The sequence below is a fragment of the Gymnogyps californianus genome, chromosome 23 (assembly GCF_018139145.2).
Source record: "Gymnogyps californianus isolate 813 chromosome 23, ASM1813914v2, whole genome shotgun sequence".
NCBI lineage: Eukaryota > Metazoa > Chordata > Aves > Accipitriformes > Cathartidae > Gymnogyps > Gymnogyps californianus.
Window position 1 is genome coordinate 357,161 of NC_059493.1, and position 571,438 is coordinate 928,598.

General features: G+C 45.1%; 20 protein-coding genes across 36 annotated transcripts in view; 9 read left to right on the forward strand and 11 right to left on the reverse strand.

Moving 5' to 3' along the window:
• Nucleotides 1–10,332, reverse strand: part of STAMBP (STAM binding protein) — a 14,287-nt gene extending 3,955 nt beyond the window's left edge. Inside the window, exons 1-6 of the mRNA XM_050910158.1 lie at nt 10,320–10,332; nt 8,149–8,389; nt 3,533–3,608; nt 2,781–2,876; nt 1,696–2,071; nt 854–978 (exon numbers count right to left, since the gene is read on the reverse strand). Coding sequence (XP_050766115.1) covers nt 854–978; nt 1,696–2,071; nt 2,781–2,876; nt 3,533–3,608; nt 8,149–8,363 — 888 coding nt within the window. The 5' untranslated portion in view covers nt 8,364–8,389; nt 10,320–10,332. The remainder of the gene's footprint in view (nt 1–853; nt 979–1,695; nt 2,072–2,780; nt 2,877–3,532; nt 3,609–8,148; nt 8,390–10,319) is intronic.
• Nucleotides 10,333–10,740: 408 nt separating this feature from the next.
• On the reverse strand, nt 10,741–16,487 carry DUSP11 (dual specificity phosphatase 11). Its single transcript, XM_050910164.1, is given in 9 exon segments — nt 10,741–11,492; nt 12,360–12,488; nt 12,784–12,859; nt 13,345–13,391; nt 13,727–13,787; nt 14,336–14,459; nt 14,933–15,062; nt 16,031–16,105; nt 16,445–16,487. Coding segments are annotated over 9 exon segments (942 nt in total). The 5' UTR covers nt 16,480–16,487; the 3' UTR covers nt 10,741–11,227.
• A 3,837-nt stretch (nt 16,488–20,324) lies between these two features.
• On the forward strand, nt 20,325–26,607 carry PROM2 (prominin 2). The gene is made up of 23 exons (XM_050910343.1): nt 20,325–20,541; nt 20,769–20,818; nt 20,942–21,144; nt 21,266–21,386; nt 21,581–21,644; nt 21,730–21,819; nt 21,925–22,124; nt 22,220–22,294; nt 22,381–22,444; nt 22,553–22,712; nt 22,838–22,990; nt 23,355–23,478; nt 24,023–24,114; nt 24,200–24,284; nt 24,410–24,556; nt 24,675–24,746; nt 24,821–24,913; nt 25,026–25,079; nt 25,497–25,577; nt 25,793–25,861; nt 26,011–26,100; nt 26,326–26,432; nt 26,544–26,607. Exons 1-23 carry the CDS (start codon nt 20,325–20,327, stop codon nt 26,605–26,607), a joined length of 2,475 nt encoding a protein of 824 aa, XP_050766300.1.
• An 8,590-nt stretch (nt 26,608–35,197) lies between these two features.
• PRNP (prion protein) lies at nt 35,198–43,105 on the forward strand. Its single transcript, XM_050910207.1, is given in 4 exon segments — nt 35,198–35,228; nt 37,482–37,536; nt 40,551–40,748; nt 40,751–43,105. Coding segments are annotated over 2 exon segments (774 nt in total). The 5' UTR covers nt 35,198–35,228; nt 37,482–37,536; nt 40,551–40,552; the 3' UTR covers nt 41,329–43,105.
• Nucleotides 43,106–49,397: 6,292 nt separating this feature from the next.
• On the reverse strand, nt 49,398–61,203 carry RASSF2 (Ras association domain family member 2). The gene is made up of 11 exons (XM_050910246.1): nt 61,038–61,203; nt 57,768–57,851; nt 56,492–56,567; nt 56,242–56,393; nt 54,203–54,291; nt 52,465–52,616; nt 52,277–52,378; nt 52,052–52,103; nt 51,817–51,938; nt 50,989–51,086; nt 49,398–50,767 (listed from the first exon to the last, which is right to left on the reverse strand). The coding sequence occupies exons 2-11, from the start codon at nt 57,824–57,826 to the stop codon at nt 50,698–50,700; spliced, it is 972 nt and encodes a 323-aa protein (XP_050766203.1). The 5' UTR covers nt 57,827–57,851; nt 61,038–61,203; the 3' UTR covers nt 49,398–50,697.
• Nucleotides 61,204–70,723: 9,520 nt separating this feature from the next.
• On the reverse strand, nt 70,724–123,377 carry SLC23A2 (solute carrier family 23 member 2). 2 transcript variants are annotated; one of them, XM_050910340.1, is made up of 16 exons: nt 123,334–123,377; nt 98,560–98,845; nt 97,789–97,887; nt 92,164–92,280; nt 90,784–90,941; nt 86,128–86,216; nt 84,547–84,617; nt 83,214–83,395; nt 80,193–80,313; nt 79,320–79,476; nt 76,978–77,125; nt 76,319–76,424; nt 73,153–73,282; nt 72,874–73,011; nt 71,632–71,727; nt 70,724–71,080 (listed from the first exon to the last, which is right to left on the reverse strand). In XM_050910340.1, the coding sequence occupies exons 2-16, from the start codon at nt 98,689–98,691 to the stop codon at nt 70,848–70,850; spliced, it is 1,977 nt and encodes a 658-aa protein (XP_050766297.1). In that variant the 5' UTR covers nt 98,692–98,845; nt 123,334–123,377; the 3' UTR covers nt 70,724–70,847. The 2 variants fall into 2 exon arrangements, with proteins under 2 accessions (XP_050766297.1, XP_050766298.1); XM_050910341.1 differs by lacking the exon at nt 123,334–123,377 and adding an exon at nt 108,333–108,366.
• Nucleotides 123,378–137,817: 14,440 nt separating this feature from the next.
• Nucleotides 137,818–142,177, reverse strand: TMEM230 (transmembrane protein 230). Of its 2 annotated transcripts, none has more exons than XM_050910223.1 (4): nt 142,019–142,177; nt 139,632–139,759; nt 139,027–139,149; nt 137,818–138,102 (listed from the first exon to the last, which is right to left on the reverse strand). In XM_050910223.1, exons 2-4 carry the CDS (start codon nt 139,728–139,730, stop codon nt 137,962–137,964), a joined length of 363 nt encoding a protein of 120 aa, XP_050766180.1. In that variant the 5' UTR covers nt 139,731–139,759; nt 142,019–142,177; the 3' UTR covers nt 137,818–137,961. The 2 variants fall into 2 exon arrangements, with proteins under 2 accessions (XP_050766180.1, XP_050766181.1); XM_050910224.1 differs by having other exon boundaries at nt 142,015–142,177.
• Nucleotides 142,178–144,630: 2,453 nt separating this feature from the next.
• PCNA (proliferating cell nuclear antigen) lies at nt 144,631–147,596 on the reverse strand. Its single transcript, XM_050910243.1, has 6 exons — nt 147,336–147,596; nt 146,643–146,740; nt 146,153–146,220; nt 145,774–145,968; nt 145,337–145,460; nt 144,631–145,206 (listed from the first exon to the last, which is right to left on the reverse strand). Exons 1-6 carry the CDS (start codon nt 147,554–147,556, stop codon nt 145,124–145,126), a joined length of 789 nt encoding a protein of 262 aa, XP_050766200.1. The 5' UTR covers nt 147,557–147,596; the 3' UTR covers nt 144,631–145,123.
• An 856-nt stretch (nt 147,597–148,452) lies between these two features.
• On the forward strand, nt 148,453–310,027 carry CDS2 (CDP-diacylglycerol synthase 2). 2 transcript variants are annotated; one of them, XM_050910293.1, is made up of 13 exons: nt 148,453–148,498; nt 161,111–161,253; nt 162,261–162,357; nt 162,768–162,865; nt 163,589–163,728; nt 164,149–164,207; nt 164,967–165,049; nt 165,915–166,002; nt 166,328–166,396; nt 167,063–167,215; nt 167,519–167,638; nt 168,274–168,377; nt 169,076–173,869. In XM_050910293.1, exons 3-13 carry the CDS (start codon nt 162,301–162,303, stop codon nt 169,203–169,205), a joined length of 1,101 nt encoding a protein of 366 aa, XP_050766250.1. In that variant the 5' UTR covers nt 148,453–148,498; nt 161,111–161,253; nt 162,261–162,300; the 3' UTR covers nt 169,206–173,869. The 2 variants fall into 2 exon arrangements, 1 of the variants encoding a protein (XP_050766250.1); XR_007767660.1 differs by lacking the exon at nt 148,453–148,498 and adding an exon at nt 310,018–310,027 and having other exon boundaries at nt 161,194–161,253; nt 169,076–171,853.
• On the forward strand, nt 177,150–197,342 carry ARHGAP25 (Rho GTPase activating protein 25). The gene is made up of 11 exons (XM_050910287.1): nt 177,150–177,210; nt 182,557–182,750; nt 184,984–185,071; nt 185,480–185,599; nt 188,273–188,480; nt 190,990–191,122; nt 192,111–192,184; nt 192,759–192,880; nt 193,651–193,850; nt 194,368–194,951; nt 195,543–197,342. The coding sequence occupies exons 1-11, from the start codon at nt 177,150–177,152 to the stop codon at nt 195,751–195,753; spliced, it is 1,995 nt and encodes a 664-aa protein (XP_050766244.1). The 3' UTR covers nt 195,754–197,342.
• BMP10 (bone morphogenetic protein 10) lies at nt 211,323–216,265 on the reverse strand. Its single transcript, XM_050910292.1, has 2 exons — nt 215,932–216,265; nt 211,323–212,266 (listed from the first exon to the last, which is right to left on the reverse strand). The coding sequence occupies exons 1-2, from the start codon at nt 216,263–216,265 to the stop codon at nt 211,323–211,325; spliced, it is 1,278 nt and encodes a 425-aa protein (XP_050766249.1).
• GKN2 (gastrokine 2) lies at nt 232,007–235,527 on the reverse strand. Its single transcript, XM_050910294.1, has 6 exons — nt 235,516–235,527; nt 234,936–234,989; nt 234,260–234,391; nt 233,628–233,738; nt 232,675–232,828; nt 232,007–232,093 (listed from the first exon to the last, which is right to left on the reverse strand). Exons 1-6 carry the CDS (start codon nt 235,525–235,527, stop codon nt 232,014–232,016), a joined length of 543 nt encoding a protein of 180 aa, XP_050766251.1. The 3' UTR covers nt 232,007–232,013.
• LOC127025228 (gastrokine-1-like) lies at nt 245,997–248,693 on the forward strand. The gene is made up of 5 exons (XM_050910090.1): nt 245,997–246,125; nt 246,504–246,644; nt 246,860–246,970; nt 248,059–248,197; nt 248,668–248,693. Exons 1-5 carry the CDS (start codon nt 245,997–245,999, stop codon nt 248,691–248,693), a joined length of 546 nt encoding a protein of 181 aa, XP_050766047.1.
• GKN1 (gastrokine 1) lies at nt 255,364–260,360 on the forward strand. The gene is made up of 6 exons (XM_050910091.1): nt 255,364–255,375; nt 255,984–256,037; nt 256,416–256,556; nt 256,772–256,882; nt 258,902–259,040; nt 260,266–260,360. Exons 1-6 carry the CDS (start codon nt 255,364–255,366, stop codon nt 260,358–260,360), a joined length of 552 nt encoding a protein of 183 aa, XP_050766048.1.
• On the forward strand, nt 267,880–379,024 carry ANTXR1 (ANTXR cell adhesion molecule 1). 3 transcript variants are annotated; one of them, XM_050910289.1, is made up of 19 exons: nt 267,880–268,243; nt 277,482–277,553; nt 278,275–278,346; nt 280,967–281,048; nt 282,270–282,303; nt 284,251–284,330; nt 286,083–286,151; nt 288,238–288,318; nt 295,512–295,572; nt 299,156–299,254; nt 310,544–310,613; nt 310,923–311,001; nt 327,800–327,895; nt 338,223–338,264; nt 346,431–346,526; nt 347,070–347,237; nt 354,580–354,660; nt 355,246–355,299; nt 355,723–355,781. In XM_050910289.1, the coding sequence occupies exons 1-18, from the start codon at nt 268,092–268,094 to the stop codon at nt 355,261–355,263; spliced, it is 1,452 nt and encodes a 483-aa protein (XP_050766246.1). In that variant the 5' UTR covers nt 267,880–268,091; the 3' UTR covers nt 355,264–355,299; nt 355,723–355,781. The 3 variants fall into 3 exon arrangements, with proteins under 3 accessions (XP_050766246.1, XP_050766245.1, XP_050766248.1); XM_050910288.1 differs by lacking the exons at nt 355,246–355,299; nt 355,723–355,781 and adding an exon at nt 374,657–379,024; XM_050910291.1 differs by lacking the exons at nt 338,223–338,264; nt 346,431–346,526; nt 347,070–347,237; ... (1 more) ...; nt 355,246–355,299; nt 355,723–355,781 and adding an exon at nt 336,999–337,103.
• Nucleotides 379,025–397,923: 18,899 nt separating this feature from the next.
• GFPT1 (glutamine--fructose-6-phosphate transaminase 1) lies at nt 397,924–436,649 on the reverse strand. 3 transcript variants are annotated; one of them, XM_050910122.1, is made up of 20 exons: nt 436,598–436,649; nt 425,742–425,849; nt 425,221–425,328; nt 423,704–423,829; nt 422,829–422,887; nt 418,533–418,667; nt 417,462–417,523; nt 416,612–416,691; nt 415,637–415,690; nt 412,727–412,832; nt 411,294–411,457; nt 410,594–410,689; nt 410,194–410,291; nt 408,913–409,033; nt 406,777–406,934; nt 404,724–404,838; nt 404,284–404,411; nt 403,383–403,550; nt 402,891–403,052; nt 397,924–402,248 (listed from the first exon to the last, which is right to left on the reverse strand). In XM_050910122.1, exons 1-20 carry the CDS (start codon nt 436,602–436,604, stop codon nt 402,204–402,206), a joined length of 2,100 nt encoding a protein of 699 aa, XP_050766079.1. In that variant the 5' UTR covers nt 436,605–436,649; the 3' UTR covers nt 397,924–402,203. The 3 variants fall into 3 exon arrangements, with proteins under 3 accessions (XP_050766079.1, XP_050766080.1, XP_050766081.1); XM_050910123.1 differs by lacking the exon at nt 415,637–415,690; XM_050910124.1 differs by lacking the exons at nt 415,637–415,690; nt 423,704–423,829; nt 425,221–425,328; nt 425,742–425,849; nt 436,598–436,649 and adding an exon at nt 423,011–423,173.
• A 3,456-nt stretch (nt 436,650–440,105) lies between these two features.
• On the reverse strand, nt 440,106–455,715 carry NFU1 (NFU1 iron-sulfur cluster scaffold). 5 transcript variants are annotated; one of them, XR_007767663.1, is made up of 9 exons: nt 455,306–455,352; nt 453,070–453,173; nt 450,077–450,212; nt 447,492–447,558; nt 446,516–446,630; nt 445,298–445,361; nt 442,830–443,004; nt 441,393–442,036; nt 440,106–440,129 (listed from the first exon to the last, which is right to left on the reverse strand). XR_007767663.1 is itself a non-coding variant. In XM_050910318.1 (8 exons), exons 2-8 carry the CDS (start codon nt 453,158–453,160, stop codon nt 441,989–441,991), a joined length of 696 nt encoding a protein of 231 aa, XP_050766275.1. In that variant the 5' UTR covers nt 453,161–453,173; nt 455,658–455,715; the 3' UTR covers nt 440,260–441,988. The 5 variants fall into 5 exon arrangements, 4 of the variants coding, with proteins under 4 accessions (XP_050766275.1, XP_050766272.1, XP_050766276.1 ...); XM_050910318.1 differs by lacking the exons at nt 440,106–440,129; nt 455,306–455,352 and adding an exon at nt 455,658–455,715 and having other exon boundaries at nt 440,260–442,036; XM_050910315.1 differs by lacking the exon at nt 440,106–440,129 and having other exon boundaries at nt 440,260–442,036.
• A 1,069-nt stretch (nt 455,716–456,784) lies between these two features.
• AAK1 (AP2 associated kinase 1) lies at nt 456,785–542,610 on the reverse strand. 6 transcript variants are annotated; one of them, XM_050910370.1, is made up of 21 exons: nt 542,283–542,610; nt 516,186–516,304; nt 513,973–514,081; nt 511,599–511,741; nt 506,159–506,280; nt 504,591–504,672; nt 502,464–502,596; nt 501,313–501,416; nt 500,209–500,288; nt 498,559–498,713; nt 498,146–498,420; nt 497,105–497,365; nt 493,918–494,147; nt 493,112–493,269; nt 492,589–492,705; nt 490,659–490,754; nt 479,468–479,569; nt 477,694–477,795; nt 476,809–476,918; nt 473,236–473,347; nt 471,489–471,638 (listed from the first exon to the last, which is right to left on the reverse strand). In XM_050910370.1, the coding sequence occupies exons 1-21, from the start codon at nt 542,443–542,445 to the stop codon at nt 471,544–471,546; spliced, it is 2,868 nt and encodes a 955-aa protein (XP_050766327.1). In that variant the 5' UTR covers nt 542,446–542,610; the 3' UTR covers nt 471,489–471,543. The 6 variants fall into 6 exon arrangements, with proteins under 6 accessions (XP_050766322.1, XP_050766323.1, XP_050766325.1 ...); XM_050910371.1 differs by lacking the exon at nt 476,809–476,918 and having other exon boundaries at nt 473,236–473,340; XM_050910365.1 differs by lacking the exons at nt 471,489–471,638; nt 476,809–476,918; nt 477,694–477,795; nt 479,468–479,569 and adding an exon at nt 456,785–463,200 and having other exon boundaries at nt 473,236–473,340; nt 497,105–497,320; nt 498,146–498,426.
• Nucleotides 542,611–552,156: 9,546 nt separating this feature from the next.
• Nucleotides 552,157–563,180, forward strand: ANXA4 (annexin A4). Its single transcript, XM_050910187.1, has 13 exons — nt 552,157–552,405; nt 555,795–555,851; nt 556,800–556,875; nt 557,309–557,403; nt 557,667–557,780; nt 557,955–558,045; nt 558,778–558,857; nt 559,263–559,319; nt 559,784–559,877; nt 560,389–560,484; nt 560,942–561,000; nt 561,341–561,463; nt 561,731–563,180. The coding sequence occupies exons 2-13, from the start codon at nt 555,849–555,851 to the stop codon at nt 561,788–561,790; spliced, it is 948 nt and encodes a 315-aa protein (XP_050766144.1). The 5' UTR covers nt 552,157–552,405; nt 555,795–555,848; the 3' UTR covers nt 561,791–563,180.
• An 817-nt stretch (nt 563,181–563,997) lies between these two features.
• The window catches only part of GMCL1 (germ cell-less 1, spermatogenesis associated), a 20,612-nt gene continuing 13,171 nt past the window's right edge, over nt 563,998–571,438 (forward strand). The window contains exons 1-9 of the mRNA XM_050910273.1: nt 563,998–564,188; nt 564,779–564,902; nt 567,790–567,886; nt 568,707–568,804; nt 569,291–569,403; nt 570,125–570,190; nt 570,356–570,440; nt 570,662–570,752; nt 571,234–571,374. Of these exons, the coding sequence (XP_050766230.1) occupies nt 564,007–564,188; nt 564,779–564,902; nt 567,790–567,886; nt 568,707–568,804; nt 569,291–569,403; nt 570,125–570,190; nt 570,356–570,440; nt 570,662–570,752; nt 571,234–571,374 (997 nt within the window). The 5' untranslated portion in view covers nt 563,998–564,006. The remainder of the gene's footprint in view (nt 564,189–564,778; nt 564,903–567,789; nt 567,887–568,706; nt 568,805–569,290; nt 569,404–570,124; nt 570,191–570,355; nt 570,441–570,661; nt 570,753–571,233; nt 571,375–571,438) is intronic.

A 571,438-nucleotide genomic window follows, 5' to 3' on the forward strand; every position in this document is an offset into this window, starting at 1 on the left:
CATTCAGCACTCAGGAGCCCAGCCAGGGGAACAGCAGGTCTGGAAACAAGCACACGGATGCATCTACCATCCATTCACAGGTCCCAGAAATGGTAACTGCAAGTTACTGACAAAGGAGTCGCAGGATTTTCTGAGTCTGAGCACGACCCACGGCTTTCTATTTCATTTTCCCTGCCATGCAGAGCACCCACAAGAGCTCAGAGAAGTCCTGGACACCCACCAAAGCGAATCTCTCCACTCACTAGGAGATGACGCCTCGTAGTTAAATAATCACCAAGTATCTGGAAGCAGCTGGATCGCAGAAAGTTGCTACATCAAACAACTTCATTTCAAAGCAAACTTCTGCAAGCAAAGGAGCCCCAAGTGACTCAGGGGAGATAGGCTAGAGCTGCCAATAGAAACCTGTGCACGAAAACTCTTTGGGGGAGAACTAACTGTCTCCAGTCGGTGTTTGCACAGCCTTTTCTGGGTGAGGGTCCTAGTTCACAGCTGGGACACCTCAGTCCTGCTGGTACCAAAAGGACGTGTCACCGGAGCTGCCTGTCACCGGCAACACGGGAGCGCTTGAAGCAGGTACCCAGCAGAGGGTATTCAACGGGAGAGGGGAAGCTGAATACCCATAGGGACTTGGTGGCCAGGACCTCATTCAGTGTGAGGAAATCCTAACATAAAAGGGAAGAAAAGGAGAGGCAGATCATCCCTAACGCTCACGTGAAAGCCTAGTCATCAGTGAAACTGCACTACAGCCTTCCGTGGCAAAAATCACAGTCCTCTAGCCATTTTCAAAGCTATTGCACCTTGACAAAAGACCCCTGCGCCACTTCCAGGGTCTTCATTAGGATTATCACCTTACCAGCTTACCGCAGAGGATCCCACATGTCTCCACACCCCGGATCGTGTTGGCATCAGCCAGCTGGAGGAACTTCTGGCAGAGCTCCCTAGGGACAATGACCTGGCGAAGGACATCCATACTTGCATCTGTGGGGAGAATGGGAGCACAATGAGCAATGACAGTCGGGGACGCCGGAGAAATGGTCCCTCAGGTCAGTAGCTGAAGGGACTAGACTGAGAAAATTCAGCCTGGAAACATTAACTGCTCTAATGTCTACCCTTACAGCAGCAGTCACAGATAAATGAAGTCACTGTGACACTTCATAAAGGACACTCACTACCTCTTTCAGAACAGGGACACGGAGGGAGAAAGAGACCTTCAGCAGTGTGTCAAAACCCAAGTATTTTGTTAACAAAAAGGAAACCACAAAACACTTACAAAATGTCATTTGAAGTAAGATCTGTCACTGGTCAAGAACCAGTCGTTTGGAAGTGTCTGAATCAGTATTTTGGAGCCATATTTGGCAGAAGAGGAGAATTCGGTCAGCCTAGCCACGAACTAAACGCCGATCGCCAACAATATTTGGATCTAGGAAAGCCAAATAGGCTGCAGACTCCAGATCAACAGAGAGACTCGGCTGGAGAAGTGTGGGGGGGGGTGATTCCCAAGAGGAGACAGTTCTCCCCAGTCCTGCAAACCCTTACTGGACAACGGGGAGAACATCCAGTGACTTGGAAGGCCAAATCCCCAGAAGGGATGGAGCCACGATCAGATACTTCCAAGAGCCTCCCAGACAAATCAGCTCCTCGGCCATGTTTGGCTCAGCCCCAGCAAGGGAGAAGGGTGCACTCAGAGGTACTAACTGTTTTCCGTGCTCCCCAAAGCACTAGGTTTCAAAGATCTGTCCACAACAGGAGGTTTGGATGAGACAGTCCCCGCTGACGGACTTGTAGGGCGAACTGGAGAGACAGGAACCTTTGGGATTAAATCAGTCGGGGGCTTTTCCACACCAGGGACGAGGGGCCCGTCCAGAGACTCGGGACTCGGCTCTGGCTTTCCAAATTCCTGCACTATCCTTAGACGTTCCTTCTCCAGCTCCTGTCGTCGAATCATCTCCTCGAAGGCATGAAACTGCTCTTGCTCTGCCTGCTGCTGCTTCATCAGGGCTACCCGATTTCTCTCCTCTTCCAGCTGCTGCTGCAAAGCCAAATTGCGTGCAAATTCCTCTTCCTCCTCCTTCTGCAAGGAGAAATACGCCACGGGACATCAGCACACAGGGGAACACTAGCCCGAGGCAGAATACGAACCCTAGGCACTGCAGGCCCTCAGCAATCCCAGACTACTTCTAAAGGGTCTGCAAAAGGTAACCAGCAAACAGCACTCCCTGCAAGGAAGCTTCAGCTTGCAAAACAGAGACCTGCACTTCCATCAGGAGGGCCAGCTAGACCAGGGCAGTAAAACTGCTGCCTTACCCTCCCTCTTCCACAGAAATATAATTCCAGGTTGATTTCCCTCTGTCCTATCTCTAAAATCGCACTTGTCCGCAGCAAAACTGACTGCAGAGTGTTCTGCTTTGCCCACAGAACCCCAGATCCTCGCCCACGCTGTTACCAGCCGCCTGCTGAGTTTCTGGATCATAAGACCTAGCCTCATGCTGGGACAAAGAGAAAAAAAACCCAACCAAACAGTCCCAGCTCAGCCTGCCTCCAGGATGCACAATGAAAAGAGATGGAGGGATATCTATGACAGATTCACCTACATAACGGCAGCAGAGACACGATCGGGACAGCCCTGCGCTGCAGGTGACAAGGCTAGACCCTGCAAGCTGGGGCTGCCCAGACTTTACATTTCAGAGCACCCAGGGAGCCCTGGAGACCTGCCCTCTTCCAAACCCTTTGTAGCTGAGGGTCTCCTGGGGAGCACAGGCCTCCAGTCTCCTCTCACTCACCTTCTGCTCCTTGTACTTAGCATAGTCCTTGGCGTACCTCTTTAATAGCTCCTCCTTGAGCTCTTCAGCTCTGGGGAAGGCTACTTCTTTCAGTTTCTGAAGGGAGGAAACACAGTCATAAGTGTGTGATAGCCCCAAGGCAAGAAAAACAAGACCTGAACAGATGCAAGAACCAACGGACATGTAGCACCCAGAGATTATAAACCTTGTTCACGAGGCAGGAAGGGCCGAGCAGCTCCACCACCGCGTGCGGACAGGCTGGCAGGCTGCAGACAGGCACGCTGTAGCCGAGTGGCACAGACAGCCCCGCCAACTACACTAGCAAGAGCTTAGGCAGCGTTGTCCTTTGCTCTTCTGGTCAATGCTGAGCAGAGGATCCGTAGGTTCCTGTGGCTGTGAGCAATCTCCACAGATCCTCCGGCAAATCCCTTGAGGACCACCACATTGAGCATCCAGCCACCATGCATGGAAAAGCCACGTGGTCTTTAAAAAGCAGGGAGTTTAACAGGAAAAAAGGACACCCCAGAGCTCAACAGAAAGTAAACTGGACAAGGACAGCCAGCCCAGCGCAAGTACAACGGGGTAAGAACCCCCCAGACCACAACTCCCAAGGCGTCAGGACTGCCTGGTCAAGCCAAGGCTTCTCAGCGTTTGTGTGGATCACTCATCCCAGAGCCATGAAAACCCAAGGTCGATGATCCCAAAACATTTCCGAGAGCAGCCGTTAAAGACTTGCTAATGTTACTACTTACTTTCACTGTCTCCCTCTTTTCGGGTATGACAGCAGTTTTGTAATCACGGTGCTGCGGCAGCTTCTCAATGAAGAGCCTGTAAACGCAGGAGAGAAACTGCATTTCTGAATCACAGCAGAAAGGGACAAACACAAGACAGTAAGTGGCATTTTGGGCGTACAGATCATTCCCCTCCAGCACTGTCCCCTTGCCTCGCCAGCTTCCTGAGCCCTGTGTTCCCCACAATCAGGACAGTCGTCTGCCTTTCTGCAGGAAACCCTCCACCATATAACGGCCTTCTGAGCTCTTCATGGCATACAGGAGATCTCGCTCAGTCCCGGGGGAACACCTCACACAGGAGATTTTTCTTCCAGCTGGACTTTGGAGATGATCCTCAGGGATAAATACATTTGTTTTGAACAGAAACATTAATAAACTGGTCTAAAACAGCAAGGACACTGGCAGCGATTCAGGAAGGTCCCTGGGCACCTGCCTACACCTCTGCGAGCATCCAAGGGGATTACACACAAGCTCAAGGATTCAGCTGACTCAGTGCTCACACCGTCCTTCTGTATGGGGGAACAAGCGGTTTGTGCAAGAGATGGGGAAATTAACTCAGACCTTGAAAAGAGAAAACTTGCAGGTAAGCTAAAAACAAGTTCACAGCATCCCCAGCTGCTGCATCAGGAGCCTTTTGGCTCTGTGGCCCGACCAGCCCAGAAGGTGAGGGCAATATTTCAGGCAGCAGGGCTATTTCTGTGCAGACTTCTGGGAGGGAAATCAAGACTGAGCTCAACATCACCCCGCTCCCAGCACGACTACGAACAGGCTCATCTTTGGCTTCTCTACAAACGGGATAACTCTTTTCTCCTCTGCAGGACACAGTCGTGAAGACGCAGAGAAGGAGTACTGCAAGCACCAGAACAAGGAAAAAGAGCCCGCAAACATGGGGTGATTCACTCTGGCTCAGCTCTATGAGGCTCCCCAGGATTGAGGCATCCCTGAATTATCTCTGTGAACAAGTCCCCAGCGGCACACTTGCTGACCGCGTGCTCAGAGTGAGCTCAGGGCAAGCTTAGCTGGGTCCTTGTCTCCTGCAAGTGGAGCTGTGCTTGCTCAGAGCGTCCACACAGCCTGTGGGCATAACGCAAAAAACCCTGCCCTCCTTCATGGCTCTTTGCTACACCGCTTCAGCATCCGAAGGAGGATGCTCTCCAACTCCTTTAGAGAGCAGCCTCGTGCCCAGGCACAACGAATAAGGGTAGCGAGGACTAGACTGTGCCCCAGGGACCAGCACAAACCAACCAAGGAGGAAAAACTCAGGGGGGGCAGAGTGAGAATGCTCTTCATGCTGAGAAACCTCTGCGTGTGCAGTAAATGAACCCAGCTGCTTCAAAACCTCAGTCCTCTAGGAAAAGGAAGGACTTTTTGCAACCCTGAACGCTCCTGGTTGCCACGGAGAGCGTGAGGATGCTCTCGCCAGAGACCACAGGATCAGCATAACCACGTCACAGCCCGGAGCCACGGAGAAGCCGTCGCTCCATCCAAAACGCCCAGCAAGGTCCCTGCTCCCGGCTGGTGGTTGTGAAGTAGGTCACTGTGTCGAGGAGACAAAACAAGGCTGCGATCATTGCCAAGAGCTAGCAGATTAAAATGGAAGGGATTAATTAAGAAGGATTAAGAGCAGATGCTGGCCTGGGGAGGACGGAAAAACCAGCAGAGACAGCTGGGTTTCCCAAGTCAGGAAGGGGGGAAAAAAAAGTGGGCAGCAGTATGAGAGGAGGACTCAGGCAGCCAGAGGAAACTCTGGGGCAAGACCAGGCAGTGGCAGGCTGGGGATGGAGGCAGGGGAAGGGCAGGAACGGTTCACATTTCCTATCGACAGCCCAGCTGAGGCTTGGCAAGACTGAAACGCCAGGAGTTTTGGGCTTGTTCAAACCTCCGCCTGCTCCCAAGTCCACTATGAGCAGCAGCTGTTTGGCACCGAGCAGCCAGATCACAGGCTATTTTTAAGCGCTGCTACAGCATGCATGCCAAGCCGGCGTCTCTCGAGTCCCTTGCAACACCCCACACAACCCCCTGGAGCCAATCCTAGCAGCTCACAGCCACGCAGGCAAACCAGGAGCCCAAACACCACAGAAAATCCATGTCTTTTTTTTTTTTTTCTTTCTTATTTGGCTCTAGCAAAATCAAACCTAGTGTGCCTGATGGCGATTCAAGGAAAACATCCACTCAGATCAACGCAGAAGCAGCTGTTCAAGACGACAAGCAAGCAGATGTCTTACAAGGTGACAAGACACACGTGTTAAAAGTCCAGCCTGGTTATTCTTAGAGAAAGCCGTGCCGCCCTCCTGCCCCCCATGAGGGCTGGGCAACAAGCTTCGTTTCCGCACGGGAAAGAGAGGTGCTGTGCAGCCAAACGACCCGCACGAGATCGAGCGGGTGGCCGGAGGCCAAGCAGGACACTGGCTGCATCACTGGGAATCTCAGTGTAGATCTGTCTTGAGATTACCCCACGTCTAGACGAGATTGTCTCAAAACCGATGGCTCTCCAAATCAGGCGCCACAACACAGATCTCAGCGGGTAATTCAGGCCTTGAGATCAGCCTTGGGGAGCGCTGTATAGGGAAATAAAGAGAAATCCAGCTTCCTAAAGCCACACCGACCACACCTCGCTCCCAAGGACGATGCGCTCGCTCCCACCAAACACACCAAGCTAAGAGCCCCTCACGTACTTCTCAGGGCTGGAGACCTCCCCTTCCCAAAGGCGCAGCTTGATGCGGAAAGTGCCTGCACCAGGCCATACACTCCGGCAGGGAGCTGGGCTCTGAGAAAGGACAGCCACAGCACTGACTGCAGATGTGGGCTGATGCACTGGGGGACGAATTCCGGTCCTGTTTCTAGAAAGGGGAGACTTTTCACAGGACTGCAGAGCAAGTCCTGTGAGAGGCTCCAATTACCAGTGTCCCGCTCTTGCCTTCTGGATCATGCCCCTTGGGGAAGGACATCCAGAAAACCCTACATCAAGCCTACTGCTTGAGCTACAGCTTTACATCTTCATGTAAAGAAAAGAGACTGTGACATTAAGTTCATATCTTTGGACAGTCCAGGGCAACAGCTCATATTCATCAGCGCTGGAGAAACCACACCAAGGGAAGGTTTTTTCACTTTCCTGGCAGCCCAGCAGTCCAGCTAACGTAAATGCCACGAGCATTTGAAAGCCGCTGGAGGGAAAACACGCCAGCACCTATCATTGCTATAATGAAACAGCAAAGGTGCTTTTAGTTCATTTGTTTAGTTAGAGTTTCTCCTTTGGCCCCGGCTACGTAGCCAGCCTGGAAACCTTCCTGAGGGTTTTTACACTTCCCAGCTCCCTGTGCAGCCTCCCAGGGCACTTGCTACAATGCCCATAAAAGCTCAGGAAGTGCAAGGCGGGAAGAAAAGCTAATCAGAAAAAAATGCGTTGGATTTAAGGGGCAGGAACCCTGCACATGGGGGCAGGGAGAGAAAACACCCACGGAGATGCCAACCACATTCTGGATAAGCGGGTAGCGTGGGCACAGCAGAGACCACACCAGAGTGGCACTGGGCGAAAGCGGGAGGGACAGGCTCGCAGCCAAAAAACCTACAGGAACAGGACACTCCGTGCCATTGGGGTATTTTCTGAGAATCGCAGTTTTCAGCCCTTTAAACACCGACAGGCACAGCCACAGAGAGGCACACGTTTGCTCCGCTCATACTCCGGGCTGCTCAGACACCATCCAGACCTGACACCACGTCACCGCGTTAGCATGGTGTACGCTCCGGCTCGGCAGGCACGGCAGTGGGGTTTCAGACCCAACATACGATCTGGGGCTTTCCAGAAGGGTGCTCAGTACCCGAGAAACTCACCAGTTGATTGGGATCAGGTTCTTTGGACCCAGAACTCTTCCCCACGTCCCTCCTGAGAAGGACTTGGGTATATGCGTGTGTGTTTGGAGGGGGTAGATTATATTCTTTCCGAGATGTAAAACTAAACCTACAATCAGTCCCTGTACATGAAGGAGGAACTCGCTGCCTGCTGTGCAAGGCTGTAGTAACTTAAGTGTAAAGCAGCCTTCTCCTCCAAAGGCGGTTTGTTAGAGAAAGCACCGACCAGCCTAGATCCTTTCCAGGTAGATACCCGATACTGAGATACTTGACCACAGATCCTTGCCAATCCATACGACGTCACGGCCAACGGAGCGACAATCGAGGCCAATCTAGCCAGTCTGCGGTGATAAAACACCGGGAAGCTCCGACATACAGGGAGCCAAAACCTCCCCTCCTGCTGACAGGAGTCTCCACTAGCAGAGGGACAGAAGAATACAAGATCAGCCCGGTTTCAAAGGGAACTTTTACAAACCTCCTGCAAAGCAGGGAGCGGCATTTGTGGGTTTGTGCCTCACATCTTTACAACATCTCCTGGTCAGTCTAACCAGCTGTATCCTCACCTCTGTGGGAACCAAAATTCAAAAGGAGCAGAGCTCTGGACAGAACCCAGTTCTTCCAGCTCAGCAAGGCCTCAGTGTTCAGACACGCTCAAAATACGCAATGCCAAACCCACAACCCCTTGTATCGACACAGGTTACTTGCAAACAAAGCAACGCTGCTCTTACGTGATATATTTGTTGTACAAAATAAAGGCATGCTCGATATTGCCTTCCTCCGAGTAAATGGTTGCCATGCGGAGGATTTCCACGCCGGAGCGGTAGTAGCGTCGCGGTGGGATGTCCTCGTTCACTTCCACGGCGCTTCCCACCTGGATCAGTCTTCGTACTCGCTCCTCCGGTGGGAGGCTGACGTCGGCGTGGTCGGGCATAACGACACACATCAAAGCTGCCGCGAGGCTGACGAACTCTGTGGTAGGAGGAAAGTCAAGCGCATCAAAACCAGCGTAAACCAGGTAACTCATCCGGTTTCCTCAGGACTCTCTTTCCTTGATAGAAATCACCCCCCCTCAGCAGAAAAGCGTTTAATACATGGGCCAAGCTAGGTCCAGAGGGAGGAATGTGGGAGAAGCCCAGTCTTTTTGGGCACAGCGCTTGCATATTTATCTTTATGACCTGAAAGGCAGCCACAAATTCAAGATCAGTCCTTGGTTAATTGATTTCAAGCTAGGGTTTGACCCATCCAAATCCTACCCAAAGTAGCGCTTCCTTCCCAGTTGTCTCTCCACACAACAAAACTAGTGCCGGTCACTAGTTCGGGGTGAGAGATGGCCAAAAAGTTTCATTCAGACTCGAGCAGAAGCCGCTTTACACGGTGTTTCAACCCTGCAGCGTCCACCGTTTTGCTTACACAGCAGTGAGAAGAGGACGGAGCTGAAGGCCATCCTCCCAGCCGCTGCTGCTCAGCAGATCTGTCCTTACCCAACAAGCTTGATCCCAAATTGCTCTTTCCCCGGGCACAGTTGCGATCCCTCTCTCCCCCGTGCGGCGGGAGGCACGCCTGTCACCCCAGGAATGCACCTCGACCTGATCCGCGTGTCTGCCTCCCGCTTGGCTCCGACAAACCCCTTCTCACCCACAGCCTCACGGCACAAGCTGATAAAAATTCAAAGCGGAGGAAGCGCCGAGACTGTTTGAGGGGCAGCGAGCCCCGAAACTCTCCGCCATGCTCTTCCCCCTACGCCAAAAGCGGTTTTCTCCTGGAAAAGCCACCTCAGACCGGCGAAAAGGTTAAACTCCCTATGAAATCACAGCGCTGAATCCAGAGCGCCTCGCAAGCCTTCCAGCAACGCGACTGCCACACGCACGACATCACGATTTACTGCGGCTCCTTCCTAAACAGGGGAAGGGTCCCAAGCTGAGCTAAGCACCACCTGAGGATCCCAAGTGGCCTTTCTGGGGTTACCTCGGAGCAGAAGCCCCTTTTTAAGGCAGGCAGGCCCATGTTTCTCAGCCTGCATCCTGGAGGGGCCTCCACAGGCCTCTTACCCTAAAGAAGGGCTGTGGGATTCGTTCCTGCCAGAGGCCACGGTGGCAAAGCACTCACTTATGGGGTGTGACAGAGCCACAGCTCAGAGCGAGCTTCAGCTTCTCCTCCTCACTGGTGCTTCCACCGGGAAGGGGGGCTGTTCAGTTGCTCCTCCAAACCAGAGCTCTCAGTCACCTCCCCAAATCAAAGCCCCCCTACCAAGTTCCACAGTCCTTCTCCCCCAAGAAAGAACAGATACCACTCACACGCCGTAACTCCCGGTGCCCCCAACCCAGAGCTTCCCCTCTAATTCCCACAGCACCCCTCAAGATAAAGAAAGTGCCCAAACCGCCACACCCCCCCGAGCTGCTAGCCCCTCAACTACAGCCATTGCCCACCAAGAGAAAGGAAGACACCCCCACACACACATCAGAGCCCTCCAGAAGTCCCACAGCCCTTCCCCTGCAAGGGAGAGCAGGGGAGCCCCCCAGCACTGCCAGTCCCTCCCAGAACAGCCTCCCCCTGCCCTTCCCTTCTAAAAAAAGAGCAGAGGATCCCCCAACCAAAGCCCCCACGGGCTCCCAGCCTCCCACAACAGAGCAAGGGGAGCGCCAAGCCCGATTCCCCTTCCTAAGGGGAAAAATACCCCCAGCCAGAGCCGCCCTGACCGGAGCCCCACGAACGGAACCTCGATACGAGACACCCCCCCCCCCCCCCCCCAACCGGAGCCCGCCCGGCCCGGCCCCCCAGGAGAAGAAGGGACCCCCCGATCGGCGCTCCCAGCTCCCAAGCCGCCTCTTGCCCCATGCCCTGGCCCTTCAAGCGAGGAAAGGACCCCTCCCAGCCCCAGTGCCCGGGCCCGGGCCCTGACCTGCCGCCGGGACGGCGCCACCACCCGCCGCCTCTCCTTCAGCACTTCCGGGTTGTTGCCGAAAAAGCCGACAGCCCCGCCCCGCCTCGCTTTCAGCTGCCAATCAGAACCAACGCAACATCCGGGCACGCCGCAGCCACCTCCCACTTCCGCCCGGCCGAGTAGCCGCTTCCTCTCCCTTAGCGGAAAGCCGGGCATCATGACATCACAGCCCGGCCCTGAACCTTAAAGGGGCAGCGCCCTTCCCGGCTGCACAGCGCCCTTCCCTGCCCGAAAACACCCTTTCTCACCCCAAAACGGTCCGGTCGCGAGGCTAGAGTCCACCGCCCAACCACCCTCCGCTCGGGTGAGAGCCGAAGTGCGGATCCTGCAGGGCTCGTCATGCCCATCTAGGGGGAAATAACTGCTCCACAACTGGGGCTCGAGCTTTACGCACCACAGAAATTTACTTCAGCAAAAGTGGGTGAAAAGAAAAAGAAAAAAATCATCTAGTTTCAGGCCAAATCTTATTTCTTGTTATGTATTGAGGAAATCAAGAAAAAGCCCTTTTTGTTGAAGGTTAAAGGGATGCTCCTGAGGATGTTTCTTTAGGATTATACCAGCTCCGTTTGGGTCCACGTTTATTCTCCGCATCCCTCAAGGAGCGGAGCTATGACTCCGGTAGGACACAGGATTAAAAAAATTTCGGTGAGATTTATAAAAGTACCAAGGAGGGGTGGGATGAGAAAAAATTTAAAAAAAAAAAAAAAGAGAGCTGTGTTAACATTAAGAACACCTGCATTTGCAGTTCCCAACTGCTGGTGGAGGTTACAGCAAAGCCGCTCGTTCAAGCGGCAAGAGACCCATCTCGGAGCTCCTCCAGGGTGAAGATGCAGCCCTGGACGGGCTTTCGTTGCATACAACATTCCCTACGCCATCACAACGGGTTTCCTACGCCGGCGCCTGCGTTTCCTGGCCGCTTGTGTTTCCTGGGGTGGGCAGAGGTAAGGGCTCTGCGGGGGGAAGCACAGTCCATTGCGCTGCTCCTTAGCGGGCAACGAAACCCAACAGTTCCTCGCTGCCAAACTGCACGGTCGCCTTTGCTCCATCGCTCTGTGCTCGTGCGCCAGCTCCTGGTGTCGTGCCTGCGCCTTGGCGCCTCGCCTACGGTTCTTCTTGGCGCTGCCGGAGTTTCTGGAAAAAAAAATTCAGAAGTCGGTACCAGGGGAAGTCACGGCCCCTTCAGTCTCTCTGTGTGTGGAGACCGAAAGGGCTGGTTGCGAATCCCCTCAGCCCCTCCGCGATCACCTGGTCCCTTTTCCTTCAGCCTGAATGATGTGATACCCAGGAAGAACGCCCAGCTAGCAGCGTATTTCCTACACGCTGATTTCTTAGAGTAAGGGAAGTTTTCAGCAGGAAACATTTTCTACGCCCCTGAAGAGCGGGGCTGAACGAGTCCCTTGCTCTGCCAGAAGCAGGCACTGGCTACCACGCATCTGCTCCCGAGATGGTTTCGGAGCTCCCCCACAGCTAGGAGCTGCCAGAAGTCATCTCCCATCTAGGACACGCGCCCAAGGTCAAGAGGAAGCTCTTTACCTGCATTCACTGTTCCCCTGCCATCCCTGCTGAGACGGGAGGAGCCTAGGAACAGAAAGAGAGCTTCACTCTCAGGGAAGAGCTGCCTCACTCGGCACCCGATTCAAAGTCCTCTTGTCCCTGAAACCTCTTAGCTTGAGAACGTTTCAGCCCCACTGGGAACCAGCACCAACACCGTCAGTTACGTTATTCCGCGTCTACAGGCACAAGTGCGCTATTCAGAGGCAAAGAGCTTTGCTGCTGTCGACACAGGGAACACTTCAACTTTGATAAGGAGGCTCTAGCCAAGTTTCAGGGAGGTTTTTTTTCCCCCACCGCAGAGCTGGCAAGGCAACAGGCGCTCTCTCGTGTGAGCTGCAGCTTGTAAAAATCCAAGTTTAAGTTTCTTAAAAGTGAGAAAGCAGCTCTTTTTGTTCCGTCTGCTCAGCTGCACGGCATGCGCAGAGGCAAGAAGCAAAAACCTACCTGGGCACCGCTAAGGGGGATTGGTTCGAATGATGCGGATGATGTTTGGCCATCTGCTTTTTAGTGTTCAGCGTATCACCGGCTTTTTCTTTGAAGGGGCCCGAGCCCAAATTGTTTAGTCCACAGTTCCTTAAAAAGAATTCTGTATGTCTCAACTGTGTCCACAAACCATTCACCAAGTGATCACAACAGCTCTTTTCCACTTAAAAAACCCACCCCTTTGCATCACTGCTCCCCGAAAAAAGGAAGGGCAGCAGGCCTGTGGAGGTCTTTAAACCCAGGCCTCCCAACTGCCCACCTCCCTCCTCACCCACTGGCCCATTCTACCTCCCTTCCTAGGAGCTCGTCACATTTAACATCTGCTGGTTGACAGCAGCTCTCCCTGGGCACACACACTCGCCTATGCACACACAAAAAGACTTACTTTTTTACAGATCTCTTCTGAAGATCTTGGATATAGTTGGTTCTCTCTATAGGATGCCCTCGAGCCCTGTTGAACACTGGAGAGAGACAGGTCTGAGTTACAACAACGCTCTGTACAAGTCATCTTTGGGGCTGCAGAGCACTCAAACCCTTTTAGAAGGATTTTAACCCCTTCAACCAACACTTCTGCACTCAGGTCACACAGTGTGATTCCACTCAGCGCACCGCCCTTCGCACGACAGCCCGTGACAAGGCAGACAGGCAGGCAGAGCTGCAGTGCGGCACTATCCGACCTGCGCTCAGTGCCCGCCACGTTCACTCAACCCTGGTTAGCTCCGCAGTCGGGCCACAGGCTTCATTCCTTCTTTCCAATTACCTCAAAGAACCCCCAACACCTCCCCTCCTCTAGCTCCCATTCTAAACGACAGGAAAACACGCGCACACACACAGAGCTAAAACACAGTTACCTCCCTGGAGCTAGCCCAAACCTTTTGGCCATCTAAAACCACAGGCCCACGATAAACATTTCGCATCCGAACAAGAAGAACAGACACATACGTACACTCTATTGCAGTATTTGGCTCCATGCCTTCAACGTCAATGAGGTACCTGAACAGATCAGCAAGAAAGCTCTAATTAGATAATTAACTAGGGAAACATTGACAGGTTAGTGATGACTCAAAAAGAAAGAGTAACTGGGAAGCTTTTAGAGCTTCTGTTTACATGCCGCAATGGAGTATCAGCATTTGGTCTGCTGAAATCGGGGGTAGAAAGTGTCCCCTAACAACAACCTTCTCGAAGCTGAAAAGCTTTAAATCCTTGCAAGCCTGGGATTACACAGATCACTTGACTCCTGTTTTACTGGTGCAACATTATTTCCTCCTGGAGTCAACAAGAAGCCGGCAATGCCACCACTTAACTCAGTTGGACTAAGGACAACTCACCTACAAACCAGGTAGCCAGTTCTGTTTAAGCCATGCGTGCAATGAACTCCGATGAGTTTATCTGTAACACACAACAATCATGTTATATTGAAGTGCTCTTTCTCCAAAATCCCACCAGAACAAGCCCATTTCCATTCACCCTCCAACAGTGACACCAGCATAAATAAACAGACATGACCACGCAACAACGTCACCATGTTTATGTCTAATTGGCACCACCGATTCAGCTCATTAACTCATTTAATTCTGTGAGCTCATCTGCACGGTCACACAGCTCACCGCAGGGAAGATGTAGTTAAAAGCTCCACAAAAAGCTATCCCACATTTCCCGAGCACTAACAGCTTGCTGCTTACACCGCTACCAAAAAGCGATCAGTATTTACAGCCAGTCTAGAAATGGAGTCTCAAACTCAATTAAAGCTCGACTCACTGCCAAATTATCAGGGAGCCAGCATGAATTCCTTTACCATAACAAACCGATCTTATTGCCTTGACATTCACATACCAAGAGAAAGAAAAGTAATTCACGCTGTTCATCAAAACGTCACTGGCCTCCAAGTCTGCAGTGCCCTTCCCAACAACAGCAACGTAAGGGAAATCCACACTTACCGTTGTCTTTATTGTCTCTCAAAAACTTTTTTACAACGCATTTGAATTGAAAAATGGTGTGCCTGTTTGGTATTTCGTGTCCCATTGTCAAGATCTTTGAGTAGCAGAGTGTGGCTGGGAGCTCCTACGAGAAAGAAAAATCAATAATTTCCAGGAAAAGCACAAGGATTCTTATCAATTAGAGAACCACAGACCATAAGCCAGAAAAAGCCAAGCTTTTCGACTAAGCCCAAAAGAGCAGCAACGCAGTTTTAGGTAAGAAAACTTCTGCTTCGCTCCCTTGACATAGTACCAATATTCTCAAGCAGCCTGTTTGCATCTTTATTTCTCATGCCTTTGCTCTTTCCTCCCTGGGGAAGACGAAGCACACACAGAGGCTGGAACACCCTTCCAAGCAATTATCCACGTGTTTGATACCACAAGCCAAAGCTGGTTGTAATCAGGGCCTGCAACGCTTCACCTCATCCCCCTGCCAGAGGATTCGAGTGCCTCATACTCTTCAAAAGTTATCTTCTTGCAAGAAACATCTTCCACTTTATCAGCAACATCAGGGCTTACACAGAGCTTCATTTCCCCAACGGTACAACCGAGACTGACCTCTGGCCCGTAGTAGCGAGTTGTGTACGTCAGGTCAATGATCAGGCCCAGTTCTTCCTTCTGCTCTTTGATTTTCTTAATGAGGTCACGAGGCGAAAATCTCTCCTCTGGATGAAGGTTCTGATCAAAGCTCTGAGAGAAAATAATGTTTAAGAGCAGACATTAAACTCCGGTGCATTGCGACTGGTGGGAAGAGGTTCATGCTCCAGAACCTCCCAAAGATCATCCCTTCAAAGAGAAAGACAGAGGCAGCGAGCAAAGGCAGACGCAGACTGACACACAAGTTACACCGAGCCAAATCAGAACGTACTCAGGCCCTCACTGCTTTGGGACTGTTCAGCTGAGGGTTTCCAGGACTCACTGAAGACTTCATACTGTGGCAAAACACCGCAGCACAAAAACATGCCCAGAAATTGAAGTTTTTGTTTGGTGAAAGCTATAAAATAGGCTCGCACCTCAAATGGAAGTGAGCAAACAGCACTGCTCCCCATCACGAGCTCCGCAACCCCCATGGACGTGATCCACAGTGTTTGTTTTAGGCATAACTGCTATGCTCAAACCACTCCGGGGCAGAGCTTGCCCCAGCACACAGCCACAAGGTCCTCCAGGCACAGCCGGGCGGGCAGTGGCACCGCCACACCAACCCTCACAGTCTGCTCCCGAAACTCGGCTCTGGCACTGTGTTCATCGGGCTGCGTAGCCTCCGGGCACCCGGCAGTCCTGGCAGGGGCTGCCTGCAGCACCCCTCCTGCCCTAACAGAGCTGGCCTGGACAGACCTCCTTGTATCCAGGGTGCCCGGGCGGTGCTGCCAGCACCCAGAGAGCTGCCAACGCCCCCAGAAACCGTTCCTGGTCACCCCCACAGCGTGAACACCACCGTGATCCCATCACACGCTCTGACTGCTCAAACAGCAGTGACCACGCTGTCCTCCTCTCTCCCCCAGGTTATAACCCACTTACCAAAACAAACAACAAAGTGACCTACTGACACTCGTTCTCATTTTTTGGAAGGAATTCACTCCTTGATTCTCCACAAAGCAATGCTTTCCCGCAGCCGCTTTCCCCCCAAACAGGCCCAGGGTGTCGGCGGGCGCTTACCTTCTTCAGGGGACCTTGAAGGCGATGAAGCGGGTGCCCGGCATCCTCCTCCCCAGCGGGACGTAGTCGGTCCACCTAAACCCCGCAGCACGGAGGCGTTAAACGGCTGACCCAGGCACCGGCCCCGCGCTCCCCCTGGCCCAGGGACCCTCAAAACCCCCAGGCCCGGGGACCCTCACCCCCCACCCCGCGACGCCCCCCAAGCTTTAAGCTATGGCTCCCCCCTGCCCGGGGGCTGCGATACGTTAAATATAATGGGCCACGCAGCGCCGCCGCTGTCAGGGCTCGGTCGGGCCCCGCGGCTCCCGGCAGCACCGGGCCGCACGCCGCCGCAGTGCCCCGAGGCAGCCCCCGGGAGGCCCCAGGCTAGGAGGAAGCCGCGGAGCTGCGTGAAGACAGGGGAGACGCACTCACCGCTCCGGTACGCGGGACGCCCCTCTGCCCACCATGATGGCGCCGGCACCCGACCCGTCGAGCGCCGCTTCCGCTTCCGCTGCCTTGACCCCGCGCAGCCGCCGTCCACGCCGGCGAAACAACACTGAGGCCCCGCCCCATTGGTGAAGCCACGCCCCTCGGTGGCAAGGCCACGCCCCCTGCCCTACCGTCTCTGAAGCTGTGGCGCCACCTAGCGGTTACAAATGGGTACAACAGCCCCGGAACCGGCATCGCCATCACCGCCCCAGCACCACCATCACCTTCCCAGTACCAGCATCACCTTCCCAGTACCAGAATCACCGCCCCAGTACCAGAATCACCTTCCCAGCACCAGAATCACCGCCCCAGCACCAGAACCAGCATCACTGCCCCAGTACCAGCATCACCGCCCCAGCACGAGCGTCACCGCCCCAGTACCAGAACCAGCATCACTGCCCCAGTACCAGCATCACTGCTCCAGTACCAGAATCACCTTCCCAGTACCAGAATCAGCATCACTGCTCCAGTACAAGCATTACTGCCCCAGTACCAGAATCAGCATCACTGCTCCAGTACCAGCATCATTGCCCCAGCACTAGAATCACCTTCCCAGTACCAGAACCAGGATCACCACCCCAGCACCAGCATCATTTTCCCAGTACCAGAACCACCTTCCCAGTACCAGAATCACTGCTCAGCACCAGCATCACCTTCCCAGTACCAGAACTACCTTCCCAGTCAAGAATCACTGCCTCAGCACCAGCATCACCTTCCCAGTACCGGAATTACCTTGCCACTATCAGAATCAGCATCACCACCCCAGTACCAGCATCACCGTCCCAGCACCAGCATCACCTTCCCAGTACCAGAATCACCTTCCCAGCCCCAGAACCAGCATCACTACCCCAGTACCAGCATCACCGCTCCAGTACCAGCGTCACTGTGCTGCTACGTGCATCATCACTGCCCCAGTATCAGCATCAGCACCCTGGTTCACCCCAGCACCAGCATCACAGCCCCAGGACTGGTGTCCCCACCCTACGCCAGCACTGGTACCAGCATCCCTGCCTTGGTACCAGCATCCCCAGTACTGGCATCCCCACTCCATGCTGGTACCGGCACTCCCAGACCAGCATCCCTACCCCATCCCAGTACCAACATCCCTGGTACTGGCATCTCTACCCCAACCCCAGTACCATCAGCCCCAGTACCTGCATCCCCCATGTACTGGGTTTGCATGGCAAGGTTTTGGTAGCGGGGGGGCTACAGGGGTGGCTTCTGTGAGAAGCTGCCAGAAGCTTCCCCTGTGTCCGACAGAGCCAATGCCAGCCGGCTCCAAGTCGGACGCGCCGCTGGCCAAGGCCGAGCCCATCAGCGACGGTGGCAGCGCCTCTGGGATAACAGATTTAGGAAAGGGAACAAGTTACTGCGCAGCAGGAATTGCAGCCGGGGAGAGGAGCGAGAAGATGTGAGAGGAACAACTCCGCAGACACCAAGGTCAGTGAAGAAGGAGGGGGAGGAGGTGCTCCAGGCGCCGGAGCAGAGATTCCCCTGCAGCCCGTGGGGAAGACCATGGTGAGGCAGGCTGTTCCCCGGCAGCCCATGGAGGTCCACGGTGGAGCAGATATCCACCTGCAGCCCGTGGAGGACCCCACGCCGGAGCAGGGGGATGCCTGAAGGAGGCTGTGGCCTGTGGGAAGCCCGCGCTGGAGCAGGCTCCTGGCAGGACCTACGGACCTGTGGCCCCATGGAGAGAGGAGCTCAGGCTGGAGCAGGTTTGCTGGCAGGGCTTGTGACCCCGCGGGGGACCCACGCTGGAGCAGTCTGCTCCTGAAGGACTGCACCCCATGGGAGGGACCCACGCTGGAGCAGGGGAAGAGTGTGAGGAGTCCTCCCCCTGAGGAGGAAGGAGCGGCAGAAACAACGTGTGATGAACTGACCAAAACCCCCATTCCTCGTCCCCCTGCGCCGCTCAGGGGAGGAGGTAGAGAAAATCAGGAGTAAAGCCGAGCCTGGGAACAAGGCAGGGGTGGGGAGAAGGTGTTTTTAAGATGTGGTTTTATTTCTCATTATCCTACTCTGATTTGACTAGTAATAAATTAATTTTTTTCCCCAAGTTGAGTCTGTTTTGCCCGTGACAGTAATTGCTGAGTGATCTCCCTGTCCTTATCTCGACCCATGAGCCTTTTGTTATATTTTCTCTCCCCTGTCCAGCTGAGGAGGGGAGGGATGGAGCGGCTTTGGGGGGCACCTGGCATCCAGCCAGGGTCACCACCACCCCACCCCACTATGAGCAACCCCCACAAGTACCACCTGGGGACCTCCACAAAGGGACACTCCACGGGCGTCCCCATCATGGCCACACAGAACCGTCCTGTTCAACCGCAGCTGGGAGCAGCAGTTGCCCCTCGGGGCAGAAAGAGGGAGGACAAAAACAACCCCAAAGTACCCCAAACCCCCCCATCCCCACCATTGGGGCAGGATGGGGCAGCACACGTGTCGGCATCGCAGGGTCACCGGTGCCGGCCCCGTCCCTTCCCCTCGGACACGAAAATCACCTCCCCCCAAAAATGTCATCGTTGGGATGGGAAATTGTTGGCATGGGAAATCATCGTGGGGATGGAAAACCATCACGGGGATGGGAAATCATCACTGGCATCACCATCGCTGCCTCAGTACCAGTGCGAGCAGCCGGGGCTCCTCTGCCATACGCAGACACATACACATATATATATGTACCGTGCATGTAATCGCTCTTCAGACTCCACGCTTTCCTGGCCCTGGGAGTTTTGTCCCGGGATGGGGACTCAGTCAAGCTGGGGCAGGATTTTCCAGTCTGCGGCATCTCATTCCCAAGAGGGTGGTGGGGAGCAGCACCCTGTGCCCAGCCTGGAAAGATGCTGCCAGCATCTCCAGCTGGGAGAAAAGTCCTTTTTCCGGAGGGAGGAAAACCACATGGATTAGCATCAACGCTGGGAGGATGGAGGCGTCAGCAGCCAGTGGCAGGGAAGGGCCGGCTCGACTCGCCCGGCCGAGCAGGGGGCTCAGCTCTCGGGGTGCCCCGGGGCTGTCTCGGCACATGGGGGCTGCTCCCCCCGCGCCGGGGAAATCAGGTTGAACCTCCCTCATTTCCAGCCAACCCTGTAATTAGCGCTCAGCCCATGCTGGCAAGCAGGATCCGGCCCTGGGAAAGAGCCGCGGCTGCCTCGGGGTGTGAGGCAGGGACCGGCTGAGCCTGGAAAACTCATCTCACACCTGGCCGGCAAGCGGGCGTTGCTAGCTGGGGCTTGCCGTCCCTCTCCGTGTGTCCCCCCTGTTTTCCCTTCTCCTTCCCAGCCCGTTGCTACCCCGAGTCTCGGGATGCTTTTGCAAAGGGTGATCCTGCCCTGCGGGGACCCCATCCGCAGACGTGGATCCACCCGCAAGGGCTTTTCCACCCCCCAAGTGATGCCCAAATCCCAGATCCCTCCTTCCAAGGTGGCTGCGGTGGGGACGAGCACCCTCCAGCCCAAGGACAGGGGGTTCACCGCCACCTGGCCCTCTCCTCAAGACCCCGGGGGGGGCTTTGCCACCCATTTTGGGAATGGCCTTGACCGTCGGGATCCTGCGGCGGTGACTCAGGGATGTCGGGGGTTGTGAAACAGGCCTGGGATGGTTTGGGAGACGCCTTCATGCAGCCCTGCCAAGCCCAGCCGCCCCGGGGAGCCCGTTGGGGGAACAAGCCACAGCAGCGTCTGGGCTTTGCGCGGCTGCCGACCTGTCAGGCAGGTTTCCCGGAGCAGCGAGCCGAGCCGGAGAGAGCCATCCGGAGCCGGGCATGTCCCTCTGCCCGCTTGCAGGCTGACGGAGCCCCCCCGGCTCTCTCCTCGCCGCCGAAACCATGCGGGCGGCTGGGTTGCTACTGGCTTGGGTGCTACTGCATCCTGCCGGCACCCAGCAATGCCACCTCGCCGGCCCCGGCGGCGTCCTCCGCTTCACCGACATGCACGCTGAGATTCGGGTGCCGGCGCTGCACAGGGTACCCAGCTCGCTAGATCCCCTCTACGGCCTCGTCCGGCGCTGCCTGGACCTCATCCAGCAAAACCCCCTGCCCACAGGTGAGCCCCAAGCCGGGGAGCTGGGACCCCATCACCACGGGTGCTGGGACCACCGAGGTTTTGCAATACCTGGAGCCAGCTGCAATCCCCGTGTCCGGAGCTGCTCCGGAGGGTCTGAGCCACTTCACGGAGGGGGATGATGCCTCCGTCCCAGCCCTGCCACCCAGGGAGGGCTGGGGGTGCATCGAGCGAGACCTCTTTTACCGGTGCCGCGGTTTCTTTTGCAGAGCTGCTCAGGGCGGCCCTGAACGACCCCAGCTCGGTGCGGACGTCGCAGGTGAGCCGGGACACGGGGCGGGGGATCCTACGGGGATGGCACCCACCCAGAACAGGGCACCTGGGCACACAGAGCACCCTAAGCAGGGTGCAGCAGTGCCGACCAGCCTCTCTTGTCACGTAGGTGGTGCAGTATGAGCTGGGCTACGTTGTCTGTGCCGCGGTGGCTCTGCTCTTCACCGTGGCCGTGCCAGTGGCCGGGATGTGCTTCTGCTACTGCTGGAGCCGCCGCCGATGCGGGGGCCGCCTGCGTGCCCACCGGCGCTCGTTGGGCTGCCGCCGCCACTGCCTGCTGGCCTGCCTGTCCCTCACCTCCCTCATCATCCTGTGAGTCCCCCAAAGCACCCCACGAACTGGCCCCCTCACCCCGGGTTGGGGGGGAACTGTGTCCTATGGGGCCGGGAGGCTCTGCCAGGCAGCCCCGTCACCGCCTGCTCGTCCCCGGCAGGACCAGCGTCGTCTGCGCCTTGGTCACCAGCCAGCGGGTGAAGGGGCAGATGGAGCCGGGGCTGGGGGCCGTGCCCGCCACCCTGCGCACCCTGCGGCAGCACATCGCCAACGTCCCCCAGGTGGGTCCTCAAGTGGCCTCCCTCCTCAGCGTGGGCTGTAGCTCAGGGATGGCCGCATTTCCCTCACGGAATAGTTTGGGAGGCGAGAGGAGGTGTCGCGGCTGCATTAAAAATGTATTTCGAATGGCAACGTGGGGCTTCCTGCCCTCCCGGCGGCTGCTACCCCTGGTCAACCAACTCCTCTCTCCTGGCAGGGGGTGCAGATGGTGGTAAACCAGTTTGAGGTGCCCCGACAGCAGATAATCTCCGACCTGGGTGGTAAGCATCGCGCCAGGCACTGGCAGGACCCATCCCGAGCTTCCCACCGAGATGAGATGCTGACGGGGCGCCCGATGCCTTGCAGGGCTCAGCCGGAGCGTGGGGCTCTCCATCCACGCGCAGCTGAAGGCGATGACCTACGTGGCACTGGCGGACCTGCAGGACAGGGCTGGAGGTACGGCCGAGCGCGGCTCTCACCGGGGCCGGTGCCGAAGCCTCGCCGGAGAGCCGGGGCGGCCGAGCGGAGCAGCGTGAACTAGCCCTGGGCTTTCTCTTTAAGACCTACAGACCTCGCTGCACCATTTACAGATTCTCGACAAGACAGTGCGGGCGCTGGCGTCGGCGCGGGCTGAGCTGGAGCCGGCACTGCAGGAACGGCGTCGGCGCGTGGTCGCGCTGCTGGACGACCCGCGCTGCACCTCCTGCGCCAGCGTCCTGGGCAGGGCACAGAGCCTGGAGCTGGGTGCCGACTACGGCAAGGTGGGACGGGGTGCTGGTCGCCCACCATCACCACCACCACCACCACCACCCCTCTGGCAGCCCCAAGGCTCACGGGTTGCTTCTTCCACCCCAAGGTGCCGTCGGTGGAGAAGGTTTTGAAGGCGCTGGCCGGTCTGCCCCGAAGCAACTTTGCAGAGATGATTCGCCAGGTTGGGGGGGTCGGGGTGAAGCAGGGGGGTCAGGCGCCCGTGGGCAGCCCCAGCCGAGCTGCTCAGCACCCCCTCTTTCCTCACAGGGCAATGGCACCTTCAACTCCATCCCGGAGCTGGCTGTGGAGAGGATGGCGCAGGTCATCCAGGGTGAGTGAGATGGCCGGACCGAGCAGGGACACCCTCCGTGGGGCGAATCCCAATTTGGGGACATCGGGTGGGACCACCCGCGCCTCCAGCATGGCCTTGGCCCCGCAGATCTGCGGGACGAGATGGCTCACGTGACAGAGAAGGTGCAGTCCATCGCCGATGGCTTCCCCCTCCCCGACTACACCCGGCCCGTCAGCGAAGCCCTGGTGAAGGCGGAGGACAAGAGCCAGCCGTACCTCCGGGAGGTGGAGCGCTTCGAGCGGTACAGGTGACACGGGGGAGCATGAAGGGGTGCAGGGGGTGAGGCAGAGATGGGTGCTGAGCCCCCTTCGAGCCCCAGCTGGTGCATCAGCCCCATATCTCGAGGCTGTGCCCTGTTGCTCTTTCCTCCAGGTGGATCGCGGGCACGGTGCTGTGCTCTATCATCCTCCTCATCCTTGCCTGCAACGTGACAGGGATGGCCCTGGGGGCGTACGGGCTGTCCAAGCGGGAGGACCCGAGCGACTATGAGTGCCGAGGAGAAGCCGGCGCCAAGTTTCTCCTGGTGTAAGCATCTCTCTGGGTGCTGGAGGGAGCTGTTGCCATCTCACCCCCCCCCCCCCCCAAAAAAAAAACCAGAGGGGCAAAGCCAAGGGAGGGACCCGGAGCTGGCTGAGTGGAAAGGCTTTTGAAGCCGCCGCCTGCGCCGGCGGGTTTGGGAGAAGCTGCTCCTCCCTGGGAGCCGGCAGCTCCTGCGTCCTGGCCCTGCTGCCCGGCACACCCCGCTCCCGCGGGCCCTTCCCAGGCAGGCCGGCATGCCCGGGCACAGGAGGGAGCCGCGGGGCTCCAGCCGGCTGGGCAGGTCCCCACAAGCCTTTCTGCCCGCTCGGGTCTGCAAAGCCACCGACGGCACCTCCTCTCCCTCTTTCAGCGGCGTGGGCCTGGCTTTCCTGTTCTCCTGGCTCCTCATCCTCCTGGTTTTCGCCACCTTCCTGGTTGGGGGCAACATCCAGACACTGGTTTGCAGGAATTGGGTCAACCAGGAGATTTATAAGGTGGGTGGCCATGCATCCACCCATTGCCGCAGAAATCTCTGCTTGCATGCACCAAAATGCCTCCAAATGCTCTGTGTCCTCCCCCTAAACCCGTCTGGAAAAGCCCTATCCTAAACCAGAAGATTAAGTTTAGGACTAGGTCCTTGGATTTGCATCATCAGCAGGGAATTGCCTTTGTGCTGTTAATTTGCTCGAGGTGATGATGCTCCTACCTGCAGGACCCCTGTCCTCCAGTCATTTGGGAATCCTTGGGGTGCTCAGGGCTACCGGTACGCTGCGATGGGGCTGAGAGAGGGGTCAGGAATGGGATCAGGGCTCGTCCCGTGGCCGTGCACACACAGGCAGGTACCTGCACGGGCTGTCCGCTGCTTTCCCTCCGAACACCGCCCAGTGAGGCTCTGCACTGGGGATCATACAAATACAGGCAAGATTAGCTCTGGCTGGGATGGGGTACTGCAGGATGCACCTGCAAGGGCAGAGCACCCCCAAAATCATTGCTGGGAATGCCTGTGCCTGACCCGCTTTTTCCTCCTGTTCGGCCCAGTTCATCGACACCCCCGGGAACCTGCCTCCATCCATGAACCTCACCCGCCAGCTCAACCTCAGGAGGGACTCCAACCTCAGTGCCACGTACCGGTGGGTGCCGCAGGAGCCCACCTCTGCCCCTGTACATCGGAGGGCTAATTTGGGGTCACGCTGCCAACGTCCCTTTGCCTTCCAGGGAGTGCAAGAGCGGTGCAGGGCTGTGGGAGGTGCTGCAGCTTGACAGGTCCTACGACCTGGATGAGCATCTAAAAACCACCAAGGTGAGGGCTGGCTCCAGCCAGAGCTTCTGGTAACCGCACAGGGATGCACAAAGCTTTACTGGGGTTACTGGGATGGAGGTGCCTGGCCCCAACTCTGCAGCATCCCCTGCATCCCGCCCCCGCAGTACACGGCCGATTTCCAAAAACGCCTGGGCGACTTCACGGCGCGCTTGGGCGATGTGCGGCTCCTCCGCAGCGAGGGCAGGCAGGACCTGGAGACCTTCGCCCGCAGCGGCATGGATGAGGTGGACTACGGGCGCTTCCAGGAGGAGGTGAGGGGATGCTCGCGGGGAGCTGGTCCCCGTGCGGCAGGCAGGATGAGGCCCAGCCACGTCTGGGCCGGCTTCCAGGGTTGGATTTTGGGCAGCCACCAACTCCATCTTCCCCCAGATGAAAAACCCTGTGGTGCAGACCAGCCTCCCTGGCTTGGCGAGGAGACTCGAGGGGCTGCAGAAAATGCAGGTGAGCGGCGGGGCGGGCGGCAGGGACTGCCTGCGTGCCCACGGGGACGTCCTCACCCCGCTGTCCCCCCGCAGAGGAATGGCACGGTGGCAGGGCGGCTGGCCGCCGAGGCCCAGGCCCTGTGGCAGATGCAAAACTCCACAGTACAATCGCAGGAGGCTTTGGTGGTGAGTCCGTCCCAGGGCTGGTGGCTTGTGGCGCTGCCAGCGTTTGCCCAGTGGTGTCCCTGTGAAAGGGGCAACAGGGCTTCTGCACCCTTCTCACCTCCCTGTCCCGCAGGCAAAGCTGGGGGAAAGTGTCCAGTTCCTCTCCCGCTTGGCGCCACACCTCCAGGTACTTGCGCGGTTTCTTCCAGCTCCAAAAAATATGTGGTGCCCTACGGGTCCCGCCTGCCAGTGCCCCAAAAAGCCAGTTACAGGTTGATGGGAGAGCCAGGAAAAATGCCACCCAGGGAGGATCCGTCTCCTTTAGTACTTCGATTTGCTGCTGCAAATCATAAACGCCCCTGCAGCACTCACAGCATTTCAGCGTCCCCGGCAGAGCCGTCCCACAGTGTTTAATCTCGCCTGCTCCCTCCAAGGAGGTTTCTCTGCTCGGGGCAGGTCCCCCTTTCCCTGCCCTCCAGCAATCAGACCCAATTCGAAGCCTGGCACGTGCATGGTGCTGCATGCCCTGCTCCTGATATCCCCGGGGCACCCATCCTGCTGCTCGGTGCTCTAAGGATGCCTTGCCCTTCCCGTGCTTCCCCAGGAGCGGGTGAAGACGACACTGGCCACCACGGCCTCAGCAGAAGCCCGGCTGCCTGTGCAAGCCCAGCAGATCCTCCGGCAGGTGAGCTGGGGCTAGATTACACCTTGGGGGGCGTACAAAATTCCCCACAGCCAGAAAGAAAGAGTGAAAACGGGGTGCTGCAAGAGGGGAATTGGCACCTGAAGCCTCCAGCCCTCATTTCCAAACCAACATTAGCCCAGAGCTGGTTGGAGTGGGGCTGGAGCTGGGCTGGGAAGCACAGCGCCTGCCCTCCATGCTGCCTTCCCTCTGCCCAGGAGATTGGCTGCTTCACGAGGAAGGAGCTGCGGTACTTCGCGCAGTACCTGAACTGGGTCGGGCAGACGGTAGGTGCTCGCCTTCGCCGTAGGGGGATTCTTTGGGGTCGGGAGCCCCCATGGATGCTGCATACAAGCCCCTCGCTGAGCCGAGGCAGCAAAATGCATCCCCCCAAGCCAGCAGTGGGTTTATGCCTTGTCTCCACTTCTTGTTCCAGCTGAGGGAGGATGTGGCTTCGTGCCAGCCACTCGCCACAGCCCTGGACAACGGGCGGGTGATCCTGTGTGACCGCATCGCCGACCCCTGGGTAAGGATCCTGTCCTGTCCCTCCGCAGGGGTCTGGCGGGGACCTGCATGATGCAGCATCCCACCACCAACTAGCAGGAATTTTGGGCAGCCGGGGCCAACAGCAGCCCTGCCACCCCCACACCACCAGGACCAGCCACCACAGGGCTCCCCAAACCCCTCCAGAACCTGGGGGCTGCCTCTCCCCGCGCAGCTCAGCAGGAACCCCCATGCTCTCTCCTTGCAGAACGCTTTCTGGTTCAGCCTGGGATGCTGCACCTTCTTCCTCATCCCCAACATCATCTTCGCCATCAGGCTCACCAAACACTTCCGCCCCATCCGCAACCGGCTCATGTAAGCAACGGCATGGGGTGGGCAGGCTGGCTGCCTGGGAGGGAGGACACAGGGAGGGGAGATGTGGGCTCCTCCTCGACCCCCCAATGTTTTCTCCTTCTTCTTCTGCAGCTCTACAGGTTCAGAGGAGACCTGTCCCTTCCACATCCCCCGCGTCACGGCACTCAAGCTCTAGGACAGGAGTCTGCTGGGTGCGGTGGCATGCCCTGCACCCCAGGAGCTCCCATCAAACTCATGCCCAAGCACTGCAGGGCTCCGGGTCCCTCCGACGTCTCGCAGGGCTCTGGGTCCCTCTGACGTCTCTTCCTCAGTGTCCTTCGGGGTCTGAGCATCCTTCCCAGGTGCAGGGCACACATCTCCATGCACCATGGGGCTCCGGGTCTCTCCGATGTCTCTTCCTCGGCCACTTTCAGGGTCTGAGCACCCATCAGGGACGCTCCCGGAGCCCAGCTGATGCAGGGCGCAGGGGAAGGCTCCCCGCAGCGCTCGCTAACCACCGGCGTACCCCTCTCAGACCCCGCAGAGAAGGACGCCCGCCCGCTGCCCCACGATGCTTCCCCACACCCGGGACCCCCGGGCAGTGGGCACATTAAAGTTCTTCCCAGCCCAACCCGCCACCGCCTGCTTTGTTTCGCAGCCACCATCTCCCCCGTTTTCCACAGGGAACCGTTCAGGCCCTGGAGGGTGGGTGGCAGCCCCGAGAGGGAGCAGGCCCGGCCCGGCCCGGCCCATCCGCTCCCACAGGAGGCCTCGAAGGCGCCGGGCCGGGGACCGAGCCGGGGCCGGGGCCGGGGCCCGAGGCCTGCCCTGTGGGCCGTGCCAGGCCGGGGCGCGCCTTCCCAGGCCCGGGGGCAAGGCCCCTGCCGAGGGGACTCCGGGGCTGAGGGGAGGCCAAGGCCGAGGAGGCTCCGGGGCCGGGGCAGCGCGGCTGCGGAGGCGGCGGGAGAAGCCCCAACGCGGCGGCTGAGGGGCCGCCGGGGCCGGGCAGGCTCCAGGCTTGCTGGGCCTGAGGGGAGGCCGCGGCTGGAGGGACTATGGGGCCGGCGGAGGCCCCGGGGCGATGGCTGAGTGGCCGCCGGGGCCGGGAGGGCTCCAGGCCCGCCGGGGCGGCGGGGAGGCCGCAGCTGGGGGAGCTCCAGGGCCTAGGGGAGCACCGAGGCCAGGCCCTGAGGAGGCGGCTGGGCCAGGGCCCAGCTACCGCATCTGGGCCCGCAGGACCCCCATCTCCAGCCCCCCCCCAGAGACCCAGCACAGATAACCCCGCTCCCACCGCAGGGCTGGGGGCCCTCCTGCCCCTCAGGGTGCTGTTAATTAGAGCTTCATTAGAGGTGGGGCCTCAGGGGCAAAGCTGCAAGTTAAGGGGACGTGCTGCAGGTAGTTTCTGGCTCTTAGACCCCCCCAAGGATGCCCAGGCAGGGCCTTTGACTCCCAGTTTATAGCATCGATGGTTTTACGGCGTGAAATGCCTGCTTCTCATTCATATCCTTCATCCCCCGATTTCAAAGCGCTTTGTCCAACCAGCAAATTATTTACAAAATCCATACAGGAGTTAGCAGATCGGCCCCTTCCAAGCGAATGAGGATTTCCCGGTACTTCCCCTCACTGAAATACTCTCTGTTTGCTAACCAACAGAGAAATGCCCCACTTTTATGCATTATTAAAAGGCAATTGCTACCCACAGCCAGCAATAATGCGTAAAATACCTGTTTTATGCATTATTTAGGCTATTGCTGCCTAGAGCCAGCTGGTTTTACACAGTATTTGCCTCCAGAGGTCAGCATTGCAAAGGCTTTTTGCAAAAGGGCTTTGGGGAGCTGAAGCCCAAAGGGGGATTTCTGCAGGAAGCCCCATGCCCAGGGTTGTCCTCAGTCCATCTGGAAACTACCTGGTGGTGTCATCTGCAAAAATCAGCTTTAAAAATGGAGCATTTTGTGGTCAGTCGGTGGTGGGGAGAGGCAGGGGTGTGGAGAAGTGATGTTGGTGCCTGGGATTCAATTAGAAAATACGTCCACGGCTCTTCTGCTCCCAGCCGGGTATATTTTGAAGGCTTACAGTCATGAAATTCTGAGATAATTAAAAGGGAAAGGTCTGCCTCATTTTTATAAGCCCCTCTCAACAGTAGTACTACATTTTAAATAAAATAATACCTGCTATGTGGTGCAGAAGAGCAAAGGGATTATCTACTTTAAATGGTAAGTAACATAAATGCTTGTTTAGCTGATCCATTGATTAAAAAATGATACAGGTTTGCAAACAAACAAGCCGAATGCAGCTGGCTCTTCTTCCTAAAATTATTTCTGGTAGCTGGGTCACAATAAATAACAGATAAGCACACAGATAAATAATGAATAACAGAGGAATTCACCCAAAAATAGATGCATATTATAAATACACGTGGTCACCACTGCAATATCTGTGTTCCCTGCCTGGGAGGTAGATGGATTAAAAATGTGAGCAGTTGCATCTCTGAGTTAACAGTAAATCACCAACAAATAATCCAGAAAATCATCCTAAACCAACTGGAGGGCACTTTATTTTTTAGGAAAAAAAAAAAATGAGGACAAGCTGGATAATGATTCCTCACCCAAAGCAAGGTCATGGTTTATGATTAACCTCCAATCCCTCCCCAAAGGGGCTCCCTGGCATAGGCCGACACACCTTCCCTCTGCTTGATTGCTTGAATTGATAAATTAAAAACTGAAATTAGCTCATTTCCAGCTCCTGGATGTGGTATTGTTTTTACGAAAAGTGGGTATCTCAGTTTGTCTGGGATCCGTGTTCTCTGCACTTATAAGGACTTAGCTGGTGTTCATTAAACCACTTGCCTTCTCAAATCCTCCTCTCTTGAAATTCAACTCCTGCGACACCTCACCCGGCACACCTTCCTCATGCTCTACCTACTGACCCCAAGAAACGTCTATAATTAATATATGTAAGATCAATAATTCAAAGGCTGGAGGGCAGCAGCGTTGTCCGCTCTCCCTTGCTGGGTTGGGTCTGCGGCGGCGAGCCGGGAGCTCTGCTCAGCCCAGGTGCGGTTCCCCACCAACACCTATTTCAAGACATAAATCGCTCTTCTCTATTCCCGGAACTAAGGAGAAATACAGGAAAAGCAGCCAATTCTGCCAGAATCAGCCTATTCCTGGAAGTAAAATAGTATCCAGGTTTACTATTGTTATTTCATTTCCCTTTTTTTTTTCCCTCCCCGTTTTTCAAGGGATGCCAACCTCCTTTTACTCCAGAAAAAGGATCCACGACCTCCTCCATCTGCTTTTCTCATCATCCCCTGAAAACAGCTCGGAACGCTGAGATACAAAACAGCTGCCGTGAAGAGTTGTTCAAAACTTCAACCCATCCCAGTCCCCAAAATGTTCATTTTAAAGCTATTTGTGCAGGAGAGCTCCAGCGATTAGTGAGGGAGCAATAAGACCCCAATTCTCAGCTCTATTTCATTTAATCTCAGCCAAGGAGTTGACGTAATTATATCAAACTTTCCTTTTTTTTGAACAACAGATTACCTAATGAATCCTTAGCAGAATAATCCAAGCTCCCAAACAGGCTAAGCTTTGTGAGAAATCAAGTCCCAGAGGCTTTGCTCCAGCTTCCTTTATTTTTAACATGACAAGCTCCTTGGATTATTGATACCACAAAAATATTTTGGACGGCACAGATGTTTCAGGCCAGCATACGGACAAGGAAAACACCCTGGGAAAAATAAACTGTGTTGTATTATTAGTGCTGATTATTGTTTGCTATTTAACAGCTGCGGATGGGGCTTTGCTTGCAGGAAGCCTCGTCGCACCCAGCCCGGTGTGAACAATTTTCCCGGTTCCCTCCCGGCTCAGGATAAACAGTCGGTCCCAGCCCACCGCCGTAAACGTAAAACTAATTTCCTCCAGTTTCTGTACTTTGATCATTATTCCCTCCCTAGAGCCTCGCTGGGCTTTCTGAGAAATGCGCTGAAAAACAAGCCGGGGGCCAAGGTCACCGGAGCTGCTGGGAAAAGGGCACGTTAGAGTTGTGTAGTTCAACCAGCCGCGGCTTTAGGGATCATTGTAGAGAGAAAAAAAAAATCTCTTTGCCTATCACTGGAGCAAAACGCCGTTGCCCAAGCTGGGGCTTGTCCGCCGGTGCTGCTCCCGCACGTGGGCTCATAGCAAGATTTATGTTCATCATCTTACAAACTATTTTCCTCTGTCCTCTGGAAGCATCGCTAGATAAAGTGCTTTGCAGCCTGTGCTTGACACCTCTGGTTTTTCGCTCTTGGTGGCACGGAGGTGGTGGCAACCCCAAGCCCTGATAAAGCCTGCGGGCTTCTTCCCTTGTAATTCAAACCCTCTGCACAGTTTTAACGTGACTTTTATTGTCCCAGCTTGCTCCACGCAGGCTGCGAGCCGTGGCGTTTGCACTGTGGTGGGAGTTGCTTTGGAAAAGTTAAGGAGATAAAATTAAGGAGAAATCCTTTAGGGGAGTTGTCGGCTCTGGCATCTGTGCTCAGTCCCTAAAGCTAGCACACCTCAGCTCCAGACTGTATTAACTAGGTTATTGTGCATAATCTCTGCGGTTGTTTACAAAAAAAATTGCTAGCTGGGAGAAAAAACCTCATTTCAAAGTGCTTCCTTCTCCACACCCCAGTCAAAACTCAACTTCCTTATCTCTACACAGCTTTATTTCTTAAGGTAGCCATTCCCGTAGCGTAATCTCGGGTCAGAAGGAGGAATATTATCTGGCGTTTTCAGTCTCATTGGCTAAGGGCAAGTAAAAAAACCCGAGCCTCATCTGAGTACATCATCCACTTATACCCCAGTGCATCCACCATAGAAATACTGTAGGGAGATGCTACAAATCTCAGTTTTTCATAAATAAAAACGTTTGCAATCTCAGCTGCCTTGAGGCTCCGGCTAAAAACCAGCCGTCATCCCTGGAGAGAAACCTCTTGGATGATCCCAAGCATTACTTATTTACACCAGCTGAGAGAGAGCGTGCAGCATTTAAGCTAACACCACCATTCCTACATTGCTTGCACCCCCTCCGCTCGGCGCCGAGGTAGCCATGGAGATGACTACGGAGAGCATCGTGCCCATGACAACTCTGCATGAGCATCTTGAAGATCTTCAGAGCAGCCTAGTCTCTCCCTGGGCTTTTCCTCGCGCCAGACGGCGATTATTGGCTGCTTCTTGCTCCCCGCAGGCGATGGTAAAGCTTTCCCCCATCAGCAGCTCCCCTTCCAAGACAAAAGGGCAGAGAATGAAACATATGGAGCAGATTTGGCGTATCATGCCTGAATATTTGGTGTATAATGTCTCTTTGGTATGTAATGTCAGCCTGATCCTCAGCACAAGTTTCATAAAGAGCCTTTGATTTGTTGTTTTAGGGTGTCCTGGTTTCGGCTGGGACAGAGTTAACTTTCTTTTTAGTAGCTGGTACAGTGCGTGTTTTGGATTTAGTGTGAGAATGATGTTGATAACACGCTGAGGTTTTAGTTGTTGCTAAGTAGCGCTTATCTTAAGCCAGGGACTTTTCAGTTTCCCATGCTCTGCCAGCAAGCAGGGGTACAAGAAGCTGGGAGGGAGCACGGCCGAGGCAGCTGACCCGAACTAGCCAAAGGGGTATTCCATACCATGGAATGTCATGCCCAGTATATAAACTGGGGGAGTTGGCCGGGAGGCGGGGATCGCAGCTCGGGAACTAACTGGGCATCGGTCAGCGGGTGGTGAGCAATTGCATTGTGCATCACTGTTTCCCCCCCCTTCCTTTTTTTGTTATATTCCTTTTCATTACTATTATTATTATATTTCATTATTAGTATTATATTTTATTTTAGTTTTTAAACTGTTCTTATCTCAACCCACGACTTTTACTTTTTTTTTTTTCTTCCTTTCCTCCTCCTCACCCCACTGGGAGGGGGAGGGGGAAACGGCTGCGTGGTGCTGAGCTGCTGACTGGGGTTAAACCACGACAGAGGGGAAAGAAAAGCTTTGGACTAGGTCACGCGCGGTCTTGGATCCAGAGCTGGAAGATGCTCCAAAATGGATGGAAAGGTGCACAGCACGCGGGAAACTGTTTCAATAGATTAAAAACCCTAATGGCTAAAAATCCGACCCGATTTCCCCCATGGGCACATGTTTCCCAAGCCCCGTTCGTCTTTGCTTATTCTCATTTACACCCGGAGAAAAAGAAGATGAAACCCCATAAAGCCAGCCCCAGCCCTGGGAACCCTTTCCATGGAGGGAAGAGGGATAAAATCGGGTTGGAAACGTACTCACCGGCTCAGCTAAGAGGATTTGCACAACTGTTTTGTGAGCAGGTTGGGTTTAATCATCTCATCCTCACCAAGCATGTGAGTTAGAAACCAGGTCATGGGGTGCGAAAGCTCGATTCATTCTCACATGAATCAACAAGGCGAAGACCTGGACCAAAATTACATATATAAAAGAAAAACATATACCTGAGAGAAAAACATAACAGTTCTTTTAAATATTCCTCCGTCTCCAACCTGGTCCTTGTTTCAGTCTGTTGCTTGACTTCTATTTTAATTAAAAAACAAACAATTGTCTATATTTCCTGGGGTTCAGCTTTCCCCATCTCACCCCACAGCCCCTTTTCCCACCAGCAAAACTGATTTCTCCTGCCCCTTTCCCAACGCAACCCAGCCAGAAATCCACAGGGAGCCCCAAGGACCGCGGCGTTATCCCTCCACCCATCACCCCTCCGAAAGAAGATGCTCCTGCCCGCGGCTCTGCTTGGGGAATACAACATTTAAATACGTCAGCCGGCGTTTCGGCACGCTCCTACCAGCTCTCAGCACGCAGCTGACGCATTCCGGGATAGGAGCAATTCCCCAAAGCGGGATCCAAGGCTGGCACGGGTGATTGATGTAAAAACGATGAAAATGGGAGCGCCTTCGCCCATCCCAGGCATGCCCTGGTTTGTTTTTCAGAAGGTGACCTCAGCGCAGCCACGTTATGTCATGCAACGTGCTTACGCCGCTGCTCTGATCTCGGAAAGGCTTCCAAGGGGATTGCAGGTTAAAAATAAACGGGAGAGAGGCAAAGGAAAGCCTCCAAGTGAGTCATATATTACAAGCCCTGCTGCGAGGAAAAAAAAATACAGATATTCAGCTTTTCCTGCGCAGAAGCCAGCTGGTGGGTATTGCACCGCTCAGGGAAGTTTATGGGAAGCTGGATTATAGCATTGCTGGGGACGTATTTGTTCCTGCAGCTTTATGGAGGGGCACTGGGTTTTAAAAGAGCCCAAACGCTGCCCTCGTCTGTCGGAAGAACAGGAGATTTATTGATACGAAAAGGACATAACGAGCCCTTTCTGCGAAGGGTTACGGCTCTTCCCCTCGCTTGTTCCGTGGACACAGCAGGGAATTGTTCAGCCCAGAGGCACAAACCCAGCGTGTCCCACAGCGGCTGCTCCCAAGGCACAAGTTATTTTTAAACCAAATGCTGGGCTGAAACCGAATTGGACAGCAACCATCTTCGTCGAACAGGCGTGACTGACTTCTCCCATTTCCCATAAATTAATCCAGCTGGCAGCAGGGAGGCTCAAATACCCAAACTTGATTTCCACCCCCCCCTTCAAAGCACTTTTATTATCAGTGCTTGTTCCAAAATGAAAAAGTATGTCCAAAAAAGGCTTTTTTTTTTTTTCCCCCCAATAAAAGCTGTTATTTTGCCTTCTAGCACACCTGGGTGATGCCACCAACCCTGGGAGGGGTTGAAGGCACATTTTTGGGAGCTGTGTCCCATGCAGGTTATCTTCGAAAGACGCAGTGCATCATTGGGAAGGCATCAGCCTGCGGCCAAGGAGGGGCCCTCCCATCCGTAAGGAGCTTACGTGTGTCCTGCCTGGAATAGCAGCTAGCACATGAGCAGAGGTTATTACACCCCTAATCAGATTGTAGCAGCTGGATGAACATTTATAGCCTTTTGAAGGCAGTTGTCTGATAGTAAAGAGAAGGAGGGTGCGTGCAGCCTCCACTATTTTATATTTCAGTTGCCGCTCCCTGCAGAAGAGAAGTTTATATATGAAAGTAATTTGGCTCCTCTGCTTCCTCAAGGATCTAGCTTCGTCTTTGAAACACAACAAGAAAAACACTTGCCTTATTTGCTGCTTTCTCCCCCCTCAAAACCACCTCTCGGTAGTCCCTCACGGGCACCTCCCACCAGCAGGCAGATGCCAGCAGGATCCTGTTGCCTGTGAGTCACATCTGCCCATGGATCGCGTTGCAAAAAGACATCGCTGGCGAGGAAAGCCAGCCAGCGCAGGAGGGACAAACTCCGCCCGGCATCACGGCTGCAATGAGTCTCATTTACTAGAGCAGTCATAAACTGATTTATTTTTTCCGTGCCAGCGTTGCACTCCTTGGCTTTGCAACAGAGCTGCATCCGGCCAAAAAGAAAACCCCTCCTGGAAGCAGCATGAGATGTTGCATGGAAAGTTTGGGATTGCTTGCTTTTTTCCCCCCTCGATGGTTCCTCTCCTGGCACGTTGTTCATGCTCTTACGTGGCTCCGGGATTAGGGATTTGCTGGGACTTCTCCTCCCCACCATCGCGGGTTGTGTAACTGATGATGTTCTGGAAGTGTGTGTATTTAACGTCCTGCTCCTGCCAGTTTTGCCTCCTGGCCTGTTTCCATCCACGGCAAAAGGCTAAAAATTTATATAGTCCTTTCATCTTATTTTTTTCTTTTTACAGGAAAACTTACGGCTGTCAAGAGGAAAGGAGAAGTGCCACCCGTGAGCTGTGCTTTCCTCTCCTGCAGTTTAATACAGAATAATGGTGCAGGTAAAGATTTCTATGCAGCGCATGGAAAACTCCTTCTTCTACTAAAAATAGGCCCAAAATGACATTTCTTCTCTCTCGGAGGGGAGCTGCCCTTCCTGGGGTCTGCAGGGCTGCGAGCCCCGGCGTAGCTTTACCCCACGTGTGCAATGAAGCCCTCACCACCGAAGAAAATGCAGAATACCCTAATAAGGCTTCAATTTCCACAGCACTTATTTCCACTTATTTTTGCCTTTGGAGGGCTTAAAGAGGTTTCCCGATGAGCTAAGCGTGATTTGAGATGGGGTGAGCTTGAGCCCACAATTTTTGCCGCCTCCAGGGAGTGCCATCGGGATGGAGACAGGCTGTGGGACTTCACCCCTACCTCCAAACCCCACCAAATTACCCCCAAACCCCAGTAAATCTCCCACAAACTATTTTAATGCCTTCCCCTGCCTTTGCAAGCTGCGGCTAATTCTCCAAGCAAGTCCAGAGTTATGTGAATAAAAGTGTTTTGCGTGAATTAAAGCAAAAAAAAAAAATCAATGAGAAGCGATGAAGCAGGGTCAGCTGAACCCGGGTCCTTTCCCAGCTCATCATTAAATCAAAGTCAGCGTTTTCCATTTGTTACGAGAAAAAACCCATCCCATTAATACTTTCTAACCTGGCACGAACCCCCGTCGCACTTAACGTTGCATTATTTCCTCTGTCTCCTGTCGCTGCCTGAGCTGTGGCTGAGGAAGGGCCAAACCTCCAGCGGAGATCGATGGAGCTCTTGGCTTGCTGCCGGCAGAAATTTTACCCTGAGATGCTAAAGAAACCGTGCGGCAGACGGCTCTGTTACATAGATGCTGTGGGATATACTGGTTTGGGTGGTTTTAGCACTGCTAACTTCCACAAGAAATTAAAAATTAATGAGTAGTCAATAGGCTGCTCCTGCTCGATTTGCAGCTGGGATCTGACAGAGTTTCTATATTTCCCCAAACAAGACCGGAACTGTCTCCAAAATATATTATTATGGAAAAATCCTGATTTTTAGAAGCCACAGATGAATTAATCCCAACCATCCCATTCCCGGTGCTGTATTTCTTTCTTTTCCTGGCTTTGGATTTTAGATAGCCCACTGTAGAGTATTTAAACCAAAACCAGGGAATCAGGAGCCATCTGCGCATCACACGAGGAGTAAATATGCCCATGTGTTGTAGGAGAGAGCTTCAACAGGCTTGCTGACCTTAATCCTGCCCCCGTTATTTAATTTTCTCCTCCAGAATTTAATACGCATGTCTCCCCGGCGCAGCCAAAGCGCCCAGCACAACCCATTTCCCTGCCAGACAGAAATTATTATTATTTTTTTTTAACATAATCCAGCCAGATGGATAAACAAGCGTACGGAGCATCGAGGTGGAACTCCCCTTTACGGCTAGATGTGCTCTGTGGTCCAGGGGTGGGAGCATCGCTGGGACGGCTGTACCTGGCCCAGCTATTTCGAGCGGCAAAACCTCAAGGGGGTTTTGGCTATATCACGTGGCCGTGCTGAAATCAGTCTCAATGCAATTAGTTTCAAGCTTCATTTGCATCTCCCAACCACCATACAAGCATCCCGGGTTGCTCTGGACTGTTCATTACAGCCCATCCTAATCCTAAAGACCCCATCCTGGTCTTTAAGGTCTCTACAGCCGCACATACCCTTACCCTCCGAAAAAGGGTGCCGTAAAAGACCCGGCTTGCCATGAGCATCCCATCTAATTTTTAATTGCCTTCTGTGACATTTCCTCCCATTAAATATCAGGTACCGCAACATAAAGCACAACCGCTCTGCGCAGGAGTGAGTTTTACTCCTCTGGAGCGAGACAAGCTCAGAAGACAGATTCATCCTTTTCCCTGTAGGGCTGAGTCTGTTTTATTTTCTATCCATCGACGCGCAGAGCATCTCTCTGTTGCGCGGGATAATGGATTTGGAGCTGCAGCTGGCAACTGCTAAAAGCATCCTTTCCTCTCCCAGAGTCCCGACCCCGCGATTTCCAAACCAGCCCCAAACCCTGCCCATCCCATCGATATTTCTTGAGTAAACCATCCAAGCGCTGCAATTTTCCAGCCACCCGTTTTGCCTCCCACACCCGTATCTGCCGGGAGGGATGATGGGGGGGTCAACCCCAATTTTGCGGGGTGCTGGCCGTGGTATTCCCTAGGGAAGGAGGATGCATGCTGGCCAGGCTGTGCGGGGCTGGGCTGCGCAGGAGCCAGCTCCTCCCTCTCGCTATTTATTCCTCCCTGTAGCTCTGCGGCCGAGGCTGAATCACCCCGAACTGAGCAAGCAACGGGCTCCCAGTCGGTAAGTGTCGGGGAAAATGGGACATGGGGGCTTCGGGTGGGATAAATCCAGAGGCAAGGGGGCTTTTAACACCGAGCAGCATCACAAGGGACGGGGGGGCTGCCTCCTCTCCCCACCATTGCCGCCTAAAAATAGACATTTCCAGCGCCGAAGGCGAGCGTCCTCCTTAAAAGACAGAGCTCTGCTTCTCGCCCAGTGCTTGTTTATTCAGGGCTGATTCAAAGCTGATGCTGGTGGGAAATTTCTTCCCCCCCCCTAGAGCTACCTGGAGGCTTTTGTTCTTTCCCACAGCTCCGAGCTGCGCAGGACTGTGCTCCCCCATTATATGGGGGGGTTTAAAAAAAAATTAAAAAAAAAAGAGGATTTCTAAAAACTAGGGGTGGCATTTTCAGAAAGCAAACTGCCAGCCTGCATCCCCCCTTCCCCGTAGCCCCAGCCCTGATTTTTCACCCCCCACAAACCAGGACCTTCCCAGCATCACCAGGAGGGTCCGGACACCCCCATTCCCGAGCATCTTCCCATCCTCCTCGCCACATTGCTCCTCCACCTTCCCCACCTCCCTTCATTTCTTCTCTCCCCCCCCGCCCCGGGGACCTTAACAAGGTTATTTCCACAGTTATTTTGGCACCAGGGTGTTGGTTTTCCTCTCCAAACCCGAAGCCGCCTTCTTGCCAGCCCTGCGCACGTAATTGCTGCTTGCGATCGCTCCTCGCATCCTCCATTTTCCGCTTCCCCCTCTGCCCTGAAGGAGCGCAGGGTTTCCTCCGGTTCTCCAACACAAGCGCGGGTATAAATCGCTCCGATATAAATCACCTGAATTAGTTTCTCATTGCCTACGTTCGCCCGCAGAGAGGGAAAATTGGGGAGGAAGGTTAAAAAGAGTCGAGAAAAAACACCTGCAAAGCCATTCAGTAATAGAATTTAATAATATTATTATGGTCACGCCGTAAATGTTATTTCCAAGCAGAGGGAAACGAGCTCCGACCCCGAGGAAGCGGCTCCCTGGTCCCTGTCGCGTGCAGGGGGTTTGGGCCAGCGACCGCATTTATTTGGGGTGAAGCTCAACTGCCCGAGGACCTCGGTAATTAGCAGCCCAAATGCAAATGAGGCTTTGCCCTGTTTATCAGAGCTCGTCTCTGCGAAGGCAATTAGAGGAGCAGGTCGGTGCTGCCAGGCTGGAATATCCTCCGGGGCTTTTGCCATAATCTGTTTTCATCCAGGGGTTGATTTTTTCCCCCTTGCAACTCGCTGTGGGGAGTCACACATCTTAAAAAAAAACAATAACAATTGCCAATTTGCTGCTTTTTTCCCCTATTTCCTTTTTTTTTTTTTTTTTTGAGTGCCCAAGGAGCGTTCGCCCATCCGAGTTTTTGCCATGTCTTTCGGCTATTTTTAACCCCCCTGATCTCATCCTCGCTTGCTCCCAGCGGGTGGGTGCTGCGGGGCGAGGGAGGCAGCGGACCCGCTCGAAAGCGGGTGGCTTGCACCCAATTTTTTTACGAGACGGTGCCGAGCAGGCAGCCCGAGCCTGGCTTTCCTCCCCGTCACAAAGGACAGGCTCTTGCATTTTCCCTGCTTTTTTAATTAAGCCTCTTGCTAACGATCCCAACCAAAACACTGACATTAAAGGACCTTAATTCAAACATTTCTGTATATACCACCCGATTTCTTGGGGGGGGGCGGGGAGGAGAGAAAGAGCATCATTATCTGAACCCAAAGGGAGATTAATTTGCTTTTTATGGACCATAAAACTATAGCTAACGTGCAACAAAAGGATTTCTGGCTTAAACAGAGGTTTGTTCTGCCTGTTTGAGCTGTTAAGGACAGTATCTTATGAGAGACCATCATCTCCCATCTGCATTAAACTTAATCGCCGGGTTGAGTGGTGACTCTTAAGGAAGCCAGTCCATTAGTTGCTGCAAAAAACCCCACTCAGGACCCAAACCTTAATTGTTCCTTGCTGTAACATGAGCCACAAAGCACATCCGAAGCATCCAAGGATGCTGCGAAATGCCCACCCACACTTTGCCGGGAATGTTTTGCTCTCCCTCGCCAGCATCCTGGCATGCAGGGGAGGATTTTTGGGGATAGCTCAGCCTCGGGCAGGACAGAAAAACCCTTTGCTATTGCTGTCCTCGCATAGTAAACACGAGGGTAACAGTAATTCAACGCTCCTTGGCGTTGCGGGGAGGCATCCGAAGGGATTTTGCAGCTTGGGAGGTGTTTTCCAAAGGTCTTTCCAAAGGATTTGCAGACCCGGTGTGTATTATACGGGCTGGATTATACACAGGGAGAGAAACGGCTCGTTAAAATGGGATCTCGTTCTCGCCAGCCCACCAGCTAACGTAGGAGACGCCTGGCATGCCCCTGGGATGCCAGCAGCAAAACGCTGAGTAAGAAGATATTTGCAAACAAATGAAACTAGAAAAATGCTGTTCTTCGGTTAAGGCCTGTTGCACATAAACAGGGACTTGGGCAAAACACGCTGAATTTCGTTCTTTGGGAAAAAAACCCTCCAGGGCAAGGCTGGGCGCTGCCCTCCTTGCAGCCCTGGGTACCCGAAAGCTTTGAGATTGGGATGAATCCGTTCGTAGCCATCAATCCTTGCACATCAGAAAGCTCATTCGTATAATCTGATTGGATAGAGCAGGTTTGATAAGCGGGTTTTTCCCTCCCAACCAAGCGAAGAATTTTTCCCAAAAGCTTTTCTTCCACTACTTAAAATTGCCATTACTAGCAGAGGACCTGTTGGGGAGGTGGGGGATACATATATATATATAAAAATATATATATATATATATAATATTTTTAAATATATGTATCAAATATGGTTTTGGGGAGGATAAATATGCATTTAAGTCCAAAGCTGTTTATTCTGCAGCTGGATTAAAGGGGACGATATGTATTTTATATGATGCATAAGTAAGGGAGCCTAAAGCCCGTGATGCTCGGATGCCGGGGCTGCGGGGTCTCTGCCTCCTGCCCGTAACGCTGCCTGTCCTTGTGTCCCGCAGCCATGGCCAGGCTCCTCGTCACCTGCTGCCTGGTGGCCCTGCTCCTCGGCGCCTGGACCGACGTCGCCTTCTCCAAGAAGGGCAAAGGCAAACCCAGCGGAGGCGGCTGGGGCACGGGGAGCCACCGCCAGCCCAGCTACCCCCGCCAGCCTAGCTACCCCCAAAATCCCGGCTATCCCCATAATCCAGGCTACCCCCACAACCCGGGTACCCCCACAACCCGGGGTACCCCCACAACCCGGGGTGGGGACAGGGTTACAACCCAGCCAGCGGAGGAAGCTACCACAACCAAAAGCCATGGAAACCCCCCAAATCCAAGACCAACTTCAAGCACGTGGCCGGGGCGGCGGCGGCGGGTGCCGTGGTGGGAGGTTTGGGGGGCTACGCCATGGGACGCGTCATGTCGGGGATGCACTATCGCTTCGACAGCCCTGATGAGTACCGATGGTGGAATGAAAATTCGGCGCGTTACCCCAACCAGGTTTACTACCGGGATTACAGCAGCCCCGTCTCGCAGGACATCTTCGTCGCCGACTGCTTTAACATCACGGTGACCGAATACAACATCGGACCCGCCGCCAAGAAGAACACCTCGGAGGCTGGTCCGGCGGTGAACCAAACGGAGACGGAGCTGGAGACCAAGGTGGTGACGAAGGTGATCCGGGAGATGTGCATCCAGCAGTACCGCGAGTACCGCCTGGCCTCCGGCATCCGGCTGCATCTCGCCGACGCCTCCCTCGCCGCCCTCCTCCTCCTCACCCTCTTCGCCATGCACTGATGCGCCCCGGATCCCACGGCTTTGAGATGTCACCCGTGTCCCCATGGGGACCCCCTGAGCCCCCCCCGTTCTTGCTTGCGGTCATCTTTGGTGAAGAGCCCTTGGGGCGCACGGGTACCGACGCTCCCATCACCTCCCCGGAGGCTCTGGTTTAGGCAACCGGATGAAAATTTCCTTCTCCACCCCAAAAGCGTCCCTGGCGTGGCAGGACAGTGATGGAGCTGGATGCTCGAAAAAATGGCCTTCACCACCTCCTCCTCCTCCTCCTCGGGGCCACCCTGAGAGGGACTGGGCAGAGAGGAGCTCACCCGGTCCTTGGCATCCCTGCAAGAGCGTTTCCGAAAATCCTCTTCGCTAACAAGCGGGGTTTTACCTAACCCCCTTAGTCCCGCTGCCACCAAACCCCCTTTCCCCGGGGCACACCGCAGCGTTGCACCCAAGCACCTATATACCCCACAGGGGTTTTAGGAGGGTCAGATATGGGTTTTTCAAGCAACAAGCTGCCAGGTTGCGATTTTAACCCTTTAATCCTAAAACCTACCCTTCCTCCTGTACATAAGGACCAGCCCGCTCCGCACCTTGCATGCTGCAAATACCTCCTGCAGCAGTACACAAAAATAAAGTGATTTTTTTCTTTCCCCCCCGCAGCGAGGCTGAAGCCCCGGCCGGGTTTCGGTTGACCCCCGCGCCGCTTTGCTTTTGGTTGAGCCTCGCTGTCTTTCTTAGCCTGTCTAAAGGCAAAAAGTGCTGCTGAACACCCAAAAAACCCCCAAAGCGGTAACGCTTGGTGTGTTACAGCCCGAGAAAAAGCTATTTTGGATGCGCTATAGGTGACAAGTCACGCTCACACTTCGGCACCTTGACCTAAAGGATGTTAAAATACAGCAAAAAGGATGCTCGGCGGGGGGTCAAACACGTAGCAAGAGACTTAAATCAGCTAAATCGGATGGTTATGGCAAAGAGCATCAGGAAAACCAAGCCTGAGGGATGGGAGATGCTTAAAAACCCCCACTTTTTGCAAGTAATTTGTGGAAGTGGCGGTTGAAATTCTTGCTTCTTGTGTTTGGGGCGATGCTGGGTTGTGTATAACCTGTAGCATCTGTAAAGCCGCGCTTGTCGAACCGGTCGCCCCGAGTTAGATTTAATATCTTTCGTGTATTTTTTTTTGCAAGGCACTGAATGACACCGTCCTAAATGATTTTTCGCATCGGTGTAAGCTAAGTGAAGATAGAGAGAGAGATATATATATATATATATTAAAAACTATAGAGAAAAGAAATCTTTCAAGATATTCACCGGAAAAGCAGGGCTTTGAGGTAACTCGTACTTTGTGATATGCGAATGTTTTGTAAATCCGTAACCGTGCATGCACAAAATTCGCCGTTCCGATACTTTTCTAAGTGTTCGACGTCTGGTACAAATTAAAACGGATAAAGCCAAGATGCACGTCAGCCTCCTTCGTGCAAACAGCTCTCGCCCAGCCCCGCAGCGCCGCAGACAGAAGTGGCATTTTTCGCCCTGTCTGTCCCTGCCTCCCCAGCCTGTGGGCGCCTTTGTTCCCTTTCAGCACTAAATTTGGCCTAAAAACCACAATTTCAGTTAACCTTTTCTCCTCCCCTGCTCCCACTAACGGTATCGCTACCATCCAACACATATTCTCTAATAAAGCCAATGCGCTGGTTGGGGCCAGGGATTTCTTCTCCCCACAGAAAGTCAACACCCATTTATACCTTGTATTTACTCCACCTATTTTCTGTCTAATAAAAGAGTTTTTACATTTGCTGTTTCAGTGGCGCTAAGCCCGACCAACTTGACGTGAAGCCCCAAACCCTACTTCGTGTTGCCAGAATTCCAAATCTCCCCGGTACCTAAACCAGCATCACCGTTAGATGACTTAGACGATAGCAAGGGTTAAAAATTACAATTAAAAAGACGGAAGAGTTTGGAGCCTTCAGCTGGACAGTGCTTTAAATTTAAGCTCAAGACCAAGCCTTGGACCTGTTTGGTTTGAGCCTACGCAGGATGCGATATATTGCGCTGCAAACCCCCTTGCCCACAAGGATGCTAAAGAATTCGGTCTTTAAGTGGTGCTCCAGGTAAACCCCAAATGTGACTCTTTTGCATGCTTTTGGCAGAAAAATAAAGGAAAAAATCTATTCAGCACTAAATAGGTGATTATTCCTGCGTGCAAGCAGCTTGCTCGCAAAGAGAAAACCCTAAGAGGTCCATGACAGGGATCCAGAGCTCCCGTAGGTGCTCGGAAAGAGCAAAAGAAAAGCTTTTTTTTTTTTGCTTGAAATTGGCTACTGGCCATCACCACGTTAGCTCTGAATATTGGTAAGTGGAGCAGCAAACGGGGAGTGGGGCAAAAAAATAGATGGCAGGCAGGCTTTAGTATCGGGAGCGAGTTTCCGAAGTGAGGAAAATAAAAAGAAAACATCAGGATCCCACAGTTCCCATCTTCCCTCTGCAAAAGCAATTTAAAAAATTGTGATGGGAAGGAGGAGTTGGGGAATAAAAAGCCCCCGTGAGGTTACTGGGTCTGTCCTACGCACCCCTACGGCCGCTGCTCATCCGACACCAACTCAGCATCCAGCTGCATCCCAAAAGCCCTCCAGCTCCAAACTTTACTGGGACATTTTATTTAGGATGTTATTTTGCCCTAGAGACTCACAGCTGAATATCTCAGACTTTTCCCCGTGTCATTTAAAGGCGGGGGGAAATAAATGCAAGATGCCCGAAGCCCCCAGCTCTGCTGGCCTGCGGGGAAAACCTGCTTCACTGGTCCCCAAACTACGGGGGGGACCCTGCTGATCAGGGCCACGGGGAGGTTTATACAACCCTTCGTATTAATTAAGATTTTTTTCAAGCTAGAACGAGAGCGATTTCAAACTTAAAATGAAAGAGAAAGAGGGAGCAATGAAGATATGGTCCTTCAGTGATGGGCTTGGAGGACCCATCCCCTAATAGACCTTGCCCTGGCAAGCTGCAGCCCAGCGGTAGGAGGAAAAAAACCCAAAAGAAGGAAACCCCCCAAAGAAGGAAAAAAACCACCCCAAAAAAGGAAAAAAAAAGAAACCCAAAGAAGGAAACCCCCCTATTTTCTGAGGTGAGTGCTTGGATATTGCCAGGAAGGGGCTGGCAGCGCCTGCACGGCAAACTCCCCTCGGGAGGGTTTGACCTCAGCAGGCAGCAATACAAAATGCTAATTTTTAGCCCCAAAACCCCACCGCCACCTTCCCTGCGCTTCACCCCAGCGCAGGGAAGCTGCTCCAGCCCCCCCAAGCAGGGGGAAACGCCGACATCGGCGACGCTCAGACGAGCTCAACAAAACCATTTCCCCCCCCCGCCTCTGCGTGCACGGCACCCGATGTTTTTTAACCAGCGTGGGGTCCTGCGTGGGTAATTGGGGTTTATGGTGATTATTGGAACCGTTCGCTCGCTGCTGCGGGGTCGGTGGGGAATATCTGAGCTTTCCCGGCTCCAGGAGCGCTCGAGCAGGACATGGGGACATGGTCCGAGCCCTCGTGTCCTTTAAGGTTGGATCCAATAACCCTGGAGCCCTCTTGGTCCCTAGGAGTGGTCTGTTGAACAAGATAAAGTCATTGCTCTGTATTAATTAGCTAAATACTCCAAATCCTGCAGTGTGGGCAGGAGCCTTGTTGCCAAGCGAGGACGGGAAGCATTTCTGATTTACCCGGCTGGTAATAAATACACCCCAAAATACAAACGCAATAAAATATTGGGGGTTGTTTTTTTAGACTCTCCTCCAAATTGCCTGTCCCACGGCGCTTTGCATTCCTCATCTCCACAAATAAGCATCCCCCGTGCATGCAGAGCAACCGAATATATTTTTCTTGCCTGAAAAAAACTGCAAAAAGAGGATTTTTGGTGCGTGGCTGGACAGTTTGCAGAGAGCTGGAGGAGAAATAGTCTTATTTGGAGGCTCGAAATGCAAAGCAAATGCCCAAACCTCATCCGGGGGCGATTTTATCCCGGCATCTGATTCGGCGTTGGGGATTAGAGGAGATGCATCGCCGAGCGAACAGCACCATCTCCTGTCTGAGCCCAGCCCTGGCTCCCAGGATCAACCCTGGGGATGGTTTTGCAAGGCTGGGTCTCCCAAAGAACCCTCCAAAATTAGGCTGAGCTTTGCAGCCCACCATGCTGGAGGCCGACGCTCGCTCGGTTGCTGTTTCAGAACAAAATGCATGAAAATGCCTTGACTTTGCCTGCAACCGCTCGCCTAGAAGAACACATTTCTGAGGGATCTCGGCATCTGGGGTTCCTCAAGAGCAGCCCCGCTCCCCGTCCGAACACGCAACCCCAAAACTCCCCAGCACAAGGTGATTAACGAGGACGTTAATCGCTTTTAAGACCTTTTCCTGCAGCGCAGCCCTTTGCAAGGGCTGGAAATTCAATTGGGAGGGGGGATCGGAGCATATCCCCACGTATCGCGTGCGGCGGGAGGGAAAAAGCAAGAAAAATTTGGGAATGCGATAAAGGAAGCTCGGGATCATCCCTGCGGCGTTTCTGAGCTCAGGCTGCAAATTAGGGCCGTGAGCGGAGGGTGCTTGTGATGGGGTCCGGACATCAAAGCAGGTCTGAATGCAAAATATATACTGGAAAAATGTAAATTTGAGCTGTGGCTAGAGTTTCTGCCAGGTTTATTGTTTGTTTTAAACAAGCACATTAAAAAAATAACCCCTCGGTGCATTATAGGGATAGCTGGATTCGTTCAACCTAAAAGCTGTCCCTAAGCTGGCGGAGAGACCATGGTGATTTTGACAGCCATAAAAGCATCGGCCTCGGGGGCATGCCGTGCCTGCCTGCTCCGAAACGCTATTAAATCCCTCAGGAGCCAAATGACTTCTGTAAAATTTAAGTAATTATTGTAAAAGAGCCCAGAAAATCGATGTACTTCGGCCAGGGCTCCTTCCACCCCTCGATAGAGGCGAGACCCGACTCAACAGCTCTCCTGGGGAGATGATAAGGATATTCATACCCCCAAAACCCCCACTAATTCCAAGGGGAGACAACTTGTGGACCGACATCCAGGCTCAAAAATACTTGGTGAGGGACTTACCTGCTGGAGGATGGTGACTGCAGCTGCCCACAGGGTTTTTTTGGGGAGACCCCCAATATTTCGCTTGGAGCCTCTTTGTTTTCTTTGCTCGCAGCAACGGTTGAGCTGCTGCAGCTAAACCAGGTTTTAGGGAAGGTTTAACACCAGTCAGGGACTAGAGAAGAAAATGCAGATGCTGGAGGGGAAAGCATCCTTCACCGCTCCTTTTAAGCTCTTCCCAGGGAGGATTTGCATCCTCTCTGCCGAACACAAAGCACCCGAGGGAGGGTCAGCCCCACAGCTGGGTGTGTTTTGGGCAGGGGATGCTAAAGATTGGGACATGTTTGATCATATCAAAGCCAGAGAGATGGGACGGGGAGGGGGGGGTTTGTCCCCAAGCATCGTGCTCACCCCCCCCCAGCATCCCTCAAAGATGCTGCTCTTCCTCGGGTTGCGACCGGTGCTAAACACGATGGATTTGGTTAAAATAAGAGAGGATGTCTCAAGGCCAAACTTTATTGCAAGGTGGAGGGGTCCGTTTGCAAGCCCCGCATCCCCCTCCCTTCCCCCCCTGAGTCCCAGCGCTCTTTTGGGGGGAAAGGAGCGTTTTTTTGGTAAAGCCGTGCAATGGGAAACCAGAGCCGAGCGCTGGCGGGGCTGATCCAGCATCTCTCCGGGTGCAAATATCCACACGTCCTTGCGGGGCTGGATTTGCTCACATACGTGCTCTTGCAGATGGGGGTTTGCAGGATCCGGCCGGCTCCCGGGTGACCCCACGAGCACGGGGATGGCTGCCCAGCTCCGGCTGCTGGCGCAGGGTCCCGTCACGCCGGCGGGGGGGAAACCGAGGCAGCGGCGGAGCATCTCCTCCACCTCCCCAAGCCACATCTAATCTCCCAGGCAAGTCATTCACTAAGAAATCCCGGCAGGCTCGGCCGGCCGGGGGTCACCCGGGGTCCCCTCCCCGTGCTCAGCGCTGCAGCCCGTGGCTGACGAAGCAGACGGCGGGTGCCAGCAGCAGAGCGAGGCCGATGCCACCGCGCCGGTCCCGGGGGCTCGGCTGGGGGGTCCCCGCTTGGCACCCACGTCCGGCCAACTTGGGGCATGAAAGCCACCCGCCGGTGGGGGCTGCCGGGCTGCCGGGACACCGTGACCCAGGCGGGACGGCCGCGGGCGCCCCAAAAGCCCCATGCCGTACCCCGCGGCAGCGCCGGCGGCGATGGCCCCCGCCACCTTAGAGCCGCGACCGGGGGTGCCACCGCTGCGGGAGACGGCCCGAAAGCCCCCGCGCAGCCCCCCGCCGCCGCCACCTCCTCGCCCGCCGGTTCTCCCGCCGGCACCGCGGCGGCCGCCGGCAACATCACTGAAGAGGGCGAGCAGCAGCATCGCCACCCAGCACCAGGCGTCGCGGGGCCTCATCCTGCCCGACCTGCGAAAGGGGCACAAGGAGGGATGGTGAGCGCAGGGATCCCGGCTCCGTGCACCGCGTGGTTTGCCTTAGTCTCGGGCCAACCTACATTTAATGTAGGTAATCACGTATTTAATATATTTAATGTATTACTGAATGTATTTACCATATTCAATAGATATAATTTAAGATATTTGCCGGCGTGGTGCAATGCAAACGCTCCCGACTTCCCGAGCAAAGTTGCACCTTCATTTTTCCACCCCGCTGCAAAGCACCGGAGCATCACGATGCGATTCCCCCCCCAACCCCGTCCCCCACCCTGCAACCCCTCCAGCCAGCGGCTGAGCAAACAGCCTCATTGTACCGAAGCTGCTGAGCCATCGCAGCCCCGAAATCGTCCCAAAAATAGCAGGAGCCGTGTTGACAAAAGCCTTTTGAAAAAGCAGAGCCCCCCTGGCCGGCCGCCCCGGCCGCAGCATCCCTGCGTCAGCGTTTCCCTCCCGTGGCCCCTGCTAGAAGGTGCCAGGCCTGACAACCCCCCCCCCCCCTTCAAAACCCAGCGCTTCGGAAAAAAAATATAGGGCTTGATTAATTTAATTTGCCTCGTTTCGCTGCCCTGCTCCTCCAATTAACGTGGTTTGTTTTAAGAAAAGCCTGGAGAACCGCGCATCCCCCTTCCAGCTGTTTGCAGCTGCATCGCCACCGCTGGAAATGCCACAAACCCGGGCAGCAAACCCCGCAAAAATTAAGACACTAGGATTTTTTCCTTCCTGTTTTTTCCCCACTTTATTTCCCCGACAGCATCCAAGCTTATAGATCACAACCCGGGGAAAAGCCTGGTGCCGAAGCGGCCGGGCAGGGTGCGGTGCTTCCCCAGGCTGCTCTCCCCATCCCAAATTCCAGCTCAGGTGTGTGCCAAAACCCTCCACTTCGCACCTTGCTATCCACCCAATTCCTTCTCTTTTTATCCCTCGACTCCGTGCCGAGCATGCCGCCCTTACCCGTGCACCCGGTGCCGCGCCGGCTATGGCTCTTCCCGTCTGTGCCCGCCGGGCTCAACTCACATCGGACTTTTCCCGGTGGATAAAGCTTTGATAAGCGGAGCCAACGTCACTCGTATCCCCCCTCCTGCGCGGGGAGGGATAAATGGGCTTCAGTGGGCTGGGTAACGCCAGGGCCGGCGGCTTCGGGGAGAAAGGAAAGTGTGGCTGGGGATAACCCTGGGGATGCAGAGAGCTCAGCCTCGAGGAGGAGAAAAAACCTGAATATATCAGGTTTAAAAACTCGATGGGTTTAAAACAAGGCTAAGCAATGCAGAGGTTTTCTTCTAGAGGTGAGTTTTACCTTTTAGAAGGGAAATATCCAGAGGATGGAGCCCGCCGACCACGGTGCGTGGGGATAAATAGTCTCTAAGGGCTGGATAAACCCTCCAACAGCCCAATACTCCCCCAAATCCTCCAGCAATTTAGTTGAGAGTCACCAAAACTGCAGGGCAGGAGTATTTCTCCTTGGGAAACTTCTCCGCTGGGATTTGGGCAGGTTTTGCTCTTCTCCCTCCTCGCTCCTAGCCCACACAGAGCCCATTTCAGTAGCATTTCTATCCGCAAAGTGCTTTAGTTTGAACAAACTAGGCTCTAACTCAGGGGGTTTCATTCTGTATTAAGTTGCTACATGTTTTCTTTTCTTGTTAATCAATGAAGCAATGCCACAGTCATCCTTCAAATACATAAAAAGCTTTTCTCGCTGTACAATACTTTCCCTAACACGTGTTAAAGGTGGAAAAGGTACCATTAAAATAAAAAAAATTACAAAGATACATTGCAAAAACTCAACAGAGGGAGAAAGTCAGAGGTTTAGTTCACATCGAGGTATAAAATTGATATTGCTGGTTTAGCCCGGGAGGAAGGAGGTTTTTCCAGGTGCGATGGTGGTGGTAACGGAGCCAGTCCCGGTCCCGGTTTCACCGGGACGATGTGCCGGCACCGCTGCAAAACCAATTTGCAAAATAAACCCCTCTTTATTTCTGCCTCCCCCTCCTCCTGCCACCCCGCCTCGCTTTCCGTACAGCATCCCTCGAGAGATGCTCAGCGCCGTCAACTATTCCTGCGAGCGCTATTTGGCATCTTACGGCTACCAGAGAGGTTGGACATCGTGGTTTTTTTTTTTTTTTAAATCCCTAAAATTAGTGCAAATTAGAAATGGGGGAAGGAGGGGGTTACGCGACCAGATGCAGGTTAAGGGAACGCGCCGGAAAAATGCAATTTACTCTTTTGCTGTCAATCCAACCGTCAGTCCCCAGGTTTGCTTTCGGCAGCGGAAGTGTTAAAACCCCCCCCAATTCTCAGCCGACCCTTTCGATTTACAAAAGCTTCCCGTCACCTGCGAATTATTGCGCTAGAAATGTGCTGCTTTGTTTTTTTTCAAAACGAGGAATTATTTGTGCTCTCTTGCCGCCGAGCAGCGGGTCCTTCGCCGGGAGCCACGGGTGGGCACCGCCGAAGCGAGCGTCTTCAAACCGAGCCCAAAATCCTCGCTCGCAAACACTTCCAGCCCTCGCTCGGCCCCGTCCTCGGCGGCTTTGCCCTGCTCACGGATTTCCTCTTTTTTTTCCACCCTCGTTCCCTGTTATTTCCAGGGATTTGAGGTTTTTGGCTGAAGCTGCCACCGGCCAGAGCCTTGCTGGGAAAAACCCCATTTGCAGAGGAGGAACGCCCCGAGGATGCTGCGCAGATGAAGGCGCGGGCAGGAGGATGGGTCGGCTCAGAGCCAGAGCGATCCGGCCGGACACCGGGAGCGCTCCGGGAACGACGGGGGTTTGGGATTTGGTACAGTACGTCCTGCGGGCAAACGGCTCTTTGTGCGATGCAACCCGGAGCCGGGGCGCCGGCGAAGTGTTTCACATCGCCGTTGGACCTTCGGAAATCTCCTCCAGCCTTTGCTCGATCATCAGCCGGAGGATGGAGTACCTGGAGAGGCGAAGGACAAGGAAAAGAGGATTTTTGCAGCATCAAGCTGGGCTTTTAACCCCAAATTGCCAAGAAAACCCCGGAATAACGCAAAACCCAACGGCTCATCCGTGCGTTAGGGATGCAAGGCTGTGCAAATGAATTCTCGGCACCAAAATAACCCCCCCGACAACGTCCTTAACTCTCAGCATCTCCCCTCCATGCCACCGGGCCCGGCGTACTTGCGCATTAGCTTCTTCACTTCGCGATCCTCCTCTTCCTCCAGCTTCTGGATGAAGCTCCTGAGGACGGGCATCTCGAATTTGATGTACTGAGCAACCTGGGTGGGAGAGAAACGCCAAACCGGGCGATGAAGAGGGCGATGCACCAGCCCCGCGAGGCTGAAGGCGACCTCGCAGCATCCTCTCCCCAGACTTAACCGGGGAAATCAAGGACCACCCTGACTTCTGCAATAAACCCTAAAAGAAATGTTTCCTCTGCACGGCATGAACACCAGCTTGTGCAAACGAGCGCTAGCTAATTATTGGGGAAAAAAAATCCACCGAAGGTTTATTTTCTTTTACCCACTGGCTGCCAAACTTGGCTCCTTCATATGGAGAGCCCTGCGCATCCCCAGCGTGTCACCAAGTGCTGTTTAAGCCCAAATATACCCCAAAAGCGCCTCATTTCTGCTCTGATTTAAGAGGAAAGCGGTGCTGGGGTAGGAGGGAGCCGGCAGACGGCGTAAACGAGCTGGCCCCCACCCGCAGCGCTTTCCCCGGCTGGAAAAAATACCAGTTACGCCAAAGGCTGCACGGGAATCGCTCTTCTGTGATCGGTTTTGGGATGGCAAAATCGGGCTGGGGGCGTTCGCTCTCGGTTGCAGTTTAAAGCTGCTCTTTAAGCGCAGAACAAAGTTTTTCCCAGAAGATGGGGAGTTTTCACAGGGAGACGCGGGAGCAAAGCAAAGCAATTCCCGCATCCCCAGCACGGAAACGTCCTGCCAGTTTTCCGGCCCCATCCCGAGCCCATCCAAAAGCGTGCCGAGCATCCCGTGCCGGCAAACTCACGTCGTAGGTGACTTCTTCCACTTGGTCCTTCTCCATGAGGAAGACCTTGGAGACCTGCTCGCAGGGGCCCTGCAGGATGCGGGCGATCAGGGGGTAATCGCTGGCTCGCAGCTTCTGCTTCTCTGCAACGCCAAAAGCACCGGCGTTCGGCCTGGCGGACGACGGGGCTTTGCCGCGGCCGACCCGCCGGCTGCGCCGGGGAGGGGGGGGACACAAGTTTTTTTTGCAGACTCACCTCCGCTGGTGTGGACGATGTACAGCGCAAACTCCTCCGCCGAGTTTTCAATCTGAACAGAGACATAAATCACTATTCAAGGTCCGCGTTTCTACCCTAGACTTCCCCAGCAATTAAAAAAAGATCCCATTATTTCGCTCCGCCGTTGCATTTTATATCCATGGGATAGAAATTCCCCGTGCGGAGCAAGCCAGGAGCGTGGCGGGGGGGGGATATCTGACGTACCTTGAACTTATTGAGCAGCAGTTTGAGGACCTGGGGTGTCGTCATCGTGCTGTTTATCCGGACGTTGGTGACGGAGCCGTACGCCGGCGTGAACACGGACGTCTACGGGATGCAAAGTCCATTTAAACCCCTTCCCTGGATTCCCCCACCGATCCCTCGGGAGAGGTTTCGGGGAGCTTGGGGCTCACCTTATGGTTGTAGAAGTGCCCGTTGATGGAGAAGCGGTGACGGCGGATGCGCCGCTGCTCGCTGGGGGTGCGGGCGCTGCCCCGGCGCCGTACGCCCACGTCGCTCCGCGTCCGCATCAGCTGCGGCGTCTCCTCCGGCTGCAACTTGGCGGCTGGAAAAGACCCGGCGGGAAGACGGGCCTGAGGACCGGGGGGGCAAGCGAGAACCCCCCGGGGGTCCTACCCCAGCCTCTCCCTGCTGCAAAATAGCTGCTGGGATTCCCCCCGCAGATGCAAAAGTCCCCATCCCAGAAATACAGCCCTACAAACTTCCCAGGACAGATTTAACCCACCAGTTTAAACCATGACAGCTATGGTTTATTCTCCCCCAGCTCCTGAAGGAGGCTTTTAATTCAGAATTAACTGCGTAAATCCAGGCTGCTACCTGGATAAAGCCTCTTCTCCCGGGGACTCGAGCGTCTTTACTCGCCTTTTCATAATTTCACTTTTTTTTTTTGTCTCCTTTCCTTTAATGAGAACAGGCAAACGAGGGCAGCGCTTCAGATCTCTGCGTGAAAACTGGCCGGGGTCCAGATTATTATAAACTAGCTCTTCATCCATTTTTAATGAACCTCTTGGGCTCCAGCTTGGATGTTTTAATTCAAAGCATGTCTGCAGCAAGAAAAATCTCTGGTGTGCACCGCCCCAGATGCACGCCACGGGCCACGGTGACTAAGCACTCACGAGGAGCCGTGCACGGACGTTATGCACTGATTTTTATAGGCTTTTGGAGAAATATATAATAAAAGACTCTTTCTTATGCACTGGCAGAGGATTAAGGTCTTATGCCTGGCTGAAATCGCTGCTGGGTTATTTCTACGGTGCGATGCGTTGTGGATATCGCCCGGGCAGGCTTTAATTAGGGGGAAAAACGAAGTGTCATGCGTGGGGAGATCAAAAAGAGAAAGGGGAAAAGCTGGAGGACCAAGGATAGGGCAAAGGGTTTCATGGATCAATGAGTTTTGCAAATGCTCAGCTCCTCCCCGAGCCGGGAAGTGGATGAGCATCCCGAAGCCGAAAGGATTAGCTGGTTCTTCTCTGCCTCCAGGGTATATTTCCATAAAAACACCGCCCCCCCCCCCAAAAAAAACCCCAGGAACATCTGCAAAATGCCCCGATCAAATGAGAAAAATGCATAAAGCAGGTTTTTCCAGTGGGAATTGCTGGTGGGACAGCTCGCGTCCCGTTCGTCGCTGCCTCTGCTAAAACCAAGGGGTTAACGAAGCGCGGGGGCGGAGGAGCTCTTCCCCCTCTATCCAGAGAAAAAAAACAGGGAGGGGAAAAAAACTTTGCAGAAATGTTGACTTCCCCATGGTAACGGCACTTCCCAACGCCGCCTATTGCCTATTCTTCTTCCCTAAAAGCGGAGCCGCCGGGAAGGGGAAGCGCCGACATCCTTTTCCCTACGATCCCACCGGCTCTGTGCTCCATCCCCCGATTTCTTTCCAAGCTCCTCGTCACCACATCCCACGGCAGCCCCTTCCCCGGGGCCATCGGGGCTCAGATTTTCTTGCTGCAATTAAACAAATTAAATATAGGCGCTTTGGAAACGGCTTAAAGTAACCTGGAGCAAGATGGAGACACCGATTTCTAGAGGAAAAAAAATGCCTGGTTTATATTTTTCTCAAAAAACCCTGGAGCATAAGGCTGCTGCTCCCAACCACCCAGCCAAATCCAACCGGATCCGAGCCCGGCTCACCTGTGCCGCTCCCGGGAGCCTCCGTGTTTGCCGTGGCCTCCGCATCCGTAACCTGGATGTCCGGCAAGGTGCTGGGCTTCAGCACGGACCTGGCAATTAAAAAAAAACCCAAAAAGATGGGTGCCCTGTTACCATGCAGCTGCAGAGGGAACGAGAACCAGGATAACGTCCCCTCCGAGCTCCCACGCTGCTATTTCCAGGATGGGAAGCAGCCTGTTCTCCCTGCGGATTTGGCAGATAACCATCCCCGTAGGGTCGCAGCACAGGCTAGTTGCAATATCAATCCTGAATCCCATCCTGTCCCGCTTCCAAAAATCCCTTTGGAGGGTTTTATCCCAGCTGCCCTCTTCCCAGGAAGGGATGCTGAAGCCCCAAACAGCCTTTTTGCAAGCTCCAGCACTCATCCTGCACAAGCAAAGCTGAACCTGCCCTTTTTTTCTCTTTGCAGACATCAAAAAACCGTGGAAAAACCAGGCAGCCCCCCCCCAGGGCCAGGAGAACCCCCGGACACGCTGCTCCCGGGCACCCGAGGACCACGCTGCAGGCCAGGGGCCCGCGGGTGTTTGCAGAGGGAGGCTGGCAACCCGCTGTCCCGGGGGGAATTACTTGAGCCCGGAGCAAAAGTCAGCATCAAACTTGTATTAAAGTTAAAACTCCAGGCTGGTTTTGGAAGGAGCTTCTTGCAGGCAGAAGGGGTCTTTGCAAAAAGGGGGGGGTGTCTTTGCAAAAAGGGGGGTGTCTTTGCAAAAGGAAGGGAGTCTTTGCAAAAAGGGGGAGTTTTGCAAAAGGGAGTTTTGCAAAAGGGGGAGTCTTTGCAAAAAGGGGGGGTCTTTGCAAAAGAGAGGAGTCTTTACACAAAGGGGGGGTCTTTGCACAAAGGGGGGGGTCTTTGCAAAAGAGAGGAGTCTTTGCAAAAAGGGGGAGTTTTGCAAAAAGGGGGAGTCTTTGCACAAAGGGGGATTCTTTGCAAAAAGGGGGGTCTTTGCACAAAGGGGGAGTCTTTGCACAAAGGGGGGGGTCTTTGCAAAAGAGAGGAGTCTTTGCAAAAAGGGGGAGTCTTTGCACAAAGGGGGGTCTTTGCAAAAAGGGGGGGGTCTTTGCAAAAGAGAGGAGTCTGCAAAAAGTGGGAGTTTTGCAAAAAGGGGGAGTCTGCACAAAGGGGGGGTCTTTGCACAAAGGGGGAGTCTTTGCAAAAAGGGGGGGTCTTTGCACAAAGGGGGATTCTTTGCAAAAAAGGGGGGGTGTCTTTGCAAAAGGGGGGGTCTTTGCACAAAGGGGGATTCTTTGCAAAAAGGGGGGGTCTTTGCAAAAAGGGGGGGTCTTTGCAAAAAGGGGAGTTTTGCAAAAAGGGGGAGTCTTTGCACAAAGGAGGAGTCTGCAAAAAGGGGGGGGTCTTTGCACAAAGGGAGAGTCTTTGCAAAAAGGGGGGTCTTTGCACAAAGGGGGATTCTTTGCAAAAAAGGGGGGTCTTTGCAAAAAGGGGGGGTCTTTGCACAAAGGGGGATTCTTTGCAAAAAGGGGGGGTCTTTGCAAAAAGGGGGGGTCTTTGCAAAAGAGGGAGTCTTTGCAAAAGGGGGGGTCTTTGCACAAAGGGGGGTCTTTGCAAAAAGGGGGGGTCTTTGCAAAAAGGGGGGTCTTTGCAAAAAGGGGGAGTTTTGCAAAGAGGGGGAGTCTTTGCACAAAGGGAGATTCTTTGCAAAAAGGGGGGGTCTTTGCAAAAAGGGGGGGTCTTTGCAAAAGAGAGGAGTCTTTGCAAAAAGGGGGGGTCTTTGCAAAAAGGTGGAGTCTTTGCAAAAGCGGGGGTGTTCTACAAAAGGAGGGGGTCTTTGCAAAAGGCGGGGCGGGGGGGGTTGCAAAGTGAAACCAAGCTACTTTATTTCGGAGTTGGCTTCTTCAGGGTGCTGCATGTTGGAAAAAAAAGGGCCCAGACCAGGTAGCTGGGGTTGCAACCCAGCAAATCAGCAAACTGTAGCCTGGGGGGGGGGGGGGGGGGAGTATGGGGGGGGTGAGGGGGGGTGTCTGCTTTTTCCTCTGCTCACCCGTGGGCTCCCAGGTTGCAGCCCGAGTGCCAGGAGGAGGAGGAGGGCGGAGGGCGGATGCGCTGGTTGTCGTCCTGCATCTGCAGGCGGATGGGTCGCCGCAAGCCCCAGGAGATGTTCAGCAGCCCCTCCACGATGAGCTCGCCTTCCTCCTGCGCGAGAGACGGGCGGCTCGGTATCCGAAACACAAACAGCGATGACCGTTACTTTTTTTGGACCTCACGGATCTGAATCAAACCCAATTTCTTACCTCCCGGTGCCGCAGCTGCAAATTTTGCCCTTCGTAGTAGATGTTGTACGTCTTCAAGTGTAAGAGCAGCTCATTCCTGGGGAAAAATGGGAAAGGTGCTGAGAAGAGGTGTGGAGGAGCGAGGGGGAACGTTGCAGGCACCGCTCGGTACCCGGCGTGGCACCCCTGAGCCGGCCAGAGGGAAATTTTGGGGATGTGGGAGAAAGCAGGAATTGTTTCCCAGGGCCAGGCTGGGCGATGAACCTGCTACACTGCTGGGGGACCCAAACCAGCTTAATTTGAGGCAAATTTGGGTCTCTTGCTGCCTCTAGACCTCCCTTGTTGAGGATATCTGCTGCGGGTTCAACCAGGGGTTGTTGCCCTTTGCAATCACAATTAGGGGGACAAGCTCCCCTGCAACCGTGCCCTCCATAAACCTTGCAAAAAGACGTAAGAAAACCCGTCAGACCTCGGTGGAGTTGGTCACAAGGCTGAAAAACAAGGAAATTTTTAGAGCGCCCAAGCCCTTGGGTCATGCTGGAGTCACAAGTTATCACAGGCGAGTTTAGCACGTCGGCTCGTCGCTCCGGACCCTGATCTTGAGCTAAAATTAAAAGTCTGAGCCCTGCTCCAGTTGCAAATGAATAATAAAAATAAAAATAAAAATAAAAATAAAAATAAAAATAAAAATAAAAATTAAATAAAAATAAAAATAAACCAACCCAGGATGTCTAAGCACAGCTATGAATCACGGGGAAGTGATGCCTCTGGCCTTAATTCATAAAGCTGTCATTAACTCAGCTGGGCTGGCTGATGGAGTTTAAGGATGCTCGGCACCGTCAGACCAGTATAAGGAAGCACAAATCACGGGGATTTGGGGTTACGAGAGAGAAAAAAGAGGGGGGAAAATATCACATACGTGCTTTATCTCCTCCAAAATCTTCCTTGAAACTTAGGAATCGTTTTACTTCTTTACCAAAGCATAAAAGAGCAATTACTGATCGGGACCTTTTTCAACAAAACCTGTGTTTCATGGAAGTTTACAGAGCATTTGGCCACTCTTGTAAGAAAAAAAATTCAAAATCCCCTCAACAACCCTTTTGTTTTTAAAGGAAATTGCTGTTTCTTGCCCCCAAATGACTTTTTCTTTCCAAATCCAACCGAATCGAGTTAAAACCCAGGGTCACTCCCTTCCTCCCAGCTCGAAGGTGAAAACCCCCGGGGAATATTGCAGATAACCCCCCAGCTACCAGCACCGACTGTTATTTCTGCATTACAGCCCTGCCGAGCATCTTACTTGGAGATGTATTTGTCTTTTCCGCAGGGGACCAGGTACTCGCAGCCGCCGTAATCCATCCTTCCCGCTCTTCTTTCATGGGAGCTGAATTGCAAAGAGGGAGGAGAGAAAAGCATCGGCGTGAACCGCCCCATCCTCGCATCCCTGATACGCACCCCTGGATAACTGGGACAAAATAAACTTGCTTGGATTTGGAAGAGCTCTCGGGAAAAGGCTCCAGCGGATACAGCCGCGGGTCAAGTTTGATGCGGCTCCTCCGGGAAAACCGATGGGGAGGGAGGGGAAATCAGATAAGGGGAGAAGCGTTGTAAACTCACTGAAAATTTAATACCGGCAGAGATACGCTTACGCTAACATTTGCATTTCGCGCATCCACGGACCGCCCTGGCGATGCCAGACCCGGAGGCGGAAGAGTTATAAGCAGGATTTGCTCCTTTTCTCCATTTATTTTACTAGGGTTTTGTTACGAAGCTCCAGACACACAGGGCTAGATCGGGCTTGATGCTTCCTCGTGCCATCCTGAAACCAGGCAGCGGGCACGAGGGCTGACTTTCGCAAGCAGCGAGAGATGCTGGGCTGGTTCCTTCATCTTTTTTTTTAACGAAGCCGGTTGGATTTTCGTACGTTCCCTCCAGTGCCAAAACATCTCCATCGCTCTCGTGCAAACGCTCGGGAACTCCCCGCCAAAATACCACGCTGGGATTGGCCCCGGCTTAAAGCACGAGTGTGATTTTTGGATGCTACGAAGTGGAATTAAAATGAGATTTAGGGTGAAGCCCTCAGGGTTGCTCCGGGGCTCGGAGCACTTTGGAAATCAGGCACTGAAGAGACCTTGAAGTGCAACGTCAGGGTGGTTTTAAGCGACAAGAAAGGACTTCTGGGGTCACGCTTTTCCTCAGGTGTTTGTGCAACCCCTCCTACAGACAGGCTTTCATTTTTCCAAGGTCTCTCTCCTCCCTTCCCTTGTCCAGAAAGAGAAACCGAGGTGAGAAAAGAGCATTTGATCCGCAAACCGCTGTTTTCTTCCACCTCCCCCATCGCCATGTGCTTCCTCCCGATCCCCTGGGAAACAAACCTGTTTTCCTGCGAAAAAACCCCCACCTCGCAATGATATCCAGGCGCATAAATGACTCAACCAAGGCTGTGCGGTAAAACCTGTGTCGGCGGAAGGACCTGCCCCTAAAACATCAATGCAGCGGCGTTCCCCGCTTCTTACCCCCCGCATCGGGATATAGTCTAGCAAATAAATTATATGCAACAGCAAAAATATTCCTTGTCATGCTTCAAACCACAGAAGAGGTTGCAAAAGCAAAGCTGGTGTTTAAGCAGGCAGAAACAGGCAGGGGAAGGGCAGGAAGCCGGCCCGGCCCCCGGGGCTCCAGCTCTGCCTGAAGAAAGCAGAAGAGAAACCCGCCGCCGAAAATCACACGTTGCGGCGGAAAAGCTGACAAAGCTTCGAGTTTCCTGATGAGGCGAGGAGCCGCGCGAGTATCCCGGCAAAACCCGGCATCAGCCCCGCTCCTGCAGCCGGCAGCCGCCTCTCCCACATCCATCCACCCTCCCACAGGGAATAAACTCAATAACAATCCTATTTATCCCTCAAAAATGATATCGGGAGGAGATTTTGCCGCCAGCTTCGTGGCTTTGGGATAAATATCGGCTCGGCGGCTGCATGGCACCTGCTCCGGCGGGGACCCAGATTTGGGGGTTACCAGCTGTGAGATACAGGAACGGTAGAAACAAGCATCTCGCTTGTGGGTGCCCCCTGAAAGCGGATGAAAAAGCTCTGGGGAATTCACCGCTAAGGCATCGCTGCACAGGGGGAGGGTTAAACGACACAGCTGCTTGGCCCATGCAAAAATGTTGCCAAAAATACCAAAGTGGCTAAAAAAAAAAAAACACCCCTCCGGCGGTGCAGCCCGGGGTGGAGCCTTTGGTATCGCAGGGAGTTTCGCTCTGTGGCATCGCAGCGATAGGAAGGGGTGAAGCCAAAGCCCCTCAAAGGGAACATCGGGGTGAACGCCAGCCGAAAAAAAAGACTGATTTTGGGATGGAAGGGGAGCCCTGAAATGCAGGTTCATCCCCCTGCGCCGAGGAGCCCGGTTTCCTGTTTACCGCCCTGGCTCTGCCACCTTCGCCTCCGTCATCACATCCCCTTCCGAGCAGCAAGGAAAGGGGCAAATTCTTCCTTTTTTGGGTCTCGAGAGCACCAGGCTGTGGGTGGAAGGGAGCCGCGGTCGCCCGGAGATCCCCAAACGGAGACCAGCCGCTGCTGCTGCCGCCCCCCCAGTTTTCTGCCATAGCTGTGGCGAAAGGCTGGAAATCGCCAAAATAAAAGGGCTGCCAACGTGCAAATTGCCCAAGCGGTTGCTCAACCTCGGCAGCTCGGCGCTGTCTTCATTTCCTGGCACCCCGTGCCTCAGTTTCCCCACTCGGAGCTGACAGATTTCCTTCATGCCCAGCGCGGGCTGACGTTTCACTGCTGTCTTGCAAAGCGCTTTTAAAAAACCATCAGATCAAATAAATTCCCCCTGCACGCGTGGCAGGAGGATTTCGGCCCTCTCTGCCTTCCAACGCAAGCCGTCGGCTGCTCCCGCAGTCACTTTCAGGCCTGACGGACCCCAGACTTATTCCCCTCCCTAAAAATAATCTTCCTAAGACCCTTCCCCACATCCCTACAGCCCCATCTGCCCCACGGTGCAGAGGGAGCCTGGCCACGCTCGCAGCCCCTCGCACGGAGCGGGGATGAGCGCTCGCTTTTGCTGAGCTCCCGGGGAGATGCACAGCTGAAATACAACCAAAAAAAAAAAAGAGAAAAACAAAAGGAAAAAAACCCCCAAAGATCATGTTTTCAGCAAGAGAGGGGTGGTCTTCTCTGCTCCTGCAAAGACAGGAGCGTTTTTGGGGGGGGGTTTGCTTTCTCGGTCCCCTCCCGCAGCACATGGATGCTTCGGCAGCATCCCTGTTGCTGCTTTGGCATCTCCCCGCTCGGGCGGGAGACGCGGTTTCGGCGCAGCTGAGGCTTCCCCCCGGCCGTGCGAGGGATTGTGGGAGTATCCCGCTCCCCGGGGAGGCCACGATGTTCCCTCCTGCACAAACCCTGCTGCTTCCCTGCAGCCCAGGGCGGCTTTTAACCAGCCCAACGGCGCATCGATCCCAATGCAATCGGTAGCGAAGCATCACGCGGCGGCGACAATTCCTCCCTCGGCGGCACCGAGAGCCTCTCCAAGCTGCTTTGCTCAGCGGTGGGATACGATTGAGCGCTCTCACCCTGTCCTGGCAGATCCTTCGCTCGACCGACGGTGCTCGGCGGACGGCTCCCGCGAGCCGGTGCAGCGGTGGCTCTGGCCCAGGCGCTATTTTGGAGCCGGGATTTCTTCCGAGCGTCTGTCCGGCGTCCCTAAGCGCGAAGGTGCGGCAGCTCCATTGTTTTCCAGCGCCGCTATTGTTCGCCAGCCCAATCGCTCAGCCCTGTCCTGCAAAGGGGAAAGGAGGGGAGCCGTGAGCAGTGGCAGAGCCACCGGCGGGCGATGCCATCAGGGTGCTGGCTTACTTGGGGACAAGCGAGGGGACCCATTGGCCACGCTCAGCAGGTCAGGACCCCCCCCCCCCCCCCCCCCCCCCCCCCCCCCGAGCAGAGCCGGTGGCTGTCAACGGCTTGTTGTCGGCTCCGGGAAAGGAGCTGGTGGGTCTCCACCCCGGGTGCGATGGGGGCCGCGGCGAAGGTGTCATGACCAGGCTAGAGATCTGCGGGTGCTTGCGGCTCCCCTCCAGCCTGCGAGAGCAGCCAGCCCCAAAAAAGAGGGTGATGCCGAGGATGCTCGTTGGGTGCAGGGGTGACACCCCCGGGGCGTGGGGGCTGGACCCCCCCCCCCCCCCCCCCGAGTGTTGGGCGCAGCCCTCGCCTTCCACTCGCTGCGGCCGGGGCTCCCGGGGTAGCTCCGGCTCAGCCCCCGGGGCTGCTCCCCCGCCGGGCCGGGGATGGGGATAGAGACCGGGATGGGGATAAGGATGGGGATGGAGATAGGGATGAGGATGCCGAATCCCGGCCGCACTCACCCGGTCCGGCTCCGCGCCGCTCCGCGCCGCAGCCGGCGCCCGCCGGTAGGGCCGCCCCTCGGCGGAGCGGGGCGGAGCGGGGCGGAGCGAGGCTGAGCGCAACGCGGACGGGGCTGCCGGTACGTGCCGGGGTACCGGGGTTGGGATCCCGGGGGACACCCCTCTCAGGCACCCAGGGTCACCCCGGCACCGGGAACCACATGGATACTCCTTACCGGGTGCCAGGACTGGGCATCCCAAAGGATGCCCTAGCTCGGGCACCCAGTTTGTCCCCCCCGGGACTGGGATCCCAAAGGATGCTCCATCTCGAACCCTTGGTTCAGGCTCTGGGACTGGGTTCTCAAAGGACACCCTGTTTCTGGCACCCAGGTTGCACCCCAGGACCAGGATCCCAAAGGATGCCCCATCCCCAGTGCCAGGACCAGGATCCCAAAGGATGCCCCATCCCGTGCTCCCAGCTTGGAAATGCTCTTACGATCGGCTCCAGCTCCGTGCAGGACTCCTGGAGGGAGCCTTGTGGGCTGCATCACACAGGCTAAAGCGTCGATTTCTGCCTTAAAATGCCCCAAACCCTGTGATATTCAGTGCCAGAACCATGCAGGCATCGCACTTCGCCGTCCCGCCTTCAGGATGGTGCAACAGGGCCGTGCGCTGGCAGCAACCGGTTCCCAACCGCGGTCGTGGGATTCCGTCTGGATCCAAATTCGCCCCCGAGAAGGGGATTGAAGAGGAAATAAATTAAAAAAAAAAAAATCTGCCTGGAAGCAGATGTTGCAGCTTAGGGTCACAGTTACCTCCGAAACGGCGCTCAGCCTCCAGCCTCCGCTCCCGGGCTGCGGGTCCCATCCTGCCCACCCACCCCGCGCCGCTGCGGGGAGAGTTTGGGGGAGCACGGAGGTATTAAGTATTCCAGAAGAGCAGCAGCGTGCGGCCACGTCCCTCCGCCTTTGTCTGCTCCTGACCTTTCCCAGTGCTTTGTGGCTTCTCCGGGCTTTTTTTCTTTTTAAGGAATTTGCCTAGAAACAGCCCACACGAAGGGAAAAAAAAACCCCACCAAAATCAAAAACAAAGAAATAATCTAAACAGCTGGTTTAGCAAAACAAGCAAGTCTTTACAACCACGGATTGTAATCGGCCCTTTTTTTTTTCCTATTTTTTTTCATTTGTATGTAAAATATGAGAAGTTCAGGAGGAGCCATCTGGCTTGGGGAAACACTGACTCGGCGAAAGCCAGCCGGGATGGGGGTTAGTATTTATATTCCAGCAGCATCTTCGAGGGCTGGCGGAGATGAGAGGCCCTTTGTCACAGGGAGAGCCCGGCCGTGCCGCACAATGGAGCAGAGCTGGCCCCGGCTGCCTGTACTGTGCAAACCCCAGCCCCCAAAACGAGGGATTTAGCCCCGAAGAGAGAGAAAGCTTCTACCGTATCCCCCAGGCCATGGGGTGGATGCCATCGGAGCAAAAGGAAAAAAAAAATAAAAAAAAAAAAAAAAAGAGGGTTTTGCTGTGGGCACCTGCACCAACACAAGGAGGAACTTGGTTGCAGAACTGGGGTTAAATCCTGATTTTGCAACATCCCGCTCACGGCCTCCAATGCAGATGCAGTGGGTCGGGAAAGATTGAGCCCGGATGGAGACATTTATTTACCAAATAAAAGGAACTTGACCCACCTCTGCCACATGAGGACACCCTGCAACCTGCGAGACCGCGACAGGCTGCCAGCTCCTCCTCACCCTTGCAGTGGCTGTGAGCGCAAACCCGAGAGGAACCAAACCCACGTGGAAGGGGATCAAAAACTTCTGCCCCGCCAGAGCCCGAGCATCCCTCCCAGCTGCCAAAAATCTCCCAGGAAAAGGATGCTCCGAAGTCAGAGCTGGCGCTTAGCCGCACAGGGATGCTACGGCACCTGTTGCGCAGGTTAAATCAGCTTTTCCACGCTAAATGCCACACAGGGAACGTGGTTGATGCCTTTTAAATCATCGGCTTCAATGGATTTACTTCTGTTTCCGCTCCCATAGCTGAGCCTGGAGGTCAGGGACCTCAGTCAGACCCGAGCATAAGGCACCAGCTCCAAAATTCTTCAGAATTCAAGTATTTCCCCCCAGACTGAGCAAGCATCCAAACTCCCTTCTTTCACACCTTGGCAGCTTCCCATTATTTCAACTTTAAGACCCCCAAGCTAATTGTCAGTAAATACCAAACAATATTACGCATTTGGATACATGTTAGCTTAGGAGCATCTGTTAGCTGTTATGCAGCCTCCAGGAACCAGATGGGAGGAGACGTGGCTCTTGAAAAGGCCTTTGCTCGTACCCAATACGTGTTTCTTTGAAACACGGTCGCTGTCCCCGTTTGAGGATGTTTCAGTCATTCTGAAAATCCTCAGGTTTTGAGATTCTGCCTGGGATAAAGCCCTTCTTATTGGGTTGACGCAGCTGATGCTGAATTTTGATTCGGGCAAGACACAAGGAGAAAACACAATTATTTCCAGAGCTCTGACCCAGTAGCACAAAGGATTAATCGGGATAAAGATCAGAGCGGTTTTCATCACTAACTCAAACCCAGCCCAGCTCAGGAACAATGAGAAATCCCTCGCCCTGGTCAAACAGCTGCTCCGTTGGCTTTGATATCAGATCTACTTTCACCCCCTCTCACTGCCCATTTAGGTGGCTTGTTGCCATTTTTCTTCCCATCCAGCTACACTGGTTTTGGGCCAGTCACGGTGGGCTACGCCTAAGTTAAGAAAGGTACTTGGGTGTCTTAATTCCCCTTAAAATCAATAGTAGCTACCTTGAAGGCTGACGGACATCTGAAGCTGCTGTGTATCCTCAGCCAGACATTCCCAGGTCCTAATTCATTGCAGGCAGCTACCGCACATCACTGGTGCTCCAGGCTAACATTAAGAATTTAGTGTTACAGCTCTAGATAAAACAAACGAGTTCATTAAATGGTTGGGGATGAGGCACGGTGCTAGTCAGCTTTCTTTTAAATGCTGGTGACGAATATATAGATATATATAATATATAATATAAAAAAATGCAAGGCGATACTCAGCTAATTTATCTTCACATGCTGTCCAAGAGGAGCGACAGAACATCTCCAAATACACCGGGCCCTGTGACTGCTTTGGGGACGCAGCGCCCTGACACGGGGCCGAGGAGACTTGGCTTTGGCTACAGATTGCCAAAGGTAGGGCAAGAATTTAGACAAATTCCCAATCCTAAGGCTTTACCCTAAACCAGACGTTATTTCTCGGCTGCTAACTCTTGCTGCTTAACTGGACAGAGTAACTCAAAGCCTCTGCTCAGTGTACTAAGAGAACCTGAAGGTTGGTTTTTAATTTTAATTAGGAAATTAGTCACTCAAGTTTTGCTGCATAGATATCGCTCAGAAACACATCAGTGCCGACTGTGCAGTTGGGTTTAGAGGGAGTTTTGCTGCCCCTTGGCTGCCCGAGAGGTTGGGAGCTGCGAGAGGAGACGGGCACAGGGTGCGGAGGGGGGACAGGTCCCCAGGCTGCAGCCGGCGGCTCCTCGGGGGGAGATCTCGGAGGTGCCTCAACCGAAAGCAGGGACAGACAGCAAATAAGAGGTACGGACCGTAAGCAGTGCCTCTTCCAAATAAATCAAGGAAATTGAATGCGTCTTCGTGGTACGAGCCGCGGGCTGAGAGCTGGGAGGGTCGGGAAGGCGGCTGGGGGTTGTGTTTTTGGGTGGCACTTGCTACAAAGAGATGCTTGGTCTTCACATCACCTGGATTCCCAAACCGTCGATTCTCCTTCGATGGGGATGTTTAAAAGGAAGTGTAACACCACACTGCCGAGTTGCATCTATGCCCGCGTTTATTTATACTGAACAGCTTTAAAAATACAGAATAAAATAGCTTTATCTACTATTATTCACAACATCTGGTCCAAATATTACATTTTTAAATATTTAATTGTTTAATGAAGCAATGTTAGAAAAAAAAATATGAAATAAAAAAAAACTCCATAAAGAATTACACATCTCAGAACAAAAAAAAAAAAACAACCCAAACCCCCCAAAAAACCCCAAAACAAAAAACCTCTTGCTGTTTAACAAAAAAGTTTTACAGCCAAAGTCAGTCACAAAAAGTCATGGAAAAAAAAAAAATATTTATCCCCACTGCCTAAGAACAGTCAATAGTTTGTTACGCCAAAGGTTGTTATAAACAGACAAAGTACAATAATTTGGACTGGCAGCAAGATGATTTACCTGGAAAGATGTAGTAAGTGCCAGATAGTACACAAGGCAATTCTAAATATATCTCTCATATCAATATGTACGGATGACAATGCACAGTCACAGTCAAATTAGAACTAGACAGGAATATTTTGGATGGCTCTGAACACAGATCCCCAATACTTAAAAGCAGCCCAGCACTAAGCTGTACAGACTCATGGGCAGAAGCGAAACACTGGCAACTCGTGGCCTCCTCCAATACTGCAATGACCTATGGCAGCTATATAAACATGAGAGCACAGGGTACCTCTCATCCCATGGCCACAAAGGCCACTAGCCTGAAGAAACATGCACCAAGTGGGACATTTTCTGCCAAAATGAGTGACCCGCCACTCCCCCCTCCCCCCCCCCAAAAAAAGAAAAAGAAAAAAAAAAAAAAGTCGCTTTGGGTTTAAGGCGGCCACGTAAAAGAAACACCGTAGGTTGTGCTGGTCTGTCACACATGCATTTTCTACACCGATATACAAATTACGTTAAGCACAGGTTGGTTTAGGTTGGTGTAAGCATCCAACGGCTCACTCAAACCATTAGAAGCCAGCTATTTTAAACCACGTGTGCCTGGAGTGCTGTTTATACCACAAATGATGTGATTTTCAACACTTTTTATTAAGGATGCGATGCTGTCAATGACCGGTCGCACTCCCTGATGCTCCTTGTGGTATAAATAGTACTGAGGATTTCAGTTTGCGAGCGCCAATTCTGCATCGGGAGTACCAAGATCTCAGTAGGGAGATGAACAATAAAGAAACCCTTTAGTTTTTGGTAGGAACATAAACATGGGTAAATAAAGTATACACAACTACTATAGATTCGTCAATGAAGAAATTCTACCATCACATGACATTGTCATGACAATCATACCACTCCCTCCCAGGAAAACTGCGATCGTTATCCTGAGTGGAAATGTTATTTTTAATATATGGAAATAAAATACTGCAATATTCATGTACAAACCAAGTTGCCATATTTAAAGTCAGTATTAAAAGGCATAAAGCAAATTCTGGGTTTAAAGTTTGAACTTTCTGAGCGAGGCACCTAATTAAGTTCCTCCGCCAATGCACTCTAATATGACAACATTAATCAGTCATAGCTGTTAGCTATGAAACCTAAATTTCTATAGGTATAATTTGCAAGTATTTGCTTTAGAAAACGTGTTTCAACATGTTAGCAAGAATTCTTAATTAACCTAAAAAAAATACAATAGAATATCAATTACAAAAGTCCCAAGTTATTTTGTTTTGCATACATTGATACCATCTTTGATATGACAAAATGATATTTCTACCATGAATATTTGCCCTTCCGTCTTAAAGTTTGGCTGAAACATCTCATCGCCTCTTAACTCATCTCTCAGGTGTCATCTTCCCTATGTGGTTTTGTTTTAGTTGTTTGAAAGGCAGGCAATAACATATATAGGAAAAATACAGTATTGCATTTACAGTCAGATTTCTAAACCCAGCCACCCTTACGCATCAAAGCCTGGACGTAACCAGCAAACACGAAGTATTTAAATGCTTTTCAAAACTGCAAGTTAATCCTCTGCAACGCATCTGCCAGCAGCTGCTGCGCAGCAGCTCGGGCTGCGCGCCGTGCTCCCCCCGGCCAGGGCACTTCACAACAGCCACTAAAGCGCCAGTGTAGAAAAGCGGACGTGAGAGAAGGATTTAAGGTCCACAATCACCTCCCACAACTGCACAAAACCGGGGGCAATTCAGCGTTATTTCCCTCACAAAGAAAAGCAATGCATCTTCTTCCACTGGCAGCTCCGGGATGGTTTCAGGTGCATCGGGAAGAGAAAGGGGAGCTTCTCTTTCCAAGGCACCCATGCATCAGCTCCGTCCTTTGCTCACCTCTCAGCGCTGGGGAGACACACGCTTTAATAGCAACAGCCCGGGTGCAGCGGCTGCGTGCCCTGTACGTTCAAGGTACTGCCAATGACTTCATCGTAACCCCTCGCTATACATTCAGGTGCTTCAGCAGATCTCCTCCGCAAAACTGAGGCTCATCTTTAACCATTCATGTCCGTAATAAGCTGGAGAGAGTTGTCACATATACAAATTTGGTCACAAAAATGACGAACTACAACTACTTATTTTAGTGTTACCAAGGTAAGTGGCTAGAAAAGCAAACATGCCGGCTAAACGCTACTGCACTTCTCTCAGCCAGTCAACAGAATCGGCACGGTAGGACCCAAAGTCACGAAAAGAATTAAATCCAACAGTTAAACAGAGTAATCGGACTTCACCTATTCGGATAGTCTTTCCTACGCTGCAAGAAAGAGTGGTGTTCTGCTCCGGGGAGAAGAAAAAAAATATCCTTGGATCCACTGCCCTGTAATTTTACTGAAGTGTCTTGGCAATTCTCAAGTGAAGGCAATACAGAACACGCACAGCTTTACTTCAGCCAAAGGTGAGAGAAGACAAACGCCATTTCTCATTGCCTCGTCTCTTGACTGCGTAAGCACTGAAGTTATCAAAAGAATATTTGGGGGGGAGAGCTCAGAAAAGCCTCGGGACGCGGGTGTCGCTGCCACGCGCCGTGCGCAGCGGCATCGCTGGACTTGACATTTCTATATTTCTGAGGTGGTGCTGTTTTAAATAAAAAACTTTTGCCTCCCTTTCTCAACATTTATAAGATAACCAACTTTGGCATTTTACATCGTTACAACCACCATACATAGGTGGCTTTTTTTTTTTTCCTCATATATACATATTTTTATTTTTTTTTTAACTCCCCCATGTCTCCCACACATCTTTGGTTGCACATAAAGCTGGGAAATTTGGAAGCTTCGTGCCACTGATTAGAGGTCTCCGCACTCAAACTATCTGCAAGTGGATGTGGAAATCTAACACCTCACTACCTGAAGAGGAAAAATTTAAAAATGATAAAAATGACTTTGTTTCACAGGCAAACTAACCTTGTCTACTACACAATAACTCTTCCAAGCAGCTTTTAAGATAGTCCAATTGACACCAAGACTGCAAACTACTGAAAGATCCCTGAAGCAGGAACAAACACATGCTTTGTTATGGAAAAAGCGATATAAAATAGTTTCTGGAAACAGCCATGGCATGCTGAGAACGATATCAATGGAATCATTCCGACTCTACACTATTCAGTACTGATCTGTTAAGTTCTTTCCTTGCCCTCCCCACCCCAACCCTTCCATGCTTCAATAACCAATAACAAATTCACCTGGAAGTAGACTCAGAGAAAACAGAGTTCCTGCGCTCCTGTCCAGTAGTCAAACTTTGATAAATATATTAGTGAATTACAGGATCTACTGTTATGTTTTTTCCAGGAACACAAAACGCAAGCACCGTAGAGCATACTGGCCTTGAAATTACATTACACGACATTTCCCTGATGATCTCCACAGCTTAAAAATGCTTTTGGGGCCACACGGAAGTCTAAAACTAACTTGCAATAGTAAGAACATTAAACATGAATAAAACTTTTAATTATGAATGCATGATGAGCATGAACACCCACATAACATCAGAGCTGAGACTATTCCAGGAAAAAAAAAAGATCTGAATGGTGCCCTGATTGGACCCAATACCCGTTAAACCATCCAGTGGATGAGGACCATCAAATGTAGTGTCTCTGCCATTCAAGATCACCTCCGCAGCAGTAACGAGCTTTTGCAGAAGCCCCACCGAGAGAGAAGAAAAAGAGGCAATGCAACGTAAGCCGCTCGTAGGCAGCATCAGCTCTCGATATCTGATCAAGAAAATTCTGCACAGATCCAAACCAGGGAATGCCGGCAGCGTTTTGACCGCGTGGCTTTCCCTGCAGGGAAAGCTGCGTGTACGCAGATGTTAATTGCTTAGAACTGCTCAACAAATTAGCATTTTTGCCCAGGAAACATCTTGCTGGATACAGGCATTGCACTGTACAAACTGTTATCGGGTCCCGTCTGGAAGTTAAAAGTTTCCCATCTCTGTAAAACTCAAGCTACATGTGTCCCTTTAAAGAAAACCTGCACCTGGACACTACAATTAGGTGGTTAAAAGCCAGGCAGAAAAAGTAAATGTTTAAAAATGTGAACTGACACGAAATAAGTTGTTCCTTCTACAGCACTAAGCTATCAGAAGTCGGTCATAGTTTTCGTCGGCAAAGTTATTACAGAAACTTTCTGTCTTAACACTGGGTATCTGACTGAACTATCGGTAACTCAAAAAAATACTCTCATGATTTGCCAGTATCAACTGAGTCTGGTTTCCAGGGGGCTGAAAATATGGAATGTGCAAATCAGTGAGTAGAAAACAATATATATAGGATTTGACATGACTAGAAGTAATTTTTTTTTTCCTTTCCTGCCTCCCCCCCCCCCCCCCCCCCCCGATTCAAATTTTCTGGCGTAACTAACATTGCCAGCAATGAATGCGCCAAAAATGCCAGCATCGACGACTTAAATAAAATCACCCTAAAAAGTAACATTTTTCAATAGCACCTACATACTTCCGGAACCTAAGCCCCGTTTAAAATAAACAGACTTAGGTGCGCAGGTATCTATAGCTTTTGAAAATCAAACAGAGGAGCATTTGCAAATTTGACCCAGAGACACTAGATCTGGCTACCACCACCCACAACAGGAAAGCTTTTTTTTTTTTTTTTTTTTTTTTTTAAATCCGTCTCAGCTCTGGTTCCAGAATTTAAATGCAGATATACAAAACATATATTTTAATGCTTCTTAATCAGCAAGAAACTGCAAATACATCTTTTACTACAACTAGATAATATAATTTCAACTAAGGCTATACTGTAGCTTCTGAGTCTTCATCTGAACTCCTGCAGTTACTGCTTTTCCTGAAGCCTTTCCACGTGTAACCCATGAAGGTTGGGCTGATGGGCAGGAAGCTGAAACACCTGTATTTTTTAATAAAGTTCATGCCAAAAGGCAAATCATATGTTTCCATGCCATCCAGTGACTTGCTTCCTTTACCAACCCCTTTCTTCCATTTCCGTATTCCCCTTTCTTCAGGGCTTCCTAGAAGTGAAAATAAAAGAAAAAGGGAAAAAAAAAAACCACATACATGAATATCTTTATGTAAACACACACATATACAGCAGAGGTTAAGAGAAGAAAGAAAAAGCCAAGCTTCAGACACCATGTTCTGGAAAGATCTTCTAGACTCCTCAAAAAGGCAGGAAGAGGGGAAAAAAAGATCGATTGGAAATGGCTATTATCTGTTTTATTTTGTAACTGGAAGTCGAGGCAAATTTTTGCTCTTAAATGAACGGAAGCAGGTTTGAATCTTAAAATTTTTACTCTGTCTCCTGAAGAAGACTATTCTGGTTTGATTTTTATCAGCTGTTTTATATGTTTAATAGGATGGAGACCGTAACCTGAAAAAGATTCAAAGCGTTCTCAAGGAAACTGAGGCACGCAGGTGTTAAGCAGTCTGCTCTAGGTGTTAAAGAAGTCAACAACAAAAGCAGTCATCTCTTCCTCATCTCCTGCCTCCATGAAACGCTGTCCTATCTTCATTCAGAAAGGCAGTTATTATTTCAGATAAAATGACAAGTTCACATGCTGACCTGGAATGGTATTATCCAAAATAAACGCAACGCAGCCGCCGACAAACATGGCTGTAGTGAGAAGAACGTTCAACACTTGATCAATGCCCGCTATTCCTAGAAGAACAGGAAAAAAAAAAAATTTAGAATTTGAATTTTAATCGTACATATGCACGTCCTATTGACACGCAGGTCAACCGGGAAAACTTGCTACTCATTGAGGAATTTGCTCAAATAAGGCTCTTAAAAACCACGTGGGAATAGATGCAGAAGAACTTTAAACTAATGTAGTCCACCATGGGGACACCTTCTTTCCAAAAACGTAACTCCATGAACTTTCAGTTGCTTACAAAAATGTCATGAAATGCCACTGTAGTTTCTACTGCTGACACAACTGGTTAATTTAAACTAAATGGAAAACTACAAAATGGAAAAGGAGAAGGATTCATAATGTAAAATCATGTGGACCGAAATAATTCCTTTTGTAAACCTTAACTTTTTAAAAGGGCACGACTTCATAGCACCGATTCATGGAAGAACATTGTATTAATATATCATCACCTAACTCTGAATGATCTACTTTTCTCCACAACTTAAAGTAGGTTAGATATGCTCTTAAATCTGGCTCTGAAGCAATAGCTATAAAAAATTAGTTAATCTTCCCTTTAAAAAAAAAAAAAAAAAAAAAAATCAAGTTAAGTATTCCTGTAGAGAGTCTTCCTTTGATGACATACGCTGTCATGACCACTGTTGAGAAGGTAGTATTGAAATAGAAAACCTTCTTCACGAATTCATCAAAACTGTAATTTGGCTAACAGTCTGAAACCAAGTTCATTAAAATTCAGATTCAGACTACGTGTCTGCAGTGACAAGAAATTTCAAACCCCCAAACAAATTCCTAGCTTCCAAGCTCTACCTTGGTACTTCCCCTTGTTCTTTTAACATCATTTACCACTCAGATTCACCCTTTTATTCTTCCAGTCAAACCAGCAATCGAATCATCTCCTTCCATTGCTCTACAATCGTACCCAGAGAAAGCAGGACAACTTCAGATGTATCCCACTGAAAACACGCAATTCAGGACTCAACATCTCAATTAATTCTCCTCTGAACACACCTGCCTTCTTAGCCACAGTTTTTATTGTCTCCATAATATTTTGTTTTTTCTCTTATTTACCCTTTACATTACTTTGTACTTGTATGTACTTTGCATATGAGTACAAGGTAAAATTATGCTTCATGTAAATGAGCAGAAACACATACCTGTGACCAGCGGATTTTGTTTGAGATAGCTCGGAAGGACAAGTCCAAAGAAAATGGAAAATCCAAGTACAAACAGGTTACGAGAAGAATTTAGATCTATGAACTGGAGGTTAGACAGACCCACGGCTGTAATCATCCCTAAATAAAAATAAAACAAGTCTCAGCTTTTATATAGTCTTTTCCATCAAAAAAAGATAGCAACATACATCTAAACGCAGCACTAGAGTAAAAAGATATAGCCACACCGTACACAAAGAGGAGCAAAAAAACATACGTTACCAAAGAGAGTGCAGAAGAGGGCACCAAGCACGGGGTCAGGCAGCGATGCAAAGAGAGCACTGAACTTGCCAACCATCCCAAGCAAGAGCATGAAGGCTGCCCCATACTGAATAACCCTGCGACTTCCAACCTGCGGGAGAACAAAAAGGAAAGGACACTGGAAAAAGTCCACACTTAGTCCAGCTTCACGCCTTGCATTTTGTTTTATTATTCTCTTTTGTGTTTAAAACTTCTTTTCAAGCTTCCACGCATATTTTTTCGTGGTGTTAAAACACAGGCTGCAGAGCCTTTACAAATGTCTTGGAGGGCTCAGCTGTAACATGGCTGCACTCCAATTCTAGCATAACTTCGTTTGATTTTGTTTTCGTTAACATTAAGTTATCTTTAAAACCATATGTAACTGCTATAGCCACAATAACCATGAAACGTGGTGCAGTCCCATCTACAATAAAGAAAACAAACAGATCGTAACTAGGAGAGATGGCAAATGGATAAATCGTAATGCAAACAGGAAAAAAAAAAATAATCCATGTGTTGCTGCCCTTTTACACAAGAATATATCTATTAGTTACCTACCACGCAGTTCACTTGAAGGAGATGCAGGCTTTCTAGACAGAGATTATCAGCTGATTTTATAACATCCCTCTTTGAGATCAGAACTGAACTCACTTCCCAGGCAAATCATGGCTGTGCTAACACTGTGAAACCAAGTGCCTGCACTTCCTTCCCATTTTTATTTTAAGCATTCAAACTTCAGGCAGTATTTCTCTGGCACTATGTTGTAGTGGGAGCTGATAAACCTGAATGGTCGATATTTTAATAGTGTTATACTTGCATAAGAGGTGCACCAGGGACAAAACCCCCCGTTACGCTGGTAATGTGGTTTCTAGCAAAGCCCTGTGTAGGTCTCCTGTTACAGAGTATTAAGCTTCAAAGAGAAGTAGATATTAATTTGTCAATCATGTGTGACTGAGCTAAATGAGTGAAATGAGAAAAAAAAGATACGGTAGGCACGTTTAGGGTAAAAGTACTTCTTTCCCCCATATTCTTCACTGCTTAACTGTCAAGTGAGATGTGTTCACCTACAAACAGAAGCTACACCAATAAATTAGGGTGTTCACTACAATAACAACAGAAGTTAGCATGTACCTTTCTCTACTTTTTATAAAGATACTCATTTCCAATATCTTGCTCTAAAATTATCTTCCTGCATGAAATAGGCAGATTCTTTAAAAAATCCGCACGACAGCGACATTCATTTATGCAAATGCTCAATCACTACAAGGCAAACAAATTAAGCTCCTTTAAAAGCTACTGAAAGCATCCTGGTCAGCATTTAGCTCAAACTACATATTTATTCCCAGGCACTCGTACACACACTTTATGTGATTATTTTGGAGTGCATGATATGGTACCTAGTACCTTACTGGAGTATCCATTTCATCATCAACATTATGGCATAAGCTGCAATATACTTTTGCCCCAACTAATCAGGTTTAATTGACTCTCCTCTCATCAAATAAAACTCGCTCACAGACTAGCTCAAAGACTTTGCAGTATTTACATCCAGTTGAAGCCTCAAATTTAAATTCTAAGCATAATCATATACTGATTTCAAGGGAGCTAAATGCCTTTTCAAATGTTGCACTGGTATAACGGGATCACCGGGACTACGTAGCCTTTGCTCACGAGCACTGAAGATTTCCTCTCCCAAATAAACAGCAGAGCATCTACATGCCAAAAATCTATTTTGATATAAATTGAAGTCGCAAAACTATTAGGTTTTTAGGAATGAGTATGCAGACAGGAAAACAAGACAAAACACTGGAGCACAGCCATCCAGCTGTGCCATTCCGGATAAGGAACATTCGCTCTTCCACCATGCGCTCTGAACAGACCTAACTGTAGTTAACTGTTCTCTGTAACAGCTGCCAGTTTAACACTCATTTTTCGCTGTTTCAAAGCAAAATGTACACTCATTTCTGTCGACAATTAATAAAAAAATGCTGTTAATTCTTATCAAGTCCTATGCAGTAACAACAGAAACGGAGCAGAACAGAATAAACCTTTCTTTAAGGATTTTTCTAACACAAATTTCTTCTAGGAAATTTCCATCAGCAACTGAATGGAACACTTATACAGACAGCAGATGGTGCTATTAGTATTTGTATTCCACCCTAAAACTGAACAGAATCATCCTTTGTGCAGAAAAAAAAATGGCTGAAGATAAATTTATCATCTATATTGGATTAAGTCAGAGGGATGAGTTATTGTAAGTGGAGAGCATACGTTTTTTATCTTGTACGCATGAAGTAGATTTACAGCTTCCAAGCGAAATACGCAACAAGATGTACGTATTTACAACATAAATTACTCTTACCAATTTTGTTGCTATTTCTTAACAAGGTTAAATTAACAATATCAAGCAAATTTATCTGCAGTCCAAGGTCTCCCAGTTCAGCAAGGCATTCAAGCATACATCCAGTTCAACATGTGAACAAAGGAATTCCTCAAGTGCTTATATATTTTGCTGAGTAACATCCCCAAAAATACGTAATCCCCTAAGCGGGCTCAGTGCCTTAAAAACCTATGATGGAAACAAGTATTTAGGGTACATTTTAACTTTGAAGTTACCTTGGCTGCAGCTCCTGTTCTAGCTGTGTCAGTGTAACGTCCTAGTACAGACAGATAAGACCCAAGGACCTCAAGTTGCATTTCATTGTGTGTTCAAGTGAGACATTAAAAATAGTCAGTTCTCCAGCGATGCTTTCAGAGCCAAGACATCCAAAAGAGTATCCATTTCTATACAGTTTGCAGTGTTTATGCCTTAACTCAAAATATCCTAGAGCCCTGGAATGTCTCCTCGGTTTTCAAAGGGATAGCTTATTTAGCATCATCTGCTTTACGTAGGTTTTCTAACTGCCCTTCACTCTGAATAAAAATAAGATTTTTGAGGTCCTTATCTAGAATGCATTTCCATTAGACAATGGCTGGTACAGACAAGTTAGGTAAATTCAGAATGCTGTGTAAAGTTTGTCTGTGCAAAGTACTAAGTAGTACGGTTTCTTGGAAGAGGATCATGCTGTGAAACATGAAAATGGCATAAGCCATCCACCAAAGGAGATAAAATACTCAAGTCACTGAGTAATCAAGGTAAAGTACGTACCTTTGTGATGCCCAAGACACCAATGTTAGGGCTGGAGGAAGTGGATCCATTCCCTGTCCCAAATACTCCATCCAGAACACAGGAGAGACCCTCAATAAAAATCCCTCTGTAAATCACAAACAGGAAAAAAAGAGTCAAACTTGTTCAGACAGTGCTTTACGACTGCATGCTACGTGGGGGCCTGCTAAGGCATCTGCCCCACATGAATTATCATAATACTTCATGTTTCAAGCTCCAACACACCTGGAAAACCAACTTGAGTTCTGTTTTCTATGTCTTAGATACCCACATTCTTGAACTGAGGAAATGACAAAATAATTCAAGCCAAACTTAGAGCTGCTTTTTATTTCTAAAACTGCATTTCAGGTGAATCTGACAAGCTACCCTGATTCCAGAACCGATTTAGAGTTCTGTCCCTACGGAAACTGTACTATTAACTACCACGGACTCCAGCAGGAATAGGACTATGTTTCCAATGCTACATTTGCAACAAAATAATTCAACGTGACAGCTGCATCTTATATTTCAGATCCTTGGCCCTTGTGTTTGATCAAATTGTAACATTTAATCTCAGAGCACATTCCTGTCTTATCCCAAGGGAAAAAAAAAAAAAAAAAAGTAGCTTAAGACACTGAAAAATATTTCTTTTTCTGACGTACCTGTTTATTGCATGAATAGGCGGAGGAGGAGCGCAAGACAACCTGGCACAGGCATAGTAATCTCCTATTGATTCAATAATGCTAGCAACAACTGCGCTAAGCATTCCTATTACTCCAGCGGCTGAAATTGTTGGCAGTCCCCACTGAACTGTGAAAAAAAGAAAACTGAAATCTCTCGTGCCACAAAAAAAAATTAAGATATCAAAACATACAGCAATTCCATAGAATCATAGAATCACTTAGGTTGGAAAAGACCTTCATCTTTTCCATGATGGTCCAAATTGGCCCATCCATTGGTCCAAAAGATCAAGTCCAACCGTTAACCTAGCACTGCCAAGTCCACCACTGAACCGTGTCCCTAAGCACCACATCTACATATCTTTTAAATCCCTCCAGGGACGGTGACTCCACCGCTTCCCTGGGCAGCCTGTTCCAATGCTTGACAAGCCTTTCGGTGAAGAAATTTTTCCTAATATCCAATCCAAATCTCCCCTGGCACAATTTGAGGCCGTTTCCTCTTGTCCTATCGCTTGTTACTTGGGAGAAGAGACCGATGCCCGCCTCGCTACAACCTCCTTTCAGGTAGTCGTAGAGAGCGATAAGGTCTCCCCTGAGCCTCCTTTTCTCCAGACTAAACAACCCCAGTTCCCTCAGCCGCTCCTCATAAAACCTGTTCTCTTGACCCTTCACCAGCTTCGTTGCTCTTCTTTGGACGCGCTCCAGCACCTCAATGTCTTTCTTTTACTGAGGGGCCCAAACTGAACACAGTATTCAAGGTACGGCCTCACCAGTGCCGAGTACAGGGGGATGATCACTTCCCTAGTCCGTCCTGCTGGCCACACTATTTATTCATCTTTAATGGAATCAACAAACTCCCTTCACAGTAACACAGTCTGGCAAGTTCAAGTAGATGAAAGGAGCAGAGGAAAAACCGCCTAACCAACTGCTTTGATCATGCTTGGAAAAAAATCAAAAACCCCTAAACCCCACCAAAAAAATTCCTCCTGTTCAGAAGGAAGGAATTTGAACTACTGCTTGTAAAAAACCAATTCTGATCAGTGAGGCGAATGCCACTTAATTATTATTGCTCTAAAAACTCAATCTTTGGTTACAAGTTTAGTCTACCGAAGAGAATGGCCAACAACCAGCTACGATCACTGCACAAACACCTTCCAATTCCAAATTTTTGTAGAAGAGAAAATAAGATTAATTTAAGCCTGTAGAAAAGCTTGGCAGGTTTTCCACAGCAATTGCCTTGATGCTTTTATCTCTTTGAAATAGATGAGCCTTTCGCAACAAAAGGAACTTTAAGTCACACAAACGTGAATGAACAAGGCTTCACAAATAAGAAAGGTCTAATCAGGGTGGAGAAGTTTTCCTCCTCTTCTTTCCCAAAAGCTTCTATTATACATCTTGCAAGTACTGCTTTAGAAGTGGTTTCTTTTAAGAACTAATCAGAACCAAAGCACATGGAAAACCACAACAAAGCTGCATCATTACAACGTAGTGGTATTCCTAACAATTTCTATTACTCTATTCTAGTAGAACATTATTCTATTATTACCCCATTAATTTCTGAGCAGCACAAGGGTGAACCAGTTGTGCAACTCTATCTCATGCCATGAGAAACAGCCTTTAACAGCTTTAAACTTAGAGGTGGCCAGCAAAAGAATACAAACATCCAAGAAGTCCTGTAAAGCGTTTTGTGTAAATACTTTTTTGTCCTTTGATAAGCATTGACTGGCATTCTCTGACTTGCCCATCGGCCTGATTCCAATGCCGCTTCTGCAAGTCAGGATGTTTTTGTGTACTTGTTAATAGTTTCGCTAATTCAAGAACGGGTATGTTTGTGGCAGGGAAGCGCAGTAAGCTGGAAAAAACTCCACACGCTACTGATTCTTTAGACAATGAGAATCAATGACTTCAGTAGCTCTACAAGAGTTGTAATAACCCATCCTTATTATTGTGTGACATTAACAGCAGCTGACCACAGTATCGACAAGTACAGATAAATCACCTATTCGCTGAAAAGCCGTGTTATATATACAGTCACACTATGTTACTAGAAGTCAGGAGTTACCTAGATAAACCCTGCAAGTGCCTTCTACAAATTCAAGTTTCAGAGACTTGGTCTTTCTTAGGTGAGACATTAAGGTATCAAATTAAAGAGAAAAACAAGAAAAAAACCATCATCCCCACCTACTATGTCTTTAGGTCAGTACATGTTGCAGTGCATCAGAATATAGTACTGAGAGAAAAATAGCAAAGCTTCTGAAAACAACAGAAATGATACTCACAGGCATATTATTAGAAAAACAGCCCTTAAAACCAGACATACTTACAAGGATAAGGAACCTTGAACCACGGAGCTACCAACAGCACTCCTCGTCGGGCGTCTGTGCGAGCGTAGAAGCCGTACTTCGAACTGTCAGGGGGAAAGACGTCTGTCACAGTGAAGATGAAGCAAAGCAACCATGACACCAAAATAGCTAAAATAATCTGTGAAAGAGGAGAAAAAAAAAGCTGTTTAAAATAAACTATCATCGGCACTATTCATCAACAGCAAACAGTTCCTGCACAGAATATCTATTACACCCATACCTGAGTGTGACCTTAAGTGAAATTTTAAGTCTGAACAAGCAGTAAATCCTGTAATAGATCCGTTAGGTGTCTCCCCCCGGCCCCTAACGAAGGTGCTGTTACAAAAGTTTTAGAATTAGAGCAAGCCTCTTCTCTCCCCTAACAAATGGGAAAGTCTCCAAATGGGCACTTAAACAAACTAGTGAATTAGTCTCAACTTTACCAGAGAAATAAAAAGAAGTCTTTCACACGGGAGAACGGAGTATTGCTTTCATAAAACTAGAAGATAATGATCTCGCAATCCCTTTTTGGAGGGCTCAGTTTAGGCTTTCACTGCATGCATAAACATACCTTCTTCGCTACCCCCTTCCCTCCCCCCCATGATCTTCATCACTCCAATGACTCTTCATCAGAGACGGATACCAGAATGGGATCTGGCAAAACTACAATATGAGACTATTTCCTGTGGCAAATGAGCCATTTAGTGAAGTTTCCCATAAGCTCATTTAAGCTTTTATCTCACCTTTGTGATCTATTGTATTAAGAAAAATCAAAACCAAGGAAAAAAACAAAACAAAACAAAACAAAAAATTAGGGGTTTTTTTGCCAACTGAAGAACAAGTTCAACTACTTACAGGGAACATCTTGAAAAGCTGCAGCCTGTATGCTGTCCATCCTTTCTTGGATTTGTAAATAGGTAAGGGAAATTTGACATTTCTGGCATACTGAGAAAACAACAATACTAGGAAAATAGTCCTGAGAAAAAAGGAGGAGGAGGGTGGGACAAGAGAGACATGTCATTAGCACCAATATGTTAAAAATCCTTCTCAGCACAAACCTGTTCAGACTCTTCAGACACAAAATATAAATGTACATTTTAAATTTAGCACAAGACAAGGCATCGTAAGAGAATATATTTTAAATAAATTATTACTCCGTGAAAGCCAAAACAACATAATTTGTATTCTAAAGTGCTGCAAAAATAGCCAGCAGCAAACAGGTAAATGAAACCAGGAAAACGAATCAGACCAAAAAAAGATCTTCAGAGCTAAGCAGCCATTAGCAAAGCGCTATGCTGCGCTGCCTGCTTCTTTTCGACTCTAACTATCTGTGTGTCCAGGTCTGCTCTGCATATGAAGCACAAAGGTTGCTGCTAGCAAATGGGAAGAAACAGGAAAACTGGAGGCCAGTATACACTAATTTTTACATTTCAAAATTTGCATAAAACTCCAAAAGCACTTGAAAAATTTCTGTCAAGGGAAATTCTGTCTTCAATTCTTAAGAACCCAATTTTTTTTTGTATATGCATCTTTCACTAAACAGCTGTAAATCAAGCTGAATAGAGCCAAAAAAAAAAAAAGATTCCATTCAGCTGCAGTTCAGCAGTAACCCACTTTATTGCAGTTTTTAGATGCCTCAAGTATTATGCTTTTCCCCCCCTCATCAAAACTGCTAAGCTCCTCCATACGTTAAAAATTAATTCAACTCTACAGCTAAAATAAGTATCCACGGCAATGAAAAAATAAAAAGCCAGGGCAGGTTGCTCAATTCTGAAATAGCCAAAAACAGTTTTGCTATAAAAAGACTACACAAAGAGTCAAGCTGTCTGAAGAAGCAAAGCTCTTCTGAAATTTGAGATTATGTTTTTATCAGCTGACTTAAAAAAAAAAAAAAAAAAAAGGCGGATTTTAAGCCTCCCTCCCTTTTCTGTCCAAGATCAGTTTCAGTCTGCAAGAAACAAAACAGAGCTTTATTCTCCCTCAGTCTCCAGGAACAAAGAGCTCTGTACAAGAAGGGTGTCATTTATAGCCTTTACCCCCGACTAGAGTCGGATGATAAAGGCACCTTTTCCTTGCATTCAGGGAACCCTTTGGCATCTCTCTCCAAGTCCGTTATGGAAAGATGGGCTCCACTCCCTAACAGCAGCTATCCTGCCACGCTAGCCCTGAGGACAGGTGGCTCTGTATTTTGATTTATTTAGTATAGAGTTGTAAATAATGTAATAATATTATATTATGGTAAATAATATTATATTGGCTATACGGCAGGGGGGCTTACTGCCATTCCGTAAAATACTACCAAATCTTTAAATGCCCAAAGAAACAGTTTTGTTCACCAGATATACAGGCAAAGACCAGTTTGGGAATAATTTCCCTTTTTACAGATCACGATGCGCTGTGTTTTATGGATTAAATTACTTCAGCTTGGCACCCGCAGAACAAGCGAGGTCAGAACACTGTTTGAGAAACCAAAAATCTTGTCAAATAGCATCTGCGGCTAATAGAGGATAATAGCTCTTACACAGGTATTATTCTGCTGTGCCAGATAGCAATACAGTATTTTTATCTCATCAAAACAGTCAAGACAATTTCAAGTGCTACATCTTGTAGAGATCAAGTTACTTTTAAGTGGCTCTAGATGGCTATGGAGTTATTTTCAATAATCTAGTGCACATTTTTGCGTGGCAAAAGCCAGAAATACTCATTGACTGGGTAATATTTAAATCCTGTTCCTAAATTGATTTATTTTTTTCCATCTGGAAAACGTCAACTTTAATTACACGTTTCCATGTCCGATTCACCAAAGGTCTGCTTGATTGATTTAAACTTGCACAGAATTTGTTTTACAGGAAAATAAAACATTCCTTTGGGTCAGCTGCTGAACATAATAGAATTAAAAAAATGTTCATGATGCTAACATCCAAGATAAAAGAGAATTAAACAGCCCTTTTAATCATAAGCTGCACTTTACATGTTCAAAGTACTGTGCAAACAGATTAGTCAGATCAGAATCTGATCTCATCAAGTCATTCCTTCCGCTTCCAGAGCCAGCACAAAGTTGGTCGCTATACATTGAACACAGCAACTGCTTCAGCCAATTTCCTTCTCCTGAAAATGTGGTTTCCATCCTTATTTGGCTGGTTATCCACAGCATCTCACAGGAAGCTTTTGTCTTCTCTTCATCTCGTTCTTCTCAGTTACTCCCTTTCATACCACCGATCTCAATTCTTTAATTTCCCTGGCATCTATACCTACAGAAGCACACACATCAAGCCCTGAAATTCACTCTAAAAGCCTTTTTGTCTACTAAACAGAAATCCGTCTACTTATGCCTCATCCACTGATGGCATTCATGGAAATACACATGCTCTCTGTCATCGTACAAATTTCTCTTGGCTATAGGTAAGCAAACCAGTAATAATGACAAATGGACCACTACGACTAATGGTATTTGCTCGCTGTTGCAGAGTAAGAAACATACACAACAGCATCGTAAAAACAGACATACAAATTGTTCACTAACCTCTCTGGTGTTTTGCTAAATCATCTTTTCCGTAGCAGTGAATTAGACCCAGCCAATGGTTCCCAGACCAACTATTGTTTTATAAAACTCTCTGTTCTCCACACCTCACTTTCAGCCGTTGTCCTTTCCTGCCTCCTCGAGTCGCTGCTGTCCTTATTCCCAAGTTGCCAGCTGACCCTATCCAGAGCCACTCACATTTCTGCGCACGGTATTTCTCCACGCTGGGAGCACTGCCATGCTACCTTTGGCAGCCGAGCAGACTCTGCCTTTCACCTGGCACTCCAAAATTCCTGCATGACGACTCACCAACTGGGACCCCCTGGCCTAAGCCAAGAACACCCAGGAGTACTTACAACATAGCGATACCCCAGTGTTTGCCTGCTCTTTCTCCAGCAGCTTGGAAACCGGAGAGGCCGATGAGAGCAACAGTTGGCGTGATGGTCAGAGGTCCAATGTATCGCAACAGGGCGCCAGGAAGGCCAAGCAAACCGATCACCACTTCTATCAAGGAGGACATGATAATAGCACCTTGGATCTAAACACACAAGAAGGGGAAAGAGACAGTTCAGTCAAATCTTACAAGCAAATCCAAAACATTTCTTTTTCTGCTCTGGATTACAAACTGCAGTTAAAAGAATTCAGTGACACAGAAGAACTCAGCAAATTTTTCGTCATAAAACAGCTCATTATGTTTAAGTGACTTATTGCTTAAGCATAACACTTATGGTTTTCTCCACAAAACTATTACACAACAGACCAGTGGGCCAGTCTGGTAGTTGTGTGGATAGCACATCACACTGTCAGACAGGAGACCTGGGTTCCAGGCTAACCTTTAAGCTCTCAGATCGAACCGGCAAGGGTTGGTGGCGCCACGGAGGTGATGCTCCTAGCTCCTAGGGGCAGAGTGTATGCTGCATTGTTCACAAGTGCTCCTTAGAAGCTGGTATAGAGCAGCGTTGTGGTCTCAGGAGACTGTCAGCCCTCTTGGCTGCAGGGCTCTTGGCAGGATGTAGCTATGGTTTGAACATGGGGAAGAGAGAGGGGTTGTTTTTAATTAAGAAAAAGTTTGCAGCCCAAAGCAACGGGATGGGAGATAAATTCCATGACACACGCCTTAATTTGGACTACGCTATCTACCACTCTAGTGTGATGCCTGGGCACAACCCTCATCCTGGGCTCTGCAGAGCATGACGAAGTTCAGACTGCAGTGCTGCGAGTGGAGAAGGAGTTTGATATATTTCAGCAAGTCTCTTGGGAGAATCAACGTCTTATCAGAATAGTCGCCAACTTAAGACACCTAGGGATGAACCAGATTTGCTAACTGCGTATTTACCTTCCACGGGACAGCCTACTGAACAGAGCGACAGCAGGCAAGCGGTCTGGTAGCAGCTGAACTGCTAGCAGTGAGCACAAATCGCAAAGTGTTACAAGAAGAGCATTCGTCTTGCTTGTGCATTTTACTGCGCATCTTTTGGAATGTGGTAACTAACTCCTTGTATTTGCTGTCCAGCAATGAACAAGTTGAAAAGATGAAGACTTCCATGAAATGAGTAAAGGGATATATTCAAATGAAAATCGCAGTGAAGGAAGAAATTACCAACTTAAAGACGAGCACACACAGATGGTTAGGTGAGAAACTTAACTGGAATCGGACAGATCAACAGCTAAAGGCTACTCCCACATTACCTCTCGTATTCTGGGATACCAGATGTGCTCAGTGTGAAGCAGTTCTGTTGTTCCGTTTGTAACTGTTATATCTTACAAAAAGAAGAGAAGAAAAAACACAGGTTTTATTCCTCGGCCACTTTGCCATCATTTAATACAATATAAATCTCTCCTTAAGCTGTGTCTGACCAATCAGCCTTGATTCACACAGAATAAAAGTTCTGCAATGCTACAAATCAAGTAATAGCATGCTTACATTCCCCAAGAGCTAATCACTAATTTTACCCACTGTACCACAGTGGAAAAAAAATCATAACTTTCAGAAAGAAAGGTCAATTAGGGATTCTTTTCCCACTCCAGTAAACGGATGAATGGAGAATTACTCAACTGCACACTAGGAATCTAGTACTCCAACGTTTGTTGTTCACCAATTTAGGTCACTCACTGAATGATGAACTGACCCGTGACAACAAGCCCATCTGAACACCTTTTGAAGGTTAAAAGGTTCAAGAGCAAGATGCAGCAAAGGCTCTTTTTGGAAAGCTGAAGTAGTGGAAAAAATTGCTTTCTCATCAAAGGTTATCAGACAGTATTTTCTTTCAACAAGGTGTGTATTAGGATACTGGCGCATTCTGGTGCACAGAAATATCCAACACAGCTAGCACTATTAAAGCACGCCATAGTTTGCCTTTACCTCTTGGGCACTGAAACCCATGTGCTATTTCCCAGTAGCTAAATCTGACTTCCCCAGTGAGAAAATGTAAACACTCAAAGCTAAGTTTTCTATAGAAAAAACATCAGGAAAATTAATTAGATGGTCGTAATGTGAATCATAAGAGATTTATAAACACATAAATAACATAAATATAAATGATTAGAGAATCAAAAGGACCTCCAGGAAGAACTTTAGTTAGAAGCAAGCAGCCTGCTTCTCTATACTGCTGTCTTGCACTGCCCACAACCTTATTACTGAATAACCACACCCCATTAAGAAAAAAACTGCCAGAGCTGTTTCCACTTCAGTTCTCTAACCCAAGTTAAAGCAAAAGCCCCCTACCCAACCAGTTTTACTGCCCATTTTCACTCTAAATAAGTTCAAAACCTTTCAGGATGATGACGTTAGCAAAGAAAAAGTTAAAATGAACATCCAAATATTGTCAAAGCTTGCTCTGCAAAACCTGTCAGGAATGAGTTACACAGCTGAAAATACTGGTCTTGAGGTGATGCTGAACATTGCTCAAACTTCCTACTACTCAACTTAAAAGGACTTGATCGGACTCACTATTTCCAAATACCGGAAAGGAGCATTTACGGAATGCTTATGCCTTTTCTACATTATTAACAAAAGAATCGTTTTATGCTACTGCTAGATTTCTTTTGTCAACATTTTTTACATTAAAAAAACCTCAGAAACAGAGTTCCAAAAGGGCATTTTTAGGAATCTTTTTCCAAGGCACAAAGTTTTAACATTGTAAAAGGAGAGAATTTTTCATATTCCCTGCTCATTACTTCCAGTTTCCATATCAAAACGTTTGGCAGTTGCACTGTACGTGATCTGGGTCATTTGTCACTTAAACCTGAACAAGCATAAACGACCATTACCTGTATTATTACATTTCCACTTCTCCAGGGAGAGTATTGCTCTAGCAGGTGCTAAGAATGCAAAAGCACTTGCTTGAAACAAGGGTAACCTGGTGGAAAGGGAAAGAAGAGATGCTGACATTTCTCGGTGTTACGGTACTGTGTCAGGATATCAATTGCAGTTAGGTGGTTACTCATCCTCAAAACCATCCTTTATTGGGGGTTATTAAAAATGTGAAATATGAGAATTTCTTATTAAAAAGAACAGCCATAGAAATACTAAGACTTCACAAACCAAAGACCTAACAGAAGACACTACATGCATGAAGTTATTAATACAACACCTATAACAGATAATTACCAGATACCTGCATGCAGGTACCAGACATTGATTTAAGGTTTTGACTCAGCAGCACAACAAGGATACAGATGCACGTTCTGATGTAAGTACCAGTCAGACTGCTGAACATGCAGCTTTTACCGTCCCACCACACTAAAAAAGCTCTTTGATAGAGCAGTATGCAGTCTGCGTACTCAATACCTTCCCTCTGCATAATGAAGTACAGTCATTTATACATTCACCTTTAAATGTATGTGTAAATAACTATTAGGTTGATAAGAGCTGATTAGATGTTCCAGGTGGCTACCAACAATAAATACAAACGCTGCAAGAATTTCAAGATGACATTCTTAGCATTGGTGTTTACACTTCCCAAAAGGTTTAAGATCTAAAGAGCATCTACCAGCACCAACTATGTATTTATTGAGTCAACCATAGCTTGCATAACATCACAGATATCCAGATGTTACTTAACTACAGAGAAGATGCACGTTGAACTATTCTACAAATACCGTCATTAATGGATTGTAGTAAGATTCTCTTTAATAGCAGATCTCAAACTCTAACATGTGGAACACTTAATTGCTCATGCGGCTCTAGTTACTGCACTGTGTTTATGGTTGTTTTACAGCCGCAATGAAGTGCCTTGATGCCAGTGCAAACACCGGTAAAGGAAAAAGAACTAACTGTAGCAGATTCAGATAAAGATCAGAAAAGGCACAAAAAAGGAAAAAAGAAGAAAAAAAAAAAAATCTGTGGGGGGAAAAAATCCTATACATGCTTAACACAAAAAAGATCAAACCAGAAGCATGTTACTAACAGTAGCTGTAAAGTTCACGGGCAGGAAGTTAGAACAGTTGAACTACCATCGGAAAGGAGTTTGGGCCATGAGCAATCTAAAAAGCTGACCCACCTACCCCAAACGTTGAAAACTGCATTAGAAAGTCAAATTTCATCAAATACACAAGCCATCTGAGCACACCTGACTGGTATGCAATTCCCTTCTAAGTTTCTTCAAGCAAAAATCAAAGCTTTATCTTTGGGGAAGAAACGGTTGGTAGCTACGAGTGAATGATTCACCTTATTTTTCAAGGTTCATTAAGCAAACTGAGCAAGCTGGTGCCCATGGCAAAATATGCAATACCTGTAACAAGCTGTTACTCCTCTAGCCCACCTACACAGTACACTGTCCCCCCCTAACGATTTTGTAAATATACATTGCAAACACATTCTCCAGTGATGAAGTCAGTTGTACTGAGACTTAGGTCCAGATCGTGAGTTTTGTACCACATAAAATACCCTGCATACATATTGAATAATAAGATCTTAGCACGTCTTGCTTAGCTATCTGCTCAACCTTTATATGAGACAGTTAACCTGGAATATTTACCACAAGGGCCAGTAGGCTCAAAATACCGCTTTTTTTTTTCCTAAGCAGACAAAAAAAAGTCTTTTTTTTTTTTTATTTTTTAAAAACTTATTACTCAAAACCAGCCAACCAAGATCAGTCTCTTTCTGAAGAGACAGCTGCAGTCTGGAACATGACTTACGAAATACCTTTCCCAACACTAAGGCAGGCATTCATTACTAGCTGGGTAAAGTACCACCAGCTTATGATTGGGGTATCATTTTGATTTCATGTCTAAATTGTGAAGTTGCTCAATTTTGGCACCAGCCCTTGTGAAGACAGAGCTTTTTATGCAGTTAAAGTCATCTGGAAATGTCTTTGTTATCTTAACATATCACACAGATGTAAGAATGCCTAGACAATATAGCGGTGGGCACAGCAACAAACCTAAAATGTTTAGGTATATTAAAGCTGTATTTGATTGTCTCAGTCATACTAATTACTCTGAACCCTTGCCAAATCTTTTGGCTTACTACATAACCTAATAAATAGCTTGAATTCCTAAAATTAGTATGGGTACCAAACTGGCTACAACTCCTCCTCATAAGTGAGCTAAATCCATCCTTGAGGACCTTTAAACCATGGAATTTGACCTTTTGAAGCCATAGTGGCTTTATTTGCTGAAATACTTTGCAGTTGACAGACTTGCCAATAAATACTTTAAAGTCTCATTTAGAGAACATCGCTGCTATATCCCATTCCCACCCTTACATAAAACCAGAATCACATATTAAATAGTTATAAAACATTCAACCGCGGAAATTTTCTCCTTAGATACAAGTTCACTTATTTTAAGACCCAAATACAATTGCCTCTTCAGTATATAAACATGTACTTCACAGTGCAAGTGGAAGCCACTGAAAAGGAAAAAAAAAAAAAAATCACCACGGAGGGCAGAGGTGGGATTATACAGAAGGAACAGAGCATTTCAAACTGATGGGACCACACTGGTTTCTGCAAGAGCCCAAAAATCACCCTATAGTAAGTAATAAAGAGAAAGAGCCCGAGATTAGTTAGGGAAAACACCAAATTATGACAAACTTTAGTTCTGTGAAGAGATACAAGTCTCAGGAAGCATAAAAACTAAGCTTTTTCTGATAAATTTGAGGCAGAAGAAGAAAGTTGGTAGAAGTGCAGGAAAATCAAGCTCCCCTTTGAGTTCATCTCCATCCGCAACTCTGCACTTCTTACAAAACTGGAAGATTTTAAACTTCAGTAAATCCAGGGAGGAGACACTCAAAGTTGAACAATAGAAGACCTTATCTTCCAGTTCCTGCCTAGGTCAACAATCCCTCGATTCCCTATATAAAGTACAAACAGAAGATGGGGAAAAAAAAATACATCACTCCCATTAAAAGAGAGGTTCAAAACACCAAAGGGCACAACTCTGCTCCTCTGCCTCCTTTCAGATGAGGTACTTGAAAATTTATGATTACAGCTAAGGCAAGCTACCCTATGAGCACAAAGAGTCAATCAGGCAGAAAATACGATTAACAACTGCAGGTAGTCTTGACTAAAAGAAAATACATTGGGGAAAGAAAATTTTCTCTTTCCACAATTTTCATTATGCTGTTTTGTCATCAGAATGAACTTTTCATACAAAACAGCGGAGCGATTTAATAAGTTGAGTAAGACATAATAAAAAAATAAAGAGAAGGTTTTTTCAAAGGAAAAAAGACAAGAAAACTAACTAAAGCTAACTAAAATAGCAACTAAAGATTACATTGGAAAACCTGACATATTTGGAAAATTTTTAGATTAAAAGTTGATCTATAACTGCAAGTGATCTACCATAGGCTTGCCTTCTGCACCCTACTGAGATAACTCTTCCACCCAAAGATTCTGTTTCTTAGATAAATCTTTAAAAATGTGGGGGGTGTTTGTCCATTTTCTATTGGAATGCAAGATTTCAGCTCACATTGTTCTTAAATTGAACGAAATGACCCATGAATCATTCAAGCAACCATTTGAGGGCATACTCTTAAAACATGCACTTTTCTTCTGCTTTTACTTATCACTATTGGTTTATTCAAGAAGATGAAGAAATAACTCTGCAGGTTTTAGCTATTCCCAGTTCTCACAGGCAGAGTCAACAAAGTTGAAGTAAACATGTCAAACATCCCTCTGCAGTGTTTACTGTAGAATACACATTTTTTAAAAAGATTCCTCTTCATGTTAATAAAATTAACAACATCCTGTTCTTACCAACACCAGATTTTTACAAGCATTTGCTAACACTTGAATTGGTCTCTCGCATCCTCCTAAGGAGAGCAGACCAAAGGAGAGGTACAGGCATCCCTGTAAGGCTACACTAACGTATGTGTTTCTTCCCATCTCAAGCAAGGATCATTACCTGCGACTCAGAGCAACTAACAAATAAAAACAAACGATTTGTTTGCATTGGAAGGTAACAGAGACACTCAGTTCAGAGAATAAAAAGCTACCCTCATCATTTTTCCCTACCTTTTTAATTTGACAGGCCCTTTACGGGAACAAGCACACAATTTGCTGTAGGACTAATCACAACAACCTAAACATTGGCAAGAATATAGCATCATTCAAGAAACTAATAAAAATATCAAAATTAGTTCCTCTTTACCAAGGTGTATGAATTTTTCCTTTCCCCCAGAAACACTTCTACCTTCTCTGGCCTCATGGATTTCCCTCCTCCTTCTTCCCTATCCCTGTCCCTGCTGTATTTTCTTACCCTTGAAATGCCTTCTCTCATTTCAGATCCACCTTTTTTTGGGAGCAGCTTTCCAAAAGCTTTCCCCGACTGCCCTGTATTTGACCTGCTATCTTGTGTTTCATGTTTATCCTTTGAAAATAGACTACCTACCTCTTGGATCTCGGACTGCATCCTGGAAATCCCAACAGACGTCTAGTCTTACCACCATCTCAACAACTAGAAACAAGTCCCGAATCTCACCTGCACCCAAAAGTTGTTTGTAACAATGTAGTGATGCCCACGCAGAAGAAAATGGTCCCAATCAACTGGCTGGTAGCCCACTGGTCAAATCCAACACACATGGCATCAGCTAGCAAAAAGGGCACTGCTATAGTTCCACTGAAACACGTTAAGTAATGCTGTGAAGAGAAAAATGGTTTGTTAATACTGCAGCCAATATTAATACGTAAACAAATTTATGACTATCTTTTCTTTTGCATTGGATATTTTCGCTTTTGAATTATCCACCAAAGCTCTCACTTCCTGGTCCTAAGCATTTCTTCAAATATTTTCCTTCCATGTCAAGCTACAACTAGCCTGTTGCTAATGATCACTATTTCTGTAGGATAAACTAGGTTATTTAAATAGCTACATGGCTACTGTTCTTGATGAGGTATCTAGGTAACTGTGCTGAAAACAGCTTCTAACTCAGAAAAGCAGATAAACAACTCCATTCACTTTCAACCACGTGAAAAACCATTAGCTTACAAATGAACTCAGAACACACACAAACTAGGATGCAAATAAGCTCCCAAGTACCAGAAACTAGGTACTCACTAATTCTTTTTCAATCCAAATACATTAAGCAAACAAACAAACAAGAGTCACCATATTCAACAATGCAAGTAAAAATATAACCCCTACAGAACTGCCTGCCCTTGAGGAAAGGCAGAAATAAAAAGGATGCTTTGGAATGTATTTGTCTGGAGATCTCGACATACTTCACAGATATTAACAAATTCTCAGCATTCCTGTGAGACAGATATTATTACCCTTCGAGAAAGAAAGGAGATGAAATGAGCTGTTCCGCTTCACACAAGTGAGTGGCTGAGCTGGTAGTAGGGTCCAGCTCACCACTACAGTCCTACTCATTGCAGGAAGCACACGCTCTCGCTCCAAGGAGTGCAGAACTTGCCTGCCCCACTTACTAGCGAGCCTACAGGTCCGGGATGATGCTATCAAGCTGGCAGAACTGAAATGACTACAGTAGCAGCTTTAATACTCAAGATTTCACGTCTAAACCATTATCTCTCTCCATCTTTAATTTCAGAGGTGCCAGATGTCACTTTCTGAAGCTTACCTCTTAGCATTTGCTCACTTACTTGCTAACAGCAGCTTAGAAGACTAAATATTGAAGTGAATCTCACAAATGCATACGCCAGCGAACAATAATATAGATCATTATCAACACAGTAATCTTTGTGATCAACTTCAGAAGAAACTATCTTAACACTTTCTTCAAACTTGTGAGAGCGTGGGAAGAATAAAATTATCACATACACAAACGCAATGAACTACACAGAAAATGCTAAACAAGCTCTAAGTTACAGAGCAAAATATTACAGCTGTTTTGCAACATACCTGTAACCCCAAAAATATGCAGAGATACCAAGGAGGAACGTCTTCGATAGTGTAAATCATGTCAGTTCTCTGTGCGTCTAAACTGCCACTACTGTCCAGCGTCTCTGCCAAAGAGCTCTATTTTGATAGGGAGGGTAGAAAGGTGGGGAGGGTAAAAAAAGTGGGGGAGGACACAAACAACAACAGTAGGTTACTGTTACATGTGAATAAACTGAATTTGAACTATCAGGCAATTCCCAGATACTCCAAGGCTGGTATAATACTCCCAAGCAATGCTGATATGTTACATTTTTAAAGCCTTTTACCTCTGACGACGAGCTCATCTCCGGCTGTAACTACTGAACTCTTACCGAACACATTCACTTCTATAAGCCATTCCCTGCTTATTTATACTAACACAACAATTGTTCGTTTATGATATACCTGATCTGGCAGCCAAAAGGTGCCCAAAAAATGGGATTATCATGACAGAACTGTTTATTGAAAAAAAAAAAAAGGAAAAAAGAAAAAAGAAAAAAAGGAAGAATCAGAACTAAGTAGAAGAGTCAACAATGGCTATTTTCAAAGCAGAATGGCTATCCTTGCATAAGAGACCAAAATCACAGGCAAGAAAGTTCCTCATTATGGTAATTGCTTCCCCCCTTAATTCTTACTCAATTTCAGTCTTGGTTAACCTTTTTTAGCCACCAGATTTATTATTTTTGCTTCCACCCCACATTCAAGCAGTCAAGAAAAATGCTATCATTGTAACTGAATACATCCGCAGCCAATTTATATTAGTCAAGTGGACTTCCTCCAAACCTACAGGAATTTAAGCGAGACCACATTCTGGCCTACCATGTGCCCTAATTCGCAGAGAGCTAACAGACAACTGACCACACACACACACGCATCAAAATCCCTGCAGATTTTCCATTAAAACAAGATTCAGCTCAATCATTTCTTCTTTACAACTAAGTGGAATCCTTTCATTCAAATCCTCTGGTTTTGAAATTCCTGAGAACAAAACCACAATGTTCCAAAGTCCAAATACCAACAACAAAAGCAGGAGGAAGTATCAGATTTTATAATTTCAGAGCTCAACTAACCAAAAAATACCTTACATAACTACTGTTCTGACCTAATCCACACTAGAACATAATAAACTCATGTGAAGTAGCCTTACACAAAGACCGGGAACTTTGCCAGACTCGTGACTTTCCCTCAAATGGTCTTTACTTCTTCAAAAATCACAACATATCCCCAGATTATGCTTAGATAATCTCCTTTTGGTTTATCATCTACAAGGTCAGGGAAGTCAGACTGACCCATGGTATTTCCCTCTTACCTCAGATTTCTGTTGGGAAAACAAATGCCACTGGGTTAATTCAAATTCAGGGAGTGTAAATGACCACACCGCTATGGAAAGGTCGAGGGTATTACAGTGGAAAAGCAAAATATAGAAACACTAATTTCAGAAAACTCTTCTAAACAACGTTAAGCTCTGAGCAATCTGCTCACCAGGGTTAGTTTAAATAAGGTACAGGTTCTAAACAGAGGAACAAGGGAAATTGTTCACTGCACAACTCATCTTGCCAATTTGCAGCACCGATGTCATTTTTTCATTGACTGAAAAATGAAAGACCTGATTCTCTAAAACACAACAAATGAAAAAAATCAGGAACTTGAGTTTTAGAGCTTCACCTCATACTGGAAGGAGAGCACTGAGCAGCAGTAAACCTGTACACATCTTGTCTCTAACTGGAACTTAGGAAAAAATGTGTACATCCTCATGTCAATGCAATTGTGTGTAGATCCAAGGCAGGGCACAAAGTGGCTGACCCACCAAGACAGGCAGAAGGAGGAAGACTCAGCAGCCAATGCAGTTATGGACAAACAGCAGGACATTTATCATCACTAGAGGCTACTTCCAAGAACTTTCTCAGGAAAACAAAGATTCACCCAAAGAAGCTCCTGTGGTACTTCCTGTTGTTATAAAGCAGTTTTGTTAACCTTCCCCCAGAGACTATACAAACACACACACACACATATATATAAAAAAAAAACCAAAACGTGTGTATGATTGCCTCACCTCTCCTCTATTTCACTGCAACATATGCTCCACCCGAGAACTTTGCTCACCAGTGATAGTGCCTGTTTATTCAACATTTTGACTAAGAGGTCATCATACACTTTCAGAGAGGCAGAGGTCATGAAGGAAGAGTAAGAATGGTTACAACATCTGCTCATGAGGCAGGAACAGAGAGGTATCAGCAGAAATTAAATGTTTGCCTCATGAATCACGTCAATGTTGGCTTGCTGAAGCCACCCAAATAGCAACACAGATTTAGGAGAACAAACTGTGGATAGTTCCCCACCTGACTGCAGTTTGAAAAGATACAACACCTACCACCGTGCACTGACCAACCTGCATTACTCCTTCCAAGGACGGACAGAAATGGGATTTTCAAAGTTTGTGATGCTCCCATGCGGGATATCAGGTTCTCTAAAAACCCAGTAAGTGATTTGTGCAGATTGGTGACTCTGTTTTGGCCCCTGCCTTTTGAAAACCCATCTTTTGGCCTCTTCTCTAGCTTTTCTAACTTTGCCAGACCAATATCCAGTAGCTACCTAACTGTTCCACTTAGTGCTGAACACCGGTTTTTCTTCATAGGACTGATGAGGTTGCATCAAGTGCGTTCCTTAACTTTTCCACCTGCCCTTCTATTCTATTCTATATATTCCCCCTCCTCTTTGGGGGGAATCTGCGGAAATCAGAAATGATGACCTGTTTCTACCAGGAAGACCACGGCACATGCAGCAAGTTTATTAGTCCTTTCGGAGCTTTTAATTTGTGATTACATTTATGCCTACATTTGACTGCAAAGAACAAAAAAGATCAGCAGGCGCCAGGCCTAGGAACAAGTCAACTCATCCACGGCAGGTAGAAAGCTCTCTTTGGGCACAGATAGAGAACTGCTAACCAATTTAAGCTCTCCTTTAGAAAGCGAAGTTTATAGGTCTTCTAACAAAAGAATTTCAAACTTTAAGGCATAATTGTCATAGCAATGTCTGTCCTACACAGCAAAGCGGTCGGATAAAGAAAAAATCCAGGATACTCCTCATTCCTTCCAAAAGCCAGACTTACTCTGCTTCAGAAGAAGAAGTTTTCACCTTCATCAAACCTTTGGCAGATACTGGCTAAAGTGAACTGACATAAAAGAGACCGAGACTGAACAATGAGGAATTCGAGAACTAGGGTGAGGTCTGGCTATCCTGCTGGTAAGTCACTGGGTAGTCACTGGCCCTTTCAGATCTCGAGCGTGTGCCTGCTGGTTTAATACACTGACTATGTGCTGATGCTTGTCAAGTATGCCATAGTATGCTGGAGGGAACTGCTGGGAATGAACTGCACCTTTTCGAATGAGATATCGATCAGAGACTAATTCTTTTTAGTATTAATTGGCCAAAGGTGGGACAACACAAAAATGAAAAAAAAAAAAGCACAGAATAAGTATAAACAGGGGGGAAAAAAATGAGACAGAGATAAAGGTGGAGCAAAAATGTTGGGGGGACGGATGGACGGACGACGACACACCAAATCAACAAATCCACCCCAAAATCCAAAGAAGCAAACACCAACAACAGTGCAAGATGAAGGCTCTGTTATCAAATACTAGTGGGAAGGACCAAAAGAAAACTGATTAACTGCGGGGAATAAGGCCTTTAGAGAAATACCTTAAATAAAGACCCGACAACATGTTCAAAATAATTCTATTAAGCAATAAGCAACATAGTATTGTTTATTTTATAGGGATGCAGCAATACAGTTATTTCTCATCTGGGCCAATAGTTTATTGTTTCAGCTAACAAATATTGCAAGACAATGTAAGCACTGGGCATCCTCCAGCAATTAAGCACATTTCAGTCCTCTTTGTTAAAGGCTTTTTATTCAAGGTCTTTTGTTTGCTTTTTTGGTGAATGATCTCCCAAGAGGAATGGAAAGCCACGAACAAACACGTTTCATGCACACACTTATTTTAAGTGAAAAGCAGGAGGCTTGCCTAGATTACCAGAAATACTATCTTAATACTCGAGGCTGTTAATTGCTACAGTCCCTCCTTTCACTGTTCGTTCAGTGTAAGCCACAGCAAAGCTTTAACTCAAGCAGATTTGGTTGATTAAAAGCTCATGGTCTCTTTAAGGTGAATTATCATCCAACGTTTACAGTTCTGGTCACCTGGATCAAGTGGAAGGGAGAAAAATACACATTTGGTAAAAAACAGGCCATGAAGACATGCTTTAATGTCTAGAGATCGCTTATCTTAGTTGCACAATTTCATCCCAACACCTTTTGCTCAAGGCTTTGTATCAGATTGTCTCTCTCCACGCTAGTCTGAGCATGCTCCAAAAATCAGCCATCACAGACACATGCACGTCAACAGTTGCCAAAATTTGTCCATTAAAATATCAGCATGATCAAAATGGTAGTAGAGATGTATTCAAGACAAACAGGCAGACTACCTGTAAAAGACAGAGTATACGACGGCACATCGTGGCATTCATAACATTCTTTTAAAAGGTAACACTAAAAGACCTCTGTCAGAATCCCCTGTTCAGGGTGTATTTTAAATCTGAAATTCAGAAGTGAATTTTGATGTCCGAGTTAGAAAACCTCAACTACACCCTTTGATATCACCCTTGCCCCAACAGAAGTTACAGCCTCAAAGAAATGAGCATCATGATGCTCTTGCTTGGAACCAAGAGAGTTTTGTTCTTGTTTCAATTAGGACATTTGAAAAATTTGGTCAAACTGAGGCTTTTCAGAGATAAGGCTTAACCACAAAGCCAATTAGATATAAACATTTCAGAAAAAGGTGCTGTTCAGATTTACTGTAATCCTCTTCCTTATTTTAAACAAAAGCTCAGGTTCACACCGTCTCTGCTTGCAAGGTTATTATTGAACAGCCTTGGGGAACGATGGAATTGAGAAAAAAGCTGGAAAAATCACAACCAAATTGGTCTCCTTTGAGGCCTCAACACTGTCTTTCTGAATAGCTAAGATAACAATCATTGTTATCCTAAGGAAAAACGTTCAAGGGTTTTTATGAATGACCCGAAATTCATTCATAAAGCTGTCGCTCAATAATAATAAGCAGCCCCCTACTTGGAAAAAGGACTAGAAAAATTAAGTTTATGAGGTTGGAGCTTGGAAGAAATTGGGAAAGAGAGCGGGAAAGGTCCCACTTTTGACGGTACTCAACACCACCAGTTTACTTGACTAAATGCAGAAAAAGTTAAGAACTGAAGAACAGCACAGAATGACCTTATCAGGGAAACCATGCAAAAGGCCAATGGAAATGAAGAAATAAAAAAATTGCATATTATGCATTTTGGTGCCAGGTCAAAGCGCATTAACTGCTTCTAACATTTGCTGAGTCATTCCCCGCATTCTGCAACCCAAATGTGTGACCAGAAGAGTCATGAGGACAGAACTCCCCCAAGCCCAATCTGAATCTGCAAGTCAGCATGTTTGATTAGAGGAAGAATATCTCACAGCCAGTGTGGTCCACAAACCAGTGTGGACAAATAATAGCACTGAAAAAGCAAGAATGAATTCTCACCCAGAAGGAAACCACTACATACCTTTTCTGCTATGCCATTTTCTGTGGTATAGATGGCCATCAACTCTGTGTCTTCTGTATCCTGATCACCGCTGGATGTTGCTCCACCATTTATCACGACCTTAAAAATAAAACAAAAAAAGAAACACAAAGTCTTAAAATAAACATTTTCTCTGCAATCACACCTCATGTCACTCAGTTTTCTCCCTTGGTACTTGACATCTGCCTTTGACATTTTGTGAGAAAACATTACAAGCATGGCAAGCAATCATTTCTGTAACAGTATGTCTAGGAATACACAGAAACTTGAAAGACATCACATACAGCTCCTCAAAGCCTGGACAGTGTCAACGGAGGGTGGGGGGAAACCAGCAGCAGACCGACTGGCAGAGTTCTTAAGAGGCAGACACGTACAACAGAATGATACAACTGAAAATATGAATAAGTAGAAGACGACAAGCAAATGTTTCCTTGCTGTTGCCTGCTACTCTTAGTCAAGCAACTCAGGGCATACCGGGGGCTGGGGCATTCTGCAGTAGGACAGTTAATTGTTCTAAGCACGCACTGCCTGAGGTATCGCATGTCCTGTGAACAGCACTGCTTTGGGGCGCACACGTGAAATAACTACAGACAACGTAATTGGCCACTTTTATACATAAACAGTAACAAGTGGCAAAAGAGGTTTTACTAACTACTTGTGGAAATAAAGCCTTTGTACAACATGATTAGAACAAAGCATTATTAACTGATTCACACTGAGCTTGACTATGTAGTACCTGAATGTGTTACTTACAGGCAGGGTGAAAAAGGTGGGATGTTTAGATTCATCCTCGTATTTGCCTTCTGTTGAGCCTCCCGCCTCCACTGATTTTGAAGTGGTATTCTTACCAATCCCCATCGTTTCCAGAATGTCAACGACTTGCATACAGTACCCAGGAGGATGCTTCTGGGATGACAGGCCAAGTACTAAGGACAATTTCTTATTTAAACAGCAGCACCTCCAGGAATCACAAAAGTGCTCAGTAATCCAGCTAGGACATTAGGGTTGCGGTTTTAGGTATCGTTAGCATCAATGGCACCTAGAATTGAAGAGAGAAATTAATTTTTGCTTGATTACCTAAGATATACGTACAAACACACATGCCCCGCAGCCTTGGTTCCCTTTCACACTGATGACTCACCAACTCTTATCATTCCTTTTTGATTTGATAATTAGCAGATTACCATTTAAAGATAAAGCTGACGGTATTTTAAATTCTTTCAGGATGGGAATACTGTGATTATTCTCTCATTCTTCTCTTGTGGCCTTCAATTATTAGTAGTATATTGAAACCTTGGTTTTGTTTCAATTTCAGTCATTTCCATAGAACTTTTTGGGAACAAAATACGCCTCTACTCCAGCTATGCAGCAATATAGAACAGCTTGCTATTGAATATCCATTGCAAACAATATTTGTGCTTCTCCAAAGAGCACAAATTTGTAGACCTGCTCACAAGTTCACCTCTGTATAACTAAATCCTTCCTTTTAAAACAACTTATTTTTAAATAAAAAGCATCCAGGAAGCTTAGACTAGATGGACAGTGAAGCACACCTGACTTTCAGTGAGCCTATTTCAGACAGACAGAAACAGCCCCTTCTGCCGAACACCCTTACCTGAAATTATCCCACTTGCGCGAGGGACGTTCAGAGTGATCTGCCTGACAATGCTGAAGCAACTGCTTCAGGATAAAACTATGCATTTTAATTAGTATCGCTACTATTTTGGCACAGGAACAGGAAAGATCGTACAGCTTACTGGTTCTCTTTTGTTTTCCCAGATGGGTCACTACAGTACAGTTTTCCCACATTTCCTCCTTAAATTAGACCTGCCAGTCCATGGTCATCCACACTTTTGCCATTTCCAAGACTAAGGAACATGAATTAACAGATTTGAACCTAAACTTCACACTGGACAGCACAGAAAATTCTGCGGCAAACCAAGTTTTGCAACCTGTGGTTACTGAGCTTCAAAAAAGAAAGTGCAGCTGCAGACAGCTACGGACAAAACAAGCTAAGCTACAGATGAAAGTACATGATAGAACCTGAAAAATGGCCTTTTCAAAATCATATCAAGTGAAATTTTCTGCCAAGCCAGGAACATATTCAAGCAGCAAAACCCACTGCACGCTGGCGTTACTTCAAAAGCAAATTAATGACATTTTCAACTTAATTGCTAGAGGTGGAAACGCAGCTAACGGACATTCAAAAAACACAGTTATGTATATATTAGAAAGCAAAAAAGTAGGGTTTGGGTTTTTTCTTAAGCCTCCCTTACAAAACGCTGCTCAGGAAAATGCCAGCAGCTTGAATGTCTACTGTAACTGCAATGATACTGAAACTTGACAAAAGACCTTTCTGGTAGGGGCAGTTTAGGACTGTTCGAAAAATTACAGAGTACTAATATTTTAGAACCTCTTAATAGTTGTTAATTGCCCATTTGCTAGAAAATTCTGGTTATTTCAGGTGAAAGAGATATTAATCTTTCAAAGCGATGTAACTTTTCAAGAGAGAAAACATACGTACGTAAGAAATACTACTTGGGCACTGAAATACCCCTGAAGCACTCCTAATTAAATCAAAATGGAATGGAAAGTAGTGCCTTCAAATAAGGGTTTAATTAAGACATGTTTCTTAAGGTAAATATTAAGATAGCATAATTAATTATTTCTCACTTGAACTTAAGACTAAAGGAGAAGACTAGTTTGAGTACTCACCGTCATGCCGTTCTGAAAAAAAGGCATTCCCATCTTTACAATAACCACAGACTTCCCCTTCAAAAGTGCAAATCTCCAGACACGAACAGCAACTTTAAATTAGTTTGTCTGCTTCTGAGTTTGTGCACAGATAACTGGCAATGCCTTCTCAAATCTCCACAGGAACATTCGTCTCAAAACTGCCTATGCAGGTCTGAGAGGTGACAGGAACAGGTCAGAGAGGAGTAAGAGATAGATACTAGTTAAAGGTTTGGGGGCAGCGGGGGTGTCTAGGGTGGGGTTTTTTTGAGCGGTTTTGTTTGCTTTTACTGTAGAGGCACAAGGGATTTTTTCCAAGCACACAAGAAAAAAAAGAAAAGAAAAGAATTTGCCTTTTTCTGTCAATGTAGACATATTTTATTCTCCAAGAAAATCAGTGATGGAGACAGGCGTAGTTTAGTCTGGCAGTTTTACCATCTCAGATTGGAAAGGAAAAGGGAAAGGGCAGAATTACACCTCCCTAACAAATGCAGCCATGCCAATAAAACACCAGTGTAAGAGTTACACCAGCAGGAAACCTGCCATTCAGGAGATCTGGTTTAAGGTATTCTGGCATGATAAGCTTCTTAGTTAGCATTAACTAGCATCTCCACTGATGCAAAAGAAAAGACCATATAATCCTATTTTACTTCGCATTGCAAAACAGGAAGACTGCTATCTTCTCAAAGAAGATGTGATCATTCCTTGGGAATTGTTCTTGAGAATTAAATCAGGAGAGCACGCAAATAAGCTGCGCCTTGTATTAATTCTTGAGAGCTGAAACACAATAGCTAGAACGACAGTGTTTGGAGGAGGGTTCCCAGATGATGACAAACAAGCGACTCCAAATTAACACGCAAAAATAGCCTCATCTGCTGCTTTTCCTAGAGAGAGGGAGTGTGTGTTTGCATATACACGCACACAAGCACTACACATATGTGTGTCGGGGGGCCAGTCCAAGGAAAACAAGGAGAACAAATCTCCAAACTCTTCTTGCTTCTACTCAGCAATTAAACTTGCACTTAATGGCACAGACGATAATCAGAGATTCTCAGAATTCTTTTATTCTGCAATCAGAAGTGTCAAATTGAAACAGAAATCTTTAGGCAGCAGCAGATGAGGTTATCTGAAAGGTATCGTTCTTCTCTATCGGACCTCTTATCCCACCAACAGAGCATAGCTAAACAAGATGACTGAGACATTTTATAGCCCTCCATAACACATCTAACTGATCAGAAGTCATGTCAAAGGAGATAAAACTCATTCAACACCAGCTAGGTACACACAGTACGCTGAATTATCTGCCGCCTTGGATCAAATGGAAAGGCTAGAAGTGAAATTTCCACCAGGATACTGATTAACATTCATCTCTCTCTATACCAAATTATCTTCAGTGCTCATACATGATTAACCCAGGAAGGCCAAAAGCTGACATGGGTTTACGATGCTTTAGATAAGATTAGTATCTAGACAAATAGCCTACTGCAGGGGATGGGCCAGGTGCAGGAGGAAAACCCTCCTAGCCGGGGAAAGGCCGCTCCGCATCTTCGACACGCTTGCTTTTTCTCCAACATACAAATCTTCTTCCAGATTTGGTACCATCGGGACAGGACACAAAGCTACGGGAGTGTCTGGTTTGACACAACATGGTAGTTCTTACACTTTCCATTTTCATGACTACTAATACCACATTCTCTATTTTACCAGGGGCGCTCCTATTTTATTTAAACAAGTTACAATGCATTTCAAAGTTCACTGAAAGAAAAAAAGATAAAAACCATCAGAGGTGGAGATGTACAATGCAAGACTGGAATGAAACGTACTCGTCTTTTTCTTCCTGCAGTTTCTGCCTGCAAGTCATTACTCTGGAACCTCTACCACAAATAAAAACATTCAGTGAAGTATACAACAAAGGTTTTCCTACAGAAAAATCTGCCCGTATACCAAGACAGGCTGCACGAAAAGCTTGTCTTTCACAAGGTACCAAACTGCATGCAAGTCTGTCTAAAAAATACTTCAAAAACTCATCTCTTACTAGATTCAAGAGTTAACTTGAACAGGACAGAAGATACAGATATACATCAAGAGCTTATTAACAGGGAAAGGAAAAATGGACCATGAACCCCATTAAAGGAATAGGCAATTGTAGTATATACGTCTTCTCCCTTGCATGCATTGTTTTCTTTAAAAGCAGCATCATTTGACATAATTTTTGGCTGAACCACACTAAAAATGTTCCCTGCTTTTTCGTATTAGTCTGAGAATACCCAGTAACAACTACAAAGGGCAAATAAAAAAAAATAATTCAGATTTGCTGTGATGGCATTCATCTCTGCAGTGTTATGTTTGAGGGCCTTTAACATTTGAATCCAGAGCTTGGCAAAGCAGAGACTGGGGAAAACAAAAACAATCTGACCTCCAAACTGCAACATGCTTGGGGCAATAGGTTGTTGGGGCTTTTCTGTTTGTTTGTTTGTTTTTAAAACATGCATTGGAAGAGTCAACAATTTGTCAGGTGCTGTCAGACTGGCAGCACCAGAACTGGGAAGCAATGCTGTGTTCAGGATACCTTGTCCATACTATAAAGCTTATTGCCCCACATTTGCAATAAGCAGACCTAGACGTTAACCCTTTGGAAGAAGCTTAGTCTGGACCTCGGGTTCCTCCATGATTGTCACGATGACTTTCAACTCTGAAAATTTTTGTTTTTCTGAAGTATAAGAATGATGCAGCTTTTTTTCCCCCAGAAGCTTTAAGAGGGAAGCAGCTCTATGTATTTCCTTATTTGCCAAACTCAAAACAAAAACTTTCTAAAACCATGAGGGTCTTTCCAAATTCCAGCTGGATCTCAAATTTCTATCAACTGAGCCAGGCCCACCATACAGAGATGTCAGCCAAAATACTTTAGACTTTCCATCTTGATTTGTGCAGCTGCTTTGAGAGGACAGGAGACAGCTGATGCAGCATAAACCTGAGCAGATAAACACGAGCAATGGGCACAAAGTTTGAACACAACTTAAGCAGCCTGATTTAGTGCTTTGCACGATGGGGCCGCAACATTTTAGAACTGGTACCGGGTCCCCTAAAACCACAGCCGCAGCCAGAAGCTGCTGGACAATCACAAATGTTTTACCGCTCTATAAAGTGGCAGAACTGCCTGCAAAGACAGTTGGAAATTGGCAGCCTTATAGTTGTGGTTTGCTGTATTGCTTTCCCTCAAACAATAAGTTCTGCTGGAGAAGGTCTAGGACACAAGTAAACCAGCTGGTGGAAAAGTTAAAAGGAGAATCCTGCACTAGTCTGAAAGGTAAGTGTATTCTCTCCTGTCTCTTAGCATAGTAGAAGTGTCAAACTGAATTAACTAGTTAATCGGTACCTGTGGTCCTCTCCTCTCCACCTTGACCATGGAAAATCAGGAACTGACCTACATCCAGTGGCTCTACACTGCTGTGCAAGGGAAATATTCATAAAGGAAGCACAACAGGCGTGGTTATAAAACAAGCTGGCGATAAGACAGCACATTCTTTAGGGCGTACTGATGGAAAAGCTCCCAGGAGCACTAGTGTAGGTATGCCACCTGGTAAGCACATGTCACACCGCCCCGAGGAAGGAGCAATGTCAGATCCAACCCAGGACCTTTCTGGCTTTTACAGATGGCTGAAGAGCCAAGAGAGCTCAGTCTGCTGCATACACTAAGGAGATTAGAATCAAAGTAAGGTGACAGCTTAATTACAATCTTCAATTTATTATTTGTAATTAGCTGTCACTCATGTGAATAACAACAACTTTCTCCCGCAGGCAGAGGTGATGCTCAGCCAGAAGCTGTCCAACCTTTCATCAACCGAGGTAAGCTTCACCTAAATTTTAAATAAATTCAAAACACTTGAGGTGAATAACCTGACCTGCAGCAGTACCTCTGGAGTTCCACCACCTCCAATGGCAGTTTCAAGTGTTCAGCATCTCTGAACCTCAGGCACACGATGTGTTTAAATACAAATCAAGGCATCCTCTACGTCTGAGATTATATTTTTGGCAATAGACACACAACAGAGATGTGGAAAGGGACTTGGACTCCCTGCACGTCAGGATATTTTATTGTTAAAATGTACCAAGTCTGAGCAGAAGATAAAACCAGTTTTAAAATCCACTTCACTCGCTCAGTACCCAACACTGTGAGCACTGCAGAGTTGTTTCTGGAAAGGACACGCCGTAGACTGCGACTAAACATAAATTCTCAGTTCCTGTAGCATTGGACAGCTATGAAGAATTTAAGCCAGTAACAAATGCACGACATTTACTTTGTTTAGTTTAAAAAAGCGCCCTTAGGCCAAGCAGCTAATACTACTCTACAGCACCAGGGCCATGTTAAAGAGAAACTGCATGCTGCGGGACAGAGCTGCTTACAGTTTGGTTGCCAGCCGACATTCACCAAGAGACACGGAGAAGGGGGACAGGCAGACACATGGCTCGGATTGGCACGAGAGTATCCAGAGAGATGCAGATGGTTCCAGAAGGTGGCAGGACGGATGCCAAGAGATCAGGGAAGTTTTGAAAGAAACTCCTTCACCAAAACACTGTACCAAACTGATTAGGGAAACAGGAGTGCTTCTGTGCTTTCAACACTGGCAATGCAGACAATTAAGGAATTTTGTGGAGGCTCCAATTAGACAAGTTTACTTACAGGGTACAGCTACCCCTGGCCAGACACACAATTCAACACAAAAGCAAGGCAATTCCCAGTTAATTATGGAACAGCAGCTTTCTCCAGATTGCTATTGGCTCTAGTTACGCCCATCGCACAAACTTTCTGTACTGATTTTCTGCCATTAAGGTATTAAAAAACAAAGACTCCTCTTCCTGTTATTAGACACACCTTGTCTTCTGTGCATCAGATGGGAGCTACAGGCACTGTGGTTTGTATTTATACGTGTCCTCACTTTTACAAGTCCCGAGTTATGCTATTTTTAATACTAGAAGAACCTTAGAACAAAATTCCCCCTTTCACTCTCCAGCCTGCCTGCCATAGCTGTTCACATCTGCTACTTAACAGCATAAATACAGTAAGCCTGAGAAACTTGTTTCTGAGAAATTGTTAAGAATGAAACAACACATTATTAAGGGGTTTTAAAATATTAATGACCAAATTACAAGCGATCAAAAGAGTAGCAACTTTACTACTCAAAGCTGTCCAAAAAGTTGCTTGATGTTTTCCTACAAAGCAAAAAGGTCCCCCCCGCTTCAAAGAATTCATCAACAAGTATCTCATCAGCGAGGCTAATAATGCCCAACAAGTACTTAACATGATGCAATCAAAGTACTGTCTGCAGACCCGCAACCACAAGTTCAATTGCTTCACAGTGCTGGCCACGAATATTACATCTCCAGATTGGAACCTGGATACGGCGCCCACGAGGTCCTCTACCCCACAAACTGTTCCAGATACGTAGGTGTGCCCGAAGGGCATTTTTTTCAACCTTCCAGGGGATTTTGACCATCTTACAGATATGAAAAAAGCTGCACAGCACCCATGCTCAATCTTCTGTTGCTACATGTAAAAACTATCTTCCCGCTTTAGTCTTAAGTAGAGCTTTTCCTCAGGCTATTTTGAAACTGAGCCTCTTTGGTCTGAAAAATACTGGTGATTTGTCTTTACTAGGCGCCTCTTGCACCTCGAGTTCCTTCCCATGAAATGAAATTGCACTGAAATGCTACCATGTCCTTAAATGCTACAGAGAAGATTTTCCCCCTCCGCTCAAGAGCAAACTACATCCACACTTAAAAAAGAAAAGTGTACTTCAAATTCCTAACGCAACACTACACAAAAAGACATCATTTCCCTTTATCTGCAGTAGAAGCAGACAAAGTACTGCTAAATATGCCCAAACTTCCTAACATTTCATAGAATCATAGAATGGTTTGGGTTGGAAGGGACCTTAAAGATCATCCAGTTCCAACCCCCCTGCCACGGACAGGGACACCTTCCACTAGACCAGGTTTTAAAAAACAGGAGTTGACGGGCACTTTAAGAAGTTTCGGTCCTGAGTTAGTTTCTCGCTTCACTTCAAAGTATGTCTTCAAAGCACAAACATATTCCTTCTTTGTAGGCACTAATGAATTTTTAAGTAGTTGGTATTTTGACTGCCATCCAGAATAGTATGTCTTAACAACTGACCAACGTTATTAGGGCATGTCTACACAAAGACGCACAGGAAAGTTATGCCGAGCTCAAACCTTCCGTTGATTCAAAGCACATTAGCTAAATCTCATTAACTTCCTGTGTGAATGAGCTTGTTGAGAAGAGGACTTAAATCCAAGTGAATGAGACATTTAACAAAGGATCTCACAGCTTTCAAAAACTACATGTTTGGTTACTCAAATTATTAAAAAAGAGCTTATTTAGGCTGTGATTCTCAACAAAAATAGCTGAAATATGAGTATTTTCAGTAAGTACAGGTCAACCTGAAGGTGCGTTTGAGCAAAAACATTATTGCTCAAACTGTTGCTCGCTCATCTTTCACCCCATTACTCTCTCATTTTATTGTTCCAATAGGCAACAGTTTTGCCAGATCTCTGTGCAGCGTGTGCGCCACCCTCTGTAGGAGATCCCATCAGCGCGTAACGCAATGGTCTGCATTAACAGAGTCCTAACGAAAGACCAAGAAAGAAGCAGACAGAAGAAGCCATAAGATTACATTTCGAAGAAGCGCAAGCAAAATGTAGGAGATAACAATTTTACAGCTTGACATCAAGTGACTGATATCAAATGACACCTGCAGTATTCTCTAGACAGCAATGACGCTCACGGTAAATAAAAATGAAATAGCATGTCACTGTTCTTTATAAAACACATCACTACTTTATAGTCTTACTTGCAGCACAGTACACCTCTCTCACTGTTTATGGTACACATTAACTTCATTTGTAACAGTATACAGTCCTTACTATCTCCCTGTGGAGCATTAATAATCCAAGAATTCAGATACCTTCACATAATTATGGATGTTAATACACAGTTCATTAAGCTCCTTCACGGCACTCAGAAAGCAACCTGAGCACACACTGGTTCTTTTCTCAGCTTTCTTTGTACTTCTACTTGGCACTTTGATGAAAGCTACTGTTTTTCCAAGACCTTAATCACATTAAAACGAAGGTGAAGTTAGAGACTCATCTAGGAAAAATTCCATTTATTAAGCAAATCAGGGTGATGTGCCAACTTTTTCAACTCTGAATACGAAGCTCCTTTCCAAAGGCTCAGGCATTCCTATATCTACTTTTGAAACAGATACTCACTCCTTACTGAAAGAGAACAATTTTAGTCCAGTAAGCAATATAAAACCAGTAACTGATTACACACTTGAAAAAGTTTACACTGAGTTGATCTATTAGGCTTGTCTTGAAATAAATATTTCACTCCCATTTAACATAATAAAAGATTTGGAATTCAAGAAACTTTCAAAAACTAACCAAGATGCTGTACTTTTGGGATCAAGCATTCTTAAAATCTCTTTTTTACTACATAAGCCTCATACAAATTTCTCCCATTTTAAAAATCAAAAGGAAGCCAAAGTTTACAGGTAAACAGGAAAGAGGGTAAATACTTTTGAGTCTCTCTTTACAGTGATAATGATTTTTAAATGAAAAATTAACTCCTCAAATCTTTAAGATATTGAAACTTAGTTATTAAAAACCTGAGTTTGTCAGGTTTAAGTTTTCTTACTTAATAACGCCCACACTAAAGCAGCTGAATTTTTGTAATCATCCTCATTAACATCTGAATGCAAAGAATCTCTTACCTCCAGAAACCTGTACCAACTTCTAGAGACCGTCTCAGCCAATTCCTCCACCGCCTTTCTTCCAGCCTATGCTCAGTGCAACAGTTCGAGTCGCAAGCTGCAGCCTGAAAGGATGCAGGCATACCGAAGGAGGATTTTTATAATCTGGTTGGGCTCACTACATTGTATAACTGTACTGTGCCCAATCACAATCTCTGCGCGTTACACAACGGCTGAAATGCAGGAAGACACCGCATGGTCATAAACTGTTACTACGCACTTCTGCCATAGTTACAAAAAGTAAGCGAACGGACAGACTCTCAGTAACAGCAGAGTGCGTACAGAACAAGGCGAACAAGGAGGTTCAAGTGTTTTACATAACCCACAACGCTACAGGGAGAAAACCCAGCCAGGGCCGCTAAAATTCAAGTTGCATAAATATTTACATGCCTAACTCCAACAGCTGTCATCAGGGTTGGGATTTTCTCCACCAAGTTAGCATTTCCATAAGCCTCCGCTGTGCCACTTGCACAGAAATATTTTCATTAGCAATTAGCCAGTTTTCAAGAGATCGCAGATCTCAAAGCTCTGTTCCATAAGACAAGGTTTAGCAATCCACAACCTCACCAAGAACTGAAAACACACAATATAATTTCTGCTGGGCTCATTCACTTTCCTAATGGAAAACGCAGCATAATAGTGATGTTCAGGGCTGCAGAGCAAAGTGAGACAGGGAGGGAGGCAGGAACAGAAGTGAGACTTGAAAGAACAAAAACAACAAATTAACATGCAGTCCTTCCGCATGAATCTGTTCTTCTCTCCCTGACCTACCTCTCTTTCTGCAGGAGGGCAGCACTGTCTTAAGGCAGCACTGTCTTAAGGCTGCCCTTACACTGCTAAACATCGCTTTATAATTCGTCGCATCACAGCCCCTGCCTCAAGTTATCGCTTGCCATCAAGTCTGTACATCATCCCCTTACCCCACGAGCGAAGCAATTACGCAGCAACCTCTCCACATACATCATATGCTTGCAGTATTGATGAGGCACCATCACTTCTTCTACAACCAATACCCTAAGTGATAATTAAAAGAGGCCACCAGAAAGTAGCACCCAGCTACCAAGCGCTGCCCACACTTATACACAGCGTCTCTGCCACTCGGGCGCAACTGAGAGCCGGCCAAGAGCACAGCGCTCAGGGGCAGAATAATGAGCTCACTTTACCTGAAGCACACCTTTTGAACCCAAATTTGTGGAGGCAAAAGACGGGCCGCTGGCGCCATCTAGCTCCCTTCGCTTAATGAGCAAAGTCAGCATTACGCAAGTTTAAAAGTTTGTCATACGCCGCCGAAGCTTGCTTAATTGTCAAGACCTGAAAGCTGCGGATCATCAGCAGATCAGAAATCGGCATGTACTTGTTCTTGCATCAAAGGACCAACTACCAAATAGGGCACATTTAATTGAAAGCTGACATTTATTATGTGCAATACTCTTTATTCATCATTTACTAAGAATGCATGGAAGAAAGCCAATTATCTCCACTGATTATTTTATGCAATGTGTGCGTACATAAAACCACATTATGTTCCAGCACCTAATCTCCACTGCAAAGAGATGTTGAAAAGTTTCCTCCTCCACTTGCTCCTTTTCCAATTATTAGATTCTTTCCTTTGCTCTTTACTTCTGAATTCCAAATGTTTTCACAAACAGAAACATCTTCTAATTTCAATATGGAGAAAGCTTACAGCAGCCCTTAATGCAAGCATCGCCGCATCTTAAGTTTTAAGACCATAAAATATAAACCGCTGTACCACAGGTCCACAGACTGCCTGCAAGATTACTCATCTACAATACTTCTGAGGAACATGCTGGAAATTATTTTAGATTCAAGGCATTTGATGTGCTCACAGGGAGCTACAGGACTAAGTGATCAATGGCAAGAAAAAAAAGTAAGGTTTTGAAAGAAATAAGCCATTTGCTTTTTTACTCCAATGTCCAGAATTTACTTTTTTTTTCAAATAGTTGCGTTAAACAATGCCAGGGACTCAAATGCTGCTTGCCCTGAATATCATAGTTCAAAGCATAACCGAGTTCAATGCAAGTAACATTACTTAAGTATCCAATTAAACAAGACTTGTCTATTTACCTTACAATGAAAACTGATCGCTCCAAAGTTCATCACTGGTGAGTGGAGAATTTCATCATTCAAAAGATTTATTTCTGATTACTTAGTATTTACACTCAATAATTTAGTTCAAATAAACCACCTACTAATCTGGATGCTTCCACTTAGATCTGGACAGATCTAATCACAGGTTCTTTGGTTAAAATTCCGTGCAGTGAATAGGTACTTAATCACTGCCACACTTGAGATGAACGTTAATTCAAGATGTAAGTCTGGCGAATACTGTTTCAAGACTGTGGAATATTTTACAGTGCATCTTCCAACTCCATAATACTGTGAAAGACAGGCGGGAATAAACAGGTGAGAAGCTCTAAGTATTGCGGCACTCTATTGACGGAACTGAAATCACAGTAGACAATTTATCTTGCTCTACTTCAGTGCAGGAAGCATTGTCGTGATGATCCTCCATAGCTAGTCATTGTTTTTATTACCTGCTTAATATCTGAAATTTAAACTGATGGGAGCATTTATCTTGCTTGACAACGTTACTCCTAGGAGTTCACTTCTGATTATTATGAGAAAATCCAATTTTTTGCCTTCTTCTCAGACATACAATGTTCAGTTTAAGGATGAAACAAATACTTCAGAGTGCCCTAGTCAAATTACAAATGTTTGCTGTTAGATACACATTGGTAAACTAACTGACAATTTACAGGCAACGTTCTGAGTTTGAATATTTCTTCTGAGGCCATCCTCCTTCATTTTGCAGCACTCAGAATCAGGACAAAATTATTCTTTGAAGTCATCTATTTCCACTGTACTGAAAACTGCGCCTTGTGTATAGGGATGGCACACAACAGTTATCTCGTATGATCAAAATTGATGATAATAATATGACTCAGTGACTGGAAACACCTGGTAACTAAATCCCTCCTTTGAACCTTCATATATTGCCAGGTAATAACAAGAAAAACACACAACATAAAAAGGCAAATTGGATGCAGTCACTGACAAACTGTTAAGGAGAGGTCCTCTATTCCAGAACTTATCTAAAAAAAAAAATGGGGGGGGGGGGGGGGGGGGGGGCAGGCGCGGGAAGCCTGTTCCAGCATAGCAGATGCTTACAAATATTCAGCTGTTGCAAGGCACCCTCCTCAGAGCAACGCTGTCAGAAAAAGCCACATCTTCTTTGCAAGAACATCCTGTTTTATCAGGAGGGTGAGGTGTAGGATGCCTCATTTATGATGGCCAAATGAGTCTCCTGACCACACTTTTGTAGCAATCTCCTAATTTTAAGTATTCTTCCTACCAAAGTCATAACAAATATGTAATCTTTTACATCAGCGAAAAGATTCAATTTATACAGCAGACTCCCATGAACAACTTCCAGAATACACTTAACACGATACAGCAAACACAAGAAAATAGCATCACATACTAGTAGAATAAATAGATCCACTTCTACCCACAACTTGGAACAGCAGAAAGACTAAGCCATTAAGTTTGATCTTATAGAGACATTTATAAATCCATTGAATTATAAATTCCTTGAAAAAGCACTTACCAGAAGATATACTTTAATATAAAAACATCTACTGTTTTCTTCCCCAATGCTGTATCAAATATACACAAAGAATTACTGAAATTGCTTTGAAAGCTTACCACTTAATTCAATGAGCAATGTATGGTCCTGGGTCCTACTTACATGCACCCCTCGTCCGTGACTCAACCCATTAAAATGTACATCCCTCTCATCTAACAGAAAGGATACCTAGAGGCAGTCCACGTTAAGCAAATTCCACTTTTCCAGTTAGAGAATGCAATGCTTTGTGCTCAACTTCCTTTCTTCTTAAATCCTGAATTCAGTTACAGCTTCTATTAGAGTGTTTCTTAGAACTTCTCCTGCAACTGTGTATTTTTAAATACTTGTAAGAAAAATCTAGGGTCCGAGACGTACATCAAAGCAGACTGACGGTTCTTCTACGTAAAAAGGTAATTACAAGATGGAAGTGCCTTTAAAAATACCTATGGCTGATTTCTGGGCCAGAAATAAGAAATCATTTTCAAGGAAAAACAGCAACAAAAGAGTCGTGAAGCCAAAGCCATACACTCCACAGGCACAGATCAAAGCTCTTCAAAAATTAATGGAGAAGGAATGTGCTTTTTGTGACCTGCTATTGTATTCACCACGTCCATAAACTAAGTCAGACGCCTACGTCTTTCCTGGACCTCCAGGTATGCTTGTAATTAAAGGCAAAAGCTCAAATCATTTTTCTTCTATGAACTGACAAAAGTAAAACCTGTTTAGTGGTCAACATAGCATCATGCGAGGTTGCTGACTACAACCCTTAAAGCATCATTACCTTCAAGTATTCCCAGATGCCCAGAGAAACACTGTCAACTTCAACACATGCTTAGAAGACGACAGTATACAGCCCAAACTCAAGTATGCAATAACTCAGCCAAGGGAACAACACACAACTGACCTCATAAGCCCGAGTATCTAATAACCCTACCCCTAATAAGCTACAAAAAGGGAACTCTGCACTTAGACTTCACATCTACGACTTCAATCTCTTCATTTCTCAAACATCAGACCACAGAAGCACATCCTAGGTGCACTCACGGGTTCTAGCCACAAGCAAAACCCCATGATCAGCCCAACAGCTCTGACCTATTCAATGCCACAGATCACAAAACAGCGTGGATATGCAAATTTATATACTAAGTCTAGACTTGAAACATCTGTTGGTGCTATCTGCTAAAGTTGCTATTTTGTAGTTTTTTTGGTCTTACTTTGGCATTATTTTACCATTTAGTCAGCACACTCACGTTTCAGCTTTCTATATCTATCTAATTTTTGTGACTGCAAATAGTTTCAAAAGTGCAGGCTAAATCTCTGTACAGGAAAAAAACAGCAGACTGATCTTGCTACAGGCTGCACAAAGAACATGGAAAGTTCTATCCTTTAGTTGAAGTTGCCATTATTTTCCTTTTTCTACAGGCAAAACATGTTTATACAAAAAACGTTCATATAGTTTTGAACTCAATACACCGTTTGCTCAGATGCCTAAAAATCTACCTGCACTAAACAGTGAGCAGCCAGGTTGAAAACTCTAGCTGCAAGACTAAATGTTTTCAAGTAGGGGGAAAAAGAGCAGATAGCCATACTTCTGTTCAGTGATCCCGGTATCTCGTTCACGGCTCAGTAAGCAAATAGCAAATGCAGCTTCACAGCGCTGCCCAACTGCTCCAGCAGCCACAAATCCTCCTCCCACCAATCCCAACCTCCTTCATCTGAAATGAAAAAAGCCCTCTTAATCTTCAAAGCATGGCCACAAGTCAATCTCAAACTTAGCACACTTTTTAATTTTCTTTTTAATTATCCAGTTGGGAGAGTTATGCCCTCCTTGCTCAGTGACCTTTCACTCCTTCAAGATTATTTCAAGAAATCTTTCCTGGGAATAATCAGCAAATTTATACCACTTGCAGAGGAAATGTTTCAAGGCTTCCAAGCGCTGAGGGGGAGAGACAGCACGATTCTTCGTGCGCTTTTGTGCAGGCAGCCTTTGCTGTGTTACGCAGTACCCTCAGTTCTGCAGGCCAAGTATCTTCTGGCTTCAGACTGCTGACTGCTGTGAGCGCAATCCCGACACATCTGCTCAAACACCTTCCCAGAAGTAAGTTGTCACCATGCTGGGTTTTAGAGCCCCTGAGTCCTTATGCGGAGCCAACCCCCAAAACAGCTTGGCAAAAGGCAGGCACAAGCAGATCATCTCTTGGTGCCATAGAGCAATAATAGATGCTATTATTAATTATATTAGCAATAATAGATGCTATTATTACTACCGATAACTGTTGCCCAACTGTTTGTCCCATGAGTCTTCGTCACCAAGCATAGCTTGGTTTGCCATAGCCATGGGGAAAAATTAAGTCATTATCACCATTAATGATTTTTAAGTTAAATCAGCACTACTTACTCTCTGCCCACATACTAAACAACTGCATGCAACCCTGCATTCGATTCCCACACATTAAGCCAACCAATTACTAATTTATTAATTTCACAATGAGCCTGGAAGTGTTTATAGAGACAGGCTTGTGTTTAACGAGACTTCCTGGTTAACTTCCCGTACTCATGTTTCAGGCAGGCTTAGGTGAAAGTGTTTACATGCACAGTAATCATGATCTACTTCCTTATAAATGTGCATTTGTACATCTTGCTCGTGGCTTGAGAAGTTAACTTGACGCCACCGGTTCAGTCCTCTCATTCCACAGGCACAATCAGTAGAGACAGGAGGTAACTAGGACCTGTTGAAAGCCAGCTGACATCTAACCTGTACGTCATGTAACATGTTACCACGCAGAGATGCAAGATATAATTTAGTCCAATAGCTCTGAAGATTTTTCTCCATACGTAGGCGGTTAATTAAGAAAGTATTAAATATATATTAATGCATTAAATATCCCTACAAGCAACAAAACTGTTAAAGAAGGCTCAGTGAATTCTTCTCCAACGGAAGTGACAGAAATGGAACGGTCCACTTAATACCAAACTGATTGCTCAGGAAAAGCACAAACAATTATAAGATTTTGACAGAGTTCACATTACTTATAATAATATTTATGCCAACTATAGTTTATTGAAGGAAAGCTTTTTAGCAAGACATGCCTTTTACAAAAAAGTATTTTGGCAACATTTAGTGGAATACTTTTTTTATGATTTTTGCCAGTAAAATAACCCTTTTTTAGCCAATATACTGTGGTTTCAATATTGTACCTTACTGGTTCCTTCATCTTCAGGGCTCTTTTGCAGATATCTGTATAGCGCTGCTTTAAAAAAAAAAATAATCGCAATTATTCTTACTTAATTGGCATCGCTTAAAATGCGAGAATTCTTTGCTGCTACTATTTGGAGTAATATCATTTAGGCATACATTTTGCCCTCAAACAGAATTTTCCATTTGAATAATTAAGGGAGAAAAGACCAATACAGATAGAGTCTCCTTTGAAGGTACCCACATGCTGTGCTGTCTCCATAATAAATCTATTACCTGCCATTCAACAAAACATTATCTGTCACAACAGCCTCCAGAACAAAAACAGTAATTAGACTCGGATCTCAATACACTCAGCACACTGTTCTGCGGTCTATGATTCAGCGGGTTTAGAAAGCAAGGAACAGTGCACCTAAACAAGATTAAAAATTGGGCTAATACTGATCATAAAATCTTTACCAAAACCAAACAGCCAAGGAGGAGAGCTCAGATAATACTTTGGGTTTAGGCTCATTTATATTAAGAAACTTAATAGAAGGCTTAATTGACAGCTTTGCTTGATTCGATTGTGCCTTATTAGGCATCTTCATGAAAAGCATTAAATGTGTTTGATCCCTTCCAAAGAAGGGAAGACTCATTAGCAATGGATGTTTACAAGGACCCAGGGCTCAAGATTACAGGAGTTCTTCCCCTTCTGCAGAAGGGGCTTTTTAGATCTATGTTTTTACGAGAAGGATCACGTATCGTCTCCGAAAGAGCTCAGGCTTCCATCCTTTGCTTTTTCTGATATTTGCAAACAAGACAGACGGACAATGAAAACATCAGCTCGTTTGAAAGCCTGACTCGTAAGAGCCGACTCAGTTTATAGACCTCAGTACGTGACTAGCAATCCCGGAAAATTCAAGCCGTAGGGCCAGTCAACACTAAAGATTATTATTTATACCAAGCCAGATTTTCTGTTTTGTATGTTCTGAAATGAATACAGCACAAATTGAGCTGTTCCCATTCAACTTTCAGTTTCTGGCTTGAGCAAATAAATAGATACGCTATCTTACTACAACAAAAAACACAACACTTGGGTATTTAAAAAAAAAAAAAGCCACCCCCTCATCCATATAATTTTTTTGTTTGAGTTTTAAAAGCATCTACTAGTAAGTTGAAATAAACTACAGGTAACCAACAAGTGTCTAACAGTCTGAATAAACCAGAACAGAGCCCTGTAAAATTATATTGATAATAACTATTACGCTCAGCATAAACCCCCAAAATTCTGCACACGAAATTAAACGGTACCCATGAAAATACATACTTCCAATATCAGCAAACGACGGATAACTGTTATTGTTCCTATATATAAAAGGACACAGAATAGTATGAGAATACTGCAATTATGTCTTGCAGTCTGATCCTAGAGAATAGGGACCTGGAGCTCCAATTTCTCTCTCGTCAGTCTCAATCCCAATTATTCCTTTGGTTTGGCCTTCATACAATGAAATGCTCATCAGGAAACTGTCTTGCATCAGGAACATCTAGCTCAACTTTCAGAAACAATTCATTTTGTACAAAAAGTGAAAAAGGAAAAAAAAAAGCTGCTATAACTTGTGAAGCTGCTGGTGCTTTACAGTACCTCATCTGCAAAAACAAGGATGTGCTTTCTTTGCTCAGGTATGGTAAGGGTCTGAATACAGGATTCTCCACACAAAGGGCAAGTAATAAACAGAGCAAAAATTGTAGAATTTACGAATTTATTTTCCTGCCATTGCGATTCAAAGACTCCATGGAAATTCAAACCTTATGACAGCACAGTCCATTAAGCACTATTCGCTCTGGGAGGCTTTCATTTTATTCAGCCTGCAAAATAAGAAAGAGGTGGCTAACTTTGCAGTGCAGCATTTTATTTCCATTCCAAGCTTCTAAATAAAAAGTGAAAGTCGTGACATGGAGTCACATGCCTGTTTTCATGAGATACTCTGTATGACCTTGAATACTGATAAGAACATATACAGGCTTTTTTCTTTAAAAGCACAACAAAACAGCAACACTGAACTACATGCTTAAATACAAGACAATGCAGGCAAGTGATAAAAGGAACAAGGCCAGAAAATAAAGAAACCCTTCAGATCACTACTTCTGTGCTAGAAAAGAAAGAGTGCTCAGTAAAGATGTGCTTAATGGTAGAATCCAGCGGTCAAAGATTTCTGGCGTTTCTTTCCCATTGCTAACACCAGGTCAACAACAACATCCAGAGCACTGAAAGACTGGGATAAAGTCACTAACGGCTCATTAACCGCCTCATCATATAAACACAGCTAAGAGCACGCTTAGTAGACCAAGTGTTTAAGGTACCTTCCTATTAAAGCTTCCAAACTGCGCTTTATTCTCCTAATTTTTACAATCTTACAAGCGTACTAATAGCCAGCATACCACTAAAATAGGCCTTATTGCCCTAGGCTGCCATTTCATGGCCATGAAAAATAAGAGTAAATCCAATTAAAATGTGTTGCTACATTTAGAGCCCAAACGACTCAAAGCATCCACACACGAGGTTAATGCCCAGGAATGTAAGTGCATGAAACCCCCCTGAAGTCGCTTTTTACTTACTTTCCTGCTAGCCAGCACTGCTGTTTACCATGCATTCTCAAAATGCTTCAGTCAACTGTTTGAATGACACAAGCACTGCAATAGTTTGATTTAAAAATAAATTCAGACAACAAATTTGGGGGACTTGCAGCCATTTGAAATCCGTTCGGTGAGTCACTACTTTTCAGAACAGTCAAAAACAAAATAATGGTGAGTCAATCTCTCCTTCACCATTTATACCAATTTGAGCCCATACTTCAAGCAATTTTAATCTAAAGCAAGCGTAAAGGAAACAGGTGCCGAATGAAAACAGTCCCTTTTATCACAAAGGAGATAACAAGCAAATGCTGGTTAAATCCAAACACGCATAAACAAGTTCAGTTATTGCTTTCATGCCACACAGAGCCTGAAAGTTCAAAAATACTCACAGGTACTGTGCTGCTACTCACAGCTCCTCCAACACAATTACAACTGGACTAATCGGCTCCCATCTGCTCCTAAAAATACAACTACCAGACAGAGTTTGTTTTCTCAGGCATTTTGCTGACGCAAGTGTAAGATCAAAACATCACTCATTCAGAGGAGATTTATCGGTCTCCATAATACACAAGCTAAAATCCAGCTATACCATCATTCTAAGGTACACGTGACACACTTTTACCAAAACACATCAATTTTATTACATGCTTCGTAACATAGGTTTTGGGGGAAGAATAAAATATCCTGGCTGCCTGAATGTGGTGAGAAGTAATTCTGGAAATTCCCTTTCACCAGAATAGGACAAAGTTTGCTTTCTCTTGAAGCAGTTTTTTTTAAATAATAATAATAAAAAAAAGTACGACCAGACATTTCGATGGTAAGTGCATTCCCCCCCCCTCCCTAAACAGCACTTGAATCTTGCCGCCTGAGAACTGAGATGCAAGGAGATTTAGATCATTGAATTTCTAATTATAAGCCCGTTAAAGACTAGTTTTACAATTACCTCAAGCCCAGCATTTCCTCTGCAAATAATAAAATGGAGTTGTTGGATAGCAGCAAAGAGTATTTCAATACGTTCCCACTGTGGAGGATGGAGACAACCAAAACGTGTGCCTTGGGACTCCCTCGCAACAGCCTGGCTGGGACCTCGGCGACCAATTTGTCCTCCCCGAAACCAACCCAGAGTTTTCAAACCCCAGTCGGCCCAACTCTACGCCGGGGCCGCGGCACAGCCAAGAAAAGAGTCACAGCTCTCTGCAGACCCAAGGCAAATGATGATTCACTATTTACCAGGCTGATGACAACATTCAGTAGCAAAAAAGTTCAAACACCTCTGAGAGTGCACTAGCTTAGAAAACGATGGGAGACGCATAGTGCATCGCTAGGCACACTGTATTTCTGATGCCGTACACATTTTTATTGCTATGATTGGCAACAGAAATGGCCAAGATTAATGCTGAGTGCAAGGAATAAAACTAGAGCAGGAGACTTCTCAACTAGAAGACTAGTTCTCCCTCCTACTTCCTTTCCCCATCAAGTGCCAGCGATGTTTCAACACCCCAATTCCCTTTCCCAAGGAGGTAGTTCTGCTCCTTTCATGGCCAAATCACCATGGCAAGAAATCCACATTTAGATTCCTCTCTAATAGAAGAACATTCAAATAGCAGACGTTTCCTTCCCATAACGTGAAAATGGCCAAATATCATCGGATTTCTTTTCTGCCTTCAAATAAACATTGTCATAAGACAGCTCATAACAACGAAAAATATTTAGCCATAAAGAAAATATCCTCCCCATTACTGATAGAAGTATTATGTGCAGTACCACGAAGTTAGCATAATGTCTTAATGCACTTCACCCCGGGAAACGGCTAGAGAACATGGCAAATAGCTTTCATTTTAAATGATTTATTTTATTTCTGCCTTACACTACATCGTGATGCATCTCTCTTTACCTATCCTGACTATCAATATTTTCTTCCTGCAGCTTTTAAATAAAATAAAACAGACTGTAACTGCTGTCAGACCTTTTTATGACCACTAAGGCTTCATAAATAAGAACACTTGATACAAATAAATTTTTCCAGCAATACATGAACCATCATCTTCAATGGGAGACAAACCATTCTGCGCAGCCATCTGCGTTTTCTTGCAAGGATAAATGCATACAGAAGTGTTCGAAAGTAAAATAAATCTATTGAAGAAATGGCCCCACAGAATCTTTTCGGGCTTGAGTCTTCTTACTATTTTTCTTACGTGGTTCACACAAAGACACTGACAGGAATAGCTACAGCAGAACAAGATCTTCCAAAAATCACCTTGCATGGGACACTGGTTTGTAATCTGCTACAAACTGGAATAGCTCACGAGGGCGTGCCAGTTGACTTCCCCCTGTACACACAAGGACCAGAAGAGGTTAACTGCTGCAGTTCAGATTAGGTCATTAGAGCAGCTTAACAGCCACTTCTGGAGGAATCCATGCTGAAGATGGGTAAAGTTTCACCCATTTAGTTTTCAACCGTCTCCAGTCAAGCTAAACAGCACAACAAAGCCACTTCATAGCACCATAAGAAAGTCCATTATATTGAAGAAGTTGACAGCTTTGGCTATACCAGGAAGAAAAAAAAAAAAAGAAACATACCGACAGAATCAAAGAAAGAAAACTCAACTTGGAAAACCCTTTGAAATAGTAACTGCATACAAATGCAGCATCTCCTACAGAGTCTTCTAAACAAATGCAGGGAAAATCCACAGTCATAAAGTTTTCTGCTAGGAAAAGAAAAAACCATAAAAATCCTCAAACGCTGCCGTTATCTTAAGCTCCCCCTGAAGAAAAGAGTCTCCAACCAAATAATATCAACAAAGACACGACTTTTATTTTTCCACTGGAATCCAACTCCCTGTTAGCTTCAACTACAGAAGACAGAAATTCTCATGTTAGCAGTCTTTAAAAAACCCCCATACAAATACATCCCTCAGTACAGCTTTAGGGATGCACACGCAGGTCTAACCCATGGCTCAGGGAGGGTAAGGAGCAGGTAAAAATTCTCCAAACAGATCTGGCTTCAATATAAAAGCAAGGCTTTTGTGGGCTAACCCAAAAAGGCTCACTGACTGAGCAGCCATCCATACAGGGGTACTAGCACCACCAACGGGTCACTGCAAGGCTGGGAGCGTGCAGCCGGTGATGGATGGGGGCTGCTTAAATTGGTGCTGTCACCAAAAGAAACATTCATCAACCTGCAGCCCAATTATCCTACTATTTGAAAAGCTGTTTTTCCTTCGGAGTTGCTTCCGTACTGAAGACGCAGAACGAGCAAGAGGCCCGTACTCAGAGAACCTTATTTCCCTCCAGCTCCTTAAATCTAGTCAATGTGAGTGCCAGCTGCCTTGAGGAAGTAGTTCACCAAATCAAAGCCTAGCTGAGAGCAGGGCTTACAGACAAGTGACAGACTGGGATGGATTTTAAACCATATGAATGTGGCCTGTTAAAATACAGCAGGAGCAAAACCCACCCTTGAGAATCGCAGTCTTAACTCCTTCCCTTATCCCCAGGGCTCTGACAAGACATTTTCAACTCCTATTTGCATCTTTACTAAAGCCAAAGGCTTGTTAAAATCCATGATAAAAATCTCAGGGCTTGTTTAACCTCATTGCTAGCCCGAGGTTGAATTTGTTTCAGTGCATCTCCATGTTAATACTGCTCTAATTTCAAGCTATCTGGATCATGACTCAAAGCTAGGAGTAGGGTCATAAGAGCTCATCAACTACTAATCCAATTGCTCTACGTATCTCAAGGATTATTTTCCAGTTTACTAACCTGAGCTGCTTGTTGCAATAATCGTTTATCTATAGTGCAATCACTAGGCAGATCAAGGTGCGCAGCATTAAGTCTAGCTCTAGCAGTGTGCAGCACATCAGTAGCTAATCGCGCTAGCATTTGTTCTGCTTCTCCGCTAGGTTTTACAGCCTGCACCAAACTCCAGCTGCCAGTAAAACCACTACCCAAACCAGCTTTTTTTTTTTTTTTTTAAGCTTAAACTGGGTAATTTAAAGCTTGCTCAAGTATGGCAACACTGCGCTGCAGTGAGGATACACAGACATACTCATCTCCCTGTGAAAACAGAGCATTTGGTATTTTTAATTCAGCTGGTCAAGTTCAACAGCAACAGGGAGCCCAGCATTTACCTGGCACTGAGCTCATACTAAGAGAGTCAGCTGCATGGGGCAAATGATAAGATGGAAAAAATTAACAGGCGAGGTCTTTACCTTGTCTTAAATACATCTGGGGATTTCCCTTTGCTGCCAGAATCTTCTATTGGCTCTGCCTGCAGCTCCCTGTCAGGGTCAGCCCCTGCCTGCACTTACGTGGTGAGGTTAACGGGACATGCTGCACGGGACCCCAAACTGCATGAAGTGTTTGTCTTCCCAGTCTACAAAATGACAATGACGGCTCCAAAATGAAAGGACAGGAATGAAACCCTACAAGCCTCTGCCTGCATTCCCATCTTTTATGAAAAAAGGTAAAAACCATTAACAACAGAAATGCACGATATAGGTAGGCAGTCGTTACCCGTTAAGTAAGGAAACCTAATCGAAGGCTTTCAACAAGCTTTGTTCGGGCATTTTTCTGCGCTACCTACATCACTTATTTCTACCCAAAATGTACCGTAACACAAAAGAAAACCACGCACAATACCGAACGGGGCTCCCAAGTGAAAAGCAGAAAACCGAAATATTTCCTGCCTCGATCCGCACTAGAAAAAAAAAAACACAACCAAAAAAGCAAACAAATAAATAAAAAAGAAAAAAAACCTTCAAAGCGTATCACGAGAACGGGATCAGACAAGAAAGCGAGGCCACCCCTTCAGGACCAGGGGAGAATTAACCTGCATTTCTCCATCCCATTTGCAAGCTTACGACTCTACCACCCATTTTGTTTCAGATTAAAGGGAAAAAAAAATAATTAAAAAAATAGATTATCTCAACGGAACAGAGAAAAAAACACCCCCCACGCCCACAGATAAATCCCATCGCTGTCTCTGCCTCGCAGGGCAGGTGATCCCGCCGCAGGTGCCCACCTCAGGCATCCCCCTCTCCCGCGGCCGCCCAGGCCATGCCCCAGGTAGGTGCCCCTTCCCCTCCGCCCAGCACGGGCTGGAAGCGATGCTGAGCCAGAAAACGCCGGCACAGAGAACGTGGAAGGATTTAAAATAGAAATATAAAATAAAAGGGAGAGGAGAAGAGGTACGGACGGCGCAGGAGGGGCAGGAGCCGCGCGGCCAAGGTGAACGGCAGCTGGGCAACATGGTGGAGGCTGCCGGGGAGCCCCGACCCACCTCCCCGGGAGGAGGAAGGGGCGAGCCCCGGCTGCCTGGGGATGGAGGGCGGCTCTCAGGCGGCGGCGGGGGGCCGGGATGGAGGTGACAGCAGGCGGGAGACGAGAGCAATGACCGCGGCGAGCTGAGGGGAGAGCGCCGCGGGCGAGGCGCCGGCGAGGCTTCTCCCCCAGGGCGGGCGAACGGCAGCGCCTTGCCCGCGGGAGGAGGAGGACGGGCTCACCTGCCATAGCGGGCTGAGGGCGGCAATGGCGCTGGGAGCTGCGGCTCCGCTCCGCTCCGTCGGCAGCGGCGAGTGCGGAGGGGCCGGGGCCGCCCCGGCAGGCAGAGCACGGGGCGGGCCGGGCCCCGCTCCGCCCCCCGACAAGATGGCGGCCGCCAGCCTCCAGCCCGGGCTTCTCCGCTCAGGGCCGGACGTCATGGCAGCCCGGGGGCGACGGGTGGCTCAACCGCCGGGCCGGCCCAGGGGACGAGGCGGGCTCCCGGCCCCGCGGCGGGGCGCGATCCCCCTCAGCGGGGCTCGGCCCCCGGGGCGCTGCGTCTGGGGGGTGGGTGGGGGTGTCCCTCCCAAGCCCCCAGAAAATGGCGCTCGCCTGGCATCACCACAGGCTGCCCTCAGTCCTGGCCCTTTCTGGGGTTTGGTTTGGGGGTGGGTTTTTTTGTTGTTGGTTTTTTTGTTTTGAAGGAAAAAACCAGCTTTTATAATAGGAGAGTGAGCTTAGGGGGCAAAAAAAGAGGAAGGCTAAGGAAGTTGAGCACCCCAAAAGATGACGCCTCCACCACATGCACATCCCTCTTCCTAAAAATCTCACTTTTCTGAGATTTTCACAGTTTTCTGGCTGGGGGGATGGGGTAAATCTGACATGATCCCCCACAAGCACATGGAGCAGGGCATTTTCACACATACTGCAGACATCTGCTGCTTCAATATCCCGTCCCAAAGATGGATGCCAACTCTCTCACGTCCCTCTCAGCAAAACCTGAAATTCCTAATGGGTTTTGATAACATTAACTCACTTTAATTTGGCTTCTGCCGTTGCCAGTACATGCAGTTCTTGGACATGCCCAGAGCCAGCCAGCTCACGAAACCTTTTGCCGCTCAATGCTTTTCTGGGAAGCTGGGGCTGAGCCCCCACAGCCGCCTCCAGTAATTTCTACCTTTTCTCCTCACAACGAAACCATGCGAGAAACATCAGCCTTCTAATTTACAGTAGGTGTCCTTGAGATAATATTGACTGATGCTGAGCTTTCTCCCCCCCAGCCCCCTTCGTTGTTTGATTAAGGTGCCTCATAGCTGTAAGTCGATAGGAAAGCCTGTGCTCCCCAGACCAGTGACATTAATTGTAATCCATTGCATCATTTTACCCAGACCTGCAATTCTTTGTTGATCTTTCAGGTCTTTGCCTGAATAGTTGCTGTTTGTGCAGAGTTCAGCTACTGGGAATGTTTACCTAGTATTTGTTCACCAGCTGTCCGAACCCTTCCATCCCACTGCCCCTATAAAGAGGGTTTCATCAGATCCCATTAAAACCCAGAAGCTTATTTTAAGACCATAGACCCTGAGACCTCTGGAGCATTTGTGCTTCTTATCCTCATGCATAATTTTTTCCACGTTCACTGCAATACTCTCCTTGTTAAGCTTCTAAAAGGCTTTCAAATGAACCATATGGAAAACTATACAGGACAAGGATAAGTCACAACACACCTCTTCTGCTGCTCTAGATTATGAATATTGATCCCTTAGCATTATTCAATACCTGGCCTTATCCCAAACATATACATAGAGTTAGTGCAGCTTTTAAATGTTAATAGCCTTTGTTTGCTAGGGTAGATGAGCACGGAGCCATGATGTAAGGGACATTTTAGTAATGCAAGATTGATTGAGACTGCAGCAGTTTTGCTGTTTGTACAGGAAGATGGATCATATGTATTCAGTGATGCAGTCTCCCTACAATGACTTCTGTGTTCAGAAATCATTGGCAGACACACAGCTCTTTTTTTTTAAGTGTAATAATTTTCTAACCTGCCCTCCCCTGGTGAAAGACAGCAGAGTGAAATACAGGTAATATGGCAAGAGATCTGCAAGTGGGAAGTTCAGACACGTGCATCAGTCAGATTGAAATTTAACAGATAAAGAGACCTCGGGGTCATGATAATCACAAGGACAAGCAGGGGAAAGATGATAAAAGTGGATTTAGTGCTCCAAGAATTGAATTTGACATAGCTAGACCCTCTGGAACCACAGGCTCAAACCCAGCACAGCGTTTTTTCAGGCCTTTGCTCCTCTTAAATAGATAAATTACCTTCCAGGTAGCCTTCCATACTGTAAAGTTTCAGAAAATACCCCAGCATTTCACTCGTTCAGGGAGCCAGAGCCCATTTTATGCTGTCACACTGTCCTGCTGTAGACGAAAGAATAATTTTACTGGGATTATTGGCATATATAATTTCTGTTATTAAAGTGTAGTGAAGAACCATGAGGTATCTATAAAAACATTCAGTCACTTTCTGCCTGAATGATTCACAGGACCATAAAGAAGTTGGAAGAATGAGACACAGGATGTGCATGTGCATGTCCCTCATAACGATGCTATCAAGAGAAAGTAGCAGTCATTCATCATTTAGTGCACAGACCTTAGATTCTACAGGAGACACATTCCCTTTGTTGTTTTCTTTTCTATGCTACATCTAATCTAGGAGATTATCTGAGCTCCTTAAAGCTCACTCAGACATTTACCTGAACAGGTAAGGTGTTGCTGCATCTAGACAATTAGTCACAATAGAAGACTTATGCCAGTCTTCCCAATTCAACCATTGTAAAATACCTGTCCATCAAAAATATATAGCCTGAATTCCTCCTGTAATTGCCCTAACCAGCCTAAATTCCTGTAACACTGACTTTCTGTAGGTAAGGCTAGAGTCCTGGAGTCCCAGTTCCTCCCTCTGTTCTTTGTACTAATCAGTCATTATGCTTGCTTTCATAATGCAGGATAAGTATTATAGTATTAATGTAATCACAGTAGTAATGATCAAAGAGTGCATGAGCAAATAGTGCTTTGTGATATTTGCCAGCCTGAATCACTGCAACATCTCCACAACAGCGTGCAAGTTGGGACTTGATTTTTGTGGTGAGGTTGTGCCCACGTGGAGCTGGAAGCCTCCATAAGCCTTTAGCCCGGGCTGCGTGTCCTTCTCTGCAGCCAGAGAACACAATACTATTGCGACAATCTGAGGTAACCTTTAATGAGTATGTTCCCCAAGCATGCCAGCTTTATTTTGTTTGTTTCTTCACGGCTCTCTGCAAAATGAAATGGTAAGGACAGGACTACAGAAGGTCAGGGTTTTCTTGAGATGCAGCATGTACATTACTGGCATAAATTTAAACGCTGATATGTTTTTGGCTGGCATCTCTTCTGTTTACTCAAAATTTCCATTTTAAACCAAAGTGTTGCCTCAACTGGGACATGAATCATTGATCTGAGTACAGGATCTCCAGAAGACCAGATCAGAACTTCACATCCAGTTATATCCAGGGATGATTGTTTTGGGTCTGGGATCCATAGCTTATTTCCAATTCCCTATCTTGTTTTCTTGGTGTGTTTTCAGGTTTGTTTTTTTTTTTCCATATAAAAGAAGGAAATAAAAGAATAGTCTGCCTCACATCCCATTAACAATATTTTATGTGAATCCTACAGATGGAGTCCAGGAGTTAAAAACAACCCAGCACACACGTATATGGATAACAGGAATATCTTTTACTGGATTACACAAAATAAAAATGAAACGCCTGGTATTTCAACAGCTGCCTAGGAGGTGAAAGAAACCCCCCCCAAGAAAAGGCAAAAAAAGTTAACAACTCACCAGCAGTGATGTTTTTGCTTCTCCCTCTGGAATATGGAGTAGTAACTGTAAGGGGAATAGAATACTGAACTGGGCAGACCCTGGGTTTTTATTCTATAAGGTAAAGAAAGCAAGAGTGAATAACCCTTCTTCAAAAATGCTGTCTACCACCACCTAGTGGAAAACATCACCTCAGGTTCCTTGACCTACATAAATTTGTAGTTTATCTTGGGGACAGTCATGACTTGATTGCTGTTTCCTTCCCCTGCCCCCGCAACGTTATATGGAAACAGAGTTAAAAAAATGATTTCTTTTTAAGAACTGTGCTGGTTTTGGCTGGGATAGAGTTAATTTTCTTCTTAGTAGCTTAGTATTTCTAAAACTGAACTACTTACTTCCCAGTCTGTCATCTGAGCTAAATCCTCAGTCCTGCAAAATAGAGGTAGGAAGACCCAGGAAGAATTTTATGAAGTTTAATTAGTGCAAAGTGCTCTTAATAGCAAATAGGGCTTTCGGTCCAAGGATCTCAGACTACTTTGGTCCAAGTACTCAAATTACTGAGGCTTCAGTCAGCAATCCAAGAGGCAGATGTACTGCTGTGCTTGCTGTATAGAAAGATAAATAGCAGGGGTTGCAAAGTAACAGTTGCCTGAATTCACATAATAGATCAATAAGGGAGCAGGACAAAAAAATCTGCATAGTTGCAGAATTGTTGGATCCCTGCTGTTCATATCAAGATGGTTTTACCTCTGGTAGCTTTTGGAGAGAGGAGACCTTCCTTCACCTTTGCATATGCAAAATATTTTGTAAATGGAGACCAGATTCTGGCAGCCAGCACAGTACAAACAACCCAGAACAGGTTCCTGTGCTTCTCGCTATAGGGTTGCTCAAACCACAGTGGCCACATGGTATTCATCCAAACGTTATCAGAGAATATAGGGAAGGAAGAGTAATAAAACACACTTACAGTAACACTAACTCAACTGGACAGCTCGTGCTTTGGATGAGAAGCTAATTTTCTTGATGCTGTTATGTCTGGTACCTCAGGGACTGTACCAAACAGATGAGATTTAACTTGCTGAGTCAGGAGGAAGGCCTGTATTTGGCAGAGGAAGGAGGAGATGGGCTTAGTCACCTCTCAGAGTTCATTCCCAGTCCTCTTTTCAAAAGCACAGCCCCTGAAATTAGCCAAGGGAGAGTCCTGACACCTTGGGAAGAGTGGGAGCACGAGGGGGCCAGGAAAACAGCATGCATTTATCCTTCCTGTTCTTTCTGCCAGGTTCTAGTTGCCAATACTGCTGAATCGCTGGAGCCCCAACTCCCAACTCTGAGATGTCCCGGCAGCAGCAAAGGCACTGCAAGAGCCTGTGGCTGACAGCTCCTGACGTTTTGCTTTGCCAGTGCACATTCACACTGGCACTTTGCTTGCAGCTACCCATCCAATGAAGCTCATGTCATTTGGAGAGATGGTCTCCAAGCAGGAGACAAGGTGGGGTTTGCCACCTCCTATCAAGTTCACGAGTGGCTGTCGTTCAAAGCTGTGGCAATAAGTGGCAGCTTCCATTGACAGAGGTGTATAGGCAGAACCAGAGCAACTTATTTCCACTTAATTTACTTCCAAAAGGGTGTGGACATGGTGCACAAAATCATTTTTAAGTCCATTAGAAGAATTTCATAGCACAGAATAAAGCAGGTTTTCTTAAGCCACCTCCACTGGGAGTTCAAATGAAGGTCCTTTCCTTTGCAAAGAACAGGCAGCAGCACCCTTGTGGTTGCTTACTCATATCTCAGCAGAGAAGCGATAGCAGAGAGAGTCCCTGTTTTAACCTTTCATCGCTTGAAAGCACTTGCAAGCCATTCTGAAAGAACATCCACAATCTGTTCCGAGAGGAAGGATGGTCTGGGACATTGTCATTACTTTTGTCCACTCTCTCTCCCCCCGTGACTCATTTAATTCCGCATGTGAGCATATAGTAACAAAAACAGTGATGTCAGGAATGATAGAAAAATGATTGCTGCAGAATCAACCTCCTCCAGTGAGTGGCAAAACACAAAATAAATGAGCATGGTGCTGAGGCACGAGTTAAAGATCAGAATAGGCAGCACCACAACAAGCCCTCTACAAAGCTGCTTCTGAAATTGAACTGTCCGAATCACACTGGGCAGACGCCGGGAATCATCATTCACACACAGCTAGAAGAAAGAAGAACTCCCTGAGGCAGGAGGGAGAACTGGGCCCAAACCGAAGCTCAACGGGCAACTCAAGAGCTGGAAACTGTCTGTGGCAATACTTTTCAGTTCCTTCTTCCCCGACAGCTGAACTAACACTTGTCACAGGAGTGCAAACCAGGCAATTATAGCAAGCACGGATGCCACAGGGCTGGACAGGCTCACTATTTATAGTTCCCTACCGACAGAGCTTCCCCACCGCGCCGCTGCACACAGGTTAAGGTACAGGCCATGCCTTGAAGGGCTCACAGTCTAAATAAAAATAGAAAGAGGAAGGACTAGCAACCCCTTTTATGATGACAGCCAAGACTTAGAGATGACAGGATAAAAAGGAAATCCACAGCAGAGCCTGGAACAATGAACTCCAACTTCTCCCCCACAAATTGCCCTTTATTTTGTTAACTCCTTCCCTGCCTGAAGTGCCACCTCTCCGCTAATTAGTGTGGAACAGTCTGATACAGTGTCACTGACGTGTTCTTGCAAGCTCTGCCCATCTTGCCACTGTTAAATTATTTTGCCTACCTACAGCAGAGGTGGGAGAAGGGATGTGCACGCCTGCCCTTAACTCCCTCCTGAGACCTGGGCCCATGCCCCATCGCCAGGGTGGGAAGCACTGGACCAGGACAGCATCCTGGTGCGCAGACCCTGCTAAAGGGATGAAGAACTCCCAGGAGTGGAGCAGGCTGCCAGCTTCGTGCATTCAGCATCTCAGCCGACTGTGGGTGCAAGGCACAGATAGTCTCCTTTGTTTCATGGGGAGGATTCAAACACAAGCTGTTTGTAAGTTGAACTTTGAAGTGTCTTCTCAGCAATTTGAAATGCGGTCACCCAACAGAGAGAAACCTTTACAAATACATTTTTTGTATTTGAAGTCGGAAACCATCTACTTGCCTATTTTTAGGCATACATTTGAACTGGCCATGTTACAATCCTGCCTCTGTTCTTGTGCAATAAAAGGCAGACAGGATTCACTTGACCTGCAGTATCAAGTACAGAGAAAATAAGGCATTTGTCTGGAAAAGAACCACCCAAAATAGCAGTGAAGAAGTCATGCTGCGACACGAACTGTTAGTGTTGAGAGACAAGAAAAATGAGTATTATAGGAGCTGGTAGACTTTTTCCTCATGACATACTAATGAAAACAACTGCTAGAAAATAATATTGTGATGCTAATTAGTATTTGTAGGTCTAAGGACCTGAGATCTTTCCCTCTTACACTAAATACACCACATGCATAAGAATAAGAAATCATCCTCGCTGAGGTGAGTTCTCAGCTTTCTTCAAGGATTCCTTCTAGATCCACCTGACATTTCCTTTGTTAAACATGACTTTTAGCTCAGAAACTGATGCTCTTGCATGAGCAAACCCTCCCCTGGCAGCTGGGTTTTGGTCGATTGGTTTGACCAATTGCGTTAAACATGATGCAACACGGTATGACAAATGCAAGCGAACATCAGGATGGAGCGCAATGGAAATGCTGCATGCTATCTGACAGGTCAGCGGGAGGGAGAGGAATTATTTGCCCTGGTAACAGCACATGGAAAAGCACAGAGGCAGGGGGTAGGATGCATTTGTAAACATCTCATGTTCCCTAAACTTTTTACAGCCCCTCATTAGGCTTTGCAATATCCTAAAGTAAACCATTATTACTATATTCATTTTCTGTCTTTCCCCTCCTTCAAGAAGCTGGGGAAAGAACCCAGAAGATCTGACTGTGGATGTATTAACTTGCCACTGTCACGTCAGCAAGACCATATATACCACGCATTTCCCACGGATAAGGAAAGAAAGGTTAAAACCTTGCATGACAGGTTAACAGCATGATTTACAGCAACAGCTTAAATAAATGGTTGCAGGCATAGAAGACTAGCAGGCAGCTAATCCTTTAAAGACTTAAGAGCAGCTACTACTTCAGTCCAAGTAAATATTTCAAAATAAAATTAATTAGTGGTGACTAGTGGATTTTTTTCTCCTTTGTTTTAACAGTCCAGGCTGAAACGGCAATTCCTCCACAGAACTTACAGTTTCAGTGCCAAAACTGCTATTTCACAGGAGCAGAAAGAGTCCTCTCCAAGAAGATTCATCGCAATTTTGTTCCTTACTGTAATTGCAGCAGAACTGGAAAAGCTCTGTATGAATCTCATCGGTCTGTGTTACTGTCAGAGAGGCAAGCGCCAAGAGCAGCCCTTATGCTGCTCCAGAGATGGAGGACAGCATCATGGCTCAGTATCCAACAGAAATACAGTGCAGAGGAAGGAAATGTTCGCTTCCTGATTCTTGTCATAAGCAAGCTCTGGCCATGCAGGCCACAAAAAAGACCTCCTAATAGTTGCCTCACTGCCAATTAAAAGAAGTTTCTTAACACCTTCCTAGACACGGGTGAAAGCACGGAAGGAAAGGCCTCAAAGTAACAAGTACCTAACCAGCACAAGCCAAAGTCTGCCTGAGCCTGGAAAAGCAAAACAGTCAATGAAATAATTTGGAAACAATCATTTTAATCCACGACGAAGCTTCCCCCCCCATTTTTTTTTTTCCCCCTTGACCCTTGGCTCCGTCTCAGAACAAAGCCAGTTCTCTTGGGAGGGAGGAATTTGTCGTGGCCCACTGAACTGTCTGGACTATTTTTAGTTAAATCCAGCATTCCTAAAAACCTCAAGCTGCTTGTGTATTAAGGAAGGAGAAAGGAAACCCTGCGAACACGCACATCCGCATTTCACATGGGGAGCACAGAACACAGCATGCCAGCTGCCTTGCAGCATGAAGGCATGGCTGGGCTGAATGCAGAGCTCGAAGAAAAAGGCAAAGAATGTTTCTATTCACCAGGTAGAGAAGGCAGAAAACGAAGGCAGGATTGCTGACTTCCCCGAGCTGGAAGAGGCAAAGCAAAGCTCTCTGCTAGCGGCTGGGAGGCCAGAGAGATCCGAGGGCCAGGCAATTTGCACTTACCCACTAAACAGATAAGCTGCAGCTCCAGAGTACAGCAATGAGGAGAGTGCCAAGTGGAAAGGCAGGATCAGCCAAGGAGTCCCGGAGGTGCTTTGCAGGTAGAGAACTTGCTGGGAAGAGCAGGACAAACATGCCAACAGAAGGGCCAGGAGAAAGCTTCAGGAGTGGTTTAGGGAGAGGCAGAAGATGCGAGGGGCAGTTGTATGGATGGGCTGATACTTGGGACTTTTAAGGACTAGGCATGAGGGGGAGGAGTATGGAGAGAGCATGGAGAAACTCATTTAGACCACGGTGTAAGTGGAGCACAGCACAAATCTGATTAGAAGGGACAGAACTGTTGTGCCGAGTCATTTCTTCCTGCCCTGCAGGGTTTTTACGTCGTCTTTTACGCTAAGCAAAATCCATATTGCTGTAAGAGTAGCAGTATAGCACTGAGCCTCTCAGTGGCAAATGTTGCTGAATTTGGCTAATTGCAGTTGACAGAAAGAAAGCAAACCCCGACCGCAGGGGCTGGCCTAAGTGTTCCTGCACGATGGGTACCAGAAAAGCACTAGAGATGCTGTTGCAGATTGTGCTGTTTGTTCAAACAAAGCATTTGTTTTATGGCTATATTTACAGCACGGGGGTTGTAGCCAGTGTGCTCCAAGTGAGTCATTACATTCTCTCCCTCATCTCTGCAGATGTTTCACAGAACTTGTACTAAAATCTTTTCAGGACTAAGATCGGTAACCTGCTGGCCAGCCCAGCCTCCTTAAAACCACTCCGCTCTGCGGACAGTCAAACAGTACAACATCCAGCCAGGCCTCGAGGATGAGGTTATCAAGAGTAAGAGGAAATACAAATCACTGCTGAGAAAGATGAACAAGGAGTTAGAAACTCGAGTTTCCTCTTGCTACATGACCACAGGACCAGGGATGGGCCTTGCTCTTCTCCCCATCCCATGAACCTCCATCAGCACAAGCACATGGAGAGTCTCAGAATGATCAACAGTGATGCCAAACCCCATATATAGCACAAGTAAAGTTGCTGCCTGGAGTACTTACACCCCCTTTCCCAGGATCAGACTGCAGTGCCTGCAGCTGCTTCCCTGTAGAGGGAATGATGTCTCTGTACAAGGCTCTCTGTATGGGCAGATGCAAAACCATGAGCCTATAAAAATCACAACATTGCTGCCTCCACAAACCTTAAAACAGAGAAGAATTGAGAGACCAGGATGGGGCGATAAGCCCTTCAGGGCTGTAGCTTCACCTGGACTCAAAGCTCACGCACAGTCTCCAGGCTGGTGAAACACCTCACCACTCCATCACATCAAGCAACCTCAGAAGCACAATTTCTGCCTCTTCTTCCAAGGGTTTATGAGAACCATTTGCACAACACTTTGGATAATTCTGGCTTTCCCTATTGCTCCTTTCCACTGCTGAGCTGGTCTCCATCCCTCCTATTTTTGCCGCATGATACAGAAAGCCCCTTTCAGGCAGGCATCCTTTTATACAATATCCCAACAGGGGCATTAGCCGTGACCTGGGAGATGCAGCATTGGATGGGATGCTTGCTATAAACCCTCGCTGTCCTCAGCCTTATCCAGTGCCTGAGCTGGCAGAAACCATTGCCTTGCTTTTAGCAGCATCTCTGAGTGTGCAGCCTCTCCTGGAAGCCCACGGAGGTCCCTCAGCCAGTGCGTGGGCAGCAGGTTGACTCCTTAGCTCTCCACTTGAATGTCACCACTTGGTACAAGCCTGCTGCCTGACTTCCCTTCTCAAGGGAAACTGGCTGGGGGAAGCATTAGAAAATTAGTTACACACAGCATCTTTAAGCCAGGAGCCACTGGTGGCCATCTCAGCTGGTGGCATTTGCACCACCAACAGTGGTAAGGAGCCTCCTGGAGAGGCGAGGACCAGGCCCTATTCTGCCTTGGGGAGCACAACATGCTACTGACAGTGAGCCACTGCAAATGAGTAGCAGAGAAAGAGCCATTTTGGATCTAGCATCAGTTTCCAGGGCTTGTAGTTCATGTCTGCAGCTACCCAAGACTGTCTCCACCACTACCTTGTTTGTTCCCCCCAGTTTATTCACCTAGATGTTTCAAACAGCTTGTCTACATAAGGGAAGCTTCCTCTTATGTGATGATGCTTGGGAACTTTCATTAGCTTTTTTCACTCCAGACAGTAAAAAAAAAAAATAGATTTACTTACAATGAGTCTTTGCTTTTATAGATAATACATCGGGGGGAATTTCTCTGGGACTGCTGGTAGCTCAGGCCAGAGGACTCGAGAATCACACTTCCAAACATCTTTCCAGCAACTTTATGGTGTTAAATTAAGTACGTAATCGTATAAAGACACCATACAACAGCAAGAGAGGAACCTCACTGAGGATACATGAATTCAAGCACTCAAACTAGAAAGAAGCCTAAAATCTGGGCGCCTGTTCTTTCTCCAGAGCTTCTGTGCATAATAATACCCCATCAAGCTATATAAATGCTGACTATTTTTTTCTCTGAGACAGCTGCCTTGCCGAGTGCCCAGAATGGATGATGCTCAATAAAGGAAATAGCTATTCAGTATTATCCTCATTCATCAGTGTTTGGCCAGTGCCTTATTTGTCATTCAAGCCCTGCTCTAGAACCAGAAACTTCTTCACAGGCGTTTTCTTATTACCCTCACCGCCGTAGTGAGTCAGTCAGTTCTCCCCAAACCCACAACACCCGTGATTCTACAGAAGGGGAACTGAGGAGCAGAGCCATTAACTGTGGGGTTTGGCAGCAGCATCTGGCAGCCAGGGTCAAGGGAAGGATACAGCTACACAGTCAGGGAGTTTGGGCAAGGCAGCAAAGGAGCCAAGCCAGCCGTGCAAATCATGCATGCAGGTCCACAGCGTGGCAGGAGTGGGAGGAAAATTAAAAAGATCTTATTGTAATGCATCAGCACAGGCGCCGGAACAACAGCGCATGGGCAACAGCGCTATTTGGGAGGAAAGCTTCATCCTTATGTAATGCTTTAACAAATATAAGAGCTGACTGCACCGATTACACTCAAATCTACACCAGAGGAGCACCACTGCTATGGTATGGACCAGGCTCAGAGAAACAAGAAGTCTGCAGTAAAGTTTTCCAATCTCTTGAAATAAATGTAAACTCATGCTATTTTGCATACTATTTTGCAAGAGAAAGTTGAACCCTGGCTAATTAGCTACACTACAGCTAGACAATTAATAGACATTTGAACACCTAGAGACTTAGACTCTGGAGGAAAACCATGCTTAGAATGCAATATGTCAACTCAGAGAATGAAGTCATCTGGATCCACATTTTTCCAGCGGTCAACATACCTTTTCTTCTTTCCCAGAAGTGTCTCTTTTCCAAATTAGATATAAAACAATCCCTGTAGAGAGGGAAATGTCCCTGTGGCCATCCCTCATACAGACAGCCCTGTGAGCATTAGGGCAGGGACTGTTCTTATTTACACACTGTGCTGCCTGAGGACTTTGCTTCTGTCAAATAAAAACTAAATTAATTCATCGCCTTTCCTCCAGACATGTCAGCATGTTCTTCTCCTGTCCCCTACATTTACTTATCCTTCTTAGCTGACCCAGGCTTCCCAACTTTCTGCATCTCATCAGCCCCACTTGAAAGCGGCTTCTCCCTCCTCCTTTTCTTTTTCCATCCAAACTTCCCTTCCCCTTCCTCTCCCCTTTCCCAAAAACCAAACCAACCCACATTCTTAGCCCCTAATAGAGGCTGATTCATGGTTTTGCATCAGCAGCCACTCTCCTGGCCAGACCCAGCTTTAATTGACACGTTTCAGCTGCTGCCAAGCAGTACGTGACAATATCTGGGAAGCAGGGCTGCCGTCAGCCCAGGGGCCAGCAGCACCAGGAACGCAAGATGGGCGAGGGCAGGCATGACGCAGCGGAGCAGGAAAGAACATGCATAGTTGTTGCCTTCAGAGATGGCAAGGGAGATCCTAAATTCAATCAGTTATTCCTCAGAGTGCAACACTGGGGCACACGCAAGCCAATTAAGTCAAACAAGGGAAGAGATGTAGGTTAAAAAGAGATCTTGGCTCAGGCTTTGGGTTTAATCTAGAATATTGGAGGAGGAAAAAAGGCAGTTTTAAGAGTACTTTCAGAGCAAGGCATCCATCCAGCACTGTTCTCATCTCAACATTGCCATGGACCTGCTCTGCACTAACAGCGATACCTGCCCCTCCTCCTGCCAAAAATTTTCAGTCCACATGAGGCACGCCGACAATTCTGGAGTCTCAGTGCCAGCCTGCGAGCCATATTCAAACAGACACTGCTCCTGTTACATTGCACAACAAAAGGAACTGGATGTTTGGACCCTGAAACAAAGCAATCAGAAGTCTGGGGTCTTTGCACATTTAACAAGGGCTGCATGTGAGGTTCAAAAAGCAAATCCTGACCTTCTGAAGAAGGACGTTTTCCTGCCGCACCCAGGGCACTCTGGATTGCTGCGCTACGGAGGTAATCCCAGCTCCCCAGCTCTGCCCCAAAGCCAGCCAAGGGTCCTGGAGAGCAGATGGAGCTGTTCCAAAGCTGCTGGCTCAGCAAAGCCTAATGCTGATTGGAGTGACTACATTAGCAATTGGAAGCAGTAGGCAACAGCAGATTCAGCTAAAGCCTTAATCTGGTTGCCCAGAACAGTTTCTAGTGCACACAAGATCTGTGAATGTGAAAGAGACAAGGTTATGATTGTACACAGAATATAGTGAAGTTTATTCATATTAAATACATCTACTTGCATCGCTACTTGTCACATACTTGTTCTCCAGGACACCGAGTTCATTCCCGCTGCAGGAGACAGACTGTTTTTACTTTACATAAAATGGAGCTACCAATCTGTTTTCCCTGAATAACGTATCACCGAAGCTAGCAAAACAATACAAACAGAATTTCTTCAGTACAAACTATACAGAGATTTCCTTTTTACTGGTCCAGGGAGTTATGCACAGCATATTATCTAGACAAGGACAAAATGATTCCAAATATACAGACAGATGGAATTCAAGTGTCTCCAATATCCACCCTAGTCAAAACCAAGACTTTTAGTATTTAGACACTTGCATCCTGGTCCAGATTCCAATTCTTCTCCCTGTATCCATTCAGTTTGTTTAAAATAAGCAAAATCCAACAACAGTCCTTTTAAAGGATAAGGGGACTTTGCCAAGAGTAACAGTGGCATGGGAAAAAGCTTGCTTCTGAAGTATGTGTTTGCAAGTAAATAAGCTTGGTCAGCCTGACAAGAGTTGTGTAGCAAATGCACGACGTGTAAGTCATTTCATGCAAGTGCAGTTTTCCCCCTCTTGTACGCATCTGACTTTCTTTACTCCAGACAAGCACAGGACAAGTAGATTGGAAGCATTTCTGATGGACAGAGGGCAAAAGGAGAATTTAACTATAGTGTTTGTCTGCAAAGGTAAAGCCAACGATAACCACAATCTCACTGAAAACTAAAATAAACCCTATAAAACAGTTAGAAAAGACAAGTATCTTTGCTGCTGGAACTGGCTCATCTGTTTTTGGATAACTGCTAGAATTGCCTTGCCCAAGAAGAACTTCTTACAAGCAACCAGTATTATGTAACAAAAAGAGGAAAAATACAATAAATCGCGTGTTCTTCCCACCTAATGTTGCAATCCTTTTGGTCAATTCTGTGCTCAAGCCCCCACCCCCCGCCACCCGAAAAACCTGCAACACCTCAAAACCAGGAACTGACATCTCATGACTGATACGCTTCATCTCACAGGCCCTCTTTGATATCCAGGGTAACTAACAGCTCTTACCGCCAACCTAATTATAATGCTATTAAATACATGGTTCAATCATCGAAATCTGGGATATCGTCGTAGGAATAGCCCCGGTAGCCTTTGGAAGCGTAGTATGCAATGCGCAGGTGGTAGAAGCCTGGGAGAAACACAAGGATCCCAATGATGAGCACAGGGATAGCACGGTCCGTCCCCTGCAGAGAAGACATATGCAAGTGCAGTAAGAAGAGATCTGTACAGGGGGAGTCTTTCCTTTTTCTTAAGTCCTGCCTCAACTCTTCATCCCTAAGGCCTGGCTAGCTGACAAAAAATAAAAATTCATCTTAAATCAGAAATATCTCAGTTTCCTTCAGGCTGAGCTCTAAGTCCTCTCCCCGGCATCTCCTCCTTGCTACAGGAAACCCTCAACTGAACTTCTCCTTCGGATAGGAGGGGTGGCTCCTCCTAACACTAATCACGTAACAAAACTGCCAGCCGCAGGCTGGGTGCTGCATGCTTGGCTGAGAGCAAGCTCTCCTATCTGTGCCTGGACTGCTTCCGATACAGCCAAAATGCTGCTGTTTCCACAACGATAAGCAGCAGCTGCCAACCGTAAAGCAATTCCATGCAGCACAAGGTAAAAGGAGAAGTATGTCATAGAGGAGCACCACCTATGAACAACACATCCCCTTTCAATGGATTATAAATACAGAGAGATGAGAAAAGTGGTGCTGCGTCCTATATAGTGGTCTGGTATCTCCTACAGAAGATCTTCAGATGATCTTCACTTAGAAGAGCAATGATCCCAGTATCGAGTTTTTCCAGGACAGCAGGCTGACCTCTGCAGGGATGTAGCATTAATATGAAACTACCCCAGGGAGGACAGAGAAACACAGCCCTCCCTGGCAGATCTCCAATCCAGCTACGAGCCTGCTCCAGACTTGCTAACTGAACATCAGAGGGCTCTGCTGCTAGAGAAACAGGGCTGTCAAACACCAGCGAGGCAGTGGAGGGAATTACTTTCTTGCTTACAGGCCTTTTGCTCTCAGTTTCTGCACTGAACATGACAGTTCATGGCAAGCTTTGAGGAACGGGCAAGCAACGCAAAACTCGTAACAGAAGTTAATCAAACCACTTACGCCTTTGCTAATGTATCCTGCCAAGAGGAGGGCTCCTATGATAATGAGGAAGGTCCCGATCATGAAGAGCACAATAGCCAGTGCAATTGCCTTGTAGGGGATTTTTGGTGGGCTCTTCTTGAACTGGATGGAAAAAAACCAAATATTAAACCGCTTAACTCAGCACAGTTCCCCTCCCACCATGGCAGAGATGCCAATCCCACAGCTAGCAGAGATGACGTGGGACAAACTGTTGCAGCAGCTCTGCTGCAGGGCTCTAACTGCCCTTCTGCAAGGAATCCTGCCCACGGAGACCCGCTGTCAGAGCCAGCGTTTACACCCATGGCTTCCAGATCAGCTCTGATTTTCACCTCCCTCCAGAGAAAAGCATCTGACCACCCTATTAAGCAAGCAATCTTGTTTCCAGTTAAGCTCTACAGGCTTTCTGGTGGAGAAGGGCTGAAGCGGTGGCTGGCAGCTAGCTTTGTACCTTTCTGAGCTGAGGCTGCTCTACTGGAGATGAACAAAAAAGCAGCCTCCCGTGCACATGCAAAGCTGTAGCAGCCTTTCTTAGTAGTTTACAGTCAGAGCAGCAGCAGAAAGAGGTTTTCTTCCCCACTTTTTACCTGCAGGTCAATATATCCATCATCAGTGCTAGAGAGCTTGGAATATTTAACTTTGCTACTGGGAATCCCAGCAGTCAGATTTGTACGTGATGGCATCATTACAAGGAAGCCTGGGCATCAGCTACAACCTAGAAAACAAAACAAAAAAGTTGGAGCCAACTGGATGATAGAGTCTGAAAGACAAGGATCAAGTTTAAGAGAAACAAAAGTGTCAAGACTGTACTAACCAAAAGGCATCTTTGCTCTTTTGCATAAATTAAATCTTTTCAAACAAAGCTTTGTATTTAAGCCTAAAATACAAAAGCATGGATATAGCTGCAACAGGGTTTGCCAATATTTGAAAGCAAAGTCAAACTAAGGTAGAATTTGTGTTTAAAGCAAGACAAATTCCAGAATAACATACAATGTATAAACCAGCTCTCATTTCACAAGGCGATCACACTTCCAGCAGGGAGATGTCTGAGGTCCAGCTATTTCTAAACAGGGACACTAGCAAATAAACCCAAACCAGAACTAAACAAAGCAGCTTTTCAACCAGCCGGATATTTTGCAATAGATCCATTTTGAAAAAAAAAAAAACAAAAACCAAAACAACCCCACTGGTAACTAGAATGAAATGGAGCTGTCATTCCTGAGACAGCTCAGGTCATGACTCAGAGGGAGCATGACAAGGGGATGGATTCGTTAGTGGATGAGGCAACCGAAAAAACAGCAAGGAGCTAAAAAGCATAGGTCACTTGTCTGTCTAGCTGCGAGGGAGGCAGCATTCAGGGTAGAGCTTTATTTAGTTACGCCAGAGCTGTACCCTGCAATTTCACCATGTCGTGAAGCCAAGCCCTGCGGTTTTGCTGCCAGCAGTGACAATCCTGGAGAGAGGGGCAGAGCCAGCTTGCTTCTGCGCCTTGGAGCCCAACTTCGCAGGAGTTGAAGCCTGGATCCGGCCTGCCAACGCACCCCTGACTCACTGCTGAGCCATTTAACAGGGCCTGACAACTCTTCCCAGCAGGACCTACGCGCTGGGCGTCTGCTCACCCACAGCCTTGAACCTGCGCTGCAGCCCAGGGCTACGATTCCCAGAAGTGAGGCAGACAACAGGCTTCCCACGCTTTCCAACTTGAATAGCTTTTTTATTTTCTGAGAAAATATGGAATAAAAAAACCAAAAGTGCATATCCCAACTGTTCCAACAGGAAGGGACAAAGATGCTTTTTCCATAACACTATTTGGCATCTAAGGTAATAGCATCTCCTCAAAATATTTAGTCTCCACTTGAACTGAAATCCTTTGTCTCCCTCTTGCTAATTGCTGGCACAATCCCCTGCCATCAGGTTTGTTCCTCCTGCAGGAAATTTGACTTTTATAAAAAACCCAACACCCTCTGATCTTAACCCCCCCAGTTGTACCTTGAACTGGAACTTTTTGCTTTTTTGGTAGCAAAAACCAAGCACAGACAAAACATTTCCAGCCCCATCGATAATGGAAATATCGCCCACCTACAGGGTGGTAACGCTCCCATCCTCAGCTCCTTACACATCCATGTTTGTCAGGTCACAGTACTCAAATACTCCCAAGGCTTCCCACATGCCCAGGGGGTAGATGCAGGAGGGGAAGAAGCCAGAAGAAGTCAGCACATCTGAAGTGTGTCAGATTTCCTGACACTGCCCCATTTTTCTCAAGTACCATGGGATTTCTTACTGACTGTCCCATTATTTACCAGACTATTCCTAGTGGCTTCCCAGGAATTATTTCCAATTTACGCTTGCATAAATTGTCCTGCCTTTCCCATTACCTGCTTATCAACGAGAAAGTGGCTATTAAGGGCAAACGTAAAAAAGAAATACTCAGCCCTCATGTTTAAGGGCCAGGTTCAAGTCCACTAAGCTTCACTCTCCTTGTGCTCTACATCAGTTCAAGATCAGAAACAAGCTCCGTGCTGTGCTCTTTAAGAGGCAAGTAAATGGTGAATCACACTTGTAATTCAGATTTTTAATACGATGCGCTAAGGTCATGTTTTAAACAATGTCAGAACCCGCAGCGCCTGGGGGAAGGCTTCCAGGTTACAGCGCAGGCTCACAAGGGGAGCTTGCCAGTAAATGCAGACATTACACTTCGAGACAAAATCCTGTTTATCCCCTAAATGAGAGCAATATATTTTTCTGCCTTCTCTGCCCAGGAATAAGGAAGGAAGGGGAATGTCACTTCTTGCCCTTTCAGGAGCTCAAACCTCACAGGATAAACACACCCGACTCCCCTCCTCCAGACCCGAAATGGTTTCTCTGCTGCTAAACAGGAAGTTCCCAACATGGCTGGGAACTCCCCCAAAACTGCACACCCTGCCTCACACAGCTTCAAAACATCAGTAAAAAACACACCAAGACGGTTACCTACTAGTTGCGCTGCTGGCCAAACCCATCTCTCCTGCTGCCGCTTCTCTTCCGCACTGCCCCGGCTGCAGAACAACCCAGGAAGTTTATTTGCGATGACAGTAATTTCCTTCCAGGTTACAGCAGCAGCCTCTTGCTGGCTCAGCGCCGCTGGGTTATTTTCAGCCTCACACTCCAGATTAGCAGCTGGAATTACAGTGTTGGCATGGACCACATCCCGGTCACCCAGGCCCACGTCACGCGAGACCCACCGGAACTAGTCTGTCATTTCAGGGCTGCGTTTGTAGATGGTTTATGAAACAGCACGTTCGTACACATCACTCCTACACATACTTTAAAATAAAGTTGATTTTCAAAAGGAAGATCTGGACATAATTAAACTGTCAGACACAGCACTGCCCTCCATTAGGGCTAAGTATGTGACAGGCAAGCTGTAGCCAGAAAATTATTTCTAGCACCTGGAACAACGTTAACCCATCCGATGGAACCTCGCTGGGGATCTACTTCCTCCAACTGCTCCAAACAAGCACACTGCAGGAATTGCCATGGTTCCAATTCCTGTAAATTAATAAAATACACACTGGATTTAGAGCCTGAAAGGCCTAATCTCCTTAAGTTTCAAAGGATTCTTTCTCCCTCCCCCTTTCTTATTTCTTTTCTCCTTGGTAAGAAAATCTAAATAGATAAACTTCAAAAGCTTACTCCCAAACATGGAGAAACACACAGAGCATTTCCTAAGCCTCCCCAGCTTTTTTTGGGTGTTGGTTTTTGGAGGGCAGGGTGTGGGTTTTTTTTAAAGGGAACATCTTCATTTTGAGTATTTGGGTATGGCAATGGCAAAGTAAACATTCAGCTTCTTTAAGGATTTATCCAGAAAGCAGACAGTACACAAGTCAAAACACAAGTGTGTAGATACTAACATTAAAGGATGTTTCTTACAACACTAGGCTACTCAATTTGAGCATTACAGCTGTAAAAATAAGCAATTAAACCATTTGGCTTATTTTAACAATGTGTTTATGAGTGGAATAGCACAAATAAGAGTTTAATAATCCCTGCTACAGCAAGAGGTTGCACCAAAAAGAATTTGCTTCAATCACTGGCCCAGCTTTACACACATCATCGAAAGCCAGAATCCTTCCCTATTTCAACATCATCTTTGCTGCTCTGCTGAAGCACATATTTACTTGCAGTACTTGTGGGTACCACAATGGCGATCCAATCTGAGAAGCATCACATCTGGAGCAAAAAAAGCCTCCTGGTTATCTAAGGCATCCACTACTACTGTTCGGGGCAATAACTCAGCAATTGCTGAAAAACTTTAGGGCAGCTGGATCAGATCGTGCTTTCAAGATGTTTTCTTAAAAGGTACTGAATTAATCAGCAAGCTAAGAAAGTTCAAGAGAAGAAACGGGGTATGCTCTGGAGACAAGAGACAAAGCTCAATACAGGAGCTGAAAACCATGCAGGGAGCTATCTGCATCACAGCAGAAGAAAAGCACAGTCTAAACCATCTCTACTAATAAAGCAGTGCTACTACCAACAAAGAATCAAGGGCAGTGGCATTAAAAAAATCCTGTCCCCTGGCTTTGAGCAGGGGGAAGTTTCTATCAGATGGTAGCCATATCATTCTGACACAGCAGAATCTGTTTTTTAATCAGTACTGCCACCTTGTGACATCCTTCTGCTAAATCAGTTGGGTTTTCCAAGTGTCAAAGCTTTCAGGCAGTTTATGCTCAAGATACTCCTGTATTGCTGACTAGGGAGAAGTACACAGCCTCTTAAAAAAAATCAGCATACCCACAGCAGTTTGGAGCCTGCAAGTACTACTTACCACACAGCACTGTTCAAGCCAACTGAATTGCTTTTCAGTGTTTCTTCGTTCGTGACAAAGTGGAGTCACTCAGGTTCCAGACAGAGGGTAAGGATTTACAGCTAGCTGGCAGCAATACCGTAAGCAAATAAAAAATAACACAGTAGCTGCCTGAAACTGTTTTCAAATCCCATTTTTCATGATCAGACCTTCAGGGTGAAACATGCTGTAAACCTGAGTTTTATGTCTTCATCAACAATATGAACATGATCACAAATATGCTCAATTAAGACAGGAATTGCTGGTGGCACAGGTGAGTGCACTACACACGTCGAGAGAAGCATGTAAGGTGTGGGACAGAGGCACCCAATGACTGCAACCTGTTGAGGAGCAGCTTAACATCAGCAAGCCAGAAACAGCAGAACCAAACCCAGGAAGGGTTCACGCAGCTTGCTGTCAGATCAAGCAGCTTTCAGTCGCCACAGCGTGTGCCTACACACTCTCAGACTTCACTGAGAGCCAGAGTGACAGCTACAGGAACAGTCCCTGCTAGAGGCAGCTCTGGCATCTGCCAAAGGAAAACCTGTTTCACAGACCTCCTCTGCTTAAAGGAAACAGCATCACAGACCAATTAGTGATTCAAACTGTAACCGCACCCCTCCATTTCAACACATCTAAATGAGCAAAGCAGAAGCCGGTAACTCCAGCACAAAAAAGCACAAGCTTGCCTGCTGCAGTGCCTCTGAAAAAGGAGCTAGGGTACATGAGCGTAGTTTGACAAAGCGTTGATTCATCCATCCACATTTAAACAGGATAAAACCCATGAAATTATATTCTTTATTTCCATTTTCCAAGTTTCAGTTAGAATACCAGCTTCAAAAATAAATGGATGAAGTAAGGTCAAATAAACTCGCAGCATAATTGAACAGCAACCCTAGTCAACTACAGTTCCACAGGTGAAACTCTAGGAAACACCATCTTTACTCAAGTTAAATATTGCACCCCTTCTCTAACACAAGTTGAAAGGAGTAAGATATTTCACCTTCAGACAGCATCTAAGAGATTATTGGAAGTACAGGAATAAACTAGAAAAAAACCAAGGTTTCCTATTTCCAATGACACCAGTATAGCAAAATAGTAAGTTGAAATATATTTACAAAAATATCTACACAACATGCCTAACAGTGCTCGTATAATGCTCCAACGCACTGAAATTGCTAACACCGCCATTTCCTTCTCAAAGTCAGTTGTCCCCTCCAAAGAGCTGACCAGATCTCCCCCTCAGTCCTACTCCAATTAAGAGCCTTCTTGCTGGTCTTCGATCTTTGGAGCCAGGTAGTATTTTAAGTGTCCCATATCAGCAATCTTGTACTCTACAACTGGGAAAAAGGAAAAAAAACACCGTATTCAGAAGGTTCTTCAGAAAAGCCATTCAGTCAAGAGTTCTTAATGCAATTCTAAGGTGGCAGCATTCTACAAGATTTTTCCAGTAGAGCTGCTTCTACTTACCAAGAGGAACATCTGCAGACATGCTGAGTGTTACTGTAGGTGACAGGGGAGTGGCTTTGGTAAAAAAGTTCAGGTACCTCAGAGCAAAGGTCAACTGGACTGGCTCATTCATCTCTATTGTAACCTAGGAAACCATCAGCCAGGTTAGACTTCAATAACTGCAAGCTGCAGCAAGTTCCCTCAAGTCTCTCAAATAACTCGGACATCTCAAGCAAAGGCAGCCAGTGCTACTGCCCACTCTGTTCTGCTGAGCACTGCTTGCAGGCCCTGGGGTAAGGGCCCAAAGATGGCAACAATTTGTTGACTCTAATCTATAAACCAGAGAAATACACAATCCAATCCCCCAGCTTTAGCCCCCAACAGGTCAGAGAATTAGTCACATTAGTAGAAATCTCAGCACTTGAAGACACCACAGTAACTGCGAACGCTTAACTTACAGCTTCTTCCTCTTTATCCACATTACTGGTCTGTGACAGCTTGATGTTTCCATTGCCCAGCTCTCCATTAGCTGAAAATTTCACACCGTCTTTTGCACAGGAGATGACAACTGCATCACCGATGTGGCTGAGATCTCTACAGATGCGTGCGAATTCAGCAGAAGGCATTTTCACTACACAACTATATTCTTGTTCCTGCGAAGGAAGTGTCACAATTAAACTTCTACCAAGGAGCTTGGTGTAGTCACTACTCTTGAGTTGGTCTAGTCTTTCCAAAGGAAGTTACGTTACAAGCTCAAACTCCAAGTCTGATGTGAACATGGAAAAACACCCATTTCTAAGAGAAAGTAGTAGTCAGTCATTCGAGCCCACTACTTACCGGAATTCCAAGCTGCTCCACATCAAGATCCATTAGCTTCATCTCATAATCAGAAACCTTTTCCTGATCTAAAGAAACAAAATATAGTTTGACCAAGCATTTCTGAGAAGTTATCACCCTGAATTCAAATTTTGCCCCTTCCCCCCGCATTAAAAACACCTCAGTTATGACAATAAGATCCACAATTAAACAAATTAGAGCTAGAAATCTGAAAGTGACCCAAACAGCCTTTTGTAGGCTGTAAGGGGACAGCAACCCACCAAGGGCATCTGTGTGTGGCCTAAAGAAGAGTCTCTCTCTTACAAAGAACGTATTGGTCAATTTAACTAGGCTTACATCTCCAGATTGTTTCAAGAGTTTAAGTATCAGGTGACCCCTCCCATTTCTGAAGTATTTACCATCATTTCCTTCCCCTCCTGCATCTGTGTGGTTTATGAAGACCACCTAAAAATATCGTGGTAGCAAATTAGTTCCCAAATCTAACACTTACTTGGTGCTTCAAACACTAGAGCCAATGTATCCGCATTGTCTTCTGCTCGGAGAGTTATTATGTCTTCATTTCCAGCACATTTCAGTATTTTGGACATGCTAGGAGGGGAAAAAAGGTCGGTTACTCACAGGATTACAAGCAGACAGAGCAGGAACACGCACCCATTGCCTACTACAGAGCGTGAAAACAGCGCTAGCAAGCAGCAGTCAGCAACCTCACACGCAGCATACGGAGCTGTGCAGAAGGAGCAGAGCTCGGGCTCGTCCCCCCGCCACATCCCCCTCCCAGGGCGGCAGAGCGAGGGCCGGGGCGGTCGGCGAGGCGCCATGGCGGGCAGCTCTCGGCCTCCCCTACTCCCCGCCAGGCTTTCCCGCCACGGCGCGCCGCGCGCTCGGCGCCGGCAGTGACGTCACCGCCGCCGGGCCCCGCGCGCGCGCCGCGAAAAACGGCGCGAGAGCTCTGAGGAGAAAGGGGGGAAGGGCTGGGAAGGGCCCTGAACGCCCCCCACCCGCCCCAGGAGCCGCTCCCCTGGGACAGCGAGGGCAAAGGCGCGCCCTCGCCCCACATCTTCCCCTCACACACCTCCTTCCCCAGGGCCCGGCGCCCCCCCGCTCCCCTCAGCGCCTCAGGCCCGGGCCCACTCCCCCACACCCGTCCCAGCGCCCGGAGAGGCCCCGCCGCCGCCGCTCCCACCTGGAGAGGTTGACGCCCATGGCGATGTTGCGGTCGCAGCGGTAGGTGTCGAAGCCCTCGGAGCGCAGCGTGAGCTGCACCAGGGAGACGTGCGAGGAGTCCATGCTCTGCAGGCTGATGCCGCCCGAGCCCAGGTCCCAGCAGGCCTCGGTGATGAGGTCCTTGAGGGCCTCCAGCACTCGCTTGAGCACCGAGCCCTGCACCAGCCGCGCCTCAAACATCCTCGCAGCAGCAGCGAGCAGCAGCACGCACAAACCACCACAGCGCGACTGGCCGCCAACAATCGCGGCCCGCCAAGCGCCCTTTTTATACCCTCCTCGCGCCCCGCCCGCCGCCGCGCCGCAGCCAATCGCCAGCAGCTCTTCCCTCCCTCAGCGAAACCCTATCCACGCTCACACGACAGGTGCCCCCCGCTCCCCGGCCAATCCCGGCGCCGCTCTTCCCCTTAATCCTGCCCCCTCGTCCGGCGGGAGCCAATTACCACGCGGCTTACACTCCCCCCCCGTAGGGCGAGCCCGCGTCCCGCCTCGCCGTACGGCGATGGCCGGTGGGGCCTAGCGGGAACGGCGGCCCCGGGAGGCCGCGCTCGCCCCGCGCCCCGGCTGAGGAGGGGGCTCTCTGATCCCTGCAGCCCGTCCTCCGCCTGCACCACGGCGCTGGTGCCACACGCAGGTCCTGTCCGTTAGGGACAGCTCGGCGCGCTTCTCCTCAGACGCCAGTTCCTGACAGGAACTCCAAGCCTGAGTGAAAACCAGCGACAATCTCCTCCTCTTTAAGACAAATCCGTCACGATCCTCCCAGCGCCCGTGAACTTCCCGCGCGCGGGGCTTTCCCCATCGCGAAGCGACGCGGCCGCCCTCCCTCCCCCGGGCGACAGCTACGCACTTGCGCCCACCCATCATGGCTCCGGCGCGCTCACATCCGGGTACACCTGGGCGGAGCCAGGGTCGGGCGAACCCCGCCCCCGCGTCCATCCCGCGTCGCCGATTGGACGGCGGAGGCGCTCTGCCCTCGCCCGCCCCCTGGTGGCCGCGGGGGTGTGGGGCGCAACGGCATCGGTGGCGGAGCGGGCGCGGAACGGCGGCGGGCGCGGAGCCGGCATGAGCGAGCTGCGGCAGCGGCTCGGCCGGGAGCCCGGCGGGGCGCGGGAGCCCGAGGAGAAGGTGGGGTGCGGGCCGGGGGAGCGGAGGAAGCGGGCCGGGGGAGCTGGGCGGCGGCGCTGCGCGGGGATCGGCGGGGGGGCGCGGGGCCTGCGGCGGGCTGACTGCGCGGCCTGCAGATCGCGGGGGGATCCACCGCCTCCGTTCTTCTCGCCGGGGCCGGATCCGCTGCTGCGACCCACCGTCTTGCCCCGCACCGTGCGCGTCTGCCTGTGCTCTTGCAGCGCCTGCGGAGCCCGTCGCTTGGTTTATTTGTCCCCGCCCTCGACAGCCCCAAAACCGGCCCCGAACGAGCAAAGCTCGGCCCCGGGGGGAGTTTCTGTCCGTGGCTGGACAACGGGTCCCGGATCCCGCCTTCTAGGAGCGCGGAGATGTGGGCATAAACTGTTTTTATGGGGTATCTCAAGTGGGGCTTACAAAACCCTGCAGGTTCCCTTAGGGAAGACTTTGCTATCTCCTAAGTCATCCCTAAGTGAATACCGTTCCCTGCCGTGGGGTGCGTGGTCTCCATCGATAGTTTAATGAGGTTTAACGGTTGCTCTTCTCCAAAGAAGAGCCGTGAAAAGAAAACCTGACTGTGTTTTCCTGTAACGTCTCTTCTGTTCCAAACCCAAGCCCAGTTGGATGCTCTGAGCTTGGCAGTCGCTCTGTGAGTCATGTCGTCACCCTTGTCATCTTTACTCCTGCGCCTCCCCAAAGAGGAAGGGACCAAGAGGAATAAGCGATCAAGAAGAACTTTGTAAATAATACTGGCAGGGTCACAGAGAGCAAAAAGTGGAGGGAAAAGCGGTTCTTCACTGTGTTGGTGTTTAATGTGCGTATTTTGGGAGCAACTCTGTACTTGTCCATTTGCCCTTAGTAGCATCATATTGATGTTTCCTCTGTTAATGCATGAAGTACGCAATTCAGAGGAGCGTGAAATCATCAGGCAAAACTGCCTTTTGGAATTTAAATGTCACATTTAATACTGTTTTGAATGCCAGTTTAACACCTGCTAGGAGCTGTACAGTCAGGTTTGAGGAAGCTTTATTGTTCTGATGTGATTAGAAAGGGAATCGGAACAGAAAGCGCTGACAGCGTTGACAATGGGTTGCCTTCATGTAGATCTGAAGTTTCTGCCTTTTTTGTAGCTTACATGAAGCTGTCTCCTGGCCAGATTTGCTGACCTCTGTTAAGAGAGCAATAAGATAGCTCCTATTTTGTTGTTGTTGTGCATAGGGCAAAGCTGTTCTCCTCTCGATAAGTACGTTTGTCTCAGTTGGAATTTACTTTGCAGCAGAAAATCTTCAGGGACTTTTATATTCCAGAACTTTTGTGGGAGTTGGAAGATGTCCCTCAGCAGCCTGGAAGGACTACTACTGCTTAACTGGTATGCAAACAAACTCCCTCGGCCAAGCTGCAATCTTGCTTTAGCTACTTGTGATGCGTTCCTAAAGAAGGTCAGAGGGCCGCTATTTTGAGTGCAATCTTGTTATCTCCAGGCAAGTATGCTTTTTACATATAATGAGCCATCTGAAGGGCTCCTCTAATGTTACCTTTGAGTCAATGACTTGAAGCGGCCTTACTAGAGGGAGGGAACATTTATGTCGTACTGCTCATCCTGAAGCAGCTCAAATGAATTGCAAGAGCGGAAAAAAAAAAAAAGAAAAAGATGTTTCCAAGCAGTGAAGAACAGCTCCTCTGAGGTGCTGAATGTGACGTCTTCTAACAACAGAAAGCAGTTACGGGAAGCAGAGAATTTCCCAAAACTGTTAAAATCAAGCCTGGTAGGAGCTTACCTGGTAACAGTAATCCTGCCGTTAGTAAAACCCTACAGCGTCCTGCTTTCCGTGGCAGCAGACCTCAGTGGCAGATTTTTCTTTCCTCTCCTGAGATCAAGCTATTGTGTTTTTAGTGCTCGGCAAATGCCTGGCAGAGCCTGGGAATAACATCAGGATAAAGCCAATGCAGCAAAATTGCTCGTGCGCGTCCTATTTATTGGTGGTCGTAGCCTGCCCAGTGCGTTGCCTGCAGGTATTGCTGTCGAGAGGGGAGATTCCCGTTTCTGCTTTGTCATTCAGTTAGCCTTGCCAAGAAAAATAATTTAGCAGTGCATATTGTATTCTACAGAAACCCTTGTGTCTTCTGAAAAGAGCTCTCGGCATATTAAAAGAAACGAGTTAAAATGAGATGTAAACATCAAGGCTGGTTTTAAGGTTAGACCCAGAAAGTTGTGTTTTGTACTTGTTCTCGCTTTGCTGTTTTGATAATGGAAAGAGAGAGGCTGGTTTCACTTTCTGGTCCTCTAACCCTTGCACAGCGTCGCAGCTTTGATGTTTTCCTCCCCGCTGGTACAGAGCCATGCTTATAGCTGAAACTGTGCTGCTTCAGTTGAAACTGTCGTGCCAGAACATTTTAAAATCGATTTTTGTTAAAAATGTTGTGCAACACCCAGTCTTCGTCTCAGAGGGAACAAGGCAACATCTGTTTACTCTGATCAGTGAACTCCCTCTGATCTCTCCAGTGAAAAAACAGGGAAACGTGCCCTGATGTTATTTGTGCTTGGTACCCGTTTTCTTAGCCCAAAGAACTTAAATGCTGTTAACTGTCACTCTTAGTGTGTAGATATCTGAGATTAGATGATTGAAACAAGTTCTAGTTTCTTGTTACCTTACAGATCCCATTCTCCCTTGGTCTTTGTAGACTCGTTCCTTTGCTTTCTAGACTCATTCATTATCTAAAACCAGAGGTCAATCCTGTGTTGTGTGCATGCCATTAAATCACATTTTCTCTTCCAGCTTCCAAAGAGAACAGGAAAAGTGCAAAAGAAAATTGTTTCACGATGCACGCAGAGCTCCTGAACACTTCTGCTGGTTTAATGGGATTTTAAGATCGTTTCTTAGTAGCGGTTTGTACTTCATGTGACTCGACAGTGAGGACAGAGGGTCTTTTCCTTTTCCATCCTTCTTTTGCTAGGACATTGCACTAGTAGTGTCTGAAATCGGGGGGGGGGGGGTGTCTCAGACACCTCATGGCCTAGTCCCACGGAAGGAGAGGAGGGCAGGTCTGTTCAGAGGCAGGCTTATCTGGGCTGCAGATCACACCCCGGCATCACTTGTGGCTTTGTTTACCGACCCCTTTGTCACTGGCAGTCAGTGTCTTGCTGGAAAATACTGTCCCTTTTAAGAGAGGTGGCAGCTGCAAGACGAAATGGAAGCGGTCCCTGCAGCCGCTGTGCTGGCAGGCGTTTTTGTGCAGTGGCCCGTTCAGGTGGATTTTTCCACCGTGCAGCGTTCGGCACCTCGTTGCACCCACAGCAGCTGGGCGTGCTCGTTTCTTACGGGGAAAAGGGTGACGGTGGTTGCAAGAGCGTTGCTTCACTGATACGAGGCCTTGAAGAGCAGGCGTGAAGTGTGCAAGGGTGAAATGTTTGTACTTATGAAAGGTTCGATGATGAGGATTCTTGTTCTTTCCAGCCTGGCTTTGCAGTGGACTGACGATGTGACTTTTTATCTGGCTACATCTGTATCGTGTGGTACAAAAAGTGAAAGACTCTGGCTTCCAAGCCTCGTGATTTCTTGTGCTTCCAGGCATTTTGCAAGACTTCCCTAGTGATGTAAAGTGCTTTGAAGATACTGAGCTAAGTAAATGCCGGGTATTTGAACGCTGGTGCTGACAAGTAACTGTCCCTTAGGTCTGCTTGGGAGAGTGAAGGGTAGACGTGAATGGCTGCCTGGTGCGTGCTGGAAACGATGCAGCGGCTCCGATTTCGGTGTTCAGCTTGGGAGAGGGTGCAGGACGTAGAGCGATAACAGTGTAGGCGCTCCAAAGGTTTAGGCAATTTCAAATCCTGTTACTTCCCAGGTCACAGGAGAGCTCGTAGTAGTTGGGAGTTTGTAATAACAGGATGAGGTTCTTGTAGGATCAAAACCAATAAACAACCCCAGTGATGCCTCTCTTCACCTTCATCCATGATTAAGAGAGGCAGAAGTACAAGTCTGCTTCCAGACCCACCCCAAAGGCTTATTTTTTTAATAGCTCTTAATATTATTTTAGGCTTGATACCAAGCATCAGTTTGCTTGGCTTCTGCTGAAGCAGGAGCCTCATTTATTCTTGATAGATGCTAGCAATCTCAGATCTGATATGAAAATACATTTCAGCCTTGCTGTTTGATGCTCAGCTGTATGTGTGCCTGCCAACAGGAGTGCAGTGTTATCTGTTACTGTTAATTGTGGCAATGAGAAATTGGACTGATTGCATTTCTAATGGAGCTCATTATAACCGGCTGTCAAATTTAATACCTTCGCCAGCTTCTGGCCTGCCCCGGAGCTGAGGAAAGAGCTGCAGGCTGCTCATCATTTCCTTTGGACGGTGTTTGACTTGACTGCTGCTCCTTTCTGCAAAATGCGCAGGCTCTCCATGGAACTGCCCGTTTCCTTGCTCGTCTGTGGCGATGCCAGAGATGTTTGATCCCAGGAAGATTTTGTCATTTTAAGGGTTGGATGACTCCACCTCGGGCTGTGAGGAGGTCCTTTCCTTCCCAGTCTGCACAGAGCTGGGTGCAGCACTCGTGCATGATAGAGCGAGCACAGAGACTCTCAATGCTCAGGTTAAACCCCCCAAGTGCACATTGCTTTTCTGTTAGTCAGCCCTTTGGATAGTTCAGAGCTGGCTTCTGTTTCCTATCCTTATTTAATGACTAGATGATTTATTTCTGTCTGGTCTGAAGGGCTACACAAGAGAGTGCCTCTCTTGGCAGTACCTGAAAGTCGCCGTTACCTCCAGGCAGATGGCTGACCTGTTTTCTGAAGTGTTCCCACTGGGTCTTGGTGGATCTGGGAGCTTCTTACCAACTTCCCTCTTGCCGCTCCAGCGGTCTGTCCTCACTCCCGATCACGTCTTGTTATTGTGTACAAGAAGGTCAGTATAGTGCAGGGTGATGGAGGGAGGCCACGGCACATCCACAGCTCCTGATGGATATTTGTGCTGTCTTTGACCCCCCCCATTGCAGGTTGAGGTCGGGGCTCTTGCTCAGCGCTCAGACGAGCTGGTTTGTATGCAGACGGTGTCTCTGCTCGCACTTCTGCAGCCGTGTGCTTGCAATGATATGCTGGGCGTGATTCTTGTGAATGGAGGGATGCTTGGTGCTGAGAAGAGGGGAGCTGTGATGAGATGTTTATGTTTCTCTTTGCAGCAGGGAGAAAAACCGAGGACCGATTTCACTGTCTGTCAACTGCATACCACACATTAGGTGGCAAGAAAACCATTTTATCCTCCTGCTTGCTTTTAATGAGCAGTGATGTGCACCGGGGTAGACTACCCTCGGAGATAAAACCCTTAGGAAACCAACTTAAGTGAAGATGCAGTGTTTCCAAGTGAACCTGTATTTCCTTTCTGAAAGAAAAGAATACTGCCACTTTTCTTTGTATTGGCCAGGACACACGTGCAGGAATCTGGGACAGAAAATTACTACCATGCCTGTCAATAGCTCTATTTTCCCCCAAAATGTGGCCTGTGTTAGCATGTGTCCCTCCTGGTGATCTGCTTCACTTGAGTTTTCTCGGATTTATGTTTTCCAGGATTATAAAGGACCATGAAGATTCATAGATTTCTCTTTAGAACAAGTCGTGTGATAGTCTGTAGGTTTACGATGATAGCTGCGACTTCAGAAAACTACTGATTCGGGTTCATCAGGATTACATCTAAACGTACTGGTCCAAGTCCTACATGGCTCCTTTCCTTGATTAGTTCAAATAAAGCCAACGGGATTGACTGGTAGAGAAACGTGAACAAGAATGTGGTACCACCTTATAGTCAGCAAATTGAATAGACTGGTAAGATTTTTTCCCGATTAGGTTTTGGAAAAATATGTATAACTCCAGAGGAATTGAGGGTCAGAAGCCATCGGCCTTGGCGTGATGCAAGCTCTCATTTTGGAGGACAAAAATAGACTTTTCCTGCACTAACCTTCTGTTGCTGCAGAGCTGTTTATTCTCCCTCTTGTTTCTCACAGCTCTTCCAAATAACAACAGATCGAAATGTCTGTGCAGAATGGTGCAGATGCAGCTCCAAGCTGGGGCAGCCTTTTTCGGACACCGATTCCAAGAGGTGCTTAGGAGCTTTGCTTTCTTGTTTCTGTACGTGTTTCTCTGTCTCTGCAAGGACAACAAAGTCTGCCAGTTCGGTAAATGCCACGATGGCAGAGGGATGCCAGTTAGATCCAGGAGAACCCAGCACTGAAGCCTATCTCCAAAACATCTCCATCATGTGTTTCAGAGGGGGAGGCAGGTTCCTTTCGTAGCAGTAGGAAATTCTGGGGGAATGTCAGAACCAGCAACCTATTTTTGTGCTCTTTTGTATACAATAGCTTCTCAAAAGGACTTGGAGCCTGATGCATTTACCTTCTTGATTTCCTGGAATAAACAGACCCCGGAGTGGGTGCTGTGTCGGGGGCCAGGCAGAGGATTAACTTGTGCTGAGTGAGTCACGGGGATATGTGACTTCGCATGAATCATATTTGCTGACACTGAGATCAGGCTCTTGTATCAGACTGTTGTTCTGCTGAATGCAAACTGTGCGTACCTCCGGTCACATCCCGCCGGCGAGCTGAGCTTGCTTGTGTTCAAAACAAAGCAGGTGGCTTCAGGAACATGAGATGGCAACGGGAGTTTTCTTAGTTATTTCAGCCTCTATGCAAACATTTATGCTTTTTGTGATGTTATCTGCTAATGGTCTCCATTTTTAGGCATGCCCTAATTTCTGTGCATGCTTTCAACTGGAATATGGTTTTTTGGGATGGGGAAGGGAGTCCCATATCAACATAAATGAACCCTGAGCTTCATTGATTTTTCTGAGACAACAAATCAAGCCAACTTGATGCCAGCTTGGTGGGATATCTTGATGGGGGGACATGAGAAACTTGAATTTAATTGCCCTGCAGATAAATTCACAGCCCAGGAAGTTCAAGCACTTTCCCCTAGACCAGCACCCGGACATGAGCTACTTTGTGCCCACTTGCAAAAAGCCAGTGCTTTTTTGGGACCTTAGTACAAATCACGCCTGGACGCTTGTTTGCTTCTTCCTTCTAGTGTTAATGGTCTTCAGACCTCTCTCTCTTGTTTCACCCTTCCGAGCTTGTAAACCTCTAAAAGAGAATATCCTATAATCAGGGAGTAACAGGAGGCTTTTTTGCCTTGATATCACCTTGAGGACGGAGGTCTTGGTGGATCTGTGTGAGGTGGGTTTGGCTGTGGCACGGCAGCCGTCGGAGATGGGCAGGTGCTGTGGAGGTAAAGCAGTGAAGAAGGGGAGAAGGGAACAGAGCAGACAGTTTTCCCGGATGTAGGGAGTAAAACCACTTTTGAAAAACATTGAGATTTTCATAACTGAGGCCGCTGGGTTTGTATCCATTAGACTAATTAGATTGGCCTTGATCCTGCAAATGTGCTCAGAGGTGAGAATAGTAGAGGCTTTAGTACAGTTGGTCCCTGTTGTTTTAGCTGTCAATTTTATTGCCTGAAAAAGCAACTATATTTTTCTCTTTAGCAGTGTCTTCGCATTTCCCATCACAGCTTTTTGTTAAAACCTGGCAGGAAGTCTAAATAAAACAGCGCCTTGCTTCAAGAAAGGTGCACAAATAATGGGATTTCTTGAACTAATTTAATCTACCAGCATTGAATACTTAACCGTATCTCTGTATTGGGCAGAAAATTTTTGGCAGGGAGATAGCTGACTTGTTTCTATGACAACTGAGATCATGTCATGGATATCTGGCCAAAAAAACCCGAGCGCTCACAGCTTCCACTGCGAGAAAGCCATTTAAAATGTGAGCACAAATTTCTTACCGCATGCTTGCAGGAGTTCAGTTGTTTAAAGAAAGCTAAGACAACTCATTTCTCTGTGTATCTTTCTTTAGGGTGATAAAATATTTGTTCACAAATGTTGCTTAGATCTGCTGATTTCACAAATATAACAAGCAAGTAGGTATCTGGCTTTTTTCCTCCATCTGCTCTGGTTTACCAGTCAGGAGAAACAGCCCTCGCAGAGATCTGTGGGTTTTACTCTTCTCATCATGACTTGTGTAGAAATGAATGAGTTAGGATAAAATGTATGTTGCTATCTTGATTTTATTCCTGCATTACTTATTCTCTTGATTCTTTAAGAAGCCTTCAATATTGAGATGATAAATTGAAGAAGGAGCGCTGGGCTTGCCTACGGTGCTGGACAGGCAGATTTGCACAAAAAAGAGCACTTCCATTTAATAACTCCCTGTTGGTAACAAAAGCCAGTAAAAGCTACTGCATCTGATTGTGTTTTAATAGACTTAATGCTTACCCTGTAAAGGAAGCGGAAAAATAAAGCCAGATTCTAATGTAACTGGAGGGAAAGTTTGCTTTGCTCTTACTAAGGGGTTTTAATTGTTTCCCGGCTCTGCATCATTGCCCGTAGATTTCTCACATCCTGGCACACGTTTGTACTGAGTGCTCTGCCCTCCTTCTGCCTGGGAGGAGAGAGGCAGAGGGAATATCAACAACCGAACTAACAGGAAAAATCGGTGAGGGAGAGGTGCGGTAAGAGAATATGGAATAAATACAGCTGGAGACAGCTATGTCCCAGTGCAGGAGCACCACTGGAAAGTGGTGGGATTGCTGAAAGGTGACGGGGCTGCGTTTTCATTTGTCTGGGCAGCGCCTGGTTCAGTGAGAGCCTGCTGCAAGATTGAAGCTTTTAGGTGCCAGTGTCGTGCTGTGTTAGTTGCTACCTCAAAGTCATAGTTGGTTCAGGCGTGAGCAGATGTATGTGAGGACCAGGCTGTGGCTAAATAGCTTCGATTTTAGGAAGAACCTAAACAACAACCAAAAAAAGACAGAAAAAAGGTCCATGGGAGGGTAAAGGAGAGAGTACAGTCCAGTGGCTGGGAAAGGAGGCAAGTCACAATTTCTGGGTTAACTTGCTGCAAGTCTGAGTCTCTCCAGGCTTTTCTTTCAAGGACAGCAATAGGAGGAAACAGCACAGAGGAGGCATCAGAAACCTGGTGTTTCTTAGGGGAGCAGCAGAATTGGTGACAGAATACCATCTATTAGACCCAGCTTCCCTGAAACGCTGTTTGTACTGGCATTGCGGGACATTCTGGTAGCAGTCTGTGGCTTAACACAGCCCAAACCTGCCCCTGGCAGTCACAGGCTCTCTGCAGAAGCACTGACTCTGTAATGAGCTTAAATTTTCACTGGCGATAGCCCTCGGCGAGCATCACTCACTGTCGTCCGTGCCGGTTTGCATTCTTTGCTTGCTGCTGCAGGCTGCTTTGCGGAAGGCGTCGCTATCTGATGATTAACCTTCGGGGACGGGGATCTGTCTGGCTCGGTTGGAGGACTAGCGAGATAGCAGTGGAAACATGCGGGAGGGTGTTACCAAGGCAATGCCACAGCTGGATTAAGTAGCCCAGACCAGGGTGCATCACGCTCAGGCTTAAACAAGTTATTTAGCACCCCGCTCAGCTGCTTAAACTGGTGATTTGTAGGCTGATGGTTGCAGTTTGCATAAAAGGTATAAAAATAGTGTCAATTACTGAGTCCTCTCCATAGCCTATATCTGGCACGACGTCCTATATAATCTCAACACTCCGTTTCAGAGAGAGATCTGAGTAGGGAGAAGAGCTGATTCCCAACGCTGCTCAGTTGTTTTCAAAGCGAAGATGTTAAAATGTATGTTAGCCCTCGCTTTGACTGGCGATTTCTTCCATCGGGGAAAATGTTTTCTTCCGCCTCCCATCAGGCTTAAATTGAGCAAGCAAGACATGTGGCAGGAATGAGTCTTACATTTAATGTTGAACCCTAACAACCTCCCTTCTTCTTGACAAACCTCTTGATTGCCTTCTTTGTACTCTCTGGAAATAACACGGCAATGTTTGTTGGAGCTGTGGGTATTGCGTGTCTGTTGCACAACCTCTCCTATTCCCACTGCTGAGGATGAAGTGGGGAACAGCGGGATGTGCGTGCCGTTGGACTGATCCAGTGAGGCTTTGCTCCTGCTCTTGGAGACCAAAACACTTTGCAGCACGAGGTTTCGTTTGGTGTTGCACTGAAATCGGTGGATCAGGTAACTGGTGATGTGGTTTACATCAATTTAGCTGCACCATTGGTGGCTTGCAATTAGTGCAAGAAATCATGGGCTGGGCTATGGCAGAGATCGGGACTGCCCATCCCAGCAGCTGTTAGATTAGCTCGGTTGCAACATCAAATTCCTCTGTCTCTTGAGCTATGCAGTTGCTTTCATCCTTCATGTTCTTGGCCAGGAGTGGAAGGGAGGAAGGCATCAGTGCTCTTGCCCTTTCTTTTGGTCTCTGAGCACTTTGCGAAACTTCTGATCCTCTGGGCTACAGGCAAGGAATAATTTGCCTGCTTTGCGCTTAGCCTTGCAATGTTAGTGCTTTGGGGAATAAAATGCAGGGATGCTGACTTGGATCCGCTTCCTCGTTTCCGTGCCTAGTCCTTTTATCGCATGGCTGGCGAGCCTGGGACTTGCATGGGATGATGGATACTTGGACTGCGTTAGAAATCTGCTTGAGGTTTTTGGCTTTAGCCTATACAGATAATGGTGGTTGCCCTAAGTACCTAAGCACTTCCTTGCCCATTTGATTTGAATCAGTCACATTAATTTTTCTTTTTTTGAAATGTGCAACAAGAGAAGAAAAGCCCCCATTTCCTAAACGTAATCTAGAAGACCAGAAGGAGAAACTGAGTTTGGTCAGGCAGGAGCTGAAGCTTTTCTCTGTTACTTAGATTGCTCACAGGGGAATTCTGCAGAGAATCTTTTTCGTGGAGAAAGCAGAGAGAAAGCATTGCAATGGGAAACATAGACGGTAGCTGAATACAGTGCACTGATTTCCCCAGACCTGCTCCAGAACAGAGCTCCTGACCTGTGCTGTGCTATAGGATGCCAAACTCAGGGGCTTCAGGGAGTTTTATCATTTCCAGTCTTTTTGCCTGCTGCCATTTGCAGCTGCCTTAGGGATTTGATGTTTTGTGTGTTCCCAGCTAAATGGCACTAAATCTCTCTGAAGTCCAAGGGACAAGTGGATTTCACAGGTCAGTTAAAAAACAGCTGGGAAAAAAGCCAAGTTGCATTTCTTTGCCAGCTCCCCAAAACCACGTGAGTGCTGGCAGAGGCGTGTAGTTTTGCTTTCCTCTTCCTTCCCAGTCGACGGGAATGGAAAGAAGCGAGCGCGGAGCAGGGCGAGGGAGAGGCGACGCAGGGCGCGATGGCCGGTGCTTCGCTCGACTCCGGAAGTAATCTCTGACAACACCGTCGTATTTTTAGCTGCCTCCACCTGACAGTGCCTAGCTGTCCTTGTCTGTTTTAAGAACCTGGCCTGCAGCCATTGATACATTACAGCTTGGGGAGTAATTATCTTTTCCTGCCTTAAATAAGGGAGCTACTCAAGTCTTACTGCTCTAGTGAACTACAAATACCCCTCGATTTGGTTACACCAAAGCAGTCCCAGCAGATGCTTGTTTTGGTGGGGGTCCCCCCTCTCCGAGCACGGGGCAGCGCTGCCTGGGAGCCCAAAGGGATGAAGTCGCTTTGTTTGCAGAGCTCCCAGCGTTTGTCAGCTTGGCTCCCTCCTTGCTTTTCCTGCAAACACACTCTCTTGTCCGGGAGTTTTAAAATAGCCCATGATCTGAGGCCAAATGCATGGGCTCTGCCTTGCCTGATGCACAAGCGCTCCCAGGGAGTGGCGTTTTCCTTCCTTCCTTCAAGGACTGAGGAGCAGGATGAAGCTCTGCCGCTGAAATGAGGGGCAAAATGTGGAAGTTTGGATCCGTCCTCTCTTCAGGAGCTGGACTGGAGGAAAAACTGCTGCTGGGGAGAGGGCATGGGACTGTCTGGGAGCCAGGAGGTAGTTTGTAATCCTTTTTCCACCGCTGGCCTGTTGCAGAGCCTTCAGTAACCTCCTGCCTCGCTTGTATTTATTTACCCTCTAAATACAGGACTTTGCTCTGAGATAAGTGCTGGGGCAGTACAAGGGACGGGGAAGGCACGTGTATTTCTTTCCAGTACATCAGGTTTCTTCTGTGGCCAGGGAGGATGGTTGGGCCGAGCGATAAGCCATGCTCTTCCTCTTCAGCTCTTTGAGGATGGGCTTGATGTCATTTTTAGTGTCTGCATGTAAAGTCAGCACTTGAAAAGTCTGTCTGGAAGCCTTGAGCCTTTCTACTTGGAAGCCTTTCTTTCTGTCTAATTTGGGCAGTGTTGCATACTTGGAGATCTGCCTGGGGATTGGGAGACCTTGTAAAAATTCCTGTTAACAAGCCTGTGTCCCTTAAGTACTTGCTGCACTTGGAGATTCTTATTAGTCAGCTGCGAGGCATCTTTAACTGTTCAGAGGGAACAGATCCTTTTCTGTGGCTGCTGCTGAGACTGATGAAGAGTAAACCCATCATGTATGTCACCTAAAACACTTGATGTTGTTTCTCATGGGTATAACCCCATGTAATACCCAGAATGTTTTCTTCTCCTCTTTCTCTCATGCAGAAGCAGAGTGGTGGTGTTGCATCCAGTGGGCTGGTCTGAGTTTCTTCAAAGAGTGCCAGCACTGTGTCTAGTAAAGCTCTTTGTCTCTCTTTCACTTGCAGGAGTCAGAGTCTGAGAACAAGCTGGATGGAGAGACAGCATCAGACAGCGAAAGCAAATCTGAATTTGGAGGATCGCCCCCGGTGCCGACATCGGATGACACTCCAGAGGTCCTGAACAGAGCGCTCTCCAACCTGTCCTCAAGGTAGCACTCACTGAGCATCGTTCCCCTCTGCTGCGAGGGCCCCTGCATCTTCACTGCGGCTTTCCTAGCCCCAGCAGCGTGGCGGTGGCTGCTGGAAGCTGAATAAGCAGCTCTCGGAAGCGCTGCGCTCTCCCTCCCCGGCATGCAAGCAGGAAGGTGCCCCCGGAGGCCACAGGAAACAGAAGATGACAATGATGCTAGCGGGGAGAGCAGAGCGCAGCGCTCAGGGCTGCTGCGCGTGGGAGAGGACCGGTGGCAGAGGAGTGCTGCGGGAGGGCTGCCTCGCTGCGTGCTTGGTCTTGGCAGGTGAAAAGAGGCCTGGGTGGGACAGAAGACAGTTGCTTTTAGCTTTGACAGCACTCTCAGCAAAGACTTCAACTGCAGTGCTTTTTAACCACTAGTGTGACCTACTTCTGCAGGAATGCATAAGAAAAGCATGCTGATAAGGACAAGATTTAAGAACAAACTGAGAATGTTCTCTACAGACTGGTTTGGGGAAAAAGCATCTTATTTATATCACGGGAGAAAGTGTCACTCCTGGGTGTGCTGTGAGGATGGAAGAGGCTTACGGCAGGATCTGTTAGAGAGCAGCGAGGGTACAACACGCCAGGGCCCATGTCTCCTCTTGACGAGTGCAGAGAGAAGTAATGGTCCTTATTTTATCTGAACTTACCATGCAGCTTGTCCAAGGTGTGGGAAGGCTGTGGCAGAACAGGAACAGACGCTCTCCTGTCCCATTTCAGTGCCCTTGGAGGGGCTCTGCTCCTGGCTAATGCTTTCTGCATTTAGTGAGGTTCAGAGCAGGGAAGACTGAGCTGAACTGTAGCCTTGCAGCTGCTGCAACCAGGCCTTCATCAGTGGATCGCGGTCTCTCTGCAGCACTGAAAGGAAACTTGGGGTTTCCAGGGCTCACTTTCTTTCCTGTGATGTGCACAGAGCAGAAGTGCTGTCCTGCTTCCTTGCTTTGTTTTGACTTTCTCTAACGTCTTTCCTTCTCTATGGCCTAGATGGAAGAACTGGTGGGTAAGAGGCATCCTCACGCTGGCAATGATTACCTTCTTCTTCATCATCATCTACTTGGGACCCATGGTCTTAATGACAATAGTAAGTGCTCCAGAGAGATGCCCTGATGTTCACAGTGATAGGGGGCAAGGTTGCTGGGACCATTGCTGGGGTGGGAAGCTCAGAGCGTCATATTTCGGAGGTCTGTATTCAGCCTCCTGGATTTCTCTCTCCATGGAGAAAACCTGGAAGGAATCTGTGACCACGTGCCCTGGCAGTCAGCCTTTGGCTGCAGTTGAAACTAATACAAGGGGTTGTTAGAAACCTCCTGCAGAGGAAAGGGGAGGGAAAAACAACATGGTGAGCTTCCCATGTTGGATTAGGAGACTCCTGCCAGAGTGATAGCGACTGCTAAAGTATCTTTTGCTCTGCACATGCATGTTTTTTATCTCCTTGAGGAAAGAGATGTTTAACCAACATGTATTACAGCTTCCGGATGTCTTTTTGTGCAGGTAATGTGTGTCCAGATCAAATGTTTCCATGAGATTATCACTATTGGCTATAACGTGTACCACTCATATGACCTGCCCTGGTTCAGGACGCTTAGCTGGTGAGTAGGGGGGCTGCTCCCCTCCCCAGGCTTGTGTGCAGCAGTAACACTTCATGTCATTGCAGACAGGCAGCGAGAGGATCATCTGGCTACCTCCAAACCAGAGACCCTGGGATTGCTGTGTGTTGACCAGTGTCATGCGTTAGCAGCTCTTGTAAAGGAAAAGCCCCCACAGATTTTGCTAGATCAATATCTTGAAAGAGCCCGTACTGATAAAAGTTTGTCCTGTTGTTAATGAAGTGCAGAGATTTGAATCCTGTGATCTGTGCAAGGGTCAGCATTGACAGGCGTCACCACTTAGAGTTGGACGCGGTTGCTTGGGTGGGATGGGAGTTTTGAGGCGGTTGTGAAACAGGGCTGAACGTTGGGCCATAAGGGCTGGGCAGAGGGCAGGAGCAGTGCTTTCAGAAAGCCCAGAGCGGGTGCTTTTAGGATGCAGAAGCTCGCAGAGGCCTGTTGAGGAGTGCCACCTAAAGGCAGAAAGTCTTTGTGCATCAGAAGGCCAAAACCAAACCTCAGCTGGGTGATCCATCACAAAGTGGAGCTCAGTGATGCAGCCACTAGTTTAAAGGAAGGTGACATTTCTAAACTGGGGGAAATAAAGTTCTGGCTGTCACTTGCAGTGTACCAGAGCGATGTAGAGACCTTAGGGATCAGTCACTTTCTCTGTTTCTCCAGAAGCCTTTTAGGGTTCCTGCTAACGAGCATCTGCATCCTTCACAGGTACTTCCTGCTCTGCGTAAACTACTTTTTCTATGGTGAGACTGTGACAGATTATTTCTTCACCCTGGTTCAGAGAGAGGAGCCCCTGCGAATTCTCAGCAAATACCACCGCTTCATTTCTTTCGCCCTATACTTAACAGGTAGAGACCACATTTTCTGTTGGTTAATCTTGTCTGGGCTGGAGGGAAGAAATCTCCTTGAACTACTCTTGTCCTGAGTATTGCGTCCAATGCAGTATCCATAGCAAATTATCTCTGCTTTTCAGTGATGCTGTAACTTGGCTGCATGGTTTGAGTAGTGGTGGCAAATCTCTTACATGAGGCTCTGTAGAAGAAAACTCCGTAATGTGTATGGGACAGCCAGGCTTGATTGTTCATCTGTCCAAGTGTTACTTGTAGGCAATGGTATTTTGTGGCTTCCAAAGTAGTGCGTTTTCCCACTCCGCTTTGCTGCTTTACTCAAGTAAAATCCTAAGGAGCTGTGCAATGTCATGGTAAAAAAGTATTTCTTACTGTTGAAGATACATTCCCACCATTTACTTTTCTTCTGTCTCTCATCAGGTTTCTGCATGTTTGTCTTGAGTCTGGTGAAGAAACACTATCGCCTCCAATTCTACATGGTAAGGTTAAATGCAGGGCCTGGCTGCCCCCAGTTGGAGGCAGAAGAAGGAATAAAGTAGGCTGCTTGAAAATGTTGTGTAGAGGACTACGTGTCAGTAGATGCTTCTGTGCTGGTTGTGCATTGTAATGCTGCCGGAAAGAAAAGTTACTGTGAGCAGACTGTATTTTTAGGAAGCTGGACCGAATTTCCCTGCAAACGTGTATTCTCTTCTCTCTGCACTTAGGGATGCTATTAAGAAACTTTCTGCAAGCTGAGGGGACTGCACAAGGCTACTTGACTCTTGTACTGAGGGTAGATCACCACCAGGGTTGATTGGCTATGTCCCCCTTTTCCCAAAGATCAGTAAGGCATTGCTCGTGTTTGACCGTCGATGCAGCTAGTTTTGCTTTCCAGTATATTCAGCACCCAGGGATACAGCTTGGATGTCTGTCAGTCTTCTCTTCTTATATAGTCAGGAGGCTGAGTGAGATGTATGGGATAGGGGTGGGCTAAAGGGCATTTGATCCAGCAGAAGTCTTCCCAATGAAGATCATCTCTGGGCTTGAGCTGAAGAACATGCCCATAAATTACTACGGGTGACTGTTCCCTGCTCTTCGTGACTCTTGGTGTTTGTTGTGGTGAAGGCGCATGCCAGAAATGCACATGTGCATGAGCCATTCCCTGTCTGAGAGGTAGCTAACAGCATCCGATTTCTGCCAGCGTTGCGTATGGGCAGTGTCTCTAGGCAGGCTGGACTGCATGCTGTCTTCTCTTCCAGTTTGGATGGACCCATGTGACGTTGCTCATTGTTGTCACCCAGTCGCACCTCATCATTCACAACCTGTTTGAAGGAATGATATGGTGAGTTGCCGTGCATTCTGAGTTGCTTTGATTTCTGCAGCCTGAAACGAATGACCGTGTTTTGAATTAAAACTGTTCTTTTAAAAAACCAAATGGCCAAGGAGAAGGTGCTTCCTGTGAGGGACCAACCTGTTCGGAATAGAAAAGCAAAAGATTGAGTGATACCTCAGCGACTTATGACTTGCTATGTGCTGCTTGAGCAGTATGGAGAGTTGTTGTAAAGCATCTGAAAATTGCTGTGGGGTGCAGGGACCTGTCAGGCAGCGTCAGGCCTGTGTAGATGCTTTCTCTTTATACCCACATCTAGCAAATGGATGGGAAAGTGCTGCTCGGCACTTGATTTGGGGCAATGCTGTCAGCATCGTGTTAAAAGCAGCACCGTGAAAGGAAGGAGATTGCAACCTGCCACCTTACTCCAGCTGCTGTGCAGAGGGGAAGCCCCTTTGGTGGTCTTCCCAAAACCAGCAGGGCCAGAAACTGATTTTGGCCGCTTTAAAGATTGCATGTTCCTCTGCGCATCACAACCAGCCCAGAGTGCTTTGGGAGCCGCCTGCTTACAGCTAAAATGCAACCTCTCCGGGGGGAAAGGAGGTGACTGTCTAACAGCATGTCATGTGTGGCAAAAGAAAACGTGCTTAAAACAGGCCATTCTGGGTATATGACCTGCTTTTTAGTCCAGAGCACTAGAGTAACCCCCCAGATTTCCCTAGGAGCTTCAAGTGGTTGCTCCTTGCATTGCATTGGAGGGGGAGACGTTGATGTGATGGCACTGCAAAACATCTTATGAAGCAACTGCTCATTTAGTTAAGTCTTGGAGTTGTCTGATCTTGGCACTTTCCAATGGTTTGATTCTTCTCCCATCTAGGTTCATCGTCCCAATTTCCTGTGTGATCTGCAATGACATCATGGCATACATGTTCGGATTCTTCTTCGGCCGCACACCACTCATCAAGGTTTGTAACACTTTGGTGGACAAAAGACGCATTTTGGCTTCTTTGGGTCTTAGTCCTGTGTTCCGTCATCTCCAGTTTTGTGGCTTGTTGTGGTTCTGAAGCAAGCCTGCACATTAAACTTGCTGTGCATCCCCGTCTTTGAGGCTGTAAAGTTAAATGAACCGTTTCAGACCGAGATGTTAGTGTCCACTTCCAACCAAACTCTTATTTGTTGGTTGTTGGCACCAATTTGTATTTGCCTCAGCAACTCACAAGTGAGGAAGGGCTGCATAGGTGTGCGGAGATGTACAGTTTGTAGTTACCCCCTTCTCTCTCTCTCTGGCAGCTCTCCCCAAAGAAGACCTGGGAGGGTTTTATTGGAGGATTTTTTGCCACTGTTTTGTTTGGATTGCTGGTAAGTAGCAATCATGGTGCTTATTTCATTGCTCTTGTCCCTTCGTAGGGTGACAGTGTTTTGTCTAAAAAATGCAGTCAAGCTTAAGCTCTCCCAGCTCTTGTCAGAGACTTCACGTTTTCCTTACTGACCAGGATTTGACCGTTTGTCCCTGGCTGTGTTTTGTGCTGTGTGCAGATCTTGCAGATGGAGCAGAGTACTGGAGGAAGTTTTTAGTCCCTGTTAGGCCCTGTGACGTGTTCATTACAATAATTATCCTTGAAATTTTCTCTCTGCTGCTGTTGGATGAATGCTGTGCATCATTTCAAGGGCTGTGTGGGAAATTCAGCGCTCTTGGAATATTCTTATCTGGTTTTGTGACGATCTCTGTGTCTGCTTGTTTCCATCCTCTCAGCCAGGCGGTGCAGCCTGTCTCAGCCTGTTCGTACGGGGCTCTGATCACTGCTTGCTGAACAGATGCACTTACTAAATGAAAATGCTTACTCTGCCTTTAGCCAATTACTGCTTCTCAGGAGAGTAATCTTCTTAATGAAGCTGGGAGTGTGGCTCCCTCCTCGCCGTGTCTCCTTGAGTGGCCTTTTCCCTTGAGACTGGCTCTGCCACATTGCTCAGGAAAATATTAATCCTGCTTTCTCTTGCTGCGTCTCTTTTTCTCTCTCCTTGAAGCTGTCCTATGTGATGTCCGGGTACCGGTGCTTCACCTGTCCGGTGGAGTTCAACAACGACACCAACAGCTTCACAGTGGACTGTGAGCCATCCGAGCTGTTCCAGCTACAGGAGTACAACATCCCCTTGGTGCTGCAGTCCGTGGTGGGCTGGGTAGGACTCTCTCTGTTTATTGGATCTTATTTATTGGGATAGGAACAGTAAGAAAAGAGATCAGGGCTTTATTTTGATGGTCTTTGAAGGAACATGACAAGGGATGAGGGTACATCCAGAAGAAGGGGGAATTTAGTGGTGCTCCATGTTGGTTGAAGGCCCAAAGGAATTGTCCCCAGTCTGGTGGGACATTAACCCACTTGCAAACCAACTGACCTAAAGCCTAGAGAGCAGAGAAGGAGGGGCAAGCGGTGGACAGTGCTATTCTTGTTGAAAATCCTTCTTTGACCTGTTTTTCTGCAGAAGACAGTCCGGATGTACCCCTTCCAAATCCACAGCATCGCACTGTCTACTTTCGCCTCCCTCATCGGGCCGTTCGGAGGCTTCTTTGCTAGTGGATTTAAGAGGGCCTTCAAAATCAAGGTGAGGATGGTGAAGGTCATTTACATTTTAGAAAGGAAAGACTAAATGGTTGCTACTGCTCCAAACAGTCCCTGTGCTCCAAGGAGTGGCAGGCTGGGAGCTTTGGGAAGGGAGAGGAGGTTTGTTTGGTCACAGATAAAATGCTGGAGCAGGATCTAGTTTTTTGACTGAATGGGGAGAGACCTTAAAATTTCAACTGTGATATTCTAAACCCCGCTTTGGTGCAGAACTTGAGGTAGAGGAAGAAAAAAGTCAGGAAATTTTGCCCAGTCAGGAAATTTTGCAATCTGAGGCTTCCCTTGATGTCTTGCAGGCTGGTTTTACGTATAAACAGTCCGTGTTCAGTTAAGATGCCTTGAAAGGCAAGACAGGGTTGCAAGAGAGAAACATTAGCCTTCCTTGACCTTTGGGTGACAGATCTGAGTTACGCCTTGATGTCCCTCAGGCACTGGTAGTCTTCATAAAGGAGAAACTTTGAAAATGAAGGAGAGATTAAACAAAATGTCTTCTTAGTCTGACTTGCCTTCTGGGAAGAATTAGAGCAAGGGTATGAGTGTCGTGCATAGAGGTACATAAGCAAGTACAGGTAACGGGCATTTGAAACTGCTCAATGCAATCCCTTCTGCTTTGCACAGGACTTTGCCAACACAATCCCAGGGCACGGAGGTATCATGGACCGCTTTGACTGTCAGTACTTGATGGCTACCTTTGTTAATGTGTACATCGCAAGCTTTATCAGGTATTTATTGCTTTGCGGTGAAGTTTGGGGGCCCTGTCAAACTCAAGTGATGTCCAGGCTTGTAATAAGAGACAGTTGTTATCCCCGTTAGATTAAACAGGGATGTAAAAATACAAGACAAAGAAAGAGAGCAAGTGGAGGCTTGAAGAAGGGAAGCACCTTTTCGCAGGGTCATGCAGAGCTGGAAACGCAACCCTCATTTCCCAAGGTCTGTTATTCCAGTCCCTTTGAAACTCCTCCCTGTCCCTTCTGCATCCCTGTGAACCTTGAGCAGAGTTTCCAGCGTCGAACGAGCAGAAAAATCTGTTTTTGTAGCATTAACAAGTATTCTGTAGCCAAGCATAGAAGAAAGCCTGTAGGTGCATAAAAGATGTACTGAAGGAGTTGAGGAACTGTCTTTATGTGGCTGCTTTGATTTTTGAGGGGGAACATCTGCTGATAATGAAAGATGCACAACCGTCTTGAAACAGATTGGGTTTGGGGTTTTGTTGTTGTTGTTTACAGTTCAGCATCCTGTGCGTTTTGAATCCCTTTCCACATCTCAAATGGAGTTAAGCTCCCTGGGTAGAACTGGTGAAGGAATGGGCAACATGGCTATTACTTCAAGCCTATTATTTTGATGAAATTGCATTTGGGTTCCCAGATCATTGAGATTTAGCTATATGTGACTCATTGATAATGATGCTTTTGTGTTTCAGAGGTCCTAACCCAAGCAAACTGATCCAGCAGTTCTTAACCTTGCGGCCAGACCAGCAGCTCCACATCTTCAACACGCTAAAAGCACACCTTGTTGACAAGGGTATGTTAGGTAGTTTGGAGGACGCATAGACAGCCAGGCGATTGGAACAGGACTGCAAACAGACAAGCCTCCTCGAGGAAATTCCTGGCTTGCCTGATTTAAGACAATAACAAGGCCTCATTTCACTGTAACTTCTCTTCCTTTCTTGGTAAATGTTTGCATTTGTGGGTTTTTTTAATAATATATTTATATAGCTTTGGTTCAAATGAGCAAATCTTGGGTTTGTAGCTGAAAAGGAGTTAAGGCTTGGAAGGACTGTTGGGTGAAGTAGGAGGGTACAACTGTCCTCACGGTCTGTTCTTAACCTTCGATGCATGTGGGCAGAGCTGAACTTTTGCTGTGAGTGTGTTTATGCGGGGAATACACAAAGCGTTCTCTGTACAACCGCCTCTGCGCGTGGGAGCCAGCAGGGAAGGTGAAGCCGTGCAGCTCCCCTGGCTGTTGTGCCAGGCTGTGTTCACGATGGCAGCTCTGGGGACCATCATTTTCTCTGGTGGTAACTGTGAATGCAATGTTAATTTTCCCAGAAAGCCACGTTTACGCCTGTGTGCAGCCTCCTTGCGCAGTGCACGGTGAGCACAAGGCTCCGTTAATTGGAAGAGGATCTTGTACTAATCCAGCCGTATCTCCTCTGCCCAGCCAGGCACATGCATCTATTTTCACTTGCTGTTTTTTGCAGTGCCTCTCACATTCCCCCCTTATGGCTGATATTTTGGCAAATAAGATTTTTGTAACCAATTAAACCAGAAATAGACTGGGGACAAGGAGTCAAGAAACTGGTAGTTGCTTGTGGGAATGTGGGAGGTTCAAATTGCTTCAAAACTGAATCAAGTAAATAGCTTTTAAAGAACACTGAAGTTTCATTGAGTAATTCCTGCCAAGTAAGAACAACCCTTTAAATAACTTGGTTCATTTTTTCCCCATCAAATAACCTTTAAGAAACACTGAACCACACTTTTGCATTTCTCCATGGTTGGAAACCCTGCACTGGGATATTTTAATTAATTTGGAGAGCAGTTTCCAACTTGGTTTTTTTTCTGAAGTTTGCTGGTTGGGGCTCCAGCACCCCGCTGGTGCTGTCAGCTGGGTATTGTGTTTTTCTTTCAGGGATCATGTCTATCTCCTGTTTGTTACTTGAGTTCTAGATGTCGTGCTGCTGAGTTTATCATGGTCTATGTTGCATTTCAGTCTGGGTTCATTTACCTGCAGGCTTCTGTCCTGCTTCGCTTACTAAATCCTGTCATAATTAGTTTGTACTTAATAGTTGCAAGTTTTATCTAAGTACTTTCCTTTATTTTGTCATACTTTTTTATTATTTAAAAGTGAGAGCCCTAAAGATTGTAAAAATTTTTTTTTTTTTGTGATCAGATAGTGAAAATATCCCCAGTTTACACCTTATGCAATGTTCCCAAACAGAAGGTGACTCTGATTTTACTTCTTTCCATAGTTTGTGCATGGGAGACAGAAACTTTACCTTATTTTAACCTGGGGAACGAGTGACAGGGAAAGATAATACAGAAGTACATTGCTGTTGTCAGACAGTTGCTGACATAAACCTTATACACAGATACCCCCCCATATGGAGACATGTACACGCTGCAAGCTAGCTAAGCATCAATGGAAAATAAAACACCTGAAAATACTTCATAGTTCATATTCTGATTCTGCCATTGCTTTCACTTACCCTGAGTGAGCGAGAGAGCGCGTGTGCGTGTGTAAATACATTAACAGATACCAACCTCTCTCTTACGTTTCTGTAGGACTCTTTCTGTGTGGTAAGCTCTGCTTCATCTCCCTAAACAGGAACCACAGGGCAGAAGGTTGTGCCCATTGTACTGCAAATACAGGTATTTGATCGAAAGCACAGATTGCGGAGAAGAAGGGTCCGTTTCCACAAAATATTTTCAGCGTGGTGCTGGCAAAGGTGCTGGCTTCTGGCAGGAGTCAGGACTGCTACGATGGAGCCAGTTCAGGATTGAATTTGGTTAATGCCAGTGGTGTACAGAGAGGCTTTCCTGGACTAGCTGTGGAGATGTTCCCTTCCAGCTTGAATTAGGCAGGGATTTATTTTCTGTCGACTTAGAGGATATTGCCCCAAGCCCCTAATTTGAAAATTGGAGGGGAGAATTAAGGTGCTTCCATCTTGCTTTGCCCAGGGAGAATATCTCGTCTGCGTTTCGTGGCAATTTGGCTGAGTTTAGCTAGGCAAAGCGAGGGCACCTGCAAGGAGTACCCGGGCTGGGAATAGCTGTGGAAGTGACTGGGTTTTGTGTAGTCCCTGCAAAGCAGTTTGCCCTGTGGGGTCAGACAAGCTGGTGCTTTTCTGGATTCTCCCTGCCCGTTGCCAACATCTGCCAAAATCCCTTGTAGCACGCTGGTGGGTCCTAAGTCAGAAGAAGCTATAGTGTTGATAAATATTACAAAAGTGTACTGCTCTTTATGTTAAGAATTTTTTCATATGGGTCTTTAGTCTGCTCCTCTTGCTTTAAACCTTTTGTACTTCTTTAGTTGTAATTAGTGGGGCAAAAATCGAACGCAAAGCTTTTTTGCATGCTTTTGACTTGAAGTAGCATTTGGGCCTTTTTGAAGGGTGTAGTGCTGGATGTGGACACTGGAGGGCAAAGCAGTTGCATTTAGTGGCTTCCTAGGGCTGGGAGAGAAGCAGCAGCAGTAACGCGTGTGGGTGGCTTTCCTGATGCGCTCGCAGCTTTATTCTTGCTTCCTTCCCAGCAGTGCAGTTAAAGGGTGGACTTCCAAGCCTGTTTTGATCCTGAAGGGTAAAGCTACGTGGAAAGGGTTTAGCATCCTGCACCGAAGTTTAGTAAACTGAATGGGAACAGTGCATCCATTTGAGAAATGGAGGAGGAAGGGAGGGAGATGGAGGTTGTTAAGATTATTTGCAAGCTGTACAGCTGAACTTGGTGAGAAGTACTGGTGAGCACCATAGCGTGTCCTCCGTCGGGCTGAGAGCTGTGGCTGGCAAACCCACTTCTACACCGCTGGTATGAATATATGGGATAGTACTGCTCGGCTCTCAGCGACAGCGTGCTGTCTGGGGGCGCGTTTGGTGGGTTTCCCCATCAGCCCAGCCTGTGAGTGGCTTTCGTTTGCTGTAGATATTTCAAGTTAGACTTAGAAAGTTAGAGAAAATGAAAAGCTGATGTTACTGGCTTTGGCTGTCCCCAAAGGAGTTAACTGTGATGCCAAGGGACGTGTAGCAAGACACGTTGCACCTCCTTTCATTGCATTAAGCCTTGCAGGACCTTGGTCATGCTGCAGCTCTCACAAGAATTTAGGTTTGGGGGGAGGCTGACGTAGCTAGCGCTGCTGGAGAGGCCAAACGGACAGCAGGGATGTCTAGGTAAGGCGATGCGGGGATGCTCACGTGAAGTTTCTCCAGCTGCAGGTCTCGAGCTCACCATTGCACGAGAGTTTTTGTTCACAGTGGGCTCCACGACGGGAGAAGTTCTTCCTGCTTGTGCCCAGCAAGAGGGAAATGACTGTGAGAGCAGACCAGCAAGGGGGGAGGTACTGTATCAGCCGGCATGTGTGCTTGGGTTGGAAGGAAGAGAAAAGTAGGATTGGGCCAATGTGAAGCTTACGAGGGTATTACTGCTGCCTGGCAGGGGACAGGCTGGTTTGGAAATGACCTCTTCACGAGAGGTCACTGCTTTTCCAGTTGGAGCGGACAGAGAGGGATGTGAGTGTATTTAATAAGCAAAGGGATGGCACATGGCTAGAAAGCTGCTTTTGCATAGCGTGAGAAGCTGGCTGTCCTGGTGAGGTGACTAAACATTCATGACGTTTGTTTGCTGGTGCGTGATTTAGTGATACGGGTCAGACACTGGTTTGATCCACAGTCTGAGCAGGCACGGCTGGGCTAGGTCTGTGTAGACGAGCACTTGGCGTGCTCTGATAGGAATTTGCTTTTCCAAGTCTGGTTGTAGCCCAAATTAGTTTGCAGATCGGATGCACGGCCAGACTGTGGCCTGCAGTGCTCAGCGAAACATCAAAACCTAGTTTCTGCATACGGTGTCATGTCCTGTGCTGATCAGCGTGTATTATTTAGATATTCTTCGGGGTGATGGGCTCAGAAGTCTGCTGACACTGATCTGAAGGGGCAGCCGTTGCCTGGGGTTTATGATATCCTGTACGGCTCGTGAAGCTGGAAATCCCATAGCTAATGCCTGGCACCAGGTTGTGAAATGCCGATATCTTATATTCCAAGGTATGTCTCCTGTTTCCTATGTGCGCAGCGAGTTCCCCCGAGCATGCTTGCGGTGGGATCCTGGCATCTCTTCCTTCCCCGGCCGCCTCTAACCGGCTCTGTATGATAGGAGGAGGGCAAAGCTGTGTGGAAAGCATCCGTACGGCCCGTCCAGACCCTCCTGGGGACAGGCGTTTGTCACAAAAAGCATCGCATGAAAGCTCCTGTGGTTCCTGCTCTCTGTAACCAGCCCCGGAGTTGCATTTTGTACTACTGTAATCTTTGTGTGCTCCTGTTCTCCAGACCTGATGTGTTTCTACCATCTGCTTCTTTCTCTGTGCATTGTTCTTTTGATTAATGTTTTAGCTATACATGTAGAGTTGCCTTTCTTTGATCGAATGTCCGAATGTGATATATTGTATATTTTAAAGTATCTACCCTATTTATATACTATATGTTACTGTTAAATAAATATAAGTTCCATTATCTGTTGTGGAGTTTTATTCAGCGCTGTCGGCAAGCAGGGGAGATGCTGCAAACCTCCTTTCTGTGCTCTGTAAAGCAGATCGGTCTGCTTTAAACTCAGATTCCACCATTCCTTGCCCGGTAGCTCTCCTTCCTCGGGGATCTAAGAGCAGACCTGGTTGTGGCAAAGATGCAGGTGGAGGCTGTAGATGGGCTGAGCACGCAGGCAGGATTGGACCGTCCGTGTCCTGCACGAGGGGCACAAACGGCTGCATTTCCAGGGTGGTTTGTAGTGGAAGCTGTGACCAGCTCGTACAGGCCCATCTTGATCGAAGATGAGGGAGGTGTTGGCACCGCTGCCCCCTGCAAATCGGCTCATTTTACCCTAAAGATTTCACGGGGCATGTGAAAAATTGTTGGAATTCCACTTAACAATTATTGCTTCATTTCAGCCGTTTCTCCTGACTTGTGTGTGGTTAGGAGAGCAGAATCCTTCTGTTTACCCAGCAAAACGTACTATTTTTAGCTCTCATGTTATTTTGACTGGTTTTGACTTATCAGCTAAGCCAAACCAACCCATCAGCAGCCCTCTTTTTGCTTCCTGTGTGGGCATTTTCAGACTAATCCTCCAACAACAACAAAATATGATGCCCTCTCTTTCTCTATAGCAACTGTGCAAAATTACTCTAAAGCCCCAAATCTGGCTTTGCAACACATCACCCTTGGAGGAGTCGGCCAGTTAAGCAGAAGATTGCTCAGCAGCACCATGCGATATTCAGCAGTCCTACGAAGCAATGAGATGCCATTACCTAGAGATCTTGAAAGATCCCTCGGTGTTAAATCTTTTGGAAAACGGACTAGGAAATCTCTCAGCAAGCTGCCCAGCCAGGCGACAGCAGGGCAGTGTGCGTGCCCGTGCCTTGCAGTGAGTCAGAGATGCCATCTGACAGCCTCTGCGGCTGGCATATCTGCATCGCTGCTTGCATTTCAGCTGCTCAGCTGAAGATCCCACCTCGTTTCTCCCCATCCTGTGCCAATTTAATTACATCAAACACCAAAAACTGCAAATTCCCAGTGGAAATCCTGGTGCTAGCTGTGCTACATACCCAGAAAGACAGTAAGCCTCAAACCAAGGCTGCCTCTGCGCGAGCAGGTCTCGTGCAACTCTCTGTCCAGGCACATTTTCCATGAGATCCTGATGGAAGAGGGATGTAAAAACAAAACCAACAACCTTATGGGCTGAGATTTGCCCTTTTTAAGTTCCCCTGGGGCATTCAGTTCAGGAACAGGCTGCCTGGCTTGATTGCTAAGAAAAAAACCCCAATCTTGTGATGTCCTTTCCCAAATCTGGAATCAGCCACCAGGTGTCCGATGGGAGCAAGCAGGAGGCAGCCAAAACAGCTCTCTGGGCACTGGCGAAGGGCTGTTTTGGGGTGCCAGAGAGGGCTGAGCTGCTGTGGGGTAGCCACACAGCGTTGGGCTGAATTGCACGACTTCGGGCTAAAACACTTGCTGTTTCCTTTCTAGAGGAGGAGAAAGTGCCGCGTGACATCCTGTTCACACAGGCAGGTGGGGAAAGGCGGCTGTTCACAAGCTGCTGCTGGGCTTTCGTAAAAAAAAAACAGGTTGAAGAGAAAAAAAGGATCAAAATGCATGACCCCCTAGAGCTCCTATGGCTTTCTGCAGATATGATTAAGAAGAGGAAAAAATGATGCTTAATTCAGGGCTCATTCAGGGCCCTCTGCTCGGGGTACAGCAGAAACGGAGTTAATTCAGGCAGTTTGGGTCCAAAGCAGGATATTGGGGTTAATCTAGTTCAGGCTTGGGTACGTGCTGGGCTGCTCCATTCCACGCACTCATGTTCTCTGGACTTTCGGCAGTGGAACATGTGAGCTGGGGATCTCTGAGCTGGCTCCAGTCACTGCTCAAAGCAACAAATACATTTTTCAGCTGGGATTAACCCAAATGAGCCCACCAGGGCCCACCCTGGCTGTGCTGCAACCGGGCAGTCAGCGCGGGCTCCAGCTCTGTCCCCGAGAGGCACATCCTCAATTTACGCTATGGCACTAAAAAAAAAAAGCCTTTGCAAGCGGCTTGATGCATCCCAGGGCATGACAGCTCGGCTGCAAATCAGAATGGGAACCGGTGGCCGCATCCTCTTTCAGCCCCCTGCACTCCCCACATCGCTGTTTCTTCTTCTGTTCAGGGCAACTTCCCTCTCCACAAGGCCTGGGCTTTCCCAGTATGGGGGGGAAACAGGGGCTGGAGCCCTCTGTTAGGCCTTCAGGACACGCTGCCATGTCTTGCAGCCGCCCTTTTTGCTCCATTTGGGTGTTTGTGAATGCAACAACCCTTCCTTGCATTTATCCTGTGTCTCAAGAGCTGCACCTCAGCCTAATTGCACTGCAGGCTGCTTTGCAGATGCACAGCCATTTCTTTTGTGGAAAAAGAGCGTTAAATGACATGGAACAGGATACGCTCGCTGTTGTGAGCAGGGGAAGGGGCTTTGCTTGATCCGGTGGTCCTGATGGGGTTTGTGCCCACATCCCCTGGCCCTCGCTGCTCTGATACCCACAGCCTTTCCTCCAAGAGCAGCCTCATTTCATCCCCATTTTGCTCGTACCGCTGTTACAAAGCGGGTGTAAAAACCTTAAATCAGCTGTGGGGACTCTACAGCAGTTGCAATAAGAAAATGCAAGAGACATCCACGTTGTCCGGGCCGTGCACACAGGGATGCATTAGGACATTCAGAGATGCCATCCTGTGGCATTTGGCCATGGCCACCTGAGCCACAGCCTGCTCTGCTTCGCTGCTGAGCAAAACATTTCCCGAAACTCTGTGCTGGGCCGTGTCCTTCAGCGAGCAATTTTCTAGTGCACCAACGGCACTGAGAAGGACACCCACTTCCTCAAATGCAACGAGCAGCGCGCAGAGAGCAACCCCGGGCAGCCACGTTTCGGTGCAGGCTGGGGCTGGGCTGCTGCGTCTCCGCATCAGCCAAAGGGGTTAGCAAAAAGGGGAGCAAAAAAGGCGGCATCACCTCGGCGTCGTCGGGGAAGCAAGACGAGAGCTTTGCAGGAAAGCAGGGCAGGAAAGTACTTTTATGGGGTTGTTCACAGCCGCTCTCAGAGGAGGGAGGAGGAAGTACGTTGGCAAATCAACCCTTGCCGAGCCATCACTCTTCGTGGGGGGGATCGCACCCCAGGCGCAGGATCCCCACGGGACTATCAGAGCTTCATTTCAGCCTGTCTCCTAAGCAAGCCCCCCTTGAAAAAAAAAAAAAAGCCACTCCTGATCCAAAATGTCCCTCAAGCTGCCACGGAACTGGGATTTCAACCTGAAAATGGATGCTGCAAAAATAGGTACTGTGACTGTTTCTTTATGCCCTTCTGTTTCTGCTTCAGCCTTTCAGGTGCAAGCCGGGGTCTGCTGGGGTGCCTGTGGCCAAGCCCAGCAGTGATTTCGGCTACGGCCCAGACCCGAACCCGCTTCTGGCCTCGGTGGGGGGACCTGGCCCCCAGCTACCGCTTTCGAGACAGCAGATGGTTTGCAAATGATTTGCAAGAAGTGATTTGCAAAGTTGTCACCGAGGGATGATGCTGTGGGAGCACGGCCAGGGCTGTGGCTCTGGGGCCGGAGCAGCGGCTGGCTCTGTAGGGATGGGAACTGGGGGGCCTGGCAGCGTGGGGCTGCCACCCAGCCAGAATCCAGGTTTGGGGGGATTTAAACCCCATGGGCTCATTCTGCTGGCACAAGCCTTGCAGGAGGTGAAGTGCAGGCCAAGAGGCGGATGGAGCAGTGCAGGCTGGAGGAAGCAATCTCGCTCTTGCTCAGGTTTCTTCGCCCACCCCGACGTCATTGGTTTCCTCTCACCAGTGGTAAAGAGCCCTCTGATGCCCATGCCAGGCTCTGTGCCACAGGACAGCTTCACTGTGTGATTTCCTGACTTGTCTCCTGCCTCTGCCCAGGCTTTGCACGGCTCTCCTCCGCCATGGGATCCATCTCCAGCATGAAAACCACTTGAGAACGCCTTTGGGAAGGAGTGAGGGATCCCTACGGCAGGCTCTGTGGCCAAAATATCATGGTGGAGCCAATGCCTGCTTTTGGGTCAAGCAACCAGGGAGGGGATTTGGGGGCTCGTGCACCCCTTCCTCGACCGCAGCATCCTCACCCCCAAATCCCCTCCCTGGTTGCTTGACCCAAAAGCAGGCATTGGCAACTTGATTTCTCCCTGCAGCAGAGAGATTTGACCAAGGTTGTCTCTGCGGTGCTGAGCTCTTCCTCCCCGCACCTTGCGTCAGCTTGCAAGGTCATCCTGGCTGGATTTTCTTGCAAAGGCAATTTGGACTTCTACCCGAAGGTATTTTCATTGGGGTGGCCAAACCATTCACTTCACACAAGGCTCCAAACAAAGCACCACCGGTGTCCAGCAGCCGCTGCTGTGGCTTGGCTTGGTGATGCACAGCGATGCACAGGATGAGACCCTGGCTGGTCCAGAAGCTTGGAGGCGGACAGAGGAAGCAGTGCCATCACCTGTACTCATCAGCTTGCAGGACAGCGGTGGAGAAATCCCCGCATAGTTACGATAGAAGCATCCTGGATTTCTGCATTGCCCGTTCTTAGGATAATTAATATTTTTTTGCACAGAGGCTGCGGAGCAGTGGGTAAATTCAGTCGGTAGCTCAGAAAAAAAGGCCAGGGGACACTGAGCGTGCTGGCTGCTGGGAAGCAGAGAGGGTGGAGATGGGACACAGGCTTGAAGCTGTGTTGTTACCAGGAACTGATTTTTTTTAAGAAAATCTGCTTGTGATGAAATTCTGGGTGGTTTTGCAGCTTGCGTGAGATGGGGGGGCAGTGGGGTGTGTGCAGAGACCTGAGCATTGGGGCACAGCTCGGTGCATCGACTCTTCTTGTGCTTCAGGGTTTCTGGCTGCGGGGACCAGCCGCTGCCGTCTTCAGGGGTGCAGCAGGGATGTGACTTGCATGTGGAAAATAATTGCATATTAGTCACCACTGCCCTCACTGGCTCCTCCCGGCTTCGGGACACTTCCCCCTCCTCGTCCCCAGGCGTGGCTGTGGCACAAGCAGCTTTTGTAAGCCCCAGAAGAGCGCGCCAGCTCCTGTGTGCTTCCTCATGCTGAGAAAAATGCAAAGCTATTTATTTCAATGAAGGAGAAAACTGCATTTGCAATTTTCATTGCAAAACCTATTGTGGCACTTTTGCTTTTACTGGTTTTTATTGCAAGTACCCGACGTCCCTCCTGCGGGGCAGGAGCAAAGGGGATGGCAGGGAGGGCTCTTGCCCAAGACAAGGATTTGGGGCAGGAGCCAGCGTCGCTGTGGATACCACGGTGGCACCCAATGCAATTTCTCCTGCAAGTCACACTTTGGCAGGGCTCCTCTTTTCGGGAGCAGGCAGCAGGACACAGGCACCCTGCTGCAGCCAGTCCCCAGGGCTGGAGGAAGAGCAAGGATGTTTCAGAGGAAATATTCAACTTCAGAGGCGGTTACCGCAGGAAACGCTTCGGGGGGCACCACATTTGCTCTTAGTGGCTCTGTTCTGCCCTGCAAGAGTGGCAAGGAGGAGCGGGGCCAAGTGCGGCAGGGATGTGTTGGTGAAGGAGGAGATGATTGCAAGTGCTGGACCACCCTGGTGAGAGCCAGGGAAAAAGCTTCGCCCCCGCCCCGCGTAAAATTTTCAGCTGGTCGTAACACGTGAGCTGGGCATCACACTGGCCACAAAAGGTAGAAACTTGGAAAAGTGGTAAGGGAGGGAGCCGCAGCCTTGGTAGTTCTGGTTTTGTGAATGCACAAAACTTTCCACTGGGCAAAACCAGCCTTGCTGTCTGCAAAGCCAAGCCCCTCACAGCAGCTCCCTCCCCACACCTCCGCACGAGCCCTGTGGTGGCGACGGCGGTTGGGGACTGCTCGCATCGTGGGTAAGAAGGATCCTGCAAATTTGGCCTTAAATGAGCCTAAAGTACAGGGAGAGCTGTCTCATGCACAGGGAAAATACATCTGCATGTTCACACTGGTGCATATGTAAGTGCATGAACATGGCTAAGCCACAGCTAAGCACAGGCCTCCAGTTGCACCTTGAGTCTGGCGTTTCAGGAGGGCTGATGCTAAAGAAAGGGGACCCAAGTGTACCCCTTTGAATGCACATTCCTTATGCACCTGGTAAAGGCTGCAAAGAGGGAGAGAATAAACCTTATTTCCAGCAAGGACCAGGCAATTTAAGCTCAAGGCTGAGAGCAGGAGGAACCCCTGGGTAGCAGTGCCTGCCAGGTTGCTTCCTTTCCATGGTGCAGAGCCCTGATGTAGCTATGATGGGCTTAGAGGGAGAGCAATATCTCCGATAAAAGGTAGCAAAACATTGCATTTTTCATAAAAGACACGATTTCTCCTTCCAAGCCTTGTGCTGCTGGAATATCAGCACTGCTGGGCTGAGCTGAGCTCTTTGGGAAAGGCTGAACACGGAGCTGATGGATGGAGATGCATCCCTAATTTCCACCCGTTTGGGCGTGAGTATGGACCCTGCGAGCTGCATTGCAACAGCTTCACTTCAGATTAAGCCCTTGTGGTCATCGGTGCTTGGTACAGAGACCTCACTCTGCAAATGTTAGTGCTAATTAAAGACAGCAAATATCAGCATCCCTGTTTCAGCGAGGGGGAGATGAGGTCCTATGATCAGATAGGAGAACACACAGCAAAATTCGGGAAGGCATCAGAGTGTTGGCTCGTGGGAATGCTGCTTTCTGCAGAACGGGGCTAGTTTGGAGCCAGCCCACTCGGGATTTGCTCTTTGGTGATGGGCTGTGGTTTCTGCAGAGCAAAACATTCGTGGGAGGCAGGCAGCGCCCTGCACCCAGTAGCTTCCATGCTCCCGGCGGCTGCTCCACCCCTGCGGATCATTCCCCAAAAATCCTCAGCCCTGAAGAGTTGGCGGCAGCCAAAAGACATGAAGGAACATGATTTATGGAGAGGAGCGATGCTGCTTGCGAGCAGTTTGCTCAGAATCATATTAATATTTATGAGATTTGAGTAATGCAGATGTTTTGGCAAAAAACAAAGAAGCTGCCCAGAGCTTGAGGTGCAATTTGGAAACCCCATTTTGGTTTTTTGCATCAGAGTAATCGCCAGTACCAGCATTTTTCAGGGGAGCTGGCAGGCAAATCCCTTTCGAAGGTCCTTGCTTATAACCACATCCTCTGCAGGGGGCATCCCACATCAGCACCCATTGAGATACAAGCAGCATCCTCACTGCACTTCGAAGGCTGATTTTTGGATTCACAATCCTTTTCGACTTTTTGGGACGTGATTTGCAATCCTGTGGCAGGTTTGTAGTGGAGAGGTGAGCTCAGAGTGCTCTACCCAAGCCTGACTCCGAAGGACAAAGGCAAAATGCAGCGCGGTTTCTTGCTCCAGGGGATTTCAGAAGGGGAAGCTGGGCGCACTTTTGAACTGCAGCACCCCTGACCTCTGAAGCAACTGCTAACTGCTCGGCACTGAGTGCAAAATGTTTTGTAGGCTCATGCTCTCTTTGGGTGTCAGTGCAATGGGAGCACCCGCTCAGGCGTGAGATGCCCCCAGTCCCAAACATCACAAGGCAGCGGCGGGTGATTTTTAGTTTTGTCCTTTTTTAAGCTTGTCCTTTGCACTCAGGTCTACGCCAGGGTTCATCGACACTCATATCTAACGCAGCTTTTGCAGCTCTCTGCTCCGCTGACCAGCTCGGGGGAAAAGCGGGCATCTGGGGGCAGAGATATGGGGCCGCCGCAGCTTCCCCCATCCCACAGCACTGCACAACACCTCCCTCACAGCCCTGGCTCAGCCTGAATGCCCTCTGCCAGCAAATGCTGCTGGGCTCGGGGGCCCGAATCCTGCACCGCCCTTACCCGCAGGACCCAGCCAGGTGCCGTCAGCTCTTTTTTAGCAGGGGAGACATAAGACCTCAGGAAATCAGCATGTACAGAGACCAGTGAAGCTGAATTCCCCTGGAGTCATGTAATTATTTTTGCCCTGCGACTATAAATGCTAACTCTACCCAGCTGGGTTGGCACTGGGGTCCTGCAGTGCCCGGTCCAGAGGCAAAAATCCCTTCTGGAAACGATCCTTCCCAAGGCATTTACTATCACAGAAGCATTTAGAGATGCCACAGGGGCATGCTGCCGGTCCCTGGCACAGGTCAGTGGCACCAATGGGACTCGTCTATGCGACGCAAAGAGGAGACAGGGGACACTGCCCTGCCCAGCCGGTAAATCCACACTGGCACTTTTTTCCCCCTTCGGAGACTTTCCAATCCCATTGTGTGAGAACTGCCCCATTGGGAACATCAGGCAACGCTCTCCCAGAGTGAAACTGCAATTTCCAAACAGTTTTTTTCAAGCCAGGCTGGGTCATTCTGCTATCGCTGCTGCAGGCTGTTTGGGGTGGGTATAAAACCCCACACACTCCCATTAAAAAAAAAAAGCTAATGATTTTCTTCTCACTTGCAAGACAATTACTCCCACGCAGGAAAAAGGAAGCACACACTGACAGATACTGCAGCCACTTCCTTTAAAAACTCTAGCCAGTTTGCTCAGCACAGGCAGAGGGGCAGAGAGCCGTTCTCGCTGTTGTAGCTTAAATCGGCCCTGGGGACGCAGGTCTGCTGGCAGCTCGTCCCCGTGCATCCCCGCCAGCCCGTCCCTCTCTTTCCTTGGCAGCCCGCTCCAAGAGCGTGATGACCGGTGAGCCAGCGGGCGCCCGGCCGGCCTCTCCCAACCCACTAGAGCGGCCCCTGAAGATCGGCTGGCTGAAAAAGCAGCGCTCCATTGTCAAGAACTGGCAGCAACGGTACTTCGTGCTTAAGGGCCAGCAGCTTTACTACTACAAGGATGAGGACGATGTCAAACCACAGGTAGGACAAGGCCGCTGGGCTTTGCCAGTCCTCAGTCTCCCCCTTCTCGCAGCTTTCCTCCTCGGGAAATGGTTTGGGATGGGTCCGCAGTAGGGTATTAAAGGAGTTTTCTGCCTCTGGGCAGTAACAGAGATGAGATATCCTGATCAGGAGCTTCATCTATGCACTTAAATTCTTAAAGTGCCTGCAAACCCTGCTGGGGCTTGGTCTGTCTGTGCCCAAGCAACGGCGTGCTGGAAAAAACCCAACAGTTACCAACTAGAAAGTTGCTATCATTGTCCAAGACAACAGAAACAGGCTGGGGAGAAAAAGAGCTCGGTACACCACCATTTTTGTGAAGGCTGGTGCAGCAATGGGTGCGCAAGATGACAGGAGCTTTGAGAGAGGTTTCAGCCACGCAAGTGGTGGAAAAGACATCTTACAGGATGCTTTTAGGAAAAAACAAGCAGGACTTTCAGCATAGCCTGGGTGTGAGGATCTGCCCAAGCCTGACCTCATGGCAGGGCGGTGGGCTGGACAGATGACAGCGAAGGGCAGCTGCTTCCTTAGGACCTCTTGCCATGGGAGAGGGCAGCTGGAGGGATAAGGAAAGGAAATCTCTCTCTCTCTGGCTTCTGGGTTTGTATCCCATCCTGGCCCAGCCCCATCTTTCGCAGAAGGCTCAGTGGTGCGGATGCAGTTTCTGTTATTCGGCTGCCGCCCTGGTCTGCCCTGCCCGGCCAGAGGAAACCGGCCCCGCTGCCTTTTCCTCTAAGGGAAAAGGTTTGAAATCTGCTGAACGCTCCGGTGCATGTCAGTTCTGATGCTTTTTGAGATCCTCAGGAGAGCACAACGTGTGCCCAACCCTTTGCACAAAACAGGAGTGTGATCATCCACTGAGGCATGATTTAAACCTCTGCACCAGTGCCCAACATTCGCAGCCCTCTGGCAGCATCCTCCCATCTTCAGCCCCTCTGGGTTGCAACAAGCCCTCTGCCTCGCCCATATAAACCATCTCCTAGGGTATGCATTGTAGTACACTTGCCAGGAAGAAATCAGGTTGTTTTCCCAGTTTATATGGATAACTTTTTAGTTTTTCAACCATTTTCTCCATACTGTAGCTTACTTTTTGAATACCCACCATCTTTTCCTTGTTTTGAGAAATTTCAGGGAAAGGTCCTCTCCTTTGCCAGATTCTCTGTACAAATTGTTACCGGTAGCAAAACTAATCTCAAGATAGAAAACGCTCGTAAGGGGAAGGCGATCAGTAGATCCTCGGGGTGAAAGCACAGGGCTGAGCCCAGCGGGATCCAGGTTCTATTTCTGGCTTTGCCCCGTTTCAGGGGTGACTGGGAGGAGCAGTCTCCCCAGTTGTAAATGGGAATGTAGAAACAGAAAGCGCTGTAAAAAGCTCATTGCCATTCATGGCACTTTTGGCAGCTCTCGCCATGACCCTGATGCACCATCCTGGGTCATTTCAAGCCTCTCTGATCCCATCAACGATTCTGATTGATACAGCTGCAATTCAGGCTTTTGGAGCGCTGACGGTCCTCGCTGCTCGCAGGAGCCCAATGGCTTTCAGGAGGCTGAAATCGCTGAGAAACTTCATTTCTGTGGCGCAGCCTGACTTCCTGCCCCGGGAGGCCTCCGGTGCTGACTCACGCGCCTGCTTGGCCCCCACGTGCCTTGGCCGCTCCCCACCCATCCCCTCCAGCGGGGACTGAGCTGCCCGTGTTCGCCACGACAGTTGGGGAAAGGAAGGTCCAAAAGAAATGGCTGTTTTCCGCTTTGCTCTTTTATTTCCCCTCCCTTTTCTTCTTTTTCTCTACCCCTCTCCTGCAAACTTTGGGTTTGGTTTTTGGGTTTAAGTGATGCTGTGTTAAAGGAACAGTTTTCCTGTTCTGGTGTAGCAGAAACAGGATGCCTTTGTGTTTTGCCAAGTCCCTTCTCCTTTGTACTCTCTTCTTCCACTCCCAACAGGGGCTAAAAAAACATGAGAAGGGAGGAAAAAAAGGAAAGAGCAAAATAACCAGTTTTCTCATTCTGAGAATCACTTCATCAGAAAAACTGGCATTTAAGAAGTGTCCCTTATTGTTTGAAAAGTCATTTTTAGCATATATATATATATACAGGCCACTGGCTCCTGCAATCTGTTTGAAAGAAGGACTTCGATCCTCAGTGCTGACACATGGTAGTGTCAGCCTTGCAGAGGTGGGACGTGAGTATTTGCAGCTGCTGCTCTGCTTTGTCCTAGGGCTGCCTGTCTCTCCAGGGAAGCACCATCAAGGAGGTGGCCAGCAACCCAGAGGAAGGAGGGAAATTTATCTTCGAAATCATCCCAGGTGAGGATGCTTCACTCCTCTTCGCTGCATGCTTTTGGGCCCTTCACCCAAAATCATCTGGGCAAGTCATTTTGCCAGTCCTTTTGCTCCCACTTCAACAGCGCTGCGTCGCACATGAAAACTAATGTCTTGCTTTCAATATTCACACGTCAGGGCTGGAGGAGGGCCCTGTGTCAGTGCCCATGTCCCACGCTGAGAAGCCTTGCCAAGCTGCAACGTTAAGCAGTTTCTGTTCCTTTCTTGCGGATCTTCAGTAAGGATGAAATGCAAGAGCGCTGCTTCATTTCACAGCCAAACAGACATTAATGGGGAAATTTGGAGCCAAAAGCATTTAGCAAAGAAAACAACAAGAATGTGTCTTTTCTCCTCCAATCCTCTCTATAAATGATGCATACATTTTTTTTGCAGGGGTCTCTGGAGACCAGAACCGGGCAGGGCAGGACACCTGTGTGCTCATGGCTAATTCCCAGTCTGAGATGGAAGAATGGGTTAAATCCATCCGACGAGTACTGGGGTCGACATCAGGAGGTAAAAGGGAGCGGGGACAGCTCTTGGAGAAGTGATTTCCTACCATCTCGTGGTCTGCAGTACTTTTGTGCGAGGATTTCAAAGCTGGGCTCATAAATCCTTGAAACTGGAAAATGGAGCTGTAATGTGACTGTAACTTGTAATGCCTTAGAAACCTGCTCCTAGACTGGACCCTGTGGTGTTGGGTCTGCTGCAAACATGGGCAGTGTTAAGGAAATGGCAGCCAAGCATGAATGAAGATTTCTGGGCTGCTTTCAACCTCTTTTGTGAACTTCCTCATTGACTTACTGACCCCAGAATACGTTGTTCTTGAAAACAACTCCTACTCAGGGATAAAGCATTGAAAAATCATGCCTTTCACCTGCTAATTTCCTTGCTTTGCTTTTCTTCCAGCTTTTCTTGCTCAGCCCAAGTCCCTCCGCCCCCATTTTCTTTGCAGTCTGCCTTGGCCACGCAATCACCCTCCTCACGCACAGGCAAGGCTTGCGGCAACAGGATCCTTGCTTCCAGCCCGCTCGGGCATGCATTTATGCCATCACAAAATTGTGGTCAGGGAAGTATAAAACATGAATCAATCAGAAAGGAGCACACCATAAATTTGCCACCACAGGCGAAGGCCGCAAAGGAAGCAGCAAAGGTCACTTCAGGCACTTTTCCTATAAGGATGAACTCTCCAGACTTTTCCTATAAGGATGAACTCCTATAAGCAAGATCCATCAATGAAACAGGGCTGGGAGTCTCTTTAGCTCTCTTCCAAAAGAGCATTAACCTGGATGGTCATCCTGAGCCTCTCCTCCCTCCCTCTGTGCTTTGCCCTGGCTATTTATATAATTTTTTTATAGGGTCCATGCCCTTCAGCTGTATAAGACAAGCATGATGGAGCTCTGGTCTCCAAAAGCTCCTGTGTTAATATAAATCACAGCAGTTCAGAGGCAAGTAGGCACTGCCAATTTGAGCTCTTTCACTGTGACCCTGCCATAGGCACAGATAAGCTTCACCTAAACGGCGACACAGCTGGTTTTCCTCTGCAACCCTGGTGTTTTCTGCCTCTGAAGTGAAACATGCTGTGCCCTGGGGGAGGCAGCATTACTCATCTGAAATTAGGATTGCACGAGCCAGAAATTTTCAGGGCATTGCCCCACCTGGCTCTAATATTTAATAGCAACTCCGCATCTGATCCTTGCTTAAATTTAGGAGGCTGCCAGTTTCTTCCAGCTAGATAAAGTGACCTTATATGATAGAAAATGTAAATTTATAGTAGTACAGAGAGCCCTGTGGATAGCAGAAAAGTCAGGTACTATGGAGCTGCATTTTATGTCAATACACAGGTTAACAGACCCCCGAAACTTCACGCTTTAGGTTTTTGGCTTCAATGCAAGCTGAGGCAACACGTGCTTTTAAAGCAACCCACTGCACGGTGGAGGTTTTGGCCAGAGCCCACCTGGAAGCAGCCCCATATGATCCAGTTAGTTGTGAGCTTGTTGCACACCAAAAAGCAGAGCAGCTGCAAAGTGTGAAGCAACAGCAAAGCACCTCCAAAATCTTGGAGGGGTTTTGCAGGGCTGGCTGCCACCCTACAATGACAGCCGCCTGCCGAGTGAGCTGGCATGGGCATCGCATTCGCCCCGGGGAGGTATCCCCAAATTAACAAATCTGCCAGCTTGCAGTTAAATAAGCAATTCATTATCAGCTACCAAAGCAGAGAGGCAAAAAAAAAAAAAAAAAAAAGCTATTTGCTTTTACTGTGCACAATGACAGGTTTATATGCATTATTTAAAAGCGTAAGCGAGTCATAAATGAAAAACCCCCATGATCGGGCAGGTGCTGACAAGCCTTGTGGTTCCAGATGAGAGTGTTTACTTGCATTTTCCTGGTCTGGAAGATGCACAGGAATTATTTCAGCCTTCAGAGCATGAGGTGAACACATCACAGGCACTGCTGGGGCAAAAATATGGTAGAGGACCATAGGACCCTTTGCCATTAATATCCCAGAGCCAGTTCGAGTTGGGATTTGTCTGCTCTTACCATGCCCCAGGCTCCGAGAAGGAAGAGCTGGGACGCAGGCTGCTGCCTTCCCACCTTCGAGCTCTTCTTTTGCTGTGAGTTCAGGAGGAAAAAGCCATTGCTCCGAAGGAAAGGTACCACCCGCTGCAAAACACTGCTCTTCTTTGCACAGGGGAGTTTCTGGAGGGTGAGAGGGGAGGGGAGGGGAAAGAAAAGCAACTAAATCAGTAAGACTTCCAGATCCAAATCTCTGCAAGGCTGCTTTTCTTATTTCTTGGTGGTCTCCTGTGCTTTCTATATCCTTCAGCTTTGTGTGTTGAGCTTGCCTTCTCTCCCTGTGCCCTCACATCAGCCTTTTTGCTGTTGCTGTCTCCCTCTGTATCAGCACCCTGCTCCAAGGCAGGCAAGCGGCATGGCAAAAAACAAGGCTCACTGCTTGGTTTTAATCATTTTGAGAACTGTTAATTATTTGGAGGAGGAACAAGGTTTCATTTTGCTATTATTTCTTTGGAAGAAGTTCTGCTTTCCCCCAGTTTGCAGACTTCTTGTAGCTCCTATGCTATCAGAAAAGCAGGTACTGCTGTCACATTTGCACCTGACGCACTTTGGCAGGTAACGTGCCTTTAGCAAAGCTTTTGGGCTCCTCTAACCTCTCTGTTCTTTCCCTAGTGGTGTTCGGCCAGCGCTTGGCAGAGACCATGGCCTATGAACAGAAATTCGGGCAGCACCAGGTCCCCATCCTGGTGCAGAAGTGTGCTGAGTTCATTCGGGAGCACGGTGTGAGTGAGGAAGGCATCTTCCGCCTCCCTGGCCAAGACAACCTGGTGAAACAGCTCAGGGATGCGTTCGACGCTGGGGAAAGGCCATCATTTGACCGGTAATGCTGGATTCCCCCTCTCCTACTCAAGTAGGTCTCATACACCCAAAAATCTGGGGAAAAGCAGCCTGCCTAACCCCCCAGAAAGCCCAGCAGTGCCCTGCAGGAAACTTGGACCCTCCAGAAGGGCTTGTCAAGGAGAGAGGATTCAGCAGAAACCCCAAATGGAGGCAAAAGCAGAATCAGAGCGTGCCGAGATGAGATTCATGGAAATAAAGGAAAACATTTAGGAAAATCCTGGCCCCACACAGCAATTATCATTTGCAGGAGCAGTCAAGGAAGGAGGCAAAGGGAAGAGCCTACATTGCCCATCAGCTAAGGGCAGAGGTTTAGAAAAAGGAGAGCAAGTAGAGGATCACAAACAAGCTCAGAGAACGCCCTAATGCACACAGCAGATGTTATTTCTTTCCCTGCCAGCCCATAGCCATGATATTTTCCTCCTGTTCCTTTTCCCTACACCACCACACAGAGATGAGAGAGAGATTTTGGCTGCTGCGTCCTCCTGACGCCCTTCCTCTGCAGGGCTAAGAGGAAACGGCAAACTCCCTAAAGCTGAGAGCTGCCTGTCCCTGCCCGTAGGTTTCAGAGAGGCTTTGGAGAGAGACATTTGCTACTGCTACCTCTGCTATGCCCTGTGCAAAATGAAAGAAGAAAGGTAAACCCCGGTGCATCCCTTTATAAAGCCCTCCCTTGATAGCTCACAGACCAGCTGCCCTGCAGCGGGCTGGTTATCTCCAAGGAGGTTTCCCACCCGTCCCCACCCCCAAGTCAGAGTTTAACCCCTTGCTTTTGGGCCCGGTTGCATGAGGCATTGCCCAGCATCCCCTCCTCACTTGCGCAGGCTGTTCTGGGGCTTTACCCGCCAGTTTGCACTGCTGAAAGCAATGACCCCTGTGCTGGGATAAAGGAAAAGTGGGTCCTGCCTTTCCACAGCACCTAAAGTGAAGCTTTTTGGTTTAATTCCTGCCCTGCCCTGTCCATCATAACCGCGACAAGGAGTGCCCAGGCTGCTGCGTGTGTGTGAAGGGCTTTGTTACTGGCTATGGTGATGCCCCAGCTATGCAGACGTGGAGAGCTGCCCCATACGGCATCCCCTGAGCTCTGAAAGCCACCAGCAAAATCTGGGGTGCCTGTGGGAGGGAAGCACCCAAAACCAGGAGCTTCCCTCGACTTTTGTGCAAAACAGTTTGCCTAAGCGGGGTGCAGGGGCCTCGCCTCTCTATTCGCAGGCCTGTCCCTAACGGCAAAACTTTTCCTGTGTTTACCCAGCTTTATGCAGCTTTGTTAGGAAAAACCACAGCACTTTCACCTAAATAATCCCTGTGCTGTGCAAGGTAGAGCCACAGCTGCTCCGGGAGCGTAAGCATCCCGGCCGTTGGTTTTGCAGCTGAATATTTCTTGCTTTCTGGGTGCCAGAGTCCTGCTGAGAGCTTTCCTGTTGTAACCTGTACGGGGGTCACAGGAAGGTGAAGCCTTTTTTTGTTCTTTGCAGAACCGTGTTTTGCAGTGGGGCATGGCGAGGGAGTTTGGCCCTTTTCCCAGCACCCTGCAATGTTAACCCTGTGCCGCAGGGCTTGGTATGAGCATTGCTTTGCTGATCTCAGGGTGACTGCAACCCCCATGCACTTCAACCAAAACATTTTCTTAGCAAGGAGGAAGGCCAGTAATGGGGTTTCCAGTGACCTGAATGCTGCAAGATGTTGGCTCGACCTTCAGTGCCATCTTCACAGCCTGTTTGGGTTTGCACAGGCACGCTTGCACGCACAAGCACGGCAGGATTGGGTGGGGAGCGCTTAGAAAACTGCCGTTGCAGCCCAGGCATCCAGGATGCCTAATGGTGTGTATTGGTAGGCCCTACAAAAATACAGCTCTGAAGAAATTCCTCTATGGTTAGATGCATTTGTTAAAAATAATAGTATTTTAAAAGCCCCAACCAATCCTAAAAATAAATGACCTGGGGGATTTTTGCTAGAAGTTTATAACAGTTTAGCAACTTCAAGGTAGGTCAAATTAGAGGCTTACAATCTTGACAGTGTCCTTTTGACATAATGTAAACTATATGGTATGCAAAGCTGCAAACATCTGTCCCGGCAGAACATCTTCAGTAATTGCTATTAATCTTAAAAACCCCAGGCAAGCTTCACCAGCTCCGCACAGAGCGGGGAGTGCCTGCCAAACATGTGAACGCCAGACAATATTTGCATGCAAACCCTCATGAGTCAAACGCAGGCTGGGAAGGCTCAGCCCGGGTATGAACACTGGGGACCTGCCAGCCCCACAGTGGGGAAAATCTCCACCAAGCATTTATTTTCCTGCCAGCTGGGGCCATTCCCTGGCTTGGGGTGCCCTATGGATTCCCCCCAGCTTCCTTCGGCTTCCCTATTTATATCTCTCTGTCTCCTGCATCTATACACAGAGCTTAAATATAATCTCATGCTCCCGGAGCAGGGTAGGGTTTGCTCACTAGCTGGGTCCGAGTTTCACGTGAGTGGCTCTTTGCGCGTTGCAGGGATACGGATGTGCACACTGTGGCCTCTCTGTTCAAACTCTACCTGCGGGAGCTCCCCGAGCCAGTTGTGCCCTGGATGCAGTACGAGGATTTCCTGCTGTGCGGTCAGGCGCTGGATGCGGATGAGAGAAAGGTAGAGATGCATTCGTTTCTCTCCTTCTGGCCTTAAAATTAGCTGTGTTTCAGCGCCAGGGCTTTGTGAGCTGGAGATGGCAGGTGCATATTTAGCTGTGCATTATAAGCTGTGTAATTACTGAGCTTTGAAATCTAGGGAGAAAAAAAAAAAAAGAAAAAAAAATAAAAAAGAGAACATCCCCAAAGCCAGTGGGGTTTCCCAACTTGACAACATGGGTTTATCCATTTTAAAGCTTAAATTTCTGGAGCAGATCTAAGAGCTGCTCAGCACCTCTTTTCATTGAGCCCGTGCAGCAAACAGCGAGCGTGAAAACCAAGAGAGGAAGGAAACACAACCTCCTGCAGCCTCCATCAGCCCGAGCTGGGAGCGGAGGTGGCGGAGGGCTCTGGGTGAGACCAAGGAAGGAAGTGGGGATTTGCGAGAGGGAGAAGTGAGAAACAGATGGGAACTGTCTTTTCCTAACTATATATTTTGGTGGAAAAGAAGCCTCCCCACTGCAAAAAAACCACTCACGGATGCTGTTCCTATACACAAAAAAATAAGGCAGATATCCTTGGTAGCATGAGCTCTGTGAACTGCAGTGTTCGGCCCTATATTTCAAGGGCAAATGTTTCTTGTAGGTTGTTTCACTTCAGGATCTTTGGGGTTAAAAATGTCCTAAATGTTTATATACAAGAAATGCAAGGAGATTAGGTGTGATCAGCTCGTTCTGAAGAGCTCATCGCACACGTGCTGGGCTGGAGGGGACCCTGCTCTTTGCTGCTGTGGCAGCAGCAGTGCTGGGCAATGGGTTGCCTCTTCTTGCTGAGCACTGTACAAGAACTTCTCCGTGTCCATGCTTGGTCTGCCGGAGAAATGTAATTTCCAAGGTGAGCAAATGCCAAGAGGTGAGACCATACAGGGATGGATGGAGTGACCAAGAGCCACTCTTGAGTGCGTATTTATCTGTGAATCTTTATAGAGCTATTTCTTAACTCGCATTTAGGGCCATCAGGAACTCCTGAAGCAATTGTCCCTCCTTCCCAGAGACAACTACAACCTCCTCAGCTATATCTGCAGGTCAGTCCTCTGCACAAGGTATAAACAGCTCAGATTTGGTGTTGGTGAGTAGAAATATCATCCCAAAGGCTGAGGCTGTTTCCTCTAGAGAGAGCCCTCTTAAGCCGTGTTTTGGTTCCCCTCGAGGCACCAGATCCTGACTTTTGTAAAGGGAGAATTTCAGCCACGGCGATAAACACCTTGACAACATCTGAGCATAAATGCCTACCCTAAAACTCACTTACAAATCCCTGAGAATTAAAATCAAGTGTAGTTTTTCTAGACAAAGCCTCGTGCAACAAAACTGTCGGGTTTCACCCAGCCTGGGTGGTTTTTCTCTGGTTAGAGATTAGATGGGGGTTTTCCCTTCCTCTTTGATTTTTTTTTAGGTGAGCAGCTCATCACATGGTGGTTTTTCTACTGATACCAGCAAGACCAGCTCCAGTTCGCAGTTATAAGGCAATTATATGTTTCTGTCCTTGGGACTTAGAGGAAGAGCTGGATGGATTAATCAGGATTTTATACCAGTGGGTGTGTAAGGCTTTTTGCAGTCTTCCTTCTCTGACTTGAAATATTTGCCCTTGGATTCTGGCAGGTTTCTACACGAAATACAGTTGAACTCTAGCGTCAACAAGATGAGTGTGGATAACCTGGCAACAGTGATTGGAGTGAACCTCATCAGACCCAAGATAGAGGATCCTGCAATTATTATGAGAGGTAAAAGGGACTCCTGGAATAATTGGCATAGGAGCTCCTGATATGCTGAAATACTCAGTTGCATCCACGAGCTTGAAATTAAAAATTTTCTACAGTAGACCCATGGATATAAGCCAGACACGTGCCTGAGCACAGTAAGTACAGCAGGGTAGAGTAAAGCCACGTGTTAGTTAGGCTATAAACGTGTTTATGGCGACAAAAACCCCTTAGGAGATGCACTGTGTGTTCCCTCCATAGATTTCAAACAATTCAGGAATTTGGTGAAGTCATCCTTCTTTTGCTTAGAGCAGGAAAGTGTAAAGTTCTTCCTAGAGAAACAAAGGAAACTCAGAGAAATTACTGTTTAGCTAAGCCAAACTGTAATCCTGTGGGCAAGGACAGATGCAGCAGAACTAATGTAAGAAATATTTTAAGGCCAAAGACTGCTCTGCTCTACAGACATCACATACAAATGGTCCAGATATTCATACGCCTGTTCGTATAACTGATACCTGTAGTTTGCTTGTCGAGCCAAAGAAGCACAATTTGTGGCTTGGTGCAGCTGAGCAGACTCCCGTCTTGGTTGCTCCATAGTCTACTCCTGCTGTGCTGGGGTGATATAAAAATCCCTCCCTTTATTTGGTTTTATGATCCTGCTCCTTGTCTTCACCTGCTTTTCTACATGCATCTCCATTTTGGACACCAGAAAGACCAACCAGAAAATGCAAGTGTGGGTGGAAGAAAGCCCGTCGCATTCGGTTTGGTGCTGACAGATCTCTAATTTCTTCCAGGCACGCCACAGATCCAGAAAGTGATGACTGTGATGATAAGTGACCATGCAGACCTCTTTCCCCCATCCAAGGATGTGCCGCCCTCCCCACCTGCCCAAAAAAATGACAAGAAAGCCCCCATCCCGCGCAGCTCCGTGGGCTGGGATGCTGCAGAGGACCCTGCGGTGCCCAGGGCAGAGAGCTTGATCCAAAAGCAAATGGTAAGGCTAGATCCTCAGAGAAATAATAAAATATAAATTTAATAAATGCGTGATTATTTATTATGGGACCTAACAGGTCAGTGAGCCACTAAGAGCACTTGCTATTAATAGGGTAAAGAGCTATAACTGTCATCCCTGGAATATTTATATCAGGAAAACGTTGTAGATAAACTTTCCACTTACCTGTGGAAAATCTACTGGTCTGGGAAAAATGAAAACTCCTGAAGTTTTTTAGCTAAAAGGCAGAATAGAGGAAGCCTTTTCAGTTCATGCTGGTGAAGTGAAAACATTGAAGATTAAAGGCTTTTCTTAGAAAGAAAGAATCTCTGCAAAAAGTTCTTTTTAATGGAAAACATGGTGCAACCCAAAATAATTTTTTATGGAAAACTTGTGGCCATTCCTGTCAGCCTGTCAAAATGTGCCTTTTGTAAATATTGCCGTCACAGCAGTCGCTGCAACCTGTCTCTGCTCACAAAGCAGGACGAGGCTGTCCTAATGCCATGGGTCTATTTTACAGAGAGATGACCTGAATTCCAGCAGTGCCCCTGGACCAGCCGCGAGCTCAAGTGCACCCAGAGAAGATAACGGGTCCAAAGATACACTGGGAATGTGGAAAACGCAGTCAAGGAAAAGAACTCAGACTTTACCTAACAGGAAATCTTTCCTGGCACCTGCTTCTCTGGGGGAGAAAGGCAGCAATGACAAAAATGACATATTTGGCAGTGACTTTTGGAAAAGCTCCCCTGGGAGCAGTATGCGCTCCATGGTCCCCGACGGACATAAAAGAACATTGTCTCACGATCTTTTTAAGCTGCTCGACCTTCACCGGGCTTCGACCTACGATAACGTTCCTACCTCCCAGGCAGAAAGCGGGGAAGGCAGCGGCTCCAGCCCCAGCCCTTCGAGCAGCGGCTCTGATAAGGAATTTCTACCCTGCTCCAGTCCCAGTCATCAGCCAAAGGAAATAGCCAGTCCCACCAGCAGCCCTGCCGAGGTCTCCAAGCCTGATCAGGAGAGCAGGGAGTTCCTGCAAAACATGATCCTGAAGCTGGAAAAAGAAATGGAGGTACAGAAAAATGACTACGAGGAACAAATTAAAAGGTAACACGCTGCAGAGTGCTGCTTTCTGGAGAGTATGAAGTCTTCAGCTCATGTTATTACAACACTAGTATTGCACAGATTTATTTACTAGTAATACTATACAGTATGTAATAGTAATGACTAATGATAAAACACAGTATTATAGTAGGCTATCTAAAAGTCAATGCTCATGTGCTGTACTCTCATGACATAGTTGCTAATGTTGTATTACTACAATATTAATACTCTATAGTTCTTATTACATCATTGTATGGCACTGTAATGTTTCTGCAATAATTACACTGTCATAATTCTTGTTATTACTACCATATTGTACCATTATACTATCCAGAATTCAGTAGTAGCATTATTACGTTATTAGTTGTAACCATCAGTGTTATATAGCTTCCCATATTGTTATCATATTATTATATATCATGTGTATTGATTTATTGCATCGTGTTATGTGGCCATTGAGGGTCAGGGGATCAGGACAGCACCTCTGGCTTATTTTATTGCTTAATGACACAGAGGGCAGACACCTTAAGAGCCAAATGATGACTTCCCGGCACTCTTCGATCCAATTCTTTCACGCTCTGTTTCTCTTTGCAGTCTCGAGAAGGAAAACTATGAAGTCTGGGCCAAAGTGGTAAGGCTGAATCAGGACATTGAGAAGGAGAAGAAGAAGTCTGAGGAACTGGAGCTGAAGTTGATGAACGTGGAGCGCTTACGGAAGGACATGGAGAAGAAAAACAAGATGCTTGAGGAAGAGATAAAAAACTTAGCTAAATCCACGAGCAAAACTGATGCCAAAACCAACTAGGAGAAGACACTCAGCTGTGCACAGACATAAAATGCAGCCGCATGAATCCATAGGAATTGCCAAGCAGGTTCAGAGCCAGGGACTTGTATCGTCCAGTGCTCTGCTACTGACCGTGGGCTAGTTCGGAGGAAGGAGCCCAGAAGTCAGAGGCTGGTTTACGCTCTGAAACAGGAAATTTCAAAAATATTCTTTAGCTTTTTTGGTGTGGTTTTTTCCAACTCCTCTTTCAGCTGCTCAAGTTACCTGTAGAACAGGCCAATACTTCTTGCTGCTCAATCAGAATATCTTGCACTCAGGAGTTCAGGTTAAGGACACGTTATCCCTTTACAAAAACAAACCAGCAAGCATCCCTCCTGCCAGCCAGCTGGCTCCTTGCTGGAGATAGCCACAATGCTTCTGAGTGGATGAAAAAGTCCATAAATCCTGGATCCGGGGAGACATAAAGCCCCAAGGTCTGGGGTGGCACAGCCCGTCACGCAGTGTGCCTGGAGGGTGGGCTGCAAATGCTGTCAGCACCACAGTTGAGATGTTCACATTAACACATACAGTTGGTTATTGCTCTTATAGAGCATGAGAAGCCCAGACAGCCCGTCGGGTCCGCTGAGAAGAAGTCTCCTGCAGCATCACTCGCTGTGCTGTGCCAGACTCATCAATATCAAGGCTCCAGGTATAAAATCGCAATATCACAAAAACCTCTTTAGTTAAGTGACTGTTCAGTTATTTTAAATCACTGTTCCTTATAGCCATGTGTATATAAATCCAGCACAGCTGCTGACGAGGCTTTGGAGAGCACTTTCACGCATCCATACACGGAGCTCTTTGTGCAGAGGGAGTCCATCAGCAACTTTACCTGGTACAGAAAATGGGGCTTCTGCATTTTCCCTGACGGACAGTTTTCAAAGAATAACAGATCTGGACATATTTACCACCTCCGCTTTTGTTTTTCATCATTTCATCAGCGCACAACAGAATTTCCTCAGCCATCTTGGTGGAAACCTGGGTTTGCACCCCGACAATAATGCTGGGTCTCTCCCTGTCACTTGCTGCCATCAGCGTAAAGACTATTTGGACCCGAAGGTCTCATGGTGCCAGTGTGGCTATTTGTAAACTTGTCTGCTTGTTTTCCCACTGCCTGCCAGCAAGTCGCCCTTCCAGCAGTACCATGACGCTGCTGAAGCTTTTGGTGTAGGAAAGAAAATAACAGGACTCTGCAAGAAAACCTTTCACTCTTCATTTATGTTAAGAAGGGGGAACAACACCACAGAGCCTCAGCCCAGCCTAGAGCCTTCATGGGAACAGAAAAGGGAAAAACACAGAGATCTGCAGGAGTTTTCAAGCAAGACGTCTAGGACCAAACACGTGCCTCTGTGCCACGCATGGTGAAGTTAATGCAACAACACTGGTTTACTGCTACTGAGGACTTGGCTTTGTTTATACAAAAGTTCAGATCAAGACAGGCTGCAGACCTACTTGGCAGAGCCTGCAAAGAAAAACGAACTGGTGAGAGAAAGGGACACAGAGGAAACTATGTGAAAAAAGGGGAGATGGGAGTGGGAAAATGTTATTAGAGAATAAAAGTCAATATTGGATATATAGCACTTGCTGCTATCAGCCTTGCTGCGGGGAGGACTCGTCTAGCCCTAAACCTGAGGCCAGACTCCTTAGTCTCAAACTTAGATTCACTTTGGTGTATTGAATCCACCTTTGCTCAGCTGTGGATATAAAGTACCAGTAAAGGAGAGGTTTATGAAAGTTGAGCTGCATTTAAGAACCGACCCATAAATAGCTCATTCGACCTATAGACTCTGCCTCCAGGTGGTTGTCCTTTCCATAGGATCCCCAGAGACTACACAGCTCCTCACTGTCCTGCCCACAAACCTTCACACCAGGGAATTAAATGTTTCTGGAGGCCTGCATGGGGTTAATGCATGGGGCTACTGCAAAATCACAGTGCCTTCCAGAGGACCCACAGCCAAGGTCCTCTTCTCTTGCAATGATCAAATCTGATTAAAAAGTTTCAAATCTGATTAAAATGTTTCAAATCTGAAACTTGGTAATTTAAAATCTCAGTGAGGATCACAGTACCCCTTTACATTGGATCAGCGGTGCTGGACCTGCTGGTGCAGAGCTCCGCAGCCCACGGCCTTGCAGAGGGATGGGCATCACAGAGAAGAGCCCCAAGGAGGACAGTGTGGCCTCCACCGGGCTTAGCCACCGTCAAAGCTGAGCTACCGAAACCTCACCTTCCCCATCACTTGCATTTCCTACATGCTACAGCATCCTGAGATGACACGTTTCTTGTCTCCCAAAGTCTCTTTCAAGCACGACTAACACCATTGGTGCTGCAAGTCAAAGTTCCCACCATGCACCTATGGGACCCACATCTTCCCGACACTCAAATCAAGAGGTTTTCAAAGTGCCTGCGAGATGCATTTTGCCTGCCATCACTTCAGAGCAACTGTTCCCGTTCACGATTCTTTTCTGTGATTTCAGATTACCTTGACAGAGCTGCTTCAGTGTTTATTTAATTTTTTACCTTTACAAGGAACTCATTACTAATCTGGGCATGAGGCTCAGGAGTCATTTAGGGAGAAACTTCTCCATCGGGTCTAGGAGGAACGTCGTGAACATCTGGGCTGGAAATGCCACACGCTCCTTTCTGCAGAGATCAAAAGTGTGAAGAGGCAAATAATTCCTTCACAGCACGCAGTAGACTGTAATGACGTGAAAAGGCTTGGCTGAGGCTCAGAAGTCTCCGCGATTAGGACAAGTGCATGTTATTTTAGTATAAACTGCGCATTCCTCCACTTCCGCTGCAGATAGGCAAAACAACCTCTATCAAACCATGACTGTTTCTGAAGATCAGAGTAACTTCTTTGAAGATATTCCACCCATTAAAATTTGGAGTGTTTATAGTGGTCATATTTAAAAGATAGACTTTCCAATAGAGGTCAGGTGGGCTGGAAATTCCTAAGTGCATGGGGGGAGCGAACAGCCTCAGAGAGTGACACGGGCATCTTATGAGTTATGAGTTGGTGCTGGAAGACAAAGAGGGCTTTTCTTTTTTTAAAAGTGAGCTTTTTCCAGAGACAGAAAAGCATGGATCTGCCCTTGCCAGACCTGTGGAAACTTTGCATCCTTTTCAGCCCTGAGGGTATATCTTCTTGGCTCAGCTATGCAAAGCCCAGAGCCACACCTGAATACTGGCAATGCCCAAATCCTACTCTGAATTTAACGCACTTTCAGATCTTCTGTTGGAGACAGCAGAACATGAGATCCCCAAAAACTGACTGATGCACGACCTACATTTCCTTCCTTTTTGCAGCCAAGCCATGAAGCTTTTTGGGGAAGGAGTAGCAGAGAAAGTCTCTCCTGTTCCTGAAGCAGGGGTTGCTGTTGCTCTGTGCTGCAAGGGCCATTATAAACTCACAGAGGGTCGCTTGGTGGTTGCTTTTCAGCTCAGCAGGCTTTAAGGATTGATTCTGGATATCCTAGAAAGTGTGAAACTACTACTATCATCTAAAAGTAGAACAGACTGTCTATCATAGCGAATAAAGAATAAAGCCTGTAGAAAGTTCCTTTTCAACCTTGTCCTGGGCACTGTAGGCTTGGAAACTGCCAAAAAGGCAGTTTTTCACCCCCCTTAACCCTCACACTGCACAGCCAGAGGACACAAGAGCATCCCCTTCAAGGTGATGGGAGTGTAGGATAACCCACAAAACATACTGAGGATTTTCCTCTCCCTTTAAATGTGCTATGGCTTTCCAAATTAGAGCAATGAAAACCACAGACCTGAGTGCAGTTAAAACGACTAAACCATGCATTATGGGGTGAAAATATGACATCTTTTAGGATATAATTTCAGTCCTGCTCTCACTGTCTAGCATTCTTTGCGTTAGAGCAAAAAATCTGTTTTGCTGTTCTTAGGTATTTACTGCATTCATTTAGGAATTCACTTCATTGTATCCAGGCGTTTGGTAGGCGTGAGAGGCAAGAAAGTAAAATTATCGTTCCCACATTATTCTCTTTGGATCCCGAGCCAGTCACACTTACGCTGACTTATCTCCTCATATTTTATCAAAGTTGCATTTTTGGCATGATAGTAACTTTCCTTTTTTAGCTTGGCTGCTGCATAAAATAGCAAGTTGTTGTGGGAGGCGAGGTGGACGTGCGGGAAAAGTGTCCAGCCATTATTTAGGATGGCTTATACAAACGAAAGAAAAGCAGTGAGAACATGTTGTTCTCCCCAGGAATGACAGAGTAACGCAGTCCGTCCATCCTTTACATGGGAGCTGAAAGATACTCCCAAAACAGGCTGCTTTTAAGAAGAAAAGACTGCCAAATTGAGACTTCGTGTATGAATAGCTGTTCACCAAGGTGGGGAGGAAAAAAAAGTCCCCAGGCTTTCAGCCAAACCCTCCCTGGAAGCAGTCCCACTGTCCCGCTTTCTCTGTGTTTTCCTGCCACCTTGCTGCAGCACAGCGATGCTACGAAGCCGGACCGTCAAACTGGCCTGGAGGAAAAATAACCTGGCAAAAAAGGAGCATCCTGATAAAGTGAGGGCCAAGATGGGGGCAGGAGGAAGCAGCCAGGGTAGCAGGGACGGGAGTTGTCTGAATAAGCACTCCTTTGGAGAAAATGCTCATCTATTCTAGCACAAAAAACCTGCAAGTTTAGGAATTCTGAGTTACAAGCAGATAAATGCCCTGAGCGCTTGCATGGTGAATACTGCACAGAGGCTCCAGCTGGGACAGCTTCTTCCTTGGATAATTCACATTGCCAACAGCTCACTGCATGCATGGTCTCCACCGAGAATGCTTTACCCTTCTAGCTGTTTTCCTTTACAAGAGTTTTCTCAGTAGGTAATTCCCATAAACAGAAGTGCTCAGCAGCTAAGTGGGAACTTGGTTTCTTAAGAAGTGAGGCTTATAACTTCAGCCGAATACAGCAACCAGGTGAGTGATATGAATTTGGGCGCAATTTTCCTAACTGTAAGGCTGTGGGGCAGAGCAGAGAGACCTTAGTGGTGCTGCCACTGCAAGACTCCAGGGTGTGCTCAACCTTTAGCAAACAGCAGAGAATTCACCAAGCTGAAAAATCCAACAAGCAGAGAGCTCAGTGAGAAGGAAACATCCTGTTTACCCCTTGAGTCCGTCATGTAAGGAAGCTTCACAAAAAGCCATTCACTTTTCATGCATAACCCTGTCCAAAGGTCTCTCTGCACTCCCATGCCCAGCCAACCCTGGTGAGACCTGCTCGGCAGAGGGGAACGACACTCCCAGCGCCGTCAGCGGCCACTGGTGTGCCTTGTGAAAATTTGCTTTATCAAGTGTAAAAACACGATGTGATATTTTGGCCCTCTTAACACAATGTACCGATAACAGGAACTGGGAACAGGGGAATGTTCCTTTAATCTCATCAGCTGGCCGAAATGCTGTTTGCTGCATCCAGGGAGCTATTTCCAAACAAGCGCATTTTAAAACCAGCCAGCAAGGCAAGGGCCAGGCTTTGACCTCTTATTAAAGAAATGAGGATAAGCATCAGCTTGGCATCTGCTTTCTGAGCATGTGAGAGGTAAATTTTTCCTTTCCCCGGCAGCGTTGCCTTGTTTCCTTCCTTGGCTCCCCGATAAGGGCCAGCACAGGCTGCCATCCGGCCGGAGAGGCTCCCCTTGCGCTCTGCATGCTCTGGATGAGGTCCACACTCGATCCCTAGGGCCAGTGCACGGTTTGAGTCTTTTCAGTGACACTGTTACCCTGTGTGTCCCTTCCTGGGGCTCAGAGGATGGATTTTCTAATGCTGCCAAGCGTTACCTTTGCATGCATCCACATTTCTGACGCCGCTAAAAATCCGGTGCTCATTTTAAGTAAGTGCTGAACTCTATGGAAATGCCAATCCAAAAGGAGTCAGGAAGTCAGCCAAGCACCCCAAGAACAGTTGTTCCCAACACAACAGCTACAGGCAGCGCCGAGGAGTGAAAGGTCAAATGTCCACTGGTAACTGGAGTGTTGTCACACCCTGGGAAGGGATGTTTCCACTGAGGGAGTGGGAACATCCTGCTCCCTCACTACCTTCCTCCTATCCAGTGTAAAGAAGGCTGTGTAAAGAAGTCTGAAATGGGGATAAATCCCATTTACAGTTTCCAGAAGACCTGGGGTACATGTTTAGAAATTCATTAGCTCCATAAGACTGGATCTTTCCCCTAGCTGGCAGTGGAAGGGCATTGGCTTAGGGTCAAGGATAGCACAAGAAGTTATGGAAAAGCAACAGCAGATTAAATTGCTGTCATCCACTCTGACCTGCTTCTGCTCACTCAAATATAAAGCCTCACTGATAATGGCAAGCAGGATGGCTTTTAAGAATAAAATTGTAGCAAAGTCTTTCTTCCATTTTGTAAGGCTGTTAAGAAATCACATGCAGGAACGCCAGCTGAGGCGAAGCACCCTAGCATCCCATCACAATGTGGAGATGGAGCTTTAATGTGGTTTGCATCTCTAGTGGCTTTTTAGGACACTGGTGTAGGGCTCAGATGGTTAGACTGCTTTTTGCTTGACCTGCCCCACGTCTTAGCTCCCCATGTTCTTTTAGCTTCAATACCAGCAAGAAAGGAGCGCATTGCCCAGGAAGGTGAGTCTGCACCAGTGCAAGCCTTGCAGTGCCTTGGCCAGTCAAGGCAAAGGAGTTTGCAGCAGAGTGCTCAGCACTCACCATTCAAGCCAAACTAATGAGGTCTTCTGTCCCGATGAAAGTCAAGCCATCAAGGTCACAGATTTTTGCTCTCCAAAACTCAACACAAAAGTAATGAAGCCTTTGAAAATGTTTGCAGAGCACATATGAAGTAGAGCCAGACAAAGACTTGGGAGTTCTGAATCCCAATCTACACTATAAATATTTGTGATAATAACTAGATCGCCGGGCTTGCCAGATAACCCTTCCTTTTATTAACTTTAGGCTAGAGGTTTTAGGCCAGAAGTGTTGACAACATTGGTGTCAGCGGTGAAGACACTCGTTCCTCCCCTGAGAAGAATAAGGCAAGAATGAGAGAATGATGCAAAAGTGAGATGGTTATTGATAGATGAACAGCTGAGAGCGGATATAGAGGTGCAGTTCATTTGTTCACAGAGGTACTATTGTTTCCCAGCGGCTACCCAGTCCCTCGAAGGCTGCTGCGTTCCCGTGTGCATGCCCACCACAGTGTGCAGCAGGGTCCGGCTTAGCCAACAGCTCTATCTTAAAAGTTACTCCTTTCTCTTGCAGTAAGTGCAGGGGTTAATGCAACTCTGGGGAGCTCACGGAGGCCCTTGTCTAAATTGTTTGCCTGTCCTGGAGCTCATTAGTGTTGCATGAAGTGCCCTGAACAGCGTCACGGAGGAACGCGTGTGGCAGCCCCCGTCAGGAAGGACGCATGCCCCGCAAAGCATGGCCTGCTCCCTCTGCCATTAGCTCGCTGCTCAGGGCACGTTACTTATCTCTAATGCACTAATTAGGGTGGACAGAGGAAGCACAAGACGTGCAATCAATAGTATTGGGCCAAATTTGCAGCTGGTGTAAGTTGTCAGTTGGCAGAGGGGTGCAAAAGAACAAGAAATGATGTGAGCTAGAGAAATCCCAAGGGAAAAGGAAGGAGTCCAGCAAGGAAAGCAACTGTGGTTGAAAGCAACTTGCTTTCCCTGCAAGAATGACTTCAAAATTGGTACAAAGCTGTAAGTGAAATTTTGGATGGCAGGCTGTATTTGCATGATGTCATGCTATTTTGTGTCTATCTCAGCAGCAACCAACTACTGTAAGCCAAAATCAAATTACTTAAATTGTATCAACAGTTGGATCAGCCCATCAGTCTCCTAACCGTGTGGGTCTCAGTTCCCCGTGGATCCCCACTCTCATTTTAACCCATGGGGGAATTCAGGTTGGGATTTCATAGTGCAGATCTGGTGAAGAGCAAGCGCAGTAAGCAATAACTGGTGAACAGTTATGCCAGCTACCAGTACTTGTAGAAATGGTAAAAGGGCTCATTTTTCCTTCAATAAGATATTTACTCTGCTTACAGTTCTGGTGGCTTATGTTTCAGGCTGTAGGCTTCTCTGTGTCAGTATCTTGAGCTGGGCATCTAAAATCTGGGAATGATAAAAGCAAACAGAGCACGTTCAGTATTGTAGGATAATGGGTTTTGCTTTCCCACTCTCCCAAAGCTTTGCATTTCAACTTTGCCTGATTAGCCAGCGGTGACAGCTCAGGAAATGGATTCCACCAAATCTCACAACAACTGATCTAAAATGCTCTAATCTCTGGAAAGATAAGGAGTTGCTACAGCAAAGCCAACATAAACCCGAGAGCTATGGAAGCTTGGACTGTTGTTTAGCCGCTGTTGCTAGTTAGCTACTGTACTTGATTTCAGAGACCACCCTGTATTTAAACCTTCTCACTTAACTCGACACATCTTTTCAACACCATCTGAAGCTCACATCCTGGATAGCCTCAGTCGCACAGAGCTGAAGGACATTGTTTGGGGAGCTCTAGTGCTGCAATGAGCATCCCCTCATCCTAAAGTCACTGCAGATATGACAGGCAGCAGCTTCTGCAAAATATAGTTATGCTAATATTGAATTAATGGTACCGCAGCTGCCCATTTAAAATAAAATACAGCGTATTGTCATTGTTGGCCATATCTTGGGCCATCATAGAAAATGTAATATTTGGAGCTAGCAAAAAAACCCCATGCTTCTTTTCAGGAAGCATTGCTCTGTGTCACGGAAATCCATTCCTCTCATATAATTTCCTTTATTGCAGCCATGTTGATTGCTTTTATCCCTCATATTTCCTTTGTTTACTTAAAGAATGCAATCAAAGGTCCTGCTAAGCTCTTGAAATGCTGAGCAGGAGGCTGATCAATTTGCGTTGTGAACAGAATCACATTGGGCACGTATCCAATAGTGTAAAACAAGTAAGCAAACTTCCTTTTTCCAACATAAGCTCATTTGCACTGAACTGGATATATTGCAGTATATATGTTAGCAAAACTCTTCTATATTTTCTGGCATTATCTGCTCTAAAAATTAACTCAGTTTGCTGGAATAATGCAGCCATATCCTAAGGAGTTTTGCCAGCAATTCTGTGTGGTGAGATGGGGTTGGAAGCAGAAATTTTCACAGCTAATTGCTAGCTCAAATTCTGCTCTTACCGACATCTGAAGTGACTCCTTGAGAGGCAGGAGAGTAAATTGGCATTTACTAGCAGGCACCTGAAAGCAAATGTGCTCAGTTGCTGCAGGAGAGGTTACCAAGACCTCAGCAGGGAGAGCTGGACCCCCTTCCACTATTCATCTTCTTGACAAGGATATCAAAAGGTGGACGTTTCCCTCCACTTTTATCGGGGAAAAGAAGCAGTAATTCTAACAGCTGCTCCTTCGACTGCTTTCAACAGCCTTGCATTTCCCCAGCAAGCTGCTCCTCTGTGAGAGGGGCAGACACGCTACGTGCCTCGAGTCCCGCTCCCCAGGGAATGGCTTGCAGAGACATGGCCTGACAAAAAGCGTATCTTGCCTGAGCGTAAGCGGATGGAGAGTGGTAGAGGGATGAAGGAAAGCAAGGCAGGGCCGAAGGGCCGAAGAAGAGTGAGACAAGATGCCTAGCAGCCAGATTTGCTCCCAAAATGTGGCCAGGGTTCTGAGGTCATTGGAAAGCCTGCCCCTGTAGTGCGATGTGCAAATGAGATAACTTTGATAAGCCTGCCTGCCCTTTTGAAATTACTGGCTTTATGGTTTATAGAAAGAGAGTTTGGCTTTGATTTTTTAATGGATGTCTCTATTTCAGTGGGCTCGCAGTGCAAAACTTAGCTTTTTCTTCTTCCTGAGAAGATGCTTTTAAAGAAGTTCATTTGCACAGGAGTAGGTTTGACAGTCTGTTTTCATTAGGAAATGTCCAGGGGTGCTAGGCCGTAAACTCAGGTCCTCTTTGGGTTACAGCTGTGCCAACTAAATGTGTGACCAGACCTGGCCAGCTAAACCGGCTTAATAACAGGTTATTCACAAACCTGCCTCACTTTGTCTGGAGGACGTTCAGGGTAGCCATATTTGGGGTGGCTTTCATCTGTTCTCATTTAGGCACCTAAACTCTAGGAATTCAAGCGCATATGTGTTGTCCCTTTACTTGCAGGTAAGAGAAAGGGGTATCGCCCCGCACTGCCTCTCCTTGTCCGGTGTCAGTGCCAGGGACAGCTTGGGTGATTTCTATGCCGTGCCAAGGCTTAGCCTCAAATGTGTCCCTTTTCACACCCAAGGAAATCACACCATTACCCTGTGTGGGTCAATACAGGAGAAAAAACACATTCTTTCTCCCTTAGACTTCAAAGCAGGAGTTTGAGTAAGACACGGGTCATCTTTTGCGGCCAGTTTCTGCTTTCTGCGACATAGGCACCTCCCTGACCGCTCTTCACTCCCAACGTTGCCTGTGCTAGAAATACACAGCTCTGGCCAAAATGCCTAGTCCCAGCACTAATATTCAACAGTAATACACTCCATATAATAAACCTCTTCTTCCAAGGGGTGCTGATAAGAATTTCCATTTTTAGTCGAGGGCAAATGAACCATTCAGCCTTTATTTGTTGCTGTTGCAATTGAAGAAGGAGCAGAAGCTAATTTTTTAACTTTTCCTGTAAATAGTGCATTAATGAAGACAGATGGGTCAGCAGTATAAACAAAAACTCTATCTCAAGCTAGTTTTGTTCTGGCTTTGTTTCCCAATATAGTAAGCAAACCACCACCACCCCGGTTCCCATCCTATTAACAGCGCTTGCACTCCAAATGTTGAACTGGGTTATAAGGAAGTTTAAATTAGCACTGGGCTGTAGTTTTTCAAATGCTTGAAGCAGATGTTCAAGTGCCAGGAAATCTTCCTCTCTTTTTTTTTTCCCCCTTAAAAAAATGATGGATTTTGCTGGGGTTTGGCTCAGTGTGTTTCACAGAAAATACTTAACGGAACCTCTCCCATTGTGCTGTAGGTAAGCCAGGCACCAAATTGCCCGTGGCTGTTAAAAACCACAGAATCCTTTGATATTTCTAGACTGCTGGAGGTTCTGGTTTGCTTTGCTCTCTGAGCAGTCTAAGAAGGGCAGTGCAGCAGCTGGAGCTTGGGAGGAGAAGATGGGCATAGGTTTTGGCTGCTGCTTTGGATGATGGTTCCTTTGGGAGATGATTTTTCCTAAGTGACCTCAGTTTTGGGGAGGTTGATCCTCATGCCTTTAGCTCCAGAGTTGCTGCTCACCTGGCAGGGCCCACTGGCTTTGGAAAGAGGTATGTGTCCACAATATTCAGGAATACTTTTTTTCCCCCAAAGACTGACATTTGGGCACCTCCAAATGGGAGCAGCACGAGCCAGCACCAGGCACTGCTAGGGAGAGGGGGTGCCCTGCTTTCCTGCCAGAACAGTGTGGGGCTCTGCCCCTTCTGCCCAGGCTCCCCAGAGCGCCCCAAACAGCCAATCTGCCCAGAGCAAGGGGGCTGGCAGGGCTGGGGCAGCGGTGGCAGAAAAAGCCACGCTAAGCTGTCAAGCTTTAACACTCAAAAAGCCAAGAATCTGTACCTTCAATCAGCTACGCAGGGCACCGCAGAGCGAGCCTGGACTCCAGGGATCACAGCCAAGAAAGGGATAATGCAAGAAAGCTTTGGGGAGAGATCTGTTTGAGGAATTTTAGTCCACGTGCAGAGAGCTAAGAGATATGGATCATTGAAGGGAACCTCAAACTTCCAAGTGCTTCGTGAAATCTGGCATTGGTGCTGAGTGTTTGCACAGGAGACACAGCTGTCATGATTTCTTCCAAGGCCAAGAAATGAGTAAGATATCTTGAAGTTCATGCTCTTCTGGAGGCATCGTGTGTGTTGATTTAAGAGCAGCAATCCAAGACCAAAGCTCTTCCCTCAACTCCCTCCCCTCGCCGATATGTTATCCAGGCTCTTCCTCTCTTTCTATCATTTGTTTCTGCTCCCACCCCTTTGCCTGTCCTGTCTATTTAGACTGCAAGCACTGCCTGGCATTTTATACAGTGTCCAGCAAAAAAGGGGCTTACACTTTCTTATACATATTCAATTAGAAACAGATGAAAGCAAAAATCCAACTGACATCATTGACAATTTCGGTGAGACAGGGTTGCTGCCTCCTTTAGTTGCATGCAATAATTCGGAGGTGGATGGATGGATGGCTAGAATGATAGATACTTTCATACTGAAGCCATATTTTTCCAAACCTTTCTAAAATTGGTTTGCACTTTCAAGATTTAAGTCAAGCATCTGCTAGCACGGTGATATAAAACAGATCAGAAATGAAAGGAAAATCAATGCACACTACTATTTAATGTGAAAAATAAATTCTTTTAGAAACAGAAGAAGTCACAATACTAATGTGGATGGATAGATGGAAGGAAGGAAAGAAGGAAGGAGTAAAGAAACAAAGAAAATGAAAGCACGCAGTGGAATATTTTTTCAGGGACTTCTCACTGACATTGCCAGCACTCACAGCTCGGTAGCACTGGCTCTTGTCATGCACTCAGCATATTATTTGTGAGTGTTGTGTCTATATGGACAGGTACATTTAAAGCCAAGCACTTCTGAGTTTGCAGAAGCAACCTTAATTTGCGATTTAGGGGCAGCTCTTTATAAAATAACTGCCCCCATTTTTTTTGGTGCTATTTTGCCTGATCTCTGCCATCTGACTGCATGAACATCCAGCAAATGTCTTTGCATAATTATATTCAAATGTAAGGCAAAAGTAAGGTAAGGTTTTGCTTATAAAGCAGGCATGCAATCCTAACAGACACACATTAATAAATGAAATACTGTTCTCAGTAGTTCTAATCTCAGGTTATGAACAGCATAGGTGCAGCTGAAGGATTCAAGAGATGCTCAGTTTTCTCCCAAAATAGCACAGTAGGATACATCTCATGCTTTACGGTTTTTCACCACAAACTCTGGCTGAAATCCTCTTCAATCAGCAGTACAGTCCTTGTTTCTTTATGAAAAAAAGTTACTAATAAAAAAAAGACTGGCTGGCCCCTAATTCTAAAAAGCTATCGTTGATATTTTTACTATTCTTGTAAAAATTCACACATGCAGGTTTACTAACTGATAAAATTACAGGCCTACCCACATTTGCATTGTACCGTAATACACTGTATACTATCTGCTCTATTACAACAAATCTCTAGCAACAAGAGAGTGCGAAAGCAGCCACTCTGCTTTGATATGTGGTCACTTGAAAATTTATAGTGATTATGGGTGATTACATTGGGTTACTTATTATTTTTAAGGCACAGGTCCTCCTACGTGCTGTTCAGAAATGTTGGTACTGTTCAGTAAAGGACAGTGGTGCAAAAAGCACGCTGGTCAGATCACTGCCACGGGAACAGTCGCAGAAAAGAGATGATAAAAGCAAATGTCGGATTATCTCCCTAATGCTGGATTATCACTCCTAACAAGGTGAACGGTTTGTCTTGGCAAATGGCTTCATAAGAATTGTGGATAGTTTTGAAAGGATCTGTGTGGTCACACTTCAACCGCTGGCTGCTGCAGTTCATGTCAGCAGAGCAAAATATCACACCTCTTACGAATTCTTTTAACGTGCCATTAACCACAGACTAAGATTGCAGTGTAGCTCAGGGGAAAGGTCTGTGAGCGGTGTCAGTCGCTCGCAGGGTGAGATCTGTAGCAGGCATAAAGCAATAGAGCCCCATGGTGCAGCCCACTATCTGGAAACACGCAGCACGAGTGGAGACTGCATAACTCTACAGCTGACCGCTTAAAGCAATGATACGCGTGCAAGAGTAGTTATACATTGGACAAGACCATATGTGCTCCAGAATGCTATTTAAATCACTGCAGTGAGTGAACAGTTCTGTAAGCAAGGGAGGTAACAGTGGTATACAGTATTTACAAATATCTAGGGGAGAAAAAAAAAATCAGCAACCCCAATCTCTGTGCAGCACAACTCAACAGAGAAATTCCATGTAAAATAGGATCGGTACAAGGTTTTATCCAAGTGGGATTACACACAAGCACAAAAATAAAACATTCTGTATTCTACATTATATTACAAAGGCAGGCAGTCAATAAATAGGTCAATAAATTATGGGAAGCACAGAAGAGTATGTGTGAAAACAGGTGAAACTGGTTTTAGTTGGTGCATGATAGTCTTTTGTGTTCGTTCCCATGAAGTGTTAGAGTGGTTCTTTCAAAGACCCTTATCACTTCAGGGGAGATAACTTTCCCTTAAAAGTGTAAAACAGATGCAGGGACAGTACAGTAGGCTCTGGTACAGGCTAAAAGAGTCAACGTCACTTACACTTTCCCAAGAATCTGACAAATTTGCAGCTTAGTATAAATAAAGTGACGGGTCTATTGTTACTCAGCTCCGACACCTTCTTATCACCACAATTTGTTGCAGAAGAGTGGTGGAAACATGGCATGTGACTCCATCATATATAGTTTCGGGGGGGGGCAATATCTTTATGAATTGACAACTTCAGCACATACATAAAGGAAAGATCCTCTCTATCTAGCTGGCACGAAGGGGTTTCCTTTTCTGTCTAGCTCTATGCAGACTAAATGCAATACTGCTTGGCCATTTGAATTAGATTACGTAGCCGTATCGTATGTAATTTACTGGACTGGGTAGGGGGACTAGTTTCTTAGCTGGTATCAACTGGTACAATTTCAAGGATTCAGAAAATTTACTGCACTTATTTCTGCCACGTAAAGCTCTGGCCCTTGAGAGACAACACATGGCTAACGCAACAAAGCCAGCGCGGCTTTACGCAGGGTGCTTTTGTAACAAACATGCACAGGGGGAATTTCTTGCCATTGCATGTCAGAGCACTGCACAAGCCTGGCATTGCTCCTGGGCCCACTGCTTTACTAAGAAAGACGGGAAAGGGAATGGCTCCCTTCTGCTCCAGATGCCAAACCATCCCTGCCAGTTACCTTTAACTGAGACAGGGAAGACTAAAGAAAGGATTAAGAAAAAAGGAAAAAAGTCTAACACCTTGTTGTGCCTTAGTGATTTAGGAGCTTGAGAGTTATCGGGACTTAAGATCTAGAGAGATAAATTTGAAAAAAAAAAATCTGAGCATGTAAAGGTCTTTATAAAGATTTTACACAAAACTAAACAATCTAGGTGTGTATTGCCCATAGTTCACCTATCTTTAATAGCTCTGGAAATCCCTATAGATGCCAATCAACATTTATAAAGTACAAAAATATGCCTTTATTTCTGTGAATTTGAATGTGCCCCTTTGGCACAAAGAGCCCTCCCAAACAATCCAGTGATCTGCTCTATGCTCTGATAGGAAGAGAGGCTCGGTCATAATTTGGACAGCAAAGAACAGCAAGAAGCAAGCAATGGAACAAAATATACATTCCCTACGGTCGTACGACTTGCCCATTCCCCGTAACAGGAAACATACAATTATCTGTACATGCCTCATTAAATAACCTTATTAAATAGGAAATCCGAAATGTACAAATTTACAGACTGAATCATTAAATACTTCCCCTGTGCACTCCCCTGTGCGTGCGTTCCCTGCTACTATCTGCAGCCACACTCTGATACCACCATGCCTTCGTATTTGAACTTGTAGGTGACCACCCCTGCATCTAAGTAGAGAATAGAGATGGGATCGAGTTTGGTGGGCACGCAGCAGGCCTTGGAGGCTTTCTGGGGATTCTTCAGGTGAACCAAAGTCTGGACAATGGCATGTTTCGTTGGTGTGACATGCTCTGTTAAGGGGTAGGCGCACACTCCGTGGCACTCGTAAGCTTCGTATCCCGCCGGGGCAATGATCCAGGAATCCCAGCCAATCTCCTTGAAATCTATGTAGAGTGGAGTCTTTTTACAGTAGTTGCCCTTTGCGTTCCTCCGGATTCGGGCAGTAGAGTCGTAAATGATGTTGGAGCGCATCTGGAGCAGTGCCTCCTCACCAGGCTGGCCATGGAAATTGCCAACCTCCAGGTTCTTCAAGTCCAGGAGCTGCTCATGGTCTATCATTTCGTTCAGCTCTTGCTTCTCCTCTTTTTGGTCATTGCTTTGGTCATCAGAGAACACAATCAACAGGGGCACATGCTTAGCCTCAGAGTTGATGTCGATATCCAGTTTCCCCTCTCCGTTCTGCTCCTCCCCTTCCCTGCTCTCTATATGAACTTCCAGCCGGTGTGTGGTCAGCCCTGCCCTTCGCCAGCGCCTGATGGCTTCGGTGACCTCAAAGCTCTCCCACTCGCTGCTCGTGCCATAGATCTGCCTGGATGCCAGTGCCACTGTCTTTCTCTCTTCTCCTACCCCCATATGGTCATTTTCCAGCACTTCAAAAATGGTGACCTTCCGGTCAAGCCCATCGTAGAGCATTTGGTCCCGCTCCACCAAGGTATAGAGCCTCAGCTCTGCCATAGTGATTTCTTCATGGTGAGGGATGGAAACATTGAATAGAAGAGGGTATTTCCGAATTCCTGTAACACCAATAGGGTGGGAAGCCAAGTCTGGAAATGACAAAGATCAAATATTTTAGAAGGGTCAATACATCCAGCAATACATGCACCGAAACTCATCTGACATGTTTTGCATTGCTTGGTTTCAGCCGAACAGTTCCAGGAGAGTGGTTTTTCATCATTTCCCAAAACCGTACTTGGAAAAAAGGCCGACTTTATTTTAGATGTCTAAGGACAGCAAGATCCCAGACATGCTAAAGACCATAAACCTGGATTTATAGATTCTCCTTCTGTGCCCATGCCTTCCAGGGACTTCCTTGTCACCTGGAAGGATTACATATTAAAAATGTGTTGCCTAATACTGAAATACAAATCACTTCTAGGTTGCTGCACAGCAACTATTTAATAAACGAGGAAAAACATTCATCGATGTAAGAGGAAGGGAAGAAGGATATGGGACTGGAGTGAACATGAGACGGGTGACATTTAGGCTGCATACACAAGAACAGCAGGCTGTATCTGTGTCTGCTTAGCGTTTCTGTGCTAGCAAGTATTCCCTTCTGCTGAAACATCCCTCAAACTGAAAGGGCCAAGCACTAAGGGAGGAGAAGTTGCTTCAGAAGATGTAAAGGCTCCTGGTTAGGAAGAGCAGGCGGTGAACAACCAGTGTGAACCGCCAGTCAACAGAAATCCTGCCACAGACTCAATGGGCTTCAAGTGAGCAGTCAAACAGCTGTACTCAGCCAGGCACTTTTGGCAGCTTTAGTTAATAAAACATATAAGAAGTACATAATATCTGTTTGTCAGTCAGGCTGTCTGTCCTATCTGCATTGTTTGTTTATACATAGGCAATATGCATTTCTTCAAACAATGCAGGAATCTTAGCTAATGATTGTGTATTTGTTGCTGAATTACTGTGCTGTCTACTTGTAACTCAGAAGACAGATTAGGACATAGGGACTATGGGTAACATTTCTGCAAAGGCAAACTACTTGCAACCTGTTACTATCTTCATCTCTGACTTCTCCAATTTTGATACGTTTGTAGAAAAATGACACTGATAAAGCTGCAAGTCTTGGCCATGCTCCATCAGTGCACTTAAGCGATCGGTTAACTTAAGCACGTGACTTGTCCTACGTAATTTCAGTTTTGAGGCACCTGCCCTTTTCTTTTTTTTTCCATTTTGCACTTTCATCTGTTCATAAATTAAAAAAATGAGGGGCGATTCTGCTTGCATTTCCCTACCTGTCCATTGATAAAGGTGGGAGCTGAATATGCTCTGCACAGCATCAGGGTAGGAGCAGACCATGAGCTGAAAGACAGTGCTTTTCAAGCTTAGCTATAATCTCCATACTGGAAGTAATCTTTGGGATTTCCTAGACTTTGATATGCTAAAGCAAGTCTGCAGTGATTACATATAATGACAGAGTGGAGAAATGCCACCTGACCATATAGAAGATGAGCACAAGTAATTCACCAGGAGGCAGGGGACAGCCACACCATATGTAAGAAGCTGGGTAAGCACCAGCAGGGCATGAGAAGTGTTTATTTCTAAGTCAGGATGTGACTCTGCTCTTTAGCTGGGAAGTCCATAGGGTGAAACATCTCCTACTATTACCAGTACACCCCTAGCAGGGTCAGGAAGGGAGATCTGGAGTCCACAGGAAAAGAAAAATTTCCCTTAAGACCTTTATTCAAGTTTTAAGAACTGATTACAGTCCCATTTACAAAGGAGATGCTACGGTCCATGGGTTAAAACAAAGAGCTAATTCCAGCCATGCGGCATGTTATATTTCTAAAATGTTCTTCTAACAAATTTAATAAAGGATTTAATGGATAATAATGAAACTATCATTACTGCCAATTTTCAGTAGGCAGGTGAACAAAAAATTTCCATGATATGATCTGTTTCTACTGTCCTGATCGTTGCAAGTAATTAATTTCTCTATCAAAAGAGCTCTTTAGCATGAAAGGGATTGTTCTTAGTTATACAGACTTTCAGGACACATAACAAACATTAATTGCATAGTCCCTCTAACCGCATGCATTTTATGAAGCTCTCTTTAACATCAGCAGTCTCACTTCGCATCTTGCTGTTTTGGATTGGAAGACGTGAGAGAAATACTGAAAAGACAGAAAGTTAAGCCAAATTTACACCAACTGGTGCAGAACTTCTGCAGTGATGAAATAGGCATCGGACATCATGGTTACAGAAAGGCACAGAACTGCGAACTGCTACGTGTATTACTGGCAAAAGGTCAGTCTGTACATTTTGCAATGCTGCAAACCTGAAAGAAATTCGGTTTTGCCAGTGGAATGACTTCAGATTTACATCACTAAACCACACTGTATTTTACTCTTCAGCACACTGTACTTGGCAATTTTTATCCCGTTTATTTTTTCCAAATAGTGCAAAATGAGAAAAGAACAACACGCATTCCTGCATATGTCTTCATTTATGCTGACGAGCAGTGACAGGCACGGCTGTTCAGATGAGTTACTGTTCACCAGTGGGTGTAACCGGTTTGCCATCAATCCTTCAATAAATTTCTCCACACTGGAGAAAAGAATATGTAAAGAAGATTTAAACCTCAATGTAGTGCCTCTCCAAACAAGAAACACGTTGCTGGGAAAGAGTGCCCGGGCCTGGCAGAAGGACAGAACGGAACGGAGCTTTTGGATTCTCTCCTTGCATGTCACTGCACTGCAAAACTGAAGTGACTTGCACGTAGCCTCTCCTTATAGTTCATCATTTCGAAATTGCAAATATTAGAGAAAAAGCAATAATGACTTTATAGTTCAATAATTAGACTAACAAAGTATGAGAGAAGCCCTACGGCAGTTTGAATAGTTGCACGTGCCCCTGAGTAGTTAAAATGAATCAGAGCACTTGTATTTGCCAAGGGGAGTAATCGGTATTTGGAATTGTTTAGTTGAAAAACGTTTTTAACATAAAACCTGTATTGGTGCAAATAGGTATCGACAAACTATTGAATGTCAGCCCTGAAACATTATCTTGTCCTCATTGAACTGAGAAGAAACGCTGAAGCAGAAACATATAGGGAAACTACCTAAGGTCACAATTAGGCTTCTTCAGCTTTTTTTTTTTTTTTTTTTAAATAGGAAATCTTCTAGTCCTCCAAAGTAAAACCTAAGGGTTATCCAAAATTCTGCTTCACGTATTTCTATGTATTTGCTGGACTGTGCTCAGATGCCGAAAGAAGAAAATGTTATAAATCCCATGAGGATCAATAGTGAGAGGATATTAACAGAAAGCTGTATTTGGTTAAGCTCATAATAGGAAAATATTGCACCTTTGAACAGTGTGTAAAAATATTTCTTGCCCTAATTTCAAACATTACTTAAGGTATCCATTTGAAAAATCAATCAGGTAATTGCAAATGATGCGCATCATTATGGGGATAATGAAAATGATGCACCTAAATTATACTTGGTGCTGCCCAAACATTAAAGAAACATCTTTCCCCCAAACCTTACAGTCTCAGAAGCAAAGGACAAGGGATCTATCTCACAAGAAGTGCGATCTGGGTAACCCTGGTACATGCAGTGTTAGCTGCCTATTTCCAATGCCATCCTCACTGAAAGGCCTTTTTTCCTCTAGGGCGGTTCACGCTCCATGCCCGGTAAATACATTTCACGCTGACTATAAAGACGCTCATTTCTACTTACTTCTCCTAGAGATGCACATATCTTACCTTCGTTTTTGAAGCTCCTAATAATATTTGCGGATGGCATAGATGTCCTATCAGTGGCAAACCTGTTGTACAGCTCTAGCATGTACTCTGGCGGATCCACCTTGGCTGTTTCATGCAGGGGAATGTCAGAGAGGTTCAAAGTCTTCAAAAACTCATTTTTCATATTCTGAAGCAGTGTGTTGAAATCAACACCATCCTGCTCGGAGAGAATCTCATCGAAAAGAGGCACGTCTTCCTCCAAGGAAGAGTGCTCCAAGCTCAGGATGGGACTGCAAGCAGCAAGGTGAACCAAGAGACAGAGGACAGCCCACAGCTGGAGGACTACAGAATCCATGACTTCGCTCAAGCCTCCAACCGCACTCAACAAGCTCTAGCTCTCGTGTGGGCTAAGTGGCGGTTTTATCCCCTGGGTTGTACACGGCTTGTGTCACAGAGAGATGACAAGTTTGGAAGCTCTTGTCTTGAAACTTGTGATCCGTCCTGTCTGTCTCCCCCTTCCCCCTCCCCAAAACCAGGTCTCGGTAATTGGATATGGCTTGCTCTCTTCTATGGTCGCCTTGCCTCTCTTATCTCGTGTAGTGTAAGCTGTTCACCAGATTTGTTGCTATCTCACAATCCCCTTTCCCTTAATGAGCGTTTTGTAAACATTCTGCGCTAGGACACTCGGAGATAGGACAAGTTTCTCCTCAGAGAGGAACTGCCCTTTCTTTCTGCCTCCTGGTAGCTGACTTCCTTTGCCATGTGTGAACAGCTTTCATCCATGCAGATTTCAAGCTAACATGTAAATTCTATAGAGCCTCTATCCAAACGTATCAGTTTCACACCAAAGGCAAATAGCTCCCTTAAGGTAACACCTCTGCCCTTTTCAAAACTATTTTAGAGCTAAGTCTTTACATTACACTTAGAAAGGAACTTCTTTGGGAAAAGGTCGATTCTTCCGTGCTTGTACGGTGCACAGCATGGGAGAAGAGCTCTAGGTACTACCACAATACTGGAGTCACAAGGCCCTGAATGCAGAGGAGCAGATGAGCTCAAGATGAGTGAGGAGAATTTCTCACATTGCAACTATACAGCTGTGCTTTGCAAGGGCTCTGCTGGAAAGAGCGCTTTGAAGAGAGACCGAATGCGAGCTGGAGCATTGCCTGTAAAGCTGGTCCTCGATTTTTTTTATGCAGGCACCATACACCTGCATTGGCACCACACAGTTTGTGATAAAGGACTTTTTGGGTTTTTTGCAGTGCTTATTTTCACTATTAACCACTCTTTCCTGATCTAAACATTAACACTAGTTGAATGCTAGCACTCAGTGCTGCATGCCATATAAATGCTCAGAAACAGAGAGAGGACTAGAACATTTGCAAATGGTTCAGAAAATCTTTCCTTCCTTCTTTATGTTATATATGTGACTTGGCAGGTTACAGTTATTCTTGATTTAGTCACAGCACTGTCAAAGAGGCTGTCTAAAAATTACTGAAAACACACAAAGGCCAACAGACTACTCCGACTTCACCTTCGCATCAATTCAAATAGCTCAGAGGCACAACATGGGGAATGCAAAAATTGGTCTAGTTCTTATACAACATCGTCCACCCGTATCTCCTCGTTCTTCACAGACTTTTTCAAAGTGCCCTTGTTTTGGCAACAGGGCCAGAGCTCAGCTCCTCTGCCCCAGTGGTCCAGCACTCAAGATAGAGGCATTTCTTCTCATGACTACTGCAGATTTTCTCCTTGCAAGCACTGGGAACTTTACCCAAAGACTAAACCGCCACTGATCTGCTGAGTTTTCTGGACTCTGCTTTTCCATTATGGCTAAGCACATCCATTGATTTGTTACCCCATCTCTACAACTTTCTTCCTTCTTCAATAGCCCACATCTATCACTGGCACAACTGGTCACAACTCCAGCTAACTTAATTAGAATGATACTCAAGCCATACTTGTTTTAAATTCATCCTCTATTTTTTTCTTAAATATCAATATCTGTGAAAATCATGTGCAGTATTGATGTCATGGAGCCAGACATTGGCATGGCCTTTTAACCTCATTTTATTCAACTTTTCTTCTTCTAAACATGGTGAACTTGACAATACAAGCTAAGTACATTATCAAGGTCTCTGTTACTGCTATACTACATTAGAAGTAGATATTTGAGCTTAGGAAGATTAATTTAGACCTCATTGTGGAGTTCGTTGTTATCTGTGCAAGTTTATCTACAAATCCTCTGCAGCCTTATCAAAGGCTCATCTCTGAATATTGTGGCTTTCCAGAGCTAAGCACAGAAAACTTAGGGAAATTTTGGAACTGAGTTCAGGCCACTTCTGTTAATTAACTTCAAAAGAAAAGCACAATCGTCTTTTTTGTTGGTGATTCATCACCTGACTATGCCGAACTAAGGTCCTTACTGCCCTAACATTAAAAACCGTGAGAATAGACTTAGCCTTAACTCTTTCATGCAGCACAATACTGGCTACTGTAAAGGAAAGTCTTTGGGATGGCTTGTCACAGCCAGCTGTGCAGGCAGTAGATTCGTCATGAGAGCGATAATACCTACAAAAGTGGTTTCCTTTTTTTATGCTTAAATTTTAATTTCAGAAATGCACTGATTTCCTATATATAAATGCAGATATTGTTAAATGAAAGAGATAAGCACATTGTAAGAGCTACTGCTTGCTGGAAGGCAGCAGGTGCTGAACCTGCTCAGCACTTCACAGCATATGGCCTTATCCTCAGCCCTTGCTCATATCAGGTTTTCCTTCTCAGACAAGTATGAATAATGGCTTGACTGCACAGGCAACAGCACGCAGATATGCCTTGCAGAGTTTATAAGCACCGGGATCTACGGTATTACATGGCTCCTTTCTGAGGGTTTGGGGTTTTCTATGAGATTTAGAGCTGAAGGTTTTGAATTTAAAAGGATTTCTTTAGCATTTGTACGGCTCTGAGGTTTTTAGCTGTGTCTCCTCTCTCACTATGAATGCACTGGCTATTTTGAGGACTGCACCTGGCCCTCAATCAGACATTGAGTGAAATTCTTCTCCCTGTTACTCTGTTAATGCAGATGAACAATTCTAGAGCCAGAGGAGCTTTTCTAGGTTCACTCCACTTTTCTATGAATTAAAACTTAGTCTGCTGTGCAATTCGGGTTCGCCGGGTGACAAAACTGAACAGCATTACTTTAACGGCTCCGGCAGTGACATAAGCAGCGCTGACGCTGCCTTGGAACAGAGGCTGGGCTAGTGACCTCTCTAAGCCCTGCTAAGTCCAGACATATTTTCTATGAATCTGTAATTTCACACCCTGCAGATATAAATATGTAAAGTAAAAAGTAGTGGGTGCACAGTGATCTGACATAGATTTCCTAACCCACAAATATGTCATCTTGATTCAGTGGCTCATTAGGAACACAATTACTGCTCAGACATTCCAACTGTCTTTGCATTTCCGCTCTCGTTTTGATAACTCCTTGAACAACAGCATCCTGAAGGGCAATGCAGCCTGCTGTGTTATATACAAACCAGCTTTTGCTGAGTTTCCTAACTTATTCAATTTAGACCCTGCTGGGGATTTGCCAGATGAGGAATACCCATAGAGTACATCTGATACAGAAGCAGCTTCCTGTTCCCTTAGGTTGCAGGCTGATGAGTTTAACACATGCATATTTTTTTTTGCTGAATTGTTTAACATAAGGGCTTTATTTCATGTCACTGAAATGAAGAGGTTTGTCCTTTTTTTCATATGCACTGCAATTTACATACACAATAAGTATCCTAGAAAGGAAACTGCTCTCAAAAAATCTATGCTAAATAGATTAACTGAGGCAGCTGGAGAGGGAACATTAATAAACATCACTGTTTAATTATTATTAAATCAGTAGCGTAAACAATGACCCCATTTCATTACCAATAAATGGTACATGAGGCAGACAGAGTTATAGAAAGGTCTCTTGGCCCTCACTCCTAGGAAGCTCGTGTTTGTTTCCCCAGTTAATTTGCAGTTGTACATGGGAAAACATAGCTAATGAAAACCTAAGCCCCTGCACTGAACCTGGCAGTGTTAGGGAACAACATTCAGCACATATGCAACACTGTTTAATTAATGTTTCACCCTTCCTGTTGGAGCTGGCTTCTGGTGGAGGTGGCACTATGGGTTGGACACTCTCCGTTCTTATGCTGTGGTAAGAACTGGAGGGGAAAATCAGCTCAGAGAGCAGAGAGAGGCCTTTCCTACTCACAGCGCTAAGCAGATCGGGCATGAACGTGCGCGTAGTTGACGCAGCGGTAGCCGAGGCTATACAGCAGCTCCTGGGAACAGCTCACTTGTCGAAAGGGTCAGTCCTGAAGATTGTGGGGCTCCAAAATAGACTCTAATCTCAGGCACCCCACAACTTCCTCCAAGCCGATGCCTCCACGGCTTCTTCTGTCAAGAGGCAGCAGAAGAGCACGGGTTTGAGTAGGAATGTGTGAAGCAAGCTCGGTGCTGAAAGGCTAGAAAAGTGAAGCAGGGCTTTATGAAGTGTCAAGGTCGACAACATACAAGATCGAAAGGGTGTGATGCTCCTCTGGGTAAGAGGAAGTGGGGAAAAAGAATGTGAAGTGTTTTTTAAGCATCCTCACCCTTCCTTAGTCTGATTTTTGGAACAGAGGAACACCTGCTCTCACTAACACACTCAGAGCAAAGTGGGATGTGGAACCTTTCCCAGGACAAAGTGATTAAGGTTTGCTTATGTGTCTTGGGCTTTCTGGACACGAATAGTTCCTCAGTGAATAAAAAGAAAGTTTGCCAGTTAGTTATAATGTCACAGGTAAGTTCTCCACATGTAAACTCAGGTGGATTTTGGTTCAGTAGTTCATACTTTAACAAATTTAATTAAGATGTTAAAATTAGATTGTCATTACATATTAGGCTTTTTTAAAAACATGAAAAAAAAGTTTCCTTTTTTCTATTTTTTTTTCCTTTTTCTCTGATTGTTTTTAATGGATTCTATTGAAAGAGTCTCTCAGAAAACACCACCAAGCAAACCCAAAGAGATTAAGGTTTCAGTGGAGGAACACAGAATTGTTCTTGGTTTAAATACAGAAGCATTACTGAAAAGCAGATATTCCTTACAGTTCCTCTTTGGTTTTTTGGAAAATATTTGAAGAGAGATATTTGATGAAAAAATATTCAATTAAATAATCTATTGGAGGGGGAGAGGATATTAAAATTTTGCCTGCCCTGCTTCTATATGAATATAAATATCACAGGTAAAACTGTGGCTGGAATGCAGAGGTAAGAGCATTTCATTTCAGATTTCACAAAGGAAGGACTCTCATCCACTATGGGCTTTTGGGGACATTTCTTATAGATCTTCAAACTGCAATTCCAAATCCCCACATTTACGGCAGGTAAAACAGGAACCTAACAAGCATCAAACATTTCCAGTATCCTATGATCTCAAAGAGCTTTACAATTTTCATTTAAGTTTTATGCTTATTTGTCAGCAGCACAGTTAGACGCTTGCATGTGCAATAGATAAGAAACAAATCCTGTCCCCCAAGAACGTACAGTGTATATAAAGAGACACACAGTATAGCAAAGGGAAGCAACCCTGTTTCATAGAAGAAAATTTATCAAACCACTTGCCCAAGGTAGCAGAGGACATCGACAGCAGAGCCAGCAATCGTGCCTCAATTTCCAGAACTCAAAATACAATGTCCTGCTTCACCACAAGAAAATATCCTATCCCATTCTGCTCCTGCAAGGGATTTCCACTATAGCACAAGGGAACCTTTGTTTCTGTGCTAAAACCTTTGAGGAAAAAAAAATAATTTCAAGCCTCAGAGTCTTTTGTATATGACGCAGAGAGCCATCACTCTCAGTCATGAGTGCTTTTGCCCATAAGTAATATAGCATTAATACAGAAGAAAAGGGTGTGGTTTAATGGAAGAACAGGAGTGCCTTTGGTGACGTTAATCAGTGCTCAAAAACACTGAGGTCAGTCTGAAAAAACCCCACATATTTTTCCACTGCACAGTGTAAGGAGGTATAAGACACATCTCTATCACAGCACTTAGATCAAATCTCAACATTCAGACTGAATCAACAGCAAGACATCTTGTTGAGAAATTTTTAAAATTCATACCGGGCAAACCTGAAATCTTTTTCAAATGTTGTGTAAATACAGGGATTTCAGTTCAAGGCTGCTCTCTAATCAGGACACCACAGACGCAGATGCCATTTCAGGGAAGGAGGAGAGTGATGCAAGCTAATGCGCTCTAGCAACCATCACAGCATGTGATTTGAAGTTTTCCAAAATACAGGGATGAAATTATTACAAAAATGCCCCACAATGGTCTCTGTCAGGAGATAGCTGCGGCATGAGGTAACTGTTGGATGTGATATGGGAGATAAAGAAGAGTGTGACACTGACAGTGTGATGAGCTTGCAATGGAATAACTAAAATTAGTTTCCATTCCTGCATCTGCCTAAGTCCTTATTCCCATATGCCTCAGTTCACGGCTGCTCTGGATTTCCTTTCCATAAATGGGCTGTTCCCAGCAGCTCTCTATTCTGATTTCAGATGGGAAATCACAATTCCCATTTCACCAGGAAATGAAAAGATAGTATTTAATGAAAGAGTGGGGAGAGAAGTGTAGCAATGCATTACAACCAGCGCGACTGAGAAAAAGAAAAGAAAACAGGGAGAAGAAGGAAAGTCACTGTGCAGCCACAAGGGCAGGGAACTACTTAAACTGTATAACACAACCTCCTTCTGACCCAGAGACAACACTGAAATGCAACATCAATAGCTTTATATGGGAAGCCAGCAGCACATCTTCTTCGTCAACTATTTCCAGGCAAGTGAAAAGGATGGGGGACATACCAACAAGCAGGGCACAAAAACTACCTGCACTACAACTGGCAATTCCCTTTCCTCTCTCCTTTTCTCCTGCTGAGGTGGCAAAAGCTCCAGGCTCTAGGAAGGGAGTCCATCAGTGTGCATTTGCGCTAGTGCAACCAGGTCTCAGCTGCGGGTCATTGGCCATGCGGCAGTACAGATAAAGAACGATAAGCAGATATTTTCAAGCCAGCGCAAAGCCTGAGCAACTGAAACAGAAAGAAAAGAGCTGGAAATAGCTGGACATTGCCTTCCTGTCAGTGTCCTGTCAGTCGTGTGCAGCAATTTCACTGCAAGCTCACAGCCTCATTGTTACTGTGAGTCCCAGCTCCCTGTGTGCTCATTCCCCAAGCAGTTATTTGGAAGAGCTGCCATTTTCTAGTGTGATTGGGTTGGTTTCGTATTTAATCGGGAAATTTCTAGCATGCACTCAAGTACGTAGCTCAGACCTGCAGTCAGAGAACGATACGCAGAAAATTCTTAGATCCTTACATAAGAAAGGCAAAGCAGCCCCTTGCTTTTGCATCTGCTTCTGTACATTCCAGCATTTAACCTGTCTTTTTTCCTGCTAGGCCTCAAAATGAACACACAGGCAACAAAAATGCATACACTTAGCACAAGGATTTCCAGGAGCAGTAAGCTAAATATTTGGTTATATCATTTATGGGATGGGAGATGTCTCAAGAAATCTATTGATTTGTCTCCACTCCCATTGTCTCAGTGTATGCCTCCATGCAGATGGTGGCCCTAACTAATATTAAAAGCTCATTTAAAATTTAGTACCCTTAAAAGGTCACACAATTTATTAGTTCAGTCTGACAATTCAAACCTAGTGAGACATCGTCAAAAATAAATCAATTATTATTTGAGATCTTCACACAGAAAGTGATTGTACTGCAGTGCTAACGAACAACAGAGTAGGCACGCTGTTTAATACCAGGAGTTTTGACTCTGCAGGCTTCTTATCATACTTGCTTCACAGAACAGTTTAACAGAAAAAGGTCAAGAGAAAGTTTTAATTTTACATTTTTGAAATTCCTTCTCTCATCATCTAGTTATTTTATGGAGCTTTGGTATTCATGTGGGTGTTAAACTTCAGGCAACTCTGAGCAGCTTCAGTGACACTGACAAAAGCAAGACTCCTGAACAAAACTTTACAGAAATCTCCAAAATTGTTCCTCTTTCTTTGTCAGCTATATGTCCAAGCAGGCTGTTTGAGGAATACCATTCTTTTCCTTAATGAGAACTCCATTTAAATACTCCCACAGCCCTAAAAGAACAAAGTTCTTGGGAACAATTACTAAATGTATCTTGTCCTTGGTTTTTAGAACTATGGATTCTTAATCTTGAACGATGGACTGGAAGAAAACAGGCTCTGTTCACCAGAAATTATTTTGTTGACAAGTTTGATGAATAGCTTGAACTTATTTAATTGACAACTTGAGTATTAAGCAGAGACGGAATATTTTCTGGCAGTGTTAGTCAATGCCTCAGCACAAGATGGTAATTACAAAGCCAACAGCTTGTAATCATATCAACAAAACACGAGGAAAAATTAGACAAGCATGTCTAATATTTGCTCTGTTTATTTGATGTTAGGGTTGGGATCAAAAAGGGAAAGCAAGTTGTACATAACAGTAAAAGAGATTGATTCAGTAAAAAATACTGTTTAAGTACAGCCTCAAAAATTCAAAGATTAAAATGTACTACATTTCAGTTTCTGTAACTTGATGATTGGAATTATACTGGATAAATTAGGGTTGTCAGCAGCCTCTCTCATTTATGTTTGCCATGCAACTGAAGATCAAATTTTGTCTTTTCTATCTTTTTTAAGGGAAACCGTATAGAACTTCTTAATTTTGGCTTCGATTGCAGCAAAAATTCCAAATATGGTCTGGTCCTCTTAGTCTGGCTTCTGCAACTTTATTGTTTAGGATGTTCAGAATACTTACGTATTGGTTAGCATTACCAAGGAATTTGATCAAATGCTGTTAATAGCTCACTTCACAAGGCAACTGCTGAATTCTCCTCACCTGAAAAAGTGTTGCATGTATCCAACACCAACAAACTGAAGGACTAACTGCTCTCCAAATTTAACTAGCACATCAAAAATGTGACTTTATCTTGGCACATTAAAAAAAAAAAAAAATCACAATGGGCAGGGAAAATGAGAGTCCATAGGTAACAGTTCTATGCAAATATCTTTACAGCCAGGAAGCTTACCTCGTCGATACACAGATTGTTTTCTGATTAGCTGTTATATCATTTTGAGACCATTTTAGTGGTAGCATATGCATACAGAGACTACTCTCTCTCAGGTACTATTTATACTGTATTAACACTTGTGAGGCTCAGGATCATGAAAATACTTTTTAACTGGAGAATTTTTAATCAATCTCCCACTTTTTAGACTCTAGTACTGCTAGCTCTATCATTCTTGTTGTGTTGTAGTTATCTCCTTCACAGATGTTTAACACCTGTAAGCTATGCATAAACACTCCCCTATCTGAAGGATCCCACCCCTCTGGTAGTTCCTCACTTTTCATTAGCAAGACCTCCACATTGAGGATCGTAGCTTGGGGGAGTCTGTAACGTGCTTTAAATCATGCTGCACATCTCCCAGTTTTTCTCAGAGCGGCTTGGCAGATAGGAGTGTCTTGTGAAGCGCGGATGGCAGCTTATCTCATTGAGAGCATGGAACAAGCCCCTCGCAGTCCCTGGTGTTAAAGGGCTCGACTTATCTGGAATGAGTGGCAGAGTGCCCTGGCTCAGCTCTCAGTATATTGCACCCAGGGACATTGCTTAATGTGCTGCTGTCAAACACCTCCCAGTGTGCTCAGGGCAAATTTCTGAATCAGGGAGCTTCTTTAGGTGAAAACAGCCTCTGCTTCCTATCACAGGGGATGGAAAAGGTTATTGGCTACCACTGTTGGCTCAAGCCTTAATGTCCTTATGTCTCAATTTAAACATATTTTTAAATGCTTAACAATCCTTACGTGACCATCTGTACAATGGTGCCAGCAGAACGGGGAAACTCCCCAGCAGTTGGCATCGTGACTATTGTGCTATGTATGGGAAGGATGGATGTACCTGCAAAGTGCCAGGCAGGATTTACAGCCTGCAAACAGATAAAGGCCTTAGCTACCTTCATAGCCTGGGCTGTCCTGGAAACTATGTGAATTACAAGAACCTCCTCAAAAAAACTCATTGTACTGCTTTACCCCTCTACCCTCCTTTATATCCCCACATCTGCTCTCATCCCAGTACCAGCAATTACAAAGTGATTTTTAAAGGATGCCTTCTCCACTCTGAGCATAGCCACAAACGGGTCTACTTTACGCTACATCTGCTTTTCTATCCAACAAGAAATGGCTGGAGCAACTTGAGGTCCCCTTTCAATAGGTCTGAATCACCTTCCCTTCTCTATACACACCCTCAGAAAATTAAATAAAGCAGGAACTGCCAAGTCACATGAGTCTGGCTGCCTCTTACTGAGCTGAGAGAAAGAGCAAAGAAAAGAACTTGCAGAATAGGAAGAGAGATGCTAAAACCAGCAGAGGATGCGGCCATGACGAGTGCTAAGAACAGCAGGACCTGCCTGCAAGGAACAGAGACCTGGCTACAAAACTCCAGCCAGACTGCCAGCCCCCTTTCTCCCCCGGTCCCCTCAAAAAAACTCCAAACCAAACAACGTGCCAGCAGCACATAATTCCTTTGTGGGTTATTCCTGAGGGAAAAGCCTGGCTAAGCAGGATTGGGCAGGGACAGAGACAGATGAGGCTGGTTAGATTTCACTTGGTGGCAATAGGGTTGTGATAAGGAGAGGGAGATAAGAAGGCGGCTTCCACCCTTACCTGTGATCACGGTCAGTGTGTGATTGGCCTTTGTCAGATTTATCTTTCATCGGCTGCTGCATCCCTTTTCTGAAAGAGAAAAGATTTCACTCATTCATATTAGAACTTGTGAATCTTTGCTACTTATGTTTCTAGAACATTTCAAAATCTTTGATTAATAAACCTTGTGCAAATGCAATGCCTTATTAGATAATGGAATATATATACATATTAAAGAGGAAAAAAATGACAAATATTAAGGGATCAAAAAAGAGTTCAGTTAGTCACCAAATAGGGCATAATTACATGTGAAAACAAATATCCCACTGGTTTGGAAATCTGAAAGAATTCTAATCCTCTGCATCCTGATTCAGCTTTTACCTCCTGGGGACCAGGTCTCAGGCTGACAGGGATTCATTTTATTTTGGTTTTGAGTTATGGTTTGCTCCTAATCAGTGTTTTTACTAGCCTAATGACAGCAAGATCTCAATTAACAACCCTGGATTCAGACTGCAATGAGAAAAACATAACTGTTGAGGTTACTGTAACAATTTGCCATCTAGTGGTCAATCAAAATCACACTCAGTTCTTAGCTCAAGCAGAAAGCAAACATGTACCACCAGGATTGGATTATATGCCTTGGAAAATCTGGTATGGCTCACTGGCCAAGACATTTACTTATTTTAAACAAGTAACCGAGTAAAACCTCTCCGGACAATAATTTAAAACCTGAGTATTTAAGGTTAGACACCTTGATTCAAACTGAGCATGTGCTTTCCCTTTACTGGGATGCGTCCTCTTTCCTTCTTGCACATGCATCTTGCCATGTTGTTCAGTGTTCGACCACAGCAATTTGCTCCTGAGTGGTTGGTGGGTATAGAGACACACTCAAGAGGAAAGTTTTTGCCGTCTAAAATTAAGGGATGATTTTTTTTCCTCACGACTATGCATTGTTAGTACAAAAAGGGTGGGAAGACCTAGCAAACGAGGACACTCATTCACATCTTTGCCTTGCCAGCCCAGACCACACAATTTTTGTTTCAAATAGCAGGCTTGATTCTCCAGTCTGACTTCATTTTTCTCTGCTAGTGGACATTCTTCCTATAAGGGAAAATTTGCTAATGTTAATAGCTGTCCCTTTTCATTACTTGATACAAACTGGAGAACTTGTTTTCGCGTATCAGGCAAGATAGATGAAAATCTGCCACTCCTCCTAATTTAAGCAGTCTCTTTCATTTAAATGGTATTGCTCACCAGGGTAAGATTTTCCGGGTTAATCTCTGATTTTAAAATGATCACAACCGGCAAAGGTGTCGTACCTTGACCTTGGTAAATAGTCTTGTACACTGGGAAATTTGGGGAGGTGGTGGGGGGAGGTTCTCAGTGGAATGGGTTCAGTGGTAAAAAGATCTTGGCTTAATGCGCAGCACAGGTGACTAGATAAACTGGTGTCCTTGGCAGTGAGGGACCATAGAGGCTTCCTGCCCACTGATATGTATAAGGATCAAGAAAGGTTAATTGCAGGAGAGTTGGAGATGTGACTGGAATGTGTGCTAATTCTGCCCTCCCCAAACGCTTGACATATTTTAGCTGCCTGTCAGTGTGCATCTAATGATACCATTGCTTGGATTCCAAGCATGCCTTTAAACACCTTTCGGGCTTTTTAAAAAAACTGGGAACAAATAATCAGCATTATTCTGATATCCCAGCCTAGTATAAATATTGTTTGAACTTACAAAAGCTGCCAATGCACACACACACAGATACTCACTCAGGCACACCCAGACACACTCCCAATGTGCTCTCTTCCACATAAAACAAATTCCCCACCTTTTATAGAACAAGCCTGGCTGAGAAGCTAGCTAAACTTCCAAAACATGCATATTACTTTGATGGAGAGAAGCTCTTGGAAAGGTCAGGTAACTTTCAAGATAGTAAGGGTGACATCCCGATACCCTCTTCCTCTCTAGACTCTTTCAGCCAACATCTTTTGGATCTAAGCTTGTGCACTGGCTCCTTTCTTCATTTTTGTGATAGACCTGGGTTCCGGTCCTGGTAGGATCACCACAGCCCTGCCCCTCTCCTGATGCAGATATACCAGTTGCCCGTGCTATTTTCAAGGTGTTAATCTTACACTTAAAGCTAATAAGCCTCACCTTATCCACTCTGCACATTAACGTTAGGCAGTTATTAGGATAAGCACTCTGCTTTGACGACTGTGAACATAACTCTCTCCCATTGTTTCTGAGAACAGTCGCTGGCTGCTCTCCACTTAGGAAGTGGCTGCAATCCTCTGTGGGTCCCTCCTGTGGAAATCAGTGCAAATTTCAGAGCTGGGTGTACATTCCTGTTTGTCCTGTAGTTAGTTACTAAATTCAGAATAAATTTCTTTTGCTCTGCAGCCATTCCTAGCATGATCTTTAAAATCAGTCATATATTGGTGATACCAACAGGCCCAGGCTCAAGGTCTGTAAATTCAGAGCTGTAACATGCCCATCCATATGCCCATGTGAAAACAGACCATCCTCTGAAAAACAGGGGGAAGGAGAACATGGGCATATGGGTCATGTGGTATATGATTCTTCCTATGCTTCCTTTTCTCTTTTGTTGTGAGCTGTATCCCAAAAGGTACAGCAATGTCACAACAGATTTGCCTCCAGGGTGCTCCATCCAGAACAGTTTCCTGTAAGCTCTGCACCTTGGCATTGGAGGTGCTATGAGAGTAGATGGGTAGCTGAAGCATTATTTATCAAACAATAAACACAGTAGTCAAACAAATATATTGCTAACAATACAATGAGATTATGGACTAAAATAAAAGCTAGAAACAATCTTCCGCCATGTTTGAGTACATGAAGGGCAGAAACACTACCTCCCTAGCTCAGACAAAATTAAATGGCAGATAACAAGGTATTGAGGCTTGTTTCAGAGTTCTTTGTAGAACTAGTTGCTCTTGTATTAAGTGCAAATCTACTGAGCTTGTGACACTGCCTTCAAAATTAGGTAGTAAACACTAAAAGCTTATTGGTAAGCTTTTAGACCTATATGCAATACTTTCTAAACCAAAACAGCAAGGACTCAAATATGCTTACAATTTAAATGAAATTCAGTCAAACAACAGACAGATTTTTTTAAGCCATCAGTGAAGACTAAAGAACTGGATTGAGTTCCTGCCTCAGTCACAGACAATTTCCATGATAGCAGTCAAACCATACAGAGTAGATTGTGCTTCAGTTTCCCATTGATAGTATCAAGGCAGCAATGCATCCCTTATTTTTGTCCATTTAGAATAGTCCTCATGAGCTGTAAGCAACTGTGCAAGAGAAGAATAGGACTCTCTTCACATGAGTAATGCTCTTTATCCCTGAGTCAATGGAAGAGTTTAGCCCTGCCTCTTTTATAACCATGCATAACCACTCAGTTGTTTTATTCAGATCTCACTCACATGTCTCAGAACACTGTTCCATTAATAAACGAATGCAGTAGGTAGAGGGCTGCTTTAAAGTAACCAGTTCTGATTAAACTAGTAGCAACAGGATGAGAGTCTCAAAGGACCATTATTACACTGCACACACGGTAAAGGTTCAGATTCATCTATACTGCAATTAGACAGAAAACCAGATTGTATTGACTTATTATTTTAAATAACATTGAATAATAACCTTAGAATAATAAGACTCAGCTTTGTTCGTACATCTAGTCTGCCTCTCTGGAAGCTCTACCAGTTTGTTCCTTTGGGATCTACTTCAGTCTCTGGTCTTCAAACTTTCACTGGACAGTCGATGTCAGGTCAGCATCCCTAAAGAAATAATCCAAAGATATATAAAGCCTGAGATAATTAAAGCAGTTATTTTCTATATTTTGAAGAGCTTAGCTGACTTGGGGCAGGGGTGGGGGCTTGTCATGACTTCCATGCCCTCTAACAGAAGAATACACAAGGAAAGGGTTGAAACTTGGAAACTAGATTAGGGCTTCCAACTGAGTTTTGAAGGTCTTGGAACAACAGCCTCTCTGGACACTGCAACCACAAAAGCTTTGAAAGTCACAACCCACATGAGTACTCTTGCCAAGCAGCGCTCTCAAAGAGTGCTTTGAGGTGTTTCACAACCCCTGTGCATCAGCCAAGAACATCACAACTACAACTCCTAGTTTCACTTCCCACCAGCGAGCGCCACTTCAAAATACAACTAAACAGGCTATTCTGTATCTTGCAGACACACACAAGTATTCCTGGACTTAACTACCAAAGTTTGACTCTCCAGAAACATTCTTTGGATCACCAAGAACCTGTAGCCTGTTGTGAATACAATTAATCTAAAAGAACAGTTTCACCATATGATAAACTGCTCTTTTAATAAATAGCAGATGGTTTGACCAGGAGTCTGATGTGAAAATAACAAATTGCAGACCTGGGGCCAGTTTCCTGGACTCCATAGGCATTCCTGCCATTGCCCTCTGGCAGCCATTCAAGGCTCCAATAAACAGTAAACATTTAGTCTTCAGCCCCAAAATATACACTCCTTCCAAGCACTGATGGAAAGGATGTGTGAATTCAACCATTCACTGAGATCTACCAGAGGAGCAGGCAGGCAGCACCAATGCTGCCTCATCTTGTATTTTAATCAGCTCCTGACACAAACTACTCTCCAACATATGCAGGGCACTCAGCAAGCGGTCACAGCTCTTTTTTACACTGGCATTGTGTGAAAAGGTAATTTTATTCTGGGTTACTTTTATTCTGGGTTATGACCTTTTTAGGCATGGGACAGTCTCCTCTGTCCAGGCTTGAAAAATGCCCAAACAAAAAGCTCTCTGACCCACTGCACCCATTCAAATTGCTACAAATTTTCACTGGCCCTGCAGTCTTCAAGCTGCTTTGCAGCAAACGTTGGTAACAGAGATCTGCTCCCTCCCTTCATCTAACCATTCATCTGTTAGCTCCCTCCCTCCAGCAATTGTACATAAGGTGACTCAGCACCTGAAGAGGCTGGGTGCTGATGCCAAAGGGAAGTTCTCCACTGGAAAAAACTATCCTGTTACTGTTTCTTCATTAGCATGAAGCATATACCAATGCCTAGGTCATGTTGCAGCTGGAGCATAGGAATGCACCAAAGGGAAAGGTATCTCTTCTGTAGGAAGACTAGCAAGGCCCACTTTATTTCCATTCTGCTTTTGCATAAAGAAAAAAGACAAAGCGTTTTAATTACTGCATTATCTTTATTTGTATATCATAGGTTTGTTGCACTCAAAGCTTAGGATAGACAAGTTGAGTCTAACACCAAGTTTTGTTCCTGTTGGAGAACATGGCTACCATCACAAAAGCATGCAAAGAAACAAGCTGTTTCCATGCAGCAGAATTGTCAAGATCCAGCCTAATGGACTTTTTCACAGATTTTAATGCCCAAAATGCTTGGAATTCCTGCTTTGGCACAGCCATGAACATTCAGTGGTGCTAAAAGAAACAAGAAAATGAAGATATTATCAGTGACAAGATCCCAGTATCCAGCAAGGAAAAGTCTGCTTAGCACACAGATTTCAATGCCCAATTATGGTCCTATTTGAGGCTCCTGTTGGTCTCAATTGATACTGTGTAAAACTTTTATGGTGTAACTCAAAGGGAGGAAATGTCTGTACAGCTTTAAATCACCTTTGTGCTCTTCCTTTCCCATAACCTGCATACAGCAGGTAGCATACTGGCATACAATAGATGCCTTGTGGGACCATTGTATCATCAGGGCGTAAGTTGGGTACAGCTGCTACACAGTGGCTTCCTCTGACACCAGGCAAAGCACTTTGGTTGGAACAGCCGTTTCAGATATTTAGATGCCTAACGATGACAAACAGTGCTTTATCTGATTTTTCCAAAGGATCCCAGAGCCTTACCCTTTCAATCCTGCTAGGTAGCTTACTCCTCCTCTCTAAAACAGGGCAATATGTTCCTGCCTCAAAGGTCCCACATGGACTTAGGTTTAAAGGATAGAAAGGTGCTTATGCACTGTAACAGAAGCATTACGTTCTGATCTTGTAACTTACGTTGAGTCTCTACAAGCTGGTAGAGAGGCAGACCTCTGCAGAGTTGTTCAATGGGTTTACCGTAGACAAGCCAGTCTTTGATAGTCCCAAATATGGAACGGCCAGATTGAAACTGTACCCACACATTATCTGGAGAGTATATTGCCTTCATAGTCTAAAAAGAAGATGTTAGACATCATCAATAATGTAGCTTTGGTTTCATTCTACTAGGACACCCTTTGAGAAAATCTCAAAATCTAAAAATCACCTTCCTTTGCCTCACACAAAGCATTAGCTAAAGAAGCTACATGCTTTTAAAGAAAAATATTTCCAATCTATTCAGAAACAAAGTTCACTAGATACTAATTCTGCCAACATAGCAAAATTGAGCTGTATTACTATCATAATAAGTTATGTTAATTGGCAGTACGTTTTGCTGTAAATACGCTACTGTTAGGCTGTCATAAAATGGGCCAGAACTCAAGTTCATGTCCAGGCAACACTTCCAGTCACCTTCATGAAACTTTTGTCTGAAATAGGAAAGTCAAAGTCTGGTCAAAGTAAATTGATTTCTAAATTCCGTTCTGCAAACGAAATTCTTTCAAGTTATGTCAAGCTCAAAATATCAGCATAACAACGAAAAAAGGAAAAGCCCATCTGAACTCTTATTGTGATCACCTCAAAATAGTAAAATTACACTACTTCCAAGGACAGGGGATCTTACAGTTCTAGGCACAATGACAATCCACTATAAAACCACGGGGGGGGCATGATTGCTCATTATCTTAAAAGAATTTTCTATATGATATTCACTTTAAGTTCTGTCTTGTCACATCTGCTTCATCATTGCTAACGCAGTACAAATTCCTAACAACAGCTGTTCTTAAAGGCAGAATGGAGGGCTCCCATCACACCACACAACTCTTACACAGTAGACTTTCTTGTATACAGTATGGGTTTCACTACAAAGTCACCTTTCGTTCAAAAGCCAGGCGTCCAATTTCTTGCAGCTCTGGGATGTATTTCTTATTCATTTTCATGATAAAGCAGGCATTTCGTGAAAATAACCTTGTTGCAATATACCCCTGTGATTAAAAAAATTATAGTTAATTAATTAATTAAAAATGACTACCACTAATGTTAGCTGACTCTCTCTACTCTTTTGGACAATCTAGAAGAAACACAAAGTGGCTACAGAGGCTGCTATTGTGGAATGACTCTGCATTTACATTGTCACCATTGGGGAATGGAAGCAGCCTGCCCACGCTCATGTCTGTCCATAAAACTGGAAGTATCGTTTCCGACAGACTTCTGCTGCACTTGCTATACATGAATGATGGCGGCCCATTCCTAACTCTAACTTCATTGAGGTCAGTGACATTCTTCTCACTTTCACGAACTGCCACCACAGGTTTCATTACAAGTCTCTTAAACTGCACCATCATACGGGTGAAACAAAGAGATGGCCTAAGAGGAGGAAAGGTGATGGGGGTCTTCAAAGAAACAGTGTTTCAGGACAACTTATGGTGAGAATGCACTAAAATAATTTCTCAGTTTAAAAACTTCCTCAGAGATTAAGTCTAGGCAGATTCTTAGATTTACTTACATGCGAGTAGTCAAAAATGGTATCAGAGGAGTACACGCCAGCACGGACATGGGCTTCAACAATGTGGTTCTCATTCTGGATAGTCATAGTTCCAGTGACATAGTCATCGTCAGCTTCTCGCAGGAGAAAGGTCTTTGGTAAAAAACACAAAATCATTGTTCATCATCTGGCTCACACCTTTAAAAGGCGCAATATAAACAAATGCTTTCTCTCAAATAAACAAGTATGATTGCTTTATGTAAATACTAAATCCCTTAACAGCCCTCTAGCAGTCTCAGGAGGCTCTTGAGGCAGAGATTAATTACGCAAGAGTGCATCAGGGTGAGAAAGGAGGGGACAGGCCCTCACTGCAGGCTAAGCACAAACAACACGGGGCATCCCAGTCATTATGTGTGGCAGCAGGGACTAGCAGGAGACTGCAACAGTCTCCAAATTCCAGCTTGAGCTAAGGGGACCTATGCCCCCCCAACTTCCTTGTTACTATGCACCTGCACAGAACCGCCTCTTTGGCCGATATGATTGTCACCTTTGGCAAATGCTATTTTTCTCTACACTTAGCAATAAGCATCTTGTTAGTTTCTTCTGTGCTTTTCTTGCTATTATATTCGCCTCCTGCCCAGGAACCCAATACATTTTAAATGCGTACATGCACTAGAAGGCTTATCAGTCTACTTACCTCCAATGCAGAAGTCTGAGTCCAAAAGACTCCCAGCAAAATGAGAACTGCAGCCTGTAAAAGGAATAAGCATTCTCACTCAACAGAAACACCAGGCAGTGCCATAAAAAAAAAAACCTCATGAATTGAGGGAAGCAGCTATAGCATCAGTTTGAGAAATCACCCACTTAACACATGTATTAGTTGAAAACAATTACAATTCTTCATTGTAAAATTCTTGCTATTAGGCTGTCTTTTGCCTGTAACTGAAAAAGCAGAATAACTTAACCATTACATTTTTCAAAAGTCCTTCCTTGATTTGCCTCTACAACCGTAATTATTAAATCATAACTAAATCCCCCTTCTGAATTGTAATCAAGTTCTGCACTCTTTGCTCAAATGATGCTTCCACTGACTCCAAGGGGATTACTGTACACCCAAGAAATGCAAGTTTCCCACTGAACAACCCAAACAAACAATACACAGATCATATTAGTCCCAGTACTGTACCACTTACTTGAGCATCATCTTCTCTATCCTTTTGTTTCTAAAAACAAGGAACTTTTTATAATACAATTTCAACAAAAATGGATATACTCACAAATCCGTTCATTTTTCTTTCAGACAAGAACAAGAGGCTGCAGAAAGTAAGAATGCAAGAAAATCCCAAAGACCTTCAACTTTTATATCGTGCTGGAGGTGTGGGAAATACGTGACAGAACTTTTCTTCGTGACTCGAACAAGTCGATATCTACATCCCACACTGTGGTAAGCCTCATATCTGAATTTTGGGTTGGCACAGATAACCTGACTCCGATATGTTAAAAGCACTCAGTCAGCTTTTGTTAAATCAATCACTCTACAAATGGCTATTATTTACTGGTTTAAATGTCAGAGGAGTTCCCACTCTTGCTGGTTCCATTTTTTAAATATTTAACAGGATATTGTCCAGAATTAAATGGCATCAGGAATAACTCTGCTATTCACTGATACAAACTGCATTTTGTCTTCTGAAATATAATCCCTAACAGTCTGATAGTTTGCAGACAAATCCTGGAAAGAAATACCTATGTCACGGTGGCCTACATGCCAGCCACTGAACAGACCAATTCTTCAGCCATTTCTTCCATCTAATATATGCATGAACTCTTAACAAGAAGTGCTGCTCATTTTGGATCAGTTACCATGATGTATACAACACATGCATTGAAACTAGTGACATAATTAGGAATAAAAACTGTGCTTCACAAGACAATCTGGGTAACTTCTAGCCTCCTCAGCATACAAAGGAGCGACATGAAACTTCAGAGGATGGGCGGTTCACACAAGGTCACAAAACAAAAGGAGCAGGATAGGGATTCCTCCTTTAAAGCTACCACTGTTTTCTGTATTTTATGAAAATGTCAATGACCGCATGGTACTGCCGTGAGAAGTATTCTCCTATGACCAGAGTCTCGCCTGGACTGCTCCTCACCTGTGACTCCACATCAGCCAGTGCCAGAACCTTGACGAATCACACCCTACTTTCTACCAGAAAGTCATAATTGAGGCCTATTCCCTTCTAATAAAAGAAAATCTCAACCTAATAGCCAACACATTTCTGTAATCTCAGTCATCAGAGAAAAGGTGAAAGAGATTGTATGGAAATCTCTCTCAGCAAACAGGCCTCAATGAAAAAAAAGGAAATCACACATATTTGCTTTATTCCACCTAACTCCGCACAGAAAATGTTATCTCAAGTGTAACAAAGCTGCACTGCTATGCAATATATCAGAATACATATAAACAGATATCAAATTGTGACAAGCATGATTGGATTAGACTAATTAGTTTAGATTAATGTTACCCTCCTCTTGAAAGCTGGCTCTGTCCCTTCTTCTCAAAAGATTCTTTGTTTCTAAGATTACAGATATGTAAGAAAGACTCAGAGTAGATTTCAGCAGTCAAATAAACCTTTCATAGCAGGAATCTAACACGGTTCAGGCACCACAAGCTAAAACTAAAAGCTTTAGTAAGTTTTAAATGCTTTTAAACTAAAGCTTCAATTAACTTTCCATTAGTCATTATGTCTTCATATACTCATTTCTTCTGAAAAACAACCAAGAAGCATGAGCTTCTGCTTTCTTAAGCATCGATACGCTTAGGTACAGGTAAGAGCAGAGCAACATGTGAAATCGACAGTTACTTAGTGAAGGAGAATTACAACAATAGCCATGATCTCATGATTTTCACCTTATATTGGACTGACTGAATTTTGCTGATCCAATCAGACAAGGTCAAAAATTAAAGATTTCTAAAAAGCATTTGACTAATTAACATTATTGCAAGAGAGAACATACTCCTAATTGTCTCAGGCAAAGCCTAGATATACTTCCAATAGGAAAGCCTTGCTTTTTGGAGACTTTTTCCCCCACAGTTAATCACACATCTCCCAGTAACACACCTGAATTAGCACACATGCACTCGGAGGCAAGACTACCCCGACTACACCAGAGTCCTCTAAGCACCCTTCTATATTAAGTAACTGAAGTAAAGAGCTGCATAAGAAGGGCTATAACCCGCTCTAATTTCCCTTTTGCCAGTCCTCAGGCAGAGGTAGGTTTAGCTTCGGATGCCATGCCTCAGAACCACCTGGTGAACATGAAATTTCACACTGATGCCCACACTCTCAAAGTAGTCTTCTTGCTTTCTATACTTTCATGTAAGTGAAGACTCTCAAATTTTTCCCCAGATAAAATCACTTTTTCCTCAACTGTTACACTTGCAGTCAGGTTGGTCATGTCAGGGAAGCCAGCAGAAAATGGAATTTGAGTAACGTTCAGAACAAGTAACAGGTTATTACAACACAGCAATGTTTATTGTCGCAGGAAACTTAACTTCTCTGTTATTTTCTCAAGGCCAAATATTTTCAAATACATTCTAATTTACCCTGATGAAACATGACTAAGCTACAGAATTACTCTTAATCTATGTAAGTAAAATTGCCAGAAGAATTTGACCCACTATTTGGCACTGTCATCCACTAAAAGTCATTTAAACAAACCAACCTTGAACATCAAATGAAAAGAATAATGGTACAATTTCAGTTCCAGTCTGATTACCAAACAGGAATTTTAACACATAAGGGAGATGGATTCAAACAAGTTAAGGTGAGATTATACTATCATAATAAACTCTCCTGGTGACCCATGGGGTTTTTTTCCAGGTACTTTTCATAAATATTTACTTTATCAGGGAGTGAGCAGGTAGTGCGAGAAAAGTAAAGAACGAAGCACCACCTCAAAAAATCAACAAAATTCTCTATGCTTCCATTTGCATTCGGCTGGGCATGCCACACACTAGATAAAGATGGGGTGACACAGTCTAGAAAAATCTCTGTAGCACAAGGACAGGTCAAGCAGAATTAATCACATTCCGGTAGTTAAAGAAATAAATCAAGCTTCAAGGATAAATCTAGAAATAATTTCAGTAGTTTTATTCTTGCTAGACAGTAAGGTGTAAAAAGACAAGTGAAAATGTAAGCGTGTGCACAAAATGAAACACTAATTTGAGAAAAGGCTTAAAACTGGAACAGCTCTTAGCCTTGGGAGTTTGCTGCACAGCAGTACAAGAATTTAGTACGGAAACAGAATGCCTTGAGCAGAGCTTTAAAAATGAGACAGAGACAAACTTGTACTGGAAAAAGAACAGGGTCTTATACAGTAAAAGCACCCCTCCCTGCCCTTCTTCCTGGCTTCTACTATTGTAATTAGTTTCATAAGCTATTCTTAATGTCAAATGCTCTAGCTGTGTGTGTTTGCCATACAAACTACTCGAGCAATCAGAAGTTGATGGAAGATCTGGAGATTCAGGCTTCCAAGTGTGACGCATCACTGTAATGGCCAAATTGGCTACGGTTGTTGGAAGAAATGGACAAAACCGCTTTCCAACTCACTGCTAACGACACCACAGGGATTAGCATTATAAAGTTTGGTTTCTCAATGCCTTTCTTGAGAACTAGTCAATTAATTAAATTTCCAGAGACGATGAGAGGATTTCGTGACATACAAAATAAGACTTTTACATGCATCTTGGAGGCTAAGGACATACCTGTCTCCATTTGGCATCCACAAATCAGTCCAATTAGAAGAACTGGAAGACTTTTCCCTTAGTAACTTATTACTTTCATTAACCGTATTTTACACCTCATGCAACTTGCAAAGTGGGTGCAAAATAGATGAAAAACAGCTCTCCACTCACAGTGCTGGCATACTGCTACACCTCCTCTGCACTCATGTAGTCCTAGCAAGACATCAGTTAGTAGCAGAATGACAGTGTAGCCCTGACGGGTGTAAATGAGAATTGGGCCTCATGTTCTCAACTAAAGATTCCCTGGCTTCTCCAGTAATGGCTGCAACAATGATCCTCAGCAACTGATGACAGTGGAGAACTTTATTCAGAGACTTTAGTTTACAATGACACTGAGTCCCCATCATGCCATTCTGGCAACAAAAAGGAAACTTAAGTGCACAAACCCATACTGAACTACAGTAAAGTGCACAATTAGTATACAGAGGGACTGATAGAGTTGCTATTAAATAAGAAGCACTTTTGGAGTAGGTAAATGAGCACCTCTGAAAGTGCTTCTTCTGTAACAGGCACAGCTAAGAAACAAATCCAAATTATCTCAGGCTATACATATATATATATCTTAGTTTATTAAACAGCAATGGACAATATTCCTGGGCAAAGAGACTCGGACATTTGTACTGGCCAATTAAAAAAACTAAACATTTTGCAAAGTTTCTGCAACAAAGCAAATAAACTCTTATGCCGTCGCTCTGTATATAATCATCAAATCCAGAGAAATATTAAAATCTACTTTCTAAATAATAGTTGACATAAAATGCCCATTGTTACGGCTCCTCCCTTACTCATTTTTTTGTTATCTCCAGTTTATGGTCCCTTTCTAGAATTAGTCCTTAGTCCATAATCAGGTACTACTTTCATGAAGAGGCTCTGTGAAGATACATAGGCCATGCCTGAAGACTGGAAAGCAGATCCGAACTGAACGAGCTCAGAAAGGATTGTTAACAAAAGAACTCAGTAATTTCTATGATTTACAACCAACCTCATGATTTCTATGGACTGACTGAACATTTTTAACATAGCAAGATTACTACCTCTGTTGATTTAAAAGATGGTATCAGCTATAGATAAAACATTAGGCTGAGTCCTTTGCCACGTAGGCAAAGTGTCACTACAAATTTTATTAGGCATCTATTCTCTGGTTCTGATTTTTTTTTCCCCCCTCCATTTAAAAGTTACTATAAAATACATTGAACTTAGCATGACAAGTTTTCTTTCATCTTCCTGTATGTAATGAATTCAATCAGGCTGGTATCAAAGTCTCCGCTTATCAGAGCACTTCACAGAATCGTGATAGGTTTCCTGGGGAACACAGGGCACATACCAATAAGGTAAACCCATTTTAAGATTTAACTTTGGGATACTACTGTGTAAAAACTGAGAGTACACATCAATTACCAGCAGATTGTGCCTCGCCTACCATGAAAATGAAGTTCACTAAGTATATGTATCACTTTCTCATGAAACTGTTAAGGCTGGACAGTTTTAAAATTATTTTGAGTCTTTCCTGGCGCCTAGTGAACTATTACTGATTTATGCAGGGATTACAGAGTAAAAATGCCAAATGGGTTGGGACTGCATGGGTGAAATGTCACTTCTGGCAGTGACTTCACTCCATATGCCTACTCAAACGTGAAAGAGAAATGCTCTGTTACAAGGGCGAGACGCACATGTAAAATGTCAAAAGGGCAATATTCTCTCATTCACAAGTCAGATGCAAGTCAACAGTCTCAGCAAGTTATATAAGGTTACAGCATAGGTGTCTGATGAGAGCATAGGAGAACAACTATGAGACATGAGAGACTCCAAGTACGTGACTGTGAACCAGGGTGTCCTCATTTTGGCTGGGATAGAGTTAACTTTCCTCTTAGTAGCTGGTACAGTGCTGCGTTTTGGATTTAGTGTGAGAATAATGTTGATAACACGCTCATGTTTTAGTTGTTGCTAAGTAGCACTTAAGTATTTTTCAGTTTCTCATGCTCCGCCAGCAGGCAGGTATACAAGAAGCTGGGAGGGAGCACAGCCAGGACAGCTGACCCCGACTAGCCAAAGGAATATTCCATACTATAGAACTTCACACCCAGTACATAAACAGGGGGGAGTTGGCCGGGAGGGGCAGATCGCAGCTCTGGCATCGGTCAGCAGGTAGTGAGCAATTGCATTGTGCATCACTTTTTTTTTTCCTTTCTTCCCCACCTCTTTTTTTGTTATATTCCTTTTCATTACAATTATTGTTATTATATTTCATTATTATTATTATTGTTAGCATTATATTTTACTTTAGTTATTAAACCGTTCTTATCTCAACCCATGAGTTTTACCTTCTTTCCCGATTCTCCTCCCCATCCCACTGGGAGCAGGAGTGAGGGAGCAGCTGCATGGTGCTTCGCTGCTGGCTGGGGTTAAACCACGACATAGGGGCATTTACAGCAGCCTGAAATTGTTGCAGGATAAATTCCAAAATGGTAGTGCTAAATACTCTGACTCACACTTGGATCTTTCTCATAAAAATCCTCCTTTGAAGTAGATGAAATTTGTGACTGATTCAATATTAGAGGGATTGTCTCCAAGAGAATAATTGTTCACAATAATTATTACTACAAAAGAATTTATCATCATAACAATATTCATTCTCTCAAAAACATATCAGCAGTAGTTTTGTCAAATCTGAGCAACAACGAGCACGAGTCACTGAAATTGTGTAATTTTATACAGGGGTAGCAAAGTGTTTACATTACATTTTTCTGTACAAAAACGATTGTGCCTACCATTGTACTATTAGCCCTGTATTCAGAGGCATGAGATCTACTATGAGGATGCTCATAGTATTTCTGCTGTGTTCCGAGTACAGAGCTGTACCGTGCACCCATCTTCCAACTTCACAATAGGTGCACATGGATGTTGCATGGATCTGCTCCATGTCTGAAATCAAATGCTCAGGGTGAAGAGTTCGCTCTCTTTTAAACAAAATATTTCAGACCACCTTTTTCCAAGGAGTTTACTGAACTGGGGCTGGACATATTCTAAAACCCACTGCGTTTAAATTATCTTCTTACCTGTGCAAAGTATACTGCTGAGGTTAAGAGCAATTTCTATAAATTGATGATCTGATGTAAGCTCATTAACAAAAAATTCTTCTGCATGTGGAAATACTCTTCAGCTAGACCCCACTTCAGAAAAGTGCTGAGCATGTACACAGTTAAACAGGAAGTCAAAATTATTTTAAGACAGCAAATAGCTTGGTGCAAGATAAGCAGTCACGACATTAAAGTGTTGTGAATTTCAAATGTTTATTTCAGATTGTGATCGCTTCTCTTCTTGGAGTTTTCCTGGCTCCAGCTCTTGCTAACAGGGTAAGTATACAGCTACATGCAGTTATACACTGCTGCCATAAGAACTAGTGGCCTTTAGCTAGAGCCTCTGAAAAATATGTTTCTGAAAGTGAAACTGTATTTTAAAGTCTGATACTTAGCAGGAAACTGCATTTTTTTTTTAATACCAAATAAAATATTTCAGTGTTTGATATATCAAGGGAAAAAGACAGTTGCTAGATAGGAAATCAACAAAGTCTGTCTTGAGATTAGCATGAACACTGTGAAAATAACTCTATGGAGAGAAACAAATATTAGCACGAAGGATCTGACCACAATATACAGTGAAATACTGCAGATAACCCTCTGCCTGCAAGTTCCTGCTGGGGAAAGAACAAAAAGGAATTATTTTACTTCTCTTAGAAATTCTTCTTGTAAGTTTGACTCTAAACATCCAGTTTAGTGTTTAACTTCAAAGTAAGTTCTCCTGTGTTCAAATGAAACAATGGCTTTTCCACCTAGTCTTATAGGCATTCTGTAGGGGGGGGGGAATAGAGCAGTAACGTTAAAGCTTGTCTATCTTCATAAGCTGCATGCATCAGACACATGAAAACCGGGGCTAGATAAAGCCTGAATGTAAGGTTTGACACAACAGTACTAATGGCTTCCCAGCCTCCCCTCTAAGGCCAGAAATTATCTCCCCTTTAATCTGATCTCTAAGAGCAATAATTTCCCAAAACGTGGTTACTAGAGCTATTGTTTTATTGAGTGAAAGATTACTGGGAATCCACAAACCTAAACCTTTACCTCCTTTAATCTTTTTCAAAAATCAGAACGGCAAGAAAAACTTTAAGGGGCACCACAGTGAAAACTCCCACCACTCTGACACTGGAGTCAGCATTGACTCAAAGGAGGCCTGGAAATCCGTCTGGGACGTCAAGACTGTAAGTGGCTGCCACCATGGCTCAAAAAAGTGGAAAATAACCAAAAGGCTTCAACAAAAATTGACAAGATTTTAGAGGAGATGCTTAAAAACACTCTCATTTGTTAAATATTTCATTGTTTCTGCTGTACTGTATGCTGCACCGATGTTGTCAGCAGTGAATTCCTTCACGTGACTTAAGCAGTATAACCTACCGTACACATGGCATTACTGGAGAAGGCAATTTACCTTTTACCAAAGTCCCTTGTCAGCCTCCATGACACATTTACCTAGACAATATAATTCAAAAAACAATATTTTCCTTCCCTATGATTATTTGTACTGTATAAAGCCTTTTCTTAATCAGTGCTTCTCTGGCAATCCACTTATCTTTCACTGTATATTGTTTGGAACAAAATGCTTTTTTTTTTTTTTTTAATAGGGCTATGTTGCCACCAAGGTATTTTCAAAAAACACCTGTATCATTGCTAAAATGGACAAGAGGTTTTTGCTTGACAAACAGTTTCCTGCACCACCTCAAGGACACAAGGTAGGCTGGTGAATGGGAGTGGTGCGAGAGCTAATCAATTGCCTACCCACAAAGAGGAGAAAAGGCTCCAAGAACTGAAGACAAGTTTCTCAGCAGGGCCGAGCCACTCTAAAAGTTCAGTCGTTCAAAAGTTGCATTGCACTTAAATAACCCCTGCTCCATTATCAAAGATGCATGTAGAGATTCAGAACTCCATTTTCAGGTTTTCTAAACGCTGTTTTCTGGGTTTGTTTCTTTGATGCTTACGGACCTAGTCCTCACCAACTTCCGCCCAGAGAGAATCACTTCATTATCTCAAGAAACAGACTCCAAAGCTTGCACCGATACGGAAAACACATTCAAGCACTGTGCAGAGGAACTCCCTCTTACCTTGCTTACCCAGCTGCTGGTGAGTGTACTAGTAACAGTGTTTGGTATACCAAAATAAAGATTAACAAGATTACAAATAAGGATGAAAAAGATTTAAGTGAAGATGAGCAAGTTCATTATTGAAATCCTGTGGTTTGCTATGACTTTCTATAAATCTATGAATGCACACATAAGGAAAAGCAGCAGGTCTGTCGCTCTTCTGCATACAACCTGGAGACCAGCTGTTTTCAGGAAGGTTTTGGGCTCTAGCTGTTGACACAAACCTGAATTTTTTAGGCAGCTTCATGCATATAAAACACCTAGCTACCACGGGTCCCACCACAGCACGATTTTGAGATTCAAAACCCAATTTGCAGCTTAGATTTGTCAAAAAAGACTGCACTAACAGTTGCTTGTAGTATAAATTTAGAAAGATGCAACTCAATTTTTAAGGGACATTTCCGACATTAAGTTGGAAAAATTTCAGCTACGTTGTTCTCCTATTTTCTCAGTCCAAATCTAATCAGTTTTTCCTTTTCTTTCAGGATCAAACTTTGGAATCTTTACAGTGATTCCTTGCCACAGACTCGGGTTGCACACAAAATGAAACTGAGCAACTTGACACAAAAACCAAGTATTCCAAAACCTCCCTAACTGAATGATCACCTCTTTCAATAAGTATTTACATCACCACAGAAAGTCAGCTGAGGCAAGTTGAAAAATATTATTGTTGCCACCTAAAATAACAGACACACATCCACAGACTTGCACATATATGTAATATTTCAGCTTGACCTGCCTATTGTAAAACGATTTTCAGCAGCAATGTTGTATTTGGGCCATATATTTTGGTGGGCCTTATGTTTACATGGTAACACACAGTACATTTTGGAAGGTACAAAGGCTCTTACTTATTTTGTCTACTGCAAGGCTTTTTTTGGTTTTTTTGTTAAACCCTAGGCTATCTCTGGTCTTAAGTTTGATGTGAATTTTCAGAAGTAATTAGTACACGTCAGAATTACTAGAAAACATTTACTTTCACTGCAAATGGTTTCTTATCTGCTAATTATCAGACTGGCAGGTCAAAATTTGCAGAAGTACAATCCTCATGTTTATGAATTACTTACAGCAGGAAATAATTTTCAGTGATATGCAGGCAAGGATACAAATTACAAAATAATTTTATTTCAACACTTAATCATTCCACACCTAATTCCAAAAACATATATAAAGTGGACCGTTCATTCTACCTGCACTAGCATCAGCTCTGCAGTCAAGATGAAGTTCACTGTGAGTATGCATGCTTTTTTCCCTTGTAAACTAAAACTTTGATTCAAACCCATTGCCTTTCTCTCTCAGAAGTGCCTATGCCTGTCTAGAGCAAAAAGGTGTTCTCTGGGGAGATTTTTCTCCTTCAGAGTGAGCAACTCGGGCCCTATTAACCTAATCAGAGGAAGAGGTAAGGATTTTTTTAAAGGCTTAACTTTACATTATTCAATCTACAGGAAGCCTAGCCCACGTCCATTTTTGTCAACACTTTTGCAAAACTGCAGCAATGCACTAATGGATCAACCACTTTCTTGTAATGCCTAAGCAGAAGAAATTTACATTCCTTCTCCTCATTCTCGTAAAATATCTGTATATGACTATACAGGTCTCGGAAGCACCTTCAGATTCTGCTCTTAAAAAAGCAACCTACTATGTGTCTAGTTTGCATTATTCTACGGTAGAGCAAGGATGACTCACTTTAGGTGACTATTGTTATTCCAGTATGAAAGCAAAAAAGGATCCAAGGAATACACTTAGACACCGGATTAGGAAAAATGCACTATGATTCTCATGACCAGATTTGTCAGCCAGACCTGCAGTTACACTTTTGTTCTCGTTTTTCATTTCAGATTGTGACTACCGTCCTCCTTGGACTCTTGCTGACTCCAGCCCTTGCTGCTTACGTGAGTATAGTGACCAAGACACACATACATTGCTGCTGCTGCTGCTTCTATATTCCCTGCTTCTTGAGTTTTCCTTGCTGCTTTCCCCTTCCCTTTGCAGGAAAGGAATCTAAAACTTCTTGCACACATAAAACTCTAAAACCACCAGATGACAGTTGTAAGATACAGAAATTATTCACTGAATCTATTAAAAGAATTCTTAGGGCTACTCCAGAATGCCACAGCCTTAATTCTTTGTCATTTTGACAATACTGGGGTCACTAAAGGCGCTCCCTGTGGGCCAGCATTTATTCTATCATAGCAGTGATTTTCTAAAGCTTTGGAGAGATAACTGACTAACTTGAAAGTCTAAAAGTGTTGTTTCATTTTGTTTTCTAGATGCAGAATGAGCAAGTAAACCAGCAAACTGACGTTGCTGGAGGCTACCAAATTCTGAGCACCAATAGGGAGTTGCACGTGGCAACTGTTGAGGTAAAGACCACCCATGGGTCATGGAAAACCATTTGGAACTATGATAAGGTGAGCAGCAAGGAGCATGCTTTTTCAGAAAATGTACAAGGAGACTAGCTCCCATAAAGCTAACCAAAATACAGGACTTGTTTCTCTATTCGTAACATTCTAAGTCTAAGTTTTGGGGTAAAAGCTATCTGCATTTATTACTTCAATAGAGATTTTATTCCAATCTTAATTACTGAAAAACTGAATCCCTAATTGTCAATAACTTTATTTTACAGCACTTTATTGCAACCAGAGTGCTGCCTGAGAGAGTTTGCTTCATTTCCATGATGAACAACGCGGAGATGCTGGACTTTGAAGAACCTCCCATGCTGGCTGAAGAGAGCAAGGTAAGATTAAAAAGGAGTAGTTACTTGTAAAGTTGTACAGTAATGCAAAGTTAACTGATGTCAGAGACATTGCCATTTTCAGAAGCTTTTAAACCAACAGTTACTTTGAAAGCCATTTAGATCAGACCATTGACTCTGAAGTTGTATCAATTTCAATGACATTTTACATTAACGTAATTTAAAACCTTTGAAAAGTTAGAATACTCTGTTTCAGATGCTTGCAGTGGAGGCTTTTCATGTTTTTTCAGTGTTGTAGATCACAGATTATTTTTATAATGTTTTAAAAGATTATTTAGATTGACTGCTTTTTAATACTGTTTTATGTTTAGAGATGCTATTGTTCAGACCTCCATTTTCCTTTAGAGCATAAGAGAGCACCTCCATATTCAACAGCCTTTCCTCCATATTAATTGTATGAGTCAGAACAGGAGTCCTGTGGCTGCAGCTGGATAATGAGCTACAAACCAGCAGGAAGCCTAGGTCGTAAGAGAAAATACAGGCATCCAGACAACAAAGCACTCAAGTAGGAAAATATACTTGAAATTCATTTGAAACAAAGCACTCTGGAGCAGTTCAGAAAAAACTGTCCCACTAAAACTCTCAGCATTCTCAAAGAGGTCATAAGCACTACTTGCAAATAATTTTAGCGTAAATGCATCTGCCAAGTGTTGCTACTGCCCTCTTTCGTTCCCGTTTTAGAAGGCTGAATGAATAGACTTCTCCTTCCATGCTTCCAAGTTAACACCTGAGTACTTCTAGGGTGAGAGGTTAGTGACGGAGGAAATACTTTTGTAGGAGGTCTGTGTTAAAATACTGACTGCACTACCCTTTTCTTGTTCAGCTGTTTAACTGAGTTTCCAGTTCTCTTTAGCCTCCCTCCGCCTTGACTCCCTTAGAAAGATCGGCCATAGGAGCTGTCTGCAATGCTTGCTAATGGTCCCATACACACACAGTGGATTAAAAGACTGTACTAAGTACAGTTTTGAGTAAAACACCAAGCACTGAGTCGTCATTCCAGAAACGGGAATATGCATAGCGTTAATGGATCAAGGCACTGATCTTGCTGAATGATGTTATTTGACATTTAGAACATGAAAGGTCAAAGACGGCCTGCAAAGGAGATCACATTAGTCACCATGAGACCTGTCCATGACCTCAGGTCTTACGGACCCGCCGTCTTCACTATGTGCAGAGGACTCAAAACCTACATGGCTTATGAAGTTAAAGGTGAGTGCAAGCAAATGAATTATGTCTGTAACTAACCAGGCATTTTTTCTCCTTGGGGAAATAATACACAAATGCTGCTGTTCCAACTAGAGATGGACACAAATCAAGAACCTCAGGAGCTGCAGAAAGGGTTCAGTATCTCTGCAGTTCAGGATTGGAACAGTGTTGAGTCAGAACCTCCATAAATCGTCTGATCCAAACCTTTACTACTCCTTTTAGTAAAGTTTCAGGTGGCTTAAGTTTTGGCCCAGAATTTTGCAGATTGACCTCGTGTGTAATGCCAAGGTAAAGAAAAAGGGTGGTCCTAAGAACCGCTGTCCTTCAGTTCAGAGATTACTGATAAGTTTACCGAGGAATCCCACCAAACACTTGTGTTTCACAATACTAAGCCAAGCTGCTTCATTCCCTGTAGGTTTTTCAGAGGTGAAATGATCACATTACCTACAAGCTTAATGATCTACACTTCACAGGATTCTCCGACAACATCAAAGCCTGACAGGGCCTGTTAACTAGCACTAGCATAACCGTATAATGCACAGTAACATGTACTAACAGTATAGAGTGCAATAGTGCCCCGCTGTACTGGAAAACCAAAAGAATATTAAATAGCATGTCTTTGTGATCATTCATTTCTGAGTTAAAGATCCACTTGTGTTTGGTGACGAGAGAAGAATCTTTCACTCATACATGTAAAATATTTCTATTGCAGCAGTTATTAAAAACATTGCTCGCTCAGAGCAATAAGAATACGCTGTTGTAGAATGCCAGCTATTGCTATGGAGACTAGTATAAATCGACTGTCTTGCTGTGGGTGCCATAATCATATTTTGATCACTTGCAATAGAATTTCTTGTATTGTGGGGAAAAAAAGTCTTTTAAAATATATATAAAGGAACTAAGTCTTACTCAGAGGAGTTAATCCTGAAGCACCCGCAAAGTACTCTGAGCCTTACTGCAAGCTGATTGTCTGCAAACCCTGCCATGAGAAAGATGCTCTACAGATCAGGCACGGGATGTTGCATTCTGAGATAGCAGCATTTCCACCTACTCGCTCCTTGCTTTGATAATTGCTTCGGTACTTGAGATGGCTCAATTTGACTAAAAATGCCAGTGCAATGTGCAATGTGCCAGGTATTAAGGGCTGCCAATGAATGCACAGATCACTTAACACCATCTTAGGTATTACCTCATGGTATTTTTTTTTTCTCTTCTTGTTTTTAAAGGACGTCAATATATAGGCAATCAAGAATCATGCATTAGACTTAATGTCCTGCAACTTTTGGGCCTTAACTACTGTCACGGCAATACCAACGCCTAAAAATCTTGCCTTTCTTGAACCAAGTACGGATGCTCGATAGCTGCTGTACAAAGCCAACCCCGATGTTGTTCTTCCCCGGCATCTCCTCTTTCGAGAGTTTCCTTCTTGATGATTCGAATGCTGAAACAGATCAATTGGTGACCATATCTTTCAATTAAAGACCTCTAGCATGGATTAACTCTGGCTAGTTTCTCATTACTGTACCCTTTATCATCTATGAACGCATCCAGAGAAATATTTTGATTGCACCTCTTCTACCCCTTCTGAGCCCTTCGAACGCTTTTTTAAAAGCCTGCTGTTAACATAGGGCACACCCATAGAGGTGGGCGAGCCTCACACCAGGTACATTACAAATAAGGCATACAGAATTAAGACCTTCCTTTCCCTTTTCACGGAAAGATGCCTCACATTAAAAATCTTGATTCATGTGGCATGAAAGGTAGAAAGAAAGGAGGACGCAACAAATTTGCCTTTTTTAGGAGAAGAGGACTCTAATTTGTAGTGTTTACAGAGTTGTTCTGTTCCTAAAAGAGAGTCGTCCTTTTTTTCCAGTGCATAGCGAGGACTGGCTAGAGGCACCACATTGAACACTCAGGTGGATGAAGCTTTGCTTCAAAGATGCATACGCAATATAAACACAATTACGGATCCACATAAGACGGTGCGAGATTCCCAGCTGTCTCCTCCCACACGCCTCTAACTCAGCCTTGAAGATGCAAAAAAAGCAGGCTTAGTTTTCCTTAATGCTGCAATGGCACCGTAAAGGCAGGTGAAAGATTCATTCCATTTATGCTGCCAGGGACACGTAGAAAGGGTCTGCACTTTCCTGATAGCTAGTCCCGGATTCTCTGTACGTCCAAGCTTCCAGTAGTATAAATTTGGCATGAATCAAGCTAGGAATACGGTAATGTTGCTGCTGAATTAATGAGGGCATTTGACAAAGTGTTTGTGTCAGATTTGTCAGCTCTAGGCTACAGACAAACAATCCCCTATCTACTTTGACCCAGCACGAAGCTTGCGGGTTCAAAGTTAACCTTTTTTTTGGAACAAGTGGGGGCTGGAAGGATGCATTTATCTCGGACTGTTGTCACCTAACAACAATTTTCCCCTCCCAGTCCTGCAGTGGACACTTGAACGCAAATTTCTTATATGGTCAAGCTAATGTCATAGAGAAGAATCAAAACTTTAGAGAGTAAGAAGCCAATCCCAAGTATTTGAAAGTAGAGAAGTTTAGAGGGGAATTTAAGTACACTTTAAAAAAAAAAAAAAAAAAGAGTAGGGCCATTCAACACTAAAGCTTTAGTAAGGCAAGGTCCCTATTGCTCAAAACTTTAAAATCAAGATTGAGTAGTTCCTCTGTTCTAACAAAAATGGCAGGATGCCCTGGGTGACTACATGTGACTACAAGTCTGTATTTAAGAATACCAGCCATGCAACATCCCTCAGTTTCTGTTACCCTCTCACTGACCCCCAGAGGCTTTATTCTGTAGCAGTTTGAAACGATACGAGTTCCCTTCGGCACATCTCGGGCAAAAGCATCTGAATCATCTGGATTAGCACACATCAGTCCTAGCAGAGGAGAGAGACAGACAGTAGTTTGTTGCTGCTACTCTCCTTCCTTTTTGGTACTACACAAGTTCTTTTAATTCCTTCACACACCATCAGTTCTCATTTTGCTCAGGCTGAGGCTAAATATGACAGGAAGAGGTAAGAATCAAAGTTTTAGGAGAGCTTTTAGCTTATTTGTACTCATGATACAGTATCCTAACAAAATCTTGCAGCTCTTGTCATGCCCTACTTTGCCTTCTTATTGGCATTTCTCTATTTCACTACATTGTTCTCTTATTTTCTCAGTCCAAATCTAATCAGTTCTGCCTTTTCTTTCAGGATTAAACTTTTTACAGCAAGATATTTCATGCTTGAAAGTTAACATTAAAGAACTGCCTGTCCATTACTGTGATTAATTATTCCTGACAAAGTTTTGAGGAAGAAAATTCATAGAACTGTGTACCCAAAACAAGATTTCTCCTTGATAGTCTCCTCTTGATCACATTTTCAATCATTTATCTGTCTCTTCTTCTGCTCTCTGTGGAGGCTGTTTTGTCTCAGTAAAGTTTATCATCAACCTACATTGGTCTGCGCTGTGTTTTTACAAATCCTTTAAAAAAGTGGAAGCAATTCCAAAGACAAGTTGCTAAACTAGTGTTCTTGTAAAATCCCTATTTTGTCATTTAAACCTTATCCCGTACAATTTCCCAGTGAGATTTTACATGCTGCCTTAAGCAATTATTCTTCACTACTAAAAGCAAATTTTGCTATACCTACTGCATTAACCATATTAAAGATAATATGGTCTGAAGTCCAGATTTATAGAAATAAGCGTATGTGTAATACTTAGTATGTTAATAAGAAGTTAAAACCAAAATATCTCAATGTTTTATTTTAAAAATAAGCACTGCAATGCAATATGACCAATTACAAATAGACCTATTGCTCTGATCAACCCAGAAATCAAGCTGTGAATAATGGAATTAATAAATGTATTAAATGCAGTTTGGAGTTGAATACAGATGTTACTTAATGTTTTATAAGAGTTTAACACGGGAAGCAAAAAAGCATACCCTAACCAATTAATAGTTGGAAACTTGAAAGAGTCAAATTATAGTTAGGCCAAAACTAAGGCAAAATGGCTGGGACTAGTTTCTTCATCTAAAATGATCACTTCAGTAACTCAGTCTGGAAAATACCAGATCTTCACCTTCCCTCCTTGCTGAGAGGCCCTTTCATTGGCGTTTGAAAGGAGTTACTCTAAGAGACGCTTCACCCGTTCAGGAACAGTCAAGTGTTACTTTAAATAAAGGATGCAGCAGCCTGTTCTGCTCAGGAAAATGTTTTGGGGGCCTTTAATAGTTAACTGACATTAAAACCAAAGCAAAACTGCACCCAAAAATATTTTAGCACCCTCAAAGAAAAGCAACCATATGGTTGCAGTATTTAAACAAAGTTCCTGTCTGACTTGCCTGGGGTTTCTGGAGAGAATCTCCTCTCCTTTTCCAACTTTACACTGCATTTTCCCTGAGATAAAACAGGCACAGCCCTCTTCACTTATCCTATCATGTGTCACTGGGAAATGTCTTTCTGGGGGCCTTCGAGCCCTTGAAGACTATGGGCCAGACTCTGTAACAGATGACAATTTAAAGTCCCCTGAGGCAGCAGGGATCTGACCTGAGCAGGGTCTATGGTGCAGCACATCACACAGCCCCAGCTGTCACGGCCCTGCATGCAAAGAGGGCAGCATTTCCTTGCAGGGAAATAGGGATACCCTCTACCAAGCTTGAACCAGAGACTCCGTAGTTCCCTTGGCAGCAAATACCAGGGCACAGATGCTTCTGGCAAGGGACGATGCCTGCTCCAATACAGTCTCGTTTAAGGCCAAAATTGCAACCAGAGGGCACAAAACATTTACAACAAGGTCCGGCTTCTCACAAAACTACTTTAACTTCATGCACAGAGATTCCTATTTTTACTACAATATTACACATTGTAATGCTTAATACATCTCCAACCTTTTTGTATTCCATGAAAAGCTTAAATTAACCATGTGTCCTACAGTAACATTTCAAACTTTACAGAAAACACAGAACTACTACTGAACCAATGAAGCAAAGTATTTGCTTTTTCCAGACCCTAGGAATTTAATTGCAACGTTACATTCTGGGAGGTTTCTTGCTCTAATTGGGATGTCAGTACATGTCACAATGTTCATTATTCAAATTTAAATTTATTCAGGTTTAGACTGATGGGGAAGAGAACAAGACCCAGAAACAAATTGCTAAGTAGACATGACAGCAAAGTCTCTTCAGGTTCACTGGAGTCATCCATACTGTGACTCTCAAAATGTCCATGTAAGTACAGAGAGATATAGATATTCTTAACAGCACAGAAAATCGGAGTTGCTTACCTTACAAGAAAAGATCCTTCTCAACAAGGACGAAGCCTGAGCTTTATCACTAAACGCAATGTCCATGATCTACAATGATCCCTTCGGTAACTCGGGCTGTCTGGAAAATACCAATCTTCACCTTCCCCAATTTAATTAAAACTGTAATTTAAGTTCTGAGGGCAACCCATCAGCATGCTACATCAGCATTACAAAGTGACGGGATTTTATCCTAAGTCCTAGTGCTCTGTTTTATCCCACAGCAGGCATATGAAGATTCAACTGCATTTACATTTAAAAACACACTTGAAAAACTCTATTGACAGAAAAAAGTTCAAAAGAGTGACTCAAGCATAGTTAAAACACCATAATATAACCTAATAAATGTATTTGAATACCCTCATGTATTTTAAGACAAATTCAGGATGCTGAACCCGATTTGTGAGGGATTTTTTGGTTTTTTAAACACAAAAATAGATATTCTCATTTGAGACACCACCAGCAGGTCTAACACCAGTCTTTCAGGAAAAAATACTTCAACAACTGTAAATTAATAAAGCCGGAATGGCATAAGTGTGCCAGGGCTGCTTCTTGCCAAGGTCGCTGAGGCACAGCAGCCCCGGCCCTCACCGCCACCGCCTCAGCAGGGTTTTCCCGCCGTTTTTCCCAACCGTCATTCTTCTCCCCGTCACGCGCCCAGTGGCGCCTCAGAGCCCTCCGGCCCGCCGCCGCCTCAGGTCTGCTTCTCTGCCCTCCGCCTCGGTTCTCCCGCACCTCAGCAAAAGCAAGCTCTTTTGTTCCTTCAGCAAAGGGTTAATTCCTGCCGAGCTGCGAAGGGAGTTTCCTCCACGTTTCTCTTCGGGTTTTTTTTTTCTCTCCCCAGCGGCGCCACAAGCGGGCGACGGTGAGTGCGGTCTGCTCTCAGAGCCCGCGCACAAACCTACCGTTTTTTTCACACAAATCCATAGAAGCGCTGCTGCTTGTAAAGAACCAAGAATATAACCACCATTTGGCATAACGGTATGTATCAAAAATGGCCCTTTGGACTTGCAGACTCGACTCAGTGAAAATGAGACCAGAATGTAATTTAATATTGCACTTGCAGCACTGGTTAGAAGTTATTTTTATATATTAAACCCCCCCTTTTTAAAATAACATGCTGGATTCCAATTGAAAAGTAATATTGGAATCTTTACAGTGATTCCTTGCCACAGACTCGGGTTGCACACAAAATGAAACTGAGCAACTTGACACAAAAACCAAGTATTCCAAAACCTCCCTAACTGAATGATCACCTCTTTCAATAAGTATTTACATCACCACAGAAAGTCAGCTGAGGCAAGTTGAAAAATATTATTGTTGCCACCTAAAATAACAGACACACATCCACAGACTTGCACGTATATGTAATATTTCAGCTTGACCTGCCTATTGTAAAACGATTTTCAGCAGCAATGTTGTATTTGGGCCATATATTTTGGTGGGCCTTATGTTTACATGGTAACACACAGTACATTTTGGAAGGTACAAAGGCTCTTACTTATTTTGTCTACTGCAAGGCTTTTTTTGGTTTTTTTTGTTAAACCCTAGGCTATCTCTGGTCTTAAGTTTGATGTGAATTTTCAGAAGTAATTAGTACACGTCAGAATTACTAGAAAACATTTACTTTCACTGCAAATGGTTTCTTATCTGCTAATTATCAGACTGGCAGGTCAAAATTTGCAGAAGTACAATCCTCATGTTTATGAATTACTTACAGCAGGAAATAATTTTCAGTGATATGCAGGCAAGGATACAAATTACAAAATAATTTTGTTTCAACACTTAATCATTCCACACCTAATTCCAAAAACATATATAAAGTGGACCGTTCATTCTACCTGCACTAGCATCAGCTCTGCAGTCAAGATGAAGTTCACTGTGAGTATGCATGCTTTTTTCCCTTGTAAACTAAAACTTTGATTCAAACCCATTGCCTTTCTCTCTCAGAAGTGCCTATGCCTGTCTAGAGCAAAAAGGTGTTCTCTGGGGAGATTTTTCTCCTTCAGAGTGAGCAACTCGGGCCCTATTAACCTAATCAGAGGAAGAGGTAAGGATTTTTTTAAAGGCTTAACTTTACATTATTCAATCTACAGGAAGCCTAGCCCACGTCCATTTTTGTCAACACTTTTGCAAAACTGCAGCAATGCACTAATGGATCAACCACTTTCTTGTAATGCCTAAGCAGAAGAAATTTACATTCCTTCTCCTCATTCTCGTAAAATATCTGTATATGACTATACAGGTCTCGGAAGCACCTTCAGATTCTGCTCTTAAAAAAGCAACCTACTATGTGTCTAGTTTGCATTATTCTACGGTAGAGCAAGGATGACTCACTTTAGGTGACTATTGTTATTCCAGTATGAAAGCAAAAAAGGATCCAAGGAATACACTTAGACACCGGATTAGGAAAAATGCACTATGATTCTCATGACCAGATTTGTCAGCCAGACCCGCAGTTACACTTTTGTTCTCGTTTTTCATTTCAGATTGTGACTACCGTCCTCCTTGGACTCTTGCTGACTCCAGCCCTTGCTGCTTACGTGAGTATAGTGACCAAGACACACATACATTGCTGCTGCTGCTGCTTCTATATTCCCTGCTTCTTGAGTTTTCCTTGCTGCTTTCCCCTTCCCTTTGCAGGAAAGGAATCTAAAACTTCTTGCACACATAAAACTCTAAAACCACCAGATGACAGTTGTAAGATACAGAAATTATTCACTGAATCTATTAAAAGAATTCTTAGGGCTACTCCAGAATGCCACAGCCTTAATTCTTTGTCATTTTGACAATACTGGGGTCACTAAAGGCGCTCCCTGTGGGCCAGCATTTATTCTATCATAGCAGTGATTTTCTAAAGCTTTGGAGAGATAACTGACTAACTTGAAAGTCTAAAAGTGTTGTTTCATTTTGTTTTCTAGATGCAGAATGAGCAAGTAAACCAGCAAACTGCCGTTGCTGCAGGCAACCAAATTCTGAGCACCAATAGGGAGTTGCACGTGGCAACTGTCGAGCAAAAGACCACCCATGGGTCATGGAAAACCATTTGGAACTATGATAAGGTGAGCAGCAAGGAGCATGCTTTTTCAGAAAATGTACAAAGAGACTAGCTCCCATAAAGCTAACCAAAATACAGGACTTGTTTCTCTATTCTTAACATTCTAAGTCTAAGTTTTGGGGTAAAAGCTATCTGCATTTATTACTTCAATAGAGATTTTATTCCAATCTTAATTACTGAAAAACTGAATCCCTAATTGTCAATAACTTTATTTTACAGCACTTTATTGTAACCAGAGTGCTGCCTGAGAAAGTTTGCTTCATTTCCATGATGAACAAAGCGGAGATGCTGGACTTTGAAGAACTTCCCATGCTGGCTGAAGAGAGCAAGGTAAGATTAAAAAGGAGTAGTTACTTGTAAAGTTGTACAGTAATGCAAAGTTAACTGATGTCAGAGACATTGCCATTTTCAGAAGCTTTTAAACCAACAGTTACTTTGAAAGCCATTTAGATCAGACCATTGACTCTGAAGTTGTATCAATTTCAATGACATTTTACATTAACGTAATTTAAAACCTTTGAAAAGTTAGAATACTCTGTTTCAGATGCTTGCAGTGGAGGCTTTTCATGTTTTTTCAGTGTTGTAGATCACAGATTATTTTTATAATGTTTTAAAAGATTATTTAGATTGACTGCTTTTTAATACTGTTTTATGTTTACAGATTTTAGATTTCTGGCATGGCACTCTTCATAATATCACATTCTTTGCAGGCTAAAAAGAATCATTTTTTTAGGCCGCTCTTGTTGAGGAAGAACAAATAATGCAGTAATGAGGAAAAAAGTTTAAATAAGATTTCAAGCTTTTAAAACTTTTTCAAAAGAACTAAGCACCATATTAGCATGAGTTCAGCCCACAGAATTAGCACAGACATTTTAAAAATTATCTCAACATTCAGCATACTAACCTTTTGTAGACGCTGGCTTCTCTTGAAGTCTGAGAACTGAGTCCTTCTAAAAATCCTGGCTTTAAAGGGCATGAAGGCCTGTTGGGGAACAAAAAGGGGAGAGTTACCTAAGGACAGGCTTGAGCAAAAACATTCACCTCACCTCTAGTTAGTTCCAGGCTTGCTTTGTACTAAGGTGTATCTCTGTGCCCCCTGAAGCTTATCTCAACTCCTTGCTTACCAGCAAGAAGGAAGCATATTGGAGTGGGCTTTCACGAACCCTTTGATAAAATTCCACCGTAATTTTGAAAGCTTACATCAATCCCAGTCATCCCTGCTAAGTGTGTCTTTACCCTGGAGTTCATCAAGCTGTTTCTTAACTGCACTTTTTCTTTCTTGAGAGGATGAGATTTTCACAAGGGGTAGGATTTTGTTTTTCTGAACAGTAATGTGGCTTGGGAATATGCCATGGGGATGGTTTTTCAAAAGAAAACAAGTGGGTGCGTCATTCCCCCCTTCCATCTCCTTCCCTAGCTATGTTTTCTCTGAGGAAGTTTAGGTCTGCAGGTTGCTAAGAAACAGTTTATATTAGGAAACCTTCAATGGCACTAATTATTTTTGGATAGCAATATCTAAAAATAGTTCTGAGTCATTTCAGAACAAAATTGCATTTTTCATTTCGGAACATTGCTTTGCAGATGCTATTGTTCAGACCTCCATTTTCCTTTAGAGCATAAGAGAGCACCTCCATATTCAACAGCCTTTCCTCCATATTAATTGTATGAGTCAGAACAGGAGTCCTGTGGCTGCAGCTGGATAATGAGCTACAAACCAGCAGGAAGCCTAGGTCGTAAGAGAAAATACAGGCATCCAGACACTATCCAGACAACAAAGCACTCAAGTAGGAAAATATACTTGAAATTCATTTGAAACAAAGCACTCTGGAGCAGTTCAGAAAAAACTGTCCCACTAAAACTCTCAGCATTCTCAAAGAGGTCATAAGCACTACTTGCAAATAATTTTAGCGTAAATGCATCTGCCAAGCGTTGCTACTGCCCTCTTTCGTTCCCGTTTTAGAAGGCTGAATGAATAGACTTCTCCTTCCATGCTTCCAAGTTAACACCTGAGTACTTCTAGGGTGAGGGGTTAGTGACGGAGGAAATACTTTTGTAGGAGGTCTGTGTTAAAATACTGACTGCACTACCCTTTTCTTGTTCAGCTGTTTAACTGAGTTTCCAGTTCTCTTTAGCCTCCCTCCGCCTTGACTCCCTTAGAAAGATCGGCCATAGGAGCTGTCTGCAATGCTTGCTAATGGTCCCATACACACACAGTGGATTAAAAGACTGTACTAAGTACAGTTTTGAGTAAAACACCAAGCACTGAGTCGTCATTCCAGAAACGGGAATATGCATAGCGTTAATGGATCAAGGCACTGATCTTGCTGAATGATGTTATTTGGCATTTAGAACATGAAAGGTCAAAGACGGCCTGCAAAGGAGATCACGTTAGTCACCATGAGACCTGTCCGTGACCTCAGGTCTTACGGACCCGCTGTCTTCACTATGTGCAGAGGACTCAAAACCTACATGGCTTATGAAGTTAACGGTGAGTGCAAGCAAATGAATTGTGTCTGTAACTAACCAGGCATTTTTTCTCCTTGGGGAAATAATACACAAATGCTGCTGTTCCAACTAGAGATGGACACAAATCAAGAACCTCAGGAGCTGCAGAAAGGGTTCAGTATCTCTGCAGTTCAGGATTGGAACAGTGTTGAGTCAGAACCTCCATAAATCGTCTGATCCAAACCTTTACTACTCCTTTTAGTAAAGTTTCAGGTGGCTTAAGTTTTGGCCCAGAATTTTGCAGATTGACCTCATCTGTAATGCCAAGGTAAAGAAAAAGGGTGGTCCTAAGAACCGCTGTCCTTCAGTTCAGAGATTACTGATAAGTTTACCGAGGAATCCCACCAAACACTTGTGTTTCACAATACTAAGCCAAGCTGCTTCATTCCCTGTAGGTTTTTCAGAGGTGAAATGATCACATTACCTACAAGCTTAATGATCTACACTTCACAGGATTCTCCGACAACATCAAAGCCTGACAGGGCCTGTTAACTAGCACTAGCATAACCGTATAATGCACAGTAACATGTACTAACAGTATAGAGTGCAATAGTGCCCCGCTGTACTGGAAAACCAAAAGAATATTAAATAGCATGTCTTTGTGATCATTCATTTCTGAGTTAAAGATCCACTTGTGTTTGGTGACGAGAGAAGAATCTTTCACTCATACATGTAAAATATTTCTATTGCAGCAGTTATTAAAAACATTGCTCGCTCAGAGCAATAAGAATACGCTGTTGTAGAATGCCAGCTATTGCTATGGAGACTAGTATAAATCGACTGTCTTGCTGTGGGTGCCATAATCATATTTTGATCACTTGCAATAGAATTTCTTGTATTGTGGGGAAAAAAAGTCTTTTAAAATATATATAAAGGAACTAAGTCTTACTCAGAGGAGTTAATCCTGAAGCACCCGCAAAGTACTCTGAGCCTTACTGCAAGCTGATTGTCTGCAAACCCTGCCATGAGAAAGATGCTCTACAGATCAGGCACGGGATGTTGCATTCTGAGATAGCAGCATTTCCACCTACTCGCTCCTTGCTTCGATAATTGCTTCGATACTTGAGATGGCTCAATTTGACTAAAAATGCCAGTGCAATGTGCAATGTGCCAGGTATTAAGGGCTGCCAATGAATGCACAGATCACTTAACACCATCTTAGGTATTACCTCATGGTATTTTTTTTTTTTCTCTTCTTGTTTTTAAAGGACGTCAATATATAGGCAATCAAGAATCATGCATTAGACTTAAAGTCCTGCAAGTTTTGGGCCTTAACTACTGTCGCGGCAATACCAACGCCTAAAAATCTTGCCTTTCTTGAACCAAGTACGGATGCTCGATAGCTGCTGTACAAAGCCAACCCCGATGTTGTTCTTCCCCGGCATCTCCTCTTTCGAGAGTTTCCTTCTTGATGATTCGAATGCTGAAACAGATCAATTGGTGACCATATCTTTCAATTAAAGACCTCTAGCATGGATTAACTCTGGCTAGTTTCTCATTACTGTACCCTTTATCATCTATGAACGCATCCAGAGAAATATTTTGATTGCACCTCTTCTACCCCTTCTGAGCCCTTCGAACGCTTTTTTAAAAGCCTGCTGTTAACATAGGGCACACCCATAGAGGTGAGCGAGCCTCACACCAGGTACATTACAAATAAGGCATACAGAATTAAGACCTTCCTTTCCCTTTTCACGGAAAGATGCCTCACATTAAAAATCTTGATTCATGTGGCATGAAAGGTAGAAAGAAAGGAGGACGCAACAAATTTGCCTTTTTTAGGAGAAGAGGACTCTAATTTGTAGTGTTTACAGAGTTGTTCTGTTCCTAAAAGAGAGTCGTCCTTTTTTTCCAGTGCATAGCGAGGACTGGCTAGAGGCACCACATTGAACACTCAGGTGGATGAAGCTTTGCTTCAAAGATGCATACGCAATATAAACACAATTACGGATCCACATAAGACGGTGCGAGATTCCCAGCTGTCTCCTCCCACACGCCTCTAACTCAGCCTTGAAGATGCAAAAAAAGCAGGCTTAGTTTTCCTTAATGCTGCAATGGCACCGTAAAGGCAGGTGAAAGATTCATTCCATTTATGCTGCCAGGGACACGTAGAAAGGGTCTGCACTTTCCTGATAGCTAGTCCCGGATTCTCTGTACGTCCAAGCTTCCAGTAGTATAAATTTGGCATGAATCAAGCTAGGAATACGGTAATGTTGCTGCTGAATTAATGAGGGCATTTGACAAAGTGTTTGTGTCAGATTTGTCAGCTCTAGGCTACAGACAAACAATCCCCTATCTACTTTGACCCAGCACGAAGCTTGCGGGTTCAAAGTTAACCTTTTTTTTGGAACAAGTGGGGGCTGGAAGGATGCATTTATCTCGGACTGTTGTCACCTAACAACAATTTTCCCCTCCCAGTCCTGCAGTGGACACTTGAACGCAAATTTCTTATATGGTCAAGCTAATGTCATAGAGAAGAATCAAAACTTTAGAGAGTAAGAAGCCAATCCCAAGTATTTGAAAGTAGAGAAGTTTAGAGGGGAATTTAAGTACACTTTAAAAAAAAAAAAAAAAAAGAGTAGGGCCATTCAACACTAAAGCTTTAGTAAGGCAAGGTCCCGATTGCTCAAAACTTTAAAATCAAGATTGAGTATTTCCTCTGTTCTAACAAAAATGGCAGGATGCCCTGGGTGACTACATGTCTGTATTTAAGAATACCAGCCATGCAACATCCCTCAGTTTCTGTTACCCTCTCACTGACCCCCAGAGGCTTTATTCTGTAGCAGTTTGAAACGATACGAGTTCCCTTCGGCACATCTCGGGCAAAAGCATCTGAATCATCTGGATTAGCACTCATCAGTCCTAGCAGAGGAGAGAGACAGACAGTAGTTTGTTGCTGCTACTCTCCTTCCTTTTTGGTACTACACAAGTTCTTTTAATTCCTTCACACACCATCAGTTCTCATTTTGCTCAGGCTGAGGCTAAATATGACAGGAAGAGGTAAGAATCAAAGTTTTAGGAGAGCTTTTAGCTTATTTGTAGTCATGATACAGTATTCTAACAAAATCTTGCAGCTCTTGTCATGCCCTACTTTGCCTTCTTATTGGCATTTCTCTATTTCACTCCCTTTCCAGTAGGGACTGGAAAGCAACTTTTTAGTACCACTGTGTGTGTTTTTGTGTTTTAATGCCAAACGTACACGAGGGAAAGAAAAGGAAGCTTCAGCCACCTAACAAACGAAAGACACTCCTCAGCAGCAACAAAAATACACCTGTGATGCTTAGTGCAAAAGTGGAGTACAAGCGGTCTCAAGAAACAGGGTTAAGACAAGGCCTCAAATAGACCTGATGCTTCAATAGAAACTTTATTGCTTGTTATCAAGTGGAGCTGTTATGTGTCTTATTATCCCAGCCCAGTCTGGGCCTGCCGGCACACCCCCACAGCATATGTACACATTTGCTTCACACTGCTGGGATGAGAGTTCTGAAGAACAAATACAGCAAGAACAGCCTCGCTACAAATCTTCCAGCCCATACCATCCTCCAGCGCTGCAGAAGGTTACTGTAGTCCAGCAGGTGACATTTAATGGCAGAGAGCTTTTCCTGGCAGATGTCCACAAAGCCATCTCCCAGGCTCTGATATGCAATGATTTGGTATTTTAAAAAGCCTCAGTTCCACCCTGCATGTCCTCTTCTGCATTTTGTCCCGTAAAATCTAAAGCATGCGCTATTAAGTGGGGTACTAAAGACAGTAGACAATACTCAGCCAAAGGAGATCTGTAAACATGATTAGGAGAAGGATAATTTGACAACACAGCACAGGCTGAAGAGGGAAGAGTTTTCCATTTATCACTCCAGTCCAAACTCCAGTTTGGAGCACATGTCCATATAATTAACTTCTTTCAAAGAAAGTCTTCAAGGAGGAACAGGATCAGTTAAGATACAAGGCCTTGCCTCATAGATAAATGGTCACATTCTCCATGTTTACAGAACTTTGAAAAGGGTGAGTCAGACACTGGAAATCCAACAATGCGGTAGGATTTATTTTAAAATCCTGTCGGATTATGTGAAGTGTATTCAGTAAATCTGAATCTTTCCTTCTGTGCAGCTCTGCTCCCTCCTGCTGGGCATGTGTACTTATCCTTTTGCCTTAAAACCAGTGGAAACCAAACTGCAGAAGATCCTAATATTCATTTAAACAAACAGTGCTTCATCAGTGCTGTTTGCATATTCACTTGCTCAAAGTTAGATGCATGTTTCTAGACAATCAGTTACCTTAGACTTAATTGTTTCAGGATTCATGCACCTTAATGTCTCCAAGGGGTTAATTACAGCTGTCTAAATATCTGATCAAATTGAGCAGACTCCTAAGGAGAATACTGAGTTTACATTCTTGTGAGTCACAGGGGACTGAGAATCCGGACACCTGTGCTGTGGTTTGGACTTGGTCATTAGAGCATTCAGAGTTTTAAGCTCAGGTTCTTAGAAAATACTTTTCACCAAGTGCTTTCATTTAAGAAGGGAGGTCAAGTTCAGCCACCCGATTTTCAGAAATGCTGAAAACCCGAAGCCCCTAATGATTTCCTTAACATTTGCTCCAAACTCAGCATCAGTGGGAACTAGGCTGATCACCTTTGTCTAAATTCAGTTAGAGAGGAAGATAACCACTGATGATAGATGCCCCTTTGAGTAGACTGGGCTGAATTCTGTCTGGCTATAAGTGAATGTAAAAAACACTTGCAGAGATGCTGCAAGGATGCTCTAGCCCTGACAAAGTGCTTAGAAATGGTTAAAGCAATGTATTGCTACAATTGTAATTGTTTGGCAAACAAAAGCAATATACATGCAAGGCTGAGGAGGGAAGGCTGTTGAGAAGTGCATCCCTTATTACACAACCCTATTTCCTACAGCACTAACCAAAGGGGACAACAGCTTGTCTGACTGCACAGCCTGCTCCTAGGCAGGTTCAGGCAGAAATTAAAAAACAAGACTTGGAAAGCAACTGCATGGCCTTCTTACATTATAGCAGAGTTATTCCCTACACCCTATTTCCTCCTCTTTTATTTAATACATTACAAGCACTATATTTTCATCTGTATACTTAGCATAATATTCCTCTTCAGGAAGAGGTTACAGACATATGCAGAGTTAGCAGCCCTTGTTAAAAAAAAAAACAAACTAGTGGAACGAACTCTAATCACGAGAAAAGTAATGCAATAGGGCCTTCCATGTTGCAGCAGAGGCAAATAAAATCAAAGCAGGGCACACTCAGATAAAAGCAAGAGACAAGGGAGTTACTGATCCCTTGGAAAAATTGGAGCAATCCAGGGAAGAAAAAAGCCTGCTTTGCCACTGGGCGTCAGCCTTGAGTCACATGTTGTACGATTGAAATGTAAAGGCACACAACTTTAGGGGACGTCTGTTGTCTTACACCACATAAGACAGTGTAGCTCTGCTGATGCTAGCAGAGCTGTGCTGAATTACACCATTTGAAGATACAGCCAGTGAATTTAAGGGCATGTCTACACTGACGACAGGGAAGTAATTCCTGTACAGTGATAATATATTTGTGATAACGACATTGGTCAGCATAGGCAATTCGTTACATCTCGATTATCCACGCAGAGTGCTTTAATGGCTTCCTAAAGTGCCATGAAAACTAGGGAACACGATTTTGAGATCTTGACAGAAGCCATTATCCACCATACAGGCCAGACATTTGTGAGCCAAAGGGAACCACCCCCAAAGACAGCCAAGTGAGTGCTCACAAAACCCACAGGATGCTGTCGTGTGCTATGTCTCACCTGTCAGCAACACCGCTATTACCACAAACTGACAGAACCAGCTTCTTCCAAGCTATGAGTTTCAGAAAAGGTCCCACAGATACATATAAGGGAGTAGATGATAAAACAAGAAAACCTGCTGATACCACTTCCCCATCATTTACATATGCAAATTCTATTCACACACCAAGGGCATCAGAGCTTAATTAACCATTGAACTGCTATATGCAATTAAAACACCTTACTACTTCTCTCGTTCACAGAAAGAATACAACACACCCAGTCTCTCCAAGAACTGTTAGGTCTCTCACACAAAAGCTGAAGTCTTAGTAATATTTTTGTTTCTAGCATTTTTAGTGAGGGAGGGACAGATAGAAATTCCAACGCCCCCTCCTGTGTCTCACGTGAGCTTCCTATTATGGAGCTGCTTTTCTCAGAGCGTTGATGCTGCTGTTACCAGATCATAAACAAAAAGACACATTCTTAAGATAGGCAGATGAAGAGGACTAGCCCTGAAGAAAGCCAGAGTTACAGCACAAAGCATGGTGTTTCACTTTGTCAGCAGCTCCCTCCATCTCAGGGTGCTCTAAGCTTCATCTGATGCCTCATTCCTTGGCTTTTCCCCAGGCTTTCCTGGGCCTTTTGTCAGCCTGAATCCACAGCTACACAGAGAATCTCATCTTCTCCATTCCCTCTGCTAGCTTCAGGCCAAAGTTATTTTCCTGAGGTACAGCTTTTTTTTTTTTTTTAAACTCTACTTATTTGTTCATCTCAGGACCAGTCAGAAACAATTGAAAGACATTATCAGTCTGACTTTAGGCAGACACAGGCCATAAGCTAGTGACAACAAGATACTTTACCTGGCTGTGGCAGGAGCCCTAGCTGTACCTCAGATCAGAAGCTGGCCCTAAGTACTTTTCCAAAATTTCTCAAAAACAGCACATCAGTCCCCAGAGAGGAAGCTTTTCTTCTACCCTTCCTATTTTTACATCCTCCATTCAGCTCATTTTCTTTTGAAAATACCAAGAAAAGAATCCATGGACTAGTTTCATCCCCTTCCTTAGGGCAGTACAATGTTCAAACACACACACAGAACTCTCTATACATAATATACAATAATCTCATGATTTGTGCAATTCAAGCTTCTAACTCAAACTATAAACAGATTTGCTCCAGAGCACCTGTATGAAACTTTAAAATCCCCAGACCCTACCTGCTTACCTAGCACACCTATACTGGATGCAGGAACTATAGTTCTACACTTTGATACCTCCCAGCAGCCTCCTCTCACAGGGTTTAAGCAGCCAGATCACTCAGCTATGCAAACCGGCAGCTGGCAGCTCCGCCTCTTTTTCACAACTACCCAAAAAGAAGCACGTGCCCTCACATTTTGCCTGCCCAGGGCTGGTGCAGGTGCTAAGCCTCAGTATGGGCAGCACCACAGCTACCTCAGCAAAAGGCTCTCATGCACGTTTCTGACACTGTGCTTTATTTCTGTTCATTGTAGAAAGCCTGATACCCTGACACAGATGTTTTGCCTTTGCAGTAACGAGCTGTGTTACTACTCTCCTCTCAGACTAAGATGAATTGCAAGACTCACACCCACACTCCCAACTCCCCTTGAGTTTAGGTATGGAAGCCCAAAATATCCATCTACAAAACAACTGGTTCTGCTCCTGTCTGGCCCTAGAGAAGCTTTAACTTCCAAGGGGTCTCCACTTCCTTCAGGTCTGATCAGGATTTGACAGCAGGACTGAGGAGGTACCATTTGCCCATGTCTCTGTGTTATCCACATTAGAGGTGATGGAGCTGGTGTATTTGCTGAGCATAGCCAGGTGTGGGAGGGAGAACACTCCCAAAGTTTTAATCATCAATGCAGCAAGGTGCCTGACTAATTTGTAGTCCAGATGTTTCCACTTCTGTCGAAAGTCTGTTATCATGCTGTTTGTTGTTTTCCCTTGAAACCTATCCTGCTGCTTTTCCTGGTCTGTATTGGGTTTGCGTGGTCTTTCCTCAGATTGTTTGCTTTTGCTAAGAATTTTTTAAAGACAAATTTAACTCTTTAAGCAATGAAGTACAGCTTGAAAGCCTGATTCAAGGGCACTTGCATCCCCTGTCAGAAACCTGACCTGGTCCCCCCACGCTTGATGCAACACCTGAAGCTGCTCCACTAACCAGCAGTTAGTACTGGGAGAACAGGTGTGTTGCTATAGTCTGAGAGGATTTGAGCAGGAAGGCTAGGAGCCTCTGCTCCTAGGATCTCTAGTTTAGTTTTTACTGGCATGGGGGGCTGCTCTGACTGGGGTAATGCACTTGTTTTTGAGAGGTCCTGCTCAGGTTTTGGAGTTTGTGGTGGTGTTTGTGGAAGGAGACAGAAAATGCAAGTGTAGCTGAAGTTACATTTTCCAGCAAGTTTTCTTGGAAGAGGGAGGGTTTAGGCTCTGGTGGCTGAAATGAGTTTGCTAAGGGTGGTAAGAGGGGGAAGCTTGTTGCATAGGCACAGATGTTGCTTGATATTTCTCAGGACTGAGAAAATACAAGGGATGAAACCTGGCGTGGCTTATCACTTTAACTTTTGTGAATCTGTGCCAGGTTTTTAAAGGTCTTTAAACTCAGATGTTGCCTATGTTGGAAACAAAGGTGTCTCTGCACAGTGCTGTGTGACTGCTGTAAGCAAACCGCTTCTATGTTTATACCTAAAGCTGCTGTGGTATGTGTTCAGTATGCTCGGTGCGTGAATGATATGCTTAAAACCAGAGACTCTAGTCAGCTTGAGTTTTCGCCACAAGGTGGCATTCTCTGAGCTTTTTTTGCTAAGGCACACTAAAACTTACCATCCTTAATAATAACAATAATAATTAAGCGGGGGGGGGGGGGGGAACCTCAAACCCTCCCTGTGTTTTCTGAAGTCTGTGACAAAGCAAGATTTGTTAGGACGCTGCTCCTTCTCTTGCAAAACAATGGTGCTGCTTTCAGAGAGCTGCAAGTGAGACTGAGGGTCAAGTCCCTTTAAAAAAAAAAAGTGAAATACAGTATTGTGCATCTTGAAATCTGAAACCAAGAAACAGAAGTGCAAGGGAAACAAGGGGGAAAGTCTTGCAATTCCTGAGGACAACTGTTGCAAGTGGCGTTTTAAGGAATAAAATATACATATATACATTTAAAGGTCATTGAATGGCTTTTGTGGAGAAACCTGTGAAATAAAGGAGCCTTGGAAGAAGAGATTTCTTTTTCTCCTCCTCTCTGGATATAATGGCCATTGCAAAGCAAAGCATCTTGAGATTTGGCTTCAAATGTCTCTTCCTAGCAACTTTTATGCTAGCCTGTGATGGACAAGGTGGAAAGAGAGAGAATGGTGGTCCTGCCTGTTACGGAGGATTTGATTTGTATTTCATTCTAGACAAGTAAGTCAGTTCTCTGTTCTTTTTCAAAGGAATCTTTCTGTAGGCATGAACTGGGATGGCATATACTGATACCGAGGAGGTTTTCTTTGGATTTTGATTTTGTAGAAGTCACTGTGTCCCCGAGGGACCTGCGAAACTCCTTACCACTCTGGCTTTGTTTTTGTTGTGGTGAATTCTTTGGTAGGTCTAGTATATAATCCCATTGTGCTCTGTAAATTAAATCGTTATAAATTTTGCTGTGACTGATATAGAAGCTTTATTGTGTACTTGACCCTGTAGTTTCTTAAAAGAGTGCTTGGGAGAAGTGCAGCACCCTGGTCACCTCTGGTTTCCCTATGAACCGTGAAAGTTGAGGCACTCATGAAAAGCAGGGGCTGGAGAGTTGTTATTGCAGGCATTAATTCTGTAGCTGAAAACGTGGAGGAAATGCTCGCCTGCCTGGAGGTCTGCTTCTGTATCGCTTGCTCCTTAGCTCTGAACGTTCTAGAGCAGCAACTTGCAGGTAAAGACTGGGCTCTGAGAGGTGGTTACTCCCTTCGAAAGGGTCTGATTTTGGCCGTTGTGATGGAAAACAGCTAGAATGCCTTATTTAAAGAGAGCTTTATTTTCTCTATGCTGAGTCACATTTTCTTTTGTTTCCTGTTAATCAAATGCATATTTTGACTGCTTAACTGTTTATACTGAAGATAACTTCCCACCTCACTTTTTTCATCACTAATTGTGATAGTGTCATCTGCTTGGCACTGGTGAGTTTGCCTCTTTACAGGCCTTCAGGTTGTAGATGGAGCAATGTGAAATAGATCTGTGCTGAGCTTTGGAAAGCTTCATATTGAAGCAATACAACAATTTACAAAAAAGTATAAAAAAATACTAGCTAAAATGATTCTCCTAATTTTCTTGATTAAGAATAGTTGTTTTGAACCAAAGGTTTGGAAATACTGGAGAATATGCATGCCAGAGCCATGGTACTGACATTATTAACCGTAAATTTTAGAGACAGGAAAGTATTTGGAAGTTGCCAAAAGTGCTCGCAGATGAAGCTTTCTGACTGATCCTCTTGAGTGTTTTGCAGTAGCTCCCACATTCCATTAGTATAAATGACTTGGAATTACATAACACTTTATTACAAAATACGGGGTAAAATGTAAGACTGAGACACTGGATATTTTAGTGTGCCAGTTGTCCTAATGCTCAAGGGGAAAGATTTTTTTTTTTTTTTTTTTTTTACTTTATTCAGTGGAAAGATCTACCTATCTAATGCATTTTATTGCTTTGGCTGTTTAGTTATTAGTTGGAATACTTTTATTGCTACATATGAAAAAAAAAAAAAACCAGAGCATGATTTGTACTACAGACAGCTTTTGCAAACTGCATTTCCCTGAAAGTTGAAACAGAATTGAAGGTTTTCTCAAATCTGATGAATGTGCTGTGTTATACCTTGGAGCTAATGTAATTTTAACAGCCACTTATTTCAACTTCTGTGCTGTCCTCTTACTAAAAGGCATGACTTTCTAGGCTTGCTCAAGGGATTATGAATTTGGGTGGAAACATGAAGCTTGGCACAACTTTTAAAGTAGGCAGGCTTGCCTCAGTGTCTATGTATCAAGGTATCCAACAAAAAATCCTGCTTTGACAGTTGCAGGATTCCTATTTCTGGGATTTTTCTGGTGCGGAAATGAACAGGGTCTGATGTAAAAATGTCCTTGGTCTCCAGTGGAATTTGGAGTTACGGTGTTTAAGCTACTAGTGTGTACGATATGCCGTGGACCTGATTGTTTAGCCTTTGAGGAGGCTGATGAGAGACTTACTGTGGTGGAGTAGGTTATCCCATATCCTTTATCTTTAAAACTTTCTTTCATTCCTCAGATGCTAAGCTGAAGTTCTAAAAAGCTTGAGTCTTATATAGCCTGGGTTTTCTACCTTCTAATTGTTTAGAGAATGTTTTCAAAAATGCTACTGAAGTCCTGAATGCGGAGAGAGGTGATGCCTATAGAGGCCTTCAGGCAAACTATGAAATGATAATAATAGATTCAGGGCTCACTACTTTTCTTTGAAATAGCTCTAAAAATGATTAAAAATTATTAAAAGTGATAAAGGACACTGAAGCAGAAGAGATTTAGATTGTGAAACATGAAATGCTAATTTCAATGGTGGAAGAAAGCCATTAAAATATTAAGCAATCTACTTTCTGGGATCAAAGGAGTAATCAATAAACACAGCCCTGGAAGCCACCAGTGCTAGAGCCCTCTACTGACCCTTTTGCCTCAGCGCCTGGTTGGATTTAGTGACTACTTAAGTCCATTTAGCACCCTGTATGTGTGCTGCTCACAGGACGTGTTCCAGCTGCTGCACTACACATAGCCCTTGTCGCAGCGCTGGCTCTTGAAGCATACTTCTGGCTGCAAGAAACCCCTTCAAAGTGAACACGTAACCCACTAGGGAAGGGGCACGTGTTATAGGCTGTTCTCATGAAGTGATGCTCTAGCTCCCTGCGACGTTCTCCTTAGGAGACTCCTGCAAACTTGCAGTGTGAACTGTTGAAGGGAAACCAGGTTTCCTCCGGCTGTCTGCAGAGAGCTGGAGACATGACTCCCTGCAGATGGCATGCTCAGAGGACCTGAAGCAAACCTCCCATTTCTCATGGTCATGAAGTAGAAGAAAATCCAGTATTCAGCCATTCAGAAATAATCCTGTTATGCTACGCAGCCTTGATGTGCATGTAACAAACAGGACAAAAGCTTGAATGATACCAGATATGCTTGCTAGGTTACAATAGCATCCTTAATCTCTGTGTGTGCACTTGGATGTCTTCTGTCACTTCCAAGAGTTCTTGCACAGGTTAGGTAGCAATAGAGAAGGCCTCTCATGCTGTGACCGTTGGACCGCAGGCTAGCAGAGTTATGTTCCAAAAGCGATACACCCCAGAGGACTGCAGTTTGAGTTGGGCAAACTCCTTGCCAAGTAAAACTGAAGTTGTCACGCTGTTGTTGGTGCAGTGCTGCAACTTTGGAGGAAGCCATGGTTTGCCAGCTCTCTTGAGAATTGTTGCTTGACATGCAGCAAACTTATAAGGACAAAAATAACGTTACACACACAAACACCTAACTTGAAATTCTGAGGTGCCTGACAGCAGGTTCACTGCAGGAATTGTATTCACATGAGTTAAGACTGGATTAATCCATTTCTCTTGTGCTTTGATTAAAGAAAAAAAAAAAAGGTGGAGAGGGCTACAACTCAAGCTGTATGCTATTTAGAGTATAGTTGTATGCTATTTGCTATTTAGGTTATATGCAGGATCTAGTTATACAGGGTGCTGAGCATCTCCAAGTGGAGGTCATACCAAGATGAGCCCAGTGTTGTGGAAAGTAAGGCCAGCTTATCTTAGGAGAATTGTTGAGAGAGCTGGTCCTAGATGGCATGTCCTTTTGTGTTACTGTGGTGCTGAGGATTGAGGCTCCCGTAGACTGAATGGTAGCAAAACATACGGCAGAAGATGGTGCCAAAGAATTTATGGCCTGGATGCGAGATAAGATATAGGGCCTTCATTAAGAAGGAAGAATGAGGAAGCAGTGAGATGTTGATAAAAAAGCAAACATTTGTTTTTGCTGATGTTGTCCAGTTATTCTAAAAATATCATCCATGTGACTAATCAATGAAGACTATGACCCGCCCCCTAACTGACATGGTATCTAGTGCTGTAGTATGTAAACACCCTCCACGAGCACAGTTGGAACATTTAGAGGCAGCTCCCAGATTAATTTATTTGCAGGTAGGGAGGAAGGAATAACAATGAGTAAGTCTTCTGAGTAATCTTTTGCTGTATCCTCTGTATGTCAAAGGTGTTATCTCCTATGCTCTTGCCTGTTGTGTGCAAAGAGTAGGCATTTTATACCGATGTGCGGAAAACACACAAGGAACTGTACACGCGTGAAAGAAAACTTGGCTCTAAAAGATCCTTGGCAAAATGAAGCAAGTAATCCAAGCTGTTTCCTGTGATCCCTTCGTTATTCAGCCAGACAGCTGATCTATTTTTAACCAGTTGTCTTGAAGTGAAACTCCTGCTCTAGAGAGGCTAATAGTTGTTTCTTTGAATCTAGCTTTAGTAGCTGTAGTTACCATGACTTAAGTGGGACTAAGTCCAGATTTACACTCAGAGTGTAGAAGAATACAGGGGCCACAGTGGGATGGAAAGCAGACAGACGGTCTGCATCACCAGGCAGGGAGACTGACCTACATGAACCGCTTCTGGTAGTAGTGTCTCTTCCCCTGGGAAACGTGAGCCCTCCAACAGAGCTAACCACAGGACCCTTACAGAGCTGAATAATATTCTAGCTGCTCTAATCTGAAGAAGTACAGGCCTTTAGCAGGTAATGGTAAAATTGAGTGTCTGCAGAAATAGATTCAAAATCATCTCTGATCTTCATTGACCTAGTCAGTGATTCCTTGATTGCTTTTCTGGAATCACAGGCCTGAATCCAGAGCAATGTATGCATTTTGTTTGGATGGCAGGAGGTTGCAAGTATATGGAGGCATAGTTTTTCTTTGTTTTAGCATGAGAGTTGAGGGATGCTAGCAAGGTAGGGTGGAGAAATTTGCACATTCTTGTGTCTTTTTGCTTGTTGCCTGAAGGAATGTAATTAACTCCTAAGTCTGCTGTAGGCATGCAGTTGCAATGAGCTAAGTTAATATGTGAAATCCTTACCCGTCAAGACCTGTGTACATGTGTTTTAGCCAGTGGTGAATCTAAGGTTAACTATTCCTTAGTAAAAGGGATAGGTGGGAGCTACCTTACATCCAGGATTGTGTGCCTGCAGCACTCTGCACTTTATCTACTGCTTGATGTAAATTCAGTCCATGGTTACTTGTTTATTAGTTGGGTTTTTTTACATATCCCCTGCCAATCAGGAAGAGAAGAATGTTCTTGGCCTGCGATTGGGCTTAGAGGCTTATCCTGCTCTGAACTGGACCTCTATAGACCCTGTAACCTCAAATGTTTGACGGTATCTGTGGTGAGCTGTCTCATGTGAAGTGTGGTACAACATAGCAGTGTTTCCTCAAAGAATTGCATCACCTCTCGAACATCTTTGTGTTAATGTAGTGTTTTCAAAATTGCTCCTGAAGCATTTGGAAAGGCAAAGGACACTTTTTGGCTCATTTGTGTTATTTTTAAAGAGCTCAATAAAAAGATGCTGCAAAACTTCTTGGGTCGATGCCACCTCTGACAGCTATGAGACTTCTTGAAGTTAGTCCAAAACTGTGGAAGTTTAAGGAGAATTTTCATCAACATCAGTCTCTGAATCAGGTGTCTTTATGTAATTCTGTCAGCTACAGTGCACGTAACTGGTGTGAAGTCTTTGTATGAGAGTTGGTGAGCTTGATTCTGTTTTCTTCTAGTTTGTGAATTAAATAAAACCACGGGTATTCTGAGAAGGTGCAATGACAGAAATGGAAATAAGGAGTCTAAAAAGTGCAAGAAAGACAAACTGTAAGGAGGTTTGAGTTGCTGCAGCTTTGGGTTACGGTGCATCTTGTCACAATGAGTAGGAGAAAAGCACCTGCTGGAGGGCAGGGTTTAGCCAGAGTGTGGCTCCCTGTGTCTGGAACCATGGAGCCATGTGGAGTGTCTCTCTCACCCCTGCGTTTAGTTTAGATGTACAAAATGCCAGCACAGTCGACCACAGAATGTATCATTCCCTTGTTAAAGGCATAACGGTTTACTTAGTCTTAATTTCCATTTATTGGGCTTTTCTCCAGCAAGAGAATTTGGCATCCTCATGATGAGCCTTTACTTAAATTGCAAGTTTATAGCATCAACCGTTCAGCTGCGAAGTGTTGGCTCGCTGATCATCTTGTTTCTCTTTGGGAATATGAAGAGATAACGATTTTAAATTTGGCTTTTATTGTCTTACAGTTAGGCTTTAGAAATACTTGTCCTACTCAGAGTTCTTGGCCTGCCTTATGAGAGGCTTTACAAGTGACAAGCGTCTTGTACTGCAGGACTTCTGAATAACACAGCTGAAAGCTGTGGAGGTGAACATTGTAAGCTAATGCTGGTTTTCTAAACTTTCTATTGACTGCAAAAAGGTTGGTTTTATTGGTTTTGTCCATTTTATGCCAAGTGAAGACTGTAAGAAGTCTGAAGTGTGTTTCAGAAGATGTATTTTCTGTATTAGAGTGCTTTTTTCTAAATGCAGACCTGGGCATTTATAGCCACTGACACCTGGGCTTGACTAGATGGAGAAATTAACTGCAAGTAGACTGCAAGCTGTCTAGCTACAGATGGAAAACTTGCTGCGCCAGAAGGAATGATGTATGGTCAGCAAAAGTCCGAGCCTTCATTTTGGGGCCCTTTTATAGCTTGCTGTGGTAGAGATGAAGAATAAATGGATTGTAGACTATTCCAATTGCCCCACTTCAGTGCCTTTGGAACTGAAAGCAGAAACCGTCCTCCTTTTGTGGGATAGAGTGGGTTTGGTTTTATGATTGTAGCAATGGTAAGAAGCTTCCTTAAAATAGATGTTTAACATTCTGCTGCTCTTGAACTTCAGGTTGTTCCTCTTGTGAGTTAATAGATGTGTGGGAAGGTTTCACAGAAAAGGAGCTGTAACTTCAGATGCTTGGAGTTTTGTTCCAGAGGGCATAAAGGTGGGACTGTTGGTGGGAGAACAGAGTGAGGATGATGAAGGGGAGGAGGTGCAGCAGGAGCTGAAGCCATACTTGTGTGTAGAATTAAAAAGCGCTGCTTGCCTGAAGAAACTGCCCAAACAATTTAGGACCAGCGGAACAACAGTTGCAAAGGCAAACACTTAAACTATTGACTTATTGACTGGCACATCATTGAATTGAGCTATTGGTTTTTAAGCCTTATTCTGGCAAATGCTGTTTTCAAAAAATGCAGGACTTCTCAGAGCCATGGAAAATGACAGGAGTTTTATATGATGACCTACATACCTTATGTGCTCTGTGGCTGGATCTCATTCCCAGCTGCCTTGCTGCAATAGTAATTTTAAGTGATGACCAACTTTTGTTCAGAGGGGAAGAAACAACCATACTTTTAAAGGCTACTGTAGCTTCTAGGGCAGTGTCCTGTTGCAAGTTGGGGCTAGCTAGAGCTTCTGTGTTGGCAGAGGCTGAGAGCTAAGTTTTCCCTTAACGTGAAGTGTGGTATGGTTGTCTTACCTGATGGCTAGGAGAAGGTTGGTTAGGGTATACTTGTGAAAGGGTCCTAGCTTCACATGTCTGCTGCTGGATGGTTCAGAAGACACGTGAAACTTTAATGAGGTGTACTTGAGAGGTGGATATATGGTCTAAAGCAACATACATTTCACTGAAGGAGGTAGTAATTGTTTTATGGTTAACAAAGCCTTGGCTTCGTGTGTCTTCTGGAGACTGATATAACCATTGCTACAAAGTCAAGTGTTTCTTTTATGCCTCACCATATAAAGACAATAAACACTTATTTTCCAGGCTGGTTCTCAGAAATGGTTTGGGCTATTTGGCATTGATGGGACTGGAGTGCCTGTCATATTCAAGGTCTCAGAGTTATTCCATACATCTGAGAGGAACTGGCACCTGGGGTTTGTGTGTTTCTGTTCTATCAGTTGGCAGTTTGGATGCAGCGGGGGTTGAGTTTCTTGTTTGAGAGCAAGTCCTGATGTACCTTGCCCTTCATCTGTTATAAGATGCCAATTTTCCCATTGTCTGTGTGGTTTAATTAGTTTATCAAGACCCTTACTGTTGGTGTTTCTTTGGTCCTCTCTGATACACGTTTGCATGGAGAACAAGTAATGGTTTCAAGTCCTGGCCTGATGAAAGGAAAGAGAGCCAAGAAGGAATCTAGCACTATTAGCGTTTGCTTATGATCAAGTCTCCTCTGCAATCTGTCCCTTACAATCATGGACAAAATGGAGGTGCCTGTAAGGTTATCTTTAAAGAGGTGCATTTGGTATCACGTCCTTTGTGCAATGAGAGCCAGAGAGTTCACTGTTTTTCCAGATGGTCCGTATGCTCTTGTACCTGTGCAAGGGTCCTCACTGCATGTCATCTAAGGTTGCCTTTGGACATATTGGGGTCATATAGAGAAAGAATGGCTTAGGGTATCACGGAGCACGTGGGTAAGGCCGAGGTTTTTACTGAATGGCTGTAAATGAAAAGCAGGTGTGGGGAGAATAGGGAAGGAAATTTGCATGACCTGCACAATGTGGTTTGCATGCTTGCTGTGCTGCTAGGAAGTGAAGTAACGCTCTTTGCAGCCAGGCTGGGGCTGGCTGTACCAGGTGTGCAGTACTTGGGTGAATCTGTTCATGGCTCTTCATTTGCATTCTCAGATCTAAGGTAGAACAGAGTCAGGTCAGACGCCTTTTCTTTCTGTGAAGGGAAAAAACATCTTCTCAAATGTTCATCTTTACTTCCTCAGGCTGCAGATCAATGAAGTTTCTATTAAAGCTGGAATGGTTATTTCCCCTATAAATATTTTTAATTGTAGTCAATGAATTAAATAAGTGATGACACATTTATTTTCCAACTCTAGGAAGGAATTTTTTTCCAATATTAATATTCCAGTATTCATAGAAGTGTTTATGCCAGAAGGGGCATTTAGTGCTGAAAGGTTCTGATTAACCTAATTTTTTCCTGGTTCTTACAACATAAAGAAGAATAATCCAATCCCATTATAGTCCATGGTTTCTTTTCCTGAGGAGCAAAATTAGTTTGGTTTGCCTTTAACTGAGGTGTGAAAGAATTAGCCAGAACAGTCAAGATGTGGACCTAAGGTGTTTTACTTTTCATACTCTCGAGCACAGTGGAAATGCTAGAGAAGTTTAATAATCTGTTCCTCCAACTGGATTTTTTTCTCAAAATACACTTGAGCTAAAAGCTCTGCATAATGGTATGGCAAGTGAGTTGGTGGATTTAATCTAAAATACTGTGCAGAGAGACCGGTCTTCACTCAGGGTTTATTTGTTTAAGGCTGTGCTAAAGGTCTAGCATAACTGCCATATGTTATTGCCAAGTGTAGCCTCAAATGCTTGCACGGAGTGCAAATTATTCTTGCTTTTCAAAGTTAAGTAGGAAATGTCATTTATAGTTTAATATATCTTTAAAGGAAGGATATGGACAGTGAGTGTTAAACAAAATAAAAAGAAATGACTAGCTGAGCAGTGTGGAACAGAACATTAGGCTGGGAAAACTACAACAGCAGCATTTAAACTAATATCTCCTGTAATAATTGTTTCCCTAGATCAGGAAGTGTCCTGCACCATTGGAATGAAATATATCATTTTGTGGAACATTTGGCCCGCAAGTTCATAAGGTAAGAAGTGCTCCTTTGCAGATAACCGAACGAGGAGGTGTGTGCGTGCCAGCGGCTAGGAGACGTGCTCTCAGTCGCAGTCAAGTAGTACATGCTTCTTTCCACCAGAGGACTTGGTGGAGAGAGAGTTCCTAATGCTTTTCTCAGATCATCCCATTGACTGCTTTTCCCCAAGTTTCTGTCATGCAGGAAACGGGAGTAGATAAGCTAATTGTTCCCTTTTTTCCTGCCTGACTTCCATGGATCAAATCGTATTTTGGGGGGGAAGGAATCCTCTTGTTTCTGAGATGGCTGGCTACTGCCTGAGGTACAGAAGTTTGGGTCTGCAGGGAGAGGCCTGAGGCTGTAGCTTTCAGGCACTGAATGACTTGAGACTGGATGAAAAATCCCCCAGGCCAGTGGGTGGAATGTGTTATGATAAACATAATTAGCCTTCCTTCGTCTCCATGGTGATACCAGGATGCACTTAAGCCTTTCTTGCTTTAGCAATCCTAAGGTCATGATGCAAGTGCTATTTACATCTTTTAGAAGGACTCCTCGTGGTTTGCCTTGACTAGGAAGGCCCAGGGCAAAACACCTTTTGCTGCTCAGTCCTGTCTTCCATCCTGTTGAGTTATAATCTAGATAGCAATTGGAGCGCCCTGTGTGTTTGGTGTTACCCATACAGTAAGCTCTGGTCTGGACCACCAAAATAATTTACTTTTGTTCTCTCCTTCTCCAGCCCTCAGCTGAGGATGTCCTTCATTGTTTTTTCAACTAGAGGGACAATTCTAATGAGGTTAACAGAAGACAGGTAAGAAGAGGCTTAAAGGTGCACAGCAGCTTTTGTGTCCTTCTGGTAGCTTCCTTCACCTTCCTTGCTCAATGATTTCCAGTCCACTGTGAGCAGTGTTGTGACACCTTTGTGCTTCTCAATTTAATTGTTTGAGTCGCCTGCCCATTTTCACGTATGACACTCATTCTGCTAGAATGCATTAAGGCCTCTTAAGGCAGAGGTTGCCGTATTAATTTTAACTTCTAAATGTCTTTCTGTCAGCAATTAGGGTTTTAACTCAAACTGCTTTCATTGAGGGAGTCTGTCTTCCACAGATTTTCAGGCTGTTGTCAGAGAACAAGAGCCTTATTGCCTTTGAAACATCCTTAGGGAGTTTCTTCTGCAAACAAATAGGTGAAACTCCCTTCCCATAAAAACAAACTTGAAAGCCGTAGGTGATACCCATACTCTTGAGGTAGAGGTGAACATGATTTCTTCAGAGGTCTGAAGGTATGTTGTAGGCAAACAGTGTTTAGGATGGATTGCAAGGGTGTATATTTTTTGGCAATGACAGTCTGATTGCCATGTTTCTGAAGCATGTTCCTGTTGTCCCCTTGTAGATCCCCAAGTTAATCCCAGTAAAATCTATGGGATGGATGTATTTTTTTTTTTTGACTCTGACTTCAAGGAGAGCTAGATGAGGTCCTTTAATCGCTCTTGCTTCCTCTGTTAACTTTATTGCCACGTGGAGCAAAAATATATGTAACACATGTGAAGACTGTATAAGTCAGCATGTGTTTTACATATTGGATGTCTATGAAATTGCATACCAAAGCAGCTACTATAGAGGAATGAATAGGAAACTGGCCGCTTTCCTAAAGAGCAGTCCACAAACATACCAACCTTGAAAAATGTCATTAAACCCAGCCAGACTAAGTGTCTCTTGCCACTTGCTGCAACAATAAGTAGAAAGAGAATGAACCATATTGAACTTGGTGCCAGAGGAGAACCTGTTCCCTGCCTCTTTCTGTCTCCCACCCTGTGAGCACACCCCATTGCAAAGATCTCTAGTCTGGTAAGGCTCTAAGCTATGAGACTTAAGTGTTTCCCATGTGGAAATGTATTTCATATTTATCCAGCTGTCCTAGAAATGTTGACTGGGAACAGGATATTGATATGATATTAGTCTAAAAACGAGCTGACTGGAGAGCTGCTGGTTTTTATTGGAGGACTGACAAACAAGGTGTGGGCTTCATGCTGGTTCCTTAGTTAACACTGGCCTTTCTTAATCGGGAAGCTGGAGTAGTGGCAAAACCTCTTCTACCTTGCCCATGCCTCCATGTGGTGTACCAGCATCTGAATGTGAAGATTGAGGGTGCTTAGCATCCCTTTTGGAAAAACTCTGTGCATCTAATGGGACTGGATTGACATATTTTAAAGACCTTTGCTGTGTATTTTAAAATTTCAGTGTTCATGTTTGAAAAATAGTTCTGATCACAGGAATTGCTCTTGATTTTTAAATTCAGCTTTGGTGTGGTATGTGCACGGGTAGCTGAATGGAGGAAATATCTGCCCCTGGCCCACCTATGACTTACAGCTCAGTGTCTAACTAGTTTGGGATATCGCAGGTATAGAATGAGTTCTTGAAAGTTTGATAATTCAACCTGTTGCAAAAGCAGATAATCTTTTCTCCCTGTGGGAGTTACTGCTCTGTAGACTGGATAATGTTAGTGCACTGCTGCAATCAGCCTCACAAATGTGAGATAGAGTATGTGATGATCACACAAACTGGATTTTCTGAAGTAGTTAAAAAATGCAGGGACAAAACAGACTTCTGGCATTTGGTCTTGCAATGTCAGTGTGGTCCTGCATGCAGTGACTTAATCTGTTTCCCATGAAGATTGTATACTTTGCTCAGAGATACACCCCACACATTGCAGGGTTTTATCTTGGTATTAAAGACTTCTGGCCTGTACTTGGCTTCCAGAGTTTGGTGTCTGCAACTCAGTGGAACAACAAATGGGTGCCTATCCCATTTAGCCTGCAGTTGATCTGTCACTGTGCCTGGGATTTCTAAAAAAAATTAAAACAGATACCCTGAATCATAATGAGCTGTTGGGAAAAGCTTTAACCTTCAAGTCAGTTTGAACAGAAACTGAAGGTGTAATGTCCAAATAAACTGGACTTGCCAGGATGGTTTGAGATTGTGTCATTTTTTGTGGCTGTTTGATTACATTTGTACAGTCAAGTCAGCAAGCATAAGTGAGGAAAGTGAGCCAGGTGCAAGTCAGCTGCTCTGCTTCTGCATCAGGGGTTCGACCAGGGTTACACAGGGAATATTTATTTAGAAAGAAATGTATGGATATTGATGTGGGAGATGCTGCTGTTGTGATGCTTTCCCCAGGCTGTGGGAACACTGGGAGCACATCTGCTCTATTTTCCACATCCTTAGAAAGGTATCTACCCAGACATTAGGTTAGCCTATAACATTACCTTAGCATATATAAACATGGGGTTAACTCTTCCACCACCCCCCCCCCCCCCCCCCCCCCCCCCCCCCCGCTCTCTGTGTCTGGTTCTGCTATGCATGTCTTCACCTGGATATCAGCTCCTGATAAATTTGATCTTGGACCTAACAATGCGTCTGCATTCATTTCAGGGAACAGATACGCCAGGGTCTAGAAGAGCTGCAGAAAGTCCTTCCAGGAGGTGACACGTACATGCATGAAGGATTTGAAAGGGTAACTAGATGCATGCTATAGTGCCTCTAAACTGTGTCTGGGTGCTCCTCAGGAAATGTCAAACAAAGGAATCTGGTTAATAATTCTCTGGTAGGTAACTGGGGCTATTTCCCTCTTATGCAATAGGTACACTGAAGTGTATGCATTCAGTGTTGGAGCTGGTACAAGGGAGCTGCAAGCCCCACTGCTTATGTTTCTTTTTGTCTTCAGCTTTTATGGGGGGAGCTGCCTTTTCAGCTTAGGACAAGGCAGAAGGCTTTGGCATTGCAGTTCCAGATGGAACCATGTTCGTGATGGGTGGAAAGCTGTCTGGAGTCCTGCATGGGTGCTATAGCGGGCTTCTTAGAGTTGGGTGGGGGCTGAAGCCATGACTCTAGCCTGTTCTCACTGGTGGGCAAATAATGCTGCGCAGAAGTTATTGCCTGCTCTGATCTTCTCCTGTATATTTTACAAGCTCAGGAGTTTCTCTAAACCTGAACTCTTGAACCCCCTCCCACTTCTGTACTATACATGCATTTGGGAGGATTGTGGAACTGTTTGCCTATTGAAAATGCATGTGAACACACAACAAAAATTCAGGTGACCTGACAGAGATGCTGGCTCTTAACTAGGAGTCCAGAACCAAATCCCAGAGTTTGGTGACTTCAGAAACTTTGCAGGAGAAGTCCAAAAAACCAGATTTAAGTTCAGAACAGAAATGAAATTCATAAGCCAAATATTTTTGGGGTGGCCTACTTTTTAATTTTGAATTGATGCACACTGAAGCGTTTACCCTTCTACCTTGCAGAATATGCTTGTGCATAGATCAAGTGGGAGACAGAAGCATAAGAGTATCTCTCTGCAGTTGGTTTATTTGCAATTAGAGTAGTTGATCTAGAGGTGCTGGGGGATATTTATCAATGGACCTAGGATGTTTCTCAAGGAGGAAGGTGAATGTGATTTTCAGATGGCAGAATAGTGGGAGACTGCGTTATTGTTGGCCAATGGCCTTAGGGTTGGTTTGACTGAGTTACGCTTTAGATAAGACCTTGAAGTAACGCAATCAAAACCCTAGACAAGAAACTGGTTCTATGAAGCAGATATCTCTGAAAGCAGAGGTTATGTGCAGACTACAAACATGACATCCTCACTGTCATCTTCTCTTTCTTTCTGGTGCATGTGTAGATGCCCACAAAGTGTTATTGTTCATTTATTGCTAATAATCTTCTGATTTAATTTCAGGCAAGTGAACAGATTTACTATGAAAATGTTCACGGTGAGAGACTTTCTTGATCCATTGAATGTTTTTTTTCCTCTTTCTTTTTGACTGATAATTTTAATAGATTTGAAATGCAGCTTCAATGTGGGAAAGGTGGGAGGTGGCTCCTGTTCTTACAGGAATGCAATGCTATTCAGGGTAGTTGTTCCTGAAAAGGAAAAAGAACAGGTGGAGCTTTAAGAATCCAGAGCTGGAATGAATGTGTGTCAGGCCAAAAGTGAGAAGCCAGGCTGAGTGAAGGTGCCTACTCTTACCAAAACTGTCTGGTACCTTATCTTGTTCTTTTTATTTGAGGACTCAGGTAACCATTTCTTCTTCCTTCTGAAACATGAGCATGTGGAGGTGCTGTTAGGTAAAAGTTTTTTTTCAATAAGCAATTATTAAATCCAGTAATAAGTGCAGACAATTGCAAAAATGTTTGTCCTTTCTTTCCTTGTAATTAATGTAAAAACTTTCTGCACTGCAAAGCCCGAAGTAGAACTAGAAACATTGCTTCTTGGAAACCAGGAGATAGGTGACCAGGCGTTTGAGTACAAAGCCAGTCCTAATAGTTTTGCAGGGTCACTCATGAATAAAATGAAGTAGTGACTAAGTCTGCCCAGCTTTGGGACTCATCTGTAAAATATGAGTGCAGCAGAATGGAATAGTTAGCTAGAACAATTCGATTTGGGTTTGATAATGCTTTTACATGCTGGAATACATACTACAAGTAAACAGGTTGCCACCAAATGCAAGAAGCAGTGGACAACTGGGTCCTCAAGTCTGAATGTTGGCCTGTGTATTTTGTCTTTATTAGTTCTGTGTGTTTGTCCTTGGTCCGCTAAAAGGAGTGTTTATACTGCCTGCAGCAGGTCCAGAGGCTCCTGCAGTAGTCAATGGAGGGAGAAAGGCATCTTTGGAGGTCATTTGGGCTCCTCAGTTTGTACAAGAAGTGCTCACTTTTCTCCATTTCCTGCAGAAAGAGCCTAGACACTTGAGTTAGGCATCTGCAACGTGAATGACCCTGCGTGTTGCTTATTGTTTGTCAAGCACTCGACTTTCTTGTTGCATCATTACCACATTATTTAGAATTGGGGATTTCGAAGTGGCACCAAGAAAATTAGGTATTGGATCTCTGTTCTGCAGTAATTGAAGAAGTTGCTTGTTTGGATTTTTGTCTCTTCAGCAACAGCTTGTTAAAGGCACAGCTACCCGTAATGGCAGGAAAATGCCCTAGATGGTTGAAGAAATTTAAAGGTTGATAATTTACAGGCCTTGACATATTTAGCCTTTATCTTTTCATAACAGTGTTTGTGCAAGATGTACCTACAGAGCTCCTTCAGATCTGTAGCAAGTCTGTTGTCAGAAATATGAATTAATTCTATTTGGCCACTCCTGAAAACTAATGCAAACTTGTAAAACCCAAACTATAATTAATACAAGGGGAAGATGGCAAGGTTTAACTATGTTGCTGAAATATGTTACATAGGAAGGTTGAAGATTTTAGGCCATTTTCCTACCATATCCGTTTAAATCCCAGTTGAGCTTTTTATCACAAGATGAAAAAAATCTCTGGATTTCTTGAATTGACAGCATTAATAAAATCCGAAAAAAACCTAGGAACACTTTGCATTGTTTTTTTGATGGCTGCAGTCTAATCTACTGGTCTGAAATACTGAAATAGTTATGAGGGGCTGTCAGTTGTCATTGGCACATCAAAGTGCCAATGTGTGTACCAGAGTGTGGTGTAAAACTAGCATTGAAGGCAGGTGCCTGAGTGGAAAAAGTGTGCAGAAATTCATATCTTCTGAAAACTGGTTGGCTGAAGGGAGGTAAGGATGTGGGCTTGATGTCTGCTGTTTCTGGTCCTTTAAGTGTGCTAACAGGTCGCTAGCAGCATGTTTTCTAGGCTAGTTTAACAAATACAACTCAAAAACAACGGACTAAAGAAGTTTGTGTATTTAGGTTACAGAACTGCAAGTGTCATCATTGCACTGACAGATGGAGAACTCCATGAAGACCTGTTTTTCTACTCTGAGAGGGAGGTAAGTGCCTTACACATTTTTAGCCAGGGAGACAGTGAAATGTCTGGGCTTGCTGCTTTGAAGGCAAAAGATAGGGAAAACCTTTTTCCCTGGTAACAAAACTTCCCTTTGGTGCCCTTTAGGCATGAATCTTAAGGATAAACACTAACAGCAGCAATGCTTCTGACTCGTCAAAACTGAGACTGTTCATAGGAAAGGAGGGATTTTTAAACTTCCAGTTAAAAAAAAAAAACAAAAAACAAAAACCAACGAACTTGGAGGAAGGAATAGTTCACAGTTGAAAAGTTTCAGTATTTACTGGATTGTTCTGGGAAATACCTGGATCTTCCCACTTTGACTTCTTTCACAAGAAGTAAAGACCACAGAAGGAGGATGACTGTTGTTTCTATAATCTTCTGTCACATCAGAAAGCCTTTCAGATGATCAAATCCAAAATTTCCATGAATGTTTCCAAGATTCAAGCATGTATTCTCAACACCCTCATTAAATTAGCGTATTATGCAAAATGTTAGATAAACAGTAGGGTGAGCACTTGAAAGCTTTGCTGTATAGTGTTCTTACTAATGTCCTTTTGATAGTGATCTCTGAAGAGATGAACCAGTTTGCACTTGCCAGTCAAACAAATTAAGATGACCTAAACTTGGAAGATGGTATTGTTACATGAATTTGCTATGGACAGAATTTTTCCTCTCAGTCTGTCCAAAGTGCAGCTTTAAATCCAGTAACAACAAAAAGAATGGTTTTGTAGAATAAAACCAATATTGCTACAGCACAAACAAATGTGATGAATCTAGAGTTCCCCTCCTTGCTGTTCATCTCCTTTTCTTCCCTTCTGAAATCAAAAATGCACAAGAAAAACAAGTTTATTTTTAGAGGTAAATGAACAAGTTGAGAGGTCAGAAGTGTTATATTTGTTTTGGTTTGTGGAGGAACAGTTAGTGAGCTAGTAGAACGGAGATCCTGAACTCGGCTCTTACCCTGTGAGTTGCTTCAGTTGTTTGGGTTTAAGTTTCTGGGTGTAAAACTGGAATGATGCTTTTCTTGTAAAGCACTTTGCTATCTAACAATTTGAACTACTACAGTCTTCTGATATAATCTGACTTGCTACCATCTTTTCTGGGAATGGGTTTTTGGTCAGATGTTCCTGTTCTAATGAAATACGATTAAATGACTCGATTCATACTTACGAGGGCAAGAGCATTTAGAACAGTTGCTTTTTGAATAGTAGAGGCAACTTCATCTGCGTGGCGACGAAATAGCCTGGAAAAATCAAGCCTGTGGATGTTCCCCCTTTATTAGTTTGAGATGCTGTGTAAATAGTGGGAGTGATACAGTTTTGTAGCAGGTGGAATGAAATGTCTCTTCACCTATGGATTTCATGAGTCCAGGCACACATGTCTGAAATAGAAAATGCCAAAACATTTTAGGTTAAAAGAAAATGGATTTAGTCTGTCTTTCATCTGTTGGACAGACAAATGTTAGGAAGTTGTAGTAGCTAGGAAGGTGAGCTAATTAGGTTTTAAAAAAAACACCAAATACCTTGGATTTTGCTTTACCAAACAAATAGCTACTCTAGCAGCAGATAAAACCTGTTTTTGCAGAATCAGGGAGGAAAGCTTTTAAAGCTTTCTTTTGACAGGCCCCCCCCATGGCTCGTATTACAGAGAAAGACTAGATTTATGATTAAGACCTTTCAGAAACCTGCATCCCGTCACACTTGCATCCATGTCATCCTACCTTTCCTTGTTCCAGGCTAATCGGTCGCGTGACCTGGGAGCAACAGTATATTGTGTTGGTGTGAAAGACTTCAATGAGACCCAGGTAAATGAGGCACTTGTGTTTACTGAGGTACTTGGCAAAGGTGCATGTTGAACAGAGGCACATGCTCCCGAATCGCTTTCTCAAGACTTCTCAAGTGGTCTTCCTCTCCTTCTGTTGACTCTTTGACAGTCTGAAGTGTCTTGGTCTGGGTGTTGGGTTTAAGCCCCTTTCTGTCTTAATCTCCATGTGTGGAGAACTGTCCCTCTGTCTGCATGCCACGACGACTCTTGCTAATGGTGGAGAAAAGCAGAGGAAAAGACACATGAAGAATATCAAATCAGTCTGGCTTAAGCTGTAGGCAGAAGGAGGTTGTGGGGACTTTTTTTCCCCCGTAGAACTGAGGTATTACCATATAACACTTCAGTTTCAGTCCAGCTTTTCTTTCACAGGAAAACAATGCTGTAAAAAGCAAACAGCTTCATTAGTGACACTAATATTTTACAGTGCTTTCCCATTTGATAGTCTGACTTCTAAAGTTGTTATATGAATGTTAGTATGTCCATGAATTCAATTTCACACCAAGTGTAACAGTTGATATTGTATTTTTCTAACATGATTGAAACACTTGTACAGCCCCTAAGTGGAGTGCTGAAATACTTATTGAATTGAGCTTTTCCAGGTTTTCAGCTTTCTAACAAAGCTTCAAACACTGATTCAAAAAGGAGTCAAAACAAACTTGGTTTAGAACAATCTCCTTTTAATCAAAACCAGAGACTAGTGTAACCCGGAGTAAGTCATAGAAAAAGCAAGGAGGGAATAAAAATGGCAAAGAGACTAGATCTAAAGTAGCAGACCTCAAAGACAGCTGCTACTTGAAGTCATTTAGATGCTGAAGAAATTAACTGGAATTAGATGACTGTGTCTGAAGTCCCAGAATGCACTAGGAGGACGACTATGGGGAATGAGTTGAGGAAACTGTAAACATCCTAGTTTACAGAAGCAGCTGTATCTTGGCCAACAAGCAGTAAGCAGCTTTACTACCCTTCTCGGAGCAGGCAGAGGAAAGTTGCCTGGAGTACTTCTCCGGATACAAACCAGGAGGCTGGCAGTTTGGTGTTTTGCTTGAGAAGTGAGAGTTCTGACTGACATGAGCTGGAAAGGTGGAGCCAGTGGGGTTTAGGGAGGATTGTGTGGCTAGTCTGCTGCCTCCAATTTGCAATGCTACAGGAAACGCCAAAGAGGCCTGCTGGGTTGATGCTACCTCTGCCATGGGAGAGAATTACTATAACAAACGTTGGCCTTGCAGCAGTAAAACTTGATTCTGCTCCAGCAGATGCATGGAGAGCTCATTACTTCTGAATTGGGCTTACATTTTTGCCTTAACCCTTAGCGTGCTATTGACAAGTGAAGCTGCATGTAGCTCTCTACAGGTGATGTCCTGGTTCCCCTTATCTTACCACCACCTCATGAATGGCCCTCTTCCTTGTCATGTAGGCTTCCAAATGCTCTTCTGCTCCCTATTTCCCCCCACTCGGAAAATATCTCCTGTTGTAGCTCCCTGCTTTCTTCTTCTTGGCTCTCTAATGGTTGAGCCTAGGACAAACAGTCATATCTCTGTCCTGACAGGAAAGGTGAATCAGGCCTGTATCTCCAGGTGGCGTATAATTTGCATTAGTCTTCTCTATATGTGAAAATACTGAATCATTGTGATTAGTTCCCTGGTTTAAATGATCTATGTGCTGAAGTGTTTTGCTGCATTAGTGGCCTGTCATGTTGATGCTGTGGCCTATGTTGGTTGGGGAGTTACTGTGCTGGGTGATTTACAGTCATGTGGGAAACAGTTTTTGCAATGAAGATCATTGGGCTCTGGGCATCGGTGAAAGCCACGTTCTGCCTTGTCTTCAAAGTTAAGGGAAGCCTTTTCTGATTCCTGATATAGAGCTTGCTAAAATCAATCAGGCTAAAGAGATGAACTTTTCCATGCTTGACAAACCGTAATGCACTAGCAATCCATACAGAGTACTTGGAGTATTTGGGTTTTTTACTTGCAAGTGGATGAGTCTGGAGAAGTCTTAATTTGCTGCCTGCTGGCTAATTTATCTCATTCTTTGCATTTCTGTTTTATTTACTTTTACCGCTCTGTCAGCTGGCTAGAATTGCCGACAGCAAAGATCATGTCTTTCCAGTGAATGATGGTTTTGAAGCCCTTCAGGGGATCATAGACTCTGTAAGTATTTTTAATCATGTGTTTGCATGTGTGCATGTTTGTGTTAGCTTGCACAGTTGAAGGTTTAGTTTTTCTGTGTTCAGAAGGACCTGCTGACTGCTAATAAATCACTTAAACATTTGGTCCAAAGAATTTGGCCTTTATTTGTACTAATATTGCTACTTCAAGGTAGAGTTTATCAACAGGTCACAATACAGGAAGCTTTGAGGCCAAATATTATCTTTGTGTGTCTCCCTCCTTGATGGGAAGTAACTGACTGAATGGACTAGGCACGTGGTGACAGTTTATAAAATGGCTGCCAGACTGGGACAGCAGAGATGTGTTAGAGCACGTTCTGTATGAAGGATTAGGGCATGCTTGATTAGAATCCTTTCTGTCCTGATGGATGTGCTGCACTGCTCACCTGTTTAGAAAGGACGAAGGCATCCTGCTATGTGTGCCAAAATCCCCAAAACTTGGCTTTCTACATTCGGCCTCCTCACAAATGGGCTATTTCCCACCTCCCCCCCGCCCCAGACCTGGGTTTCCCGATTCAGATTGATCAGTTCCTGGCATTTCCTCTAAGGGCTGCGTGCAGCGTATAAGAGCTGGCCCATTCCTGAGCGGCTGGGATAAGAGCTAGCAGTTTAGCTGACAGAGGGAGGGGCATAGATTGATTCCTTTCCCATGGCTTGCGTACAAGTCATGCAAATGGCTCCATGGTCTTTACTGGCAAATAAGGATGAGGCATCCCTATTTCTAGCTCTAAAACTTGGAGCAGCCTAATACTGTCTCTACCTAGGACCAACGCTTCCCTTGACTGAGCAGGAAAGGCAATATATGAGAGGATGTGTGTGCCATTTTCATTGTAAGTGTAAAATGTGCCAAGCGTTCACTAGAAAACAGTATGTTTTCAGGTAGCTTTCAGTATTTTTCTGTTCCTTTTGCTCAGTCATATCTCATTACTGTTCTAATTAAATTGCTTCCCATGGCTACAAAGAAGGATGGGAAATCCTTTTAAGGATACATGTTTTGTTCATTTTGGTATAGGCTTTTTAATTGATAAAACACGGATGAAATATACAACTTGAAGCTAGGGAGGGTAGGTTCACCAGGGGGGTCTCAGATTTCTGTGTTCACAGTGGTTACACACTATTCTGACCGTGTAGTACCAAGCAAAACCGTTCCCTCAGCACAGGCTGAATTTTCCCTAGTGCTCTCGCATGTAGATGGAATACAATCCCCTGCGTATTGGTTTTCCTGGCACTGTCCAAGTGTGGGGCTACTGCCTCAATTTTCTTGGACAATCAGGTGTTGCATGTCATTTAAGAAAGCAACAAAACAACAAAAAACCCTAGTTTGCTTCCCAGCCCTGCATTCCCTTTGCAGCTGTTTTTAATGAATTCCAGCAGCAGTTCTGACTACCTTTCCAGTTATACCGAACACAATGGGAAGACTTCCGCCTCCAGGAACCTAGTCAGGAACTGCTTCAGCTGACTGGTGCAAGATTTTACCAGCCCTGGGAAGGAGGGTCGCAAGGAAGTGTAATTGTGCAGTAATGAATCTGTGACCTGATGATCTCTTGCATTTGAGTGGAGTGATTGCAGTAGGCTGGGTAGAAAGGAGGTGTGTAAAAGGAATGGCAAGAAGGACGTTAATCACTCTGTAGAATAACAAAGAATCTGTAGACTCCTGTTCTAGCTGGAAAATAAGCTCCCTCATTCCTTCTTTTCTTGTCCTTGCAAAGCACCTGTGTCTTCAAGCAAACAAACAAAGCATTTGTGTTCACAGGAAAGCATTTTAGCGTTGAAAGGGCCATAAGATTTGGAAGCTTCTTTCAAAGCTGTGTAAGAGTTGGTATAGCAAGCATGTTCAGCCATGTGTAGAGGAGGTTGGTTAGGCTACTATCTGCTGGTTGATATAACAGGGGAAGGAAAGAAAATGATGAGCCTGGGGGAGATTAGTGCTTGAAATCGCTCTAGAGATGTGAAGACCTGGGTTTGATCTGGTCTGCAGTGATTTGGTGTGAACTGCCCTGTATTCCTGCTGAGGCAGCCTGACTCTTCCCTCCTCCCCTGGTCATGAGAAGCAGATCTTTTTCGACCCTCTGTGTGTGCAGCGGTGGTGGCCTTAAAAGTCCCTCTGGAACGAGGAAGAGGGTGGGAGCTGGGAGTGGTGGGGCTTGAGGCTGGCCTCCACTGGGCCTCTGTATCTGCTGAGCAAAGAGGTTCAAGGTGGTGGGTCTGCAAAGTTTCAGTACACCTGCCCTTCCTTTTCTGTGGGAGCCAGCAAGCTTTAAGTTAGCAGCTGCAGGGAGATCTGCTCGGTGCTTTCAGAGGAGGACTGTCTCCCACTAAGCACCACCGAGCTATTCAGGCTGTGCCCTGGAGGCTGTGCTTAAATGAGCTGAAAATATAGTCCCATGCTGAAGTCATGCTTAAAAACATGATTCTTAGTGGGAGCTGAAGGTAGTCAGTGCACTGTAGGTTTTGGTCCTTTCTCTCCTGTGAGTGCCAATGTGACTTTTTTATTAAGCAAACCAATTGTTCTCCCTCATCGTGAAAAAGCCACTGCTAAAACTTCAGCTTCCCCTATATTTAATGGGGATTTTGTGTTTGTTAGGAGGGAAGAATCTGGTAGAGAAACAGACATCTGATTGCTATAAGCTGGGAAACAAATGGAAGGAACTGAAGTAATTTATTAATTTTTTTTTGCTGTGAAAAATTTCTGCAGATCATAACCTGTCAATTTAAAGCAAATGGAGCAAGTCTTAGAAGGAAAACCTGAAACTCAAGTTCATCTACTGCTCAGTATGTCTTTGGTAGGAGTTCTAGAGGCAATGGACCACAAAGCAATGTGAAAGTCAGGACAGGATCCTGTCATTGCTTTAAGCCTTTAACAGAAACTGACTGAAAGAGCACTCGCTTGGAACAAGAATACTCCCCGATCCTTGCCGCGTGTTAAACAGTGGCACTAGCTTGGAGCTTATCTCAAATAGAGATGTAATCGCGAGTCCCTTAGAAAGGATTGTCTGAGTGAGCTGCAGGAAGCCTCATGAAGCAGTTGTGATGTATAAGAAATGAAGTTGTATGAACTAGCTTGTGGGACTGTCTCCTGTCTGTATAAATTGTGCAAATGATTCATCCTTTTAAGTTTAATTTCCTGTGTGCTCCTTTTGGATCATCTTGCAATGTTGTCCACCTACCCTCAGTATTTTTCAGGTCTTGCCTCAGCTCTTAGAATTGATATGGCAGTTCAATGTACTCCTTTACCCCAAGAAATTTTAGCTTGGAAGTATACTGTCTCCGAATACTTCTGTTAAACAAATGTTTTCTGGGACAAACTGCGGTGCTGGGTATGGGTAGTGTGGTAACTTTTGTGAGAACTTGATGTGAGTGCCTAATAGACGAAGTATGAGAAATGTGGTGATTCTTTTACGTGCTCATCCTGAGCTAGCTGTTCAAACTTCACTTGCAAATAGATAAACTGTATATTCCCTGGTGCAGGGGGAGGGGCTGAGACCCCATGAATAGGGGGGAGAGATGAAAGACAGTTATTTCCTTTGCAGGACACGTCCTGTATGTCCAAAATCTGTAATGTACATAAAAAGTCTAAGTCAGCTATCTGCCTTACTGCTAAAATGTAGTCTGAGCTGTACGCATACACTGCCCAGGGTCAGCAAGCCAGGCTCTTTAAGCTTCTGCGGCCAGTAAGGAAGGAAGGGATCTCCAGAGGGCAGTTCAGAGCAGGAGCTTCACATAGACGTTCTGAATCTGTCTTCTGTCAGAGCCAGGCTTTCTACGTAGGCCAAAGAGAACGTCAACAACTCAAGCCTCTTGGCTTGGGTAGCTAGCCTACCCATCTAAAGTAGAGGATGTGAACCCCCAGTCTCAACTGTATAGCCTTTCTCATTACTTTTAGTGGTATATGATCACGCTTTCTAGTTCTTTCTTCCCCCAAATGCATCTTTAAAAAGGACTTAAATATATTTATTTTACTTAGCTCATGCAGATATTATTGGCCAGGAAACACTTCATAAATAAATTACTGTTTTGTAATTGGCAACAGACTTTGTTATTTAGTAATTCAACAGAGCTTGATAATGAGTACCTAGCCTCAGACTGTAGGTCACTCACACTAGCACTGATTAGGCAGTAACCTTCTATTAAACTTCAGCATCCTGTTTGCTAATTAGAATTCCCAAATTTGGTGGGAAAAAAAATTTAGAAGAAATATGCAGCTGCTGTGGTGAAGTAATCTGTCTGCATGCTGGTGGACCAGAATACTAAATGAAAGCTTCCAGCAGCTGCAGAATTTCACTCCCCTTCTTCCCTTTGTTTCTCAAAGGGCGCAGGTGACCTGCAGGGCCTCTCCTGGCTCTTGGCCTTTAATGCATTGCCTGGCAGAAAGCTAAATCGGTCACAGGTAGTGCTCAATTCGGTTCTGTCCTGGTAGCTGTGACAAATAAAGCCATGCTTCCACAAGGATGTGTTGCATTTTTTATTTGGCATGTCAACAAATATTAACAAGAGATCCTCCCAGGAGCCTGTGTGAAGCTGGAGCATAATTGGAGCCCCATAGGGTACAACAGGAGACTGATTTGGGAGTCTGAGCTTGGTCATTAAGCATGTGCTGCTGAAGACAATGGGATGCTTCCTCACCAAGAGTGAGCACGTGCTTCAAATACTTTTCTGCATGGATGCCAAGGCAAGCTGCCTTGAGGCCTGCAGTTAGTTACCACGTAAACCAGAACTGTTGTAGTTCTCCCTACGAAAATGAGGATGTGGAGTCAGTTCTCCCACGTACGCTGTTGGGGTGGTTTATAGGCACTCAGCTGGGAGATTGCATCACCACTCTTGCATGTTATTTTGCTTTCCTGGGGAGCCAGCCCGCAGTGAATGAAGTGCACCTACAGCCCACACAAGGCTGTGCAGTCCTGGGGAAATGAGAGCAGATTTGATGAAATCTTCTGCAATGAATATGTTGCAGTCCTTTTTGAATGTCTTTTTATAACGAGGAAGAGACGTAAAGGAATTCTTTTGCAGTTGTTACTGCTGCCTGCTTTTTACTTTAAGTTAGAGTGGGTGCTTGGAGCATTGGAAACTTATTATTATTCTAAATAAAAATAAATATTGCAGTTGGCACTGTAAAAAGTCATTAAGGCCAGCTTTTTATAGTCACGTAAATGGATTGGATTGGACTGGAAGGGAGCTCTGCATCATCTAATTGAGACACCTGCTATTCCGCCCCCCCGGTCCGAGTTGGCTTACAGCATGAATGTTTGCAAATGACTGAATAGAAGTCATGAATTTCAAACTTAATCATGTGAGGTTTTACTTATTTTTTTTTTTTTTTTTAAATGAAAGTATTGATTGTATTTTTCATGCATTTGTTCTCCAACTCATTTGCCTACTTCTCCTCTTTCACTTCACTGCTGAAAGGCAATGAGGAGAAGAAATATATATTAAAACATTTGGGGATGCTGAGGGAGCGGGGAACAGAACGTAAGGTGGAATTTGGGAAAATGTGAAAAGATTCTTGTCTTAAAGGAAGACATTTTTCAGTGGAGAGGAAAAATACTTGGAAAAACATCAACTCTTAGTTGTGCTCATTAGCCCCGGCAGTCACTTTGTGAGAAAAATGCTGTATCTTCAGAGGAGCAGAACCTGGAATGAGTAAGGGGTGGGTAGTAGAGGACTGACAGGAGATGGATGGATGGATAGCTACAGATGGATACTTCGGAAGAACGTTCTTACAGTCGTCTTTATTTTTTGCGTATGTTCCTTATTCTGCCTTTCAAATTCTTCTAGTGCTTTTCAGTTCTGTTCTCAACTGTTGACTTTCTCTTTTTTTTTCCACTTGACAGTTCCTGTATAACCCTGTTCCTGCAAATCTTCTTTCTCCTCACTTGTCAGGCTGCCAGCAGCTCAGATGGTCCTGGTTCCTTGGTACTCTTTCAGTCTCTACCAGCACTGCTTCTAAGTAACTCAAACTTTTGTTTAAAAGTTTTAAAAAATGAATCATGGCTCTATCTGTACCTTTTGCAATTAGGTATTTGAGGCAGAGAGCCGTGATTGTGGAGAAAAAATAGATTATCTTTTTCTTACAGAATTTATTGTATTGGTTGCTGTTCTTTCCTTACAGATGTTTCAATTTAAAGTTGGGAAAATAATTTTCATGTTGGATTTGAGTCATAATGCTTGGCTGACATTTACTTGCCTCTTGGAGCTGACCTAAATTTTGATCAGTATTACCTCGTCTAGGGGCTGCTCAGCCCAGTGCTGAACACCCACAGCTCTCGGTCGCTGCTGCTGTTCTCACAGGGGCTTACGAGCACTGTCACAAGCTTGCTGACTGTGTGCAGTGAAGAATTTGAGCTGGTCTTCAGAGCAGGGGAAAGGCTGCTGCATGCAAATAACAGCTTGAGCAACTTTAGCACCGTATGGGAATAAACAGTATCCAACTCTAGCATGCTCCTCGTGCCTTGCAAGCAGTCTGCCAAGCCTGATGCTGAAGTATTTGTGTAAATCACTGTCTACACGTAAAGTGGTTAAAGGCAGCGCCGACCCTTATGAAGACATGCTGCTTAATTTAAGTTTGGTTTAAGTAAAGAACAATTGTCCATACATCTTGATTTGAAATCAGAGTGCAACTTTGAGGATGCACTCAGGTATGCTGTCATAGATCAAATTAAAAACTCAAGAAGTTTGAGCCCCTGTGCTGAGACTTGAGAAGTGGCTATGTAGATATTCCTAGGATGTTTTAATGCAAAGGTAAACAGCTTAGCTTAAACTTGTGACGTTTTACTTGGAGTTTTGGGCTCCAGAATAATTTTTGAGAGGGAGGTGTGACTGCAAAGGGAGGGCAATGACATTGCCTCGCTAACCCTTTAGAGTGCACCTTAGTTGTTATGGATCATAGTCTGCATAATAACTTGTACCACGGACAAAGGCAAGCTTGTACTGAGATACTGGAGAGCGTCGGCATCCGTTGCCTTCCTCCGTAGCAATAGCTTGCTGTGGAAGAGCAATGGCACCGGTGTGGTTGGTTTAAAGTGAAAAGCTAAGATGGCATAATTGTGACATAAACGCAAAGTGCAATGTTGAGTTAAGCATTTAGGTGAGAGCAAGTGCACCCTCTCTGTCACGCTTTCAGATTTGTGTTTCTATAGAAACAAGTCTGAGGTACTTCATGACATTTTTTCTGTCTTTTAGATTTTGAAGAAATCCTGTATAGAAATTCTGGCGGCGGAGCCTTCCAGTATATGTGCAGGGGGTAAGTATAAATTGAGGCCCTAGTTGTTCATATTGCCTAAAATACATCTTTCTGTCCATCTCTAATTGCTAGAGAGTGCAAAAGGAACTAGTTAACTAGAACTAAATCTTTTGCTTTTTTGGTGAATTCCTTTTTCATCTTACAGTAGCTTGCACATTTCCCATTTCTGCCAAATGATGTCAAATGGGATTTTCTTAGAGAAAAGGCTTGAATTTGACAGTTTTGCCTAACTGTTTTTCAGTCAAACCAGTCTGTCTTACTCGGACTGTGCCAAACTTGAAGTAGATATGCTGCAAAATTACAAACCAAATCAGAAAATAAGACTTTGTGATTAGGCTTAGAGTTTTGCAAATTCATCATCTCAGAGGATTGTTGAGGGAAGTGCTTCTTAAGAAACTAGCAAGAAAGTCAAATGAGCACGCTTTGATCTAAAGGCTTCTAATATTCCTTGAACATTTCTTAGGTGCTTAGGGTTGATACAGTGACTGAGGACTAGAATTTAAACATCATTCAGCTGACTTGTGTGAATTGTACTGCCCCCTCTTTGTGTGCTTGTTCTAATATAATTGTGCTATGTACACTGTGGCTTTAAAGTCCTGGCAAGCATTTCTGCATTCAGCAGAATCCAGCCTTTTTCGAAGAAAGCTTGAGAACCATTTTAGCCTCTTCCATCTGCTTCCTGTGAATTCTTCACATTTTGTGAAGTGTACCCTAGCTGTTCATTGAATGTGTAGCAACTCATTAAGTAGAGAGGTTGGGAGCAGAGCTGAGGTTTGTAGAGAAGGATGAGTCCCTGACGAGTTCTGCATCTTCCTTTTTCTTAAGTCAGTGGTCCAAATAAGAAAGCCAGTTATTGATACTTCTTTGATTTCACTTGGAAAGCAGCTGCTTTAATCATCCTTCCTGCATCTCCCGTTCCTGAAGCAACTGCTTGTATACCTAAACCTATAGAGGTAGTCATATTTTTCCTAGCAGATGCGAGACACCAGGCTAAATGCCCAATAACTACCAGGCATCAGTTTTGCATTCCATGTGTGCCACTGCAGTAGTTTTGTTTTTTGAAGCCAGGATGGCGTAATTGACATGAATTATAGTACTTAGTCATCTATTTCTCATTCTGGCTGGCCAATTAAACAGTTCCTGTGTTAAAAAAGGCTCCAGAACAGGGCTCTGTCTGCCTGAGCATGGTGGATGATTGTTGCCATGACAGTCTCTGATATAGTGCAGTGATGTTCCCTACATGCTTGGGAAAGGAAACGAAATTTATGAAGATTCAGATCCGCTTTACACACTTAGAGATTTTTTAAAAAAATATGTTTGCATATTTATACAAGTGATAAACAATGATGCTTATGTAATGTCGTAAGCCAGAAGATGACTTATAACCATCATTTATAACCATCTTTAACTCTTTCTAATATGCTTGTCAGTTGCTTATACATCTTATCGCTCCCATTCATTGTGTCTTAATGAGAATGTAGGGGTAATGTACAGCTGTATCCAGCAGAGCCAGCTGAGAGGAAATGTAGAGGGGTTTTATAAAAACTGTTCACATTGGAATTTGGCCGGTACTTCACAAGAGGAGCAATGTTAACCTTGAAAAATGCCAACAGTTATTTAGATGCTCAATTCAAGGCCTCATCTCTGAGTTTGGGCAAATACTCCATTGCTCTCAAACTGCAGCTAATTTAATTACTTAGGACTTTGAGACTAATGAAAGTGCCATTGAATATGAAAGTTATGTGCGTTAGTGTCTTTTTAAAATAAATTTTTGCAGGTATAGCTCAGATACCTCCTGTTTTCTTGCTTCTGTGCACATCGTTGAAGAGTGGTGGTGGTTTTTCCTTTTTTTTTTTTTTTTTTTTTTTTTGTTTGTTTGGAAGGAGCAAACATGAGGGCTCCGTGTTACCTGGGGCCACTCTTGTACTGCAGACTGGCCCCAGACACTTGAGTAGCGAATTTCAGCAGCAACACGTCATTCTGAAATGCCAGTTTCTTGACGATTTGGTTTTGCATCAGTACAGACATGCAGGGTGCATACTGTATCTGTTCATTTCGGTCTCAAGCAGAGACAGGATCCCCGTGGTTAATCTGACATCAGTTCTTTGACTGTACTTGAACTCTCATTCCCCAGCAGTTGAGACTGCTGTGATTTCTCTTAAGTATTCATCAGCCCCCGCACTCCAGAACAGAGCTCCTCTCCCTCGTTCTTCCCAAATGCTCTTGGACAACACATAATGGGCCTGCGAGGCAGCTTCCCTGGCTAGTTGTGGTGGGATGATTTGCAACTTGGCTGTAAACGAGTGGGACCTGGAAGAGAGCCCAGATTCCAGAGCAAATCTGCTTTTTTTGACAAGTACAGTGTGTGAGTCCTTAAGGGAGATGAAAGAAGATGGGGACTGTAAAGTGCAAGGCGAAAACTTTGAATCTGCAAAAACTAGGTTCCTTGTTGCTCCTGGGGATTTTAAAACCAGGGTGGTGTTTCTGATGCACTGTGATTACTCCTGCATTGTCTTGGACAGTGAAACGTTTTGTGTTCAAACCACATTGACCAGCGAAACATCAGTGGGGATTATCTGAGTGCCTCTCCTAGATAGTAATAGGAATTGTGGGGGCTGTTTCCTTCGCCATGGGGAACTGCAGAGTTTGAGTTCCTATGTCTGCTGCCAGAACTTTTCTGGGCCTATGGCCCTGTTTCAAAATCTGGAAGTCTGAAAAACGGTGCTTTCCTTGCAAGGCTGTCTTAACGCTGGTGGCTGCAGGAAGTCTGTAAACCTTTCCCAGTACTAGGTTCAAGTAGTTGGAATAACAAGGGATGGTAGAGAGTGGTCTGAAAGACTTGTGAGGATATGATCTCATTGCTCAGCCCTGCTTGTTCCAAAAAGGACCGTTCAGTTCAGCGCTTAGGTGTTGGTGACTGTCCTCGATGCTTTCTGCTTGCGCCGCAGCTCGCGGTGACCTTGTAGAGTTGATCTGGAAGAATAGCAAAGAGGAAGACTTGGAGAAATGCCCACAGACTCTGAGATCATAGCCTTTGTCCAGAGACTAGAAAGCTGGTCGGTTGATGAAATCCCCAGTCATTGTATGGAAATGAGTCCAGCCAAGGACTCATGGTCATTGTACAGGCTAATGGGGCAGGATGTGACAAAACTCATGGCAACTGATACAATTTTGCAGTTACCTGGGAAAGTAGCACTTGAACTTCTCCAAGATATCTGTCACTGGAAGACTTTTTGTTCCCATGGAAAGATACTTTTGCCTTTCTTCACCCAAAACTTTCTGCCATTTAAAATGGCAACCTGGGGAGGGGAAGGCTCAGTGTCTCTGAAGCTTAATGCTTTCACTGCAGGTCAGTTAAAATGTTTCTGTTGTGTATTATTTCCTGTTTTTAAAACCTCAAGTTGCAATTGGGTAGGGAGAGAGTAGAAGTTCAATTTTTAACTATTTTTAAACTTAAAAATTGTTAAACTGCAAATTTTCGCTCCAGAGATCTCAAGTGAAAACTTTTGACATACGTGACTCATCTAAATGACCACTTTTTGCCTTGCTAGGTCTCAATAATCTATCATCTCTTTTGCTACAGAGTCGTTTCAGGTTGTCGTGAGAGGAAATGGATTCCGACACGCCCGTAATGTTGACAGAGTGCTCTGCAGTTTCAGGATCAATGACACAGTTACTCTCAGTAAGCTGTTTTGATTTTTTTATTTTTTCTGACTCTGCACTGGCAGATGTTCCCTTGCAAAACGTTTTGGATCTTCAAATGTGTTGACTGTGAAGGTAATAATTTAATTTTTCTTTAGAGGAAAATTGCTGGTGGTATTGTATGCTGCGACTCTGACAGCAAGTATGTGAATAGATAAGCTTGAGCAGTGGAGGGGACAAAATATAGAAGACAAGAAACTTGCCTGCGAAGAGTATCTATATGTGTCTTGCTGGGTTAAGTATGTAGTGAGATCAGGTCTGTTTCCCTCCTTACCTATATTTTGTGGTACTTCGTGGGCCTGGTCATGCAGCTTAAATAAACACTGTTGTTGGAAGCTGTATTGGAGCAGGGGCTAAGGCATTGCTGTGCTTCTGTGGATGCAGCTAGGAAAGATGTTTCCTCTACACAGTTCACCAAGCAGAAGAACCGAAGTAAGAGAAGCAAATTAGACCCTGAGTGTCTGGTCTTTTTGTGAAGTGTACTGAGAGCCATTTAGCTGGAAGAACTAATGATCCTATTGTTCTCATCTGTCATGCCTGCAAAGCCGCATAGGAAACCAGAAAGCATAACTCGTAGCTAATACCACCAGTGGCAGCAGAATTCATCTTTTCTAACATGGAATCTATTCAGAAGCTGCCCAATTGTTTTGGAGGTGGTCCTGACCCTTTTGAGTATGTAATAAATGCATGAATTAGTCTATTATGAATTAGACGTGTGAAAGTCTAATGGCTCAATGTTGGACTTGCTTGTGCTTTGAGCAGCTGTGTAATTTGCTCTTCGGAGCAGGGGAGCAGTTTGCTAAGGCTGTTTGCCCTGTGAGGAATGCCACTGAGCATTCAGGGCAGGTATGTTTATAGGACAGTGAGTGTATGTACTTTGTGCTGAATGGTTTTTGTACTATAATGCTGGCCCCCTCTGTAGTAGGCAGGTTCTGGAATTGCAAACTCTTGTGTCACTAAGCAGAAGGCTTGGCTGGCCGTGGTTCATGTTCACTTAATTTGGATGTGGTGAGTGTTGAGGACATGAAGAGCAGAAGCTGGAGGGCTAAGTGTCCAGGGAGGAGCAGGTGGCCCTGGAGGGGGGAACAGGGAAGGAGAGGGATCCAAGTAAAAGCAATGGGGGGGGGGGGATATGATGAATGAACTGTTTTGGAGGCATCTCCGTGCAGCCCAGAGATAAGCGCTGGAGATGTGTGAACAAGTGAGAGGTGGCTTTCAAAAAAGAACAGCAGAGGCAGCCACAGATTCATGCTTTTCCTTTTAAGCTCCATAAAATCAGACCCAAACCTGACAAGTGGCTAGAACTCCTTAAATCTGGATCATGCCTGCATTTAGGTGTTGAACCATGTTTGATTTCTCCCCAGAGTTCAGATCCAAAGTTTTGTTTGGATCATATATGTTAGTCTCCTGTAGTTCTCTAGAGCTGGGCAGGAAACCTTCCCTTCTCTCTCCACCTGGAAGGTTCCAATGGAAATGAAATAGCTGTTCAAATATTTAGAAGTTTTCTTTTCATCAAAAGTTTGAAGCCATGTGGTGCAAACCCAAAAGCTTTTGGGTTTGGTTGCTGAAAGCTGAGTGTTTGTAGCATTCTTAGTTTGCATGTCTGCTGTCTTTTTTTCAATTGAAACGTGAATGTCCCATATCAAACATATAATTTGGGTGAAAACTTCCACTTTGTGGAGGACCTACTTTCAGTTCAAGACAAAAGTTAGTGGAGGATTTTTCAAGCAGTTGTAGTTTATGCTAAGAAAGACATGGACGTGTATAATGGAAGTTATAGGAGTTACAAGACCACCACTCAGCATGACAGAAGCCCCTGAAGCTGCAAGATTTAGGGGTGCCCACGTCACCCCGCTGTAGCTTGGCCTGGCCTTGTTTTAAGTCCTGAACATCCCTCAGACCAGATATCCCTTTGAGAGACTTGTGGTGTTGATGGTCTCTAAAGCAAGACTGATTGGGTCAATGTGTGCAGCACTTCAGTTTTAGGACCACCAGGGGCCAGATTTGCAACCTGTGTGGGAGGGGATAAGAGCTAGGTTTGGTCCTTCCTTACTGGAAGGACATCATTGCTCTGTTTCCCCAAATTGCTTTCCATTTCTTCTATAAATTGCTTTTAAGAGCACAAAGGTCTTTGAGTGTGAGTTCAGAAGGCCTGAAAAACTTGGATCTTGGGCTTAATTTGAACTTTTTATTAGGAGCTTTAAAATAGATCTGTATCTTGAAGAGAAAAAGCTTTGGAAGCTGTATATGAAATGAGTAAACTCTACTACTCCTGGTTTACAGACAGGGGAACTGAAGTTACAGTACTGAAGGTAGCTTCTCCAAGTGAGCTAATCACAGACAAGCATGTGGATGTCCTGACACCCAGCCTAGTACTCTTCCTACGGGTTTATGGGGCCTCTTCAGAAGCTAGACGTTTGGTGCAGGTCTCCTTTCTCGATTGCCTGTTCTTCATTCATTTCTGCCTCCATGTCCATCCAACAATTGTCCTTCTTCTGGCCCCCTTTGCACTGTGAGTCCAAGGACAGGACTCTGAGCCTGAATGGAAGGTAAAAGTAGCTACTGTTCCTGCTAGCTTTGTGAGGTAAGGAAATGATATTAAAGCTATCCTTCTTTTCTCTCCTACATAAAGTCTTTTCAGCACTTGATTTGCTGTTCCGCTTTCTCCTCCAGAGAAGAGTACTTGCTCCCTTGTCATTAGCTTGAAAGTTACCTCTGTCACCTGAGGCTATGTTAACTGTGGCCTGCCGTTGCATCCCAATTGCTTCTCAGCTCAGCTTCCTCAGAGCTGGCTGGCTCTGGAGCAAGGCATTCATTCCTGGAAACATCCTAAAGTCTTCACAGAGCTAAGAATGTCATCCATCAGCTTTCCACTATTCAGTGTGTCCTGTCTATGGAGACACAAAAACATCCAGTGTTGCCAATGGGAGGAACTGTTTGCGAGGGTGTCGTGGTTTAACTCCAGCCAGCAAGTAAGCACCGCGCAGCCGCTTCCCCCTCCCCACTCCTGGTGGGGTGGGGAGGAGGAAAAAAAAGTAAAACTCGTGGGTTGAGATAAGAGCAGTTTAATAACTAACGTAAAATAAAATACACTACTAACTAAGAATAATAATAATAATAATAATATAATAATTGTAATGAAAAGGAATGTAACAACAAAAAAAGAAATAACACCCAAGAAAAGGCAAGGGATGCACAACGCAATTGCTCACCACCCGCTGACCAATGCCCGAGCAGCAATCCGTGCCTCCCGGCCAACTCCCCCCTGTTTATATACTGGGCATGACGTTCCATACCATGGAACACCCCTTTGGCTAGTTCAGGTCAGCTGTCCTGGCCATGCTCCCTCCCAGCTTCTTGCACACCTGCTTGCTGGCAGAGCATGGGAAACTGAAAAATCTTTGACTTAAGATAGGCGCTACTGAGCAACAACTAAAACATCAGTGTGTTATCAACATCATTCTCGCGCTAAATCCAAAACACAGCACTATACCAGCTACTAAGAAGAAAATTAACTCTGTCCCAGCCAAAATCAGGACAGGGGTTACCTCACTCCCAAACACTGTGACCTGGTGTTGGTGGAGGTGAGGAGGAAGACTCCTTCCTGTCTTTTTGTGTGCTGACTGCTTGTCTAGCTCAGTAATTTATTATGGTGTCTGTCATCATAATTTTGTAGTAGCTTTCAGGAAAGGTCAGCTTATCTTAGTGCAACCCATGGGCGTTTTTTGTTTGAAGCTGTCTTCCTGTGTCCACAAATGACTGTGGAAAGTGAGGATAAGGGCCAAATATGTTCCCCACCTTCTGACCTGATGCATTCATTGTGTCCTGAGTCGATGCACAGGTGAAAAGTGAGCTCATTCTCCTTGGCACTGCACCAAGACTTCTCAGTTTGTTTTGCACAGCCCTGGATTGTTTGATGCAGTGACCTGGAAGCAAGAGGCCACAAACTCAGTTTCTGAGTTCCAACTGTTCCCTGATGGAGGGAACTCAACAGTTGCTCACCAATGTTCTCAAACCCAAGTCTCTCCTGGTGAGAACTGGCACAGTTCTCTTAAGTTTAAGTTGCTCTCTGTGAGAATGTATCTCAGTGTTTCACTTTACTGGAGCCTGCAGGTCCGGCCTGTGTTCTCAGTGTGCCTTTGTGGCACGTAGCTGCAAACAGCTTAACATAAGAGTTAACTGAATGAGAATTTTATGGAAACCTTACGGAGGTTGGATAGCTCAGCTGCTTTTGTTTGCCTGAAACCTCTCAGCCTCTGATTGTATTGGGGAGGGAGGTATTTTTAAAGATAACAGTAAGCCAACAGTTCCTGAAACCTTAAATTATCCCCGAAGAGATGTAAACCAGCACAGCTAGGACTTGCTGAGGTTAAGGGCATGAGCTAATAGATTTTTATTAGGATTATTGGCAGAGAAAAGTGGCAGGTGAAGAGAGCATCAGCTCATAATGTTCATAGCTATGGGATAAAAAAAAAGGAACATCTGTAGAAACCATGAAGAATATTTGGCTCAGCAGAACTGTAATCAGATGCATGTTCGACAGCAGGGTGTTTTCTGCCAGCAGCAGGACCTAGGAGAATTGGTTTCAGACTGCACAGAGTTAAAAGTAATTATCCAGTGCAGTGACTTATGACTCCTTTGTGGTGCTAAAATGTCTTTGTCTACCCAGATTGTGCAGGATCCAGCAAAGATAGTTCTGGGCATAGAAGCGAGCTCTGTCCTAGGCAATTTAAAACTGAAAAGAGAGATGAAAGATTGGTGAGGAAACAGCATGCACCACAGCAGAGGTGGGGCTAGATCTTTTGCATTCTAGCGAATGCTCTGAATGCTTGGCCAAACTGATCCTTTGCACAAACTAGCCTGGGTTTTGGTTGGGTTTTGGGTTTTTTGGTGGTTTTTTTTTTTTTTAGCACCAAGTACCAGAAGTGAGGGAAAATGAGGCAAATACAGTGGGAGCAGGACTTTGCCAGGTATCAGCAGAGAGTGAGCTGTATAGGGAACTGTATCCCAAAACTGCCCAATAAATGCCTTCTAAAAATTATCTTCTGTTTTCAAAGCCTAGCAGTTTGCTCCATTTTCCCCGTCTTTCCTTTTTGCTGGCAGCACAGTACTTGTGATATCTTCTTTACTTTCTCACAGCCTGGTCACTCTTAGCACAGGAACATTTTGCTTTGCAGTTCCACTCTCTAATCCCTGATTTCCCCACTTAATCATGGCACTTTAACCCTCCACTGAATCTTTTTCCTTTTATTTTCTTATAGTGGCTTTTCCCTCTTTCTACTGTGGTACTAGAGAATGTCCATCACTGTGCACAAATTCCATCAAGTGTTTTTGGGAGTGTGACCTTTAGGAAGGACACAACCTATGCCTCTAATTTTTCCTAGGTGAAAACATATACCAAGGTGAGCTTGGCATCCTATTGTGAAGGGTGGCCCGAGTCATTGCTTGACAAAGAACGTGAAAACGGGAGGAATGGTCACGCTTCCCTCAAATGCTCTCCTAGCCTCCAACAAACTGCAGTGTAGGAACTTCTAAAACAAGACTCCTGCGCGTTTACCTCCAGCAGACTTCTCTGCAGCTGTCCAGGCCGAGTGTGGAGGAACAGGCACGGAGCAGGCAGGCAACTTGGGCTGAGTGAGGAGGAGAATCTCTGTGCAATGTGGAGTGCTTTGCCAAGCTCACTTATTTATACTGTATGCTGCTGGGAGACCAAGATGGTCTCTCACTGTGACATTAGTATATCTGTGCAAATAAGCATGACGGAGCTTATGGCAACAGCTCTGAGATTGGAGCGGAGCTGTTGCAGTGCTGGACCAAGACTCCTGCCTGGGAGTGACCCTGTTGTACTGCAGCATGGGCTGCTCTCCTGAGCTGCCAGTTGTGAGCATGAGCAAATTAATAGCGTGGTGCTTTGCCAAGTTCTGTTAGTAGCCTTGAAGCTATGTGTGCTTGTTGGAACAGAATTGTATGCACAGCAGATGAAGCCATCAGAGAAAAAGCGATTCCTTCCAGATCCCTTCTCTCCATCTAGAGATTGTTATGAATGTGATATCATTGTTCTGTGCTTATCTGTCTCTTCCCCCCATCCCCTAACTCTGCTCCGAATGGCTTTGGCATTCAAAGCTGATGTGTCCCTACACAAAGCAGAGCAATTATAGCATGATCTCAATGTGGTTTTCATTACAGCATTAACAAAACATTTCTTATTTATGGGTCTTTCTCGTAGGCAGTTTCTCTAGCTCAGAGAGTGTTCCAGTGTCTTTCTGCATTCCTGTCTCCCACAAAATGGGTTTGGAATAAAAACTTTGCTTGCAGAGTTGTCACAAGGAGTGGCGTAAGAGGAGGAGTCAGTCAGGATGAACAGAGATTGCGCTTTGGTAGTCGGTGCAGAGAATTATGGAGGTGTTTTGTCTCATCTGAGGTGCCAAAGGGACAATGGAAGTGCTCAGGCTCATGATGGCTCAGGGCTACCAATCTCCAGTGGGCTGAGGTACAGAGGAGAACTGCCTTCTTAGCACAGCTGTTCCTGAGGGAGTCTTATGTGAGAGCAGCCAGGCTCCCAGCCCCAATTTGGCTGTAGTAGTCTAATAGACCAGAGTCTTCTATCCTATAGTAACAGAAGACTAGGTCAAAGTGTTTTCTGGTATGTACTTTAGTTGAAGGCAAATCATAAATGCAAGGATAGCAGAAGGAAATTGTTAGTCTGTGATATATGGGAAGTTTGGCAAACAGCTTTTGCAGCCTTTTCTGGACTAAAATATCGCTGATATTGCGAGTCCAACGATCAGCACTTGCGATACTGTGGTGGCAATTTTAAAATGTTGTGCTTTCTTAAACCCTTCTGTAAGGGATCTTTGCAGTCGATTTTCAGTAAGCCAGTCAGTTCTTGGATCAACCATTAACCAAAGCAAAGGCTGTTAATTTTAGCTTGGTTACACGGCTAAAAGTAAGTACTACTATCTGTCTTGGTCGCCTTCTTTGGGTTTTTGTACCTCTCTTTTGTTGAGGTTTGCTCTTCTGTGTTAAAACATCATGCATATATTGAGGCTTTTATTATTATGGTTGGGAAGTACTCCAAGTCCTGGCTTGCCAAAAGGTTACACCCTGCTAATGGCAAAAGAAACTATTCACTAATGCTGGGAATAATAGATTTTACAGGCTACAGATAGTTGTTAAAAGGTGTAGGAATGCTGGGTAGTGAGTTACAGGAATTTGAGCAGTAGAAAGTACCTTGTTGAAAGGGCATCCACAGAAAACAGATGTATTTTTGTGAGATGTTTGACCCTTCTCCATTTCTGCACACCGCTCTGAATGGCTTATGCCTCAGGACTGACTAGTTTTAGTTGCCTATGTGTGCTGTGTCCTGTGGGGCTTTTTATACGGTAAGAACCTTATTTTGCTTGATGGAGTGATTAGAGGTGCATAGGTAAGGAGCAAATTGTGCCCATTACTGTGGGCAGACTTTCTCAAAAGTGAGGCATTGCAGTATTTCCTGAAGATGTCCAAGCTCTGCCCGTGATTGGCGTCTGAGATGTGATCAAGGCCTAGGCATCCTTTCTATAAGATTGGCAAAGGAGGCAAAGTGACTTCTTCATGGTTACACAGCCAGCTAGCGGCTGAGCCGAGAACAGAAATCACTTCCTGGGCAGCAAAGTCAGCGACATCGAGTCGAGCGCTCCGCCCCCCTGCCTTCCACAGCTCTTCCACCAGTATTGTCAGCTGAGAGGAGTCCAAACCACAAAATTCAGATTTTGGCACGAGATCTAGGCTTTGGGAGCTATCAGGCCCATCTCTTACTGCACAGGAATACAGCAAGCTTTTTCTGTAGCAGACGAGAAAAGCGGCATTCTTTCAAATGCATCCTGCAGATAAGATGCAATAGCAGATGAGAAGTGTTGTTTTGTTTGGTTTCCCAATGTAAGTTTTCCAGGAAGGAGTCAGATGGCCAGAGTTATGCAAACCAAATGGATCTTCTTTTGTTTAGAGCAAAGGAAAATAGTCACTCATTTTTGTGGTGAAACACAAACATTCTCCAAACAAAATAATCTCTGCCTGTAGCCAGCCTGGCCAGCCATGAGTTCCCTCTTGGGACTCTGAGTCTGATAAACTTTCTAGAGAGGCATAGACTTTAATGCAAGTTGGGGCTGGGAAGGGAGGGAAAGAGAAACAAAAAGCTAATGAGATCTAAGTAAAAGACGTTGCAAAATTAAGCCAGCTTTTGTTTTAGTGAATGCTGGCATGGAGAATTCTTTGACCTTTGCTGCCAGTGTTAGCAAAGGAGAAAACAAGACATCGGTCTTCATTCTCTTGGCATGTGTGCGCTGAGACAATGTCATGAATTTATGGGAGGTAGATGTCTTCATAAATTAGGATGAGAACAGAACTGTAGGGCCAGATTCACCACCACTGCGCATCTGCCTTGCTTGTGCAAAGTGGGAAATGCTGCTGGTTTGATTTGGTAACTACATTGCAAAACTGAGTGCCTGTATATGATGCAAGCTCATCATAAATCCAGTGCCTGTGCTGTAGGCGATCGGAAGTGAGGGATGTGCATTGTATCACTACATTGGATGCTTTAAATGCCTATTGTCTGTCTGCTTCTCTTTTAATGAGGAAGTAATTTTTTAGATAGTATGGAGCTAGCAAATGAATACCCTGTGCTAAAAACATCTGCTCCTAATGTTTAGCGTAGTGGAAATGTTCGTATGTGTTCTTGCACTGAGGCTGTGGGAAAACAGCAATAATATGGTACTTTCCAGGCCAACAGCAGGAGCAGGGATCTAGAGGGATCACAGGAGCTTGAAGACTGCTCTCAGTAGGTGAGCCATGAAGCAGAAGTGAAGCCAGCCTGTGAAAACTGTATGGCTGGCTAAAACGTTTCACTTTCAGCTGTTTGCCTGTGTCAAACAGTGCTTAACAAAGTAACTGCTGTGGGTAACCCAAAAATTCAAGTGTGTCTATGTAGGCATGGGATCTGCTGGAAGCTGGAAACATAAGGAAAACTTCAGGGAAGGTTACAACTTTTCATTACCATTTCATTTTTTTTAAATGGAGTGTGAAAAATAAACATTTCGTAACCTGCCTGAGGAAATAGTCTTTTATATTGCTGCCAAAGCAAGGAAATACACCAGCATGAAATAGGGATTATAAAGTGTGATAGGAATTACTAGAGCAATATTGCTGCTTTCTAAAATTTTGTATTCAGTGGCAACCTCCCTTTTAGAAATGTCTGGGAAAGAATGCTTGACTTGGTGAGTCCTGCTTCTGCATGAGGGGACAAACTCTTGCAGCCTGTATCTCTTATCTTTATGCCTCATCCACTGCTGTAAAATTTGCTGCGTGACCCTGCTTCTGAGGGAACCCTGCTGAGCTCACCTCCGCGAATGGGGCCAGGATCAATAGTGCTCTCCTGCTGTTGCCCTAATCATTATTAGACACCATCCATGTGAACAAATTTATCTCAGCTGCCAAGTGAAGAATGAACAAGGCTTGTAGCTGATGCAGAAATTACTTTAGAGAAGGTTGCTGCCTTCTCTTTGGCTTGTGTCTCTTCGTGGCTTTTCCTCTTCCCACTGGCACCTTAACTGGAATTGTAACTTGCACAAGTTTCCTCAAAAACAAAAGACCGGACAGTCAGAATAGTTCAGCTCTTCATTAGACTGCTAAATGACTTGGTTAAACTTTTATCCTTGCTCCTTTCCATTCCCTGTTGCTGTCAGTGATGCACTGAACACTGTAACCTTGCTTCCGTGTTGCCAGTGTTATGTGCACCCTGGGAAGTTAAAGAAGTGCACTATGCAGCTGTGAAGAGACTTTAGATGGTTAGAGACCCCAGGTTTGCTGTCTGTATTTCAAATAGCAAAGCAAGGTGGTGATGAGTTGTACTCCTGTTTCAACATGGCCCCATAGAATGAAGGTCTCTTCCACCCTGCAGTGTACAGAGATAAGATTCAAGATTTGGATTGAAGATGAGCTTTGAAACCTACGGGTTTGAGAGGCGAAGGGGAAGGAATCAGTCAGGAGAGGAGGGGCTTTCAAACAAAATGAAAGTTTTAACTGGAAAATTTTAGGAAGCTGGTAATATTTGGAAACAGCTCATTTCAGGTCTATAAGCATCTCTCTAGAAGGCCCTAGAGGTGGTTATAAGTGCAGCTGGTAGAAAGCTTTCTGATGCAGTGACGTGCTTCTGGAAAATGTTGATTCAGCAGAATCAACTCCTTCTGCGGGAATGTGTCGTTTCCAGTCCAAAAAACCAAAAACCACCCAGCCTGTCTGCCTGGTTTTCTGCCAATCTGCCCGATCTCTAGTCAGCTGGCAAATGGGCTGGGAAGTTCCTTGGGATCCCCGTCTGTCTGATCACCAGAGTGATGGTATAAAGTTCTGATTTAAGTCTACAAAAGAACAGTATTAGCTAATGTTCCTGTTTCCCAGGCAATTGCCTATTGATAATTTTTCTCACTCCACTTTTAAAACCGTAGTGTAATTCAGGTTGGAAGGTTTAATTTAGGTTCAGATGAGTCTGCCTTGAAGGGTAAAATTTTCCATAATATACAATTTTCTTACCTCAGCTATTTCCAATTATATGTAATCTGTTGCAACTCCATCTGGTCTCCTGTATAGAGTGGCTGTGATAATTTACTGTGACCGCTTGTATCTTCAGTTTTGTTGTGGCTCAGATGTGTGGCATGATAGATTTCGACAGCATGGAGCAGCTGTAGGAATGGCGAAGGTGCTGCGTGCAAGATGTGGGTGACAGGCAGTGTAGGGCTTCTGATTGCCCTGAGGCGTTCGGCTCTGCAGGGGCAGGTGGTCCTCAGCCCTTTTGTAGGAGTGGTGGCACAAAGGGCTTTGTGGAGTGATGTTTCACAGTGAGAATGACAGAGGGCTGTGGCAACCTGAAAACAAGACAGTTTTCACGAGGGCTCTGCAAAGAAATGAGGAAGAAGGGTCAGCCACCACATTTCCCCATCTTTCTCCGGGGGGAGGGGGGTAAATGCAAAGCGTTGAAATTTTTTTCTTTTTTTTTTTTTTTTTTTCCCTTCCTGAGGTGCAGGGTATCTGCTGTTACTTTGTATTCACTCTGTAACTCCATGGGCTAAAAGCATGCCTACAGTTACCTCAGAACGACTGCTATGCAGTAGCTTTTTATCCCTCACACAGTGTTTGATCTTGTTTATGTATCAAGAGCGAGGAAAAACATTATTTAAGCTTGGTCTTTAAGGCCTGTATTACTGATCTGGTCATAAGTCCCAATATTTCTTTTTTCCAGATGAGAAGCCTTTTGTAGTGGAAGATACCTACTTACTCTGCCCAGCACCTGTACTACGAGAAGTTGGCATGTATGTTTTTTCTACATACTCAAATATTTACTTTGCCTGTGGAAAAATGAGTCTGCATCACCTGGCTATATTCTGTTGTTCATATACGCACCTAATTCTGACGTTGTCTCTTGCGCTTGTTGGGTTAATTGGCAGTTGTGCATTGGAACACAGGAGAGAGAGCACTATCAATGTGAATGAACCTGTACAAAAGGCTTTTCTGTGCATCAGGAGCCCAGGTTCCAGAGGATATTATCTAGTAGAGGATTGTGGCCTAGCTGGCCTGACTTGTTTCTTGTGATTTTTTTTTTTTTTTTTTTTTTTCCCCAGGGAAGCAGCTCTTCAAGTCAGTATGAACGATGGTCTGAGCTTCATCTCTAGCTCCGTCATCATCTCCAGCACACACTGTGTAAGTTTCGATTCATGTGCCTAAAATGATTCAGTAGGATGGTGGTACTTAACAACAGATGTTTGTTACACTGGTATTAGGGCTTCCAAGTTGAGTAAGCCTGGTGTGCAAAGGACCTGTTTCCCTCTTTTAAAGGTGAGCTTGTGAGCGTGGTTATATGACACTTTGTGTATTATGTGCCATAATGTGGCAAAGCTCTTGAGTCTTCAGTAAACACCTCAGACTCTCTATCTGCTGTAGGATGCAGACCAGAACAGGACTAGCAGCCAGTGGTCTGGAGGTGTCTATGCCTGCTTGTCCACTGCACGGTGAACAAGAAGCGGGTCTGCTGGCTTCGTTAGCTAGTCTGCTTCCTCTACAGCAGTGGTGCTGCTAATTGTGAAAGGCATATGGCAGTTGTGCTCACACTTTTTGTCTGGAAACCGGTATAGTAGCCAAAAAGATGTGGGAGATTCTCCACTGAAGCAGCTGGCTTATAGCTGGCATCCTTCGTTGCCAGTAGTGAATTGCTGCACTCAGTCTCTGGTGCAATCAGGCACAGGACGACGAAACCACTTATAATTCATGGTATTGCTGAAGATGCTGCTTCTGCTAAGTCATGGCTGTTGGGAATAGAGCATGAAATGACTTGTGCTGAAGGAGGTAGTGGAGGAATTCACTTTGAGTTCAGAGCAGTCCTTCATGCTTCAGCGTATTCAGCTTTATTCATCTATGGGAAGACCTATCTTCTCTACAGGGAATGGTTGAGGCGCTGCTTTCCTTCTCCCGTGTTCTGACTTAAACTATTTTTTGGGAAGCCAGAGTAGTCTCGCCAGAAAGACTTAAAAATCTGTCCACGGCTTGCTTTTCTCCCTATCCAGTAAAGGCACATCATGTTTCTGTACAGAATAAGTGAAAGGCTAAGTTGTATAACGTCGAATTACCAGCAGTCTTCTGTGGTCCACAGAGGCTGATGCACAAGATGAGAAAAGTCTTTTGTGTCACTTGATCTTGATACTTGTTCAACAAGGACAAGATTGTTTGGAGAGACAATTTTCAGAGCTTACATGAGGGGTTATATTCCAAAACTTACAAAGACTTCCTTATGCCTTAAAAGAAGGGAATTTATTTTCTTAGTTAATTTTTTGGTTCAAGTTCTCTTTGCTCACTGGCAAAAATGTACTTGCATGTTGTCAGCAAATTACAGGAATATTTTCCTGTGTTTTGCTCATATGAGGCAAGAACCGGGAAAGAATTCTTAGAGAAAAATTATTCCTTCCTGATATGCTTTCTTCCGGGGACAGAATTATTATTTCTAGGTTATAGGAGATGAAATACCTGTTCCTTTTCTATTGTTTTAATAGCTGTAAGGAAACTTTCGAAAATGCGTATGCTTCATGGCAACGCCTACTGCTCTGATGCCTCCAGACTGCGAAACCAGATTTGCAGTGCAGCTAAGCAGCCAGAATTCAAATCCAGATCCTATATCCAAACCTAGACGCAGCAACATTCAGTGGCTGCTTTGAAAGTTGTATCACAGGCTTCGCTAATTGAGGAAGTTTCTCCTGGCTAAACAGGCATTTTGTCTTTGTAGTAGTGGGTTGTTTTTTTGTTTTGGATTGGTTTTTTTTCCCCCCCCAAGTTCTTCTTAAAGATGAAACTGTTTACCGAGACTACAATCCCCTTTTTAATTAAAGTTACAAGGCCTCCAGTCCTGGAAATACCTGTGTACAAAATGTGCACCAAATGACTTGTTTAATTGACTTCAGTCCTGAAAGTTAGGTCTGTATGAAGATCTGCAGCCAAAGTGGGATAGTCAGAAAGCTGTGGAATGAAGTGATGGTAACAAGCAGGGGAAAAAAATAAGGTTTTCTTCCCTGTGTGCAAACTGGCAATCAGTGCTTTGGGTTTTCTCTCTGTGCTATATTCCAGAAATGATCAGGCTTGGAAAGAGGTCTGGAGTGTCATCTTCAAAAAGCTTCCCAGATGGCAATCGGCAGTGACTTAACATGGCAGCCCCACACTCGCTTTGATGTGAGTGCCTTGAACACCAAACTCATTGCTCTCCAGAAATGGGCATTTAATGGGAGAAGGAACAAAGCAAGGGGCTTGACAGCCTGATAAGCTTTACCATTTCCTTATTTTCTTATGTAGGTCCACAACAAAACCTTCCTATGCAACATCTAAACAATCTGCAAATGTCCCATTTTCCCTATAAACAATACCTGTCCTGTTCTATCTGGAGGTAATCCGGGGAAGAAAATTCAATTAAGAGCATAGCTGAAGCAGACAGCTACATTCCCAGCAAGTAAAGACCAAAAAAGAACAGTCAGAAAAGTCAGTCAGACTCCCAAGTAATGAAGGTATTTGAAGATCAGGACAGATAGAGCCTAGACACTGGACTATCTAATAAGCTTTTTTTATCACCCTAGCTAGCAAAAATTTTAGTGTAGGTTTTTGTTGTGCTAAGGAAACTGGGCCAGTTTCTCATAGGTTAATAGAGCAAAGCTATTTTATACTAGTGTACGTCCCGACCTTTATTTAATAGCTAAAGACTCCTAGGAATGAGGCAGCTAAATAAATGTCAGCTTTTATTGAGCAGTGAAAACTCTAGAAGGAAGAAAACACTTTTCATCTTAGACGGATAGGTCACTTTTTGGAAAGAAACAAGGGATCAAAGCCTTTGCCTCTTCTAGAAGCGCATCATGGCTTCGCTGTTGTAGCTCAGCAAGACCTGACTCCTGCGATTGCCCGAAGCGGGGAGGGAAGAGCGCTTAGTACTCCTGTGCTCACATTGTGTTTTCTAACACCGAGTGCCAGCTGCTGAAAATGGGATACCGGGATGCTTTGCCTTGCCCAGTGCAGTCATTTTTGTGAGGTTGCCAGTTAAAAGTGCTTTTCACAGACTATGTTGTCTTCATATTCAAATACTGAATGCGTGGCAGAAAGTGTTCTGTGCGCTTGTCCCCTTTAGGAAACGTCACTGTTTTGTGTCTCTGAATGCAATAACGCGCATGCCTCTCTGGTATAAACTGACTCCCTCTGGGAACAGGCAGAGCTTTTTCTTGAGCCCATATTGCCTAACTGAAGTAATTATTTGCGTTTTTTCCCCTTGAGGTGTAAAATCTGCTACAGCATTTCAAGGGGGAGAAAATGAGGGAAGGTTAGGAATGAAGACATACGTAATGGCTGATTTCATCTCCTCCTTGGTCTGAGAGAGGCTTAAATACCTCTCACTTTCCAGCATTAAGTGATACTACTTGTCAAATCTGTCAACACCAAACTAGACCTCGCTGTTTGAACACTGGTTGGGGTTTTGGGTTTTTTGTTTTGTTTAAAGGAGTCATACATACAGCTAAAACAGCCTCAGAGCTTCTACCTATGCTTTCAAATCTGGGCACTTTGGAATCCACTTCCTGGACTGCAGGTGGTCTGTTGTGCTTTGAGGGCCGCCTTGTTTTCCCTAGCTTTCTGCTTCCTGAAATGTGGCAGGCTTCAAGGTTTGCAGCCCCCAAAAAAGTGCAAGGGATGTCAGAAATTAAACTGCATGGGTTCTGTTGTATTCTGCCTTTTGCTCAATTGTTTGTTCTTTCCAATATCAGAGTACAGGCATGACTGTATAGGCTTTTATACCCCCTTTTGCATGGGACTCAAGGAATTGCTGGTTTAGGTTCCCAAAATAAAATGGCCAGAAGTGCTTAAATTTTGTTTTTTAAAGTGAGTCTCCAGGCTTTCCTGGTACTTACTGCAATTCTCTCCTCTCTGTCGAAAGGTAATTGATTTTTTCATTTAACAAAAGAAAACAGAAGAATGTGTGGGAGAGACTTGTAAAGATGCTTTTGTTGCAGAGGGTCTTTCAGCATTTCCATTTTAAAGTACGTTTTGGGAAGACTTGTGGTCACATAAAAGTGATCTCAGCTGGATCAGGTGGAGCAAAATCTCCATTTAAAGAAGAATCAAAATTCTTCTCAGTTGGCCCCGTTATTTTCAAGCCTGAGGTATGAAACAGTCCATAGGAGGTCTTTGGGGATTTTATTTTGTTTTTCTTCCTTGGGACTTTCAGTATGAGTTTTTAGAGGCAAGAGAATCGATTACACGTGGGAGGCCCTTTTAAATCCCTTGGTGATAAGTATCCGTCCGGAATTTGCCCAGGCACATTAGCCAACAGATGAAACTCCAAACGCAAGGTCTATCTGATGCGTAAAGAAGTGTTAGTCAGAACAAAGCTTGGCTCCCCAGTCTCATGCAGGGGTGGCCTTTAGTTAAAGGTGGAGTTGTCACTTTCTGGAGATGGTAAAAAGCATTGACTGTGGAATCGCATGGGACTGCTCAGTTTTCAGAGTGCAGTCTTTACCTCAAAGAAGAGTGAAAGAAAGAAAAAAGATAGAACCAGGTTAGTAGAGAAGAATTTTTTTGTTTTGGTGAATGCGACTGCCTCTCCTACCCTCATGTTAGTTCCTCGGGAATAGTGCTTTTGTTGTGGTTTGTTACCATCTTGGCTTTTCTGCCGGTTTTGGTGGCTCTAAAGTCTAATGGGAAACCCGGCTGGGCAATGCCAGATGCCCTCAAGATGATAAAGTGTCAGAGCATAGATCTGTCTGTCAGGGGTGGAAAATAAAGGCAGGCTGGAGAGAGACCAAGGTATTGCACCCACTGCTTTGAGATTATAAAGCAAGCCTACCCCAGTTAATCGCATCCCCACAGGTGGTTAGGGGCTGCAGCATACATTCTCACAGATCCCCAAGTGGTGCAGGGCTGGAAGAGGCATGTACTTCAGGGGGGAAGAAACTGGGAGGGCTGGGTCCTGCTCACCCTCGCAGGGTGCCTGCAGCAGCCTTGGAGAGCTGGGCTCAGTAGGCAGGGGCCCAAATGTCAGTAAAGGAGCTCTGTGGACAAAAAGGGGTTTTGCTTTGTTGGAAGAATGCAGTGATTTCCATTTACCTGTCAAAAATGGGCCAGAGACAGGAGCTGTTTTGGTTGGGCAAAGCATCTGTTTTATTAAATTATGGAATGCAGATGAAGCCCTCTAGCTTAGGGCAGAATGATACTGCACGTAAATATCAAGCTTGCTTGTGCCCTCTCTGTGGATGGCCAATACAATTTTTCCTTCAAAGGTTTTGCTGACTGCACACCCCGGACCAAAGATTACTGGCTGGCTTCTGGGAAAGCTGCTAACAGTGGCTGGGTTTATTTCAGAAGCAAGAGGGTAACACTGTGTAAATCAGGGGCTGCAGACAGAAGTTTAATCCTGCTCCCCACTAACTTACGTATTACCCAGTTAAACTAAGACAGAGCTGTCCTGAGTGTAATTTAGGGTGTTATTTGGCCTGGGCTATGTGACCACTGGCAGCTACCCCAACAGAACAGGAGAATGGCTGGAATGAGTGTTCGTAAGGTTTGGAGACAGCGTGCTGTTTATATGCTTAGCTAGGGGATAAGGCGCCAGCATCTCCAGTATGACAAAGCTCAGCTGGCTGGAAATATTTGATGAATTTGTTTCTTGGCTTGCTTGTCTTGGAGAGTTACTAATTTATTTCTCTGAAGTTGGCTTTTCAATATCTGTACCTTTGAAATAATGTTTTTCTTTCATTTGAAAGTTCCCCATGAGGGAAGGAATCCCCCTTTCCATACAGGGGGCAATGAGGCTGCGTTGTTAGTGCATTACCTAAGCAAAAGAAAGCAAAACCATGCAGGGACATCCGGGTGACCTCTGCTGCTGGCAGAAGGTGCTAAATGGCAGCCCTGAATACTGAAGCCTGCAAAGGCCAGGCGCACGTAGGGGCAGGGCATTGCTTCTAAAGAAATGTCCTTAAGGCTGTGGCATCACACTGACCCAGAGAGAAGCTGGGCTTGTTCCTCTGTGTTCTTTTGGACAAGGTAATCTCTTCTCTATGGAATCCAATCTGGATTTTAAAACCCTTCCTCTCTCCAACCCTTGGAATCAGTTGTGACTGCTTGGACTGAGATTTCAGGAGGAGGCTACCCTTGAAAGCATTCTTTGGGAGCCTTGTGGATGTATCCTGGGCATCTGTTTAGCAACTAGGTCCTCCAGTTCTGAGTGTCAAGGAGGTATTTTGGTTATAAATAATGTTTAGTTATCAGAACTTGCCGCTATCTCTCTGTTGCTTGACTCAAATTAGACAGAGGCCCCTTCTGGGGGGCAAGACACCCCCCCCTTTCTTGCTTGGCCTTTGTACTGCAGTCACAGTTACGGATCTGACTTGCTCTAGGTGCTGTGTAACCACAGAAGACAAAGACAGATCCTGCCCCCAGATAGCTCCTGTCTAACTCCTTGCAGCAAGGCTATTTACTTCAAACGTTGCAATGGTCTTGCTGTCAGCCAAGCGCTCTCAGCTTTCCAGTGCCTCCAGAAAGGCGTCATCTCACAGGGTGGGCTGGGCTGTCTGCTTTGCAGGTAAATGAGGTGCCTTTGTTCTCCGTTGCAGAGGTCTGTGTGCAGCGTGCTAGCAGAGGCCAAAAGTGCCCAGCAACTGAAGAAAGCTGTCAGTGATTACAAAAGGGCTTCAGAAAAAATTGGGCACATTTAGGTGCGACTTTACAGTACGTGAACGGTATAGTTTCACATACCATGAAAGACTGAATTCTTGTTACCTTGATCGGTTTCCTCCCTCTTAGTTTTTAATACTGGATTTTTAAAATGTGCCTGCATTTACGAAAGAGACATTAAGGCAGAAAATAAAGATTAATTTAGCCTCCAGTCCCAGTCTGCAAGTTGACAACTTATATTGTTACCGGTGTTATTGTGTGGTTGCACACTTTCTACCTTTTACCTGACAGACCAGAATATCTTCATTGGGTGGCAGATAGATAGTTCATGATGAGGGTTTAAAAAGTAGTTTCATTCTATTGCTGATGTCAGTGGACCTTGAATAGTTGAAGGCACCAAGAACTATAGTTTACTCTCTGCTAAACATAAAAAAACCCATCTTGTAACAGCAATAATGTAAGGCATAGGACCACAAATGCAATGGGAACTGAGCATCCTCAGCTTCCACTAGTGCTAAGACTAAAAAAAAAAATAAATTGCTGCTTCTTCCTCAGCTACTAGTCTCAGCGTACCACCAATTTCCTGTGCCAAGTTGCCCCGCATCAGGCTTTAGTGGTATGAACACAGTGTGCATTGCTTTCAGTTGCACCTGTTAATGCCTGGGGAGTGTATGCTGCAGTGGTTTTCCCACTGCTTGAAGACGAATTAGTAAGTAACGGCTGGTGGAGTTGGGAAGCTCTTAAAAAGGGATTTACTCCTGTTGCCGTGTTAGGAGTTTGAAGAACTGAAAGAGCGAGAAAGTATTAAATGCTGCTTTATGAATGTGTACGCATGCAGATGTGCACAGAGCGGGTTGCACACCAAGCATTGTCAGGAAAGGGAAAGTGCAATAGAGGAAACAATTTACAAGGCAGCATTTAGAGGCAGGAAGTCAGTCCTACTGTGCTGACTGGCGGGCTGCTGCCAAGTTCTTCAGTGCAAAAAGAGAGCATCTCAGAGAGAAGCCAGAATGGGAATTAAAAGAAGTCTTTGTTCATTTTCTAAAATGCTCCCAGAAGAGGAAAAACCACTAATGACCTCTTGCACTAGTAACTCTCAGGCTCAAAACTGGAAGGGAGGTGAAAACTGCAGGGCTGCAGTGACAGCGTAGAACAGGTTTTCCTGGGCAACTCTCGACTGGAAGAGCAAGGAGCATCGCTAGGTGATATTCCCATACTCCCTGTATCGCCTAGTGAGAAACACATGATGCTTCTTTGCAAGAAGGCGAGACCATGGAGGTACCCACGCGTGGGCTAGGAGAACGTTTCTGTGGCAGGATATTAGACTTGCCTTAGACTAGCATTGATTGAAACTCATTTTTATTTGCCATGTGTATCCAGTTCATAATGGATGTCTTCCCAGGTCACACCCTGTTCCTTCAGGAGGAGGGCTAGGGGAGTTATGCTTGTAAAAAGGAGCGCCTTTCAGCTGAAAAGGGACACGTTGGGTCAGGGCAGTTTGGGGAAGCAACTGCATTTGGGAGGCATACGCGGTGCCTAAACTGGGCTTGCCCATGTAAGCTAGGGTCCTGTCCAGTGCCAGTAGATACGAGCCCCTCCTTACCTGAGATGCTGGTGCTCCAAAACCACTCTTGGATGGGAAGATCTCAAGGTGGTTAAGCACCCTGCCGGGCAGTTAGCCCTTCCACAGTCCTGGATAGGATTTCAGATTTTGGAAACCAGAGGAGAGCTGCTGGATAGCGGTTGGGCCGAGCCAGTCCTTGGCTGTAGAAAAGAGGCTTCTTAAAAACATACGCATGGAAGTGAATGGATGCAGCGGCTTATTGCACCTGACAGCAACTTGGGGCAAGAGAAGGTCTTGCACAGGCAGATCAGAGAACTGGTTATCTTATAATGAAGCAGTTATCTTGGTGGCAACCATTAATAAATGGCTTGGGATGATTGGTGAGGTGACAGGTGGGGAGCAGGCCTACCATTCTGGAAAGAAATAGTCCCTCTGGTCTCACATTTCCAGTTGCAAGGGTGCAGGAGCCATTGAAGTCAGCGAAGGAGGAGAACTTGGTCTCTTAACCTCGACAAGTTTTGCATTTGACAAAAGGAGGTGGGTACTGGCATAGCTTTACTACATCTGGGTATCCCGGTTTTCTTCCTGTGGCTGTTTGAAAGACTGAAGGAATTTGCACCTTTGAGTTAAACAATAGTGGATGGATTTGATCTTTAAATATGGAGAAAGAAAAAGTTAGAAAATCAAGAAAGCACTACAGGCTTGTAGTAAAAACTAATGATGCCCTTCACTGATGGTTTCTGTTATTCAAAAGGAATGTAATTCAGTGCTAAAGTAGGTTTTTTTCAATTGCGACTTTGTTCTGGGCTGCACAATTAAGGCTCTGCTAGTTATCAGTGTTCCTAAGTCTGCAGGCAATTAAAGTGCATTCACTATTGTATCAATAGAGGCTTTATGAAACTGCAGAGTAAATTTAATGAGCACTTTCCTAGGTCCTTGACCTGTATATTATTAGTTGAGGTATTGCTCTGTGGGAACTCCAGGGCATATGATTTCAGGTTTGTTTCTAAAAGAAATTGCTCTTAAATGCTTTATGCTGCAAGTATAATAGGCAGTGAATGTTTTTTGCTAACACAGGTCACCCTAAGAGTTAAATGCGCAGAGATTATTTCACTCTAATATTGCTACATGGGCTGTTTTATAATACCCTTAAGGGTGGTAGGCATATTACAAACAGCATGTTCCTATGGTTTGGAAAGTAGGGATTCACAAAAGAGACCAATAAATTGGAGGTGGGGGAAGAATCACAGAAGGGAAGTTTTGAGAAGTTTTAATTTGGAAACATCAAAATAATTTGTGGATATGCAGACTTTTTTCCTATGACAGTGCTGAAATTAACTAGAAAATATGTGCTATAATCTCTGCACGCATGTACACCTCTAATAGTGAAATCCCATTTAACATTTAAGTTGAAACAGAACACTTTGAAACAGCACATTTGAAACAAAATGTTTTATTTTATTGAAATGTTTTTCTGTTGAAAATGTGATTTCAATTTAAACTGAGTTTCAGAAGGAAACTTATCCCAAACACGTCTTGTTGTGTGGGTTCAGGTCATGCTGGCATGCTCTTAACCTTGTCAGACTCACGGCAAGCTGCCTGTAATGGCCCATGAGGAACTTCTCCTGTTCAGCTTGGGGCGGGGGTACATGAGTGTTAGCTCAAGGAAGATGCTCCTGAGATTTTTTTTTTTTAATTGCTGCTTAGATGCTACAAATCTCATAGACATGCACAGAGGCAAGACATTCCAGAGCTGTAGCATGCTGTTTTCCTTCCGTTCCTGCCTCGCAAAGAAGTAAACCCAAGTCAAGCCATAAATGGTAGCTGTTATAACAAAGTCTAATTCCACAGAATTTTGTCTGCTATTATTCCAGTTGCTATTCACCTCCTGAAATGGATTTAACATACTTCTTATTAAGGACTGCCCTCAGGCACAAATGGAAACCAAAATAACTGCTTAGGTTTCACCTCAAAGGTTTTGTTGTTTAGCTACAAGTGTTGGGGGACAAGAGATGGCTGTTTCAGAATAGGAGCTCCTCAGTACTTCCTCAGTCAAAACAGAAACATTTACAACCAAACATGCACTGTCGGGGTGGGGGGAGCGCTTAAGCTACTGGCATTATTTCAGTGCAAGTGTGTGTGCAGATTGAACCTAAAAAGAGCACTCAAGAGGCCTCTGCCTTTGTGCTAGCTGATTTCAGGCCCGTGATGTCCTAGCCACAAGGCTCGCACACTCACCTCCAGGACAAAATTTGAGGCCTGACAAGATGCTATGACCTCTGCCTGTAGCTGTAGGCTGTGATTATTAAGATGCTTATAGAGTGCTGAAAACTTGCAGCTAAGAGGCCCTGCTCCCTTTGATCTGTGCTGCTTTCTGCAGTGAGGCTGTTAAAATTGTGACACCTGAAGTTTGACAATTAACAGGTAATGGCATGACTAGTAGAGACCTGAGCAGATGTTCAGTGGCATGAAGTCTTACCACTATTTTTAGGCTTTGGTTCAGAATAGGTCTCTTGGTGCAGAAATTCAGGGGTCAGGAGCTTTGTATCAGAAACAGTCACAGAATTTGGAGTGTTTTACCAAACCAGATGGGATGGCCGAGGAAGCTAGAAAACCAAAGAGGACGGCAGAGGCCTTCGGACCGCAACACCTCTGAATGGGGAGGTGCCTGTCGTCTGAAGACTACTGAATCCCAATACTGATGGAGCGTATATACAATTGAAGAGGGAAAGCTCATCAGTCTGCAGGGTTTTGTCATGTTGTGTTTTTTCATAAACTATCCCACTAGACCCTATTGTATTTGATGCAGGATCCCAGATGCAATGCCTTACGGGTGAGGCCTGGGACTGGACAAACTTGAATTCTACCATCAGTTCTGCCATATCTGCCTTTCAGAAGTCTTGCGAACACTTCTGTTTAGCTGGAAACTTTTAAGTATTTCTTCTGAAGGAAAAGTTCAGCTTGTTTTTGTAAGCACAGACACAGCAATCAAGGATTAGAGAATTGTTTTCCCTGACCAAAGATTTTTCCTTGTAACAGAGGGAGTAATGATTACTACTCCTTCCCACCATGTGTTTGCCTGCTCTGTTTGGAGTGTGAACTCTTCAGGACAAGAGTTGTCTCTTGCTCTGGGTTTATACAGCATGTGATGAAGTGAGGCTTCACTGGTGTTTATACTGGGCTGTAAAGCAAATAACATAGGATAGTGGAAAAGTCTTTTGTAAGCGGGCTCTCATCTCTTCAGCTCTGGAAGGAGAGGAGGGAAACAGATCATTGCGAGAGGGGCATCTCATTTCACAGCAGAGTAAGCTTGGAAGAAAGGAGCCGAGAACACCTATACTGGGTGACCTAGAACAGGTGTTTCTTGCTTGCATCCCCTGCTGAGCTTGGCTCCCATTCAAGCACCTTTACGTAGACACCGGTCAGAGGCTAGCATTGCAGAACGGTACATTCAGTGAGTTTTCATTTCCTTTTAGAAATTAGGCCAGATTGTTTCTGTTATAGTAAAAAAAAAAAAATTGCTGTGTGTGATAAAATAAATGATAGACATCAGTTTCTGCTGCTGTGATGGGACAGTCCCCAGGAGAGTCAGGCAGAAATAGAGAGTGTTTCCTTCACAATAAAAGCTGCCTGAGTCTCTCTGGTGTGAAAAGGCAGGGTCATCCTTTGTCTTCCCCTCCCCTATTGACTAAAGGACATTAAAACTGTTTTTCCTTTCTCTCCAGGGAGAATCCTCTGTCTGATTTTTGGATGCTCATTCAAAACTGTACTCAAGATTTTCATAAAGCTTTTTAAAAGCACTTCATTCTTTTCCTACTAACACCTCTGAAGGCTTTCAGCATGTTATTGCTCCTCCTGCTTGGAAAATGTAAAAAAGGACTGGGATACAGGAGCCATTCACGTCTTCCCTGTCTCTGGAATGACATTAACTATGTTTCTCCTCTTTGTAAAGCACCTAAGGTTTAGCAGTGATAAGTGTTATTTAAGTTGTTATTACTGTAGAGTCACTCTGAAGTGAGACTTGGTTACATGGCTGCCTTCATGCTGCTGTTCCCAATTCTTGGTAGCAGTGCCGATGGTTCTGCACTCCTAGCCCTGAAGCAGTAATGACAGCAGCTTTCCAGCCTGCCCTGGAGGTGCCATCACGGGGCTGCGTGACAGCCTTAGGTCCTCTGCTGCAGTTAACAGCTGGAAAGGCTCCCACAAGTTCTTCTGCATAGCCCAGGGGACCGATAGACTGCCTGTAGTCCTGACAGCAGCTAGCTCATCAGGTGCATCACTTTAGTTTGCTGGAGTAGCGAGTGCAGAACCAGATTAAACAGAGTTTTTAGGCTTCTTAGTTTCCAGTGAAGTCTGTAGGAGTTAGGACTAAATCCTTTTACTGAACCCAGCCTCCAAGGCCTACTAAAGCCAAGCGCTTGATGCATGTATTGAGCAGAAGTCTAGCCCTCTTAGGCACAGCATGAAGTCAGCACATTTAAACACATGCTTAAAGTTAAATCCATTTACTGCTGTGGTAACAAGCATGCATGCTACCCACCTCCCTCTCCCTATAAATCAACAGTGCATTAATTTGTCAGCCACAGTACATGAGCGCATTTATTAGATGCACCTAGTACTTCATTCGTCACTCCTGAATGTCAGTAGTCAAAGCTTTTGAGGGTCCGTGCACTTTGGGGTTGTTATTCCAGGTTACCTTTCTGGAATGGCTAGTGTATGTTGCAAATGTCAGTGCAGTAAAGTGAGAAACTAGGAAATAGAATCTTAAACAAAGATAAAAAGATTGGAAAAAACAGACCAAATCAAAACAAAACACAACCACAAATGCTCATCTGGTGCATAGTAGCATTTTTTGGAAAACCCTCAGAAATAAGCCATAGCTCCAATGAAATGCCAATGAAGTGATTTATGTTTGTTTAGGAACTGATTTATATTTGTTTAGGAACTGATTTATATTTGTTTCTATGTTAGAAGCATCGAGGATATCTAAGATGAAATAGCGGGCTTAAGATCACAAATTCTGTCTTAGCTTTGTCTCTCTGTGTGATTGCGTACATGCTTCCTGGGGCAAAATTTTAGGAGCTTGGGCTTAGGCAGCAACCTCAGTAGGCAACAGCAAAAGAACTCTGGAGGATGAGTCATTTCCTCTGTGGCATGACCATCGCTGGAGTGGTCATCCCTGTTCGCTGACTGTTAAAGGAATGTGCATGCACCTGGTTTATACTAACCTTTTTGTCAGACAGGATCTTCCCCGGGATTGCATGCATGCCTTAGAGGAGCGTGTTCCGTTGTAGGACAGCACATATCTGAATGTTTGTGGGTAGATTTAAGGAAATAGCCCATGCTGTTTACTGGATCAGACTTTGCCATCCCTCCCCTCTTCTGTCTAGGAGTACGTACAGTCCAAGAGGTGGGCCAGGTTTCTGTCTTGTGACAAAAGGATTCCCCCAGTCAGTCTGACTTCTCACAGTCCGTAACAGTTCCGCAATAACTTCTGAGTGAAAGCATATATATATACACACACAAACACCCCCCTGCCCCCCCATGTATGAGGAAATGCCTTCAATGTGTCCTGCTTCAGATTTCTTGATATCTTTATATTTTACAATATCTTCCAGAGGTTGTTTTCCATTGTACTTCAACTGCCAGCAATACTTGTAGCATTTTCTTGGCCTTGTTGGACTCTGGCAGGGAAAAGGAGGCTTCAAGGCACAGCTGCCTTGCTCTCTACCAGCTTGTTTGTTTCAAAGTCTACATGGTTAAATTTTAACATGTCAACTGTGTAGCACCTTGAAAGGTCATTTAAAGAGCCTGCTCTCTTTCATATTACCGTTTCTTGATACAATAGCAAGGCATTTCAAAACAATGACTCCAGGCATTGTCAAGGTCTTCAACAGTTGTCACAAAGCAAGTTGCGAATGTTTTATGCTTAGGGTTTCGCAGAAGCTCTGACAAGTACCTTTAGCTGTCTGGCTTTTCTCAGCCATTCAGGTGTAATGGAGTTTTAGACTGCTTGATCTCACTATGGGTACAAGGACTACAGTTTTATCTCGGTGTAAGTAGTCAAGATGAATCCCTATGGGAATTCGCTGTGGGAAAGTAGGGATTTCAGATAACTGTGTGTATTTAGGGGCTAGCCACGCTTTGTCTCCATAGATATTTTTTTTTAATGGAAAATTCACTATTTTAGTGTTAAAATTCTCTCTTTTTTTGTCTTTAAAATGAAAGTTGTTTTCTTGGTCTGAATTGACAGCCTTTATTCAGTAAGTGTTAAACACAGCTCACTGAATTATTCCATGGTTCAGTGTTTCCATGAGCATTTGTATTGTTCTTCCAAATTTTGATTAAAAAAAAATAATGGCATGAAAACAGACATTTCAAATGCTTCAGCCCTTTTTAACCAGCTATAAGACTAGGAGAAAGATTTCAAAATGTCAGTGGAACTTTTGCAAACTATTTTAGCAGGCATATTTTCCTTCTTGTTTATTATTCAGCTTGGATAAGTGGCAGTTTCTAAGCACAGTTCTAGCTCTGTAAAACCATAGATATTACACAGAATGATAGCTAAATTCTAGCAGAAACTGACAAAATAAAGATAAAACAAACCAAAAGCAGAGTTCAGGCCACTTTGGATGATTATAGTAGGATTTATTGTGTATATATGCTTTGTCCTAGTCTGACTTGCTGGGGTTTCCTCAAAGCCTCATTTACAGCAGTGACAGCACAGTCAGAGTAGATGAAGATAGGATTTGCAGTTCCTGATGAAGGGTCTCAGTTTGACACTTTGTAGCTGTGCTGAGCCCAGAAAATTCAGTTTGTATTTGTCTGGAATGTTTTGATGTTTGTTCAAATATAAGAGGAGGAATTAATCTAACCAGAATTGGGGGGGGGGGGGGGGGAAGCATTCTGGTTTTGATATCTGAGGAGGGCTTATTCCCGCAGACTTGCCAGGCAACGCTGGCTTTAGCGAGAGGCATTACCTGAGTGAGAAAAGTAAGATTTGGCAAATCAAACCCTTCTATGTCCTTGGGACTGTTTTGCTGCTGGGATGCACAGAATAACAGCTGGCCATATCAGCTGCCTTGCAGAGAAGCGGATGTGTTAGGCTGATGTAAATTGGTCTTTACAGATTGTCTTGGAGGGGGAAAAAAAAGTAAAAATAAATTCTGTTTTTAAAAACAAACAAAAAAATACCCAGAACAAAACAGTTAAAGGCCACTTTAATTTGTTTTGTATTTTTGCAAATTGATTTTAGAATATTCTTAGTGACAAAATATTTGTTTCAATATAGGGGCAAAAGGGGCAGACAACAATTTGACATAAGCCTTATTTCTTCTACAATTTCATGGCAGCAAAGAGTCAGGATCACATTTTCTAAAGCAATGGATATGAGCAGGTTCCATTTTGCAGATGATGGATGTGACTTTTTGTTGTCTGTCTAGAGGAACAGCACCAAACCTACAGCTCTGTCTTCTCAAATGAGCTTTTATTTTGTGTTGGGGTCCAAGTTCCATTTCCAGAGATGTCGTGGGTGAATTCTTCTCCTGTGTGGACTACCTCTCTTTTATTTCCAAGTGTCAAAGATCAGGTTGTCTTGATCCAAGTTCTCCAGAAATTCCTTCTACACTAGAAGAGAGTTTGGAAAATGCTCTCAACCTGGTTGTTTTTTCCATTACTCTTCCTGTTATGGTATGATGGGAGATCATCTGGCCATTGAATTCCAGTGACTTAAGCAGGCACCCAATTTTCCTATCCTACAGGTCAATCTGCTCTTGAATGTGTCCTTAATCTGGCATTGTGATCTTGACACTTGGGTGGGGTTTTTTAAATGTCTGGCTCTTAGATCAAGAACATCTCAAACAGGCTGAAGTCAGGACTGCCTGCTTGCTTATCTCGGAATAGGATGATATTGGGGAGGAGTGGTACAGGGAAGTTGGCATGCCTCAGGAAGCCAAGAACATCTGGTTTGGGTTAAATCTAAGCAACAAGAAGTAATGCACATTTGGTTTTGATTGCTGTATTGAGCTGGCTTGTGCAGCAGTTTGCATTGTTAATTGATATCAGAGAATTGCAAATGCCTTTTTGAATGGGGCAAGTATCCTAGTTAGAGAGGAAAGGATCTTCTAGAGTTAATGGCTTCTGATGTGGAAAAACTCTGTATATTGTTGTGATGGTGAGTATGTTCAAATCTCCTTGAAAAGCTTATGGCAGAACTACCCTGCTAAGAAGAGCAGGATGACCTGAGTCATGGGCCCATGGAGATCTTGCTTCAAGTTTTCTGTTTGGAGTAAACTTTAATTCTAACATCGCTTTCAAGTTTATACTGCAAGAGGGGAAGAGAGTTGCAAAGAAAGGAGAATGCTTAAACTGCAATGAAACATTGTGTTGTGAGCTCTTTTTTAAATCTTTCAGTCTTCACAATACTCTGAGGAATATTACATTAATTTTGATCTGAAGTGAAATAAGTGTTCTACGTAATTGTGAGGTTCAGAAAATTGAGACAAAATCTGTAACTCTCTGGGAAGTGAACTAGAGGTCTCAGCCTCTTTGCAATGAGGTGGGGGGTGGGTGCCACATTTGGATGTATGAGGAGGGAGGAAAACTGCATTTTGTCTGAAAAATAAATGGAGTATGGCAATGGCCTTTGGGACATGTACTTGCCTGAAAGCAGGATGCACAGGTGAGGTACCGTGGAGAGGGGAGTTTTGTGTTACTGGTGCTCACACGCTCTCTGTGTTTCTCTTCCAGTCAGATGGGACCATCCTGGCTATTGCTTTGTTGATCCTCTTCCTCTTGCTGGCGTTAGTTCTTCTCTGGTGGTTCTGGCCTCTTTGCTGCACCGTGGTAAGTGACAGAAATCATTAGCACAAAACAGCAATTCAGTGTTGCCTGAATGTAAGAAATGAGTGGGAAGGAGGCAAAGTTTTCCAGTAAGAAAGAGTACAGGACTGGTCTGTGAAGAAACAGGATGGCGTTTCTTCCATTGCTGGCACTGTTTTGTGCTTCTGTTTCATCTGCCTGACCTTTGGATTATACCCATGAAATAGTAATGTTGCTAACATACAGACCTTGTCAGGAGCCTTTTAGTCTTATTCGTTGTTCCCAGCATGGAAATGGTTTGCAGAAATGTATTAGCTGCCATGCCTTTTTAGGAAGGAATGGCTTTTCTGGATTTTCTAATTCCTGTGTCAGTGTCCCAATGCTGGAGGGCTCCTGTAGAAGGGCAGGCATGCTGAACCCAGGCTGGAGTCCTTGTTCTGCCTCAGGTACAAGGAAAAGACATTTCTAAGTGTGCAAATTTTTGCAAGATTACTTTTTTTCCTGGCTCACCATGTCTGAAAAGCACTTTGAAATATCTAAATGACAGTTTCAGTAGAAGTATGATTATGCTTCACTGAGCAATAGCTTTCCTCCATGCTTTTTCACAAAATGGTCTGTGGAGCTAGAAAGCACAGTCACGGAGTTAATAATTAAAAAAGGCAGACAGAAATCAGGAGAAAACAGGAGAGAAGGAAGAGGTCAAGGGAGGCAAGAAGGAAATCACAGGACTGGAGACAAGCTTTTCTCTCACACGTGACCCTGCTGTTTGTCTGCAAGGACCTGTCATACCCCTGTACATCTCTGCTGATCATCCCCTAGGGCTGCCTTTTCCAATGAAGATCAGGGCAAAGGCTGGTTATTGTGGAACATACAATACAGTGAAGCTCTGCTCTGGCTTTGGGTCTTGTTTGTGCTGCAAATATAGAACAAGAATTAGGGATGTACAAATGTCAGCAGAATTGGAGTCTGGTTTTGGTGACTGGCTGCGTGTAATGTTTCAGATGCTTCTTTTAAGACTGCCCAAATGGGCTCCAGTTTCTGGGTCACTATCATTATTCCTGATTTTAAATCACTTACCCAGTGTTGTAAATTTGCACCATGTTGTACCAAACCTATGATCCGGTGCTGAGAGCTTTGGAGCCACAAGCTGCAGGAGCAGTCACATTTGAGGATAAGTCTTTGTGGTGAGATGTATTTCTTCATCCAGAACAAGGATGAAAATCTCGCAGGAAAGATCTTAGTTGTCTATTTCTGTTTCTGGCTGTAAATGCTGGGGGGTAAAATGCTTTTTTTCACAGTAGTTTGGCACCTCTGTCCTGGCATGAAAGCCAGAAGGGAAAAAATATTTATTTGTACTTTTCAGAACAATAAAAAAATCAGTTCTAAAAATGGACAAGGGATTAGCAGTGTGGTAGGTTGCTCAGAGTTACTTGTCCAAACTAGATGGCACGTTCCCAGAGAAGCTGGGTCAACTTCTTTGTTGGCACATGTGCATAGAAGTCAATGGAGATGTGCCCTGTACAGATGTTTACGCTGGGATATGGTGGAGAATTGAGGTGATAGAGAGGAAAGGCTCTAAGTGATGCTGCCATTTTAAGGTTCTGTTACAGGAGAAAGATGAAGCTGATAGGAAAAAGACATAAATAAAAGCAGCAGGGCATGGAGTAAAGGGAATATGGAGCTATGCATTGAGAGGGTAGTATGGGACTGCTCCAGTGCAACAATATGAGGATAGAGGTCATATAAGAGTGTTCTTGAAATGTGAGAAATACAGTCCAGATAAGCAAGGTGGGTGCAGCAGAGATAGGGAGTCTCTTGACCACATGAAACTTTATAAGCTTAATATTTTCCAGATTTAAATTCTGTACTTAAAAAATCTGTTGTAGATAAAAGCCTTTTCCTCACCCTCTCTCCTCCTTTACCTCCCACATTCCCTCTTAGCAAGGTCTCCACGTGGGGACTATCTCACTGATATTTTCCAAATGTAAGTCAAACACATCCCTCTACTTGCTGAAAAGATTTTAATTCAAGAGCCTGTGTGAAATCTCTTCCGCCTCTCTGGGATGGCAGTCTGGTATGTTTGGCAGTAGATCAGCAGCTAAGATACCTCGCTGTGTATTGCTTACCCAAAGATTCTGTAAAATTAAAGATAAATCCACAGAGGAGTGCCCAGCCTGTTTGGCTTAGGGTAGGGAGAAAGAGAGCAGAGCAGTGCTTATTTACTAGTTTGGTAATGGCACATTAAGGAATGCAGTGTTGTCAGAAGCACAGAGTGGATTAAGGGCAGAGGAACTGGCTTGCACAACAGACAAGAGTGGCAGGCAAGCAATAACCTCTAATAATCAAACCGCAGACCCAGAGACACTGCTGTGGATTCAAGCCCAGGGACGTTTCAGCAATAATTGTGTATGTGTCCAGGGAAAAAAAAGAAAAAACACAACAAACTTTTTTCTGACCAAGTATAAATTTGTTTGAGTGACAAGCACATTTTCAAACCCTGAAATTCCTCTTGGCATGCTTTTTAATTAAATAGGAATCATTATTATCCAGCAGTTCTTCAGGAAAGACACCAAGCCAGCTTCATCCCTGGAGTAAATGGACTGAAGTCAATAGACTTACTCTGGAGATTTATCTGGAACCCAGTATCTACTTGGCATGCACCCATAAAGAAATGCTGTTTCCAAGTGTATCCAAGTTTATTGGTCTCAGAAGTATTCTGGGATGAAGTCTGGAATTTACCACTCAGTTTACAGTAGATGCAATTGTTGCTTAGTGGATCAGAACAATAATTAGGTCTTTGCTGTGCCTGATACCAGCACAGGCAAAATTTCCCTTGGTATCTGTGGGGGAATATTAGAAAAGCATGGGAGCCAGGTGCTAACCTTTCAAAAGGTTCCAAGGATGTTTATTCAACAACAACAGAAAACAAAGAAGGATAATTCTGCTAAGCTGACAGCCCCAACACTGTACACATTAGAAGAATGACGGCAAATACAAAGACATCTATAACAGGATGACCCCACTTTTCCTGAGCAGAGCATATCTGCAAAACAGCAGATGCCAGATCCTGGCCTCGTTGATGTTAGTGGGCATTTTGCTGCTGTCTTCCCGTTCCTCCTCTTTCCTGAACACAGCATAACCTGAAGGAGTCCGAGCGATCATAGTAGTAACTGTGTGTGCAAGAGGCTATTTAGGTGCCTAAGGGTGAAGTTGTTCGGGGTAGGAGATCAACATAACGCTTAGGTTTAATATTGATATAAACCAAATAGATAATAAGCCTCCAAAACCATCTTAAGGAGGATTTTGCAGGCATGTTGTTAGATTGGCTTGGAAATGGAGCTGGTTAAAGTGTTTTGGATGCATAGTGAAGGCATAATTAATACAATCGTTAGAAGGCTTGTCTGTGCTGGGACACTTTCCCTGTGCCAATGTGCAGCACCACACTGAGAAAGTGTCTCCCATAGACTCTTAAAATTGGCAGGCTGAGTGAGTTGTGCTAGGGCCATGCTTTGCACCTGAACAGGATCTGCATGAAAGATTAGCCCTGGCATAGCTGAAGCAGTGGCTACAATCAGCCTGCCCTGAGCCTTGGGCTGAATCTTAGCTAGGGCAGTCCAGGGGATAAAATGCAGCGGATATGAGTGGAAGTATCTCCCTGGTGCAGCCTAGACTGAGACTCAAAGCAGTTCCCCACATGCTCGTACATCACATCTCCTTACAGGTTTGAGGTAAACATGAGTCTTTGCCTCCCTTATGCATCCGTGCAGGGCGGCCTGAGGCAGGAGGGCGTGAGAAGCTGGTCTGTGTTAATTGCCCACTTAGAAGATATACACCATCTTACTCATTTTTATATTGCAGCTTTTTTAAATACAGGGGTATGGCTGGCATATAAATGAGGTGTTGGTATTTAAGCATCTAACACCAGTTTTAACTTTAAAGCTGTTTTCTGGAATGGAAGCATGGAAGAACCCAGCAATTTGTTTGGCTCCCAGTCTGTACTGCAGCTGACCAGAAGTTTTGGAAACAAAAAGCTGGATGGAGAAAATACAGAAAATATATATTAAAACCACATGACAATCATGGCTAAACTGGAGGAAGAGGAGGGGAGGAAATGCATAGACTCTACAGCAACCTTGAAGAGTCATAAAATTACATGGTGCGTGTTGGCTTGATGGAGATTACTTGCAAGGGTCCATGTATTCTGAATCCCACCCGCTCCCATGTGAACGAGGCACAGTTTTTCTGCATTTATGATGATTTTGAGAGAAGGGAGCACAGGATCATGAATCATCTGAAACATTATTGAGACAAACCAAGAGAAAGACACACAAATGTGCAGGCAGAATTTGCTTGTGGACCCCGCAGTCCCTGCCTTTGGTTCGGATCTGAGCTATTGAGGCAAGCTCTCACCTAGTATAATGTGGTAGTTTCACTGAATTTATTGGAGCTTAAAGTGGTGTGTAACATTCAAGCTCTGAATCCATGCATGCTGCCACAAATGAGTGTCTTCATTTATAGCACAGCCAATCCAAAACATTTGGAGGTAGCGCTGTTATTGTAGGTTTAAAGTAGTGTAAATAACAGAACCTGATTTTGCAGTTGCTGTGCACAAAGGGCAGCAGGAGGATAAAGACAGTCTTATTAATCATCTAGAGTACCCATAGCCGTTCTCTGCTCCTCTCAGCCTCCTGTCAGTCAGATCAGAATGGTTTAGATATGGATATAATGCTCTATAACTGGCCGTCTTTAAACAGGCTAGCACGGATCCTGAAAATAGCCTAGCAGAGGCATTTTGCCTGGTCTAATACCATCAGCTCTACAGCAGCCTAGGTAGAGAAGTGGGCCAGTAGAACAGTGGGTGTGCCAGGCACTGAACTAGGGTGCTTTGACGTGCTGCTGTGATGTGTCATTACCAAAAAGTTAAAGCCAAATTCTCCAAAGTGTCCATCAGTTCTGGGGTGTCCAAACTGAAAGATCTTCATGGAGTTCCCTTTTTGGAAAGTGCTAAGCATTGCCCTCTGAAAGTCAGGAAGGTAGCCATTTGCCTTTAGATGATATGCCTAGACTTCAGATTCCCAAACCATTTTACTTGCTAATGCGTTTCCTTAAGGCCAGTTCCAAAGGCCCATTATATTAATCTTGACCGGGTTCAGCACCCTTTGTTCCAGACCACAACAGATACTTAACGCAAAGGAGGCACTGTTGTTCTTTGCCCCAGACCTGCATGGGAAGTAACTAACTCAATAAAAATGACTTCTTCCTTTGTTTTTTCCCTGGCCGCCTCTCACCTCTTCCAAAGAAAGTTGGCTCAGCCCAGCTAAGGAGAAATAGATTTTTAGGATGTAGTCTTACTTAACCAGAAAATTCCCTAGCAATCAGTGAGTGAGAGCAAGGGCTTCTGCATATAGCTGAAAGTAGCTATGATGTTTTTCTTTAGTCCAGAAAATGCATTTCATTCAGATAGTCTTCCAAAGAAAGTGGGTCAGACACTTGGAGCAAACCCCACTGATTCTGGCCTTGTTTATCTGTGTAAGTGAAATAGCCTAGGAAAAGGAATGACCTTTGCAGATGCTACATTTTTTTCATGCATTCCCTGGAGAACTGCATGTCAGCCCCATTCAGTTGCAAACAGTACCAGGGCTCATTAAATGGAGGGCTTTTTTTTCCTCCATGATGTCATGTCTTTCATAAGTGGATGATTTTGACATGTGCTATGATCTGTATTGAATGTGGTTTGTGCACATCAGCTTGAAGTCTTAGGTGTGAAGCAGCCTTGTCTTCTAGTTTTAATGAGTTAAAATTGAGATTCCTGGATCTGCTTCCAGGCTGACAAGAGAGGTTAACTTAAAAGGATGAGTTAGCTTTCCTGTTGGACTTCATTTACCTCTTACTCGTATGTCTAGGAAGAAGAACGTATTGTGCTGCAGATGAAGAAATAGGGACAGACTCTTGCTTGTATTAGAAACTTTGAAGTGTAGACCAAATCTCCAAGGATTTAATGGGTACTTGGAAGACATGGCAGACATGAAACAAATAAAAAGGGAATGTTCCTTTACCCAACTCATAACTAAACTATGCAACTTTGTCACAGGACTTAAGAGGAGATCAAAACTATAAATATGTAAGGGGGAGGGGGGAAGATGAGTCAGATGGGTCATAGTTCATGCTATTAAAAACCCCCTGCTTATTAGGATAGCAAAAATACATATTCTGTATTTTCCAGAAGAGTGAAGGTAAATAAGGACAAAAAAATCTGCTCAGTTAACTGCATGCTCCCTTCCCAAATTTTAGTCCTAATTAGAGGCAAAGTCCTTTATTATTTTGTACTGTTTTCTCATGTAGCCTTCATTTTAAATGATGATCTGTTCCATCTTAAGGCAGATACGCTTCACTGACAAGAAACATATTGCCCCTATTTATCATATAAAACTCCAGGGACCGTTACTGAGTATGTGCTTGCTGGACACTGTAAACAGGTGGAGTTTTCTGGTCTCCAAAGATGGAAAACATCCTAGACACATTCCTGGAATATGCAAGATTTGGATTCAACATGTGCTCTCTCATGCCTGAATGGCTACAGAAATTTCAGGGCAACAGAAAACCAGTCCTCTCCAATGCTTTTAAACTTCTAGGAGGTGGCTAATAGCATTCTTCTGCTTTTACGCTGGGTTATTCATCAGAGACAGCTGCTTCTCCATGCATCTGTGACATCAGGGTGGGTCAGCTAAGAGAGACCTGTGTCAATCACATGCATGTTGAGATCTGTGATGAAAGGTGATAGAAAGGCAAAGAATTACTTTACTGTCCTGAATTTTCACAGCTAAGTGTATAGAAGTGCTGACAACTGCTCTTAAAGTTCCTTCCTCTGCCAAGAAAAGCCAGTGGCCACCTCTCCATCCCACAGGCCTTTACTACTTGAAAACAAAACACCACATTGTAAGGTTTTTATCGCACAGCGATGATGTAGAAACCCACAGGTATTCCTCAGGTATTCCTCACCTAGCGAGCAAATATGGTTGCTGAACGATCATACTTTTCTTCTTTCAAACACAGGGACAGGAGATACAGTTGCAGCAGCAATCACCGAAATGGCTTGGGGTTATCAAAACAATTGCAGCACACATGAACAAACACTTCAGCCTTGCCAAGCTAAACGAGCCTAAGCATTTTGCTTGGCCAAGCCTGCTCCCAGCTGATTGCGTTCAGCAGGTCCATGTGTGTCATCTGGCGAGGCAAAGGGAAGGTGAGAGGTGCAGCCCTGAACAAAATGTGGTGGCCAGCGTGGGCCGTATCCTCACTGGGTTCTCTGTAATGGCATTTTCTTTCTTGTACTTGAGTCATTGTTTCTATTTGTGCAAAATGAGCAGGTGTAAGGCACTGTCTTTTGGCGCTGGGACCTTGTTATTCCCACTTGGCCCTTGCTTTGCTCACTTGTGTGAGATGGCACAAAGATCCCATTTGCTTCACTGCCCTCAGTACCCCAGGATAAGGGTCTCATGCACATACAGCTGTAACTATAAGAATCCACAAGGGAGAAGGAAAAGATTTGTACTCTTTGTAGACCAAAAGCCTTCCCAGACCTGGGCAGCAAGACAGAAAATATATTTTTTTGTAAGGCTTGAACTTTGAAAGTTCATACAGGCTCAAAGGCAGAGAAGACTAAACTCTCCCCATCTCTGGACTTGTCCAAACTAACCAATCTATCTTGCCAAATTATGGGGTGTTCAGTTGCTCTTAGAAGTGCATAGCACTTAAAAATGGAAGGAATCTTCCCCCCCCACTTGGACTGTGACAGAAAAAACTTGATCTGTTTATAGAAATCAGTTAGTTTGCATGTATGTGTATGTTATGAGAAGGAATGCAAATGTATGAAAAACACAGCCATGTCTTCATTTCCAAGTCTGTAATCTCAAGAGTTTCTAGTGATACTGGCTGAGAAGTTGTGTTTGAATGCTTAGCTGGACCAAATATGTTGGACAGATTACCCTGATGTTTCATGCCAATGCAAATGAGAGAAACTACACTGAAACCCATGATGTTCTACCAGAATAATGTTAGAGGAGGGAATGAGGCCGCTTCCAGTAGGTATATTTTGGATCAGATATCTGAAGTTTCTCAGCATCCAATGGGTTTGGATTAAGGGGTTTGGTTCAAAAGGAGGTCTGTTGACAAGTGCTACCCCTCACACTGACCAAAACGTATCTGAAAATGTGGCTAGAAAAGTCTTCTGTGTATTTTGGTGCATCGTACATGCTGTGTCAGTATTTATTGCGTCAAGAGACATATGAGAGATTATGCTGTCTCTCTCTTGAACCAAGGAGCAGCATTTTGAGTACACCATGCTGATACCCATGATTTCCTTTCCACAGAGCAGTACTGCGATGCAGACAACTTTTTATCCACTTTTCATCACTTGCTTTCTATCGGGGAAAGAGCTGGTATCCGCCAGAGCTGCAAGCAGAAGCTAGGAATCGCAGGGTAGACAGAGAGAGATGGATGCCGTATCAGACGCTCACCAGCTCTGCTAGTCAGCCTGAGCCCCTCTGGGGCATCACCCCTCCTTTCTCCCTAATGTGGTCAGTGGCTCTCCAGCCACAGCCTGACCCACAGTTCTGCTGCGTCAGAATGAACGATGTTGTGAGCAGGGCAGCGGGTGCACGGTCCTCAAATGCCATTGCGTGCTTCCACGTGTGCTTTGTGCTTCTGTGCATATAAACAAAGATTCAGTTTTGATTCCTAAGCACTAAGGTTCTTTAGCAGGGGTTCCCCGAGGGCACTGTAGGCCACCAAAAAAAAAAAGCCCTGCTGCCCAGGAACAGGTAGAGGCAGAGCTCTACAACCATCATTGCTCTGGGCTGAGATACAAACAAAGGACTGATCCAGCCCCGATCTCCTCCCTAGCCAGAGGCACATGCTCTTCATTAATGGCCACATTGCATGACTCGGGGTTTGCAGAGGAAAATAAAAACAGTGAGCTCATCAGAGAAGGAAAAACACGAGTGAGAGGAATTGTTGTAAATATTTATATCTTCAGGGCCTTTAATGTGATTGTCATTTTCCCTTTCTGCATTTAAACAGCCAAGCTGTTATTGTTTGGGACTGTGATATTTTTTTTTTTTTTTTGAAGGGTACTTTTTAAGCCTGCACATCTGTACCCCATGCCTAGGCAGCCTCTACGCCTAATACCCAGTCCTGAGAGGAGCTGAGGATACTCAGTGCTATCTCCACAGGCACTCAGCACCCTGACAGCATCTGACTTATGGCCTGGTGTGTAAAGAAAGAGCTGCCTCATTCAGATGGACTTAAAACTACTAGAGAAAATCCATCCCTGGGGCAATTGCATTGACATGACTGGCTGGATTCAATCTGTTGACTGCAATGGCTGCGCACTGGGGTGCGTCTCATGTAAGGGAGAGATATTTGACGTGCCTGTATGCAACTGCTTTCCCTTTGGAAGGCTCTCTGTTGCTCTTGGAGTGGAGGGCTGTGATAATAGCCAGCTGCCTGCTGAGCCCTAGATGCAAACTTTTTGCATGAAATAATAGCCTCACGCCCACATAAACTTAAATTGTTTCTATGGAGAATATCCTGGACCAGTCTAAAACCTCACCCTGCTTGCTTTATTAGAAACGCTGGGAGAGCCTCAAATGTATATATATTTTTTTTTTTTTTTTTTTTTAAAGCTTATGGGAGTGAACTATATTAGCCTGATAATGTGAAAAGCATTTTTCATGAGAGCATGAGGTGGCACAGCCTTCTGGAATGAAGTATGGGCCTAGGAGACAGAGGCTGGGGATTTATTACTGCTTTGCAATGTCTCCAGGGCATTTCACTTCACCTTGGTTTCGCTTTCCAGCCTTTGTTCAGACCATAAATTATTTGAGGCAGGATTTGTACACGTGTGCAGTGGCCAGTAGAAGGAGACGCTGATTTTAGCATGGTTGTTCAGGTGAAAACAGAGATTGCTATCTGTTGCTTAGAGTCAGCACTGACTACGGCTCCTAATGGGATTAGGAGGCTGGAGAATCAAGGATACATGACTTTGAATTTGCTATTACCTCACATAGGGCAGGGGTCACCTACTGAGCACTATGAGTCTGGAGCTGTAATTAGGAAATGTCTATATGGTGGGGCTTTGGGACACCTCCTGTTTCCCCTCTTACCCTCAGTCACTGTGACACCAGTAGCACACACAGCCACCCTGTAACCACGCAGTATTGTAACGAAGTTCAGAGATGTTCACAGTGGCATATTCTATTGTTTTCTTGTTTGAGTTTTTTTAAGCGACATTTGAATTGTGCTAAAGAACAAAGTATGAATTTACTATTCTGTTTCTCTTTGATCCTTCTAGATCATCAAAGAGCCCCCCCCACCTCCTGCAGAAGACAGCGAGGTGAGTAACACTGACAACCTGATTTCCTCAATGTTTAGGACAAGATTTTGTTCAGTCTCCTCACAAGAGGTGGTGATTCTGCTGCATGGCAGAGTACGGACCACTTAAACCTTTGTGCTCAGCTCTGTAGCCTTGAAGTCAATAGTGGTTTAGCTAAACTAGGGGCTTTTTAGCTGATGTCTGCCATGTGTGTTTCACTCTGCTCGCTTTGCTTTCTACAGAGGTAGAGGTGTGGTGTTTGTTTATTTAAGGGTGACTGTAGATCTATGTATACAGTACCTCCATGGAGCAGGTAGGAAAGGAGGACAGAGGCAGACAATACTTCCACTTGGTTGGAACAGCACTGCAGAGTTAGGCTGTGATTCACAAAAAGGAGAACCCTTAAGCATATGTTTAACTTTGAAGTTAATGGAACCTAAACATATGCTTAACTGCCTTCCTGGAATGGCACGGTAATGATTTTGATGGTTTAGCATATATAACAGCTCTTGGCAGCTGAGTGGTAACTCACAATGCTGATCCCTTGGACTACAGTTGCTGTGAGTAAAGGCAGCCCACAGTCTTTGCAATGTGTCTGACAACGGTGGACCAGATTCTGAGCAGATATAAAACCCCAGTAAAATTGTCTTGACATCAGAAGAGCTGCACTAGCCAGGGAAGTTTTAATGGAGAGAAACTGTAAAGCAACATTGAAACCTTCATCTTAATTGTGCTTATGCTTTTTAGATGAATCTAGCAACAAATGGTTTAAAGCTATGTCACCGTTACTTAATTAGTAGACTCTGCCCAGAAACATGCCCAGTTTTTCATCTGCCTCTGTCTGTGTACTTCTGCTTTCAGCACGCAATGAGTCTGTTCTTCGCTTTCACTATTTCACACGTGGGATCTCATTGAAGAGTCACTGGGCTGTGTTCAGGGTGCATTGATGTCAATGGGAGTTTTTCCATTGACTTCACTGGGGTTTGGATCAGTGCCTCTTAACTATGCAAGTAAGAGAAGCCCTAGGTCTATGCTCAGAGTGGTTTCGTTGGTTAGTTCGCCTTGCTTTTTGCATCTGGAGACAAATTCATTGCCTGCTTCAGCTTGCAAGTGGAAAAGCTTGCTGAAATGATCCTCTCTGTGCTCTCCATAAAGTCTGGCCCAGTGAGTGTGCTCTGTGCCAAGGCAGACAGACACCCTTAAAGCTCAGTCCTCTGCAACACTACGGAGGTGGAATCCAACCTAGCTCCTGCCTGCACTGAGTACAGAGAAATAGTTCAGGGCAGCTGGAGCCAGGGCCAGTACTAGAACCTCCATCCTGGTGGCACCCATCCCCTTCAAAACAGGCCTGAAGCAAAACTCCAAATCTGAACATTCCTGGACCCAAGGGAGATTTGCATTTGGACCCAGTGCTCCCCATGCCTCTATATGCGGGCATCTGGCCTATTTTCCTAGGCAGATGTTTCTGGTTGGGCTGTATGTAAATCCACTAGCTTTGTTAGCTTCTATCCTCTGAATGAAAAGGAAAATATTAACCTAAAATTGCACATGCTCTGTTCTGCATCTCATGTGCCTCCAAGCCAAGGGACTCAATTGCTGAAATTAATTAAAATACATCATTCTGGAATGCTGGCTCACTAGCCAAGGACTGGAAGGGGAAATTACATCTCTGTGCTAAGAGGGAAGGCGTGCTTCACGTATAAGGAAGCCTTTTATCAACCAGTAAGTGCTGCAAAAGCAGACCAGTTGCTGCACAATAAACTACTTGCATCAGACCACTTAAGTTTGCCTCAGGTAGAGTTTAGTTAAGCTGGTGTAAAGATATTTCTGGACATGTTATATTTTCTCTCGGCCCTGATTCTGACAGAGAGGAACAGTCTGTGCAACACTTTGGATGAAGCAGTCCTCAATTCATCTGTCTGTTTCACAGCATTCCTTTAGCAATGTATTTGCCGCTGGCTTCTTATTTTAAACTAACCTGGTCTTGTACTGTGGAGAACGTGGGGCAAATCCTCTTTGTATAGAAGCAGAATGCTGTTCTGCTTGCTGTCAGGCTTGCTCCCTGTAGGTGATGGCTTTAAATGCAGACTTGTCCAGGCTTTGGTTGCACCCAGAGTAGGGCACTGCACAGTGCCCAAAAAATTCCATTAACTCGTACCTGTAGTTTACCTGCTTCCTTGGTAGTACAAGAAGAGATCTGTACAATCTTTTGGCTATTATTCTTACTGGTTTCGGACCCTGGGACTGGGGGGCTTTGGTTACAACAATGTGCCAACATTGTCGGGATTAGGCTGATGGTGTAATTTCACACGTACTTTCTACCAGAGCACATCCCCTAAGCTGAATACTCAGTTATCCTAGAGGCATCTTATACAATCAGCAGCCAAAGGTTTCTTAAAAAGGAAAACGTAGTTTATACTATTTTAGAAACTGTATAGCATCAGAGCAGCGCTCAAAATTTAGTAAGGCTTGAAGTTGTGACTTGTACTATGCGTTTTTTCCCAGACAGAAGAGCTTCCTGCTAGTGGAAAAATAGCAGAAGCTCTGAAAAGATGCATTTCATTGGTCCCATTTACTCTTATAGAGCCTGGTCCACAGAATGGGATTGGCAGTAGTATGATGCTTTCACAGAAGGTTGGATACTCCAGTTTTTCTACTTTGCTCAAAACAAATAGAAGATGGAGTTGATTTTCTACAATCCAGTTTTTCTTAGGTGTTGCAGATAGCTTTCTTCCTTGCAGAAAACCTAGCAACTCCTCGTCTCCAGCGTGAAAGAGTGCTAATCCCTTAAGCAGCAGCAGCATTACAGTTACAGTAAGATTTTTTTCTTCTCCCAAAAATCTTGGCAAAAAAAAAAAGACAAGAGGAATTCTTGCATCAGCAGATTTGGGAGCTGAGGCCCATATGTCTTTGCACTGCAAGGAGAATGCATTATACTGTAACAATGAAGGGAAAGTAGCATTGCTGTCAAACCCGCCAAAGGTTTTATTGAACTCTACTTTAAAGGCCTTTTGAGACATATTGGAGACACGCTCACTGTTGGTGAAGGAAATCATTATTGGCTAGAAACTTCCAATTAATTCATTCAGAAATTGCAAATGTCGTCAACGTACCGCTGTGCTCCTCAGACAACGCAGGATACTGGAGGAGGTTAAGCCCAGATGAAGGACAGATGGTTTTACTTACAGCCAGGAAAGATTGAGTTAATGCCAATCGGAAGAGGTGAATGCCTCGAGGAGCCAGTGAGCACCTTTTTGGCCTGTGATTAGTCATTGATGGTGGATCAAAACCACATTCTTCTACCTCCAGTGAATAGGAAGGCTTTTTCTAGCCCTGTTGGAGGAAGACACAGCTGCTTTTATTCATGTGTCCCATCACCTTCAGGCTGGGCTTATTGGAACAACTCTTACTGAACTCAGACCAGAAGCTTACCACGAGGTTCTCACTGTAGCAGCCCATCTTCTACATCAAAAAACCCCAACCTGCAGGGCTCTGCAGCTTCCAACAATTTCTTACTCGCTACCTGACCCATGCCAGCGGTCTGCTGCTAGTCAGCCCACAGAAGGACAGACTCTGACTGCAGTCAGAGGGTACAGAAACTGGAGCCCTCCAAAGTATCCCCGAGAGGCACGCTCTCTTCTCATTGCTTCCTTGCCCTGTAAGCAGAGACCAGGCAATGTTGAAATACACTGTGGATCTTCATTTTCTGTCATGGCAGCGCTTTCTCCCACAGAAAGGATTCAGCGACACAAAGTTCCCTGAAGTCTGGCAAAACCAGGCAGGAGATCTACCAGATGACCAGAGCGTGCCCTTTCCTCATCACTCAGACCCGTTTTTTCCATGCTGCTCTGTCACCCGAGCTCCACAGTCACCCCTAGCGTGGCACCAGAGCCAAGCCACCAACCAGCCTGTAATTGAATAATTCTTATGTCTGTTGTCATCTTACCCACATACACCAAAGCAAACACACACAAGAAAGTGCTGGAGAGAAAGGACCATTCAGCAGCACAGTCATGAGATGCTGAAGGTAATTATCACTGTCATGGGAGGCCAGCATGAAAAGGAGGAATTTACCTCACTGCATGGCAGCTATTGTTAAGCCAACGGATGAAACCACCTGTTCGGCTTGAACCACTTTGATCTTTGTGAACTGATCTCTTTCTCCCACAACTCAACATTTGTGAGGCCAGAAAATGGCTAAAAGGGATTCATCTGCCTGGGGAGCTGCTTGCACCCTCACTTATTAGTGTTTATTAATCTTTTCCAAATTGTTTTCCTCTCTCTTCCTGAAAAGCCTTGCTGGGGAGATAGCAAAATAAGCTCCAGAGAAAGGATCTGATAGGAATTTTTGGTAGACACCAAGGCAGGAAATGTGTTCTCTTATTTCTGAAATAAAGCCAGGTCACAGTGGTATGCCAGCTCTTTTCCTTCCCCTTTACTCCCCTTTTACAGTGAGTTGCAGAAATATGGGAGGAGGAGAAAAGGAACCTTTCAAGAGACAGGCATTTAAAAGAAAAAGATGTGGGATGTTATTGGCAACAGATGAGGTGTAGGTATTACACCGTGAAGGTGTGGAGTTTTATAGCCAAATTTCATGTGAAATATCTAGGCAGGCCCAGCACAGCAAACTGGGTTAGTGTAGAGGCTGTGAAAGTTGGGTTTAATCACACCACAGTTGCAATGGCAGCACCAGTGTTAGTTCCCTTGACCTTATAAGACCTTATTTCATCTTCCTGTAGCTCAGTGTGTGAGCTATAGAGTGGGAGTAACTCAGCATACTCTCTTCTTCATCTTCATCAAAACGGGGGTTCTCTCTTAACTGTGCGCATGCAGTGCTTTGCGCTTGGAGGATATAACTTCAGGCAGGATCTTTAAGAATCTGTACCATAGATAAACTAGGAGTTTCTGTGATCAGTAAGACCAACAAAGGCTGGTTTTCTAGCCATTTGTGTCTCAAGGATAAGCTTATGTGTGGATTTTTTGGTGCCTCATGAGAGTTGAGGTCTTTCTTCAGCCTGCTCCTTAGAGCACCAGTAGAACGTTTTCTCTTAGATGCTCTTGTGACCTGTGAGTACTTCCTGACAGTAGTTTGCAGGCTTGGGCCAGTGACAGGCAAAGATATGAGAAAAAAACAAAGCGACGAGTTTATGCAGTTGCGATTTAGCTGCCTGGCAGAGTATAATGTAACAAGCAAAACCTTCCACAGCAGGGAGGAAATGTTTCTTGAGAACGGAGCAAGGTGTCCTCGAAGCGTAACAATGCCTCTGCATCTGAGAGGTGGCCGTGCAATTTGGAAATGAGTGCGGCGTTGGGAGAAAAAGGAGGCAGTAAGGAGCCAGAAGCCTTGAGGACAGCATATTCACCTCCATGTTTCCTCAGTTGTAAAATTAGATGATAACATCTCTTACTCAGAGGAATTATTGTCCTGTCGTGTCTTACAGCACTTTGTGCAGGCAGAGTTCTCTATAAATGCTAAATTCTGACAAGATTCAGGCATTGCAGAGACAACTGTGAAAATAATTATAAGGGCGGGGAGAGGGGTAAGTTGTCCAAACTTTTTCTATATCTGGCCAAATTTAGTTTGAATTCTTACCCTGAGTGGTTCAGATGTCCCTAGCGGAGCCTGAATTATCCTTGTGTTACCCACAGATGAGGTTCCCTCAGGTCAGGGTCAAAGTATACAGAGCCCGGCATGGACTCTGAGATAAACACAGATCTTTGTTTTCTGAAATCCAGCAGTTACGAATCTGGATCTCTGACTGTGAAATGTAGCTCTGTCCTGCTTCTTTTTATTTTTTTAAAAGAAACTCTAGCTCCATCTAAAGCAGATTTTGGGGGTGGAAAGATGCCAAGTTCTGTACAGTCAATTTCCAGCATCCTTAAATGCACTTGAATTTTCCGGGGCTGTTTTTTATGCTGCTGCTGGGTCAGAGCTGAAGTTCCTTCTGCAGTTCTTCCTCAGGCAAAAACCTCATTGTAGCTAAGTGTAGAAAAATATGGGCAAAACTGAGCCAGGATGTGAGAATTCAGCCCTGGTTTATTAGCTCAGATCTTGTGAATGGGACAGTGAGCTAGGATGCTGGACATGGGGATTGTACGCCTCCTCCTTCTCGTTTTCCTGCTGTCTCCCTACCCTGACCCCCAAGTTTCCAGTTGCTTTTCTTTAGCTACTCATGTGTGTTGTGAGCATATTTGCCAAGTGTGTAGGACATCACTGGTGGGGTTTGTTTTTGCTTGTGTTGCAAAACCTCCCATGCCCTTCAAAACATGTAAACAGACTCATTCTGAAGAAAGCTTGTGACTCCTTTGTTTTTCAAGTGTCCACTGTCGTCTTTTTGTGCGTGTGCTGTTTCTGTTGTTGTTCTGGCAGAAACACTCCTATCTTAGATTGAAGTGACTTGCAGGGCTTTTAAGGGCTTGTGGGGAAGATTTCCTAAACCTTGGTATTTCCTGTTGTGAGAAGTCCAGTCTGTGCTAAACTGGAGAGAGAAAGAGAATTGCTGAAGGAAAATATTTAGATGGCTTTGATTCCAATTTTTTAAAAAAAGTCCTCATGGAAAACTTCATGCAGAGATATTAAGTTCTTAGGTTGCAGCAAAGAGCCCCGGCAGCTCTAACCAGAGCGAGAGAAAGAGGTCAGCTATGAAGGAGAGGAACCTTGTATTTATGACTCAATTGTTCACTCTTCCTTTAGATGAGGACAAATTTTGCAGCCGAATTTATGTGTATTTTGAAAAACAGAAATGCTTTTGTTTGACATGAAAAGCATAGTTTGTCTTGGATTTTTTCCCCCAGTTTTTCAGTTTTCCTACTGGGGAGTTCAATTTCAAAGTATTTTTGGCTTTTCCAGTTTTGGAAAGCTCCTAAGTTTTGGAGTTTCGCCAAATGCCTGTGAAAAATTAAAGAAAGAAAAAAAAGAGAGGGACCATTTTTCATTTCTCTCCACATTTTTCACAGGAAATACTTCACGTTTCTGATGAACTCTGCTTTTCTGCTTTGCCAGTTCACAGCCTGAACTGTAGAAATTAAAGGGAAAGGCAATATATAGGTCAGAGCATATGTGTTGTTATATAGTGCAACAAAGAGTAAGGAATATATAGAATACACTTGCTAGAACTTCAGCTAGACTCATTTTAAATAAACTTAAGGAGATTTTCTTGTTTTGTTAATTTGGCTGTATCGGAATGCCGTCATGAAGGCCAGGGTCCTGAACACAGTTAACTTTGTGTATGGTGACGTACCATAGGTTTCTGCCTGCAGTATGTAAGGGCAGAACACATTCAAATTTGTACAGAATCGAAGTCTCATTTTTCACACAGGGCCTGACTTTCTGCTGGCATAAGCCCATGAAGGTCACTGAAGCCACAGGGACTTCCATGGGCAGCCTCCCTAGCAGAGGCAGAAGCTCACTATAAGAGCTAATTCCCTTCTTGCAACTTTTCCATTAGACTTTTCCATCCTATTACACTTGGCCAGCTCATCTCAAAAAAACCTCATCTCCGTGTTGGGCATTCACGCTGGGGTTGTTTCCAAATGTACTCCTAATTTGCCTTCGCTCGGGAGCAAATTTGACTTGCTTGCTTTCTTGCTTTTCCCTCCATTCTGTCAAATCTGAACTACAATACGATGATTTATCTGGGCCCTGGAGGGTTCCTCCAGCATGGGGAGCCATGAGTCAGGGAACACTCCTCAGAGCAGCAGCAGTTCTCCCCCTAACCACAGGCATAAGTGAAGGGATGGCAAAGAGGTAAGTTCCTGCTACCATTACTCATGGCTAGCTTATCAACCAGACTTGCAGCCAAAAGACCCCAGCTCTTGAGCTATGCTGAGTGCTATTTTGGTGGCTGCTTCAATGATTTTGCAACTTGGAAACAATTTATTTCCCTGAACTTGAAGATGATGAAAGACAGAGTCTCCTTAAAAAAAAAAGGGGGGGGGGGGGGGGGGGGGGGCGCAAAAATCACATTCTTGCTGGAGCTGGACTGTACAAAGTGGTGGTGGTGTTTATATCATGAAACGTTTTCTTTTCATGAGCGTACATCCTCTGGAAAACAACCAGTGAGAGACCAGAACCTTGACTGCACTGGCTCTAGCAGGCTCAGAGGACCACATAGCCTGTGACTGTTCATTCCTTTCCATCTCTAGTCGTGCTTCCTAACAGTGCCACCTCTTCCTTCTGTTTTGTAGGAGGAGGATGATGATGGCCTTCCAAAGAAGAAATGGCCAACAGTAGATGCCTCTTATTATGGTGGACGAGGAGTTGGCGGCATCAAACGAATGGAGGTAATTAGATACCAGTTCATGTATCAGAAGACCTTATTTCTGAACTGAGCTGTGATATCCCCCTGCAATTTACCCAGAAAGAAATGCAGCAGATGATAGGCATAAACTTCTTTAAGCCTTTTTTTGTACATCTGAGCCCAGATCGTTTTTGTATAGGAATGAGAGAGCCAAACATAGATTCCTGAAGTTTGGGACCATCTTTTTCCTCTAGTACAGTGTCGTGGTTTAGGCATCTTTTTCCTCTAGTAGAGTAAGATCCTGGTCCATGCCTGGGATACAGGGGCAGTGTTGCCATACAAATTACAAGGAAGTATTTTCAGTTTTTCTGAAAACCTGCCCCACTCTCACATTTCTCATAAATCACAAAGAAGGAGAAGTTCAAAGTTTGGGCTCTAGTCTAGAAACAAGCTTCACAGCCTGTGCATCGCTCTTCACCTTGGATTTGGACACTGGGAAATATGGACAAGGATGTAGTTATTACGGCAGGGATGTGACTCTCTGCAGCAGCTACTATTGTAATATGCCCTGATGCCATCTTTTCAGGTGCGCTGGGGAGAAAAGGGCTCCACAGAAGAAGGCGCTAAGTTAGAGAAAGCCAAGAATGCCAGGGTCAAGATGCCAGAACAGGAGTACGAGTTCCCTGAACCCAGGAACCTTGCGAACAACATGCGCAGGCCTTCCTCTCCTCGGAAGTGGTACTCTCCAATCAAGGTAAGTCCAGTCCAGCGTTGTACTGCATAGGATGTTTCCAGGAGATCTGTATTCAGTGTTTTCACATCCAAGGCTAAGATGCAGAACTGTCCACAAACCTGTGATCTCAAGATGCTGCTAGAGTAGCTGTGCATGAGGGAGTCCCCCTGAACATGCACCTAGGGAGGTGCTGGAGAAAGAAGCCACATGGGGCAATGGGAATTTCCCACCAGGTTGATCAGGTTTTGGGGTTGCATTGCTTTCTTAGACCAGAATAGGATCCTGATCTCTTCCGGTGGCTTAGCTAGCTTCTGTAAAGTGCTTACAGACTCGACGGCACTTCCGAGGGCTGGCCCTTTTGTCCACACTGCATATTCCCTGAGATGTAGGGAATAAATAGCATCCTCTTTCCTTAGAAAGAGGGGAGAATATAGAAAGAAAATTGCTGCTCAATGTCATCAGGGAGGGTTGTCCTCAGCAGACCAAGGATTGCAGTGCGGCAGATGGATATCTGCCAGCAGGCGTGGGTCACAGGGCCAGGCTTGCTGCAGGGCAGCATGCTCGCCTCACAAGGAGAGAATGCCCTGCAAGAAGTGTTTGGGTGAATTAGAGTGCCTCAGATGTGGAAGGTCAAATTCAGAGTGATATCAGGTCACATGCAATGCAAAGCTGCACAACAGTTGCCCACAGGAACTGGGAAGACTCTCCTTCTCTGCCATCTGTCCCAAGGGCAGGCAGCTGTTCTTCAGTTTGTCTTCACTAATACAAATGGTTGGCAGCGTACAAAACGGAAACAAGCAAGCAACTGAATACTTCACTGAAGCAAGACTCTTCGTTGCACATGTGAATGCTTCTTGTGGATTAAGAGAAACAAACCACACAAAACAGATATTAGCTGCATCATCCAGGGCGTGGTATGAGGGCACTCCAATGTCAGAAAGCTGATCTTTTGCATTCAGGACAAATTAAGCTGTCCTCAGGAAAGGAGGACAGCTTAACTACTGTAAAACTGCTCTAATGAAAAGAAAAAAAAAAAAAAGATCCCACACTCCTATTTCTCAGGTTTAACTCTTTGGGAAATGGTAATACCCCTCTCATCTCTTTTCAGTCTGGGGCTGTTTGTAGCAGCACTGTATTTATCAGTCTCAGAAAAGACTGAAAATGCCAATTGCAAACCTTGCGCCACTGGAGCTTGGATCTCGTTTTGAAGAGTGGAGATGCTGGTTAGGGTCTTAGAAACCCTCTACAGGCAGTTTATCTGCAAGTAGTCTGCAAAGAGGGTGTGTGTAACATACATAGTAAACCTTTGGGTTTATAGAGCTCACCTTAAGCTTTATGCTGGGGAATGAGGAAGTGCCTCACTGCTGGAAAATAGAGGTTTTACTCTCCTGTGTTCTTCCTCCCCAGCAGCAGTCAATCTATAGTCAGACATACTGTATTAGCCAAGTTATTGCAATGCAGATATACTACACTGCAGTACACCCAGGTTTCCCTGCATTGTATCTTGTTACTGGTCAGCTCCAAGCAGTGCCCATAGGAATTTGGGCAAGTCACATGTTTTGGCTTTCCTCAGTCATTGATCTTGCAGCTGGTTCAAATCCAGTGATGGGAATGGCAAGGATGCACAAGGGAGTAAGAGTGGTTTCCGGAGGATACGGAAATGTGAGCCTCTTTGAAAATTTGGTCCAATGCCTTCTCTCTTTTCCCCCTTAAAGATTATCATCTAATAAACATAGCCTACCAACAAGTCATTTGCAATTGTGTTATAATGACTTCAACATGTGTTCATGAAGGTTATTCATTCCCACAGTGGGACAGGTTAGAGAGTCAACTGTTTTCAGTTCGGAGTGGGGAATGCAGTATGCACCATCCCATATTTTGCATCAGTGCATAGCACACTCGTCCCATCTGGGAGGTTTTCACTCCTACTGTGTGCTCATGGAAATGACCTCACCTAGCTGAGAGACGCAGCTCTGTTGCTTTTTGCGTGCTGCAGTCAGAAGAGTTCACAGCACACAAAGCTATACTCTAACCACGGATGAGCTGACAGAAACACTGATGTTAGCACAAAGAGCCCTGAATACATGCTCAGGCAGCTGGAATCCATGTGGGTACAGCTACGTGAGATCATTAGTTGAGAGCTAGGTCCTTTCCCATAGAAGATACTGCTGAGTTTCTCCCCTCTTCCTTCACTGGTTCACACTGTTGGATTACAGTCTCAGGAGACTTTCAGTTAATTTTCAGAGTTTATTCTGAATGGTAGGAAATCAGTTTTGAACAGAGGAGTCAAGTTTGCAGAGCTGTGTCCCAGCTGGAGATTCTCCAAAGTTCAAGAGAGGCTCGGAGAAAAGATTGAATGTATGTAGGGTTCAAGTTCAGTTCTGACTCTGACTAGGAACAGCTTTTGCTTCCTAATAGCAAGAATTCAGTTGTAAGGGGGCCTCCAAATATTAGGAATATCTCACGGGTGATATATATTCTTAATTCCTTTAGAAATATCTCCCTTACCTACCATTCAAATTGTATACAGTATAAGGACAGTTCCAATCCAAGACCCCATATCCAAATACTCCCATAACTTTGGGGTGTTCCACATCTGGATAGTATTTAGCAGCCTGAGTTTGTCTGTGGACAAGAATTTACCTCATTATTAATTGCCACCACACTCCTTATTGAACTGCACCCAAAAAGACAGTGTATGCAGACGGGATAACTGTGTCGAACACTTTCCCCACATACAATCACGAGCACTCATCAAAACCAGAGGGGATCATTTCTATGAAGCAGGGGTCCTGCTATTACTCTCCCTGTGCAGTAAGGAATTAGCACCATTGGCAAAATTCATCAGCGCTCTTGGCAGAAGCTCTTGTCCTGAAGATGTGAGCATATGAAGATGAATTTGCATTGTGTTATGCAGGGAAGCTGTCACAGAGTCATAACAGGCAGAGGGAGGCGAGAAGGGATAGCCTGTTAGGTCATTAGGTCTGTACTCTCAGCCAAAGCAGGACAGCTAACTTGAATCTATCCTTCATTGCTTTTTCCAGTCTGGTTTTTAAAATAACATAGAGGCTTCCACCACTTCTTGGGGGGAATATTTCACAGACTACCAGACCTCACCCATAGGAAATGTCTCCTGATACTCAGCTTAAATTTTCCCTCACCCCTATGCTCCAAGTGCACTTTGCTCTTTTGGTTAAAGCAGATGTTAAATTTCTACCCGCTCCACTGGACTGGTTGAAACACCTCTTTGGAAGGTAGATAAATCTGCATGTAACAAGCTACTTAAAAAAAATCATTGGTAAAGGAGGAGGGCAAGGAATTAAATCTCAGGAACAGTGAACCAAGGTAGCTTGAATCTGACAAAGAGCCAGGAAATTCACATTTTCGGGCCAGTCATCTTGCTGGCCAACAGGCCTCCTTTTCTCCATGCAGTGCAAGTGCCAGCCTTTACTTAGAGTGTTCTGCCTTTTGCCAGTTTACCTGATGGAGCTTTTCTTCCTTCTCTTTGTTGCTCTTCCCAGAGTAACGTCTATAAGGTAGGTAGACAGCTGAGAGTGGATAAATTGCTTTTTGAAATGCTCCAGAGATTTATTTGCTACCAGTGTGGCCACTGACACTTAACAGATTGTGGTGGTGGTGGTGGTGGTGGTTGTTCTTATTTGCTGCTGTTACTTCTTAGCACGATGCCAACTGGATTATCCCACTTTTAAAATATCATTTCAACAGTTTGAAAAGCCAGTGCAAATAATCCAAGGAGAATGACAAGTCTGAAAACTTAAGAAACTTGCCAAATCCTCAGCTCATCTGACAGAGGGAGGGGCAGCACAAAATGTAGATGCAAGTGAAGGATCGTAAAGGACCATGCCTTTGGTTTTAATTTGGTTCAGGACATGCTCCCTGCTACAGCCAGCCACGCAGCTCTGTATGCTTTGGTTTGGTTAGCAGCTTTTCTCCTACCTCTATTTCTACCTCTGCTTTTATCTACCTAGATATCTACCTAGCTACCTCTCCTTTCTTCCTCCTCCTCAGAACATTTATAGTACTTGCTTGACTTCAAAAGGACCACTATCAGTCTCCAAAAAACAATGCAGAAGGAACCACAAGACAAGGCTAAACTCACTGTTCACCCACAAAAACTCATATGCAGGACCTGCCTCAAGGCTGAGGTTGAAGCAACAACTGGTGCTCTCAAAAAGAAACCTCAGGTGAATCCTAAGTGGAGGCTACTTAAGCATTTACTAAGCTGTGTGTCCCTGGCATATTTTCTGGCCTTTGTCCCTCCTGTCTCTATTTACAAAGCTGACATGGCACAGCTTCCTTGCTAGAAGAGGCCCAAGGGCAGCTTGGATTTGTAGGCAGCTTACAAAACCGCCTCTAACTGACACCACCAGATACCAGGTCTCAGGAGCACTCTAGGTATCAGGTCATTCACTAGACCAGGGTCGATAAGGTGCTGAATTAACCATTAATTCAGGAAGAGAATGCATTCGTGTTAAAGCAATGGCTGAAACTACACCCTCCTTCATTTGTCATCTACCCTGATTGTTTCTTCTTTCTGGACTTCATATCTAGTTGGACTCAAAGCTTTATTTGCCTCCAGACCTTTTTTCTCGAAGCGACCTTGTGCTTCAATTGCAAAGGAGTTCCCAAACACAGAGACACAGCCCAACCACTAGAGAGCACGGAAGTGTTTATATTTCCAAATTAATGCATTGCCATTTTCATTTCTTCAACCAACATCATCCTTTGATGTGGACTGGATCCATGATCCACTCTCACTCTCTTCCACCCAGATGCCTCAGGCAGACCCTGAAGCTCCATTCAGACTCCCAAAGATGGAGCTCTTGGGTTTTCCCAAGAAATCTTGGTAGGCTTTTGGAAATTAGGACTGCAGAGTAAAAAGGACTTTTTTGTTCCGTGGAAAGTTGTAATTTTCCTTCTGGTTTCCTAAAGGAGAAATGGAAGAAAAAGGTACTTATTTCTTAAGTTGTCAGAGGGGACAGGAGATCAAGAGCTTCAGCCAGCTCTGATGTAGGGGGAAAGATGGATTGGGATAGACAGGGATGGCTTCCTTCAGGTCTACGAGGTTGTGCTGTCCAAATGCAGGAGTCTGACAGAGGAGTTTCTTGCTTCTTCCTTTGAGAATAACAGACTTTCCTGGCTCTCACCTTAGGAAGTCCTTTCCCCGGTATCCTATGGAAACAAGATCTATGCAGTCATTCTGTGTGTGTGTCTGTCTCCACCCATGTATCCATCCAACTCCCAAATAAGCTTTGAACCATTGGCTCAACACACTGGTTGAGGAATTATAGGTCTCAAAGAGGATTACGGCCCTAATGGTTTCTTGAAAAGGAAAGAGAAAGACTGTAGGTCCCCATGAAAGGCAGAGTATGTATTGAGTGCTTTGAGTCTTTAATTAGATACCAGAGAACCAGTGTCACAGAAGGACCTTATAAATACCCTGGCTGTCAGGAAGGTCTCACCTTCACAGACACTGAAGTTTACTATCACCCATGAGACCCAAGCTCTCAGGAAAGCAAGCTTCCTTACTGTTAATGAAGCTACTTGCTCTTTTCCCACCACCACTGCAATATTCACCTTCCATTTCCATTTGCTTAATTTTGTCCCATGATAGTTATATGAGGCAATTCTGCTGTCATAAAATTTTTGTAGGCTTTATTTCCAGGAAAGAGGTGGCGATCATGCATGAGTTTCTGAGTCCAGTCAGGGATAGCTAGGTCTTTGGGTTTGATCCTCTTGGCTGCAGGAAATAGTTTTGTACCAAGGGACAACTTTGTACATTCTCAGAGTAGCTTGTCTCTGTCTCTGCAGATACAATGAAGTTTGCTGACTATTACTGGTCGGGGTTTCACTCATGGTGCCTGCTCTAATATCATAGCATTTGTAGCATTCGGAACAATACTAATGGAAAGCTTAATAAATACTGTCTGTTGTTAACCCTCTCAAGAAATTTTTAAAAATCTCTGGGTATCTTGCACTTAAGAGACCAAGGGTCAAATGAAGTTAATGTGAAGAGAGTTTGATAAATTAATCTTTAGCTTGTAATATGTCTGTAGCTTTCCATTGAGCCAGCCAACTTGCTGTGCTCATTTAAATCCTTCTGCAGATCTCCCAGAAGCTGAATCCATTTTGAAAGTGAAACCCTGGCCTATTAGAATGGGGATATAGGAGGGAATCCTTCAGCAGCAGATGTATGTTTCAGAGCAGATGATTTGGTGGATATTTCTACATTGCAGAGCCCTGTGCTGCTCCTTCTGGCCTTGTTCAGCTCATTTGGAATATAACCGCAGGCTTGGCATTTTGTGTTGCTGCTGAATTTCAATCAGGAATGAACGCTTTGTCTGCATTGCAGAGAAGCATTGCAGGAATGGCAGGGAGGGTCTGACCCCCCATCTCAACCAAACTTTCTGTCAACAAGAGATTTCAACACGTTGGGTTTTCAGCAAAACTTGTCTGGGTCTGTGCCTGTGCGCACGTGTGTGTTTGGGTACGGGCTGTTGGGTATGAGACCACACAGTGAGGGAGGTGAACAGCTTGTCAAAACCAGTGCAATGTGTTGAGGGTGGCATCTGTAGGGCAGCTGACACTGAGCTCATAGGAACGGAGGACTGTGAAAGATGTGTGTTATTACCTGGAAAAGATGCAAATATTAACTGACATATGGAGTGGGACCGGGGAGCTTGTGTGAGACCCAGTAACCTGATGCTCTCTTGCCTAGCATGTAGCTGACATGAAAGATTAAGTGGGTCGTTACACAGCACCTAGCTGTGACTCAGCTGTCTTGGCTGTGTGGAGAGACAGTTTTTCAGTCAGTTCTCCCCAGCAGATTGTTTTGAGATATAAATCAAAATTATTTCTAATATGTCACAGTGGTCACCTAGAGCTAAAGGCAAGCCACTCAGGCAGCCAGAGGAGGGGGCAGAATAGTTAGGAAATGCATCGTATACATTCACCTGATCGCTTTCTGCATTGATTTCGCATTTTGCTAGCAACGATGTCAGGAGCTGAGCAGGCATTAGACTCTCAGCCCAAGGAGGTATGTAAGTCACCGATTACCTTTGGAGATTTTCAGAAGAATACATAAAGGATTCTAGACACATGGATACTGTTGACTGTCAGATGTATCTGCTTATTGCTCATCTGAAAGCCTCTTCCTTTGCACTTGCAGCAAGTTTGGAGTGAGTTTCTGTGAGAAAAACATTGCTCTCCAGCATCTTGTACAAGCACAGGAAATGATTAAGTAAAAAACGTGTAGGTCTATGCTGCATTGTCCCTGCACTGCACTTTGCACAGTGCACTTGCTCTTGCACAGAAGGTAACACTGTGTTTCTTTTGATTGCAGGGGAAACTGGATGCTCTCTGGGTCTTGCTGCGGAAAGGTTACGACCGTGTATCTGTGATGCGCCCACAGCCAGGAGACAAGGTACGATGCCTCAAAACATTTTTTTACAGCTGGGGGGGGGGGAAATCCCTCTAAAGTTTCTGACTGCCTTTACACGTGGGATTGAAGGCAGATACTCGTGACAGCTTAGAAACAAAAATTCAGTCACGTCTATCAGCTTTGTTTGCAACTGCAGTTCATGCAGTTTGACTGATACAGTTTCAAGAGTGAAAACTGTCCAGGTGCAGTGTCAGAAATACCCATCGAAGAGCCCAGTACAGTCTTGCTCTTAAATAATATAGCTGCTTTCAATTAATTATATAATTAATTCTAATGAATAGTAAGGAATATTTCTGCATGTTTTCCTTCATTAACATCTTACATTCTGGACTAACACTCTGAACATACACATAAATAAATAAATATTTTGCTACATAAATTTAAACTTCATGGGCACTTTTACAAAGCAAAGTTTGCAGAATGAGGTTTGGACTGTTGTGTGAGAAGGAGAAGTATTCACATATATTTCTAGTAAAAACTGGGTTCACGCAAATTTCTGTACATTAATGTGTGCTTGTGGGTGGAAACAGAAGCCACTGAAGAGAATGGACTAATGTCACTTTACAGGAATGGTACTATCTATGATGGCAGGATACTATAGAGCTACCTCTCATCTCCAAGGTACTAATCTTCTCCTTTTCAGTGGAACTAAGTGTCTGGGTGCTTCCTAAATAATTTCAGGACAGTTATCCCCAACCATCTCTAGAGGTACCTAGCTGAGCACTAAAGTGGCCAACACACACTCATGTGTTGTGTTCAGCTCTAAGCACTCAGCACACACGCAGGGACATGCAGCTGGGAAGGGGGGGTGAGAGCTGCACCTAAGCTTTGCGAATTTAGTCTGTGTTCAAGGAACACAACATGGGTGAATTGAAATCCCTGTGGTAGACATAAGACATCCCCTAATTCCTTGCAATTTAGATGGTTACACCCAGTTGCCCGGGGCTGTTCCTAGTCCAAGGGTGGAGATTCAACATCTCTCTGAGCCCCTGTCCATATTCACCTCATGGTGAAAAATGTCAGTTATATTAATGTCTTATGCAGTCAGCTTACACGCTTCTGACACGAATCGACAAAGGAGCTTGGAGATGCTTCAGGAATGTATTTGGCCCAAAGAGTAAGTAACTGTGTAGCATTGTGAAGGCTTCGAGAACCTCAACTGCGCATGAAACAACAATGTAATTTTTTGATGGAGAATCATAGTTCTGTAACATTTGGCTCCCTGTAAGTTTTTCCATCGAATGCAAGACCAAGGAACTTTTGTGAATAAAAAGGTTTAATATTTTATTCCTTCAGGGGGAAGATTTGCTAAAATATCTTCACTGAGTGTGACACTGATTTCTGGGAGAAAAGTTCATAACGTACAAATTGCTAATGCCTGGCAATTTTCCCACAGAAATCAGGGTTTGAAGAATGCCTGTTGTATGAATAATTTTTTTGACTTGACAAGCTAAGATTATTTACATGAAAGATGCCACTTTCATTTATGCTAGGGAAAAGCCAGAGCAGTTTAACTGAAGCCAATGCAGTTAACAGCAATTTATATTAGTGCAACTGACAGCAGGCTCCATCCCTTTTTGGTGATGTATCTCTTAGACATGCAGTTCTGTGTCCTGTCAGCATAAGCAACAGCAGAATTAGCCCATATAGGTGTTGTATGATCCAGCCTCGAAGTAAATTAAGCTCTTTATGATTCTGCTGTGCAATAAAGGATCTCTGACTTGGGTGCAAGTACAATTTAGTGTGAAAGAGAAGCTGGCTGAAAATGCACCCAAGCTTGTAGCTGCTAAAATACCTGTTTCTCTCCAGCTGACTCCTGGAAGACTTGCAAATGTTTGGGCACTTTCCTGTGTAGATATGAAGTGCTTCTCGGACTTTCTGTGAGGGTAGACTGCTCTTAAAACATTTGTTTTCCTTTGTGTAAACAAAACTATGAGCCTGAGTGTTCGTCATCTTTGAATAACCATGTGTGACCCTCTTGGTGTTTTTAATCACCGTCGGCCTTAAGTGAGCAGTTTATGTTCATTCCTTTACAGTAGTGACATAACTACCAGGTGATGTCACTCCCAACAGTACAGGCAAAACCAATATGAGAACTCACTGTAAAACACTAAAATGACATTCATTAGTTTACACAGCTGAAATGGCAGAATTAGGCAGGGTTTTCCCCTCCCCTATTCAGCAAAAAATGTGGGGGTTGTTTCCCGACTTCAGATTTAAAGTGAGAGAAGAATCTAGCTTTCAAGCACTGGGTTCAGCTTTGAGATTTCTGAGTCATCTCCCATCTTGCTGTAGACATTCCTCGTGATTTGGATGCTGGTTTTAGTCTGTCATACCTAACTTTCTCCTTTGTAGACGTAGAAAGTGATTTTACCAGAGCTGGGCATTAGGAAGGTTGGCTTTACAACGTTTAGAGGCTTCTGTGCAAGAGGCTGGGAAGGAATGAGGCAATATTGCTGTTAACTGAACTACCACAGTCTACAACTGTGCCTTGGGAGACAATTTAGTCAAAAAGAAAAGCACAAGGTTGCAAAAATAGTTGCAAAATTTGTGCCTCACAAGATAAGGAGATTCTAAACCCTGTTTGATCCCTGCCAATCTCCCTCTATTCTTCTCTGTGCTGCTGTTCTTCTAAGAGAAATTTAAATGCATATCCAAACCTTAGGATACAAAGGCTGCGTGATTCAGGCTACCTTAAGGCTAGTGGCTTCTCCCAGGTCAGCAAACATCAAATATTATCTCATAAAACACATTACTGGGGTGGTGTGATTGGAAATCCAGTGGGAAGCTCAGTGCTGAATTGATGGGGACGGCAGCATGGAAATATCTGCCAGTGTTGACTGCAGCTGTCAGTGCCTTCAGTGCAGATAGTCCTGAGTCAGTGTGAACAGTTTGCTTTCCTTGCAAGAAAAAATATCAAGGAAAAGGAGCAGTTCCACAGAAAATCTTTTTCAAAACGAAACCTGTGTCTGGAGGACAGTGTTACAAAAGAAAAGGATCGGATGTGTTGCACTGAAATGATGGGAAATTTCTACCCATGCAAACAACTGTGTGGCCAGAATCCCCCACCGGGGAAGTCAGGGCTGGTTTTGATGAGCTTGGATCCAATCCCTGTCATTAGCTTGGAGACTTTTCACCAGTACCACAGTGAGAGGGCCTCTGGATTACTTATAAACACAACCCTTCCTCTGAAGTGGATAATTTGGTAATATAAGTTTAATAATCTGTTCATCACAACCTGGGACATAGTTCTTGGCATCTCTCCGGCTTGCAACAACGCTCACAGCAACAGCATTTCAACCCTTTGCTCTCCAAAGACAGGACCGCTTTTGTGATGGATGCATGGCCTGTGCACTGGGTCACTTAGCAACTGGCTGTATCCGACAGGTTTAGATGTTCCTAGTGCAGGAGATGCTGAAGGACAGCACTGTGGAGGACATTCACACCCAGGCAGCCCTGCCCATTCACACACAGACACCTAGATGCTCTTCCAGCCATGTGTTTCTGGTGTAGGGTTTGCCAGCACTAAAGATTAGCCAGCGGGGTAGAGCTATAAGAGTTGTTTTGGCAGTGGTGAGCTCAGCTATAAATTCCTGTGGCCTCTCCGTGTGATTCCAAATAGCTCCTTTGGACCAGGCAGCGTGTGGACCAGAGGCACAGCAAGGACAGACTTGGTCCTCAGCAGGCTGCAAAATCTTCAGTGGCAAGTCTGTGGGCTTTCATAGGTGTCCACTGGCAAATTTGGATTTGATCCTGTTCTACTGGGAAGCGTAGGTAAAGGAGTGCTCTACCCAGCTTGTCAGCAAAGGGGGCCCGTCAGAGCTGGTATTGACAACTCCAAGCCAGTCGTGTGGTTTTCAAGTGGAGGCACAGCTGGTTTGAAACTTCAGCCCTGATGCACTGGTGTAAACCCAGCCTTGCCAGTCGCAGAAGGTGGGAAGCTTCAGGCAGTCAAATGCAGGGCTTTGAGGTATTGCTGCACGAGGCAGGGCGCCTTCAGCTTTCCAGCTTTCTCCTGACTGCCTAACGTCATCCCAATGCCATCCTTTCACAGGGTGCTAAGGTGCGTGCTATCTGCTGTGCCATAGGGGACTCCTATCCCAGGTCCTCTGCAGGAATGCTAGGCAATGGAGGCTGGGCCAGGCACTCTGGTTTGGCTATCTGGCAGTCACCCAGAGGAGTTTCAGACTAACTAGCTCAGTTTCAATCATACCGTGCAGCTGCTCAGTGTAGACTTCACAACACAAGCTGAATAAATAATCCAGAGTTGCTTAGCAGCAAACTAGCATGCCCACACTGCCAGGTACGTACAAACTGCCAGGCATAGCAGTCTTTACAGCATGGACATGCCCTGGGAGTGAGAGAACCAGTGATTAGCAAAGCATCCTACAGTGACCAGCAGCCTCAAACGGAGCCATCAGATTAATATTCAATATTAAATTATTAAATATGTAAACCCTTGCAGGCAAAATTTATGGCTAGTAAAGAGTAGCCTGATATTTGCAGACAGGAGCCTTGGACCATATGATATTCCTAAAAGCTACAAGGAGGAGCTGTTTTGAAAGCAATTTGTACCTCCTTCCTTCTCTTTCCTGAAGAAAAGAAGGAAGCAGATTTCAGAGTCTTGGTGTTGTCAAATGGGCACCTTAATTCACCCACTGGTCAACATAAAAAAGCGAAGCCAGATGAAAAATAACTGAAAGGCATCTCTGTTTGCTTTGGAGCCTGAAAAGGAGTTGGACTTAATCCCAGGGTTACATCATTTTCATATATAAGCAATCCCTTGCTATAATCACTTACTTTATCCACTGCCAGCACATTAGCTGAGCTGTTCAAAAAGATCACTTGCATAGAATGAAACATGGATTCAGCTTCAAACACTGTGTTGACTCATTGTTACTGTTTATCTGCTGTAGCCCACGCAGCGTCCTAGGTACCATACAAATTGTCAAGGAAGACATCCCCTGCCTTGAAGTTCACATTAGTCTGTAACAAGACATTGGTTCAAGGGTAGTGACTAACAAATTTGCAATTTATATACGTTGCAGTGGATAATGTGGGGACCGAAGCTTAGATTCCAGTCCTCCTCCTCTGTGTGACCTCAGACAATCCATTCTCTTTGTCTCTTGTCTGTTCATGCCCTGAACCCTTTAATCAACGTTGAGATGCCTTGTACTAGGACCGTTTCTTCACTGCAAAAGGTACAGTTACAGAAATAACTGACTAGTAAGTGCTGGATACAGGGTTAGATGTTTCTGGACAACAGAGAGCTGAGACCTCTTCAAGGAGAACTGCTAGAAAGGATGCCGGCCCATAGCGCGGCAGCAGCCTGAGCCAGAGCCTTACCTGGCGTTGACCACTATAGCTCTGTGAAAGCTACGGCTTTCGATATCAGCAACAGGTCCTGATCAGCATGTTGTTATATCTGCACCAACTGGCCACATGCCTGTCTCCATTTGCAAGAACAAACCATCAAGCAAACTTTGGTTTGGTTTGCAGAAGGCTTTTAAAAATGCATCTTTTATCCCAAAGCAAAAGGAAAAGAGAGGGATGTTCAGGACCTGTTTTGAAGTGCACCCAGAGAGGCTGAGATGCACAAAAAGGTTGTGAAATTCTTTTTTTGGAGTCAAACCTGGAAATGGTCTGAGGTTACCAACAGGCACAGATGTTTCCACTAAGGCAAGGAAGTCAGAGTCACATGGGATTCCTGTGGTCTCCTCACATTTTCGAGAGACTAGGTTTGCATTCTTGTCAGCATTAATGAGGTTATTTTTGCATTTGAAACATCATCAGATAGGGGTGATGTAAATATATATATATATTTTTTAGAAAACTTTATCGCTTTTATCATGGAGTAATGGAATGCTTATTTGTGCAAATTGCTCACTAAGCACAGGATCCAAATAATTAGTGTCTCTTTGAAGTGTCAGTTGCATTTCCTTGATAAACATTGTTCTGTCAGGCATTTATGGGGAGATTATTAAAATGTGTTTCAAGCCCAGACTTGGCCAGGAACATCTCATTCTGGGAGCAAATTATATTTTAAACTTTTATTGCATTGCATTAATTGCATTTTCATTTTGTGTTTGTATAGGTAAATATAGATAGAGATGGGTATAAATGTGGAGAAAAAGTATAACAAAACCACGTGTAATTATGTGTAAAGATGTATCCTATCTAAATTAACGAAGATGCAGGGAGAGGAGCTTTTTCCAGAACTAGTATAGTTTTGCAAGTTTACTGGTGAAATCACATAAGCTCGTATCTTGTTAGATCTCAGTGATATGGTTCTGGTACAAATTGTGGTTAGTTATGACGAGAGGATGAGGCTACGAAATACATGAAAATGTCCCCATTAAAGTAATCGCAATTGTTCTTTTTAGTATGAAAGGAAGAATGTGTGTGTGTGTGTGTGTGCTGACATAAAAAATGGATCTTAATATAAACAGAACAGTCAGAGTATGAAATAAGACAAATTTACAGCCAAATTGCATGAGTCTTCACTACAGGAAAGCACTGTTTTTCAACAAAAGCTTACAAAACTCCCTCTGCCTTACGATCACACTAATGTTTTTATATTACAGTGAAATGCCAAAACCTCAAATTAACTTGATTTCAGGCTTCACTGTGAATGTTTTGTGCAGCCTAAGGAGTTCAGATGACCACTCTGGATTGTATCAGCCATTCATCCCAAACGACCGTTTTTTGTGAAGGGCCCAATTCTGCAAAGCAAGGACTTGCTCCTGGATGTGAAGTCCCACTGCATTTCTGGAGAATCACTGGAGTGTGCGCTCCAGTGCTGCTGACCGGGGGCCTACCTCTACGCAGCTGTGCAACAGGGGACAGCAAAGAGCTGTCCAACCCCAGCCAACAATGGTCTGAAAGTCTTAAGCCTAGAGATAGAGAGCTCTTTTAATTTGCATCCTGCTATTATAATTCTAGATCTAAGATGTTCAGCTGAGCTGGAGCTTTGTGGGCTGTTCTCATATGGCAGCAGGGAGATCTGAGGTTTGGGCACTAGACTGGGAGTCGAAGCCTAGAGTCGCTCCAGTCTCTGCCACTGATGCACAGAGTGACCTTGACCAAGCCACTTAATCACCTTCCATTTCTCAGAGGCTTTTCGTGTCCTCTAAATGAGGCTAATCCAACATATTTTCTTTCCCAAAGTATTTGTGAAAATGAAGGCTGAAACTCGGTAACAAATTTAAAGGATTAGCCACAGTCATGGCTGTGGGCAGGGATAGCTCTATTTGCAGGTATGTGTATAGCTTGCACAATGGCCTGTGGGTTCACGTGGTTGCAACGTGCTGCTAATGGTACAGAGATTCAGGGTTTGGAGGTTCAGGTCTGTACACTTTAGACCTGTATGATGCTCAGTTTAAAGTAGAAGTCTGGCAGTGTTTCTTACGTGGTTTGTTTTTCTTTTGCAAGCTGAGGTGTTACAAGAAGAAACTCAGTGGGAACCGGGAGCTAGCTTTGCCAAGTCTGTCCATGTGCCATCTTTGGCACCTGTGTCAGGAGCTGACCTGTTTCAGCAGACCATGATTCTCAGTTCATGGGACAGCCCTCCTGAGCGTTCCTAGCTGAGTGGGCAATCATCACTGTGTCTAAAAAATGCAGAGGAGGAAAAAAGCAGCCTGCATCATTACCACGTTACAGTAAAATTTCCTTCTCTGTCTGTTCTTATGCTTTGAAAAACCTGAAAAACCTTTAATCTGCTGCACGTAATTGGGTGTTTCACAGAGGAGATTAGCATTTGCTGCTGTGCCATTTGAGGAATGTGAGTGTCTTTTTATTTCTGGCAAATTCAAACTCTCAGAAGATGAAGTCTCCTTTCCATGACGTCCCCTGTGTTGTGGAGAAAGCTGTATACTTGCAAAGACTTATCTGGGAAATAACTAGTCGTCTCTCACTCCCCACACAGCACTGAAATGGAAGGAAATTAAATCTAAGCTAAAAAGAGAGGGACAGTGCTGTCACATAGCCTGGGGGCTTGCTCCTTGTTCGTTATAGTGGTGTATTCGTATGCTCCAGGCTTCAGCTTAAATCAAATCCATTGTGCCAGGTGCTGTACAGGTGTAAAATAAAACCAGAATCTCAGCCTTGTTTGAGGCAAGGGGCAAGAGCAAGTATAGACAGATACAGTGAGGAGCACTGAGATGATGTGGCAGTACCAATCTATGTGAATGCTAAACAGTGGTTCTACAACACCAGCTGGAATAATCTGTTAATGTAATTCAAATCTTCCTTTAACCACAAGGAACAACTTTTCTTGCTAGTTCATTCTCCCTCAGCACATCTCCCATGCAGCTTCCAAAGAAGGAGCAGTGCAGAGTTGCAGCCAAAACTGAATATATGTGTGCGTGCATGCGTGCACGTGTGTTAGAGCCCAGAGCAGGCACTGCCTCTGGAGATCGGGCTGTACGAGGGCGAGAGTACAAAGCTCTTGCTGGGTCAAAGCAATACTCTTCTGGACTAGTGGGACAGGGAATTAGACCATCAGGTGTGTCTAACTGCGCAAAACTTGAGATTTCCAGAGCCGTGAGGGACTGGGCAGGCTCTCTGCTCAGAGGATATTCCTGTGTGGGGCTCATGGAAAGGGCAGCCTTCGGTATAATGAGCTGAGAAACAAAAGGGATTCCTAGTTTGTTTTAAAGAGCAGAAGGCAAAACAAGCCAATGGAACACCATAGTTCAAACTTTCCTCTGCATGGAGTGAGTAGTTCTGCAGCTGTGGGCTAAATTAAATAACTATTGGAGTAAAACCCTTACTGGAGCAGTGCAATGATAATTATGCTATGGGGGTAGAATTGCAGAACTCAGGAGACCCGATGCAGAAAAGTGTCTAGGTTTGTAAATTCTTACAGAAAACATAGCAAATTTGTTCAGTAGGTGCTTAGGTTCTTAGAAATCAGTAAAAACATAGGAAGTGAAACTCCTATAACAGAAAGAATAGGATTTTGATGCGGAGAGAATCACCTTGTGACAGATGTCTAGAAAACCCATCTCTCTCATGCATGTTTCTTGCTGAGTGAATGTTGATGTTGCATTTGTGTTGTTTCCCTCATGCAGCTTCCAGCAGTGGGCTGGACTTTCTCTCCTTATCCTTATGGGAAAGCGAGGTCATTGTTTCCTGTGGGATTGCAGTAAGTTCCTAAAAATAAGCAGCAGCCCCAGCTGAAAAATTTGGACTGTGTCTGGGTCCATCTGCACTGAGAACTTGTGAGGGGAACCCTAGGTCTTACATCAGCAATCAGAGGGCCCTCAGAGACTTGCTAGGCACGCAAAGCCACCCAGAAACAAAAGCACCGACAGCAGATGCTTCACCTGTAGTCCAAGGCACAGAAAGGGATGACTTAAACTACAGTTTAATTCAGTCCTTGGCTTTCCCTGGTCAGGCCCCCATCCTGGATGTGAAAGCACGTGGTACCTGCAAGACCCTGGGCAAATACCCTGCATGAAGTGCGAAAAGAGCAAACAGCGTCAGTTTGAAGAGTTAGGATTGAAGTTGTGAAGACAAAGGCACAGTGGATCCAGGAGGGGGACAGTCGGTAGAGTGGCTCGCACCCTATCAGTGTGTCACACAACAGACAGGCTGAAGCATAACATTGGTAGCTAGAGCCACACCTCTCTGGTCAGCCATCCCGGGCATTACATGTGTGTAAGTCCTAATAACTACAGAGCCCTGCTTCCTGATCTGTTTTTGTTAATAAACATACACATTCCAAACATGTAAGCAGTACTTTGGAAGAGCCATAAAGCGACACGGTGGTGCATGGCAGGGCAGCAACCACCCTGTGTGGGGGGCTAGTGTAACTCCAGCTGGCCTTGTGCTGCTTTATGTAACGCTGTTCTGCTGCCAGGGCTTCAGCTCTCCCTCCTACCTCTGCTGTAACTGGTGTCCCACTGAAGCCTGCAGGTACTGTGCTGTGTGTGCCACCCCTTGCCCAAGGCAAGTGGATACACAAAGCCCGGCCTCTTTCAAAGAGGAGTGCAGGACTCTCCCAGTAACAAAGAACCCCTTCCTGTATGTCCCTACAAGCAGTAGGCACCTATACTTCGTAAATCATGGCCTACGTCCCACCCCGTACCACCAGTGACTTACAGACCATGGGGAGCACAAAGGCAATTTATTTCAGCATTAGCACCAATGATTGGTCGTCAGCCGTCAGCAGGTTCATGAGGAACTGTAAAGCCCATTACGTATTGCTGGCACACAGGAATACTGTTTTTAACTTAGGGCTGCATTATTAGAGCTATTTCAAAAAATACAGAAGGAATGTAGGAGTTAGCCTGGGCCTTTGCTTGGAGTGCACAAATCCAATGAAAACATCCCCAAAGCCGTAATTATATGTTCATAATTGGATACTGAGGAGCAAATTCTGCCACACAAACCTCCAGTGAGTTCACTGAAAGTCACGAAATCTGTTTTATTATAGAGTAGCCAAGATGAATGGTAGTATGGGGAAGGCTAGGTATTACTAATTAGCTATGAACATCGCAAAGCACATGAGCAAAATCTATCATCCTGGAAAGTCCCCTGAGTCCTCTCTTATTTTGAACTAGGAGTCTATTTTAGAGACGAGGAAATTCAGATTTAAGGTAATTGTCTGATTTCACACCATGCTGTTTCACAGTGTCATGAACAGAAACCAGGAGATACGATTCCAAATTCCCCTGCTTTAAACAGGAGATTACGTTCCCTTTTCAGACCTGAGAATAAAACCAGCCATGTGGACTCCCAAGTCACCCCCCACACACCTGTACGCTGCTATGTTGCTACTTGCTTGATGATTCTTCTTTCTGCAGACTCAAAAAAATGCACAGGTGCTGATAAGGAGCTATTGTTTAACCCATCGTTGAGTCTAAGCTAGCAGATTTCTGTTGATAGGCTGCAGAGCTTGAGAACAAAATTGTAACCTTTCTGCACATACTATTGCAGTGTGGTTTTCCATTAATAGCTATGGAAAAGTTAACCTAAACATTAGCTCTTTTTCCTGGAACTAACAGCTCCAAAGCCAAAAGCCCGCTGATCTGCTCATCAGCTTGCAGGACTACTGCAAAGCAGACCGCTTGTTACTGTAAAAACAAAGCACAGCGCTGGCTCTTGAACTGCCGGACCTCTGTTTCTGAAGCAGGGAGTAGCCAGCTCATAAAGGGGAGCATCCCAGTCATATCTCGATCCAGGGCAAAATTTCCCCTAGACGGAACTACAGCGTTATGCCTTTAACATTGATGGTCAGGGATCTGCCTCAGAAGCCAAGGCAAATCTAGCAGACAGGAATTGCAGGGATGGGAATTATTTCTCACTAAATACTGGTAGGACAATATTCAGTAGACAGTAATTCCCGTTTACTTGAGCCATTAGCACTGCCCTGCACAGGGTAATATTCCTGAGTCATGTAACGTGAAAACAGCCATTGAGTTGTGTTCTTCTCACGTTCACATCGTAGCAGATGCTGTCCTGAACCATGCCCTGTCCTCTTTGTCCAAAGACAAATCGCACCCAGAGAGATCCTCCCCGCATCACTGATTTCTGCAGGCTGCAAGATCCTGCAGGCTTGCACTTCCTCTCCAGAGGGATGTTTACCACTGCCCTTGATTAGTTGTTCCAGTTATCGCTGCCAAAAGAATGTGTTTCATTTTTCATTTGAAATTTTCTCTCTTTTCCTCGTACCCAGTAGGCTTTGTTATTCAACCTCCACATGAAAGATTATAATCCTGTGTGAGGCGGTGTCTTTGATGCGTCACTCAGCATTTCTCCAAGACTAGCTACCTCTTTCCAGAAAGACAATGGGAAGAATGACCAGATCTTCCTGGAAATGACACCCATCCCACAGCATAAATAAGCCAAAACTAGCTCCTGCAAAAGTAATCAGGCCTGTTTGCTGACATACAAATGCCCACTCATCACTGAAAGAGCCACGCTCCCGAACTCTGGCACAAGCCAAAGATTGAGGCTATTAAGCTCATTCCCACGCTCAAATTTGGCAAGGTGGAAGCCTGTATCATCTTGTTTCACTTTTTGGAGGAGCTTGCTCTGAATGTTTTCTTTTCAGTAGGTTCCCCAGCTGGTTCAGTCCTGCATAATGTAGTTACAGATATCAAGAACCAGAGGCTGGCAGAGCAATGGGTATTATCTGGGTTGTGGTAGGTCTGAAGAGCCAGGCACAGACGAGAAGTTATGAGTAAGCTTACGAGTAAGATTTCAACTGGAGACTGAATTGGCAGAACCACTCTTTGTACCGTGGGGACCGCAGATGCACAGTGCTATATACATAGGTATATGCGAGCTTTAGTCATAAGCCAACATGACTGAGCTGCTACTCTAAATAAAATCTTACTTATTTCAAATTCTGTGAAAGATCTGTGAAAGCTGCAATATCTCATGGTGTTCAAAGTAGTTTCCTCTATTCGTCAATGGATACTGCTTTTGGGTTGCTTGGACAGAACAGGATCATATAAATACAAATACGAACATTGCTTTAACATCTGAATAGACCAAACCATATCAAGGCATAAAAGAAAGTTAGGTAGTTTTTCTGCTTCTTTTTTCCTTCTGAGTTTAGACAGGAAGCTTGTCTGCAGTGTAGGAAACTGCCTCCGATATAATTGGAGTTCAGTGGCCATGTGTAAGATTACTTGTCACTAGTTTTGATAATGTGTTTATCATTCTCGTTTGGGGTAAATCCCATCTCCTTACTTGGCTTCAGAAGGAAACGCCATTTTGTACCACTCTATTCCTGGAAGTTAGAAAGTCAAATCTAGCATGGCATGTAGTACTGAGACCCGACAGACAACTCTGGATCTTGCTCCAGACTTTATCACTCTGCAGTACTCTTCACAATGCCTTTTAAGGTAAACCATAACAGTCCATAGTTTTCAGTGCTGTGCTGCCTCTGTAATAAGAGACCAGGTTATTAGAACCCTGTTGGAGTGATGATCTTATCAATGGAAGTCTTCCTCTTAATTTTGGGAGAAAATAGGTCAAGCCTCCAATTTATTATTTATTGAGTGGCCAAGGTGGCAGGAATGCCTTGGGAATGGTAGGTTTTACGAGCAATGCTGAGTTCTAGGCTCTGTATTTAGTAATGAGACACAGATGGGAATGGTTTTGTTGCGGTCATATTTTATCACGAAATGAGACAGTTTTAATAGTTGTTTGGTGACTAACAGATACAGAGGTAGCCGTATAATTAGTGTGCTTACTGCAGGAGGCAGTGTTTCCTGGCATTACCAAGCATACTCAACACAGACTGATCTCACTGAGAGAGGCTGGCTAACAAAGCCCAGAAGCTAGTTAACAGTTTCCTAAAACTGTCTCCAGACACCCTTGTGTGATTTAAAAGGCAGCACGCTGCCAGCTCAGGTCATGCAAGCAGGGTTATTTCAAGCTCGCAGAATCCTACCACGTAGCAGAAGCCACGTGGGATTTTGGGGGTTATCTTGACAGGGGTTTGGAGCAGCAAAAGCTCCCCAACCAATGCTGTTCCCAAATGATAAAATGTTGGTGGGAAGCAGATATTGATTATTCTCATCCTAGTCTTTTCCCAGTGTCACCTTTGTCCCGGCACAAAGGGATGCATTTTTAGAGCGAAGTTTTGGAAAGTACCCTATGCAAAGACCACTTTCAAAAGAGGGGATCCACACCACGTTGGCTGTAGGCAGTTTTTCTCTGTAGCCACAGGAGAGGCAGCATGAGCTGTCTGTGCCATTTGGCTCTTGCAGGCTGTGGACAGGCAAACTGCCAGTTTACCGCCTTCCTCTCCCCGTGGGGCTCAGAGCTGCTATCAGATCCACTATGACTCTCCACTCTGTATTCCTCCTTCTCTCCCCACTCATCACCCTCGCAGATGTTTGTGGAAGTTTCATGCCTGGACTGGGTTCAAATCGAGCACCCGGGATCCTACCAAGGAGGCTTGGCTTGGAGAATTTAGCGTTTCTCACATCCATGTATGTGCTTTGCTTTTAAAGCAGCTACAGTTTAGTAAATCATCTCTTTGCAGACACTAGTGGTAACTGTCACATTTATTTAATATATTTTCATTTGGCCAGTATCTCCTACAAGTTTTTGTGCATGCTTGATTCAGAATCAGGTATCAAATCACAGGTTAATTTTTACATTTCTTTTTTTTCTCTCTTTCTTTTCCTTTTTCTCTTTCTTTCTTTTTCTCTTTTCTTTATTTCTGTATTTCTTTTTATTTCTCTCTCCTCTTTCTCATAACAACAGAGTAAACCAGGATATTGTTTATGGAAAGTTTGAATTACTAATGACCCATACAAAACAACATTAAGGATCATATCTTTTCCAGTGCCTCTTTTTAAACCCAGGAGCTCAGAAGCCAGTCCCAGTGTTTTATGATCTTAAAATGTTGATATTTTTCCAGGTATTAATTCCAGCTTGATAGGAAACCAAGAGAAACAGAAACACTTTTCATCTTCACTTCAGAAAAATGTGCTCCGTCTTCCTCTGTTAAAGAGATACCTTTTCGGTACCATGGAGGGCATGCCACTGCTCTGGGACCGACTTCCCTTTCCTAAATTACCTTTCCGCTGTGCCGTGTGTGAGCCTCACCCTGAACAGCTGGAACCACAGAGAGCAGGGCTGAAATGAAACAAAGAAAAAAGCTTCCTCCTAGTTTGAGTCCTGCTGTGATGGGGGCCGGAGAGCTAGCTGGTTAGAGAAGAAAGAAATACTGCAGTGTCCCAAGAGAAAGGTTGATCCTCCCTGCAGCTGGATTCAACGTGCCGAATCCCAATCAATGTTCTCTGTGCAGGTAGAGGTCTGGGCAGGTCACTGTGCACTGTGCTCTAAGTGACAGTCCACCTCCAAGTTAGATAAAAGTGACCCCCACCTTCCAGACTCAGATAAAAGCAGAAAGAGAGGCAGGAGGAGGTGGGAAGTGGCTTGGACAAGGCTGTGGAGTTCCTAGGAAATGCCACAGCTTGGTTGAGGCATCTGCTGCTCTTTGCACCTCTGCTTGCCAGATCTGTGTCCAAGACACAAATGCTCCAGCTCGCTCTCTTGAATGCTCAGCAACCACCACCCTGTGCTACGACCTCAGTAGCCTAATGTCCCCCTCACCCCTCATCCCACCCTTCTCTCTCAACCCTGGCAGCGCTCCTCAGTCAACCAGATGTGAAGAACAAAAGGAAAGGCTTGGATGAAGTGTGCAACCCTACGGCACTCCACATGCAAAGAGCTTGCAGGGCGAGGCCCATGGTCAGAGGAGAGGAGCCTCCCACGGCTGAGTGCTTTGTTGTCCTAAAGGCAGTGCTGCCTGCCTTCATCCCTAAGACAATTAGCTGTTGAAGGTGAAAGAGCAAGGCCACTCCAGGCAGAATTCATTATGCATATGCCTGTGAGCAGTACTCTCTAGAAAAACAACATAAAATGCGAGAGTGGATTGCCCTCACTGATTTTGCTGATTCCACTAAATTTCAGATCTAATAACGTCTCCATATTGCTTCAATTGTCTCTTCTGAGGCACAGCTGTGACTCTCCCCCCTGAAGCGTTGTGGCTGCAGAAAGGGAAATAAAACCTAGCCGAGGCGTTCAACACAGCAGCCTTTTAATATACAGCCTGTTCCCTACGTTCATTTATTCTGTATCTCCAACTACTGTCTCCCTGCTAGAAAGACTAATAGAATTGGCTCCTCTTATTTGCAAAGCTGTGGTAAAATCTGGTTAAGGAGTTTCTTCTCCTGGGATGAAAGGTGACTTCTGTTTAAGGATGCAAAGTAGCATTTAGTGGAAATGAGTTAATTTCCTGCCTCCTAGATGTTCTGCCACCATCTTCCACATCCACCCCATCTAAATTTGGACACCTAAATGAGGTGGTAAACCTTGGTGCATAGCTAAGAGGGGCTGCTAACTGATGGCCATTGAAACCCTCCTAAAATCACAGTCATGCGAAGGTCCTTATGTTTCCACTGATTGTAGAGAGATCCTGCGCTCCTCTTACCTGTAGTACCTCAGACAGTCACTCTGGTTTTGCATCCTGATCCCAAGGCTGAACAAGGCATTTGGGCCCATTTATTTAGAGGGTCTGTTACTGCTCACGTCGACTTCTGTTATCTGTGGGATGAACTGAACTGTGCTGGCAATGGAGAGCCCTGTAAAAGCTTGAATGGATGGGTGATTAGCCAGCCAACTTGGTCTTCATCCAGACAGTTTTCCAGATAAAACAGCACTGAACCATGGACTAGGTCGATGACGCTGATGTTTTATTTTTCTATTGCAATTGCATGGTACAAAGCCCAGCTGTGAATCAGGGCCCCCTTCTGGTAAGTGCAGGTGGGAAAACACATCTCTTGCCACGTGTTTAAGAGAAAGCTGGGTCTTCCAGAGCTCTAGGATTACTTGTTTGTGGTCACACTCTGGCTAGCAGAACCTCTGCACTTCTGTGTCTGTTACCATATTGCTAGATACAAGATGAGAGCCCTGTTTAACATCCAGCTTTTTGGTTAATGTAGCTCTCTTCCTCCTGGGTCTACTTTGCATTTGTACCCAGGGCACTAGTACAACATTTTCTGCCACTCATGTGCAATGGCACAGTAACTTGTTTCCTGGATATCTCCTCGTCATTCAATCTGACAATTCTCCTCCCCTAGGAGATGTTGGCTTCTCCATCTCCTCTAAGGCAGCGTAGCTGCCAAAGTCCATCTCAGTCCATCTGGACTGAAAACTCCTAACTGGCATTCTCCCCGCCCCCCCCCCAACTGCATGGGTGAGAGAAATGTCAAGCAATGAAACACAAGAACTCCCTTGCTCTGTCAGTTCACGTGAAAGGAGGAGAAAGCCTGAACTGTGTATCTGCCCTTCACACATGTTGGATGCCCTGCAGAATTACCCATTGCACAGTAGTAGAAAGTGTTGCCAAACAGGTCACTGTCAATTCGCTGCAGAGCAGCTGACCCAGGCAGCAAAGGAAATAGGAGGAGATAGGGAATGGCATGCTTGAGCTGAGAAAAAGACACACTCTGTCCTGTTTTAAGGGGAAGAAGGTTTGAACTCTGAAGTTAGACCAGCGTAATGCACAAGGGAATGGGGAAGAGGTATCTGATGAGTACAGCTACATGCTGTGCTAGCTCTGGGTCAAGTCTGGCTCTCATGTCTGCACTCCCATGCTGTCTGTTCTCTGGTCTGCATCTGAGCGGCTTATGCTCAGACTCCAGTCCAACTACTTGTCCAAACCAGACAGCATGTCCAACAAGCCTGTGTTAAAGCATAGTTATGAAGGACAGTGGAGACTTAATCACATTTGAAAAAAGAGCTCTCTAATTTCAAAGCAACCCTATTACTGGAGAGAAGGATTATCGTTAGTCATGGATATAAGATAACACAGGCTCACTAGGTCGTAGCTGACTACAAAAACTAGTGTAAACATAGTGCAGCTGTACGTTGGTATGAATTGCTAGCACCTTTTTTATGATAATGGAACTGCTGATCTATCCAAGCCAGTTTTCATCAATAAGAAGTCAAATCTTTGCCAGTGCACGGCATGCACAGGTTGTACTTTCTTACCCTTTTGGACCGTACCTTGGGCATTGCCGTGAGTACTAGATGGCTTTTAGTCCTCAAGCCCTGCCCCGGCCCCAAACCCAAAGATTTCTGAGCCTCACTGCATCCTCTTGAATGCTCGTAGGGCGGTGCTCAGTTCCATTTGGATCAGCAGCACCATAACCTCACCCCTGGAGCATCCAGACAGAGTATCTCTCCACACAAAAACAATTGCAACTTTTTGTTCTCTGGCTGGGATTCCTGGACTGCTGCTTTTTGTTCGGGTTTATTTGATTCTCAACATAATTAAAGAAAATAAAACTAGTGCAAGTAATAGTCTGAAACTACTAAAGTTGCATTGCAGGAGATGTGGAATTAGAACAAGGAAAACATTCTCATGGGGGGGTGGTTCTAAGTAGAATTGGTTAATCTTGGGTTCAGTCTTTCACTCACGCAGCAGGCCTGCCCCACAATATTTACTTAAAATCACAGCAAAGTGCATTAAAATGACGTTAAAGCAGAGATACCAGCCCACAAAGAGCAAATAGAACCAGGGGCACTCTGAGATGAGATGGCGGTGTGCTTATTTCAGGCTTTCCTGTGCCTATCAGATGGTGCCCCCTTTTTGGTCAGCACCAGAGATGCTGGGATGCTGCGGAGGGAGTGGGCACTTCATTTTGTATTGGCATTTTGTCCTGTGCAAGGGATGGAGAACGTGTTCCCACTGCACAGATGCTAACGCAGAGCTAACGCTAGCGCTGATGCTAACGCTAGCGCAGACTACACAGCAGTGGCCAACCCTCTCCTCCCTTTTCCTCTCTATGTTGTCATGCTGTAAGGACAAGCCTTAACTGAGAGAGCATTAATCCTCAAAGAGGGGCATTACCATGGGCGTATTCATGACCTTTACATGGGTCTCTGCTCTGCCCCGGAGCCTGATTCCTCGAGGAGAGCCTGAGTTGAAGCCAGAGATTCTTCCTGCTGACAGAAGGCCAGGGCCGAGCCGTGCAGAGAGGGTTCAGCTGCCACTGCGCTCAGAGCAGCCCTGAGGTGATGCTCTCATCTTGAACTTGATGCAGTTCAAGGCACTGTGAAATCTTTGTTTTCCTTAAATGACCTTTGCTTGCACAAGACAGCCTGCATTCAGCTGTGGGCTGCTCTGCATACTTCATCGCTTCAGCAAGGAATCCACTTTCCTCTGCTGAACGGCTAAGGCTCAGACAGATGTTTCTTCATATCCACAGAGCATGATGATATAATTGGCAGAACTCTTGGAGAGGAGCTGTCTGTATCTCTTTATGTGTCAGCCCCGTCCACGCCAGCTCCTCTCATCCCTGTCAAATCCTTCTCCAGCACCCTTCTGCCTTTCTACCAGCATCTCCCTTACTTCACTTTGGGTCCCTCTTCTGCAGAGCATTTGTCCGTAGGCTGGGTACAGCAGGGAGAAGATACAGAGCCGTGCAGAGGATTAAAATGGCTGATGTTGTTACCCCAACAGATCTACTCCAGCCTGCATGGGCTCAATGCTCCATTTGGCATTTTTTCACCAGGAAAAACATTTACTTTGGGAGAGGAAAGAGGAAAACAGAAAATAAGCTCATGCTCACAAATCCAAAAACAAAGTATGGACTCAGAAATCCTCTAGTGCCTTTTTGGATGACTTCATATCTAAAAGAATGAATCCATAATACAATAGTGCTGATTCTGACATTTGAGTATTTACAGTGGGATCTTTCGCAGGTGGAACTTAGGAGAAAAAAAAAAAAGAACAGCTCGGAGGGCAAAGGTTTTGTTTAAAAATGTACAACAAACTGTAGCTTAGCACCGAAGAGCGAGAAAAGCAGTTTATTGGCTTCCCACGAGCAGTAGAATATCAAGACATCCTAATGAAGAATGGATGTATTTCAGGAAAAATTCTGAGCAAGAAACTTAGTTAAACAAATCTTCCCTTTTGCCTGGTTGGTAAATGATTAGAAATAGGACACAAAAGCCAGGTATTTGAAGGAGAGAGAGAGGCTCCAAAGGTGCACAGTCCAGATTACATGCTGTTGGAAGTTTAAGACTCAAGTCTGGGAAGAGGCATCTGTAGAGGCAGGGACCACGGGTCGTGCACTGACTCAGACACCAGCTCTGAAGAATAGGAATGGCTCTTGCCAGCTCTTGCCAGCTCTTGCAGCTTCAATATGACTTGAAGTACTCGATGCTCTGTTTAAAGATCCCGGAGTCAGAAAACAGTATGAGAGGACTTCATCCTCCTTCACTACAAAAGCTGTTGTTAGGGTTTAACCCCTTGGTTGCTCGGCACAGGACTCGCTCTTATAACGTCCGTCTCTGAGAAAGAGAGGGAACAAAGTGGTGTGCCCAGGAATACTTAAACTGACATCAGATTTGCACACAGCCGGGAAGGTATCTCAGCTGTGATGCCGTTGCCTCGATCAGTAACTGTGCTTTTCGACTTTGTTCTCTTTTGTTTTAGGGCCGTTGCATCAATTTCACCAGAGTGAAGAACACAGAGGCCCCACCCAAATACCCGCTCAACAACGCATATCCTCCGTCATCTCCACCTCCAGCACCCATCTACAACCCCCCGCCCCCGGCTCCGATCTATACCCCACCTCCACCCAGCTCATCCACACCCCACACCCCATCCCCGTCCTCCACGCTCCCACCACTCCCCCCACCGCCCCAAGCCCCACCACCCAACCGGGCTCCCCCTCCATCTCGGCCCCCACCTCGCCCAACAGTTTAGGGGGTCGGCCTTGCTCCCGTCTCTTCCACAAGCGTTCGAGAGGCTTTTTCAGCAGTACTGTATCACATCCATCTTCCGGGGGGGTGGGGGGCTAGAGGAAGCCGGACCATTTTTGAAATGGGTGACACCAGAACAAACGACTTTGTAGTCGTCTTTCTCCTTTAGTTTTCTTTTATTTTTAAAATCCCTTGTGCATCAGTGCCACCAAACTATCGAAGCAAGAAAAGCCAAGAGACTGCAAGAACAAGGAAAATATCTTGAGTTCCATTTCAGCAAGGCTCTCCCCCCTCTTTGTCCCCGACACTTCCCTGTGCCTTACCACGGTGATTCCAGGATACATTGAAAAAAATGAATGAATAACTAGAGTAAGCTCTCCAGAAAGGCAATTCTCCCCAGGGAAGGACTGCAAAAGACTCTTCCAAGTGCAGACATCCCAGCTAGCTACCTGGAGACAACTGCACAAACTTCACGGTACAAGACTCAAGGTATGACAGAAAGTTGATCACGTCTCACTCACATGCCAGCTGCCAAGCAAATAATGACAACGGCAGGTCTGCAAGTACAGAAACCCTTGTAAATCTGAAAAGAGTTGATGACAGGCAGCTGTTCCCATGGACCATGAATTGGAGAAGGGAAGGTATTGTCATCTCAGAGGGTCCGGAAAGGAGAAGGGTAGGTCTCTGGTGTCTGGATTTGCGTATGTTGGTATGTGGAAGTGCAGGTGAATGAAAACGGAGTGCCACTAGGAAAACGAATTACATGGAAAAATAAACCAGTCAGTATGTCACAAGGCTTTGACCCCATCCCCTGAGGACAAGGCATAACTGATGACAGGTCAGCCTTCAGCGCTCCCAGTGGGACAGAGGAGTTCATAAAAACTGAGCAAAGGAATCTGGGAAAGGTATGGTTGACAGAAGAGTCTTTGCATTCAGTTTAGACTAATTATGTCCATCTAGTTAATAGCTCTGCAATTCAGCAGTGTAATGTAATGCTGGTTTCATTTTAAAAGGAAAGTTTCTGAATATAAACAAGAGGTTAGGTGTATCGATTTCTCTAAATCCAGTCTGCTTGGGCTCCTTGTTATTGTCAGTTTGAAATGGTTACCACTGATGCGTTTCTGTTTTTTCTGTAAATTGTATTCTTTCGCTCTAGAAATGTTTCCACATGGATTTTTATTTTTTGTTTTCCTTTCCTGAATAAGTAGCAGATGCCTTCCAAACTCGTAGTGAAGAAGAGCCAGTATGCTTACTCACTCTTGTCAACTCTCAACAACATCACTTCTATTAGCAGTTGTTGACTAAGGCAGAAATCAACACGGACATGCAAGATGGGAATCAGTCTTCCAAGAAATGCACTGGCTGCATTTCTCCATGCTTTCTCCTTGCCTTCATGGGACCCCCACCATATTCCACAATATTGCATATGCACATCTTTTATCCTATAGCAAACCTTCTGAGCACCTGCCTTTGCAACACAGTGCTAGAAATAGGTGAGATCACTCGGCACTTCAGTCAAACCTCTGGCTCTCTAATTTACTGTCAGGATCAGTTCTCACGAAATGACTCTCTCTCTGGAAATTGCGAAGTCATAAGAGGTAAACCGTCTTTGTAGCTGCAGTTCTATGAATATATAAAGGTTCTCATAATCATAATTTTTCACGAGATAAAGAAATGCTTTGCCAGGTACTTACTTCAGTGCTGTTGGAAATATTAATTCTAGCTTTTGTAGCAAAAAAGAAAAAAGGAAAAAAAAAATGCTCAAGGAGGAAAAGGAACAGACGAAAAAGGCTCAGTGGAAACTTGACCTGGGACCCTTTTGGTAGGGACATTTGTGAATGAACCCTTACCATGAGACTCAAGAGTCAGTCTAACTGTCATTCACCAGCCTTACCCACCGCTAGGTCAGTATGTCATCCATTAGATGACATAAATACATCAGTCACGATGGATCTGAAGACTCAATCTACAGCCAAGGCTGGCTGTTCTGCAAAAAGGCTGATTAATTCACCCGCAACACTGTTTTGTCTGCAGGCAGCACAGAGCAGTCCCCAATTAGGAGCAAAACCAACAGTTTTGCTACTCGCTATGTCAGATTGTATCATCAGCTACAGGCCATGGTTAGTCCAACAAGATGACTTTGTGATTGGCAGGTGGGAGTGGGAAGCTTTTAACACCCTGACACAAGTTTGGTTGGACTCCCTCTTGTGATGGATGGGATCTAGTTAAATAGCTGTTTGATTTGGTTTCATGATGAACGGTGTAAAAACCGGGAATAGTGTAATACAGGATCAATAGGTACTTCTCTTAGCACATCCTCAGTATTTCAAAAAAGTTTGGAAAGGAAATTGATTTTCAACAATATGGCATTGAGATTTTTTTTTTTTAAGTGTCAATTAACCAATAAATCTAAACGTACTGCTGGGTAAAAAAATAAAAGCAGAGTATACTCCATGACTAAAGCTAACTTCTTGCAGATGTATATAGAAATTTTCATTCTCTCCAAACTAAGGGAAAAAAACTCCTACGGTATTAAAGAAGCAAAATAAAACCTAGATCAGGCTAGAAAAATCATAATTTTAAAATACCCCCTATGTAATCATCCAGTTTATGAATAAAAAACAAACTCCAAATTTTTTGTTGTACATATTGTTACTGCATGCTTACCATATGTTAGATGGAAGCATTTCCTATCCATTGTGGATAAAAGAACATTTTTCAAGTTGTAGTAAATTATTATAAAGCCAATGACATTTCATGGCATGTTATTGTATCAAGCTGTGCTTGTTGTATTTTTTTCTTTATGGTTGTATTGCTTTTTTATAAATGTACAAATATTTCCTGTAGTGACGAATACCTATTTTACATAGCATTAATTGAAGCACTAGAGCTCCAGGCTATACCCTCCCTTGATCCACTGGCATAGAGTTTTGCACGTCGATCCAGGGTGGGATATGGCCAGAGTGCAGTGGGTAGAGACAAACGAAACTGGATGCCGAAGCAGAGCACCCGTGCTGCTGCTGGTGAATTGGTTTTAGTGGACCCTTGCTGACGTTCTCAGAAAAATGAGAGCACGTTTGGTGGTGGACTTTGTACCTGGTCTTGTATTTAGGATCAACCTAAATGTGGCTGCTAAAATGGCTTCCCAAAAGTACCGCACATGCTTTTAAAAATCATACTCCTTTTATGCCGGTCCCTAAAGATTAACTTAGGAACTTAACGTATGGCAATCAAGAGTGAAAATTTGGCCCTGAATTTAAATCAGCTTCCACTGACAGTTAATGCTATGTAAATGAGGTTGAATTAGCTGGTGTACCATATACTGATATATGGTACCCTATGTATTCTCTGTCTAGAAAACTTTCCTAGAAACACATTACACAGGCTATCAATCCACACTAGCCAGTTTTTAAGTAAACGTTCATTATAGATCAAAAGGAGTTGAGTGGCACTACATCTGCTCTGCAATTTCAAAAGACTTCAGCGGGTCTCACTGTTTACTAGTTGCACATGCTCCTATATAGGCTGGTCTAAACAGCAATAAACAGATGTCTGATGGCGTTAAATAAACAGTTGTTTCATTTGCTCTAAATAGGTCACTTTGATTACTCCCGTTGTTTTTCATTCATGCAAAACTTTCTGTCAGTGTGTCTTGCAGCCTCAGGACTAAGCAGCTGCATTTGACAAAGATTCAGATATTTTTTTTAATTGCTAAAATGTTACAAATTGTTGCTGGCTGTATTTTGAAGCATTCACCCACATGAACTTTGTGGTCATCCGAATTCTCTCTCTACTCCTTGGTGTGCGAAGGCATCTTCTGTCACTGTTTATTTTGGGGAAGGGGAGGAATGTCTGGCTTCTGAGAGCTCTGGCAAGATTTGAGGGTAACCAGTTGGTAACATTGCCTTATATGTGGTGCTGATGCAGCAAAGGAAAAGAAACAAGCCTTCTGTTTTGATGTTGAATTACATTTTGTCAGTTCAGCCAGTGCTGTGCAATGATGTTTTACTCCCTCTGTTTGTTGCATGTGTCATTTGTTAAATTCAGTCATTACTCTTGCTGACCTTGATGTTATTATTAAAGAACTACACAAATTTGTGTTGGGCTCCATAAGATTCATTGACTAGGCAAAGTGAACAAAGCAGGAGGCAGGAGAATCCTGGTCAACAAGTTTTCTCATAAAACTGGCTTTCTGTCATCCTGGAGAACTCAAACTTGGTGATTTTCTTCCCGACAGCCCAGAGCACTTCTGCCTGACACAAAAGCTATTTTCATTCGGACATGACACAGCCTAAACTGTCTGCTCCTCTGCAGATACCCAGAGCCTCACCTTCCAAACGCAGGATAACTTCTCATTTTGTGCAGCTAACTCAGCAACCTTTAACAAAGGCATCCTTTAACAAAGCATAACGACTACTAGAAATAACTAAGCATGTTTCCTCTCACATTTGCTGATAGTCCTTCTTTGTTCCTCTCTGCTTAACTATCACTAACTCATCTGGATTTTGATATGGTTGGAATATTTTATTCCACAAAGAAGATTAACAGAGCATGAAGAAGTTCAGCCTCAACACCCTGCCCTCTTTCAGCAAAGCATGCAAGCCCAGGCTTTTTAGCTTCCTCTGAAAACGTGAGCTAGCAGTTTCCTCAGCACATCAAACCTTGCAAGTCTAGGCTCAGTCTGGATTTTTCTTGCTGCGTTTTATTTAAACCAAACTTGTATCTAGTAAATGCAAAGAGGGAAGCCACAGTACTCCACAGGTCCTGCTCTCTTGCTTGGACAAAAAGTGCTTTTTAAATGGAGACTATCAAAGAAAATCATAGTTGCTCTTCTCGGAAGAGGACAGGTGAAAAAAAAAAGCAAGGAAAGTTAAACCTCAGCATAGCCCAAACTCGGAAGAGATGATGCAAACCTGCCAAGCCTTGATGGTAGCTCTGGGTCTTTCAGGGCATGCATGTACACAGAAGTGGCTGCGCAGCTAGACTTTGCATAAAGCACCATCACTACATTGAGGAAAAAACTGAGAAAAACACTGTAGCAAGACCCAGGCAGGCTTGTTTGCCCTTTCAGTCAGCTGCCAGCCCCACTGCCACAGGAAGCTCTTGGCTCCCTGAGCCCGTTCCCTGCTCAGGGAACGGTGTTGTGCTACCATCATGGCAGACTTCATCACCGTACATGCAACAGGACAAGATTTCCCCAGACAGAACATTTTTTTGGAGCAAAGTTGCTCCAAAGCAAGGACGTGCAGACACAAGGCTGCTGAGTAGCCCTGAGTATGTGGCCACCCCCGACCTTGAGCTGGCTCCTCGTTAGCCACCTGTTGCCCTCAGCAAGCCCCACCTGGGAGCCGGTGTGGGCTCCAGAGCCTGGGCTGCTGAGGGAGGGAATGGGTGGCTCTGTGAGGTGATCTTGGAGTGCTTGGTGACAGAGTGCCTTGGGAGCCAGCTTGTCTACAGAGCGGGGAAGTAAAGGAGACCAGGACGGTGCCTGCGGCAGCTGGAAGAAGCCAAAATGGTGAGTCCTGGCTGGGCCGTTGCCAGCAATTTCTTTTATTTTTGTGTTGAGGCCTCAAGGGAGAGAGGCTGCTTTCTCCTGGGCTTTGCACCTCTGGCTAGAGGCTGTGCTGGGATAGGCAGTAGTCAGTAATGCCTGCCTTGGCACACAGGTACACGAGTGGGGCGCAGAGAGCAGCCCCTTTCCTGAACAGTGGTTGCGTTCATGCGGGGGGTCTGCTCACAGGGCTCTCCTTGCAGATGAACCCTGCTTGTTCCTCCAAAGGCTCATCTGCCTTTGGGCAGCTGAGGAGTTCCTTGCTTGGCAGGGAAATAAATTACTGTTTTTTCTAATTGTGGCAGAGAAAGTCCCTTCTGAGTCATAGATAAGGCTTTTGTATGGGGGCTGATGGAAACACCAGTGAGACTCAAAGCATAGTAGGATCTTCTCTTTGTTGTTAGTGTTGCTAGAGAGTGTAATGCACTTTTTTGAGGAAACAGCTATAAAATAACTTGTAAAAATAACATGAGCTACAGAATAAATCATGTTGGACACAGACAGTGGCTGAAAGTCTGTAGCACATTGCCAGAACAAACTTCTTAAGATAATTTAAATACCTTTTAATATTTAAATGCTTTCAAAGGTCCTTCGTGCTAGCAGGGGAAGGTAAAATATCTTTGAAAAGTCCAGAGCACCGGGGAAGGTGTTTTCTCATGCCACTAGGTCACTGTAGATGTTGCCCAAAGTAAACATGTCCCTGATAGTGAAGGACTGTCCCCTCCGCCGAGGGGATTTCCCGGCTCATGCTGGCTGTGGCCTGGAGCTGTAACCTGTGCTGTGCTGCCTTCAGCTGCACTCTCGTACAATCTCACGAGCTAACCATGCTGCAGCCTGAACAGGAATTTTTCTAGTTCTTCACAGACATTAAATCGTGGGGCCTTTTCCAGAGCTGGAGGAATTAATAGGGATGGAGAAACTATAGCATGCAAAAATACCACAGAGAGTGGAAAACTGAACTTAGCAGATGAGGTAACTTCTACTTGCAAGAAGGCTGGGGATTTCTATATTCCACTTTCCATTCCCATTTAAAATCCTTCCTGGCATATCCTTGAGGCCTGCTGCTGTGTGCCTCTGGGTGTGTATGTCTTTAGCTGCTTCTAGAAGATGCTTAGTGCTTATTTCTTCTTGCATTTGAGATCTTGTGGTCTCTCTGTACATCCAGGGCTCACTAGTAGACGACTGGGAATGGGGGTGTCAGGATCCTCTCTTACTCAATGGAAAGTCTCTGGGAAAGTAAAAGCCAGGCAGAAATAGAGTATGTCTGCATTCCATAAATCTGTTTTTGGTCATGGGTGATGTGAAATTTGAGCATCTTTGGCCTTAGAAAGGTTTGTCTGCCTGTCAGCATTGCCATGTAATATCCTATCTTGCCATTGCTATGACCTGTGTAGGCAAACCTTGAACTATTTTAAAGAAAAGCTGGGAAAAATCCTCTGGGAAAGTGAGATTTCTTGGCTCTGCGGTGCCTGAGTTCAGATAAAATTAGAATTTCTGTACATTGCAAATGCTCCAGACTGGACTGAAGTGGTACGGCTGAGGAGAATGCTGGTTTTCTTTCCCAGGTTTTATTTAAGGTAGGGCTCACAAGCGCCCTGATGGGCTGCGATATTATTTCAAATGAAAATCAGAAATCAGTGTTCCTTTTCTTGCACTCAGCTGCTTGCATCCTGGTTTGGCCCCGATGTTCAAATGTTTACCCATGCTGTTGGCATGGGGTGGGGATCGGAGCTGTGGGGCAGAGCTGGGGAGTCGCCGGGAGCAGGGTCAGGGATCAAGCTATGCGTCGGCAAAGGGGTATTTCTCAGGGACAGCGAAGGGGCAGCAGCTGCTGGTTTGGGAAGAGCCCCTGCTGCTAATGGAGCCTGATTCCAGGTTTGCCTCTGCTCCTGGGAAACCATAGCAAATCCTGCCTGTGCTCAGAGGAGCTGCTGGGAGTGTTTCACAGGGTGCATTTAATAGAGAGATTGTGTTTCTGGACGGTTCCTTCACCATTCATGGCTGTGCAGAGTGCCTCACCCTCCCTATTCAGAATGGCATAGCAGGCTCTCTGGTAGCTACAGCAACGGCAGATGTGGAAAAAATACTAGGAATGGATCGAAGGTATTTTTAGCTGTCTCTAATGCAGTGCAGCAGCAGGGAGCCAAGGGAGTCAGCATGGGATATATGGGCAGCATTTCCATTGACTGCCAGAAAAGAGCCTACAGGGCAGAACTTGGGAATTTCTGTTTTGATGTGATACAGTGTGAATTGGACAGTAGTTACTTTTTTGGGTGTAAGACTAGTGTCTTTCTGTGTGTGTGTGATACACTGCGGGCTTAAAGTAATAGCGATTACAGATGCCTATTTCACAGGCTGTCATGGAAACTGGAGAGATTTGCAGTTGCTAAAAATGTATTGAAATAACTGTAGTAGCATCAGACAGGTTTTTGTTTGTTTTTTTAACAGTCCAGCTCAGAAGGTCAAGTTCTGAAGTCATCCTCACTTGTCTGCTTCTGACTCTCTTCCTGTCTGGGTAGGGATGTGGATGGCTTGGTCCAGACTGCTCCCCCAGCCTGCTTGAGGTAATCTGGTGAAAATAATTGGCTCAGAGTGGCCAGTTGCAAGAGAAAAAAGTTTTGGCTTTTCTGTTAGAGAAGGATGTGGAGGTAAATAACCTGTCAAGGATGAAAGAGGTAGTTGTTGGCAGAGCTATTACTTGCATCCTAGGTCCTTAGACTCCTATGACAATAGCCTGTCCTCAAAACATGACAGCAAACCATTGTTTTCTTCTTTTCAGTTGTAGGAGATCTTATAAGCTGCTTTTTTAGGAGACTGAGTTACTTGCATTGACCTAAATAATGCAGTGAGTTAGAAATGCAGTTTTAATTCTTGACCGTGACACTGGGTGAACTGAGAGTGCACGTGGCACCATCAGTCTTCAGAGGCAACAAAACCAGAGTCCTCGGTGATTTTATTCCCAGTCCCCCTGGCTTTACAGAGCAATAGGGCTTCCCTGGCCGAGGTCAGTGACGTTATGAAATCAGGTTCCCGTGCGGTTTCCTTCCCTGTGTGCAAACCAGTCTGGAGGTGCGTCCACCGCAAGAGAAACCATTTATAGCCAATGAGGGGTGACACCACCCATTTCCTGGGCAGCAGCAGCAATCTCTGTGACGCCAAGGGGCAGCCTCGCATGGATAGGAGCATCCCCTGGGTTTGGGAAAAGGCAGATTTGGAGGATATAGGGAGGAAGCTCCTGGAGCAGAGTTGTTGGTGGCACTTGTTGGTTCAGAAATAAAATTGGAGCTCAGGTGACTGGAATAACAGGTTACAATGAAAGCCTTCTTTTTTTAATAGTTAAAACCTGGCCATTTGCTACCTCACAAGCTGTTTCCAGCTGGCACGCACATTCCTTTAGCATTTATGGTTAATGACTCGAACCAGGTGTTGCACATGTACGCTCAAGAGGTATGTGCTTCTGAGCTCAGGTCTGGTGCTGGCTTTGTGCAAGAGCCTGGGCATCCCTCGTGGTGCCCGTGTCCTTCAGCCTTGCAGTAGTGCCATCCCCTATAGCTCGATCTCGGTTCCATTGCTGTTCTGTTAGGGCCGGCACGACTGCATAGTTTTGGGGGCTTTTTGAAAAAGAAACCTGGGATTAGTTCCTGTTAACAGATTGCTGGTTCTTTAAATATCCAAAGATTCTCCATAGCAGGCAGGGGAAAGTTTAGGTAATGCTGCAAATATGGAGGTAACTCTATCTACTTATCTGAGGCCAAATTGGCAAGGTTTTAAAAAGTGCCCATTACAAATGGAAGACATCAGAGAGAGTGACTAAGAAAGCCCTGCTCTGGCTGCTAATCGTGACTGGATGCTATCAGTACCCCATCCCGTCTTGTTTCCATGCAAAGGCCAAGCAGACAAAGGAGTTCCCTGTGCGGGGCTGTTCTGTCTGACACGTGGGAACAAATGAAAGGCAAATGTTAAAGGGGAGCGAGGGCTTGGGTTTTCTTCCCAAAGCCAAAAGCTTTTCAGACGTTCCTGAGAAGCATCTCGGAAATGGGAGGACCAGCATCAGTAACTGTATCCTGTGATCTGAAGGTCCTCTGCAAACCCTGAAAACTCCCCAAACTTCTTATTTGTCTGGGACACAGTGTGAAGTGATGGTACAAATGTATCTTGATGCACGCGTATGTAATGGATCTGAGTCTCATTTCACTGTGCACCATTGCAGGCCACGGGCGTGCTGTTTCCTGTGGCAGTGCGGGTAGGAGAGGCCACAGCAGCACTCGGAGCTTTGCAGAGGTGCTGTTTGTCCTCCAGGTAGCATTGATGTGTATTTGGGAGGTTGGTATGGTAGGACGTGGGCCAAGACAAGCGCTCCAGGATTTAGGCCTTGATCTATAGGATGCCTTAGAAGGGAATCTGGCTCCCTTTGCAAAACAACTTTTGATTTTTCTCTTGGCAAGAGCTTCCCTTTGTCTCCAGATATATTGATCTCATGCCTGTTCCAGCTGTGACTCCATAGCCATGCTTAGAGCCTTCCAAGCCTGGCCTTCAATAACGAACTTCCTCATAAAACAGAAGGGCCTCATGTGTCATATATACCAGACAGCTGAGAGAAGCATGCGTGTGAATGCCAGAGAAATGCCACGTTTGCTTTGTGCCGTCCATCTTTTACAAAGGAGCTGCTGCAAGCAGGTTGTAAGCAGCAACAGAGCAGTTTTGTGCCTAGTGTTTTGTGCCTCTCCTGTTCTTGCAGCGATGGGTGGCTGTTGACTGCCGGAGTGAGAGGGTTTTCTCCGTGCTGTTTAGACAATCAAAAAGCACCAGGGAAATACAGAGGGGCTCCACCCAGCCCGCGCTGTCACCCTGCTGGGAGATGTGTTTGCAGATCCCTCCTATCCGTTGCGGTGCAGCAGAATACGGTATCATCACACATATGTTCCTGTAGCCTATGGTCTTAGGGCTAAGTACCCCTCAGTGGCTGGGTGGCATAAATCAGAGGGGTCCTGCGTCATCGTCTGTGCCTTTCTCTAGCAGAGATTTTCCTGTTTGCTTAATTTGTGCATCCCCATCTCTAGAATGGGCAGAGTTACACGACTCCTGACTGTGGAGGTAGTTTGTCCCATGCTGACACAGGTGTCTGCATTGCAGCGAGCTGAAAAAGAGAAGGGACTTGTGTCTGGAGAAGGCTGCCGATGCTCGAAGTGCTGGGGCATCCTGCCCCTCGCTGGTCTGCAGGGATTTTTGCCTGAATAAGGACTGTAGGATTTGGCCTTTGCTTTATACCTCTTCAAAATGATTTCTTACTGAAACAATTTGGCTGAAACAGACACCAGCTGAGGCCAAGTGCTGGACCACCCAGGCCACCAGCCTAATCCGCTGTGGCACATTTTTACATTCCCACAACATAAAATTAAACAAATAAGAAACAGACCAGAATGTGAGAAGCAAAAAAGAAGGCACAAACTGCTGGAAACCCACCAGAGAATCCATTGATTCAGTAGGATAAACGCAGATCTTGATCGGCACAGTAGGTAGGGATGCCATTAGCTTATGGGATCGTTTAATAACTTCGGTGTTAGCAGGCGAAGGTCATGAGAACATAACAATCTAGATTTAGAGAAAGAACCATACCGTTGCAAACACTGACGTCTCTGAGCACCAGCAGCAGAACAGCTCTGAAAGCGTGGGGGGAAATCAGTTTAAACAAATCGCTGCGTCGGATTGCCAAGGAGGAAGCAAAACTTCCCCGTGGCTCCAAAGGTCGGTGGTTAGCTGGGGCCGCGCTCCTGGAGCAGAGCACGCGTGGGAGACGGGGCGGCGATTCTCCGGGGCACAAGGGCACAACGCGGAGCTGCAAAACCTGCTGGCGGCGACCACTGATATTTTGCAGAGTAGAGCTGTCTGCACAGAGGCAGGATTTTTTTCTTGGAGATCTTCTTTACTTGTCTGTGTTTACTGCAGTATTTAGGGGGGAGGGGAATGCTGATGAAAAGCCCAAGCGAGATGTTTTCATTTCCCTAAAAAGCAATTCAGATTTGGGCTTTAACAAGCAAGCTTTATTTGTTTTATTTGTTTAAAAACAACAACAACAAATTATTTATCTGAAAAAGAGTATTTACTGAAAACTGTGGTGTAGCCAAAAATGAAAAATAAACTTTTTTTTCCCCTGTTTTTTTCCCTTCTTTTTACTAGAGGCTTTTTTAAGGTTGAATGTATTTTTTAAACTGACAAATGTTACTGTAGGCTCTAATGCACATGTCTAAAACACGTCAGACTTGGCAGAGCCAAGTAATTTTCATACAGCCTTATGGATCCCTTCTCTAGAAGACTCATCTGATGGGTGCTCGTGGCTGGAGGCTGTGGGATAGTTTCTCCCCCCACCAGTTAGGCCAGTGACAACTGGGGACAACTGTGTGTCATGCAATGGTGTGCTCCTCCTGCAGTGCAGGTGGGAACTTTTCTGCCACCACGAGTGGTCCTGGTCCTTGGTTCATCCCTGCCTGCAAATAAAATCAGTTCAGGAACTAGATACATTTAGTGCAATCCTCTTTTAAATAATTCTGAGCTAAAACAAACACAGAATTGCTTTGAAGTTCATTTGGATTGTTTTAATCGCAGGCAGTGTGTTCGTGTACAGAAGACCTTGCCTGTAAGGGGAAGGCTATAGCGAATTATGTGAGGATGTTCCTTTTCCTGCGCTCCCCGCCTTGTTCGGAGGAACATGCATATGCCTGCAGAAATGCGATGTGGATTCAAGTAATGCCAACTCCTTCTGGGCTTGCAGCTCAGCTGAGCTTGCACAGACCTCAGTGAGAGAGGGGTTTCACCACCATCAGGAGAGGAGTCTGTGGCAATGGGGGACAGGGGCCCCCAGCTCCCAGCAGGTACCTGCCCCTGGGGCAATAAAGTCCTGCCCCAGACTGCTGTAGGAGGAGGACAGAAACCGTGCACCAGAGAGCAGCAAACAGGTCATGTCTTTCACACTTGATATGCCACTCCTGTTTGATCCTTTCCCCTCCTCTTCTCAGGTATTTCCTGTCCAAAAATTCCTGACTTCGTTTTTCCTCCCTTTCTGCTGTTGTTGGAATATGATTTAATCACAGCTAACTCCACTGGGGAGACAGTTAGGCAGCACTCATTTGCAATGGTGATACGTATGTGTCTGTTTGCAGCCAGCTCGGTGATAAATCACTTCACTGGAAGCTCAGGATGTTGGGTTGTTTTTTTTTCCCCTCCGCCTCCCTTTCTGTAGAAGAAAAGATGCAAAAGAGATGAGCTGTGCTGAAAGCCTTTTCCACACTCACCTCCCTCCTTTGAAGGGTTTGCAGCTGGGGGTGGGATACTCGGTGTGCTGGCGAGTTCAAAATGCTGCAGTTTGCTAATGCATAAATACTGCAGAATTTCACAGTTGCTTCCCATGCTCCAGGGAAGACAGGAACATATTCAGGCTGTTGGAGGAGTTTAGAGGATCTGTAGGCCATGAAAGAGGGGGGATGTTGTCTCAAGTAGCAGTTTTCTCGCACAGCTGCACAGGTTTGCAGCAGGAGTGGATCTGCTGGTTATGCCGTTCAGCGGCAGACAAACTGGAGCGGGAGGGATTCAGGCAGCCTTCGGACGCGCTTCTGCACTGTTGGTGCTCCAGTTTTGTGGGGAAGCATCAAGGTTTTTTCCAGCTTTGCTTTGTCAGTCTAATTTAGGCTGGTACAGTCTAGAAGCATTTTTGCTCTCTATTAATTTTTTTAAATGCATTTCAATCAAAGGAGCACATTTGTGCTAGATTCGGCCCATGGTGTCTGTGAGTGAGTGTCTCGTGCAACAGTCACCTACACAAGTATGCAGAGTGCTGTTCAGCTTGTTTATTTAGGCCTGTGTGCGAGGCTTTTGAAGACAGTGAGAGGAGGAGAGGAGAAATTTACTTTCACATACACACAACTGTCCTTTATTATCCTAAAATGTAGTTCTGGCAAACAGCAGCCACGGTCTTGTTCAGATGGCAGGAAAAGTGAGGATATTCCAGAGCTGACGTGGAACAGCCCCCAAGCGGGAGCGTACTATCCTGGTTTAGGAGTAAGCGTTTGATTTGAGAGTGGGATTAGGTGGCATGGTGACCCTGGGCTTAGAGGCAGATCTCTTCCAGTCCTGCATCCCCCCTGCACAGCCTGATCCAAAGCTTGCTGAAGCAACTGGCAAGATTTCCCCCTTACTGCAGTGTCTTACGTCAGACCCTAAGCATCTGTGCTGCCGCTGGGTGCCTGTGCAAATTAGTGTTATGAGTCAGGGAGAAAACTCATCCACTGTCTTCAGCAGATTTACCTCTGCAATGCTGCTGTAATTAATATTTCCTCCTGTTTGCAACAGGCTGCCCTCTGCTAAAGAATGAGCTTTGCCTGCACGTCTTTTAATTTTATTATGGGCCCTTGATCTGGAGGCACAACTGCCTGTGCAGCTTCCTAGCCCAGGCCAGCCAAAATGGTCTGGGTTAGTTTAAACATTACAAGCAGTATTTTGGGGTGTTCATATGTTGTATTTTAGATTTTTTTTTCCCCCACATTCTGGGTCATGTTGATTGAATTGGGATGAGGACTGATTTATAACTTAAAATGGCCCATGTGCCAGAGGTTTCCATACTCTCCAGAGCACTGGCGTTGCTGGACTTCACACAGCTGAGCGTGCTGGGGGACTGGCAGGCAGGCTGTGCACTCTGTGCTTTGGTGCCCTGAGGAAAATGGGGACCTTGGTAAACCTGCTGTCAGCAGATTGCAGGCGCTCTGGGGGTGGTGGCAGGTCCTGTGTAGGTCTGTGGACAGCCTTGGGCACAACCGTGCCACCCACCTCTCTCTCATGGCATTATCACAGGTCTGTTAAAGCTTTGGTGCCTAGAGGTGTGTGACTGAGCATCTTGGGTTGTGTTTAAAAATAGGAAAGCTTGATCTTTCACTCCGAAAAGCTGCAAGCAGAGGGAGGCAAATGAAGGCTCCCAAACTTAGTGCCTTCGAAATCTTGTAGTTGTATAAGCCAGCCTCAACTATTGCCTTTTATCACACCAACGCCTCCTTCACTTCCTCACTGAGATCTGTGTTATCAAAGCTCAAAGTGCTTTTTTGCAAAAGAGCATCAGTCCTGAACAGCACCCGTGTGAACACTGCATGTGCAAAATGCTGGTAATTGTCACAGCTAAATAGTCTGGGTGAATCCTAGTTGTTTCTGGGGTAGTAACTGCCAGATAGTGATGATCTCTGACCTGTGACCAGGGACCAAGTGGGATCTGAGGTTATTCTGGCTGGCTTGGTGCTTGACACCTTCAGGAATTCATAACCCGCTGGGTTTAGAGCAGTGGGAGCTTTATTCCTCCGCAAGTCAGACCCCTCACCTCTTCCTCAGTCTGTCTGTGACGATGGTCACTGTAAGCAACGTTCCCCACCGGGCCAAGAGGCGTTTCCTGACATCCCAGCCCCACAGTGTTAACACCAAGATACTACTCCTCTGCATCTCGTACTGTTTTTGTAGTTTTCTAATCTAATCATATGGAAGGTGATGGTTTTTCTGCGCTCCCAGGAGCTTGCCATAGACATTTCAGCAGGTTTTTGGGTTGGGGTTTTGGTTTTTTTTTTGGCTAGCTGTTCTTGTCTGCATGGGAGTGGTGTGTTAAACATACGAAAGCGAGGTGCAGGACTGTCCAGCCAGGCTCTTGTGACAAAACCATCGCAAGGACTAAAGGTCCAGACTTCACATGCTGTCTGTATAAGACGCATCCTCACCATACTAGCATGCAGGCTAGGAATTCAAGTCAAAGCAACACAGGCTTAAGCCATCAAAACTGTCATTGAACAGGGAAAGAAGGGGGGGTGGGGGGGAGTCATGAACTTGGCTTTGTTTCTTGGGCTGCGGAAGCCAAGAAGGGAACCATCCAAGAAAAGACAAACTGGCATCGCTGAAGCAGAATGCTCTGCTTGAGGCATTTGCTTTAAAAATCAAGACATCTTTGGAGACTTTTATTGTTTAAAACTTAAAAACAAGGCAAGAACTGCAGTGCAAAATGCGACCAGCCAGTAGAGTGATCTGTGACTGTCTGTCACTTACCTAGGGGGTTTTTCTATGCCTTACTCAGTGCAAAACACTCAAATCTGGGGCTGCCAGCCTGTGCCGTGCAGAGCAGACAGGACCTGGCTGATGCTCATGGCTGCCACGGAGGGCCCTTGGGTGTGGGCAGAGAAGGTGGCAGCCTAGGGACATTGCTTTGGCTGCCTGCAGCTCACCCCTCTCGCTCCTTCTCCTCGAGGCTCTCAGACAGCTGTACGGGAGGCGAGTTGCTCACACAGCGGCGAAGCGGCAATGGCGTTCAGTCTCTGGAGGCAGCAATGCGGTCCACCTGCAAAAAGGACAGGCAGCCATAAAAAGAACAGCCCTTTGAGGAGGGAGGTGCGGCCATGCTTTGACACCAGCTGCAGTAAGGAGTGCCGATCCAGCACCCAGAAATGGGGGCACCGCTGCGGACAGCCGGTGGTTCAGCCCTGTCAGCTGCAGGACAAGTAGCGTGGAGTTTGAAAAACCCCGGAGATAAGGGTATCTGCTTTCTGTGGTGTTAATTCTGGGCTTAAACAAAGGAGGACTTTGTGCGTGCAGGATAACAATCCAGACTTGATGGGATTACTCACTGTAACTGAGATACTACAGGAAAAACTCAGCATGATGGGAGGGTTAATCCTTGCTCTCAAGGGACATGTGATGTAGTGTAGCTCCGCTTCTCTTTCTTGCCTATCTGTTAATGACTATGGAGGCTAACGCTCCTCTGCACCTTTGGGACCACGGTGGGAGTTTGCAAATAGCTGTGCAGCCCTAGGGGGGAGTCGGGTGTTTGTGAATCAGAGATTGTATTTTGGGGACACTTGAGTGCAGTTACTGTCAAAACATGCTGGGCAGGCTGGAAACTGGGTCATTTCCTTCAAGTCCAGCACTGAAACTGGTCTGGTCTTGGCTGCTGTTTCTCTGTGAAACAACCTTGCACTGGGCCTCTGGTAAAGCTGTGGCTCTGAAGGGACCAAGGGTCTGGGGCATGAACTCCCAAACTCATTTGGGGGAAGGCAGCGTGATTAGGAGTGTCAGCTACAGGCTCTGTGCCAGGTTGGGCGCTGCTTTGAAACTGCCTGTGGGTCACGCAGGACCCCTCGCTTTGGGCTTTTCTACCTGTTTCCATTCTGGGAAGCAGCATCCACTCAGGCTACGTGGTCTTAGGAGCAGCTGTAGTTCTTCCTCTATTTTTTCCAGCCATAGAATCATGGCAGATATTTCCCTTTGGAACAGGACTTTATATAGTGCTTTCCATAGTCACTGAAACAAGCAGAAAATGTCAAAGACCACAGCATTCCCAGGCTGGTGAGCCCTTGTCCCAACTGAACGTTTCCTGCTTGTTCCTACTGATGAGAAAAGTGTTTCTTAGCTGATGTTTCCACGGTGTTAAAGGCCAGGTCTCGCTGCAGTTCTCTTTTTTCCTATGCTAATAGCAACCACCCACATCTACTCAAGAACAGTTTTTCTCGGAGCTGTGACCAGTGTACCTCCAGTTATCCACAACCCCTTGGCTGCTGGCCTGCTACAAACCAGCTGGTCACATCCAGCTGGTGCATTAAATTGAAGACAGCTACAAATAAATTACTTGCTTTATTGCTTTTCCACGTAGGCATTGGCCACGACACCACTTGGACACGTGGTAACCCAAACGGGAGGGGTAAAGTGTTGAGATACAGAACACTTTTTAGAGAGGTGTGACACATTTTAAGCTGCAACAGGTTTAGGAGCAGGTTTGAGCTCTCGCTTTGTCTCACTTGCTCGCCAGGAGCCATGCCTTCCTTTCAGTGGCACCTTACACTGCACAAAGTGGCATCTAGTGACTGAACAATAACCTTCAAATCTAGATCAGGAGAGGAAAGGACAGACGTCCTTTTCTGGATCCAGCAGTGCCTGGAGGAGAGACGATTGCCCCCAGGCCTCTCCCTCCTTCCCCTTTCAGGAGGTAACTGTCCTGCGGCTTCCCCAAGGTGAGACCCAGCCTGCAGGCGCTCCCTGAACCCATTCCTGCTCCCTAGGCAGGGTTTAGCTAGGCTAGCAAAGCCCGGGATGAAGCTTGGGACCGTGACAAGCCCTTGTTCCTGGCTGGCAGCAGCTGGAGGGGGATGAGGGGCAGATGGCTCCAGTCCCTGCTGATCCCTACCCCAGCTCTTGTGTCCATACAGCCCTGCAGCGAAAATTCCTTCCTAACCCCAGCTGCTCTGCTTGCAAGCAGGTGCCTTTCTGGGTTAGCTCATGTCGGCCTCAAGACCCACTTGCCCCCTGCCTTACTTGGATGTGGTCCTGCAGGGACAGTCCTCGAGGCAATTAATTCATCGTACATATTAAGCCCTGTCGTGAGCCCTTCCTGAAGGCCGTCTGCCAGTTATGCTAAGGGAGATGATGCGGCTGTTCTGTAGGCTCCAGCCCAACCTATGGACAGGAGGGGGATGAGGACTGCCGTTCTCCTTTAGCAACACAATCAGCGAGGGGTGTAATACACATTCACTGGGTCGCAGAAACCTGTGACTCCTCACGGTGCGGTTCTGTGGGAGTTTTTCCTGTGTGCGTAATTCCCAGCTTTGTGCAACTCTGAAATCCCCCCTAAATTCTACCTGGCGATGGCTGGCAGCACAGGCTTGATGTTACGTTACCAGGGAGGTCGCCCTCTGAACATGAACGTCCTGTCTTGGTGTGGGGCATGTGGCTCTTGAGTTTTCCCAAGGAGGACCAGTTGGGACTGTTTGGATAGAAGAGAATTTTAATATTCAGCAGTGTTTCTGGCTGGGCTTGGACAAGCATGTCTTCCTGAGGATAGGAGATGCTGCAAAAAATGCAAGAAGGAATGTGAGTCCCTGCCACAGTTTACAGCAGAGTGGTCCAGCCGGTGACTGCAGAGGCCATTCTGTCTGTTCTGGTGGTGCTCTTGCACTGGTCTTGTGGTGGGGCTGCAAGTGCTGGAGAGGACGTTTTATAGCTCAAGCTGGGTTTTCCCAATGCAGGTGTGCCAGTAGCCATACACCGATAGCCCTGAAGGGTGGCCTTGGTTATGAAACCAACTTCCAGGCACATCCTCGGGGTTTGCCAATGCGACATGAGTCATCCTGTGCAGGCAGGCAGTGTCTTGCCCGTACTGGGTGCTAGAAAGCACCGCTTGTGAGCTTGAGGAAGGCTCGTTCAAGTGATGACTGGCACCAGAAGGGAGGAGAGGTAGCGTCTCCTTCCTAGCAATGACTCACTGGTGCGTGTGGTGCCACCGAAGTGGAGAGGCTGCCGGAGCGTGCCGTCCTCCGCAGCACTCTTGTGTCCCATGCCCTGCTCTGCGGGGGATGCAGAGATCTGTTGAGGCAGAGCTGGCATGTCAGCTGCCAGCCTGCTCCGGCCAGGAGGCTCCTGTGCATCCCCTGCCCCGGACACGTGCTCTCATCTAGTGCAGGTTAATTCTGGGCAGAGACAGAAACGAGAGGAGCAGGGAGGTTTTGGCTGCATCCCGTGCAGGTTTGCCGATTGTTCCTCTTAGCAGGAGCTGCAGCGTCACTTTGGTACAGCCGAGGTGTGGGGTTTGCCTGTGCAGGGTAATTTTCTGCTTAATAAGGTCTTTGGGTGCCCTCCTACTGCTCAGAATGAGCTGGCCAGGCCCGCCGTGCTGCCGCCCGTCCTGCACATGGTCCGAATGTATCTCCCGATGCACGGGAGCCCTTGGGAGCCTAATTGGCTCTTAGCTCTGAGCTGCGGTGGTATTGTGAGCGTCTCCAGTGCGTCTGGGCTCACCGCCGCTTTTAGGATCCTGTGTTAAAGTAATGCTGCTGCTCGCTGTCCAGACACAGGCTAGCAGCTTGTTTGTTTAAACTTGTTTCCATAGGAATTTGTAAGGACCATGGGAACATATTTTATTTGACCTAAAGAATGAGGCTGAGGACGGGGGAAGGAGTCCCGTCACGTCTGATTTGTGGGTCTGATTTTTCTCTTAGGCTGGGTAACCTCTTCAGCACTGAATGGACCATCTTGGCAAGTCAGCTTGCTTTTTTTCTTCTCCTTTGTTTTTTCAAATGCCTGCAATGTATTCCAATCAGCCGATAAATGCATAGAAACAGGTCAGAAATTGCCTCTTTTTAAGCGCACAGGGCAGCTTTTGGGTCAGGCTTGCAGTAGTTCAGAAACCCCGCTTTCCTGTCTGAGCTGGCGCTGAAGAAGCCAGATTGTCCAAGTGCAAGCACAGGCTGTGCCTCCGATGGTAGTGAATGATCTCAGCTGTCTCTGCAGTCTCTCTACGCATTTGACACTGCCACTAAAGCAGTACCTAAGGATTTACCATCTCGCTGCTTTGGGAAAGGACAGCGATGGTCTCCTGTCTGATAAATGAAATGCACAAGGCTGCACAGAGCGACGTGGGCTCCTGGGGTGCTGTTAGTCCTCTGACGGGAAGGTTGGGGTGGCCTCGGGGGCAGCGGGGGCAGAGATTGCACAGGGAGTTGTAGCAGAGATGGGAGACGAAGCCGAGCTGTTGCAGCATGTTGTTTGTTGGACCTTCCCAGCTGTAGGAGCTGGAAACGTGGCGAGCCACAAATAGATGTAATAGCAGCAAGGAGATGCTGGAAAAGCAGCCCAGCAAAGAGCGTGTGTGGGCAATGGGGAAGGCAGTTACTCAACAGTGGAACTGGCCAGGATGCTCCACTGAGATGAATTTCCGTCCCTGTACAGCGTTTTTTAATGCTTCCCAGGAAGGCCCATCAGCTGTCACTAAAGCTAAGGCCCTTAACTCCTCCTCGTCAATGCTCTGAATGCCCAGGGGTGCTGCTATGGCACTGCACGGTGATGCTGTGGGGCTGGCAAAACCACCAGGAGCTCAGGACCCACAAGCTCAATGGGTCGGGCTGTCCCCTCGGTAACGGTGTGCTGCCCTGAATGCTTTGTGCTCTCTACTGCTGGTCTCTGTACAACGTAGGGGTAGTTCGTTCACTTTGTGTATCTGTGTATCACCTTCACGCCATTGCGATGAGTGTGGCTGTCTGCTTTCTTAGGGGGGAAAAATTAGAAAATAGCTTTTATCACTTTCTGAGGTGGTGTAAGGAATGGTCGCTTTTCTCAAACCAAGAAGTGCAGTCCATGAACACCAGCCTGCCCTGGGCAGCAGATCAGGCTAATGTGTAAGAATGGTTCCACCGCTAGTCAGTGTTTCTGTGAAATAGCACGCTGGTAACTGCGAGTCACTTTTACAGGCAAAACATGCCCTCCTGGTTCTACCTACGTCCGGCAAAAATGTTGCTGCGTACTGTTTTCTTTCCGAATTTGTTCGTGTCCAAAAGAGGTCTGGGGCAAGTATTCCCCATAGCATACCCTATGGACTGCTGCTTCCCCATTGAGCATCTTGCAGTGACGTGAGAGCAGGCTTTTTTTGCAGGGGCAGGTGGCATTTCTCTGATCCCAGGCGCTACATGAGTGTTCTCTCTGCAAGCTACAGGGCTTGTACACATTGTACAGGGCTACAGGTGTGCTCTGCAGTGGTGAAAAACAGCTTACGAAAGAGCAAGAGGAGAATAAGGTGTTGAATAAACACTGTTCCCAGGGTCTTGGCTATGCACAGTACTCGTGCAAGCAAGGGTGAGCGCTGCTTTAGAGCAGAAAATGTAAATATAGGTAAATTAAAGAAACTTGCGTGAATGCGTGTAGTCAGCAGCTTGAGGCTCAGCAGTGAAGCTGTGCTGAAGGCCCACACGCTGTGGAAGCATGTGAAGGGTAAATGTCAGGAAGCAGGTTGCTCTAGAGGGGCCTAGGAGCGCTTTAGAGCAGGCAATCTATTATAATTTATTCAAATCAAATGCTTATGCCCTTCTGTAAATCTCACTTAGCTTCTGGGAGCTTATTTATCTTCAAATGCCATACTGTACGAGACTAACTCTACGCAGGATTGAAGAGTTTCTGTGCAAAGGGCCTGCAGGTCCTTTGCCCCTTGTCTTACTGCTTTTAGCCACGTCAGGATGTAAGGGAATGGCTTTCTTACAACCAGAGCTCATGACCGACTTGCTAAGGACCCTGGATGTGTCCCTTTGCGTTTGTTTTCTCACTGCCATTTTTATTAGCTTAAATTAAATGCGCTGTATAACGTGTGTGTGCTTAGGTGGCCCAGATGGAGACATGAGCAAATGAGAACCCTGGCAGTATCTCATAGTTACCTGTTGATACAGCTCCCTTGCTCTTCAGAGTGTAGTATTTGGAATGTATTAAAGAAACAGGGATGCCTTGTCCCCTCCCCGGTGTGACTGGAAATGCAGCCAGCCCCGTGCCAGCAGCTGATGAGAATCTCAGCTCTCTGCTTTGCGGTGTATAGCCCGAGAACGGGTGTCTTGTGCTAAAGGAGAGACTGAGGGTGACGCAGCCCTGGAGTCGCTTTGGGAAGATTCTGCACACAGCCAACTTTCTGTGCTGATTCGTTGCAATATTCCCTGCTCCTTTAGTGTCCTGAGCAGATGTGACCTACAGCTATGACAATGAAAGCCTAAAGCTTTGAGTGTTTGACCCGTTTTTGTTTATGACTGTAATATAAGCTAGAACTGCTGTTTATTTTTGCAGATCAGAGCAAGCAAAAGTGGACAGTCTTGCTCCCAACATCTGCGTAGGCACTGACTTTTATTGTGATACTAAGTACATATGTGCATGGTTTCAAGGCAATAAACCTTAAAAAGTAGCCTCATGACCTTTTAATACCAGTACTCGTATAGGAAAGGTATTTGTGAGAAAAGCAAGTCCAAGCTGCTCACGTTATCTAGGAAATTAAATGATCATGTTTGATGTTCTTCCCCTGGAGAGGTGAAGGTCCCTGAGGAAATTAATCCATGAATGGCTCTGACTGGAGGAGGAGTGGAATTTCAGACAGTCTTCTGTCATTGTGGGTTTTGCTTACAAAGTTATCCAGGCATTTTTTAGACGTGAACAATCTCTAAGCCCCCAGCTGTTGTCTCACAAGAATGTGCACTTAATTGTACTATCTATCTCAGCATCTGTGTCGTAGTCCTCCACTGCTGGGTCTGCAAAGGAGCCTGTCTGAACGTTACCCAAACAGGTTTCTTTCTTGAAACCGTGAGTAATATTCACTAAGCATGGGCTGTGCTGACTGCAATTTTGTCTCGCCTGGTGATAGAAAAGTGGTAGTTAAATGAGAATTGAGGTACAGAAGGTAATACCGACTGTTCTGCCTTTGGGGTATTTTATGGGCTTTCTTCTTGGTTAGTGGCAAAATCATGGTTAGGAAAGGGCACCTGAAATATATTCTAATCTCAGACATGAAAAAAAACCTGGCCAGTTAGGAGAGAGGTGAGTTAAGCCCTGTGTTTTTCTGCTTTGTACATACTGCCCTTAACTTTCATAGGGGTTACCTATTCTTAAATGGATTTAACTAAAGACCAGTAATTCCGTTTGTTTAATGTAGGGCACTTGATTTTATTCAAAGGGTGAGATACAAAAAAAGTAAGCAAAAAGACAAAACCCAAATTATAAAACACTACAGACAAAAGAAAGACATCTTCTGCGTACCGCACACAACAGGAAACAAGATACAGACTGGTCCCCACAAACCAAGCCAGCTGGATATGTACAGGCAGAGGCAAATAGATCTAGAAGGGAAGGAATGGTGGTATTTGCCACTTCAAATGTCTATTTACAGAAACTGAATTGAAGGCAAATAGTTTTCTTTCCTTTTATTCAAACCAAGTACTTCTTTGTTTCTTCTTCTTCCTGTTTCTGATGTAGAGGGACTCCATGCTTTGAGGCAAATTTGGTACATTCAGGTAGAATCTAAAATTAGCCACAGCTAAACACGGACGTGCTACTTCAGGCGCTGAATTTCAATCCCTCCCTCCATCTGACATGCTGCCGCCAGGCACCAACTTGTGGCGTCAAGGACTACTAGTGCCAGCTAGAGAGGAGAAAAGCCTAATTTTGCACTGATGTGTTGGTCTTCCTTATGCCTTTAGATGTTTCAGTCTGCAGCTTAACCAAACCTAGTGTGCCTAGGCTAGTCTTAAGGCTCCTAACTGAGCGTGATTACACGTCGTGTCATGTCCATGAGCTCCCACTTGACTCGGAAAGGCCTGTGTGAAGCTTCAGCTCTTTCAGTACAGAGGGGTTGAGACTTCACAAATACGGGTGGTCAAGGCAGCTTTCTGGCTGGAAGGGCGTCCCCGTGTTAGTGGTACGTACTTACCTTCAAGTCAGTAAGACCATGCTAAAAAGGAGATGGCATTTGCCATGTCAGTGTTGCACCTTACAAGGACATGGCTACCCAAATACTGGTTTGGGCTCTTTATAAGAATATGCTTACTCATCTGACAAATTCAGGAAAGAACTGTCTATAGCCTTTCTTCAGTAGAGCTAGGAGGGAAAACCTTTCTGACAGAAGTATATTCCACGTACAACTTAATTTCCTATTGTGCGTGGAATAACCTTACTAGCGGCACGGAATTTGTGAGAGATCTGCTGGGCAGAAACAACATGGGCTGAGCCTGAAGTCCTCCGGTCTTTGGTAATTAAAAAACCCTAAGACCTATGGGCGTGTGCTTCCCTTTAAGCCTCTGTAGACACAGATGAGGAAAACAGTTACTGAAATCAAAATAAATTCTGACAAAAGTACGCAGTCATAGGCAGCTGCTATTCCAAATGGCAAAGGCCTTTATCTGTATTTACCTGTGGCTCAATTTTAGTGACAGGGCTACTGAATTTTTAAACACCTCAATTAGGAAGGAGGGAATTTTACTGGCTCAGTAAGCAAAACATTCATTTTGGAGAGCAGAAGACTGACTGGCTGTTAATAAATATCACGAGACATTCTAAAAGTTTTCTAAGGAAAAGAGAAACATCATCTGTTCATCAAAATGCAACACATCTAGACAAAATGAGGTAAGGAAAGCTAAGAAGAGTCCTTTATACATTCTCACTTCACACAGGCATGGCAATTAACAACAATGAGATGCTTAACAGATTCCCTACCATGCTCATCAGAGAAATTCTTCATAGCAAGTGTGCTCCACAGCATTCTTTGATATTAAGCATTACAACATCCGACAGCCTAGTTGCAAGTAGTGACTAAACCTCTGTTTTGGCAGGCAGAGTTTTATACACTTCAGGCAGTTTGCTGGCAACTTGCAGAATGCAGGGGGTGAATGCTACCTTTACTTCTGACAATGAAGAATCTGTCACGAGTTTTAATGCCTTAAATTACAAAGAATAAGGATTTGTCTATCACAGCATAAAACCAAATAGCTCAGCAACATCTGTACAGTTACACCTGACATGAGAGTGTCAGACTTACATTTCTAACTTAGACTCCTGTTCTTTGGTCCTCTTTGTATACAACTTCCATAAATATTTAACAGCCTGCATTATTGAACTTTTACTGAATAGCAACTTGTATTGTAACTGGGCTGTCTACCATCCTGTTTGCTAGGAGACTTGGTAAGCTAGCGGACAATCATCTGTACAAGGCTAGATAAAAGCAATGCTTGCTGCTTTTCTTCTGAGCAGAATAGGAGAAAAAGATCTTAAAATAATTCTCTTGCAGGGTTCTTTCACATGAGATCTCATGCTAACGAGAACATAGGATGTGATGCTACAAGTCCTTGTGTCCTTGTGCTGAGGGGGATGCGGGGGGGGGGGGGAAATCCTGCCTTGGTTCCAGCCCTCCATGTGAAAGGTTTGCACAGTTTCTCTTCTCTTAAGCAAGCTGAGTGGGAGGAGGAGGAAGAGGAACTGTCTTCAAATTGTTAGCATTGAACACGCGTTGTTTTTTCCTTAAGGACAAGTATCGTCTTCAAACGAAGCAGGGAAGTCTACTGGTCATGTTTAGGTAGAGGCACATAACTGTTATGAGTCAGTGCCTCATAAGCAAATGCTGTATAAATAAAATGCAGTATTTACTACTTTGTTCTTAAACAGACACTGGCAGCACAATGTGTTCATAAATTAATAGTCTGAATACAATGTATTAATAAATGTACATATATTGGTTTTGAGAAGCTGTTTCCAGGCACGCAGCATTTCATTCTCATAATAAAACTAAGCCTTGAGCTGATACTGAATTGAAGTTAAATAGTTACTGCAGTTTTACATAAAGTAGAATTGCTACAGACGCCGTCTTTGGAAACACCTCGGTCTGAGCAGTCATCTTCCATTGTACGAGTCAGCCTGGATTACTGCTGCTTAGCAATAGTCATCCTGTGCAAGGAGCACCAGATTTCACAGGGTAGTGGACAGTCCCCAAGCACTGCATGTGTTAAAGCAATTCTTTGGGGGCAATAAGTGACCTGGAATATTCACCAGCACTTGGCAAGCATTGCTTTATGCCTTGTAGCGTGTTTTTCTTTTTATGGTGTGTGTGTGTAAAGCTAATTCAAAACCCATCAAGCTGGTAGGAAATTCACGTTTTTGCATTAGGAAATACATCGCTAACTGCCCTTGAAGGACTTTGAAAAAGTCAGTGTTAAGTCTTGAAGGCATGTTTTTGTGTAATTTCTGATTCTCTGCAAGCTTGTTATAAAACTATTACCAAGGTTTATATTTCTGTCGTGTCTATCGAGCCTTTTTTATCCCCTCCAACTTTAAACCAGCTGAATTTGACACAAGTCACATATGAACTGCTTCTAAATAAACCAGAACCCATGCTTTCACTAAGGGACTCTGGCTAACGTAGTAAGCCTCAGAAAGGCCGCTTTAGTGCTGTCTCTCTGCCGGAGAGATACAAGGTAGAAACTGTCTTCTACGCATTCAGACTAGTAAGTTACCTGCAGCAGCATAAAGCCGGTTCCTTAGGATGTGTGGATAGTGCCACAGTGCTCAGTTCAAGGGGAAAAATCCTCAACACAGGAAGACTTCTACTTATTTAAAAAAAAACCAAACAGCAGCAACAACAAAACACCAGCACAAACTGAGCACTGTTCACATTCCTCTCTTTTCCCCCACTTTGGTCAGCATCCATACTGAGTCAGCCACTGCTTCCATTTACACTCGAAGGCGTGAGTTCCACTGTCCTGATGGGCACAACTACAAGTATATGCTGGTGTAACACAGTGCGTTGTGGCCCATCGAGTCTACGAGATTGTCACTTGCTAGGTATTTGGCATAGATAAAATCCTTCTGAAGCGACATTATTTTCTTAGCACATTTACCATATGCCTAAAATTTAGGAGGCTGTGACAGGTCACTTGAATTCCCTTTTGTACATGAGGCAGAAATTTACCCCAAATGCTTGTTTACAGTTTCGTTCACTGTTAAAATATCTGCACAAGCATGACCAGTAACAGCTCTTGTTCCAGTTGTGTATTCCGGTATCCTCCTTCACTGCCTGAGAGCACGACAGGTAATTCATTCAATGGTTTCTCATCAACAATTGGAATGAGTCACACTGGATAAGAAACAACGACATTATCTTAAAGTGGAGGGCCCCTTCCCTAGAAGACTCAGTAATCTTTAAAGAAAACCATTTAACATCTTTCATGGAAGCCTATTGTTCAAAAAAACCCAAAGCTATTGACATAGCATGTGGAATCAATTTGACAATCACTAATGTAATGGAATTGCGGTGATCTTATACACAAACAATGATTTACCAAAATAAGATTTACCTAGGGGACTTTAAAATCAAGTTATTTTGGTACCAAAAAAAGTCTTTCATTTAATTCCCCTTTGCCCCTATGATTCAGATGATCTTTCACTCTACAGTTACGGACTTGGCCAGATTTCTTGGAAAATCAACCTGCAGAGAGGGAGGAGAAAGAACATGCTTGTGAGTATTTACACACTTTCTTTGTTTGTGTATAACTTTGTAATGTGTGGAACGTTTGTTCTGCGTTTAAATTGAAAACGATTGAACATATTTTTGTGTTAATTTAGGACAATCGGTGCGGCAAAAGTCCATAAACCTAATTGTTAACGACTCCTCTGTCAAGAACTAAGGAGTTAGTCCCTTTAGTCTACACTGTTACAGTGCTCAAATGATAAAAGGTCCCTGTGATAAAAGGTAGAGGCCAGTGTCTGTATTAAGATCAAATACCTAACACCAACAGACTCTGTTTGTCAAACATCCTTCTGTGGGTTGTTACCTTTACCTTCCTTTTAGCTTCCTACCAGCCCTCCAGAAACTGTACGCTCGTACCAGAAAACAGACACATGTCCAAACTCAAACTGCACAAGACTCAGCCAAGTGTACTAGACTGCCTTCAAGTTTTGTTCATGAGAAGCTTCGGTAATTGCCAGGTCTACCATTTAACCTGGTCGTTCCAGTAGCTCAAGCAATTATACAGCCAACCCCTACCGACTTCCAACATCACCCAACGCATCCTTTCCAGATCTGCAGATAGCAAACGCGAGTGCAGAAGGGAAGGAATACTGTACTTACATCGTATCCTCTGAGAACTGCAAGATGGAAAGCCAGAAGCTGGAGGGGGATAACGCTCAGGATCCCCTGCAGACAGTCCACTGAGTGGGGAACTTTGATTGTTCTCTTATTGTTCTTAATTGTCTCGATGTCTTCCTTATCACAAATCACGACAGGTCGCCCCTGCGACAAAGGGGAATGTTGAAGAGAAACAGGCCTGGAAGGTTCTTTTCTCACTTCTGTTCAGAGCGCCAGCGGCACAAACTTTTTACTTAACTTAGAACAAAACAGCTTAGCATCCCATGGGCATCCCTGTAGCATATTTTAAGGGGTAAACAAACCACACTAGGCTTCTGCAATCTGCTGCAAAAACGGCACTTGAAATGCCCAGAATATCTACTGAATTCACATTTTAGGCAGTGACACTAAAGCAAATAGTTTGGGTGCCCTGTAAACTGCTTTTATATTAAAAGCAACATTTCTGATGCACTGTAAACTTTTACAGGTACTTACTTGCCGTGCAATGACCTGCTGCAGAGCGTTCTGGCACTTGGCGTACGTATGGTCTCTCATGATGATCATGATAACGGGCATGAGTTTGTCCACCAGCGCGAGAGGGCCGTGCTTCAGCTCACCTGCCAATATCCCTTCGGAGTGCATGTAGGTAATTTCTTTGATTTTCTAGATGGGAAAAAAATCATTCCTAAAGCTTTGGGCAAACTTGCAATTTTTTTTTAACCATCTCTGTGGCTTCTTCCACTTTCTTCGTAACTTTTTAAAAATGCGTTCTGGCTCTCCTCAGATCCAATACGCAGACAAGCCAGCCTGAAAACCTACATCAAAGTAGTGCCTCTGGGCTGAGCTGCTTGCAGGCCATCAACACTTACAGTTCTAACACCAAACTCACCGCAGGCCTTATGATTTGCCATCAGGCAACGTATCTATCATCCCAGTCTTGAACTGGGCAGGCAAATGCAAAGAGGATGCGTTTGCACGTCAGTGGGCGCCAGCACTTACAACAACAGGAATCTCCTCAAATGTAAAAACTGCAATATACGGTTTTAGAAAGTACATGCTCAGTTTTGGATGCCGAGCATTCCTGGAAATGCCACCCCAGCAGTTCAAAGAACTGATTTTATTAGAGTGCCCAGTCTGTCACAGTAAAGCATTCCCAGTGTAAATGTGGAAAATACACCCTTTCAACCCACTGTAGCCTGTGACTTGGGTACCTTGAAGCGGCCGTCTCAGCAGCGTTACGGTGAGTTTTAGCTATTTGACCCAGTACGTCAGCCAACACACCATAGCTGTTAGCTGCTTTTAAAACAACTTGTAGCCACGTGTCGTTTCCTGTGCGGAAATCTGAAGTCCATAGCTAAGTGTGTTTGAATCAGCTTTAAATAAAGAAATCTCTTACCAAAGCTCCCTCAAGACACGTAGCATAATGGTAGCCACGTCCCATGATGAGAACAGACTTCTGATGGTACAGCTCTGTGGCTAGCTTCTGGATCTCATCATCCATGCTCAGCACTTCTTTAATTAAGTCTAGAAGGAAAGAGAAGAATTCAAGTTGTGTGTGCTTATATGCCAGTGCCTCTCAAACTATACATACTGTTTATACTTCATATACAGAGATAGCAGTGACTTGCGTAAAAATTGGACTCAGTGTTTTAATAGTCCGATTTAGTGGTCTGAAGACCTTGGGGAGAGAACGCGGTTGCGAAAGTTATTGCTAATAGCCATGTTGCACATATCTGATCCCCTCGGTCTTTCAAAGCAAAGTTCAGGCATTGCTGAAGTTCGTCTGTGCTATTGAGTTTCACTTGGTGAGATGCAATAAATGCAGCCGTTTCCTACCTGGCAGTCCCTTTAGACCACGCATGATTTCCTTGCGCCTTTCCTGCATAGAAATTCTGTCATCGCACATCATCAGAGCAAACATCACCAAAGAGACAAACTGGCTGGTATAGGCCTAATGGGGGGCGGGGGGGAGAGAAAACACGTCATTACGACAGTAACCAAACGGTTGTCACCCACCACCTAAAATCCTTAGACTAGCTGTCGATTTCATTCTTAACATGGTACCAAATGGCAGCTTTCATTCCAAGTGAGTAGCAAAGATGAACGTGAAATTCACAGGGCAAATCTCATTTGAGCAAATCTCAGATGGAGGCATGCAATGGCACGATCTCCTTATACTCCAAGAGGTTAAGATACAACAAGCAAAATGGAATATTTCTAAGATTCCCTGGCAACTATTAAATCCTATTTTGTGACCATACCTGTGTCCTTCTTTACTGCAAGAAAATGTTGAAAACACTGAAGATGGGCAGACCCATTGACTGGAGATGTACAGTGGAAGCCCACCACTAACATCTGGCCATCGCAAGAGGACAGCTAACTGAAATTTTTTTGGGCCGCGTTCAAGGAACTCAAAGGCAGCTGAAAAGGTAAGTGATTTCCCACCCCTCTTCTTAAAGAACAGATTCTGAACTCTTCACCTTGGTAAGGCTCTGTGTATTTTAAAGACCGTAGTGACTGGTGTCACTGACTTTGGGGAAAAATCATCTGCACAGGCAAGTGAAATTAGTGCTCAAGTTAAGGCAGTTCTATTCACAAAAACATTTGAGGCACAGTATCAAACAGCTATTGCAAAGTCTAGCCTCTGATGTCCTTATAAGACAAATGTTATGAAATGGTCTGTGGTGCCAGCCTGGGATTGAAGTTGCTTGGAAATAAGATTAAGGTTCGTAGTATTTCTGTCCCTTCCTAAACAAGGATCAAACAAACTTTCATGTTGTTATATTGGAGAAGATTTAAATAGCTCTGAAGGAACCTAGAAAAGCTGCAGTTATGCTGACTAGCAGAGTTTGATATGGAATGTGATCTACTCTGTTTTGGTGCAGTGGAAGGTTACAGAAGTAAATAGCAGTAAGCAGTCATGCTAACAAGGCTTGGGTTGTTTATATCGTGTTCTCAAAATGAAGTTCTGGACAACTTTAGGGCAGAATCTTTTCAAGTTCGTATTTCATATATGCACAACTTTGGTAACTCCCCACATCACCAGAGAGAAAAATGCCATTTTCAGTTATCTCTAAACTGTAATGTTGGCTATGTGAAAACAACCCAGGGACAAACAACTCGTTCAAGAGTTTCTTGTAAGAGACTCATGAATTTTCCATGATCAAATTCCCCAATGAACTATTAAACTCAAATGTGGTTTTTGGCTGAATTTATGTAACAGATTGACATCATCTCGCCTCTAAATATAACTAAATCAAAGCAGATTTCACCATGCAGAAGCACTTCATCAACATGAAATGCAGCAAAGCAAGTTATTTTATACTGTATCACGCGTAGCCAGATGCATCAACCACAGAATAATTCTGTTAGGTGGGCATAAATACTGGTTTTCTGTAAAAGACCATTGCCCCATTTGCCGAAAGTACAGTTTTAATATCACACTTTCTTTAGTAAAGCAGTGCCATTAAGGGCAGTTACATGCGGTCAAAGTTTCCATAATCTTGTCTTTTAAATTCCTTTTTCATCTTTAGAGCTTAGTTTAAACTGAGTCTGCACCTCAAGACAAATGATGGCAAAGAGGAGAGAATTCTTGCCTCTTAGGGAATTCTTCCCTCTGAGGCTCCTTTGTTTTCAACGTTTAATATTGCTTCCTTATAATATTTCATTTACAAAAAAAGGAAAAAAAAAAGCCCTTTGCAAGATCCAAGAAAAAGAAAATGAAAAGTATTGGTGGGCACATGGTCAGTAACTACACAATCATCAATAGCAACTGGTAAAAAGGGAACAGAAAGCATTTAACAGAGGACCCATGCTATAGCCAACACCTTCAGGAGGAGTTTCAGTAATAATCATCATCATCAGTGAGGTCTATAAACTTGTGACTTACCTTGGTACTGGCCACCCCGATCTCTGGTCCTGCATTGATATGGACTCCACAATCTGTCTCTCGTGATATAGAGCTGCCAACTGTGTTAGTTATTCCTACGGTTAAAGCTCCTCTCTCTTTGCAGTACCGAAGACCCATCAAAGTATCTGCTGTCTCACCTGAAAAGACAGGTATCGACAACGCTGCAGTTCAGTACCGGTTACTGCTGTTGCTGCAGATGTAAAACTGCAGTGATTTCCCAAATAGAATCTTAGAGGTTTGTATTTGCCTGCAAGTCAAAGGGGTTAGTAGTTATTTCAGGCCCGGCACACTGTGTTTTAACCCTAGAAAGAAGACAGTGAAATCTAGAAAACACAAAACCTAAAAATAGTAGTTGGTGTAAGGAAAAGTCAGAATTCTGCTATGGTAAAAAAAAAAAAAAAAAAAAAGGCAGTTCAAGTGTATCTTCTTTAACAAAAACAACTTTCTTCCTTTTCCTGGTTAATAAAAATTTACCTGGGGCAGGGCGGGGCGGGGGGCAAACCAGGGCAGGGGGTATTAGGGATATCCGGACATAACCCAGCTGAAGCGTACAGTGGATGCCATGGCATTAAGTTTCAGCTAGCCTTTTGAGTCCTCCCACCACCTTACTGCCATTGAAACTCATGGAATTGTTTGGCTGATGGTGCTTACCAACAACACGAGAGCCTGCAAAATCTGATTCCAAAGAGGCTGTGTCTAAACTTAATTATCCCTGTTCAAAATTGTTTGCGCTGTGCAAACACAAGCTGGTTTAGAGCGGAGTTCACTTAATGTGTTGATTCAAAAACTCTAGATATAAAGGAAGCAGAAAAAGTTGGTTTAAATGAACATGATGGGGGGAAGAAAACCTTGCACTGAGGATCCCAGCAGTGCCGCTTGCGAGCTGAGCTCCAGAGATGGGACTAGAAATAGAAGCTACTGTGTATTCCGTCTAGTGTTACCAGTTTGCTTTTGTCCCAAAAGGACACGCTTCTTTTCAGTCCTCCTGCACATGCAAGGTAACAACAGAAAACAAAAAATCCCAAGGTTAGTTCGGTACACTTCTCCTTCAGTACACCAATGCATAAAAACCGCTCTGCATACTGCACTACTTAAAGCAAGTCGTGTAGGGTGGGAATCTAAGGCTAGAAAAACAGATTTATGGGTGGGGGGAACTGGGGTTATTTGAGCTCAATATTAACTTTGGTTTTGTATTGCCTGATGAGCAAGCTCAGGTTCCAGGAAAATCTTTGTTAGCTTGCCACATCCAACACTGCAGGGGAAAGATGCATTTCCTAGTGTGCCCTCAGTCCTGTTCCCTGTTAGATGTTAGAAACAGTACAGTTTCTAAGGGGAAGAAGCAGCATCTGCACGTGTGTATTCAAAAAACCCAGGGAAAACTTGAAGATGAGCCCCCCCTACAAAGAGAGGATATTCTGAATTACTTGATACTGAGAAGAAAAAAGTGCTACCAAAAGAGTATTTTAACCTATGGAGAAAAAATAACAACTAGTTTTAGTATCAAAGCCAAAGATCAGTTATGAAAATCTACAACGGTAAATGCAACAAAGAGGAAAAAAAACATTGTAGTTTTGTATTGCAGTTGTCCTTGAAAATATTTTGAATGCGATATACCTCACTTTTTTTTTATGCTTAAGCGTGTCTTTTATCTCATATTCCATTCCAAGGTTGTTGTATTTTTTGATACTTGTGTGTAATAGTTTCATTTCTCTTATGGATCAGATCCACCATGTAGCTCAGTATTTGGTAGCGCTTTAACTAGAGAACTAAAACATTCAAAAGAAACTATCGAGTTGCCTTTACCCAGAGCTCAGTAGCATTTTTTTAGTCTGTTGATTGATGGAATATTGCCTCACAGAGAAAGGAAACAAAACTACTGTTACCATATGTAAGACTCAGCTAAACAAAATCCTGCCCCAGCACGCAGATGGACAGGAGGAGAACCACTCTATTTTTTTCCCCCATCTCTAGTATCTGCGTGCCAATTTCTTCTCTCACACGTACCACATGCAATCCTACAGGCAGGCACAAGAATTTGGCCCTGCTGCCTTTTCCCTCCCAAGCTAACATTTACAGGAAAGAGGGGAGTGAGTGGGTGGTAAAGCGAGACCATACCTGACTGGCTGAGGAAAAAGCAAACATCATCTCTGAAGACAGGGGTGTTTCTGTCCAAGAAGTCACTGGCTAGTTCAACCATAACAGGTAATTCAGTCAGTTCTTCCAGAACCTGACGGGTCTGGTAAAAGGAGATGTCAGAAAGTTACGTATTACATCATGTTTAAAAAAACCAAGTGTTTGGAGTACAAAAAAGCCTTCTAGTTGCCACACAGTGGAAAATATTACCATCAAAATACTGTGTGAAAATTAGTGCTGGATTATATTTTAATTACTCAGTATACTCACACTCAAGTCACACAACTACCCCTGTGAAAAGCGATCCTGCTTTTGGCACCACAAAAAGCCTGTGAGGCCAACTCCTCCCTCACACGTAGATTGTTCTTAAATAAGTCTCACTTATTATATAATACTACATATGTATTATATAATACACAGGGTGTCCTTCTATCAGACTGTAACTCGTATTATTGAAGAACTCGGAAACCATCACCTGTACCCAGGCCAAGCCAGAAACTTGTTGTAGCTAGTCAATGGATTACTGTTAACATTATCTTACAGAGCTAGCCAAGATGAACAAAAATTTTCTCTTCTGGTCCTTGTGAAACCAGTTAACATAGCTGTGTTTTGCAGGGTTTCTGAGAGAAGCTAAAGGATTTCTCTGCGAAGTTGTGGAGTACTTTTAATTGCAACATTATGGGCTGCCAAGCTACAGTCTAAAAGGCTTCATCTACAGCCATCGCATTTTAACCAATGATTAGGTCAGGCCTTGACGAAACAAAACCACACGCTGGCTGTACGCACAGCCAGTACTTCTGTAAGGTACAAAGCGAAACCTCTTCACTGGACTGGGCAAGCACAGAGATGTCTCGAAGCAGGCGCCATCACTGTCTGCGTAAAGAGCAAAGGAAGACATCCGGTCTGGCTCATGGCAGCCCCTACCTTGCTGCAGCATTTGCATTCTGCTCTTGCATTGTCTCTTCCCCTGCCAACTGTCTTTTATGACAGAGCAGGTTTTGGTTTGTAAAGCCTTCCATAGCAATGCAAGTCACAGGCGCCATTTTCACAAGTATTCAAGTTCTTCAGCTTTTATTTGCTACTGCTGTTGCTGGTGAATTGAAAGTCTGGTGTACGCAGCTTTCAAAAGGGTCTTCATTCATCAGCGTGCACTTGCTCAGTCTTAACCTTAAATCCATCCTTAACCTGCTCGACACAGGCAATACTGTGCCCGCCGTTCAATTCTAGCTACAGTTTGCAAGCAGATCAAGACTGACCACTTACCGCAACTCCAGCATGATAACTTGTTCCACAAGCAATAAGGATTAAACGACGACACCTCTGAATCTCCTTAATGTGATCCTTCAACCCACCAAGATTTACTGTAAGCAAGATTCAGAGAGAAAAATTAGGCTGGCCAGGTAGCAGAAATTCTCAAGATTACTGGTGCTAACACAGAGCGTGTTACAATCTCCATCAACCACTTTGCAAAAAAACCAACACAAAAAGTAATCTTGCCACCAGCGCATGTAATTCTGGAAGCGCTCCCTGTGAGACACGCGCATCATCTTACACCGGCATGTTTTAATCTCCCATGTCATCACCTACTTCCTCCTCTATAACTACGGTGAATAACTACTAGATACTGAGCTGTCAAAAATAAAGGAGGCTTAATCTCAATTACCAGTGTAGTCGTCAAAGTTGACCCTTCCTCTCATCGTATTTACAACAGATTCTGGCTGTTCAAAAATTTCCTTCTGCATAAATGAGCTGAAGTTACCTATAAAAAAAAGAAACAAACAAAACAAATGAGAACACTTTAAATTACCTCCTGGTAATCTACATTTTTCCTACGTGTATAGGGAAAAGCTTGGACCAGAGTCACTAACAGGCTAGCCACCAGTCAGAAATTATTAAGCCGACACTTCTTTTTCTGCCAAAGCATCAGCTCGTCATGAGAGCTAGATTCAAGTTACTAGAATGTGTCAATGCAGGGTCAGATGTGGAATGGCAAGCCTGCTAGGGATCCATCTTGGGAAAAATGGATGCCTCCAAGCAGGAGGAAAAAATCCTCAGCCCCACAATTCGCCTCGTTATGGTGTTAGCAGCTAGAGGGAAAGTCCCATCAGATGCGAGGACAACTTTTTTCACCACGAGGGTAGTAAAGCGCTGGAACAAGTGCTCAGACAGGCTGTGGGATTTCTGTCCTTGCAGATACTCCCAACTCGACTAAACAAGGCCCGTTAACACTCTGATCTACTTGGCTCTGCTTTTAACACAGCAATTGGACCAGATGACCTCCAGAGGCCTTCTTCAACCTCACTTATTCTGTGACTCCAGGGAGGACCTGTGCATCTACACAGGTGACATCCAAAAGATTTTACCCTTCATAATCTGCTGAAGTTCCATCTGCAAGGTTTGGACGGCGCGTCCGGGGTGATCGCCTGCTGTGCGTTTAATCCGGTGGATGGAAAGACGGCCATCGACGACAGCTGCTACATCATCATCTTCAAGGAAAATCACTCTGTTGGTATGCTCTATGACAGCACTATAAAAGCATACACCGTTTGCCATAAGACATTATTCTTCACAGAAAGATGAGGGCTACAGCCCTATTTATAATCCAACGTACAGCCTTTGATTCAAGAAAGTTACTCATTTCGATGGAATTTCTTTTAAAATAAGCGGAGTGCTGTAAAGTACATTTCCACACTGCCAATATAACTGGATTTTTTCCACCTACCTCATTAATTTCAGCGCCTGCTTTAAGAAACTATGAATTCCTCAGACAAAGCAGTATGTGCAGCAATGTGATCTAACTGTTAGGAGCTAGAGAGCGGAAGTCAGGAAGACAGTAATTTGCCCTAGGCCACAGGGTGCTCAACTACAGGTGCAGACTCCTTTCTTGGTTTTTCCAGTGATAAGCCATTGTCCCCCCCTGCATCTCCCTTTCCCCATCTGTAAAACCGGGGACAGCTTGGCCACCTGTTAAAGTACTTTGAGATCTGCTTAGAAGCACTCCAAGAATTAGGTACTATCGAATACCTTCCCTCCCTGCAGTTTACTTGGGAATGTCAATATTGGAATTACCAGTGGGGTTTAAAATCTTTGGCCAGGTTTTAGTCTGTACTCTCTCTTAGTTGAGCAAGGCAAGCTGTACTGAAATGCATCAGCTCCCTATTTTAGTAGCTTTTGTTCTGACCTTGGGCAAGTCACTGAAAAGCTCTCTAAAATCAGAACACATCAGGGTGTCCCTAAGACTCTCCAAAATGCTCTGACGAGAAGAGCTGCAGAAGTCATCCATAGCAGTATTTTTACATTTCTGGAACAAGCATTCATCTCCCTAAGACAGAGAAAACCAAAAGCTCTGGTAAGGCTGCTGTCAAGCTAGTCTTTCCTCCCTCCACTGGGATTAAAATAAGCCACCTTTGATAATAAAGGAATTGCATGTGTGCAGAGATCCCTGGAGAATCAACAATTCTCCTCATAATTCGCATCTGTCCTGTCAATTTAGGTCAGTACTCTCTCAGGTTTCCTATCACTTACCTCGGAAATCTTATCAACAGATGTGCTTGAAGGAGGATAACACTGCTATTCCAAAGCGAACGGTCATTTCTTTAACAGAAACTCTCATCTAATCCACCTCTGTCTCTTTCAGGGCCACATATGGTAACTAGTTAATGTTTGTAAAGTAATGGCCACATATACATAACTTACTTTATTCATAAAGAAACCACAGCCTCCCCACCTCTTGTTCAAGGCTTCAGCTTTAAACAGCGTATTTTTATATACACTAAAAGATACTGAAAAACATTACCTAGCATCAGAAGCAAAGTAGTACTCCACAGCTTTCTCCTCAACCGGGAAAAGGCAGGTGGTACTGTCAACACGAGACAGGTTGCAACTTCCCTTCTTGTCTTTACCTAGAAGACACGAGGATTAGGTACCGCACACGCTGACAAATCTGGAACGCAGCTGCAATGTCAGTCCCAGCCAGAGGTCCCAAGGCACAGTACCAACATGAAGCGCTATTTTCATCACTGTGAGCGGTCACAATAAATTTAACAGCGACAATGGAAGAGGGCAGCACACTAGCACTCGTATTATTGTGCCCTTTCGCAGTTTGCTTGCAAGGGTTTTATGTGCTTTCGAATTAAGTCTGCAAGTGTAATGTTAGTGCAGAGTTTTAAGTTTAGAGGAAAATAGCAGTAAAAATTCAAATGAAAGCTTATGTGTGGCTCGACTAGAAAAAGAATTCAAGCTGCTTTATCAGCAGTCACGTTTACCAACATTTTCCCAGTTCAATCTGCCCTGCCCTGTTTATCATTTTAAGTTTCTCCTGTGCTCCTGTTTCACTAACTTTCCCGAGGCTTTGAGAAATCGAGCAGGATTGCTCTTTCTTTGTCAGTTACTCTCAGCACTGGGGAAATTCTTTCAGAGCTGCCACCTGTGCAACCACACTGCTCCCCCGAGCACCGGCAGATGTAACCCAAACCTATTTTTGTCTGGCTGAGCTAATGTGTTCAGGCACAGGTCAGGAAATCCACGATTAAGTACTCGCCGTTGTTCCCGAGCTATCAAATACAACCACCTCATTCTGATCCAAAAATTGTACAGCTGGTAAACTGCTGCGAGTCTTACGCTATTGCCAGGGAAGTATCGAGGTGTACTGAAGGACATAGGACTAAGAGTCAGCTTCTGAAAAACTTGTGCTAAGCCTTTTAAAAAGTTCAGTCTTTCACCAGGGATCCTTTCTGAAGTACTCTGGCAATTCCCAATGCTCTCTAATCCTCCGCCTCCTCTTTAACTGCAGAAAAGACTTCTCAGTGGCAAAGCTCATCAGGAATGCAGATGAGGACCAAAACACCTACTGCTCAGCACTGACCTTGAACAAAATTATTTGCCAGTCATTGTGCACGGTATGGTAAGGGGTGGGGGTGGCTTAATCAGCTTATCTAGCAAAATGTGACTATTGCTGAAGAATAACAACGTTGAATTTATTATGTATTTATTCCATAAGCTCTAATGTTGTGTTTCACCTACTGGATACCGATCTGATTCAGTGATGTAAGTAGAGCTCATGATGTTCAGATTTATGCTTCTGTAAATGAAAATGTAAAGAAAAAATACTGCTTTCATGTTGATGGTCAATAAGAAGGTTCCACTCAGCCAACAATTTAGAGCCCTCCACTTCAGTTATTAAGTCAGTAAATGAGGAAAACAACTCCTTTGTTGAGTTGAGACAGGACAGACTGATTTGTTGTTGAGAAAGGACAGAGCAAAGGTGATAGTGGCCGTTCTCCAACAGAAGCACCCATACTTGATCAAAACATGCAAATTTTCTTTCTCAAAAGAGAACATTTCCCTGCATTGACTTTATTATGTTGCATTGCTTTCCTGTATTAGAGATTCTACACTGAGCCGTAACTGGAATGTGTTCTTGTTGTGCACATACACGTGCACTATATGTATATCTTACCAAGGAGTGGTTGAAAAGTTACAGTGAGTATTATCAGCCAGTTATGGTTGTTATGTTATCTATGGATTTGTCCATAGATTGTCTACTTATCTATAGATAACCTGGACTGTTGCTCTACAGCACCCACCTCCCATTTACTAGAATTCAGAAGTAACACAGAAGTAATCTTTTAATCTTTTCCTTTCTAAATCAAAGAATGAAGACATCATGGAGAATTAACACAGGTATAGTAAAAAATGGGCAGGGGGGGCAACTTTTCAGAAAAGCCTTAGTGCCTCTGAAAGCTGAGGGGCTTTGGTTCTTAAAGCCCCCGGGAATTCAGGTTAACCTGACTTCAGAATTTTACTCTAAACACTTTACACTGACTTAAGAGAGATACTTTTGTTAAAAAGAAACAAAAACCTCGCCTAACGTTTGGATTCAGGTAAACCAGCTCCTGACAGAGAACAAACATAGTTCACCTTTCAACAAACTGGGGTTTGTTTCTCCTCCAGCAAAAGAGCCCGGATTTCACCCACTGAGCCCGAGGCCATTGTCTGCTGAGGGTGGAATCAATTTACAGCAGCCAAGAATCAGATCCTTTCCTCTCACAGAAAAGCGCTCTCCTCTTCAGATGTGAACTTAGTTCACCACATCACATAGGATGGCTGAGCCCTTAAAAAAATTAAGTACTTAATGTGAATTAAAAATGGTTTGCCCTGATACCGGAGCAAAGGGAAGTAAGTTCCAGCCTCAGGTTCACCTTACTGCTTCTAGTAGAAGCTGCAATTCAGATTCACGCTACGATCAGGAGGGAGGACGTAGCTCTTTGACAATCTGAACTCCAGAAGGAATTTTGGAGAATGCTAGTGTTAGGATTATCAGCAGCCTCCTAACAGGGTTTCACTCTATTGTTTTTGGGGGGGGTGGGGTTCTGAGGTAATTTACTGTTTCCTTCTGTAGTCAGAGCTGCAGGGAGCACGCAGCACAACCTGCACTAAGTCATCAATTTTGCACATATGCGGAGCATTGTGTCAGCATATTTGAAAGGGGATGGGTGGGCTGACGGGTGGATTTTCCTGTGTGTTGCTCATGGTGTTTCTGATCAAGAAGGAATTCTGATTATCCCACTTGTTTCACTACACTACACAGAAAGCAATAACCACATATTAAAGAGACAATGCGTATTTGTCTCATTTATGATTCCTTTCCTAAGGAACTGGAGGATTTATCTGAAATTTCAAGTATTAGATCTTCTCTGGTAGGCACCTTCCTCCATTTTTATGGATATTCCAGCAAAAGAATGATCCACAGATTGTACAGCTGAAAGCGTAATTGGGGAAAAAAAAACAAACTTCAGATAATCAATGAAAAAAAAGTGTTACAGACGTACATTAAGGATTACCGCTAATTATCCAACATGAACCAAGAGTAAACACAGACAAAGCTTACTGGGAGTGGTTCTTCACTTTACGTTGCAGCAAGCTATCATTAGCAACACCGTTAGGAAGTAGTAGGACACACTGCGACAGTAAGTCCTTTTGATCACAGCAGTGCTTAGAGCACCAGTCCAGCGCCCAGTAACTGAATGGGTTCAGACTCCTCTGACAACGATAAATTACGGGATAATTCTCAGCCACTTTTCATTTTCAAGGGTGCAATTATGTGTCTATGGTGGTAACACACACGTGTGAGAGAAAGACGGACAAACGACACAAATACAGATTGCCACACAAATGCAGCACTCTACTTTTTAAAAATGATGTGGGGGGGGCAGGGGAAAGGTTTGTGACAGTGAAAAGCCTATAGCCTTCAACGCACGGTCATTTTTCTTCTTGAAAACCACCAAGTCCATGACTGCCAACATGCCACACACAAAATATAAACTTAAGTATCTAAGTTTAACTATACTGTTAATTTTACTATACTGAACTATTCTATTCTATTTTATTCTATTCTGCTGCATTAAGATGTGTTTTCCTTGCAACCACTGGACATTAAAGCTTTGATTATAAAACTAGAGACTAACTTGAGGTATATGGTGGTATAGCATGTGGCTAAAAACTGGAAAAAAAAAAAAATCTCTTTTTTGTAATGGTTTACTTTACAGATGAAAGTTTAAACATGTAATACATGTAATATGTATTCCAAAGCACGCAACTGTTTGTGAAACTCTATGCTTGTACATTGGTCTGAGCATGAGTGGAAGGTGGTTCCTCTGGGGAAGGGGGTGCTCACACTTACCCGTCCGGTAGAGTATCGGGATGTGGTCGGTGGAAAGCTTGTGCTCGCTGCGCACTCCTATTAGCAGGGGGCTGCCTCGCCTGCAAGAAGACATGGAGTTACAGCCCTCAGCACCCACAGATTCATCACCTTGCCATCCGACCTGTTACCCTCCAGCACAGCAACTGAACTAAACCAGAGCGGGCTCCTCCCAGATCAGTTGCTGGTGCTGCAAATGCAGGAGGCCACAAGACGGAGCAAAAGAATCTCTGAATAAACACAACACAAGGACATGAGGAATCTGTCTCAAGTTTAGCCAAAACTCTGCAAGAGTAACTGCAATCCCACGGACACTTGAACCGGGAACACGCTGGCTGTTGCTCACTGTACCTATCTACAAATAGCTATCGGCACCGAAATTCAAAACCTGTAGTAGGCACGCGTATGGTTAAACCAACCCGATCGATGCTGATGCTTAAAAGTGGAGTAGAAAACCTGAACACCAGGCTGGCCCAGCTTCAAGTCAAATGGAGGACTTGGCCAAATGCCGCCACAATGGCAAACACAAAGGAAAAGATAAAACCATCTCCTTTCAAATCTCTCACAACCAGAGTCTACAAAAAAAAAAAAAAAAGCTGTTCCAGATCAGTTGTGATACAAGGGGTCACTAAGAAATTTCAAAACATTTTTGGGAATTTTCTGTTCTGATAAACGAAAAACAAGAGAAAGGAAATGAAAAGCAGCCACCCTCACCCCAGCATATACAGCATGATGACAACAACCTCTACTCCATCATCTTCTAACTTGGGGGGACAAAAAAAGGCAACATAAAGGGTGCAACAAGAACATTCCTTCCCATGGCAATACTTACCTGGTACCAACCGCTTGACCAGGATAATGAACGCTTTTGAACACAAGGGCGAAAGCACCTTCCTGGAACAAGAGAAATACAAAGTGTTTAACCCTTCATTTGAGGCCTGGGCCACCATTTCAGGATTCCCAGCACAGAAGCTGCACCCGTGTTTCTGCAAACAAGTAAGAGATACCGAACAGAAGGCTTCACAGCCGTCTTCAGAACCACCAGAACCTCCAGGCACCTCATTCTGGAAGGATGGCCCTCCCCTGAGCCTGGGCAGCTCATCCTCAACCACTCAATGAGTCTTCTGAACTCCCAGACAGACGCTGCACTCGGACATCACTGGCTACCCGTGCAAGTGCTCCTGCATCAGTTCAGAGTGCAGCGAGGGGACTTACAACGGCAAAGACCTGGTAAAAGAAGTGCCAGAACTTTGGGGTGTTTGCTCAGGTGTGGTGCCACCGAACGTGCAGGTGAGCCGCCGCAATCTGCCAGCAAAACCTGTTCTTGGTCTGCTGCGACTACAGCTCCTGCCAGGCAAGTCACCGAGAAACTGTCTCCTCAACAAGGTGCTCTGGGACGAGAGGTAAAGTGCGGATGGATCCTGCTCCTGTGCACAACTCGGCACGAACGGAGATGTGGAACCACACGCTACGCAGAGAAGTTCCCACAAGGGGTCAGCATCTCTTCCCGATGGAGGTTTCAGGGAAGACTGGAAGCACGGACTTGCTTTCACTCTGTCCCCCACCGGCTCCCACCCCCCGCATGCTGGCCACCCAACACACCAGGGGCTGCCTGCCCCGAGATACTGCTGCGCCCCCGAATTCAGACATTTTTCACATGAGTACTGACTAACGTTCAAGAAGAACGACTGTACGTCTGAGATGAGCTGTCAGAGGCAGGAAAGACAAAAACGTTCCTTAACGCGTGCCGCAGAACAGCCCGTGGCACAGCCTGGCACAGGCACGGTGCTGCAGCGGCCAGGTTCCCCTGGGCCGTACTGGGGCACAGTTGTTATTTTGTGTGCGTGCGTCTGTCTGCATTGGGGTGCTTGTCCCCGTGTCCCCACCCTGCTCCCAGCATTACCAGCTGCTGGATGACCCTCTCCACCAGGGTGGTGAAGCTGATGTCGTCGCTGTCCCGGTTGTCATACATGTATTTGACCAGTTTGGCGATGCTCTCCGTGTCCGTCTCCGACTCGAAGTCGTAGCCCTTGCTCTCCTGCAGCAACAGCACGCGTTGGGTGAACGGCCCTCTGCCTTCCCTTCCGCCCTGCTTTCCCTTCCTCCTTTCCTTTTCTCATTTGCTTTTCCTTCCCTTTCCCTCCTCCCTTTTCCCTTCCTTTGTTCCTGCATTTCCTTTTCCTTCCTTTCTCCTGCCTTTTTCTTCTTTCCTGCCTTTCCTTTTTCCTGCCTTTTTTCCCCTCTTTCTCATGCCTTTCCTTTTCTTTGCTCCTGCGTTCCTGCCCACCTTTCCTTTTCCTCCCCTTTTTCTTCTTGCCTCTCCTTGCTTTTATCCTTCCATACTGCATTTCTTCCTTTTTTCTTCCTCTCCTTTTCCCATCCTTTGCTCCTGCCTTTCCTCTTTTTCCTTTCTTTCCTGCCTTTCCTTTTTTCATCCTTCCTACTCTTCCTTTCCTCTCCTCTTCCTTCACTTTCCTTTCATCCTTCTTTCCTGCCTTTCCTCTTCCTTCCTCTTCCCTCCTTCATTTTCTTTCCCTCCTACATTTCCTCTTCCTCCCCTTTTTTCTTCTCTCCTTTTCCCCTCTTCCTTCTTTCCTGCTTTTCCTTCCCTCCCGCATTTCCTCCTTTTCTGCCTTTAACCTTCATTCCTTCATAATTTTTCATCCTTTCTTCTTTTTCCTGCCTTTCCTTTTCCTTCTCTCCTGCATTTCCTCTTCCTTTTCTCCTTCCCTCCTGACTTGTCTTCCCTCTCCTGCAAAATTTTCCTCTTCCTTTTTCCTTCCCTCCTGCCTCTCCTCTTCCCCCTTCCTTTCCTCTTTCCTGCCTTTTCCTTCTCTCCTGCATTTCCTCTTCCTTTCCTCTTCTCCTTCTGCCTTTTCCTCTCCTTTCCTGCTTTTACTTTCCTTTCCTTTTTCTGTCCTTCCTCTTCCTTCATACTTTCCCCTTTCATCCTTCTCCTTTTTCTCATTTTTCTTTCCTTTTTCTCTTCCTGCCTTCCCTCCTTTGCTTTCTTTCCTTTTCCTTTCCTCCTGCATGTCTTCCTTCTTTCCTTCCCTTTTTTCCTCTTCCTTCCTTCTTCCCTTTTCCTCTCTCCTGACTTGGCCTGTTTTCCTTCTTTCTTTTCTCCTGCTTTCCTTGTTTCCTTGCCTTCCTTTTTCCTCATCCATCCTTCTTTCCTTCTTTTCCTACATTTCTCTCTTTTCTTCCTTCCTTCCCTTTCCCTTGGACTCCTTTTCCTTCCTCCCATTTCCTTTTCATACCTTTTCTTCCCTCCTTTTTCTGGCCTCCCATTTCCTTCCTTCTTCCCTACCTTTCCTTTCTCCTCCTTCCTTCCCCTTGCCCTGCTTTTCACTCCCTATCCCCTTCATCCCTTCTTCTTCCCTTTTCCTTCCATCTTTCTCCTCCACCTGGATGTACCTCCTTCCTTCTCCTTCCCTCCTGCCTTCCCACTCCATTAGTGCGAGGGAGGGAGTGGGAGAGCGAGTGCAAGAGGGAGAGCACCGGAGCGCGTGTGAGCGTCTGGGAGTGAGGATGAGAGTCGTGTGAGTAGAAGAGTAAGTGCAAATCGGAGAGTGAGCGTGCGTGCAAGGGCACATGCAAAAGGGAGGGGGAAAGTATGTGTGAGTGTGAGAGCACAATGTGAATGCAAGTCAGAGCGTGAGTGGGGACTGAGTGTGCATACAGTGTGAGGATGAGTGTGAGTGGGGAGTGCGTGCAAGATGGAGAGTGCATGAACGTGCAGGTGAAAAAGTGAGCATTAAGTGCAAGAACGTGAATGTGATTGGGAGAAGTCAGTGTGAGTGCGGGAGTGTGTGTGAGTGCAAATGCGGAGTGTGTGAGCGCTCCTGAGTGTGAGCTGGGGTGTGCGAGTGACTACGAATGGGGGAACGAGCGTGAGTGGGGGGCGAGCATGAGTGGGAGAGTGTGGGCGCAGGAGCGAGTGGGGGACGACCGAGTGCGAGGGGTGGTGCGAGTGGGGGGAGAGCGCAGGAGCGAAACAAGCGGGGGTGTGGAACTGAGGGGGGGAGGGAGAGAGCAGGAGTGGGAGAACGAGGGAGTGTGAATGGAGGTGAGTGTAAGAGGGAGTGGAGGAGTGGGAATGTGAGTGGGGGAGTATGAGCAGGGGAAGGGGGAGGGAGGTGGGAGTGTGGAGGGGTGTGAATGGGAGATGAGCGTGAGTAGGAAGGTGGGGGGGACTGAGAGTAAAGGAGTCTGAGAATGAGGGGGAAGCGAGGAGGAGTGTGTGAGTATGAGTAGGGGGGGAGAGTAGGGGGGAGGGGGTGAGTATGAGTAGGGGAGTGTGAGGCATCTGAGGGGTGGCATGTGAGTGAGAGTGGGGGCAGTGTGTGCGTGCGAGAGAGTGAACAGGGCGAGCGTGAGTGGGGGAATGGGGAAGAGTGGGAGGGTGAGTGTGCGTGGTCAGTGTGAGTTCAGGTGTGTGTGTTGGTGGGAGAGTGAGTGTGAGAACGTGAGTGGGGGATGAGCAGGGCAAGTCTAAGTGGGGAAGTGAGGGGAGGAGTGGGAGTGAGTGAGAATGAGTGGGGGAATGAGGAGGTTGAGCGAGAGTGGTGGAGAGAGTGGAGGAGTGTAAGGGTGAGTGGGGAGTGAGTGGGGAGTGTAACAGGAGTGTGAGGTGAGTGGGAGAGTGAGTGAATGAGGAGTGGGGAATGGGGTAGTGAGTGGGGGAGTATATGAGTGGAGGAGTGAGTGCAAGTGGGGGAGCAGGTGGAGGAGCGTGAGTGGAAAGGTGAGTGAGTGTGGAGTGTTAAAAGGAGTGAGGTGAGTGGGGGAATCAGAAGAGCGAGTGAAAGAGTGAGGGAGTGTGAGTAAGAGGAGTGGGGGGTGAGTGGGAGAGTAGAGTGTGAATAGGGGAAGTGTGAGTGTGGGGAATGAGGTAGTGAGTAGGGGAGTGAGGCGTGTTAGTGGGACAGTGAGTGGGCAGTGAGAGTGAGGGGTGGGAGTGGAAGAGGGTGAGTGGGGGAACGAGATGGGGCATATGAGGGGGAAGTGTGAGTAGTGAATCGAGTGTGAGAATGTGAGTGGGGGAATAGGGTAGTGAGTGGGGGAGTATGAGTTGGAGCGAGGAGGTGTGGGAGGGCAAGTTAGAGTGAGTGAAGAAGTGTGAGTGAGAGTATGAGTAGGGGGAGTATGAGGGGGGAGAGTGTGAGACGGAATGGGGCAAGTGAGTGGGTGAGTATGGGGGAGTGAGGAGGAGTGTAAGTAGGAGGGTGAGTGTGAGTGGGGAATGAGTAGAGGAGTGCGGTGAGGGGGGAGTGTGAGTTAAGGAGTGTGAATATGAGTGGGGGAGTGAGGAGGGTGTGTGGGAAAGTGAGTGGGGGAACGTGAGTGGGGGAGCGTGTGAGAAAATGAGTGGGGGAATGAGGAGCAAGAGGGGGTGCGGGGGGTGTGAGAGCAAGAGTATGAGTGGGGGAATGGGGTAGTGAGTGGGGGCGTGAGTGAAGAGTGTGAGGGGAGTGTGTGTGAAGTGGGAGAGTGAGTGTGAGTGGGTGAGAGTAAAGGAGTGAGTGAGACTATAAGTGGAGGAGTGAGTGGGAGAATGGGGGGAGTGTGAGTGGGGGACTGAGGGGAGTGCGAATGGATGAGTGTGAGTGGAGGAGGGAGAGTGGAATAATGAGGGGTGTGTGAGTGGGGAGTGTGGATAGAGTGAGTGTGAGACTGAGTAGGGAACGAGTAGAGGAGTGGGAGTGGGAGAGAGAGGGGGGTGGGAGGGAGTAAGAGTCGGGGGAGGGAGAGTGAGTCTCAGTGGGAATGTGAGGGATTGAGGAGGGAGTGTAAGTTGGGGTGTGAGAGTAGGGTAGTGAGTGTGAATGCGAGAATATGAGTGGGGGAATGCAGTGAGTGGGAGTGTAAGTGGGGGAGTGAAGAGGAATGTAAGTGGGAGGGTGAGTGTGAGTGACTGGGCGAGTATGAGTGAGGTAGGGAGGGAATGGGGGGTAAGTGTGAGAATGTACTCAGAGTAGCAGAGAGTGTGAGAGTGTAAGTGTAGGAGTGCGAGTGCAAAAGTATGAGTGGGGGAACATGAATGGAAGAGAGCGAATGTGAGTGGGGTGAGTGGGGAGTGCGAGTGGGAAACTGAGCGTGAGAATACAAGTGGGGGAGTGAGTGGGGAAGCATGTGGGAGCAAAAGGGAGTGGGAGTGTGAGGGAGGGAGTGTCACACACACACACGGGTCACTCACCAGGAATTTCCGCAGGTCTTTGTAGTTGGTGATGATGCCGTTGTGGATGACGATGAACTCTGGAGACAGAGGAAAGGCCCCGCTCAGCCCCGGCACCAGCCCCCTGGCCAGGCAGCGGGCGCCCGCGGCCGCGCAACACAGACAGCAGAGACCACAAAGCTTTATTGTGTGAAAAGCCGTACTGGGCAGAAGGAAAAGGAGAGTTGCACCTCCTGGTGCGATTTCCCTGCTCTGCCCCATTTGGCATGGCGGGTAACGGCAGAGGATGATAATGCCCCGGCTGGGACTAGGGCTGCTGCGATCCCGTGGAGTTCCTGGAGGCACTCGAGCGCTTGGCAGTTTCCAGCCTGCTGGAAGCAATTAAACACCGCGCTCCTCCCGCCAGCGTGTCGGTGCCGCTCCTCGGGCGGCTACACCGAACACGAACCAAGCTGCCCGCTGCAGCAGCACAGAGCAGACCGAGCCCCTCCCGTACAGTGGTGATTATCAAAAAACCATAAGTAAATGGGGGGGGGGAAAAAGTATACAAAATTCCTTTCCAAAGAACAGCCAGGAAAATTCTTACCGTCCGATTTCATCCTGTGTTGACCTCCTCCGTGCACTGCGCCCATGCACCCCCCGCACCCCTGGGCACTAATCCCAATCCTTCCTGAGATCATTCACTGCTGCGAACATGCCCCACAGCCAGAAATCAAGTCCAAACCCCTCCGGCTTCACAGTAACTGGGCTCGGCGTCACGGCCTGCAATAAACCCGCTGCCCTGGGCCCGGCCACCGCTCCCTGTGCCACACCAGGCATCGGAGACGGCAGCAAGCTTTTCCAGATGCTCCGAGACCTGCTGAGGAGCGCACGGTTCCTCAAGCAAACACACTTACCGTTGTTTTTATCCGAGCGCTGCGGGTGGCTGTTGATAGGACTGGGCTCGCCGTGGGTAGCCCAGCGGGTATGGGCGATTCCAAGGTGTACGTCAAACTCGATGTCGAGGTCCATGTCCTGTTGCTCTGCAGCAGAAGCAGGAGAAGTTTTTAGTACTGAGGAGCCGGCCCTACCCCAAAGTCAACGCGGGAGTCTCACCAGGCCTCTGGGGTCCACGAGACACCAACACTGACAGGGAAAATCGGCAAATCCAACAAAACATCAAGCGTGTTTTCCGGGGCTTCAGGACGCAGGCACACACAAGCAACCTCCCCGCATTCCTCACCCCGCCAAAATAAAAAACAACTTTTAAGAAAGAATCCAGCCTTAGTTTTCTCTCTCAGGGGTGCACCTTGCCATCCCGTCACCTGCCGTACGCTGTCAGCTGTGACCGAACCAGCCCATTTCATGGTTACATACCACTATGGTTAGAATATTCATCACTAACCCTTGTCTCTAGAAAGCATACCATTAGTATTAATATTTCTTCGGAATAAAATACTCCTTTTGTTCCACAAGTGTCTCCACAATCTCTTTAAAACTGTATATCCTGCAATTTTCTTGAGCAGGCAAACATTTCTTCAGAAATATTTTGTGTATCTTCTATTTCTGTAATGCACGTACCACCTCGCCCAGCCTTTTCAGTTCCTGGTGTTCTCTACGCTAAGATTAGATCTACCCACCTTCCTTTTGGATAAACAGCAGCCTGCACCGTGAGGTTAACGCTAGCACGGGTTAAAAAAAGTTAAGTTACAACAACACAGTAGCTCTTGAATGCAAACCAGAGCTCTTGACTCCTCTGAAAAGCATCCGCCTGTTCTCACACAGCTTACCTGCGTTCCACACCCAACAACTGTGTGTTCCTTTGCGTTGTGCACAGATTTAATGAACTTAACGTTTAAATCGAGGGAACGCAAAGAGGCAGAAACGGGTGCAGGCGGCCTCGCTCTCTGCGTTCTCATCAATTTGACAGTTACACACGTGTTAGCGCTCTCCTGAAGCCAATGGCTTAGCCCATCACGACTCGGATGGACAGCTTTAGTTGGGACAAGCGTTACATATGACAATTTAAAATTCAACTGGTGAAGTTATTAGAGCATTTCTCTTTTTTGCCCAAGCTCCAGGTCTCTGATAATTATCTCCCAGTAATTACCCTTTCCCCAGTTTAAGGAGTTTTTTGCTTGGGTTTATTTTTGGCCTGTTTTCTAAAATGTCTTTCAGGTCTATTTTACTTTAATAGGATGTGATTCATTTGTCTTGAGAAATCAGGACTTCTCTGTAACTTCATGACAACATCCGCAGGATCACTGGGTTCTTCACAGCACACACATGACTGTTCACATCGCTGGCACTTCATACACAAGTTATTTGGAAACAGAGTGTTTCCAGGCAAAACAGGTGATATTCAAAACACAAATGAGAGGAGAGGACATTTCAAGGAAAGAGAGCAGGCCAAGAACGGAAGGGCAATACATACTGTGAACCTCTTCGTCCAGAGCCTTCACTTTCCCCTTCTGTTTGATAAGCTGGATTTTGCAAGCGTTAGCTTCCCAGTCTTTGTCGTTTCCGCCATCGACTCCCACACCTCAGCACCGCCACGGAATAGGAAGAACGAGTGTGAAGTGCAGAAAGTACATTACAGTATTTTATATAAACAAATACTGCCGATTTCTTTTTATTTCTTACAGTGCCCTTTCTCCCCACAGCTGACCCTCCAAATAAAGGCAAGAAACCCCTTAGGTTAGAAGTGAGCATTCCCTTTGTCATCTCGTAGGTATTTTTAAAGCCTCAGGTAACAGGCATCAAGAATGTTTACAGAAATCTGTACACTGAAAGTTAATCCAAACCTCTGACCACATGATCACAGGCACATGCAATTTGTGTTTCAGCTTTCTTCAAAAGCAGAAGACAGTAGAAACCGCTCACAAACACACCACAAAAATCATCGTTTACAAGCCAAAACTCAAAAAAGAACCACTGTTGCTCGGAGAGAGCTACCTGCGGAATCATAGCCTCTGTACTCCAGCCGCTGGAGCCCTTTGATAAGGGTCTCCAGGATCTCCCGTCTTGTCCGGGGAACATGGTAGTTCAGGTAAGCAAAGATGCCTGTATGGGGGGAAAAAGCATAATCTTATAACAAAATCACAGCTGAGGAAACTCCGTATGTTCCATCTACTGAGTACGGCGCACTAAGTTAAAACTCAAACAGGCCTTCCTACTGAGAACCCCCTGCAGGAAGGTACCACCGCGTCTGCAGCTTTTCCTTACCCCACCTGAGGTCCAACGGAGAAGATGTCACTAACGTTTAAGAGATCGAAACTAACCACAAAACGCCAGCATCCTTCTCATGACACTGAAAGCAACTAAACAGGACAAGCCTGGGCATTATGGGAGAAAGAATTTCCACATGAGCTGGACCTACACAACAGAATGAACTGTCAGGAGACCATGCAGGGGACAGGAAACAAATCGCTCCACTTGAAAAACTCAAGGTTCACTAACACTGAGCTTTGCATGCTCAAGAACCACCTTCAAAAGGAATTCTTCCTTGAATAGCTTTCTCTAAGTTCCTCCCACAGACTCACTAAGAAAAAAATCATTTAACTCATGCAAACTAACACCCTCAAACTAATGGAGCTATTTTTCCTGTAGGTTGCAAAGGAAGATAAATTGTTGCTTCTATTTTTAAGCAGTGAGGGGGACACAAATTCCTAGATCTCTAATGCCAACTATGGCTCTATTTCAGAAAGATTGCCTTTGGTGCCATCATGAAGCAGTAGCATGAGCAGACATCGACTGGATGCTAGAAATAGCTGTACTTGCAATCTACCATTTCACCCCGTCTGCCATTCTAAAGGAGAAAAATATCTGCATGGAATAGAAGCAAGACAGGTTTCACACAAACGTCCATATATGTAAGTGACTGGTAATTCAAGGTTTGTAATTTGAGAAACTTCATCAAAACCTCTTGAGGAGAACGCAGTCCAGTCACGCACACACACAAAAACAAAGCCCTTTTAAAGGTATCCCAAATCTTTGATTTTTTTCCTGATGGTACTGCCATACAGCCTGCCGCACAGTTCCCAAACTTTTATTCACGTGAAAAATTTTACTCCCAAGATCATTTCTGGAACATACATCTTTATGTCTACCCACAGATTATTTTAAAGAACATTTGAAAAACTGCATTCTTAAGCTGTTTGTGTTTTGGAATTAAACTAAATAATTCAAAGCCTTTTGGTATCTTAATTTATTTTATAAGTAGAAACATGGGCTACTCAGAGTCGACGGATGCACTGAATACCACACAGCAAAGTGCTGAAACATTTACAGGGGACTTTTTAGCCTGAGCAGGGACGACAAGGTCGCACGCAGCCATGTACCACTCTGACACTCTCCCATTCCTTCTCCCTTTTCCATGGGCTTTGCCTACAGGTCTCAGGACAGGTCTGTCAGAAGCTTCACCTGCCCATTCCCAAAGCACCAGTATTAGAAGGTCCATCTCCCTGCAGTGCCGCTGCAAAAAGAGCACACCATGTCTCGCTTATTTTCTTCCATATTGCTACAAAAAATTAGATGCACGTGCTATTGTTCCTCTTTCTTAAACCACCTAGTCAGATGAAGGGAAAAAAAAAAAAAAAGGAAAAAAAAGGAGCTTTTCACGTGGTTTCTTTAGCTTCTACCTTCATTTCACCAAAACCCAAAGCCTTTTCTGATACCCACTTGCAAGACTATCAGGACCAAGTTTACAAAAATTTGCAGTTTCACTTCCATTGCTCCTGACATCCGAAACCAATCATGCACACAGGCCTGCTGCTGCCATCTCCTGATGGCATTTGTTCAACTTCAGCGTTGGTTCCAGTAACTACACGGACAGGGTGAGGTCCTCCTCCACAAACCTCGCAATTCACAGCTAAAAGCTCAACAGATAAAACACTGACAGCAGTTAACCACCTCTGCTGTATTTCAAAAGCCTCCTCTGAAGGATACTTCCCCCACGCTCTCAATCTCCAAACCCTCCTCCCCACCCTTCTGGCAAAAAAAAAAAAGTTTTCCAATTTGGGATACTTAGTTCACTCTGTTTCTAAAAACTGCATTCTTCAGGCAAACAGCAACCTCCCTGTTTACAAGTGAACTGACTCCAAATAGCTGTCATCCAGGCTGAAGGACGGCACATTTCACCTATATCCTGGACGCCTAAAATCCTTTCAATGACTTCCAGGTCTTACAACAGGAGTACAAGCAGACTGCTTTATTAGCAAGCAGCTGGAAAAGCCCCTCTCTCCATATTTACCAGAAACCTCCCAAACAGACGCCCAACGCAGCGGTAGCGTTACACGTAAAAATAACAAGTGGGTACCATAAAGCAGAGAAATCAAGCACACGAGATGTCTTTAAAAAGGCAGGCTGGGTTCCAGCAGTTCCTGACATTTCCCTTTACACCAAAGCCACCTACCATGGCATCCAAAGTAAAGCTACTTCAGAAGGCATAATTAGAACCAGCACCAGTTATTACGGAAACATGAACGCCACTTACATTTTTCCAAATTAGCTAAATAATTTCAGAGTTGAAACCTCTCTCCGTGTTTTATGAACCTTGGAAGCACACGCTAAGGGTCCCATTCCCACCCAAACCCTGGAGCCTTATACCTCTTTTTGACGGCGCCGGGCAGCTCCTCGCTCTGCCGTTAGCTGGGCCCGTCAAACAGCTCTCCAGAAGCACCTACCATCTCTGCATCCCCCTCGGCGGCATTTCAGCTATCTCGCTACGGCAAAACCCGTCCCACTCAGGCATACAGCTACCTCCTGAGTTATTCCACTACCACGGCACACCACCAAAGGCCACTTCGGTGGTGTGGGATACGCTCTTTTGAGCAAACGGGGACCAATGATGAGCGTTGAGGTGCTCTGGAGTTTGAACGTCAGGCTGGCCGCAGCCAAACAGTTCCTGGAAGTCCTTTCCAGTGAACAGCAGCAGTGCGAGAGGCACAAGAGCCTCATTGACGGGAGCACAGAGGAGGCCTTCTTCGCTGGCAGGGCATGGCGCTGAGCGACTGGGGGACAAAAATGGAACAAGGCTGTCCAGCTGGCATGCAAAGGGTGAAACAGAGCCACTGTAAAGTTTGGGGAAGGAACTGCGTGCAAAAGGTATGATATGTATGGGCACATGCCAAGAAGGGAGAAGAAAAGAGGACTGTAGGAAAGGTGGAGGGGAAGTAGTGTAGAACAGGACAGCAAGCTTATTGTAGGTAGTCTGCTCTGCTGCCTTACATCCCGTCTTGGCTGCCCTCAGCACCTCCAGGCCTCTCCAAACAGCAGCATGCCAGAGGCGTGTGAAAGTAGTCCTCCCCGTGCCCAAGGGACAGCAGGCATCACCCCCATAACGCTACCAGGCACACAGCTACAAAAAACCCAACTTGTTTCCAGGCCCTGACATTGCATTTTAAAGGAGGGTATTTTCCACTGAAACAGTCCAGGGGGGCCCAACACAGTCACCTCAATGGCCCCGCAGAAAGCACGGAGCGTGCGTCCCCTCCTGAACACCCGACCAACCCATCTGTTGATGGCTGATACAACAGACCCAGCCCGGAGGGGTCGGGGGACACCAAGGAAACACTACAGCGTCTCGCTGAAAGCCCCAGCAAAGATCACTTTGCACAGCACTTTCCACACAGATGCTTGGTGCCCCAGCAAGGCCACTAAAATGAAGTCCTCCACATGAAAAGAAGTCTAACTCGATAGATGGCCACAATTATTAGGCAGAAACTCTCTTTCCTTTCATAAAATATGTTTGTAAATGTGAATTGATCATTTTAGTCTCCATCCTGCTTCTGGCACAAGTATTGCAACTTCTTCTGAACCAAAAAAATGGCTTAAAACCAGAACTATTTCCCGCTAGGCAGGGCTGACTTTGGACATCTTTGTTAAATCTGAATCCAAATCAGACAGTGGCTTGAAAAGTTACTTCCTCTGCACATTTCAACAAGTTCAGTCACACCTGAACTTAAAAAAAAAAAAAAAAAAAACAACCACCAAGTGACCCAAAACTGAGTCCTTGTCACAGATCACAACTGCTAGCAGTGTACCACAAAATGCCATGTACTGAATGGGCACAAAGTAGAAACCGACTTCCTCCAGGAAGGGATGGCTCATCTGGAATGAGCCTGAAAAACAGTAGTGTTTATTTCTACTTGTACTGTAAACAAACAGAAAACATCTATCTAGAAAGGAGTCAACCTGGCATTTGTCTTGGGCACTGGAAAAAAAAAAATCTATTAATTACAGCACAATTATATTAAGATTATTCATGAGGACTGCGAAAAAAATCTGAATCTAAGACTAAGAATGCCACAAAAAAAAACCCCACAAAAACCCCACGGAATTCAGCGCTTCTTATCAGAAAACACAGAGACTACGAAAACCAAGCCAACTAAAAGAAATGCAAATACAGTATTGACCCTGCAAAATATGCGGACACACTCTTCAAAAAAAGACGACCGTGTAAACATTGGGAGATTCAGTTTTGATTCAGTTCAGCGTTTAGATCTTGACAGGAAAAGAGCTGGAGTGGTAATGGAGACGTCACTATGAAAATAAAATTCTAAGAACTCACCTGTGATTGACACGTCTTACCAATGAGAAGGCAAGTAAGACAAGCAGGTTTAAAACTCACCTTAGAGAAAACAGGAAAAAAGTGAAATAAAAATAAATAGAATAATATGTAAAAAATTATGCATAATTTAAGTAAAAAATGGGACAATAAGGCTGCTGAAAATGAACACGAGTCTTCCTAAATGCACGACTTGCTAATCTGCAAGCTAAAATCAGATATTTGAAGGCTTATCACCCATCTATGACACTTGATCATGATGAATTATGTGTAAATAACAGTTTCATTTACTGGAAACATTTTCAAATGCATTTCATTTTCCCCTTTTCAAACATCCCATAATGCTGTGATTCTTCATAGCTGGAGAAAGTTTCAATCTACATTTAGAAAACAGCATTTTTACTGGCTCTACCCTAACTATTGGATTATTCAGGAATATATGAGCCATCACATCTTGTAAGCACTTCCATTTTTAAGTACAATTCCACTGCCCTCGACAGAAACACTGATGAGAAAAAAAGACCCAAAGCATTAAATGCTTGTTATGCTTCACTGACCTAAGGGTATTTTTGAAAAATGTTGATTTCTCCCAGCAGCCACCAACAGGGGCTCTGCAGATAAAATTCTGCTCTGGAGTTAAGACCTCAAGCCTTCGGTCCCGTCTACGTAAATGTACAGCAAGGAACACGGGTGTGCCGAGTCAAAGGGCGCTCAGGTGACACTTACATCCCAGCATGATGCAAAGCCCTGGCCGTTCAAGAAAAGAACCTCTTTTTACTCAAAAGCTGAACAAAGGATCACTTCATCCAGCTACAAAACGTAGCCTTCTCCAAGGTGGAACACGGCACACAACTCTACCTTGTAGGTTAGACTATAAAAGACCTTTCTTCCACACACCAGAGACATGTTTTGCTCCCAATCACAATGCCTTGTTAAAGCCTTGTTCTCTCCCTCCCTGTGCTTACATTCAAATCAATCTACACCATTCAAAAGATGAAAAGATATCAACTGCACAGTTCTTTACAGCTGCTTGAAGGCTTCCGTGAGGAGCGCACTGTCACAAAGCCCCAATTTTTCTGTCAAAGTGACAATTCATTTAAATCACAACAGTCAATGGGAACATGTTGGTTTTGATGAAATTCCAACGCAAATCCAGCAAATTTCCATGAGGGTCCCATCTGGTGCACCACCAGCTTATTGCCCTTGCCAGCCTAGATGCCAGGCACTGAAAATGTAGAAATCTGGGAAGTCCAAGCAGAACGTTCCTGAAACCAACCCACTGGAAATTTCAGGTCCCTAGCAGACCTGAAAAGAGGAGGTTCAGTTTCAGCTCAACTGACGCATTTAGGCACCATTCAACCCAAGTGTTTCTCAGTAATAACGCCACACCTGCCCTCTGTAACTCACGCTCCAGAAGCAGCCAGAAAGAGGAAGTATTACAGAAAACCAGGATATATGAACGACATTTAATTACGCTACCTTGACAAGCCTTGAGTTGGCATTGTTCAAGGTGAAATACATGCTATATCAAACAAACAAACAAAAAACCCGCTGTGAACTTCATTCTAGTCCAGCACTGTTTACAATCATGAATTCCCAGCTAAAATAAGACAGCAGCAAGCACACTACAGGAATTTATATCTGACAGGCTCAGAAAACACAATACCCCTCTCTGGAATACACTAATATACTTCAGGACTTGACACTAATATACTTCAGGATTAGAAGAGCAGTCACGCTTTACAACATAATAAAACATTTCAACTAGTAACTTGACACAGGACTTTGCACGTATGGACTGAAAAGACTTGTTCAAAGTATGTCAGTTTATCGTACAATTCTTGAATCACACTAAGACCCGCCATAGTAAGAAGTCCTGTATATACTCCTCTTAAGTGAAATATCTTGAACAAAATACTTTAGAACACAAAACATTTCCTTTCTTGCAGGTTTGTCTTAAAAACCTTACCTGGTGAACCACCAGCAGAACACGTATTCAGCTGCTTGTGAAACTCAACTCTCTCTTAGAACCAATTTTTAATATTCAAGCACAAAACCTAGGCCTTCTTAATGACAGCTACATAAAGAATTACCTATAAACAGTTGGCAGATTTTAACAGAAGAGCATTTTTATCACATGGACGTTCATTATTTCTATTGTTGACAGTCACTAAAACACTTTTTCTGAGAACTTCATTTTCCCACGACCTTTTCGGTGCTCGTGTTCCTTTATTTCATGGTAAGTTCACAGGCAAATCAAATGAATCACCACTTCCAGGTAAGAATAAATGATCTTCTCCAGTGTCCTGAATACGTGAAGTTACTCAGGAATAGCTTCTCCTAATCCTTTTCCCACAAAAGCAAAAAAGCCTTCAGGCTAGGTTTACTGTCAGATTTACAAATTCCTTTATACCATACTGTATACTGTTAAAACCATTTCAACAGACGATGGTATCAGTACATCCACTTGGCAATTCCAAAGAATCCTTTATCCTGGTGATGATTATTAGGCCTCAAGTCTTCAACAAATTAGATGCAGGCTCCTAAGTATCACATACACAATATACGTTACAGACTGGGAAAAGCGATAAAAATATTTTTCTTCAAACTACAGCAGGGGAGACACTAGGCAGTAACTGCACGTTGTAACACAGATACTAATCGTAGCAGAGAACAAAGTCCCAGAACCAATGCTCAAAACCCACTGGAGCGGGCTCCTATTATTTGCTGCCCGGTGGTTCGGTGAGGTAGAATGCTGTGCCAACTCCTGCGTACTGAAACAACACTAATTCTGCACAGTTTGAATGAACGCAAGGTCAGAAACAAGCAGACTATCATTATTATGTCTGCTAGCTGTATATGGGAGAGTTTACGTTCAACTCATCAAATCCGCGCTGGGAAAAAAGCAAAGCAGAAAAACATCCACTCGGTGGAGAACCACATTCGTCCACTGGATGCTTCTTGTACCACCCACGCACACACCTTTCTCCCCAGCTAAAAAGGGCAGGATTTCTCCTGTCTAGAGTAAACGACCAGTGCATCAATTCTAAGGACTTGTTCTGGCCAAGAGCAACTACTCTGTGTGTTTCTACTCACACAGAAAGGCATACACCTAGGTGTACAAATGGTATTTCGGCAGGCGGGAGGGCAGTCCCCACTGATGTACGTGCAACCCTAAAGCTTGAAACTCGAGTCTTTCTTAAGCCCGTTTTTATCTTCAGTAATCACTAGTAATACCAGACCTAAATTCTACAATCCCTCTTTGTCGTTAAAAACAGTCATGGCATACAACAGGTTTACTTATTTACAGAACAGTCTATCGAGCCTGGCTACCTCGAAAAACCTGTTTTCCAAACTATTTCATAGATGCCATTGAACAGGTTTGGTGCACTGGGACCAAAGCACACCCAATTTATACCTGGCTAGGTCGTCAAACTGCAAGTTTGTAACACACAGCAAGAACAAAACCTATTTTTCACTAACACTATTAAAAACAAAGACCCAGCACATCTACACAGCAAGCCTGTCATTTATGCTAGGCATCAAGGAACTGAACTTTGAGGTTGCTTTCCTTTACCTGTCAAGCGGTACGAGCACGTCAGATCACAGGACTTGGTAAGGTCACGCACACGTAAACCTGAACATCAGATTATCAGCATGCTGAAAACATTGTGTTGGTAATTCCAGTCTTGAAGCTGTCACAGGGAGAATTCAAATAACAATAGCAGCATTGTCACCTTTTTTTTTAAAAAAAAACTCATCTCAATAACTACCTTTCTATCTGAGACGAATTCGATAAAAATCTGAACGTGGACTGCGTACCCACCAAACAGCGTGACAAGATAAAGCAACGTATATCCTGACTCACAATTCTACTACAGAAATGTTGTCTGAGGGTTCGTGCAAGCAACCAGGCCCGCACAGCTGTCACTACACTGCGTAACATGGCTACTCAGACCTTGCAGAGGCCACAGCTTGAGAAATCAGAGCCCTCTACTCCCAAGATGTAGACTACTGTCACTTCACTTAGGAGGGACAATTAAGCTTTGTTAGTGAAGGTACTCAGAGTACCTACAAGCCAGCTCTGCCTATTTATGACACTTGCAGGACTATCTGAGAGGGCAACGCCTCTATTTGTTCACCTTGTTCCTTCGCTGGAGTCTACTGCTGCTGTATGGAGAAAAGCCCAAACCACCACTGCAATTAATGTTTCCTACCGTGAGCCGAGACCACCGTCAATTTTGTCTCGCGCTCACCAGCCGGACTGCGAATGGCAGCAGCAGAGGAGACTGTATTCCTTAGTTTCTGCCAACTGCCCTTAACCGCAAGTCACAAGAGTTCATGTGGTAACACCCTCAGACTCCAGACAGTTCTCCTCCTGTTCCCTACAAAAACCCTAACTGTCTTCAGCCACGCGCTTCCTGCGTTCAGAAGCTCCTCAATTTCCAAGGCTTATTTTTCTGTATTAACGCGCTCAGTTAATGCTCTCCTCTTCTCGTTTTTCACTATAGGATATATCTCTGGCTCCCAGAACGAGACTCAACAACAGAGCCAATAATCCTCAATGATTTTCTTACTGTTTCATAAAACGTTTCAATATTCAAGAAGAACTTTGCTTATATCGAAAAGGGGAGAAACACGTTAAATCTTGAACGCAACTAAGTAACTACCCACGGCATTTTCAGGGCTTATCGCAGCTGAAAAGACAAAGAGCAGAATGTTAATATTGCACATTTCAAAGGCTGGACCTCAAATAAGGCAAGCACAAGGCACCAAAACCATCCTTATTCTTGCAGCAAGCTATTTATAATAATAATTATCCCTTCTATTCTTAGCTTTGCTCCACTTTGTACTTTTAACACAAATTAACATAGTGTTAAATGTAAGCTGAAGTATGAATTTCTGATTGCCTCTCTGTAGCGCTCAACAGGCTTGACAGTTTGAAGGTGATACCGGCTCGCTCTCACAAAAACAATGAAAGCAATGACAACTTGCACATTAAGTACAGAAACCACAATCTTGCTTAGAGCATCGTTTTAATTTTCCACACAAAAATAAAGAAAAAAAACAAAGAAGGAAATGCGGAAAGACAAATAAGAAGAGCCAACAGATCACTGTTGCATAAATTTCCATGGAAAAACATGAAGCTGACATAAAAGAAAGAGGAAGAGAAAGGATAAATTATATTTCTGTGTCCAGAAGATTAGGTAAGAGTAACTGTACCAATATGGCAAACGGGAGTGGTAAGTACCTAAGTGACTCTGGAGAACAAGCCTCACTGGCTTGTGCTCCAGTTCACTTAAGGCATGTGTTCAACACGGGGAAGCTCCACTGGGATATGAACAGACTGAGATGAGCTGGTGCATAACCCTGCAACAGACAGACACTCCTAAGTCACATTTAAACCAATTTATCTGTCTGCCTCACAACCTACGTTGAGTAAACTTGAAGCAATGTATGAATATCCACATCAGAAGTTGCAATGCCTAAAAAAATAACAATGAATGCCACTTTTCACCTAAAAGTGGGAGTGGTTATTCTGATACGACCAGAGCCACGTTTAGAAATGCTACTGGTGAAACCTGTAGCCCTGATGTTCACTGAGGCTTCGGCTCCTAAGTCACTTCGCTGCTTTTGAAAACTACAACCTATAACCTATCCGACACAGCACAGGAGTGTCACCAGCCTCAGCACCACCCGCCACTGAACCAAAACCCACCGACATCACCGAGTGCCCTGAAGGCTTCTGCACCGAGGAAACAGCGTATTTTTAGTACCGTCGTGTCTCGCGCAGACCGAGGGCGCTGGCCTTTTGTACGCTATGGCCACATTTGCACGTAATTTCGGGAGAATTTGCCCTTTCAAGTTATTAATACGCTGCAAGACGCCTCCCCCGGAGAAACGTACGCGGACCGTAGACAAGATAATGACATTTTGAGATAACGGAGATGGGGCCCCTTCTCGCTATAACCGAGGCAACGCAAAAGCGGCCAGTCCCCTTTTTTCCGCTCAAATCGCCGGGGATGCCCCGGGGGCCGGGCTGTTCCGCCACTGCACGCTTTCGGCACGGCACCGGCCTGCCTAGCCCTGCTCCTCCAGGGCGGGGAGCGGGGCGGGGAGCGGGGCAGGGACCCGGGAGCCCCCTCCCGCGGGATGCGCTGCGCGGCTCACACACACACACACCCCACCCCCCCCGACCCTTCCCCTGCTCCGCGCCCGCCGGGCCGTGCCGCCCTGCCCTTACCGCACATGGTGCTCGCCGGTCCGCGGCCGCGCTAGCTCTGCGCGCCGGGGCCGCGCCGCCCGCCTGCCCGCCCCCCCCGCGGCGGGGGCCCAGGGCGCAGGCCCGCCGCCCGCCCCACCATTGGGCCCCCGCCGCCCGCCCCGCCCCGCTCCCGGCCCGGCCCCCGGGACGTGGCAACCGGATCCGCGTCCGCCGGCGAACGGGCGGGCAAGGCGGGCGGCGCCCGCGGCCCCGCACAGGCGGGGGAGGCCGGGGGAGGGGGGAAAGGAGGCGGACAAAAAGGTTCTCCGCCGTCCTTCCCCCGTGCGGCGGGAGGGACGGAGCACCGGGCGCTTCGTGCAGCCGCGGCGGGGAGGGGGGGGGCGGTGGAAATAAACGCTGGGCTGGAGCCTGCGGGGACAGCCCAGAGACAGAGGGGAGGGTGTTCTCGTTCCCCTGGCCAGCTTTGCAGGCCCTGGACTGCGGCAGAGGGGACAACCCCGCTACCAACTCCTACTGACAGCGGGCAGGAGCGATGCAAGCGGCGGGGTTAGCCCCACGCCTTTCAACGGCAGTCAGCGTTTGGAGGGGACCAGGTTCGGAATCCTGAACACCCCAGGGCTTTTCCAAGCGCAGGCGGTGAAGCAGCAGCACCGTCAGGCTCCTGTACCCCCACAACACGGCATATATCCTCCCTCAAATCTGCGTGGCCTATCTGCTCCTTTTTTACTGTAACTGCCCTACAATAGCACCTATTCAGAAGCAAGATAAAGAAACCATTAGCAGGAATCTGCAAAGCAAACTGGGACTGGCGATGGCGGGACTGACAAAGGAGCGATACACTTGTTCATACAGCTGGATGGCCTAGTTACGCTGTCTACGGGTAACTACCACGATCAAATACTGTTTGAAAAACTTACTAAAAGCCTAAGGCTACAAAAAGATAGCGCAATCCCTTCTTAAGAAAAAGGCTGTTCATTTATCTTTATCTTGACGCTAAAGTCAATAAAGAAAGGTTTCCTTAAAAAGCCCAGAAAACAACCAACAATGTCAGTATACACAAAAAACCAGGACAGGGGTAGATTTTGAACATGGTTCTAGAAGAACCTGGCTGAACACAAACAAGCAGGAAGGTCACCGCTCTAAGAAACATTAAAAGGTGGCAGCCGGCGTGCCCGGCTGCGCCTCTGCTTTTCAGCAGCAGCGAGGACATCCCAGGAACAACCCAAGGCAGTTAGTCCCAGTTCCTAGGACTGGCTTGTGCAGAGCAGCAATCTGGAACCAAGCTGCTCGGTGCTTTAGTTCCCCTTCGTCAGTTGTGAAGGTGGAGGAAGGCTGACTTCAAATTCTGGGTTTTTTCCACTTCCACATCTTCAATTAGGAAGCTGAATGCCTTGTGGCAGCGGAAGTTGATTTCCCGGATGAGAAGGGAACTACTAACCCATCGTAATAGCGCAAATCAGAAAGGTGATCAACAGAAATACATGCAATATACGTTGGCACAGAAATACTGCTCTCCTTAGCTCCGGCCGCTGTTCAAACTCTGTTACTGATCTACTGGACACACCCGATTCATCTGCTGGTTTATTTCTGTATTGTGGGTTTCTTTGCTGCCCTTCAGCAGCTCCCAGTTCATGACTTCTTACCGCTCGTGGAATTTCTTAAGGTATTCACTACAAACCTAAAATAATCTATAGCATTGTCTGAAGACAAATGAAAGGATATGACCCTACTTACAATGAGGGATGGCCCAGACCTGAAGAAGCATGGACAGGCCTTATAAACACTCCCAAAATACCTAGTTCATGTCAGCAGCACAGCAAATACCAAACACCAAACTTTACAACTTAAACCTATACCATACTTGATGTTATAAAAACGCATCCCTCCAACTCATCCATTCATACGTACTAATCTGGTGCAAATTCCTCAGAATTTTACGCATACAGAAATGTAGCTCCATGTGTTTAGTCTTGAAGCGGCTATTTAATTTTTTCCCCATAAAAGCCAGTATTTATCCCCTATGTAACTTATTACTTTATTCTGAGGATTGCTGTATGTACAGCACATGGGTTTACTACCATATATAGTTCATGCGGACGTAGATGTGCAACTTACTACCAAGCGGAGAAATGTGAAAACAGTTTCCCAAACTGTCTCTCACAGGTGAGCCTTTTATAAAACTAACAGAAAGGGGTCATGGTTTGGAAAAAAATACTCACTTCCTTCTCTTCTAAGTTCAACATACTTCACTTGAAATAGAAGTTCTGGCTAAAGTCCTGAATTTTAGATAGATTGCAAACTATCACTGCCCAGAAAGAGTATGTTTTGTGATCCCTGATATTACACATTTTGAATATTAACATCAGGTAACGCGAGCTATTTCTTCCTGCTACTACGCTGAAAGTACCTGCTCCAAAAATGCTGTCAGCGAAGGCTGTGTCTGTCGACTGCTTCACACCGTACACTATAGTGTTATCAGAAGACTGCCTTATAGACAAACAGGCTAATTTCTCCTAGAAGCATGGAATGAGTCACATCCTGACAAAAAGCACATGTCCACCTGTGAACAGTTTCAAGATGACAAGAGTTTAGATAGCTGTAATCAACTTTTCCTGTAAAAGAGAGTGCTAGAACAGTGCTTAGGAAACATAAATGGATTTTGTGTGTTCTCTCTCTCTGACATGGGTGAAAACAAAAATAGCTGAATGGCAGACTGTAATTTTGCACAGCAAAAACACCAAAGCACTTCTTTTCTTTAAAAAATACCAGAATAATTTCAAGCAGTCATTGCTATTTTAAATGTAATGACTAACTGCAATTTATAGAAAAACTTCACAGTCAAAAAACCTTGCTGACCTGAGCATTATGGTACAGCACAGCTTCCCAGCCCCCTAAGTGAAGAGCCCTCTTTACAAAAAGAACTGCAAGAACATCACATTATACACCATACTGCCGCAGAGGACGCTGGCCACCTCATTAACTCCTAAGCTAAATGTTGAACAGTCATTACTATATTCCCGTTTGCCTCAGTGTCCGTGAATGTGAAAGGTTTTTTGGGTGACTGGAGGAGACGGGACACCTCTCACTAACAGGCATTCTTTCCGTGAACTAAGCTGTTCCAGACAGAGCTTGGAAAGTTCACACAGAAACTCCTCATAATTTGGGCTGATGATTTTACCACATTGGGCTATCACAGTATTAGAGTTTATGGTTATTGTTAATGCTGCAAATACAGTTGGGTTTTGTTTTGTTCCCCAAGTGAGAATTGGCACTTAACTCCCTCCCTCTGCTTTCGTTTATCCAGAGTTGGAGAGCCCCCCCCATTGCTTTATGCTGTAGAAATGCAACCACTGGCCTAAAGAGCTTACTTTGTAGCGGGACAGAACAGATAAAAGAGGACGGGATGCGAGCGTTATGTGCTTCTCTCTCCAGGACAGAGCTTGAGGAACTTGAGGACACACAGGATACACGCTGGACATGGAACCTCTTCAGTCTCAAGATCCCAAGATGCTTAATCTTCAGTGTCAGTACATGCAGGCTTAATATGGCCCTATTTGTACAAATTGAAACCCCATTAAAAACAAGACTGGAAATACAAAGACAGCAGCAGAACTGGATCCTTACTGTACCTGGAAGAGATTAGTACTGCTTAATTGAAGAATAAAGACCACATCTTTAAGAGATACATTTTATTTAACACACAAAACAGCTACTTTGCTGTTTAAGTTTTGGCTTATATAGTGCATTAAATTGACAAATTAGGCCTAAAAAGCTCTATTTTTGAGAGAACAGAGACGTTACTCGCCATTCTATGGTTTGCTGACAAAGAACGTGGCGGTAACGTTTGCACAAGCTCTCTTTTGGATAGTCTGAGCCTACCTCGAGGGCAATTTTGGCATTGATATACTTGTAAGATCAGGCACTGCGTACTTCATAACAGGGTAAAGAAAACATGGTAATTTCAAACCAATTTCCAAATCCCGACTGGGTAATTTAAATGACTGTAGGTTATTACTCTCCATGAAAGCTGAAGAAATATTTTGCTAAAATATTTATTTTCAAATTTCTAACAAGTAATATGAAGTTTATGGCTACCATATGCTGATCTGCATGCTATATAAAAGATTCTCCACTGACTTAATTGATCCTGTTTAGGGACTCAGTGGAATTACACTGGCAAGGAGTGAAAGAGGCTGACATACCGGAGGCTGTCAAATCCTTGCACGCAGGGAATACAACTATAACCATAAGCCAAATAATGACCACAAACTCAGCTCGATTGTGGCAGCACAAAGAAGAAATAGTATTTCCGTTAGCAAAGCCATCTGCTAAAGTGAGGCACCAGGAAGAAATTAAGTCCTACACGCACAAGTAAACAAAAGTACTTGCAAAGCCTGATTTACGTCTTTCAGTTTCAGAACAATAAATATTTCTCTTCCCGTAGTCTCTAAAACTGGAACGTGTTCTGCTCTGCCACATCTTCCCTCGCTCAGCCAGGGCAGCCACGTTACACATAACGCTGCGCGCTCTGGCACTGCAGAAGGAACAAACAGGATATGGCATAGGTAAACACATTAATTTTCTTTGCTATCCTACAAATGTAATTTGTGCCCTTAAGCACTGCACATTCATCTTGATGTTGGAGTATTATGTTGAGAAATCATCTTCTGCAAGTTTAAACAGACCACTAATGGTGGCTGAACAATTTTACTTCTAAATAAGCTAATTAGTCTCTCTACTTACTAACGCTGATAAGGATCATCATCTTCTAACATTTATTTTAAAAGATATATTTTTGTAACAAACAACTCACATTTTTTGTTTCTGTTGCTATTGTTTGCACAGTGGTAGTGAGCAGGTAAGTAACTTTCCACAAGTGATGGCAATATTACATCCTCTAAAACAAACAGTTGAAGTTATGGGTTATTTTTCACAAAAAAAATTGATATGAATCAAAAACTTTTTAACAAGACTTGATAAAATTAACATTCCTGAATTTCCCAGTTATAAAGCAAGGGCAGATAGTCCTGCAAGCCCCATAAGGAGGTTTGGGGGAATAAACATTTAGTATTTCTATTGCACAAAAAACAGTCAAACTTTACTTCTGCCTTCTCTTTTTTTCAGCCTTGAATTTTTTGTATGAAAGAACAATGCAGAGACGCATCACTATTTTTAAAGCCCACCATTTCTTTCTTAAGACATAGCACAAAGTAGAGCAAAAGGATTCTTTTTTGAATGCAGGGCATTTAATAAATTAGTGGACAAACTGCTTAAACTGATGATACATTTTCACAGATATAAATGCAACTATTTTTCTGAAAAGAAAGGCAAATTCGCTTGTTCCTCAGCATAAAGATAGTTTACGTACACCATGAGGTAAATACTTATTTGGCCATAGATGATGCTAGCTCAAGTAGAATTTGCTTCTTTCTCCAAGTCATCATCGTCGTCAACAACCTGAAATCAAATCCAGAAGTAGCTTAGGTAAACAGTTTAAACTCTCAGTCCCGTAGGATTGCATAGAGAATTTATTACATTAAATCCTTGCTGGACCGAAGGAGAACAGCAGTTATTCTACACCGCTGAATGACAATGGTCACATGAAGAAGGTAAGAAAAACTTGCAATCAAAAATGCCAGAAAGAAATGTGGCTGAAGTAACAGGAGCTGGTCAAGTTATTACAAAGGCCACTAGAACAATCACTACAGCATATCAGATTTTTAATGAGGAAGCAAAAGAATCTGCATTTTAGGGGACAAAAGCTTGTCCCTCATTATCACACAAAGTCACCAAAGCACAAAGGTAACAATCACTGGCAAACACAGAGCGTCCAGTTCTGGGCTCCTCAGCAGAAGAGGGACATGGGCATATTGGAGAGAGTCCAACGAGGGATCACCTCCCTCAACCTGCTGGCAACACTCCCCTTAATTCAGCCCGGGATATCGTCGGCCACCTTTGCCATAAAGGCACGCTGCTGGCTCAAGTTCAACTTGGCATCCACCAGGAACCCAGGTCCTTTTCTGCAAAGCTGCTTTCCAGCCAGGCAGTCCCCAGCATATTTGGATGCATGGGGTTGTACAGGACTTTGCAGAGTTCTGTATCTTTTGCTAAGATACAGCTTCTGACTTGGAAAAAATGCATCTACACATCCTGCACTTTTGCTTAAATTGCCAACCTGTCCACGCCGGAAAGGGACAAAGACCTTCTTCTCCATTTAAAAGAAAACAGCTATTATCTCTCACCAACCCACCTGTTCCACGCCTTCTACTTCAGGGATGTAGAACTGGAGCATGTTCTGTATCCCGTTCTTCAGGGTGATGATGGAACTGGGACAGCTGGTGCACGCACCCTGCAACTTCAGCTGCACAATCCCATCCTCAAAGCCTTTGTAAATAACATCACCACCATCTTCTTGCACTGTTGGCCTGATGGAACACGATACTCAATTTAAAGCAAGTACAGCTGAAATATGTTTCCTTCCAGAAATCTTTAGTAAAGCTCAACAAAGAACTGCCGAGACATAGTAACTAAAGCCCTCTTTCTCTACAACCACCCAGTTCAAATTCCCAACAACTCATACTTTGCTGGACTCTCTCACATTGACAGCTACTGTTCTTCCGTAGGACATTAAGCAAAACATATTTGCAATGAATGCAACAGCATATGAAGGAATCATTGAAATTCTAGGGGCGAGGGTAAGCACCTTAGAGCAGAGCTTGATTCAGCCTGCAAAGACATATTGGTTTGCCTTGAGGCCCTCTCCACACGTAACGATGCCTGCGTCAGTTATGTGCCAAATATAATAGGTGTGTGTCCTACCAGACGATGCATGTGCATCTGTTCCCTGACTAGGGACAGTGATAAAAGTCCTTAAGTGTTTCCATAAATAAATATGCAGTTCACCATAGTTCACACAAGACAGAAAAAAGCTCCAAGTATAAAAGCTTAATCCTGCTAACGGGTGAAGAAAGCAGCATCTGATAAGATCACATCCCAGTACTATTAGCATTTCTGCAGCCTGGTCTCCTTTTGCAAGCAACAAATGCCCGGCACTGTAACTGTATCCCCATAGCAACATTCTTCCAGACCAAGCTAAAACCATGAAGTTACTCTAACAGAAGCTCTTTATACTGACTTCCAAAATAACTCTTTGAGAACTACACTCCTAAGAGAATAATCTATGTATCTGACACATTTATTAACAACTCGCCATAGCAAATTATCTCCATTCCAGAAAGCCAAAAAACATGACTAAAAATTCCATTTTTCTTCTTTGAAATTAACTTTTTTAACACGCTACAGGACCTTTCAGATCTACATTCCCTCCATCCTGCACCTTCTGACAACTTCTTTGCACACATTTTTGATCAACTAAACAATAAATGCTCTGTAGGTACCACTGGTTTATATATAGCTTCTGTAAACTATCCTGCTATAAAATGAAGTAAGATACACTACTGCTAATATTCTCATCAACAACTTCTTGGTCCACCGAGGGGTACAGGGGTAAGGAAACGAAAGAAAGAAAAAGGTGGGGAAAACCAGAAATTTGGGCAGAAATTCTGTGACCGTTACGAAAGGCCACTGGGAAATCAAGGACTAACATACCAGAGGGAGCTTAAATGACCACACACCCAGCAAGAGCAGAGCCTCCTGAATGTTACTTTCTATCATGGCTTTATACAACAGTATACTTGGGTTACACATTTCAACACCTAGCACATATGCTTGGGAAAAAATGTTCCAGCTTATTTCTGCTTTTCTCCCTCTTTCCTTTCAGGAAGATTAACCAGTACCATGTGTCAGCTGTGAGATAACCAAAACATTATTTTTAAATATCACTTTTAAAATGCAGCATCTAAAAAGAAAAAAAGAAATAAAAAAGCCCAAGTTCACCAAAACTTCCGGAAAAATTAAACTGAATTCCATGATTTTGACCAACACACAAGTTTCTGGTTCCTGTAATTCGTGAGCTGGGGAAGATGTCGCCATCAAATATCACAGCTTCAGAAACACATCAGACATTTTCCCCTGCATCTAAAATGTCAAGTTGCTTATTCCTTTCAGTTCACTTTGGAAGGCAATTAATGAGCATAAAAATATACTTCAGGTAAACAACATGATCCATAGCCACTCTTGAGACTTCATTAGTTACCACCAGTTTCTAAATTCAAGCTGTGTTAAAATACCCATAAAATTGCAACAGAATGCAAAGACAAAATCCATTGAAGCCCAGACAGTGAGGGAAACCCACTAGTAAATTTTTCTTAGAGTATGATACAAGAGTACAAACTACTTTGGAATACTTGGAAGGGAAGGGCAAGTACAATTAAGACAGAGATTAATACAGCAGAGGAAAAAAAGTTACCATAAAAGCAAAGATTGTGTTGTTTTCACTATTTAAAAATCGCCAGGTTAAAACCAATGGACCTGTTTAAATGCATTTTAACTTAAGGGTAAGACTATACACTGTTCTAAAATCACTCAGCAATAAGGACTCTGTTCAGCACACAGTTTGCTTAAACAGGAAAACTAGATAGAAAGTTTTCAATTAGAGGAATCAGCATTCTCAACTCTGGCCAGTTTTGCACTTCAAACCCCCACACTCGATATTGAACCTCGAAATCACACCTAGCCAAAGAAAAATGCACTGTTCCCTGAATAAACCCAAACCCCAAGACTAACTCCCTCCATCTAGCAGTAGTGTTCCCGGTTTACCTTATTCTTGTATCCAGCAGTTCTTTAATCATCAGTACAACTTCATCATCATCTTCTGATGCAGCTTGGAAAGAGAAAAGGTGCAAATCAGAACTTGGAGAGAATTCCAATATGATTACTAACACTCTGTAGCCATAATGGCAGAATGAAATAGCATAAAAACATTGCTGAGATGACTGAAACCAAAAGGCAGAAGTCTTAATTCAGAGTAAGTATCTTTTTCTGCATTATCCTTATTTACATCCCAGGCTTTCGCCCACAACAAACAGTATTGGTTCAGAGTTCTTCTCAACAGGCAAAGGCCATAACAGACAATAGTAGTGCCACCTTTTAAAGGAAACAACAACTAACATTCAATAAGGATGCGTGGGTTAAGGCAGGGTCCTCAGAAGGAAAGTTTTAGCAACCTAAAAAATTCAGCAGCAGAAGAATTATGAACGTGTCTGGGTTTAGCAGCTCTGGATGCAATTTTAAGCTCAGTGTTAGTCTCGCAGAAGCATTTTTAAAGACAACTTTTTCAAATAAAGGCAATGTTAATATTGAAATGAAATCCAGACATAACAGAGCGGAGAGGAATTCAATAGTCATAATCTTCCTTAAAACACTGGGAAAATTAAGTTGGTAAGTTGCAAATGAGAAAATAAAAGGCAAAATACTGTCCTTGAGTTAAATTGTAAGTTAGTCTCAGTTACTTTCTATTACAGTTTGGAAAAGACTTATTATTTCTTGTTCATTTAAGACCATAAACCTATCATTAAGACATGGACATTAAGCCTGGGCACTCTTTTTTGATTTAAGGAGGGAAATAAAACCCTTCGTAGGTGCCCATACAAAAAGGATATGCAGCAACACCCCATAGCTTTCTAAAGACAACCTCAGGACTTGCAAAAATATTTCACGCACACAAACTATAACAGAACACGGTCCATGCTGCCAAAACACATAGTTCAGCACAGCTCCTGTGAAGATATACTCCTCATACTACAGCAGATGAGAACCAGGCTTTATATTCACAGGTAAGCAACTCCTTTAGACAGTGCAGCATTGCTTCCGCTAGAACATACACCTTCTGCAAATTCTCTCCTGTGTTAATTTTAGCAGTTTCCACTTTCAATTCTCTTGCATGCTTTTCTGAGGGACAAGTGGAGGCTCTTCTGGATGTCACAAAAACTAAACCCAAAGGCAGATACTGGCCTCTTCCTGAAGAGTTTGATTTACCTGTATCTGTCCTAGGTGCCTCGTCAGTAACTACAGGTAAGCCAGAGGCAAAGAAATCCATTATAGTTGCATAAATGTCTGGTTTCAGTAAGTTCCAATCCAGGTCTTCACTCTCCTATGAGAACCAGAAAAATAAAAATTAAAAAAAAAAAAAAAAAAAGAGAGAGAGAATAAAACCAGAGTATCTACCTCCTAAGTTACGCAGAGATTCTTCTTACATTAAAAATATCATAATGGGCTCTCATGTTTGATGCGTGGATTTGATTTCATAGTTTTGTCAAGTCCAGCTTTGCCAAAAAAGTTCAGTAAGACTTAATTTATAACAGTCAACAGAAAGGTTTCCTTGTTCGCAAGCCAAGTGCTACTAAAATACTAGCTAAAAAGAGGCAAAAAAGAAAGACTCCTAAATACACTATTTAACACATATTTTTACCAAACTGTTTCAGAGACTCAAGATTGTTTGGTTCCATTTAATTCCGAGCCAAATTATCATTCACTGAATTGCCCTGTGCTCTTCACACAGTAAGAGCACACCTGCACGGTTACTACGCAACACCTTACCTCTGCTGACACGAGCTCCACACCTTGCATAAACACAACACTCCATCCCGCTCATACAATCATCTCATTTGGAAGCGTTCTCTGGAGGTCATCTAGTTCCGCTTCCTGTTCGACACAGAGCCAACTTCCAAGCTGACCACGTTGCACAGGGCCTCGTCCAGCCCAATGTTGACCATTTCCAAGACCAAAGAATCTACAACTTCCCTGGGCAACCTATTCCAGTGCTTATCCACACATTGTGATTTTTTTTTTCTTTTATATTAAAGGCAATTTCCTTTATGCCACTTGTGAACATTGCCTCTCGTACTTTCACTATGCACGTCCAAGAGTCTGACTGGATCTTCTCTATGGCCGTTTATTAGATAGCTGAATCTCAGCTCATCTTTTCGTACATTTGAATCTCTGTTCTGCTTACCTTGGTGATTGTGATGAAGTCCGGTCCAAAGAAAATACTTTTAACTCCTTCAATTTTGAATAACTGTCTGTCAAGAAAAAAAAAAACAAAGCAAAAATGCACACACATTTCAGGCAAACTCCTAAAGATTTATTTAATCTATCACAGGAAAAAAGTTCTAGAATACACTTCTAGACAAAAATAAGCAATAAAATCAGAACTGTTAACAGAAACTCGCAGTTACTTCACCTACAGCTTAGTAAGAGCCAGGAGATCCTGCTGTGAAGGATCTCCAGTTGTTCTTTGGAGGCAAAATTATATTCTGTATATAAAAAGATATTTATTTGTTCAGCATCAAAACCAGTAGGTACCTATTGTTTCAGGTAGGACTAGTGCAAATACAAGGAATGTTCCTTAAGGTAAGTTATTTGAAGTAATTGAGGTCAATAAAAACTGCCTTCAATTCTGTTGCCGTTAAATAAAAGGATTAGTGCCAAGCAGTCCACAGGGCTTTAACATACCAACTCACTTTGTCAGCAACCTCCAATATTTTTAGTCATTTGCATGGCACATGAAAAATTTGAAGATTTAATAAAGGCTTAAGATTCATATTAAATTGCTTGAGGTGGTCCCATACAGCACCCAACAACCAGGCGGTAAATTAGCACACATCCAAAGCAACACAACAACTTAGATAGGAATGAGCGTATTTTTGACAATATTTTAAGTATAAAAAGCAGACTGAGAATGTAAAGACCAATTTCCACAAATGGTTAAATAAAACCCAACAAATTCATCTACAGAATAAATAAATGATGCTACTCCTGAAGAGTAAAAAAATGAAAAATTTAAAAAAAAAAAAAAATCATTAAAAGTAGGAAGCACCTGGAGGTAAATACAGTATAAGGCTGTAAGACTGTTTTTGTAATTAAAGAGGGAAGAAAAAACAAACAAACAAACAAAAAAACCCATATTCTCCTGAAAGACTAGAAAACATCAAAAATGCAACGAATGAAGGAACTGGAAATCTTATCACAAAGGTATGTGTGATGGAAAATGACAGAAAAGATTTCACAATACCCATTTGGAAGAATTTCTACACATGAAACAATTATACATGTATTGGGCTTTTACATCACTAAACCAACTGGATTTTAAAGTTACTTAAACAATGAAATTATGCAAGTGCACCAAACCATCCCAGATCAATTAAATAATTCTCCCCCCTCCCTCCCCTTCAGGAAGCTTTTATTACTACTTTGGAAAATTAATATTCCCTTTTAAAATGTATGAGTATTCCATTTACAAAACCCATAATCTGGGGTTTAACGATATATAGTAGACTTTTTTTTTCCATTAACCTGCACAATACGCATCATCAAGCTGTTTTGCCATGGCACACACAATGTTTTCTTTGATGATAACATCTATTTGCAGATACATGACAACAAAAAGCCACTTTCTGACAGTCGATTTCATTCTGCAACCTGATGCACTTTGGCATAATAAGATCCTACAGCTTCAGCATTCTTCTAACACGTTTTGATGTCCTCAAAAACCTTTCACATTGTATTTACTACTTTAAGGCACAGAGCTTTGCTTGTAAAGATCCTGTTTGCTCTCAATCAACTCTGCAAGAGACCTTTGGAAGCGTTAGAGCTGCATGTTTGATAACCCTACAGTTCCTGGAGAGACGTCACATGAAACAGCTTCTACTTTTGCATGTAATTCTTCCAACATACACAAAGATGACTTGAACGGGGATCTCTGGAGGTAACGTATTGCAGCATTTCTGGATTTTGAAGCCCTTCCACCCACGTAACAGATAAAGTTTCTTTTCAAAGGCTAACGTGAAAGCAATGACAAACATGCAAAATGGATGCTTCCAAATATTCCCAGAGACACCTGTGATGGTGCTCCAAACCCCTTCTATACCAAGGTGATATGAATCAATTATCTGCTCAGCGATTCCTGCTCCAGATTATGCATTTTGGTATTGAAAGCTGCAACTCCCAAGACCTGTTACAGATCTAGGCCGAAAGAGTGGGCCAAAACTGGCTTTCCTTTGACCGAAACATTACAAACCTTCTGGGAAGGAAAAATCCATTGGCTTTGAAGTTCAGGTTAGCACCAACATCTGCCAAAACAAGCAAGCTACTACATTTAATTCATCGTATTATTTACTTCCTTATGCCATCTATTTCCCAATTCTGAAGAGTTGCATGATTTCCAAATAACTACTTGAATTAAGAGTGTTCTGATGGGAATGATTTTGCAAAATCAGGGCCAGAGGTCCCACCGATGATACAGCAACTGTTCAAGAATACTGATTTATAATACCGCTCAATCCAGCTGCATAAACTAGACCATGATGCATTGTGCTATGATACAGCTGTGGGGAGTACAGACACACAGAAAGACTGCTTTAGTAATGACAATCTTCCCAGCTTTAGTTTTATGCACAAGTAAAGCGGCATTAAAAACTTAAACCCAACCAAGCTGCTCCCAAGTATAAGGAGCATCAGTTGTAGACTGTTAAAAACATCAGTTGTAGACACACAGCCCATGCTAGTCCCCCAAACAAATTATGATGTGTTTAATAATACCTTGCTAGAGGTGAGCAAAATGCTGCAGCTGGTGTGGAAAACTCCATAGTCCTCGACTCCAGCACTTCCTTCCCTGGAATAAACTTCAAACTATTTGGATTTGGTGTGTCCTGAGTTTGAATAAACATGCCCCTTACTGGAAATTAAGAAAAAACAAAAAGAAGAAAAATAATGTAATCAAACCTAAGTAGCTTAAGTGAAAGTCAAGGATCCCGCTTACTTAGCAAGCCCAGACCAGGGTGATCACTGTGCTATAGCAAACAGCAGCCTATGCAGCAACGATACTTTAAAAACACAATGCAATGGGTTCCATGAAAGCTTCCAGACTGACATGAAGACTGATAAACACAGGCATGTTATCTCACAGGGAACAAGATGATAAATGGAACCTTGTCTTTCCTTCTTTTGCTAACTTTTATTTACTAAGAAGCATCCTACTGCAACAGCATCGAACCGCATGAGGCCAGTACCATCCTCACTTTCTACTAAAGGCCAAGAGACGCAACCTTCATTTCTCTGTTGTGTTTAGGTTTTTTTATTTTATGATCCTCAAATGCTATGAAATCCTTCTTCCAGCATTACCACTTCCTGTTCAAAGGATAATCAGTTTTACTAACCCTCTCTTGAAGATAACACATGATTTATAGGGTTTGGGTTTTATTTCATTTTTCAGCACTATAAAAAAAGAAAAACAAGCATAACAACAGTTACAGTGAACCACACCCTGCTTATATTTTCCACAGAGTAAAAAATTACTGTAAGCCATCACTTATCCTCCAGAAATTGAACTGACCAAACAATTCCAAATAAAATGATTTACAATTCACTGGTAAAGATGTTTAAAAGATAAATTTTTACTGAAGTTCCTTTTGCGGCGTGGGTCCCTCTTTCACTAGAAGAGTGTATAAAAACCTGATCTTGACTAAAATTTAATACTCTACATTTAATGGTGTACACCTGATAGTGTATTTTCCTGTAGACATGTCCACGCAGCATATGCCCAATGTCCCACTGAAGCTGAACATCAGTTAGGGACAGTCTCTCGTCTTCTAATTCTCTTTCTAGTTCTCCTTCTTCCTAACTCTCCCTGCACATCAAATAACACAATGATATACCAGCATTCACAAAAGAAAAAAATGCATTTTAAAAACAAAAATCTCTAGGAACTAATATTTATAACTAAATTATACTTGAGAAACAAGCTCACACAACTTCAAAAAATATGCAATAGAGGGATTTAAAGCAGCAAAAAGAGTTGACATTTTCATTTTCGTAAACTGCCATTTTGCTCATAACTCCCTAGTATTAGATGACAGATCACGCTATTTCTAAATTGCCAAATTGTTACTGCATGTGTCTGTCATGGTAACAGCCCATTTGACTTGAACATACACAATGGCAAAGTACGTACACACTACTTTTTTTTTTTTTTTTTTTTTTTTAAAAGGACAAGAGAGTTAGCACAGAAGTACTTAGTTTTAACATGAAAAGAATAATTCTGGTAGAGCAAGCAACTAGTCAGCTTTATCCACGGGGACAGAAGAACTACTCATCTTCCAGATCCAGCTGGCATCCAAAATCACATCCAGCGTAACAGTCTAGTTTATAAATAACCAACAACAGGGGATTTGGATGGCGTGGAGTACACTCTGCCCATTTTTTGAAAGCAACAGGTTGCTAACAGCTATCGTACATTGTTCATCTAGCATCTCTAACACCCTAACACACAAATGGCTGTATCAGCTCTCAGAAGAGGTGTCCACGTGGGTAGCCTCTGTATTTTAAAAGTGTCTTCTGCAGTGGAAGACCTGCCTTCCTAAGACCAGGTTTTTCAATCATTAATCAACCTGGAGAGTTCTTTGCACAGCTGGGAATAACTTGTTTGGAATTCAATATTCAGTAGTTGGTAACTGGCTGTATTTACATTTAATATCTGTATCGTTTCTTTCAATCCTCTGCGGAACGCTGTGTATACCTGCTTATTATTCTGTTCTGCCATCTGCTCAAGTTAAGAGGAAGATACCAAATAGAGGCAGACTTTAGCAGGACACTTGCAGAAGCAGGTAAAATCCTAAGTCTGCTCATCAGAGTCTGCCTGTTGATTAGAACTGAAATAGAAAAAATGGTGCTGCATCAGATAAGATTGGACTTCTCTGAAATCGAAATTAAAAAGAAACTTCTGCCTGAGCAAACTCATTTAAATAAGATTTCCATTTGTGACTAATTCCATGCAACAGCACCTGCAGAATTTTTTTGTCTTAGACTCTTTCTGCTACAGCATTGCAGAGCAGTTGCTATATCCCTCAGGCAGGTGCAAAAGCACAATGTTTTTCTGTGGTGCAAGTTTCACAGATGATTTTTCCCCCCTTTTTTTTTTTCCCTTTTCTGAGCATTACAGCCTACCAAAAAAACCAGTAGGTACAACAAACTCAATCTTAAACATTGCTTTTTCAGGGTAATACCAACTTGCAGATAATATTAATGGAGAATGCCATTAATGCACCATACATGGATGCATGTTCAAGAGGGGGAAAATTAAAAAAAAGAAAATATTGCAGGTCTAAGAATGAAAGGCTTCGCTTTCATCCTTGCTACGTTCTATCTGGAGGCCAGCAATTTTATCTGGCAGAGCTCAGCAGCTGAAGCGGGACAGAAGGCAACACAAAGTCTTTCACAACAGATACATTTACACCAAGACAGAAATTAAATTAAGAAGTGCAGCAAAGCCCAAATAGTATTTTGCACTAACAAAGCCCCTTGTAAGTCTTGGCAGCTGAATGATATAGAAAAAACATGTATAATCAAGCACATAGTGAGCCATCCACATCTTCTCCCCAAGCTCCAAATGTCCAAATGCACTAGCACTTCATTAAAAAACACCTAGGAAATGTTATCACACTCAGATTTCAGAAAGAACAGTAGGCTTTCATTATTATCACAAGACATAAAAACTCACAATGCACTCATCTATTCATTTTTTAACTAGTATTTACCTGCATTATGCCATACTGCAGATGGAAGAAATGGTTTCTTTTGCGCAAGTTGGTGGAAAGACTGAGTTGTCACATTATGATCTTTTAACATCGTACGACAGAACCTAGGGAAAAATAATTTACTCACAATTTCCAAATTACAAGTTTGCACTACCCCACAGGAAGAGTGTTTCACATGCTTCTAGCAACCCCAGAACTCAGCAAGACGCTCACCTGCCTTAAACCTCTCAGGTAATGTAGCAAGCTCGCAGGCTAGATCACAAAATGTCCCTTACTTTTTCCCCTTTTCAGTGCTCCCTCTCTCTCATTTCATAACAAAAGAGACATAACTCTCCAATTTTAGCCACCTAAAAAATTAATCTAGACTCCTTCACAGTCACTGAAGACAGGCAAATCACCTTACCTACCTAAAGCAGAAGAGGATCAATCACCCTAAGGGAGCCTTTTGTCTTCCTTTTGACAGTGGCGAGCACCTGGAAATCTAGCTTGGACTAAATACCAAATTTTCAGAAGATTACAGACAGCTGAGATGAATCCAACCCCAAACACCTGAGGCTAAATCAAGGCCAGAATTTTCTCCTATACTCTGTGGGTTTAGCTAGTCAAACATAAGGCTCCTATATGACTCTTAGAATATACAAGACAGGCTAAAAAGGTAATGCAATGGCTACTCTTACACAAACAATTCTCATAAGAAAAAGAATACCAGGACATTTGGATAAAAGATAAAAACTCTCTTAGCTACACATACCAAGCCATACCTCACCCCTGTCCACCTCTATGTATTTCTTCCCTTTGGGGAATAAAGAAATTCAGTATATTCCCGTACAAGTACTGTTCCAGAAATAAACCAGACCAGTTAAAAAGAGGCCCTGCTCCATACTGGCCACATAACTCGCACTAGCAGTCAAAATAGGGGTGGTGTCATCTGCTCAGATGAAGTTAAGAGCGGGGAGAGCAGAGGGGGAAAAAAGAAAAAAAACATTAAGAGAAAAAGCAAGGCAGAGTGATGGAGTAACAGGCCTAACTTTCAAAAGTGTAAATACTTGCTTGCACATCTGATTTCTGTCACTGTATGCACACCCAACAGCATCCAGGTACTTCAGAGCAAAGTTAAAATCAAAAAATGTAACCAAAACCTACCTCATGTCACAGATAGCATAGAGAAATATTACATACTGAGGATTAATTATCATCTGATTTCTCTCCTCCTTATCAGGTGGGGGCGGGGGGGGGGGGGAAGCAGGTAACCTAAATAAATTACATCTCCAGGAGCTCTTACTAAGAGAGGAGGCTGATTCTCTCAGGGGCCATAAATCAGAACAGAAGCACCGCACCTAGGCCCAGATTGCTCAAACTCGGGAACAGGAGAAAAGCTCTGTCTCATGAAATGGACCTCCCTGCTGCAAGTGAGGGGGACATGAACACAGAAGAGGTCTAAATCATGTTATTTGCTTTCTTTTGTGGTCTTGATAGCAGGTACAGAGACAGCAACGGGAAGTGCGAGGAAGGTCCCCCAAGAGAAAAGTTCTCTCTCCCTTTAGCTTTGGGGAATAAAGATTATAGTCCATTTTATAGTCCACAGCACGGAGCAGGAGGTGTGCACATCACCACATGGTCCTTTGAATTTCCCCTTATTGTACAGTCTTTAGCAACTATGAGGGGGGAACTTCCCCTTATTGCCTGGCCCTAAGGATACATACGTGGGGGAGTTAACTGCCCCTCACTGCATGATCCTGTGCATAACTGGTGGTGGTAGGAATTACTCTTTGTTGCACGGTCCTGAGCACATGTGGGGGTGGAATTACTCCCTGCTGCACCATCCTGAGCACATGTGGGGAGAATTCCCCCTCATTACTCACACCTATGTGCGCAGGGGGGGGAGCAGTCCCGCAGGGGAAGGCCCTCAGCACCTGCGTGTCGGGGGGAATTAACGCCTCGCTGTTGGAATGGGGTTGGGGGAAGAAACAGCCTCTCGCTGCTGGTCTGTAACGAGGAGAAGGAAGAAATAATTTCACCCTCGTCTGCCCTACTTGCAGCGGGGAAGGAAAAGGAGGAAGAGCGAGGAGAGTCCGGCGCGGCCCGGGAGGTCGCGGTGCCGCTCGCTGCGACGCGGCCGCCCCACCCAGCCGCGCAGGGAAAGGGCGAGAGGGGACCCCCTCCGGGAAAAAAAAAGCCGGGCTCCCTCCTCCGGACCGGGGCAGCGAGGAGCCGAGGGAGCCCCGCGGTCACCTACCGGCCGCCCAGCCCCGCAGCCGCGCCGAACCACCGCGCAGCCGCCATCTTGGAGCTCCTCAGGGCCGCCGGGCGCTGCCGCCCCGCCCCGTTCCCGCCCCGGCTGAGGCGCGGCGGCGGCGGCCCCTGGCGGCGGCGGGCGGGAAGGGCGCGCGGGGCGGCTGGGGCTCCGCGCCTCTTGCAGCACGGCGCTGCTTTTCCCCCTGCACCCGCCCCGGGACGTTTCCTACAGTCGGCATGTTTGCTAAAAATATAAATATAGAAATACTTCCCGCCCCCCCCCCCGCCTTAAAACCAAAGCACCACCCCCAAAGGTAACACTTTTTTTTTAAAAATAGGTACTTTCTTCTTACCATTGCGGCACATTCCAGGGCACTGAGGCCCTACTGTCTGTCTCCCAGCTGCTGGCATCGCTTTATCAGCCCCTGGAAGGAGCAGCACGGGTTACCACACATAGTGCTTCAAAACAGCCCCCTCCAGAGCAGGGGTTTCACCACAGAGCCCAGTAACACACAAAAAGCCTTTTTTTTTTTCTCCCTCCCAACTCTCACAAGCCATCAAGAAATTGCCAATTTAGCCCAGTGACCTTCCAGAGATGGGGGCTGCAGAAAAAGTTAGAGGCAAGGTGTTTGTTTTGATCAAAATATATTTGAGGTGGAAGCTCTTGATTTTGCAGATGGCAGCCGCTGCCGCCATTCGGGGCTGTTGCACAAGGAACAAGAGGAGGAAGAGTCTCCCTGGGGAGGAAGGAGACACATTTGCAATTTCAGCATGATGAAGAGGTTCCAGTTTGTGCCTGGGCCACAGCTGCCTTTTACCCCCTTAGTATGATCACAGTCCTGCCCATTTTGGACCAGAAAGTCACTTACACCAGGCCGATTCATAGCTGCTTATTCTCTTACAATTAACTAATACAACCTAAAAATCCAACAAAGTTATTTTAAACAAACTTTCAGCCCTTCATTTCAGTCATTCCTCGCTGGATTCGCTGTACCTTGGCACGCAGCTGCGCTCACAGAAAGCACGTTTTCCCTGAGCTTTGCCAAAACCTATTCTTGGATAGCCCCGTGTTTCCCCCCCGCACACGTGCACAGCTCGGCACGGCACAGCAGCGGGTGGTCATGGACCGTTTTGCTCACGTACGACGGATCCTCTTCGGGGATGGGTTCATTCTGCACCTCCTCTCTTGCAGCAGCAGCTCCTGGGTTTGCAGGGAGGGCTCAATAGCCCCGCGCTGTCTGTAGCTGTAGCATTGCCCCAGACATGAAGGTTTCTCTCCAGTAAACTGGAATATCCACTGCTTAAAGCCTCTGCTTAAAGCAATAAGATCAGTTTGACATTACAACTTGCCAGATAAAACGGTAGGGACAGACCCAGTTCAGTACCTTGGTAGGAAGAACTCATTAAAAACCAGATTCTCTGTATCCAGCAAAAACATTTTGCGTGGGGAGGGGAGAAGGAATGCACAGCAGAGAACATGTATTGTAATCAGATACAGTTTTAATAAAATGTACATAAGTTTACAACTCAAACGTTTCTTCATAATGATTACCAGAAACACAGATGATCACACCCAGAGTGCAAAACTTGACTCCATCAAATCTGCAAGTCAGAGGTACTTCCAAGACTGCTAAGAATTACCGTAATAACAGTGCAGTGCAAACGAAACACTGCTCTTAGGACACGAGTCACAGATTGTTTGTCACAGTTAGCGGAGAGCACGGACACTCCCAGCTCCGGCTTCCCACTCCACGCAGAAACAAAGGAATTTCTTTCACTGCCGGACTCGGCGTGTAGTGATGCTCTACCAGCTGCATCCTACATCAGAGCTCCCGGCCCTGAACAAGCACCCTGCTCTCCCCACCCCTGCAAGCAATTATTTCTCCCTTTGGAGGGGAGGGATTGGGGAACAGTGGATCACCATTATCCCTCTAACTTCACAGGGGAGTATGTCTAGGTGTGTGTGACAGTATTTACCCTACCTACAATGGAAACTACAGGCCATGGCTTATTTTTAGAAACACTAACACAGCTGATCAGGTTTCAGGAATGTGTTTCAGAACTGGAACAAGATTTCACTGTCAAGACACTACTGTAAAAATGCTTTGGAGTCTTCCGGTGTACTGAAAGGCCTTGATTTAACACCATGAGGAAAAAAAACCAAAACACCCACAAAAATTCAACTCCCCAACACAAGAGTCTTTGGTGGAAGCTGAGTTAAAGTAACCGATTACCACTTTGGAGTGATTGAGAGTTCAGCAATTAAACAGATCTCGCTCAGTCTTGCTTAAGTCCCACTGAAGACATGCTTCAGGCGCTATGTGTCATGATTGCTTACACGGGTTTGCTGTTAAGAGCTTAATATCACCTATGGGCTCCATGCATAGTGTGCATTACAGATTGAGTGTGCGCTGGCTTCAAGAGACTAAGATTGTAAACTTAACACCACGTATGACTAGTGCTGAGCTGGCTGCAAGGGAGAGGAGATACGGGGAAAGTCCCGAAAATACTGCAGCAGGCTGCAGAAAGTGCAGGTTACCACCACGGCGGCTGGTCCCGTTACGTGCGCTGTACAAACATCATGGCAGTGAGGCAGAGAACGCCAAGCCAACTGCTTTTTTTTTTTTTTTAGCATGCAGAAACTCCGACTAATCACTTTGAAGAGAGACGTTAAGTGCATTCAAGCTGAAGTTGGCAATGGGTAAGAACCAGTCCCTTTCCCAGCACGAATCTAAGATTGTCGCAGGACCGCAGCGATAACTGCGGCCCTCTGGCCGTGCATGAGGACCCAGGGCAGTTAACAGAATTTACTACAGCTTTAAAAAAAGATTAAACCAGTGGTTCTGTTCAGAAAACTGACTTCAAAATGCTGCATTGAGGCCATACCGGTCTTATTTCATTAAGACCACTGGCTGTGTGGCAAAGAAAACAATCAGCATTATTCTTCCACATTCATTAAAAACAGTAAGCTTCAGAGACTATGGAAATGAAATTTCCACTTACAATTCATCACGCTGAAGCTGCGGCGCTGGCAGTGCAGGATTAGGAGGAATACAGGCTGGAAATGAGAAGGATATCAGTCTAACAGGCATTGAAATGCAGTTTTCTGACCATAACCGAAAGTCCCATTACTTTATAGGTCACATGCAGAGATGCCTCCAAACAAGCTGCCTCCACCCCCCAAAAGAGATATAAAACCGTTTAAGCACTGGATGTATGCTGGCAGGATCATTAGCTTCTGGGGCACGGTTAGCTTGCTCTTCGTGTAAAGTGCTTGAAGAACATAAAAGCTGCCAAAATGCTAGCTGGAAATTCAGCCTGACCCGACCTGAATCAGGGCTGTAAACAAGCCCGCACACCTCGCTGCACCTCGGTGCATTTTCCCTTTCTCCCTTGGCTGGCAGTGCAGGATAGCAAGGTCTGAACTACACGCAGCTCGTCTCCACCCCGCCGACACAAACACACACACAAGAGGCAAGGGGCTCCGGTCCGAGCATGAAGGGGAACAGGCTAATGCTTCTCCAGCATCGGCTAAGTGAGACCTGGACGTGGCATTGAAAGAAGTTTCACAGAATTATCCAAAAGCAATTTTTCAAGTAAAAATGAAGGAAAGGAAGAAGAACCTGAATCCAGTTAGCAGAGGTAACACCTTGAACCCACATCTTATTTATACACGGTCCCTGCTCGCTCCAGTGAAGCATCTCCCTGTTCCACAGATTCACCCCTCCACCGCCAAGGCCTGACCTCCCTTCCAGCAGCTACCCGAGCGAATTTAACAGCTCGAGGCCAAATTCAGCCTCCTGGCTGCATGCACGGCCGTGACACAGGTTGCGTGTTGAAACACATCTGGGCCCTCACGCTCAGTCTCCTTGGTATCCCTTGAATTCACAGTTTGCTATCGCAGTCATTCTCAGCATCTCTCACGGATCCAATCCAGCAACAGTCGGCTTGGGGGGGTATATATTTAAAACAAAAACAACAGCCGCCTTTCGGGTATATATTTAAACAGAAAACAACAACAAAACACAACAAAAACCAGCCTCAGCTTTGCTGAAGAAACATCTCAAGGGAAACCCAGAAATTTCTTTACAGTACTTCTGTTTTCAAGCAGTGGTGACGGAGGACAGAAAGAACCCTAAACCACCAGTATGCACCAGTATTACTTAACTCCGAGCGTAGCAGAGCAGGGCAGAAGGTTCCCAGCTCCACACAACTCGACCTGACTTGGGCTCGGCAAGTCACTATTTGCCATCAACTGGGCTGTGCAAGTCAACGTAGCCTCCCTGCTTTCAAGTATTCTCCCTCCCCACTCTAGGGCTTTAAGACCTCAGTCCAAGCTTCTCCCTCTCCCTTCCAGGCAATCCCCACGCCGAGCACGTCCAGCAGAACATTTGGCTCATCTCTTGCAACTGGAGATACTTTGGAGGGGAACTGAATTCAGGGAGGGGAGAGGAAACATGGAGCAGTCAGCAACTCCTATTTGCAGATGCTTCGCTAGTCAGCTCCTGGCATTCAGGGTTTTTCCATCCATCCTCCCCTCACGCTGCTCGGCTTAAAAGTCGGCAGCAAGTCAGCCCTGGACTGTGCAATGTTCTGCTTTGTTTAAGCAGCCTTCACATGCATCTTTAATATGCCTGTTGCATTCTTTTAACGCTTATTATTTGGACATCGGACAAAGCTATGTACTGGAGGTGGTGTCAGGTTTTTTTTCACACAAAACTAGACTGAAGTCTGTTTTCGGCTGCAGAGGCTCTCCCGGGTGTGACTCCAGGGAGTTAGGAGGAGCTACGGCTGATCCTTCCCTCTCTTAGCGCGACAGTACTCGCACTACTTTCTCTCCGAGTACAAGCACATCAGAAAGCGGGCAGGGCAGGAACCTGCTCTACATATGACCAGTCCTGATGTCAGCAACCCACCCATTGCTCCAACAATTCCCCTGCAAATGCCCAAAGACCTCAAAGCCACTCGTGGGAGACCCCCAAACGCAAAATATGCCCTTTACCCTCAGTGCAAGGCTCCAGCTCACGTGATAATGAACAAACTCCCTTGGGAAACGGCCACCGCAAGGCTTTTAAAAGACTTGGCCAGATGCTACTGGAGTCAATGGGGATTTTTTTCCATAGATGTCAAGTCCTTAAAAATAAAACCACCAAAATTTTTTCTTGGGAGACATTCTGCAGCACCAACACCTGTTACGAAGGATTACTGCACTGCAAAGATTCATCAGCGACTGGGAGGCCAAAGAGTCCCTATAACTGGATATTTTGAAAGCCAATCCACACTTACAAGTAGCTTTTGCGGGCCAGAAGTAGCAGATCCAAGACAACTTACACATCCAGGCATTTTGCAAAATAAAGATGGGAGGTTTCACTCTTATCTGTCTTATATTTGTGAAAAGAGAGGGGAGCAAAGTCTGCTTTGTTTCTGCCCAGCTGCCAGCCCGGGCGATTTTTCCTCCAAACACTCTATTGGGATTCACCACATCAATGACTGAACAAACAATAAGAAGTTGTCTTTCTCTTTGGGAATACGGTAGAAAGCACAGTATTTCGGAAGTAGAGCAAACGTTACCAAAGGAGTGTGAATGGATTTTGTTTAGATTCATCCTTAATCAACAGGAAAACAAAAGGCAGAATTTACAAGTATAGAGTCAAGTTCTCTGCTAGTATAAATCAGTCTAACCGGATTGCAGCCAATGCTGAATTACACCAAATGAGGTATGTAGATCAGGATGTCTATTGAGTTGTTTGCATAATAAGTTTTTCCGTAAGGCGTATTTTTAATACTGTAAAAATGCACGGTGCTCTCCTTCACAACACCATAACCAAATTTCTGGGTCCTACACTTTGGCATAAACCAGACAGGAAATATGCACGTAAAACTAAAGCTTTGCCTGATCATTCAATTTTCCAAACAACAGTAATCGTAACAGCCCGACAGATCGCTTTGCTGAAGTTCATGCATCTGAGAGTTTGCAAGACAAGCGACTGAAGGCACTGCGAGTCCTTCCACCGACTCCTCTGGGCTCCAGCACAGGACTCGGGCCGAAGCACGTTCACGTGTTACACGCCAGAGCAAGCAAAGAAATGCTGCACGCGCGATGCCACGGCTCTGCTCACATCAGCACTGCACAAACCTGGTACCAGACACCACCTGCACGGCTCTCACTTGGTACGCACATAACCTACGAATGCACACGACAGAATCACTCCGGAGCCACGGCTGCCAGGTTTGCCATCACTGCCAAGCAGCAGGAATATACAACCTCGCTCTCTTCCACAAGCCCCCACTGATAGGAAAGAAGTCGCAATAACCGTTTAACCTGTGAAATCACTTCCTTTCCAGAGCACTAGCAAGTCCTGCTTGACTTGCTCTGTAATTAATAAACCTCTTCATTCATCTTATAATGCATTTCCCCAGCCACGACCAGAACATACAGAATATTACTGGTTTGGAAAAGCATCTAAAAAATAAATGGGGGGGAAGACAGTGAGAGGAGGAAGGTAAGAAGCAACTGAAAAGGATATGAAGATCCTGAGAGGCCAGGCATTCAGACTAACTAACATAACTTAAAATGGTTCAACTATATATCACTGCAAATAGAGTTCTGACCAAAAAATAATAATTTTTTTTTTTTATATATATATATATTGCTATGTCATTAATTTCAACTAAGAGGTTCAAGGTCCTGTGAGAGGCGGTCCTACGGGAAGCACACCTCCCAGCTCACAGCAGATTAAGGCTTTTGCTTTCCTGCTTTGGAAGGAAAGGGTGCTGAAGCAAACGGATCCCCGCCCGGCAGCTCTGTAGTCCTGGAAGACAGAGGGACAACAGAGACAGATCCTGCTATCGCCTGTCTGTTGGTATGAGAAACCACTTTGTAAGCAGCTATGGGCTTGACTTCAAGACCCTGCCCATCTTCTGGACTGTAGTGACGGGAATATTTTGACAAGGATTGTGGACGGAAAGGCTTGTTAACCACGGAGCCCAGCACGGCTTCCTGGGGCAGCGCATGTCCTCCTTGGTTTCTCTCGCTGGCAGTGCCACCCTGCTCTTGCAGCACACCTTTAGAAGGGATGTTTTCCTGGGTCTCCGTGGCTCTTGCGGAAGAGGGATGAAGATTGCTTGCCTGAGTAAACCCGGCAGAGGGATACTGAGATCTCGCCGAGGCCGTGGAACCACGCATTGCTGAATCCAGGCTTGGGAACATCAGGTTAGCTCTGTGTTGGACATCGCCTCCTTGACTTAGGAAAACGGGTGGTGCGAACGGTTCCTTAGACATACTATGGGAAGTCAACTCTTCCATGATTTTCTTTTTAGTGAAAGGGGCTCTCAGAAATACATCTGCTTCTTCTGGATGTCTAAGAGCCACGGTGCCCTTGGAGATAAAAGGAGCTTTGGTAAAGACATCCACCTCATCGGGCACTTTTCTCGAGCTTCGGAAAGGAGCCGTAGCAAAAACATCCGGTTCGTTAAAAACCTCCCCGGTGTGCAACTGGAAGGCAGGGAACAGCGTCTCCCCTGCTCTAGTCTGGGAGGACTGGGAGTGGGGATCTTCTTTGGAGGCCTCATGTCTTTCCCTGGGCGCAGACTGCAGGAACCCTGTGCACAACTTGCAGGTCTCCTCCTCCTCTTCCGAATCCATCAGTAAAGGCCTGGACCCGCTGCAATCCAAAATATCTCCTTCATGGTCTGTCCCCTCTCCTTCGCTGCTGTAGAAGGAGCTGTTGCTCGAAGGACCATCTCTTGTTAAGTAGTCCGACTCTGAGTTGTGCTGCGTTTTCACCTCTGCTATTTCAGACTGACCCTTGTACAAAGCAAGTCCATCACTGCCAGAAGATCCTTTACAGAGTTCAAGAGCTACAACTGGGAATAGGGCCGGATCCCTCTGCAGACCTAAAAATGCAAGAGAAGAGTGTTACTCAACAAGCTCCATCTCCTTAGTCATAAATAAGAATGAAAGGTACTTATTACACAAGAAATGTCACGCCGTTCAGATTTAAACCACCACCACGCATGGAAAACGGGACGGAGAGGGAGGGCAAAACAAAAGAAAATAAAAATGCCAGGGGAGGTATTGACAACACACACACTGACACACAGCTCGGCGCTGCCTCACAGCTTGGGGACAGCACAAGTACCAGTTTTCAGAAAGAGACGGAAGATGTTCGACACACAAATGGGCACACCCAGCACTCTCTCAGCACCATTCCACAAGGTTTTCTCTGCCACCCACGACAACGACCACCATCGGAGAGGTTTTCACTTCGTAACACTGCTACCTGGAGTGAAGCTCCAGCAAACAGACAATTTTTGTCATTTCATTCTGCACTGTTGCTTATTGACTGCCCTGCAAGCAGATATACAGCTTGGCATAGCCTCTATTTCTGTGAGCCATCCCACGGATACGTGGAATTACACTCGGGCATGTAAAATACACAGGGATGCCCTACAATCTGCTAAGATAACATACACATTTCAAAGAATGAAGGTCAGCCTATAGCTGTTAATGAATCCTGGTAACTACAGCAGCATTATTTTAAACCACTGCAAGACAAATGATTTTAAACACTCCATACCATGACTTCGAATCAAGTATCTAAGATAACTATAACGATCTGGCTTCCTTCTGTGTTAGTGTAACAAGATAGTGTGGGGAGAGGCTTGCTGTTCTGCTCTTCTCCAGTTACAAGAGCCCAAGATGGGGTTGGTTTTGCCTTACGACTCACACAGACAGAACACAAGATATCTTACCTTCAAAGAACTATTGGCAGGTTAGGAGTATGTCATTGGACTCATGTTAGCAAGAGGATAGGAAAAAGGCACGTGAAAACTAAGCAGTACGAATTGCAGGAAGAATGAAGAGGGTAAGGAGGTGGTTTGGTATCCGCTGACCGATGGACAAGCAAGGTACGAACCAACCCACCCTGCTGTGACAAAATAGCATCATCGCCCAGGTGAATCACTCACACTTGCACACCCATCGCAGCCCGCAAGGCACCGTTTCTTGATCAAGTCTGTAGACGTACGCAAGTTAAGCCGTTCTCAGTCACTTCTCACAATTAAAGACACAGCAGTCATTCATTAGGCATCAAAATCAGTATTTATTGGGAAACTATTCACTTAGATACATTACACTGCTAAATAAAGACAGTGTAGATATGTGAACATTTTGTAAGTTACTCTACAAAAATACTATCTATCTTTCCTGAAGCCTATGTTGTCAGCAATGGTTTAACCTTAGATGCTTATCTCAGATTACAGGAAGAGTACGTCTACGGTGTTGTTTTCTTCCAGGAGGCTGGTTATATATTTACCAGGTATTATTGTGAGATTTTGAGAATACAGGCTGAAGCAGAGCAAGACCGGTTGCCACATCACGCAAATGCCTCTGAATTACCCAGTCCTCATCGAAATAGAGCGTACAGGAAAACAAGGAAAGGAAAAAGGCATTTCTCACGGTGAACATTATGCCAATGCAAACCAATGACCCACTTTTCACAAGAACAGCACAAACAAGTCATTTGCTCAGAATTTTCTTTAAAGAGAGTTACTTGCATTAGTAGGTGTCTACGTTCATGTAAGCGATGACATTTAGGACAGAGTAAGAGAAGGGTTGACAGGATATAAGCCCGTTTGCTTAGGACAGGAGCAGCATGCGTGTCTGAACTTGGAGGCACAGTATGATAGGCAGAACGCTCTATTTTTGGAAAAATTACTTTTTCCAATGCCTTCTTGCTCTCTCTGCCCATCCTAAGTGAGAAGGGCACCGAATGCTTGGAAGCAGTTTTCTCCCTTGCTAAGGCCAGTGCAGGAGTTGTGAATTACTCTGGGAGGAAAAAACAAAGCGATGCTTAGGTGTGAGCTCGTTCTGGCCTTCAGTTAGGAGCTGGTTTCACTCAAAGCTGCTAGGCAATACAGCAAGAAGGGAAGGGCCCTCATAATTTGAAAACAACAAAAATGGGCACACCGATAGTAAAACACAGTGGGTTACCTGAGAAGTTTGGGGATTTACTGACAAGAGAGGAGCACCATCTACACTCCCACATTCTATTTTTCTGATGTTGAAGGAGGAAGACCTGGCTTCCCGACACCATCCCACACTAACTGATCTCAGGCACCTTTTCTTTCCCACGTTCTTGGGTTCCCTCAGTTTGTTTCCTTTGGCAGAAAGCAAAGGGACAGTCCCAGAAGGAGCCATGGCAGCATCACTACAACAAGGAAGACAACATCATGCCAGCATTTTACATTAGCTAACATCTGGGTGCATGTCTAACTAGACAGTGGCTTAGCCTTCTCCTCTCACAGTTGTTCATCTCGTGTGTTAAAAAAGATCTGAGCTATGCTTAGACACTGAAACGTGCAGTCAAACCAAAAAAAACCACACCCCTTTGTGTAAAGATCAGGTTAGAGCTAACGAGACAAGGTCAGTGCATTCCCATAAGCAGCCATAGCTACAGGCTTTGCAGACAAATGTTTCAGAGGCACATGCTGCATAACTTTTAGGACGACAGAGAATTTAAGTTAGCCAGCGCTGATGGATGCTTCGGCAGGTCTGAGATCAGAAACCAGAGACTGAAGCGCTCGAGGGACGGTTTCACATGAACTGGCATGGCAGTTTTGTTCTGTGTTACAGTAAAGGAGAGAAAGGGTCACTCCACGAGCTGGTAACAGCATGAGGGTAAAGGGCAAATCTCATGAAACTAAGACAGTGCCTTTTTGTTTGAAGCCCTGCCCCTTCTCCACAATGACTCGGCTCCCATTCACACCAAGGGCACACTATGCAAGAGGCCTGAAAAGATACAGGCAGATGGTTTGCTTGAATCAACACACAAAGCACCCACAACCCCTCGTGCAAAAAGAGATGCCTCTTTTGCAGAGGCAGCATTTCCTAACATCTGCCTATGCCAAGATGGACACCGTCAAGGGGCAGCTGCCTCTTTTGTCCCCTCCTCCTCTGGACTCCTGAGATCTGTGTGTTCCTTCATGGGGAAGCATCCCTTACGTTTTCAATTAATGCTCAGGTTTTAATGCATGCACACTTCTAACAGCTGCAAGCTTTACAGCATAAAATCTTTACAAAAGCTTGATTTTATAGAAAAGGTTTCTCCCTACCCCTGTACAACATTCGTGTATAATTTTTTATTCCAGGGTCAGATATACGTACTAAAGAAACAATTCCTAAACTAGACTCAGGCTCCCTTTCTGCAGGGAGAACCTTAGTAACAAAAATGCTTATCACTTAGTACCCCAGGAATATACCCTGCGTGTATTCAGGTAGCAACCTGAAGAAAAGACCACTTACCCCTGAGTTACAGCACTGACACATGGAGTTCCCCCATCTTTTAAGGAAAATGGTGCACTAAAGTGGCAAATACTCAAATAGCTGACAGGAAAGCTATAAAAGATTTACTCTCCCTATTATGGAGGGCTTCAAGGAGGCAGAGCAGTCACCAAGATGATGATCTCATTTCTGGAGCAGAGCCCAAAACAAGAAAGTCAGGGGAGACAGAGGCATTCCTAGAGTCTAAAGCCATTCTTCCACTGAATAACTCCCCTGATTTCATCACACCGAAGTCAGGAAGGTCTCAACATATGGTAACAGGTCGCTAAAAATCAGCACAATTACCAGTATACAAGATTACTAGTTTGGCATTTAAAAAGGGTCAAAAGACTTCCCATTCCTTCATTCTTGAAACAGTGGAGTTTTTCCTTGTATTCCGATTCCTAGAAGCAATATCATCAAACACCACCACAGAACTACCCCCATACAGTGCTTTCAGTGAGGAGGTATCAAAGCAGAACACCAAAGGTCAGCATCACCATTACTATGTCACTGGACAACAATTTGGACAGCAGAATTAAGCGTTTCTGCCCAAAGTCACTGCACAGTGGCAGATCTGGGAGCAGATCTAGGGTTCTTCGGTTCCAGAAGATAAGGAATTTTATGTTCTAGTTTTGGCAGGTTTGTACAGCCATTTGCACCGTGCAAAGTGAGACAGGGCCCACGTTAAACACACCAACCCCACACACCACATGCCAGCAGTTTACAAGCAAGACTGACCAACTGGAGACTAACAGCATCGTTTGGTTTTCCCCTCATTTGTACTGTGCACAAGCCAAGTGTTACATATGCAAGTCATTTTTAAGATGCAGTCTGTGACCGTCTAAGAAAAACACAAGGTGAGTTGCTAGGGGTTAAACTCCCTCCTGTGCAGGGCAGGAGCACAAGTCTCACATATCAATAATGTCCTTAAAACAACCTCAGCCACGCAACCCACTCTTCCTCCCAAGGAACAAGGAGATCTGATGCTGTGCATGGAGTCTGCGCTCCTGCGCGTAGGCACAGCTGTCCCCAGAGCACAGCTTCTTTCAGTTACAGAAATAGACTACACAGGAACAAAAAATCAATACAAAGAAAACCCTTTCTCCCCCCCGCCCGCCCCAAGTCTATGTTTCCTGCTGGAGTGATGCAGTTTTAACGTGCAGTGCCCACACACCTCAGCAAAGAGAAGTCACGGGAACTCGTCTCACCCGATTACTGGTAACTGAGTTGAACAGCAAGCCTCATTCATCAGAGCACTCCCCCACGTCACATTCACGCTTCCCCCACATCCATGCCAGCTACTCCCCAACTCTGACCGATTCCCATGAGAGTTCCTGAATCAGAAAATGCATTGGCTAAAAAGAAAATAACTTACTCCATACAGACATGCGCACACTTCAGATGCTAGTGCAGCACGCTATGTGCTTGAGGACATTTTCCATAGTCAGAGGCCCGGATGCTCCACATTTTATGTTTGCTTGGATACCCCAAAACTTGCTGAACTCTGTCTTTGGTCTGAATCACATCTGAACTTTCATTGTAACAACAACATTTTTTTTTTTTCAATCAAGTTTTAAATAAGGTGGTTTGGAAAGTCACTGGAGGCAACATCCTGCGAACTTTCAGGCTGAAGAATGCCATCATCATTCACCTACAAGAAGCCCCCTCTAAAAATAATTTCGCTCTACACAGAGATTCAGTCAAGCTGCCATTCGCTTGCGGTAAATGGGCTGTTAGAGGATGCAGAAGGTCTGCCACAAAGTCACCAGTGCTCAGATTCTTCCACCCATCCCTCAGACTTCTCCAGCAGGTTGCACAGCACCTGCAGCCCTGGCCAAGTCCTTCACAGTTGGGCAAGTCCCAAGGAAACCCATGAAGACTTGGGCAGTCAGAATTCAGGAAGCTGCAGCACCTTCTGGTTTTGGGACAGATGGTCCCAACACAGTGGATAATGTCAGACACAAGACAAATTTGCTGATCTCTGAATTGTGGGTGTGACACTTGTGCTCATCTGGTTCAAGGATGAACTGGGGAGATTTCCAAAGGCAGGGGCAGTTCAAAACCCAAGCCCCCTCAGAGTAAGCGAGAACGAACGTCTAAGTTCCAGCTATTCCTTTGAACATCTCGCCACCCCAAAACCAGAGTTTATTCTTGGATCCAAAGCACAACCTTGACTTGAAAGGGAATTGCTCCATGTACTGTGGTTGCATTTGTAGTCTCCTATCAGGAGGATCCATCAAAATAGTTAATGCCAAGAACACTACTACAAGCTCCAGCCTGTTAGTGCAGAAAGGCTCCTCTGTCATCCTGACGTGAACGAACAGCACATACCGGGCAGAGAGGAGAATCGCTCTGCTGCGATTTTGCTGACTGTAGGTTTGTATCATGTTACTTAACAACACCTGACCCTACGACCCTTAAAAGGGGACAGAAACATCTCCCATGGCTTCAAACAAGGCTCCAACCATAGCTATAAGAGAGAATCATTCTTACGCCGTTTTGGGAACGATGGGTACCAAACGTCTCCCACGCGGACGCTGGATGGAAGTTCAATCTGTTCCTTCACAGCAGCAGCTTTCACACAAACTCCTCAACTTTTGAGCAGCATACCAACACTAACCTAACGCCTGTAAGACAGTCACATTTTTTGGAGAGCTTAAAATTAATCCCAAATATCCACTCATTTCATATCTCTCGCATTTTCCATTCATTCCACAAATAAGTGGCAAGTATTTTCTGATGAAGGAGGCCTAGATAATAGACATCTCTAAAAATGTACGCTTCCATTGTATCGTATTTCCCACCCAGATCCCTGAATAGCTACTTGAAAAAGCAATAAAATAAACATTCACATCTGCTTATTTAATAGCATTATTAACAACCCAGTGCATTTATAATTTTTTCCAGAACCCTTGAACAAGCGCCATTAGATTTAAAATCTTAAACATTCTTTAAAAGTACTTTAATTCACAGAAATCTTTGTTTCTAATATACAGTAGATGGTTACTTTTTAAAATCCATTCTCTTTTCATATAATCTCAGTATCTGACTATACAATAACTTTCTATCTATAGCGTCTTCATGTTTTCCAGTCCAGCTTGCCTGTGCTTTAGGAATATAAAACAAAAAAATAATAAAGTTCTATCCACAATTTTACTAAGGTCATTTCCATAGTTCTCATGTAAAGCTTCTCTTGGAAAGTGCAGTATACACATGTAATGATACAACACACTTAAGCAATACTTTTATTATTAAGTGTAGGTTTTAAAAGAAGAGTAATGTAGAGCAGACACAATCGATGGTAGTTCTATTTACAGAATTTGTTAAACTAAGTGTTGGGGTGGGGGAATAGCGGAGAGACTGGAGATAGGAAAGGAGTAGTCACGAACTTTGATTTCTTTCCTTCTTAGCGAGAGGTCAGTACATACATATTTCAGTCGTTCGTACTTTCACACATGGGAAACTGCACTTTTACTAATACAGCTACATACACATACACAAGGTTAGCAGTAAGCTATTAATTATTCCACTACAGAGGAAGAGTCCTTCTGTTCAGAAAGAGCTTTCAAATACAAGATAGAAATTCCGGACTTCATGACCATAAGCCAATGAAAACAAGTTTAGCGTATCCAGCTAGTTGACAAACTAAGCGTGTGAAGGGAAAAAGAAAAGGTAAAACCCATCTAGTTGTAGCAGCACTTATTTCAAACCATCTGAACCAAGTGCATGCTTGTTCCACAAAGACTGAAGAGTGGAATAAAGTCCACAGTAATCTTTGTCTACTGAAACAAATGGTTCCATACTTAACTGGTTTGCACTATATGCAGTTACAAGAGAAAACGGGGGAACCCAGAACAGATACCAGATGCTTGACTAAAACCAGGATTTAAAATAGACAAACAACCGTAGGACAATTTGTTTCATACACAATTTACAGTAGGTTGGGGGGATTTTCTTTTTTTCCAGTCAAACACAGAAAAGAAGTCACAGAAAATACATCTGCTGCTGCCACAATGCCCTTTTCATCCAAAAAAGGTCAACAAAATGCTAGTCACAGCCATATTCACATGTATTTGGTTCAAAACCTTGTTATATTTCACTTAGGGTCATTTTTGCAGCTTTAACAATTGGTTTTCTTTTTTTCTTTTTTTCTTTTTTTTCCCCTCCCCCAAGGAAGCGCAGTTCATTCACAAGCAGGATTGTTAAACAGCAAACCATTAGCTGGGGGCAGTCCGGAAAACTCTCTTCATATGCACCATCACCAGAGGTACTAGGCAAGACTGCTTCAGAGGAATTCGGTGCTTTCTCCTCCTCTGAAGCATATACTGGCAATTTAGAAACATCAGCTCTCCTAACCTGTATTCTGCAGGAGAGGGACGTCCCTACCGATTTCACCTGTCCCCTTCCTCCTGCCCATTCATCAGAAGACAGGAACAAAACAAAAACCAAACCCAAAAACACAAACGCAAAGATTGAAACACAGTTGTTCACGCACTACTCTAAGGAGAAAGGAGTCTGTTGTACGCAGGGATCATACATCAGCTACAATTATCTAATTCATTTACAGTTAGGCTTTCCATGGTGCTATGTGTACATCTCAGCGGGGCGGCTAAGGACAGTGCTCCCTTTAGACATAGGCTATTAAAGACAGGTGCAGAAGGAACCACAACAGGTTTTTACCAGCTTTAGAGAGGACTACCTGGAGAACGGAGACAGAATCTTTCCCAGGGCATGGAAAGACAGGGAGAGAGGTGGGTGACTGTCTCCTGTTGGCAGATTTGTTTTTCTTTTAATTAAGTTAAAAAAAAAAAAAAAAAAAAGCCCAAAAGAACCACAACTGAAGGTAACTCTTCTGGAAATGAAAACGGAGGATTAGGTACGTTACAGAAACTGCGTCTGCTACTGTGTCACTGCTACAGGTCTATGAGCTGATCCACCAGCAGTAAAGACCTGGCTATGTTGGGAAGACTGGACTCAGAGCTTCCACTGTTGTTTCTAGAATGCCCACCTGAAAGTGTGAGAGATAGGAATTCAGTATTGAACAGGACACACACACACGACAGTTTCAGATGTTCAAGAGCAAGCAAGAAAGAAAAAAGTCAAAGCAAAACAGAAAATTTGCTCAAGCTCTTCTCATTACTTGCATCACGATATCAACAACATTCCCCTGCTTGCTCTTCCACCCTCTCCCCACCCCCCAAACCCAGCTCGCTAGACTTGCATGGAAAAACAGCATGGCAGCCAACAAATCTCTACAAACCATTTCTTTTTCCCAAGGTTTACATCCAAGCTGCAGAATTCTCTCCTTACTAAAGGATCTATAAAGCAATTACGAGAACTCCCACAACCTATAGAAAGGACTGTTCAAAGCTTTAAATCCTGAAAATTAGTTGCTCTTTTAAGAGCATCTTTGAGTTGCCAGCTCCTTCAAGGAGAGTTGAGCTATCATGTGCCTTTCTATCTAACTGGTACTTTGATACTGAAGGAAAGACGCTCCTCTTTATGCAAGGTAGCCTATCTTGGCCCAACTTTGGTAGAAATCTTCTCTGACTTTCAGTAGGAGCAGAGTTTCTAATGTCTGAGAACTTTTTCTAATGCGTGTCAGTCTTTGAAAGCTAGCATTAGATGCAGCACAGATGTACAGCACATTCCTGCTGTAAACAAAAATGGGAGTTAGGGAAGCCAAAAAAGTTCTACGATCAAACTAACCAAAAAAACCCCCAACCACACCAAAAAAAGGGAGGCCTGGAGTATGTCTTTAAACCTATGCTAGCATACCAAAAGCTGTAATCAAAGCTTTTCAACGGCATGGCTGCAGAGAGAAGACCTATTTGACTGACTAGACTGCAAAACACTGCCTACTTCTGTCCCTACAAGAGGTACAAAACGCAGCACTATTATTTCTTTTACGGACAGAGCGCTGCTTTTTATACTTAACCCTACATAAGGCTGAAACTGTTTGCAAAGATCACATTAATGTGATCTAGGCGACAGGAATGCTGTAAAATGAGAAACTTTCCAGTCTCTGTCCTAAGGACTCTGACTGCTCAAAGCTCTTCCAAGGAGGTGGGTACCGTCTACCAAACTTCTCGCACTCAGTTCCCACAAGCACCTTTGAAAGACATCAGTCAGAAGTGAAAAAACTCACTTTCAGCAGGAGTTTCAGAGTTAGAAAGGCTTATCATTATCTCCCTTTCTTGCGCCTCATGCCAAGTTAACTTAAAAGTCAAAGGACCTCCTTTCATTGGCTTGAACAGTGAATAAGAACGTCGGAGAACGCAGTTCTCCATTGCACTTTAGCCACAGAGGTATTTGTGTGCCCTGCCTGGCAGACTGGTAGAAATTACTTCATGGGATCTAAAGATGCTTGCACGTCTATTATCTTTTTGGACATGCAATCTTCTCACAAACAGAGAATCTAGAGAAATTTCAAGGCCAATGTAAATCAGAGGAAGACTAAGCTCACTAAATACTACGATAGTAGTATCTTACAGTTTACGATTTGAACTACTTCACATGTGCTGCAGCACCACTGCCCCAGAACCAATTTATGTTCATTGTTTTCCTTTTTTCCTTCCCTTTTTCACCCCCACATCCTGGCTTACCTTGTGAATTTTTGGATATCAACACTGGAATTGGGTCAAACTCATCTTCTGTCACTTTTTCAGAGCCCTCAGGAGCATCAAAGCCTGATATCAGGTTAGTATCTTCTGCAGCATAAAGGAGAAACAGAGGTAAAGAAGCAAAGATAGCAGAGAAGGCTGGTTAGAATTGCTAAAAAGTGTTAGAACATCTTTATGTTTTCAGAGACAGGGTTTAGAAGCAGGAGTTTCATTTAAAAGGTGAAATAAAGTTGGTAAGTCTTTGGTAAAGAAAGTAAGAAGTAAGAAAGCCAATTAAATACAAAAGTGGAGGGGAAAAAACCAAACCAAATCAAAAAGCAAGCCAAGTCATGAGAACCAAAATAAAATTTGGCCAATCTGAAGGCTTAACAATTGGCATCGTTCAAAGCTGTGGTAAAAGCCTGGGGCTTAAGCTCCCAAGGATTGAAGGTATTCTTTGTCATCGTCCAGTGGCTGTCAGATATTAGTACAGTTTGAGAGAGCAATCTGGCTCTCCGGCTACCAGCTCTCATGCACAGGGAGAAGAAAAGGGCTGGGAAAAAAAACCACAGAAGAAATTCCAGTCATCTACGCGAGACAAAACCCTTGAGCTTTCACCTACAGTGATAAAACAAGAAGTGCAATATGAAGTCAGGTTTCCAAGGAGTTGAAATGCCAAGACGTAACTAGATGCCGAGAGAGATTTTTTAAAGGCCCCTAGAGCAGTTCTGGCACATAATTCCATTGATTTCAAACCACGTCAACTGCAGTTAGACACTTGGTGGGAGACACTTTCAACAATCTCCACAGTAGATGAGACATTTATCTGCCTTATCAGGCAATTACATGCCTTTAGGGACTTTCACACTCTCGCTGTGCATCACTATTTGTTACTTTCGACACCTAAAATACCTTTCAAAATCTGGTCCTCAATTACTTCATGAAATATTTCTGAAAGCCTAGCAAGGACATGTACAAGTCAATGGTTTCCAAGGAACAGGAACATTCCTGTTTGACTCCTATCAAGAATAAAAGCTCTTTACCTAAAGCTGACAAATACAGTAACAGGTTTTGGGTGAGATGATGCAAGAAACCATTTGTGGAAATACACTGTTCTCTGGAGGATCAGACGCAGAAAAGAAAACACCACAAATTTTATAGGAGACTAGCCTGTAAAGCGTCAAAGACACAAAGACGTTTCATCTTAACGGAAAGTCTCATCTTGTCATCACTCCGTCTCTGGGGTTATTTATTTGTGGCTCTTCTCAACCTACCTGGGAGCCTTTGCAAGCATCCTATTTCCATTTCACTTCATTTATACATACAATTGCTCATAGCTCTAGAGTTTGCTGTACAAGAAGCTACTGAAGGAGCACTGCTCAATTATGGACTATCTTTCCTAAGGAGAGGGAAAGGCTGGCGAGCGTCCCTATTTGGACAAAACTCCTTCAAAAGCATTTGAGGTTGCCTCAGTGACTATATATCACCCTAAGTAGAAAAATTCTCCCCTCTCACATACATGCAGCTTGGTGCTGTATTCAGCAATTGCAAATTAAGGAATTCTGAAGGCTGAGCAAAAATTCAGAGGCCAGAAAACAGCCTAGTAAAGGACAAAGGAAAGGATGCTATGGCATGGTTGGAGCACCAATCCATGCCCAGACCACAGCTGCTTTTTCAAGTCCTCCTGGTCCCACTGATAACTTGCAGCGCTGCAGCTCCACAGGCTGATTATACCCACGGACAGCAGCATCTGCTCCATAGATGCTTTACATCACCAAAGCCAGGACTGGATAAGCAAAGCAAACAAACAAACAAAAAAAAAAAAGATTGAGACAGACATACAGTTAATGACCACACCCAGAGCTATAAAAGCAGGGTTTGAAAACAAGCCATAAATGAGTTTTGGAAGATTTTAATATTCCCCCCCCCCCCCGCCTCTTCTGTGAATAGAAGTCTCACTTTCCTCGTCAAATGTGAGCCTTTCTCATCCCAGAGGAAACAGCAGGGCAGCCTGGGAGAAGTCATGCAGGAGTCTGTTAATTCATTTTCTCATTAAATCACACCGACAATGTTTTGGCTTTGCTATATTCCAGACATGGAGTAATAACTGCTCGACATACATTTCAAGCCATTTACTCAAAATAAAGTGGCATGGAAGTGTATTATAGCAACAAGCAATTAGAACAACTGCTTGTTTAAACCCAAAAGCTCTATGAAAAAAACACAAACTCATTTTGAAGTGCCATCAAGTGTAAAAAATGATTACAGGCTGTTTTTACAGTGATTCCTCTGAGGACAGATCATTTTCTGTTGCTATAGGGATACTCACCAAATGAGCTAAGCAAAACCCATCGTCAAGGGGCACCCAGTAGTTAGCATTTGTGCTCTGGGCCTCTCTTTTCAAGGCAATAAATAGCAGAGAAGTCCTGGTCTTCCCTCCCACCCGGGTGGATGTGTACTACCCAATATTCACTACAAGCTTGGCTTATGTGGGAGTCATCCGCTAACATCTGGCATTGTCCCCAAGGGACACACGCACTGCTCACAACTGCTTTAGCCCATAATAGGGATATGCCAGAACAGAGCAGGAAAAGTTCACTGTGCAAGTCACACTCCAGCTGATAGCTCTTCAAACTATTCCAGTGCCACTGCTCCAGCCACACTGCATGGCCCAGATTTCAGCTGGATGCTCTGCAGCTTGGCGAAAAAAAAAAAAAGCCATCTCAGTTAGGACCCAGCTTCCCAGGGTCCTCTGCTCTTGCTTGTTAGTGGAAAGAGAACAGAACTCTGATCCCTGCACAGTATTTCCACAATTCCACTCAAGCTCAAATACTGATGTACTGCAAGGGCTGATCTGTAGCTCTTAGGAATTATCACACGTGGTCTGCTTCTCTTCTTCAGCTCTGCTTTTTTGTGTTACTATGAAACTGTTCCCTTTTTCAGTTGGATATTGCACTTAGGCTTTCATTCATATTTGCTGTGACACTGCAGTTTGACTCAAGAACCTTCTCCCGATAACCTCTGAAAAGGAAAACATTCTCTAGATCTGAAAGAGCTCACTCGCATGCCTCAGACGCTAACTCTAACAAACCAAAAAAAAATTTCTTTCGTTTCAAAAACCTGTGACACCAGTATAGATGATTATCAGGCTCCCTTCCAGAATTAATAATGCAGCATAAAACCAGGTCTTAAATCCCACGTGCAAAAAGCATAACCAGAGTGCATTCACTTACAAACCTGAAGAAGGATTGCATACAAAAGCCTACCCTTTAAGCTTCCTGTATCCCTTCTGCTGTATCCCTGTCTCATGGAAGATGCCACCTGTCTTGACAAACCTTGTCTTTACAGTCAAGCTGAATACTTTTTTCTATATTTTTCCCTCCGTACTTCAATGTACATTCCAAGTTTCATCAGCTTGGGAAGAAAACAAAACAATGGCTCAGGGAAAAAACCCAACACCACCAGAACATGAGTCAGAGCATCTGTTTGTGTAAACCGGTATCAGCTTCACTTCACGGTAGCTAAAGACCGTGTCCCAGGACTGATTAGGTGTTAGAGACAAAGGGACAGTTTACCTTTGTGAGGTTGAGCTGCGAAAGCTACGGGAGCAAACTCATCCAAGAGGTCAGCAGCAGGGTTAGAAAGCAGAGAACAGTCAAGCAGAGAGTCTTCCCCAGTGAGCGAGTCTGAATCCAGGTTAGCATCCAAAGGCCGCAAGGTAGCATTAAACAGGACACAAACACTGTTAAGCTCGTATTCTCACATTCCTGTTCCCATCCGCTTAGTGTACAAACAGAGCTCTGATGCAAAGCCAGCACAAAAGCTATCATTTTTTGTGATGGAAAACATTCCTTACTGCTCTGCAGTGAAGGCAGAGGGATTCCCAACACCTTTAGCAACATATAACACATTCTCTGGGGTTAACTACCCTCTAAAGCTGACTACACAACAACGAAATCCCACACAAGTGACAGGTTAAAGTAGGGGCAGCGAAGGGGAGTGTGGGGAGGGAAGAGAGCTGTGGGGACTCTCCGGCAAAACCAAGTGCACTGGCTATTTCACAAGAGACCTCTGAAAAGAGGTCAAGTCCATCTGCTGCAAGACTGGCCAGATCAAGGCCTTCACAGTAAGAAACGGATGTGAATTGCTTACTACCACACCCCAATGGAACAGACAAAAATCAGTGACTGCTCCAGATTTCAAAAGCACTTCATCGGAGCAATACCCTGGCACCTACCGATCTGAAGCGGTGGGCTGAAGGAATACTGTACTGTTCTTCACAAGGAGACAAGTAACATTGACCTTCAAGGAACCATGCAGCATCCACTTACAACACACACAAGCAAGCCCAGTTTACACGGGTGGGAAAAGCAGCGAGCAAAGAGATGCTTATGTTTAAGCGGACAGTGCTTTCTGATTTACACAGCCCACAGCGGTACGATGCACCCCTGCCCCACCAACCTGTTCTGTTGGAGGCAACCGACTCAGTCTGTGACACAAGGCGTTGGGGCAATGGAGCCTCGAGGCCCGGTATGAGACTCTCAACAGCTACGTCAGGTTTTCCTTTCCAAATGTGCAAAATACCAGAGCAGAGAAGAAGCCAGAGGTTAGTTTGCAAGACACAGCATAAGTAGGAACTAAGGTGGCAGTTGTCTGAATCCTTTAGTGACCCTTTAATACGTGTCAGCTATGCTGGCAGCAACAAGAGGCTGAAGTTAGACTGATGTTAATTTAATCATGAGGGAGGACTGTAACACATTAGTGTTTGTTGGGTTTGAATTTTTCTGTGGGTTTTTTTATGTATTTATTTTAATTTGTGCAAGCCCAATTTGAAATATCCAGAGGGTGGAATGGGAGGTTAATAATGCCTGCCCCGTGGCTAAGCAGAAGGCCTGGGGCTGGGCAAATAACTACAAGCTTTTGCAAGATCCTTTTCCAGCAAAAGGAAAACGCTGACCTTTAAGGAGTCCCCTTGCATTAGAAGCAACAGAGCATTAAAATACCTACTGCAGAGCCCTTAGCATATTCCCAGTTAAGCTTGTAAAACACCAACACGTGGGATCTTTTTTTTCATTTTGAGTGCCCAGTGGAGCAAAGATTGCAGACCCTACAGAGAGGTGATAAAGTTTTGGAACTCAACGTCTTACTGAAAAGACCAGTCCCCAGTATGGTCTAATGTTGATGTCCATTATGTGGATACAAAAGGAGATGTTTGCAAAGGCTGGATAAAAGATTTGTTTTTATAGAAACCATAAAGGGGAAGGGGAGAGACACGGAAGATAACTGTCACAGTCATACCAGCCAGCTATAATGCTTGTCTGTGTCTCTTCCTCAAGGACCAACATCAAGGTAACGACCAAGAAGTTAAATTAAAGAACAAGGATGCACTCAAATGCTAGGACCAGAAATGGTCTAGTTGGTCAACCTAAGAGAGATTAATGAATATTTTTGTTTGCATAGCAGTCTGTGTGATTTGCAGGATCATTATCTCAGAGTGTTCAGACAACTGCCAGAAATTTTTAAAAGGGAGAAAGTATTACTATTAGGGTGACTCATTTCCTACCTTTCTATTCAAAGCTACAAGGTTGCAACCAGCTAGCCAGGGGACCCTGGCTGGGACCCAAACCCACAAAAGCAGCTGATTGCAACCAACTGCAGCCTGCAATTATTCGTCTTGAGTCCATTTGGCAAGTAGATCAAAATACGATTCTGCAACACTCCGAAATCTTTACACTGCCTGGAGCCTGTTGCATCTGGGCTCGTGGCAGCCTAGCACGTTTATTCTCAGCACACGCCCCAGGTCAAAGGCAATGCTGTCCTCCACATCGTGCTGAGGGTCGACAGAAAGACAGACAGGCTCAGTGCCTGGGCCATGGTTACACACGAAGTCTTTAGCAGAAACGGAGGGATTTTTTGCACCTTCTCCTTCAGTCAACAATTAACTTTCTTCTACCAAGACCAGAACACACAAGGCACAACCATACCATGTTATTGTGCCAAATCAGTAAGCCTAGATTTTAAACGCAAATACCAAGTCTTCACTGTTCAGATGTTAGTCTCATGGGGAAGAGGCAGATCTGTCTCAGCATAATCCGTAACTTCCTATTACATTGCGTTTCACCAACATCAGTGGCTGTTCTGAGAGCCCAGTGGGGGTAAACACGCAGAGTTATCATGCGGGACAAGACATGCCATGTACAACAGAGGGGAGGAGGCGCCCTGGGTTTATTATTACCATTCACAGTGTCTGACGTGCTACCGAAGGGGTCAGCAAGAGGCAGGATATCAGGGAGCAGAAGCGCAGTCTCAGGAGATTTGAGTCCCTCAATCAGTTTTTCTGGGTTAAGCAGGAAAAGGAGGAAGGAAGGCAACAGAGAAAAAAGTGAAGAAAAAAAAATACAAGAAAAGACAACATTAATCAGGTGCTCAGTTCAGTGGCTCACGGTCCAATGTGTCAGCCTCAGAAGAGCATCTGCACAATTTTGTGTGCAAATAACACTATCACTTAGAGATATTAGAGGGCAGCTATTCACCAGCTGGCCCTGGTCACCTAAGACAACTGAAGACATCCTTACCCACTGTGCGCTGCTCTCCCTAAGGAGCCGCTGTAAAATAGCGTGCAGTTCTTTCACTCCTACCCAAAGCACTAAAGCTTAACATGACCCACTGGAAATCAACTCAAAAGAAAAAAAAACAAACAAACAAACCCCAAACCTGCAATTTAGGCTTTGTATAATGAGAAGAAACGGAAGAGATGATCAGAAGCTCAAGATGTTAGAGCTAGGTATACAACACCTATTAATTTGCTCAAGAATGGAATACTTAGAGCCCTTAAGAGCTTAAGCAAAACCAGAAATCATTGAGACACGACAGTGCCAGACATCAGAACTTGCCCTTGGGTTAAACAGCTGCCTAGTTACCAATTCATTATTTCAAATACCAGGTTTCAAATCAGACATGTCATTCTCAGCAGTACATCTCCTGTGGTTCCCATTACCCTTCACACAAAGAAATTTAGATAGCCTGGGCAAAACGTTAATCTCAATTATTAATCTGGTGGATGAGTGATTTCACCATCACACTAACCAGGTTTTCCAATAATGAGCTTAATTATTTAGCTTTCACAAGGGTTTCTTCACAGAACAAGAAGATAAAGAACATTTTCAGGATTTGCTAGAAGTAATCACCTTCAGTAGAACAGCACTGATAAAATTTGCTCCGCACAGACAAATCTGGCCATTTCAACTTGTTGGAAAGACTGCATTTATAACCTAACATTAGAATGAGCTGTGGCCCTGCCACAGCTCTACCTTTACAAAATTTTTACATCTATATTTTATGTTTTGAGTTCAAAGGCTGGTGTTATTATTTATTATCCAAAGAAAATGTGCTCATAACTGCACAAAAGCACAGGCTCTGGAAGACTGCTGTATAAAAGACTTACCACGCTGAGAAAACGAAAAGCTTAAGTTGCACTGTTACATACATGGTAATAATATCGATCTTTTTTATTGCCCTATATAAATAATAAAATAGTCTAGCGGCTTTGGAACTACTTATTCAAAGCAGGACAAATTCTGCTCCCCATGAAAAACTGCACAAGCCAACACACTAAAGCAACCAGGAGGGCAAGGAAACCTAAAAAGCGACCCAAGAGGCAGCTGTCAAACCATTAAAGGCCTGACGGTGGTCAACTGAAAGGAAAAACCTGATGGGAACAGCAGCCTTGAATGTACTTGATACCTTCCCGCCTCTGAGGAATACTCAATTTTAAAGGTCAGATTTGCCAAAGAAAATGCACCCCAGCTGCAGAGGTATCATCCTTGGCTTCTGAGCTGCACAGAGGGGCTTTTTCCTTGGGTGAACGGAGAGATGGGAGCAGGGGCTTGGCAACAAAAAGATGTGTTGATGCTATCAAAAGGGGGCTAAGAAGGACGGAACCGATTCTAGCGTGTGGGGAAAACATAGCACAACACAGCAGAGAGACTTGGGGACAAGACGACAGGGAATGTGCTCAATTCCTTTTCCCGGAAGGGAAGCGGTAAGATAACAGATATCCACCCAGAGTACAGCTGACTTAAACAGCATTGTAAATCAATTAATCCAGATAGCAAGGCACAGGACACAACTGTGGGAGAAATTATGGATGGTCTCAGAGGTGGGCAGTTTCAGATTGGGTTTGGCTCCTACTTTGAGATGACGTCTGTAAGCTACGAAGTGACACGTATGTACATTTGTGAATGTATTCACATTTTAGAGATTCGGGCCTAAGATTGCTTCTGCCAATGCCTAGCTCTTCCCAAGGCGCTTGCTCCAACCTGTATCTTCAAACCCACATATACAGTAATCATTCCTTTTACGATCCCATTTCCAAGTGTCTTGCTCCCTGAAGCCTCCCTCCTTCAACCTTACCTTTCCAAACAGTTTCCTCCTTTTTCATTACTGCAGACTTGCCATTTAACACAGTGGAACTGCCTGTTGGCCAGGTACTAGAAAGTTGCCTATTGAGCTCACCCACACTTTTTAAACATGCAGAAATTATGAGAATAAGTTCTTCTCCCTACACGTTAGTTTTCCCTCCGCCCCCCTGGCCTCACTGGTTTTATGCAAAGCTTTAGACTTTCAGTAGTTCTTTGTCTTATTTTGTTACTTGTCTCACGAGATCTCCTTTCTGGTTTCCTTCGTTGTTGGTGCTAATCCACCAACGCTGTTACAGGTAGCCACTGCATCTCTTAGGGCGTGATTAAAAGGAACTTTATCCCTTTTAGGTGAGGCTGAGAAGTTCCACAAAACCAAGAAGGTGTCAGGATGAATGGGAAAGGAGATACCAAAAGTAACAAAAACCAGATGCCTTGTTCTACTTTGAGGCCTAGCAGTTCATTTCCCTGGTTTCCGTTTTGTGTCGCATCTTGTACTAACCTGTAGGAATAAGAAATAAAGGAACAGCAGTCGCTTTAAGTGGTGGGAAATTCACGTTCAACTAGGAACAAAGGAAAAGTTAGCGAAGGCCCAGCGAAATCCACAGTTCTGCATTAGTTAGCAGGAATATCTTCTCTGCAGGAGTTAAGTTCATTCTCTTTAGCACGACATGCTTATTAAAAACACACACGTGTGCTAAAGGAAGTTTTTCTGAATCCACATCAGACATTCAAGTCCAGGAACACTACATGCCTTTGCAGCGGCAAATACACCCAGCTCTTAAGCCTCTGCTTCACCGTAGCTCCAATGATCAAAGCAGTAACTCAAGGAGGGTATCTTCTGCACACTAGACTGTTTCCCTGTGCATGATCATTAGGCAGCTGCAGTTTAACTATATGCAGACCTAGAAAGAAAAAACAGGCTCTCTCACGATACTGAAATGCATTTTGGGTCCTGCTACCAAGGCAATTCTCTAGCAGAAGTTTAATTGTAATTTCCAAGAGAAAAGCTGCTTCACCTGCAAGTGAAGCCATGGTTGAGATGGTGAGAAGCCAGCAATGCTAAGTAATTTGAATGAGTAAGAAATACAGCAGTGCAAGAAAAGGAAAAGCTGGGATAACTAGCCTCGTTTTTGTTATCTGTACAAACACAACTGTTCCAAGTCACACACATACGAAGTGATCATCAATTGCAGAACAGACTCCACCAATACAGCAAACAGCATGCAGCATGTATGTGCCATTTGCAGAAAGAGATGAAGGCTACAGCCTCGGGTATGGACTTCTCTAGAACACCCTCTCCCACCTGCCATCCCCTTAGCAAAGATCTTCTACGGGAGGAAAACCAAGAGAGATGTTTTGCCACTACAGTACCAGTTTCTTGTGGCTCTCCAGGCATGTGGGCACACAATCACAAGCTGCGTTTTAGAAGTGGTCATGATGGCAAAGAAGATCGGTTATGCAGCAAACAGCAACGGAACAAGAAGTAAACAAACTAATAAAAACTTCTTCTATGCTGCAGTTTCAGGGCCCATTGCAACTAATTTTGTGCATGTACAGAGCTCAGACTGCAGCATGACAGGACAACGCACATCCTGTGTCGATCACCATGCAGTTAAATTCAGGATTTTATAGTATCAGAGGTCCTTCTGCCTCAAATCCAATAGACACATCCAGATTATTCATATGTAGACATATGAACAAGCCTGAGGATAAATATGGTTAAGAAAATGTAACCCAATACAAAGGTATTTTATATCAGCCCCTGAAGGGCTCTCAGGAAGGGCTTTTATCAAACTCCAGCTGGGAAACATGCTTTAATCAGTAACTGTGCTCCCACATGAGGTTGCCTCTTGGAGGCATCCTCTTCCCCAGATAGTTTACCGAAAATCTGCTAGATGCTTTCCAGGTCACAGGGAAAATAAGCTTGATTCAGGTTCAGGATTGATCTGACCTTTGGTATTTCATTTTCTGTCGGGTTTTCTACTCTGCCCATTTTCAGTCCTGACAGGATGGCAGCAAGTTTGCTATGGCTTTGCATCAGCTTGTAAGGACGCTGGCTGAGTAAGCAAGATTCGTTAGCAAGTCTTAAGAAGGTGTCTAAGCTTAAAAGCACGCAGGGGGGATTAAAAAGTGCCCTATAAACCCTTTCCAGAGCTAAAGCCCAGCCACGTACTGCAGCCTTTAGACAAATGTTTCACTTTCTTCCTAAGTTCCCAGTTCCTCACAGTAAGAAGTCACTGGTTGTTTCCTACCACAGTCACACTAAGCAAAACACATTGCAGAAAAAGCAAAGTAAGAGCCTATAGCTAACGGCTCTCAGAGGCATCCCCAAATGGCAGATGTTGGTAGCTTCAGAGGCTGGAAAACCAAATCACTTCCTCTGGCAATGAAAGCAAGAGCCTTTCCTCTGATTTGCACCAACATAAGAAGGAAGTAATGCCATTTAGCATCAGCAGAATTAACTATGGATTTATATCATGGGACAAGAAAGCAAGTTCAAACCCCACGCGTAGGATGAGAAGCACAGCTTTGGACAATCCAGTGAGAAAATTTTGACCTTTTTCTTCAGATCCCTTCTTCTCTAACACATGCACAAATCTGATTTTTGAGATTTACAATTAGTCAATTTGCACAGACTTTGCATCTGCAACACCACCACTGCCAAAGACTGTAAGTTGGCATGCTGCATTTATACTTGGCGATATACCCATTAAGCGACAAAGTATATGCAGAAAGCATTTTAAGAAGGGCTAGAGTTATGGAAAAAAATATAAATCAAGAGACGAGGGAGGCAAACGGGTTTTTAGTTAGAGCAGGCTATTAGGAAGAATAAAGATTCCCGAGAAACTTGCAAGTTGAAAAGGGAACGGAGGGCAAAAATCTGTCATAAGTTGGTAACACACTGAACAATCAAGATGCAACATCCCAAAGCCAAAGAAGTCCACCAGCCAGGCACCGCTCACAGTAAGAATGTTACTCACTCGTGTACTGCAGAGGAATAGCAAAAAGAAAGACAATTCAAGAGAGCACACAGCAGAGTTCTTTTCTTCGGATGTCAACTGAGAAAGAAAGACAAGGTTGTAAAGATCCTGCCAAGTCAATTGTGCTGCGAGTGGAAGGGCAAATTACCAAGGTACGTATAGATTAGTCACTCAGGAAGATTTCTGCCTATTGATTAATCCAAGTATTAAAGATTAAAGGCAGCCCTGCACATTATTCAGCAACAGAGGACTTTGACTAATCAAGGGAAGGCACTGGACTTTAATTTTCCTAATGGAGTTTCCGTGAAATGGAATTGTTTCTTATATAGCACAAATAGAAAGAGAAGAAAGAAAAATAGCAATTGGCATGCTTTAAATACACATGCACATGACTTTGTAAACACCACAGAGAATAGCAGGACAACATTTAACAGTGGCTCCTTAAGAGATCAAGATCAAACAATTTTAGTTTAACTTTCAAGATCTCAAATATTGGTAAACTAATACCCCTTCGGATCAAACTCAAAACCCAGACAGAAACAACACTAGATACTATTTACACTCATTTAGTTGGGATTCCATGGTCCATTGGCTTTGTTGCTCCAAATCATCAAAACACCATACTGCACCCTCAGTTAATAATACGGCAATTAATTCATCAAGTTACCAGATGAGTAGTTCCCCTTTTGCATTTTCCCAACTCAAGATGTAAACTCAAATCGTTAGTACACATCAATAGGTGTTTGTGCATGCCTGCAATTACTTTATCTCCATGTGTCATCTTGGTACAAATATAAGTTCTCATTAGAAATATAGTTTTTCTTTTACAGCTGTTATAAACACCCTGACATAGGTGGGCATATAGTTATCTTCTCAGAATTTATGGGTCTGGGGCAGAGAGAGTTATGCTGATTAAAAACATTTCATCAAGTATTTTGTGCCAAAAAATAAGAGAGCCCTCCTACATTAGTAATAGTGGCCCCGTTAAAGCAGCTGAACTTGTGTGTTTTGACAAGGATGTCAATGGCTTGAGTCCCAGCTCCTGTTTCCAGGTGCTAGAAACTGCCAGCTTCAGCAATCTCATCTCAACACTTCCCGATTCTTTCCCATTTCCAGTTCTTCAAACGTTGCAATAGCCTGAAACTCACCTCCAGCTCGCAACGCTGCCTTAGCACCCTGCAGAGAAAGCTTGGAAACCCAGTTCCTGAAGGCCACACATCAGAGCACAATGAGAAAAATGCAGTTTTGCTTAAAACTCCTATTTTTTAAACCAATTACGTTTTGAGCAGGAACGGTTATCAGGGCCACACATTTTTGATAGCTAGCTCTAGAAACAGGCCAAGGGTGTGGACACATTTTGTTTTGAAATTGCACTTCAAGATATCTACTTCCTTAGCCCTGATAAGCATCCTCTCGGGCTAACATAAAAACACACAAGTCCATGAATATTTGAAGGAAATAAAAAGGCAAAAATCATTCTTAAAGTGCTATTGAAAAGCTTCGGAGAACTCCAACATGACAATGACTCTTTAATAAGCAACGCCATTTGCCTTTTCATCAAAAATGAGAACCCAGCGTGTGCCCAGATGGCACAGGTGTGCTTTCTTGGCCTGTGTTTCCTTCCCCCAGCTACGTCTGCATGCTTACTTAGCTGTGCCGGACATGGAATTTCTCTTATCTCACCTTCTGTTATGGGCAAGACAACACCGCAGAGGCCACTTGGTGTTGCCGTTCTTCAAACAAATAACTAACTACACTAAAGATGCATTCGTCTCTCAGCTGCAGCTAAGATGCTGAATTACTGCAGGGAGTGAATAGTTGTGTAAATTCACAAAGAATGATCCATTCTCTTTTGAAAGGGGGTAAAAAAAGATTGACTCATTGTGCAAAGACAGTATTGTACTCGGTACTGATGCAGAGAGGCCACCAGTACCACCACCCTGCACACACGCAGACTCAGCGCGCACACGAATCACTGCAGTGCAATCCGCAGCACCGGGAAGTTTGTCCTCCATCCAGTAACAGGGAGGAGCAGACCTTCATTTTCTCAGCTCTCACACCTCAGTGCTGCTGCTCAACAACAACGCCTCGCTAACTCTGCTGCCAAGGACCCACACCCACCACCTCATCTCTCTCCTCTTCTGCAGAGAGGAGAGGATAAGCCAGGACTGCTTACCCAGGACTGTGCCAGAACTGCTACCCTACGCACAGGGTACCTGGGAGAACGACGTTTATCTGGAACTAGAGCAAGGAGGAGACTCCCCCCCCTCCCACCCCAAACAAACTAACCCTGAAACAATTGGAAAGGAGTATTTTTGGCAGTATCTCAGAGGGCATTTCACTGGGTCCACCCTTCACTTACTCAAAAACTTGTTTATCTGAGCAGATGTTTCTAGAGTAAAGAGGATATATCTAAAACCTTTCCTGACACTAACGATATCTGAAGAGTGCGGGTAACTACATCAAGACAGCACTTAAGCACTTCCATTTCAGTGGTTAATAAGGGACATGGGCTAAACCAGAAGTATTCACATGCTCTGGGTCAAACCTCTCATTAAATACTTCTGCAAAGCAGGTTTTCAGGGTTGAGTCCAAAGTCCATTCATGCCAACAGAAATGAAGGCAAAAGAAACAAAACCTACTGTACATAACAGGCGTAAAAACTCTAGACTTGGGACTATTCAGGGAACGAAGCCTCAATGACAAAGGGAAAGATCTGCCTTGAAGCTTTACAACTCAGTTTAATTTCAGGTCTCCAGAATACCCTGAGCAAAATTTAGCCTCCCAGGCTCGTACGAGCTAAATTCATACTAATAGACATTAAGTAGCCACACGTAGCAGAAAAATTACCATTCTGATCAAATACTCCATTATGATTAACCAGCAGTGAAGCCTGCAATAAGCTTATTAAGAAGAACTTGGCTCACTTTCCTACACACGCACAAGGAAAAAATGTTTTCAGCATGAATATTTAATTCTCCCTTATTTTAACAGATGTTTTGCCATATTTGTACATCCCTCTTGCCAGCTCCTCTTACTAGTTACAATTCCATTAAGAATTGCAGCCATTACGCATTGGAGAAGGAGGAATGTACTGAAAACCATTCTACTTCAACTTGATTGTTGTCCAGAGCTGGTATTTCTGCCTTCTATAGGGTGCTACCTTACCTTTTCTCTAGAAGCACCTACTGAGAAGCTTGTTACCCACAACACATGAAAAACAACCTCCTCTAGGATATCACACATCCCCAGTGCCGTGACCCACGCAAACAGGATAGTCTGCTAGAACCTGCTGTCCAAGGTTTGTCTTTACTGTACGCATTTAAGTGACTACACAGAACCAAAAGTGTGATCCCACTAAACCTACAAGCAAGAAGTCATACTTAAAGCCACATCTGTTGGCTGTAGCTCCACAGCAGTGCGCTCCTCCTTTTGAACACATTTAGGCTGTCTAAGGATGCACCCTATGGCTGTTTGTCATGTGTTAAGCATCATTTACTTGTTTCTCAGGAATCTGGGATAGGAAGGCTCATCTGCCCTTCTGAGCATACAGAGGAAAGGTGGGAAAGCCCAAGGAGGTCTCTGACCCGCATTCAAGTGATGCCACCTGCACCCTCAGGTGCCAGCACAGGGAGCAAGTTTGCGGCTTAAGCAAAAAAAGAAGCTGAGCTCTCAGCCAGACCCTCAGCTGTCGCAGGTTTAGAGCACAGAGCACCGACAAAACTGGCTCTGTATGACAAACAGGGAAAATACCAAATCAAAGCCTCACTTATGCCTGTACTGAAAGCCTTCCTGAACAACACTGCTCTTGTAACCAAGGGGTAAAGGCTGACGCTTTTACTTCTGAAACGGCTATGCATGCTCCCAGTCTATAAAAAGACAGACGTAAAATGTTTTCAAAGCAATGAGATTCACTATGAAGGTTTTCTCAGAAATAAAAATATGCCAAACAGAAAGCAAATATTTAGCAAGCATTCAAAGAAATTCAGCTGCTTCTACACAAACCTAAGGCAGCTTGGAGATGTGCAACTGGAGATGCTGATATACTAAGAGACTAAAGTCAGTCCCAGCTCTACTGACCCAAGGGGCACACCTAAATGAATGCCTTTCACATGCAAGTCACCACATCCCTCTCATCCAAGACCTCTCTGCTTGCTGTGGGGATGTTTCTGCACAGGTAATGCAGACAACGAAGAACAAAGACGACATGTGTTCTGCACGAGACACACACAGATTGAAAACCTGAGTCCAAATCCAAGTTTTTTATCTTTTCTGTTGAATTTACAAGCACAGACAACCCCTCTCAGTTTTCAAAGCTAAGGATAAGTCAGTAGCTCTGGTCCTTGAAAACGTTCATGAGGCCTCAAGTTTTATGTTAAAAAAAAAAAAAAATCAGAAGTGCCTTTGCAGGAAGCCAGCGAAGCCAGATCTCCTGCATGCCCCTGCCCCTGCTTTGCCCCCATGGAAGGAGATCCACTGAACTCAAGAGGACCAGACACACGCAGGCAGAGAGATTAGCAAAAGAAGGTTTAGCACCTGCCTGCAAAGATACACAACCGGTCAGGGACAGATTTGTGGGACGAGCAACCTGGCACCACAAAAACTGCAGACAACTGCTGCTCTGATTACTTGCACCCAAGGGCAGGGCTGAAAGGCAATTTCTCCGCAGTGGTTTCAGTACGATAAAGAATTTCAGAGCTCCCACAGCTAAGGCTGCAACTGCTGCTTCGTATGGTTGTGCTACATCACAATGCAGTAGGCAATAAGGAAAACAACAGTCTTGGTGTGCAACTGTATGCGCTGAGCACGCTGGCAGAGAATTAAATAGTAGTCTGGGCTGACAGACTCCAAGTCAGGAAAACCAACACTTCCAATAGCATTTGTGGGGGGAAGAAAAACGTGCAGTCATCTGCCTTCTGTAGGTTCTTTTCAAATTATAGCTGGGCAGGTCAGCTCCTGGCAAGCACTCACATAGGGGAGAAAGCCTGTAAGTTCTGCTTCTTTTCTCAAACTGCAGCATTTATGAGTAAAATCCCTTTTGAACCAAAACACATTTTTCGTGCTCTTTGAGCATCAACCAGAAGGAAGCAAGTTCCACACAGTTATGGAAAAAAATAGATTTTTTTTTTTTCCCCCTGAATTGCTTAACTTTCCATGGAGAGATGCCACCTTTACAAGCACATAATTTTGAAGCTTGGGTCCTCTACTGTCAAACCACCAGTGATCCACAGCTTGAGCTAAGGATAAGGGTGAGAGCTGTAACAAGCACTTGTCCTCTGGGGCTAGCTGACAAGAAGGGACCCGTCACACACATCCACCAGAGGGCTTAGAGAAACTCCAAGATAAAAACATTCCCATATTCCAAATCCCACTGATTTGCAAATAAGCTCGTAAGCACTTACATAATCTTGTGCTAAAAAGTGTTGGCTGCTGCAGTCAGAAATGTGCACACAGGAAAGACTTCTAAATAGTACCGCAAAGTAAATGGAAATAGCTACCAACTGCACTAGAAAATTTTGCCAATTCAGAAAAGGTTACATCTTAACTTGTGCTTCACACGAAGCATGCATTTGCAATAGAACGTGGAAGCCAAAGAAACACTGACTCTTACGGGAAAGAAAGATTAACAATAATAAAAACTACAATTTCAAAGTTGGAGACCAATTTGAAAATGGCTTAGGTCAGAACAGGTAATTACCCAGTGATTATTTTTGGCTGTGAATACTGAACCTTTAAAGACACCAACATTGTTGGCATTAGAAACAATCTGATAACCCTAGGCTCTGCCATGAAAACTAAGGGCTCTTGTGCTCAGCACCGCTCCCACCGCCACACAGATATTCAATGGCAGAAAGCACTACACATCATTACTACCACTGAGGAGTAAGCAGCAGAGCTTGTCAGCGCCCAGCACCATTGACTGAGGCCCAGGATTTCAGGTGTGCCTAGAAATAGAACCGGAAAATTAAGAGTACAAAACAAGCAACAAGAATCTGCCCCCCTCCATAAACTCAGTTCCAGTTACCTGGCATGTCGGATAACGGGAGAGGAATGAAAGGATCAGGCACAGTCAGAAGAGGAGGGCTACTGTCCAAACTCAGAATGTCTTTCGTTTTTTCAGCTGGTAACGAGGAAGAGAAAAGGCAGAGTGAAACAGAGAAGAGAGAAAAGCAGAAAGCATCGAGCAAAATCTCAGCAAAGGCACAGCTCAGTATTACAGAGTCCAAGCTACGGCCTGACAAGAACCACACACACATGCATGCTCAGAACAAGTTTACGTTGCTAGTGAAAAGAAATAAAAAACCCCAAAACAAAACCAGACAACTATTACCATGTAGCTCTCCAACACAATTTAACCCACAGATTTCAAAACATTCCTTGAAAGGGAAGTACTACTATCTCGCTTTACAGCGGCACAAAAGATGAAATGCCTTAACAAAGGACACACAGCAGGCCAGCCCCCATGTTGGGCCTCTTTGTCTGAGCTAAAAGATATAGCATCTTGCATCAGACAGGCTTAGACAGGCTCGGATCTATGAGGAAAGAAAAAGAAAAGGGCTAGAAATGCCCAGCCCAGTGCCAGCACTGAGAGAATTTCCAAGACACCTTCCTATGCCAAACTGCAGGACAGGAGAGTCGAGGGGCACATTTTAAAGGCAACTACTAAAAGAATTGAACATACTACAGTGTCCAGAAAGCCCAGAACATGCAGATGCTTCTCAGGCTTTGCAGAAGGTACATTACAGCTGAATCTGGAGCTGCTGCTGCTCAACATCGCTCCACAAAGGCTGATGGAACATCATAAACTGTCCACAGGGCACTGAACAGCTGGACAAACTCAGAAAGCAACCCCCTAGAGCACTCTTGCGTCACAGACTTCAACTCCTTAATTCTCAGGTAAGAGCCAACAATACCAAGCTCAGTTATAAGTGCCTCCAAATCTCTTTTTATAAATAGAAATAAGCGTAAATGGATTTGTCGCTTCTTGTCCCACAAAGGATTCTTCAATCTCTTCCCAGGACTCCTCTCACCAAGGGTTGGCGCACTTCCGTGGGGAAGCATCAAACAGTTGCATTTGTCACCAGTAACAATGGCTGCACAAGACGGGGGAGAGGATTACTTGCATTTAGGGCTCCTGGAAGCAGTTTTCCAATACTGTGTTTGGCAGGTCCTGGCTGCCTTCAGTGAGAACTGATGCTGAAGAACTAGAAATAAGCAGCAGCACTCACCGAGTTTTTTCGGCATAGAAGCGGCTGCTCATGGCAAAACCTTGGCACCCAAGTACCAAAGGAGACACCAGGCAAGGTCACGCATGCAGAGGCCTCTGCAGAAAAGCTCCTTAGACCAGCCAAGGGCTCCTGGCCTCTGGATCCAGACAGCACAGCCAGTGCAAAACTTCTTGCCCTCACCATTTAACATGTCAATTATGAGACTAACTGTGCTCTCCTCTGAGGATTTTTCCCTGCTCACTCCTGTGTCTGCTATTCTCCTCATTCTGTGGCGGAGACATTATTATCCCCGCTCCTCTCCTCCTTCATACAGCCTAACAACTGCAGGCAAGGAATATCCTCCAGCATGTCTGACCAATGTCTCCGAGTCCAATTCTCTTATTGCACACCACATATTTTACTTCTAATTATAAGCTGCATGGAACTTCAACATGTTAAGAAGCTTACTTGAGAACTTAAGGGGCTCAGTTTCTTCCTTTCACCAAAAACCTCACCTCTATAGACAGTGCCTCCCGTCGCTGCTACCCAGCCGTGACAAGTACACGTGCCTTTCCTACCTTCGCTTCTTTACTAAAGTGCCAACCCTATCCTAGAGTTCTCAGTGCCAAGGCCCAGCTCAATTTATACCAGTTTTACCTTCCTTTCAAAGAGGCTATGACAAAGAGTTGCCATTTTTCTGCAGTGCTGTCCAGGGCATTGCCCTGTAGGACATATTCACAAACTCACCTGATCCAGCAGTGAAGGAAGAGCCACCAAATGCATCTGCCTGGGTTGCAGATGAAGCCGGCTGGAAACCTGGAATCAAGTTCTCTGTGGAACTGCCCATCTTTTCTGGAGCTTTCCCTGAAATGCCAGACGCAGATTTAGGGGAAAAACTTCCATTCTGAAGGTAGGTTGCTTACCTAGATTTTTTAGGACACTATTTCAGTATGTGACTTAAGCCCCTTCCTGCAAATCATAGCTTGCAGATGAAGCACAGTTTAAACTGTAGTTTCTACAACCAACTGATCAAGGCCACTTTAAAAGCAGTTAGTACCTCTCCCTTTGAGGATCACGCTCATTTAATTGCAATTGCTCAGCAAAGAGGACAGGGACTGAGAAGGGAAATTGGAAGGATTTAGCTCTTACAGGCACAGAGGACCATGACAATATGGGAGCACCCCAGCAGCACCTGACCGAACGCATCATCATTCCATGCCATCTTCCATTTTGAGAGCAGGCTGGTATTAAACCATCTCCATGAACCTACCGTCACCTAGCTTTGCAAAGTCCTTGTTCAGCAGCTCCTCAGCTGTGAGTTTGGAGAAGTTATCATCATCAAACGGATTCCACGTGGAGACATCGGGCGGGTTATAGACATTCTGCTGTGAGGTCCTTGGGGAACCCGAGGGTGTGGTGGAGGCAGATCTGGATGTGATCATCCCAACCAAACAACACTCATTAATAACCCATCTGAAATCCTCTGGACAGCACTATGAGCTGGTCCAAGCTACTGCATTTTCATTACTTCCTACTTAAAACACGCAGCACAAGTTATTGTACTTGCGTGCCCAGAAAGCTGGGACCAGTTCACCTTATCTACTCTTAATCTGACTGAGCATCCTGGTGTCAGGGATTAAAACAACCATCATAAGCATCCCATTTGAAACAGTTTTCTGCAATGCCCACGTGGAGGCTTCCTGCCTGTAGACACTATAGAAGTGAGCTAGCAAGTACTCCTGGGGAAGCGCTGATGCTAAGCGGCAAGCATGAGGCATGCACCAGGCCTACTGGTGGAACAGCTGAAACGACACTAGCTTTTCTAATCCAGAGGAAGGCCCTGTTCGCTTAGCTTTTGGGGAGCACGGAAGCACTCCAGAGGACTTCTGCCTTTGGGGAAGTTTTTCAGCAACTTTCTGCCAAGCCCTCAGCTGTAGTCTTGGGAAGGCAAAGACTCATTTAGACCTCAGAGTTTGCTGCCTACCTTCATCTCGGAGCTTCGCCTAGGAAATCTCTGAAGAGCCTCATCCACCCCCTCCCTCCGTACCCCTTGGCACCAAGTGAGCAGCCACCTACTTGGACTTGTTGAGACTGGCTTCAGCAGCAGCTGCCTGCAGGAGCTGGGTAGACTTGCTGGCTGGAACCCCAAAAACCGCACTGTGGGTCACGTCGCTCAGAATCCTCCTGTGTCCTGCACGCTGCGTCTTGGGGGAGGATGGAGGGGTGAGAGAGCCCAGCTTCTGACCTTGCACTGCTGTGGGGGGTGTGGTTTGAGGTTTTTGCTGTGGCCTCATTTGCGCCTGCATCTAGGAGAGAAAGTAAAATGATATCTCCTTGTTCGTGAACAACAGCCATGATGAAAGAACGGCTATGTGCTGGAGAATCTGACCTTCAAGTCATGGACTGGGGATAGGCCGGAGGGGGAAAAAAACAAACAAACAAAAGAATCGGACGCAGGGGGGAATTCGCTGATCTATAATATTTCAGGATTACTACAACTGCACAAGCAGAGACTTTCTCCCCTTTCTATGGTGCAGCTCTGGAGGCAAAGCCCCTATTAGCGCTTATGATTAAAGGCTAGCTGGTCTCAGAAACTTGCTTATGGGTAAAGAGGCTGAGATCCAGGGCAGAGGTAAAAAAAAAAGAAATCAGATCACAGTGTGCAGGAGTCTTGTCATAGGGACACAAGGAGTGGGGGTAAGGTGAAGAGCAGCGCTTCTTCCAGCAGATAATGTGTGATTGGGGTTAAATCCCTGAAGGAGTACAGGTCTTCTGCAGAAATCTTGTGCAAGAAGCTTTCTTAGCTTTCTCTTAGGAAAAAAACAAAACAAAACAACCAACAAAACAAGGACCACAGGAGCAACGTTTGTCACTAAAATCTGGAGGAGAAAAACAGGCACGTCTGGCTTAGGTGTAAGCCAAGATAGCCCAGCCACAAACCCTCTGGAAACTTGAAGGGGTTTCCTCAAACCGGTCTTATTTTTCCATTACCTCAGTCTTGTGTTAAACTCACAAACCCATAAATACTTGAAATACTGTTTTGTAGTAATAAACAACAGCATCACTTCCGATTATGTGATTTTTCAAAATCTGTCTGGCAGTGAGATATCACGGTTGGATTTAAAGCAGGAAAACCAGAATGCAAAGAGCAGAAAGCTGTGCATGTCACCTCCACTGCCTGGGCACTAGCTCCCTGTTCCCCACCCTGTATCATCCCAGGCCATTTTCAACCAAGGAAGACAGATGAAAGACTTGGAAAGACCTAAGAGGGCAATGAGAAAAAGAGTTACGTCCCCAGTGTGATGCTTAACTACAGTGGGGCAAGGCAAACAAGCGGTTAGCTGTCTTGCTTTTCATCTGGCATTTTCAGGCAGACTAATTCACTGCAGCTGAGAAGCAAACTGACCTGACTGCTTCTGATGCACCCACCTTACATCTCGCTATATAGGTCACTGCAGAACAGTACATTTGGTGCTGAGAAATAAAAGGGCAGTGCTGAGATTGCCACAGAAATGAATGCAGAGCTTATTAAGCTGAAATCTCACAACGTGAAAAGGTTTTGACGGGTCCTGGCTTGGTATCTTCTGCTCAGAGGCTCTGCTCTGCAAAGACCACGTCTCACTATCATTTTTTAAATGAGCCGACCACTGCTTTTCCCCTCCTGACTGCTGCAGGAGCGGAAAAGTGTCCAGATGCGTCCATTCTGATCAGCCTTCCAGGGGGATAAGGCTAATTCTCAATCTAGCTGATTTAATAAAATTAAGACTGGTTTTGTGCTAGTGAATCACAGCAAAGCTCTTTAGAGATGCACTTCAATACTACGTTTCAGGCATTTCTCCTCTAAAAGGAACAGGGTAATAACAGGCCTCATCCAAAACCTGTCTGCATGTACTGAAAATCTCCCACCAATTTCAATAAACTGACTTGCCCCAGGTCATTCAGCAAAACAATAACAAGACCAGGAACACAACAGCTCCAAGCTTGTCACCTACCCTAACAACCAGCTTAGTGCTGAAAATTGATATAAAAGCAAAGGGGACAAATATAACAGAGCCTTGAGACACATCAGAGAATAAACCAAACAATGCTTCTCCAGCAATGCTCAGGTCACCGGCTTATGGAGTTTATTAGTCAAATTAATTCCTGATGTCACTTCAAAGGAAGCATGCTCAAGAGATGAATGAGGTCCTGAAAAACTGGCAACTCATGAGCAAGCAAGCACAAACTGACCCTTAGTTTGGACTCAAAACTGTGTACCTGAAGTGGTTTGTTATCAGATACTGTTTGCTTAGCACACGTGCAACCCGGTACAGCAAAATAATGGGCAGCTTCCTCTTGCCTGGTGCCTGCACGTGCTTTCTTTCCAACTCGCAACTAGAGTCAGGGACATCCCTTTGCGCTCCCAAACCCAAGCAAGAGCAGAGGGGATTGCGCAGGAAGGAAAGTAAAAGGCACAGCTTCCTCCCACATGTACTGCAGAGACACTTTGGCAACGGGGATCCTGCCCTCTGGCACAGCTCCCCTGCCTTTAACACTGCGGACAGCTGGCTATTTCCCTCTTGCAGACAGCCATATTTTCCATTAAGTAAAGAGCATTTATTTTGGACATACGTTCAGATGATTAGTAAAGTGGATGATTTATTTATTTATTTTTAGATACGGTGCTTTGAAAAGTCTCCTTTCCATAGTAATCATTAAAGAAAAAAAGTTATCCCAATGCCAGAAACAACCAGGAAGGCTGCTTGCACCTTCCTCTGCATCAGAGCCCTGAATACAAGACGGAAGTTTTCCAAATAAGCAGCAACATAAAGTAGTTCTGCTGCCAGGTGCCCATCCTGATGCATTAAGTACAAATAATTTTTAAAGGAGTTTATCACATGTCTTCTAAGGCAACGTGACACGGGAGGGATAGCGAGAAGCTGCATTAAGCAGCTACTTATATCTTCTCATCTGCTTTCTACTCGTCATCTACTCATCTTCTTTCCATGGACTCAGAGCACAACTCCAGAGTCCAGCAACCTGCTGGAAAGAGCAGTCCAAACAATTGCACATGCCTCTGAGGCAGCAAGGTTAGTGCTGACATCTGCGACTCAGTAATAATCAACTAGGGGCCAGCAGGCCCTAGAGCACCGATTACCTGGGCTCTGTGGGTCCGAAAAGCCAGCCGCCCTGCTGGGGTGTTCCCAGCACACAGGACCTGGCAGAAGAGCACTTGCCAGTACTCCAAATCCCGCTGCCCCACTCCTTCCCGCAAGGCTCTTACCACTTGCTCCTGCGGCGGCGCTGGCTGGGCCGCACTTTGCTGGGCCTGGGGTGGCGGCGGCACTGGGGCTTGTTGCTTTTGCTGAACCGCTGCTACTGCTGTCTTCTGCTGCATTGCTGCCTGCTGGGCCATCATCTGCTGCTGCTGTTGCTGCTGCTGGTAATAGTTCTGCATCAGCTGCTGCTGTGCTGGCGCTCCTTGCTGCATCACTGGGAACTGGGAAATAACCGGTCGTTGAGCTGCTTGTTGCGTGGCTGGGAACTGGGGTACCACCACCAGCGCTCGGGGCCAGCCACGGGAGCGGTTACAGCCACTGCAAGTGGCAAAGCAGTAACAGGCTGCGATGGCTTGGAGACCATCTGCAAAGGAGCAGTGGAAAACGGCCTTCTGGTCTAACGTTAGATCCTTTCTGTGTTACACGTGCCCATACGGGGCTCCCATGGCACAGACTGTCCTGTGGTCCCAAACTCCCTTCTCCATTTTTATCAATTCTAAATCTTTCCCCAATATAGGAAGATTCACTGTCCCTTTGCTTCCACTGTTTAATATGCTTTAGCAGAGATTTGTGCTGCTATAAACACCTCAGTTAAGCATGCAAGTCTGTGATCTAGACACAGCCCGTCTAACACATCATGTGTTCACAGGCCTCCTTATCACCGCAGTCTACCACAAAAACAGACCTGAATCTTACCGTTGAAAAGGCATGCCAGGCTTCTTGTATCACGAAGAGAGCAGAAGAGAAATTGTACCCCTCTGCTCATCAGCTGAGCATTGACCTCAAGACCCTGAAACACTTGGAGCTGTAAAATCTTAACCAGCACTGCTTAGTTTTGTTGTGTACAAACATAAAATATCTCAAGGCCTTCCACACTGACAGTTAAAAATGCCAGCCTTGCGTAGCAAAAAATCTTGCTACAGAACTGGAGACGCTTTGGAAAATGCCTAAAAACTGCACCTATCCCCCCAAAAAAACAGGGGACTTGCCATAAATGCAAAGATACGGCCTTACAGGCCTCTAGCACAGTAAGCATGCACACCTACCTGCTGAGCTTGCATCATCTGCTGCTGCTGGTAATAAGCAGCCTGTTGCTGCTGCTGCTGCTGCTGCAGAAGCTGCTGCTTCAAGAAAAGCTGCTGCTGATGCTGAGGTGTGGCTTGTGGCTGAGTAGAAGGGACCTGGGGCTGCGCCTGCGAGGCCTGCTGCGGAGCCGGTGCCTGCTTGGCTTGTGGCTGTGCCGGAGTCTGTTGAGGTGCTGCTTTTTGCTGGGGGACGCTTGCAGGGAGTGAAGGCTGACCACTGCCCAAGGCAGCAGGTCCTGCCACTGGTAGGAAAAAAAAAAACAAACAAAAAACCCCAACCAAACAAAAGACAGATCCATTAGATCAACGTGCACCACATCCCTATGGTACACAGTGCCCGGCAGGAAGGCACCGCGCAGGGTACATCGTTTCACCTTGTGGCTGAATGGCTGCTTGAGCCGTGGGTCTCTTCCTAGGCGTCAGGGCTGGCTGAATGGGTAAAATTCCAGGGTTGGGTTGTGTCTGTCCTGCTTTAGGTCTCTGGCGGGGCGCTATGGAAGTTTCTGTCGTAGGGATGGGATCTGTCAGCCTACAAAATAAGGTAAGGAATAAAAGGAAGAGCAGTAAGAGCACAGTCTTTGTTAGCCTGATAGTTGGTGCATGCAACACACAGTACGTGTTTAAAAACTCATCCATGCTTTAGCAGTATGTGACGGATAAAGGTGAAACACTTGTGGGCATCCAGACACACGCGTCGACTCTTTCCAGAAAACTGCAAGCACAGTAAAACTTAACGGATGCATTCACAACAATTAACCCAACACTACCATTTTGACTTCTCTGCCAATTGCGGCATCTTCTCCTGCTGGACAGCTGGAACTTGTCAAAATCACTCAACTCATTCAAATATTCGCTACAACATATTGTTTAAATCCACTTAGAGTTCTGGATGAGCAGATGAAGGACATAACAAATTAGCTTAAAAGCAGCTGGTACCTTTGGGCAGAGTTGTCTAAATTGCCATCTTTAGAAGTACCTTAACTTCAGTACATCTACCCCACAATCAGGTCATTTGACCTCTTCTGATTTCTGCTCAATATTTACTGAGCTCCAAAAATGCATAGCAACAGAGCCAAGCAGCCAGACACCACCCTGCCCTTCTGTGGATACATTTGCTTGTTAGATATCAAGTTGTTCTACTAATGTGAGAGTAACTGCACTCAATTATAAAAACAAACAAAGCAGACTCCTGGGACTGACAGACAGGAGAAGAAACGCCCTATTTCAGAGTCTGAAGAAAACTGCTGCTTTTGGAGTGCCCACTGCTGTACTGCTCACTTTGCAGTAAAATAAGGTACAAGTTTTGTCCAACAGAATTTACAAGTCTCAATTACAGTATCATAAGCAGAGCAAGCAGGAGAGGGGAAAAACCACAGCAGTACAGTGGTGTCCCCACTAATGGGGCTCTTCAGATGGAGACTGCTTGGGCTTTCATGCCCCCCCCTCCAGAAGAAATTATAGGACTCTTGCAGAAATCACAGCAATTTCATACAGTAATTACTGGGTCAGGTTATCATCTGCCGAGGGTCAAACTCAAACAGCAACAGTCCCCGATGCGGTTCCTCAGCAGACTCGCGTTCTTTGGGCCAATTCCAGGCCCGCTGCAGGCCAGCTGCAGTCTTTCTCCTGACTTTGCTCTCAGGTACTCTGGGTACTGCCTCCGGATGGATGACACACTAGATTCATCTAAGTGCCTGAACTTCAAGTGCTGCTGTCAAGCAATGTCTTCAGTACAAAAAGCCTAGCTGTTGAGTCATGCTGAGTATCACCCAAGTCCCACCCCCACCCCCCCCATGCAGAAAAATTTCCCCTAATATCTGCATTTTCTGCCTTTCAGATCAATGAGATCAATAGATATTTATGTTGTTGAAGCAGAAGCCTCAGGACTGCAGTGTTTGTCTCCACGTATAAACACAAGCCCACAAGGAAGCAGCTAAATATACCAAGCATCCTTCCTAATAAACAGCAGAAAGACAACAGACAATAAAAAGAGAGAGGGCTGAGCATAATGCAGATGTGGTTACCTGGCCTTTGGTTGACTCTTCTTTGCAGCAGCTTCACTTGCTTTAACCGGGTCTGGGAGTTTAGCGGGGATTGGAGAGTTCTGCAGATCCCAAAAACACCCAATTTTGTATTTTGAGGGCAGAAAACAGGAGTCAGAAATAATTTGCAAAAGCATCGCAATGAAGCGGGGAGATTGGGGGATGCCCAAAGCAATTATTCCTCATGCTGGACACAGGACAAACCCCTCAATGTTAACGTCATGAGAAGACAGTAGTTTGGGAGAGTCTTTACAACAGAAAAATACGGTTCAGCTTTTTGACCATTTACTACATGGGGAATCTGAAGACAAAGCTTCATAGCACAACTTGGGTATTTTTAAAAGACAACCTGGGGACAATAGCAGCAATACTTATTAATACTGCTATAAAAAAATACAGGCATAAGAGTACCAAAACCACGTCCTATTCATAAAGACCATAAATAACCACCTGAACATGGGGGGGGGTTGGGGGGGGAACAGGCTGCTGCTTACCTGGAAACAACAAAATAAAATGTCATGTCACAGATGTCCGTAACACCATAAGAAAATTCTTGTCAACTCTATTTTTCAACTAAGTCTATAAAGATACACTAAGCAGGGGCAGCTGGTTGTGTAAGGTCTGATGTAGTTCAAATGCAAGTTGGCTAGTCCCAGCCAGATGACAGACACAAAACTGCTATGTTTAAAACCAACTGCAGCACAAATTACACACGCTATGATGAATGTGCCTGGAAATCAAATCGGTTTCACAAGCATGGCCTAATTTTCCATGTTCGCATGCACAAGATCTCTTGGTTGGCCTCACACTGGTAACTGGGTGAGGAGGTAAATCAGGGACAAACACAAAAACAACATATGAAACAAAACCCTGATTCCAGCCCCCACCCACCAAAAAAACCAAACCCAAACAGCGCTGCTAATTACAAAAAAAAAAAAAAAAAAAACACCACAAAAACAAAAACCCTCCTAATTACAGAACTGGGGAACAACCAACAGAATACAGCAGAATGCTCAATATTCAGCAATTGCCACCCCCAGCCTCCTCCCACAAAGCCCTACATCAGTCCACTCCTTTGCTACGCACCTGGACATTCTGGACTGGGCATTCCTTCTTTGCCAATTTGAATGCAAAGTAGGAGACCTGATAAATATCAGGTCTCTTATCAGGGTCTGGCTCAAGCATGTACCCTTTAAAAGACAGAGATGCTAATATCAGAGCAATAGAACAGACAGATGCACGTGAGCCATTTGTGGCAGAGCTACATTTGGTATAACCAGCTGCTAACAGGGTGCCCTGCCTCTTTCAAAGCATCTGGTCGGTGGGCAGCGGGGCTGAGCGGATCATCAGGGTCAGAGAGAAAGGGGCAAGACAGACAGTCAGGATGGACTAGGAGGTATTTCCCAATACAGCTACGAACAATTTGTAGCTGCTATCGAAGGCCCTAGGGCGAGGAGGGGAAACGCAGCCTGCCTGGTCAGGGAATAGCATTGGTTTCAACTTCTGCATTTCCAGGTGAACCCACAGGAAGAGAGCTTGATCCAACCCCGCTGTGTCCGTGGGGCAGGAAGATAGGCCAGCCACATATACCACTGCACGTATGCTACCACATAAGCAAAGAAAATACCAGGCTGCTCTGCAAACACATCCAACTCTGTGTTAGTCAAGATTGTGGCTGGGGGGGGAAGAAAAAAAAATTTAAAAAAAAATCAACTGCTGTGCTGAAAACAAGAGAGCTGCCCCAGCTTTGCCAAGAGTAGTGCATTGTACCCTTAATCACACATTCACTCTAGTCAGTGGGTTATTTATAAATCATTTCAGTTCTGTTTCTCAATTCACAGAAGATGAATTCTCATCGCTAGTCTAAGTCACTGTGGCTCTTTTCAGTTCCTTATCCAAATAGATTTATTACTGAAGAAATACGTTTCTGCATAAATAGGCTTATTGTGCAAGTTTCTGTAGGACTCTTAAACCAAATGGTTGTCTGTTTTCCTGCCTTTCCACAAAGTTCACTACAGCCTAGCCAAATAGAAATCTCTTCGTCATAATTTCTTTCAAAGAGTTATCTCCTAAGCTACTAAAAGATCACTTTATCCACCCCTGTGTGCAAGCAAGTCTCTTAAAAGAAGAGAAACACCAACTGTTTTACTGGAGGAGCAGGGAATATAGGAACAAAACACCTCTGCTATTTTTTTAGTTCTGCAGAAGTAGATTATACCACTGTCAGAGACACTCACGGATGAGGCAGTGCATGTCTTGCGAGTGCCGAGAATTATCTGGAATGGTGAAATTGCCATCACAGATTGCCACCTGGCTCTCCCCAAATGGCAAGGTGAAGTAACACAGCTTGTACAGCAAACAGCCAAGGGCCTGAAGAGAGAGAACAGAGCAAAGGATTTGACAAACTGAAGCAAAGCAGGGAACGGTACAATTCAAATACCATTGTAGGTAACAGGGAAAGTGCTCTAGCTTGTTCTACTGTAGGGGTCCTGCACGACGTCAGGCCTACATTTTAACATCCCTCTGATCAACTTAAAAACAAGCACAGTTATATGGGAAGATAAATACATGAAGAGCTCTCCCCTCACTAGGCTGAGATACTGTAATCTGAGGGATCGCGTGAGTATCATCACACCCCCCCCACAGCTCCACATAGTGTAACCCTTCATGTCACTAAACAGGCAAAGCCTGTTTCTGCCACATACTGGGAGGAAAACGCAAAGTAATAGCAAAAACAAATGGTAACCATCATCCTTAATACATTTATTCTGACAAAGAAAAATCCAAACTGTTTCCAAGCTTAAGTTCAAACAACCTTTCAACCATTACAAATATGTACCAGGGAGAGATATACAGATAAGTCTGCAGGCTGCTGGGTTATATCACCGTTCCATCTATTTCTGTGCTGCTTTTGACAGCAAGAACCACCACCTATTTCAAAAGAAAACACAAGTTTTGCACAAAGGGCTAATTATGAAACACTCCCACCATCTCAGAGGGGAGAGGGGAAAAACATTTCCTAATCCTAAGCAACTCATCATCACCTTGTATCTTTTGTCATAGGATTTCACAATTAAATTGCACTCTAGTTTAAAATAACCTCAATGAGACTTAAGGAAAGGGAGGTTACAAGCAGGACAAGCACTGCAACAGGCCTTGAAGTCGAGGCCCCACTGTGCACACCACCACGCACTTGTTTGGAAACACTCAGCAGGTCACTAGAACAGAATTCCTTCCATGCCAGAAGAGGAGAGCCGTTCAAGAGCCTTTGGGTCTCCGCCTTTCCACATTATCACAGGAAGGAGCGCAAATCCTAGGTTCTCCTCTGGCTGCCTTTGAGGCCCTGACAATCTTTTCACGCTGTTACAGCTGTGACCTTCCCTCTCTGGGTCTGTAACACCAAGGCGAGTGACGCGGCACTGGTACGGGGTCCAGTTCTACAAACCTCCTGCTGAACTCAGCGGTGCAAGAGCCCCCCAGGAGCTGCTGCATTCCTGACTCCGAGCTGAGCTCACAGAGAGGACAGAGGACTCTTCCCAGCAGATGTCATGCCAGCAGTTTTCCCTCTTATATATGCAGATGCAGAGCTATTGAGGATACATTAAAACTCTCCTTATACTGCTTCTGCCTTGTTACTTCTTAGCTCAGGGCTTCAGAAACCATACAAACATGCGCTGAATTAGCGTTTTAAACACATCCCATTTGCTGAATTGCCACTACACTACAAGCAGCACAGACTTTTTTCCATCTCTGTCCCAACTAAAGGGAAGGTTTCCATCCTTCATCAGGTTAGCCAGTAATGGATTACACCACAGTTGCATTTTGCTTTCCAGATGAAAAGCACGGCAAGATTGCACTGGTCATTAGAAAAAGCAGTGCAAAAGCTTGGTCTTTGGCCAGGTTTGACAACTCAGACCTGTGTTACACTGTCCAGGGTAAGCACACTATTGCTCCTGGGGGAAGGTCTGTTTTCTCAGGTTTTTTTACTAAGTTCTGACCAGTAACCTTGATTTCACATGCTTGCAACCCAACCCAGGCACAAGAAGTCACAATACTCTGAATTTTCTGTTTTAACTCTTAAGATACAAAATCAGATTTGCACTGTTCAACCCTGGAATTTCATACATCTCTAAATTAAAACCACATGGGAGGTAGCACGCAAAGAAGCACGCATGTTTTATCCACAAACCACCCTGCTCAGCAGTAACTCGTCAGAAACGTCAAGCAGAGGAACTCTTTATTCACAAACTGTCCAGTCTCTTACGACAACTAGGTTAGCCCCAGCCAGACAGCTACCCTGTCATTATGGTAATGAAAGCAAGCTGCAGTCTGGTTGTATGATGTTAAGCGGTTTTCATACGTACCCATATGTCTGCTTTTGTAGTAATAAGTTTGCCACTATACAGGTTGACCATTTCTGGTGCTCTATAGGACAACGTAGTGTACCTGTAGCAGAAAGGTCTATCGGTGAGTTCGAAATGGATATTAAATGCATTTCCACTACGTCACATTTCCAAATAGTTCAAAACTCACTCTTTCCCTCTTCATTTTAGGGAAAGGGTTACTAAAGAAGACAATCTATTGGAAAATCTTTTAACAGCAGCATCTGCTACGTACCTCTAACAATAAAATACTAACCCTTGCAAACTGCCCTGTGAAACCAAAGCAGTAACTAAGATCCTTGCTAAAGCAAGCAAGTTACTCACAAAACAGTACAGTCATTTTAAGAACTAGAACCGAAATATTCAAGGATTCAGAGTATTAACAAGGTCAGTCGTCAAATGTCCTCTGCAATGTCCTCACTGCTGGGGCTTTGGCCAACTGTATTACAAAGATCGTAACCGGATACGTGGCTGCTAATAAATAGACTTCCATACCAGGACTCCTGCTCAGAGTCATTGTAAACAAGGGAAAGGTTATTTCATATCTCAAACTATAGCTAGAATCTGTCTCATTTTAACAAATCACTACAAATGGAAAAGCTGGAAACTGTGCCACAGTTTAAGAGACTCTTACAATAAGATTTCCTATCGGTAGGTCTAGAATTTCTGCTGTGGCACCTTGCATGCTATCTACCTTGATCACAAGAAAGCATTGCTAAAGGCAAAGTTTTTGTAGGCATGTTAATAAGTGTACAAATAGGGCATTCCAAAAGGACTGCAAAGCCAGACGAGGAGCACTCTAAAAACTTCAGTCAAACAAGTCTAGGAAATCCATGCAGGTGTAATTGAATCCTAACAAAAAGGAGGCACTTGCACACATTTCTAACATGCTGTTTTCTAGCCAGAATATTGTATTAACAGAACTGGAAAATTCGCAGCAGTGATGGTGTTAAAACTAAAGCAAGACCAAGGACCTGGAGGACTGCTCCATTCCTGATCTAGGTCCTACTGTCCTGCCAGCTAAGCTCCCTTTTTAAAAGCATCAAGGCGCACCTAGTTGCTACCGCTATAGCTGGTCAGGCACGGGGCAAGAGAAGGAGCCAGATTAAAACACCTCAAGGTCCTTACATTTTCTATGAAGAGCTGAGGAGTTAGGCCATGCGTTCCCTTAGTCACTGCAAGGATTTATGTTGAGTGGCTCATGGAGGACAGCGATTTTGTCATCTGCTGTACTGCAGTTCAAAGAAGCCAAGACAGATGAAGGACAGAGACAGACTGACCCCATGCATAGCAGAACATGTTACTACCTCGTCAAGGTGGGCAACTTCTCTGCATTAGTATGCTCAGTCTTTCAGGTCCAAAGCAATTACATCAAGCTCAATTTCTCGTTCACCTTCCCCCAGGCACTTATTTACCTGCAGCAGACACTTCTATGCAGCAGCATCCAATCTGCTGCAACAGGCCTGAGTAAAATTTAGTCCCCGTACAAGAAAAAAAATTACCCTTCAAATACAAACTATGTCCGAGTTGAAAAGGAAAAGCACACTTACTTTTTGATCTCCTCCTCTACCGCATTCACCCCTTCTGTTTGAGGGTTCTGGAACTTGTTAGTAGCACTTCCAAAGTCACACAGGACGTAGTGGCCACGATCGTGCAGCAGGATGTTTTCAACCTACGAGCATCACAGACAAATACAGAATCGCTCAGACAAAGAAACATTCCTTTTCTTTAGATGAGCCAGGGTTTTTAGTGCCTGAAGACACATCAGACACATCTGACATAAAAGCATAACATGACAGCAAAGAAAATAGGCATCAAAACTCTGTCACATCTCCTAAAATAGCAGTCAAATCGTGGCAGCACAGTTGTAACGCTGCCTTCCACCCTGCCACCTCTCCTTTCTCCTTTTGCAAGCACATCACCTTGCCTCTACTAAGACTACTATGTGCTTCAGGACAAGAACTGTGTCCCGGTGTGTTTAGTGCTCAACTTCCCTGAGCTACTATGAGCGACAGTCTGGCATCTGAATTTGGGACAGCTAATACAAGCTGTCCACAACTTTATAAAGGGCTATAACTCCTCGCTGTCTAGTGGGGCAGAGAGGAGGCAAACGGATGACAGCACACACACTTCCATACTTTATGAAATTATAATACATCTCCAGTTCTTTGCCTGCATTTCACCTGTCACTTCGGGTCTCATTCAAAACAAACCTCAGCTTATGCTCACACTTTACTGGCTTGTTATCAGAATGTGTTGGGTACCCCATACTCCCTAAACAGTGGTTGTATCAGCAGAGCTTCCTCCAGGCTGCTGAGAAGATGACCCCCTGCTTTTAAATATTATTTGGTAGCTTGAATCAGACAACTGAAACAAATGCTGAAACAAACACCTGGGATAGCTGAAAAAAAAAAGAATAAATAAAATCAGCAGAGTCACTGCCTTTCCCCTAAATACTCACACTTAATCATGCAGTAACAAAAATCTAGCTTGCACCCACCTAAGAAAGCTGTCTAAATGTTTCAATACCGACCTAAGATGTGGAAAAACCCGGGTTCGGTTCTTTGCTTTGGCAGAGCATCCCCGTATTCCAGTTCCTCGTCTGTACAGTGACATTAACAGCATGTTCTCTCAAGGGAACGCACACAATTTTTAACGTATTTATGTTCAATCAATGTCAAATGCTCAGATACAACAACGAGATAAAACATACTGCTCATATATTTCAAAAAAATCACCACATAAGTGTTCCCTAACAAAAATCTTTTGGAAGTAGACCTCTCCATCAAGGATGATCTTTACAAGAAGGAAAGAAAAAGAAGTAGTCAGCATTTTAAGCATCAGAAAATGCAGCCAAATTAGAGCAGCTGAGGGGGGAAATGCTGGCTTGAAACCAAGGGTTAAACACCACCCCTTCCCCCCTCTGCTCTCCATCTGCTTTGAATAAAGCATTGCACACAGATGTTCTCCCCAGCAGATCAACACTGACAGTGTTATTCCCTATTTCCTGCAAATACTCATCAAACATTTCCAGAAGAATCCTTCCACTTTATCTGGCTGAGAAGTCTGACGTGACTTCTCACTGAAACATCCTGCAAGCTTTATTAAACATCAGCACTGGACTATCCAGCAACCAGGCTTGTCCAGTAACTTCCAGAAAGAAAGAAAAAAAAAAAAAACAAACCAGCAAAACAAAGTACCTGAATTACTGCTACTGACTGCCAGGCCAGAGAAAACTGTCTTTTTAAAAGAGTGTGGAGGTGCCTTCTTCCAGTCAAACACTCAAAGCTCCAATCCAGTTTTCAGCACTGCTGAGCCCTTACAACTCCAGCTGCAGTCTTTGACATGCCCAACACTTACAACGCCAGATTTAAACCCCAAACAAAAACCTTTAAGGGAAAATATGAGTTGCCTTAAGTTTTGTTAGTTACAGAATGTAGCTAGCTTCTGTCTTTACTCTCTGAAACAAATGCCTTTTTTTTATTAAAGCCTTAAGTGGTAAAAACACTGCGCAGACACAGATTGGCGAGGGATAAGGAATAAGGCTTTAACTAGCAAAATCAACACACATTATCCTGTCGTGAGACCAATGGCTTCTGAGGCCGGTATTTCTAAGTTCAGGTAGCGATTTGGGATGGATGCACGACCAAGGTACCCTTTCTGACTGCTTTCCAGCACCTTCAGGTCTCTTTAGAGATGTTTCAACTTCCCTTCCTCCCCTGGCACCATTCATTATTCTGAAAGCTTCTGAAAGCTGATTTAGTATTTCGTAGCAAAGAAACAAATGCAACGTGACTTCGAAGAGCACTAACTGATTTTGGTACAGGCGTATTCTTAACATGGTCAATACAAGGGTTTACCATTAGAGGACTGAACAATTCTACATATTACACTCTGAACACAGATCCATCCACACAAATTCCAGGGAAAGGCTTGTTGGTGGCATCAGGGCAAGACCTGGCATTACAAACAAGGGTGATGGAACAAGGCACAGAGAGAACAGCAGCACAGCGTGACTGTCTTATCACACCACAGAAGTGCAACACTGGAAGGACTCCTGCCAAAATGAAAGCAGAACAAACTAAATCCTTAACATGAGAGCACAACCTTCTGGTTATTTCAGAAAGTAGGGAAAGGAAAGGAGAAAGATGTTTTGATCAACAGCATCCTCTGGGTTGACTGACACAGTATTTTGCTGTATCCTGCTGTGTGTCTACTACAAGAAAAGTCAGCTGCTCCAGTCATCTACTCCTGGAACCAGATAGGTTCAGACTAGCAGAAGCATCACAGGTAGAAGTGGGAGACCTCTCACTGCAGAAAGCTCCAAGCTGTCGAAATCAAAGCTGGCTCTAAGCTGGTGCTTTGAACAACACATGTTACAGGATGTGAGACTGGAAAGACAAGGTTAAGTATAAAACAAGTTATGCAAACAACTGCCACTAGGTATAGGGTAGTTGTGTAAATTGTTATCATCGGCCCTAGATAGATTTTCCCCTCCCTCCACCTCACTAAACCCTACTCCTCTGGGGTCTGACAATTATAGTTTCTCTGCATAGATTCCAACTTGGAAGCAGAGACTTCACCGCTAGGGTAATATAACAGATAGCCAGAAGAAGGTTTGGCCATTCGTTCTTCGCTGTTAAAAGGCCTAACCTAAAGATATAGAAAGTGTTCTTACCCCAGAGAGAGGAGAACAAGAATAAACTTTTTAGGGAATGCCCTGCAGCAGCAATGGCCTATGAACCCTGAGGGTGAGGAAAATATCTGCAAGAACAAGCAAAAGTAACCATGCAAGGCAAGCCTGCTGCCAGTAGGCTTACGCTGCCTCTACAGGGGTAGAGGCGGCACATGAGGGGCTTCCTAATTTTCAGGAAAAAGCAGCAGCAATATATGCCTGTTTTTGTGGCAGTCAGTCAAAGCACATGAAACTAAACATCAGACCCTGTACAGCACATCACGCAGCTGTAAGCACACAGGGACAGACTGACACAGCACCTGAGAGTTAACCATCAGATCAGGAAGGAAAACCTTAACAAACACACACAGGGATGACACTATCTTTTTCGTGGCCTCTATTAGCAGTGAGATGTCCGCTGTTGCCTATAGGCACGCTGCTTAAAGGTGCTGTTGTCCCCAGCTGTTGGTCACTTCCCACCAGTTGGAGACGGTGCCAACAGGAGGTTGTTCTGCTTCAGGCAAAGCCTGTTGGGTTAATTCAAAATCACAGCCACAGGCCGCTGAAACTGATCCAGCTGCGTTTGTCTGAAAAGGCTTAAAGACTATTCACACAATCCCTTCTGCTGGCAGAGCTCTCTGGGCAGGAACCTCCAGCATCAGAGCAACATCAAAGAGCTGGAAGGCAAAAAAAGCCTCCGATCCCCACGCAGCTGTCTGCAAAGTCAACATCTGCTGACTCTTCAACAGGGTCACGTTCACCCCAGCAAAACATCTACCCAAAGGATGCCTTTCCTTACACTCAGAACTTTTGTACAGAACTTCTCTGGCCCTTAGTCCCTCTTGGAATTGCAGCTTCCCCTTGGCATTATTAAATTTGGACTCAAATAAAGTCAAAACATATCTAAATCATTAATTCTGTGTTAGTACTTAGATCCCAATTGTGACTGGAGCTCCAGAGGTCATCACAACAGAAATAATATAATATTCAACTGGGAAACATGTCTCAAAGCAGAGAAGAGCCAACTCTCTGACCTTGGGCACAGCTTACCAACCAAGAGCCAAGCCTTGCAAAAACTTTATTGATCTAAGCACAAGCACACAGTAGTGGGCTGGACATCAGATCTTAACCGTCCATTTCAGTTGCAACTCAGTGTAGAAAGTAACGCTCAAGATCAACTCACTAATCCATCACAGATGTCCCAGAATTTATTCACATGCCACACAACATGCTCTTTATTAAAAACCCCAGGGATTCACCAAAAAGGTAACAGCAGGGGTTAATACCAACTGGAGAGGTCCCTGTTCCTAAGCCTCATCCTCTCACCCCAGTTCTTCTTGCCTATACAAACGCCTGCGAGATGCCCACAGACCTTAACAGCTTTAAATCCAGGCCTCAAATTTCTAAGACTCCACCCGTTTCACTCTAGAAAAACAGATGTCAGACTTGTTTCATATATTCAAACTGACTGAGCAGTGGAGTCACAGTCATTTGAAACATGCTAAAGCATACCAAACCCTGAGGATTTTTTTCCCCTGTGCTACCTGGCTCTCGTTGGCACACGTGGCATCTTTTGCTCCTATAAAACAAGAGCCAGCGGCACAAAAACATCTGTTGAGGGCTCTGAAAACAGAACCTGACCCACCAAGCACATCTGAATTTCAAATGTACACAGGAGCCACCTCCTTGACTGAATATATTATTCAGGCATTTTACGAGCTAGTTGAGAGGAAAGGGAATGTCTTTTTGTTTGTTTGTTTGATTATAGGCATGGGATTTTTCAAAAGCTCTCCCCGCTGGCCTAGCTCTGTTCCCAGCTAAGCACACAGAGTTTTACAATGCACTTTCGTGGTCAACAGAGAGTTAGAGGCCAGTTTCAAAAGCTTCTAACGACTCCTGCCCCAAGGCCAACATCTCTGGAGGGATCCTTTTAATGTGGGTCCAGGAAACAAACTTACAGCATGCTTTTTGTGAACTACCTTATAACATCAATAGTGTTTCAGGTGGTAGAAAGTCACCGTGAATAATTCATCAGATACGTTCTGGCACATCTCCTGTGCAAAAGAGAATTATTCACAAACATTTGTGTTTTTGAAGTAGATCTATAGGTGGTAAACATATGGTAAGCAGCAATGAGAGGCTCATTTCTTTTTTTATCTTCCAATAGAGAGAGGTATTTATGCCCACTTTTCCTCATTACTAACAACAGAAACACAGTACGCGTATTCAAAGCCTGTCTGCCAGGCGTAGGCAGCAGACAGACACGTTAAGGAGGATGCACACTCCCCATTGCATTACTGGAGTCCACAACTCACCTTCAAATCCCTGTGGATTATTGGCGTTTTACACTGATGCAACCTGGCTACTGCTTCGCAGGTGTCGCAGAAGATCTGCAGGACCTCATTCTCCGTGAACCCCGTCTGCAGGCGTTGGTTCATGAGGTTCACCACTTGACCTCCTGAGGAGAAACAAACACCATGAATGAGAGCAGGTATGCAAACTGAGGTCCGGCCTGGTCTAAGCCCCAGTCCTACTAGACCTAACCGGTCTTAGTCTGCTCCCCATCAAACCGCGGCCGTACAGTCAGCGCACAAGAAGTTCATGAGTTCAAATTCAAAATTTGCACCAAGCCTTCCCCAGAGGCTTTTTGCAATCCGCTTACTCATCTTGTTTCATTCTCATTTCCTCGTGTAAATCCCAGCGAGTTTTGCATACCTGCCGGCAAGCGCTACATCTCATCTTGTCTTCGAACAATGCTTCGAGAGCAGCAAGTCAGCTTTAAGGCCCACATTCACCTAGCTGTGTTAACACTCAAATGTAACTCTGACTAAGCTGCATCTTTTCCTTTCTTCTTCAAAATAAGACTTTTTTTGTCAGACTAGAGGAATAAAAGGCTGAATTTGGGGCACCCACAGTCCACAAAATAGTTTGCCACATGTAAGCAAGAGGAGGGAGAAAGGGAGACACTCAAAAAACCCATACACTACTAAGTGGCTTGGCTAAAGTCATAGACTGGCAAAAAAAATTAAAAAACCATCTGTAACAAGGGAAACTCCAGACAAACAAAAGCAAGGTTTCATGAACGAGTCCTGAGTTTGCCTCAACTTTGAGGTTTTGCTGCTGTCAAGGCCTTTCCAAAACATTCCACACAGAGGTTCCTCCCCCCTCAAAACACCTTTCTGAACCTTTGGCAAAGCAAAACTGTATCAATTCGCATCACAAGTGTCGGAAAACTTTGTTTTCATGGTACAAAAGAAAAGCTCAGCTTAATACATAGTACAGCTGTGAACATTTCGCAGTCAAAGTGAGTGCGGTTCTGCACACAAAGACACACTGATTTGGTTTGGAAACCGTTTGACACAAAAGGAAAGTAACAAGGGAAAAATCCAACGTATAACAGCAATTCCTGTGCTTCAGTCTGAATGTTGGAGACAGAGGCAGGCATGTGCCGAGCAGAGCACCTGGCAAAAGCAAGCCACGTGAGAAATACCACCTTGTAGCTCACCTCCTTTCAAATGGAAGGAAACACCTTAGAAAGACGGATTTTTACTTCATCAGCCCAAGAAAGACAGATTTTTACTTCACCAGCCCAAAGTTTGGCACAGAAGGGAGGCTAATGCAGCTGGAGGGAGTGCATTCTGAATTGCTATCGGTTTGCACTTCCCTCCACAGTGGGGTCTGCCACATGGAGCTGAGTATGGATTTACTAGCACTGCCAGGCTAGTTCTTACAACACTCCTTGCGATATTTCGGTTTAAGCTTACAGAGAGCTTACATAATGACTCCTTCAGCAAAACTACACATGAGGTTCTTCCCTTTACCAGCAAACAAACCCAATGCAAGTTAGTCAAGATTCCTGCATCGAAACGAAGCAGCAAAGAGGGCACAGAAGAACAGAAAGCTGTACCGTACATGTTTAAAGGCATTTTAGCATCTAGTTGTTCTTGCTACAATGCACCTGACTTCAGTTAAAAGCCAAACAGTCCCAAGAATACCTATTTCCATCAGCTGCCACCATCCAAAACAGCCACAGACTTCTGAAGTCACCTGGCCACAACATTATTTTTGCTTAACACTATTCCTGCGAGAGGCATTTGAGCACAGCACATGCGTCATTTTCCAAACACCACATCCTAGCCACAGGAGATCAAAGCTTTGGGACAGCTGGAAAAGACTGGAAGAGCCTGTTTGGCTAGAGACAGCCAACCAAAAAGGTCAGAGGTAAAAGGAATACTTTTTGGCTTCACATTATCCATTTCATGCTTCTTCCAGAACAATCCTAAGTCAGGCTGAAGTGGAAAAAAGCTTGCAATATGACAAAGTGAAGAAGAATTTCATTCCACAGCCTGGCAGCTTTAGAAGAGCCACCGCTTGTGTGGACCAGCCTACAGAAAACAGCAATATATATTTAAGGGCTCTCCTTCACAACAGAAAGGACCTAGGACCACCCTGGGCAGGGGCAAAGGTGGTACCAATCCCATTAACAGAGTCAACATAGCCTCACATATCATCCACTTCTCCACCCCTAGTTTTGGCTTTGCTTTGTTCAGAACAGTTCCTTGGTAGCCAAGAAAGGGCCAGGCCTAGGAACAGGTTTGGTTTTTTTAAAGGAAGATGTTGTGCAAGTTTCCTGTAAGCACTGAAAAGGGACAAATCTACTAATGAACAACACGTTGAGCTCATACTCACCTCGACAGAAGTCCATTAGTATCAGCACTTCCCACACGTCACCGCTGCTTACTGAGTTTATACTGGAATCAATGTATCCAACAATGTTCTTGTGGCCAGATAGATCCCGCTGTAAGATAAATAAATTCCAAGCATAAACCAGCCATATAGAGAGCGAGCAACATTTTAATCTGGTTCCTCTACACTGCACAGCTTTCCTAGCTCTTCTGCTGTGTAGGCGCAAGCTTCTGTCACCTTGGATTAATCGGCATGCAAAACTTGAACAAATCTGAGGTCTGTCTCTACCTGTTTTCCTCCCAGAAGGATTTGAGACAAACAGCAGAGAAACAGCCAGCCTGACGAACTAACTTGTCCAGGGATCGGTCCCGATTTTTGCATGTTCCCTCAGATGGCCCAGGCCAAGCCACCTGGAGCTGCTCCTCCTTTACGTAGAGGGGAGAACAAAGCAGATGTTTTGTGGTGGCCACGCACAGTACATGTTGTGCTTACTTTTCTCATCTCCTTCCACTCTTCTGCTGACAAACAACATCTCAAATCTTTGCATGCTCAAAAAAAACCCACTAAGGTAATAAAATAAATTTTAACTTTGCTTTTAGAAGTACCTTATTTTAAGTAACTCAACGGATTAAAGCACAAGTTCTCATATCAATGACTTATCCGTGACACATGCTAAACCTGCAGGGAAAAATCATTCCTTTGGGACTGCCAGCTTCACACACACTCCCAGGTGTGATAGCCAGTCCAGTTCAATGTTCAGCCTCACCAGTAAAAAAAAAAAAAAAAAAAAAAAAAAAAATCAACATTCTGCTGGCCACCTTCTGCTGTCATGCTGTAGGGTTACAAAAAGTGCAGTTAAGTTTACTTCTTTATTGCACAAAAGCTAGGAAAGAAGAAAATATGTCCTTTTAGTGACGTATTGGTTCTCCAGGCCAAAGATTAGTGCTCATGGTAAGATTCAGTACAGGAGCAGGCAGACCTGCTAAGTAAGAAGGATACTTCGCCCTCACTTTCCAGGTTAGCCACACATTGCAAAGAGGCACCAAAGACATGGAAACAACAGAAAGCACCAGCAAGTAAAATTCAAGTCAACAAGCTTTGTGAGCACAGCTAAAACCTTTGATGTAAGATCTAATCTCAACTTTTCCCGTGTAGCATTAGCTATGGTGATGACAAAGCATGCCCAACAGCTTCATGGCACTATCGCACAAACTCCAGAAGTTATCTTTAAAGGTATTAACCTAATTAAAAGCTACTTCAAAAAACACACCCAGAATTGCTACAGGTAAGAGCTTCTGATACGAAGATCATCTATCCCAAACCTATACCTCGTGTTGTAAATTAGCAGAACGGGGGTTTTATATTTCCTTCCCCACCTCACAGTTGCTCTAAGTGTTCATCAATATCTTTGATTACAACTTCAAAAGTGGCACTTTCCATGTTTACCAGGCTCCAAACAAGACTAAGTAAATCTATTTGGACCATCTCAATTTCTTCTTTGTTTAGAGACGCTAAGTTTAAAACAGCTATTAAAAACAGCTATCCTATCATATAACTCCTTGTATCCAATAATCTAGAGAAACATCCCAGTGCTTATTATAAACGCTTCCCTGTTTCAAAAGCCCAGCCAGTAACTACCCCACAAATACTGTTTTTAATCTATCGACCTCACCAATACAGAGAGAGCCTTCATCCCAACCCAAAAGATTAGAAGCTGTTGTGATACAAATTCATCTCCGGATGGAGGTCTTCCATTCATCCAAACCGTCTGATTTGAGTTCAGACGGTTACATCAGAATCACCAGCCTCTTCTGATGAGGTCTAAAAGGCTTAAGACTTTAGCCCTGAACTGAAGATTGTTAGACTCTGAAGTCTAACATCCCCCAACGACGCTCACCTCTTCAGCTCTTCCCTTTCCCATTAAGTCGTGCGGTTGACATAGGAGTTTTTTCCTCCCCTCATTTTCCTGAGATTCCCTCTGCTTTTTCAGCTCCCATGTTTTTCTTGTCCGCTGAAACTATTTACATTTTAAATAATTCAATACGAGATTTTCACATAGTCGTATAAGTCCAGGCGTTAGGTCTTTCCAAAAGAAAGACAGTTTTGCTAAGAAAACCCACAGTTTGTGACATGATGCTACACAGGTCACAGGCAGAAGGCGACGAGGCGCTCACACCATTCCACTCCCAGTCTGGGGCCCCAAAGTGGTGACTTACCATGATTTGGATTTCTCTTTTGCAGACTTGCAAGTCGTACTCGTTATTGACGTACATCCGCTTCAGGGCACATTTCATCCCATTGTTAGTCCTCACAAGAAACACTATCGCAAATCCACCTGCAGAAGACACAAAATCGTCCTATTCATTAACAAAGAAACCTCTTGGTCCTTGCTTCCAACCCTGTCCCACCTCCATCTGCCTTCAGAGTAGAGTCAGAAGAGGGAGGGCTCTCAGCAGCTACCAACAGAACCGTGGTGGGAGCGCCTCTTACATGTGCTTAGCTCCAGAGCTTCCAACTCTGCCTAGACAGTTATTTCTGGGAACTAAAAGGAATCCAAGGGAGCAAATCTTCAATTAATGGAAGCAAAGTTAACATTTAACATCTCCGTAAAAACAAGCAATTACACCGGTTACTTGTCCTGCCAGACAGTCCTTCATTGCTCCATTAATTTCCATTATGAAAGCTGAAGTATAAACAGCAACATTGCCTTGGACAGAAATCAGAGCTACAGATCATCTACTGAATTACTAAAGGCCTAAACTTAAAAGGCTTCCCAACTTTTGAAGCATCTAAGTTACATTACAAAGCTGATTTGTGCAAGAAGCAGAAGAAACCCATCTCCCACACATGGTTTGATGTTAGTGCTTTTAAAAGAGGACAGAAGAACAAGGCAAAAAACCCAAAAAAACCCCACAATTCATTTTGTGGTCATTGCTATTAGTAAAGTCAGGACCCCCAGGACATACTTGACTTGTTTAGGATGAAAGGCTTTCATCTCTGCTAGCAATGCATCAAAATATATCTGGGTTTTACATTTGTAGTCCTGGACAGAAATAGGAAGCTGATTGAGGATGGAGGTATATAGGCATCAAAGTTTCGCACCTGGCTCCCAGAGATCAGAATGAATCACAACAAAGTCTCGCATGTATCCAGTAGCCAAGAAGTGCTGCACAATGGTAAAAAGGGAAGCACGATGACATTGTCGATGCACAACCTCACAGCGCTTCATTTCCTCTCCGATACCTTACATCACTACACATATTTCTTTTATGCTTAAGGACTTCTAGAGAATCAGCTCAATAGTAAGTTATGATTCGGTGCTGCCGTAGCCTTCAGAAGTCCCACGACGCCAAGAGCTGTAGTTACACACCGTAAAAAGCTAGTCACATCCCAAAGAACTCTCATTGTAAAAGTCTGAGCCCTTTGGTGAATCCCATTCTTTACAAGCTGCCAGAAACCATCAGATCAACAATACATATATAGTTACATTTGACATGTTTGTACATAATTGTTACTAATGGTTATTTAGCACTTAAATGAGTTCCTTCCTATCATGTAAAATGTGACAAGCAAGAAAGTCACAGTTGGATAAATTTAGTGTTAAAATAGGTTGCATTTGACAATGCCAGTCTTGCAACAACTGGTGCTTACAAGCTGTTAACAAATCAAACACCACAGCCAAAAGGCCCACTGAAGCTTTTACTAAAACTGGGATTTATTTTTACTATGAAAAGATTGAAAAAGAGCAAATGACCAGACAACGCTGCTGTGTTCAAAGTATAACCCTCCCCATTTGTTATCAAACAGCTTTTATGGCACCCATTACAGCCCATCTTCCAGAACAACCACAGAAGTTACACTTGAAAATAACATGCCTGTCAGCACCAGAGCCGTTAAACAAAAATCTCTCTTAGCATGCAAAAACCTGAGTTTGACACATCATAGTTTGCCATAGGAACTAGACCAGGTTTTCCAAGGAAGCCCCACTGACTTTTAGGAGCAGAACTAACTGGTAGCAGCCCCAGAGAAGTTGCAAAAAGGTGCAACAGAAAGAAGGGAAAAGAAAAAAAGAAAAAAAAAAAAAGAAAAAAAAGTGTCAAGACTTCAATTAAAGTCTTAAACTATAACCAGGCTGCAAAATGGATATTCAAATTCGGAAAAATGGGACATGGCCCTGGGATACGGCAAGCCATAGAGATGCTGCTCGCTCCTGCCAGAGAGGGTTTTAAAACCCTTGTAGTTCTGGAGGGCCTCATTTCTTCATAGTGCTCAAATTCAGACACAAAAATAACCCCAACTCTCTCCCTTAAGCTGCTTCAAGTTGAGGATCTCAAATTACAAGACATTTTTAAGAACTCCTAAACCCGCAGCGGTAGCCTTATTGTTCTATCCTAGCCACATTTGTCTCATTTCTGGAGAACAAATCTGCACATCCCGCTGTGCTATCTTTAGCCCAAAGGATGTCTACGTTGAAAAAAGCAAGACAGCACTCTACTGATTCCCCCCCCCCTTATAAACCACAATGGAGCCAGTAAGAAATAAGGGACCCATAACCAGCACAACTTCCCCAGTCCCTACTTTCTTAACACATTATGCTTTTTAAAATCATTGGAGAGATCAGGTTTGGACTTATTTTTTTTAATTTCTGTACAATATTTCCACGGACCACAGATAAAATCTAGAGAAAACATTAAACAAACAAAAAACATTTTTCTTTTTTTTTTTTTTTTATTACAGGGTCTCAGTCATCATCAAAACTTTTTGGGAACCTTAAGACTTTTTTTTTCCTCCAAACACGAAAGTCAGAAGTTGTCCATCAGAAGCCTCCCCCTTCAGTTCCCTTCTCACAGCCCCTCCCGCCAGGCCTGGAGGCCAGCAGGATACTGTATCTCTGTTTACAGTGCCACGCTCAGCAGAAAGAAACACGAGCTGAGCAGCAAAAATAGATCAATTAAACTTTAAAATAAAAAAAAGCAGAGCCACTAAATTCAAGGACCACCTTCTTCCAAATCTTTGCTTTAGCAGAAGTGGGACTGGTACCTCTTCAGACCAACTGCTAATGTCTCATTAGCAAAGTTTTGGGCAAGGTACCTTTCCTCTAGTCTGGATCTTGTACTAATTAACAAAGTCACTCCTAGAGCACCCTCGCTAGAATATGTACATCATGCTATTTTGCTTACAAGCAACCAGGGACAACTGGCAAAGAAAAGCGCAGTCTATGCAACAGAGAACATGGCTAAACCGTCCTGAGAGCTCAAAGGAAAGAGAAATTTAGAATCTAAAAAACAAATAAAATAAAAATTAAGTTAGTTAATGCTTTCTGATACAGGACTGCAACATCAAAACATAGGGACCCGAGAGAAACGTGGCCTGGAGCATCTTCCAAATGGAGCAGCGAGAGACAAATGTGTCAGGTGGAGCCGCATCCAAGGAAAAGGAAGCCTGCAACATTTGCAGAGTTGTCACAGTACTTACACAAGTCGTAGGAAAATTACATCCTCGTGTCCTTCTCTCCCTTACCTTTAACTCCTGCAAACTTAGGAGTTAGTTTGCTGACGACACCGCACATGGAAGCTGTGCAAAATCATTTCACTTATTTTGCCTGCAAATACACCTACCAATTTGGTTACTTTATTATTAAACTCCCACTGACAGCAGATTAAAGCATGACAATTTTGCTACTAGTAAAAGCAGCATGCTTTTCTCCAGAGAAAACAAGTATTGATTTAATCAGGGTACATACAGCAATTGTTACGCAGCAATCTAGAGTAAGCGACTTTGCCATCAGAGAAGCAAAATTTGATGATCCACATCCATTCAAGAGAGGGTGCAAAGTTTTACTTTCTAAACAACTAATACGTCATCTGGTCTGATTGCCTCAGTTAAAACAGACCACAATATTCCTTCCAAACTACAGTTTACTGAGCCCGGGTTTTGGCAGTATCCAGGATTTAGTCCAGAAAGGCACAACATAATCAAGAACGTCTAACTTCTCTCAGGTAGTCATTCCACATTTAAATCAGAAAAGGTGTGAAAAATACCACCTTAATTTGAATTTCTCTGCATTTATTACACCTTCCACTGCTAATTGCCTTCAGCACTCCCCGTTTTGCATGCAGAGAACTTGACTGCGAAACACTCAGTAAAACAGCAGGAGGAGGAGGAAAGCGGAAAGGGATAGAGAAAGAGCACAAAGAACAGCAGCTTCTTGTCACACTCCTCATACACAAATGGCTCTAGAAATAAAAGATCAAAGTCCATTAGCAGGACATACAGGCCAATTTTAAGAATACCGAGAACCTACACCTGCAAATTGGCTTCCAAAGGAAGCAGCAGGTGCACAGACAGGGCAGAGAAATCTGGCCACCGGCCTTCATGCATTCCACACATATTTACAGAAATGGGGCTTGATCATATCCATGCGCCAGAGCTACAACAGGAATCCTGCTCCTTCCAGGAGTGTTTCAGGCTGCAGGCCTTTCCAGGCCAAGGTCAGAGCTATAGGTATATCTGCTTATAGGTTTCTCATGCAACAACCGCTGTACGTCTGAATGTCTGGAAATGGCAGGGATGCCTTTAGTGGTCTGTACCTAGACCTAGAGAGATTTCCTTTTAAGTTTCTTGTGCACAAGAGATGGTTTTGGAGCTTTGGTCTATCCTTCACCTCCCAAGTCCCTCGCACATTTATTACTGACTGCTCGTGAACTGCACATCCTGCTAAAGAAAATGGCACTCGCCCGAAACTGTTGCATTGCACAAAAGGTTAACAGTAACACCACATCTTCATTTTAAGGTTAGGGGTTAAGGTGCATAAGTAGGTTACCAGCTAATACACTTGAAGCATTTTGAAGTACTTGAAACCTTTTTATTGGCAACTGTGGCCAATACTTCAGATACATGCTAAAAGAGCAGTTCCAGAAGGACCAGTACTCCCACAGCTACCTCAAAAGCAGCAACTTTGCTGGTAAGAAGCAGACAGAAAACGCAGTTCACATTTTTCAGCAAGGTATGACAGAGAAGAGGGGAAGGAGGACCTAATAGATGGCTGAAATTTTCACTTGGCAGCACTAGACAGCCCGGAACGGCGATGCTGTTCAGCACAGCCCAGGAAGGGACCGAGCTATCAAGGACCTGGACTGCAGCCAACACTGCCTAACGAAGGCTTTCTAATGGATTTAAGAGTTTTCTTTCACCTACCATGCAGCATTACACAGTAGAAGAGGGACCTGTTTGTGGAAGCTGATGGGTGTCTTCTACGGGTTGCAGCGGTAAGGACGGGTGCTGCCCAGCTCTCGCTGTCTGCCTGGTCACCGCTGCACTGAACAAGCAGGTTTTGCTTAGACAAGTCACCCAGCACTCATCTGAACTCTGACGGTTTTTCACAGTACCGTGCTGAAATTAAATACACTTACTTTAGCTTTTAACTATCCTGCTAACAGCTGCTCCCCACTGGTTAACCCTTCCTCCTCGCACAATACCTATCTACAACATTACCACCTCGTCAGCCTCAAGGACTACGTTCAGCTTCCAGAGCCTCGGACCACAACCAACTTCTCCCTCCTTATTCCAGTCCAACCCCCAACTTTGCTAAATGTGGGCAAAGTTGAAAGGAAATAGATCAAAGACAAATTGACAAGCAATTACTATGAAGCACTGCCAGATGCACATTACAGGACCATTTACTTCTATTTTCAGTGAACGGCAAGCAAGACAACCCTTCCAACGGCCAGCAATTGCCAGCTCTAGTGCAATATGCCAGCTCCAATACAATAGACAGACATGCCAGGATTTGTGTAACTCCAAGCCAACCAAGGTCAGCTCAAGAGCCTGCGCTGCCTCAAGTGAAGTTAAGATAGCTGTGCCACACATGGCCGGGGAGGGTGGGTCACACACAAGGCAGAGCTTAGAAGCAAAGTAATCCAGGCGCTAGGAACATCCTCACATCTTTGCCGGTAGAGCCTTTTTTCCAGTACCCGTATGGAAAGCAAAAGGCAAGCGATCAATCCAGGCTTCAGATGCAACAGAGCAAATAAATCCAGAGACTTTGCAAGCACCAGAAGGGAGAGAAGCAAGAACTAAGCCTGAGAGTCAGCTCAGAGGACAGTTCTGCCTTGCATTCATAAACAAGTGCCTGTGATTTAAAGTTCTGAAGGAAATTCAACTCTTCCCATACAAGTCAGCAGAAGCTAAAATACCGCTCTCATTCTAAGACATAAAAAGTTATTTATATGCTCATCCTTAAGATGTATTAACATTGTTGAACAGGTAGCGTGCAGTCAGTATTGCAATTACCATCAGCTTAGAGCCAACAACAGCCACAGGTCTCTTGGGAAACATCACTGTTTTTTGCACTTAGGCCTGCATCTACCTCTACAACAGCATGGGAACACAGTTATCTTGCTACACACTTCTGGCCTGACTGTTGTTCTTGCTAACTGGTTTTAGGATAGGCTGGGGGGGGGGAGGGGGGGGAAGAAAAAAAAAAAAAAAGGGATGTTCCAATTATCTCCAGTCAATACAAATGCCAGAGCAATTTTCCATGCAGGTTTGTGTCAGTGTACTGGCCAGTTTCCAGCGCTGGTAGTTATATTTTCAGCTCTTCTGTAATTTCAGCAGGATGCAGAACTCTTCACAGCCAGGCAAGCACTTCTAAACTAGGTAAAACCAGCCACACAAAGCTGCACGTGATCACCTCTCTTAGCTCCTCGCAAGGTAAGAAGATAGCACTCTGCTGCATTTAAGTGATTCACATGTATTGCAAGCCTGCAATCCTCTTGCAACCAGCAAGTCACAGGCAGCCAGCAATGCCGATCTGCAAACAAGCGCAAGATGCTGCCTCCAGGTAAGCTGCACTAACTAATGCTATGGTGAGGAAGTTTACAGAGAAATGGGTCGCTCCTTCCATCACCCTTTTGTGATAAGCTCTTCCAGGGCTGCCTTTCACTGGTGAACATACAAATTAGCCAAGCTCAGTAACTGCTGCTACAGCAGATGAACTGTACGCTGAACACTGCACGCCTTACCCTCGATGGACACAACTGCCCTCCGGCACAGCCTAGGTCTTCTGGACCAACAGACCCACCTTGTCCTTCTGGGACGGCCCCATTGGTGGTGGTGGTGGTGGTAGGGAAACCATCAGAAATAGCTTGTCTTGAGAACCCCCTTCCTACCAACACAATTACTGTACCTTCACACACAATCGCTTACTCGGCTGTTGGAGCTGCATTTAAGCTCTGCTCCAGATCTTCAAACACACCCTATCAGATAACTATTTAAACAGCAGAGAAGAAAACAAGGTATTACTGCAGGCAGGTTTTGTGCCTGCCAGACAACAGGTCCCCACAAAAAGCCTGTTTTGTTCATGCTGAGCCAAAATAAAGCAAGCTCAACCGTAGCCAGACAGCGTTTGAAGCACACAGGCCACTTCACCCGAGTTAATCATAGTCCAGAAGAGGCCTGGCTGGACTCTGCCCTGTACACACAAAGTAAAGCAGGTTAGATTTCACAGGATCTGCGGGACCAAAGGCCTTTTCACAAGCCATTAGTGTTCCCAAAACACACTGCATTTTCTGTGTTACCCTGCTATGCTGATCCACCACCCTCTGCAAGAGACAGCAGGTACGCTAACAAAATAGAAATAGCTTCATCCAAACACAATTAGGCAGAACACCTCCTTTTAAAATCCATGCTGAAAGTACCTCCCAGAGACGTTAAGCGCTGTTTGCACAGGAGCAAACGAGACAGGTAGCATGATGATCTCCCAGCTGCGTGTTTGAGCTCTGCAATAATAGCTATAAAAACAACATCTCCACCACATGGATGTGTCTTCCCTCTGCAAACATTTTCAAGTTTTGTCTTAGATCACATCCCTCATTTTTTTCCAAGGCTACTGTGGATAACCCAAAAGCAGCTAGGTTTGAGGAGGAGGAATCGCTCCTCTTTTCAGTTAAGTTAGTCAAATCATTGGGCTTGGAAGAGCCAACTATCACATCATCAATTCCCACTTTAAAAAAAGTCACTGCTTCATTTTGGATTTTCTCCATCACCCTTCTACAAACAAATTAACAATATCTGGAACTACCATAGTTCCTGATCAACGTTCTGGAAGCCACTAAAAACTTTATTCTTCAGGGGTGAAATTCTTTCCTGAGCTGGACAAACAATGCATGTGGTTTACCACTGAATTGTTTCCAGCTTTCTGTGTTTTAGCTCTATCTCATCCACCTCAAAGCTCAGCATGCCAGACAGCCCACCGTGCTTTAGCACCAAAGCTGAGGGGACAGCCAAGTGTTTTTCAGATGTCCCCTACAACTGCCCTAGGCATATTTAGCCTCCAGGGACAGCCAGCAAGGCATTTTAAGCTCCGGTTGTGCTAGTAGGTACTTAAAAATTAAGTGCTTTGCTGAACCAGGCACGAAGCCACTCATTTGCACAATCCGAATGCTTACCGATTCTTATCCATCAAGAATTATGTCATATTTTGCCTTATCTCACAAGCCAGAAGAGCTTCCTTAGCATTCACTTTCCTAAGTACAAGGGGCAGGCTCACTGAATTTTTTTGCTTTTTCCTCTCCCCCAAGTCAGGATGCTGTGATCCAGTTACGGGAAAATCACATCAACTCCCTTGCACAGGGTGTTTGCAGCTCACCATTCCCAAAGCTTTACTAAAACATAGTTCCCAGCACTTATTTTTCCCACAGTCATAGCCACAACCAGCTGACACACAGAAACTGCACATTACCCATCACTGCACATCATCACTTGGCAACACCAGAACCATTTTCTCTCTGCTGCTGTACTGAGAAAGCCATCCTGCACCTCTGACACCTCTCTCTAGCTGGCATAACATGCAGTCATCTAACAAAAAAAAAAGTTTTTCCCTAATTGTGTATACACAAAGTCATTCCTTCCCACCCAAACTATTCTATGATTCTATGATACGATCCTTGACCATAAAGCACCAAAATAGAGGGCTATCTTTTCCAGGGACAGAGATGGCTTCAGCAAACCTCAACTTTGGAGTCACTTACCCTTCACCACAAAGAAAAAAGGCCAAGGAAAACACTTTGGGCAAAGTTAAGCAATACAATCATCTGTAATTATTTTAGACAATGGCCAAGTTCAGCTAACGTTAGCATCAAGCTCCACAAGCATATCAGGGAAAAGCACTCAGATGTGCCAGTGCTGCTCTTCTACAGCTCTTAGTACCAGTTTTCAACAAAGGTGAAATAACAACCCAGTCTCGGTTCTCCCCACCTATAAACCAAGGATGAAGATGGACAAGTGACTCATCTGCAGGACAGGGAAAAAACACCAAGGTGCCCTGGGATTCTCTCCTCAGACCACACTGGGGCTGCTGAGCTGCAGAGACCTTCAGAAAAACTTCCCGTTACTGCTAGAAAGCATTACTGTGCATCACAACATGAATCTTGCTGTCAAGAGGAGACTCGCCCGGCAGCTCCTATAAAAAGCACCACACTCGGTCCCAAGAACACAGCAATAACGGGAAGGAAAGCAAAGGGCAACAGTCCCTTACTGATGACGTCTCATGTGTGATGATCTTGTGTTGCCCTCCACACAGATAAATATTCGCTGGTTAATTTTTATATGGGCATTTTATTTTAATTGTAGCTCCACTACTCAACTATGATGGGCATTAGGATTATAGTGCTATTTTTGTCAGTATTAATCTGCACTAGTATATTCTTTCTGCTGTCTTTTATTCCACTCTTCCATTGCCCAGCAGGAGGGTATCACAGCAGCATACCTGCTAAAAAACGTACGATTTCAAATCCCATTTTTCCCCTTTTGATGCAACTTCTCCATCACTTCTGAGCTCTTTGTTTCCAGGGCAGGATATTTCACCCCAAAATAAGTTTTCTGTTCCAGTACTACCTCTTTTTATTACCAAATGCGCCCACAAACTGGGATCAGCATTGTGAACTTCTCTGCTTTGATACATAAGGAATTGGAGTGGTCAGGATCACTGCACATTGTTTCTTCTGCTTTACGAAGCATCTGCAACACCTTTAAAGTTAGGCAGAGATGTCAGCGTTAACACCTTTAAAGAAAAATACAACTCCCTCAAGATTTGTTTTTAAAGTGGTTTGAGGTTTAATTAAGAAACCACAGTAATGAGGCAGACTTTGCATTAGGGCTGTAACATCCAAGATCACAGCTATATCAAAGAAAGTAAAGACGACACTGGCACAAGCTATGATTTACCGAGTTCAACCTGGAATGTTACCTCTGCTCCCACTTCCTTGACACGGAGATTGTCAGAAACACAAGCAATTTGCAAATAAATCCTCTGTTCTTTAAGTCATGGTCTTAAAAAGGATGCTACTAGAGTAGGAAAACCTCCGATTAACAAAAAAGGCAAAAAATTAAGAACCTGACCAAAGAACCCATGGGTCAGTGTGACAACATACTACTCATAGCAGCAGCATGAAGCAGAGGCCCTGCTTACACAGCTCACATCCCTGAGCTCTGCTTTACAGACGTCAGCTCTGCAGGCTGTCTCCAGAAAGCAAATTTGTGCTGGAAGGGCACCTTCAGGTGTCCAGCCAGGGAAAGTCCAGAAAAGACCCCTCAAACCGCAGCATCTCATAGTCAGAGATAGTAGCAAGTCATCCTAACGGGATGGGACTGAAGGTTCACCCAGAACCCCCTCTCATTACATTTTGGGTATGGCACGACATATTACCAACAAGAAGAAACATTTTTAGAGGTTTCCCAGTACTGCCAGGCATCACAAAGGGCCCTGACTGTTGCCAAGAATCCAGTCTTAAAAGTGAACATTAGATCTGTTACTCACAAGCTTGCTTCGGTCTGGTGAAAGATTAATCACCGATACAGTCAAACAGCATTTCCTACACCCTCTGCTTTTTTAGAAGGCAGTAGGAGGTAGTCTGCTACTATAAAGCCTGCAGGCAAAGGGGCACTTCAGTTTTCCCCGAGCAAAGACACCAGACTCACTGCAGTTAGATAACTGCAGGCTCACTAGCATTGTATTTTCTTCCTTTTTCATGGTCATCTCCACCTAAGCGGCATCCCAAAAAGTGAGCGCTTTGGGCCTTCAAACTTCTCTCTCTCTCCCCAGTGGTTTTACAGCTTCATGACTAACATACAAAATCTGCATTAAAAAAAAAAGTGGATTTTATTCTTGCCCCAGTGGAGTCGAATGGAGGTACGTCGAGGATGACAAGATTAACGGACAGAGGGAGGCTTTCTCCAGCCTCATTTCACCCTCTCCAAATTGCAACAGGATGCTGGTAAGCAACACAGGACTGTCTCACTGAAAAAGCATGGCCCTGTGTCACCACGTCACTGTCTGGCACAGGATTTCACCTGACTCATCCTCTCGCTTATAGGCAGGACTGACAATGCCCGCAGTCACTCCTGACACGTCTGTCTAATCTGTTCTTTAGCTACTCTACTTACACATTCTCCACATGCTCTTGAGTGGTTTATTCCTGGGGTGGTGTTACCCTTACCGTCAGGAAGTCTCACCAAACTCTCCATTGACTTGATTTCAACCCCAGATTCTTACCCTACACACCACAGACACCAACAAGCTACTGCCAGTCTTTTCTCCACAACCTCCTGCATAGCTGGAGGTATGCTATCCAGAGTGTCTTTTCCAGATTACCTAGCACAAAAAGACTAAAAAGACTTGAAGCAGTGGTGGTTGTACTAATGTCCTCCTTTGTGTTTGTATTTTGCTGTTTTATTACTACATGTTGCAGTGTTCATCATGACACTTGGGGTTTGGGATTTAATTAATGCCTATGACTCACTCTCCCACCCAATTCCATAACTCTCTGGTTACATTAGGGTATTTACATGTTATTTTTTATCCATATAAGCGAAGATTATTCACCCTCAAGTTGCACGCACAGAAAACACATAGCCTATCCTAGAGGCACGAGCTTGCATCATGTCTCAGGAGTACGTGGACATAATTGGTGTTTGTTTCCCACGATCCAGGGTACAAAATTAGGATTTTCTTTACGTAGGCTAAGCTGTGTCAACAGCTTGCAAGCTCAAGCACAAAGTAGTGACAGGGTGTGCTCAGCCACCAGCTGAAACAGAACAGGCTCACACACAGAAACCCACAGCTATAAGTGTGACTTGAATGACTTTCTGAAGGTGGCAATGAGAACAGAGAGGTGAAACGCGGGACACACCGCACGGACAACAGAACAAGCAGTAGTCTCTGCGGAACCAGGAAGGCCTGAATATGGATCTCCTGGTCTTACTACACCCAAGTTCCTCTAACTCCAACCAGTGCGCGTGTTTGTGTGTGTGTACATGCATGTTATAAACCAAAGAGTCCAGTTCTGAACAAGAACAAAACAAAAACCCTTATCCCCCGCCAACAGACTCTCCAGCTGAGAAAAGCAGATAATAAGGCTAAACTAAACAGGTCTACTCTCAGTCGAGATTTTCCTACTTCAAAGGAAATAACAAGCTTTACTTAGTTGTTTTTTGTTTTATTTTTCTGAAGTCACTTGACTTATGCTAAAGCACAACAGTGCCAAGTTTAAGGGACTACTTCAATCTAAAAGGCCTGCCCCAGCATCTCCGAGAGTAGTGTTTGGAGCAAGCTATTAAGATGAACTCTACATATCAGAAATACAAACCACTGGTCTCTGCAGGGTAGAAAGCAGGGTCTCTGTAGGGTACTGCAGGGGTTCTCCTTCAGCTCAAGGCCTCTAAAACAAAGATACAAGTCCTTATAGTCTGTGCAGGCCTAATAGCTATGAAGCAAATGAGACCGCAGAAAACAAAGTACCATGCTTCCTTTCGTGCATGGGAGCAGTCCCTGGGAAGCTCCCCATGCTCATTTCCAAGAGGAAAGATACAGCTCTCAGTGTCTTACCTCACCATATTCACCTGTACAGGGAGTTAAACACCATTAAAACAAAACAAAAAACCAGTGTAGATTCTGGTTGGTTTACTAAGCTTTCAGTTGTGGGTTAGTCTGTTCCTTTGAGCTGTTTCCATTGCCCCTAAACAGCACTTTAAAAGGCTTCATACTGGAGTGGAGATAGAACTGCTCTGGGAAACTTATCAAATTCAATCTTGAAACATCAACCGCCAATTAAATAGTCTGAACATTTAAGAGTTATCTTGAGGGCAAAGAAAGAAAAGCAAACCACTAACTCCAGCTGAAAGAGCTTCGTCTGCCTAAGTAGCAATGGTCACAATCACTCAAATTTCATCCATGTTCTGACCATTTTAAGTGGCTGTAGGAGCGAATCAGAGCTTCAGAACTGCGGGGAAAGTAGACAGCACCTAGAGAAAGCATAAAGGACACCTAGTATTTCCAGACAGGAAACCTGAAACAGGCACAAATATCAGGAGAATCAGCTGAAACCTGCATCTCCCCAGATGAGGTACTAAGCAGATGGAAAATTAGCTAAGCAGGTACGTTTGCAACAAGATCAGGAATTTAATAGTGATCATACTCAAAAGAAGATTGTAACAGTCACATAACCGTAAAAAGTCAAGAGAGCTCCGAGTTAAACTGAACTTACAGGAAATGCAGCTTCTCATTGTATAAATATTTCTAGTGATACTTTAACTAAAGAAACCCTACAAGGAACATGGACTCAGGTTGCGTGTCAAGCTATCCAAGGATAGCATCCTCCTGGCATAGGACAAACTCTTGAAGAATATTCAGACTTTGCTGGGCAGCAGCCCCATAAAATCACCAACTTGCCTTCCCTCCTTGCAGAGCAAGCATGTACACAACTCGCTTCCTCCTAGCAAAGGCTGGGGCTTCACAGGTTTGGTCCTACTGCCAGAGGAAAGCAGTGTTGGGAAATCAAGGTAGATTCTGTGTTCACATGGTTCATATTCGTACCAACACCAGTTCTGAGCAGAGCAGGTCATAAATCACATTCAATCCTGTTTCACACAGACAGCCTGTGGCAGAGAGAATTACACATGCAGCCCTACAGCTCCAGAGGTCTCACCGTTTAGGCATGAGGCTCTGCACTCTGCCACCAATGATAACCGTTCTAAGCAGCAAGAAATTCTCCACACGGCTCACATTTGAGCTGGAAAGAATTTGGTCTCCACAAAGTAAATTTGCACATATGAGCAATACAGTTTCCATGTTCTATTGGCTTAAAAAAAGAGGAGCCTCCATTGCTGGCCAGCAACAATCTGTTAGGCAGCTTCGTGCTGAGCAAGTTCGCCGGGCACGGAAAGCCCAGCATCTGCGTCAGCTTTGTGCCTGCTACAAAATGCAAACTGCTGCACAACTGATTTAGTGGGAGGGGGGAAAGAAAAAAAAGGAAAAAAAGCCAGCTACAAAGGTATCTCCAGAGTCATGTGCATCCATTAGACACCACACACCATCAAGGCAAAGATCTGCATCCAATACTGCAAAGAAGCCCAAGGTGTGCAGGTGAAACCCTGCTTTTTAGAAACTCCTCTCACTACCAACTCAAGAAAGCAGTAGCTCTCACAGCTCCAGCTGTAGCACTGCTTAAGCTCTAGTCTTTAAATACCACTAGACAAACTTTAATAGAACATCTAGCATATCTAACAGAGCAAAGGACTTCTCCCCAGGTAAAATAAAGGCTCAAGCTCATGTAGAGCTCGTGGGTCAGATTCTAAGCAAGAGTAAAGCAGGGACATAGTTAGCCCTACACAGATTTACCATAGCTGAGAATCCTAATGTGATTATCCAATATTACCAACATAATTACAGGGCCCTCGCTTAGTGTCATTGCTGCAATATCTAGGCCATGACACGACAGATTTAGATTTACAGGCTCCACCCTCTTCTGGGCGCTTTTTAAACAGGCAGGACGTCACAGTTAATGTTAGTGTGGCAGTCACAGCCACGAGCGCCTAAATTATTGTGAAATAATACAACCAGAAACATCACCCAACACCAAACAGAAGCACGGTCTTTACCTCTCCTAATTTTAGGAGAGCAAGACTGGTTGGCTAGGGCTTGTTGCAGTTTTTGGGGGTGAACATTTAGTTTATTAGCTATGATGCTCACAACTGCAAACAGCCACAAAATATTTATAAAGTCACAGGCATTTTCACTGCACTGATGACATGGAAAAAGATTAACGGCCTCTTCCTCAATTCTCTGGGTTCTATTTTGATAGGTCTGATTTAAAGCTGTTTAGCTTCATTTCTTTGCATTTTTCAGGACCCTGTCTCATTACAGATCTTTAAGAGCCGCTCCTCTCCCCTAGATGATACCCCTTCAACTCCCAGCCAGTTCCATGGAGAAAGTCAAAGAAGGAAGCTGTAAATCATAACATAGCAGAGAAAGGAGGGGAGAAAAAAAGGGGGCAGGGGGGGAGGAAAGGAAATTAATCTCTGCCATGCAACAGCATATTAGAAGCCTAAAATAATCAGTGGGCAAGATTCATCCTGTGCATTAACCCTGCATTCCCTTTTCAAAAGCTATAGTCCAAGGGCAGCAATAGCTTGTCACACTACGCATCCTCCAAGAACACAGTCAGAACACAGTCCGGACACCTTAATTTAGGGGTATTAAAGTCTCGCAGCATTTGTGACAGCAATTTCATAACAAGTAACAGCTCACTAAAGGCTATGGAACTGTACTGGCCTTCACAGCAGGAAGCACGTTTACATGTTCACGTGGGTAGATTTGCTAGGCATGTGCTCCGCTTTCCAGTCTTGTGCATCCACTCAATTCCTCCCTGACGTGCAGACTTGGAAACCCAAAGCTGATGGAGCAGTGTTTTATTACTATGCAGCAAGATACACTGCCTCCAAGTAGATTACTTGGCAAAGCAGACTCAGTCCCTCTCTATTGTGACAATTTTAGTCCTTGAACTTCCACTGTAAGACTGAAAAAAAAAAAAATTAATGGGTCATGAATAACTCACAGCTTAAAAAAAGGAAAAAAAAAAAAAAAATCATTTGTTTAGTTATCAGTCAGCCCTCTAAAAAGCACATTTCAGCTGCTATTATTCCAAGCAGCTGGTAATAGCATCTGAGACCTCGTTCATCTCCAAGTGAAATTAGCAATGGCATAAACATGCTGCAGAGCATGACTGTTTTTGAGTGAACATGACTGGAACTGCAAAGCCAGCAAGAAGCTGCAGCAACTGCATGCAGCTGAAAAGCTTCACTGGAAACGCAAGGAAGTGGTGAATCACGTTGACAGGAGAGGAGAGAAAAAACAAAACTAGTTGAGCAGAGAGCAGGTTGTAGCTGGAGGTGTAAAGGAAGGAGAAAACAAGACTAAGCTGGCCAGGGCTGGGACTGGTTTTTCACTGGACTTGCTTGCAAGGGCCAGCCAGAGCGGGCTTACTGGAGACCTTAAGTGCTATGGTAACAGCAAACTCCATTTGGGAAGCAATTATGCAAGGATCCAAAGAGAGCTCATGGCAACAGACAAGTTAGACATTTAGGAATTTTGATTACTATGGTAGCACCCAGACATCCCTACTGAGCAAAGCAGCATGAAAAACACAAGAGAAACCCTAATACATACGTTCTAGGAAAAGCTCAAGTTTACAGCTAACGTGATACTACAAGAGCTTCACAACAGCGTATGCAGGTTTGTTTCAAACAGGTTTCTTCTGCTTAAACCCAGGAATCCAGATTGCAGCCTTTTCAGGTCTCCCATATAACTACAGGTATACTCTTGAGCCACAGGAGTGCCATCTCACTGAGTAACAGGAAAACACAACTTAAGGACTACATAATATTCCTCTAGCACAGCAATGAACTTTTCAACTCCTCAGTACATGCCAAGCACGGAGAGAGGTATCTACTATCCCACCAGGCAGCTCTCAGGGAATTCACACCACTAGGTACAGTCAGGAGCGCACAGTATCCATCATTCAGCACAGGGAAAAATTTTTAAAAAATTAAAAAAAAAAAAAAAATCAGCCCTACATGAAGCAGGGCTTTGAGTTTTTCCACATATACACAGGTGAGGAAGGAGAGAGATATGAATAGGCATATGCCTGTCTGTTCATTTGTCAGATGTCCAGAAACAGGAAAGGGTTGCAGGGGTCCAGAATCTGCAGTCTTGTGATTGTTACTCACAAGCCCCATAATTATTAGGGATTTAATTCGTCAGCTCAAATGAACTTATATAATTGCTTGAGAATCCCAACTTACATGTAATATATCAATATCTGCATTTCTAGCCTGCTCAGTAGCAGAAAAAGCTTCAAAGGTACAACCTAAGTGCTTCTTATGTCGCTAAGTTTAAAACAAAAGCAAAAGGTAGAAAACCACCATCTGTCCCACTCCAAAAATAGCATCATTTTAATTTTTTAAAAATCCAATACATGTTTAATCCTGTCACGTGTTCCGTTGAATGCTGTGTGAGCAACGTTGAGTTTGCGTGTTTCCTGTGGTCTCTGAATAACATCAGATCTTTAGAAGATACTGTGCGTTAATTATCATGTCATGATCAGCTGTAAGATTACGGCTGCTCGCACCTAGCGATGTGTCTTTCTGAATGTGCCTCCTAAGGCGGCAGCACACGAGCAGATTTTGCTACCGAACGCAAATGTTGAGCCTCAGCAGGCACAGGCAAGGGCAGCCAGGCATCTCCCAGGAGTACAGATATTCTTTGTTCTGTGTTTGCATTATGTGACACAGGGCCCTAGTCCATGACAAAAGTTCCTTAATACTATGGTGACATGAATATTAATGACACTGTGGTTAAAACACCAGACAAGGAGTTACATTTGCATTTAATACAAGGCTTCATCACTGCTTTCCTACATAGCCCTTATCAAATCGCTACATCTTCATGGGCTTCAGTTTCTCATTTGTAAAATAATTTGATAAGCCTTTCTTCCACCATCTGATTGTCTACTTTGCAGAGAGGGGAAGGGGAACAACCACACACAGACCACAAGTTGTACGACACCTAGTACACAGCAGTCTTTATGTTCGCTGAAGGGCAGAGACAGCACAACAGTTCAAACTGCAACTGCTAATCAGGTATAGAAACAGAAGGGTAAACTCACATTCACATATCTAAGTACATTTTCTAACTCAAAAGCAACAGGTAAAGGCCAAAAGAAAGGCTCTGACTTTCAGCAGAATTTTTCTTGCCAGAAATACGCACTCAAGGCACCCCAGGACAGAGTCTGACCCAAGTCTGTAACTGCCCCTTCCCTTTCTCTCTGCCATACTGTCCCTCCTCCATCCTTTGCCACCCCACAATCCACACATCGGTGCTCTGCGATGCATTTTTTTATTTCCTTACAAACACAACCAATAAAAGAAAAGAACCTAAGAACCAGCAGGATCTCACCAGTTGACAACTGGGGCTGGCTTCTTGTGTCATCTTGCATTCGCTGACCTGTGAAAGGGCTGTAATGAATAGGCAGCCACCAAAGAGCTTAAGTCAGAACACACTCAACTTTGCAAGCAGCGCTTGCTGAAGTTCCCAGGGAATATTCAGTGCACATCAGTTAGCATCCACATCACCTGCTCCTGCTTGACCCTACCTGCACTGCAAGGGGGAAATAAGGCACAGAGATGCTGGATGAGTTTAGCAGGTACCTCTCAAGTGTTTAAGATGCCTAATGGGATATTTGCAGAACTCCAGTCAAAGCAACAGGGATCCTACAAAGAGAGAACCTTTCCATCCCAGCCACTGAGCCATCCTTGCTTATCTCTGCTTATCTCCTGCCCTTACCCCAACTCTCTCCCCAAAGAGACATGGCACTGCCTCTTCCCTCCAGCCAATGTCTCCTGCCTATTTGTGCTGAATCCCAGAGGGCTGGTTATTCCTTGTTATTCATCTACTCTCTACACACCACGCATACGCCTGCCTAACAAGAGATGCTACAATAACTGGGTAAAAAAGAAAGGCAGGTGTGTCAGCGTGCGAGTATACGCACACACACACGTGCTTTCACAGATCCTTCTCCTAACTTAAAAGGAGATTTTCTTCAAGAATTCCACCATATCTTTCATGCCACCAATCATTTGCATATCCCCTGGTATTAGACACTTCTTGCCAAAGGTCATGAAGAGAGTTATTAGACCAGAGCCCAAGGGTCAACAGCAGCCACAAATATCTTCATGTGAACACACTGCAGTCATAAGGCAAGGATTTCCTATCGATCCAGGTCACTCCTCCGAAGCAGCAGCTAAACGCCGGAGAGAAGGTCTTTATTTCTGAAGCACTTCCCAAGTCAGAAGCAATTAATCCTTCAGAGGCTCGTGACAGGTAACTAAAGTATCACTGACTTAGCAGGTAGGTCGTGCAGAGAAGGCACATAAAGCACTTCTGTGTTCCTCTCACATCAGCACTGATTATCTGTGTTCATTTTAAGTATTTTAAAACACTTTGAAAGTCTGAGTCTTATATCACTCTCACTCCCGCAACATCTGAATAGCTTCCATGTACAATCCAGGATAGCAGTAAAGTCACAAAAACAGGTATACCACATCAAACCAAGGGTTGCTCTTGCTTGCTATGGTGCTTTGAACAGAAACTGATGTTCAGGGAAAGCTCGCGTGAACCAGGCCACATCGTGCTTCTCACGGAGCATTCTGCACTTCTTTAAGAGACAAGCTCCGAGTTTATTTTACTGCTGCCATTAGAGTTGTGCAGCAAAAGCACATGTCAACCCTGCAAGCATCATTTAGCTTACAGACGTAAAGGCGATACAAGCTAAGACATCATCTGAATAACAGCTGTGCATTTAGACAGCTTCAGAAGACCATGTATTTTACTATCACACCCTCAAGAACAGCACGCCAGATTGCTTTTTAAGTTCACACAGGCACATTTTGGGGTCACCCCCCTATTACAGCCCTAAGAACACCAAATAGGAAGTAAAACCAGCCTGTTCATAACAGTGAATGAATGAAGATCAGATCTACCTGTCCTCATCACAGCACCAGCTAGCTTCCAGCTCAACCGTGGGGTGGATGTACATGCACGCAAAGTCTCTGCTTGGGGAACTCAGCTGCTGATGGCTTTTTTTATTTTTAATCTATGAGATCACCCGTCACTGGTACGTAATTTGTTTCTGCAAAATCATGAAGCAAACCAGATGCTATGAGCGTCTTGTTCCAAAAAAGTCTTTAATCCAATCCTGTGACACATGGCCTGGGGTCCTGATGTCAGCATGGGTTCTGCCACAGAGCAAGCGTAAATTTATGCCCAAATCACACGTGTGCCAAGAGCATGCCCATTTAAAACACAGAGAGGCAGCATTTGAGAGAAAACACAGACTGCAATTAAAGCACTCAATCTGGAAGGCCAGAGATCAATTCCTGACTTGGCCACACATACTCTGCATTGCTTCACCTTCATATCTCAGTATATTATTTCCCAGCAGCCCTAAAAGGAACGGAAGGACACTTTCATAGACCGTGCCAGGGCTCAGATACTCTGGCAACAGGGTAGTGAGAGCTCCTCACATTAGAGGAGCTGCAGCAGCTCTCCTCTGCTTTCATTCTACTGTATCACATTTGTAGGCAGCTAACAATAACCTTCATTTCATTTAGTGGCAATTCCTGGACCTCCTACAAAAGGAGAAAAGGAAAGTTTCCATAATGATAAAAAGCCACAAATGAGAGAGAATTACCTTGCAACCGTGTTTCACTTAAGACTTTCCAAATCTTTTCCTTGTGCTTGTAAATCACTGTCAGTATTGTTCCTACCTTCAAGAAAGTACAGCAGCCAGTATCTGATTTAAGGAGGTATGTTTTCAATATCGTACTGCCACAAGGACATCCTGCGCTTCCCCCCATCCAAGAAAGAAGGCATTCTTTCCTGGGAAACTTACTTATTCAGTTACCTCTCGTTATCAAAAGAGAACTCCTCCATAAACTGAATTGGCTTATGGCATGTTTCTCCTCAGAGACTTCCTGTCTCCTTCCACATGTGAAACACGAGTAAACACTTACTTAGTACAAATGAAGGCAAATTGGTTGTGACTTTCCAGAAGAGCAGCAGCAAGTCCTGCAGCTGGCAAGCTGCTGTTCCAACAGGCACAGCCTCAGTCTCTCCAAATCACTATTTTCACTGAAAAAAGTCACCTTCAAAGGAAGCAGCTTCCAGTCTCAATGCAAGTGTGCAGCACCTAGTCAGTCCTGACCCCTTATTAGACATGATTAATGCAGGTGGGTGAGCTTGGAAGGCAGCAAGTGCTAAACCCAAAGTGAATTCCAGCTTGTCTTCAGCACATTTATAACTTACCACCTGCTCTCTTCAACTGATGACAAGCTCCTGTACAAAGGGGAGAAGGCCCACGACACAATAAAAACATTATGGCAGTACATGCTCCCCTTGGATCCAAACACCATTGCTGGTGTTGCAACCAGAAGTAGTAACCTGTCCATATATAACTACTAGAACACTTCTGCAAGACCCGAGTTGGATAGTTAAACCCTGTATTTTCCCCAGCCAGAATCCCAAAACTAAGCTTTCTTATACTAAGTAATTGACAACTTCGTAAGCCTGTTGCAGGACTCCTTGAATGAGAAACTATTTTGTTTTAACACAGAAGGCTCTTTCCTGGGAAGACAACTGCAGAAAACTTGTCCTCCCATGACAGCACTGGGCTAACACTACCATTAAATATGCTTTTAGCTAACATAGCTGTTACATAAGAAACTAGCCACCCCCGTGTACAATCCCAGACCCATTCTCTGACATGTTGCGTAAAGCTTACAAGCCAGGCTAGATGATGCGAGTCTCCGGGCTATACAACTTCTTACACAGTTAAATCCACTAACACCTTCTTTTCCTTCCTGATTACATCTAGGGACACGGCACACACTCTGCCTCAGCAAAATCTGTGCTGCTAAAAGCACCAAAACACTTGGGATACCTTCACATTTACCAAATAAGTCACTCGGGATTCTTCACCAGTTTGCCTGGCTTGCACGCTCAAAAAAACAGACTACTAGAACACAGAGGAGCCAATACCCTACCTAGCAGTGCAGAGCGCAGTGTACGTGCCCTGCCTCACAAGGTACACAGGAAAAGCAATGGGGGAAAAAAAAAAAAAAAAAAAAAAATCACATGTCCCATTCCAAGAGGAGAAATAGTTTAATTCCTAATCCAAATGTCACTGGTCAGCTGATTAGCAGCTGACACTTGGCAAAAGCTAGAAGGCAATAACTGACAAAATACACTTCAAAGTGATGTCTTGAACCCAGCCACACTGGAATTGGGTTGAGGATCATGTAAGCCTGCAAAATTTACCTCAGATGGGGTTTGTTTTAAAGTGAAGTTATTTCAGAAGAAGCTCACGTGTAATTTCAGTGACTTCAGGTTACGGTGCTGCACACTCCAGGGAAAGGAAGTGCTGAGGGCAAGCCAGGCAGGGGTCAGCAGAAGTCCTCCGCAACTAGCCCAACCACACGTTTAGGCAGCTCAGGGGACCACCTTCCCCCCATTGGGGACAGGTTGTGCACTCACAGCCTTACCAAGCTCTTCATACACACGTTGGCCTGCAGGTCTGCTAAAGAAAATCACGATGAAACCTTCCCACAATGTCCGTCTTTTCAAAACAGAGTAAAAAAAAATAGAGCTGGCAAATTTAAGCTGATTTTGCATTGGCTTATAACGCCAATCATTAAATGCTTTGAAATACACATTAGCTAGCAGCACACACACAAGCACGTAGCTGCAAAAATTTCAGTGAAACACCCGACAATTATTAAACCTGAATCCCCTAAATTACACATTTTAAGGGGAAAAGACTATAAGTAGCACCTTCTGAAAAATACTACTAATTGAAAAAGTGACCTTTCACAGACCTGAAGAAACGCAGCCTGTATCTTTTGCTAGAAGTAGACCAAGACAAACAAAATCCTAGCTCAAACACGCACCCCATCAACGCTTACGTACCTTGGATCAATTCAGCACTCTTACAATATTGCAAGTACACAGAGTAACACGAAACATAGCCCCCTGAGAACTGGACACTGGGGCAATCCCCACCTTGTTTGTTTTAGCTCAGAGGAGTACATGTGGCTTGTGGTACTTCGCCACACAGGCGCATCCCACAAACTCCTTAGCAAATTTCTGATTTCTGGCAACATCCTTCTAAATGTTTCTGCTGCTCTGGTCCTCATCAGAGAGACACCATCCTCCTTATAGCTCCAGCGTGGGGTTTTGGGGTGGGTTTTGGTTGGTTTTTTTTCCCTACACACAGGCAGAAACAAAAAGCAGCATCCAATTTGATCACACTGGTTTCGTTTCTTTTCATAAACAAAAGAGTAAGATAGTAGCCTGACTCACCCACACACTCAAATGCCTCCTGGGCATTCACCTCAGCTCCGTGAAACACCAGTCACCTTAAAGTCCCTAACAACCCCCCTCAGCCCATACTGGAGCTCTACGATGATGCTGCCGACTTTAACCCTGGCCTTGCAGAACTCCAAGGCCAGCAGTGCTGACCTCCCACAGCAGTTAATCCTCATGCAAACTTCGAGGGGAATTTTTCAAGAGATTATTCGTGCTATTATATGGATTAGAGCAAGATGACTACAAAGACTCAACTAAGAATCACCTATTGCAATATACTGTTTGTAAAAAAAATACTGATTCACCGGTATTACAACACCATGGACAAACAACCATTCAAGTTTCTTCTATATTATTCCCATTGACTTCCTTCCAAAAGGAAGGAATGTTCCTCCTCGCCCAGGAAAGCAAGTATCCAGACACAACTATTTTTAAAGGGGTGGGGGGTGTACCTAACCGCAGCGGATATTTTGGGGGATCTACGCAAGAGACTGTGAGCACGTGGAGACATCTGCCATCTGGCACACTTCACAGTGCCCGCATTAAGGACTCCCATCCTGGGCCAGGGAGCAGTCATCTTCAGCAGGGTTGCTCAGCAGAATTGAGGGTGACCAGTCACAGCTTTGACAGATAGAGGTAAATCCCAGCCCTTCAATTCCAAAAGTTCTGGTTCAACCAGTTCCTCAGGCTTGCAACTCAAGTCTCCCCTACACCATCCATCATCATTTCAGAGACTCTTTCTTTTAAGCCACTTTTACATCTCATTTATTTTCTAGGCTTCACATGCTGCACCAGAACTCAGGCCTCTCCTCTCCCTTCTAAAGCAATGGGGATGAGAGATATTTCTTTCCCAGACAGGATACTCCTCCTCCTCCTCCAAAGTGCTTCTCAGGGGACTTTTCCTTTTAGCAGAAATAGCCAAGACTTCACGAGTTGCCTTTTCAACACTGCTGAACCACCAAAATTCACTGCAGATACAAAAAAGTTTTCCAGCCGAGGATTCAGACGTCAGTAGTGCAGGGACCACATTGCCAGAGAGCTCCCCAGGTCTCCAGCTGAGTCAGTGAAAAAATGTTCTTTACCAGCACTTGGGGAGCACACGCAGCTACGCCAAAAGGCCAGAAGTATGCAAAGCTGCAGCACTTCTGACCCACGCTGACTCCCCAGATGACCTACCTTTCCTATAAAGGAAATGGCATTCTCACTCCTCTGTTCCCATCAGAAGGCGACAACCTGCAAACCTACAAGCCACCTTGCTCTTGTCCCCTCGGAGACTTCACTCACCACACAGAAGGATTTCGGACTGCCCACAGGAGTCTAACTGTGAGGAAAACACCTGCGTAGCACATTTCACCAAAAGAACTTCCTCAGCCTTATAGCGTGGGCAGGAAGAGAAGACAGCACCTATTTTACAGGCCTGCTGCACCTCGCTTGGCCTGCGCATGCAGATCTAAGAGTTGTAGCCAACCCTAGGCCATGCTCCATCCCAGAGGCCAGCCAGGAAACGAGGAGTCACAGGGAAAAGCCCTCACAAGCAGCAGTTCCTCTGGGACAGCGAGGTACGGAGGGGAGGCACTTCTCCTGCGCAATCTGCGCTACCACTTCATAACTTTGGTGGCTGTAGCTCAGGCCTGCTGAGCAGGAGAGAGCCCAGTGACACACAGGCTCACTTCCTGGTGCTGTCAGCACCGGGGCAGAACCTGCCAACAGATTATTCATCAGCAAAAAAAGCCTCTGTTTTCCCATGTTACCAGGATGAGGCCAACCTGCATTAAAAAAAGACTGTGACGGCTTCTCAGGTTTAGCTCATATAGTTCCTAAGCTTCTAGGGCCAAAAGGGCCTTGGAAATATCAGCCAAGGCAAACCTATGTTGCAAATTTCAAGTCAGGAAAAAAAAAAAAAATCACTATAGTTACTAACTGAAGGACTGTTTTCGGTGCTCCTCTCAGCTCAGCATGCAGCAGAACATATCAGAAACCATGTCTGAAAGATGGTCATAGACCGATTTTCTTGTACACTGCGGTGACTTTTTACAAACCTGAATGCATACAGCGTACACAAAGTCCCTTTTCCATTTTAGGGTTCTTTCTGTAAAAGCCAACACAGGTCCTCCCACTCAGCTCTCACACAGCAGCTACCCTCTCCTTCGCAATTACAAGATCAAAACAAAACACTGTTTTGACTGAAATTGCAAAGGATGCTGCGCAGGACGACAGACCAGGAGCAGGTCTAAGGAGGCCAACATCTCTCTGAAGGTCGAGGCTAAGGTTACCAGCCAGAGCCGTTCATAAGGTTCCTTATAGCCCAAACAAATGAAATGTAAAATGATAGTTAAAGCAGCAGTGCTGGTTACAATTTAAAAAATGCCACCAGCAGCTTGCTGCACTGCAAGGACTGTACATGTAAAGAGTTTTATAATCCCTACTGTTCATTTTTAGTTCTTTAATTGTTTTATTTTGAAGAAAAAAAAAAAAATGCAGTTGGGATTACCGCTTCCCCTGCAGAAACCCCACACAAACAGAAATCCCTCATCCCAGATTGCAGCTAGCTCTACTCAGCCTACCTATTTGCATGAGATATCTACAAGGAATTTACTCCAGTGTTTTATTCCTCTCTGCTTGAGGTAGGAAAGGAGGCAACCGGCTGAAGAAAGTTAGAGTGAAGGCCACTGCTTTCTTTATTTACAGCACCTCGTTCTGCACCAAAAAAATTGACAATTTTAGTGTGGGGGTTTTTTTAAATAACTCCTGGTTTAGGGAAGGTGGGAAACAATTAACTTCTGAAACCCCCTCAGTTTCTAAAGCATTTAAAAAAGACCAAAACCAAACCCAGCAAACCCACACTGGGTTTACACATGGGAAGACCAGAAATGTCAGCTTGCAGATGCCACTGGATTGCAAGTCTGTCAAGGACAATGAAATATTAGGGGAGCTAGGGATAGAGGGGGAGGCGGAGTGCACGGGAAAGGCCAAAGCCTCCCTTTCCAGCTTTGTGAGGGAAAGGGGGAGGGAAAAGAAGCAAAGGCAGAGCGCTCTGCAAAAGGCACTGGGGTCTTACCTTCCGCCAGCACCTCGTCCACCGTCACCTGGTACCGGCCGATGCTGAACACCCTGCCGATGTACCCGCTGCCCGGGCCACCGCTGCCGCCGCCACCGCCGCTGGTGCCCGATCCAGGGCCAGAGCCACCCTGCTCCCGACGCGAGTCGAAAAACTTCTTCATTTCTCAGGAGGCGGCAGCTGCCTGGTTATGGGGGCGATGCTATTTTTAAGGTCCCGAGCCCCCTCCTTGTTCCTCTTGCAGCCCGGCCGAGGCCGGCGAGGGGGACCCGGGGCCGCTCGCCTTGTGGGGCCAAGCAGAGCAGGCGCGCTGTCCTCCGGGGGATTCACACCTGCAAAACCACAGAGGGGATAACGGGAGGGGAAAGGCGGTTATCCCCACGGCACGGCCTGGGCCACCGCAGCCCCCTCAGGGGAGCCCTGACTGACAGGGCCCCTGACAGGGCCCCCCGCCCGGTACCTCTCTGCGGGCGGGGTGCCTCCATGCACCCCGCAGCGGCGCCCAGGGCCGGCCTGCCGCAGCCCCACCGGCTGCCCGCGGTGGGTCACGGCGGGGGCCGCCTGCCGGCAGGGCCCGGAGCCCGCATCGCTGCCTGGCGGAGCTCCCGGCGGCCACCGAGCCCGTCAGGGACCGACCCCGCCGCCGCCGCCGCCCCCCGCCGGCCCCATCCGACCAGGAAATGGGCTGTCACAGGAAGTCCCGGCTGCCGGCGGGAGCCCCGCCCCCGCGCCTCCGCCAGCCCGGAGGGCTCGGCCCGGCCCCGCCGCCCCAGGGTGTCCGTCCCCCCCAACCACCGGCAGAGCCACCCGGGAGCGCGGCCGTCGCCCCACGGCGCGGCGGAGGGGCGAACGCCCTTTTGCGGGGGGGGGGGGGGGGGGGGGGGGGGGGAGTGGGTAGGCGGAATGGCGGCAGCCGGCCCCGCCGCGCGGCACCCTGGGAGCGGTAGTTCCCATTCACCAAGCGGTAGTGGCAGCAGCCGCGGCGGGGACTACAACTCCCGGCATGCAGCGCGGCTCCTCCCGGGGGGAGGGGGGGAGAGGAGGGGGCGCGGGCGGGGGGCGACGTTTTGGCGGGGCCGTGAGGGGTCTGTGGAGAGAGACCCCGGCGCGGAGGCTTCCCCTCAGCCCGGTCGGCGGGATGGGGTCCTCGGGGGGTCGACAGAGAGCGGAGGGTGCCCGGGGGCTATTTCTTCCCCCCGCCGGGAGGGATGGACGCAGAAATCCTGTCAGCGAGGAGCCGCGGCCCGCGCTGGCACCTCGCCGCGCCTGGTGACGGCTATTTACATTTATTTTCGAAATAGTGCGCTTAAACTTGACATTTTTCGTGTCATAATAATAAAAGCCCCCTGCTGCGATATCTGGGGGCTTGACCTGAAGTACGAGGCTTGTCTTCACACAGGCCCTGCTAGCACCTGGTTCGACAGCCTCAAATAAAACTATAAACTAGAGATATCCCCAGCCCTTAAAACTCGTTGAGTGCTTAAAACCTAGCAGTTGGTTTTGTAAAGCCTGCGCCTTAGATTTACTATATAAATTACATCTTTCTCCTCCTCCCCACTCCAGTACCTCATGCAGCTTGCAGCGAGATGCTCATAAGCAGCGATGCGACTCATCCGAAGAGCCCAAAGCCCTTGGGTCAGGCTTCAGAGAAGTTTAGTTTAGCTCAATTCTCGTGAAATTTCCTTTAAATGCACTTTGGGTTCTTTTCAGCCTTTTTTCTCAGAAATCAGGAGATTTTTTCCAGCCTACAGCGTCCACAGCAGCCAGCTCCTCTCCTTTCCACATGCGTTAACAGGGAAGGCCAGAGCTGGGATTTCAAACAGCAGAGGGAAACATTAAAATGGCAAAAATTGGTTTTCCCAGCCTGCGACCCAGAATATGGAAGCCCCAGAAGCGCGTGGCTGCCAGAGGAATGCCTCCACGACAGCACCGCTCTCCTTCCTCCCCTCTGACTGGGGCAGAAGAGGAAACCAGAGCACACTCACATTTTCCCCCGATGACTATTATTTCCTGTATTATGGTAATAACTACAGCCATCCTGCTGACAAGCTCCCGTCCCAAGCGGATAGGCTAGGCAGGCCCTGGTTACTGTGCGATGGCAAAAATGTTTACCCTTTGCACAGCCCTTTTTCCTGCATCGCTTTTGGGCACGGGCTTCCAGCAATGCCAACAAGACTGGATCAGCATGTTGTAAACAGACTTGTTTTTTCCCCCCCCGGTGTTTGAAGACTTTTAAGATCCATATGGCTCTTAGAATAGGCAAGTAAAATTGCTGGTGATAATATTTAGCACGTTGGATACACAGACCTAAAAGTGCGTCACTGTACAGTTGCTTTTCTGCTGAGCCCCTGTGCCTCTTCATTACAGTTAATGCTACACCTCTTCCATCATTCTTGTTCTCAGCAGTTCTTGTAAGTAATAAGGGTCTGCAAGCCCACCCTGCAGACCTCAAAGTCCTCCTTGACCACCGTCATTCACCCATAGTTTGTAGGGTGCTGCGGAGTGGCTGCTATCTGCACCTCATTTCCAAGTGTCATGCACAAGACACCCTGAGTCCACACAGCTGGGACTGCAATCACTTCAGCCAGTCAGCCAACACAAGTGAGAAAGCAGTCCTTTTTCATTTAGCAGGCTTTAATCTTCATTAAACCTTGCTCAGCTGTGGTTTGGGGCTCTATAATGAGTTGCCAGTGGTCAATACAGAAGGTTCACTTGCCCTTCAGATTAAATATGAACCGGGTAAAGTGTCAGTTGCTTCTATCCTTTTTTTTTTTTAAATTACTCTAACCCATGAAAGATCCCCAGGCATCTATTAAAACTGAGGTAAAACACCCAGTGCAAAAAGAGAGTCCAATAATCAGTGATTTCTGGGGACTCTGCAGAACTGAACAATTTCCAAGGAAATTGGGCATCTCTGTACAGTACAGGGAAATGACTCATTTCCAGCTAAAGATGAGAAAGCCTACTGCCGTGCAGAGAGCTTGCAGATGCACTGCTGAACATCCTAACTAGGCACTGAGCAGTACTTTTTTTAAATGTACCTGGAAGTGCTGAGGTATAATGCAGACGAGTGTCGGACCCACGTACAACTATGGGGCCCTGATGTTCTGGCCACAGGCACATAAACTCTGTCGGTGACCATTTTGGGGAGCAAAAGCAGAGCAGAAGCTGATCATCGGCTGCAGATGCTGATGATGTTCTTTATTCCAGAAGGCACGAGGCTCGGCTGCACTGCTGCAATCCCAGTGACCTTCATAGGGATCAGAGAGAACTGAGCCTGAAAGCTTTAAGTGAAAAAGCTAAGCAGTGATTGCCAGCAGACACATGGTCTAGTACTTCTCCTCTGTTAGCCTGGAGCAACTCCAGGGTGCTCACAGATTTGTCCCACTGCAGAGAAAAACCTCAGTCTGACTAATACTGTCAATCCTAAACACCAAGTTTTAGCTGTTAAAATCCTGTGATGCTGGTTTTAAAATATTCAAGTCCTGATGATGTGGTCAGCAGAGCTGCTTGCCTGCATATTGTCTCCCTGGTTCCCCTATACTGCTAAGAAAATGCATTCAAATCCCCAGGAAGAAGCACATTAATACAGCTGCATCCCTCTTGATCAAACTTTCCAGACAGCTCAGCATTTTCTAAATAAAAACATACGTTTGGAAAGGTTTCATGCGAGTAACCTAAAAGCGAGGGCACGCTGACCTCTTCTGGACATTTCGAGAAGTGGCAACAAGGTAGGAAAGAGCCTGCACAATTTTCTGTGCTTGGTGATACGACAGTATCCAGGGGCAACAAAAGTAATGGTCGTATTTTCCTGTACTCAGTGCATAATAATTAAGTCTTCTCATCCAGTTATTCTTATCTCGATAAGGATGTTCCCTTAACCACACACATTTACTGCAAAAGTTTCTGTCAAACCTCTCACCAGCTAGAGCCACTATTCTATCCATCTAGCTGCCCATGATTTTCTGGAAACCAAGGGTTTCTCTTAAGTGCATAGCAGTGGCCCACAAACACTACTAGTATGACTAGAAAATCCATCCCTTTACCACCCCCAAGAAAAGGTCAACTCTCAAGCATACTATCATCTAGCTAGTAATTTGGCTAGGTTCAGAGTTCTGCAGAGGAGCAAAAAGACTCCAGAACTCCTAGCTGTATTTTACCTGTTTAAAAACTAAAAGTTTCCACCTCTTGCATGCTCCTGTTCGCCCTTGTAAGACATACCCACTCACTCCAGCAATAGCTACACTTCCTGCAGCTAGAGGCCAACATCTTCCATCAACAGTAATAGCACTCGTGGCCTCTCTATATATATAGTAGGCACACATGGAAATAATTGAGCTGATTGAGATCTGTAGGCTCATGCATGTTTGATGCAATACTACGCGTAGCCTGAATTGATACGGCGTACATCAATAGGATTGACCACCGAGTCGAAAAGAGCCATGTTCCTCAAGGAGCGTGACTCTGCACTACAAGTATACGCTGTTGTTTAAAGCAGGTCTTGTTACATTAAGAGAAATTGGCAGATTGGGTTCTCACTGAGAAGGAATTTATCAGCTGTGTTTCAAGGGTCAGGGTCCTGAGCGTACCCTCAGGCTTCCTTTGCCCCAAGCAGTCTCACCTGGGCCTCCACCCATTGACCATGACCTCCATTTAAGCGCAGGCCCAGGAGACTCACTCTTTCTTTGAGGCAATTGTAGGGTAGTCCTGGCTGTGGCTCTGTCTTTTGACTTTGTCGGGTAAGCTCTGGACTTGTGTTGTGAGTAGTGCTGTTTCTTAGCGTTCCTAACTTGGTTTCCTGGGTAGGCTGTGGACTTGCTGCCTTGCTTTGCTGTGTTATCACTGGGTGGTTGATGAAGGTGGTTACTGCCCCTGACTATCTTTAGGCATGCTAGGACTGGGTCCTGTTTGCAGGCTTACCCACAGTGCTGTCAGCATCCTTTGCTCCCAGCTTGTTTTCTCTTGTGCAGCAGCCCTGCTCTTGTTGCTTTTTAGCACTAGATACATCATGTTAAGATGCTTAATGTGTTTTCCCTACTCCAAGCACTGCGTCAGCCAGTGAGTTTCTATCGTATTTCCATGAAGGAATGAATACACGTGTGCCTTAGAAGTCCCCCTTAGCTGGGCAGTCATAGCTCTGTTTCCATCCCCTAGAGCTGGGTTATAGCCAAATTACAGAGCAGCTAAGTAAGATAAAGCTACATAGAGGCAGATATTAATTAAGAAGAAAAAAATGAAAGCTACTCATTTCCTCTTCAGAACTATATGTATGCTAATTGAAGTAAACATTCATTAAGCCCATTAAATGAAATTTGGGTTTGATAATGCATTTAAGGCTGCTGGAAGCAATGGTATAGCAGTTCATAACCTGCAGCTTTGGGGAAGGAAGGTTTAGGTTGTACCACAAATAACGTATAGCTTCCACAGGGGTACTAGGAGTTTCCCTGACTGAATGTCTCTCCATGGAGCTGGCAAATGCCCTAAGGCCTGGGGCTTAAATTATATTAACTAGTCTTGATAGTGGGGGTTTGTTTGAGACAAAATTATTATATTTGTACAAACTGTAATGTGAATGCAATTATAGTGGTCTAGCCTATCTCTTGTCCTTAAGTGTAAATAGGCTATACCACAACAAGCAGTGTAATTCTGATTGCACCGCATCCATGCTAGGTGATGTCCTCCCAGCAAGTAATGGGAATGGCTTATCAAGGCCAGGCAGCCCTAGATCATGTGAAGACTCCTGTGTGTCTTCTGCCACAGCCTGCGCCTTAAGCTCTGCTGGGGATGTTAAAGCAGACCTATTTTCCCCAGTTCAGTTTGAGCAGTGGAAGGTGAGACAACACAACTAGGATCAAGAGCAAGCGACAACTTGTATGACTGCAAGGGGCTCTTTTGAAGGTAAAAGTGTCACCCCACAAGTGCCTAACCATCTTCACAGCCCCACTATAGAGGTGCTTGCTGACTCCAGTCCCCCTTTGGATGGCATTCATTAATGCGGGCAGCCAATGAAGCTGTCAGCCAACCAATAGCCCAGGACTGTTTGCCTTCCCTGCTGTTTATAGCTTTAGTTAATAAAAGAAAACAGTAGACTGGGCTCATGGCCAAGTGCAGCCTTAAGTTTCTCTGTAAGAGAAAGGCAGAGTGTGTGGGTTTTTCTGAGACGGTGTCAACACAGCATATGCTGTGGGACAGCAGCGTGGAAAGCAGAGTGCGGTAGCACCCAAGACACTGTTATAGCTGTCACTGTTATAAATTGTAATAGCATCCAGGATCTCTTCTTGCGAGCCTGGCTGCAGAACATGCAAGGATCTCTGTCTTAAAAATCTTGTAATTGAAGCACACTTGAAATGGGGAGTTTGACTCATGGCTCTTTCATACAGCTGCTCATTGCTGTCTCCCCTTATAGCTTATTTTCTGAGGCGTGTAGACCACCATGTCCAAGTGGTCTGTTGTTTTAAAGGCACTTTAGGTTAGAGGGATTTTCTCAGATCAGTTCGGCTCCCCTGTTCCTTCTTGGCCTTATGTGACATGTATGTTTATGTAATCAACCTGGGTCTATCCAGAGAGCCCTTGACTTGCATAGCAGTACTGGTATGCTATGCGCAGGGCTTTGTGAAGCCTTCTCTGAGTTGCGAAGAGGTGGAGTGCTGCACATTCCCCTGGTAATACTGACTGTAAAACCAGTGTTTCTAATGGTTATGGTAAGTAATGAAGAGCTAAGAACACTTTCATTTCTTACATGAATTGGAATAGTTCAGTCTTCCCACCTCCCGTAAACACTGCTTGCCTATTTCTGGGAGCATTTGTCACCTACCTTCCTCTCTTTGTGTTAAAAGGGCTTCACTCAAATAATAGAACAAAAGCTTCAGGCTGGATCTTCCTAGGGTCTTTCCCCAAACACCACTGTTTCTACACCAAAGCTACCTCTGATTTGTGGAAATGGACGTTTCATCTTATACACTGCCGAACTGCAGGTAAGGAGACATCCTTGCTCTAAGCATCCAAAGAACCCCTACATCTCTGCAGCGAGTCCTAATATCTGCAGTTAACTTTGTGATTAATCTGATATTAATATGCAGAATGTGAGAATTCTTTACTCTCTTACAAGCACATGAAAATCAGTGCTTTAGAAAAGCAAGCGCTGGTTTTCAGCCTCCACCCTAACCTCGGCTACCCGCTGCTATGGAGACAGTAGTCTGAGCTACAGCATTGCAACATAGCTCTGAGAGCACTTGTGCAACTGCTGAATAACCCCATTTTCATGATTGCAAACTGCTGGTACTCAGGTACAAAAATGAGCATTCCCTTATGAACTCCCTCAAAACACCTGCATGATCCCCAAAGGCCCACCTTCTGGCCCCCACTTAAATCTGTGGGAGATTGGCTAATGACTTCGTTAGTGCCAGGATTCGGACCTCAGTGCATGAGGTGAGGCTGTTTCTCTAAAGCTAAAGGTAGGTACCTGCTAATCAAATGACACACTGAAAACCCCTCCTTCCAGCACCAGGCTCCTCTACTCTCTGAGGTGCAAATTTAGAAGGCCAGGTCCTTAGGGCAAAAACACAAATGCTGCCATTTTCCAAGAGTTTCAGCTCTGTTCTCATTGTGGGACCTAGAATAAATACCCCCTTCCTAACAGGCTGGCTGCTTGAGCTCAATTTATTTACTTAACACACACTGCCCTGTCTTTCTGTGAACTTTAATTTTTATTATGTCTTTTGTAGAGATGGGAGAACAGCAGGACGGAGTGGGAATAAAGAGCAGCTACGCAACCGAGAAAACTCTGGGGTTTTGGAGAGCTTTATAACAAGGAGGTTTAAAATAATCAATGGGACAAACAGGAAATATCAGTGAAAAGAAAAGCAATGTGGTTTGTCACTTACTACACTGATAGGAACTGTGGGCTGGTCCATTACTGTCCCTCTTTTGACGTGAGGACAGCAAAGCTATGCTAGACAGTGCTTCAGGCTGGAGATATTTAAGGATAGTCGCAGCCTTTCCATCCTTTAAGAGATGAAGACAACATGCTGAAAGCTGAGCAGACCCTAGACAAAGGAGCCCGGGAAAGACAAAGCTTTGTCTCCTGAACCCTATATAGGAAATTTCTTCTACAGCAACAACCCCTCGCCTTCCTGAAGGGAGCAGCTCCTGTAGCAAGGTACAACAGGGTGCAGACAACCATTGCCCTAAATCCCCTGTCCTTCCATCCGCCTTCCAGAGAAGCTTGGCTAACTCTCAGCATGGTCAGAAGCTTTTGCAGTTTGTATTTTTTGTCCTTTCTGGTCCAAATAGTCGTGATTGTCTGAATCGGATGGCTACGGAGCCAGCATCCACAACCAGCCAAGATTATAGGGAACTCGGCTGTGTGTTGGGTCAGGATCTGGCTTCCGAATGGACTATACTTACATGACTAACTCTGGATGACCAAAAACATCCACACAAACACTTTGCATCTTCACGTATTCCTCCCTACTTGGAGCCTCTCCCAGGGGAAAATAAAACATTAAATTATGCAAATCATGAATGGCAGGATTGGTGCAATATTTAAAGGATAAATAACTTCCAAAGAAGATGAATAACTTATGGTCTTAAATAATTACTGTTGCATATACCATTGACTGTGGTGTCAGAGCCATCTAGTCCTTGGGGTTGAAGAGGCTGGAAAGCAAACAGAAGAATGAAGCTTTTGAAAATACGCAGGCTAAAAAAATCAGAGGCAACATAAGATGGAGAAACACAGCAGTTCTCCTGGTGGTGGATTAAAATGAGTGGGTATGGGCCCAGAGCAGGAGACAGCTGACGTGAGAGGAAGGGATGAGAATGGAAATTTTAACAGATGTAGGAAAGAGAGGAGTTTCTCCTTAGTGACTGTTGATAATATGTACTAGTCCACACTGAATCCTGCTCAGGGTGAAGTGCCAGATTTTGCAAGGAAAGAGACTGTGCAATGGAAAAAGAGAGTGCTTGTGGCTTGAACCTTGTTTTTCTGTTACCCTCTGTTCAATGTCCCCCCGCATCAGCAGGGAGCGAGTAGATGCTGGCCGGCTGGCCTCTGTGGGGTTGTTTTTGGGAGACTGAGCTGCAGTGGGAGCTATAATAAGCCAGCTGCACAGACATGCTCACTGGAGCACGGTCTGCATTCATCTGAGCTGCTAAATTTAGGTCTCTTCCAGCAAAAGAGCATATGCAAAGAGGCACAGGGATGAGATATAACTGTCGTATGAGCTGGAAAAAAGAACCTGAGAGGGTTGATTTACCCATTATAACTGTACTTTTGGCATCAGAGGAGACCAAAGTCCCTGAGGATAAACACAGTGAAGACAAGATATGTATTATTGCAAGGTTGATTTCCCTCTGTCAGCCTCATGATCTTGTCCGAGGCTGACCCTGGCAGTGTCACATCAGGCTAAAACTGAATTCCCTTTGCCTGAAGTGTTTTGACTTGAGGGCGGTGCCATTTATTGGGGCAAAAATAATAATCTTTATGAAAATAATCACTCTTACAGAAATCATGTTTGTGATGCAAAGTTCTTAGACAAGGGGGAACGATGCTGAAGACCTGGAGAGGTGCTGTGGGAGCAAAGGAGCCACGATACCGGTAAGAAATCCCCACAAACAACATGCGGGGAGGAACAGGACTTCTTATTCAAGGCTGTTGCTGCCTGTGTGCTCCACGCCGTCGGCCCCCTCGCTCCCCCCTTGGGTATGCCCTTTTACACGACAGCATAAAGCAAGACATCAGACGCTGGCTGTGCGCTCGGGCTGCAGTCAGGGACCCCCTCTGTTCCCAGACATTTTTACAGGCAATGCTGGGGAGCGTGGAAGCCATCCGAGCCTGCCAGGCCGCCTTTACTTGCAAGGGCCTCTGTGTAACCCCAAATGTGCATTTCCTAAATGTGCGTGAGGCTCCCTGGGGGATCTCTCCCTGCTCTGGATTACAACCAACTGTTTACGGAAGGGCAGAGGAGGAGAGCAGGGCTGGATTGCCTTCCTGTCAGGCGTGCGAGAAAAGCTGCTTTGCGCCGACGAGTCCCACCCCGCTCCAGGGCGGGGACTTTGCCATCCAGGGCAAGCCGAGGAAAGCTCTCCCCATCCTTGCCAAGGCACCCACTTGGGACAGCAGGTGAGTGCCAAACTAACTGGGGGGTCCCCTTTGGCATGGGGAAGGGGTTGCGTGGCTAGAGGTGCCTGGGAAGATGCCAAGCCCCGTCCCTGCTTGCCAGACCGCAGCGGCTGGTAGCGCGGCTGTGCGGGAGCGGGACGACCCTTGGCTGGGTGGATGCCCCGTCAGGGCCGTGATGCCAGGGCATTAGGGCAGCCCTGGAGGGCGCAGGCCCGGGGTGAAGAAGGACGGGGAAGCAGGTTGTGGGAAGGAGGAAGATGGCTGACTCTTTCCAGGCACAGGGAGTGCAGGTTTTGCTTCCCATTTCTGCCGAGCCCTGCGGCCAAGCTGGCACGTCCTCCCCGCTGGATGCTGGAGTGCGGAAGGCATGGCAGGGGGCTTGTGAAGCAGCTTTGGGTGGGTGCACAGGCTGAAGTGAGGACTACAAGGCTCTGCTAACTCAGTATTATATTTTTATTCCTTTTGAGGGCAGTGGCCAGGCAAAGGTCATCGTGTGGGAGGTGCTGGGATATTTCAGTTGGCTCGGGGCTTGCCAGCAGAAGGGAGATCCTGTCCTGAGCTGCAAATTGGGCTGGGATCAGAATCAGTCACCCTGCTATGAGCCCCAGACCTACCCTGGGGCACTCTGCCTCCCTGAAGCACAGCCAGCTGCGGAGGGAGCAGGCTGTATCCAGCACACTGGAAACAGCTGGCGGTGACAGAGCCATGGAAAAGCTGATCTGGCGCAGGGTGTGGGTTTGTGTTCGAGTAAAAGTGCACCGAATGAAAGAACTAGTCAAACAAGTTCAGCGTTTGCCTTGCAAGGGGATGGGTCGCAAAACGGTGGTTTTCCACTCCAGATCCTAGGTGTAAGACTTGGGAACATGTCTATGAGCTCAAACATGAGGAAAAAAAACCCTGTGTTTATACCCTGTTAAGCTCTTGGGAGCTTTGCTTCCTGGGAGCTGTGTGTGCTCTGTGCAGTGTCAGGAAAACTCGATTCAGAGCATGCCTAGATTTGAATTGGCCAACACACACCATAGTTTCAGCTGTTTCTGATAAATGAAGTTTATTCTGGATTCAACTTTTAGAGGACATTGATGTGGACTTATAACTGCCTGATTAGCTGATGAAGCCTGCCAGGAAAAGGTCATTCATGGAAAAAAATTGAATAATGGGAGGGATGCTTCATACACCTACAGTCTGTCATCTGGCCACAGTGTTTTGAGCCTGTTCTAAGCCAGGTTTACTGTATCAGCTAGCTCAGGCCTTTATTCTGGGATGAAGCAAATAACATCAGGACAGGGATTAGCCAGGGCACCTTAGCACTTGCTAGCTCACTCTCTGCATAGTTTAATTCTTGAAAACACGGAGTTAAGTGTTGATCCTATCCTGAAGCTGGTTTTCCCTGTTTGAGCTGCAGGCCAGGAATTGTGTTAAGCTGCAGAGCACTGGCAAATCTGACTGAGCAATTCCTTTCTCTCTCTACTAGCAAAGGGGGTGGCTAGGAGAGTTTTATTCATCTACTGCCCCACCTGAGCAGTTCATGGAGACACCTTTACCTGTGAAAGGCAGCAAGAGGGTTACAGGGGCAGGGACCATTGCTGGAGAACCTGGTTGAACTGCCGAGTGCTTCCACCTGTAACTTCAGTGGCTCATTTCTTGTGGCACCACACACAGAAATAACACTGGGAACAAAACAGCATTTGCAGATTGCACAGTGGCGTTAGCACTGCTGCCTTTTGCAGTGCTCTACTCTTTATATTCCCAGTGATGTTTAAGCTCGATGAAGAAATCTGAATCTTACAGTCAATATTCAACGTGACATTTCTGTTGTAATTTGATATTGCAGGAGCATTTGCCCTGAATCCAGTACACACATCCTTTCCTCATGTTTTGGTGTCTTTGTGCCAGCTCATTTACACTCAGAATTTTTCTGCCTCCCACCCCCTTTTCCTTGTTTATTGACCTTTCCTTTGCCTTCTAATTGACTTGCTAAACCAGCCTGTCTAATATTCCTGCTTCTGTGTACAAACTAACTGAATGGTAAAACCGCATCAGAAAAACATCTGTGAAATTCGAAGACGTTATTTAATGTCTGGCTATTGGCTTTATATTTCTGTAAAAGATTAGAGAAGAGCAAAGATGACTTTTCTGAGGTCTAGGTCATAATTTGACCACTAAAATCTATAATCAAATGAAAGAAAGCAAGCTCAACGCTAGTAATTTTCTATATGTTGCCTGATTGCACAGGGTGTAATAACGTACAGATGACCTGGAGAGCACTCGGGAGTGCCTGTGTGTAACACATCTATGGCAAATGTCATACTGAGAGTTAACTTGCCTGAACAGCACCCTCCGATGGTGTTCTGGATTTGTAAGAGTCATGTGAAGCATGAGCAAAGACACTCCTGTTCTTGCACAACTGTCTGGGCTCATTGATAGCAGCTATTAAGCACCATGAGCAGGATTAAGGAGAGATGTTGTCAGCCGCTGGCATCACTGCTTCTACTTAAGAGCTTTAATGCGAGAACCTCGCTCATGCTGTGTTGAACTTGAGTTGTAGGGAAGTGAACCTTGTCCTAGTACTTGACATCCTGTCAGCTGACCAGGGATATTGGAAAATACTTTGGGTGTGTTCATGTATAGGCCCTACGCATGAAAACAAAATTATGAGCAGAAAAAATAACCCTGGGGAGATGGCAAACAAGCTTTTTTTTTTTTTTGAGGGCATTAACAGTCAGTTAAAACTGCAGTCCTACAAGGAATTACACGTTGCACCAAACTGAGGAGATGTTGAATACAGCAGATTTTAAGTAAGAAGGAACATAGTTCTCCTGTCCCAGTCCTTGAGTGAGGTTACCCTTTGCATGCTCATCTACACCTTGATGTTGTCTCTGCCTCCCAGGGAGTATCTGTGAAGGCTGTTAGGACTGTGCAGGCACCCTCACCCTAATTCACCCTCAGGCTCTCACCTGGCAAGGTCAAAGCCATGTGTTTTGAAGGGCATGGGAATCAAGTCTATTTTCTTTGCTCCCAGGGAGCAAAGATTTCTCCCAGCAAGCATTGTCTGCTTCTCCTTGTAGCCTCAGCCAGGCTGTCACACTAGCAATAGAAAAGAAATTTCTTAAATTACTAGTGCTAATCATCTGCTTGTGCATCACATCCCTCTTTCAGACAGGGCGAACGCCCTGGCCCGATGCTGTTGCAAGCCAGCCTTCGTTCGGTACAAAGCAGGACTGGAAACTCAGGGATGCTGCTATGGGCATTCAGTAGGGCTGTTCAAGTGTTCCTTTTAGTCCTCACAGAAATTAGACGGTTACTTAAGCAGCCCCATTAACTGGCAAGGTTAGGTATAGTCTATTAATTATTTGATAGAAAACTAAAACTCCCTCTGTTTTTTATTACAGTTGTCTAACGGCCTGGGGACTCAGACAGTAACAGATTGACCCAATACGAGAGCAATGGTGAGTGTGCGTGTTTTCTGTACCATGCTGTGCCAAGCGTTTGCTCTGATAAGATAAACGTGGGGAGTGTAGCTCAGATAAGGACACAGCAGGAAGAACACTGTCATTGTCTGTCCCTTTATAGGGGGTGAGTTTATCGCTTCTCTCTGCTTCCTCATCCTAGAGGAGAATGACCCACACGTACGGGCTTTTCCATTTTGGGAGTTAATAGAAAATCCGATCAGATATTAGTTCAAAGTGCATGAATTTCTCCAGATAAACTTCCTGGGCATATTATTCTTTCCAGGTTCAACCTGCAAGGTAGCCATCTATACGGTAGTTATCCCTGTGCCTGTTTCAGAAAGCCTAACCTACGTGAATGTTAAGCAGTGTTTTGCTGATGATTTTCATGGGAACACGGAGAGCTTTGTAAGAGACAGTGTAGTCCCACAGAAATGGCACTGGACAGGAGGCAGGAGAAACCCGTTTGTGAATCACTGTTTTGAGTAAAACACTGTGCTTCCTGGTGCATTATTTTACAGAATGATGGTCCTTGGCTGCTCTTAGAGACGTCAGGAATAGGGCTTTGATGGGAACAGCTTATTCTATGATTTACATGGAAAACTGCTGGGAAGAAGCCCCAGCTGGACTGAACAGAGATGTCAGGCTGCTTGCTATTATTTAATTGGAAACCAGATACTCCATGGGCAGTTATATGAAGATATTTTCTCCTTTGAGTTGTGTCCCTGTGGCTTATTTCTTATGTGGCTGGGAAGTCCCTCTAGAACAGTTTCTTTTTAGGGTAGGATGAAAGCCTGGTATAAAATCACTCATGTTTGGTGGGTGGACTTTTACTTGCTGTCACTGTGATTGCATCTTTTGAATTTTTTTTTTTTAATTCAACTCTACTGTATGTACGTATGTATCACTTTGAGTCTGCCTTTCATAACTCCTCTCCTGTGGGTTTAGGCAACAATCAAGGGAGTCTCAAGTTTCAGTGCTGAGCAAGAAGCACAGGCACTAAGGAAGGCTATGAAGGGATTTGGTAAGTTGGTCTCCCTCCGCTGTTAAACCCTCTTTTTTAACCCCGAGTATTTGGAATGTTTTGTCTGGTGGTTTGTTAGAGGGGAAATCTAGCCATTTGCATTGCCCCACTGCCCTATGAGGGCACTGAAAGGAATACTCAATTCCTTTCACTCAGACCTGATCAGGCTGAGACTTGAACCCAACTGGAAATCCAAGTCTTGGGCACAAACACATCGTTAACCAGGCTCTTGTCTTGTCTCTCCTGCGGTGTGGTACTGCCATGCCGCTAGCTGGGTTGAGGCACTTCTGTACACTGATCTAGTCCCCAGTGCTGTTGAGAACCAGGTTGGGTAAGGAACAGAAGATGGCTAATGGCACACTCTGGACAAGACCAGAGTGTGCGTCTGGTTCTTGTGCATGCAGCTTGACTGGTTTCCATTGGTTTCTTCCAGGCACAGATGAAGATGCCATCATTGACATCTTGACCAAACTGAACGTTTCCCAACGTCAGCAAGTTCTGATCACCTATAAGAGCAGTATTGGCAGGGTAGGTGGTCTTCAGACTGTGGCTTTAAGTGGGAGATGCAAACATTTTTTGGGTTATATCACTTGGGTGAAATGTGAACAACATCCCAGCCTCCATGACAATAAGGTTAGCACAAGCTTTCCCTGGCCAAGTTTATTTTGGTCTTGTTTGCTTCAGAGCAACTGTTCATCCAAGGAGGGTTGGAGAAAAGTGGTGAATGAGTTCTTTCTGTTCTCAAAGGCTGTATCTCCTCCCAACTCCTTTTTCCTCTCTCCGTCTTCTAGGATTTGATTGATGACTTGAAGTCTGAGCTGAGTGGGAACTTTGAAAGGGTGATCATTGGTATGATGACTCCTACCACTATGTACGACGTGCATGAACTGAGAAGGGCTATGAAGGTTCGGAAATCTTCCTTTTATGTTGCTTAGTTCTGGTCAATTTAATATGATATGGCATAATTATACATTTATTATTAATTTATTATTAATAATTTATATATTTAAAAAAAATCCTAGTTGCACATCAAAACAGTTGTCATAATAATCTTGGATCTTGTCTTTGCAATTCCCTAGGGTGCAGGAACAGATGAAGGTTGCCTGATTGAAATCCTGGCTTCTCGTACAAACGAAGAGATTCGGCGCATTAATGAGAACTACAAACTTCGTATGTAGTGCAAACTGCAAGCCATTATCATACTGACTGAAAAGTCACTTGTGTGCATGCATGGACATGTGAAGAGGAAGGAGAAGGGTCTGTTAGCCTTTAAGTGTGACAAATCAGCCAATACAACTATTGCCATTTGTCCAGAGAGAACCTCTGAGTTAAGCAGGTATCATCAGCAGGACTGCTAACAGCCTCAAGGATTAGAATTTCACCCAGAAATTGAATCGGTGTAAATAAAATGGGATTGGGGTGGTTATGTCTATCAGTTGGATGTCTGTCCATGTGTGGATCTATTGCCAGTTTTATACTGGCTGTGGTTCTTAATTTTGCCCTGTAGCACTAACTATGATGGCTGGACTGCTATGATGATAGCCAAGAAGGCCAATAGCATCCTGGCTTGTATCAGAAATAGTGTGGCCAGCAGGACTAGGGCAGTGATCGTCCCCCTGTACTCAGCGCTTATGAGGCTGCACCTCGAATACTGTGTTCAGTTTTGGGCCCCTCACTAGAAGAAAGACATTGAGGTGGTGGAGCGTGTCCAAAGAAGAGCAACAAAGCTGGTGAAGGGTCCAGCTTTAGAAAAAGTCTTATGAGGAGCAGCTGAGGGAATTAGGGTTCTTTAGTCTGGAGAAAAGGAGGCTCACGGGAGACCTCATCGCTCTCTACTACTACCTGAAAGGAGGTCCAGGACCTGTTACTAACAGATGTCATATGTGTGTGTGCTTTTGCTAGAATACGGCTGTACCCTCGAGGAGGACATTGTCTCTGACACATCTTCCATGTTTCGAAGAGTCCTCGTGTCCCTCGCGACGGTAAGTCCAGGCTAAGGGAAATGGAGGTGAATCTTCCTGTTGCTGATGGACACGCCTCTCACTTCAGTGATGAGGTGTTTCAGGCTGGGTTTTATTTCACTTATCTTGCATTTCACCTCGCCTGCATTTCACACGCAGCTTCTGCAGGGAGAGGAGTCTGACTCTGGGTATGCATTAATGCCATGTGCTCTTTTTAAAATGGCCCAGTTAAAGTGGTTTGCTGCTCATTTCAAAAGGAAGTACAAATCACATCTGAGCCATGTTTTGCTGTATTTGTAATCTACTATTCAATTTTAAGGATCCCATTAGGCATCTCCAGTAGCTTGTTTTGAATGGGGAATTTGCAGGACTTGCTTCCATTAGTTGCTCTGGTGAAATGAGTTTTTCATCCTTGTGTCTCCGCAGGGAAACAGAGATGAGAGAACGTATGTGGATGATGCCCTTGCTCAACAAGATGCCCAGGTGTGTAGCAATTTGCTTCCTCACAAGAACTGTCTGTTCTCGTACAGGTGATGCACGGTGAATCCCTGCTTCTTCTAGACCTCATTTTTTTTCAAGATAGAACAGTAAGCCTGAAGCTATGCTAGACAGCAGCGCCCTAGGTGGAGACCTGGGCTCTATGCTCAGTTTTGACCCTTAGAGAAGCCTCTTCACTGTTCTGACTCAGCCGGTGAAATGGGGATAATGGTTCTAGCCTCCTTTGCAACTCTGTGGTGAGAGGTCTCTAGACAGGCTGGGTACTTGGAAGGGGAGATGACATTTGAGTTGAGAGTTGCGGTGCTTGGTTAGTATTTGTTGGAAAACATCTGTGATCTAGACAAGCCACAGGCCAGCAGTGCTCAAGCACCAAGGAAGTAAAAATCTCATGTTATGTACACCTGGCCTTCTCCATTAGCCTTACTTTGTCTGTTCATAATGTCTTCAAGTGCCTGTATGAAGCTGGGGAGAAGAAATGGGGAACAGATGAGGTACAATTTATGGCCATCCTCTGTACACGGAACAGATGCCACCTACTAAGAGGTAGGACCCTCTGTTGTGTCCTGGATTTTTTTCCTTGAGGACAATACTTTTGTAGGAGCGTTGTACTTGTTCATTAACTGACTGTGAACTCTTCCTGAGACAGCAGGTATCCTAGAGCCCAGTTGCATTCAATTCTTTAAGACCATTTTGTTCCCTCCTGAGACAAAAAGGGACTTGAGAAAAACATCAGTACAACTTGCTCCAGCCTGTAAATTGGAGATAATGAAGTGTGACTCCATTGGGGCAGAGCTAAGCATTTAAACTGCCATCATTAACTAGCAGTTCTTCAAAATGCTAGCAGCAGTGGTAGGCCAATTAGCAAGACAGTTGATAATTAAAATGAATTATTTCTGTGGGACAGCCCTGATTTAGCTTACAATGTCACAATAATGGTACAATGTTCATACAGAGTATGAGGAGTTTGATCTTGCAAAGTGATCCTTGGTGGTTTACACACTGTATGCCCTGAAGCATCTCACTTGCTCTTTTTATCACTGACTCTTCCTCCTAGTTTTTGACGCATACAGAGGGATTGCTAATAAGGACATAACAGACAGCATTAAGTCTGAGATGTCAGGAGACCTCGAAGATGCTTTGTTAGCTGTGGGTGAGTTCCCTGCTTTTAAACTTTGTCTACAAAGTAATTAAATAATTAGAGATATCGTATCTTGCCCTGGCTGGCTGTTTACATAGCTTCAGGAGGCAGATACTGTTTGTCTTTTTTGCAAGCCACAGTGTTTTAATCTTTGCAGATACAATCGGGTGAGAAAGCTCTGTGCTTTTATGATACTGTTTGCTTTCCCAAGTGATGCTTTGGTACCTGACATTTGCTGTCAGGAAGCATTAAAGCCTTAAAGAAAATATTACTGGGCACTGGGCATGGAGACATCAATTTGCAGCAGATCACTGACTACGGATGTCTGCATTGTACTTGCTGTTTGTTGGCCCTGAACTGCATCTTTACAGAATAAACATGTTCACTGAGAAAGTGCTGTAAAGGTTTGGAAGACTTTCTCCTTCAGTTTTTATTGGCCTTAATTCTCTTGTTCTTGTCTCCCTTACAGTAAAGTGCATGCGAAATAAACCCGCATATTTTGCTGAAAGATTGTATAAATCCATGAAGGTAAAGAGCTTGTGTGTGAGATTGCTTTTCTCCCCCCGCCTCCCCCTTGCCTTTCCATGCTCGAGTCAGTAGCATGACAGCAATCATTAGATAAAGAGAAACTCTGGTCTTAACTGGGGGAAAAAAAAAAGTCTGAGCTTTTATATGGACCTCTTTTCCCTCAGGAAGCTCAGAGCAATATGCTTGCTTGGCAGCGAGCTGCCAGTGAATCACTCCATTAATGCAAAAATGCTCTAATTAGGAACAGATCCCGCAGAAGACCAAATGATAAAACCTTTGTGTCTGTCACTGATCTGTCCAAAAAGCTTTGTAGTTGTAGATGGTTGGTTTATTTCTTTAGGGCTTGGGAACAGATGACAACACGCTGATCCGAGTGATGGTGTCCCGCTGTGAAATAGATATGCTGGATATCAGAAGGGAATTCCTGACCATGTATGGGAAATCGCTCTACTCCTTCATTAAGGTAAGCTTTTCAGTGTTAGAAACAAAGAGCTGGATTTGCTAAGCAGCTTAAAGGAGACAGGTCCCCACTTGACACCTATTGAGTATTTTAGAGGAGGTGGAATTAAGGGGACTTTACATTTAGGTACTGAAAATGTTCCTGAATGTTCTTAGTTCTTAAATTGTCGAAGAGGATACAAACCCTACAACAAATCGTATGTGCCGGAAAGGATCCGGCTTTGTATGTAGCTGTAAAACTAATTGCGTTCCTTTTTTCTTTTCTCTCTAGGGAGACTGCTCAGGAGACTATAGGAAGGTTCTGCTCAGGCTCTGTGGTGGGGAGGATTAAAGGATGCCTGGTGTACTGCCTGGGTGATGGGAAGCAGCTGATCATAAGGATTTCTTTCTTTTTAATTTTTCCCAAATATCTTATTAATTGCTATGAGTATTGACTTAGGTTAGTTAATGCTCTGGTTAGATAACGGCCATTCCGGTTGACCCTTTTGGTACGCTTTTATGCTTGGAACACCCATTTGTCTACTAATTGGGCTACTAAAGCCCATCTTAAACAGAATGCTGTAACCAAATATATAAAAGCTAAATTGTTTCCCGACAAGCCGTCCCTTTGCTGTTGCATTCACCAGCAAAACTTATCAACTGAAGCAAACTTGGATGCAGAATGTGAGAGGCTGCACAGGGAAAAATTAACTTCATCAATACATGGAGAGTGCGGAATGCAGGCTTGCTTCAGTTTTTGCAAGATAACTAAAACACAAAGAAATCCATCATCTAAAATACAAGCGCGTTTAGATCTTAACTTGCCCTCTGTTAGTGTGGAGCATTAACAGCCTTGCTGCACATTATGTATATGTTGCCTATAGATCTGTAGGTAGGGAAGATGTCACTGGTGACATCAGAAAAAACTCTTGCTGCCCTGCTTACAGGGCAGCCCTGTATTCTTGGTCTGTCTTCCTTGACTCGTGGGAGCGTAAATCATCAGGGTTATATTACAAACCCTTCCTCTGGATAAAGTGATGTCATTAGAACAGTGCCTTTTAAGGAATGACCCGTCCCCAAAATGCATCTCCTCAGCACTACCTGATGCCTTAGACTGGGATGCCTTGTACTGGGGTAGCTCACCAAATCTCACCAGCACTGGCTGGTTGGAGCCCTGGGTAACACTACTATTAGAGGGTCCAGTTTTTGTGCCTACGCCTGACTTGGACTTCCACACCAACCTCTGGAAAAGACTTTTTCCCCCAGACCCTACACAACTGCCTGTGAAGCTGAGCGTTGTTTTCACTACAAAAATGTGGTTCTTGTTTGGCTTAGCAATTTTTTTTTTTTTTAGCTGTTGGTATGTAATCCTGTTTTGAAGGCATCAGACTGAGGTTAGAATTTGAAGGCACAAATACTGATATGGCCTACACCCAATTCTGTCACTCATTTTCTTCTAAGTTAGGCTACTGTTGTCTTGAATTAGGAGATGCTTCTGTGGCCTCAAATAAAATAATTTTCTTTCTTGCTCTCTGTGCTGTAATTGGAGATACATTCCTTAGTTTTGGTGGGAGAAGAGGCAGAGCTTTTTCCAGTTCTACTGAAGCCTTCTGCTCAGTGAAAGAAAAATTGTCTTACCCAGTACAACAGGCTAACAGATGCACTCCGGCTTGGTTTTGTGTTTAAATGCCTCGTGTTATGTTGCTGACGTTTAAAAAATGAATAAACAATTTGTTTCCGTACCTTCCGCCATGGTTGTGTATTCTGGGAAAGGTAATGGTGAAATAACCGTGCCCTTGTTTTTTCCAACAACTTCTGTGCTCCACAGGTGCTTTTTCTCCCAAGCATGGACCTCCATGCACCACCTGAGTGGGGAGAGGCTGCGGGGAGATGTCTTTCAGCTCTTCAGCCGCAGAGTGGGGTGCCCGGGGCCCTGTCCGGTCGGGCAGAATACCGCCATGGGGGGACATCCTCCTGCTCGTTAGAAAGAGGCGAATCCCTTGCCCCCATCTCTGTGGGCCCATCGCACGGGGATGCTGTAAATACCCCCTCCAGCAGCGCTTTGAAAACTGGTTTATAAAATCCCATGTCCACGCTGTGCCTGGGGGAAATCACCAGTGGGGAGGGGGCAGATTTGGGGGTGCAGCCCTGCAGCCCCCCCAGCTGCTGCAGTTGCATTGCTGTTGCTGCTCCCACTTGCAGCTTAATAACCCGGACAGGTCCTCTCGGTCATCCACCGCCAAGGAAGAGCTGTGATGACGTTGGGACACTGCATTGGGGTGCGTCACTGCTTCTCCCTGCAGCACTGCAGGAAGCCCCGGGGATCCCCCCAGTAGCTGCACCCCAAAGCCCACCGCTAGCTGCCCACCAGCGCATGCGCACCAGTGTAGCCGGTGCTGCACATGCGCCTTCGCTCGCCTCCCCGCGCAGGCGCAGAGGCGCGGTGGCAATGGCCGCCACCGGCCGTTGCTGAGGCGCCGCCGTCGCCCGCGGTGCCGTCCCCGCTCCGGCCCCTCTCCGCTCCGGGCGGCCTCATGAGGAGGCGGCGGCGGCGACGGCGGAGCGGCGATGGGCTCGCTGAGCAGCCGGGTGCTGAGGCGGCGGGTGGGCCTCCCACGCGGCGATGGGGCGGCCGGGGACGGCGGGGGCCGGGGCGGCAAGAGGAAGCGCGGTGGGGCCGAGGGGCCCGGTGACAGCGACAGTGACGGCGAGGCCGAGCGGGAGGAGCGGCTCCTCAACACCCCCCGCAGGTCCGGGCTGCATCGCAGCTGAGAGGCTAGCTGAGAGGGGACTGGTGGTCGCCGCCTCTGAGGGGGCTGTGGGCCTCAGTCATGGCCGTGGGTCTGTCAGGGGGTGGGTGGCGGGAAGGGGCCGCAGGGCCGGGGGCGGCAGGGCCGGCGGCGGTCGCGTTGGCCCTGAGGTGGTGAGGCAAGAAGAAGGGGCTGTGTGGGGCTGGGGGGCCTGGCAAGGTCGGGGGTGGATGGCGGGTTATGGGGGCAGGGGTTGGGACACTCGAGGACCAAGCCCGGTTTTCAGGGGCTTGTCGTGCAGGAATGAGGTGGGGGGGAGATGGAGGGAAGAGGTTTTTGGTGTGAGGTTGGTCGTGGGCCTGGGGCAGGGGTTAGTTTTGTTTGCTTTGGAAGGGTCCCAGCAGCAGCTGCAGTAAACAAGAGAGGGGAAGTGAGTGGGGAAGTCATGCGAGCACACCGGGGCAACGGCGGGGAGGGCAGTCAGTCCATTATGAGGAGAAAAAAAAACCCTGTCGAGTACTTTATACTTAGTGTTGCTTCCGTAACAGAAAAATTTGAAGGAGTGTATCTCTGTTTGCCTTTTTGTATAGGAAAAAATTGAAAAGCACTTCTAAGTATATTTATCAGACTCTGTTTTTGAATGGGGAGAACAGTGATGTCAAAATTTGTGCTCTGGGAGAGGAGTGGAACTTGCATAAGATATATTTGTGTCAGGTAAGTGGCTTCTTTCTTACTCGCAATAGAAACTGTGTTTTTAATAAAAGGATATCTGGTAAATGTTAAGTGTGACTTGACATTTTTTTCTTTTAGTTTTTTCCCTTATATTTCAGACTTAGCGCTCTTTCTGTGGATGCAAACAGTTAAACAACTTTTGTTGTGCTTTTGATAGTAATGTTAGGAAGCATAGCTGTAGCTTCGTGTTTGAAAAGTTTCTTTGGTTCTGTCTCTTGCTATTTAATTTTTTTAATTTACTCGTCTTAACCTTGGTGCATCCTTTGTGAAAACAGTCCTGAAAATTGTCTTTTGATGTCCTGAGAACATGTTCTTGTTTGCTAAACAAATGGCTGAGAGTCTACTGCGATGTTAATGTTATTGCAGAGCAAAGGAAGCGCTTCCAGAATGGATTTGTAAAGCATGTGCTAACCCAGCTCAATTTTACTGTTCGTTGGGACTCAAGTGTAGGAACCTGAAGTGAAATTGCTGGAGCTGGGTCTCTGTATTTGTTATGCAGCCTTCATCCTTGGATGAAGGCTTTCTTGCTGCTGTATGAGGAAGGTATGCACAGAAACTCTAAAAAGGAATAAATCTTAGTGCGCACCTACAAAAAAGATTGTGTTTCTACATGCATTTTATTTTGGGCTTGTATTAAGGTGAAGTTCTTCGTGTTACTTTTTCTGTTTTGGGAGTGAAGAGGTACTGTTACCTTTACTGTCTGTTCTCTTTATTACTTTTATACTCTTTCCTGTACTACTTCCCAACAGAAGTGGGGAGAAACTATGGCTTTGTCTCGAAATGTCTAATTCAGTTGTGCCGTTAACTTTAAAGTGGGAGTCTAACCTTGGAAGCAAGAAGTCTAACCTTATTTGAAGCGAGAAGAGAAAGTAACGTCAGCTACTGTACCTGAAAACGTGTGCGCTTCTTTGTTAGCTGTAGTCAAACAGAAAGCAGTTTTATGTGTTACAAGATGAAGACGTCACTGTGAGATGCTCAGCAGGTTCAATGCAGTTTCTCTGGTGTAACAAGTGATGGTAGAAGCGAATTCTTGGTTTTTTTGTTGTTGTGTTAATGCCATGCAGGTTGTGTTACTTTGGTGCAGGTACAGCGATTACTTGCATTGGCCACAGCAAGGGAATTTTCGTTACTTTCTTGTAGGAAAAAGCCTTTTATTTTATATGCATTAGAACCTTTTAAAGAGCATAAAATGAGGGCAGGGAAGTCATTTGTGTATAGCCCAAGATTGACCAGTGGCAGCCATCTCTGGATAGAACAGTGGGTGTGTTTGACCAGGGAGGACAGCTGGCAGACACAGCTTTAATTGTCCGCTCCCTTTTGACTCTATATAACAAAGGGAGGATATAAGTGGGTTGGACAGTCAGACGTACATTATGCAGCATAAACAGAGCGGGCACGTTACTGGTTCGTCCTTAGACTGTTGTTGGTGATGGTGTTTTTAATCGTCATCGTGATTCTGTTGCTGCTACGTCTCAAGTTCGTGAAGCTACTCCTTAAAACTTAGTGGGAGTTGATGACTAAAATTGAATACTAAATCGCTTCTGTGGGTGCTTTTTAACAGACTTTGAAAATTGCGATTTTATTCTGTAGAGGCCTTGTTGTACAAGTGATGTTCTTGTGAGATGAAATTTTGTGGTTAAGTTAACTGTTCTCGTAAGTCAGGTTTCTATTTCAATTCATGCTCTGTCACGGGAATTATGTTACTATAGGTAAAATATTTTTGGAGGTTAAAAACAGCGCTCTCTGTAAATTACTCTTAACGAAATTATGACTTCTCCTCTGCCTTCTTGAGCAGACTATCTCAGTCTGACTGTTTCTGTTTCCCGAGTCTCTCAAGTTACTGCATTTAGTTTGATAAATGACAGTAAGGCACTGCTCTACCTGCTAACGGCAGATCTGAGAAATGGAGGATTTCCTTTTTCTGATGCTGTATACTAAAATGATAAATTCTCATTGAATTGAGGAGTTGATCGACATGGTAAAGCTAAGGTAGCCTCATGAGGGTTGGTAAGATGAGTAAGGTCCTGGTTTTGAGAGTAGCGTGTTGTATGTCATCATAGTTAGGGGATATGCCGAAGGTATAGAAATATTTATATAATCGAATAAAATCAAAATTGGATTTTACATTATTTGCTGCCCTGAGTTGAAATGCTGAGTTAAGAGGTCAGGGAATATGGTGCTGTACAAATAGACTTTATTTTTTTGATCTCTCAGGTAAACTTCAGTGAGTGATAGCATCTCATAATGGGCACATCTGCTGCTGAGAAGGAAAATCATGAATCCTAGTAGAGCAGTATATTTCACTTCATTTGGATGGAAACCTATCAAATTCTAGTTTTATATGCCTTACACTTTATAATAAAAGGTATATTCACATAAATGGTGTATGTGTATGTGTCCTTGGTATGAGACTACAACCTTGTACATTAATTTGTATGTCTTGCATGCTTTTTTTTTCCTCCCACCCTCCCCCATACCTAAACTGGCATTCCCTAATGCCTGCAGGATTTGTTGTCCACCGGTAACGTTAAGGACTTAGTTCTTGGACTAATTATATCCCCATTGGTGGTGTGATTTGTAGGAAAAGAGCTTATGTGGCTTTTCTGGCCTGTTAAAGCTCTTTACGTTTATTACAGACACGTAGTCCAAATTTTTATATGCGTTTTCACTTTCAGAAACAGAGCAAATACAATTAGCCCTTTCTGAAGTATGTCAGAATGTTTTAGCTTGTGAAAAGCTCCCTTAATACATTGTGTTCTGCATAAAGGTAAATATTAACTATTTTTTGTCCCATGTGCTGCTTTTGACAGTTTTAATTTGACTGAAATCTCTTACTTGAGTTCTTTTTCTCTGATCTTCCCTCGTATAGTCAGGCTACTTTTCCAGTATGTTCAGCGGATCGTGGAAAGAATCTAACATGAATGTCATAGAGTTGGAGATTCCTGACCAAAATATTGATATAGAAGGTAAGTGGGAACCTCTTATTTTACCATAAACTCTGAAGAGGTTAAGTTGAACCTGACAGAAAATGACTGAAGATATATATATATTTTTTTTTAAGAATAATTTTCAAACTAGTAAATAAGAAACTTGAGAGAATGAGTTCTGTGCTCATTCGGTTTTGAGCTCAACTCGGGTCACCAGTAGAGTTGAATTCATTTTTGTACCTCTGAGTTGGGAAGCGCAGCTGAAAAGCAACACTTCTCCTGTTGTTTCTTCGTCGGGGCTCTTGAGATCAATGTATGCAACTCTTGTGGAGACCCAAGTGTTAGAGTGTGAATCACATCTTCATCTGTCTGGTCTTGAAAAGCTTCCGAGCGGAGTGCTCACAGGGGACCGATGTGAGTTGACAGAATGTTTTGCTATGGTTCCAAGCACCATGGAGTGAGGAAGTAGTGTTTTTCAGAAGAATTGCAGAGAAACTTGTAACATCATAGTAATATCTCAACATTATGCTAATGATCGATTGCAGGGAAGGATCATGAGGTTTAACTTCTTTTTATCTCGTTTTACTGCTCTCCACATCGCTCCATGGCATGACGTGGTGGCTGTTTTAAGATGAATATTTTGTTTAAATAGTGAAAAGGACTGTATTTTATTGGCTAATGCCATGTTTTGTGTTTTCTGTTTATGTGTGTGCTTGGGCTGGTAAATACTAGCTTTTTATTCAGAGCAAATAAGATTGTAGAGAATGCGTGCACTGCAGTGGTTTGGTTATATTTAAGGATTCTTTTAGTTATCCATGCTCAATGCCCTATCTTTGTTTGACACTTGCACTCTTTTCAGCTCTACAGGTGGCTTTTGGCTCACTGTATAGAGATGATGTGCTAATAAAACCCAGTCGAGTAGTTGCACTTTTAGCAGCAGCCTGCATGCTGCAGCTTGTAAGTAATAAATATGCAATATTTTTATGCTTTCTTTTCAGATAGAGATAACAGTTCATAAGATACTCACACACGCGTACTGTTTCACCCAGAGAAATGAATCATCCTTTCAGACTAAGTGGGGAAAAACCCAAACATAATGCAGTGGTTTTATTTAAAAATGCTATGACTAAGATTCAGTTGTAATATTAAGTGCCGCTTTGACAATCGTATCTAGAAGTAGATTAAAATATGTTTTAACAGCTCATTTGTTCTACCCTGAAGGTATTCATTAAGCTTTTCTTTCACGTGATATATTCTTAAGAAAAATCTGTTTTTCTGAGGAACATTGGTTTAAATTTTCTGGATAGCATAGCATAGGTTACCGTAGCCCATGTGACTTTGGTAATTGTTCAGGCATGAGAATTGGTATGAACTGCAGTATCTTTGACACTTCCTGTTGGGAAATTAAAACTTTGAATATTTGTGGGTTTTTTCCTCCCACAGGATGGCTTAATCCAGCAATGTGGTGAAACAATGAAGGAAACCATTAATGCAAAAACTGTGTGTGGTTATTATAATTCAGCGGGGACATACGGGTTAGACTCTGTGAAGAAAAAGTAAGAATTACTTTCTCCAAGCTGCTTTGTACATTGCTAATTAAAAGTGTGAATTTACAAACAGTAAAATAATACCCAAGTTAATTTTTTTTGTTTTAAAGCTATCTGACTTGGGCTCTGCTTGTTCTATTTAGTTTTCAAGTTTCTTCTATAATCAATTACCTTAAAATTGGTGTGGAGTACGGTAGAGTGTTTGGCCTGTGCTGTGAATGGACTAATTACTAAAGTATATTAGTACAGACAATATGTTTGGTCTTCAATGTGACAATGAAATAATACTTGTGATCATTGACTGTTTTATCGCAAAGCTGCTTTCATACTCAGAACTTAAGCTTAACTTTATCTTAATTAGGAGGGATAATTACACATTTGGGAGCAGAATGCTGAGGTTAGCGCTGACTGCTTCCTTCTGCTGTGAATTAGTGTGTTCTCAGAGCTTTTTGTGGCATTAATAGTACTTTGAATTTAGCTTTGACTGTACCCTGAGAGAAACGAAATGCACCTTTAAGAGTTTCAGGAAATTTTGGAAAATTTTATGGTAAACTTCATGTTTTTGAAATAACTCTTGTTCATATTTTTATGCACTCATGTCTCGGGTTAAAGCAGTATTTCAAAATCATGCGGTACATAATCAGGCTTTGTGAGCCTGAGCAACTGTTGCAGGAATGTTGACAGAAACAAGAAAAGAAATGAAGGTACTAATTCCTTGCTTGTAATCTAGGTGCCTTGAATGGCTCTTGAATAACCTGATGACTCACCAGAGTGTTGAACTCTTCAAAGAACTCAGGTATTCAGGCTTCAGTTAACTTTGAGTGATGAAGTACAATTTCTTCCAAAGCATATAGCTCTCTACAAATGACTTTCTAGGCTTATTACCTAGCTTGCTTTCTTGCTTTTGTCTATATTGTCTCATAGAACTCTTATGACTTTTTTTTTTTTCCCCCCCTGCTAGCATAAACCTCATGAAACAGCTGATTAGCTCTTCTAACCTATTTGTAATGCAAGTGGAAATGGACGTGTATACTGCTCTCAAAAAGGTACTTAGCAAAGAGGCTGGCTGGGGCTTCATGAAGTTGAAGTCCTGAGCAGTAGTTGATTTGTAACGCGATGGGAATTTTAGCCTTTTTGGCGTTTACTGGAAGTATTTAATAAAGTATCAGAATCTTTGTAGGAAGATGCAAATGTGCCTTTAATAATGCATGTATTACTTGTTTGAAAACTTCTTCAATTAACTCACTAGAGTTTTTGTTTTACCTAGTGGATGTTCCTTCAGCTAGTGCCTTCTTGGAATGGGTCTTTGAAACAACTCTTAACCGAAGCTGATGCCTGGTTTGCCAAGCGTAGGAAAGGTAGGATTAATTGGCATGGCCTTGGATTGGGGAAGACACAGGTTAGAAGTAAACTGTGATAGTCTTCCTCCACTTCCAAACTTTCTCCTATTTTCTCTGGGAAGGCTTGCCTCTGCCAACAGTCCCCGGCATCAGATTCTCAACAGTGATAGCTTTTTCACTGTTTTGTCCCCATGTTTTCAAGTGAGCAGACATGGCCACTATTTTTGCTTTGTTGCCTTTGCTGTTGTTCAGTCAGGATAAGCTTTTGTTGCCTTCTCACTAGAAGGCACTAGTGTATTTCAAAAGAGGAAAAGTTTGGTCTAACGTTTCTGCTGAAGGATTTGAATGTAAGTAATTTCTTAGTTTTAGCTGCAAAATGTGATTTGCCTGTCCATAATAACTTTCTCTGATCAATAAGTTAAAACTCAATCTCAAATATAAATAGGGTCTGGAAAATATTTGGGAAAATAAATTGTAATACAGGTGCTTTGTCTTGCAGATTTTGAGGATGACATTGCATTCCTGGAATCAGAACAGGGGAATCCTTTCCTGACGGTGTTCACACACTTGAGATTACAGTATATCATCAGTGACTTGGCATCAGCCAGAATTATTGAGAGAGATTCCCTAATACCCTCAGGTGAGTGAGTACTCAGCTGATCAAGTTCTGTGTGCCTTTCCTAGCCTGTCCTACCCTAGAGTAA

Excerpts from the sequence above, each read along its gene's own strand:
- GFPT1 (XM_050910122.1), bottom strand. Across the intron at positions 422,888-423,703 it reads GCGCTCGGATAAAAACAACG|AGTTCATCGTCATCCACAAC; the intron begins GTAAGTGTGTTT and ends CTCTGTCTCCAG. Across the intron at positions 416,692-417,461 it reads GGTCAAGCGGTTGGTACCAG|GCGAGGCAGCCCCCTGCTAA; the intron begins GTAAGTATTGCC and ends GTCTTCTTGCAG.
- ARHGAP25 (XM_050910287.1), top strand. The coding sequence starts at position 177,150 with ATGTCCCTCAAGCTGCCACGGAACTGGGATTTCAACCTGAAAATGGAT. Across the intron at positions 177,211-182,556 it reads AATGGATGCTGCAAAAATAG|CCCGCTCCAAGAGCGTGATG; the intron begins GTACTGTGACTG and ends TTTCCTTGGCAG. Across the intron at positions 192,185-192,758 it reads CTCCTCAGCTATATCTGCAG|GTTTCTACACGAAATACAGT; the intron begins GTCAGTCCTCTG and ends GGATTCTGGCAG.
- RASSF2 (XM_050910246.1), bottom strand. The coding sequence starts at position 57,826 with ATGGATTACGGCGGCTGCGAGTACCTGGTCCCCTGCGGAAAAGACAAA. Across the intron at positions 52,379-52,464 it reads GGCACTTCTACAACCATAAG|ACGTCCGTGTTCACGCCGGC; the intron begins GTGAGCCCCAAG and ends TGCATCCCGTAG. Across the intron at positions 51,087-51,816 it reads TGGAAGAAGTCACCTACGAC|GTTGCTCAGTACATCAAATT; the intron begins GTGAGTTTGCCG and ends TCTCCCACCCAG.
- CDS2 (XM_050910293.1), top strand. The coding sequence starts at position 162,301 with ATGATTACCTTCTTCTTCATCATCATCTACTTGGGACCCATGGTCTTA. Across the intron at positions 164,208-164,966 it reads ATCGCCTCCAATTCTACATG|TTTGGATGGACCCATGTGAC; the intron begins GTAAGGTTAAAT and ends CTTCTCTTCCAG. Across the intron at positions 167,216-167,518 it reads TGCAGTCCGTGGTGGGCTGG|AAGACAGTCCGGATGTACCC; the intron begins GTAGGACTCTCT and ends GTTTTTCTGCAG.
- BMP10 (XM_050910292.1), bottom strand. The coding sequence starts at position 216,265 with ATGGATTCTGTAGTCCTCCAGCTGTGGGCTGTCCTCTGTCTCTTGGTT. Across the intron at positions 212,267-215,931 it reads TAGGAGCTTCAAAAACGAAG|ACTTGGCTTCCCACCCTATT; the intron begins GTAAGATATGTG and ends TGTCATTTCCAG.
- LOC127025228 (XM_050910090.1), top strand. The coding sequence starts at position 245,997 with ATGCACTATGATTCTCATGACCAGATTTGTCAGCCAGACCTGCAGTTA. Across the intron at positions 246,971-248,058 it reads TGCTGGCTGAAGAGAGCAAG|AACATGAAAGGTCAAAGACG; the intron begins GTAAGATTAAAA and ends TTTGACATTTAG. Across the intron at positions 248,198-248,667 it reads CATGGCTTATGAAGTTAAAG|GATTCTCCGACAACATCAAA; the intron begins GTGAGTGCAAGC and ends TACACTTCACAG.
- PCNA (XM_050910243.1), bottom strand. The coding sequence starts at position 147,556 with ATGTTTGAGGCGCGGCTGGTGCAGGGCTCGGTGCTCAAGCGAGTGCTG. Across the intron at positions 145,969-146,152 it reads TGGAGCAGCTTGGAATTCCG|GAACAAGAATATAGTTGTGT; the intron begins GTAAGTAGTGGG and ends CTTCCTTCGCAG. Across the intron at positions 145,461-145,773 it reads TGGATAAAGAGGAAGAAGCT|GTTACAATAGAGATGAATGA; the intron begins GTAAGTTAAGCG and ends ATGGTTTCCTAG.
- ANTXR1 (XM_050910288.1), top strand. The coding sequence starts at position 268,092 with ATGGCCATTGCAAAGCAAAGCATCTTGAGATTTGGCTTCAAATGTCTC. Across the intron at positions 310,614-310,922 it reads GTACTACGAGAAGTTGGCAT|GGAAGCAGCTCTTCAAGTCA; the intron begins GTATGTTTTTTC and ends TTTTTTCCCCAG. Across the intron at positions 338,265-346,430 it reads CTCCTGCAGAAGACAGCGAG|GAGGAGGATGATGATGGCCT; the intron begins GTGAGTAACACT and ends TCTGTTTTGTAG.
- NFU1 (XM_050910315.1), bottom strand. The coding sequence starts at position 455,352 with ATGGCGGCTGCGCGGTGGTTCGGCGCGGCTGCGGGGCTGGGCGGCCG. Across the intron at positions 445,362-446,515 it reads GGCACCTAGGACAGATACAG|CTGCATCAGAAGATGATGAT; the intron begins GTAAATCAAACT and ends TCTCTTTCCAAG. Across the intron at positions 443,005-445,297 it reads CTGCTGGATACAAGAATAAG|GCCAACAGTGCAAGAAGATG; the intron begins GTAAACCGGGAA and ends GTGTTCCATCAG.
- SLC23A2 (XM_050910340.1), bottom strand. The coding sequence starts at position 98,691 with ATGCAAGTCGTTGACATTCTGGAAACGATGGGGATTGGTAAGAATACC. Across the intron at positions 97,888-98,559 it reads CCACCTTTTTCACCCTGCCT|GTCGTGATAAATGGTGGAGC; the intron begins GTAAGTAACACA and ends TTTATTTTTAAG. Across the intron at positions 73,012-73,152 it reads CCTCTTCTGCACTCTCTTTG|GGATGATTACAGCCGTGGGT; the intron begins GTAACGTATGTT and ends ATTTTTATTTAG.
- ANXA4 (XM_050910187.1), top strand. Across the intron at positions 559,878-560,388 it reads CAGATGCCACCTACTAAGAG|TTTTTGACGCATACAGAGGG; the intron begins GTAGGACCCTCT and ends TCTTCCTCCTAG. Across the intron at positions 561,464-561,730 it reads CGCTCTACTCCTTCATTAAG|GGAGACTGCTCAGGAGACTA; the intron begins GTAAGCTTTTCA and ends TTTTCTCTCTAG.
- GKN2 (XM_050910294.1), bottom strand. Across the intron at positions 233,739-234,259 it reads CCATTTTTGACTACTCGCAT|GGGTATATTGCAACAAGGTT; the intron begins GTAAGTAAATCT and ends TTTTAATCACAG. Across the intron at positions 232,829-233,627 it reads GCCTGGCTTTTGAACGAAAG|ACTATGAAGGCAATATACTC; the intron begins GTGACTTTGTAG and ends TCTTCTTTTTAG.
- AAK1 (XM_050910365.1), bottom strand. The coding sequence starts at position 542,445 with ATGAAGAAGTTTTTCGACTCGCGTCGGGAGCAGGGTGGCTCTGGCCCT. Across the intron at positions 504,673-506,158 it reads GTAGAGGAGGAGATCAAAAA|GTACACTACGTTGTCCTATA; the intron begins GTAAGTGTGCTT and ends TTTCTGCTACAG. Across the intron at positions 490,755-492,588 it reads TTCCTTCACTGCTGGATCAG|CTGAAAAAACGAAAGACATT; the intron begins GTGAGTTTGTGA and ends CCTCGTTACCAG.
- GKN1 (XM_050910091.1), top strand. Across the intron at positions 256,038-256,415 it reads CTCCAGCCCTTGCTGCTTAC|ATGCAGAATGAGCAAGTAAA; the intron begins GTGAGTATAGTG and ends TTTGTTTTCTAG. Across the intron at positions 256,557-256,771 it reads CCATTTGGAACTATGATAAG|CACTTTATTGTAACCAGAGT; the intron begins GTGAGCAGCAAG and ends TTTATTTTACAG.
- PROM2 (XM_050910343.1), top strand. The coding sequence starts at position 20,325 with ATGCGGGCGGCTGGGTTGCTACTGGCTTGGGTGCTACTGCATCCTGCC. Across the intron at positions 21,145-21,265 it reads CTCACCTCCCTCATCATCCT|GACCAGCGTCGTCTGCGCCT; the intron begins GTGAGTCCCCCA and ends CGTCCCCGGCAG. Across the intron at positions 22,125-22,219 it reads TGGGTGCCGACTACGGCAAG|GTGCCGTCGGTGGAGAAGGT; the intron begins GTGGGACGGGGT and ends TTCCACCCCAAG.
- TMEM230 (XM_050910223.1), bottom strand. The coding sequence starts at position 139,730 with ATGATGCCATCACGTACAAATCTGACTGCTGGGATTCCCAGTAGCAAA. Across the intron at positions 139,150-139,631 it reads ATGGATATATTGACCTGCAG|TTCAAGAAGAGCCCACCAAA; the intron begins GTAAAAAGTGGG and ends TTTTCCATCCAG. Across the intron at positions 138,103-139,026 it reads CAGGATACATTAGCAAAGGC|GGGACGGACCGTGCTATCCC; the intron begins GTAAGTGGTTTG and ends TCTTCTCTGCAG.